This window comes from Eulemur rufifrons, chromosome 8 (assembly GCF_041146395.1).
Source record: "Eulemur rufifrons isolate Redbay chromosome 8, OSU_ERuf_1, whole genome shotgun sequence".
In the NCBI taxonomy this organism is placed as follows: domain Eukaryota; kingdom Metazoa; phylum Chordata; class Mammalia; order Primates; family Lemuridae; genus Eulemur; species Eulemur rufifrons.
This window is the reverse complement of record NC_090990.1, coordinates 26,281,992-26,845,001: the sequence shown is the minus strand read 5'-3', so window position 1 is coordinate 26,845,001 and position 563,010 is coordinate 26,281,992. Positions and strand designations below refer to the sequence as shown.

At 48.9% G+C, this 563,010-nt stretch overlaps 18 protein-coding genes, 1 long non-coding RNA gene, 4 other non-coding genes and 2 pseudogenes across 39 annotated transcripts; 13 read left to right on the top strand and 12 right to left on the bottom strand.

Annotated features, from left to right (window-relative positions):
• Window positions 1-92,933: 92,933 nt before the first annotated feature.
• POU3F1 (POU class 3 homeobox 1) lies at window positions 92,934-95,885 on the top strand. Its single transcript, XM_069477718.1, has one exon. It carries the CDS (start codon window positions 92,984-92,986, stop codon window positions 94,334-94,336), a length of 1,353 nt encoding a protein of 450 aa, XP_069333819.1. The 5' UTR covers window positions 92,934-92,983; the 3' UTR covers window positions 94,337-95,885.
• Window positions 95,886-113,442: 17,557 nt separating this feature from the next.
• On the bottom strand, window positions 113,443-122,937 carry UTP11 (UTP11 small subunit processome component). Its single transcript, XM_069477717.1, has 8 exons — window positions 122,810-122,937; window positions 119,600-119,661; window positions 118,293-118,395; window positions 117,828-117,941; window positions 117,238-117,331; window positions 117,004-117,134; window positions 114,432-114,542; window positions 113,443-113,694 (listed from the first exon to the last, which is right to left on the bottom strand). Exons 1-8 carry the CDS (start codon window positions 122,870-122,872, stop codon window positions 113,611-113,613), a joined length of 762 nt encoding a protein of 253 aa, XP_069333818.1. The 5' UTR covers window positions 122,873-122,937; the 3' UTR covers window positions 113,443-113,610.
• A 5,068-nt stretch (window positions 122,938-128,005) lies between these two features.
• On the top strand, window positions 128,006-135,377 carry FHL3 (four and a half LIM domains 3). Of its 3 annotated transcripts, none has more exons than XM_069477715.1 (6): window positions 128,006-128,160; window positions 132,691-132,866; window positions 132,975-133,149; window positions 134,036-134,205; window positions 134,300-134,486; window positions 134,602-135,377. In XM_069477715.1, exons 2-6 carry the CDS (start codon window positions 132,711-132,713, stop codon window positions 134,754-134,756), a joined length of 843 nt encoding a protein of 280 aa, XP_069333816.1. In that variant the 5' UTR covers window positions 128,006-128,160; window positions 132,691-132,710; the 3' UTR covers window positions 134,757-135,377. The 3 variants fall into 3 exon arrangements, with proteins under 3 accessions (XP_069333816.1, XP_069333817.1, XP_069333815.1); XM_069477714.1 differs by having other exon boundaries at window positions 128,015-128,160; window positions 134,300-134,482; window positions 134,602-135,341; XM_069477716.1 differs by lacking the exon at window positions 132,691-132,866.
• A 3,623-nt stretch (window positions 135,378-139,000) lies between these two features.
• Window positions 139,001-157,406, top strand: SF3A3 (splicing factor 3a subunit 3). 2 transcript variants are annotated; one of them, XM_069477712.1, is made up of 17 exons: window positions 139,001-139,181; window positions 139,456-139,503; window positions 140,825-140,877; window positions 140,985-141,090; window positions 143,286-143,358; window positions 143,679-143,770; window positions 144,665-144,747; window positions 145,991-146,129; window positions 146,676-146,744; window positions 147,491-147,558; window positions 147,724-147,831; window positions 148,636-148,705; window positions 150,667-150,831; window positions 150,933-151,043; window positions 152,298-152,388; window positions 155,943-155,998; window positions 157,132-157,406. In XM_069477712.1, the coding sequence occupies exons 1-17, from the start codon at window positions 139,086-139,088 to the stop codon at window positions 157,207-157,209; spliced, it is 1,506 nt and encodes a 501-aa protein (XP_069333813.1). In that variant the 5' UTR covers window positions 139,001-139,085; the 3' UTR covers window positions 157,210-157,406. The 2 variants fall into 2 exon arrangements, with proteins under 2 accessions (XP_069333813.1, XP_069333814.1); XM_069477713.1 differs by lacking the exons at window positions 140,825-140,877; window positions 140,985-141,090.
• LOC138391064 (U6 spliceosomal RNA) lies at window positions 156,183-156,285 on the bottom strand. Its single transcript, XR_011234705.1, has one exon. It is a non-coding gene; the product is annotated as a U6 spliceosomal RNA (small nuclear RNA).
• An 8,751-nt stretch (window positions 157,407-166,157) lies between the features above and the next one.
• INPP5B (inositol polyphosphate-5-phosphatase B) lies at window positions 166,158-216,229 on the top strand. Of its 7 annotated transcripts, XM_069479769.1 has the most exons (24): window positions 166,158-166,204; window positions 166,924-167,015; window positions 167,350-167,444; window positions 168,680-168,777; window positions 168,925-168,954; window positions 170,682-170,792; window positions 174,411-174,788; window positions 193,894-193,990; window positions 195,599-195,766; window positions 196,703-196,804; window positions 197,576-197,690; window positions 198,047-198,163; window positions 198,675-198,862; window positions 200,567-200,678; window positions 202,622-202,731; window positions 204,278-204,413; window positions 206,190-206,300; window positions 207,455-207,617; window positions 208,774-209,009; window positions 210,637-210,750; window positions 212,354-212,438; window positions 212,827-212,954; window positions 214,760-214,871; window positions 215,478-216,229. In XM_069479769.1, exons 2-24 carry the CDS (start codon window positions 166,947-166,949, stop codon window positions 215,591-215,593), a joined length of 2,991 nt encoding a protein of 996 aa, XP_069335870.1. In that variant the 5' UTR covers window positions 166,158-166,204; window positions 166,924-166,946; the 3' UTR covers window positions 215,594-216,229. The 7 variants fall into 7 exon arrangements, with proteins under 7 accessions (XP_069335870.1, XP_069335871.1, XP_069335872.1 ...); XM_069479770.1 differs by lacking the exons at window positions 166,158-166,204; window positions 166,924-167,015 and having other exon boundaries at window positions 167,389-167,444; window positions 174,411-174,518; XM_069479771.1 differs by lacking the exons at window positions 166,158-166,204; window positions 166,924-167,015; window positions 174,411-174,788 and having other exon boundaries at window positions 167,389-167,444.
• Window positions 199,142-199,272, bottom strand: LOC138391144 (small nucleolar RNA SNORA63). Its single transcript, XR_011234759.1, has one exon. It is a non-coding gene; the product is annotated as a small nucleolar RNA SNORA63 (small nucleolar RNA).
• Window positions 216,230-217,400: 1,171 nt separating the features above from the next.
• On the top strand, window positions 217,401-255,311 carry MTF1 (metal regulatory transcription factor 1). The gene is made up of 11 exons (XM_069477711.1): window positions 217,401-217,435; window positions 219,095-219,553; window positions 235,032-235,270; window positions 236,076-236,207; window positions 238,174-238,247; window positions 238,710-238,846; window positions 240,942-241,019; window positions 247,119-247,221; window positions 247,879-248,462; window positions 252,425-252,488; window positions 253,816-255,311. The coding sequence occupies exons 2-11, from the start codon at window positions 219,146-219,148 to the stop codon at window positions 254,235-254,237; spliced, it is 2,241 nt and encodes a 746-aa protein (XP_069333812.1). The 5' UTR covers window positions 217,401-217,435; window positions 219,095-219,145; the 3' UTR covers window positions 254,238-255,311.
• A 4,372-nt stretch (window positions 255,312-259,683) lies between these two features.
• Window positions 259,684-260,889, bottom strand: C8H1orf122 (chromosome 8 C1orf122 homolog). 2 transcript variants are annotated; one of them, XM_069477708.1, is made up of 3 exons: window positions 260,697-260,889; window positions 260,404-260,605; window positions 259,684-260,160 (listed from the first exon to the last, which is right to left on the bottom strand). In XM_069477708.1, the coding sequence occupies exons 1-3, from the start codon at window positions 260,729-260,731 to the stop codon at window positions 260,065-260,067; spliced, it is 333 nt and encodes a 110-aa protein (XP_069333809.1). In that variant the 5' UTR covers window positions 260,732-260,889; the 3' UTR covers window positions 259,684-260,064. The 2 variants fall into 2 exon arrangements, with proteins under 2 accessions (XP_069333809.1, XP_069333810.1); XM_069477709.1 differs by having other exon boundaries at window positions 260,831-260,889.
• A 67-nt stretch (window positions 260,890-260,956) lies between these two features.
• Window positions 260,957-265,650, top strand: YRDC (yrdC N6-threonylcarbamoyltransferase domain containing). The gene is made up of 5 exons (XM_069477707.1): window positions 260,957-261,345; window positions 261,801-261,915; window positions 262,206-262,325; window positions 263,937-264,079; window positions 264,397-265,650. The coding sequence occupies exons 1-5, from the start codon at window positions 260,957-260,959 to the stop codon at window positions 264,464-264,466; spliced, it is 837 nt and encodes a 278-aa protein (XP_069333808.1). The 3' UTR covers window positions 264,467-265,650.
• LOC138390959 (small nucleolar RNA U3) lies at window positions 261,865-262,062 on the top strand (annotated as a pseudogene).
• Window positions 265,651-266,168: 518 nt separating the features above from the next.
• On the bottom strand, window positions 266,169-271,784 carry MANEAL (mannosidase endo-alpha like). Of its 2 annotated transcripts, XM_069477705.1 has the most exons (4): window positions 270,881-271,784; window positions 269,634-269,743; window positions 268,789-268,865; window positions 266,169-267,788 (listed from the first exon to the last, which is right to left on the bottom strand). In XM_069477705.1, the coding sequence occupies exons 1-4, from the start codon at window positions 271,428-271,430 to the stop codon at window positions 267,152-267,154; spliced, it is 1,374 nt and encodes a 457-aa protein (XP_069333806.1). In that variant the 5' UTR covers window positions 271,431-271,784; the 3' UTR covers window positions 266,169-267,151. The 2 variants fall into 2 exon arrangements, with proteins under 2 accessions (XP_069333806.1, XP_069333807.1); XM_069477706.1 differs by lacking the exons at window positions 268,789-268,865; window positions 270,881-271,784 and having other exon boundaries at window positions 269,634-270,023.
• A 4,822-nt stretch (window positions 271,785-276,606) lies between these two features.
• LOC138390979 (U4 spliceosomal RNA) lies at window positions 276,607-276,747 on the bottom strand. Its single transcript, XR_011234630.1, has one exon. It is a non-coding gene; the product is annotated as a U4 spliceosomal RNA (small nuclear RNA).
• A 4,930-nt stretch (window positions 276,748-281,677) lies between these two features.
• LOC138390265 (alpha-actinin-4-like) lies at window positions 281,678-288,163 on the bottom strand (annotated as a pseudogene).
• A 4,701-nt stretch (window positions 288,164-292,864) lies between these two features.
• On the top strand, window positions 292,865-331,759 carry EPHA10 (EPH receptor A10). The gene is made up of 17 exons (XM_069477704.1): window positions 292,865-292,970; window positions 295,075-295,139; window positions 295,757-296,435; window positions 303,172-303,327; window positions 304,072-304,422; window positions 313,902-314,035; window positions 316,700-316,871; window positions 321,051-321,159; window positions 326,512-326,573; window positions 326,706-326,831; window positions 328,760-328,945; window positions 329,345-329,406; window positions 329,636-329,839; window positions 330,158-330,307; window positions 330,510-330,703; window positions 331,283-331,438; window positions 331,615-331,759. The coding sequence occupies exons 1-17, from the start codon at window positions 292,865-292,867 to the stop codon at window positions 331,727-331,729; spliced, it is 3,027 nt and encodes a 1,008-aa protein (XP_069333805.1). The 3' UTR covers window positions 331,730-331,759.
• Window positions 331,760-336,325: 4,566 nt separating this feature from the next.
• On the bottom strand, window positions 336,326-353,670 carry CDCA8 (cell division cycle associated 8). The gene is made up of 12 exons (XM_069477703.1): window positions 353,408-353,670; window positions 352,511-352,656; window positions 351,619-351,728; window positions 351,359-351,487; window positions 349,553-349,593; window positions 345,793-345,865; window positions 343,849-343,934; window positions 342,273-342,337; window positions 341,267-341,362; window positions 339,640-339,766; window positions 338,781-338,867; window positions 336,326-337,491 (listed from the first exon to the last, which is right to left on the bottom strand). Exons 1-12 carry the CDS (start codon window positions 353,537-353,539, stop codon window positions 337,447-337,449), a joined length of 1,137 nt encoding a protein of 378 aa, XP_069333804.1. The 5' UTR covers window positions 353,540-353,670; the 3' UTR covers window positions 336,326-337,446.
• Window positions 353,671-353,942: 272 nt separating this feature from the next.
• Window positions 353,943-360,730, top strand: AIRIM (AFG2 interacting ribosome maturation factor). The gene is made up of 5 exons (XM_069477701.1): window positions 353,943-354,206; window positions 354,359-354,636; window positions 357,022-357,210; window positions 359,463-359,581; window positions 359,752-360,730. Exons 2-5 carry the CDS (start codon window positions 354,362-354,364, stop codon window positions 359,787-359,789), a joined length of 621 nt encoding a protein of 206 aa, XP_069333802.1. The 5' UTR covers window positions 353,943-354,206; window positions 354,359-354,361; the 3' UTR covers window positions 359,790-360,730.
• A 3,898-nt stretch (window positions 360,731-364,628) lies between these two features.
• LOC138391219 (small nucleolar RNA U13) lies at window positions 364,629-364,733 on the bottom strand. The gene has a single exon (XR_011234827.1). It is a non-coding gene; the product is annotated as a small nucleolar RNA U13 (small nucleolar RNA).
• Window positions 364,734-406,449: 41,716 nt separating this feature from the next.
• RSPO1 (R-spondin 1) lies at window positions 406,450-421,292 on the top strand. Its single transcript, XM_069477700.1, has 5 exons — window positions 406,450-406,543; window positions 417,281-417,472; window positions 419,737-419,886; window positions 420,173-420,361; window positions 421,123-421,292. The coding sequence occupies exons 1-5, from the start codon at window positions 406,450-406,452 to the stop codon at window positions 421,290-421,292; spliced, it is 795 nt and encodes a 264-aa protein (XP_069333801.1).
• Window positions 421,293-434,243: 12,951 nt separating this feature from the next.
• On the top strand, window positions 434,244-457,060 carry GNL2 (G protein nucleolar 2). Of its 2 annotated transcripts, XM_069477698.1 has the most exons (16): window positions 434,244-434,423; window positions 436,001-436,085; window positions 437,019-437,113; window positions 438,734-438,873; window positions 441,532-441,716; window positions 444,574-444,640; window positions 445,572-445,730; window positions 446,285-446,398; window positions 450,023-450,151; window positions 450,880-450,984; window positions 451,759-451,917; window positions 452,133-452,246; window positions 454,497-454,951; window positions 455,469-455,551; window positions 456,156-456,244; window positions 456,868-457,060. In XM_069477698.1, exons 1-16 carry the CDS (start codon window positions 434,360-434,362, stop codon window positions 457,018-457,020), a joined length of 2,196 nt encoding a protein of 731 aa, XP_069333799.1. In that variant the 5' UTR covers window positions 434,244-434,359; the 3' UTR covers window positions 457,021-457,060. The 2 variants fall into 2 exon arrangements, with proteins under 2 accessions (XP_069333799.1, XP_069333800.1); XM_069477699.1 differs by lacking the exon at window positions 441,532-441,716.
• A 1,647-nt stretch (window positions 457,061-458,707) lies between these two features.
• DNALI1 (dynein axonemal light intermediate chain 1) lies at window positions 458,708-465,279 on the bottom strand. The gene is made up of 6 exons (XM_069477697.1): window positions 465,199-465,279; window positions 464,519-464,664; window positions 462,727-462,896; window positions 461,185-461,363; window positions 460,657-460,821; window positions 458,708-458,783 (listed from the first exon to the last, which is right to left on the bottom strand). The coding sequence occupies exons 1-6, from the start codon at window positions 465,277-465,279 to the stop codon at window positions 458,748-458,750; spliced, it is 777 nt and encodes a 258-aa protein (XP_069333798.1). The 3' UTR covers window positions 458,708-458,747.
• A 1,526-nt stretch (window positions 465,280-466,805) lies between these two features.
• SNIP1 (Smad nuclear interacting protein 1) lies at window positions 466,806-479,654 on the top strand. The gene is made up of 4 exons (XM_069477696.1): window positions 466,806-467,060; window positions 468,284-468,386; window positions 476,712-477,310; window positions 478,601-479,654. The coding sequence occupies exons 1-4, from the start codon at window positions 466,837-466,839 to the stop codon at window positions 478,863-478,865; spliced, it is 1,191 nt and encodes a 396-aa protein (XP_069333797.1). The 5' UTR covers window positions 466,806-466,836; the 3' UTR covers window positions 478,866-479,654.
• Window positions 479,655-485,631: 5,977 nt separating this feature from the next.
• On the top strand, window positions 485,632-504,420 carry MEAF6 (MYST/Esa1 associated factor 6). 4 transcript variants are annotated; one of them, XR_011234494.1, is made up of 8 exons: window positions 485,632-485,730; window positions 487,092-487,207; window positions 490,304-490,391; window positions 490,535-490,580; window positions 498,809-499,001; window positions 502,084-502,141; window positions 502,770-502,803; window positions 503,619-504,420. XR_011234494.1 is itself a non-coding variant. In XM_069477695.1 (8 exons), the coding sequence occupies exons 1-8, from the start codon at window positions 485,641-485,643 to the stop codon at window positions 503,625-503,627; spliced, it is 606 nt and encodes a 201-aa protein (XP_069333796.1). In that variant the 5' UTR covers window positions 485,632-485,640; the 3' UTR covers window positions 503,628-504,420. The 4 variants fall into 4 exon arrangements, 3 of the variants coding, with proteins under 3 accessions (XP_069333796.1, XP_069333794.1, XP_069333793.1); XM_069477695.1 differs by lacking the exon at window positions 502,084-502,141 and adding an exon at window positions 501,949-501,978; XM_069477693.1 differs by lacking the exon at window positions 502,084-502,141.
• Window positions 504,421-513,688: 9,268 nt separating this feature from the next.
• On the bottom strand, window positions 513,689-523,754 carry ZC3H12A (zinc finger CCCH-type containing 12A). 2 transcript variants are annotated; one of them, XM_069477690.1, is made up of 6 exons: window positions 523,623-523,754; window positions 522,384-522,860; window positions 517,834-517,973; window positions 516,546-516,780; window positions 515,508-515,614; window positions 513,689-515,293 (listed from the first exon to the last, which is right to left on the bottom strand). In XM_069477690.1, exons 2-6 carry the CDS (start codon window positions 522,824-522,826, stop codon window positions 514,422-514,424), a joined length of 1,797 nt encoding a protein of 598 aa, XP_069333791.1. In that variant the 5' UTR covers window positions 522,827-522,860; window positions 523,623-523,754; the 3' UTR covers window positions 513,689-514,421. The 2 variants fall into 2 exon arrangements, with proteins under 2 accessions (XP_069333791.1, XP_069333792.1); XM_069477691.1 differs by lacking the exon at window positions 523,623-523,754 and having other exon boundaries at window positions 513,733-515,293; window positions 522,384-522,982.
• A 2,519-nt stretch (window positions 523,755-526,273) lies between these two features.
• Window positions 526,274-538,270, bottom strand: LOC138390582 (uncharacterized). Its single transcript, XR_011234558.1, has 8 exons — window positions 537,965-538,270; window positions 537,088-537,273; window positions 532,766-532,875; window positions 529,426-529,568; window positions 528,708-528,842; window positions 527,748-527,815; window positions 527,525-527,625; window positions 526,274-526,994 (listed from the first exon to the last, which is right to left on the bottom strand). It is a non-coding gene; the product is annotated as an uncharacterized lncRNA (long non-coding RNA).
• Between the last annotated feature and the right edge of the window lie 24,740 nt (window positions 538,271-563,010).

The window sequence follows — 563,010 nt, the reverse complement described above, 5'->3', positions numbered from 1 at the left end:
TCTGGACCTGACTCAGCCACTCACTGGCCTTGAGTTTCGTCTGCTCTCTAGGGATTGGTTTTTGCATCTGGAGATAATTCCTATTTCCCAGGCCACAGAAGCTGGAGGTAGGAATGAGAGCAAATAATAGCCCAAAGCAGACAGAAATGGATCTGTCATCACTTATAGCAGTGCCACAGCCACTGTCACTGCCACTGAACCACTACCAGTACCATTCAATCATTCACGCAGCAAATACATATTTGCCTGAGCTGGGAACACAAGAACAGCAAGGAGTCACAGACCCTGCTCTCCTAGAGCTTACATTCTAGTGGAAGAAACAAGTGCTCATCAGATCATCAAACAAATTAGTGTGTAATTACAAACTGACATAAATATTCTGAAGGGAAGCAATACATTCTATGAAGGCAGATAAGAATGAGCTGGCTTAAATGCGTCTCTGAGGACATAACATTTGAACTGACATCTGAAGCACACGTAGGAGTTAACCAGGCAAAAAGAAGAGGGTGGGGAAGAACATTCTGAGCAGATGGCATAACAGGTGCCAAGGCTCTGCGATGAGGAAGAGGGACAGGAACGTGCTGGTGAAAGTGAAAAGCCAAAGGGAAAACCAGGTCCTGTGGTCTCCCCAACACGTTGAAGATGTTTGTCTTCTTGGTGAGAGCAATGGGAGGCCATGGAAGAGATTTAGAAGGGAGAAGGAACACGACCAGATGGGTGTTTGGAATGAATCCCTGTGGCTGCAGTGTGGACAATGGGTTGCAGGGAGCAAGAATAGAAGCAAAAAGATGATTTAGAAGCCTTCACAGTAATCCAGGAGACAGTGGGGGCCCAGACTCTGAGTATGAAATCAACAGGACCTGGGAGGTGGGTGGATAATGGGCTAAGAGCAGCTGCGGCTGACATCTTGTGCTCTCAGTGTCTCATAAAATTTGCAAGGTTCTTTTGGTTTTGAACAATGGAATCTCATCTTACACAGGGGTTAGATTTTGAAATCTGTGCATAGAACAGGAATTGCATGTAGTCAAAAGTACCCTTGAAAAATTGTTAAGCCACTCATACAGTACAGTATACATGGGTTTGTTTATACAGCTATGAACAGAAATTTTTAGGCACACTAAAGTTAGAGAGCCACTGAACTAGAATAAAGAAAGCAACAGAAGGAAAGCCCATATGCAAATGTCTGGGCATTCAAATCACTCTGCCTTTAAGACAACTATTCAAATCCCTAGCAGTGAATGAGGGGAGCTGGAGGGGAGGGGGAGGGAAGCGATGTACCTATAGGAGACAGAGGTAGGAATTTTTTAATGGTCCCACTTTCCCGAATATTTATTCCATTCAATGTTAATATTAAGCCCTTACAACTGTAACACATATTAATATATTAGGTGCTTATATTAATTGGCCTGTGTGTTGGATTCCCACCCCAACATCTCCAGCCTCTACTCCTTCTTTCTTGAAGGTGAGTTCTTTCCCCAGAGCCTGGTCCCCATCCCACTCCGGATCTACCCAAATGCCAGGATGAGCTCAGCTTGGGTCAAGCCAGGACCCTCGTATCAGGCAAAATAGCCTTGGTCATGCTCCCAAAACGAACAACCCCTTCAGCTTAGTGGCTTAAAACAAGAAATATTATCTCTTACTCGTGCTGCATGGGCATGATGGGTTGGTTGGGGCTCTGCTCCATGAATCCTCATCCAACTGACGGAGCAGACACCATCTCAGCCACTGCCAGTCACCCAGGCAGAGGAAAAGAGAGCTCCGGAGGGCCTCACACAGCAATTAAGTGCCCACACATGGCACAAGTCACTTCCATTCCCTACTCGTTGGCCAGAATTCATCACAAGGCTTCACCCAACCACAAGAGGGCCAAGAAGTGCAATCCTTCCATGTGTTCAGCAGGTGCATCGCCAGAAATATTTGACAAACAACACTAATGACTTCCACATGCTCTAAATGTACAATGACAAGAGAGAGAAGAGACAAGCTTTAATTATTAAGTCTGTGTTTGGATCTGGGGCCCTGTGTAGCCATGTGGCTGGATAAAATGTGCCCTCGCTCATGCCCCAGGGGGCAGAGTCTGTGCCCAGAAATAGACTTCCAGACAGCATTTGCATGTGCTATCGTGAAAATTAAAGAGATGTCCCAATAGAGGCAGCTGACAGCCTGTGGCTTAGCTCCAATACCTCTCTACCCCTCCCCAGGCTCTATGGGGACCATCCACAGTATGAAGAATACTGGGGCTGGTGCTCACTGTCACCAAAAGTCTCTGACAGCTCCTGGAAGTGCCTGGGTTAGGGACAATGGGTGTATAGCTGAATCCCTGCCCTCAAGGGGAGTCCCAACGTAAGGACTGTCCTAAGCTGTGGCAGATAGTTCCAAAGGTTATCGGCTACTCCCTCTCATCCCTGGATACAAACAATGCTCCTCCCATCAGCAGGTGGAACCCATTTCCCCTCCTCGTGGGTCTGCCAGGCCGTGTGACTTGCTTTGACCAATACAGTGTGGCCGAAGTGAGGTTCTAAACCTTATAAGCTCAAGCTGTTCTGCCTCTTGGAGCCCAGCTGCCATGGCATAGGAGGCCAGGGCTAGACTGCTGGGTGATGAGAGCCCAGGTGGGCAGAAGCCCCCCCTGGAGCACGAGCGGCCCTCTCAGACATCGCAGCTGCAGCCGGGCTCCCAGCCGAGTGCAGCCACGCGAGTGACCTAAACCACACCAGCTGGTGCAGAACTGCCCAGTTGAGGCCAGTCAGCCCATAAAATCATGAGGGAAAAAAAAATCAATCATTATTTTAAGTAACTACGTTTGGGGATGTTTTGTTACACAGCAACAGGTAACAAAAAAACACGTAATATCAGACATGTATGCATGGTTCTGAGGAAGCCCAGAGAAAGAATACCTTAAAAGGTGTTTTAGATTGGGATCTCTGGAAACAGACTTCAAAACAGAGTCGGGGTGCGAGGGTGCTCTGGAGAGACACTCATGAAGCGGTGAGGGAGCTAGGATTGGACCAGCAATACGGCAGCCACTAAGACCTCCGCCAACGCTGTGAGAAGCCCTGATGGCGGGAAGGAAATTCGGGGTTGTCCCAAACCGAGGGAAGGGGGCCAGGGCTGTGAATCCCCTCCCCAGCCAGCATTAGCTGGGGCCTGGCCCCAGGAGGAGGCATAATAACCTTGGGCAACGTGGCTTTCTGGCTGCGGACAGCCCCGTGGAGGGACACAGCTGGGAGCCCGCAGCGGCCGGTACTCCCAGTGGCCGAGGAGAGAGGCGTCAGCCCTGAGAGGGAGCTGGGAGCAGAACACAGTGTCCCCACAGGAGGTGATGCGGTGGTGGCACTTGAGCTTAGACAAGAAAGGAAGGGGAGAGAGTTTCCAGGCAAAGGCACCGACACGGGAACTCACGCGGCGAGCACAAAAAGAAGACACAGAAACGGGGGTGAGAGAGGAAGCAACATTGAGCAGAGAAATGGAGATTTTATCCTGAGGCAACAGGGAGCCACTGAAGAGTTCTGAGCAGGGCAGAGACATGGTGAGATCTCTGTCTGAAAAGATTCCTCAGACGGCAACGTGGAAGGTCGAGACTGGAGGGGGAGAGAAATGGAGTTAAACTCCCGGCTCTTGCCGGTGTACCCCGGCTGAGCCCTGCCCTGAGCAGCGGGGTTATGTTGCAGCTTAGCCCAAATTACAGGTCTGGTGGCAGGAAGGGGAGGTGGGAGACCACCCTGGGGCAGGAGGGTGGGGAGGGTGCATGACACGTGGCATCCTGCGAGGTAGAAGCCCCTGCGCCATCTTCCAGCCAGGGAACCTCCAGTCTTTAACAAGGAGGCAAAGGACACTCCGCTGCCTCAGAGGGCTCAGGGTGACCCAGGGCTTCCAGGTATTCAGGGGAATCAATCCCGATGCCCCTATGCGTAGTATCAGAGCCCCCAACCAAGTCCCGACCAATCAAAGCCTAGCTGACTTGCTATGGTGAGAACTCAATTTTCTTTGGAAATCTGCTACCCTTATAATTCATTCCTGAGCCAAACCTCAGGGTTTTTTCTGCCCTCCAGCTGCAGGAGAAAGTCTCTCTATCTGCTGGCAAGGAGGCCCTCTGGCTTTCACACTTCACCTGAAATTGTCGATTAATCACCCTCAGCCTTTCGTTATCTTTGTCCAGAGCGTTGATTGCCCACAGCAACAATCACCTAATTCCACAGACTTCATAATTGCTACCTCCTCTGAGCCTCTCAAATGTCTGAGAGATGACACCTGCCAGTGCGGTCCCTTCCACGAGTGTCCCATCCCACTTCCGCACCAGGACAAAGTTTCACAATTGCACTGCTAGAGCACGTCAGGGGCCATCAGTGCCTCCAGCCACCACCAGTGGTGGGGCTCTCATTACCCACTGGCCAGTGGGTGATCCAGCTCCAAAATCCCATTTCACAGTCTGTTTCCTAGGAACCACTTCTAGCACCAACTGTAGTAGCAGGTCTGGTGCCCTAGAATTAGATCAAAGACGGAGATCTCCGTGCACAGGACTCACTGGAGAGTGATCCCAGGAACAGCACCAGCAACAGAGAGAGGGAAGCAGGCCGGAGCAGAGGGGGACGTTGAACTCTGATGCATTGGCAACAGGGGCCTCAGGCCATCCCGTGTAGAGCTCTGGAGCAGGTATGGCCTTTTGGAGATGTTTCCCAAAATGAGGCAAGAGTAATCATTGAACTCAAACTGTCCCCAGGGAGCAGGGATAAGCCTTGCGAGAGAAAGTTCCATTTGGCCAAAGGCAATTCAGCTGAATTGTTGTTGGCCACTGAGTACCTCAGTGAGTCCCCTTGGGGGACACCTGGCAGCTGTACCACGGTCTTCATCACACCCAATATTAGGGAACTAAAGATGGAGAGTGATGGTCAGTATTGTTGCTGAGGTCATGTAGTGTCCACTGGGTTTGACCACAGGGAAGTTACTGGAGATTGGGCAGTGGTTCATTCAGGAGAGCAACAGGGGAGAAGCCCGTGCAGGAGGTAAAGTGTGAGCAGAAGGTGGGAAGGGAAGGTGATTCTTTTGGCCTCTCTAGGCCCCGCTAATGGCTGGCTTCCTGTATGGGCCTAATGCCTGGGACAAGTTGTCCTTTAGAAATGCACAGCTTTGAGTGTCGCTTGCATTAGCTCCATGCAAACATGTGTAGGACACATGTACACACACAGGTACACGCTGGCTTTCCCAAGGCAAAGACTGTAGCCAGAGGCTTGTGAGCAGATCCCTATCCTCATTAGCCAAAAACTGACCTCTACAGATGAAGACATCTGTACACTACCTCTCCCTGTGCACCTGGAAGGTCAAGGTACCCCAGTTGGAGTCTTGGCTTTCTCTTTAAGTCTGATCAGAATCCCAGCAGCAACCCAAAGCAAGAAGAGCCCAAGACACTAACAACATCATCAACAGCAACAGTTAACATTTACTGAGTACCGACTTTGTTCCAGGTACCTACTAAGTGCTTTACAAGCATTAGTTCATTTCATCCTCCCCATACCCTGTGAGGTGCATACTTCTATTATCCCATTTTATAGATGAAGGAGCAGAGGCTCCAAGAAGTTAGACAACTTGGCCCCAGTGTGCACAATTGGTTGGTGGCAGAACTTGGGTTGACATTCCAGTAAGGCTGATGACAGAGACAAGCAGTACATGAGATGGGCAGGTTCATTCATTCATTCAGCAAGTATTTATGAAGAGCCTACTATGGGCCAAAACTGCTCCAGGCACTTGGGAAACATCAGGGAGCTATACACACAGAGATTCCCTCCCTTGTGGACTCCTTTCTAGCAGGAGAGACACATAATAAACAATAAATACAACTCATTTGTGCAGGTTGAAAGGCACAGTGGCTTTTCTTGTGTGGCCCCAGTTCTCCACTTCTGAAGTGAGGCACTCGCTCCCCCAGCGGCTGGGAGTGCGGGTGGCCAATGGCACCGGCTGCATCCCTCTGCGGAACTGCCCTCAGAGAAGACAGCCACCTCACCTTTGGGCCCTCACCTTTCCTGGGCAGCCCACACCCAGTGTCTGGCAGCTGAGGGTTGCAAAGGCCCCAGCCCCTCGCCCTAACGCAGAGCAACTCCGAAAGGCATCGCAGCTCGCAGCTCGCAGCTCCCTGTGGGGCCAGTCGAGGCCTTTGCCGTGACCTCCTCACAGTCCAACTCTTCCTTCTGCCTGAGTCTGCTCCCCCCACAGCAAGGGGTCTTGATGGGACAGGCTTCCCCAGTTAGCTTCCTGCAAGCCAAAGTCTCCATCAGAGTCTACTTCCCAATGCACCCAGCCTGTTGACGGACGGCGCATGTTCTGTTGGAAAAGAGAAAAAGAAAACCGTGGAGGAGCGGGATTGGGCCAGCGGGGACTGAGGGGCAGCAGGTTGCAGGGTTCGGCAGAGTACTGAAGGGGATCCACTCAGAAGTGACCTGGGAGCAGACGGAGGAGTGAGACTTGGTGGAGGTGTCCTAGGGCACGGCAAGGGGCCAGTGCGGCTGCAGCAGGCAAAGGGAGACCACACAGGGACTTGAAAACCACGGTGGGTCTCAGCTTTTTCTCCAAAAGGAGCAGAGAAGGACATGATCTGGCTACGGTGTAGAGGGGAGGGGCAGGAGCAGGGCCACCACTGCAGTGAGCCAGGTGGTGGTCTCTGCGGGGTCCACCAGGTTGGTGGCAGTGGGGGTGGTGAGAAGTGATTGGATCAGGAATGTGTTTTTAAAATACAGCCAGCATGAGCTGCTGATGGACCCAGATGTGGGAGGTGAGAAAAAGAAAGAAGGCAAGCATGACTCCAAGGTGCTTTGTCCTGCGCGATGGAAGCAAAGGCTTGCCAAGAGCTGGGACCGGGGAAGCAGGTCTGGGGAGGCCAGGAGCTCTGCTTTGCAGCGTTGAGTTTGCGATTTGCAGAGTAGGGCTGAATACAGTCCAAAGTGGGTGGCACTGAGGGCTCAGTGGTACAGGGGCCTAACTCTATCATCCTGTCACCTGACATTGCAAGACCACTCAGGCTCCTCTGGCAGCCTAATCCTGTGAGCGACAAGCACTGAAGAAGGGTCCACCTGTGTGCATGTTTGGTGTGTCTGGCGGTGAGAGTAGGGAGTCTGTGCAAGTAGAGCGTGTCCCTATGCATGGAGGTGTTAACTGTGTGTGTGCGCGCGCGTGTGTGTGTGTGAGTGTGTGTGTGTGTGTGTGTGTGTGGTGGTGCAGGTCCGCGGGTTGAGCACACCTGCAGTGTGCAAGCATGTCTGAGAGTGACGCAGTGGCCCTGGCAGCTGGGCACCCTCCACCGTGAGGGAGGAAAGGATGCCAGCCTGAGGCTGGAGTGCTCAGTAGATTCCCCTGGTTGTGGAATTTGTAGAATGGACAAATAGCTGCTAACCTGGATGGAACTGGGGACCGTTCTTCTAAGTGAAGTATCTCAAGAATGGAAAAGCAAACACCACATGTACTCACCATTAAATTGGAACTAATCGGACAACACTCATGTGCACATATGGAAATAAAACCCATCGGAAATCAAGCAGGTGGGAGAGGGGAGGAGGAGATGAGTAAATTCACACCCAATGGGTACCATGCGCACTATCTGGGTGATGGGCACACTTATAACTTTGAATTAAACTGTACAAAAGCAATTTATGTAACCAAAATGTTTGTACCCCTGTAATACTCTGAAATAAAATAAAATAAAATAGTAAAAAAAAAAAAAAATAGCTGCTATCAGTGTTTAGACCAGAGCACTTGAGTCACCTGGGCGGTGGGGGCAGCGTGCTCCCTCAGCCACCCTGAGTGAGCCCTGCAGGCACAGTTCCAGGACCTGGAGGTCCCCGCAGCTCCCCCAATCCATGCCTTCCTGCCCCCCGGGGCTGCTTTCTGATTGGGCTGGGAAAACTGCCGACACAGCTCCGGGCAGGGAGGAGCCTTAACTCTCCATTTGCCATTAAACATAATCAGGGGGAAATCTGTGTGCAGCCCGCTGCTTTGGCCGATAAGTGATTCCCCAGAACAACAGATAAAAGCCTGGCTCTAAAGTGCGGCCAGAAACGACGTGTAATTGGGATGAAAGAATCCTTAAATCTGCAGCCTGCTTTTAACTTGGGAGGCTTAGATTACAATTAATAGTTCCCTTGAAGAAGGCGGTGGGGGGTGGGGGGCAGATAGAGGAATTCTAGGGCTTTGAGCTCAGAGCCCTGGGCCCCCATTCTCAGCTCTTCAGTGTTGGGGGCGGAGAGGTGGGGGGGGGTGCTGAGTAGCGAGGCGGGTGGAGAAAGCTGAGGGTGGGAGGGGATCCTTTCCGGGGTCTTAGGCTCCCTGGTGGGCTGTAGCCGTTACAAGTTCCAAATCCACCAATTCCCAAGTAAGTGTATCTGCACTGCTGGACGTTTGCCCGGTGCCCTGCCCCATGTGGCATCCTTGGGATGTTGCCAACAGTCAAAAATCATTACCCCCATTTTGAAGATGAGGAAACTAAGGAGATACACCTACCCTGGGGCCCTGACATGTAGCAAGTCCACCTGCAGTTCCCAGACCAGGAGGGAGCGGACTGAGAACTGATCCCTCCTTATGATTCGCTGCGGGAACCGCGACCCAGAGACGGGACGGTGACTGCCCAACACCATGCAAGGCAACGGTGTGGAGTTAGCGCTAGAACCCAGGCCTCCTGACTCCAGTGGGTGCTCTTCCCTCTGCACCCTCGGCCAATGGGCCTGGAGTTCTCCGGCACCAGCCACGCAGCCCCTTCTTTCCCCCACCTGTTCCCAGGGGCAGGAATGGAGACCAGAATATGTCTGCCTGGGGGAGGGTTTGCAGCCCTCCCTCTGCCCTGGGCCTGGACCTGCCCGTTCATCTTTGCTTGGTCCAGCCTGGGCGGCCCCCTTCTCCCCCAGCATACAGACTTGCCAGCTTGCTCTCTCCATCTCACCACGTGGGCCACAGTGCCCAAGACTTCATTCTTTCTGCTCCAGGGTCACACGCTAGGCTCTTCCTCTGGGGTCCTTCCCTAAGGGCAAAGCTGTCAGCAGCATGGCTGTGGACAGGTTCAGGTGGGTGGCAGCTAGGCACAAACCTGAATCATGAAGCTGGCTGGCTCTCCTCCAAGAATGAGGGTTTCAGCCCTCAGAGGACACCCACAGACAGTCAGAGGGAGCCCTGAGAGCTCCCTCGCCACTCCCAGTACTGGCTGAGCGGCTGCCCCTGCTGCTCGGGCCAGAGCACAGGCTCCTGTGTTGGCAGGAATCCTGAAGCTCCCCACACATGAGCTCATGGATGGCTAAGTGCCCAACGCTGCAGTTCATGGCTTTGGAATGCATTCTCTGGCCTGGCCTGCTACAGTCCCCCCATCTCGCCACAGCAAGTGCTGCTGCCTGCTCTTGGCCCTTCAAAGCCAGGCTTTTTATTTTCAAGACTGCCAAAGTGTGTACGCACATATATGCACATGCTACGTGTATGTACAAGCACCATGTGTACGACCATCCTGTATGCTGTGTGCATGGGTGAGCTCGTGCGCACCTGTCTCTAGGCACGAATGGGCATACGTGTGTGTATTTGTGTGCATATGTGTATGGTGTGTGTGTGTATTCCAGGCATGAGTAGTTTTAAAAGAACGCAGTGGGATTCGCTTGGGGCCTTGTGTAGCTGAACCTTATTTATAGCTCTCCTCTGTCTGGTTCGTTTCCTCTAACTTCCCTGCAGAATGATATGAATGAAAATGACACTATTGACTATCCTGGTAACCATAAAAGACCTTATAGAAATAAGATTTTTATAGTTTGTGGACTGGGAGAATCAAAAGACTAAGAGTTATGGACTCGGAGGACAGGATAGAATCAAGGAGAGGCGGTCGGAGAGGTCCCTGCGGTGGATCATCTGTGGGTTTTTTTAAACAAACTCATATAAATAAAGTGATTGTCTTGAAAGAGTTATGAGAGCCCTGAAGCTGGTGGGCAATATCTCCGTGGCCTCTGCAAAGGCAGGAGGGCGGGCACGCTGCCTGCCTGTGAGGAAACCCTCACTCTGCGTGAGTCCCTGCTCCGGGGCTCCCAGCAGAGGGAGAGGAAGGCGGCAGTAGGCCCCACCAGTAGGCCCCACGCTGCCCTTTCTCCGTCTGGACATCCGTAACATCTGGCAGCCTTGGGAGAAGAGCCCCAGAGTAGACCATAGCACGGTACATGGGGAGTGAGCCAGTCCCTGATGTTGAGCCCACAGAGTCCGGGTGCGCAGCCCCTCCAAGCTTGCACAGAAAGGGCCTCCCACCCCATGAAGGTTGAGCATTCGAACCCTGCACAGGGAGCTCCCCGGCCCTTTACGGGAAGCCATAACAGCAGCCCTGCATCAAGAGCCCCTGCACCTCCCAGGCTGAGCCTGAGCAGGTCTCGTTTAGCAAAACCCAGTCCAGTTCCACAAATCTTTACCAGCACCCACTTTGCATTTGTGCTTTCAGAGAGGAAGCAGAGCTCATCCTGCCCTCAGGGAGCTCCCTATCTGGACTAAAGGGTGGAGAGGGGAAGGGTGGACAGGAGGACATACCCAAAACTGATTGATGCCTGGAAACCAGGGTACACTCTTCCACTCAGGTGCACAGGTAGGCAGGTATAGACAGAATGCAGTGCTGAAACTTGGTTTAGAAACTTCTGATTTTGTTCCTCCCAACAAACTAGACACTGGGCTCGGGGCACGTAGAGCTGAATTAGACTCAGTCTCAGCCCTAACGGAGAAGCTCGCACCCAGAGAGGAGAGAGACACTGGCTCTCAGACAATCAAAGGCAGCGTGGCAAGGGCTGAATTGCACTAACTGCCCAGGCAGCACAGGTTATCTCCACCTGGTCAGGGAAAGCTCCTCAGAAGAGGGGACATTTCCACAGAGCCTTGAAGGACCAGTAGGAGTTCACTAGAAAGAGGAGGAAGAAAGGGCACGCCTGGTGGGGGAATGGCAAACAAAAAGGCTGGAGGTGAGAAAATACAAGGTATATTTGGAAAACTGCCTGGGTGTCCAAAAGGTTTGCTGGCTGGCAGCAGGGGGATAAATTTTGAAAGGAATATTGGGTGCAGATTTCAAGTCAGGGAAAAGAGGTGATCTGACTCAGGGGTCCAGGCAGTGGCAGTGACATTGCCAGAGGCAGAAAGTCAAGGCAAGATGGGAAAGGCTCCTTCCTCCCCGGCTTTGCCTCTGAAGCCTGTTCCTAGTCCAGCTGACAGATTTTCAGACAAAGGGTGGCAAGCAGCCCCCTCATCCCAGTGTGCCCACCCCCCAGGCCCTCCCGGCCCCGCTGGGGCCACACCAGGGCCATGCCCTCTTCCACCTTGAAAGGGACAACTCTGAAAAGCAGAAAGAAATCACTCCACCTGTTAGAAATAACTGCCAGGTCTGAGAGGTCATCCTGTCTCCTGTCTCCCCTCCCCAGAGACCTGGGACACGGGGTGAGGGACAAGGAATGCCCGTGGCACCTGTCAATGCACGGACTCCTTGTCTGCAGGTATTGATTTCTCTCCTTCCTGACCTTTTGGGAGAGGCGGCCTGAATTCCAGGCCCGGTCATGACAGAGCTGGTGGTGGAGACTCTCTGAGACCCAGCCCCCCTGCCTGCAGCCCCCTCAGGTGCTGGGGGAGCAGCCTGACCGCCCCCTGCCCTCCCGCCCGCTGCCAGCCAGCCGGAGCGTGTCTGAATCGAGGCGAGCTGAGTGGGGCTCGATTTGCACCGACTGGAGCCACAAGGCGAGTTTACGGTTCTTGATTACACCCAGCAGGGAGGCCTTCTTAGTGATGAGAGAGAAAATATTCAACAACCTGTCTTTGCAATGTGCTGATCTCTTGGAGAGAGGGGGAGGGGGTGGAGGAGGGGTTGAGAGAAAGGAGGGTGATTTACGAGTGAAGAGAGGTTTTTTTATTTTTTCAATCCGGGGCTCCCTCGAACTGCCTGAATATTTCCTCCTTCTCATCATTTGCTTTTGCCCTGGTGTAACTTTGAGGCAAAATGATCCCAGCCCTGTGGGCCTGTGAAAGCCAAGAAGAACCTGGGAGGTGGCCCGGGCCGCTCAGCGCTCACTGGGCATCGGCTTGCAGCTGGACGAGGCCCTGGACAGTGCCGCCTTGCCTTCAGGGCCCCGTGCAGCCCTCCTCCAAAGCCCCTTCTCTCCCTCACAGCCCCTTTTGCATTCTACTTTATACTCAAGCTACATCTGCTTGCACTTGGTGCCCAAACACGGTGCCTGGCTTGTGATCTGTGCTCAGAAATGAACAAATGGATGGGTGGGTTTGTGTCTCTTCCCCTTCCCCGGCTGTGCCTCCCACAGCCCCCGTCCAGGAACCTGTACACAGTCAGCTGATGTTTCTAGATGAATGAGTGAGTGACTAATAGAGTCCACACCCTACAGCACAGCCACACTCTTGCTGGGCTGCCCTCATGCTATTTCTGAAGCTCATTCTGGTTTTAAGACACATCATGACCCCCCAGAAAAATGGGATGCTAAGGGGGCTTTTTTGGTGACAACATTTTTAGTTGCTTCTTTTTTTTTTCTTTCTTTTTCTTTTTTTTAAGATAGGGTCTTGCTCTGTTGCCCAGGCTAGAGTGCAGTGGCATCATCTCAGCTCACTGAAACCTCAAACTTCTAGGCTTGAGCAATCCTCCTGCCTCAGCCTTCCGAGTAGCTGGGACTACAGGCGTGCCACCATGCGTGGATAAGTTTCTATTTTTTGTAAAGACAGGGTCTCACTCTTGCTCAGGCTGGTCACGAACTCCTGGCCTCAAGTGATCCTCCCACCTCAGCCTCCCAAGGTGTCAGGATTACAGTTGTGAGCCACTGCGCCCAGTCCCTAGTTGCTTGGATGGGAATAATTCGTGAGAACTAGCACCTCCCAGGGGAAAAGAGGAGCCCCAGGTCTCAGCAAGACCCCCGAGCTCTTCCTTCCCAAGGCATCAGAAAGGGGTCTCGGGCTGACTATGTTCCTATTTCTCATGTCCTTTCTCTATTCTCCTCAGCACCCCCAAGGGCTCCACTATGGCCCAACCAAGACCACCACCACTTCCCTTTCTGCCTCAGTTTCCTTACTCGTGGGATGGAGAAAGGCATCTCAGAGGAAAAGAAGACACCTTTGTCTTTATATAAACAGCAGGATTCCAACCTCTGGCATGTGTCCTGGGTTCCTGTCCCCAGCATAGGAGGAAGCCAGAAGCCCAGTCGGGGAGTGGGAGGTGGGGACAGGGCCTGCCACCACCATCGGAAGAGGGGAGGCTCCAACACAGACCACCCCGCCCCCCAGGGAAGCTTGCAAGCCCATCAAAGCCTGTAGGCTCAGTCTCTGCCAGAAAGAGAGGCGCTGGGCATCGGGTCCACCCTGAGGCAGGTTGGGGCAGCAAGCTGGGCCGGCTTTAGGGGCTGCCAGGGCCGTCGGGCAGCTGTCCTCCCTGCCTCCCTGAACCCGCAGGCTGCTGAGAGCCCTGTCCGCCAGCTCTCCTTGCCTCTGGCTCTGCAAAGCTCGGTACCCACCAAGAGGGGAGGGAGGCAGCGCCACGGGGACGATGCCCGAGCTCTGAAAACTTTACACTGAAAGTTAACCCACTGAAGCGGAGCCCAAAATAAGCGCACTGCCTAATGTGCCGGGAACTGCCGGTCGCAAGGCCAGGCTGCTAGCGGATGTCTGCGCATCTCCGCCCGCCCGGAGCCTGCATTTAGCGCCAGCGAGGGAGTCTGGGCTGGAGCGCTGCTTTCACACCGACTCGAGCCGCGAGTTTATGGATCTTGATTGCACCCAGCAGGGAATCCTTTTTAGTGATGAGAGAAAAAATATTCAACAACCTGTCTTTGCATTGGGTGTATTGGACACACTTCCCTGCTTCGGAATCAGACATATGTGAGTTGTGGGAGTAGAACTGCTGTCAGCAGGCCAGAACGCGCCGCGCCTCGCCTCTCCTCCCCTCGCCTCTCCTCCCCTCTCTTCCCCTCGCCTCGCCTCGCCTCTCCTCTCTTCCCCGCGTCCCCGCGCAGGGGGCAGGGCAGCGGAGGGGGCTGTGTGTGGTCGGCCCCAGCTCCTGGGGAGAGGCCGGGGGAGGCCGGGCAGCCCCCGGAGGCCCCAGCCCAGCCCCCGCCTGCTCCCGCCCGGGCGCCGCCTCCCTCCTCGGCCTGCGCGGCTGGGCCGTCCTCGGGGAGCGGCTCCCGCGTGGGGCCCGCTGACAGCGCGCCCAGTAGAATATTGTATTAGTTGGTTGTGAGCTGTGTTCTCGTCAGGGTATCTGAGTTTCACAGAACAGACGGGGTGAGAGTTTTGTGCTATATCCAGATTGGCTTAAAATAATGTCGTTTTTGTAGCTTATTAAACCACAGAAACTACACCAAAGTCATCTACGCTGCTGCCAGCAAACTCTCTGAGTTGGGGTTGGGATAAGAGCCGAGCTCAGCCCAGGGGTCAGGACCCGCGGCTCCCTCGATGGAGAGCCGGAGCCAGGGGGAGAGGGAAGGGCGGTCTCTTGCTGCCCTCCCCAGCCTGGGCAGGAGGCAAAGGGATCTGCAGCAATGCTGGGGCCTGCCCTGACCCCAGATCCCCTCTGGGACATCTGAGAGCTCAGGGACCACTCGTCCTGGCTTTGAATGGGGGCCTACGGGCCCAGAGGCAGCTTGAAACCCGGTGCTGCCCCAAGGGGATAAGGTGAGCTGAAATGCACTGCTGCAGCCGGGGGAAAGGCTGAGAAAGGGCAGGTCCAGACCCTATCTGGGGTGGTCTGCATCTAGGCAGGGGTGATGGGGTATTGCCGTCCTGTTCCAGAACTGCAGGGGAGAGGCAGGGCCTGGGGAATTGCCAGGCAGTAAAGGCTCATCAGCGCCCCTCCCCTTCTCCCTCCATTCCCCATTCCCAAAAGAATGGCTGTGTCCCCTCCCTGTGGAGAGGGTGAAGACAGGAAAGGAGACAGGTAAGGAGACATGCCGTGCCGCAGCAGCCTTTCTCTCTGCCACCCTGCAGAGCCTGAATATCAGAACGAGCTGCCGTGTAGTGGCTCATCTACTTTAAACTTCACAACCACCAGATGAGGAAACTAAGGCTCAGAGAGGTAGAGTGATTTGCCCAAGAACACACAGCTATTAACACAAAGCAGTAACTTTGGGATTTGAACCCCAGCTAACCGCAGAATGACAGTTCTGACCACTGTACCAAGGGCCTCTCTGGTGTTTCAGACTTTAAAACGAATGACATACAGCTTTCTTTCCCGTGCAATCCCCTGTTGGAGTCTTTTAGAAAGGAGGAAGCCTAAGAAAGTGAAAACTATTTAAAAGGAAATCAATACCTGTCCCGCCCCCATTTTCTGATTTGTCCATTGGCCATGCCTCTGACCTCCCGCCTCCCCAGCCGCTGGTGCCTGTCAGGAAGGAATCCAAGGCCAATCCAAGCATCTCCAGGGCCTCCGATGCCCCGCTAGGGGAAGATGCCCTGGTCACTTCTCATGGGCTCTTCCAGATAGCCGTGTCTTAGCCACCAGGGTCACAGGCTTCTCTGCCCTCCTGAGGGACCCATGGGTGTGGCAGGAGTGCTCCTTCCCCCATGACTGCTACTACCCAGCTGCCCAAAAACCTAGGGGTCATTCTCAAGGACTCCTTTCCCCCACCCCAGTAGTCAACAAACACTGAGGCTTCCACCCCTTAAATAGCCTCCCCTCGTCTCCACACCACTCCCGCAAACCCAGGCCTGCTCACCTTGTGCCTGGAGGTTGTTGCATCGCTCTGCTCCCTGGCTGCCGGGCCTCCCGTCTCTCCCACTGCAGCCCATGCTGCGCCGGAGCGAGCCTCCCAAGGTCACCATTCCACATGCCACCTCGTGCATGACACTTTTACCAAGGGCTCCCGCTCCCTGTGTGATAGGATGGAGTTCTCATGACTTAGCTCAGCCTGCAAAATCCCTTTACACATCAGCCCTGCTCTCCTCTCTGCCTCACCTCCATACACCCCATAAACCAACCACCTAGGAGGAACAGCCCTCCCGAACCCAAGCCCCTCTGACACTCTCCTGCTTCGGCTCAGTTAGGACCACCTGCCTGATACTTGGGCTTCGTGGGATCAACCTCACATCCTCCCCACGAAAGACCTGCTGGGCACACAGTGCAGGAGCGAGTCAGAGAGCATCAGAGTAGTGGTCCAGACCCCGTGGGTAAGTCAGAGTCCGGGACCACACCCTCCAAGTCTGAGGGCACAGGACCTCCCAGTGGTCAAGATTTGGGCCTGGGCCCAAATCCTAGCTCTGATATTAGGGCTCATAATTGAACCTCACTGTGCCTTAGTTTCTCCATCTGTAAAATGGAGTAATAACAGTACCTATCTCCTAAATTAGTTTTGAGGATTAAAATAGTTAATATATGTAAAGGGTCTGGAAGTGGCTTGTCTTATAGAAAGCATTATATATTAATAAATGTGAGCTGCTTTTATTATTATCACCCTGTGTGGCCCAGCCAAGCCCCACTCCCTTTGATTTTGACCTTTTGTTCCCTGACGACCTGACAGTTCTCTCCCATGAACACATATCCTCACACACGTGTGCCCAGATTTGTGTATTCAGGGGCATGCACACACACCCGCCCATGCATACAAGTACCCACGTGCACCCTCACCAGCCTCTCCACCATCAGAACACTCCTTGCACTTGTGGTCCTCTCCAGCTGCAGTTTCAAGGCCCTGGTCTCTAACCCTCTACCCCTTTGCCATGTCAGAATTCAAAGTCAGATCCCCAAGAACTGTTCCCAGATTCCTCCCTCCACCCAGAGGATTAGGCACATTGTATCCCCAGCCAGTCCCTGGCCCTGCTACACTGTCCAGTGGGTGGGGGCCTGGCACCCGGTGGGCAGGGGGCGGGCGCCTGGTGCAGGATAACCAGCAGGCGTGTGAGCAAATGGAGATGGTCCCTGGGAGGATGAGTTCCTTCCAAAATGATTCCAACGCAGGATGATGCCTCCTGTGTCAGCTTCTGCTCCAGCAGATCCCGGACAGCCCTCTACAGAAGACCCCAGGACAGGAGGTTCCAGCAGAATTAGGCATTCTCGTTTCCTGGGGAGCTTGCTGTGGTCTGTCCTGCAAAGTGCTGAAGGCACTGCAGATCTTCATTCATGAGCGGTAGGCAGGACTTCCCTCATGGCCTCAAAGAAGCTTCTAGACAGGCCCCTTGCCTACCAGGAACTTTTGTGATACCCAGCTCAGACTAGCACTTTTATATGTCCAAGCCTCAATGTTGGGGGGAAAGGGGTGGGTACTTTTGGAGTGAGGCAGAACCAAATTCAAATCCGTCACCTCCCTATTGTGTGATTTCAGGGACATCACTCAACCTCTCTGAGCTTGTTTCCTCCTGGAGACAAAAATGCGTACTTAGGGCTGTTGTCAGGAGTGACAAGGAAAATGGGTGTGTGTGCTAGAGAAATTCTGAAGCATCAGACAGCTGCAAGGTGCCTACCCTCGCCCTGGGGCTGGGCTTGGTCTGCCCCCAGATTCACTTCCTGCTCTGCTCAGTGCCCCCAGGAGCCTCCCCTATGAAGCACATCACCTAGGCTCTCCCGCCCTCTGCCTCCCCATCCAGGCCAGCTAATATGTGACACCAGCAGGAGCTCAAGCTGGGGAAAGAGAGGTGGGAGTATGTTCCCCATTTCCTCTCTGGTTCCCTGTATTCTGGCTTGGCGGAGATATTCTGTGGCCACAGCTCTGTCTAGGGGCCCCTCCTCTGTCCCTCCTTCCCTTGCCCCATCAGGCCTAAGAGTGGCCACAGCTTCCTTCCCCATTGCTAATATCCAGGTGCTTCACCATCCTTTATTGTTTCTCATAACCCTGCCTCTCCCTCTCAAATCGGAGGCCCTTCACTTGAGCCCCTGGGTGCGCCAGCTTCCCCAGGCTGATTCCAGCGCAGATCGCAGATCCTAACTGGCCCTGCCAGTTCCTTCCATGTTCGCGCTGGCTATTCTGTGTCTTGATGATGTCCTGGGCTCCCAGCTCTGCCACCCCAGCTTCCTGAGTCTCTGTGGATTGGGGTCCCTGAGGACCCAGCAGGATGAAGTTGGAGAAGACAGGAAGACAGGAAGAGACTGGAATGATTCCAGGCTGGCTGTCCCACTGGTCCCCGCAGCGGAAGGAGACTCATTCCGTGCCTTCTTGCTGCCAATGCTCCCTCCAGGCAGAATGGACAACCTCCCTGGATAAAGACCTGCCCAGACCCTACAGCCCAGGGCAGGGTCTCGGAGACTCAGGCCAGGAATGGCCTTTGTTCCGCACACCTGGAGCTCAGAGCCTGCTTTGCCTGCGGTGGAAGCTCTGGTTTAATTAAGGATCTTAGGAGAGAATTCTCTCTTGTTATTTTCTGAATAAATTAAGGAAGTAACTTTGATGCAATATCATTTTCATCTAATCAGGAACATTCTGAAATTACCATATTGTTTTCCATTAGAAACCCCATCAGCCCCCAAATCAGATAACCAGACTGGAGTCTGCCAAGGCCCCTCTGTCCTGGGGCGGGTGCATGCTGTGCCGTGAGGACAAAAAGGGACTCTCTGCTCCTGCCACGATCCCTTGTTAGGTCCATGAGATTGCTCATGGCTCTTAGCAGGGCGCCTGGGCCAGGGCTGGGGAGGGGTCCCCCAGGCATAGGGCAAGGGAGGGGCCCCAGGAGGCCTGCAGAGCAGGTTGGGTTGGATCAGAACCTGCTCAGGAGCTTCCTGACAGTTTGGCTGGGAAGGGGAAGAGGTCAGACTCCTCATCTTGAGCCCCCTCTCCCATCCCCACCAAGGCAGCCTCACAGGGACCAGAGGAAGGGGCTCACCAGGTCCCAGCCCACGCCAGGGAACAAAGGAGGGAGACCCAGTGTTCAGCATCCGAGGACAGGCTGAAGACCACCAATGCAAGGTGGGGCCAGAGGCTGCTGGGAATTTGTGAAATTTCTCACAAAGCTGGTTTCCGATCTCTGACACCGCAACCTGAAAACGTGAACTGAGAGGTGTCAAGACCACAGCAAGTCGGGCGGTGGAGGGGAAGATAAGAGAATCCCAGGGCTGGAACACCCTCGAAGGAATGTCACCACCACTGTCCAAAGTCTCCTCCTTGAGGCTCCTCCAGCTCTTCACAGCAGGGTGGGCGCCGAGGCGTGACCCGGGCCCTGTCTTAGCACCATTCCAGGGCTGTGATCTGTGAGATTTGTGCGGCATCTCCTAACGCACTGAGATAGGCCCAAGTGCGTCCTTAAGGAAAGACGGTGAATTTTTAGAAGTGCCTGGCTAGAGGGTTAGAATCTCTCTGCTGGTTCGTTTGTCTCTATTCTTTTTCTCAGTCTCTGTGAATTTCTTTAACTCTTGTTTCTATCTCCCATTCTCTCTCTCCCTCCCACCCTCCCCAGCTTGTTCCTCCCTTTCTTCCCTCTCTCTTATCTGTCCACTCCCCACCATGCTTCAGGCCTCAAGAAGCCAAGACCCTTACCCAGAACTCAGCAGGGACAACCTCCATCCGCCCCCATGGCTTCCACCTAGCTCTGATTCTCCCAGTGCCAAAGCAGGACACCGAGGCAGTGTGAGCTACCAGAGAGGGGTCTGTGACCCTCCACAACACTCCTGACCCTGCCCCAGAACCAAGGACACATGACCAGGCATTGTCATCCTTCCAAAGCCAGTGTGAAGAAGGAAAATGAGGAGGGTGGAAGAGAATGACAAGGAGGAGGAGGGTGGCTGTCACAAGGCAGAGAAAAGCGTGTGCATGTGAGGGCGGAAGTGGGAGTGAACAGGCGGGGAGGGGTCCAATCCCAGGACAGAGTGGCGGCCAGCCTGAGGGTCTTACAAAGCCCCAGAGTCACCGGGTGTTCTTTGAAAGCGATGAGTTATTCTCTTTGTTTCTGGGCCCCAGAGCTCAGCAGAAGGCCAGGCACATGGAAAGCCCAGGAAACATTTGCTGAACTGAATAAATGACTCAGAGAGAGATACACGGAGATACAGCCGGGCCCCTTATAAACACGTGGGAGAAAGGGGGCCCTGGACAACAGCTCAGACCCAGGAGGCGGGGAAAGCAGGGGTTGTGGCCTTTGGCCGTGGGGCAAATGCTTCCTGCCCTCCTTCCCCCATTCCCTGCTGGGTTTGGGACTCTGAGCCCACAGACAAGGAGCATGGCCACTTGGCTCCCAGGTGGATCCATGCATTCATTATGCAAAGATGTCGGGGGCACTCTGTGCACAGCTCCTGGTGAGAGCCCCTTCCTCCCTGTGCGTGTGGGTGTGGGACGTGTATGGAGGTGGCGGGTGCAAGTGTGTGTAGGGGTGGAGTGGGTGCGGTTGCAGACGAGTGGGATGGGGCTAGGCGAGCATGTGTGGGAGGGCCTGAGTGTGCTTGCAGGGGCAAGTGGGGACCACCAAGTGATGATGGGCAGCTGGGAGTGGCCCGGGGGCAGCCCCCAACCAGAAGGCTCAGGCCCAGTCCCCACTGCAGCTGTGCAGCTCACCTTGTGCTCTAGCCCCTCAGCAGACAGGGCTGGGGCGTTTTCTCCCAGAGCCCTTGCGCATAGATTTCTGGGGTGCCCACAGCTGCTAGGGTGCACCCACCCTCCACCAAGCCCAGGGTCAACCCTCAACTTTGACAGCCCATCTTACCACAGTGTGAATCTCTGTGTTCAGTCAGAATCTGAAGTTACCAAGAGGTGTTTTAATATATTTGGCTTGGTAAATACTCCCACGGTCTCGTCTAGCTTTTCTGGCTGTGATTTCCAACGCGGTGCCCGGCAGCACACTGCCTGACACACAGTAGGCATCTTCTGCCTGCCCGCACTGCTGGACCTACTTCTTCTTGACTTTCACGTCCTGTCCCAAGTTGAGACGGGTCTCCAAGCTCCCTTGATCATTTGAAAGTACTGACTTCCCTTCTTTCTGGACCACAGTTCTAGCATGCAATTTCCATCCTAAATTGCTCTCCACTGCCCCGGCCCTACCTCCCACTGCCCCCGCAATGCCCCAGCCCACAGGGGCCCAGGGAGGGGATGGAATCCCCCAGGGGTCCCAGGGTTCACTACGGGGCTGCTTTCAGAAGAGGCACCCAGTTCCCTGGCTGAGCCTGGCTGGGACCCGGCCAGCGCGTTGGGACGCCCCTGCCGTGGCTGGCTGAAGCATGTTGTCTAACCCGGCCCAGCCGGGGGTACCTGGGAGCGGGCGGAGGGTGGCCTGGCAGGGCTGAGCGAGCAGGCACACCCTGGGTGAGGTCATGCCTGCCTCACACCTCTGGTATTCCTGCTGATCCCTATCTCCTCCCCCGGCCTCGGGTTCCTTAGGCGGAGATGCAGGCAAAAGAGGTGCTGATACCACAGACTGGCCCCCGGCAAGACGGGGGCTGCCACCGAGCCTCTACCTGCCCCTGCGCTGCTCCCACCCCACCCCTACCCCACCTCCTGCCTCCCCACCAGGTGGACAGACAGACGGGGCTGGCTCCCCAGCTCACCACAGCCAGGCTGAACCCTGTACCCTGGCCAGGCGTCCTGGGAGGGACCCTCCCTCCCACCCTTAACCCAGGAAGCCAGTGCCCGGAGGGCTTCCCCTGGGAACCACTCAGTCACCGCCCCTCCCCAGCCTCGTGGCCTCCTCACCTCTACCCCAACCAAACTTGAATCGCTTCTGTAACCATTAGTAGTAGGGAAGCCATACGACTTATTGTGCAAACTTTTGAGAATGAAAGGAAGATAATCATAAACTGGTTGTCACAGGCCAGCTAGATAGATGTACGGGTGCCCTAACTATGGAGTCCCCACTGGGGCTGGACCCCCAGAAGGCAGGGGGCGCTTTGCTGAGCTCAGGGCTCTCGGGAACCAGAGAAGTATCCAGCCCTGGGTGGATAGGCCATGGGTACCTTTTCTTAACAGAACGAGGGTGAGAGAGGTTCTCTGGGAATCAGAAACTGGGGGGGGGGGGGGGGCGGGGCACGGCGGGAGGATGGAGCAAGTGCCAGCAGCTCTCAGGCACTTGTCTATGTGTCCTGTTCCCTTTGCTAGCCATCCCTGGCCTGGCCCCGGAGTCAGAGAAATCAAGGCCCCAGGATAACGGCAGGACAGACTCTGGGAGGAACATGATCTTCCCAGGTGCCTTAGACGTCCCTTCCCCTTCCGTCCCACCTCCATGCCCCCAGCACACACCCCTCCACTCCCTTCTGCTCCCGTTGGCCTCCGCCACGTGCTCCAGCTGTGCCGCTGGTTCTCAAAGTGGGGTCCCTATGTCGGTGGCAACAGCATCACCCGGGAACTCATCAGAAAGGCACATTCTCAGACACCACCCCGGAGCCACTGAATCAGAAATTCTGCAACAGAATCACCCCAGAGGGTTTGTTAAAACACATTCTGTCGCAGGCTCGAACTGAGAAGCGCCGCTCGACTCTTCTCAAACTTTAACGGATGTACAGATCACCTGGGGATCCTATTCCAACACAGATCATGGGGTGAAAATGCAGATTATGGTCCAGGAGGTCTGGCGTAGGCCCTGCTTGTCTGCGTTTCTTAGAAGCTCCCGGGTGAGGCCGGTGCTGCCAGCCCTCAGACCACACTTGGAATAGCAAGGCTCAGGACACCCCTGGTTCTCAGCCCTGGCTGCACTTTAGAATCCCCCTGGGAGTCTTTAAAAATACCAGTACCTGGGCCCTGGCTCCGGAGATCCTGATTTAATTGATCTGAGGTTAGAACAAGGCGTGGGTAGTTTTTACAATCTCCCCAAGTGATTCTAATACACACCCAACGGCCTCAGCCTGGCGCGATGAGGGGACGTGTTCCATATACATACACCCCACACAACTGATCACCCTCTCGGGGTCCCCTTCTCTCTTCATCCCTCCTTGTCCTCTCCCACATTTCCGTTCCCACATCTGCAGACACTCTGGCCTGCATAAGCACAAGCATGTGAACGTTCAGAGGTATCCAGAGACTCAGACACACACACATGCAGGCAGGTAGACAGAGGCATGCAGGCACGCGTGTGCACACACAAACACACTCGGACCAACCCATTTGTGGATGTGCTGCAAACACTCCCAAGCAAACACACAACACACACGGGAGTACACGCCAGCCACAAAGGAGTCAAAGACCTCCTCCACCTGTCTCTAGTGCGGTGACTCTTGGTCCCGTCGTGCCAGAGGATGAGGAACGTGGCCCCAGAAGTCCTGTCTGTTCCTGGAGAGACAGCTCAACCCTCAGCAGACAGGAAGGCTGGGTGACGCCCCTCCCTCACTCAGTACCCCCGAGGTACCCCAGGCTGGGTGCAATCCTCCCCGGGAGGCACCAGCACCCCATGGCGGCCAACTCAGCCTCAAGATCTCCAAGGGGCCAAGGGGCCAAGGGGCCAAGGGGCCAAGGGCCCATGCGGGTCTCCTAGCGCCCAGGTCAGCCATGGAGGGGCACTGCCCCGGGGGCTGACTCTTTCCGGGGGCTGTGAGTGTCATCAGTTCAGCACGGTGCCGGTGCCGCTGTGTCGGGGCCTCCTTTGAGTTTAAAATCCTGCGCCCCCCACTCTGCAAGCTGGGGCCCTCCACGGACGGGCCTGATTGATGACTTGGGGGGACTGCGGCTGCCGCAGGCCTATTTTATGATGTCATTAGGCAGCTTCAGCTGCGGGAAGGAATCCCTCCTGACATCATAAAGGACTTGATATTTCGCTAATGTTATCTTGGCAGTGTGTCGCCCTGACATTTTCTCTTTGCGGCACTCCCCCCAGGACCAGGAGTTGTCTAACTACAGCCTGGAAAAAATGCAAAACAGACAAATGCACCCTCGGGGGACAGCGGGAGAAAGCTAATAGCCCAGTCCCCAGCTCCCCGCCCACGGAGGAGGTTCAGGTGGGAAGCATGATGTGTTTGTCAAAGGGGACCCGAGGCTGCCTTCCTCCTGCCCGCGCTCCCTGCTCAGGCGCAGCCGGGTGAGTCAGGCGCTGGGGGTTCTGAACGAGCCCTACCCCCGGGGCTGTGTGACGTGGGCAAAGCCCTTGCCCTGTGGGCCTCGGTTACCCCACCCACACCACCACACAGGGGATTTGGGCTGGACAGTTTTGAAGACTGTCTTAGGTGATGTTGAAGGCCGTTGAGCTGCTGGGGACGGTGACAATGCCACAGAGGAAAGAAGGAGGGACCCCATCCTAGACTCAGAAGCGAAACTCTAGACAGCTGTGGGGGAGGCTAGGCGGTATGGTTTACAATCTACCCCGCCCCAGGAATGGTTCAGGGGGACAGACTCGGAATAGCAAAGTATTTCCTTGGCCTGAAGCCCAATGTCTTCAAAAGACCAAGACCAACTACCAGTTCTGGGGCAAAATTGAGGTGGTGCCACTGCAGAGTTCTTGCCACAGGCCTGGCGAGCAGACGCCAGCAGAAAGTGGTCATTTCTCTCACTCCTGGGGTTGCCTGGGTGGCTCAGCGCTTGGCAGAGGAGAAAGACCCTACAGCCCTGGGGCACCTCCTAAAGCCACCTCCCAAAGATGAGGGAAAATCAACCCAAATCCTCTCCCACCTGGGCAGAAATCACCCACCCCATCCTGTCCCCAGAATCTCTGACAGATGGGTCTCCAGCTCCAGCTCCAGAGACGGGACACTCACTCCTTGCCCCGGGCACCCTGGCCAACTGCCTCGCTGTGGTTTCTCCCAAAGGTTCCAAACTCTGCCTCCCACACATCTCAGGATATAACTGTTCCCTCCACCCCAGGACAGCCCTGGAAAAGTACGCACAAACACCTCCCCCTGACCCCCACCCTCCAAATATGCAGGAGGAGAAGCCAGCGTCTCTGCTCTCTTTTCAGAGAGTGGAATATTTGTCTTCAAAAAGAGCATACTGGCCATTTTAACCTGTGGTCTATGATTGGAGCCATAGTTCAATAGAATGAGTTTCCTTTGTAATCCTATGTATCTTATTTTATGCATTTAAAAACACTGTTTGACAAGACTGCTAAGGAAACTCACAGCACTAAAAGACAAGTTAAGAACCCTATTGTAGAATCCAGACAGAGCCATGTTTAGCCATGTGTGTCCGGGTGGGCAAACCCTTCTGGCCTGGGTGCATCTCTAGCTCTGGAGAAACCCTCATGCCCACTGTGGGAGAAACTACTTCACAAGTAAAGGAGGATAAGACCATCCTCCCATCCACCAACCCCTCACCCCTGGCCTCTCCGAGGTGTGACCTGCACCATCAGAGGTGACCAGACCACCAGATTCCTATCCTGCTGGGCCTGAGCCGAACAGGCCGCCCAGCAGACGTCAGTGGCACCTATGAGGGCCGGGCACTGTTCCGAGCACTGGAGGTGCGGGCACAGCTGGATCAGACACAGTCCTGGCTTCAAGAGGTTCTCACCAGGTAAAGGAGACACGCTCCAGCCACACCCTGCTGCCAGTCCCCTCCCAGCACGCCAGGTGCTTCCTATGTACTCAGCTCTGCCCATGCTGGTCCCTGAGTCTACAGTGCCCGGCCCGTGCCCTTCTGATAACCAATCCTCCCTCAACCTTCCAGTGCTGGCTGGACTACCTACCTTAAACTGAGTTTATTCCGGGTTCTGGTGCCCTGACTTCCATGGAGAGGGCTGCCTGAGCATCGGCCTCCAAGAAGGACCACCTTGGCCTTGGAAACACTTGTAGCCATGGGGCAGGAAGCTAACAGAGAGAGGCTACCAGGGAGCAGACAGCCTTGACCCCAGGCTGGCCCAAGAGGACTCACTGTTGACTCCCAGGCTGAGTCCGGAATCAGCACAGGGGTGCTTTCTCCTGAGCTGGCTGCCCCAGGCAGGAGGACCACGGGGCAGGTTTCCTCTCGGGGGCCCCTACTGCCTCGCTAATGAAGTAATCCTGAAGTGACGCCATTTCAAAATTGCAGGAGAATGAGAACAATGACCTTCGATTGACCAAATGCTTTGGTACCCTCCAAAATGATGAGCAATTCATGCATTCAACAAAAATTTATTGAGCATCCATTATTTGCCAGGCACTGTTCCAGATGGGGAGGACAAAGACCAAAACCCTTGCTCTCAGGGAGCTTCCATTCTCTCGGGGAACAGACAAGCAACACACAAAATAATTAAGTAAAAAGCCTGGCACACTAGATGGTGGCAAATGCCACAGATAAAAATAAATCAGAAAGAGCAGGGTGTTCCTCTTGGAGAAGGTGACATTTGAGTAAAGACCTGAAGGGGGTATTGGAGGGAGCCGCGAGGAATCTGGTGGAAGAGCATTCCAGCAAAGCACATATGCAAAGGTCCTGAGGCAGGGTGTGCCAGAAACGCCCAGGAGCAGCCAGGAGGGTAGCAGGGGTGGAGGGAAGTGGATGGGGGACAAAAGCAGAGAGAGTGATTGGCTGGGGTGGGGGTTGATCATGTGAAACCTTGAGCCACAGTGGTGACCTTGGCTTTTTACTCCAGACGAGACGGGAGCCATGGCAGGTTTTGAGCAGGTAAGTGATGTGCTGTGACTTAAATGTTAACAGGATCACGGTGGCAACAGTGTAGACAATAGACCCTGGGTGTGGCCCCTGCCATGGCAGTGGAGGGGCAGGGAGTGGTTGGATTCTGGCTGTATCTGAAGGTGGAATGACAGGTGCAGGCACTGTCCCGGCCCTGTGCGCCACTGTCTCTCAGCATCACAGTCTCCCTGTGAAGTAGGGCCTTTCTCCCCATTACACAGATAAGGAAACAGAGGTTCACAAAGTTCACACAGCCAGTAAGTGGGAGATTCAACCCAGGCTTATCCAAGCCCAAAGCCCAAGCTCCTCATACCCCACTCACTGCCTGCCTTGTCAGAACTCCACCGAGAACATCCAGCCACAGAACCAGCGACAGGGGGACAAAGTCAGGACACCCACCAGCTGAGACCTTCAAGCTAATTTGGAATTGTCTATAAAATGTCATCTGAACATGCTTTCTCTTTACACTAAAGCCCCAATGATACTTATGGGTATTAAGCATTTTTATTTTTATTTATATGGCTTCCAATTTTTAATCAATATTCTTATTTTAAATTGCATCCAAAATCATCAGTGAAGGCAGAGAACTGCAAGGAGAAGGGAGGGTGGGGGAGGCATTTAATAATCGCAAGACGTGAGCTGGGACATCCTGTTTCTTACCGGAATCATCCGTCAGCACTGCCCTGGGCCGGGCCCCGGGCTAGGGAACTGTGGGGCAGGCAGGGCTGGATCCCAGGCCCCGCCCAGAAGGATCTCTCCACGTTTACTGTCAGCACATGAAAGGAGCCATCTTTGGGGTGAAGCTGCCTGGGGACGATCGGTGACCGAGCAGGGAGGTCCAGCCAGGGAAGGCCGGAATCTGGATGCAGATAGAGCAGCCTTAAGTCAAATCCCAGGCACGGTCCAACGTGGCAGAAGGGTTCGTTGACTGACGAGCAGTGGAGCTGGGGCAGAGGTGCTCTGAAGTCCAAGCCGGCAGGTCTTCCAGCAGGTAGCGGAGCCACCCTTCACCAGTGCTGTAGGACGGTGGGAGAGGGCTCCACACAAAGGAAGGAGAGAAGGGCATGAGTTCACACTCCGAGCTACTGCTGAGGGCCGATTATTAAAATGCAGTGGGGCACACAATGACTTTAATTTAAAGAGCCCCAGAGCTTGTGTGGCACCAAGGCCTGGTCTGGTCAGAGGCAACACCCTGGGAAATGCACGGCAAAGCTTCCCTTCAAGTATAGCAAAGGCGCGTGAGAGTCCCGGGGGCCTCAGTCACGGGGCAAAGACAGAAGTGATGACCTGGAGCTGCTGCAGACACGTGGAAGATTCCATCCTGCTCACCTTGATACAATCATGCCCGAAGCTTCCCAGGTAGATGCACATGCTCAGAAATACACTAACAAAGGGGACAGCTGCAGAGACACTGACACATGTACACGGGCAGTTACAGACATGTACAAGACACAGAGAGGCACAGAGGCGCTGGAAAAAACACACATGCCGATACAGATGCACAGTGACGCACGGATGCCAACAGAAAGACACGGACCCACGTCCACAGACACTGACACTCGCTAATATGGTCACACCTGCACAGACATTGAAAGAAATGTACAGACATTGGCAGAGACAGGCAGAAACGCACAGACACACACACGAGCAGTGACAGATGCATACATGCAAGAAGTTCATTGATACACAGATGTGCAGGCGCATACTGACTCACAGACACACCTGGACACATAGATGTGCACAACTACACGTATGTACCTATCTTGTAAAAGGCAGACACATACACATTTGGAAGAATGCACATGCCCAGACATATCCTCAGACACATGCACACACACAAAGACATGCTCAGAGACACCGGCCGACATGCTCAGGCACCGCCAGCAGCCAGGCAGACACACACACTGCTGCGCTCTGTTCTGAGCTCAGGCCCCTGCCCTCGGCTTCCCTGAGCAGGCTGTCCTCAAGCCAAGCCCTCTCCTACCCCACTCCTGCCAACTGCCCAGCTTTGGCGAGATCCCCGGTGCTCAGACCCGCCCGCCATACCTTCATCTGCCCATTGGCTCTGGCCCAGGCCCAGGCCCCCCGGCTCCGGGATAGCAATTGCCCCATTCGCCCAGGTGCCGACTCAGCCAAATTTCACACCCAGAAGTGGAGCCAGGCCAGCAGGGCTTGTTACAGCCCGCTTGGGGCATCAGCCTGGGGCTGGTGAGAGGGAGCCAGGATCCTGTAGCAGCAGAGAGCAGAGCAGCCCCAGAAGCCGTGCGGGCCTGCCTGGAGAGGCTGCCAGCTTCTTGTCCGCGTCATCCACCCTCTCCAGGCCTCAGGCTGCTCACCTGTGAAATGGGACAATATGCCTGCCCCACTGACACGTCAATTAAATATCCCCTCCCAGATGACAGAGAGATTTTACCTCTCCTTCCCTTGCTTAATCTGTACCATAACCCTGAGACATAGGTTTTCTTTTCCCTATTTTACACCAGGAAGCTGAGCTAGGAAGTGTAAGTAACTTAATCAAGGGAGCACATGGGACTGGAACCCAGATCCCTGCTCCAAATTCCATATCTTTCATGGTCAATAAATACTCAGCACGTGACCTGCCAGAGTCCAAACACCAGCCCACAGCAGACATCACTAACAGGCCACAGTCTCTTTTATGGCGAATCCAGACTTGGCCTCTGAATCCTTCTCAACACACCACTCCGAGCAGCCATTCATAATTAGCCAGAGTTGACACAGAAAACGAAACCTACTGCCATCTTGTCACTACATGGAATTCATCTAACTCAGAGGGCTGATGTGATGATCGCATGAGATCACGGGTAGAAAGTACTTTGTAAGAGTCCAAGTCATGTGCCTGTCAGAGACATTTCAGTACCGTTTTCAAAGGCTGTTTACGTCCAAGTCCTCTCAAGTCTCCCTATACTGGAGCAGACGGTTCAGGGCAAGACAGTCACTGTCATGGCTCCATTTCACAGAGGAAGAGACTGAGGCTCAGGCAAGCCAGTCCAGGGTCACACAGCTCAGAGTCAGAGGCGGGAGAGGGACCCAAGCATCGACTTCTGCGTCAGTGCTCTTGCAGTCAAGGTCCCAGCCAGACAGGACACAGAGAGAGTGTGAGCCTCGGGGCGCCAGGGCTGGGAGGGCAGCAGGAAGGCCCAGGCTCCTCCCAGCAGAAACGGATCAACCCTACAACTAATTGGTTCAGAATGCTTCTTTTGACCCTAATTAGCTATTTCTCATGTCTCCATTTGCATACCAGAAAAGATGCAAATTTGCATATTTATAAATGAGGCCGGGCCTGGATGTGGGTTCTGGAAGAGTTTGGCAGTTGCTGGCAGGCAGGGAGGCAGCTGGCTCTTGCCACTTAAGCATGGGCCGCCGAGGAAAGAGGAGATTTGGGAGACAGCTCCTTGGCTCAGGGCTGCAAGGTGCTCTCAGAGGGGGTCAGAGAGGACGGCCCACCCTACCCCCTCCCCCAGGGCTAAGCGGTGCGCAGGGAGAATGGGCAGCCTAATGCTGCTATTTTGATTAGATGAAACAAGGAAGGGGGAATATAAAGTAATTTCAGGACGCTCTGTGCTGGAGAACCTTCTGTTCACGTCCTTGGATAGAATCTGTAACACTTGCAAAGAGGGGAACATCCCCTTCCACCTTCCTGGAGAGAAAAAGGTCTGGAAGAGAATGGAGGTCACGGGAAACTCACCCCAGCACACACTCTCCCTCTCTCTCTGTTTCTCTCCAGACTCACTTTTACACACACCTGCAATTCACTTACAAACACACACACACACACACACACACGCGCATGCGCGCGGCTCGTTCCCCCCAGCAGCACCCTCGCACACAACACCCCCAGCCCCACAGAGGTACACATGCAACTGTAACTGGAGAGGCACATTCGCACATGCAAACATTCCCAGACTTCCCGAGACATACACATTCACGCCCTTACACATACAGACACACACTCAAACACTTGAACATAGATGTAGGCATACAGACTCCCTTAAGCTGTGCGTAAATATTTACATACACACACACACAAGATGTACTCACGCAAGCACATCCTCGCTAAGACCAAATTTCCTGGCAAATTCTGGAAATTCTGACCCCTCCACCAGAGCTCTTGGTGCCTCCTTAGAAAGAGACAAAGGAAGCGAGGTAGCTGACCTTCCCAGAAAGGGAGCAGTGTATCCCCAAGGAATTGGACCCCAGCTGGGGACTGGTTCCTCCCTGGGAAGCCCATGACTAGCAAATGCCCCAGTGCCTTTCGGCTTTGACCTAGAGCGTGGAGCAGGGTCTGGGTGGGCCTCAACAAGCAGGAGAGAGACGTGGGACACATTGGCGGGCTCCGGCCCATGAACTGAGCAGGAGAGCTCCACGGCCTGAGAATTTCCACGTTGACCTTGGAGGCCAGTGGGGACAGGATGGCAGGAGCTTCAGTACCTTCAGCCGCGAGGGCTCCAAGATGCCAAGCTCCAAGGGACCCCCGGGGCCCTGAGGCTTCCCAGGCCCAGGACCCAGGACCCGGGTGCTGCACACTGGCACCTAGAGGCACAGGGTCAGGACCAGGCACCCCAACCCTGTCCCCCGTCCCCAGAAGGTCCTCCCCAACGCCTGCACCTCAAAAGGCAAGCTAAACGGCTCTGTATTTGTAAATTAAATATAGCTGCACTTCGGCTTTCCAAAGAGCTGGGAAGGAGAGAAGGAGAAAGAAAAAGAGAGAGAGGAAGAGAAGAAAAGCTGCCGCCCTCAGGAAAGTCTGGCTGGTACAGATTGCCTGAGTCATGAATATTCATCTGGCGAATGAGGAGAGGGGAGTTTGCATAACAGCTCCACCCACCCAACTGAAAGAAATGTCACCGCCTTTGCCAATAAAGTGCCAAAGGAAGCCGGTGGAGGCTGCCAGCCAGACGGTGCCAAACTGCTGACTTCCACTCTAAGGCGTGGAGAAAGCACATTGTTTCCGGCCCAAGGAGCCGCCACTTGGGGCTGGGGGAATGGAGCTGGCTGCTGGGAGAGAACCAGGAAGAAAAGTTTCACTTGCCACCCACAGGAAGCCTGGTGGGCAGAGCGCCTGGGCCACAGCCCTCCCCAGAGCCCCTCAGAAGAGAGGCTCAACCCCGACTGTTCCAGGGCACCCACCCTGACCACCAAGGACCTGGGTTCCAGGCCGGCTCCCAGCTGAGAGCCCCATGCTCAGAACTGCCTTGAAGAAACCTCAAGAGGGTCCTCAGGAGTCCTAGATGGTTACTGGAGACCAGGAGGAAAGAGGACAAACCAGAAGTCACGTTGCGAAGCCCACAGTGACCTTGGCCCATTTTGCAGGAGGGACCTCCCCAAATGCAGGGTCACACACACATTTCCAAGGCCTCATCCTACTGCCTCCTATTCTAACAAGTCTTCCCTGACCCCCTGTCCCCAAGACAGAGTCAGTCCCTGTGTCCTCTGGGCACCCCAGTCCTGGCAGCTACCCTTGATCTCAGCGCTTTCCTGCCAGTGACTGTTCCCACCCGGCCTATGAGCTTGGGGGGGGTGGGCTATCGCTGACTGATGGCTCTCTGGGCCCTGCCCCAGCGGGACAGCCAGAGAAGGCATCTTGAGCAATCTGTTGAGCGGAGTCAATTCTTCTCTCCACTCCCATCCCTATGCCCGTACCTGGCCCTGGGTCCTTCCTGCTGCTCTGAATCATGCTTGTCAAGTCCCTGGGCAGAGAGGCCTTCTGTCCTGAGAGCTCCCTCCGGGCCCACTGAGATCAGGACTGGAGCTGGGTGTCCGGCCCCCCATCCTCAGGCCCCTGCTCCCCCTGAAGACTGCAGAGAGGCTCCAGCTCCGTGGCACCCCGTCCTCGTGGCGGCACCCACGAGGTGGTGTTACAAACGTGGCTGCCTGCCCGCCAGTCTGCCGCAGCTGGCTCCCTCCAGTAATTACCTAAATGAATGGGAGAGGCAGAGCTGGAGAGAGGACATCCTCTTAGTACAGAAAAGCAATTAGGGCTGTGGGCGTCTCCAGCTGCTGCTCCTGTTATGTAAAGTTTGGGATGTGTATTTGGGACTTAATGAGGATATTTATGTGTTCACATCTTACCTTCACAGACTGTTCATTTCAAGCATCCCAAGTCCTCTTGGGCACAGAACACAGCAATACAAGCGAGGCTACAGGCTCCAAGGATGGAGTAACACCACTGGGCAGCTGAGGAGACCCTCTCCAAGGACTCACAGAACCCCAGAAATCTATGACGACACCCACCTAGAGGCAGGCTCCCTTCTGCAGCACTCCTAAGAAGCCCACATTCTGTCTGAGGCCTCTAGGAACTACAATTCCTTTACTCCCTCTTTCGTGGTTAAAACATCTGCAATCGTTCAAAGTTCTTATGTGAACTGAGCCAAAATTTGCTTCCGCAACGTCCCCAGGGTGGCCCAAACACTACCCTTGGGACTGCACAAGATATATCACTCCCTCTGCCCCAGGGCAGCCACTAGTCCTGTAGGAGGTAAATTGGTGTTAAACTGGAAAAGTTTCTGTGGCTGAATAAGTTTGGGAGAATTCTACGTTAAACAAGTTTCTTCCCTGCAGGACTTCTCAGAGCCTTTACTGTGCTCACATGCACCAAGCTGTGGGTGCTGGATTTCATGAACATATTCACGCACAGAACTCTTCTCTGTGGAAGAATATCAAGAAACTACGATTGCAAGGATCACGCTTTAGGAAACACTGCTTCAGGAGGGTAAAAGCAAACACCTAATTCCTTGGCCTGAGCTCCTTCGAGCATTTCTCCTAGATGGGCATAATGCCCAGGCCTCCCTGCACATCAGTCATTTTCTATAGGTGAGCTCTGCATTCCTCCTCTGCTCCAGACAATCTCTGGCCACTGAGGGTCCAGAAGAGCCTCCCATATTCAGGAGCCCAGGCTTCCACAGACGCAATCAAAACACCACTGCAAGCCCAGCAGCCACCCAGCAGCATCTTCCTCAAGAATCTTTCCAACAAGCCACCCCTGAGCCGCAACTCCTGGTCCTGCTCTTGGGCACTGCAGTTGGAACCCACAGGCAGACAATGGGGTGCTCAGTGTTCCAGACAATGGGGTGCCTGCCATGCATTCCTGGACAGCCAGACGGTGGACCACAGTGAGCCCCAAGTATCTGCACACCAACTGGTAATTCACACACAGTGGGGCTCCTTCACAGCATGACTGAAGCACAACTTGTTCTAACATCGGTCGGCTCAGACTCACAGGCAGGCAGGCACTCCACTCACCCTGGGCTCTGGTCCACTAGTCTCCCCAGACTGAGGCCACCGTCCCTGCCTGCACGGATCGGGGGCACCGGCCCCACCAAGCCCCTGCTCTCTTGCTCCTTTGGTCACCCCTTCCATGCATTGCTTCTCACCATCCTTCAAGTACATGTTCATGCCCAGGCATGGAAAATGGGTTCATCACACTAGCCAAGTCCAAGAGCTTGGTAGTGGCTCCCTGGGCTAGATACTGGGAGAAAGATTCTGCAGATGTATCGGGCTCCAGTCGAGGCTTGGAGCCTCCCTTTCCCTCAAATCTGCCCCGCCAAGCTATAACCCGCCCTTCTCCCATGACAACCTCGCTCGCTCCCATACACGACAACGTGCAGCCTCATTCCTCCACCAAAACTGCCCTCTCTGAGGTCACCAACAAACTCCTATTTGTCAAGTCCTGTGGCCTTTGCCTCATTAGACATGGTTGACCTTTCTCTGGAAACTTGTCCCCACGCCCGCGGAATTCTGAGGCCCTCCATGTGCCGGGTCGTCCCTCGCCTTCCTGACCACGCATCCTGCTTCTTGTCCCAGCCCGTCAACGTGGCCGTGTTCCAGGCTCCGTTCCAGCCTCTCCTGCTCCTGCCGGTGCACTCCCTCCCTCCGAGATCTCTCACCCACAGCTTTGCCCTTGGGGAAAAGCCCGCTCCCACCCCACCTCTCCGCAGAGGCAGCCCTACTGCCCACTGCCCACTGCCACAGACCCAAACTCTGAAAACCCAGCACCTCTTCCTTCCTCCAGAATCAGCCCCTGCCCTGGGTCTGCCACGACGCATGGTCCTCCCGGGCACCGCGGATCAAATTCTTGGCTCCTTACCCACACCGGTCACATCACCACGTGCTGATTCCTCCTATTTAGCATTTGTCTTATTTCCAAAATGAAAATAGCATTATCATTTGCTCTGCTTGAAAAACATGATATATCCTCATTAATAAAAGAAATCAAACCAATACTTAAAAGTATGAAAAAGAAAGTAAAAATCCTACCACCCAGAGATAACCACTCCTAGCATTTTGGTGAACAGCCTTCCAGACATATCTCTATGCATGTATACACATAGAGATCTATGTATATAATTTTATAGACGAGGAATTGTATTATACATACTGTTCTCGCTGACACCTGCTTTTCTCTCCCAACAATATGTCCTAGACATCTTTCTATGTCAATAAATAGAGATCTACAAAATTATTTTAATTACTTCATAGTATTCCATTGTATGTATGTGTCATACTTTATTTATCTGGGTCTCTGCTGATGATCATTTAGGATGTTGTCAACATTTTATTCTCGGCCGGGCGTGGTGGCTCACGCCTGTAATCCTAGCACTCTGGGAGGCCGAGGTGGGCGGATCGTTTGAGCTCAGGAGTTCGAGACCAGCCTGAGCAAGAGCGAGACCCCATCTCTACAAAAAATAGAAAGAAATGATCTGGATAGCTAAAATTATATATATAGAAAAAAAAAATTAGCCGGGCATGGTGGCGCATGCCTGTAGTCCCAGCTACTCGGGAGGCTGAGGCAGAAGGATTGCTTGAGCCCGGGAGTTTGAGGTTGCTGTGAGCTAGGCTGACGCCACGGCACTCTAGCCCGGGGAACACAGCGAGACTCTGTCTCAAAAAAAAAAAAAAAAAACAAAACATTTTATTCTCGTAAACAATGTTGTGATAAATATCCTTGTGCATATCTCTTTGCTCATTTTTGCAAAAATCGCCTTAGAATAAAATCCAATAAATGAGATCGCTGCAATTAACGGGGTGCTATTTCTAATTTTACCACTCTGCCCTTCAGAAAGCTTACAACAATGTACTTCTCATCAGCAGTGCTCAGGCACCTGTCTGTCCGTACCCACGCCAACCCGGGGTTTTCCCAGCCATGTTTGGCCAGATTGACAGAAGACAACTGACACTCGTTTTTATTGGCATTGCTGAGATTATTGGTGGGAGTAAATAAATATCTTTTGTTTTTTCAGTACTTTGTAGTTATTTTCTTTGTGAATTGCCTGTTCATGTCCTTTGCCCATTTTTCTAATGAGATATTTATCTTTTTCTTAATGATTTATAAGGGTTCTTTGCCCATTAGAACTGTGGTCCCCAACCCTTGGGTAGCAGACTTGTACCAGTCCGTGGCCTGTTAGGTCCCGGGCTACACAGCAGGAGGTGAGCAGCCGGTGAGCAAGCAAAGCTTCGTCTGTATTTACAGCCACTCCCCATCGTTCACATGCTGCATAAGCTCCGCCTCCCGTCAGATCAGCAGCAGCATTAGATTCTCAGAGGAGTTCGAACCCTACTGTAAACTGCGCATGCGAGGGATCTAGGCTGTGGCTCCTTATGAGAATCTAATGCCTGATGATCTCAGGTTGGAGCTGAGGTGGTGATGCTAGCGCTGGGGAGCAGCTGCAAATACAGATTATCATTAGCAGCGAGGTTTGACTGCACAATAAATGTAATGCACTTGAATCATCCCCAAACCATCCCCCGCCCCACCCCGTTCTGTGGAAAAACTGTCTTCCATGAAACCAGTCCCTGGAGCCAAAAACGTTGGGGACTGCTGCATTAGAGACAAGATTAAACTTTTGTCTATCATATATATTCCCTCCCTTTTTAAAAAAATTTTCTTATAATGTTCTTTAAGGTACTTACATTTTTAATTTTCGTAGAGTTAAATTTATCAATCTTTTCTTTTATGATTTCTGGATATCATACTTAGAAGAATCTTCCCTACCTTAAATGATCAAAATATTCAAGGCTGGCACAGTGGTGCACGCTTGTAGTCCCAGGTACTCAGGAGGCAGAGCCAGGAGGATCACTTGAACCCAGGAGTTTGAGGCTGTTGTGTGCTATGATCATGCCTGTGAATAGCCAGTGCATTCCAGCCTGGGCAACATAGTGAGACTCCATCTCTAAAAAAAGAAGATCATCAAAATATTTATACCACCACAGTCTTCATGGTTTAATCTTATTGGAGTAAGGCAGAAAACCAGCTCGTGTTGTAATGGCTGGGCCATTATCCCAACACCATTTATAAAATAGCCTACATTTTCCCAACTCAATTGAAATGCCATTTGATCATATTTTAAAAATCCCCTTAAATATCTGTATCCATTTCTGGACTCTCTATTCTGTCCCAATGATCTGCCTATTCTTATACAAGAATTTTAATCATTGTCCCTTTATAAAACATTATAATATCTGATAGAGTAAATAAATATTCATCATTTTTCTTTCCTGGAATTTTCCTGACTCCTCTTATTTTTTATTCTTCCAGATTTACTTCATAATTATTTTGTCAAATTCTTTAAAAATCCTGTTGAGATCTTGATTGGAGTATCTTAATTTTATACATTCACGGATGAAGAACTGACATCCTTAAAGTATCAAATCTTTCCACCCAAGAACTAGGTATATATCATATTTATTCAAATCTCTTATATCCCTCAGAAGAATTTTCTGGTTTTTTTCATGTAATTATACATATTTCTTTAAAGCTCATTTCCAGGTATTTTGTGTTTTTTGCTTTCTTCTTGACACCTTATTTTACCATCTAGATAGTCATTTTATAAATAGAAAAGCTATTAGTTTGCGTAAATTGTTTTGTTACTGGCTATTTTACTAAACTCTATTTTTTGCAATTGTTTTTCAGGAAATTGTCTTGGGTTTTCTGGATAATCATTTTATCTGTAAACTATGATTATTTGCTCCTCTCCCCCAATATTTATACTTCCTATTTCATCTTCTCATCTAATTGCACCAGCACTTTAGGAAAAGTGTTTTTAAAAACATTGATAAGGCCAGGCGCGGTGGCTCACGTCTATAATCCTAGCACTCTGGGAGGCCGAGTCAGGAGGATCGCTCGAGGTCAGGAGTTCGAGACCATCCTGAGCAAGAGCGAGACCCCGTCTCTACTAAAAATAGAAAGAAATTATCTGGCCAACTAAAAATATATATAGAAAAAATTAGCCAGGCATGGTGGCACATGCCTGTAGTCTCAGCTACTCGGGAGGCTGAGGCAGGAGGATCGCTTGAGCCCAGGAGTTTGAGGTTGCTGTGAGCTAGGCTGACGCCACGGCACTCACTCTAGCCTGGGCAACAAAGTGAGACTCTGTCTCAAAAAAAAAAACCAAAAAACCACATTGATAACAATAACTACCCTGGTCTAGTTTCCGACTTTAGTGAGACTATACCTAGGGTTTCACCACCTTAATGTCTCTTGTCCTATTCTCTCCACCCCATTGCCAATATCTTAGTCTATCCCATATTAATCTGTCGCCTGTGTTATCATGAATGTGACGAACAGGGCACAGGGTTTGAAGTCGGATGACCTGTGCTCAAATCCTGACCCCACCATTTACTCACTATATGATCAAGTCAAGTTATTCAAGATCTTGAAATTCAACTTTTTTAAGAAAAAAAAAGAGCGGCCGTTTTAAGGATTAAGTGAGATAATACATGAACTATGTGCAATATCGGTAAATGACAAATTTTTTTTAAGTCTCAGCCTCCAACTTCTCCTTCTAATCCAATCTATATATACATATATATCCCACTCTTGGGTTGATCTTCCCAAAATACCACTGTGTTCACATTGCTTATCACTTTCCCTTCTCTGCTCACAAATCTTCCGTTCCTCCCCAGTGCCTACAGAATCGAGCCCAGATTCTTAAACTGGTGTCTGAGCCCTTCCATCCCTAAACCCCAGACTTCCAGCCTCGCTTCCTGTGGTCCCCCAGCCACCACCCCACCGACCTTGCACTCCAGCCTAGATGTCCTCTGCGTTCACGGCCGCCTGATACCAACCAGGCTCTTGCCTCCCTACGCAGATGCCTCCGTCAGCCCTTGTATCAACTTTTATGTTACAAGTAATCCAAAAATGAAATCCAAACTGGTTTAATGAAGTAGATTTATTAGTTCACTTACCGAATACTCCAGATGCAACAGACTTCAGGCACAGTTTGATCGGGGCTGGAACTCCATTTTTCTGTGATTTTTTGTAGGTTTTTCCCTCCTCCATATGGTGGCTATATTCTCAGGTTATCGTTTCTAGTCACCAGATGCCTGCCAGAAATTAGGACCACATGTTTCCTCATTCAAATCCAGACAGAGATGAGATGTGCGCCTCCCCAGCCATCTAATAGAAATCCTGAGCTTCTGTCTGCTTTGGCCAACCTGAATCAACCCTGGAACTATGTGTGTGACTGGTTTAGAATCAACTAATGTGCCAAGGTCAGAGGAAGGGACCGATATCTTGATCAACTAAACCAATCAGGACCCGTCCCCAGAGCCCACACACAGATAGAAATGAACATTGACAACCTCTTCTACTTCTCTTCCCTGGGACTTGGGCTTCCTTCAAGGCCCAGTCAAGCCCCAGACCTCTGGCAACGTGCCCCTCCATTTAGCTCCCAGAGCTCTTACCCTCCGCTCAACATGTGGTAACCACTGCCACATATAATTTATCGATATAGTCATTTGTCCCATCTTCCCAATTAGTAATCACAGAACTGATTGAAGTCTACAAAACATTGTAGACAAGCTAGCCCTTTGCTACAATTCTGTGAGACTCAGAGAAGTTAAGTGACTTGCCCTATGTCACACAGCCAGAGACAACATTGCCCCAGAGGCCTCTGCAGCAATTTCACACACACACACACACACACACACACTCTCTCCTCCAACCCCCAACCCAGGCCTCACCTGAGGATGCAGAAACCCCCTGCAGCCCCCTCCTTTTTCCACTTCACCTCAATTTCTAGAGCTCTTAGTCTTCCTCCTGAAAGTACAGAGAAAGTTTTCTTGCCAGACAGCAGTTTCCAAGATTTGTGTGACAAGGCCGGGTAAAATTCAAATGACTCTGGGTGATTTAATCTGCTTGGGGCCGGGGTGGTAAATCAGGGCAGCCCAGGCTGCCACAGCCGCCCCAGAAACCCACGAGCGGAGCTGATGATGGGAGTTTATCTGCCGATCTGCAGGTGAGGGCCCCGGAAGCGTGAACTGCGGCCAGGGGAGTTCCCCTCCACTGCGCTCGGAATACATTTGGAGGGTCCTACAGCCCACAGCCTCTCCCGACCTACATGTTCCACCAGGAACAGCCTTCCCAAGGCTGCGGCCCCGATTCCTCCCCCTCCCCCCACCTCCCACCTCCCACCTCCCCGAAGCAGAGCCGCTTGGCCACACTGGACTTTTCAGGGCAGGGAGACCAGCGCCGGTCAAGCTCTCACTGAAACTGCCGCCTCAGTGCCAGGCCCTCGCGTACCCATTACCTCATTTCATCCTCACAACAACTTAATGAGGGGCAGGCCCATCCCCAGCTTACAGGTGACTTAATTGAGGCTCAGAGCGGTTAAATAACTTGCCCGGGGGCATTACACAGCTAGCAGGAGGCAGAGCCAAGATTCAGACTTAGACTCTTAGACTCCACAATCCTCATCCTTTTGACTCCACCCCTCCCTGGAGGCCCAGGGGGGTAAGAAGGTGGTGGCTTCCATCAGGACCACGTTGTCTGAGAAGAGAGGAGCAGTCCCTAGCTGAAGGGACGTTCCCATTTTGATCAAATGAAGCAAGAGTTTTCCCACACAAAGGAGACAACAAAGGAGAAGGGAGTCGCGCTTATTAGGTACCTACTGTGTGCCACGTGTGTGTGCGTATGTGGGTGCCACGTGCCAGGTGCTCAACATCCATCACTCTAACCACAACTCTGGAAGCAGCAAATATTTAATGTTAGCTGGTAAGTATTTACCAACCAGCACTTTCGAACAAAAGAAGGAGCCCTGATTTCGTAGCATTTGCCAACTTCTGTGGTGTAAATACTCCCATGATGGTCAAGTTCAAGCCACCAATGGGATGTCACCAAACACGGAGTTGGGATGAGATGCCCTCAATCGGTTCTATATGTCAGTAGGAACCCGCTCCAGCACACTGCTGCCTGTTAAGCCCACTTAACAGACGAGATCACACAAAACGAGCTCAGGCTGAAATCCATTTCTTTCCAATTTTCTAAAGTCCACATTCTCTTCACAGCTCCATGTTCCCTGAAGCGAAGACAATGCAGGGAACCTCGATCACTGATCTCTAACCTCTGAAGGAGGCGGACTCCTGCGAGGTCCTGCGGGGCAGAAGATCAGTGGGTAAAAATTCAGCAGGTTGAGACCACGCCTGTAATCCGAGCACTTTGGGAGACCGAGGCACGAGGATTGTTTGAGCCCAGGAGTTTGAGGCTGCAGTGACCTATGATCATGCCACTGCACTCCAGCCTGGGTGGCACAGTGAGACCCTGACTCAAAAAAAAAAGCTCAGCAGATTGAAGTTCAGCGTATGGAAGAACTTTCTAAATGCCACTCTAGACTGACAGCTACAGGAAGGCAGCGTCCAGCCATGGCTGACACATAGTAAATGCTCAATAAATAATGAGCAAATGCATGAATGAATGAGCCAATATGTATACATTCCATTGACATCTCAAACTCACCAAATCTAAAACTGAGCTCATTGTGTTTCCCCAAAAATCTCTTTCTCCTCCTGTGATTCCGGCCTCAAAGAATATCACCAAGCTAGAAACCTGGGAGTCCTGGACTCTCCCTCTTCCTCATTCCCCACATCCAATCAGGCAACAAGTTCTATCTATTTTACTTCCTAAATATCTCGTGAACAGGTGCTGTCCTCAACATGCCCCCTCTGCCACCCTGGCCCAGACCACCACCATCTCTCACTGAGCTGACACAACAGCTTCCTAGCTGGTCTTTTCAGCACTCAGTCTTGGCCTGTGCCCACTCCCAGCCCTTTCAAATCCGTCATCGACAAAACTGCCAAAGTGATCTTTCAAGAAGTGCACCTCGGAGCACATCACTCCCACCCCTTCAATGGCTCCCTATTACCCAGAGGATGGAATCAAAGCCCCTTGGTCCTCCAAGGTCTGGCCCCATGTCCCTCTCCTGAGTGATCACTCGCCTCTTCCTCCACCCCATGTTGGTCTTTATTCTCCAACAACACCATCCTGCCTGGTGTTGCCCGCACGCCTGTCTCTAGCCTCCGTCCATGCCTTTGCTCACGCTATGCCTCCTGCCTGGAACGCCTTCTTCCCCCCTCCCCTCTCCCTTCCTCTGCCTCATCAACAACTCAGCCTTGAAGACGTAAAGCAAGAAGTTTAGGTGGATGATTCCTGGAGGCCCTTTTAGTCCTAATATTTCATGATTCTGATGCCAAGTCTTGACATTCCAGGCCCTCTGGATTCTAGGGTCACCTTCGTTCTTCTTGGAACCCTGCACATGTCCTTAGGGATCCTGTAGTCCAATTCCACCATTTTAAAGACAGAAAATCTGAAGCCCAGAAAAGGAAAAGGATTTGTCCAAGATCACACAGCACGTTAGTGGCAGACTCAGGACAAGAACCAGGCCCTGCCTCCCAGCCCAGGGCTTGCTCTTGGCATCACAGTCTCCAACCCGATCGTCCCCTGCCAACACGTATTTTCTCACCGCAGCCATCTCTGCCCCACCCTGACTCACCTCCTCTCGCCCAAGCCAGACTCACACCTTCCCTGCCTCGGCTCAGGCTGCTGCAATGCCATTCCCTCAATTCCATTCAACTTCCAGGGCCCTCCACCTTCAGAAAGCTGATCTTAATTATCAAACCGAACCCACCCATACCCCACACCCACGCCCACACATGCACACCCTTCCCCAACCACCGTGTTTGCCAGAACCCAGCAACTCGGCCCGGCTCACTCACATGCGGTCAGTGTCTTGTTCAGTCTCACCAGGCAGGATGCCAACTCCGCAGGGCTGGCTGATGACTCTTCACCACCTTCTTACTCCTCCTTCTCCTTCCACATCCCCCAGCTTGATACACAACTGCTCAGAGGAACAAAGTACAGCCACAAGAGCATGGCATCTGAGGTCAGACGGATCGAGGTTCAAATCTTAGCTCTGTATCTCCTTGATTGGTTGACCTTAATCCATCTGAGCCTCAATTTGCCTTATCTGTAAAATAGGTTCTACCACCAGGGTTGTTATGAGGACTGAATGAGCTCACCCTATCACAAGCCTAGCACTTAGTAGGCTCTTAATAAATGGAAGCTCCCTTCCCCACTGCCCCTCTCAGCCCAAGACACCTGGAGAAATGGACCCCTCTGGGCTGGGAGCTGGGCAGCTTCACGAACACATTCTCTCGCTCCCGTCCCCGACAGGCTATGAGCAGCCTGCATGCAGGAACGTGGGGCGTTTCCAGCCCCCTCCCCACCCCCAACAATCTGCTTTAACCTTCCCATCACAAATGCCTTGTTTATTTCGATAACATCCGTTTTACTTTTCCGTTTGTGCAAAAAAAAAAAAAAAATTACAAAAACAGATTTAAGAGGAAAAAAAGTATTTAATGAGTAAAACTGTCTGCAGCCCTGTTTCTTTCTCAGGAAAAAGTGGCTGTGATTCTGGCATAAGAGAGGGAAGCTCAACAGCTTCACTTCCTTGCAGCTGCCAGGAGAAGCGCATTTCGGAGTGGAACAGAGCCTCCAAATCAAACAGCGCGTCTCCCAGCCAGGCGCTTCCTGTGCCGGATTCAGCTTGGCAGGTGACACCCCAGCGCGAGCAGGAATCCAAACCCCACGTGAGCAGAGCAAGGTTCCCTGCTCCTGCTCCGCCTCCAGCCCTGCCAGGCCTGACACGCCACTGACCACCAGGACGGGGCCCTAAGCAGGGAGGAGAGAGCTGGAAAAGGGGTGGATACACCTGGCCAGTGCCAGGGGAACGGGACCCCTCCCAGGTCCAGAACATTCGGGGACCAGCACTTTCCTCTCCCTTGAATGAGGGTAAGTGCACCTAAAGATCAAATCCAACATGTGCTGCTCAAACAAAAGCTCAGAAGATCTGCAGCCTCTTCCCCACCTTCCAAAGTATCATTTTGGGGGCTGCTCTGGATGGAATCCCAGGGTCAAACTCCAGAAGGGCTCTGCCTCCCCTGAGAACCCAAAAGGAAAGGCAGAGAACTGAAAAACAGAAAATAGCACATGATCTTCAACCAAGTACAACAGAAACTGCCCCGGGGCAGAGAGTAAACTGAGGCTGGAGGGTGGGCCCCCCTTGTCCCAAACGCCACACCTCTATTAATGTGCCTGCTGACGCATTCTGAACTCACTGGCACCGGAGCTCCTAAATCTCTTTCTCATGAGCTGCTATTTCCCTCTACAATTTTTTCCTGTAGTCAAGATGGGCCCCAGCATTTATCTCTGTGATCGGTCATCATGCTAAATTCACCTTGTCACTCCAGCCTGTTGAAATCTTTCTAAATCCTGATTCTGCTGTCTGAACTTTCCTCTGTCCTTTGGAGCTTTCTACCACCTCCTACTGTTCCAGGCCTGCACCCGCCATGTCCTCTTCTGGGTCCTTGGCACAGAGTGCTCAGAACAGGTGGAAGGTCTCTAAAGACCTTCTGCAGACTGACCTGGTTGCATTTTAGGAATATCCCATGGCTGTCATTCAGCCAGATGGGAGCCCCCTCTGTGCCCTCACAGCCATCCCTCACGTCCTCAAGAGTCCTGAGGGACTCTGTCCATTATCTTAGGAGGCAGTGTGACATGGCAGAATGGGTCAGATAGATCCAGGTTTGAATCCCAGCTCAACTGATCTTGGGCAAGTCACTTCCCAGAGATTCGATTTCTCGTCCATAAAATGGAGACTGTCACATCTGGAACACAAACTTGTGTGGATTACGTGAGGCCATGTGTGTGATGTACCCAGCACACAGTAGGTGCTCAGTAAATAACAGATTCCTCTCCACCCCATGCTGGCTCATTTTCGTCATCCACCAGCTATTGAGAACCTAAAAGATGCTCCTGGTCTTGGTGAACCCATGTTGGCTCCAGGGATCACTGTCTTCTTTTCTAAGTGCCACAGACTTCACCGGGACACTAGAGCCTCACACTAATTTGAGATCAGCCTAAACCTTGGATCTTTTTTATCTGAATTCCTGCCAACACAGTCTTCCCTTCCTGGACCTGTAGGGTGCGGGTTGGGAGTTAATAACAAAATAACAGTAGTGATGACAATAAGATCCTTCCAATCCCATGAGGAGAATTTTAAAAAAAAAGTATCTCCATGTTGCCCATGAGGAAACTGAGACGAAATAGCCCTTGGGAAGCTCAGCAGGGCACACACCAAGTGGATCAGGGTGTGCCCACAGCCCCCTGCACTCTCAACATGGAGAATATTTCCTAAGTGTTGGCCTAAGGGGGCTCCTTGTCCCTGGCCCTGCTACACGTGGCTTTTAGGCCTCAGCCCAAAGTTCCTCTTGGTTGAGCACCTTTGGAGTCCGGATACTGTCATCTACAGGGTGGCCTCTCCTCACCCCACCTCACAGCAGCTCTGTGTCCACCCCCTGCACATAAAAAGGGACCACTGAGGCACAGACTCCATCAATCCCTGAAGACCAGATCAGCGGGTTCGTCTGGGCCCCAGAAGCGGATCTCCACACTCACAGGCGAGGCCCCTCAGTGCCCGGGCCCCTGATTCCCCTCAGCCCAGGCACCAGGCCAGCCTGACCCTCTTCCCCAAGCCCTCGTCAGGGGCAGCCACCTGCTGCCAAACCCTGATGTCTCTGGACTGACCGCTGCCTCCTGAACCCCTAGCAGATAGGTCCACACCTGCCCCAGCGGCACCCCAGCTGCCCTCTTCCCAGCCACGGTGCCCAGACTACCCAGATGCTGAGTCCGGCCACCCCACACTGCATCCTTCAGCACTGACCACCAGCCGTCACCCTTCTCCTGACTCCTCGCAGTCCAGGACTCAGACTGGGCTGCAGGCTGAGGGAATTCCCTGGGCCTGAGGCCCAGATCTGCCCTTGGGGAGAGGAGGGAGTGGACCCAGGAGGCAGCCAGGGCTGGGGCTCAGGCCTGTGGGCCCCAGGGGGCAGCCAGTCAAGGAAAAGATTCCTAGAGATTCCTGGGAAAGCCATTCATGAGTCTGTTTGCAAACCCTGGACAATGTCCAGGCAGGATGCCCAGAACCTGAGGCCTGTGTCAGAGAATTGCCCCCTGGGCCTCGGAGGACAGAGCTTTGGAACAATGCCACCCTCCTTCCAAACACAGTCACCCACACACTCAAAAACACACCCACAAACACTTGCTTGACAAGCACATTCACACAGAACACTTCACAAGTCCGCTCATACCCTCACGACCACAGAATCTGTTCAATAAATATTGACGAAGCACCTGCCCCATGCCAGGCCCTGCTCTAGGCACTTGCAGTACACTAGTGCTGCGGTCCCCAACGTCCGGGCCACAGACCGCTACTGGCAGCATTAGATGCTCATAGGAGCACGAAGCGTTCTGTAAACTGCGTGTGCGTGGGACCTAGGTTGCACACTCCTTGTGAGAATCTAACGCCTGATGATCTGAGGTGGAGACATAATTAATGCACTTGAATCATCCCGAAACCATCCCCCACCCCACTGGTCCGTGGAAAAATTGTCTTCCATGAAACCAGTCTCTGGTGCCAAAAAGGTTGGGGACTGCATTAGTGCACGCATTGGACAAAGGTTCCATCCCTGGTGAGGGCTCTCATTGTAACAGGGATACTGACAAGGAAAAAAAGAAAAATAAACTTAGGATAGTAAATAAAAAATGAACTTAAGTTAGTAAACCACTTAGTGGATAGGAAGGTGCTATAGAAAAGGAAAAGTTAGAACAAGGTAAGGGGAATTGGAGTGCTGGAGGGAGGGGCGGGTGGCAGTTTTAAGTAAAGTGATCAAGACCTCATTAAGACAGGGACTTAAGAGAATTTTTGAAGGGGGATGATCAAGTTGTTCTTTCTTACATTCATTCACTCAAGAAATATTCATCGAACATCCACTATGCCACTGTGTTCCAGCGACTGTCCTAATAGCCGGGACACAGTCATGAACGGAACAGCTAAAAGTCCTACCCTCCTGGAGCTTAGATTCTAGCTTCTAGGGGTGAAAACATAAACAAAGAAGTAAATATACAGTGTGTCCAACGGGATCAGTGTCATGCAGAAGATGAAAGCAGGGAAGGCGTATTAAGGGGACATGCAATTTTAAACAAGGATGGCCTCCTATGCTCACAAATCCTCCCCCAGGTCACCTCCCAAACTCACTGTCACACACACTCGGGCTAAACTCCACACGGACTCACAATACAAACACAGGCACACGAGAACCCTCTCTGCTGTGGAAAGTACAGTCACACAAACACACCTACAACACACCTACGCACGAACACGCACATAAACATAGCCAGCACAGATACACACTCATCAAACACACATACACCCCCGAGCCCAGCTTACTCACGCTTCCGAGAAACACACCCCCAAGGTCACCCTAGAGAGACTAGAAGGTCAGAACAGGCAGGATCCTCAGGCGCCAGCAGAGAAGGGCATCAGCTTGCCGGAGGCCAGCAGCGTGGCAGTGGTGCCGTGGACATGAGTTCTGTGCAATATACCACACTCTCCCCTGTCCACAGACTGTCAACCTCAGCACTCAACAAAGACACTCACACTTGCAAAACACTCACAGATAAACGCACACACTTGCCCACAGGGACACACAGAGAGGCGTTCACATTCATGCAAGAACACAGACCTCATTCCTCTCTTTCGGGAACAAGGTAGGGTGAGGTTTGGAGAATTTCTTGCAATTGCAGCATCCCTGGTTCACTTCACCATCTCCCACCCATCACAGCTGTTCCAGCCACCAACGAATTTTCCTCCTGCCCTCACCTGTGGCCGTGAGTTGTGTGTGCATACAGATGCATCATGCGCGATCGCATAACATGTGGTTTGGAAATGGGTGAACATATTTGTGTGTAAGTATTCACACATGTGCGAGCATGCATAGAGAGTCTGCAGTGTGTGAGCACCTTCATGTGTGCCTGCAAGTGTGTGTCTGTGCACGTGTGTGTGTGCACGTTCCCAGGAAGACAGGGAAATTTATAATCTAAATCTTGCTTCTCCAGGGGATGAAAGAAAGCAAAGCAAAGTTCAGGTTTAAATCACACCACCACAGGCAGGAGGGGTCCCCTTGCCTTACATGATTATCTGCCCGTGTGCAGCGGAACAGGCTGGCGGGCAGGAGGGAGCGAGCAGCCCATCAGCAGGGAGCCATTTGTTGTCTCCAGGCCCCTGGGACCTGCTGTGGCTGCTCCAGGAGTGGGAGACCAGAGCGCAGCAACAGCGACAATGAGCACATGCCCGTCCCGGGTGCTGGGAGATGGGGGAGGAAGGGCGCTGGCATCCGGCTCTGGCCTCCTTGTGCTGTACAAAAAGCAAAGGGAGAAGAGGCAGGGACCCACAGGTCAGAGAGAAGCCCAGGCCATTCTTGGCCTGGATAGAGGGAGAGGGTCCAGGCAAAAGGTGCCACGGGCCCCAGGGCAGGCCCTGCCCTGCCAACCTCTCCACTGGCCAGGAAAGCATCCTCGGGGGTCCAGGCAGTCGGAGCCTTGAGCTTGAGTTTGCCGGACTCCTTTCTCCCAGAGAGAGCCACCTCTTCCCCGTCTCTCTCCATTTCTCTTTGTTTCTGTGTTTTGCTTTGCCTCTCCCTGTCTCTGTCTCTATAATTCTTCCACCGCGTTGTGTCTGCCTGTCTGGCCTCATCCCTCCATCCGTCCAGCCTGCCCTCTTCTTTTCAAGCTGCTCCTTCAGCTCCAACCTTGAAGCTTCCCTGTCACCTCGCTTGTGACACACCATACACCTCCCAGAGCATTTTATCCCCTGTGAGCCTCTCGCCCTTCCTTTGGGGAAGGCTAGGAAGGTCGAGATTAAAAATCCCATTTTACAGATGAGGAAACTGAGCCCCCAGACCTTACCCAGGTCCACAGAGGTGACACAGGATTAAAAATCCAGGTCTTTCCATGGCACAACCAGATCCCTGTAACCCCACGCCGCCTGAACACACGAGCAGTTCTCCCCAGCACTCCACACCCCAAAGTACAGAGAATTTAAGAACCTAGTGGCACAAAGCACTGTATCCCACCCCAGACCAACCACTAAAACTGCCTTCAATGAACTAAGGTCCTAGAAAACAGAGTAAGGGCCAGGATGGAGACATAGGGACTTTCTGTGTGTCTTCCCAAAGACGTCCCACGCCAGCCCCACTCTCCCCCAAGTCTGAAGTGTGTGTACCTCACACTCCCCAGGCCCACCTGGGAGGAAGGGGCTTCCTGCCTCTTAAATAGGTGCCTCTCCAGGCCTCAATCTTCCTATCTGTACAATGGGGATGACGGGTCTTGCTCACACTGCTGAGCGGGGCCCTGCTCCAACAAAACGCAATATCCTCTCTCCCTCTGCAGGACGCTGATCACTACAAGGCCTTAGACCTCAGCCACCAAGAGTCCTCAGACACCTCTGGAGGATTGCTGTGATGGGTCCGAACTAGCTGCGACCACAGGGACAGCCGGGCAGCAGCCGTGAAGCCACGGCCCCGAGGCAGAGTCCCATCTGCAGCAACATCCGACGGCCTCCAGAAGCCTCCACTGCTGCCTCCAGCCCCCACCCGAGAGGCGTCAGCACCAACGACCCGCCAGGGCCTGCCCATTTTCCTTTCTTTTCATTGCCGGCTCCGCACACAGTTATAGAACCAGGTCTCCACAGAGTAATTTACTGGCAGAATCTCTCCCAGAATCCAGCTTGAAACCAAGCTGTAAAAACAGCTTCGAGTGTAAATAATTCATGCAGACAATATGACTTTTTTATGTAAATTCGGTGCATTAACCCTCTATTATAATGATGGACGACAGATAGGGGCGACGTTGCCTTGGTAAGAGCTAATGGATGGCCGCCATAAATTCACTGCACATTTTATTGTGTTGCTGGAAATTGTGCCTTCAGGCAATGCTGTTTACTTTTATGTAAAACTCTAGGTTCCCTAAATATTACAAATATTTTACATCCAGCTCCTCAGCATTTGGGCTCTGCCCACAAATCAAGCTTTCTCCATGTGAGTTGTAATTAAAGGTTTGTTGTTTTTTTTTTTCCTGGGACAATTATCTCCAACTATAAAGAGAAATATTTTTCCCTTTTAGATGTTCCGTCATTGACTTATTAACAAACCCTTTGAAGAAGGAGGTTGGAAGTGACTCGCAGTGGTACTTGGCGGGAGGTGGGTCCGCAGAAGGGGCTCCGTGGGCGCGAGGGCTTGGTGGCGGGCTTTCATGTCTGGCCGCCACTCCGGCTTATTTACACATATGATATTCTGGGTTTTCCTCCCCCTTCTTCCTTTTTATAATTCATGACCACTTTAGCAGGGTAATTCCTCCAACCACCTTTGCAAGAGGTTGGCCCCTTGCAAACCCCCTACCCACACTCCTGTGGGGATGCAGGCGGCTGGGGCCTGGTGCCCGAGAGGGTCAGAAGTGGAGTCCTCGCAGCTGGCTGCCCACACACAGGCCGATTCATGCCACCCTTGGCCTCCCCCTGTCCACTCGCACGGCCCAGAGCGCCTTGGACGAAAACCCGGGCTTTCCTGCATTGATCCTCCTGCAATCCAAAGTGTTGGAAACGTGCTTTTGGCTCAGCCCCTGCCCAGGCAGAGGTCGTGAGGATGCCGCTGAGTCGTGCCAGAGGTCTGGGGAGAGGAAGGCCGAGAACCTCAGAAGCTTATTAATGAAGGGAGGCAACAGCTGGAGCAGCAGCCCTCTTTAAAAATAATCCTCGCACTTGTTTATTATTGTCATTAATATTAATGGCCATGCTATTAATATTCATACAGCTGCATTAATATCCTCCAGGAGCACCTGGGATCTCCAAGCACTCCTAATGGCATGGGATTCTGCCTCCAGGGCCCCCACCTCTCCACCTGCCCCTCCCCAAGGGGACAACGCCCATCCTGCACAGGTTCCAAACCACCCTCCCATCTCCTGTCCATCCTCCCTGATTGGTGCCTGCCTTTGGAAGCCCAGAGCCACGTCTCTAAGTCCCAGGGGCTTTGCTGTGAGGATGGGACCAGGCCAGGGATCCTGGACATTTCCTGCCTCCCCGAGGGGCACAGGAAGGTTTCTGACAAAGGTGGCTTAAGAAAGAAAGATGGTTCATTTCCCCCTCAAGGGTTCAATTTCCTGCAGAGTCAAAAAAAGACACGTTGGTTAAAAACAAAGATGAGATATCATTTTTCACCGATTAGATTGGCAAAGATAATTATAATAATAATGGCAACAGCGGTGACCAGCTCACTGCCTGTGTGTGAGCGCTATGCTTAACCCTCCGCGACTGCTACTTCACTGAACCGCCACAACAACCTCCCCGGGCACCCTTTATGGGACTGCAAATTTGTACAACCTTCGTGGACAGCAACTTATGATATGTGACAAAATGCAAACTCTCCTTACATTTTGACACAGCAATTCCATTTCTAGGAACGTCCCCGTATGTTAATCATTGAAAATGCTGCTACCTCTAAGTGAAATGCTCTTGCTGTTCCCCACCATGCCCACTGCCCTTTCCCTCCCATCCTCTGAGCGTGACTTTTGCCCACTCACCTTTCAACCTGAACATCTCCTCTTCCGAGAAGCCTTCCCTGACTCCCAGCTTCCCTGGATTACCTTCTCTCGTTTTATTCTCCCAGAGCCTATTCGTTTCCTTCATACTCTGTGTACTTTTCCTTCATACTACAGATCAACTGCTAAGTGGATAGTTATTTGTGTAACTGCTTAATACACATGCTCATTGCAAAAAAAATTGCTGTCTTCTCTGCTGGTAGGGGCCAGACGTCCTGTCTCCCCACTACATCATAAACTCCATCCGAGCAAGGACTGACCACGTCTGTTTCATTCACCATTTCTACCCCCAGCACCTGGCATTAGGCTGGTCCACAGAACACACTAGATAAACATCTGTAGCACGAACGAATAAATGAAATGCACAAAGATATAGGCACACAGATGTTCATCACAGGGATGTTTATAAGAGCAAAACAATTGGAAAAACGTAGATCTCCATCAGCTAGAGACCGGGTAAGTAAAGTGAGGTGTATCTACAGACCGGTATATCCATACCCGTAATGCAGGCACCAAAACCACGAGGTGGATCTATACGAACTGACATGAAGGGTGTCCATGACATATTGCCGAGTGGGGAGGAAAAAAACAGGTGACAGAACAGCATGTGTCGTCTGATTTCACTTGGGGTGGAATTGCATACGTGGAATCTATTTGTGTATATTTATGCACAGTGAGAAGTCTGGGAGGACGTTCACCAAAATGTTATGTGGTTATCTCTGGCTGGTGAAATCTGAGGTGGTTTTTACATTTTTCTTTGAACTTTTCCATATTGTCTGAATTTTTTGCAAGGAGCATATGTATCGTTTTTTATAAAATGATAAAGCTGCTTTCAAAAGAGGGGGGGGAAGTATAGGTGCATTGGGAAAGGCTGGGGGAGTGCTTTGTGAGGGGCTAGAATTGGGGAAAATGGGCAAATTGGACAGAAGCTGGGTCCACGGAGCCCAGGGGCTATCTCCCCTTGTGGCTTGGTGGTCACCCTCCCAGGCTACAAAGGAGGGGCATTTAGGGCCAGACCCCTGCCCCCGCCCGTCCTTTCTGCCTGTCCAGGGTGGGGTTTCTAAATAGAGATTTCCGCATTTGATTCTTCTGACATGCTTTACCGCCTCAGAGCTGTTTTGCAAAATTCATAGCAGTTTTTGCAGGCTCCAAGCTTCCTGGGACCAATTCCATTTTGCACAATAGCGGAGCGCCTGCTTGCGGGAGGGGTCAACCCACCCCAGAGCGGCCTCCCAGCCTCTGTGAGCTGGGACTAGGGGGCTGAGTGTCGAGGCCACGGCATGAAAATACATGAGCTCGTCCTTGTCCTCGTCCTCACCCTCCTCCTCCTCCTCCTCCTGTGGAGGAGCGAGAAGAAGGAAGGCAGCTGCACCCCCAGCATCCCTCCCGTGCCCTGAGAGGACCCTGCTCCCCAGGAGGTGAAACAAAGCCCTTCCCAGTGTCCTGCCTTTTTCTAACTGGGTCTCCTTACCCAAGAGCCGCCTAAAGCCCCGAGAAGCGAAGTGCCTTGGCCAGTGCAAAGTCACAGCGCAAGATAATGGCAGGGCACAGGGCAGAAACCAGGGTTCCTGCCACCTGGTCTGTGCATGCTTCGATTCTATGTTTTAAAAACATTAAAAGACAGAAAAAAAACACTTGGCGCCCCTTCCCTTAAGATAAATCCAAGAGGTGTGGCAGCATGGTCGTTACCCCAAATTAAGCCACTAAAGACTCCCTCCGTGGCCTCCCTGCCCGTCAGGATCCCGTATGCAGGACCCAGAGTGATTTCTCTAAGACACAAAGCTAGCCAGCCACTCCTCTGCTTGCAATCATTCTGGCTCCACTTTCCCTATGGGGGGAGGGTGGAACTCTGAGCTCCTGAGCCTGGCCCGTGAAGAGTTTTGTGGTCGCGCCTCTGCCAGGCTCCCGCCACAGCCCTCTCCACCAGCCCCCTCCTCCCAGGTGCTAGAGACCCCCGTGCTATCAGCCGTCCAAACAACCACTTAGTCAATAAATATTTGTTGAGCACCTACTACGATGTGCTGGCTCTGTCGTGGCATCCACCGCACCGCAGTATCTGTCCCTGCACCTGCTTCTGCACTGACAGTAACCTCCTTGAGGGCACAGACATTCCCAGGACCCGGCACGAATCCACTGCACAGTTGTGTGCCAGCAGCACAGGTCATCAGCCCCATTTTACAGATCAGAAAACCAGGGATCCCTTGACTAAGGGCATGGGCCAGAGGAGGAAGGAAAAGGCTCCCAGAAATACACAGGGCCGTCCCCCACACCAGTGTAACCCTTCCACGCCGCCCCACTGTCCTCCCCAAGCGTTGAAATGGTTTGGGGCCTCTGCTCTCTCCCTTCTCCCAGGACACTCCCACTTCCCTGAGCCTTTTATAATCCCTCCCGGACTCCACCATCTCTCTGTCTTGTTCATCTTGGTCTCTCAAATACCTGGTACGTGCTGTATGTATGAATGAATGAACAAATGGCATCTCGTGGGTATCTCAAACTGAAGATGTCTTAAATGGATCACGCTCTCCCCAAAGAGAACCCTCTCCTTCCTCCTTCTGTGTGCACTGTCTCAGTGAACATCCTCCTCAACCATCCCATCACCCCAGCCTCTTCCCTCCCCCTCCCCTCACTTCACTGTCTCATCATTTCTGGGTACAATTGATTTTGCCCCGAGAGCACCCTCTGACTCCAGCCCCTTGCTTTGGTCCCCACTGCCACGGCTGGGACCTCACTGTCTCCCAGTGTAACCCCCAGGCAGACAGTCGCTGAAGTTTCACCACCGGTTATCGCCTCCCTGTTGATGCAGAGCGATATTTCTACTCTGACCATGACCCTTTCCTTCTTGAAGGCCTTCAGTGGCTCCCCACTGTCCTCAGGATATGAGCCCTGGTGGTCTGGTCCAGCTGTCCCCACTGCCGCCAGCTTGCTCCTGATCTCCAGCCACTGTGAACAGACCAGGTGCTCTCCTGACTCCTGTGTCCCCTCCTGCCTGTGTCCCCTCCTGCCTGTGTCCTCTCAGGCTGGCTCACTCTTCACCTGACTCACTCCTAGTCATCCTCCAAGATGCCACTCGACAGCCTCAGAGAAACGTTCCCTAACCCATCTCACTCCAACTCTGACTCGGGGTTAAGTGATGTTCTGCAGAGCACCCCGTCCTGGCTTGAGCCACCACCCTGATCAGCATGTGCTGGTCCATCACTCCCACTGCAGGGTGCCCAGCGTCCAGTAAATACATGTCATTGTCATGGGCAGGGTAGGCTCCCTCAGCTCCATTTTACAGACGAGGAACCTAAAGCTCAGAGAGGTGCAGTGACTTTCCCAAGGTCACAGAGCTAGCAAAGGGTGGAGCCAGGGCTTGAACCCCGATGCCACTATTTCCAGCTAGTTGTTCCTTCCACCGTATTACAGCTACGTTTCACAACCACTCTAGCAAGCATTTCACACACACACACACACACACACACACTTAAATTTAGCCACCCATGGGAATGCACATGGATATATCCAAACATACACAGAGACACACACATAGTCATATTGATACACAGACACAAATAGCAAACACCACAGATGTGCCTAATGACCCACACAGAGGCATTCACCATTCACATATGAACGTGAACATGCATATCCATGCACATGCGCACATGCATGCACAACCCACATGGAGGCACAGGTACACACAGACATGCACCGACACATACACTCATGCACACCTGCCCAGTCACAAATGCACAGACCTACAGACAGGCATATAGGCACACAGAAATGTACACATACCCGTGTAAAGTCACAGACTCACTCACATGCACCATGCCCAGACACGCAGGCGCACACAGACACAAGGATGCCCTCATATGCCACACATGTGCACGCATATAAACACAGGCAGCATGTGTGCACCCACAGACAAGGACACAAATGCATGCCACAGACCCTCACACAGGAAGCGTATACACTGGCCGACGTACACAGATGTGCACATGCAGACAGGCTCCCTGAGACACGTTAGTGAATGAGGCAGGTCAAACGGAGCTGTCTGCTAGGGGCGGGGGCCTGTCTGAGGTACCTCGGGGCGCTCACATTTTTGCAGCTCAGGAAGGCAGCTGACATACCAGCCTGGCTGTGATGGTATTTTGCATAAATGCTAATGTATTAATTACCATGTACAGTACACAGAGCTGCCATTTAAAAGAAAAAGTTAAGACTTTTTAATTCAAAAGCCCCATGCGGGGTGGGGGTGGGGGGGCCTGCCCTGCGTGGGGATGGGAGCAGGCAGGGCAACCGTGCCACACCCACTGTCCCTGCCCTTGGGCCACCGCCTGTGGCCTTGCAGCCCAGACTGCCTGGGCCGGCCAGCCAGTCCTCTGCTTCTAGATTCTTGGTGCTTTCTGGGGGCCCTGGCATGACTTGGAGGCCCTGGCCTGCAGGAGGGGCGGGGAGAGTGTGGAGGGAAGGTAAGACCTCAACAGACATAGGGCAGGTCCTCTTGGCAGGGCTGGGGCGGGAGTCAGAGCCAGGGTGACCAAGTATTGCAATCCTTGCCACCGCTCAATCCACTCTCTGCACAGCAGCCGGAGTAACCTTTTAAAACAGCGGATCAGGCTATGCCATGCCCTGGCTTCAAACCTTCCCAAGTCTTCCACTGCCCTTAGAATAAAGTCTGAGCTCCTTAGAAGGCCCTGCGAAGCCCAGCAGGACCTGCGTTCTCCCTACTGCACCTGACCTGGCCAGGCTCCCGCCTCTCCTACCTCACTCTGTGCCTCTCCTACCACAGCCGCCTTCCTCCATGGCCACCTGGGCTTGCCCGCTCCTCCCTAACTGCTTCTCCTCAGCCAGGCCCCAGCTCACCTGGCCCGGCCTCAGGAGCCCTCCCCTGACCTCCCCATCCACAGGAGCCTTCCTCCCCGCCACTCTCTCTTACAGCACTGGGGTTTGGGTTTGGGCTGTTTTTGTCTCCGTAGAACATTTTGTTGCTTTAATCCTCTTTGTTGATTTTTTTTACTTGTTACTATCTGTCGCCCTCACTGTACAATGAGCTTTGGAAAAAGCCAGGACTTGGACAACCTCGTTTCACCACTGTATCTGGGCCCCAGGACAGGGTCTGGCACTTCACAGCTGTTCGGGTAAATATTTGTTAAAGGAGTGAATGAACTTGGAATGAACAAGAGATGAGCTTTCCGGCCAGCTCCATCCCAGGTGCTACCCTCAGGCACCTGCCTGGCAGGACCACCCTGGCTGTGCTGCCTCCCCTGGGCGGGGGACAGGGTGGGGGGGGGTCACATCCCAGGTCGGGAGACTGAGGCCCAGAGAGGGGAGGCACGTCCAGTACCAAGTGACATGCTACAGGCTGGTACCCAGGCCTCCTGTGCCTCCCCCGCCCCCTACCCGGCCACGCTGAAGAAGCCTCAAATGATGCAATTAAACAGCAGCCACAAGTCCCTCCTCAGCCCTTTACCTTTGCATTTCACTTCCATATTCATTGTCTTGTGCAGGCCCTGGGAGGCAGGCATAGTTTCCCGAATTTCAGAAGAAGTTAAGGTTCAGAGACGTAAGGGATTCACCCAGAGTCTCACAGCTCATCAGGGAGGAGTCGGGATTTAAGTCTGTGTCTGGTACCCAGCTCGGGGCTTCCTGCGCTCACCACTGACCTTCTCTCCCCGTCAGCCCTGGGGTGGGCTCCTGGCAGCTGGACCGCAGCAGTGACGGCAGGCTCCCAACAAGCCCCACCGGCCACCCCTCCTCCCGGGAGGCAGGACAGCCAGGGTAGGCCTGCCAGGCCCACCAGGGGAGCAGCCCGGATGGAGCTGGCCAGCTCATCCCCCCAAACCCAGGCCAGAGGCCTCAAACCCCCACCCCCAGCCTCACTCCCACACCCTCTCAGCCTCCAGGCACTGCCATTCTAGACACCGCATCTCTCCCAAACCCACCCTCTCCTCCCCATGCCCACTGCCCCTGCCCTGATGCCGGCCACATCGCTGTCATCTCTCACCCATACTCTTCTGACAGCCTCTGGTCTGGACGCCCCCACCATCCACCCTCCACCCTCTACCCAGCAGCCAGAGTGATCTTCCCTGAGCTCAAATCCTGTTTCCCTCCCCAGTGGCTTCCCCACTCCCCACCCTCGCTCTTCCTGATACTGCCCTTATAGTGGTTCGTCAATGTGCATCATTGCTAAGACTGTACACTGCCTAAGTTCAAATCCTGGCCCTGCCACTCACTAGCTGTGCAACCTTGAGCAAGTCACCCAACCTCTCTGTGCCTCAACTGCTTAGTCTGTAAAATGGGAATAACAATAGCATCCCCTCAGAGGGTAGCTATGCAGATGAAATGAGTTAAAATGTGTAAAGCACCAAGAACAGCACCTGGAACCTAAAGAACGCTACGTAAGAGTCTATTGTTATTTATAATTGTTTTTGTGATTATTTGACTTGGGTTTTTCTCCTTCAGGAAATTAGAAGCTCCGTGAGGATGGGGGTTAGACTGGGAGGGCTGCTTTGCCCGCAGCCTTTGTTCCACTTCCCCCGTTCTGGCTGGGCGTGGCCGCAAGGGAGGGAAAGGGCATGCCCGCAGCGGGACGCTGTCAGAGGCAGAGTTCCAGTCCTGATGAAAATGACGGGCGGCAGCCAGAGAGGACTGTCCCCGTGGAGGGCCGGGGAGAGAGGCTGCACCCTCTGGAGCCCCGAGTTCCTGGGAGCCCCCACAGGGCCAAAGCTCCCTTTGTCCAGAAGGTCGGGAGCAGCTGGCCAGCTGTGGGGCAGTTCCGCTGCCCCGCTCCAGCCGGCAGCCCAGATGTGCGTGTTTGCACAGCCGAGTCCGGGCTGTGAAGAAGCCTTGTTGAGCACCATGAAAGGGGGCTTGTGATGAGTTACACGGCCCCCGCGCCCCGGCCTGCCTGCCTCCAAGGCAGCGACCAGGAATGCAGCCCGCAGGAAGCCCTTCCCACCAGGCCTGCCAAGTGCCCTCTCCCCGGGAAGTCGCTGGCATGAACAGGTCCAACTTGCCAGCTGCAGACCTTCCTGGTCTGATCCTTCCTCAGTCCCCTCTTCTGTAAGATGCGGAGAGGCCTCGCCACTCCCTACACTCAGAGAGGCCAGGTCGGGTGTGGGGACGGACAAAAGAGCTTCATGGGTAAGACTCTGGAGTCAGAAAGACCAGAAAAGAATGTTCATCTCTGTGAACCTCAGTTTTTCCATCTGTAAATGGGGATGGTAACTGCCTCGTGGGGCTGCCCTGGGACAAAATGACCTCATGGGAAGAAAGGACCAGGCACGGGCTGGCACATAATAGGTGCTCAATAGCTCTTCTCCTTCCCTCTTCACCAGGCACCGCAACAGGGAAGGAGTCCAAGAATGCTTGCGCTGGGGAGACGGGGCTGTCCCCTTCCCACTGTCCCAGATCAAGAGCTGCTGCTGGAGACCCTCAGCCCAGGCATGGTGGCACGCGGCTGGGCAGCCTGTGTGCCCGGCACACAGCTCTGTGTCCAGGTGGAAGAATCTCTGCCCCCAAACTCCTCCCTCCCAGAGTCCCTGGGCACAGCTAGTTTCCTGAAGCAGCTGGTACCTGGGCACAGCGGGTCTTAGGTCTCTGGATATAATCTATCCTTGGCCCCTCTCCAGCCCTTGGCAGGGCCAGTCCCTGGACTCAGCTGGTTTGCCACAGGTACAGCTGTCCTGGAACATAGTCGATCACTGGGAAATGCTAGTCCCTGGACACAGTTGGTCCCTGGAAACAGTCTCTAAGCAAAGTCAGCCCTGGGTACAGTCAGTCCCTGGGCATAGTGGGTCCCTGAGCAATAGACACTCTCTGGGCAAAATCAGACCACAGGCACACGTAGACTCTGGGTCCAGTAGGATCTTGGGTGCAGTCACAGTAGGCAAAGTCAGGCCTGGGTACAGATGAGCCCCAGACACAGTGAGTCCCCAAAGCATCTCTGAGAACAGTTGTTTCTGGGCACCATCAGTCCTTGGGCACTGTAAGTCCCTGGGCATTGTCACTCCACAGGCACAGTTAGTCCCTGGACATGGCTAGTTCCTGGGCACAGTCAGTCCCTGGGCACAGCTGTTTCTGGGCACAGTTGGTCCCCCAAGCGTTTCTCCCCAAGGAGAAAGAGTCCCTCCTTGACTGTAGGGCAAAGTGGACCCCGGCACAACCCTCTGAGCCCACCCCCATTGATTGGCACGCATAGACGGTCGCCCCACTCCTTCGTGGCTCCAGTCCCTCCACAGAGGCCCTGGAGAGCTGAGACCCACAGAGAGGACAGGGAGCACCCTCAGGGTCCCGAGAGCCCTGGAGTGGCCTGCTTCACGGCAGGTGGGAGGGGCAGGGCAGGAGAGCTGTAGGGGGAGAACTGGGCCTGGCCCCACCAGGCCTCCTCCGGAGTCTGCCTTCGACACAGGAGGGGGCAGTGAAGCACGGCAGAAGGGGTCTCTCCTCTGTACCCTGCGCTCCCTCCCGCTATGCAGATGCACCCACAGGTGTGTGCAAGGAGCCCCGGCTGGCCAGCCACTGAGTCTCCCCGCCCCCACGGGTGAGTGCGTTAGACAAGTTTCCTCCAGTTGTAAGGCTACAAATTCCCAGCTGGATGGCTGGCCCTGTCCTCTAACCAACATCCTCACAACCTTAGGTATGGCGCTAACAGTGAAGGCGGAGGCGGCCAGTCCTGGGGGATTTTCAGCCTCCAGGAGGCAGCTGGAGGCTGATCTGATGCTTCCTAGGTCTGATCAGCCCTGCGACTCCATCGCAACCCAATCCAGCCGGGAATGGGGCCCCAGGGTGGGGGTTCAGCCCCGCAAGGGGGCCCTGTTCACCAGGCCTGTTTGGCACTCATTCCCTCCGGCCCTCCTTACCCTCCGCAGGGGGCATGTCTTCTGCAGGATGATAATGCGACGTGGCATCCCATTAGCCAGCACCTGCCCTTCCTGCCCACCTTCCTCCCCCAGCCCCACGTGGGCACATCAATGCCTAATTAAATCGCCAGTGTAGTGGTGCGTGTCACATCTGTTTCAGGGTCTAGGGATGAAGTGAGCAACACTCACCAGTCACCCATCACAGGGGACACCACCCACACAACAGCCCTGACATCCCAGACAAGCCCCACGGCTGGGGGATGGCTCTAGGTCTGCTCTTTCAGCTTCCCTGTGCTTGTACCTTCGAAAAGAAAACAAAGGAAAAATCCAGATCTGGGGAAGCATGCCCCAAGGGGGTTCCACACGGATAGGGTCGGAAGGAAAACTGGGGAGAAGGGGCTCCGGCAGAGTTAGCAGAGCCAGGTCTTCCAGCTGTAGACCCCCAAGGGTCCAAGGGCTGGACCCTGTAAGGTTAGTAATTTATTTACATTCTCTCCCTCACTAGTGCCCAACCAAAGTCATTCAACCAGGAGTCCAAGAGAATTTCCACGGAGAGTCCCAAAACTCGAAAGCTGAAAAGCAAGTTACCCTGAAGTGCCAAAAAGACTTAAACTAGGTCAGTCTAGTTCAGACTGGTCCCAACTGGCTGCGACTAGATCTAACTGATCCAAGATGGCTCGAATCAAACCAGACCTGTTGGGGCCAGCTCCAAAGGTGTGGGGCTGGCCAAGACTGGATCAAGCTGAATCAAACTGGTTGTGACCTGCTCAAACCACCAGGAGCCATGAGAAGGTTGGCAATTTCAACACCTACTTCTTTAGCATTTTAGCCCTTACATAGTGTATCTTCATTTATCCCTTCCTCTTAAAATTTCCAGAATTATTTTGTTTTCAGTATGGATTTTGTAAATATTTTTAATACAAGCGTTACATCACATTCAAAGCATATATAACACATACGTCTTCCCTGCTATGAAGGTGGCACAGTGTAGAGGTTAAATGTATGTTGACGACCTGAACTCCTGTCCCCACACTGCACTTTCCTGGCTGTGACATCTTGAGTTACCTAATCTTTCTTACTCTCAGTCTCACATGTAAAAAAATTTAGCTAATTATAGGACCTGCCTCACAGAGGGCAGTTTTGAAAATTGAGATGTAAGTATAGACAAATAGATATATAGATATAGATACAGATTAATTAGAGCTGTGCCTGGCACATAGTAACCACTCAATACATGGAAATTGTATTGTATTATTATTAGTGCTTGACTTTCACCATATACAGCACAGACCCTGGAGTCAGGTGATCAGAATTTGGACTCCTACGCTGCCACTTCCTTACTGTGTGAACATAAGGAATTCACTTAACTTTTCTTAAGCCTCAATTTCCCCAACTGAAAATGAAGGTCCCAACACCTGCCTCAAGGGTTGTTTAGAGTATTAAATAAGATGCACTGCATAAAGCACTTAGCACCATGCCTGGAACTCGATAAACACAGTACTCGATACATGCTGGCTATCATATAAATGACGAACACGTAATGCTAACTGTGCCAGGCAATGTGCTAAATGTTTTATGTGTATTAACTCCATCAATCCTCACAACAGTCTTAAGAGGTAGGTGTGTTATTATTACCATTTTCTGGAGAGGAAACTGAGGCTCAGAATATACCACAGTGCCTGGTGGCTTTAAAATACTTAGGGAGGAAAGGAAATTGTGCATTTGCCAAGGTGGAGGGCAATGAAGACTGGGCCAGAGGACAAGGCTTAGGAGCTAAGGGTATATTGAAAAGCGGGCAGGCTTCGAAGTCAGGCAAACCTGGATTCAAGTCTCCAGCTCAAACACGACCTAGGTCTCAGTTTCCTCGTCTCTCAGATGGGAATAATAAACCTTACCCATGGAATTGTGAGGATTATAGTAGATATCAGTTATAGCTTGCACACAGTAGGTGCTCAAAAAATGTAAGCTCCTGCTCTTCTCTTCCTCCCCAAGGACTTTAGGCATCCAAGATGGTGTGCACTTGCACAATGATATTTCTCTAGGATGGCCCGTTTATGGTGCACAAATTTTTTTTAAATCTTTAGATGACATCTGCCCGTGTATACTGTCCACCTCTAATGTGGCATCTGTCCGGAGGCCACCGTCCCTGCCTGCACATCGAACACCTCTTAGCAGAGAGACATGACACCCAACTATCCCACCACGTGCCCAGGTTTCTGCCAGAACCAAGCAGAGTTGCCCTGGAGGAACCAGCCAGATGGATGTGATGAGCTGCACCTCGAGCCAAACATGCCTGTGAAGTGGAAGTCCAGTGAGGAAGGAGGAGGAGGCCAGGGTATGTGAGCACCCTGCAGGGACACAGCTACGCAGCTGGGCCCAGGACGTCTGGCCCTGAACCAGAGAGGATCTACTTGATCCTGCATCTACAGCTGCCTTGGGGCTGAGACCCTTCCTGGATGACCCTCCTCTCTGCTCCCCACCGGTATGTGGGGCAACAGCATCCCCTGATCTCACTGACAATGACAGTGATGACGATGATGGTGATGGTTATGATGACATCCAGTATTTACTTGCAACACAATGTGCCAGGCACTTTTTATAAAATATATTAGTACATTCTCAACTTCTGAGAGACTGGGCATTTTATCTCTGTGTAGAGGATAAGTAACCAGCCAAGGGACAGCAGCTGGTCAGTGACAGAGCTAGAGATTCTGTCCATGTTGCCTCGTTCCAGAGAAATATCTTCTGCCTCCAACCCGATGGACCCAAAAGTTCCTTTTCTTACTCCCTTCCTTCTGCAGAGGTCAATGTCCTCTGTGCAAGCAGTCTGGGCCCTGGGTGAGATTCCAAGGATAAAACATGGTCTAACCTTAAGGAGCTCAAGGTCAATAAATAAGAAGAATCGGCCGGGCACAGTGGCTCACGCCTGTAATCCTAGCACTTTGGGGGGAGTGGGCAAGGCAGGAGGATCACTTGAGGCCAGGAGTTCCAGATCAAGCCTGGGCAAGAGCGAGACCCTGTCTCTATAAAAAAATAGAAAAATTAGCCAGGCATGGTGGCATGTGCATGTAGTCCCATCTACTCAGGAAGCTGAGGCCGGAGGATTGCTTGAGTCCAGGAATTTGAGGTTTCAGTGAGCTATGATAACGCCACTACATTCTAGCAAGGGCAACAGAGCAAGACTCTGTCGATAATAAATAAATAAATAGTACGTGTCTCTGCCATAGAACAAAATTATTCATCCCAGTCGGGTTGCATCATTAAAGGTCCAAAATCCAATCTGAAGATGGTGATGGTTCTATTCAGCTCTATCACTCTCAGGCCATACCTGGAGTGCTAGATCCAGTTCTGGATTTTCAGAGGCTCCCAGGCATGTTGAAGTCCCAGAAAAAGAGGAGACTAAGTTGAGGAAGGGACTTAAAATTTAGACTTGTGAGAGGTGAAACGATGTTTGACCTAGAAGAGGAGAGGCCTCAGATATTGTTTTATTGTTTTTCAAATTCCTGAAGGGCTGTCATGGGACAAAAGAAATGAAATTACTCTGTGGGGCTCCATGGGACGGAGCCCAAACCAGTGGAAGTTACGGGGACTATTCCAAGGGGCACAGTCAGAGCTGAGCTCTTTGAGAAGACAGCCTCAGGAAAGCGTGTACTCCTGTCCCAAGAATATGCACACGGAGTCCAGAAAGAGAGTCCAGAAAGCTATTTGGTTTGGATGTTATGGAAGAATTCAGGCGTCTGAAGGAATTGCAATAGATATCAATAAGAGTCCTCACAGATAGAGTTTAAATGGCAGGGTCAGGAGCACAGACGCTAAGCGTGCATCAGGAAGGAGTATCAGGAAGGCCCTGGCCCTCAGAGCCCCAGGAGTCAGGTTAGGCTACGCTTTGCTACAGTAACAGCAGCAAAAAGGAAAAACGAAAGCTCCATGGTTTAAAAAACACAGGTTTATTTCACTGGGGCAGGATGGACTGTCCAGACCTGTCCTCCCTGCACTTGGCCTTCTGGCCTCTGCTCCTCTTACAAAGCTCTGCATCTGGGTGCCTCCCACTCCCAGGGACACTTATGAAGGACACCCAACGTGAAAACAAATAAAAGGAAATCACCCCATCAGAGCTATAAGTAATAATCAATAATTCAAAGCCTTGATAAAGTCTTGCTGGAGAGCGCTTCAGAGAGAAGGCTCGGGCTGAGTTTCATGGTTAATTCAATGTCAATTAGCTGATTGCTAACTTCCCTCCAGCGAAATCGCATGCAGTGCAGGGGAGAGAAATCAAACGTGCTCTCGCTTTAACAAGCCTGGTGTTTCAATCATTCATCTCTGGCCGCAGGCTCAGAATCAATGTCAACAGACGTTCCTTCACAGTTTTATCAACCATTTCTGCATGTCACTGTTTTCTCAGCTGCCCTTAATTGTCCCATCCCTGGGAATCAGAGCTACCTGAAATCCAAAGTCAGGAGAGCAGCCCTCAGCTTCCCAGAAGGTGCAGGACGCACCGCTCCTGAAACTCAGTTTCCCCATGATAATCTCATACTCCAAGAGTGCTGTGGTCAGTCGGTGTGTCCGTGCACGTAAAGTGAACAGCAACGGGCTTGGCACACAGTAAGTGCTCGCTCAGTTGGGGCAGTTTTCCTCTGCCTTCGCTGGTCCTTTGCCGCCACGCCTCCAAGCCCCTGGGGAGGCCATGGCCGCCTTCAGCACCACGGCCAGAGCCTCTGCCCGAAGTTGGAGGTGAGAGGGGAGGGGCAGGGTGAGATGCTGCAGGGCTCAGTGTTGGAGAGCCAGAGAGACAATTCACGTGAAGGGATCCCAGAGATCACTGAGGCCAACCACCTCCCTTTGATTAGGAGGAAACGGGACCAGAGAGGGCCAGGGACTTGCCCCAAATCACGAAGAAGATGCCAGGTCTCTGGCTCCCAGGCACAGCATCCGCACATCTCACACTGGGCCGTAAATGGAAAGGTCAGGATGCTGAGCCCCTTCTCCTCCCTAGGAACCTTTAGGGATGGGACACAAGAGGAGAGTTATTGACATACAGGGAGACCCAGGAAGGGGCTGCCTGGGGGAAGAGATGGCGGCAAGAAACCTGGGTTCTCCCTGGGAGCTCAGCATTAGTCCTGTTTTCCCAAAAAGTGCGCTTTGCCTACCTCTCCTCCCCACAGTCCTGAGCTGGGGCTTCAGATCTCTCAAATGCCTGGCACTGTGCACGGCACTGAGGGTGGGGAGGGGCTCCCTACACACACCTAGCACCTTCTCTTGGCAGACAGACATACATCTCTCACAAGCGTGTAGCAGGCCCTTACCTGTGGACCACGGCCATGTGTGTAATGAGTACAGATATTTTGTCCTGTGCAAGACTGAGAATGTGCCTTCCTTGTCCCACAGGTCTTCTGGATGGCCCCTCCTTCCCTGGGGCATGGTGAGGAAGGCCACACCCTCCAGTCTCCCCCATCACAGGCTGCCCCTTGGACTGGGGCTTGCCCACGTATGGCCAGGCCAGGGCCGGAAGACCCAGGAGCTGTGCCCACCAAGCCTACCTGTGGCTCCTCCTAGCCAGGGATCTGTAGGGTGTTTGCTTTTAAAAGAAGAAGAAAGAACTACAATTTCTGGTCCCTGTTAGGCTGTGAATCATAATAGTGAAAACCTATAAAGTCCTAGAGACCTGGGTTTGAATCCTGGCTCCACCACGTACTAGCTGTGGGATACTGAAGGGTTATTTAACCTCTCAGAGCCCCAGTTTCTTTATTTGTATAAGGAGGAAAATGAAAGCACTGAACTTATTAATTATTGAGGGGAGTAAATGAGATAATTCACGCAAAGTGCTTCGCATGGTGCCCAGCAGAGAGTAATGATGATGTTTCTTTAGTAAAAGTTTCTTTTGGAAAAATTCCAAGCCTCAGGGATATTCCAGGAGTCCGTCCACGACAGAATTGGCATGAGGGTGCTCAGGGCACCCTGGGCCCCTCCAACCTCCTGGCTCAGCCAGTGTTGGCGCTCAATCTGAGGCCATGTTCTGGGGCTCAATTTCAGGCTCAGTCTGGGCCCAAGTTCAAAGCTCGGCAACTACCTCATAACACGGCCTTGGGAAAGTCCCTTCCCAGTGAGACTCAGTTTCCTCATCTGTAAAATGAGAACAACGATCCTTGTCCAGCTGCCTCCGGGACATCCTGGCAGAGTGCCAGCAAGTCATGCCTGTGAAGGCTCGTGTCAGCCTCAGGAATCAGCTTCCCCTTCAGGTCAAGTTCCTCTGGACCTCAGATCTGCTAGAGGAGACGTTCTCCCTGTTTCCGTAAGCCCACGGGGCAGGCCTTTCCCTGGGATCAGAGTAGCCAGGCAAGGGACTGGATGGGGTGGGGGGAGGGGGGAGGACACCCCAAGGCTCTGCTGCTCCTCCCAGGAGCTGGGAACAGAAGGCTTGGAATTCGCCGCACACATATTTGCTGACTTCTCTGCACTCTGCCAGCTTCGGGCATTCACTTCCCAGAAGTTTATTTGAGGAGACACAGATGAGCCGGATTTGGGCTCCACAGACCTGCCCAGACAACAGGGCTGAGCGCTTTCTCACTCCCGCTCTCACACACCCTCCACCTCCCGGGCTTCCCTTTGTCTGTCTCTCCTTGACGACTTGCTCTGTGCACTCTTTCTCCTCCTGCTGTTTATCCCCCATCTGATCCCCTGGCCCGTATTCATTCCCTGCCCTCGCCAGCCCTGCTCCGTGCCCCAGGAGACTGACTCCAGAGGACAGCACGGCCTGGGTGCCCCTGGTTGGGTTCAGCTGCTGGGAAGCACTTGGCAGAGACTGGAGGGAGGGGAGAGCGAGGTCAGGGATCCCCCCCCCACTCCTCCTCCTGGGCAACATTTTTAGCAGTGGCTGTACTTCTCCATGACTACAGCTTGCACCAGGCGTCCCCTCCTCCTCACCGCCAGCCCACGCTGGGCTCCAAGGACACCACTTCCTCCCCTTGTCCCATCAGCCCTCAAGGTGGCAAGGACTTCCGACTGCTGCTAGTCCCTGGAGCCTCACCTCTCTTGTTGCTTCCTGAACTGCGCCCCCCGCCCCGTGCCTCTGTAGGTAGCCCATCCGCCACAGTGTCTGCAATGCAAACCATCTGAGGCAAACCGAACCCTTTTTCCTGCCAGGACCTACCAAACACTCCTCACTCAACCCACATGCTTCTGTGTTCTCGGCATCTCCCACCGTTTCTCCCTTACAAGTTCTCCCGAGCTCGGGGTGGGAAACATGGAGACTGTCTCTGTCACATCCCTTAGTGGAGACCACCCCAGGGAGCTGAGGGCTGAGGGAGGGTGTCCCTGCTGCTACACACACACACACACACACACACACACAGATCCTGGAGCCTCTCTCATCTTCCACACAGGTCAGAGAGAAACCAGGGACAGCATGGAGCCTAGAGTCGGAAGAGCTGGGTTAGAGCACCCCCTTTGCCACGAACCAGCTAAGGCATTTAATCACCTCCATTCTGCCTGTGTGACATAAAGAAACGCAGACCTCTGCCCAAGCCGTTAGGGGATGTGGTGGGCTGACGGACATGGACGTGGTTTGTAAACTGTAACCGTGATACAAACGGGAGAAATTGTTCCTGAGCTCACACAAGAGGCCAGCAGGGCTCCTCCCCTCTCCAAGCTGTGAGGTGGGGAAAGGATGACAGGCCTGTGGGACCGCCAGCACCTAGTGACCACGGCTGCTCCCTGCCCCACGGGTGAGGAGGAGCCAGTGTTTTCAACTAGTGATGTAGGGGCTGAAGTCCGGTCTCGGGACTAAGGTGGGGGTTGGATCTGCATTTGAGCTGGGGCTGAGATTGAAGCTGAGTGTGAGATGGAACTAGGGCTGGGGCAACAATTGAGGTTAAGGCCGTGATTGGGTCAGACCTGAGATTCGGTCCAAGGTGGGGTCAGGGGCTGAATTTAGAGTTGAGGCTGAGTTTAGAGCTGGGATGGACTTGGGGTTGGGGCCCAAGGGCTGAATTTGGGGCTGGATTTGGAACTGAGATCAGAGTAGGCTGGAGTTTCAGTAGGTCAAGAGCTAAAGGTTGACACTGGGGTGAAAGCTGAGATCGGCTCTGAGTTGGGGCCGGAGCCATGAGGCTCCAGAACCCTCCCTGCCCACCCAGACCTCCACTGGGCTCTGGGAATCTAACTGACCAGCACAGTGAAGGTGTTGGCATATTGACATCTCCTCCTTCCCCTCCCTGGGGTGACTACTGCATTCATTCATTATTCCATTCAATAAAAATATTTATTAATCACCTACTATGTGCCGATCCTGAATGCACTGGTAAGCAAGCAGATGTGGCCGCCACCCTCACAGAGCTTATGCTTTAGAAGGGAAGAAAGACAATAATTCAACATTCCCAGTACTCGATGCATAATTAAAAGTGTGCAAAGGGCTATAAGAAAGGCCCAGGGAGCCATGTGTCAGAAAGCACATCAGGTAGAGTCGTGGAAGGATGGGTGTGATGGAAGCCTCCTAAGTGGTTCAAAGTTAGTACGGGGGGAACACATGACAAAAGGGTTGACTCCAGCTAGTAACCAAGGAATGCTTCGTGGAAGGGGTGGCATTGTGTGAGGTTCTCTGTTGTCTCCTCTAACTGTGACACGAGGAGGCAGTGGATGCAGTGGATTTGGAGTCAGATAATGTGGTCTCAAAGCTAGAGTATGTCAGGTATGAACCAGCTGAGCTGTGTAACCTTGGACAAGTGACTTCTCCTCTCTGAGTCTCGGTCCATCCTTTAAGACGGTGATGGCAATTCCTACTTCGTGGGGCTCTGTGAGGATTCAAGACGATGTGTATGAAGTTCCTGGCACGTGTTAGGTGCTCAGTTAATGACAGCTCCTTCCCCTTCCCAGGGCAAGGAGAGCAGAAGGAGCTTGGTGCTAGCAGCCGACACCTTGCAGGCACCCACTCGGGGTCCAGCTGTTCAGGCTTGAGCTGTCACCCCCGCAGGCCCAGGCACGATTTCTCCCCCGAGTTCACGCTCCCCAGGGTGCAGGCATGATTTACACAGCCATCGGGACAACTCCGGCTTGGACTAAAACCTAATGACTGGAAACAAGACGAGTAATGAAATTCTACGCAGAAAATTTACAGGGGAAGATTTATTAGATGAGTTTTATTTATGATGCTGAGCACTTAGGGCTCGGGGGTGGGGTGTGGCATCGGACAAATAAATCCAGTCCACACACTCCCAGCCCAGACATCACCTACCCTGGCATGACCTCCACTCGGCAGTCCCAGACTCCCGCTGGGTGGGAGACCCCTGCGCAGCCCCCTGTGCCCACTGAACTCACAACCGCCCCACTCAGACCCTTCCTTCCTCTGCTGCCTCGCCCCTGTACTGCCAGCCCCCCTAGTATCTCTTCTGGATTGTTCCTGGGCAGGCTGGACCTCAGGAACATGGTGGGGGGTGGCTGGAAAGCAGGAGCTTCGGGAGTGGCCAGCCCAGGCTTAGCACCTAATGAACCTGACCGTGCATCAGAGTCCCTGAGGTGTGAGGTGGCAGGCAGAGAGGGAAGCAGAAATCCAAGGACAAGGAAGGTGCCATTCCAGACCAGAAGTGACCTTAGGGCAGAACTTTCTTGTGATCTGGACAGGGCAGCAGCTGGTAGGAGTCTAGAAGGGAAACTGAGGCAATTCTGTGCTGCACCAGGGTCTACAAGGATCCAAAGACCCAGTCAAGAGCTGTAAGACTTTTTAGCTACAGAAAGCAGAGCTCTCTCCTGCTCCCCTCCCCTCACAGCTGCCCCCTCCTGCTCATCCTGGGGTGGGAGGAAAAGCTGCCGCCTCCCACAGCCCTCCCCCATGCCTCCTCCCCCATGCCTCCTCCCCCATCACTCCCACCAGCCCTTTTCACCCACCTGCTTCTCTTGACTCCAACAACTCCTCGACCTATTTTCTCCTTTGTTCGTCCCATGCCAAGCACACTGGCCTCCTTGCTGTTGCTCAAACAGGCCCAGCAAGTTCCTGCCCCAGGATCTTTGCACGGCCTTTAATGCTCTTCCCCCAGTAAACAGCACAGCTCGATCCCTGACACCTTCTCAGTGAACTCCACCACGCTCCTGCCCAACCCAGGAAAATTTCAACCTCCCTGAGACACTTCCTGTCCCCTTCCCTGCTTTGCCTCCTTAACACATATCACAAAATGCCTTATATTTTACTCCTTTATCTTGCTTATTGGATGTCTCCCCCACAAGAACTAAGTTTTATCCAAGAGGACAAAGATTTTTGTTGTTGTTGTTGTTGTTGTTGTTTTAGCCACTATAATCCCCAGCTCCTAGAACAGGATCTCGCATGTGAAAGACACTAATAAAAGATTTGCTGCAAATTTGAGCCTCATCTCTAATAAGCACAGCTGCCCCTTATTGGACACTGTGCACAGGAGTATGTGCAAGGTGCCAGGTACTGTGCCAAAGGTCCCTGCCCCACGGTGACCACTGCTAGTGGCTCATTCAGCAAGCACCTTCAGTGCCTGCTCCTGTGCCAGGTGCTGAGGGCACCGGAGGAATCAAACCCAGGCACTGCACTCAAGCAGCTCCCGGTCTGGGGGGCAGAAGAGACCCAGACCCAGCAGGGGCAGGTCCTCGTGCTGAATGCACAGCCCCTGGGAGACAACAGAGGAACCAGCCAGGGAGGCCCAAGTGCCAGGACAGTCAGAGAGACTTACAGAGCGCGAGCAGCCCTTGCAAGGAGGCAGGGGGAGCATAGGTTCTGGTAGCACAGGCCTTGGAGCCCGTGGGCGGGGGGTCCCAGCTCTGCCATTTACCAGCTGTGTGACCCCATGTGCCTCAGTTACCTCATCTGTAAACTGGAAATAGTACAGTGCCTACTCGCTGGATGGCTGTGAAGATGAAATGAATCTCGTAAAGCTCTTCGAACAGACCCACAACATAATTAATAAGCACACGATAAACATTAGCCATTACCATTGCTGCTTTTATTATTGCTATTGCAAATGCACAGGCAAGGGGGAAGAGGAAAGAATTTGAGGGAGCAGTCTGGGCTGAGGTTAAAGGCAGAAAAAGTATATTCCTGTTCAAGGTGAGCTACAGCAGAGCCTTCCGTACTGGCCCCAGGGCTGTGCCACTAAACGTCCAACCACTGGCTGTGGGGGTGGAGGGCCCTGACTTGCAGCATTTGCTGATTTTTGTGATGCAAATGCTCCCACCATGGCCGATTTCGAATTACCAATGTGACATCACTGAACAAGAAGTTGGGAAGAGGTGCACAATGGCACTTGCGTGTGTAGGCTGGCTCCAAAGGGAGGGCCTCGCCCACCCGGCCCCACCCTAGTCCCTGGCAGGGCTGGCTCCATCTTCGCCCACCCCTGGCCCTCATGTTGGGCTCTAGAAGCAAACAAGATTAGGCACAGGGTCAGGGCAGGGAGAGGCCATCTCAGATATGGCCCGAAGCCCACGTGTGGACCTCAGAGATCCCTCACTCTGGGGAATCTTGGGGCCCAATCCCTCTTTGTCTGTCTGTCTCTGTCTCACACACACACACACACACACACACGCACACACATGTACACATACACTCACACAGCACACACATATACCCCTGAACACATGCACACACTCACCCCATAATCCTCAGCCCTGAGCCCTGTGGCCATCTGGATATGGGGACATCTGCCTCAGAGGAGGGCCAAGGTGATTTGAGTCCTTGGTATCCCAGATGGATTGAGGGATGAGGACCTCCCCAGAACCCACATTCCAACCTCCCACGTGAATTCCCTTTTAAGAGCCCCGGTCCCCTCTCATGGGCTCGGATGGGGGAGGCTCTAGAAACCAACTTCAGAGACTTGGGGCTGGGCCAGCCCCCGCAGAGCTGCTCTACTGAGGGGGAAGGAGCCCTAGAAGCTCCAGGGTTTGCCACCTTGCTCCTTCCCTCCCACCAGCCCTCCCTTGCAGGTTATCAGCGTGAAAACAGGAAGGCTGGCAGTGCTATTAATAATACATGAAGCTGAGCTCTACCCCGATCAGGCGGGCAGAGGCAGAGAGGCAGCTCCAGCCCCCAAGGGAGGGAGAGAGCCAGGCTGCTGGGGGGCCAACTGGCTGGGCCTTGGGGCAGGGGTCGGGGAGCCCCTCTCCTCCTTCTCCCATTTGCTTTGTCACACCCAACACTAGGGCCAGATACTGGTGCTCCCTTTATTTTGCTAACTGTTGTTTCCCTCCTGAGCTACTGCCTGCGCCCTGCAGAAGCTTCAGCCAATGTGGAAAATCATTTGGCCTGGGATACAGGAGACCTGGGTCCTGGAATTTGGGAACCTGCAGAGCACAGCTTTGGTGTCAAACTCAAGCTTTGATGTCAAACAGATGTGGGTCTGAATCCTAGCCCATGCTCATATACTGTGCAACTTCAGACAAATCACCTTCCCTGTCTGAGCCTCAGATTTTTCACCTACACAATCAGAGATTACTAAGGAAACGGTGGGAATAAACAAAAGAACAGATGTGGCCGGGCGCGGTGGCTCACACCTGTAATCCTAGCACGCTGGGAGGCCGAGGTGGGTGGATCGTTTGAGCTCAGGAGTTCAAGACCAGCCTGAGCAAGAGAGAGACCCCATCTCTACTAAAAAAAAAAAAAAGAAAGAAAAAGAAAGAAATTATATGGACAACTAAAAATATATATAGAGAGAGAAAAAATTAGCCAGGTATAGTGGCACATTCCTGTAGTCCCAGCTACTCAGGAGGCTGAGGCAGGAGGATCACTTGAGCCCAGGAGTTTGAGGTTGCTGTGAGCTAGGCTGACACCACCCACTCTAGCCTGGGCAACAGAGTGAGACTCTGTCTCAAAAAAAAAAAAAAGGAAGAAGAAGAAGAAGAACAGATGTGAAACCCCAAGCATACAGTAAATGTTCAACAAATGATAGCTGGCTATTATTATTGCTGTGACTATGACCTTGGGCAAGTTTCTTCTTTCCCTGGGGCTCAATCGTGACATCTATAAAATGAGGGGGTTGTTTGGTTTGAGTGCAGTGGTGTTTACAACTAATTGATCACAACCAGTTACAGATTCCTTTGTTCCTTCTCCACTCCCACTGCTTCACTTGACTAGCCTGAAAAATAAAATAAAACAAAATGAGGGGGTTGAACTAGTAGATCTCTAACAGCCCTCCAAGTGCCAATAGGCTTTTCATGACTACAGAGTGAGAAACCTCAGGCCATGTACGTAATGTTACATGAGAATTAATGTCACCTGCACACACATGTTAAAAGACCGCACATGCACATACACACCCCTAAGGGGTTAGAGAAGAGGAGGGAGGCATCTATTTTGAGCACGGAGGAGAGGAAAGGCCTCCCTGAGGACAGGAGGGGACACCTGAGCAGAAATCTGAATCCAGTGAGGCAGTGAACGCAGGAAGAGATGGGGGAGAAGGGGAGATCACTCCTGGCAAAGGGAGCAGCAAGTGCAAAGGCTCCGAGGTGGAAATGAGCTTAGCAAGTTCAAGAACTTACAGCGGGGCTGGACTTGGGAGCAAAGGGGACAACGGCAGGAGGGAAGATCTGCAAGGAAGCCAGACGGTGAATCGCCCTCAAAGGGTCTCAAAGGCCCTGATAAGGACTTGGCTTGTATCCCAAGTGAGACAAAAACATTTAAAGGGTTGTGAGCAGAGAAGGGACATAATCACCAAGATCTTAGAGGATTCCCCTGGCTGCCGTGTAAATAATAGGCTCTACAGCAGCACTGCCCCCTAGAAATATGATTCAAGCCACACGTATAATTTTAAATTTCCTAGTGGCCACATCACAAACTGTAAAGAAACAGTGCAATTCACTTTAATAATATATTTTGTTTCACCTAAAATATTATCATTGCAATATGTCATCTATATAAAAAAATTATTAGAGATAGTCTGCATTGTTCTTTTCATACTAAGTCTTCAAAATCCAGTACATATTTTATACTGACTTACAGCACATCTCAATGTGGCCTGGTCACATTTCAAGTGCCCACTGTCTGGGACAGCACAGCTCAAGAGGGCAGGAAGATCAGGTAGGAGGCAGTGGCCAGGTGCAGAGAGGTGGGGCTTAAAATCCAATGGCAGCAGCAGAAGGGGCAAGTCCTGCTTTGTGGGATCCTTGGGGGCAAATGAGGTAGGGCTGCTAGGAGAGTGCGGGGTAGCTGTTCTGAGTTACGAGTTACGTTATGAGTGTGCAGTAGCTGTTACGGTTTGGTGTTATTACTTACAGCTGCCTGTCCACTGAGGACTCTGGCTATGCAGCAGGCACAGTGCCAGGGGCCAGTCCTTAGACCCTCAGTGTCCTCTCATGTGATCCCTTAGAGACCCAAGGAGGGCAGCCCCTGGCCTCCAACAACAGCACGGGGGGCGGGGCATGAGCTTGGAGCAGTTGCCACCTCTGAGACAATCCATCCCTGAGCAAACACAGCCTTCCTGCCTACAGATGTCACCAGGACTGCTGGGACAAGTCCTGTCCCCTGGTCCTGGGCTCCAAGGATGAGGGAGAGAAGAGGCCAGCCCTACGGGGGCTGAGGACTGTGCCTTGAGCCTAGCTTATGAAGTGGACACCAGAGCCTGGGTCTCCCTCAGCCCAGAAGCACTGTGTGGCCCTGGACCAGCCTCTCTGCCTTGCCTGCAACATGAGGAGCTTGCACTGCATGAGGTTGGGGGGACGCAGGGTAATACATGGGACTCCCTGCTCGTGTGAGGAAATGACTCCTGATGTGTGCATGTATCTCTTAGACATGGAATACACAGTCCCACCAACCTGGAGGATCAGGTGTTATTTTATGACTAACAAAAATAATAACTTTGCCAGGCACAGTGGCTCACGCCTGCAATCCTAGCACTTTGGGAGGCTAAGGCGGAGGATCGCTGGAGGCCAGGAGTTTAAGACCAGACAGCACTCTGGGAGGCCGAGGTGGGAGGATTGCTTGAGCTCAGGAGTTCGAGACCAGCCTGAGCAAGAGCAAGACCCCGTCTCTACTAAAAATAGAAAGAAATTATATGGACAGCTAAAAATATATATAGAAAAAATTAGCCGGGCATGGTGGCACGTGCCTATAGTCCCAGCTACTTGGGAGGCTGAGGTAGGAGGATTGCTTGAGCCCAGGAGTTTGAGGTTGCTGTGAGTGAGACTGACGCCATAGCACTCTAGCCTGGGCAACAGAGTGAGACTCTGTCTCAAAAAAAAAAAAAAAAAAAAAAAAAGACCAGACTGAGCAACATAGAGAGACCCCATTCTACAAAAAATAGAAAAATTAGCCAGGCACGGTGGAGCATGCCTGTAGTTGCGGCTCCTCAGGAGGCTGAGGCAGGAGAATCGCTTGAGCCAAAGAGTTGGAGGTTGCAGTGAGCTATGATGACGCCCCTGCACTCAAGCCTGGGTGACAGAGCGCGACCTTGTCTGGAAATAACAATAGTAACTTTTTTAACAGCTAACACTCAGGCCACTTTGTGCTCAAAGCACTTGGATACAGATGAACTCATTTCACCCTCATTACCCAAGGTCACGCAGCTTCTAACTGGCGGGGCTGGCCATGTGAACCAGGCACTCTGGCTCCAGAGCCTTAACCACCGAGCTCCCCTGCCTGTCTGGTGTTGCAGAAATGAACCAAAGTCGTCATCACTCAAAACTGCCGAGCACCTCGCACGTGCCAGGCAGCACGCTGGGGCCCTGGCCCTTCTGAGCTTACCCACTGGGGACACGTTCCCTGTGATTTTTCTTCTGTGAATGGGGAGCGGTCTTCTGCCCAGGGTTGGGGTGGCTGGACGGACATCCTCTCCTCCCCCTTCTCCCACAGACACCTGTGTGCAAAACCCAGCCCCGTCTTTAGGAAGAAAACAAGGATGAGAAGAGGGAGGCTGAGCTGAGTCCAGGCTGGTGCACAATGATTAAGGCTAGTGTCACAGGTCAGGTTCCCTGGAAACACTCTGAGACTGAGATTGGCATGCAGGAGGTGTACAGGGGAGTTCACTGGGGTGTACTCTCAGGAAACAGGAAGTAAGGGAAGCAGGACTGGGCAAAGGGAGAAACTGATCAGCCATGCAGTCACACCAGAGGCCTCAGCCAATCTCCCAAGGAGCTCTGGAGCTGGGAGGCCCTTCAGAAGTGTCCCACGTGGAAGCAAGGGGACCTGACCTTTTACACCCCCCACCATAAATCGGCCATTGGATGCAGGTTGCCCCCAGAGCAGAGACATGACGGGGGGCAAGGTTCTCCCCCAACTTCCACTGCAGACAAGTCCCTGAGACGGATTCAGCTGTGAGTCATCTACAGCCCACACGCCCAGCAGCTGGGGAGGGAGCACCTCAGGCCTGAAGGGGAACCTGGGCACCCGCCCAGCACCCACTACAGACAGGAGAGAGGCAACCTGACTCAGACCAGGAAAGGGAGCAACAATGTCACAGGGTCCAACGGAACACAAGCCAGCAATGCGGGCCCTGGCCTCGGGGACACAGCTGGGAAGTCTGCAGGGACTCACGCCCAGCTGGGGGCTTCCCCACCCCCACCCCGTGTTATCCCCCATCGCTGCCATCCTCAGTCCCAGTTCCAGCTCTCCAGGCCCCATCCTGTTGGGCAGCGGATCTCCAGTCCCATCTCAGCCAGGCCGCTTGAGGCTTGAATAAGTTTAAGCAAGTGGAAAAGTCTGTTCACTGTAGGGTGCCCTCCACAGAGGAGGGGCTATTATTAAGCTATTATTACTTTGCATTCTCTGCCTTCCAAGACCTGTTCCCCTGCGCTCACTCCCCTGCTTTCTTCCCTTGCCCTGGACTCCCCAGCCTGATCCTTCTCTTCTCAGTCCTTTGAGTCTCCCCTCTCTCACCTGGCTCCGTCTCAGCCTTCTGAGTCAGCCCCTCTCTCTCCCCTCTCTACCTGTATATCCTGCTGCCTCTCTGTGTGTCCCTATCTCCATCTTGATTTGGGTCTCTGCCTGTGGCCTCTCGGTGGCGTCACCACCAGCTAAGGCAGCTCAGAGCCCAACCCCTGTCTGGTGCCCCACATCAGCTGTCTAAGCCAGGTGTGGCCTGGGCAGGGAAGAGGGCAGGGAGAGTGGCCGGAACTCTCAAGCCCGCAGCAGCCGCTGGGTTGAAAGTTCGCCCACCCACTCTTCCCAGCCCCTCTCGGCTCCTGCTCTTGCCAAGATGGCAGCTACCCCAACCATTGCTGGTTGCCGGGCCCGGACCCCGCCTGCCTGTTTACTACAGTGGTGTGTGGAGGCTCTGCAGCAACACAACTGTATCGCTCCAAAAGCCTGGTGCTGGCAAGGGGCCAGCAGCCCCTCAGCAGCCTGGGCCAGATGCCAGGCAACAAGGTCCTGCCCCTGCCCCCCTGGCAACCACTCTGGCATCTTCCACAGCTGTGACTGAGGGTCACAGGCCTGGTCCAGCAGGGATGGGAGCAGCATGCAAGATTCCCCACTATCCTGGCCCCCCAAAGATGCTCAAGCCCAGGCAGCTGCTGGCAACCCCACAACCAAGACAGAGCCCTTCTTCTTGGCTCCATAGAGATGGGAGACCCCACTTTACAAGGAGCTTCTCTACAAATGAGGTGGAGAGGGGAAGGGCACAGAGAAGTCCCAGAAGTATAAACACTGACCAGCCCCCCAAAACACTTACTCAGTAAGCATAGCTGAGCTGGTGGCTTCATCGGGCACTCAGCACATGGATGGACAGATGAATGAATGGACGGATGGACAGACGGATGGATGGAATGACAGATGGATGGATGGGTAGACAAATGGATGATGGATGGATGGATTGATAGGTAAACAGATGGATGGATGGATGGATGGATGGACAGAGAGGAAGACAGATGGAGTCATGGTTTCCAGGTTAGCAAAGCCCACCCAGAAAACCCTCTTTGCCAGGCTTACTTATTCACCAAAGACTGAAGGAAGTACCATACTCCTTCCATGGTCTCTGTATTTTGACCAATTTTCTATTTACTCATCTCTGCCCCTTTTGCTCCAGGTAAAGCTGTGGAGCCCAGGTCACAGGCACAGGCTGGGTGCACAGGTGGGCAGTCAGGAACTGCAAAGCCCACCCTGGCTGAGGCCCTGTGAGCTGATCATCTTAAGGAAAGGACAGAATGAGCCAGGCAGGGTGCATACCACCCCTGTTGCTTCCAGCGGAGTTAGCGAAGCCACAGGGAGTGTTTTGGGACAGTCCCATTAAGAAAACAGGTGTGGAATTTTCTTTTCTCTCTGCCAAGAGCCTCAGCCCTGAGCTGGGATTTGGCTTCCTGAGGAGAGACCAAAAAACAGGGCTTAACTATGCAGAGGGGCTGGAGGGGGGCCAGGAGCTGCGTGATGCAGACAGGACAGGGAAGGTGTGACCAGGAGTCCCCTGGGGAAGGGAAGCTCTGTCTGAGGCAGGCCTGGCTGGATGGCACCCCACCCTCTCCAGCCTCAGTCTACTGGGTGGCTTCCCGGAGGCCCAGGGCCTGATCCTGGGCAGGGCCCAGTCAGGACCGGAAAGACCCAGTTCTGTTCATGTTCCCAGAACCACCCCGCCTCATCCATGGTGGGGATTCTGGTCTTTGTGGGTGGCAGACACTGGGGGCCCGAGGCGGCTGGGAACTAGGTAGAGGCTGGAGGAATCAGAGGGAGACCAACTGTCTCCCCAGGTTTCCCCAACTCATTGTGTGTTGTGAAGATTAAATGAGGTAATACACGAAAAGTGCTTAGAAACAGTAAGCACTCAATAAGTGCTGGCCTTCAGCACCTAAGATAGTGCCCGGCACAAAGAAGGCACTAAATATTTGTTGAATGATGAACATATCCTGCTCCCATTTAGCCCCTCCACTTCAACCCTTGGAGGACTGGATTTAATATTGTCTCTACAGATGCTGTGGAAGATGTACACAGTAAGCTCATTCACACCCCAGGGCCTTTGCACTTGCTGTTTTCCTCTGCCAGGAGGAATTTCCCACATATTTTCACACAGTGATTCAGATCTCTGCAGCTGGGAATAAGAAAGGGCCCTGCCCACTGCCTGCTGGTAGAGCTTCCTCCTCCCAGAGTTGTCTCTCCTTCCCCAGACAAGGACCCTCACCAAGTCCATACAAAAGCATGCATGCGCATAACCGTGCACACACACAGGTAATCCTGACTAGACAACCTCAATGTCCCCACCCTATCCAGGGCTAGGGCTTGTGCCAACAGGAGCTCTAGCCTGGAAGGTGGCCCCACCCATGTGCTGATGGCCATCAGTGTCCATTCCATGAATGACAGGGCTCACTCATCCCACAGAGGAGGTCACACTCTGCCCCTAACCACCCACCCTCCCAACCAACCTTGGCAAAAACCATGGTACCACACAAACAGTAGAGTGCAATGGACCAGGATTTAAGAATCCTTGCTCTACAACTTAAGAAAAAAATACTTTACTGAGCACTTACTGTGTGCCAGCCACTGTACTAAGCTCTCCATAAACTTGAGCTCATGTAAGTCTCACGACAACTAAACGAGGTAAATGTTATCCTTATTTTATTTATATTTATAAGGATATACCCTTATCCTTATTTTACACCTAGCTGATGCGGAATCATCTGGCCAAGTGCTGGGGCTCTGCAATGAGACAGAGCTGGGTTCCAATCTGAACTCTTCCACTCACTTGCTGTGTGACCTTGGGCAAGTTACTGCAGCTCTCTGAGTCTCTGCTTCCTCCTCTGTAATGAGATAAGGCAGCCAACTGCCTCTCTGGGCCCTTGTGAGGATGAAAGGAGATAATGAATGTAAGTACCACATGGTGCCAGGCACGAAGCTTCAATCAAGGTCGGGGCCTGCCCTTCCCTCCTTATCTCACAACACCCCTGCCAAGGTTTGCAGGCTGGGACTGATCTGATCTTCCCTGAGGTTCCAGGCACAGGGCTGGGTATTGCCAGCATGCATAGAAAATTCATGCTGATTGGCAGATTTTCCCAATTCCTGTCCCAGGCCTTAACTGCAGAGAGCACTCCCTTTCCCAGAGCATGGGAGCAGGGAATTCCTGCCCTGGGCAGCGCTGAGGTGAGGGTGCTCTGGGGAGGCCCCTCCCTGCCTCTGAGTTTCTGTGATCCTGTCCTGGTACCCTGGGTCTGAGCTCCTGCCCAGAAAGCTTGGCTGGCAGCCTGGCTTCTCCAAGACTATGGCCACCTGTGGGCCCTCCAGTCACTCACCCCAGAGTCTGGAGGCCTGACCCTGCCCCCAGCCCCTTAGCTGGACCCAGCCACATGCCGACAGACATCCCCCACTCACATCAGCTGCCCACATCACCCCCTCCCGAACGCCAGGCTCCAGTGTGCCCACTACTCAGCCTGCAGCTGCCAGCCACTACCCACAGCTGTCACCCCACTTAGGAGCCCCCAAACGCACACTTGGAGACTACAGCCAAGTCTGTACTGGCCATGCCCTCTCCAGGGCCCCCCAGCCTGGCAGAAAAATCACACAGGCACTTTGACATTAATCAAAGACACTCATAAATAAATATGTGTAAATCATATGCAAACCAAGGTAGGAATTTACATCTTTCTCTGTTGAGTCAGCATCTTGAGGCACAGGGAGGCTGCCTGTAGTTCAGGAGGTTTGAGACCAGAGCCCTCGGCACCTAGGAGTCCACTGAACAATCCTAGCTTCATTCACCATCTGAGATTCTAGAACTTCCAAGATGGAAGTATCAACCACCAATTGCCTACTGCACACCAGGCATTCTCCTACATACTAGCCACCGCAGGTATGAAATGAGATAGCATGCAAAGTGCATAGAAGGGTACCTGGCACCTAGTTAGGACACAATATCTGTGAGCTATTACTAATATCAAATAATGTAACCCTAACAATAACAATAATCATTAGTATAACTACCATAAGTACAATATCGATAGTAATAATTGCTATCATTGCTGGCTGCTTTCTGTGCCACAGCTCTCCTGGCGGAGCAGATAGTGCTGTGCTCCGCCCCCATCCCTGCAGGCCCTACCATTTCAGTGCACTCTGGCCTGACTTCCAACTGCCTGCAGCTGCATCTGTGCCTGAGGGCTTCTTCTGGGCTCCAGGAGGCTGCTCTGCTCTGGCAAGGTAGGCCTGAAGTGCCGGGGAATTCACCCCCACCTCCACCCCCAGAATGACTGATACGTTGCTGTATAAATGACCAGTTCCCTCATCTACCAAGTGGGACAACTCTCAGAAGTGTGTTCAACCTGGGCATCCAGGGGTCCTCAGTGGACCAGCTGTCCATAGTGGCAACTTGCTCAATGAGGCCCCCTCTGTTGGCTTCCTCCCCTTCCCTGTCTCACAGGCCCGCTCCCCACCAGTGGTTCCTGGAGCCACTTTCCTACGAGCATGCAAATCCAAGCAGAAACCTGAACTAAGACAACAGATCCTGTTGAATCCTCATGACAACCCTAAGGGGTGGAAATTGCCCTTAGCAGGATATCAGATTCCTGGCCACATTCCACAAGGCCCCGCTGGATCTGCCTCTCCTCCCTCGGGAATCTCCGCTCCAGCTGCTCTCTCCTCCACCTCCCTGCTCCAGCCACACCAGCCTCCTCCTGTTTCCTGGACACACCAGGACACCGTGGTGCCCTTGCTGTCTTCTCTGCCAAGAGACGCTGTTTCCATGGCTCTCCGCATGACCAGCCCTCCCCATCCCACAAGCCTCAGCTCCCATGTCACATCCCAGAGAGGCCTTTCTCAACCCCCGAATCCAGGGCCCTCCAGAAACTCTGTCATAGCATCCAGTAAGGCCTCTTCCTAACTCTTACTACAATCTGTAGCCATCTCCTCTGTGAACTAGTTAGCTTGCTTACTGTCTGATTCTCTTCCCTCCTCTTCTAGAATGCACATTCCTGTGGATGGGGGCCTTGGCTGTCTTTTTCATGGTTGTACCCCCAATACCTGGCCCAAAACAGGTGATCAAAATTATTAGTTGAAAAAGAAGAATAAACTATTTGTATTCCTGGGTTAAAGTTGAGGAAAGTATAGCTTAGAGAGTTTAAGTAAATTGTCTATTGTCACACAGCTGGTAAGAGGCAGAGCTTAGACTCAGATCGGGTCTGCCTGGCTCCAAGCCCGTGATCTGAACCATTGTGGTATTCTATTTTCATTTTACAGATGGGGAAACTGAAGCTCTGGGAAGTTTGCCAGGAGCTAGACCAGGGGCTTGAGCACAGATCTCCTGGCTGTAAGACCAGGGCTCCTTCCACTATACCTCAGGCCCCACCCAACCCTCCCCCCAAATCACAGCCTGTACAAAAATCCTCCTGTGGCATTCCTGAGAGGAGCTACTCTGCCTTTACTTAAACTCTCCTCCTAGCCAGGCACGGTGGCTCACGCCTGTAATCCCAGCACTCTGGGAGGCTGAGATGGGAGGATCGCTTGAGGCCAGGAGTTCAAGGCCAGCCTGAGATACATGGAAAGCCCCCACCTCTACAAAAAAATATAAAAACTAGCCCTACGTGTTGGTGCAAGAAAATTAAAAAAAAAAAAAAAAAAAAAGAAGCTGCAATCTAAATGTCCATCAATAGTGGACTGGCTAAATAAATGACAGTACCTCGACACTATTGAATACCATACAGCCATTCAAAAAGGCAAAGTGGATGAGATGTATAAAAAGATAGACACATATACACATCCAAAAATGTATTAATTTTAAAAAAATTACAAAACACTGTATGTACTGTAGTTCATCTTCTGTCAAAGGAAATCATAACTACATCTACCTATACATCTACATAGATACGTATCACCATCTGGATAACCTTGGCAAGTTAGTTCAACTCTCTGAGCCTCAGTTTCTTCATTTGTAAAATGAGAATAATAGTTGCACCTAACTCATTTTTGTGAGGATGCAATGAGTAAGCTCCGGTAGAAGCATTCAGCACGGTTCCTGCACATAATTAGCACTCGATAAGTCTAAGCTATTAAGCGATGTCTGTCCACATAAAAAAGCTCTGGAAAGACACAGCCAGTAGGACTAGCTCTGAGGAGTAAGGCAGAGAGTTTGATGGAGGCTTCCACTTTCTATTCTGCATACTTCCCAAGTAAAGAATTCTTACAAATGAGCTTGTATTGCTTTTATCCTCAGCAAAAAAAAAAAAAAAATAAAGATATTCCTATTTGGTGGAATAAAAGCCACAAAGGCAGAAACCATGCCCCCGGAACATCACTTCTCAGCCACCTCCTCACAGTTCCACATCCCATCCCCATACACTCTCCTGGGATCAGCGTCCCTCTGGGCCTGGCCAGGTGCCAGGTAGGCCTGACCAGTGGGCAGTTTACTCTGGACACAGCATGGATATCGGTAACACCTAACGTGACTTTCCCTCTCCGGCAGGATGAGCAAGCCTAGGAAGCCTGCAACTTTTCCACACAAGCTGAGCCGGGCCTCTGTTCTCCCACCTGCACTCGATGTGTTGGGCTTGGACTCAGGTCAAGGTCCTGACATTTGCCTGGACACAGTCCCCCTTATTAGATTTTGTCCCATCCCCGCAGCCCACAGAGAGGCTATTATGTCTGGATTCACTGCTGCCCCTTGACCTTCACTGCTCTTCCCTGCTCCTGTCAGCAGCAAATGGATCGAATCTTACTGTCCTATACATCTTCATCTTAGGCAGGACCCTGTCCAGGGTGCTCTGGGCCCCTAACCCAGCCCTCTTTGGCTACAGCCAACCAACCAGGTATGAAAAAGATACAGCCTCTTCTCTGAAGCCCACTTCTTCTGAGACTGAAAGCCAGTGTCTACAGTATCCCCCCCTTCACACCCCACTTAAAAAAAGAAGAAAATGAGATCACAGTGGCATAATCATGTGGTCATTCCTCATTGGTGCCTACCATAGACCAGGAATGGAGCTGCGTGCTGGCGGACAGGGAGGAAACAGAGCCAGTCCCTGAGCCCCAGAGCTCACAGTCCCGTGGGAGAGACAGACCCACAAAGAGTTAATGACAACACAGGCTCGTAAAGGCTAACACACAAATGGACCGTGGAAGCAGGACACAGGCCGTGGCTTAACCTAGAGAGGGAGACTTCCCAGAGCCGGTGACCATCGAGCTGGGACCTGAAGAACGTGAAGCAGGGAAGGACGGGCATTCCAAGAGAGGGAACTGCATGTGCAAAGGTGGGGAGTCTTGTAAGGGCCCAGGGAGTTTTGGTGTTGCTGGATTCAGAGGCCGGCAGTGGCAGGATTGCCAGGAGCTTTGGGCCTGATGATGTGCACAGGAGGGGCAATGGCAGGCTTCTCAGGAGCCAAGTGACATGTGCGAGTTGTGTCTCAGTGGAAGCACTGTGACTTGACTCACCCACCTGGATGCCGGGCTGGAGGCAAGGAATCATCCCAGACCAGTCACGAGAGTTTGTAGCCCCTCACTCCCCTTACACAGCCTTTTAACTTTGGTTTCCTGGAGCCACTGGGTTGTAGGCGTTGGCCATCCCTTCAGGTATCCAGAGCAACCAGGCCAATGGGCCTACAATGGAAGGTAAACTGAGGCACTCCACCTAAGAGCCCTTCTCTGCTAGAAAGGAGAGCAGGGATGTGAGCCCTGTGCACACTCTATTTTCAGCCACAAACCAAAGTTGAGACTTGGGGGTGATTTTATCTGCAGTGACAAGTCCATCCCCAGGCTCAGACAGGTGTTGTTCCAGGCCCAGCAGACATCCCCAAGTCAGACACACATCCAGGGCTCAAACAGACATTGCCCCCAGGCCAGGAAGATGTTGTACCAGGCCCAGACAGATGTTGTGCCAGGTTCAAACACATGTCCTGGGCCCACACAGAAGCTGTCCCAGGGCCAGATAATGTGCTAGCCTCAGCCAGGTGTCCCAGCCTCAAACAGATGTTTTCTCCAGCCCAGACAGATGCTACCCTGAGCTCAGACAGATGTCTGCCACCAGAGATATATAAAGATGCTGAGAGGTCCCTGGGAAAACATAATTCCTAAATCCTCCTTCGCCACTTCCATCCTCCACCTGCTACCCTCCTGAGAAAGCCGAGGACAGTCAGCACTGAGCCCAGCCAGCTCTCTCCAGACCCTGCCAACTCGTAAAAGCCAAGGAGTCATATCATCGTCCTCCTCCCCCTGACTCCAGGCTAAACTGCTACATGGAGGGGAGGGAGGGACGTACAGTGGAACAATGAATGAGGCACACGTACAGCAGTACAGGACACCTGTGCCATCTGGAGAGTGGTAGACAGTGATGCCAGTTACCCACGCTGACCGTGCACAGGGAGAGGAGGTGGGGACTAGAAGAAGGAGTGGGTTGATGTAAGGACCAGGCCCATTAAATCCTACCTCAAACCCCACACTCTGGGACTGGAGAAGAAGGCAAAGCTGTGTGACCTCATCCCCACATGCACATACTCTACCCAACACCCGGGGAATGTCATTACTGGGTCATTTGAAGGTAATGACTACTCCAAAGCTGGGCTGCATTGAGCTAGGGAGAAGAGGGATAGGGAGGTTGGCCCAGTGTGAACACAGAGTGGGGAGACAGTCCCATTCTTCAGCTTGGTCCTGGTGGAAGAATGACCTTTCTTCCCCAAGAGCCCTCATAGGGGCATCGGGGACCTGAGAGCTTCCCAATAGGAGTGGCCAGGTAGCTCCTGGGGGAAGCTAGACTTGTGTGTACTGTGGCTATGCAGAAATTGGATGACATGGGGTGCCGGATGTTCCCGGGCCATGGAGGAGGCAGCCACCATACCTGGGATGGGGAAGTGAGAGGTGTTAACAGTGACCTCCTTGTCTGGCCTGAGAAGCTTCCCACTGGGCTCAGACAGAGTCTTTTCAAGAGGGGAGCTCCCCACACCCACAGGCAGCCAGCTCATGAATATGTAAATAAACCTTGAACCACGCCCCCCAGCAGGTGCTGGCTGAGACTTCCCTCCTGTTCTACCTTCTTCCCCTCAAGAGCTACCCTGAGGCTGAGGAGGGTGAGGTGTGGTCTCCACACACGCAAAACAGTATCCCAAAAACATACTCTCAAACAGAAGCACTGTCTGACACAATTACAAACACTAATGCACACACACTAACACAAACCAAGCACACAAATACTTACGGATGTCTTTAAAATATAAACACATGAATTCATACAGGCATGCTAACACACAGTCACCATATACACAAGCACACCATGCCACCAACACACTATTGCAAACACTGTAACACACACAAACACAAGGGAACTCCCCTCTCTCCCTTCACTCCACCCAAACAGCCTACCCTCAACCTTCAAATGGACCACAAAGTCAATCCCAGGCCCCGGAAGGCACCTCACTTTTCTAATGATGGTGACAACGACTTAAATTATCACTCTCTGTTCCCACCCCACCCTGTGGTGGTGAATTTTGCAGCCATCCAGATAAAAAGTGTGTTTTAAAAAAAAAAAAGAAAAAAACTGAAACCTAGCCCCAGCCTTTCAGAGTGATTAATCCCCGCTAATGATTTACCGATTTGCAGAGAGCGTGTTCTGCATAACCGGATTGTGGGCATTAACACCAGCTCAGAGGCTGCCATTCTGCTAAAAATGAAAGTAAATTTCAAGAGCAATTGACCACCCCTAATTTGAATATTTCACTGATACACTGGGAGGACCCCCACCCCCACCCATAATCCTAGGGGCTGAGGCAGGGAAAAAAATGCAAGGAAAAGTTCATCCCAAAGAGATATTTCACCTTCCATTCCTCCTTCCCTTCACCAAGAGGGAGAGAAAGAGAACTTGAGATTAAATAAGTGAAACTGCTCCTTTCTCCTCTGACAAAGGCAACAACATCCTGCTACCACTCCCCTCCTCTGTCCAAGGCTCTAGAGACCCCAGGAAGGACAGAAGACCCAGATACCTGGAGGGGCCGAGTTTAGAGGGAAAGAGGCAGGGGCTTGAGAGCTCAAACAATGGTTACACCCCATGTGGGAAGAGCTTTAGGATGGCGGTAAGCACACTTATCTGTCTAGCTGGCACTCACCTACACCCAGGCAGGGGACGGGCAAGATGACCCTGACACCCCACCGCCACCATCTCCCAAGACTAGAAATCTGTGACAGCCAGGACCCTGCCAGACACTTCCAGTCAAAACCACAAGCCAGGCCGGGCGCGGTGGCTCACGCCTGTAATCCTAGCACTCTGGGAGGCCGAGGTGGGCGGATCGTTTGAGCTCAGGAGTTCGAGACCAGCCTGAGCAAGAGCGAGACCCCATCTCTACTAAAAATAGAAAGAAATTATATGGACAACTAAAAATATATATAGAAAAAATTAGCTGGGCATGGTGGCGCATGCCTGTAGTCCCAGCTACTCGGGAGGCTGAGACAGGAGGATCGCTTCAGCTCAGGAGTTTGAGGTTGCTGTGAGCTAGGCTGACGCCACGGCACTCACTCTAGCCTGGGCAACAGAGTGAGACTCTGTCTAAAAAAAAAAAAAAAAAAAAAAACCCCACAAGCCAGCTCAGATTGAGCCGGGCAGCAAGCCCCAGTGGGCGTGGTCACTCCGACACTCTTTAGCAAGAACTGGTTGTGGGAGCAGCCAGGTCCCACTCCTGCTCACACAGCCTCTTACTCACCCCAGATACCTGGCCAGGGAGAAAAAAAACAAGCCACACTTTCCCTTTCCAAGTTTCCATCTGAGCAGTGATCTCACCCCACCTTCTCAAGCAGCCCAACAAAGAACATCTTGCCCAGCTTGCAGATGAAGAGACCGAGGGTCACAGAGGCTGAGACTGGCCCAATGTCATCCAACAGGCCTGAGTCAGGGCCAAAGATAGAACCCAGGACCCTTGACTGCCAAGCAAGGCACTCTGAAAAGGCAAGACCGAGGGCGTGAGAAGACTGGCAGGACAGGAAGTGCTGCCCCAGCCCAGCCAGCCTCCGACAAGGACTCAGAGCCCACACATGCAGAGGCATCCCACAACACGGCCCCTCAACAGACCTCCCCATGGGCCCCATCTCTCCTCTTTTTACCTCTGCCCAGCATTCCTGATTTGCAAGGGATCCAGGTGCAGTGTCCTGGAGCCCGTCTTCCCCCAGCAGAGGTCTGTGGCTGCATCTGCTCTCAGCACGTCCTGGACTCCTGACCAAGTGACCCGCTGACAGAAGAGCGCTCAGGGGGCTCAGAGCCCAAAGAGGGAAAGCAGACAGACCCAGCTGCCTCCAGGAGAGCGTGGCAAGACCGTGCCTCTTTCTCTTTCCCAAATCTGTGCTCAGCGTGCCTCTGTGTAGGCTCCCCTGTCTGGGATGTGTGTCTGGAATATTGCCACGTATACGTGGCCCCCAGGGTGCCGATGGCGACTGCCTTGTGAGTGTGGTTGTGCTCTAGAGCCCATGTCTGAGTCTTCCAGGCCAAGGTTTGTGTCTGTGGCCCGGGCTCTGCGGTGAGAGCACTCAGGGCTGGAGTGTGTGTAGTTGCCGTTCATCCTTGCAGAGTCTCCCTCCCACCCCCGCCCCCCACAGCCCCTCCGGCTCAGAGACCCCCCACAGTGAGAGCCCCATCTGCTGGAGGCTCGGTGACCTGTGTCAAATGAGCAGGCGCTCGGTCACACTCCAGAGCCCGGAGGAGGCCGCTCTTCTCTGGGAAAGTCCAAGCAGCTCCTGCCCGGGGGCAGGCTGGGCTGGGGCCCCACTGGGGAGGTAGGCCCAGGAGCGCTGAGACTGGCAGCCTGGCTGGGAGCTGCCTTCCACAGACAAGGAGAGTGGAAAAAATATGAGAAGAAAGGGCTTCCCTGCTTCCTCGGGACTAGTACTGTCACCAAACCATGTGGAACAAACTCTGGGCTGGACACAGCCCCTTCCTGAGCTTTCTGATCCGTTTGGGAGGATCTGTTAACTCCTACAGGGTGTGAGTGTATATGTCTGTCTGCGTGGTGTGTGTGGGGTGGGCCTCTTTTTATCTCTGCGTGCTCATGGGTGTGAATGCAAAGGTGTGCCTATCTGTGTGACCAGGCATGCCAGCTGAGTGTCCCCATGCTTGTGACTCCAAGGGCCTGTAGGTCTCCTGTACCTCTCGGTCACTGAAGGAATACCTAGTTGAGCCTATTTCAGCCAATGTGTGAGTTCCACGTATGTCCCTATGTAGGCACACGCCTGTATTTATCATGGGCTGTTGTTTCAGGTGATTACGAACTTTTGGCCTAATGATGCCAGTCCATGTGTTCCTATTGTGAATCTGTGTGTTTGGCCCTGTGCTAAACTGCATGCTTGTATCTGTGTGTCACACGTGTGGATGTGTGTGAATGCACACTGTCTGCGTGCCCACACCGTTCTGTGTCTGCGTGGGTCAGGTGGGCCTGACTTTCTCGTGTACACCTATGGCTGTGTGTTGTGGGTCCAAGGACAAGTTCTCCCCAGGGTCTGTGAAGGTGGAGTTCCTGGAGAGAGGGGCTGTTCAGCTGCAGGTGTCTCTGCCAGTGGCCATGTCACAGCCCCCAGAGTCCCACACAGAATCTCCAAGAATGAGAGTGAAAAGGATGTCGAGACTTCCTGGGGGAAACTTAACTGTAAACACAAGAAAATGGTGGCCGGGCGCGGTGGCTCACGCCTGTAATCCTAGCACTCTGGGAGGCCGAGGCGGGTGGATCGCTCGAGGTCAGGAGTTCGAGACCAGCCTGAGCAAGAGTGAGACCCCGTCTCTACTAAAAATAGAAAGAAATTATATGGACAACTAAAATATATATATACAAAAAATTAGCCGGGCATGGTGGTGCATGCCTGTAGTCCCAGCTACTCGGGAGGCTGAGGCAGGAGGATCGCTTGAGCCCAGGAGTTTGAGGTTGCTGTGAGCTAGGCTGAAGCCACGGCACTCACTCTAGCCCGGGCAACAGAGTGAGACTCTGTCTCAAAAAAAAAAAAAAAAAAGAAAATGGTGACTCACGACCAAACCCATGTCCTTATAGAGGGTCAAAAATTTCCAAAGCAGAAAAAGGAATTTTATCTTCCCTAGTTCATACTGCTGCTCACCCCAGGGCAGCACTGAACATTTAAAGGGCACCAAAATTACATGCTTTATTTCATCCTTGGAGCCTGAAAGCAATCCTGAGAAGCAGGCATGACTGTCCTCATTTTAAGATGAAGAAACTGAGGCTCTAAGAGGCAATGTAACTGAGACAAAGTCATAGGACTACCACAGGGGGAGATGGGATTGGAACTCTGATTTACTGGGTGACAAGCTGGTAACCTAGGAGCCTGGCTACTGCTTTGCTGCAGATGCTGTTCAATTCAGCACAGACCTGGAAACACAGCTTTGGGAGCCCCTGAAGGCCCTGGCCTGCCCCTGAGAGCTACCAGAAACAGGACCATGGGCTCTCTTTGCTGTGACAGCCAAAGCTGCAGCCTCCACAGGCATCCCCCCATCCCACAGCACTGGGGACAGTGATGAGGAGTGGTAACTCACAGGTCCTGCGCCCTCCGACAAGTCTCAGTTCCCTGATCTACACGGTGAGGATGACAATCTCAGTGCTCTCTCACAGGGCTGAGAGGCACAGGTAAAATGATGAATGTAAAAGCACTTTGTAAAACACCATGCCTGCTGGTCATTATTCTTCAAGCCTCAGTGGCAATTTCAAAGGCTGGACATCACCATACCTATCCACTATCCAGACATTCCTCTTCCTCTAACAGGAACAGGGACAGATTCACAGATTCACAGACCATCAGAACTACAAGGGCCTGAGAGGTCAACTGGTCCAAACCTCCACGATCCCACTCTATAGATGAGGACACTGAGATTTCATCAAAGAAGGGGCATACCTTGCCACTTAGTGGACAGCAACAATAGAAACAACCAGAGTAAAAGCCCTGAGACCTTTTCACCCCCATTGTCTCCTACCACTATCTGACCTACCTTAGTGAGACAAGTGGGCTGCCTATGGTACAGTTATTCCCAATGTACAGGAAGGAAAACCAAGGGCTGGAGAGACTGGACCAGAGTTACTCTTGCCCAGGAAGATAGTGGCAGCTCCAGGTTAGAAGCCTAACCTTCACTGTCACACAGGCCTGGTTAGAGCTGGCGTGAGAGGAGACTTCACTGCAAGATTCCTAGCCTTGGTCCTACCTCTGGGACCTGGGCTGCCTCACGGTGGCCACTTTCTGGGCCAGCGGCCAGCTAAGCCCAGCATCTCTAGCTGGGTTCAGACACGGGGCCCATCACAGCTCTTACAGTGAGGGTGGGACCTAAGGAGCCTGTTCAGGACAGTGGCCAATGGCCAAAGACCCTGCTCTGTCTCACTCCCTCCCTTGGGGGCTAGCTGGTCCTGGGGCAGTCAGGGTGCAAAGGAGCACAGTCTGTGCCCAGGGTGACCCTTGTCACTGTCAACTATGTTCCAGCACCCTCAAATCACCCCCACTGCAGCTCCCACCTGAACTCCAGCACCTTTATTCACACATGGAGGTTTTATTCTACAGTCCTGACTTGCCTGGTAGGGTCCTAGCTGGGCCCCCAGCTCGGTTCTGTGATCTGGGACCCCAGAGCCCTGAAATCTATGAACTCACTTGAGACAAGAGCAGGGAGAGAAAAGAGGTAGGACTGGCAGCTGAAGACTCCCTGGGACCCAAGTCTCAGTGTGGGGAAGAGGAGAGGCTTCAGCTCACTGCCCTCAGCCTGGGATGGATGCGGGTAAACAGACACACAGGAGCTGCAGCTGAGGCCCGGCTCCACTGGGGCCCTTCAGGGAGTCCTGGAAGAGCTAGAGGGATAAGGAGGTAGCTGAATGGCACGGCCCACCGTTCCAACAAGGCCTCATCAATCTCAATTCCCTTTTCAGCGGCCCCAGGCAAGTCCGAGTAAACTCCAGCCCAGGGCTCCACGCGAGGCTGGACAGCTCTCGGTCTGCACGCTGAAGTACTGGCGGCCCTTCCCTGTGTCCATCCCTCTCCAATCCCGGGGTGTGAGCCTGGCCAATGAGCCGTTCACGCTGAGAGAAGGAACGAGAAGGCTGTGGCAGCGCGAGACAGATACTCCTGGGCCCAGTGTCCATCTCCCTAACCCCCCCCCCCCATCCCCGCCGGCAGCGTTCTCCCCGGAGCCACAGCCTCCACCTCGACGTCCTCCGCTTCAGGAACCCTGGAACGCGGCCGGGTTGCAGGAGCTCGCGCATCCCGGTGGAACCGCTGCCGCCCGCCGTCCTGGCCCCGAGGCGCCCGCGCGGTACTCACCTGGGCCGCGGTGCTGGGAGAAGGGGCGCCCGCGCGGGGCGTGAAGCCCGAGTTGGTCCGACTCTGCCCGTGCCGGACCCGCTCTCAGGGCGACACAGGTCGGCGGAGTTGCGACGCTGGGACTAGATGGAGAAGAAGGAAAGCCGGGGCCGGCCGGGCCGCGCAGCCACGCAGAGGAGCGCTCTGTGCATGCTGGAAGCCGCGGGAGGCGAGGCGGACGAGGGGAGCAGCCGCGCCGGAACCGAGCCGGGAATCCGCACTGCCTCCCGCTCGCAGCCTCCAGGACCCGCGGGAATCCTGGCCGCCCGCAGCGGCTCTGCGGAGAAGGAGCGCCCCGCAGAGCCCGAGCGCCTCCCGGAGCCCGCAATTCTCGCCGCCGCCTCTGGCCGCCCCGGCGGGATGCGGGCGGGAATTCAGCTCGCGTGGAATGTGGGACCGGCCGGGCTCCGAGTCTCCAGCGCTGGGGAAAGCGGGGCCCACGCAACCAGGACGAGAGGGGGTGCGGTCCCAGTGCCACCCCCGCGCCACTCCCCACGTGGCGGCCGCGCCCCCGGGGCGTGAGTGTGTACGCGGACGGTAGGGGGGCCGTGAATGAAGCCCCAGCGGCCAATCAGCACGGCCGGCGCGCGGGACCCCAGGAGCGAGGCCCAATGGCGAGCTCTGCGCGGCCAGGCCGGGCGACGGGCGGGCGCGGGGGGCGGGGGCCGGGGCCGAGGGGGGCGGGAGGCGGCTCCGCGGGCAGCCAATGGGCGGCGGGTGGGGTGGGGCTCCGGAGAGCCGAGCGGGTCGGGGCTTTAAGCCGGCGGAGCGCGGCGGCGGGGCCCGCAGACGGAGCGGAGCGGCGGCGGCGGCGCGGCGCTGGGCGCGGGGCGGCATGGCCACCACCGCGCAGTACCTGCCGCGGGGCCCCGGTGGCGGAGCCGGGGGCACCGGGCCGCTCATGCACCCGGACGCCGCGGCGGCGGCAGCGGCGGCGGCGGCCGCCGAGCGGCTGCACGCAGGGGCCGCGTACCGCGAAGTGCAGAAGCTGATGCACCACGAGTGGCTGGGCGCGGGCGCGGGCCACCCCGTGGGCCTAGCGCACCCCCAGTGGCTGCCCACGGGAGGAGGCGGCGGCAGTGACTGGGCCGGCGGCCCACACCTGGAACACGGCAAGGCGGGCGGCGGCGGCACCGGCCGAGCCGACGACGGCGGAGGAGGAGGTTTCCACGCGCGCCTGGTGCACCAGGGGGCGGCCCACGCGGGCGCGGCATGGGCGCAGGGCGGCACAGCGCACCACTTGGGTCCAGCGATGTCGCCGTCGCCCGGGGCCGGCGGGGGCCACCAGCCCCAGCCGCTCGGGCTGTACGCGCAGGCGGCCTACCCGGGGGGCGGCGGCGGCGGCCTGGCCGGGATGCTGGCGGCGGGTGGCGGCGGCGCAGGGCCAGGCCTGCACCACGCGCTGCACGAGGACGGCCACGAGGCGCAGCTGGAGCCGTCGCCGCCGCCGCATCTGGGCGCCCACGGACACGCACACGGACACGCACACGCGGGCGGCCTGCACGCGGCGGCGGCGCACCTGCACCCGGGCGCGGGCGGCGGCGGCTCGTCGGTGGGCGAGCACTCGGACGAGGATGCGCCCAGCTCGGACGACCTGGAGCAGTTCGCCAAGCAGTTCAAGCAGCGGCGCATCAAGCTGGGCTTCACGCAGGCCGACGTGGGGCTGGCGCTGGGCACGCTCTACGGTAACGTGTTCTCGCAGACCACCATCTGCCGATTCGAGGCCCTGCAGCTGAGCTTCAAGAACATGTGCAAGCTCAAGCCGCTGCTCAACAAGTGGCTGGAGGAGACCGACTCGTCCAGCGGCAGCCCCACCAACCTGGACAAGATCGCGGCGCAGGGCCGCAAGCGCAAGAAGCGCACGTCCATCGAGGTAGGGGTCAAAGGCGCGCTCGAGAGCCACTTTCTCAAGTGCCCCAAGCCCTCAGCGCACGAGATCACCGGCCTGGCCGACAGTCTGCAGCTGGAGAAGGAGGTGGTGCGCGTCTGGTTCTGCAACCGGCGGCAGAAGGAGAAGCGCATGACCCCTGCGGCTGGCGCGGGCCACCCACCCATGGACGACGTATACGCGCCTGGGGAGCTGGGGCCGGGCGGGGGCGGCGCGTCGCCGCCCGCGGCGCCCCCGCCGCCCCCGCCGGCCGCGCTGCACCACCACCATCACCACACACTGCCCGGCTCGGTGCAGTGACCCTGCGGGCTGGGCCCCCGCCGGCGCGCAGCAGGGCGCGGGCGCGCAGCCCGCCCGCGCGGCCTGGACTCTTTTTGTTCGGTTGCTTTGGATTTTACAAAAAGCCCAGAAACTTTCGAACAAAACCAAACACCCGGACGACCCTCTTCGGTGATCGGCGAAGACGGCTTATAGGCTGCGTCGCCCAAGCCCCAGGAGAGAGGAGCGAAGATCCGGAACTCGCCAACTCACCCCGGGCATCCCGCCCGCCGCCTGCTCTCTGCCCCCATCCCCTCGACGACCCCCGCCCCTGCCCCTCGGGCTGTTCGGGGCCGGATCCCGGCAGCGGCCTCCCCACAGCGACAGGTAACGCGGTGCGGGGTGAGGGATTCCCCGGGAGAGAGGACGAAAAGAGGAGAGTTCCCCATCCCTCTCCCCGCGTGGACTCCCGAGCCTGCGGGTCAAGGGTGGGGGGCTGACACTCTATTCGCTCCACGCCTCTTCTCTCCTATAAGGATGCGCCCCACCCCTCTTTCCCCTTTCTCCGGGCTTGGTTTTTTACGGTTTTTATTTATTCGTGGAGCCTCTCGGCTCCTGGGGTCCTTCTAACTCCGCCCGCGCCCTTAATTTAAATCGCTGTATACTGTATTTATCGGGGCCCTGGAGGGGAGGTCGCGAGAGCCGCGTCTGTGTATAAAAGCAGGAAATAGCCAAAGCTTTAATCTAGCCTAATTTATTTTTTCCCCTTATCTTCCCCTACCTTCCCCCCAAAAAAGAAAAAAAAAAGAAAAAAAAACCTAACAAAAAAAAAATCGAGCGTTCATTTTTCGTTTCGTTTCATCCGAGCCCGGGCTTGGTTCCCGGCCACGCCGGAGGGGTCTGCGTTCCCACACACACCCAGATGGGAAGGGGCTTCTGCCCCGCTGCAGACTGACCACCGCACAGCGGGGCCCCTGCTCCCCGCGGGGCCCTGCCCCTCCTGGCCGTAACAAACGAAACTTGGAAAAGTTGGAGATATTTTTTAACCAGCTGTAGAAATAAGCCCTTCCCTGAGAACCTTCTGCCTGACTCCCTGCGGCTTCCCTCTGCTCCCTTTTCCAGCTCCCGAGGATGCGGGACGCTGGGGGAGGCCGGGAGAAAAATCCCCCAAGTTTGGGGTGAGGTGGGAACCATGTAAATATGTGAGATATGTACACACTGGTGGGGAGAAGAAACATTTTGTGCTTGGTTTTTATTTTTGGTTTTCCGAGTTGCCCTTCCTCCCCTCCTAAAGGATTTTGTACACCGACTAATCCGAAAAAGATATTTTAATATGATTTCCGGATTTCTGACCCATCTCTATTTATTTTCTGGATGTGTTTGGAGCTTCCCCCCTTCTCCATTTCTTCTTCTGTTTGTTATGGTATGAATTTAAATTTTGTTATTTTATTTTTTATTATTTTTTGAAACAATGTTTTGGTGCATTCTCTTTGTATCTTTATTGCAAAAAAAAAAATAATGTAGACTGGGAAGTTCCCTTTATATTTATGTTATAGTAAATATTTTATTACTCACATAAACATGTACCCCAGGGCTGTGTCCTGTCCTCTTTACTGCTAGGGCTGGGTCGTATTCGGGGGGAGTGATGGGATACCCTGCCTCACCTCCCTGAAGTTCGGTGCTGGCCTCAGTAAGACAGATCTCAGGGGAAGGCGACCACACAGACTTTCTTCCAGGCCAGTATCAGGACTTGGGCAACAGTTGGGCCCCTGCTTCAGGTGCGTCAGTTTAGGGAAGATGAAGCTGCCTCATGTCCCCCTCCCATAAACAGACTCTCCTGAGACCAGACCAGAGCCTGGGACAATGAACCACAGATACCACATGCAATTTGGGTCAGCCATTCCTCAAGCACAACTCAACCGCTCTTCTCGGCCAAGGAAGAAGCCCATCTCGGCCTGGATCACCAGCCCAGAATCTCTATAATCCCCTACCCGACACCCTGACCCCCAACTTTGATTTCACTTTGTACTTCGTATGTGGAGTCCAGGCCAACTTCACCATCCCAGGTCCTGGGCAGCTGGACGCCTGGTCAGGCCCCACCATCCTACCCCAGCTGGTTCCCCACCTGCAATCCAAACCCTCCTGGATCCACTGGGAGTTCTAACAGCATAGAGAGAGATCCAGTTAGTGGTCCCACATGAGCTGAGTCAGCCTGGGGAGGGAGCCCTGCCGATTTGCTTGGGCAAAGCCAGTCCCACTTCTCTGCAAACAAACTACCTGCCCCAACTTCTGGGGAGAAGTAAGGGCAGAAACAATTGTGCCACCGGAAAGATTTGACATCTCTAATCCAGGGGTGGGTGCCCAAGACCCCACCACCACAGAGATGCCTGTGGGAGGGAGGGAGGAAAAGCACAGACATCCTCAGACGCTCCTCTCTCCAGCCTTCAGCCTTCGGCAGGTACATCCCCTCCGAGAGGCAGGCTGTCAGGGCACAGGTCTGGGTTCCAGGTCCAGAGCCTAAGACTACCTGCATCCCAGGCAAGATCTTATATTTTCCTTTAAAAACCTGTTCTTAAAAATACTAATGAAAGAGCTGTTCCTGTTTCCTCCATAGATGCGGTTCTTTTCCCTTCTCAGGAGAAACCACACAAGTTTTCTCTTACTCTCTGTGGAGCCAGAGCTTGAAGGCACAATCTTTTAGCCAGGGAGAAAGTTGTCCCTAGTGAGGGTGTACGTGGGGCCCCTCCTGCCAGGGAAGCTGCCCAAGTCCAGGCCTGTGAGAGGCCTTGGCTCTAGCCAATGGCATCTGGGATACCCAGAGAGGTGTTCCTAGACCCCGAAGTTGGTGGTCTCCGGCCAGGCTGGGGCCTCAGGATGACTGTGATATAGTGAGAGTTCCTGGTGACTTTCAGGGCTCTGCCCCTCAATCTTGGGGGGAATTGTCTCTGCAAGGATGAAAGCTGCCTCGGGTTCCAAAGGCTCAGCCTCTCACTCCCTGCTCCTTTTTTTTTATTTCCTCTCCAGTCCAGCCTAGTGAGCGAAAAGCCCTGTAATTGGCACCGGTGTCCCAGCCGTTCCACACCCCGGTGGGCCACCTACCCTCCTTGGGCTTCCTAAGGAGGAGGCTGGGAACTTACTAGCCAGGAGGGTGATGGCACGGCCTGCCGGGAGCAGCTGGCCACCCTGCCTCAAGCCCCTGGTTTCCTGCTCGGTTAAGTACAAAACTTCGAAGCCGTCCCACACTCCTCCCTACGCCCTCCTTATTTCCCCATTCCTGGATTTGTCCCAGCCTTGGGGCCCTGAAATGGAAGCAAATGTAGCTCAGAGCTTCCCGCTGCCTGCGCAGCCCAGAGCCTCAGCAGGTTTTGAGGTTGGAAAGGGCCACCGGGAAGATGGGGCCTTTCACTGGCCTCTGCCTGCAGCTGACACCAATTGATTGATTGATTTCCTAATTGTCTGCTTAATCCTCTACAAGAGGGTGGGTTTATTATTTAAGCAAGTCAACTCAAAAACAGCAAAACAATGCAGCCTCCCAAGAACCAGCAGCAGCTGAGGAGTTGAACAAAAAAAAAAAAAAAATGGGGGAAAAAAAGTGGAAAAAGGGGTGGAAGAAAATCTTTCACTTTGCAAGGATTTTGCTTAACGAGACACCAGCCTGGGAGAGCTACCCAGTGATCAACTCCTTGGATGCAGACGGCCCCAGATCTCCTTCCCCACCCAGACTCCAGCCTGGGATGATGGTAGGAACCCCCGCCCGTTTGACTTTATAAGGAGAAAACCATAGGAAGAGAAATATTTTTCCCTGGAGTCTTACCCCTGGATAGAATAGAGTTTAGGAAAGGCACAGTCAGCTGTGGGCTTAACTGCATCTTCTCCATCCCACGTGTATGTGTATCTACCTGCTTGCTCCTGAGAGCCTTAGACTTGGTTTATTCAAGAGAGGCATGTGTCCCTAGCGTCAACCTCCAAGGAAGTCCAAGCTTTCCCTAGCAAATTTGGAATTTTCTGATCCCATCTCCCTCCCTTTCTCACTTGAACAAAATTATTTTCTGTGATCATATGGCCACAGATTTCGGTAGTTCAAATTTCTCTCTCCCCATGTGAACCTCTGCATGTTGGTGTAAGAATTTGTGTGTGTACCACTGTGTGTGCAAATCCATAGCTGATCCCAGAGGTAGGAGGGGGGAAAAGAAAATTCATGCTACACCGCTAATGCTTTGAGCTGGAAGAACATTTTCTGGGTAGAGTTTGGCCAATACTGGAAGGAAAGAAGATAGCCATCGTGGTCACCCGTGGTCATCAAGGCAAACCCAGAAGGTAGCCTGTGCTGAGCCCCAAGAACATCTATATTCTCCCCCACCTCCTGCCCCAGAAGGCTGCACTAGCTTGCATAACGTGTTGCACGGCTTAGGTCCTGTGCAATAAACCCTGGACACTAGGACTCGACTGGATGCCCACAGGACTAGTTGACCCCCAACCACAGCTCCCATTTAGAGTTGTGTGGAACCCAGCCTTCCCTGGAGAGGCTCTGGGCCTCTAATAACACACCCAGGACCAGGCTGTCTCCTTCCCTGGGACTTTCCCCAGCAAGGGCTTCAGCTCCAGAAAGAGACCCACCTAAGCAGGGGGTAGAGCAAGAAGAGGTTGGTTATCAGGCCCAGCTGCTCCCCCTAAGCTTAGCCAAGAGGATCTACCCAGGGCCTCTGGCTTGGTGACTCCAGGGGCAGCTGGAGGAGTCTGCCTGTCCTCTTAGAAGGCCCTGGAGTTCAAATGGTGTTTGGCCATGCAGGGCTCCCCTTGCTGCCTCTGAGGCCTCTGTGTGCGAGGACTGTCCTCTGTTGGTCCCAGAGCAGGGACGTGGCAGCAGTCTCCAGAGCCACCTTGAAGTTGAGCATGCCCCCCAAAAGTCAGCTTTAACTTGGTTACCCTGCGGGGGCTGCCAACTAGAGCAGAGACCACTTTAGCCCCCAAAGGAAGCAAGCCCTCTCCCCCTCTCTCTCTCTCTCTCTCTCTCTCTCTCTCTCTCTCGCACATACACAACTGCCCACGACCCTTCCCTGTTACTCACAGCCGCCCTCAGAAACCTACCATCCTACACCACCTCTCTCTCTCTCTCCACTCATCGCCCCGCCATCCCTCCTCCTCTCAGCCAGTTAAAACCCCAGTCCAGGCTCCCGCCGCCTTGCTCACTCACACACACGCTAACACACCTGTGGGCACATCCACGCCACTGTACGGGCTGTCCAAGACCAGCTTCCTGGTCTTTGGCACTGAGCTTTTGGGAGTCCCCCAGTACCTGGCACCTGTAATATTTGATTAAGCACACACTGCTAGCCTGTGTAGCATTTGACCAGGTCCCCTTCTCTCCGGATTTCCAAGCACTTAACCCCACAAACCACTTTCCAAACACATCCCTGCCCGTCATTTTCCCAGCTCCTCCCAGATCTCTTCCTGCTCCTTTCAGATAATTAAAGTTAGGCTGTGTGTTTGTATGTATGTGTGATCTTATTTTTTAAACACACACCCCCACACATACATATGCGTGTATATATACAAACACACAGCAATTAGATCTATCCGTTCCTGCCGTCGTCCTTCTTGTGCAGTAAAACCTCAGCTACGCATATGCCCCCACATCGCCACACGATGAACCCAGCATCACCTCGTCACAGGGTCCCGATGTCACACACGCACACACATATACACACACACACATACAGTGACACTTGCACACAGTTACACCCAACCTCTAGCTCCCTGGTATTTCTCCAAGGGCGTGACCCACCTCCCACGACCCACCTCCCTCCCGGGCATCTGAGTGGGCTCTCCTTACATGACCTAAGTACCAGCAGGGCTTTGCTCCAGTCCCTCCCACCAGCACACACACACCAGTGGACATGTCTCCCGCTGCGCCTGACCAGGGTGGGTCTGGGTATTATTAGGCTGCAGAGACAGCACGGAGGCATATGGTCTCGTACACAAGAAATAATGTTCATGTTAAATCAGACCTCATGCATAATGCATGGTGCCTGATCTCACATTATTTTGGGTGTTCGTCAAAATCAGTGTTCTTTCTTGTGAGGGCTCCTGAAAAGAAGGGAGAAAGGCATTTGCTAATTACACCCACAGCCTGGACCCAGAGAGCCGGCAGTGCCACGGGAGCCTCCCTCTGGCCCCACTTCACCACCCGTGGGTCTCACCCCTCTGCCCCACTTTGTCTTCCCACATGGAAGGAGGGGCTGCCTCGCGTTTGTGGCAGGCGTAAGGCCCCGTGTTATTTTTATTTCTTTTCTCTCGGCTCTCTGTCCCCGGAGGGTTCTGGGGAATAGCAGTGGCTCTGTCGCTCTCACACCCGATTCATTTGCCGTTTTATGAACTCCCCGTTGATTCATCGCCTCCCTAAGTCAATGATTCACTCCTGATGGCTTTTCAGAAATCCTTCTTCAAAGGCGCCAGATTATTCTGCTCGGAGCAGGAGCAGGAGCCGGAACAGACCTGGACCCTGCTTTGCTACTGCTGGTGGCCTGAAATGGGATCTTGTCCCCATCCTTGGGCTTTCCCTGGAGCTGAGCCAGCCTGGGGAGGAGGGAGTGCCCCCTGCACAAGAAGCCGGTAGAGCTGACCCAAGCAGCTCAGGGACAGACTGAGCCCATGGCAAGGCCTCCTCCAGCCTGTGCGGGTCACCTGTCTTCTCCCATTGTCATCACAGTCCCCCCAGAAGCTCTCTGTGCCTCAGAAAAGGCAAAGAGCAGAATGGTGAAGGCACCTAGGTACAAACCCTGACTCTACCCCTTATCAGTTATGTGACTTGAGGCCAACTGCTTACATTTCTGTGCCTCAGTTTCCTGATTTGGTGACAATGGCAGTTCCCTTATCATAGAGTTACTTTGAGAATTAAGTGGGATAATGTACACATAGCGTTCAGCACAAGTGATGAATGAATGAAATCTGCCTTATTGTGAGGTCTGGGCAGGACACTGCAGAAGCAAGTGGACAGGGAAGAAAGCCATAATGTGACGAACCCCACCCTGGCCCCACTCTGTCCAGGGCACTCTGGCATACCTACCCATCACTTACTCTGTGCTTTATTTTCACTATCTCACATTAATTATTTCTATTTTACAGATGAGGAAATTGGTGCCTAGAGAGTGTTAGTGACCTGTCCAAGGCAGCAAGACTGGTTAATGATAGATGCTGAGATAAAACTCATTTTGTCTGGGTCCCGGGTCCATGTTCTTTTTACACCCCCTACTGGTGCAAACAGTGGTGTTCAGTGCTTGGGTATTTGCCCAAGGCCAAGGAGGTTCCAGAGCTCAGGACAGGCCAGGGAGAGAAGCTGGGGACCAAGCGTGCTGGAGCTCACTAGCTAGAAGTTTCCCACTTCTTCACCACCCTGCAGCTCAAGGAAAGTGGGTAATTTGCCTAGGATCACTAACACAGTTAAGAAGCCCTCCTGATCGGCCCATTCCAGGCTACTATGTGCTGAGCAGCCATATGTAGCAGCCGAGAATGCGGGCCCTAGCTGGGCACAGTGGCTCTTGCTTGCAATCCCAGCACTTTAGGAGGTGGAGGCGGGAGGATCACTTGAGGCCAGGAGTTTGAGACCAGCCTGGGTAATACAGCAAGACCCTGTCTCTGCAAAAAATTAAAAAAACAAGCCAGGTGTGGTGGTACACACCTGTAGTCCTAGTTACTCGGGAGCTGAGGCAGGAGGATTACTTGAGCCCAAGAGTTCGAGGTTACAGTGAGTTGTGATCACGCCACTGCACCCTAGCTAGCCTGGGCAACAGAGTGAGACACTGTCTCTAAACAAAAAGAATATGGGCCCTGGCGTCTGCCCAGATGTTCATTCTGGCTGCACCACCTACCCATGGGGCTTTTGGCAAGCTGCTAAGCCCTCTGTACCTCAGTTTCCTCATCTGTAAATGAAGAATTGCTGTGAGGATTAGATGAGAGATGATTATTATATAAATACTTAGAAGAGAACCTCACACATTGTAAGTACATGTTAAATGTTAGCTATAAAAATAATTTTATATGTACAATATATATTATTATATTATTACTGAGCTGAAGCAGTGCAGGAAAATAATACTTTGTGCTCTCTCCACCTAGAATTATTTCTCTTCATGCTCAAAACCACTCTGAAAAGAAAAGTTCAAGATCTCCACCCCAGTCCACAGATGAGGCACTGGGGCCGAGAATGTTGAGGGTCTGGCCTGAGATAACCCAGAAAATTAGTAACAGGTACAGTCTCAGCCTATTCCCCACTTCTGCCTCTTTGTGGCAACTGCATGTCCCCAACAGCGTGCACTCAGCCCCTTCTAAGTACTAGGGGTCTGTGCTGGATTCTCGAGGGACAGACAGCACCCAGAGGGTCAGGGAAGGCCTCATAGAGGCGGTACCATTCAGCTGGGGCATGAAGAATAAGTGGGGGTTTGCCTGGGGGCGCCTGGCTCTGGGCCTGATCCTAAGGATACAAAGTCACTCAGCCTGAGCCCTTAGATCCCATTCACTCCTCTTTCTTGAACATTCCTCTTCCTGGGACCCTTCGACCAGTGGTAAGCACAGAAGATTCAATCCAGCTCCTAGACCCTGGGAAGCCACCTACCATGAGTCTAAGTCTGACTATCGATTCTTTTAGGTCCCAACTCCTAGTTCTACTGCAACCCTGCCCAGAGGTTGATCACCGCACCATGCCACAGGGAAGCCCAGCCTCAAAGCTGGGACCCAGCCATCTGGGTACAGGTCTCACTCCACTGTTCATCTCAAGTCAGGCCATTTGTCATCCCTGGACCTCAGTATATGAAATGCACATTCCTTCATCCATCCATCCATCCATCCTACATCCACCCACTCACCCATTCATTAACCCACCCACCTATCCATGCAACAACCATCCTTTCATACATCTACCCACCCATCCACTCATCTATCCACCCTTCAACCACCCATACAACCACCAGCCCATCCATCTACCATGCATTCATTCAATCATCCAATCTAACTATCAGGCCTTATGTTAAGCACAGAGATAGGTTAAGACCAGTCCCTCTGTCCTCAAAACACATCTAGATAAGCCTCTTCCCCTGTCTACCTCTCAGTCACATAGGGTAGGTATGTGAGGGACCAAGTGAGAAAGCTAGGAGGAAATAATGAAGCCTACTGCTGCGTCTATGACTCCTGTGTCAGAGCACTGGGAACCTCCATGCCTCTCATGACTTCAGGGCCCCACGGAGCAGGGGTGAGGGGTGGAGTCCACATGGCTCTTCACGGCCCTCGTACGCCTCTTAGCTCTAATGTCTTACTCCAGGGATGCCAAGTGCTGACCTAAACTAGAAGGACTGCAAAGGAAGTGGGGAGAGGAAGGAGCTTATGGACATAACTCCTGCCAAGACTGAAGATCCCCACTGGGACTCGGGTTTCTGTCAGAAATGGCAGCAGTATCTCAGCACCAGGGAGATATGGGGAAGTGTTCTTGTCCTAGGCCTGTCATCATCTAGCTGTGTGACCTTGAACAAGTCGCTGCCATTCTCTGGACCTCAATTTCTCCCCACCAGTGCAGAGTGAGGGGTGGTCCCACTCAGGCCCCACTTCCCTTCCAGCCCGGGTGGGCCTGCTCCTCTGACAATGGGGCCTCTCTGACCGGCCCACACACAAGGAGGGGTAGGAGATGACGTGGTTGGCGTCCAGGGCCCCGAGTCCTCTGGCTATTCAACCCCCCTCCCCTGACACAAACAACCCTCAGTTGCCTCCCCCTCCTGCCCCCCAGAATCTGGGCACAGCTGGGACCTGCTATGCCCTGGCCACCCCATGAATCACCCCTCTATGGTCCCTGGGGGAGTGGTCCAGGGAGCATCCTACGCCCCACACAGGGTGAGGGCCAGAATCTCGGCCCTCAAGCAGGCAGTGTCCACAGGAACAATGGGGGCCTGTGGCTAACAACCGGAATGCAGTTATTGTCCTGCCCTGGCCCCCAACCCCAAGGCCTCAGGTCCCCAGGCTGGGCAGGCTGGCGTGGGTCGGTGCGTCAGGCACTCATGTGCCAGGGCTGGGAACATGGGGCCTACTGCTTCCCTTCTCTGGAAGGCAGGCGAGTAGGCTGATAGGCCAGAGCCCACCTCCACACCCAGCCTAAGAACCCCATGCACATGGTGAGGAGAAGATGGGATCCAAGGAAGCCGGGCCCCCAACCCACCCATCCCCAGCGGACTTAGAGCAGACTCTCAGCAAAAGGGCCTGGCAGCTCTGAGACCCAAGCTATACATCACAGTGGGGAGGGGGACCACATTAGAATAATGCAGGATTAGAGTGGGGTTGCTATAGCGACGTATTAGGGCAATACATCTAGGGAGCCCAGGCCCCTTGGTGATGTATGACTCTGTTCAGCTGTGGGGAGCAGGGGGAGGGGACCTGTCCCACCCCATCCCTCCCAGGGGAGAGCAGACACCAAGCACTCTCTTCACTGGGGGAGAACATCTGCCTTGGACTCCAAAAATAGGCATCTCAGAATCCTGTTAAGACTGAAAGAGATGCCCTGCCAACCCAACCTCTGACATCCACTCGGCTTCGAGCCCTCAGCTCTACCCCTACCCGTGCCCATCCCCAACCTCAGCCCCTCCAGGCCCTGCCCTTTCTGCCGAGTTGCTAAGGACCATTCCCAAACTAGTTGCTAAGGACCATTCCCAAACTCTCTCCCTCAGTAGGAGGATTCACAGGACTCTATCTGGGGGAGGGGGTCAAAGAAGGGAACAGAGGGGAAGGAGGGGGACTGTCCTAAAACACTCCTCAGCCAAACCATCTGAAGCTGTGAATTTGAGAGAAGCCCAAAGGGTAAGTATGAGGACACACGTGCTGTCCCCTTCTCACTCAGAGCCTCCCCATGCCAGTGTCTGGGTACCCCACCCTCAACTAATCCCAGCTCTGGGAATGTGGCTTCCCTCCACCTATGCTCAGGGCCACCAAAGGGGTGCACGGGTGACTAGCCCTAATGAAGAAACCGGATGGAGCTCCCAGCAAAGGAGGACTCATCCAAAAACTTCACGTGTGTAATGATATGTGACAAAGTCAGGTCATGAGCTTCCTTTCAAACTGCTGTTCAAGTCATTTGTACTGGCTTGCCAAGGCCTGGCCCTGGATCCCCTGCAGAGCTTAGGGGAAAAGGATTCTCTCGAGATAACCCCCTTTGCTACATCCACCTTAGCATCTTGGTGAGGGAGGAGGAGAAAGGACAGATAAACCCTTCAGTAATCATAGGTGTGCCTGTATTTCCCTGTCTCTCCATAGCTTGACTTTCCCTCTGTGTACCGTGTGTGTGTGTGTGTGTGTGTGTGTGTGTGTAATCCTCGTGTGTCCATGTGTGTACACACATGCGTGCTTTGCTTCCTCACTGAATAGTAATTTTTAGTTAATTCAATTGATTACAATAATTACACAACCCCAAAAAAGCCTTCCTTTTTCCTTTTGAAAGTGACACTCTGGCCTTGTCACTTTGAAAGTCATAGCTCTGGCTCTAGCCCGAGCTAGAAGAATCTGACCACAGAAGTCACGCCCTCCCATCAGAGGATGCAGGTAGGAGGCCAGGGCAGAGCAGGGGGCATGCACCCCACGTGCACACACATGCAGAGACACACAAATGTACGCTCTGGCCCCATCCCTGGCACTGTCCAGACAAGAAACTTGGTCTTTATCACTGACTGGGAAGAACCCAGAAATGGGGTTTCTTCTCTTTCATTTTATGTGTCTCCCTTCTCACACGCACACAGACACACTCGCACACAAACACACACACAATATACATATGCGCTGACACGTGGCGGAGCAAAGAGAAAGAGCAAAAGAAGGAGGTAGGTGGAAGACAGTGTGTGTCCCCAGAGGCAGTTCCTGGGGTGGGGGCGGCAGGGTGTGCAGGGCATCGAGTGGGCAGGAGACTTCATGGCTTCCTCTCTTCCCTAGCCAGCGACCAAAGGTCAGCTCAGGCGGCTCAGCCACGTGCAGTCCACCCACTCCCCTCATCAGGTCATGTGAGACCAGGACCAAAGCGCCATCAACACTCCATTGTCTTCCAGAGCCCAGCCTTGTGCTGAACCGAACAAGCGTCCTCCAGCCCAGGACTGGTTGGTGACCCTCCAGAACCTTTGGTTCCCTCCTGAGGGGACCCTCTGAAGGGGATCCTCAGCCCCCACCCATCTTGAGGGAAAGCTGGGTAATGCTCAGCCGGACCCCATCCCTCTTTGGCACTTTACGTCCCCTTCTGGGAAACGGGGAGGAGCCAGCCTTCCATTTCCACCGAGAACGCCTGGGCTGAGGAGCAGGGTGCAGAGGACGAAGGGCCCTCTTCCTCATGTTCCCTCTGAGGGGCACTCACAGCATCCGTGCCACCTCCCTGCCCACTCCCCAGATCCTCTGTGGGGAAAGAGAGCGCAGCAGAGAGGACCGAAGCATGGCCCTGAAGGTCATTTTGTACGTCAGCACTGGGATGGGCCCCAGAGCCCCTTGTGCCCTGGCTCCCAGCCTGGACCACAACACAGGCGCCATTGACTCCTGTGCACCCTCTTGCCCAAGATGCACACAAAGCCGTGGCCCTGGTTCCTGCCCACGGCCTCGAGCCCCACAGGACCCACCCGGGGAAGGCAGCCAGGGCTGACTGGCAGGAGGGAGGGACAGTGACCCTACACAAGTCTCCTGGATCTGGGCTGAAGGCCCTCATGGCCAACCTCTAGGCACTGTTCTACCCAGCCTGGAATGGAGTCAGAGACCTTGGGGACCCGGCTAGGGCAGATTCTCTGCCAGTGCCACCTCTACCCACTCTTAATCCTATTTACACCTTGCAAAACCAAGGACAGCCATCAGGGCAAAGCCGCCCTGGCCCACCCTCTGTCTCCCACAGGGGAAGTCAGGTGGGGAAAGATGGTTGTGTCGGGGGGAGGGGGATTGGAGGGAAGCGGGGGCTGAGATGTTCCAACCCTTCTGGGGGCTCCAGTAAGGGGAGGGCTGCCCCAGCAGGATGACAGAGAGATGATTAAACCCACAGAGAAGATTGATAAGGGAGCTAAACAGCTGCAACTCTGCAAGGTAGGCTGGGACAAATCTCATCTTGTCCTGGCAGAGCTCAAAGAACTGGGGGGCTGGGCCAGCCCGGCTGAGCTCATGACCTCCAGGAGCTCCAGAGCAGGAGTGGGGGCTGGGGTGGAGGGGTGGAGCCCAGCCCCCACTCCTGCCGCCTCACAGCTCCCTCCGGGAGCAACACCCATCAGCACCTGGACAGCACACCCTTCTCACTGATGCCCCTTCACCCACGGCATCTCTGCCTCAGCTCTCACTCTCATTATTATTAGATGTGATTTTACAGCGGAAACGCTGAGTCAGACAAACCAAGCCTCCCCAGAGGCGGTGGGAGAGGGGAGTCCAGGGGAGCTGGCCCTCTCCAGGCAGGGTTCTTGGAGGGAGTGAGATGAGGACTTGGGCCCCCAGCTTCCAGAATGAGTGGGACGTCCATCTTTCCTGGTTCTCCTGTCTGCCCCAGGCCCAGGATCCTCACCTGGAATTCTCAGACATTCAGAGCCCTTTTGTGACTCCCACCCAGCCTCTCAGCCTCAGTCTTGCCAGCCTCTGAACTTCCCTTGGCAAGTTTAAGAAAATGGCCCAGGCCAGGCGTGGTGGCTCACGCCTGTAATCCTAGCACTCCGGGAGGCCGAGGCAGGAGGATCGCTCGAGGTCAGGAGTTCGAGACCAGCCTGAGCAAGAGCGAGACCCCGTCTCTACTCAAAAATAGAAAGAAATGATTTGGACAGCTAAAAATATATATAGAAAAAATTAGCCGGGCATGGTGGCACATGCCTGTAGTCCCAGCTACTCGGGAGGCTGAGGCAGGAGGATTGCCTGAGCCCAGGAGTTTGAGGTTGCTGTGAGCTAGGCTGACGCCACGGTACTCTAGCCCGGGCAACAGAGCGAGACTCTGCCTCAAAAAAAAAAAAAAAAAAAAAAAAAAGGCCCAGGGATCCTGAAGCCTGGAAGCGAGGTGGTTCTGGGCCCTGTTTCCTCACACCAGGGCTCACCGCTCAGAAGGCAGCCCCTGCCTCCCAGGTGCCTGCCAGCGCTGGAGAGAGGCAGGAAAAGCGCATTGCTGGAGTCTGGGATCCCACTCTGCAAACAGGAACATGGGCACTGTGCTCCTGTGAGGGTCCGAGGGCCCAAGAACTCGTGGAGAGCACACATTTCTGCTTCCACCTTATGCGGAAGAGCACAGTGGGCAGGTCTATCTCTGCTCCCTGGGCCTCTGACTCCCTGGCAGAGAGGAACTGGGCATTGTTGCCAAAAATAAACGTTCCCTCTCCCGCTCCCTGGCTCCCGGCTCCCGCTCATTAGGATGCGTGGCGTTTGGCTGCGGTCCCACACCTTGCAGCTCATTATAAATATGCAGTCGCTGCTGGCGCTACCCCAATCATCTCTGCAATCAGAGCTTTTAATTAGGTTAATTAAATTGTATCAAATCTCGCAGGGACGCAGTTCACTGATGCTGATGAGGCAGCCAAAACAGACCCCAGCTCCTCAGCTAATGAAGGCCGCTGCCTGCCTGGGCCGTGAGGGAGCAGGAGCGCATAACAAACGGGCGCGTCCTCTGGGAGGAGCTGCTGCCCAGGCCTTGAGCTCTGGGGACCTGGCAGGGGGTTCTGCATCAAGCAGACCAGGCTCCAGCTGCAGCAGAGGCTCCCACCCCAGGAACCATCTCCTTCCCGTGAGAACTAACCAGGGCAGCTTCCAGAGCCCGGACAGGTGGGTGGTGTCAGGGCCCTGAGCACCTGCCACCCCTATGAGGCCATCTTGTGTCCCCTCCAAGATCCACTGACCCCACCCAGGGTCTCTACTTCTCCCCCAGAATGGCCCCAAAAGGCCAGGACTCCCTCTCCTACACATACACACACAAACACACTCTCACAGTTAGCCCTGTCACTGCCCCTCTGTCTTATTAGCCAGAGAGGCCAGGCTGAGACTAGAAAACCCATCCAGCCACTGCCGGCCTAGTCTCCATCTGCCATGGAGGCCATCTGCCCCTGGCAGGGGGTGGGGCGGTTTATAAGCTACCCCCCAAGTCTCCATGTGCCAGATGGACCCTGTATCTTCCCACCTACCGCTCTACCTAAAGAGCCCTGAGGGAGGGACACTCGTCTCAGACCTCCTGGGATCAAATTAGCTAGGGAAGGAGATGGTCCCTCCCCACCCTGAGCTGACTAACCCCTGCCCTGGCAATCTATCCAGTGACCACAGGCTCCAGAGCTAGAGGGTCCTGCAAGGGTTTAAGCCGGAAGGCAGGTGCCGCCACCTCGAAAGGGGCTGTCCCTAACGCTCTACTCAGCCTGGCTCCAACCACCTCCTCTTAACCCCTGGGTCACGGTCTCAGTGTCTCTGAGCAAATGAGGAGAGACGATGGGGAAATTTTCAGTGCTCTCGGGACAAGCTGTTTCTGCTGTAGAAGCTGGTTTTTTGATTTGGAAGGTTTGGGTTTTTTTTCCACCCAGTAATGTGAAAACATGAAACCCGAAACCAACCCCCCACATTTGTCACCTCCGAGAGAAGCCTTTGGGGTAACTGGGAGAAAGCTGTAAATGAGTCAGGCTGATTCAGGGCAGGGGGGGCTGCCCAGCTGCCTCCGGGCACCACGATTTCATTAAACATTAACACTTATGATCTGAGCATGGCCTTCTGGTGACAGACGACAGGGGAAGAGGAAAGGGCTTCCTTCCCACCCTCTGCTTACTCCCAAACACAGGAGTCCCCGGGGTTAAATTCCTCTTGCCTAGAAACAGCCAGGTCCTTGGCTCTGCTCTGGACCAGCCTCTCCTACCACCCCGCAGGAGTGGAAGGCTCCAGACTGTAAAACTGCCCGAAGCACTTTGCACCCCTCACACGAGAGAGGAAACAGTCATAGCCATTACTAGGGCCATGGTGAAGCAGACAGGATGGAGAGGGAGAGCTGAGTGCACGTTTCAGTTGGCAGTACAGACTGGACATGACTTCCCAAACATGAGGATGATGGATCCAGGAACAGCGAGATTCTTTATAGGGAGTCTGAAACCGCAGGATTTGTCCTCTGACCTGAGCAGTTTAGGAAAGAACAAGCAGAAGCATGAACTGGGCACCTCCTCTAGACTCCTAAACTCCAAGCAGTGGACTCAGCAAAGGAAGCTCTGCCTCCCTTTGTCTCATAGCTTCTCTCTGATCCTTCTCTACACTTTCCACTAGACAGACCTATGGAGACCTGGCTGGCCAGAGAGGGCGCACCCTCTGACCCCAGGAGGTAGCTGCACAGGCCCAACAAAACCTGCCAGCTCAGCCTCCAGGCAGTATTTCAGGTCCGCCCCCAATTCCTCCATTCACCTGGGGCTGTGGGCAGGACTCCCATCCAAGGTTCGGCCCACCCTTCCCCAACACCCTGTGTGCCAGGCTCCAGGAACTGGCAGGCTGGGAGAGCTCGAGGAGGAAAGGAGCCCAGCACCACACACCCACTTACCTCACTGCCTCAAGTCCCGACAGGCCCTGGCCTCGCCGGCCCCCACAGGTAGGCACAGCGAGCCTGCGTCTGTTGGCTGCCTTCCCTGCTGGAGGACGTGCAGCTCCAATTGTTCGGTGCCCCACAGCCAGCAGCACGAGGAGAGGCAGCAGGCTATCAACGAATGCTCAAAACTGCACGGAGGGAGACCCCTCCCAGAGCCACCCTCTGGGAAACCTAGGGCTCTAGGACAGAAACCTTCCTGCACGGCCTTTCCCAGAAGTAGGAAGCGAAAGCCCTTTCTTGCCCAGTCTTCCTCACAAGGCCACATTAATCTTAAGCTCAGGGGGAGAAAAATCTCATTTTTTCATGGATGCTCTCCCCCATGGCATTGAACTCAATGAACAAACACATGCCAAGCACCTACTGAGTACAGGAGGCTTCTGACAGGAGCCAAGTGTACTATGTGGGTGGACACCAGCTCCCTGAGCTCATCCCAGCAAAGGGGCAGCAGCTCCACCTGCTGGGCCTGTTTCCACCCCGACACCAGGAATCAGTTCCTCCTAAATACATAGTCAGAAAACGAGAGGGGCTTATTTCATTCAAGAATAAAGGTAGGGATCAACACGCCTGCTTTGGGGAGAGGGGCTCGAAGATGTGGCAGCGGACTGAGACTGAGCCAGGCTCACTGACTCTCTGTTGGACAGACCTGACGGTTCCACGGCATTCACGTAACTGCTGCTTTAGAGACTCGGTTTATGAGACCTGAGCCAAACAGAAGTCCTGACTCACAAAAAAGCTCCCCACCTCCGCAGGCTGCCCACAGCCCCTCTTGACACAGCTACAGCAGGATGCTGTCACCAGCCCAGACCACCCGCTGGGCCAGCAGGGGTGGATGCTAGGGAAACAGTGCTCTCTCCTCTTCCCAAGGAGCCAGGAGTCCAGGGTCCCACTGAACACCAAAGCTGCAAAGCCTGACCTCTTCTCAGAACCCCCAAGGCAGAGTCTGCCTGCCTTTGGTTAATCACAGGGGCAGCCATCTCCTCCCTTAAAATCCTTGGGCCCCAGAGACAGCCCACAGTCCACCAGCAATTCAGAACACCTAGCCTCATCCCCTTATAATTCTCTGATTACCTCCAGCCTGGAGCTTATGGGAGCCCAAGAGGATGGACTTTTCTGCTCCATTTGGCACATGGCTGTTCAAGTGTCACTGCTTGTGCCCATGTACCAAAGGGTGTGTAGGTATGCCTGTACCTGTTTATGAGGCCTGAGTTATATGTGCCTTGTGCATCTGTTAACGTGAGAGCCTGTGAAGTGTCTGTACCTTTGTGTGGGTGTATGCTTCATGAGAAGGCATTTAGGTACACTCCCTATCTTCCCCTACCTTCCGACCCAGCAGGGGCATGAGACAGAGTCAGAGCAGCCACCCAGCTGTCTGATCTCAAGAGCAGATCACTACTTAGTCTGCTCACTGCTCTTCAACAACACTGTGATGAGTCCCTTCCCTGGCTTGAGACTCAAGTCTTCCTAAGACTATCAGCATTGACTGAGCTCACCACCTCCCCAGAAGGGAGAGCGCACACACAGACTGGGAAGCAGTTCCTTCCTGCAGGCAAAAGCTACTAGTTTCTGTTCCCCTGGCTCTTCTTCCTGTTTTCCAGGGCTCCCAGATCTGAATCTCACTGGGTATACCCTGAAGAAACAGACTTCCATTCTAGACTTGTGCAGGAACCTAACAGTCATGGGTACTTATTATGTATTAACAATAATTTTTTAAAAAACATCTTTAAAATCCACTCACAGCAAGTCCCCCCAGAACCCTGCTCACTGTTCTCCCACATTTTTTCTAAGCATGCTCAGTCCTGTCCTGACTGGCCTCAGCCTGTGATCCCATATGGGCAGGGAAGGAAAGGGAGAGACTCTGGAAAGAAAAGAAGCTGCCCCACAGACCCTGGGGTCCATATTCCCAGGGTGAAGCACTGTACCAAGCCATTTATAGCCTTGGAATCTTGAACTGGCATGGAGTGCAGAGAGGAACTGAGCCAGGTCTATTCTCATTTGAGCTTAATCAATAAAGAAGAGGTGCCCCTGTGGGTTTCTAGTTGCAAGAGTTTCTATTTGTAGCTGTAAAGTATAAGAGAAAAAAATTCCTCCTTGGATAACTTACGAAGCCACTTGAATAGCCAATAAAAGAAGAATGAAGGAGGGTAAAATCAGTCTATCCACTGGATAAAACATTATACCATCATTAAAAATAATATTTATTTTAATTTTTACTGTGAGCATATATTACTTTTAAAAAATTGTGATTTAACAAAATGGAAAAGAGCTAATGATTTCATTAAGAAGTGGGATATAAAATTGTTTACTTATAATTACAACTATAAAACACAAAAACATAAACAAAAACTGATGCATAGCTTTACAAAATGGAGGAAATAAACCAGAATGCTCACAGTAATTGTTCACCTCCATAGCTCTAGCTCCTAGCACAGTTAAGTATGCAATAAATATTTGTTGTTCTTGAATAAGCATTGGGATTAGGAATGAATTAATCTATTTTCCAAATTTGGTATAATGAGATTCTATAACTTTCATAATAAAAAAAATTATGTATATAAAAATACAACTGATTTCACAAACCAAAAACACTAACAGAGGGGAAGGGGATACAATGTTGTTCATAGAAAGACACTGAATGTTAGATTGACAAAAAATTATGGTTACAAACAGGAAAACTATGTCATTTGGACTAAGGGGATTTGAAGTTACTAGAAAAAAACAGAATTATTTTCAATGCAGAAAGACAAGGTTTATCTATAACATGTCAACGTTTTCGACGACTCTGAAATTTGTAAATGGCTGGGGAGTTCACTGTTTCTTTCTTCACCTTCACCTTCTGAGCTTTATCCTACGAAAGAGTAAAAAGGTGATCAGTAAACAGCAGAAGAGGGTTTTGTGAAACAGGAAGGTTAATAGACTACCTATTAAAAAGCCCCCAACTCAGCCCTTCTCAAAGTTCAAAAAACACACAGCCCTACTGCCCTAGGCATTCACAGTATGCAATGAATTAACTTCTCCCCTGAGCATCTAGAATGGTATTAGCTGTGTATAATTCTTGGGAAAATTGAGAAGAAAGGTGCTCAAATAGTTGTTTTATTTAAAATTATATAATTTTAATACTCTCACGGAACCCCAGTTGAGAAAGGCTGACCTAAATGATCTGCAAAGGTAAAGAATTTGACATTTAGAGGAATGATAATAATATGAAAGAGGCATCTTATATTCCTTAGCTCTGCTATTTAACTACACAATGTTGTCTATTTTTAAACACCAATGAGTGACATGCACTGTTTTGTTAACCTGTTTAAATGTTACAGGAGCTGCTCATAAGCTATAAAGTTCATATGCTACCCGATCCTACCCTTTGCTGTTCCAAAGCACTGACTAATAACCCCCTTATTACCTTCTTAATCAAGGAACATTTCAACACTGTCAGAGTAACAGACACTGGCTCAAACCACTGCCCCTGAGGAGCAGACATTTTCACTGGGGTTGATTTACACACAGCTGAAATCCAGTCTGAGTTAAGACCTTTACAAGAAAGGAAAGAAAAAAAAAAAAAGGCCTAAGGCTCTCTCTCCTCACCAGAAGATCTTTGCGTGTTTGAATTTTCTGTGCAATAACGAACAATTTCTTCTCTCGCTCAATCCGCTGTGTCAGGCAGTTATATTGCTTTTGCCTTTCTTTAGCTATCCGCTGCAGAAGAAACACAGTAAAATAATTAACAGGACAGTAACGAATAAGCAGCTATTTCTTAAATCACTTAAGCCCAAACGCATAAATGGTTTCATTAACTCCCTCCCTTCTCCAGAAACAACATAACATGATTACTACAAAATTGCCCATTTTAGGAACATTGCATTCTAGAGCTGAAAGGAACCTTAGAGACTATCTTATCAAAACCCATCATTTTACAAATGCAGAAAAATGAGGCTTAGAGAAGTAAAACCACTAGCCCACGGACACATGGTTCACCTGAAACAGAGTCAAGACTATCCCTGTGTCTCAGGGATCCAGGAATCTTTGCACTGCTAACTAAGCTGCTTCAACCTTTGTGTGAGTGCCCCAGTCACCTGAGATGACAGCAGCAATGAACCAGTATTAGAAACCCTACACAAAGGGAAGAGAGAGCAACGAAAGAGTCCCCAGGCAGCGTGCTGGTGCCTGAGAATCTTAGCGCTCAGAGAGCAGGATTTTTTTCAGCAGAAGCTGACGTTGAGAATTCTCACTGCTAACTGGTGCCTCAAAGACCAGTGGAGTCCTTAAGTTTTGAAGACTTATAATAAATCTCTGAGAAACTGAGGAAAGCTTTGCGTTCTTTCTTGAAATAAATGTACATACATGTTTGTATTTAATACAAATTTGTGCCAACATATATACATATTTGCACAAAATTTCAGTGTGGGAGGGGAGTGTTCACAGACCTTCTAAAGCCCACCTACCCCTTCCAAGTTATAGACTAAATTCCCTTGCAATCCACCCAAGGGTAGCCTCTTTTTTTTTTTTTTTTTTTTTTAAAGAGACAGGGTCTTGCTCTATGATTGTTCAGGCTGAAGTGCAGTGGTGTGATCATAGCTCACTGCAGCCTTGAACTCCTGGCCTCAAACAATCCTCCCGCCTCAGCCTCACAAAATGCTGGGTTTATGGGTATGAGCCACTGCATCCAGCCAAGAGTAGTATCTTGGCCGGGCGCGGTGGCTCACGCCTGTAATCCTAGCACTCTGGGAGGCCGAGGCGGGTGGATCGCTCGAGGTCAGGAGTTCGAGACCAGCCTGAGCAAGAGTGAGACCCCGTCTCTACTAAAAATAGAAAGAAATTATATGGACAACTAAAATATATATATACAAAAAAAAAATTAGCCGGGCATGGTGGCGCATGCCTGTAGTCCCAGCTACTCGGGAGGCTGAGGCAGTAGGATCGCTTAAGCCCAGGAGTTTGAGGTTGCTGTGAGCTAGACTGACGCCACAGCACTCACTCTAGCCCGGGCAACAGAGTGAGACTCTGTCTCAAAAAAAAAAAAAAAAAAGAGTAATATCTTAATAAAAATTATCTTAATAAAAATAATTTTGCTTTGAACAAAATCAAAAGAACACTGCTAGACAAAAATGGCAAAATTCAAGCCTTCTTTCTTATTAATAACTTCTCAGAAGCTATGTTGGTGAACTACTTTACTCGGGAGTTTGGAATACTAATCTCTTTAGGGACTATCACAATACTTGAGAAATGTCAGTGACACAGCTCATTGCAAATACTACTAATTGACAAACAGAGTGATCACAAGAACACCAGTGAGCCGGCTCCTCAGCTGGAAGTGCTATCTACATAGAGGGGAATATTACTGGACCTCAGACTTCAACAATTCACCAATTCTAGCATACTCTCACAGCAGTGGTTTCAGACAGCTTTTGTTTTCACTTTATCGCACAGACTGTCAAATTTATGGGATTACCCAATATAGGCAAACTAATTAGGGGTATTTATATTACTAAAGCAAGTTTAGCTGCCTCTGAGCTAGAGAAAACTGCTGTGAAATTAAACATTGGAAGCAAAACTGATGCGGTGTAAATGATTCAAATCAAAACAGAACAGCTGTCTGCTTGAAACACATTGACAGCATTTTTTTTTTTTTAAATGAATCAGTCAGAAGTGAGAGTTCAACTCCAGACGGCTTTGAGGAAAAGCATGTCTTCTACAGAACCCAGTGACAGTGATGGAAAGCACGATAAGGAAAAGTCAATGCAAAATTTTGGTTTCAAATGCGTAATATGGGAGACCTTTTGATATGTGTGTTCACTGCTGCAGATTCAATACCACAGTACACCAAATCCCTTAATTTTCAGTGTCCCCTCTTTTCTCTACATTTTAAAAATGCTGGTATCCATTACAAGCATTAAAGGCACAAAGCTCAGGGTCAGAGCTGGAAATCAAACCAGATCTAGAAGCCAGAACCTCAGCTCCTAACAACTATACCACATGTCCTCCAATCTTAGAAACCAAGGGACCCTCCTCCGCTTCCATCCCCACCGTCAAATCCTCCTTCCACTTTTCTGAGGGACCTTGATGAGTGTTCCAAAAATACTTATATGAAATGCAGGGGCAAAAAAAAGGAATCTACATTCCCCTAAACTCACATGTAAACAACAACAGAGAAAATTACCTTAAGTCGAGTCTGATAGGTAACTCCTTTCACTCTTTCCTTCTGCAATGTCTCTATCCTGGGTCTATTGAAGACTCTGTCGACCAGTTCCGGTGCCGTATGCAGGTGAGTTGCGATATCAAACTGCTCAACTAAAATTCAAGATAATCCTTAAAGAACTGCCTGTTTCTAACAGCAAACAACACGGACTCACATAGCAGACTGTCCCAGAAACCTTTCAAACATTTCACATACCTTCCTTTTTGGTGTCAAAAAAGAACACATGCTTCTTCTGTTGCTTCCCCTGGAAGTCCAGCAGATGGAGCTCTGATTTTAGCCTTTCAATTTTCTAGAACACAGAATATGGTCTCCTTTTTATTGGGTTCTTCTAGGGTATCGAAAATAAATTTGTAAAAAGTTTAAACCATTTCACATCATGTTTGTCAGACAGTAAGAATTTTCTTCATTATTTTAAAGGAAAGAACCACTAAAATTCATCAAGCACCAAGTACATGTCAGGAACTTGGTGAGGTGCCCCTCCAAACTCAATCCTTCCAACAATCCTGAGACAGAAACGAGGAAACAGCCTCAGAAAGATTAACTAGCCCTATGACTAGCCCATAGTCAAAGGGCTAATCAATGGCAATGTCAGAATTCAAACCTGTGCCTGTCTCATTCCCAAACTTGAATTCCTGCCACTCCACCACGCTGACTATACTTTGATCAGTATCACAATCAAGCAGGATTGTAAGTGCCAGAAGAAATCAACTGATAACTTGAGATTGATGGATTTAAGTTTCCTTTCTTAACCAATAAAAGTACATCAGAACGAAGTTAATTGTTACCTTAGCTTCTGCAACCCTTTTCATTTCTATATATTTGACATCCTGAGTTTTCATCAGCTTTAGCTGTTCTGGAGTTACTTCTTCTTTTGTCTCCTTAATAACATGAACTCCATCCTAAAATCCAAATTGAAATCATCAATAAGTTGTTGGCATAGTTCATGGTTAGAATAAAGACGACCAAATGCTGTATGCTAACAGCAATTCAAGGCACGAGGCCCGAGGTGCGTGTTCAGTGTAGCGCATCCACTCCTAGAACAGCTCCACATGCAAGACAGCTGAGATTCAAAGGCAGAAGTGCACATTCCTCACGAAAGGGCAGGTGAGCCTTGGATACTGACCGAAAGCATCTGGAGTAACCAGAGGAGGGCTAAATTAAGGCCAAGGACCCTTCCTCTCCATCACCTCTCCCAACATTATTTTCCAACAGTTGGAGCTCAAAACACAACTGATCCATTAAGTACCCACCTGGAGCTTAACCCGAGTCATTTTATAGTAGAATTCATCTGGATTTTTTTCAAGAGCCTTCTTCCGGAGAGCTCTGAGGTATTCTTGTTTCTTGTGGTAGTCACTAGAAGGCAGGTTAAAGGAGGTTCATAGTAAAAACAAACAAAGAAACAAAAAAAACAAAAATAACCACCCCACAATGAGCAGATTTTACAAAGTGAACCTCAAAAGAGCCAACACAGTGACTGGATCTGACCCCACCACTCCATGTCACTGAGCTGAGCTCATGTCTCCACAGGGTGCACTATCTAGCAGTCCTCTCCTATCCCAGTGAACCTGACGTTCACTGTCCTCATCCTACATGTTTTAGTGCCATTTATATCATTACAGGGAGACAACAAACAAAACACAGATTAAAACTCCTCAGGCAAGGTTGGGCACCAAATGACCAAATACGATTTGGAAACTACACGTACAGTATAGCATAATGACTACAATTGTGGACTCTGGAGCCAGGTCTGGGTTCAAATCTGGACTCCACCACTTCTGGCTAAGTAACCCTGGATAAGTTAGTGAACCACTTTGTATCCCAAATTCATCTGCAAAATGGGTACAGCAATAGGAACCTATCCCAGAAGGTTGTTGGAATAAATGAGCGTAAAATTTATAAATCTCCTAGAACACTGCCTGGCCCAATAACAGCGCTTAATTATTATTAACCTTAAAAACTCTGGGACCCACAGAAAACCACTTAATCCATCACCACCACCTGTACCAGGATCATAAGAAGGACCTCACGCGATATGTATGGCTAACAAATAATTATGAAGTCTTTTGCAAATAAAGTTCTCGTGGAGAAGAATGAGGATAATTGTTTTATAAAATGCAGAGTTCATTATCACCCACGCTCTGTCTCATGAATCCATCTTTCACATCTCTTCATTCCACACCACACACATGGTGATGTAAGAGGCTCAACAAATGGCATTTTAGATTATATCTTGCACTTCAAGAAAATGAAGAGAAAAAAGATTCAGCTTTTTGTTCAAACACCAAGGCAGAGGCAAATCAAAGCCATTATGACAAAACTATCTGGAACAACATAATAAAAAAAATTCACAATGCAACTACAGTTAAATAAATAAAGATCTGCCTGAACAAAGAGAGAAGTCTGGGGTCACAGAAAATTGTGTGACATGATGCCAGAGCTTTGGCCACTGTATCAATGGCAGGAAATTATTCCCTGGTGGACACTCGGGCAATTCAGCTCAGCGCAGGGAGGCCGTAAGCCTTCTTGGCAGCACTTCTCCCAGAAAGACTGAACTCACTTTGCACGAAGTTTGTAATCTTTCTTTTTCTCCAGTAGGCCCAGACGTTTTCGAAAGCCGGGCTAGAAAACAAAATAAAAAATAGTGCTTAGTTTCTTTCCTCAGCAAACACATACCCAAATCAACATGACACCGAGTGGGAACAAGAGTCTCTGGAGTGTTCAGTAAATCCATGTCCTTGGAGCCAACCCACTACCCTGTTCCCTTCCCTCCCCACAACTGGGCTCTGCCCAAGGATGAGAGGGACCATGCCAGTGCCAGAGAGGTCACAAGCACTGCTGTAGTAGGTTTCTTGGCCTATTAAGGACACAGAGAGGCAACAATGACTCGGCAGTAAGCAAGCAGTTGCCAGTTGTACTAAAATTACTACCGACTTAATCCAGGGGTTCATAAAATACTACAAAGGGAAAACATAGTAACAGGGAGGCAACTGTGGTAAGGGAGCTAAATTTAGAGTCCAGAGACTTAGGTTCAAATCCAAAGCTTTACCTCTTAACAATCTGTGACCTTGGGCAAGTCACTTAACTTCTCTGAGCTGCTATTTCCTAATAGTAAAATGAGAATAATAGTACCTACTTTTCACGGTTCTTATAAGGATTTAATAAGCCTCTGTAAGTGGTAGTGCCTGCACATGGCTTGACACACATCAGGTGCCTAGCATAAATTTATTGTTATTACTGTACCTGTGGTACAAGGTATGAGGGAAAACAGAGTATGAAAGAAAGGACTTTCTCTGACACAGATTTGGATAGCATGGAGGGTACAAGGATTAAATCTTGGTATGATCTTTCTACAGGCTACCACTTGGTGAGCAATTAGTATATGTCAGGGTCTGTGCTAGATTCCTTGCCTGCATCATCATAATAGGTCACATTTATGAAGTTACAAAGCAACATGCTATGCTTGGTACACAATCTCATTTAATGCCCACAACAATCATGGGAAGTAGGTAAAGTGGGCACTATTGTTACTCAATTTTTCAGAGGGGGAATGAGGTTTAGAGAATGATATGCCCAAGAACGCAGAAGTAGTAAGTGGCAAAGCTAAAACTAGAATGCATTCTATCTGGGGCCACAATCTGAGCTCTTCCATATCCAACAGTCTGAGATTATTCTGCTCTGAATAATCTTGACTTTGGAGGAACTAGATACACCTCTCTACTGTTTAAACTTGTATTAATATAATGATTCGGGTAGGATTTTTAACAGTCATTTTTCTCATTTTTTATCCTTCAGGTGATGCAGTAAGTCAGTATTTAAAATAATACCCAAAACCTCTCCTGATAATTTTTATTTTAATTACAGGAGATAAAGGGAGTTTGACAGAGTGGAGAAAGAAAACTCCAGAGTCAAAAGAGCAACAACATGAGGTGAGGCAGAAATCTTGAAATCTGTCCTGTCTGCTTGAATGTACATCTGCATTACAGAAGGAAACCTGGTAGCCCATCTGAAACAGTTCACATAATAACACATAAAATATCTTCAGTAGCCCCCCTATTGCTTCACTGAAGGATCTACAGGATGAAGTCCAAACTACCCAAACAGGGAAATGTTTGTGTCAATGAACATTGACACGTAAACCCCCACCTTCCCTGCATGGCCTTCTCTTCACCTCTCCCACGAAGACCTTCTATTTCTACTCAGATTTTGCCATGTCCGCAGCCACCCTTGAAAGCCCTCTCTCTGCTAATCCAAATACACTTCTTACAACTGTGACTTTGGATACACTACTCAATCTCTTTAAGCACCAGGTTCCTTATTTGTAAAATGAGGATAACATCCACGTCATAGGGATGTTGTAGGATTATGTGAGACAACTGCAAAGCACGTAAGGTTGTGCCTAGCATATAGTAAGTACTCAAAAGGTGACAGTTTTGCCTCTGAAGGCAAATTGCTTCCAAGTTCAAGAAATTTCACCATAACACTTTCTCATCATCTCGACTCTTGTCACTCATAACCCTTGTTTGACATTTTTTATGTGCCATCTCTTACAAAGTTGCCTCTTTATTCATCTTCTGTAGCCTCTGGATTCAAAACACCTGGTGTGATTCCTGGCTTTGCTGCTTGTCAGCTATAGCTGTATGTCTATGGGCAAAGTACTTATCTGAGCCTCTGTTTCCTCATCTGCAAAGGTGAGGAATTAATAGTACCTACTTCCACACTGCTGCTGTTGAGAGTTAAATGACAGTAAGAGTAAATCATTTTGCACGTTGGCTCAGCACACAGTAAGAATTCTAGCTATTATTAACTTTGGATAGGTCCACACAGAGACTCCCAAACAAGGTGGGAAATTACACTACTGTTCCTAGCACCCAACTGAGCACACAGCAAATGCTCAATAAATGTCTGGTAAATGCTATTAAGCAATATTGGACAGTGGTTAAGAGGCCTTAGTTCTATCCCATCCATCAGTTAGCTGCACAACTTTGGACACATCCTTTCCCATTTCTTCCTCATCTGTAAAATAAAGTTGGACCAGGTATCTCTAAGGGCCTTTCTGAATCATATATTATGCGATTCCTGAGAGCAGTCAAGTGGAAACATCAATTCTGCATATAAGCTCATTTCTACTCAACCTCCCCGCACAGACACACCCTCCACAGAAATCCTACAATTGTATATCCTGCCTCAATTTGTTGTTTGAAAATGGGCAAGTCACTCTATGGACCTCAGTTTCCTCACCTGTATAATGGGGATGGAAAACACCAACATACAGGGTGAGGCATAAATAAAAGCATATCTGGTAGATCTTCATGAACTACAAAGTCCACGCATGGTGATACCACACTAGTAACACCAATCTCTTTGGTCAGGGCCCCCATATTGCTGCGGGCAGAGCTGAGCATTAGATGTGGGTTCCAATTCCAGCGTGGCAGTTATTGGCTATGTGAGCTGTGACCTCAACTTCCTCAGAGAAGGCCAGGCACATTACACACATTATCTCACTCAAGTACTGCACTGAAATCTTGCAGAGTAGGTCTGATTATCCCCAAGGAATAGGGAGCAGCCCGAGCTATTCCTAGAGAGGGAACGACAACCCACCATCCGCGTCCCGCGAGGCTCCGCCCCGGCCAAGCCAGCGTTATTAGCATATATTTGCATGTATTTACATAGCGCGTCTACGTCCAGCCGGCACCAGGGCCCCAGAGTTACGAGAGCAAGCAGCACATGGGGCCAAGGGCCAGCGCTCCTGGGGCTTGTGCGGTCCTACCTGGCTTCGCTCTCGGTGTTCCCGCTGCCGGGACTTAACCGCCTTCCGAAAAGCCGCCGACATGTCTGCTCAGTCCTGGAAGAGCTCAGTGGACAAACGCCGGCTCGCACTGCCGCTGCCACCGCGTCCTCTGATCCTGCCGGAAACAGGCCAAACCGCCGAGGCTTAGGACCTCCTACTTCCTCCACGCAGCCTATCCAGAGCCTGCCTTTCCGGAAATACGTTCTCTAACAAAGGCGGCCATCGCAGGCTACTATTGGGAAGTGTAGTTTCCTAGATCTAATCTCGTGACTCTACAAGACGCCGTTCTTATTCGCCAGAGCCTGTCCATGCTACTGCGATCTTGCCTTCGCGCTCGGCCTGCGTGGGCACCTGGGAACACGTGGCTGGTGCTGCCTCCTCCTCCTGAGCTGGGCTTGGAGTATGCGCATGTGCAGTCACTTAGACCTCGGCACTGGTTGCCGTATTTACACGCAAAGCTAGGAGCCTGTGAATTTTACAGTGTTGGAGCTCAGGACACACCACCCCAAAACATGACTGTAGGGGACCAGACTATACCACCCGAAAAGGTACTTCTTTGGCATACTTTCAGCTGGTTATTCTGAGAAGCTACAGACGTGGGAGTAGCTCTGAAATGCTGTCCTTTTGTAAAACAAATTCACATCCTATAAGTATGTAAAGATTTCCTATAAAGGAAATCTACGTTATTAATAAACTATCTGTATCAGGAAGAGGGCTGACAACTTTCACTACCTGAGAGACTTTATCTGCATAATAGGACAACCTTTCTTCACCATCCATGTCCTCCTCTTACCTTCCCATAACTTACGTTGCCACCACCCTCAAGAAGCTCCACACCACTATTATTTTCTGTAGCTTAGGATGCTATATAAGCTTCGATTTTCTGGCCCTTCTTCTATTTTTTGCTCTCCTACAACAGTGTACAAGAAAGAGCATTCTGTAGAGAGACAAGAGACTTTAAAACCAAATCTGGCTCTGCCACGTACTTAATGAGCTGTGTGATTTTTGGCAGGTTTCTTGACTTGAATGAGCATAATTTTTCTCACTCATAAAATGAGAATAATAAGATTCACTTCTTCCCTCACAGGGCTGTCAAGGGCTCACAGTCGAGTTGAGGAGTCATATCTGTAAGCAGCATAGAAAGGAGTAACCTAATGGCAGTAGTTAATAAAGTTCTGATTCCCTCACCTCCTCAAGGGAATGGCTGGCTGACAATATGAGTGTCAGAGGTGGTACAACAAAATGATTAAGACTATGACCCGTGAGAGTGTGTTCTGATCCTAACTCTTGGCTACCAGCTAAGGTAAAGTTAGATTCACTGAGCCTCCATCTCCCCATCTGGAGGTAATAATAATACTATACCCAGAGAACTGTTGTATTAAATGAAATAATGTTTAAAGTGCTTAATTCTAGGCCGGGTGCAGTGGCTCACACCTGTAATCCTAGCACTCTGGGAGGCCGAGGTGGGAGGATTGCTTGAGGTCAGGAGTTCGAGACCAGCCTGAGCAAGAGCAAGACCCCATCTCTACTAAAAATAGAAAAAATAGCCCAGCGTGCTGGCATGCGCCTGTAATCCCAGCTACTTGGGAGACTAAGGCAGGAGAATCACTTGGGCCCAGGAGTTTGAGGTTGCTGTGAGCTAGGCTGACGCCATGGCACTGTAGCCTAGGTGACAGAGCGAGACTCTATCTCAAATAAATAAATAAAGTACATAATGCTGTGCTCACCTCTTAGGAAGTTCACAATAAAATAGAACTATTATTGTTATTTTTATCATTACTAAACCTGCCTCTAAGTCTAGAGAGAGGATTGGGTATAGTAGAGCATTCCAGAGGCATTTGGTTTCTTTTCCATCATGTGGAATGGGTTCTGTAATTGCACCCGTTTCTTAAGACAGGGGTCAGCCCTCCAGCTGAGGAGCTCTGGGTAAATTCTCTCCTCAGTCCGGATAGGTGCCCATCCAGTTAACTAGTAGGCAAGAAAGAACTTAAAGTATGAATTTGAGCCTTAACAATATGCATTAACAAAATTCCATCTCATTTGTCACTTACCATTGAAAGACAAGACCTCTCATGCCAACCTTTCCAGCCTCATTTTGATTAAAAAGCCCAGTTATCAGGCAGGGTGACCAGGTGGCAGCTCCAGCCACTCCTGCCGCTTCCCCTGAAGAAGGTACTGAGTGACCAGCACACCCAGGAGAAGCTAGCTCTGTACACTGGAGGTGGGGGGACCCTGGAGTCAGCCCTGAATTTGAATTGCACATCTACCACCAATTGGCTTGTGATTTGGGGCCACATTGTCAAACTCCCTGAGCTTCATGTCCTTCTATGTAAAATGGTGCTAATACTAATAATAACCACCTCATATGGTGTTTGTGAGGACTGGAAGAGGTAATGACTAGCACTTAACATGGTGCCCTGCGCAAAGTCAGCATTTAACCATGTTAGTTCTCCCTCTGCCCTCCCCACTTCCCCCGTGCTCTGTGAAAGTCACCCATGTCACCCTCTCCACCCAAAAATCCATCGTCAGGCTTAGAGTCACAAGGAAAGTTTCTGGACAATTTGAAAGAGGGTATCTGCTAAGCCTTGAGGCCCGCAAGGGCTCTAGGCAGCCAGTGGTAAGAGTGAGCAGTGCACCCAGAGAAGGAAAGATGTGTTCTCACTAGGGGGAAGGAGGGCTTGTGGTTACAGGCATCAGAGAGTGATTCAGCACCCAAAGGAAGCTATGACAGACCTGTCAGTAGTCACCCAGAGCCTCCTCTCAAAAATCCTTGCAGGGTGAGAGAACAGATGGAGGACCCTGAGCACAAGTTAAGGAGGGTTGTGTGGGGACCTCCTGGGTGGTGGAGGGACAACTAGATCCCACTCACCCAAGGCAAGTCATCCAACACTTAGGCTCTGCTTCCAGCCCTAGCTCAGACACACCTGTTTCCCAGGGAGGGGGGGGGTGGAGGACAGATGGGGAATAGGAACAGGGAGTCCATCTGGCTGATCCTGGACTTTCCTGGACATGTCCTCCTGGGCCAAAATAGAGCAAGCAGAGAAATATGAGCCCACTGGGGAGCTGGAAAGGGAGAGGGGAAAGGACACAGTTTCCCTATGGGGTGCTCACCCGTAGGCTGGCCCAAACCAGAGAGCTAACTTTCTCCGGCCCCTGGAGTCCAAGTCCTAGGGAGAGGAGTGTCCCCACATATTGATGACCTATTGCATGCTCTCATCCAGTCCTCACAACACAATGCTCTGAGACAGTCATCCACTCTTCACAGATGAGGCTTACAGAGGTTAAATGACTACAGATGCTGTAGAGCCTAATGGTTAAACTCATTTTTGTCATAAAAGACTTTGACTTTTGACTGTCTGGATTTGAATCCTAGCTTTGCCATTGTTGGCTATGTCACCCTTGGCAGATTTCTAGTCTCTGTATGCCTACGTTTTTCATCTTTAAAATGAGGATAAAAAATATATTTAATAAGGTTGTTGGATAATGAAGTGTGTTGACATATATAAAATGTTTAGGGACTGGTGCAAAGTAAGAACTCAGGAAGTACTGGCTCTCATTAGGGTTATTCAGAAGAGATCCAAACACTCTGCCCTTTGTCCAGCACCTTCCTTACTCATGCATAACCTCTTCCTTTCTGAAAGCTCCTTACCTTTGCCTTGCCCTTACCCCAGAGCAGACGTCCTCTTGCTGTCTGCTCCAAGCAGACAAAGTAGTCTTCCCTGCACTCCCCAGGGCTGGGAGTCCCTTACACCTACAAGACAAATACCAGCGAAAGGGCCCACCCACGGGTTGGCTGCTCACTCCCTAGACTCCAGATAGCAGGTGCCTGTGGTCCAAATTCGGGTGCAGGGGGGAGAGGGGTCCAAATTGAAGCAGTATCTGTCATTCATTCATTCATCAGATATTTATTATGCACCAGGTACTGGAGTAAGTGCAGATGTGAGCAAAAAGGACCCAGTCCTTGCTCTCATGGTTCTTACCATGTAGGCAGCAACAATAAAAAAAAAGCACTTACTTAATTTCGAAAGGAAACCTGGCCTCAAAGGTGACTTAGGACCCAGGAAGCCAGGCATATGATGCAGAGATGGGAGGGAAGGGTCCTCAGGACCCCCAGCCTGGGAGAGTTTGGACCCAGCCTGGAGTGTGGGGAAGCCTCTGTAGGCACCTGAATCTTCACTCTAGATGCTAAGGTTATTCCAGGGTTGGTTTGTTGTCTCTTATTTTGCAAACAGCACAGTAGAGCCTCCTCCCTCCCTCCCCCATGCCTCCAGACCAGGCTATTTATTCCTAGTGACAAGCCTGAGGATCCCAGGGGGGGTGGCCTCAAGGACCTGGAGGGGCCTCATGTTCCTGGCAGGCGCCAGTCTTCCCTCTTCCTTCACGGACACAGGGAGGACGCCAGAGGTTCAGACACTGCAGAGGTTCCCTCCCCTCTCCTCCACCACCCTTGCAGCACCCCATCCACTCACACTCCTCCCCAGAAGCCAAAGGATCACAGGGCCAAGAATTAGGATATCCCATGGGCGTCAAAGGTCAAAACTATTCCTGGGCACTGTGGAAACCAAGGCGAGGCAGGACTTCTCAGTGTCAGGGTGCAGCTGGAGGTGGGGAGGTACTTACCTCTGGTTTTGCCACTAGGAGTTGGGAAATAAAGCCCTTTGACGGTCAAGACCCTATGGTGGAGAAGGGTCCTTTCTTCACCCCATGTTTTCAGAGAACACCTTGGTCTCCACTGACAGGGGCATGACAGTAGAGTCAAAAGCACCCACTCCTCAAGCTGGATTAAGGCCTCCTTCACAAACTCAGGCTGAGTGACCCCTAGAGGCACGTGGGGGGTGGGGGGAACACAAGGAGACGTGAGGACTCTTGGTCCCCAAGTGTACTCGTTGCCTAAAACTGAATACCTCCCTCCTGCAGCTAGAGGGCTGGGGGTGGGGGGAGAGAGGACAGCAAAGGCTGCAGGGCGGGGGAAGGGGCGGGGTCCTGGCCGCCGGGCCAGGTTGCGAGAGCCAGGTTAGGCCGGGCGGGAGGAGGGGTGCTGGGGCTGGCTGGCTTCTGAAACGAAGGTGGGGGCGGGGTCTGGCCCCCGCCTACGGGCTGGGGGGCCGGGGGCGTGGCCGGCCGGGGCGGGCCCCCGCGCTCACTTCCTCGGGGAGGGGTTGGGGCCGCGGTCCCACTCGCCCACACAGTCCGTCTGCAGCGGGCAGCCTCGCCTGCAGCTTGCGCGGCCCCCGCTCTGCCCGGCCCGCAGGTAGGAGCTGCCGAGGGACCCGGCGCCCGCTTCCCGGCCCACCCGCGCCGCGTGCCCCGCTCCTGCCTCCCGCTTCGAGGTGAGCGCCCCGCGGACCCTGGCTCCGAGCCTCGGCTGCCCAAACCCGGGCGCGGGCGGGGGAGCGCAGGGGGCCAGCCGACGGCTGAGGGCGGAGGGCGGCCGCTTGTCCCCGCCCGGGTCCGGCGCCCGGGGCGCGCTGAGCCGGAGAGAGCGCCCGCCCGGACTGCACCGCTCCAGGCTGTCCGGAGGGGCGGGGGCCGCAGCGAGAGGGGGGAGGGGGAGGGGGCCAAGTTTGAAATAGAAAAGCCAGAGACAGACATACAGACCAGGAGCGTTGGAGAAACTGAGGCTCTCAGAAGCCGGGTGGAGCGAGAGACCGAGACAGGCGGGGACACGAACGACAGGAGGCTGCCGAGATCATTGAAACAAGGACAGACTGGGCGTACAGAGTTTCCGAGCGACAGACCCGAGGCGCAGGGGCGGACCCAGGCTTCGTGGAGCATTTTAAGGAAAAGCAACGTACGACCCCAGTGAACACATTGCTGGGGCCCTGAATTTTGAGCTTCATTAGCCTCATGCTAAATGTGCCTCTCCGAGGCCTGCAGAGACATTCAGAGACTAGAGACAGAGACACTCAGCCATGCAGAGATGCTAAGAGACAGAGACTTGGCTGCAGAGACAGAGAAATGGTAGGGGAGGGGAGTCCGAGACATTCAGCAGTACAGAGACACTGACAGACCAAGACTTGGCCACTGAGGTAGAGACGGCAGAGGCATGGGCCCCACTCGGGGATAGCCAATCAGAGACACAGAGCCTCCCCAAACCCAGGACAGCGGCACACTTCTGCCGGGACACAGAGAGGTGCCCAGGGGAGCAGAGCTAGGTACCAGAGGCTGCGACTTAATCGAGGCAGCAAGACCTAGGGGGGTTGACAGCTTCCAAGACAGATTCTGACAGACCCAGGCCCAAAACTTTGGGAAGCAAGGCTGTGGGGAAACAGAAACTGTAAGCCAACCGATCCCCCATGAGTCAGAGGACCTGAGACAGTAAGATCAGGATGAAAAAGGAGTCTTGTGTGCACACATAGCCACTGAGACAGCACTAACTTATTTTTAAACTCAAATCTTGGACGTGCTGCCTCAGCCCTGGGGGACCCGAGGTGAACGAACTTTTCCTCTCCTGTCCCCAGAGCAGCTGTGGGATCCTGCTCCCCACCCCCCTCTCCCCGGGGAGAGCACAGAGTTTGGGGTTAGTGCCTAGTGGCAAGGGGTGGGGGTGGGGGAGGAATTCAATTTCTCCTCTTAAGTCTCCTGTCAACTCCTGGGAGGTGGGGGAGGGGCCTGTTCTGATTCTGACTCACAGCTGTGGGGGCCTGGCCAGGGTCCTCCTGGACAGTGGGGTGAGCTGGGAGGTGGTAGAAGGGTTCACTGGCTGGCAGAGGTAACTCGAAAGGCTTCTGGGTGTCTTCCAATTGCAGGGCCAAGAGCTGGGGAGAAGAGCCAGGCTCTGGTGCACCTCCTGTCCCCCTGCCAGGAGGGGGTAGCTGACTACCTACCCCCTCCATCACCATGGCAGCATTTCTGGGGAGAGGGAAGACTTTCAGGCTGGGAGGCAAGGGACCTCAGCTCTGAGACCTGAGTGACCTTGGCCATGCCCCTGCCTTGTCCCTGGCCTCCTTATGTTCAGCTGTAAAATGGGGATGATAGTCTATCCTGCCTGCCTTTTGTGAGAGAGGTGGTGAGATGCTGGTGAGAATGTACTTTGTGAGGAGCAAAGCAGCATGCTGGTGTGTACACCTGTGTACCTGTGTGAGGGGTCTCAGAGTTATGCTCACTGGAGTCAGGCTGACTGGGCCAGAGCAACCACTGGCCCCAGTGGTCTCCACAGGAAGTCCCACAGGCCTGGGGTCTCCTGTTCTCTCCCTGGGCCTACACTGAGAACTTCCAGGTCAAGTGCCAGGCCAGCTCCCTAACCCAGGCCTGCTGGAGAAACTGCTCTCTGCCCTCCAGTGTGAGTGAGGGGCTGATAGTGAAAATATTAACAGCTACCATTTACTGAGCACTTACTATCTGCCAGGTGCTTTCCAAGTCTTGTCACATTTAAGCCTGACAACAGCCCTAGGAGTTAGGAAGTAGTAGTTTTTCATTTAATTAGTTGCAAAAACAGGCTCAGGGGGCTTAAGTGACTTGCCCAAGGTAACCTGGCTAGTAAGTGAAGGAGCTGGGATTCAAACCCAAGTTTATATTTCACAGCACAAGCCTCTGCGCATCGCACACCACAGCCACTTATCCAGCCATAATGAGCTCCAGTAGGTTTACTGGGAGGTGCCTTTTGGGGGGCAGGGGGAGGGCAGGGGATGAGAGCCATCTACAGACAGTGCAGTCTCTCCCAAACTCCCTCTGCCAGCCAGGGAGGAATACAAGGCTGGCTCCTCCAGGGAACAGGGGAGGAAGAGGGGGACAGAGGGATGGGCAGAGACAGGTGGGCCTTGATGGTGCCCTTCACTCTGTCCTCGCCAGAGCCCAGCTGGAGAGACTAAGGCATTGGGGGATTCTGGGAAAGAAATGGAAGCCACACCCATACCCTATTTGGGGTGCCCCTGTTTCAGAGTGGTGACTGCCTCCCAGGGGGTGGACCCAGGGCTAGCCTGGGCCTGGGAAGGTGGTGGCGGCTGCGAGCCAAGCCAGGAAGGAAGGGGAAGGCCCTGGGCACCCCCTATGGACACATTCCACCTGTGTGGCCCCCTGCTGCCCAGTGGCTGACAGCCCAGGCAATCCTCAGATGTTGGGCCAGAGGAAACCTGGGCCTGAGTGGTGGGGAGGGGACTGAGAAGGAGGGGTATCCTCTACCCTATAGCATAGCTCTCACCCCAGGAGTCCTGGCTCTAAAGACCCCAGCTTCTGGTGGCCTCCCATTGTACTGAAGGACAGCCTCAAGCTCACTGGCCATGCCTCCAAAGAGCCAGGCCAGGCTGGGGGCATCTGCTGGTGCCTGGAGTCTGAATTTCAAGCCAGAGCAACACTTGTCCAGAATTTCCTACTGGGGGTGGCTGAGAAAGGAAGACTTTTCCTTCAACTTGAGCCAGGGCAGACTTGGGTCTAACTGCGGGAGTGGTTTGGTGGGGTTTTTTGTATGTCCCTTTAACTTCCCCGGGCTCATCTGCAGCTGTGAGGACATCCCCTTCCTATGAGTCCTGGTGTTTCCTCTCCACCACCCCAGGGTCCCAGCCCCTAGAGAGCAGGCTTCATGGTGGAGGAGAGCAGGGTTGGGCAGCTCTGACTTTGGGGCTAGAGACTGACTCCGGGCAGCAGGAAGGTCTGGGAACCCCACTTCCCTACTGCCCCACTCCCCAGGCTCCTGTTCCAGAGGCAGCTGTGTGGATGACCTCATCCCGCAAACATGCTTTGTTCCTGAGAAAATGGAAAGTGTCTGAGGTTTGGTGGGGGGCTGGGTGTCTGCAGCAGAAGCTTTCAGGGCTCCCCCCTGTCTTATTCCCCACCCAAGAGGGGGCCTGATTGGGGAGAAAATGTCTTCAGTGGCTCCTGCTCTCTCTGCCTTCACTTCTCTGGTCCAAAACCCTGAGAAATCAGAAAAGGTGGATAGAGGCAGGGGGCGGGAAATAATGACCCAGGATGGAAATATGCTGAGGCTTTGCCACTGCCAGGAGTGATGCCTGGCGGGGGTGGGGAGGTGGGGGGGTGGCAGGGGCATGCTGCGCTTGCTCTCCAAGTCTGTCTTCAGTTCCCCTTTGCCTCCCTGAGCTTCTCATTTACTTTTTTTCTCCCCTATTGCTGGCAAAACCTGACATCTGGCCATCTGTGCTGCCACAGCTGCTACAGATGTTGCAGGCCAAGGCTGCCCAGGCTGGTGTGACCAGAGACACAGCAGGGGTGGAGGGGGGATGAGGGCAGAGGGTCCAGCTGGGGAATCTTGGCTGTGTCCAGCTTGCAGGATTTCCTTCCTGCTTGAACCTAGGCTGAGCCTCTGAAGTTCTTGTTGCTTGGCTGATTCTCCTGGGAGGGGAGGCCTGACTTCTCACACTGGCCTCCTCCACCATTCATCGGCCCAGCATCCCTCTAGCATTCCACTGTTTCCTGGATCAGGAGGGGGCGGGAACAGCCCATTCCCATCCCTAAGTTCCCCATTCCAGAGCTCTGGGTAAAGATTCCTTAATCCATATTGCTGGAGTCCCTTCCTGGGAGTCAGGAGAGGGTGGGAGTACTGATCACAGGGAGTAGGGTGGGGTGGCTCCCTACCCCTGCTTTTGCCACCCTGGGGACAGTAGGGACAGGGCAGGCTAAACTCAGACTGGAGCAGGAAATGAGTCACTGACCCAGGAAAAGCCCCCTCCCCCCAGATCTGCCAGGGCCTAGATAAGAAAACAACTTCTGCTTCCTGATTTTTTCCTGACCCCTTCCCACCCCCATCGTTTAATACAGAAATAAACATGCAGGACTCCTGGGTTCCCAGAAGCACCCCTTCCCCATCCGCACCTGTTCTGATCTGGCATTTCCCATACCTGCTCTCTTGCCAGGGGCTAAGCCACAGTCCCTCTGGGTGACCCCTACTCCACCTGTTCTCCTAACAGGGCCCCCTCACATTGCCATCATGACCGAGGCATTTGACTGTGCAAAATGCAGTGAGTCCCTGTTTGGCCGCAAGTACATCCAGACAGACAGCGGCCCCTACTGTGTGCCCTGCTATGACAACACCTTCGCCAACACCTGTGCTGAGTGCAAGCAGCTTATTGGGCATGACTCAAGGGTAAGAATAAGACCAGGCAGGGCAGGGAGTGGGTGGAGGCTGGTGGGAGGGGGCACAGGATGGATCCACCAGGCCCTGGTGGCAGTGCCCCTGCTGTCCTCCCCACAGGAGCTGTTCTATGAAGACCGCCACTTCCATGAGGGCTGCTTCCGCTGCTGTCGCTGCCAGCGCTCCTTAGCCGATGAACCCTTCACTTGCCAGGACAGTGAGCTGCTCTGCAATGACTGCTACTGCAGTGCCTTCTCCTCACAGTGCTCCGCCTGCGGAGAGACCGTCATGCCTGGTACATCTCCAGGGGCTCACCCTGTAGAGGGACTGGCATGTCTGGCATCTGTGTGGGGGTCCTTGCATGTGCCTGTCTTATATGTGGAGACTTGGTATGTGTAAAGACCTGCACACACAGCATGTTTCTGGAAATTTAGTGTATGTAGGATCTGTCATGCCTGTATGTTCTTATGAGGTTAGCATGTACAGGGATTGGCATGCCCAGGTATACACATGAAGGCTTAGCATGTGCAGAAACTGACAAGCTTGATACTTTCCTGAGAGCTTAGTGTATGCTGAACCAGTAGGCCTGCTAGACACATGGGGGCTTACCATATGTGGGTAACTGACATGCTTGATACATACCTGGGGACTTAGCATGTGTGAAGATACGCACGTTTGGTACATGTAGGCGCTAAGGATGTACTGAGACTGTCATGCTTGGTGCCTTGGGGTTTAGTGTGCGCAGAGACAGATGAACAGAGGGTTTAACATGTATGAAGACCTGCATGACTAATAGAAATGTGAGGACTTAGCATACATGGAGAATAATATATCTAGGAGATGTGCGGGCTAAGCGTGTACTGAACCTGTCATACTCAGAGCATTAGAACTTTGTGTGAGCAGAGATTTGCTTGCCTGGTATATGTGGGGTCTAAAACCATCGTGTCTGGTGTATAAGGGCTTAGCATATGCTAAGACATCATGACTATTACGTGGAGGCTTGATGTGTGTTTGGGGAGAGGTCAGCATGTATAATTTATGTGGCAGGGGTCTTGCTGCATGTGCATGGACACCACCCTGCTCAGGCTATGGGAGCAGTGGGGACTCTCTTGGAGAAGTAACAGAGGTGGCCCTCAGGAGCTTGTGACACAGCATCTGAGTGGGACCCCTGTTCCCCACAGGGTCCCGGAAGCTGGAATATGGAGGCCAGACATGGCATGAGTACTGCTTCCTGTGCAGCGGCTGTGATCAGCCACTGGGCTCCTGTTCTTTTGTGCCCGACAAGGGTGCTTACTACTGCGTCCCCTGCTATGAGGACAAGTTTGCTCCTCGCTGCGCCCGCTGCAGCAAGGTGGGGGCCGGGCCAGTGGGGTGGGGGGGTGAGTAAGGCTTGTCGTGGGGTGGGAATCCCCACTGACCCCTGCTGATGGATGCTGTCCCCACAGACGCTGACACAGGGTGGAGTGACATACCGTGATCAGCCCTGGCATCGAGAATGTCTGGTCTGCACTGGGTGCCAGACGCCCCTGGCAGGGCAGCAGTTCACCTCCCGGGATGAAGATCCCTACTGTGTGTCCTGTTTTGGAGAACTCTTTGCACCTAAGTGTAGCAGCTGCAAGAGCCCCATCGTAGGTGGGACAAGGGTCAAAGAATGGAGTGGCCAGGGTGCAGGCAAGGGAGTGGGATGTTTTGGGTGGGGGCAGGACCATCCCCAGATCTGCAGAGCTAACCTCCAGCCTCCCTCTAGGACTCGGCGGAGGCAAGTACGTGTCCTTTGAAGACCGACACTGGCACCACAGCTGCTTCTCCTGTGCCCGCTGCTCCACATCCCTGGTGGGCCAAGGCTTTGTGCCCGACGGAGACCAAGTGCTGTGCCAGGGCTGCAGCCAGGCAGGACCCTGAGCCAGGGATCCTGGGCCCAGGCTTTCTCACACCAGGGCTCCAGGACAATGGCTCCTTTTCTAAACCACTGGTGGGACCCAGCCCCTCCCCACAATGGGTCTCCCCCTGGGCTCCAGGATTCAGTTTCCCCACTCCAACATCCCCAAACTGGTACTCCCTGACCCGGGCCCCCAAACCTGGGCTCTTGTAGAGCCTCCATGATTCAAGCCCCCTCCCTAAACATGGACTCCAGTACTCAGCCCTCTCCCCTGTAATCTGGGTCCCAGGCCAGGCCCTCTCCCCAGATCAGGGCTCTAGACCCCAGCCCTCCAAACCTGGACTCTGAGACCTAGATGGCCTTAAATCTAGACTTCTTTTAATAGATTTTAGGTGTCCTGAGGGTGCCTGAGAGGTCCTCACGAGTGGACTATGCTCGGGCTTGATCCATCCCTAGCCCCAGGGCTGGGGCTGTTTGAGCAGCAGGTCAGGGGCTTGACAAAGGGTCTTAGGGTACAGGTTGTTGCCTAACCCCTGTCCGTCGAGTGTCTTGTTTTATTTCAGCTCCATTTTGCCCAGAGATGGGCAGAAGAGTGGGATTGGCTTGCCCCTCTTCCAGATTCTTCAATAAAGCAGAGTGAGGAAACATAGGCCTGTGTGTGTGTGTGTGTGTGTGTGTGTGTCCAGGCTGTTGAGGGGGAAGGAAAGTTCCTTCACAGACTGGGAGACTCTGAGCCTATTCTAGACATCCTCCCTGCAGGGCGGGGTGAAGGGGGGCTGGCCACTGGGTGGGAAGTCTCTCCCCAGGAAGGGGATCCCCGCCACAGCTACTGTCCCTCTTGGCCTGCCTCGCCCCTGCAGGCGGAGGGCTTTTTCCTTCGTGTGGGGGAGACGTTTAGGGGAGGTTCCAGACGGGAGCAGGGGTGATGGTGGGGTTCCATCGCCTGGTACAAATCACATCCCCTAACAGCCCTGCCCAAATCCCGCAGAGCAAGTACCCGGTTCCGATCCCCAGTCTGGGCCCAGACCCTCGGCCCCCTTCCCCCTCTTCCCGAGGATTAGCGGGGGCGGCCCGGGATCTGCTCGCGGCCGCACGTTTTTTGCCAAAAAAGGCAAGGATGCAGCTGCACGCGCCCGGGGAACATCTGGATCCGATTCCCGGCATGAATGGGTCATGGCCCCGCCCCCCCGTGATTCAGGGGCGGGGGCGGGAATGAGCGAGGGGGGCTGTCCCCCAAAGTGGGGCGATGGGGCGGAGCGATGCTCCCCTCTCTCGGCGTCCGACGCCCCCTGCCCCTGCCCCTCGCGGCTGCGGTCTGGGCCCGCGGTCGGCTGGCTGGCGGGGCAGGTACGTGCGCGCCGGCGCCCGGGGCCTCCTGCGGCCGGGCGGGTGGGCGGACCCTCGGCGCCCGGGGGAGGGGCTCCTCGGCCCGCGGAAACCGCGTGATTATATGTAGCTCATGTTAAACCCTCCGAAATCTTCTGGGGCGGGCATTTTTACTGCCATTACACAGAAGTGAAGACTCCCAAAGTCAGTTGCCCAAAGTCACTAGTAGATTCGGGATTCCAATCTGCTTTACACTGCTTACCGGGCCCAAGTCTAGTCCTAAACTTTCTGAGGCCGCGGTTGACATTTTCAGTAAAGCTTTACGAATGTCCACCATGTGTGTTTATAAATAATACTTACCGTAGATGCTTAAGTTTTTGCTTGTTTCTATTTCCCATCAGCCTCGCTGAGAATCGGGCTGGGGCCTGCCTTGCCCACCCCTCCTTCTCAGCTCCCGGCACCTACTACACATTCAATAAATGCTTGTTGAGGAAGAGCAGTCCCAGCATAGGAAACTGATGCAAAGGCCCAGAGGCCTGAAAACATATGGTGCCTGGGGGAAGCAGAAGTAATTTCATTTCGTGGAAGTGCCAAGAGACTAACATGGCGGGCAGAGCCCAGGTCGTGAAAAGCCAAATGTTAAAACAGACCTCACCCTGTGGGTAGAGCAGCCAATGGAAATGCTGAAGCAGGGGCGTGAGAAGAGCAGAGTTTTAGAAAGATCACACTGGCTGCGGCATGAATAATGGATTGGAGGCCTGTAAGACTAGCAGGCTCCTTGGGAGGCTATTGCAGCGGTCCAGGTGGGTGATCAAGAGGCAGATAGCAGCCGCAGCAGCAAAAAAGGCAGTTCTTGCTGACTGGTGAGGATGGGGAAGCGCTTAGGGGAAGGAAGCCTTCAGGTTTGAGGCAGAGTGACAAGGAGAATGGTGTTGGTAAGGTTGTCTCCTCACCTAAGAAGAAGAAACGTGGAGCCCACTATACTGAGTTTCAGTTATTTCAATATAAACTTAGTTTCTCAGACTTAACATCTCAGAAACCCAGGTGTATAACTGCAGGTGTGTCATAGTTTAACTATTTTTTTTCTGTTGGTAAAGCATAAAATAATAGTGATTTTACAATTGTTGGCATCTCATATTTGATGAAATATGGAGTACAGGAACTCCTAAACCTTACCAAAACAAACAAATAAACAAACAAAAAAATATTCACTGAGTTTCTCCACTTTTTCTTTTTTTAGAGACAGGGTCTCCCTTTGTCAGGCTGGGATTACGCTCCCATGGTGCTGGGGGAGATTGGTTTCTTTTTTTTTTTCTTTTTTCTTTTTTTTTTTTGAAACAGAGTCTCACTTTGTTGCCTGGGCTAGAGTGCCATGGTGTCAGCCTAGCTCACAGCAACCTCAAACTCCTGGGCTTAAGCAGTCCTCTTGCCTCAGCCTCCTGAGTAGCTAGGAGTAGCTAGGACTACAGATGTGCCCACCACACCAGGCTATTTTTAAAATTTTTTGTAGAGATGGGATCTCATTAGGTTGCTCAAGCTGGTCTTGAACTCCTGGCCTCAAGTGATCCTCCTGCCTTGGCCTTCCAAAGTGCTGGGATTACAGGCGTGAGCCACTGTGCCCAGCCTAAATTTATTTTTAAATTGAAAAAGTAATACAAGTATATATTTTAAAACCTTTTTCATGCTAAGCTTTGGGCATATGCAAAGAAAAATCTCCCACCCATACCAGATCTCCAAGCTGTCTCCTCAGGAACAACCACTGTTTACTGGTACTTGGATATCCTTACAGAAATAATCTCTTTGCACATCTATTTTTATACACACTGTTGTGCATCTAGCTTTTTTCTGTTTGTGTGCCATCTTTCCATATGAGCTCACACAGATTTTTTAACAGTTTTATTGAGGTATAATTTACATACCATAAAATTGTACACTTTAAGTGTACAATTCAATTAATTTTAGCAAATTTAATAGAGTTGTGCAACTATCACCACAATCCAATTTTAGAACATTTCTGTCACCTCAAAAGGGATTCCTTGGGTGCATTTGTAGTCACTTCCAACCTCACCTCTAGTCACAACCACTTATCTACTTTCTCTCTCCATAGATTTGCCTTTTTGGGCATTTCTTCTGGACATACATTGTCGTTTTTCCTGTCTGGCTTCTTTCACTCAGCATAATGTTTTCATGGTTCACCCTTGTAGTATTCTTTTTTTTTTAAATTTTATTTTTAAAATAATTTTATTTTTAATTATTATGGGTATATAAGTTGCATATTGTAGTATTTCTTTATTGCTGAGTAATATTCCATTGTACTGTATAGATATACCACGTTTTTGTTTATCCATTCACCAATTAATTCATGGACTTGAGTTGCCTCCAGTTTTTGTCAAATACGAATAAATGCCGCTATGAACGTACGAACATATGGACATGTTTTCATTTCTCTACTTAAAAGTGGACATACGGACTTCATTTTTTTAAGGCGGCATGGCATTTCACTGCTTGGATGTACCATATGTTATTTAACTAGCCCCCTTGCTGATAGACAATCAGGTTGTTTCCACATGTGAATCTCCTTAAAAACAAAAAAACCCACTACCATCCCCATTTTACTGAGAAGGGGAAACGTTGTCACAGGTCACACTGAAAGCTACAGACTCCAGTTCCAGTTTCCCGTCTCCCATCCAACTCTTCCACTGCCCCGCAGTCCACACGATCCCTGCCCCAGGAAGCCGACCACTAACCTCAGTTCCTGGATTTTTCTATGCCCCCTAGAGGCAGCTGCAAACCGCTCGGCATCCCGCCACCACACCTCCGACCAGCAGGGGGCACTGTTGCCCTCGATAGTGTTGACTGGATCTCCTTGTGGTGCTCATTTTTCTTCTAGTCCCTGAGGTACTTCCGGCACTCGCGGAACTTGGGTGCCGCCGGACGCGTAGCGTGGGGACGCAGGCGCGCAGGGCGACAGGAGCTGTTTCCGGCCCTTTTGGTGGTCCGGGTTAGGGTGCCGCGGCAAAGAGAAAATGGAGACAATTCTGGAGCAGCAGCGGCGCTATCATGAGGAGAAGGAACGGCTTATGGACGTCATGGCCAAAGAGATGCTCACAAAGAAGTCCACGGTGAGTGGGACCTGGGCAGGGGCTACGTCTGAGGCTGGGCCCCTCTGGGAGCTTTCTTTGGCCCTCAGACCCTCCCTGCGCCCCGCCCCCTGCCTCCTCCCGGGGCTCCCTCTCCGAGCTCCGGCCTCGGTAACCTCCAACGGGGGTTGGAGCGTCCCAGAGGCCTCTGCTTCAGCCGCTAAAATCTGAGCGAATAAGCTCCGCCCTCGGGCGGCCTTTCCAACTCCAGAACTCAAACTAACGGCGCCCGTTGTCACCGTTTGCCTTTCTTCAGCTCCGGGACCAGATCAATTCCGACCACCGCACTCGGGCTATGCAAGATGTGAGTGTCCCGCTGTCTGCTTCTCTTTGGGTCTGGGAGGGCGGGAAAACAGGGGAAGCGAGGTGCGGGATCTCAGCGTGAGCCCCGGCCAAAGGTAACTGGATTGGCCAGTCGTGGATTATCTGTCTGGGGAGGTATCCGAGCAGCTGCCGAACCTGAGGGTGCTGAATTGCCTTTCCTCACCTCTTTGAAGGGGGAACTCTTATTCATTCTCCATTACTTGGGAAGATGCCCCTTTTTATAGCATCCTGTGTCCCTTGAATATGCAAAGAGTAGTTTTAGAAGTCCGGGACTCAGGCACAGAAGGTATAATCCCATCCCTCAAAAAAATGGAATGTTGTATATTGGTGTTTTCCTCCCAGGACACCGTTTTGAAGTACTTTTGACTACTAAACTGCATTTGCCTGGTAATAGTCCAATTTCTTACTTTTAGAAAAACTCTTTGAAAACAAAATGCTGATAATTATTAAAGCTGGGTGATGGGTAAATGGAGGTTCGTTATACTATGCTCTATATCTTGCATGTGTTTGAAGTCTGTTTAGAAAGGAATGGAAGACCTAATCAGAGCTCTGGTTTGCAGGAGATAATTATATTACAAGCCCCTGGCCCCCAAATACACTGAAAGCCAAGGAGTTTTTTTATTTAATTATTTGGTGGCAGAATCTGACCCAATTTCATTTGGCAGCAAAAGCTGGCCTGAAGCTATTAAAGGCTTTTTACAGTCTTTATATATCCCTCTTAGTACATAACACATAAGGTTTACTGCAGAACTATTAATATGTGCTCTAGACTCCATTAGGTATGTTATATAATATATGGTACTTTCCTGAACTTAAAAATTCAAATTCTGAAACAAATCTAGTTCCAGAAGTCTTGAAGAAGGGCCTGTGGACCTGTACCATCCAGAATTAATATACATTGACTCCAAAAGAAGCTATTTGATAGTTTAGTCTGTTTACTCCTCGATCTAGCTTTTTGAAATAGTGAAAATCATCTTTATATTTGAGGGTCTTAGATGGAAACTTCTGTTTAGACAAAGGGGGATGGGTCTCTTATAGGGAAAGCTAGGCGTTGGTAGTATGTAACAATAGGAGCTCCCTGTCATCCCTCAAATCATACCACTCAGGTAATCTTCAGATCAACCTGTTTTTAAAAACTAACCAGGAATCAGGGCTGTCTGTTAAAGGTACTAGAAAACACAGGAACTTTTAAGGCCATATCTCTTGAGGTTGCCCTGGGCTTTGACTAGAGTCCTTGTTGGTTGCTTAACTCTACACTTGTAAAAATCATTTCATTCTGATGGTTTGTGTTTGCCTTTCAGAGGTATATGGAGGTCAGTGGGAACCTGAGGGATTTATATGACGATAAGGATGGGTAAGTGGTAGTCACACCTGATGCAGGAGAGTTAGTGCTTCTGAGGAGCCATGGTTAAAGGACTGACAGTGTGTTCTGTGCTCTTTGGATTTTTCTTGAAATCACAGGTTACGAAAGGAGGAGCTCAATGCTATTTCAGGACCCAATGAGTTTGCTGAATTCTATAATAGACTCAAGCAAATAAAGGAATTCCACCGGAAGCACCCAAATGAGGTATGGCTTCAGAAAAGTATTTTCTCCTAACCTATCCAAAGAGCAACTAAAATAAGGAAAATCGAGGTGTGCCACTCAGATGTCCCTTCAAGAAAGAACTTGCCATTTAGCTGCATGGGGCACAGTTAGCAGACATCCTTAACCATAGTGTTTTCAGGATTCCCCCTCAGCTTTTAAGTCAAGCCACACTCTTCCTGGGCAGCTCCCAGCCAATGACTGAGTACAGTGGGGGTACTATGGCGTAGCTATTTCTGCCCATTGTGAGACTCCTCTGATGACTGATATTTGCTTCAGAGCTCCTCATTGTGTTGGTCAAGATTTTGTCCAGTCTGCATTTGGTCTAAGCTGTCCCTTTCCAATCCCACTTTCTCCTCTTTATCTTTCACTGGATTGTTTTCCCAATAAGTTTGTACTCCTAACTTTGTCTTGAAATCTTCTACCTGGAGGATCCAACTAACACAAAGATACTTTATGCACTTCCAAAGTTCATTACACCTCAGGATTCAGCCCAGAGGCCAACTCTTTCCTCTTTCGTGAAGTATCTTTCCTCCCACCCCCCAAAATTAATCTTTCTTGATGATCCTGTCATTTTGTGACAATGAATGTCCACCCCGATAGGCTGTAAGATTGAAAGGAGTAAAACATCTCTACAGGGAGGGTGGAGAAGGATAAGTCAGAGATTACTCTGAGCTTTCGGGACTGTGTAACTGAAAAGTTGTTTGTTCTTTGATAGAAATAAGCAAGAAGGAGGTAACGTATTTGCAGTGGAAAATGAGTTTTTACATATGTAGATTTTTAGGTACTGTTATATCTGGATAGAAGTGACCCATAAGCAGTCGGAGTTGGTTACCTCCATGCAAGAAGTAAAGGTTTGTAATTTAGATTTGGGAACCGTCACAATGGACTTGATAGTTGAGCCATGAATCCTTGAGTTCTGGGAGAGAGAGAAAGTGAAAGACTGGCAAAGCTTCTCCGTGTGCTTTTTGGGGCTCACTTACAGTGGGTAGTTAACAGCAAAGGGGCCTGGGAAGACTTCCGTCAGAAAGGTCAAATGACAGCTCCAAGTAGTGTTGTCTTACTGAAGCTAAGCAAAAGAGTTTCAGAAAGTCATGGTACCAGTTGTTGATTGGTAACTGCCAGGCTTGCCGTTTCACTGAAGTAGTGGGAATGGAAATCTGGTCACAGGACAAGGTGGGTAATGGAGAAGTAGAAGCATGGAGTGTGGAACATGCATTTGAAAGGCTGGCAGGAAAAGAAGAACAAAAGAGGTCTTAAGGAAGATAGGGGAGATACTTGAAAAAACTGATAGAAAAAGGAAGAGGCTAAAATAACAGAAAGTAGAGGTTGTTTATTGAAGTATGTATTGTGGAGGTAGAAGAAGGTACCCTCACACACCCACTCCCATCCCCCTTCGAGGATAGAGTATGAGGTCTACTAACCAGGAGAGAAGACAGGAGTACTGTTCTGGTGTGTTAACCTTGTTCCAGCCATGATTGAAAGATAATGCGGAATAAATAGTTAAGTAACTGATTAGAAGGATGGTCAACATACACTAAGTGAAAAAAGCAAGTCTGTTTATATAAAAAACAAAACCTTGTGCAGGCATGAATGTGCTTGTACAAATACATGTCTTTAAATACATGGAATTGCTGGGCACAATGGCTCGCACCTGTAATCCCAGCTGCTCAGGAAGCTGAGGTGGGAGATTTGCTTGAGCCCAGGTGTTTGAGACCAGCCTAGGCAACATAGCGAGACCTCATCTCAAAAAAAAAACATAGACAAACTTTGCAGCATATTTGAGTTACCTGGGGATCTTTAAAAAGTGCTGGAATCTGCTCCACTTTGATTTAATTGGTATCAGATGCGTCAGGATTTTTGGACACTACCACAGGTAATTCTCAAAGTTTAGGAACTTCTGACATAGAAAAAGATCTATTTTCAGGAGAATTAATAAAGGACACTTTTCATTTTTTCTTTTTGTATTATTTGAGGTTTTGTGAGCATGTGTTACTTCAGCAGTTTTTAGTCAGTACATAAAGGGAAAAAAGCACAGTAATTGGAGAACGGTAATAGACTCCTAGTGAAAAATCAAGGCCAAATAAAGCATCTGAAGTCAAACTTTCTGTACACCCCATTTCAGTGATATTGCAACTTGTACATTGAAAAGTCCACCTGAGCTTTTCTTTTTCCCTTAGATCTGTGTGCCAATGTCAGTGGAATTTGAGGAGCTCTTGAAGGCTCGAGAGAATCCAAGTGAAGAGGCGCAAAGTAAGCGAGTTTAACCTTTCTCTTCAGCACTAGCAAAAGTATAGGTTAATGACAGCTCAGATTTGCCCTCAGGGCCTTAGAGAAATTTATAGCCAGGTTTTCTTGCTGCTTTTCTCTTTGCTGGTTTTTGGGCTACAATGACCTCCTAAATTGGCCTTGGGCAGAATGTTCATTTTGTGCTATCCTGGGTCAAATTCATTGGCCTGGAAAGCTGAGGTCTGTTTACTTTTTGAAGCATAAGGAGGACATTTGGGGTGAAAAGGCAAGTCCAAGAGAGTGGTCTGTAGTATCTGAACTATTGACGTATCTAATCTCTTCAGACTTGGTGGAGTTCACAGATGAAGAGGGATATGGTCGTTACCTTGATCTCCATGACTGTTACCTCAAGTACATTAACCTGAAGGCATCTGAGGTGAGGCCTGTGAGGGGGGAGAGGTTCTGATTCTAGGGGTGAGTCAGGATACTGCTCTCGTACTACGAGATATGAAGCAATTACAGAGTGTCTTGCTTGTGTTTTTACTGTTGTAAAAATATTAAAGAAGTGATACGCTTTCTTGGAATGAAACAGTATTTAAAACGAAAGTCAGTTTTCTACAGTAAATACAACAAGCATATTTTATTTTTGCAAAAATAAAAAAATTTTTTTAAACCCACAATTACATAGCCTGCTCATGTTTTAGACACATAAAATACTAAGTACATGGAAGATGTAACAACATGATCTTTCTGTCAGCAAAAGGCTATTGAATGTCTTTTCTAAAAGACATTTAAAAATTAACTTATCACAAGAGATGAGGTTAATATGACAATCTCAGATGGGTCATGAGAAGTATATAATTAAGTTCCTCATGGAGTTGTGAGGAAATGTCCGAAAAGTGCAGTGATTACACTTGAAATTCCTTGTCTGTCTTGTTCTCTTCTGTATCCCCATACTTGGTACAAAGATGCTCAATAAATGGTTACTTGAATGAACAAGTGGCACCTTTCAGGACCTTATTTTACAATGTAGTGAATGTCAAATTCTTTAACCAAGAGTATGGAATGCAGTAAATGTTCAACAAATGTTAGTTTACTGTTCATTAACTCAGTCTTTATTTTGTAGAGTGAATTATGTCTGGGGTATTCTTCTCAGTCCAGTGGAACTAACACTCCAATTATTGTAGGGATTGAATTATGGGAAAGGAAAAACTAAAATGAGCTAGGCCTTGTTAGAGAACACTCGATTTTGATCTCACTTACTGGAGATTATATTGTAACTGGTACAAACACCTAACTGCATCTCTTGTCATTTCTCTCCTTTTTTCAGAAGCTGGATTATATCACATACCTGTCCATCTTCGACCAGTTATTTGACATTCCTAAAGAAAGGAAGAATGCAGAGTATAAAAGGTAGGCATTAATAGCTTCTAGGCCTCTACTGGATTTAATTAGAAGATAATGTCATGGTTTGAGGGTGAAGTTCAAATTTTGTTCCCTGAAAGGCATACATCAGTGCCTTCCAGGTTTATTGGAGGATAGGGGTTGTGAATGATGTGGTTTAAAAACATTTGTAGCTAGGCATGGCTCAAACCTATAATCCCAGCCCTTTGGGAGGCTGAGGCAGGAGGATCACCTAAGGCCAGGAGTTTGAGACCAGCCTAGGCAACATAGCGAGACCAGTCTGTACAAAAAATAAAAAAAATTAGCCAGGCTTGGTGGCATGTACTTGTAATCCTAGCTACTTGAGAGGCTGAGGCAGGGGGATTGCTTTAGCCCAGGAGTTCGAGGCTACAGTGAGCTATGATTGTGCCACTGCACTCCAACCTGGGTGACCCAGTAAGACCCTGTCTCTTAAAAAAAAAAAATTGTAATAGTCTGGCTTTGGACAAGCGTGTATCTTTGGGTATATCTTCAATCTTATGCCCATACTGTTCTTAATTTTGTCTTATTGTAGAAGGAAATCTCCCGTTCAGGGATCTGTGTGTCTTTTTTTTTTTTTTTTTTTTTTTTTTTGTTGAGACAGAGTCTCACTTTGTTGCCCAGGCTAGAGTGAGTGCCGTGGCATCAGCTTAGCTCACAGCAACCTCAGACTCCTCGGCTTAAGCGATCCTACTGCCTCAGCCTCCCGAGTAGCTGGGACTACAGGTATGCGCCACCATGCCCAGCTAATTTTTTCTATATAGATTTTTAGTTGTCCATATAATGTCTTTCTATTTTTAGTAGAGACGGGGTCTCGCTCAGGCTGGTCTCGAACTCCTGACCTTGAGCCATCCACCCGCCTCGGCCTCCCAGAGTGCTAGGATTACAGGCGTGAGCCACCGCGCCCGGCCGGGATCTGTGTGTCTTTGGAGTTTAATGATCTTATACCCCTAACTTCCTCTCTTTTTCTCATTTTCTTTTTACCTGAAATCTTTTATGTGTGAGTTAATTAAGACCTTAGTATTTGGCATTATGTTATAAGGATGAAAGGAGGTAGGAAAGGTCAGAATCAAAATAACATGTTGGGAAAAAATTCAATTTTAAGCTCATTTAAAAATGCTATTTTAAAACTAGTGTTAACTAGAATTACAAGTATGTATATTCTACAGGGCATAACAGTGTATCAGAAACAGAAACCCTTTTTGCTTTATCTGTGTTGCATGTTCCTCTGTAGATACCTAGAGATGCTGCTTGAGTACCTTCAGGACTACACAGATAGAGTGAAGCCCCTCCAAGATCAGAATGAACTTTTTGGGAAGATTCAGACTGAGTTTGAGAAGAAATGGGAGAATGGTACCTTCCCTGGTTGGCCGGTGAGCTTCAGTGGGAGTGTGGGTAGAGGATATGCCAGGGAATTTAATTATTTTACATTTCTCTTGAGCCTGCACTTTAGGGATTAGATATCCATCCCTCGGTATCATGTGGGGCCATGAAGTATTCCGTGCCAAGTATGCAAGGTTTTCTTTGTGTACTTTGGAATGAGATTTATCAGGGCCCACTTGCCATTGACTGGCCCAGGATTTTCACCAACCACATCATTAGTGTTGTGTGGATCCCTGACCAAAAACTGACTAGATTATGTGCTAGAAATCTATATATTTTCACTTCTGGGGATAAACTTGAGTTTTTCCTGAACCCTCAGGGAGAGAATGGACCATCTCGGTTTTTTTGTGAGGGAGGGAGGTTTTTTGTATTTTTTTGTTTGTGTTTTTTTTTTTTTTTTTGCTCCTGTAATTTGATCTGTATTCATAAATGTGTATATAAGAAAGGGGCCAGCCAGCACCTGGCAATTTAGATAACCCCCTTACCTTCATTCTATGCCTGGATCTTAATAAACATTATATTGTTCATCTTGCCAGAAAGAGACAAGCAGTGCCCTGACTCATGCTGGAGCCCATCTTGACCTCTCTGCATTCTCCTCCTGGGAGGTATGTTTTCTTCGGCAACAGTATTGGTCTCCATGTCCATCTTCAGAGGAACCATTCAACATTCCTATCTTTAATACCATGACTGTGTTATATAAAACACTATTTCCTGGGACCAAGCATCTGTAAGGAAAGTGGAAAGATAAAAAGAAAAAAGAGGCCAGGCGCAGTGGCTCACGCCTATAATCCTAGCACTCTGGGAGGCCGAGGCGGGCAGATGGTTTGAGCTCAGGATTTCGAGACCAGCCTGAGCAAGAGCCAGACCGCGTTTCTACTAAAAAAAAATAGAAAGAAATTATATGGACATCTAAAAATATATATAGAAAAAATTAGCCGGACATGGGGGCGCATGCCTTAATCCTAGCTACTCAGGAGGCTGAGGCAGGAGGATTGCCTGAGCCCAGGAGTTTGAGGTTGCTGTGAGCTAAGCTGACGCCATGGCACTCTAGCCCGGGCAACAGAGTAAGACTCTGTCTCCAAAAAAAAGAAAAAAGAATAATCTAACTACTTTGAAAACTGCCAAATAATAACACAACTACATTAAATTGTAGTAGAGGTAATTGAACATTACCAGTGTAGTTAAATCAAATCTGAACATGATCACGGAGTCAGTCCTTTGGAGAGTTTGGACTTAATGCTAGGAGATTGGCTGTAGAATGTGTGGTCCTACCACAGCGTCAGGAACAGCTTGCACTTGCTGTTTCCCCAAATCTATTTATGTAATATTGTAATTTGTCTTTTTTATACAGGAGTTGGCCTCCCTGGGTCTGGACAGATTGAAATCTGCACTCTTAGCTTTAGGCCTGAAGTGTGGCGGGTAAGAGAATGGTTTTTCCACCAAAATGGTCTTTCTTGCTGTGCATTTGTGCAGTCTTCTAAGTGGCTCTGATTACATTTTTTTCTGTCACCCCACCCTGCAAAAAATAAGCAAGCCGGTGTGGTACAGTGACCCTGGAATCCTTTTCCCCTCCTGTCTCCTTAGGACCCTAGAAGAGCGAGCCCAGAGACTCTTCAGCACCAAAGGAAAGTCCCTGGAGTCACTTGACACTTCTCTGTTTGCCAAAAATCCCAAGTCAAAGGGCACCAAGCGGTGAGTGGCCAAGGTGGCACTTTTGCTTACAGTTATAAATTTTATTTCCATGCAGAATTTTTACAACAGATTTTAAAGCCTGTTTCATCACCATTATTGGTTCATAGAGATCCAGTCTGCTCTTTATTTCTGCTAATGGCAGAGTACAGTACTGTCACTGTTAATATAAACCAAGGACAGTCCATACTCAGGTGATTGAGAGTGGGTAAAATTTCTAATGTGGAAATGGTGTTTGAAGTACCTCTTATTACACCAATAGGTTATGGAGGCTAAAAGTCTAAATAGATCCAAAAAATACTTTTCTAAGCTTTTTTTGGCTAATGACAGTTGAATGTATTCTTGAGCCACATGCTTATACAGGGTATTTTTTATATGTGTTTTTTTCTCATCTTCAAAAAACCCTGGGAAGTAGTTATCCTGATCTTTTTGCAGATAAGGAATTAGTAAGGTTATGGAATGTGTCCTGTGTCACAGGTCTAAGTAGCAGAGTCAGGATTTGGGCCCAGGTCTGCCTGCTGCAGAGCCATATTTTCTTTGTAGATTATAGTGATGGAAATTTAAGTGGTCTTAATATGTCTTTCACCTTCTAGATGAGTTCAGAAAATTAGCTTCCATGCATTCCAAGAAATAACCTCAGTACTTTTGTCCATGAGTTCTGCAGTGAACAGAGCATTTATTTGCTTTCATGGAAATGATATTTCTCATGTGCTTATAGTTTTTAACACAACCATGAAATAAATGTTCCCAGATACAAGCACTGGGCAAAAGAACCCTTGAGTAATACAGCTTGTTTCTTTTTCTCAGAGACACTGAGAGGAACAAAGACATTGCTTTTCTAGAAGCCCAGATCTATGAATATGTAGAGATTCTTGGGGTGAGTAACTGACTCTGCTGAGGGCTTTAAATGCTATAAAGAATGGGAGTAAGAGATAGGAACTCATGGAGAGTATTTTTTTCAGGTTCAGAAGAGGAAGGGATAGGTGTTAAACTAGTACAGCACAAAATAGAGGTCTTTCAGGGTACTTGGCCCTTTGGTAAGTTCCTGTTCTGTTGTTAGGTGATATTCCCAAGGTTGCCCAGTTTCTACAAGGCCGAGCATAGAGAACAGACTCCCCTCTCAATACAGCATCCAGAGTAGTGCAGGTTCTTTGCCTGAGCTTCAGAATATACCCAGGGGTGGCTCAAGCAGCAGACACTCAAAAGGCAAGTAAGAGAAAGGCTGTTGGTACCTGTTAAGATATTACTTATGAAAAAGCATTACTTACATGTTCAGAAGATTGTGAGAAACTTAGTAGGGCTAGAATATTGTAGTAGAAAGCTGGCTGTGAATATTCTCCTTGAGTATTCTTTTAGGAGGAGTTGAAGGGCGGGTTGGGGTAGGAAAAGGCCTAGCCTGACCAAGATGCTTATCTCAGAGAGAAAAGAGGGGGAGGAGAAGGAGGAAAATAGATCTCTTTCCAGTAAGAGAAGGCAGGAGAGAGGGTAGCACTCATTCAGAGAAGATGGTCAGTGTCTCTGGGAGTCATCCAGAAGACCAGGCTTTCTGATGGTGTCTGCTTTGTACAGTTTTCAACTGCTCTTGGAGCCTTTCCCTTTACACACGCTCACGTGGTGCTTTGAGTAGGTGGTTCTGGCTCAGATAGCTTTTTCACATCTCTGTCAATTGCCATGGACATTTTCATTCTCCCCTTGTTTGAGGACCACACATACGGTAGCTATAGAACTAGTCACCTCTTGGTTCTGTTACAACTGCTTTCAGTGAAAGACCAGCCAAACATTGGACATTGGGGACACATGTTCTTCACATTGAACTTGGGCTGTGCTAGTGTGGGTAGCAATCTGAGTTGCCAGTCCTCTGAAGATGGCTGGGAGGCCATTGACATGATGCCCTTGACATGAGGTATGCCCACTTTCTTCCCTCTTTAATGGCATTTGCTTTCCCTGCCAGGAGGTGGCACCATTCTCTTTGGAATTCTGACCAGTTTCCAGAAGTTGCTCTCATTATGCACTGATAAGATTTTTGCCATTATTTTACCATGTATCGATGTCTCTTGGTTTCTGAGCATTATGCTAAATTTTTGGATACAGTAGTAAATATGACACAGCCTCGTGCCCTTGAAAAACCCATGTTGTGGTTGGGGAGACAGATGATTGCAGTATAATGTGATACATGTCATAACACACTGAGGTTGAGTTTTCTAAATAGAGGGAGAAAATGTTTCAGGTACAGGAAATGGCAAGCACAAAGATACAACGTTAGGAAAGGAAATTATATGTCCAGGAAATAATGAGAAATTCAGTGCGTCTGGAGTGTGCCTTGTGAAGGGAGTGGTCAGAGAAAAATTTGGAAGAGCTATGTTGGAAATTTGGACTTTGTCCTTTAAACAGTAGGAAGCCAATAAAAGTTCCTTAAGCAGGAGAATGTGCCATTAGATTTGGTTTTTTAAACAGATAAATCTGCCAGCAAAATGGAAACTGAACTGGAATGGGGAGAGACTTAGGGCAGGTTAGAAGGTGGTCGCTTTGGTCATGGAAGAAGAAAGGACTGGTTCAGGAGATGTTTTAGAGTCAAGATAAATGAGACTGTTCTCTGTTCTGTGATAGTCTGCCGGCCTCAGATGAGTAATTAGGCAAGTGATGTAAAACATTTGACTTTTCCCTTCAGGATCAGGTAGGGCCTGCTGATAAGGAGTTCTGTTGTGAGGCGAAGACCATCCCTTCATTCTACAAGAAAGAACCTTATCCTTGGAAGTGAGGGGTCATAGGAAAATAGGAAATTTCCCTTCTTATTCTGCACCATTTTTCTCTGACTTTTCATTTATGGACCTGCCTTAGGAACAGCGACATCTTACTCATGAAAATGTGCAACGCAAGCAAGCAAGGACAGGAGAAGAGCGAGAAGAAGAGGAGGAAGAACAGATCAGTGAGAGTGAAAGTGAAGATGAAGAGAATGAGATCATTTACAACCCCAAAAACCTGCCCCTTGGCTGGGATGGCAAAGTGAGTCCCAGCACTACCACTTTCTCCCCATTCCCTATATTGGAAGCAGGTGCAGACCTTGGTAGACTAATGCTGTTACTTACTTTTTGTTTCTTCTTTAGCCCATTCCCTACTGGCTGTATAAGCTTCATGGCCTAAACATCAACTACAACTGTGAAATTTGTGGAAACTACACCTACCGAGGACCCAAGGCCTTCCAGCGGCACTTTGCTGTAAGGAATTCAGAGCCATTTCTCCTGAGAATTGAAGTGGAAACACGAGACTTTTAGAGAACAGGATAGGAGCAGCCTGAGAGGAACACTAGTGTCCAGAGCTGAAGGGAATCAGAGAAGGATGGGTCTAGAACCATGCCCGTAGCATTTGGCCTTTAGCACCCCTGTTGCTAGTCTTGAATACCTGAGAGTTCTGGAGGCATGCCACCCTGCTATTTTAACTTCACTTTTTTTTTCTCCTGCTTGTTCTTGTACGTCTCTTTTTTTGTCTTTCTTCCAACATCTTAGCCTAATCTCTGACTCCTTGGTCATTTCTCCTCCCCATTGCTAGTAGTCAGGACCGAAAACAGAGCTGACTGCCTCCTTTGGGTCTTATATGGGCCTTTACCTCTTTGAAAAAAAGAAAGTAATGGACTGACATTTAGCAAGCTATTCTTGAGATAAGGCATCATCTGGGTGGTACTCCAATAGGTAGGCTCACCCTTCCTTTTTTTTTTTTATTTATTAATTTTTTTTACTTTTGTTTTTTCAAGTTGCTTCTCACCTGAGAAACACCCTTCTTTTGTTTCTGCCTTTAGTTCTTAGTACTTGGAAGGAAATTTTACAGAATGGAAAAAACTTACGCTAGACCAAGGATGGTGAATCCATATGAAACTCCTCTCTCTCTCTCTTTCTCTCTCATACATATTACTAATTGATCCTGGGTCTTTTTTGCTGAGCCCCTGAGTGGCCTCTGAATCTTTCCCAACACTACCTCCAATGATTGGAGTTGGCACCTGGGATAAACGCCATGCCATTTATCATCCCTCAGCCAAAACTGTCATTATGTCAGTATCTCTCCCTCCCCTGTCTCACATGCTTTCTTATACCTGGTAAACAGTCTCCTTTAGTTACAAAGGTGATACTGACCTGCCGTCAGAACCTTTATTCTTGCTGGTGGTCAGAGTTGCTGGGGCCATGTCAGGTTCTCCCATAACATGGGAGGCGACTGGTTAGAGTTATGTTTTTCTGTGGTCGTGACCCAGAGATTTTGTCTGTAAGACTACTAGATCTAGAATCTAGGTTTTATAAACCAGCCCAGTGAGGCAAACAATGCAATGCTGCTTTGAAATACCAGCCTCTTTTCAATCACAGCCAGCTGTTTCCATGAACCACAGAAGGAATGCTGCCTGTAGGTTAGAGTAGAATGGAGTTGGTGCTCTGTTTTCAGGTTTTCCCATTTCACATGGTCCTTTTGTTTCTCTCTCCTTCCAGGAATGGCGTCATGCTCATGGCATGAGGTGTTTGGGCATCCCGAACACTGCCCACTTTGCTAATGTGACACAGATTGAAGATGCTGTCTCCTGTAAGTAAGCTGTATTTACTATTTCCTGGGCTACCAAGTAGCCACTCCTACAACTCAGTGTCTCAATACCCTGGTGTATCCAGGCCCAAGAGCAGGCATCTAAGTACTGCATTTTTGAGGGGAGTGAGTTAGTCAGCAGCACTAATTGTTTCTTCCCTGAGAAGAGCCCTATGCTGAGTGTAAACCAGGGTTTAAACCTGGGTCTGTGAACTCCCCCAGCAAGCTTTTGAGTGAATGGTTGTATGTGTGCTTTTTTTAATTGATTTTAATATGTTAAGAAATGCTGATATAAAAGAAAAAAGAGAAGTGGCTTCAGTAAGCAGCTTCTTTTTTTTTTTTTTTTTTTTGAGACAAAGTTTCAGTCTGTTGCCCAGGCTAGTGTGCCGTGGTGTCGGCCTAGCTCACTGCAACCTCAAACTCCTGGGCTCAAGTGATCCTCCTGCCTCAGCCTCCCGAGTAGCTGGGACTACAGGCATGCGCCACCATGGCCAGCTAATTTTTTCTATATATATTTTTAGTTGGCCAGATAATTTCTTTCTATTTTTTAGTAGAGACAGGGTCTCTCTCTTGCTTAGGCTGGTCTCGAACTCCTGACCTCGAGCAATCCACCCGCCTCGGCCTCCCAGAGTGCTAGGATTTCAGGCGTGAGCCACCTCGCCCGGCCAAAGATGTTATTTCTGATTTAAAAAAAATAATTCAGAAATTATTAAAAGTATACTTTTCATTCTACTTGGTTGAGCACCTTTTAACTTTTCTATTTTTTTAAACAATCAGACTCCTGGCTTCAAATGACCCTCCCAAAGTGCTGGGATTACAGGCTTGAGCCACTGCACCCAGCCTGACAGGTTTTCAATAACAAATAGATGGTTATGTACATATTGACTCCCACAAGACAGACTTTATCTCACTAATAGTATCAATAATTAGTGAATTGGATTTAATTCTGTTATTGTGGAGAGTTTCTGCAATTTTTCTTTATTTCCTATTAGTGGTATCATTCTTTTTTTATTAAACTTGTGGTTTTTCTTAAGCATTCAAACTAGACGTCTTAGATCTTTGGCTATAAGGAAGAGATCCTAGTAAAACTAACTCCATGTCTTCATCTTGTTTGCAAGAATATGCAGCTGTGCTGCTTTCTGTAGATCAGCTTTGCCTGCTTTCTTATGTCTTCTCTTTCAACTTTAGTTTACAGTGAAAGCAATTCTTGCCCTTGCTCTGTGTGACTTTTTTCAGTTCTCAGAGTCTGCCATTATCCTACTCACTCAGTGTACCGATTTCTAATGCCTGAGAGAGACGATAGGTAGGTGCAGCTGGGTCAGGTGCCATGTGTAGTTCAGTCAGCTGTGTTTCCAGGAGGGCTGGTGATGAAAGTAGATACTTGTGAGATAAGACAGCTCCTTCCAGGACTGCTGGGAGACATGTCCTCTAGGAAAGGAACAGGCAGGGAAGTAACCAGGACTGACTTGCCTGTGTTCGTTTTAGATCATTGTGTTGTTTTTCTTTCTCTCTTTTGGAGATTTTAGCCTGGAGGGAGGGGTTCAGTACTATCATTTAAGTTGCAGTTGATTTTTTACTTAAATGAAGGATTCCACTTATAAATTTATTATGTTAATTATTCTATTGTTCTAGATTTATGATTTTTTTTAAAAGTTGTAACAAAAGATAACTAAAAAAGAGCCTTGTGAAATTTCCACCAGAATTCCTCATTTAGGAGATTGGTCACATTTTACCAATATTGTAACTAGGCTTAACTCTACCTAATAGCATCAAGTTCAAGTATCACCATCTTATTTACTATAATAACATAGGAGATTAAACGTTTTAATGGAATTCAGGGACATTGCCTATAAAAGCAATTGTTTTGCCAAAATAATGATACCCTGTATCTCTGGCTTTTTATTGTGTCAGGTTTCCCATTCAGAAACAGGAAATTCATTTATTTATTTATTTTTATTTTTTTTTTTTTTTTGAGACAGAGTCTCACTTTGTTGCCCAGGCTAGAGTGAGTGCCGTGGCGTCAGCCTAGCTCACAGCAACCTCAAACTCCTGGGCTCAAGGGATCCTCCTGTCTCAGCCTCCCGAGTAGTTGGGACTACAGGCATGCACCACCATGCCCGGCTAATTTTTTCTATATATATTTTTAGCTGTCCATATAATTTCTTTCTATTTTTTAGTAGAGATGGGGTCTCGCTCTTGCTCAGGCTGGTCTCGAACTCCTGAGCTCAAACGATCCGCCCACCTCGGCCTCCCAGAGTGCTAGGATTACAGGCGTGAGCCACCGCGCCCGGCCAGGAAATTCATTTAGTTTGCTTGACTTGCTCTTAATGAACCCTTATGGACACCCAGTGATGATCATATTCTTTTCCAGTTGCTTTCAGATTTCTCTGAAAAGTAACATCTCCTTTACTGCTCTAGGGTTTCCTGCATCCATTTTTTTCTTTAGGAAATCATGACAGCATTTGCAATCTCCAGTATTTTAGTGCCACTCTCGGTTGGATTCCTGAAAGGCCTAAACAAAGAATATGACACGGCCCTGCCCTGTCACATAGTAAGCATGTGATAAATTTGCCATTCGTTCCTGATATGCATATTATCTGGGCCTGAAGACTTTAGCTCATTTAAAGCAATTAGCAAACAAGGAAAAGATGATTAGTTGAGCACCTATATGCCAGGTACAGAGTGAAGCATTTTCTCATCTATTGTCTCGTTTACTATTTCTTTACCCGTGTTAGGCTTCAACTTTCTCTATATGATATTTCTTCTAATCTTATCAAATTTAAGGATTGTTCTACTTGGTGGGAAAGGTAGAAACATAGGAACCAAGTAGTTCTGCCTACTTGCTGTCATCTGTTGATATTTTATCATCTTCCCCCTCCAGTAGCAAACCTGTCTTATTTGTTCTAAGAGTTCACCTTCCTAACACCATTCTTAAAGGTTCAAGTCATTCTCTCCCTGGTTTTGTATCTGTTTTTTTTCTTGTGTATATGTCTGATCACTCCCTCTAAAGCTATGATGGTTTTTACAGATGTCTTCACCTTTTCATCTTCATGGGATAATTTGTTATTAAACTGTCAGAAATTTTATTTTAATATCTCCATTGTCTGTTGAACAGTCTTATCCTTTAGACCCTTTGGCCATGAAATTTCACCTTTTTTTCCTCACAGAAATTTTTAAACTATATGCACTAGACTTTAAGTAAACATATTTTACAGTATCTAGTGTTCCTTTTTTCTTTCATTATGAACTTTTGAGACAGTAAAGTCACTTTCTTCCATAATTTCCATAGGTTGTTTCACATTAACTTTGTTTGAGAGTATCAGTTCTTTATTCTAAGAGGTCTTTGGTTATATTTGATCCCTTTTTTTTTTTCCAACAAAGAAAGATCATGATAGATTTTGCAGTGGAAGGAGTATTGTCTATAGGTGGCTGGGAACCAGAATTCCATTTTGGGGCAGGCAAGAATCTGAAAGACAGAGTCATCCGGGGGGATGCTAATGGGGGGTGGTAATGGCTGCTCAGTCAGTCCTGACTGCTGCTCATTTCTCGTCCTGCAGTGTGGGCCAAGCTGAAACTGCAGAAGGCTTCGGAGCGATGGCAGCCCGACACTGAGGTGGGTGCGAATGTGAACAATGCTGGGGTGATGTCACGTGACAGCTCTCTCACCATGTAGAAGGGACGTGAAAGATGGTCCCTGCTTTACTGCAGTAGCGAGTATAATGTGACAATATCTATAAATTGACTCTTGATATGTAAGCCTAATTTATTTGTGATATGTCACACTTTATAATTTTTTTAAAAACATGGAGTGCTTCATAAATTTGTGTGTCATCCTTGAGCAGGGGCCATGCTAATCTTCCCTATATCCGATTTTAGTATATGTGCTGCTGAAGTGAGCACTGTCAGGCTTTCATCTGTGTCTCAGGGCAGGTTGTATTCTCCCATTGAAATATTGAAGTGACAGGCAGGAGTACCCAATCTCTTGTCCTGCCATGGGGATTTATAGACTAAAAGTTGAGAACCCTTATCATATATCAGATCCCCTTTGAGGAATGCATCTAAGAAGAGATGATCCTCACGTAGGGGTGGGGAGGTATCCTTGTTGGTCCTGAGATAGTCGTCTCAAGCAGCAGGTTTCAGAGACGAAGAATGACATGTATGTTAAGTATGGTAGCAACTCACCACGTGTCCCACAGTGGTGGGACAATAGACTCCCTTTCTCTTAGGTCAGTGGTTTTTAGATAGACAGATTTTTTTTTTTTTTTTTAAGCAGCAAAACCTTTTTCCAGCTGTAATACAGAACTCTGATATATAAAATACAATAAAGGAAACTGCTCTGGATGTAGGGAAGCTTAGCCTTCCTTTTAACTCCTGCAGAAACCAGAGTTCTTTGAAACCATTTGAAAACTGCTATCTTAGGCTTTCTTAACCAGGGTTCCTCATCTTAAACACAGAAAGTAATTCGAACTATATCCTCAGATACCCTAAGGATAGGTCATGAATGGTACCATTCTAGATGTCTAGGAGAGAAGTAAATTCATTACACACGGTGGCTGCCTTAGGGGCAGCAGGGCTTAATTATCTTGTGGAACCTCAGTGGAGAAAGGCTGTCTTAGATGAATGCCAATCTCAGAGTACCAAGGTGTGCCATGGAATCAGGCCAGGGTGAGCTCAGGTACCCAGAGATTGGTTCCAAACATTTCTCCCAGCAGGTGTAGCTAACAAAGTATACCCCTTCCTTTGTAGGAAGAGTATGAAGACTCCAGTGGGAATGTTGTGAATAAGAAGACGTATGAGGATCTGAAAAGACAAGGACTGCTCTAGTGTTCAGGGATGTAGCTCAGCTTTTGGGCTTGCCCACGCTTCCCTGAGATCTGCATTTTCTATTTCCTCCAACCAAATGTTCAAAGACCCTTTACTATGTAGTCTTATGGTCTAGCATGCATCTTGTAGAAACAAGGCATGCTGACAGATTGCAGGGTTGAGATGTGTTTTATCTTTGTTTTCTATTAAAAAAGATTCTGCCAGAACATAAAACCATCCCTTGTTTTGAATGTGTATTGTTCTGAAGGCCCAAGGTTATCGACTAACTCAATCCTTCAAGTCTTAATACTTCCCTGTCTTTTTCTCATCAACTTTGGTAGCAGCTGAGATTCAATGAACACCTGTTATGCTGCAAGTTAGGTTAGGTAAATCTGACCTGACCTCTTTCCCCGTCCTCACAATAGCCACATCCCAAAATAAGCATCACCCCAGGATGAGCCCTGCCCTTAGTTGAGTCAGCCATTGATGCACATACTAGGGAAAGATGGGGAAGGTGGGCCAGGGCTGCTCCTAAGGGCTAAGTGTGGCACCAAGGTTTGCCTTTTCTGTTTGCATAAAGAAAGGAGGTGGGCTATTTGGGAATGGGCTGGCAGCCCTGTCCCTTCCCTGGGCCTCAGCAGCCCAGCACACAGTGGCACTAGGACCAGCAGGGACTCCACACACTTGCTAGTTCAGAATGAGTCTTTGGCGAGCCTGTCTGCCGGTTTCTTCTACAAGATCCCTGTGTTCTCCAGCCCCCACTAGCCAAGACCTTGGGTAGAGTTGAGCAGCTGCCCCAGCATCTGAATCTGGTGTCCCAAACGGGGAGAACTAGGGAAGCCAAGGAGGCGCTAATCTGCCCATAAGCACAATCACCTGAAGGCCAGGGCCTGCTCCAGGACAGGATTCCCCAGAGGCCCCTTTGCCCCCTCAGCACTCAGACCTTCTTTCAGTTTGCTTGTTTTTAATATATTTACTTAAAAAAAAATCCCAACTCTGGAGCAGGCCATCTCATCTGTCTCACACTTACTATTGCCCTAGTCATTTCCATAGCAGTAAGGTTTTACCACCCCCACCCCTAAGGCACTTCACTCGGGTTGATATTTTCCTTCCTGATTCAACCCTGGGGAACTCCACACATGTTCGTTTGTCCTTTGGCTCCTTCAGTTGCTTAAAACCCCAGTTGGACAATCCCTCCAGGGCCTGAGCTTCTGAAGCAGAGTGAGTGGATAATTAAACCTAATTGAGCCAACAAGAAACACTGATGACTGAAAATTGGCTCAGGGTGCAAGGAGACGTTGCCATCTGGGAAGAGAATTAAAGCTTTGGAAATGGGAAATGTGGAGAGGAGATGTCCCTCCAGCCTTCCCGTTGGAACAGCAGCCACACGGGCTACCAAGGAATGCACCTGCCGCTTTCCAGCTGTCACATTCCTCAGAGAGCCCTTCTGAGGAGTGGGTGCTTGGGACTCCAGGATAAGTGGGCTAGCGGGCTATCCCTCTATAGTGTGGAGGGGAGGTGGGTGGCCTGAGGGGTCCTGCTATCACCCTTGCCCAGATAACTGCAGTCATCCTGTGTACTGTGTGCCACAACAGCCTTGGAGGGAGCCTGGGGCTTACCTGTCACAGCAAAGCTTGTTCATTTGTTACGCTCATTCATTCAAATTGCCTTCTATGTGCCAGGCACAGCTGGATTCCCAAACCTTGAGAATTAATTGGCAGTGAGATGGTGGGAGCAGAAGCCAGAGGTAAGGAGGCCTAGCAGCCTTCATGGGCAGGCCCGAACAGCCTTGTGGCCAACTCCATCCCCCTCCAAGGGGCACAGGCAAACCCACATCAGAAGTGGTTCTGGACTTCGTGGGGTTTATACGAAGAACAGGGTTTCAGCTCAGTCTCCTGACCAGGCTGGGGAAGGAGTACAAGGTTCCTTTCTCTTGGTTTAGATCAGTAGTTCTTAATCTTTTTAGAAACATGGATTCCTTTGGAAATACAAAGGTAATTGTGGACTTTCTCCCTAGAAAAATGTTCATGCACATACCATTTTTTTCTTTTTAGAGATAGGGTCTCGCTCTGTCACCCAGGCTAGAGTGCAGTGGTGTCATCATAGCTCACTGCAACCTTGAACTCCTGGACTCAAGTGATCTTCCTGCCTCAGCCTCCCGAGTAGCTGGGACTACAGGCACGTGCCACCATACCTGGCTCATTTTTTTTTTTATTTTTGTAGAGATAGGGATCTATCTCAGGCTGGTCTCAAACTCCTGGCCTCAAGCAATCCTACTGCCTTGGCCTACAAAAGTGCCAAGATTAAAGCTGCGAGTCACTGCGCCCAGCCTGCGTACATTTTTGCACACGGTTTCAGGGGTTCATGAATTTCCAGAAGTCCACTCTTGGTTCCCGAGTCTTACAAGAATCTCTCTTTTAGATATGGAGTCTGAACCTCTGCCAGGGCGCTTACTGCTGAGAACAGTCGATGCAGTTAGCTCTGCAAGGAGGAAAACTGCAGGAAGCATTTGGGGAGTTGTTCCCGGGTCGGCCCCCAGACTGGTGCTGCTGAACGCAGAGGCTGAGGAGCCCTCCCAGATGCAGGACTCTCCTCACTCCTCACCTCTCAGAAGAGAGTGAATGAATCTGTGTGGCCTCAAACAGTTATCCCTTTCTGTTCTCCTTTCTGGGGTCAGCTTGTGCTGGAAGGCTTTGCAAAGGGAACACCCTAAAGGTAACCAATGTGTTGGGGAACAGTTCTGAGATTTTCCTCCTCTGCATTTTTTTTTTTTTAAATCCTTGGGACGACAGCTACCTCTCCCCTCATCCTTTAGGTCATACTGTCAGCCTCACCTCAACGTTCTCAGGGTGGGAGCCTGTGACCCTTTCCACCATCAGCCAGAAGAGTCCTCCCATTTCAGGTGGGCTCTTGGAGGACACTGGTCTCCCCTCCCGTTCTGAGAGTCCCCTCCACCTGCCATGTTTCTGATCCAGACAAATAAGGCACCTCCCGGTGGGATGTTGGGATGGGGGTCTTTTGATCTTCCCAAGCTGCTAGCTGGCTTTGTGTTCTTCCTCTGACTACTGTCTGGACATCAGCTGTGCTTTCTTCTTTTGCCTGTGGTACCTGTGTATGCCCAGTGGCAGCAATGTCAGAGGGAACTCCCAGGGCTGACAAATGACTGGAGGGGAGGACAGGCAACTGCCAGCTTCCAGGGACTGCACCTGAAGCTTCGCTGACTTGTGCATACACACTCGCTGCCGCTGCACCTTCAGGTGAGCAGGTAGGTCTACAGCTGGGATGGGGTGGGCACAGGGAATACTGGGAATATTCTCGCTAGCCTTGGAGGGGGACACAGACTAAAGTGTATGGGCAAGAAGCTTGAATTAATACAGCCTAGGGGGTAACCACCTAGACTTCAGCAGCCTTCTGATTCTGCCCAATGTCTGTCGGCCCACCCTGTCATATTCCTGAGCCTGCCCCTCCAGCCTCATCTACCCAAACCAAGGAGGAGGAAAGGGGCTTGTGTAGGAGGCCTGGGCTCTTCTTTTCACAAGGCTACAGGGACCTGGGTAGAACCTTTCGGCCCTTGACCTAGTAGCCTTTAGAGACTGAGGTCCCCTTGTAGAGGTGCTGGCTGGGTGAGAAGTGTTTCTTGAGTGTAGTGTTGGAGAGGAAGGAACAACAGAGAGGCTGACTCCAGTCCAGAGGGGGTCCTCACTGCAGGCTCTCCTCTATCATAGCAGCTTGGCAGCACAGACCTGAGTGCTGATGCAGGATTATAGTCATGAGGGCAGGGCCATAGATGCCCCATTAGCTCTGGGAACCATAGGGTGGGAAGATGGGAGTAACACCCCCAACTCACTCATCTCTAGCAGTTTTCTACCTTGAATGGGAAAACCTAATCCCAGGCTTAGTAGACCCTTCCAGGGCTGATCCATCAATACTGGGGGAGGCAGAGCCTGGGATCCAGGATCCAGAGTCAAAGCTACCTCCTGCCTTTGGTATAGCTCTCACTTAGGGACAGGGTGGGGTCTGAATCCTGAAGAACTTTCAGACAAGGTGAGCCCTAACTTCTTTTTTTTTTTTTTTTTTTTTGAGACAGCGTCTCACTCTGTTGCCCGGGCTAGAGTGAGTGCCGTGGCGTCAGCCTAGCTCACAGCAATCTCAAACTGCTGGGCTTAAGCGATCCTACTGCCTCAGCCTCCCAAGTAGCTGGGACTATAGGCATGTGCCACCATGCTCAGCTAATTTTTTCTATATATATTTTTAGTTGGCCAGATAATTTCTTTCTATTTTTAGTAGAGACGGGGTCTCGCTCTTGCTCAGGCTGGTCTCGAACTCCTGACCTCGAGTGATCCACCCGCCTCGGCCTCCCAGAGTGCTAGGATTACAGGCGTGAGCCACTGCGCCGGGCTGAGCCCGAACTTCTGATCCTCTGTGTGGCCCAGGGTTTCCCTGCCCGGGCCTCTGAGGAAGCCCATCACCCCCCTCAACTCCCCACCCCCAGGCACCTGACATCAAAGGCAAATGAGGCCACACCAGATGCACCAGATATCTATTTCCTGTCACTGCACCTGCTCCAGCTCTACCACCCAGCAACCCTCCTGGGCCTAGGATGCTGCTGTTGCCATGCCAACAACATCATTCTCAGAGGGGCTGTTACTAGGACACAGGCCCCTTTGTGCCTGCCTTGATGTCATTCTAAAAGTGTGACTTGCAGGAAGCAAAAGCTGAGCTCTTGGGACCCCTTATTCCCTCTTGGTTGACCTCCCCTGCTCCCCAGCCTCAGTTTATTCATAGTGGGATAATGGCAGTCGTGTTTGCAGCCCTCACGTGGACTGCCTAGGACTGGTCCTTCACCCTCACCAGCTCCTGCAGCGCCTCAACTGAAGACGTCTGTGGCCAGGGGTGGCCATAGAGCTGCTTCGCTCAAGGGCAGCTGTCCTCAGCTTAGAGACCCTGACCTTTCCTGGACCCTGTGACCAATCCTATCCCATGACTATTGCTATACCCGAGGACTGCCCCTACTTTTCCCTGACCTCCTGACCTTAACACTGTATGACCTTTCCTTGATTTGCAACATTTGAGCTGGTCACTCCCTGCAGTGGCTCCCTCTCTCCTTTTACTCCTACCAGTCCCCCTGCTGGTCTTACTGGCAGCCCAGAACCTGCCAGGAAGTCAGCCGACCCCTGCTTCTGTCCAGGTAAGCAGCACTGAAGGAGGGGAGAGCCTTCCTAATGCCTCCAGCTCATGGGCAGGGGGCCAAGGCATTCGACCCAACCACAGATATGCCACAGCTTCCACTGCCGTGGAGAGGCGTGCTACCAGGAGGCAATGTTCTCCCACCGGGCAGCAGAGTGCGGCCCGGGGAGCACCACTGCGAGGTGCGGGGCTGGGGCTACGATGGGGGAAGGAGGGTGCATGGTCCACCGGAGAGGGCTGACACTCAGGAACAGCGAGGAAGAGATACTGCTGGGCAGAGTGGAGATGCAACCCAGAGCTGGCTGTTCCCCCATCCTGGACGCACCTGACTCTCCACCCAGCTGATTCCACTCAACACTTCCTACTACGTGGCCTGGTGCAGGCTCAGTTGTTGGGGTGAAATGAAACCAGTCCCAGCCCCTGTCTGCCATCCAACAACTCTGCCCCCAGCCTAGGCCCCTGCAGGCTGCAGTGCTGCAGTGGAGGCCACTCTGCCTGGCGCTCAGTAAGTGGCCCTGGAAGCTGAACCGTGTCCCTCCAACCTGCTGCTCCGAGCCCCAGCTCCTTGCACCCAGCTCCGACTCCCATTCCCACTGACCCATAAGCTTAGAGCCCTCCTGCCCACTAACCCCCAACTCTGAGCCCACCCTTTGATAGGCCCTCAAATCTCAGCTTGGTTTTCACCAGCCCCCCAACGTCTATGAACACAACCCAACCTCTAAACCTCATCTGACTGACCTACCTTTGAGGTCTTCCGTCTTCATCTATTCCCCAGGTCTGAGCTTTTTACTTTTGGTCCCCCACCCCCTCCCAGATTCCACCCACAATGTCCCCACCTTTGCCCAGCCCAGCCCATCCAGTGCTCCCCTCCCCACCAAGCTCCAAGGAGACCTCGAGCTAGCGCCTGTGCTTGTCCCACGTGGCGCAAGGGAAGGTGTCAGGTTGTGAGCTGCCCCCACACAAGATGCCCTCCCATGAGGCAGGGTGGGGGTTGGGGCTCTGCAGAGGTGTCACAGCACTTTCTCAGGCAGCTCTGCTCTGTTCCCAGGCCTAGGCCACCTGACCGTCCCAGAGAACAAGCTCCTTCCCATTCTACCCCTGGTGACCGCCACCTTGCCAGCAGGAGAAGTGTGAGTGTCTCGTTCACACCTGCCTGCTCTGGGAAGTGGAGGCCGGAATGGACAGCATGTGCTGTCTGGGGCCAGTGGCATGGGCACAGTGGGGCTCCAGCCTCGCCTCTGTCTAGCACTCTCCCCCTGTTCAGTCTGCACAGAGCTCCCACTCTGCAAACCTCCTCCTGCTTTCTCTTCCAAGAGAAAATCTGCCAACTTCTGCCAAGGTGGCAACTGCTTCAAAGGGCAGAAGGCCGTGGCCATGTTTCCTGAGGGGTTGGACTTCTGTAAGGTGAGCTCTGCTCCCAGGATTGGGGTGCCATAGGCCTTTCTCCTCCTGCTTGGGGGGTGGGTGCTAGGAGCCAAGTGGTCTGGAGTCTAACAAGCTTGACCCTCTCAGCTCTGCATGATGCCAAAATCCCAGGGCAGCAGCTGGAATTTTCCAAGCTTCCATGATGTGCCTCCTTGCTTCAGACCACTCTGCATGTTCACTGGGGACTGACTGACCTTGAGGGGAAGGAGGTTTGGGTCCACAGAGGTTCAGCTCAGCCCATGACCCACTTAACACTTTCTGCTTCTGTGAGTGCGGTAGAGGGGCAGAGGGTTGATGAATGGTCCCATCTCTTGCAGCTGAAATGGTCCAGCTCAGGCTACACCGAGGGCCGCAGCCAGGCCTGTGAGGCAGGGACCCCCCCGGTGTCATGGGGCTGTGGCTCACCCTGCTACTAGGAGCTCTGTCAAGCCTCGAACTCAGGCAGCTGCCTCTAGCTGGATGGGAGCCTTCACTTCAGCCAGGTAGCCCCGGGGCCATCAGGAGCCCCCTGCACTGGGCCCCGGGTGCGGCCACGCTGCTGCTTCTCCACTCTGCCCTGCTCCTGTTCCTGCCGCCTTAGCTGGGCCCAGCAGAATCAGGGAGCAGTGGCCAAGAAGACCCAGTAGGCCCTGCCAGCCCCTAGGCCCACACCCGGCTCTGATTCCTGTTCTTGTATCTTTAGTAAAAGTCCACAGCACTGGACTTGAGGAGCCTCATTTCTCCCCTCTTAGGGCCTAGGACTGGACATGGACCCTCCTGGGGGGCAGGCCCTTAGCCCCAATCCCAGGGAGAGGGTGGGGTTTGTCTGGAAAAGTAGAAAACCTCTTGCTTGACCCTCCATCCCAGCGGGAGGACCCCAAAATCCTGCAGGGACAGGGACAGTTTCTTCATCTGTAAAAAGTACCCAGTCCCATCCACTTTCCCCAGACCCTCCTCCCCCTAGCCTTTGACACTATGAGCAGGCCTGGAGTTGGGGTCCCCTGCTTTCCTGCAGTGGCCTCTGCCCCCTCCATCTCTAAGGCTCTGAATCTCATCCTCCACACGACTTTGAAACCAAATTCAAACAAACTTGAGCTCTCTTAGTGCTGTGGATGTTCCCAGGACAAGAAGATTGGGAAGAAGGCGATGTCTGTTTCTGGGAAGGGTTTCCATATGCAAAGTGGAACTGGTCATTAGGATGGTAACTGGTCAGTGGGTTGGTTACCACGCTTAGGGAAAGAGGAGGGGAGACTGGTCGGAGGTCACAGCAGTCACCCCTTCTCCAGCACTGGCCCTTTCCTTCAGTTGGGGACAAAGCTTGAGAGAAGGTGTTTTCATTAAAATAATTCATTAAGTAATTCACTAACTCAATAAATGTGTTCTGAGCGCCAACTGTGTGCCAGAAACTGCCGGGACCATGAGGAAAAGGCACAGCCCTGTCCGCAGGGAGCTCACAGCTCCGCGAAATGGCCAGCAGGCTGGGAGAGAACCATCCTAGAATCCCTTTTCTGAGCTGGCCCTTTTGCCGCCTGGAGCAACCGCCTCATCTTAGATGGGGAAATTGAGGCCCAAAGGGAGAAGGGTCTTGGTCAAGGGCATGTGGCCAGGTGAATCAGGGAAGAGGCTTGAGAACCACAAAGTCCACTCTCAGGCTGTCTTAAGAGCCGAGGGGTCCCTCTCACATTCTCTGTCCTACCCAGAGAATAAACGCCTTAGCCTGGTGACAGTCATCGCAGTGCCGCACATGAAAGTGTGTTCACATCCAGGACCCTCACACAGCCCCATGTGTCAGGCAGGGCTGGGTGGGCTGAGGAAGGACGCAGGGCAGTGTGGCAGTGTAAATGGCCCAGGAGTTGGAGTCAGACTTCCAGCCGAGCCCCAGTCTTGCCACTTGCTAGCTGTAGGACCTTTGTCAAATTGTTCACCCTCTCTGAGCCTCTGTTTCTCCACCTGGAAAATGGGGGTAGTTGTTCTTCATAGTCTTGTTCTCCCTCCATTAAGCTAGGTTAGGGTAGTTATTTGGGAGGGAAGACTTTCAGTACAGGTCAGAGCTGTCCCTCTTAGAGTGAGAATAGCTGAGAACAGAATTAAGGAGAAAATAAAAATGCATTATTTTCTTCTCTTAAGGTAAACGTGACCATCTTCCTTCCGGGCTCTGGACAGGCAGCTCTGGCCCCATGACTCAGAGGGCCAGGGATGAGGATTAGGGCACTCATTAGAAAACCTCTCCAGAATAGGGAGCCCAGCGTACCCCAGGACCTAAGGGGTTAATGGGGGCGAGGAGGCTCCCCCATGATCAGCTCAGGCATGCTGGGACTTGCAGGCTGGCTGACCGTCTTGACGCAGGGGCTGCTGGGAAACGTAGTCACTGACCTGTCCCGGCCACAGTGTCCCGCGCGCCCAGCGAGCAGTGACAGCTCAGGAGGTAGGCAGCATTGGCCAGGGGCTGGGAGCGGGTACAGAGCGGGAAAGCCAGGGCTGGGCAGGAGGAAGTGGGCAAGCTGAGGGCTGGGACCCCTGTCCTGCCTCCATCAGACCGGATACCACCCCCACCCCCCACCCCCGCCTGCGGCTGATGCAACGGGCCTGCTAGGCAGGGTGAGGGGCAAGGAGCAACGGGATGCTTTTCCTGTCTCCCAGGAAAGTGAAACAGGCCGGGGTTCCTTCTCCAGGATGGGACGCGCCCTTCCTGAGAGTAAGGGGATGTTCCCCTCTCTCCACACAGACACACCACTGACACCCCCCAGAGAGGTGTCCGCAGGACAAATACTGCTCCCCTCCCTGCCAAAGGGCTCTGCCCTGTCGCAGGAGCAGAGGGACCGGGTCCCCTTTTCCAATCACGGAACCAGGTACCACACTTCCAACTAGTAGACTGGACCCCACTCGAGAACAACTGGATGCCCTCCCAGGCAAAGGGCAGTCAGACAGAGTGTACATCCACCAGGGGCAAGGGGACTGGGCCCCTGTCCCTGGAAACTCTAGAAGGCCTATTCTAGGGAGGAGAAATAAGAGGAGGACCAGGCCTCCCCGCCAGCTTCCACCTCCACCAAGGCCCCTCCTTCCTGCCCCCCAGCACTCTAAGGCAGCTCCATCACCTCATGGTAACTTGTTGACCAAAGGGGGCTCCCATCTGCCCTGCCCCAGGGTGTGTGTCTGCAGGGGCCAGCATGGACCAGTCTGTGGCGATCCAGGAGACCCTGGCTGAGGGGGAATACTGCATCATCATATCCTTCCCTGCACTGAGCTCCCAGCCCCACGCCAGCCCTGGCCTTGGCAAGTGGAGCAGAAGTTGTCGCGATGTCCATCCTCTCTCCTTCCTCTCTCTGAGCTCTCCTGGGAGAAGGAAACCAGCATTTACTAAGTATCATACTTACTGAGGCCTGGGCTTCCCATCCACCCTACGAAGTTGGGGATTCTTATCCCCCTTTCATAGATGAGGAAGGCTCAGAGAAGTGAAGCGACTTGCCCAAGGTCACACAGTGAATGGGGGGTGCAGGGGTGCGGGGAGCAGGGAGGGTGGGTTGGGAGAGGCCTGGCTCCCATTCATTTTCCCTTGACTCTGAGCAGCAGGCGGTGCAAGGTGTGCTGTGTGAGGGAGACAGCCGGCAGAGCCGCCTCCTGGGGCTTGTGCGCCACCGCCTGGAGCACGGTGGCCAGGAACACGCGTGAGTGAGGGGCTCGGCCCCTGCCTGTCTGGGCCACAGGGATTACTCTTCACTGTGCCCTCCCGCTGGACTTCAACCATCCTTCCAGGGCAGGGTCTGAGTCTTCTAGAATAATCATCACAATGATAGTTAATATTTTTTCAACACTATATTCTAAGCCTGTCACATGTATTCACTCATGTAATCCTCAGGATTTGAGGAGGAGGCTTCTTGAGAAGAGAGTTTCACACACTAGTCCAGATCTTGAGCCTTGTGGTCAGTCTGCCTTGTTGCTAACAAGTCACTTGATCTTGAGCAAGTTGTTTTACTCCTCCGCATCCATTTGTTCAGATTAAAGATTAAAGTGAGTCAGGATGTATAAAATGTTTAAAACATCATGAGGCATATAGAAAGTTCTCGATAAATGTTGCCTAATAATTCCTGCATATTGCGTAGAAGCAGACAGAAAGATTAATAATACTTGCCAAAGGTCTCATCGCTGGTAGTGAAGCTCAGGGTCTCAGAGCTGGCAGGGAAGAGGCCTTAGAGATTTTTTTAATCCACAACCCTAGTTTTATAAATGTGGAAACTGAGGTTCAAGGAGAGAAAAGGGGCCGGGCGTGGTGGCTCACGCCTGTAATCCTAGCACTCTGGGAGGCCGAGGTGGGCGGATCGTTTGAGCTCAGGAGTTCGAGACCAGCCTGAGCAAGAGCGAGACCCCATCTCTACTAAAAATAGAAAGAAATGATCTGGACAGCTAAATATATATAGAAAAAATTAGCCGGGCATGGTGGTGCATGCCTGTAGTCCCAGCTACTTGGGAGGCTGAGACAGGAGGATCGCTTGAGCTCAGGAGTTTGAGGTTGCTGTGAGCTAGGCTGACGCCACGGCACTCACTCTAGCCTGGGCAACAGAGTGAGACTCTGTCTCAAAAAAAAAAAAAAAAAAAAAAGGAGAGAAAAGGGGTGGCTAAGGTTACACTGTTCCTGTCACATGCAGTGCTAGAATGCACCATGGATAGATCAAATGTGTATTTCACTAACGAAGCCAGGAGCTCCCCCAATAAGGTCATTTTTGATGACCTCACCCATAAAACTGGAGGCTCCGATGGGCTCCACGTACAAGCAGTGTGCACAGCCAGGGCACCACCAGCACAGTGCTGGGAGCCAAGGGGGGAATGCAAGCACCCAGGGCCTCCAAGATGGGCCTGAGCGGGGGCAGTGGGCCCTGTCCTCACCTCTGCTTCCTGCCCTTAGTCTTTTCCTGTATACGCACCGGAGGATGGCCATTACCGGGGATGATGTCTCTTTGGACCAGATAGTGCCAATCTCGCAGGATTTTACGCTGAAAGAAGGTGCCACAGGGGGCTGGGTGGAATGAATCCCTCTTCTCTGGGCCCCCCAGGTCATCCCTGCCTTTTGGTGGGGGGCTAGTGGGAATAAGGATGGTGCTGGGGCTGGGGTGCTCAACTGCTAAGGGCATTCTTGTTTCCTCTCCATAGTGTTCCCAGATGGTGAACTCTACATCCTTGGTGAGTGGTCCTCTCTGTCTGGGTCCTGCTTGGGCCAGGGGGGTACAGGATCTTCAGCGAGAGGAATGGTGTGAAGTAAGAGCACCCCTGATATCCTTCCTGTGGCAAGTAGGACCCTGAGGGATCAGCCCCTGCCCACCTCTGTGGGCTCATCCCCGTCACTGTCTTCCTTGCTGCTGTTTCACAGTTCTCACCGCGGAGCCCTCGCACATGCTGTTTGCTCTTCCCGAAAGCCTCACACCTCTTCACTTAGCCAACTCCTACTCAGCCGTCAGAGCTTCCGTTCGCGCACTTCTCTTTCCAGGAAGCCTTTGTTAAACCCCTGAAGTTGTCTGTATCTCACTGATACACATGCCTTTTTCTCATTCTTGCCAGCCCTCTGTCACTCATAGTGATTTAATTATTCATATTGATGTATTTAATGTCTGTCTGCTTTGCTAGACAGTAATAATAATAATAGATGCAAATATTTCTCCACTGATTATCTTGTACCAGGCACTATGCTAAAAGCTTTTTTTTTTTTTTTTTTTTTGAGACAGAGTCTTACTCTGTCACCCTGGGTAGAGTGTAGTGGCGTCATGGTAGCTCACTGTACCCTCAAACTCCTGGGCTCAAGTGATCCTCCTGCCTCAGCCTCCCGAGTAGCTGGGACTACAGGCACATGCCACCACGCCTGACTAATTTTTTTTTCTATTTTTAGTAGAGACGAGGTCTCACTCTTGCTCAGGCTGGTCTCAAACTCCTTGGCTCAAGTGATCCTCCCGCCTCAGCCTCCCAGAGTGCTAGGATCACAGATGTGAGCCACGGGGTCCGGCTATGCTAAAAGCTTTACACACATCATATCAGGCTTTTCTCACAACAATTCTATGAAGTTATCATTATTTTCATCCCCATTTTATGGACAAGGTAACAGGCCCAGAGAAATTAAATGATTTACTAAGGGGTGGAACCAGGATTCGAATTTAGAATCCAGACTCTAGAACCTACGCTCTTAATCACTCTGCTAGGTTGCTTCTGTTCATTCATTAGTTTGGCATGGTTGGTATTTTAATTTTGTGTGTATGTGTGTGTGTGTGTGACTGGGTCTCGATCTGTCTCCAGGCTGGAGTGCAGTGGTGCAATCGTAGCTCATTGCAGCCTTGAACTCTTGGGCTCAAGTGCCTTGGCCTCCCAAAGCACTGGGATCATAGGCATGAACCACCTCACCTGGCCTCAGCACATGTTTCTGAGCACTCACTATGTGCCCGGTACTGGGTACATGCCATGTATAGGGTGCCTTCCACAGTCTAGCTCCCTGAAGACAGGCCACATCTGTCCTCTTCACTGTGGTGTTCCCAGTGTCTAGCATGGTGCCTGGCATGGTCAGGTGGACTGACTGATGGACAGCCCCTCTTGCTGCCTCTATGTGCTTTTCGTCCCCGTGGGAGAGGAACAGACTACAAGTCTAGAGAACCTGTTCTCTCCCAGTTCCATCTACTACTGTGGTGGTGAGGCTTATTGACTTTTCAAAGCCTTGGTCTACCTCCTCTATAAAGTGGGGATGATGTTAATTTGGTACAGAGGATTCCCTTATTGTCCCAGCAGCATCCCCAAGTGAGTGCTTAAGGGCTGAAGTGGCTTTGGGAGCCTGGGCTGCTGATTCTCCATTCTAGGGACTCCAGCTTTAAAATGCATCAAGCACTTAGCTCCTGGCAGCCAAGGGCTCATTTCCTGTTTCCTTTGTGCAGGCTCAGATGTGACTGTCCAGCTGGACACAGTGGAGCTCAGCCTCGTATTCCAGCTACCCTTTGGTTCGCACACCAGGATCTTCCTCCAGGAAGTTGCCAGGGCCTGTCCAGGTAGGAAACACCCCAGGCTCCTGGAGTGAGGGTGTTGGCCAGGCACTTACCTACCTACTCCAGTTGACTTTCTACCCTTTGGACTCACACTCCACAGTTTCTGTGCCCTCTCAAAGCTGTTGGCATGAAGCTGCAGTGCCCCCGGGCTGCCAGCCAACCATGGTGTATGCTTTTCTGTTTACGGTTTCTGGACTTGAATATTAACCACAGCAGGGCCCCTATGCCCGCCTAGCCATGGGCAGGGCTGCACAGGGTGGATTGTGACTGTGATGCAGAATCTCTTACAAGTTGGCAATGTCAGCAGCTTGTAGAGGATCATCTTTCTTCTCTCTGCCACCCACAGCTAGAACCAAGTGAAGTCTGTTATATGTGCTCTCTCCTGCCCTTGAACCCTGCTCTATCCTCCCCTGCGGCTGAGAAAATGGTCTGGCTTTGGGCTAGCAGTGAGAGGTTAGTGGCCTCTAGGACAGAATTTGTTTAGATCAGGAAATCAGCCAGGCAGGTAAAGGAGAATTTGCTTACAGAGCAGAGGATCGGTCACAGAAGATGCAAATTCAAGCCACCAGGTGCTGGGGCTTAAGTGTTTACCCAACACTTTCAGTTGTTTCCTTTCAAGCTAACATCTTGTCTCTGTGAGAACGGGGGTGGGGGAAAAGGCTTGCCTTGTGGAGCCTGAACCTCCAGGCGCTCCAGATTATTTTGTTTGCTATGTCAGGAAGGGGACTGGCTTTGGATACAAACTGGGGTACGTGGAAAAAGGAAGTAGAAACGTGATTATAGAGCCTTGACTGCCTGGTTAAGCGGTTTAAAATTCATTCTATAAGCAGGGGGAAATTTATCTCTAAATCTTAATAGGGACAGCTTACTTATGATTATGAATAATAGTTGTAGGAAGTGTAATAATAGTGATAACACCAAAGAGCCTGGGCTTTGAAGCTGTACAACTCCTTGAGTCTGAAACTCATCTCTGCCAGACCCTGGCTGTACAACTTTGGGGAAGCCACTTCACCTCTCCGAACCTTAGTTTTTGTAGGCTTCTGTATGTAACGAATGTCTTCCTCATGGGGCTGTAAGAATTAAATGAGATAATACATGTAAAAGTACCCAGCACATAGCAGGAGCTCAGAAAATGTTTTTTAATCTTTACTATAGTCTTACAAGGTAAGTATGATCAATGTCTCCATTTTGCAGATGAGGGAACAGAGGCTCAGAGAGGGTAAGAGGCTCGCCTGAGTACTTAGCTAGTATAAGAAATGACAGAGCCAGGATTAGGCAGGATTTGACAGTTCTACTCCAGAGCCTGAGCTCTTGAGTGTTTTGCTCTAGTTCTTCCTTACCTCATGCCACCCTCTCCCCTATAAACAGCTCAGGGAAGGCTTCATGTAGGAGGTGGTGTTTAAGCTGAGATCAGAAAGATGAACAAGAGTTTTTTCCCAGGCAGGCAACAAAGAGGAAAAGGGCATGACAGTCCCCAGGGAAGAGGAGGGAAGAGCCCTGGTTTGGAGGGGCTGAATTTGGGGTAGAAGGAGGGTGTGGCAAGAGCTGAGTCAGGAGAGGCCAGCAGAGGGCAGCTCATGAAGGGTCTTAAATAATCAGTAAACGAGCTTGGACTTTGCCCTACTGCTTGTGAGGAACCTAAGAGGAATTTTAAGCTTGGGGAGTGATAAGGAAAGATTTACAAGTTAGAAAATTTCTCCAGCAGTTGGTATGGAAAAGGAGAGCTGAGAGCAGAGAGATCAATAGGAATGTATTGCAGTGGTTCAGGAATGAAAAAATGAGGCTTGGACCAGGGCCCTGGTCATGGAAGTGGGGAAGGAGTGACGGACTAGGGAGATACTGAGGTCAAACTGATGAGAATGAAGGCACCACAGGGGCAGTGAGTTTGGGTCATGTTCACAGCTTTATCCTCCGTGATTAGAACAGTGCCTGGCATGTAGCAGGCACTTAAAAAAATTGTTGAACAGAGCTTGGCACCTGGCTGCAAGAATGAAGGAGAGAGAGGAGTGGAGGATGACTTCTCTCTTTTAGGGTTAGGTGTGTGTCTTGCAGTCTCCTTACCCGCTCTTACTTCAGGAGTCAGAATGGCACCTGGGGTAACCAGCAGGGAAACTTTGCACCAACTCAACTTCTCTGAGTGGTGGTCATGATGGGGATGTCCTCAGGGAGGGCCCTGGGTGGGAGGAGACCCTCAGAATTGACAGACTCTCTGATATCCACCAGCCCAACCCTTGTATTTTGTAGATAAAGGGACTAGAGTCCAAGATGAGGTCACAGATGAAAGGAACTAGGTTTTTTCCACTCAGTCCTTGATGGATAATGTTGTACAGCACAAAAGGCCAGAGAGTGGAAGTGCCTTGGCCAAGAGGCGACAGTAAGAGAAACATTAGCTAACAAGAGACCACAGTTAGCTACATTAATTGAGCCCCTACTATGTGCTAGACATTTTTCTAGATCTCTAGACAAGGCACAACAACCATGTTTGTTTTCTGTTTAGTCTTTTGAGCAATACCAAGGAGTAGATATCCTGTTTTATAGATGAGTAAACTGACACAGATAAAGTAAGCAACTTACCCAAGTTCATTCATCAATTGAAGTAGTAGGACCAGGTTTGAAATCCTAGGTTCTGATGCCAGAGTCCATAAAGTCCAGAGATTTCAGTTCAGATCCCAGCTCTGCCACTTCCTAGATATGAATGTGGACAATATATTTCATTTCTACCGACTTTCGCTTTCTTATTAATCCAATGGAAATATAAACTTGCCTTACCTAATCAAAGGGTTTTGTGAGGATCAGATGAGGCCAAGTATGGGTTAGTAGTATGTAAATGCTGAAAATAATAATTTAAAAGCTTTGTCTGGCAGCGCCATAGGTAGGGCTGGAACCCAAGTCCACTTGTGTATCATGTTCTTGCAAATCCAATTCAGTTTGGTCAGGCTCATGCAGTTCTACAAAGCACAGTAGGCAGGACAGCAGAAGGGTTAACAGCAAGTGTTCTGGAGTCAGACAGACCTGGGTTTAAGTCAGAGGCAGAGGTGGCTCAAGAATGCCTAGGAATTGACATTTTGGGCTAGATGATTAAAAAAAAAAGAATTTCTAGGAAGAAGGGGTAGCAATCTGGCTAAGGGGAAAACAGAGGACCTGTCTTGGCGGTATGTTAATAGCAAGCACACTGATTTTACTTAGAGCATGTGTTTCTTAGGAGCAGCTTGCAAATTGCAGATGGAAGTTATGGGTAGTTAAAGCCCTCAACCCATTGGCATCTGTTTGGGTCCTTCATTCTGCCACTCACTCTGTGACCTTAGACCTCTCTGAACTCAGTTGCCCCCTATATAAAATTGAGATAATCGTTTCCTACCTCATAAAGTTTGTGTGAGGATTAAGGTTATATATATATACACGAAACACAGACCTTGGCACATAGTTACCATGAGGTCAGAGGAATGGCGAGGGTGTTTGCCTTGGAAGTACTTCTGTGTTCACAATTATGCATTTGAACCTCAGACCCACCCTGTGCTCGAGGGAAACGGGGTTGGAGACTTTCCAGAAGATACAATCATGCAGAGGTGGAGCCGGCTCTTCAAGCCCGTGGCTCAGTCTGTCCTCCTTGCTCCTGCACAGGCCTGGATTCTGCACCTCAGGATCCTCAGTTCCTGTGGCTGTCTCGATATAGGTGCACAGAACCACAGCTGGAGTCGCCTACGCCCGGTGCTTGGAATTCGGCCCCAGGTACCTGGCCAGGGTGCGAGACAATTGGCGGAGGCAGGTACCCATCTCGGAAGGGGCGGTGGGGATTGGAGGAGGCTCAGCTTCAGGGGGCGGGCTCCATTCTGTTTGGGGGAGGGGCTGTGGAGCAGACGGACTTTCGATTGGCGGAGGTGGCGCCCGGGGGCGGGCCCACCTGGGGGCGGAGCGCGCGGGGCGGACGGCGGGATGAAGAGCTTGAAGAAGCAGGCAGAGAAATGTCTGCCGCCGGCTCTCGGGAGCGCGACTCTGCAGGTCCGGCGGGCGGCGGGAAGCGGGGCTGGGGAGCTGGGCGGGGGGCGGCGGCGGGCCCGGCCCGAGGGTGGACGCACGGGGTGAAGACCAAGGTCCTGGCTCTCCGGAGGCGGGGACACTGGGGCAGAAGTACCGTGATGTTATTTTCAGACGGGCGTGACGAGAGCAGGCGGGTGGGAATGGGGTACTCGAGAATCCGGAGGCTGGGGTTTTAGTAAAGCTCCGTTCCTAACTCGCTGTGTGACGTGGGGCACGCTGTCCCTCTCTGGGCCTCAGTTCCTTCAACCGAGCTTGCTCTTTAGTCCCGACCTTCTGTCTTTGGCGTGTGCGTGGGTGCACTCCCCGTGACAGAGACTGCCTTTGGGTGGGTATAGTGTGTGTTGGGGTTCTCTGTCAGTCGTCAGCCCCTGTGATAGATTGGGCTGCCCACAGAGCTGTAGTCCAGGAGAGCCCTGTCCACCCTGGGACTGGAGGCCAGGATGAGGTTACAGATGAAAGGGACTAGGTTTTTTTCCACCCAGCTTTGGTGGATAATGTTGTGCAGCACAAAAGGCCAATTATTGAGCAGGAGGTTGTCTTTTAGAGAGTGAGAGGCTCAGGGTTGAAATTTGGGTCATTCTGGTTCGTTGGGAGGACCTGAAGACCTGTTTTTTGTGTCCAGTTCTATGGTTTTCTGCAAAGCCTCCTGGTGTTTTCTTTTTTTTTTTTCCTCCCCTGGGTGTGCCCATGAAACTCCAGTTATGTGCAAGCTTTGGCATGCCCACTAGTATCCACTTGTACCCCTTTTCTCAGTCATTTGCTAGGAATGGAGAGTCTGTTAAGTAGCTGTGTAGAGTGGCCAGCAATCCACTTGCTCTAACAGGGCTTGGAAACTAAGGGGCAGGGAGGAGTGGTATGTTGCACAAGAGTTTGTAAAATGAGAGGAAACTAGGCGGGCAGAGGACTTCCTCAGTGCTTATGTTTTTCTTTCATTGCAACTAGCACAAGGCGCGATTGAAGCACCTGGTGGTGCTGATCGTTTGCATCATTCTTGGGCTTATCTCAGAGTTCACTTGAAGAGCCGATTTTGAGACAGCTATTGCTTCAGTTTCTATGACATTCTGGGCTATGGTGCTGGGGTGGGTGAGAGATTAAGATTAAGAGCATATCCTTGGCAGGGCGAGGTAGCTCACACCTGTAATCCTAGCACTCTGGGAGGCTGAGACAGGAGGATCACTGAGGTCAGGACTTTGAGACCAGCCTGAGCAAGAACAAGACCCCATCTCTACCAAAAATACACAAATTAGCTGGGCGTGGTGGCACACACCTGCAGTCCCGGCTACTGTAGAGGCTGAGGCAGGAGGATTGCTTGGGCCCAGGAGTTTGAGATTACAGTGAGCTATGATCATGCCATTACATTCTACCTGGGGGGACCAGAGCAAGACTCTGTCTCAAAAAAAAAAAAAAAGTATATCCTCATACCGTCTCCTTGCCCCTTTGTAAGAGGCTGCCAGAATCCTTCCAGATAATTGGTGGAGGACAGGCCCAGTGGCAGGAGAAAGAGGTTGACTCTGTCTTCCCAGCCAGAGTCTCCAGAACCAGGCTGTTAGACTGTTGGAATGCTTCATTCCCTTCGTAGAGGGACATCTTCCAAGAGAAGTCAGGCCTGCCAGCTCAGAAGCCAGTTAGCTGCCCCTGGGTGAGAAATGTGCAGGGATCTCAGAATCTTTCCTTTCCTTTTGTAAAACAGAAACTATTCCACGTGCTGAAGAGGAATTACTGTCAAGGTTTTGGTTTTGTTTTAGTTTAAAAGAATGTGTCATTGGGTGCAGTGGCTTATGCCTGTAATCTTAGCACTTTGGGAGGCTGATGCAGGAGGATCACTTGAGCCCCGGAGTGAAGAGGTTGCAGTGAACTGTGATTGTGCCACTGCACTCCAACCTGGGCAACAGAGCAGGGCCCTATCTCTAAAAAAAACAAAGATTTTGTCCCATTGTCATATGTAGAGTAAGTGGGGTTACATTATTAATTGCTAAGTTGTTCCTGTTAAAATTGATAAGAGATGGCACCAAGCCCCCAGTTCTGTTCAGGTCATCTCTGTTTCCAGAGTTGCTGTAGCCTCAGAATAGAGTTACATCTCTCCTCTGAGGCAGGCAGAAAGAACCCTTTGGGATGACTTGGATGAGTCCTGGGCCCTATGCAGGTTCCCTACTGCAGTTTTCTAGATAAGAGCCCCTTCAGTTGCTAGATAGAAATAATAAGGCAGTTATATCAGAAGGGCATGCAATTAAAAAAAAAATGAAGTATTTCTCCCAAATCAGTCCCCATTCTTTTTAAGGAAAGAAAAAGCTACACAAAGAAGTTAAGTGTATTTAAATAAGTGAAAAAGCAGAAAGGCAGATAGGAAGAACCCTTTGGGATGCCTCTGGATGTCAATCCAGGCCCCAGGGGAAACAGGGTAGTAGATTTGGTTCTTCCTATGTACATAGGATCAAAATACCCACTTCCAAATGGCATGGGGAACCCAAGGCAAAAGGCTGCTTAAAAACGCTGTTTGTGGCCAGGTGCTGTGGCTCACGCCTGTAATCCTAGCACTCTGGGAAGCAGAGGAGGGCGGATCGTTGGAGCTCAGGAGTTCGAGACCAGCCTGAGCAAGAGCAAGACCCCCGTCTCCACTAAAAATAGAAAGAAATTAGCTAGACAACTAAAAAAATATATATAGAGAAAAAATTAGCTGGGCATGGTGGCACATGCCTGTAGTCCCATCTACTCAGGAGGCTGAGGCAGTAGGATTGCTTGAGCCCAGGAGTTTGAGGTTGCTGTGAGCTAGGCTGACGCTATGGCACTCTAGTCCGGGCAACAAAGTGAGACTGTGTCTCAAAAAAAACCAAAAACCAAACAAACAAACAAAAAAACGCTGTTTGTGAACTGGGCGTGATGGTGCATGCCCGTAGTCCCAGCTGCTTGGGAGGCTGAGACAGGAGGATCCCTTGAGCCTAGGAGTTTGAGGCTACAGCGTGCTATGATTGAGCCACTGCACTCCAGCCTGGGCAACATAGTGAGGCCCCATCTCTATTTTTAAAAAATGCTGTTTGTGATGTACAGCAAGAGAAACACCCACACCCACCCCAGGAGATGGCAGTTTGACAGAGAGAGATCTGGTAGTCCATAAATAGAGATAAGAAATCGTAGGGTCAGCCCAGCAGAACACTGGTCATTATAGTGTAAGCCTAGGTCAACAGCACCCTGAAGGCTTAATTATTCTGGGGACAAGGTGAATCTGGTTTTCATTCCTCACCTCTGCCTTGGGAGAGAAAGGAAAGATCTCACTTTGAGATTCTTTCCAAAATGTCCATTCCTTTCTTTGATTTGTCTCTGCTGAATTCAGGAGTGTTAAGGCAAGCTTGGCAGGGATTATAGTAAAAAAATGAAATGAAGCTAGTTTCAGATTGGAATCCATGTCTTCAGGTTGAGACTGTTGTCTGAGAGTTAAGTTGTGATGTTGAAGTGAGATGTGGTGCTTCTGGTTGAGTGGCCGCCTGTTCATCTGATTCTCTTGGCCTCTTTAACTGCTAAGACCTTTACACTGGCCTTAGACTGGTAGTTGTAGGCAGGAGCTTTTCTGCTTTTTCATTTATTTAACTGCACTTAACTTTGTGTAGCGTTTGCTTTCCTTAAAAAGAATGGGGTCAGCCAGGGCAGTGGCTCTCGCCTGTGATCCTAGCACTCCAGGAGGCCAAGGTGAGAAGATCACTGGAAGTCAGGAGTTTGAGACCAGCCTGAGCAAGAGCGAGACCCTGTCTCTACTAAAAATAGAAAAAATTAGCCAGGTGTGTTGGCGCCCTGTAGTCCCAGCTACTCGGGAGGCTAAGGCAGGAACGCTTGAGCCCAGGAGTTGCAGTGAGCTATGATGATGCCACTGTAGTCTGCCCAGGGCAGACAGAGCAAGACCCTGTCTCCAAACAAAACAAAACAAAACAAAAAAAGAATGGGGTCTCATTTGGGAAAAATTTTTCTTTTTTGTTTCTTAAATTACGTGCCCTTCCAATATAACCACCTTATTATTTCTATCTAGCAACTGAAGGGGCTCTTATCCAGAAAACCCCAGTAGGATCCTGCACAGGGCCCAGGACTCATCCAAGTCATCAGTGTAAAGTGTTCCCTGGCACTTCATCCTAGGTGTATGCAAAGACCTGGAGCTGTGCTCTGGAGGATTCTGAGCTATGCACTGGAAAGGAGACAACTACTGAGAAGTCCCACAGGGGCCATTCTGGGCTAATCTAACAAAGTGGTAATAGCAAACAAAGTTTGGTCTTTTGAAGTGGCTTTTTAATCCCATGGTTGATTCAAAGTGAGCAGCCAGCTTTCTATAATAGTAACTCAAATTTAGAATGAAATGTGTTAGGAGTACTTTTTCCCCAGGACCCAGGAAACAAAGCATTTAAGTCTGGCCTGTGAAAGGAAATGACTGCTACTTATGTGTCAGGGTAACAGAAAGGGTAACCTAGATTACCAGGGTAGAAGCCAGAGAGAATGTTAGAAAAATAGCCCCTGGGTTGGTTTTCTCTCTTTTCTTTCATCTTGCTTTGTTAGTATTAATAAGTAAAACCTGTGCCACCAACATATCCTTCTAGCATGGAGAAAATGAATTTGCTTTGGTTTATCCTAGAGACAGAAACAACACCCATCATTTCTACCTTTGTGGGAAGCTCTGCAGGCTCCTAAGCAAATTAATTTATTTTGGGTCCTCTTATTTCTTTAAACAAAAGAGAACTGTATTCGTTTTTTCTTCCTCCTTTTGTTGTTCCCCTCTCCATTTTCCTTCTTTGTACCATTTAACCCTGTGTTTGTTTTTAATGTAGGAGAACCCCCTACAGACTTTTTTCCTTCTGAAAACAGTTTGTTTGGAATTCTGCAGTTGTTGTCCAGAGCAGGAGAGGTGACCCATAAACATTCAGTTAGAAGTGGAGCTTTGCACAGAGTAATACTCAGGGATAGATGGTTCAGTAAGAGAGGGAGGCATCAATATTTATCATAGGAAAGACAGTTTTGGGGCATAGAAGCTAGCCGAGCATGTTTTTCTTCCTACTTAAAATGTACTATAACAATTTTGTAGACATTACTGGTGATCCGCATGTGAACTAAAGGTAGCAACTATAAATGCGAAGAGTTTCTGGGAATGAGGATTTAAACAAAGTGTATGTCTAAGTGGCCCGGATGTTTTTCTTTTTCTTTTCTTCATTGCTCCTTGGTACAATACTAGACAAGTCTCTTGATGTTCCTCTCTTATCTCTGTAAAATGGGAGTGAATGTTTGCCTCCTGGAAGATCATGCAGGACTTAAGGAATACTAAATTATTTAGGAGTACTTTCGTAAGGTAGAAATCACAAATGCCCACCTCTAAGAGTTTAGAATCTGGCTGCACTCTTCTGGGCCTGTCCTAAGACAATTCCTTCCCAATAAGAACTGCACTTACTATCTTCTTTACTCCTTTCCTCCCTCCAGTTTCATTGCTTTTAGTGCAGTCACTAAATGCCTTGGTCATCCTTGACTGTTGCCTCACCTCTTACATATAATAAGCAAATTCTGTCTGTTCTTTTTCTGCTGTGTCTCTCCTGTCTGCCCCACATGTCAAAATCCCCATAGTTCATGTTGGTATCCTCTTCCCTGAGCCTATTGCAGTGATCTCCTTACAGGTCTTCCTAACCTTAAGTTCCCCTCTCCCTTGGAGATCGTACATGTGCACCACTCCCTGTTGCCTCCAGAATAAAGTTCAAATTCCTTAGTGTGGTGTTCAGGTCCTGCACAGCCTGGCCTTAGCCCGCCTCACTGGTCTTATCTGCCACAACTAATCTTTATTTCCTCTTACTTCAAACATAACGGCTTCTTATTTATGGATAAAGCCCTGCACTTTTTCACCTCTGTGTTGACTTCTCATTTACCTACATTTTCATAAGCTTGAATTTGCTGCCCTTAGCATTTCGCATTCTCTCTTCTTTCCACGTGCCAGCCTAATGCCTGCCTTGTACATGAGTAAGTGCTCAAAAAATGTCTGTGTGTCTCTGGTTGAACCGTAGAGGCCCATGCAATCCCTAGCCTGCAGTGCCTTGTAGCCTGAACACCTCCTGCCCCCTTCCTCCTTGAGCATGCTCTGCACTGCCCTCCCCCGCTTCCTGGTTTGCTCTTGGCCACTTCTCTTTTAGCTTTATCACCAGACCACAGACAGTTCACAGAAGGCCCACTGAGGGGAGAGCCTGAAGGAAAAATTCAAGTCATCTCTCCAGGACCCCATCACCACTAACTGTGAAGTAATTGCACTGTAGTCTTCCTCCTTGAAAGCTAAACTGGTCGTATTTAGTCCTTACTAGCCTAAATTCTATTTGCACAGAGTGCAAATTGAATTTTCAGTCCAGGGCTTATAGGTGTGCAGGGCACGAGACGTGTTTTTAGCCATGTCTGTGCCCATTTTAAATGCCAAAATCATGGTAATTTATTTTTAAAGTCGTGAGATACTGAGAAATTGTAAAAGAAATGAAAAAAGGAAAGAAAAGAAAACTCAGCATGGATATTTGACTTATAATAACAGATCTATTTGTGTGTGGTGGCCAGGCTGAAATGGGAAAAATAGATTCTTTCCATTCTTTTTAATGCCAGGTGTCCTGTGTTATGAACTTGAACTTCACTCAAGAGCTCCCCGCCTCATGTGCTATGTAAACACTTAGCTCCCCTTTGCCATAAGAGTAAAATCCAAACTGCAAGTGACATTCGAGTCTTACAGTTTGCCCTAAATTAGTTACTGTTGTCATCATCATTATTACTAGCAGTTACCATTTGTTAAGGACTTACTGTGGGTCTGTGGGTTTATGCTGCAAAGGTTTGTGGGCAAAAGTTCTGGAAAAGGATCTCCATTTTTCAGTTAGGGACATTGAGGCTCAGAGAGGGTAGGTAACATGCCCGTGATCACTCACCTGGTCAGTGACAGAGCTGTCTTTGTGCTTTTGCTGACATTTTTTTCCTTTGCCAGAAATGTTTTCTGAGCTCCTTGTTTTTTGTTTTTTGTTTTTTATTATTTTATTTCTATTTTTTAATTATTATTATTTTTTAGACAGAGTCTCACTCTGTCTTCGGGGCTAGAGTGCAGTGGCATCATCATAGCTCACTGCAGCCTCCCACTTCTGGGCTCAAGCAATCCTCTTTGCCTCAGCCTCCCAAGTAGCTGGGACTACAGGTGCACATCACCACACTCAGCTAATTTTTAAATTTTTTTGTAGAGACGGGGTCTTGCTATTGCCTAGGCTGGTCTCGAACTCCTGGGCTCAAGCAATACTCCCACCTCAGCCTCCCAAAGTGCTAGGATTACAGGCGTGAGGCACCACGCCTGGCCTATTTTTAAATCTTTTTAAAGACTCATGCCTCTCAGGAGCCCCTGGTTTTTCTGATAGGTGATACAGTCTCTTGGTTGGGAGCATAGACTCTTGAACTCAGATTCCCTGGGTTTGAATCCTGGCTATGTATGTACTCTTACTACTATGTACTCTTGGACAAGTTATTTAACTTCTCTGTGTTTATCTTCTGTAATATGAACATAATAACAGCACCTACCTCACAGAGTAGTTGTGAGGATAAAAGATATATGAAGTGGTTAACGTGTAATAAGTAGTATCTGCTATTAATATTATTCATGATAATATTACTCTCATTGTCATCATCAACACAGCTGGACTTGGATTCTGGCTAGTTGGCTCTAGATTGGTTTATCTTCCCATGATTGAACACACTCCTTGCCAGTATGTGTGGCCTTGTCTTAGACTGAGAGAGCCCTTGGCACGGCCCCCTGGTGGTGTGTGCACTGCATGGTGTCACTGGTGAGCATCAACCAGCCCACCAAATCCTGCCATTTGAACTGTCAGGTATTTTGGAGCACGTGGTTTGCAGCTATTTTGCTTGCATGGTTTTACAGGTTCTTCCAGTGTGTTGGAAATGAGGTGCAAAGGCTGGTGACTGAGAAGATAGGAGGGGACACCTCCTATTAGACCTGTCTAGTAGATGCTCAGGAAGGATAGGACGTGATCTCCACCCAGCAGTGACAGGTGCACACCCACACATCCTGTAGAAACCATGATGGTATTTTTTGCTTTGTTGTCCAAGCAGGTTTAACCCTTCTATTAACAAAGTACTTATTCCTGAGAGTTTACAGTTTCACTGATAATTCTGTGTTCCTGTTTGCCACGGGGAGGCTATGAGGCTTCGGAGTCAAGCAGATCTGGGTTTTAATGTCAACTGCTCTACTTGCTGGCTCTGTGTCTTTGGGTATGTCTACTCTGTGCCTCAGTATCCTTACTTGTAAAAGGAGGCCAGTAATCAGGCACAGTACATGAAGCACTTAGCACAGTACCTAGCTGTGAGAGGGCACTGAATAAATGGTAGTCAGTATTATGAAAGCAGAGAGGGATAAGGGGTGGGAAAGGAGAGGGGAAAAGAACAAACAGTTCCTGAATGTCTGCTGTGTACCGGGCATTGTGCTAGGTTCTTGACCTGTATAGATTGTATTTGTTTATCCCTTTGGCTTCTCTGTAAGTGTGATAGCATTACCCCCATTTTACAAATGAGGAACCAAATTAAGTAATTTGCTTGAGGTTTCATTTGAGGTGATGGGTGGAGCCAGTAAAACAGCCAGCTCCATTTTATTGCAAAGCCCAAGGCATTTTCGAGAATACTCTAATGTCTCTTAAAGTGCCAAACAAGTTATGTAGAGAAGAACACCGTCAGAATTCAGAGGAATGACTGCTGAGGACTGGACTGGTGTGGCTAGGAAGGGCTTCATGAAGGGGGAAGTGGGGTGGAGAATGGGCTCTGGAGCAGAGGTGGCCAGAAAACAGGAGGGACCACTTGTGAGGGCAGGAGTGAGGGTGGCATGCGTGGGGAGCCTGCCTTTTTAGATCGGGCCATCTTTGGGTGGTGGATTGATGAGGGTAAATAGAGTCAATATGCAAAGGGCCTCAGATCCCAGTTGAACCAGTCTGGGCCTTCACCTGCAGGCAGTGGTGTAACACTGAGTTTTAGAGCCAAGTCCAGAGATCAGACTGGATAGGGAGAAGAAGTGAGAGGATCTCTTAGTTGGGAGACTCTTGAGGTCGCACGTGAGGAGGTGATGGCCTGGAGGAAGGCAGCTGTGAGAATGAGGAGCCGGCTGACTGACTCTCTGGGGCCCAAGGAGAGAAGTGAGTGGATGGCAGGATGGCACCCCTGGCTGATGGGGAGAACGCTGGAGCTGGTGACAGAGGGAGAGCTCTGGGAAAGGGTCCAGAAGTTGGCCACGGTTTTACCTGGGACACATTGTGTATAAAACATTTTATGGGCCGGGCGTGGTGGCTCACGCCTGTAATCCTAGCACTCTGGGAGGCCGAGGCGGGTGGATCGCTCGAGGTCAGGAGTTCGAGACCAGCCTGAGCAAGAGTGAGACCCCGTCTCTACTAAAAATAGAAAGAAATTATCTGGCCAACTAAAATATATATAGAAAAAATTAGCCAGACATGGTGGTGCATGCCTGTAGTCCCTGCTACTCGGGAGGCTGAGGCAGTAGGATTGCTTAAGCCCAGGAGTTTGAGGTTGCTGTGAGCTAGGCTGACGCCACCGCACTCACTCTAGCCCGGGCAACAAAGCGAGACTCTGTCTCAAAAAAAAAAAAAAAAACAAAACGTTTTATGGAAATGCCCAGTGGACAATGGAGGGGCCTAGCAGGGCCAGACAGCTCTGTTTATGATCAACTGTGACAGCTGGTGGTTCTGCTTGTAGAGGATGAACAAGGTCTACATCTGCATTGTTCAATATGGTAGGCACTAGCCATATGTGGCTATTTAAATTTACTTTAGGGCCGGGCGCGGTGGCTCACGCCTGTAATCCTAGCACTCTGGGAGGCCGAGGTGGGCGGATCGTTTGAGCTCAGGAGTTCGAGACCAGCCTGAGCAAGAGCGAGACCCCATCTCTACTAAAAATAGAAGAAATTATATGGACAGCTAAAACTATATATAGAAAAAATTAGCCGGGCATGGTGGCACATGCCTGTAGTCCCAGCTACTCGGGAGGCTGAGACAGGAGGATCCCTTAAGCCCAGGAGTTTGAGGTTGCTGTGAGCTAGGCTGACGCCACGGCACTCACTCTAGCCTGGGCAACAGAGAGAGACTCTGTCTCAAAAAAATAAATAAATAAATAAATAAATTTACTTTAGGTAAAATCTAATCAATTCAGTTTCTCATTTGCTCAAACCACATTTTAAGTGTTCAAGTATGGCTAGTGGCTACTGTATAAGATGGTGCAGTTATAGAATATTTCTATCACCAAAAAAATTCTATTGGGCAGCACTGGTCTAGGCCTTGGGGAGTGCCTACAAATAGCTTGGGGGCCTAGAGGAGGAAACGGAGCAAAATGAGACAGAAGGAGCAATTAAATGAAAAAATAATGTTGTGTCCTCTCAGACAATTCTCAAAAGGGGATATTTCGATTTCGATTTGTTTACTTTTTTCCCTTGTGTGATATTCTGTTTTAGAAATAGCCCAGACCTGAAGTCTGTGGTAGGCCAGGCTACAAGACATTGAAATTGAGGCCTTGCCTCCTATCTTTGTTTTGTAGGTCTGGGCTTTCAACAGGTCTGGTTTGGCTTCTAGAGCACTTTTTGGTCCTGCAGTGAAGAGTAGCCTCCCGCTGACCATGGGAAAGGAAGACAGCAACCATATAAGGCAGATACTGTTATCTTTGTTCAGCTGAGGAAGTGGAAGCTTCAAGATGTTAGGTAACTTGCTCAGGGTCACACAGCTGGTAAGAAGCAGGGCCAGAAATAGAACCTAAATATTTGAATCCAAAGCTGGTTTTGTGTGTGTGTGTGTGTGTGTGTGTGTATAAAACACATAAAAATATGTGTTATTTTTGCTAACTTTGAAAGTACATATAAGCAAAAAAAAAAAAAAAAATCCTACCACTGAGAAGTTACTACTGTTAACATTTTGGTGTATATCCTGCCAGACTTTCTATGTATATATGTATGTGTCTGTATAAATTCGGTATATGTGTATATTTATAAACATGTTATATATGTAAGCAGACAAATACTCCAGTGCTTTCTAATGCATATAGATATGTCAGGCCGTGCCCATGACTACCATCCTCAACCCCTTTTGGGCAATTCTGAAGTCCCGAAAGCTCTGAAGGCTAAAAAAAAAATTTCTTGTAAGTTTGGCCCATGCTCAGTTTGGCAGTAAGACTTGCTTGAACTGACATGAGACTATTTATAGGTTTTGTTTATCCCACTGTGTTACTATTCATAAGTTATACTGTGGAAATATAAAAGGGTTTGATTACTGGTTGTTACCTCAGACTCTGCTGGGGTTGTTTGTTATATAACATTTGGTATAGGGAGTGTGTTGTCTGTCTAAAATCCCCCAAATTCTGAATTCCAAAATACACTTGGCCCAAAGGGTTTCAGATAAGAGACTGTGGGTTTATATATGCTATACTGCTGCTTGGGCTAAGGAAGGGGCCTCAAGCTTTAACACTGACTATTGAGTGAGATGTGTGAGAGCAGTTTTGGTTCTAAAAGACGTGCAGCGCAAAGTGCAGAATTTGCAAGAAAAATAGAACACTTGCACTTTTACACATCCAGATCACACTGCAGTTGTTACTATGGTTTGCCTACTGGGTAGGCTGTTACTGGGAAATGGTTTCAACTGTAGCATGAAAGGTGGTCAGCGAGAATCACACTGAGCGCCGAGGCTATTTGTTCAGGATTTGACTGCCTGGTGTGCGCCTTGTATTATGGCAAGCTGGGTTCACAGAGAAAAACATCAGTCCCTGCTCCCAGGAAGCTTGTGATCTAGCTAAAGAGGTAAGACAAATAAGAACAGTTAAACCCAGTTGCGGTTCCGTTGTGATAAAGGCCTTGATAGGGGTAAGCACTGTGTTGTGTGAGCATACAAGGAGAGGGCCAGAGGAGGCTTTTTGGAGGAGATGACTCCTGAGCTGAATCTTGAAGGATGAGTTTGTTGTTCATAACATGGGGGTGGAATTGGGAGGTGTGAGGATATACCTAGGAGTAGGGGTAGGCTGAGGAGGTAACATCTATCTGAAAAGATAATTGGTTCTGGTGTGACTGGATTGGGAGGTGGGAGCAGGGAGTTTGGAGTGGGCATGGGAAACGGGGCTGGAGAGGTAGACCGAGGCTATTTATAAATGCCTTTATGTGCAATATTCAGAGATTTGGGTTTTATTCCAAAAGTGATGTCAGTTATTAAGGGATTTTTATGCACAGGAATGACCTGCCCAGATTTGTGTTTTCTTCTAGGTGTTGGCAGAATGCAGGCAGGGAAATCACTAAGTGGGCTTTCCAGAAATATTAAGGGCCTAATAAACTAAGGCATGGCAGCAGGGACAGAGAAGAGGGTCAGCTATAAAATTTAGGAGAGAGGATTCATAGGCCTTGGTGACCAAATGTGGGAAGAAAGGAAAAATCCTTGTTGTCACCTAAAGGATTAGAGGTCTGAGGTTGGAAAAAGGGCCGGGTGGGAGTTGGGAGGCAGGAGCGGAGAAAGGACAGGAAGCTGTGGCCAGAGAGGGAACCGTGGGGCTGTGTAACGGCAAATCTGGTAGAGAGCTGCTGACAGCCAGCTTCCGTGTGAGACTCTGGAGAGAAGAGATTCCGAGAAGACGGCCCTGTGGCTGGAAATCCCCCACGTCGTGCCTTAAAGTTTCCACACGTAGAGTCATGAATGAAGATGTTCCAGTCCTTGCTGGACTAAGTCCAGAGAGAGACCCCATGTGAGAGCATGGACAAGATATACGTCTGCACGGCAGTTTTCCCGCTAGTCCACTACCCACCCCTGGCCGTGAGCGGAATCCACAGGGACAAACCCGCTGGTCCCCAGGAGGCGTCCTCTCAGCCAGGCTGTTAGGAAGCACCCAAAGCAGCAAACTCCCGATGGAGTCCGTAGGGAAGTACTGACATGCAGAAGCAGCACTTAATCATGACTCCTTGGTTTAAAAAGTACAGGTGCCTTTGCGTATTATAAAGCCTCATTACATATTTATGCTAAAGTCTCTACTTTAGAGATGAAGAAATTAGACCCAAAGAGAGGAAGTCACACAGGAAGGTAATGGTAGAGCTGGACATCAAGTTTCCTGATATTTTGCTCCACTTAACACATTGAGTACCTTCCGTGTACCCGGGAGCATTCTACATCTCAGGAAAGTAGCATGAAGAATACCAAGTCCCTGCCTCATAGAGATCACTTTGTTTGAGACAGTATCTTGCTTTGTTGCCCAGGCTGGAGTGAAATGGCATGATCACTGCAGCCACGAACTCTGGGCTCAAGAGATCCTCCTGCCTCAGCCTCCCAAGTAGCTGGGATGACAGGTGTGTACCACCACACCTGGCTAATTTTCAAATTTTTTGTAGAGACAGGATCTCACTGTGTTGTCCAGGCTGGTCTCAAACTTCTGGCCACAAGTGATCCTCCTGCCTCGGCCTCCCAAAATGCTGTTTTTACAGGCATGAGCCACCACATCCAGCAGAGCTTACATTTTAGTGGGAATGACATTCAATAATAATGAAGAAATATAAGATTTACTATCAAATGGTATTAGTGCTAAGGGGGAAATTTTTTTTAAAAAAGCAGCAGTGTGGCTCCCAAACTGTGTGCCAAGGTACCCTGGGCTCTGCAGTGACACTCACAGGGATACTGTGGGAGATTGACATTTTCAAGGTAAACACAGAAATCTGTTGGAACACCAGATGCACTTCTGGCTCAAGGTAGTTCACAGTTTGAACTTTATATGGTGCTGTATTCCTTTTGATGACATATCTTTGGAAAGCAGGGTTTTTGGTGGCTGCTGTGATTAAAAACAAGTGCTGTGCAAAAATCAATGTGGAAAATTATGTTTGGTGTCTAACCTGATTCCAACATTTGAGAAGTTGTGCAGTACCCAACAGGTATACACATCTTGTTAGTAATTGTGGTTAAGATTAAACAGAAATGTTTTTTCTTCCTATTTATGTGTATTATTTTATTCAAAGTGCTACTAATTTGTTAGGGCTTAAATACTTATTAATTTATTTGGCCCTAACTACTTAAGTAGAACTGTTAGGTGTTTCCCTTGGCCTAGAGGTGCCTTGAGAAAATTATTGAGACAGTAGGGCGCAGTGAGCTCAGCACGTTTAGGAGCCTCTGGAATAAGGGGATAGAGTGATGCAGGGTGGTGGGGCCTCTGGCTGTTATTTGGGACATCAGAGAGAGCTTCTGACATTTGGACAGAGGCCTGGGTGAAGTGAAGATGTGGGCAGTGTGGAGATCTGGAGGAAAAGCACTCCAGGTAGAGGGACCAGCAAGAGCAAAGGCCCTGAGTTGGAAATGAACTTGACATGCTCTAGAAACAGCCAAAAAGGAAGCGTGGCAGGGTCCGGCTGAGTGAGGTAGAGCGTGGCCGGTGAGGTTGAAGAGGCATCAGGGGCCAGGTCAGGTAGGCCCTTATTAACTTTGTTTAGGGGGTCGGATTTTATTCTGAATGTGAAAATGTGATGGGAACCTATTTGAATGTTTTAAGCAGGGAAGTTACTTCATCTGATACTCTGATACACTTTTTTCCCTCCAAACTCATTCTGGCTGCTATATGGAAAACTCACTGTAGGAGTGTACTCTAGCACAAAAAGCAGTTAGGAAGCTGCTGCTGTAGTCTTGGTGAGAACTTCTGTTTTTTGAGGTTTTTGTTTTTTTGTTTTTCTTAGGTAGAGCTTGCTTGAATTGCAGATGAATTAGATATGGGTGTGGGGCAGGGAGGAGTCAGGGGTGAGTCCTAGGTGTTTATTCTGAGCAGCTGGTTGGATGATGGGCCATTTACTGAGCCGAGGATGACTAAGCAGAGAACCAGGAGTAAAGAATCTGGAGCTCAGGTGGAAGGTCCAGGCTGGAGATGGAAATTTGAGAGTAATCAGCATGCAGGTGGTTTTTACACCTATGAGACTGAGATCTCGAGATAAGAACCTTATCCCAGGACTCTGTCTGGAGTCATTCAGGTGTGGAGAACAGTAGAAACTATTTGCCAAAGGAGGGAAGAACCGTCTATCAAGACCAACCAAAGAGGTGGAAGTAGACTTAGCTGAAAACTGAGCATTGACCACGGGGTTTGGCAGTGGGAAGGTGGTCAGTAACCTTAACACAGCAGTTGCCGTGGAGTAGTGGAGACAAGGCCTGATTATAGAGGGCTGAGAAGAGAATGGGAGGCGAGGCAGAGACTAGATAAGCTTTTGAAAGAGTTTTGATTTCCGTCTCCAATATGTGTTTTTTTTAATAAAAATTTAAATTTTAAAAGTTTTAGATTCCCATACTCCCTTTGGTGAGGTTATTTCTTAGAGTCTTTTGTCATTTTCCACATTTTACTCTGGGATCCCTTGATGTCTTAAACGATTTTTTTAAATTTGCATACATTAAGATTCATTCTTTGTGCTCTAAATTTCTGTGGGTTTTCGAATCCGTGAATAATGTCATGTATCCACCATTACAGTTTCTTCCTGGATAGTTTCACAGCCCTAAAAAGTCTCCAGTGCTTTACCAAATTAACCCCAGCCCCAGAACCCCTGGCGACCACGGATGGGTTTACCATCTCTGTAGTTTTGCCTTATCCAGAATGTTGTATAATTGGAATCATGTAGGACGTAGTATTTTCAGACTGGCTTCTTTCACTTAGCAGTATACATTTAAGATTCATTCATGTCTTTTCATGGCTTGATAACTTGTTTCTTTTTATTGCTGAGTAATATTTCATTAGATGGATATACCACAGTTTGTTTATCCATTCACCTGTTAAAAGACATCTTAGTTGCTTCCAGTTTTTGACAATTGTGCATCAAGCTACTGTAAACATTTACAGGTTTTTTATGTGAACACAAATTTTCAAATCAATAAGTACTTAGAAATGCTGGATCATATGGCAAGACTGTTTAGTTTTATAAGAAACCGCCAAACCGTTTTCCAAAGTGGCTATACCATTTTCCATTCCTATGATCAATTAATGAGAATTACTTTTGCTCTGCATCCTTGTCAGCAATTGGTATTGTCACTTTTTTTTTTTTCAAATACCTTAGTTCTCTAAGCTTTATAGCTTAGTGAAAGCAAAACAAGAGAAGTAGAATCCAGTTGAGGATTTGGTTTCCAGAAATAATAATTATTAAGTAACCATGGGGTAGTAGAACTCTAGACACAACCTATTCTAATTCTCCGCTTCCTTATTTTTGTTGTATGCTGGAGACAATGTGGGAAGATTACCTCAGATGTTCCAAAAAAATGCTGTAGACTTGAACTTCGGTATTATGTATTCATATAAGGCACATAAGGGATTCAGGTTCATCTAGTATTTTCTACTGAATTGTTGACTGATTGTACTGCTTATAATGTGCTGAGCGGTGTTATGATGATGGGGATATCGTGATGAATAAATCAGATGTCTCATCCTCTATAAGCTCACAGACTACCTGGGGAGAAAAAACAGTTATAATACGCAGCAATCAAGGCTGCGATGGGAGAAGTACAGGAAGCTGTGTCAGGGCATCTGATCAGCCTACGAGGGGTCAGAGAAAGCTTTTTGGAAGAAATGACCCCCACGATGTGGCTTACAGCAGGAGTTAGCTAACTGCAGTCCATAGGCCAAATTCGGTCTGCCACCTGCTTTGGTGCAGCTCACGAGCCAAGAATGGTTTTTACATCTTTAAATGTTTGAAAAGACTCAAAGGAGAATAGTAGCTTGTGATATATGAAAATTATATGATATTCAAAATTTTAGTGTCTATAAATAAAACTTCATTGCAGTGCAGCCATGCTGATGACTGCTTTTGCACTGGCAGAGTTGAATAGTTGCAACACAGACTGTATGGCCTGCAAAGCCCAGGACATTTGCTCTCTGGCCCCTTATAGAAAAAGTTTGCTGACCCATGGCACAGGATAGGTAGGGGTTAGCCACATAAAGCAGAGTGAGGAAGAAGGAAGTCAGTTTCTGATGGGATGTTTGTAAAGCTGCAGTAACGGTAATATATTAATACTTAGAGCTTCTCATCAAGGAGGCAGGGGCCCAGAGCTCTGTGGTGAGTGATGTGGCTAAAGAGGTGGGCAGGGTCCAGACTGGGAAGAGCCTAGGCAACAACAGGAAGGGATTTGGGTTTATCCAGTAGGGAGCCTTTAAAAGATTTAAAGTGATGTGAATAGATTTACTTTTTCAGAAAATCCTCTGGCCATAGTATAGACATTGAGTTGGAGAGGGTAGGGTGAGAAAAGAGGCAGGGGGACTAGTTAAGGCTTTTGTAGTCACTCAAGGGAGATGTTGGTAACCTGGACTAGTTAGTATAGTGACATTGGGGGTAGGAATAAATTGATTTGTGAGCATTTAGGAAGCAAAATTAAAAGGCTTTGGTGTCTTAGTTCATTCAGATGCTATATAACAAAATACCGTAGACTGGTGTCTTATAAACAACAGATATTTATTTTTCATAGTTCTGGAGGCTGGAAGTTCAAGATCAAGGTGCTTGGAGTTTCAGTGTCTGGTGAGGGTCCACTTCGTGGTTTACAGACAGCTGTCTTTTCCATGTATCCTTACGTGGTGGAGGGGGAACTCTGGTTTCTTCAGCCCTTTATAAGGGCACTGATCCAAATCATAAGGGCTCCTCCTTTGTGACCTAAACACCTCCCAAAGGGTCCCACCTCCTAGTGCGTTACCTTGGGGGTTAGGATTTCAACGTGTGAATTTGGGGGGGGGCATAAATATTCAGTGTGTAGCATTTGGTGATTGATTGGAGGCATTGAAGTGTGATGATTTCCATGTTCCAAATGATTGTTTTCTTGTTTTGAAAAGTTTGTTTGTTTTTTGTGGTTTGTGTGAAAAGCATAGTTGAGAATTCCATGTTTAGTAATAGTTGTCAGAGAAAAATTCTTCGGTGATGTTTCATGCCTCCAGAGCTCCTTCCTGTAATTTGGGTATTGAAGTCAAATCTCTCTGTGGCCTCTTCGTGTTGTTCCCTGTTGACAAGAAATTTGACTTTTAAGGAGCAGAGAAGCTATTGGCAGATTAATTTTCATTTTCAAGTTTATCTTGGTTTAACAACTTTCATTTCTTTTTTGAGAGTCCTTGGGCTCTTTGGTTTTCAAGGCAATTTGTTTACAATGACGTTCCCTAGAGAACTTAGATGCTTTCCAATTTTAGATCTCTGACCCTTGCCTTTCTCCTCTTTGGAGAAAGCCTCACTTGCAGTAGAAGCTAACAAAAATCAGTATCTTATATTTTATAATATGTTGTGTGGCTTTTAAAGTACCCACTCACACGTCAGCTCATTCGATCCTACAGTAAAGCTGTGAATAAGACAGGACAGGTCAAATTACTGAGATAAAGAGAGGTTAGATGGCTTGCCCAAAGTCAGAAGGCCAATAAATAGTAAAGCAGGTGATAAAACTTAGGTTTTCGGATTTCATAGTTTTATATTTTCTATAATGTACAGTGTCTCCAGAAAAAGGGAGTTAGAGTAGCTAGAACAGTTATGTTTTCATCAGTAAAAAAATCCAGATGAAATACTTTTTTTCTCCTCTGTGTATGCTCTGACTTCACCCAGACAGCAGCATAGGCCTTTCCTGTGCTTCAGAGCAATACGTGGACTACCAATAATACGTGGACTACTACAGATTGAGGAGCTGTGGTCTATATATTAAAGCATATGTAGGCCGGGCGCGGTGGCTCACGCCTGTAATCCTAGCACTCTGGGAGGCTGAGACGGGTGGATCACTCGAGGTCAGGAGTTCGAGACCAGCCTGAGCAAGAGTGAGACCCCCGTCTCTACTAAAAATAGAAAGAAATTATCTGGCCAACTAAAAATATATATAGAAAAAAAATTAGCCGGGCATGGTGGCGCATGCCTGTAGTCCCAGCTACTCGGGAGGCTGAGGCAGTAGGATCGCTTAAGCCCAGGAGTTTGAGGTTGCTGTGAGCTAGGCTGACGCCACGGCACTCACTCTAGCCCGGGCAACAAAGTGAGACTTTGTCTCAAAAAAAAAATAAATAAATAAAGCATATGTAAGTATGTTTTAATCCTTTCCCCTCTCTTTAGGTGGTTCTAACTGTGACAATTCAAGGCCAAATGGGAAAGGTCTGCTTGTGGATCCAAGCTCCAGGGGTCAAGATAAACCAGAAAACTTGCTCACAAGGTAATGCAGCTCTCCCTTCATTTGTATCTCTTAGGACTAAGGATTTCCTCCTTATAGAACTGAGACCATTACTGTGCATAATATGAGTTGTCCCAGGGTGGCTGGCCTAGGGAATGTTCTTAATATTGCCTGATATTTATTGAGTCCTTACAGTGTATGCCAGGCACCATGTTCTTACATGGATTATCTTATTTTAACCTAAGAGGTAGGCAGTTTTTTCTGTTTTACAGCCAAGGAAACTCAGGTGATGAGAAGTCATATAACTCACCCAACATCCAAGAACTAGCAAGGATTTGAAACTGGCAGTCTCACCTTACCTTTGAAATGTAGTTTAGAAACATTTGACTTCTCCCTTTCATTCTTTTAGGAGTTCCTGACTGAAGATACTTTTTTCCCTCTTTTTTATTTACTCTTTTCTTTTTTTCCTGATGTGCTGTTATATTTAGTCTGTACTCCAGTGCCTCCTACTGATGGTAACCAGAATCGTCAAAATTTCACTTTCTGGCTGGGCATGGTGGTGCACACCTGTAGTCCCAGCTACTCGGGAGGCTGAGGCAGGAGGATCACTTGAGGCCAGGAGTTCAAGGTTGCAATGAGCTATGGTTGCCCCACTGTACTCTAGTCCAGGCAACAGACTGAGACCCTGCCTCTAAAGAGAAAACAAAAACAAAAACTTCACTTTCTTATTTGTGTCCATATTTTAATTATGCACATAAGCAGCAATGAACAATCCTTGAAAACTTTAAATGTAGCTACATCTATCATTCTTAATTCATTATTGAGCCATCTCAACACAGGTATATTTTTACATAGCCTTAATTAGTATGCATGTAACAATAGTAATATCAAACACTTATGTGGCATTTATTCAGTGTCAGAAACTGTTTTTAAGTGCTTTATAACCTCTTAGTTCATTAAGTAATCTTCAACAAATGTTACTTGACCTGTTATATAGGGTTCTGTTAGATAAATATGTCAAATTTTGCTTAAGTTGGCATTTGAATGATTTGTAGAATGACTATAAATACAGTACTACACTAATAATGAAATATAAAATTTCATTGCATTTTTATTTTGGATTATTCCTATGAAATAGAGATATAGAAGTAGAATTACTAAGGTAAAGGACCTGGAGGGTGTTATAGTCTTATTCCATGAGGCACTAAGGTCCAGAAAGAGCCCTATCAGGACTGAGTTTTTTTGCTTTAGTTTTTTTCCCTTTGCTTCTGTCCATGAAGTCTGGGTTCTAATCTCATAACTCTGCCACCATCCAGCTGGACAAATCTTTGATGATGCTGAGCTTCATTTTTCTCATTTGAAAATGAAGAAATTATATTAATTATCTTCAAGGTCCCCTTCTGGTCTGAGATTCTATGAATCTATTATCAGAACAATCTCTGCACCAATATACTATGCAATTAGCAACATATAAATTCACTTAATCTCACATAGAAATAGTGTTGTTTTACTAAACAAATTTTATTTTTGTCTCCTTTAGTCTTCTGTGACTCAGATGCTTGTATATCTGGGAACGTCTAGCTTTGTATTTGTTTATTTTGCCGTGGAGGACTCATCAACATATGAAAAAAAATGTTTCTGTTTTTCCAGACAGACTAAATCCAAGTCTGAAATTACTGACATGGTTCGTTCCTCCACTATCACAGTATCAGACAAGGCTCATATTTTAACCATGCAGAAGTTTGGACTGCGAGATACAATTGTAAAATCTCATCTAGTGCAGAAAGAAGAGGATTATACCTATATCCAGAACTTCAGGTAGCTAACTGGGTCTTAGACTGTTTTCAAAGCAAAATGATCTTTCAGTTCTCTAGAATTTAAGCAGTCGCCCCTCCACCCCATACCCTGGGTTTGGAAGCAAATTATTCTATAGAATCTCTCCCCTCATTTTCAGAATGAGTGATTCTGTTCACTCATCATTAACAGGTATCTGTTCTATTCCTTTCCTGGGCAGGCACTCCGGCAGGGGTGGGGATACTGAGAGTGACGCAGCTTGCGAACAGTTACAGAAATATTTGCAGAGACAAATGGATACAGAAGAAGGAGCGATATCCTGATTGTTATGTATCCCTCTGAGGATTTATACTCCCTTGGTCATTCTGGGTCTTTGATGAAAGTCATTTAAGATGAAGATAGTAAAATGAAGTTAGTGTTTGGTAATCTTTTTAGGCCAGATAACTGAAAGCTAAATAAATAAGGGTTGCAGGATTCTGCTAGATCTTTAAAAATCATTGCATCAGGACTGTAAGACAAGATAACATTGTTTCTAGGGATATAAACAGTGAATTATGGTCAAGAAGTAACCTTTTGAACACTGGTGTTGCTTTCCTGCTAAAAATAATTGCCAAGATATTTTTCATTTATTCATTTCAGTAACATGCACAGGGTAAAGAATCATTTTGTAGATGATGGCTTAATAATGGCTGCTTAAGGGAGGTGGCTGCTTAAGGGAGGTGGGAATGTTCAGAGTAGGCCTGTACCATTCGAAGTTGTTATCACAAAAGCAGCAGATGTCATGGCAGACTGCAAGTCACCCTGGGTGCTGCAGTCACCGGTCTAGGTCAGATATGACATTTCTTATGTCTTAAAATGCCACTCCACAGAGACTGAAACCAGCATAAATCAGCATAAAATACTTTCCCCTCTGATCTCCATAGTGCTTCTGAGTTACTGATTGATTCTCTTTGGTGACAGGTTTTTTGTGGGAACATACAATGTGAATGGACAGTCCCCCAAAGAAGGCCTCCGGCCCTGGCTGAGCCACGGTATCCAGGCCCCAGATGTGTATTGTGTAGGGTGAGTGCCTCTCTCCTAGTCATCGCTCCATCCTCAAGAACTAGAGTTGGATTGAAGGGATGGGGACTTGAATATGTAGCTGAGTGTTCACAGCAGGTGAAGGAATTGAAGAATGAGCATGTACCTAATAACAGCTGCCTCTCTGTTTGATGTTCTTCCTCATGGTAAACAAATGTCTGGCACTATTAAACTACTGTGCTTGACATTTAAATGCTAATATTTAATTTTTAGCATAACCCTCTGTTAGAATCAGCGCATCCTGAATTGAATTTCATTGCTTAGACCTTCCACACGTTTTGTCACTTTTGCTAGGAAAGAAAGGTTAAAGAAAGTCCTGTCGGTTCGTCTCCCCCCCCACCGCCACCCCCCCACACTCTTACTATCCTCTCACCACTGTACTGAGCACTATTAGTGGGGAGAGACAGCAAAGGAAGCCTGTATGGTATGTTGAAGAGCTAGAATTTAGAATTTATACAGACCTAGGCTTGAATCCCAGTTTGCTGCTTGGTGCTTGTGAACTAGTGATCACAGATATGAAACAGGGACAACTACTTCATAGGCTAGTCTTGAAGAGGGAGCGGGCTGATGTTTGCAAATGCATCTGGTGAGTTCCTTGGCATTTAGTTCTTTGGCTCTGAGTGTTTGTTTCTTCCCTCCTGAGGGTCCTGCAGTTTAGCTAGAAAGCTGGGGGTTACGTGCCTAAACCAGTCTGAGAGTGTGTCATCTGCATATTACTTTTCTCTTCTATCTAACGGGTTCCTTCTCCATTAGGTTCCAGGAGCTTGATCTGAGTAAGGAAGCCTTTTTCTTTCATGATACCCCAAAGGAAGAAGAGTGGTTTAAAGCTGTATCAGAAGGTCTTCATCCAGATGCCAAATATGCAAAGGTGAGACAGGAGTCAGGGACCTTTTAATTTTATGTTGCCATACAGGGAAATTCCAGGATACTTTTTCATCTGTTACCTTTACCTTAAGCCAGTCCTCATTATCCTTCCATTTTCAGTCCCAGGTCCACCAGAAGGGGTGCCTCTGGGTGGGAAAGATGGAGGGTCTTGGCCCTTGTAGGCTTGTAGGTTATCATGTAGCCTGCTCGTGAGTTGAACAGGTGATTACCTTATGTTCCAGCATGGAGAAGAAGATGCATTACTAGTCAGCTTCCAGACCACTTTCCCTTTGGGACATTTATTCCTGTTTGCAACGTCTATGTAATACCATGACTTGAATGTTTGTCTCTGTTTTCCAGGTGAAGCTCATCCGACTAGTTGGGATCATGCTGCTGTTATACGTCAAACAGGAGCATGCAGCGTATATCTCAGAAGTGGAAGCTGAGACTGTGGGGACAGGAATCATGGGGAGAATGGTGAGTCCTAGGTTGGTGTGTTTGGCACTGTGCAGACCTTGACCCCTAAGGTTTTGACAAAGCTTCTCGTGAAGCAGTAACCGCACGTGTCCGCCTCTGAGGGTACCAGTACTGCAAGATGAATTGCACCCTCAAGTAGGGCTGGATTGAGCAGACCATTTAGAAATCTGCATTTTAGTAAATTGCTGGCTGACTTGCCCAGCTAGCACCTGTCCTCATATTCACTCGACACTAGAGCCTTCCACTTAACCCGTGAAGTATGTTGCAGAAACTATGTTGGGTCACCAAGAAAAACAAAGAGTGCTAATAGTAGGTTTGCAATTTCCTCCTCTTTTTGAGGCTGTTAAAGTTCTGCTTTTAGGTTCTCCTGCAAGAGCTTAGCTTTGTGTGGAGAAAGGAGAACCTATGGTTTACCTATGATTTAGTGAAAAGAGCATTTTGGAAGTCTGTAGGTTTAAATGGCTAACACAATTAAGTTGTGAATTAGATTTCTTTTGGATCCTTTTAATAGGGTAACAAAGGAGGCGTGGCAATCAGGTTCCAGTTCCACAACACCAGCATCTGTGTCGTGAACTCTCACTTGGCAGCCCACACCGAAGAGTTTGAGAGGAGGAACCAGGACTATAAAGACATTTGTTCTCGAATGCAGTTTTGTCAGGTTGACCCGAGCCTTCCCCCTCTCACCATCAGCAGGCACGAGTGAGTCTGGGCTTCAAACCCATATAGTTTACCATGTGTGCTGTACGGAGTTGTGGGGTCTGTCTTTAGTTGGGGAGGTTCCTGGGGGTGGCTTCCCACTGCTGGAGTGGTAATATCTGCCGGCTCTCAGTTACATGTGGATTATATCTCTTAGAAATGTTCAGCTTCCTAACTTACCATCTGGCAGACCTCTAAAATCTTTCTCAAGCATCATTTGTCCTGGGAAAAGTATAAGATTTATTTTATTTGATTTCTTTTCATATTTAATTTTATCAGCACATGTATGAGACCAAGCATCCCTGGCTGCTGAGGGAGTAAGCAGAGAGGTATAGTTAAGAAACAACTTTATTTTGAGCAGGGGAAATGACAACACAGCCCTTAACAGCTGCATTGTAGTCTGAATCCTGCTTAAGATTTATTTTAATATGGGTCTTCCTCAATCCAACATTCTGAGGAAGGCAACCAAAGAGTGGGCATCTCAAACCCAGCTTTTAGAAGTAGGTTTTAGGATTTTATGTCTGTTTTCTTTCCAGAGCATGTGTAATTGAGAGTTGGATTGCATTTTGTTTGCCTCCACTTGGTCTTTTTTTTCCTCGTAATTCAATTTTATAAACCTCTAGTTGTAATTAGAGCATCTTGTGCTAATTTTTGTTTATTCTCTTCGTTTATTCTCTTTATTTCATTTATCTCCAAAACTTCCTATTTGTCTAAATTCAAAGCCTTAGAATGTCACTTTATGATAACAGCTGAAGCTTATGCTGCTGCTTTTATAAAGAAGAAGCCACTGAGGCCATGGTGTCTGCAGGGAGTAAACAGAGTCACACCTCTCATCCTGCCTGCTGCGGTGGAACTGTCTGGAGCTTTCTGGTGTTCTGGAAGCCAACAAAATGGCTTTTGTCCTCCAGGGCACCTAGTTGGGACTGTCTTACAGCTGAGCTCTCCCGTTCTGGTGAACCTGCAGCATCCTAGTTTGTGAGGTCGCAGCTCACATATTAGTTGTTTTTAGCTTGTGGGTGCATTTATTTTGGATTTTGTATGCTGTTGTGTAGACTCTCTAATGACATGGTTATTGGCTTGGGATAGAGAATTATTGGACTTCATGAGATGTGTGATGTCATCAGGGAGCCTTCAGTTAGCTTTTTCCCAAAGCAGCAGGTACAGTAAAACACCTGTCATGCTGCCCAGGAGTGCAAAAAGAGCCAACCACAATGATACGGGGTGGTTAAATTGAGGCTTCACTATAAAGGTTGAGCTTTGTTTCAGAGGAACTCTGTTCTAGAAACAAAGGCTGAGAGTGTGTTTTGTGGACTGCAGTGTACACAGAGGCAGAGGCGGCATCAGGGCATCATCTGGTTTTGGGCCCCTAGGTGATTGGCATGACTCCCAGTTCTTGATCTTTTTTGCCTCTTCCCAGGAATGGGGTAAGCTACTGCCTTGCTTTTAGATCTTACTAGACTATCTTTCTAACAATACAAGAATGAAATAGTCAAGGAGAACTCAAGGCTATTTATAATGAAGTTGGACGAAGACAATTGCGTAAGCAGCATGCGATGACAAGAGAAAAAAATTTCCTGAACAGCTGAATCACTTCCCCACCCAGCTCCCAAGAGGCTGAGCCTCAGGGGCCTTCTGTCAGAAGCACCCTGGATAGGATGGGTTAAAGTCCCTCCTAAAAGCCATTACCTTTGTGCTCTGTCCTCACAGTGTGATCTTGTGGCTGGGGGACCTCAACTACAGGATAGAAGAGCTGGATGTGGAAAAAGTGAAAAAGCTCATCGAAGAGAAGGCCTTTCAAACCCTGTATGCGTATGATCAGGTACAGATGGCCACCTGTGCCCTCTTCAGGCAGCTGCCGCCCACCGTGAGGGCACAGAAAAGCCTGGCTTCCAAACTCTCAGCCTCTTCTTCCTCAGCTTGGAAAGCTTCCCTGATGTTGTCCGGTCATTTCTTCTTTTGACCTGTGTTTCCCTCTTCCTTAGTTGTCTCCCCGTCGGCTCTTTGCTGGGGCGCCTTGTCTTCTTTGGGAGCAAGAGTGAGTTCTCTCTCTCTTTCTCTCTCTCTTTCTGTCTCTCTCACTTTCTCTCATTCATTCGTTCGAGAGGCCTAAAGTTGGGGCTAAAAGGGTATCAATCTTCTATCAAAAAAAGTACTTGGTATATTTAAGCCGACTTAATAATGTTTTTAGAATGAGCCCCCTGCTCCCTTTGTCCTCCTCGCCAGACTCCTCCAGTGTGAGTGACAGCTCTTCCTAAGTGGCTTTCTTCACTTCCTGCAGGAACCAGTTCCGTAACCTGCTGTTCACCACGTCTGACTTAGCGTTTCTTTCTCAGAGCACTAGCCCTTTCACGGTACGAGAGAAATCTGTTTCTCTCTTTCTTCTGGCTACTCCTTCAGATTTCAGACCTGTTCAAGTGGTCAGAGTTATTCAGCATGTTAAAGTCCTATTTGTTTTTTAGTCTATATCCTCCCCCTTTTAATAACTTTAGTATTGTCATTAGTCTAAATCTTTCGATTATCTTTTTTCCCCAGTGCAGATTAATTGAAGAAAAAGAATCTCAACTTTGTTATATCTGGTTTTTTTTTTTTTTTTTTTGGAATAATTTCTTTATTGAGCCATTTTTTTCTCTCTAGTTCTTTTCCTTGGTAAATTAATTTCATTCCACTTAATCCCAGTGTCAGGGGTAACCCAGTCTTTCTCTGTCCCTTCTGGTTCTCACTGAGGCTTTCTAGTTTCCCTTGTAGTTTGATGCCCATCTTCACCTGCCTTCTTTTCTGGGCTTTCCTGAAGTAGTATTACCCATTTTGTGTGTTATCTGCTTTCCAGATGGTTTAAGGTCTATATGTATCCATTCAAGAAGCATCAGCTTATATTCATACCTAAATTTTTACTATATCCTGTTGCCTTTTATTTAATAGTTTTTTAAGGAAATCATATTTTCAGGAATTTGACAAGTGATGTCTCCTGGATAGCTGACCCTGTCTCCGTCATTAGAGCTGATAGTCCTTCACTAGTCATGCAGTGCCAAGTTTGGTGCTCCGGGGAGGAGGCAGGAGCACCTGTGGTTTTCATCTCTTGCTGAGAGTGTGATCAGGAAGGAGCTCTTAAAATTAATACAATAGTGGCCAGGCGCGGTAGCTCACGCCTGTAATCCTAGCACTCTGGGAGGCCGAGGCGGGAGGATCGCTCAAGGTCAGGAGTTCGAGATCAGCCTGAGCAAGAGTAAGACCCCATCTCTACTAAAAAAAAATAGAAAGAAATGATCTGGACAACTAAAAATATATAGAAAAAATTAGTTGGACATGGTGGCGCATGCCTGTAGTCCCAGCTACTTGGGAGGCTGAGGCAGAAGGATTGCTTAAGCCCAGGAGTTTGAGGTTGCTGTGAGCTAGGCTGACGTCACCGCACTCTAGCCAGGGCAAAAAGAGCGAGACCTGTCTCCAAAAAAAAAAAAAAAATTTAATACAATAGGAAGGATGCTAGCTATTTTCATAATGTGTCATGCGCTGTTCTAAGTTGACAGTTAATCTTTCTAATGACCCTATGAGGTAGATGCTATTAATATTGTAAATCCAAAATTTACAGATGAACAAACCAAGGCACAGAGCTTCCCCCAGTTCACATAGCTAATTTGACAATACAATTCTATCTTTGTGTATATTTGGAGCATCTGTGCTACACAGATGAAGTGTTTGATACCTGCAAGGGAAAAACTATGTTGAGTGGTACTGAGACATTTTTTCTCCCATCCTTTTGTATAGCTGAAAATTCAGGTGGCTGCAAAGACTGTCTTTGAAGGCTTCACAGAGGGTGAGCTCACATTCCAGCCTACCTATAAGTATGACACCGGCTCTGACGACTGGGATACCAGGTAGGTCAGAGGTTGCTTCAGGGGATTGAGCAAATGGAAGCCAGAAATTCTGGGAGCACTTGCCCTTGTGGACCTACAGAATATACATTTCCTGTGACTTTCCCCCCATGTTTTGTACTTTGGTCAAACATTTTCTCTCAGTATCTGTTCATTAAGCAGCCTGCCTTCCCACATATTTTCTTTCTGACTGCCTTAGCCTTTTTTTCATAATAATTTTCCTTTTTTTTTTTTTTTTTTTTTTGAGAAAGGGTCTTGCTTTCTTGCCCAGGTGAGAGTGCAGTGGTATGATCATAGCTCACTGCAACCTTGAACTCCTGGGTTCAAGCAGTCGTCCTGCCTCAGCCTCCTGAGTAGCTGGGATTACAGGCATTTGCCACCATGCCCGGCTGACATAATAATTTTTTTTTTTTTTTTTTTTTGAGACAGAGTCTCACTGTGTTGTCTGGACTAGAGTGCTGTGGCATCAGCCTAGCTCACAGCAACCTCACACTCCTGGGCTCAAGTAATCCTCCTGCCTCAGCCTCCTGAGTAGCTGGGACTATAGGCATATGCCACCATGCCCGGCTAATTTTTTCCATATGTTTTTATTTGTCCAGCTAATTTATTTCTACTTTTAGTAGAGATGGGGTCTTGCTCTTGCTCAGGCTGGTCTCGAACTCCTGACCTCAAGCGATCCTCCCGCCCTCGGCCTCCCAGAGTGTTAGGATTACAGGCATGAGCCACCACGCCCGGCCCATAATAATTTTTGATATTGATTTACTTTTTAGCTATGCCTTGGGTAATGAGATGATTCCAACTAACTTAATGTGTCCTTGGTCATTACATAGTAGTTAACTATTGTTATTGGTGCTTATCATGTGCCACATACTATGAAAATACACATTTCTTGTATATTCTCGTTTAATATATTCAACAACCTGTTGAGCTAAGTATGATTTATTATTCTCATTTTATTAGATTGGTGACTGAGACATAGGAAAATTAAAGAGTTCCCCAGGCAGGCAAGTGGTAGAGGCAGGATTTCAACCCGGACAGTGGGAATTCAAAGCCTGTTCTCTTAACCACCATCTTTTTTATTTATTTATTATTATTTTTTTTTTTTACTTTTTTAGAGACAGAGGATCACTATGTTGCCCAGGCTGGTCTCAAACTCCTGAGCTGAAGCGATCCTCCTGCCTCGACCTCCCGAGTAACTGGGACTACAGGCGTGTGCCACCATGGCTGGCAATCACCATTCTTTTAAGGACCATAGAGTGCTTACTCTCTGGTTGCCTTTTTCTCGCTCTTCTAATCTTCATGGGAGAGTAAAGAGCAGAGAATCAGTCTGAACTGTGTTTTGGCTTTGAGCTTTCATAGTTGTTTTAAATGTTACTAGTAGGATATATATTATCCCTTGATGGGCCCAGACCGCTCTTGCTGTCCCAGGTGACCGGGCTGCATGGACACGAAGGTTCTGGTTTGTTATTCCCTGCCCGAGCCAGGGCACTAGCCAGGCAGCAGGCACTGCTGTTCTGTCAGTGCTCCCAGTGCGGACTTTGCGTTTCAGCGAAAAATGTCGTGCTCCTGCCTGGTGTGACCGGATCCTCTGGAAAGGGAAAAACATCACTCAGCTGAGTTACCAGAGCCACATGGCCCTGAAAACCAGTGACCACAAGCCCGTCAGCTCAGAGTTTGACATTGGGGTAGGTGTGCAGCTGGTACCTGTTTTAATCATTCTGTACGGACTTGGTTCTCACAACCAAGACCACTTCTTGTCTTTCTGGTTTCCTCTCTGCTTGAATGTGAAGAAGCTCCTTTTAACAATTTTGTTTAAATTTAATTCATAATTGTTTGGATTTGCTTCTGTATTTTTCTACATGCACAGAAGTTTACTTTTGCTTTTTGAACTGTATCTTTCCAGATCTTTCTCTATGCATTTACAAATGAGTGTGTCAGTATTCTGTATACAAAATAGAGGATATTTTTCCTTTTTTGTAAAAGAGGTCATATTATACTTACTGCTCTGAGAACATTTTTCCCCCCTACTGAATATGTCTTAGGAGATCTTTCCATGACAGTAAAGGTAGAACTTTCTCTGCATTATTTTTAAAGGCTGAAAAGTCTTCCATAGTATGGATGAACCATAATATATGTACTGATGATCATTTAAGTTGTTCCCCGTTTTGCTGTTATATGGCTACCATGACCATCCTTCACATATATCTTTGTGTATTAGTGTATTTCTATAGAATGAAATTACTAGAGGTGAAATTAGTGGTTCAAAGAAAAATTTATTTGAAAATTATTAGATCCTGCTAAATTATCCTCGCAACAGTCCTTACTATTTTACACTTCTGCCAACCATGTATGACCTTATTTTCCCATACCCTTGCCAATATTGGATTTTATCAATCTTTTTAAATTTTTATCAACCCAATTAGCAAAAAAAAAAAAAAATTTTTTTTTTTTTTTTTTTTTGTTGAGACAGAGTCTCACTTTGTTGCCCAGGCTAGAGTGAGTGCCGTGGCGTCAGCTTAGCTCACAGCAACCTCAGACTCCTCGGCTTAAGCGATCCTACTGCCTCAGCCTCCCAAGTAGCTGGGACTACAGGCATGCGCCACTATGCCCGGCTAATTTTTTCTATATAGATTTTTAGTTGTCCATATAATGTCTTTCCATTTTTAGTAGAGACGGGGTCTCGCTCAGGCTGGTCTCGAACTCCTGACCTTGAGCAATCCACCCGCCTCGGCCTCCCAGAGTGCTAGGATTACAGGCGTGAGCCACCGCGCCCGGCCAAAAAATTTTTTATCATGTGAGATTATATTTCCCTGATGCCTAGTGAGGTCAAACATCTTTTCATTTCTTTATTATCTATTTGTATTTCTTTTTCAGTGACTTCTATGTTTCTTTATATTACCAATTCTCAAGGGTGTGAGTATAAGAATTTATGCGGGTGTGAGTAGTTTGAGAAAAGCCTACTGAATGTTATAATTAAGGTTTTATTATTGGAAAATGAAGGAAAATTGTGTTTATAATTAAAAATAGAGAAGGGAGAGCCTGAAAAAAATCTTCCTTGCTGATAGAACATGGGTTAAAAAAGTTTGAGAAATGCTGCTTTAAATCAAAACCCTCAAGAAGTTTCTCATTGCCAGCCTGTGGGTGACAGCAAGCAAAATAGAGCCAGACCCGAAGCAAGGCCTGAGCCTAGGACCTGGCAGAACCAACTGCCAGCCATGCTCTCACTCCCATGCCTTCTTTTTGCTGATCAGGAAGCAGTTTCCTTTGCCACAAGCTTTGCCTCTGGGGGATCCTTCTAAGTCTACTGTTAATTGGGTTCTTTATAAATTAATTAAATCCATTTAGCCTTTACTTTTCTGTGTTATCAGTTGCCATTTCCCAATGCCGTGAATGCCCTCTCTACTGGAAAAGAAGAGATGAGCAGAAGCCTAGGCACTCAGTCTCTGATGTTTTCCTTCCAGGTGAAGGTCATAAATGAAGAGCTTTACCGGAAGACTCTGGAGGAAATTGTTCGCTCCCTGGATAAGATGGAAAATGCCAGCATTCCTTCTGTGTCCCTCTCCAAGCGAGAGGTAGGAAAGACGTGTTAAGAATATTAGTATCGAGCTCTTTAATTCCTAGAACTTAAATCTCCCTCATCTACTAGAGCTCAGAATTCCAGGAGGCACCTGTCATACTATTGGGCTGTGGTTTCTTGACAAGCTGTTTCTGGGTAAATTGAGGCTGATGGTACTAGCTAAGAAGAGAGAGGTTGTTAGCTTAGGTTATGTTCACATTCTGTTCTCCTAAACAGAGGATGATCCAAAGTGTGTTTTGATTTTAGAATAACTGATGTATGTTTTTGCAATGGATTTGTCTTCCTACTGATGCTTTGCTTTGAGATTAAATTGAGTCTGAATTTCTTGGATACTCATGAATTGATGGGAGGAAAGGCAGTACAGAAAAGTGATAGGCAGAAGAGGAGGTTGAATTATCTCTAGAGGTTTTGCATGGAAGAGCCACAGGGAAGATTATTCAAAGTTGATGATACCAAACAGTCAATCAAATAGGGGTTTATGGTGAAGGCATTTTTAATGTTAACTTAGATGTTCAGCTACTTGGTAGGATGAACTTTTTTTTTTTTTTTTTTAAGACAGAGTCTCGCTCTGTTGCCCTGAGTAGAGTGCCGTGGTGTCAGCCTAGCTCACAGCAATCTTAAACTCCTGGGCTCAAGCGATCCTTCTGCCTCAGTCTCCCAAGTAGCTGGGACTACAGGTGCACACCACCATGCCTGGCTAACTTTTTCTATTTTTAGTAGAGATAGGGTCTCGATGTTGCTCAGGCTGGTCTTGAACTCCTAACCGCAATCCATCCTCCTGCCTCAGCCTCCCAGAGTGCTAGGATTACAGGCATGAGCCACCACGCCCGATCGGAAGGATGAACTTGATCTTCATGTTTACGGGTGGAATTTGTGAAGGGTATTTTGGAAATGTGTTTTGGGTATAGAAAATGTAAAGTTAACTCCTTCAGGAAATGTGCATACCCAAACAAATGGAATTTTTGGGTTTGGGGGCTAAACAGAGACAACTGGTGTTTAGTGGCCTCCTAGGTGAATACTTAAAGCAGAAACGTTTCAGAGAAATGGTCTTTCATTTTCTTTCCAGAGTAAGGATTGCTCAGTTGGGGTGGCTGGGCAGGTTCCTGAGGAAAGAGTACTAGTTCTGACTGGCCCCCGGCTTGTTCCCAGTTCTATTTTCAGAATGTGAAGTACATGCAGTTGCAAGTAGAATCCTTTAAAATTCATAATGGACAAGTCCCCTGTCAGTTTGAATTCATCAACAAACCTGATGAAGAGTCTTACTGTAAGCAGTGGCTGAATGCCAACCCCAGCAAAGGGTTCCTCCTACCAGGTAAGGCCTCTGTTCCCAGGTTCCTGGCTTCTGGTTGGGAGAATGCCTTACCCTGTATTTGCTCATTTTCCTAAAATAAGCTTTTTGCTTGAGTATTTTATTCTCTGCTTGAAACTTTTTTTAAAGCTCCGTAAAAGAACCCATTCATAAATAAAATATAAAATAGTGGGAAGCATAAGTTGAGTTTCAAAAGCATTTTTAGTCGTTTCTATGTTTCATAATTTCATAGAAAGAGAAGACATAAGATTTCTATAGAGCAGGTGCTGCTGATAAAGGAACAATTTTCACTTTCTGTCTTACTATAATCAACTCCCAGTTCTCTGCTCTTATGGAGAACGGTAATGGGGAAGTAATCCAGAAGTTATATCTGGCCCTGGAATGCACCATCTGCATCTTTCCCCTGACTTCTCCTTTGCACTCCGTATGATGCTGTGTGGCAGAAGGATGAGGGGGGTTTGGTGGACAGTTCACAGGCTGATAATTGCATTACATTTCTGCTGGATCAGGTATCTTCATCTCACCTGGCTTAAGGAAGACTCTTTGATCCATGCCTTCTTATTGTATGAATACTTCTAGCTTGAGCTGTGCCACTTGGTACTTGGATTTTATAGCATTTGTCTATTCAGATGTTTTTGTGTGTTGTTTTCATATTATCAGTTGGACTATAAACTCTTTGTTCTTGTGTCCCTGAGTGCTGAGCACATAGGTGCTTGTTGGTTGCCAGATACCTTTTCTTTCCTTTTTCTAACCCTTTATATCTTACCCTGTTCCCTACTATCTTCTTCTTCTCTTTTTTTTTTTTTGAGAGACAGGGTCTTGCTTGTTGCCCAGGCTACAGTATAGTGGTATTATCATAGCTCACTGCAACCTAAAACACCTGGGCTTAAGTGATCCTCCCACCTCAGCCTCCCGAGTAGCTGGGACTACAGGTGTGTCCCACCATGCCCGGCTAATTTTTATATTTTTTGTATAGATGGGTTCTCACTGTGTTTCCCAGGCTGGTCTCAAACTTCTGGCCTCAAGCGATGCGCCTGCCTCGGCCTCGCAAAGTGCTGGGATAATAGGTGTGAGCCACTGTGCCTGGCTCCTCCTATTTTCTTTTCCCCTTTCCTCTTGGCCTCCCCCAGCCAACATTACTGTTTTTACTTTTCTGTAGATTCTGACATTGAGATTGAATTGGAGCTCTTTGTAAATAAGACCACAGCTACAAAACTCAACTCGGGTGAAGACAAAATTGAGGACATTCTGGTCTTGCACTTGGACAGGGGAAAGGATTACTTTTTGTCTGTATCTGGGAACTACCTGCCCAGCTGTTTCGGATCTCCCATTCATACATTGTGCTACATGAGGGAACCAATCTTGGACCTACCACCTGAAGTTATTAGTGAGCTGGTGAGTAACGTGCCACGAGGAAACATCTACAACTTTGTAGCAGCCAAGCCAAACGAGATATTCCTATGCCTACCTTCCTAGGGACTTAAGAATTCTTCAGCTTCCAAGACCTTGCTTAGTCTGTGAGTTATATATTGCTGTGCAACAAACCACCCTGAAATTTTAGTTGTTTAAAACAACAGTGAATTATTGTTTCTCATGACTCTGTGGGTTTCCAGTGTCATTCTGCTGCTGGTCTCGCCTGGGCCACAAATGGCAGCTGTGATGACTGGAGGGCCGCAGGTGGCCTCCCACACATGTCTTGGTGTCGGCTGTTCTCTGGGCTTCCCTCTCCACAGGGGTTCTCTTCGTGCAGTAGGCCAGCTCAGGCTTCTGTAAGTGATGGCAAGAGCATGAGAGCAGAGCTGTAAGGCCTTTGTGACATAGGCTACAAAACTGACATGATGATACTTCTGCCATGTTTCACCGGTCAGAACAAGTTATGAAGCTGGCCCAGATTCTAGGAGTGGGGAAAGACTCCACCTCTCGATGGGAAAAGCTGCAAAATGTTATGGCCGTGTTTTTCAGTCTTTCGTATATAGTACATGTCTTAGTTTGTTTGGGCTGCTGTAAAAGAATACTACAGACTGGGAGGTTTATCAACAGCAGAAATTTGTTTCTTATAGTTCTGGAGACTGGGAAGTCCAAGATCAAAGCACCAGCAGATTTTGAATCTGGTGAGGGCCCACCTCCTGGTTCATAGAGGGCCATCTTCTCACTGTGTCCATACATGGCAGAAGGAGTGAGGGAGCTCCCTGGGGTCTCTTTTATGGGGGCACTAATCACATTCATGACCCAACCACCTTCCACCTCCTAATACTATCACAGTGGGGATTAGGTTTCAACATATGCATTTATGGGGGACAGAGCGTTCAGTTTATAGCAGTATGTTAGAGAAACTCAGCCATGGATCCTTAGATAAAGAAAGTTCCATGGCCTGTGATACTGTTCATTTGTTTTTTTTAGTCATCACTTGATAGGTTATTATTCTAAACTAAATTTGCTGAGATCTAAAAGCCTCCTATAGAGACAAGTCTAATACAACGAAACTAGTTTGGCGCAGATTTATGGTAATATGTATGCTTTTTTTTTCCAATGCATTTTTTTTATTTAGGGAGTTTTGAACTCTATCCTCTCCATTATATAGATGAAAACAGAGGCCAAATCAAAGAGAGTGATTTGTCACAGGTCACATGGTGAGTTAACAGTGGACCTGGACTTGGAACTCAGATTTTTGGACCCCCAAGCCTGTGCTCTTTCCTCACCAGACCACACCTTCTTTCTGGTTCTAATAGTGAGATGCTATAAATAGGCATGATTTTTTCCCCTATGAGTCAGGTACATATTTCACCTGATTCATGGAAACTACTTGCCATAACCCTCTCCCAATTCTCAAAAATCACTTTTGTCCCTTGATTATACCACCTGATCTCATTTTTATCTGTGGAATGTCTGGTTAGGGGCATTGGAATTAGGGGCTTTTCTTCTTCCATGGGTTTGCCGTCCCCGTATTATGCATTCTTCTGAAGCCAGCCTGGCACAAGGTCCACTGTTGGGCCGCCTCATCATGATTTTTATTGCTTTTCAGACTCTGATGCCAGTACAGACTGAAGATGATGGGAGCCGGTTGGAGACCCCCATGGACATCCCCAAAGAGCTCTGGATGATGGTTGATTACTTGTACCGAAATGCTGTCCAGCAAGTAGGTTGTGGTTAAGCAAGTCAGACCTGATTGCAGCCAGGCTGCCTTGAGAAAGACCATCAGCCCCAGGAACCTTTTGCATTGAAAACTTTTATCCTAAGGAACCTGTGGGGTACAGTTCTTCCCCCAGGGTGGGAACAAGGGACAGAATGCCATGTTTCCTACCCTGAGAGGCTCTGCTGTCATACTACTTGATTACCCCCAGGGGAAGCAGCCTGGCATAGGATGGCTTTCCCAGCACAGCATGTTCCCTACCCTGGCCTCTGGAAGCCTCAGGGTGTCATCTGCTCTCTGTTGCAGGAACTCTCACCAGCTTCTGGGAATGGGAGGGGCTAACTTGTTAACAAGCCTGGTGGAAGCAGGGGGCCAGATGAAACCCCTGAGCCATGAATTTGGAAGCCTGATTTCTAGAGTGACTTAGGCAAGCTTCATGGGGACAGATTGATCAGTTTCACTGACCTGTTTCTGTAGGTTCCAGGGAGATCTATACAAACTATAGTCCTATAGCTTTACCACTTGAGAGCAACATACATTCTTATTTGTTTGTTTGTATGTTTATTTGTTTTAAGACAGGGTGGAGTTCAGTGGTGTCATAATAGCTCACTGTAACCTCTAACTCCTGGCCTCAAGCAATCCTCCCGCCTTGGCCTCCCAAAATGGTAGGATTATAGGCATGAGCTATCTTGGCCCTAAGCACTATTCTAAGTGTTTTGCAGCATTGTCTCATTTAGTTTTCACAGTCGCTCTCAGATGAGGAAACAGATACCCAGAAAGGTAAATAACTTGGTCAAGGTCTCAAAGCTGATAAATGGGCGGAGGTGAGATTTGAACCCAGTAAATCTGGCCGTAAAAATCACATTCTTAAGTACTATACTGTTCTACCTTCTTTGTAGAGCACCTTTCAAATGTATTAATAACTTTTGACGCTTGAGCCCAGGATTTGAGGTTGCAGTGAACTGTGATGATGTCACTGTATTCTAGCCTAGGAGACTGAGAGTCTGTCTCAAAAAAAAAAAAAGTAACTTTTGAGTAACACATATAATATTGCTATTATTAATGCAGTTATGTGGCATTAAGTCATTTCATAAAACAAATGAACATAAAGTATCCTGAGACTAATGGAAATACCTTTACTGTCATTATCTTGTTTGCCCAAAGCACTGAGATGCCTCTTTAGCTTTCTCCATCTTATACATGGTAGATTTTCTTCAGGGTTTTTTTTTTTTTTTTTTCTGGTTGATCCCTCCATAGCACTGCAGAAAACATGGCTACCTTTTTTTTTTTTCTTTTCCTTTTGACCTCATCTGACCGGACATAGCTGCTTTTAAGTTTTCTCTTATGTTGGATCTTCTTGCCATGTGCAGTGTGTCCTGCCCATACTTTTGTAATAGATGCCTGTAATAGACCTGTTGTAGAAACATGCCTGGGAAAGCCTACAAGATTAATTAGCCACCTCATCCTAAATCAGATTGTCTGCCAGGGTGATTCTGAGGTCTCACTACACTGCTCCCTTTTGCACTTTGTTGGTGATTCTACTAGGTCAGGACATCATTGCTGATTTTCTGAGAAAATAATTGTTCTATGACTTTCTTCCCTTTTGCAGGAAGATCTATTTCAGCAGCCAGGCCTGAGGTTGGAATTTGAACATATCAGGGACTGTTTGGATACTGGGATGATTGATAACCTCTGTATCCTTTGGACATTCAGCTGTGTGTATTGGGGGGGGTGGTGAGAGAGAGAGAGAAAGAGAGAGTATGAGAGCGATGAGAAAAAGGAAAGAATATTTTGAATATTTTCAGGCTTCAAATCTGATGTTGTGTCCTCAGCTGTCATGTTTTTCTTACTTAGAGTTTGCATAGAGAAGAGTTTACAACTTTAAGCAACTAATGTAGCAGGAACTCAGGAAGGCTTGGCTCACTTGACAAACAGCGTGGCCCCTTCGAGATGTTAGGCTGGTACCTAGCTCTGAGCAGAGAGCCTGCCTGGACGGGCAGCGCTTCTGGCATGTGTGTGCTCCCAAGCCTCTTCCTAATCATGGGCAGCAGCATCACTGGTTCCTTAACCATGGGCCAAAAGCCGCTAGCAATCATTCTGTAGCTGAAGCCTTGCTGCTTTTCCTGGAGAGCCTGCCAGAGCCCGTCATCTGTAACAGTGCCTACCATAACTGCCTGGAGTCTGCTGGCAACTACCCAGCAAGCAAACAGGTGTGGGGAAGCACCGAGCATCAGCATACACGTGTTGCTAGCACCAGGCCTCATGGGGCCTCAGAGAACAAAGTGGACACAGTCCCTCGAGTGCAGTGTGTGAGAAACTCAGCAAGTCCATTTGGAATCTGGCGAGGGCCCGCTTCCAGGTTCACAGAGAGCCATCTTCTCACTGTGTCCTTACATGGCATAAGGGATGAGGGAGCTCTCTGGGGTCTCTTTTATGGGGGCACTAATCCCATTCATGAGGCATTCCTTCTCAATGTCCCTTTTTCTTTAATGGTATCATCCTTAATTCCAGTGACTCAACCTTGAAACATGAGTCATTTCTGACTCCTCCCTCTCCTCATCTCCCACATGCCCAGTCCCATCAACCTATCACCCATCCTCTTGCTTCCATTCTCATTCCACTCACCTTGGTTTCAATGCCGTGCATTCAGGCTCTCCCTCTGCTGATTTGTTTTGCATGCTGCCATTAGATTGTGTATTCTAAAGCTCTTGCATGTTACCATTGGTCAAAAACAATACTTGGCTCTCCATTTTTTTTTTTTTTTTTTTTTTTCCTGAGACAGAGTCTCACTCTGTTGCCCGGGCTAGAGTGAGTGCCGTGGCATCAGCCTAGCTCACAGCAACCTCAAACTCCTGGGCTCAAGCGATCCTTCTCCCTCAGCCTCCCGAGTAGCTGGGACTACAAGCATGTGCCACCATGCCTGGCTAATTTTTTTCTCTATATTTTTAGTTGTCCATATAATTTCTTTCTATTTTTTAGTAGAGACGGGGTCTCGCTCTTTCTCAGGCTGGTCTTGAACTCCTGACCTCGAGTGATCCTCCTGCCTTGGCCTCCCAGAGTGCTAGGATTATAGGTGTGAGCCACCGTGCCCGGCCTCTCCATTGCTAATTAATGATTTTCTTAAACAAAAATTCAAGACTTTTTTTGGTTTTTTTGTTTTTTTAGACAGGTTCTCACTCTGTCTCAGGCTAGAGTGCAATGGTGTCATCATAGCTAATTGCAGCCTCAAACTGCTGGGCTCAGTACAGGCATATGCCACCATGCCTAATTTTTCTATTTTTTGTCGAGATGGAGGTCTTGCTCTCGCTCAGGCCGGTCTTGAACTCCTGACCTCAAGTGATCCTCCCACCTTGGCCTCCCAGAGTGCTAAGATTACAGACATAAGCCACCACGCCCAGTCAATATATTCAAGACTTTTTATGATCTGGCCTGGTGGTTTACAATAGGCCTTGGCAGAATAATCGAGAAAACTTGCCAATAATACAGGTTCCAAAGCCTCACCCCAATCCACTGAATCAGAATCTCTTTTGGAATATTTTGTACAAATTCCCGAACTAATTCTGTTATGCAGATGGCTGGCGTAGTTCTTGAATTCTAGCTGGTCAACCCTTCTAGTTATGCTCCAGCCAAAATTGACTTCTCATAATGTGCTCTCTGTACTTACCTATTTTCCTTCTCTTGTTTTTTTTTTTTTTTCTTTTTTGCCCTAAATACCTACCCTAGTCCTTACCCCTCTGCAAGTCCAATTTTGTTTTATTTTGAAGACCCAACTAAAATGTCTTCTTTCCCCTTAAGTCTTCTGAGAACATGCAGGTAGAAGTTTGATCTCTGAATTCATGTAGCATTTGACCTATGCTTCTCTGTTGGTACTTACATCAAGTGGTAAGCCATCAAAGTTTCCTGTGCCCAGTCTTGTTCATGTACTTGGATCATGTACTCACTTCTTGGACTATAGTAGGCACTGGACTAATGATCGAATGCACAAAAACACAATTCCCAATTCTCCCTCTTTCAGGTCATTTCTACTCTTCCCACATTCCACAAAAATGTCTTCAACTACTTGATGGCGTTTTTGCAAGAGCTGCTGAAAAATTCAGCAAAAAATCATTTGGATGAGAATATTTTAGGTAAGCAACCAAATGTCTATGAAAAGCATTTCTGCAAACTGAGAGACTCATTATGAGAAATGGGGTTGAGGAGGGTCCCAACTCCATTGCAGTAGAATGAAAATAATGAGTTCTGGGCAAAGTTTATACCCAAACAGTTTTTCTTAGAAAATGTTGCTTTTGAGCACCCCTCCCCCTTCCTAACATCACAAGAATAAGTACAGGTGTGCGCCATATAATATTTTGATCAATGATGGACCACATATAGGACGGTGAGCCAGCCCATAGGACTATTATACAGTATTGTTACTGTATATTTTCTGTGTTTAGATATGTTTAGGTACACAAATACTTACCACTGTGTTGCAGTTGCCTACAGTATTCAGTATAGTAACATGCTGTGTGGGTTTGTAGCCTAGGAGCAAAAGGCTATACCATGGAGCCTAAGTGTGTTAAGTAGGCTATACCATCTAGGTTTGCATAAGTACACTCTATGATATTCCCACAATGACAAAATCACCCAGTGACACATTTCTCAGAACATATCCCTGTTGTTAAGCAATGCATGATTTTAATACCTTCTTTTGCTGAATTAATTTATTTTCTGTTTTTTTTTTTTTCATCCAGCTAGCATATTTGGCAGCTTACTGCTTCGAAACCCAGCTGGTGACCAAAAGCTTGAAATGACAGAGAAGAAGAAGGCTCAAGAATTTATTCACCAATTCCTCTGCAACCCACTCTGAGCCTCTTTATCTCCTCCCCTGTTTTACCTGAGGCAGCCAGTTACCAGCCCTACCTGTTCCAGCTCAAGAGATGCCTTAAGGTTATGTGAGGCCACTTGGAAGGACGATGGCAGCTGCCTGTTTGCTGAGCCTAGCACACTCATTGCCACTGTGAGTTGTGAAGACTTGGGGGAAGATCCACCACAGTGAAACTGACATTCAATGTTTATCTTTAGTTATTTAACACAGATAGATCTCTATTCATTTTTCTTATTTAAAAAAATTTAAAATAACTGTACTTGTACTCACTCAACCTGGCTCCAGGGCACAGTTAGTGCTTTCCCTGTGGCCTGGGCAGAGCTCCCCGTGGTCAGACATTTGAACAGACTTTGGAGTCCTGAAAGGACAATGAGTTGGACAGCAAGAATGCAAGTGGAAACTGCTGGATAAATAGCCCACAGCCACCCCAGATGCTTCCAGTGCTCAATCTGAGGACATGTGTATATGCATATGCAAATTCTACCCCTCTTCCTTTCCAGATAAGGCTCAATAATCCGAGGCAGCAAAACAGTGGCTTAAAAAATGGAAACACTGAAGAAATGGGTGTTGTGGTAAAACAAGTGGGATGCTCTGGGCCAGCAAGTCCTCCAAACTGTATATGACACATCCTCTCATATATGTAATATATTTTAACGATAAATGTATTTTTAACAATGGTGGTTGTGTATGTTTGTATCTCTTAAAAGATGGCATCGTTCTGCAGCTGGATCTTTGTGGCCTAAGCATTGGGGCAGCTGGTCAGGGGTTAAAGAGACATATGCCTGGCAGTCTGGTGGATGGTACAAGCATGGCCTGAACCCGCAGACCCCTGATCTAGTCTTTGGGTTTGTCTCACTCTGAATATTCTAGAAAACCAGTTTATGGGAAAAACAGGCAGTGGCTGCTGGGAGGACCTAACATATAGATCTTCCAGGCATTTAGAAAAGACAGGAGTATAATAAAGGAACACGCAGTCACTTCTTGGGCCCTAGAATGCCACTACTACTGGGCAGTGTAAAATGTGATTGAGTTAGGGTCAGGACAGTGGGAACAGTTAAAAGAAGGGAGTGGCCAGTAGGTGGCGTTAACTGGCCCGGCACGAGTCCCGTCGAAGTCGAGAATCCTCTGCAGGGGAAAAAAGTTGGGACAACCTGGGAAGGAATGCGAGGAGAAAAGAAATTGGGCGTTTTATGAAAGCATGTGAGAAGGGGAAGAGGCGGCGCTGTCCCCTCTGGCTGGCTTGGAATACTCCTAGTTCTGCCTTTTGGGTCTAATCCTCCTTTCTTGCCCCTCCGTCCCACCTGTGTTAACTTTTATGGGTGATGAAGGTGAGCAGGGGGCCCCAGAGGGAGACATCCAGGAACGTCGCAGCCTTACAGCCGCCCCCTTGCGGGTCCGAGCCCGGATTCTGAGGGCTAACTGTGGTCCTTCCCGTTGCAGCTGCCAGCGCAAGCCAGGCTACCGACATTTGGGATCAGTATTTGGGGGTTCGTTGCCTCTCCTTAGCGACTGGTGAAGCCCGAATAACACGCAGACTCGGACCGCCCGCTAACGCCCACGGCGCTTGCAGGCGCGGGACTAACAGCGCCCGGGCTACGTCCCCGCGGTGCCCCGCCCCGCCCCTCCCGCTCGCCAATTGGAGGCTGGAGCTCAGCCCCCAGACCGCTTAAACCAACTGGAAGCGCCAGAGTGAGGCGGAGCCGCTGTCCCCTCCTTCCTCCGGAAAGCGGAAGCGGAAGTGACGTTAGGGGAAGGTGGGGGCAATCATGGTGCCGCTGGGGAGGGGAGAAGCTGCTGCTGCCGCCGTTGCCGGGAGCCGCGGAGGTAAAAGGCTAAACTAGACTTGGTCTGGGCTTGGGACTTGCCGGGGGGCGCGGGACTTAGGCTCCCTCCTGAAGCATTTCCCAGTAGAGGACTCGGTCCGGTCACCATAGGGACCCCACCCCTCCTCCGTTTCCATGGGGATGGGTATCCAGCCCCCCTCTCCTGTTTCCATGGAGACCCGGACCCTGCCCCTCTTCGCCGTGCTGGGAGCCCCCCAGCCTGTCTTCGGATTTTTCTGTGTATCCCTGGGCTGGAGGCTATCCCAGACAGGTTCCTTTTCCCAGCCTCCTCTCAGGGGTGCTGCCTTCGCACTCCTCGTTGGCCTCCCTCAAATATCCTGGTCTTGTTTGTTCCGGACAGTTGGTCTCCGCGTTGCCGCCGATGGTGCCGGGGCAGCCCACTGGGGCCCTCGCTGCTCATCTCTCTCCTCTCAGATGTAGCGAAATGTGCATCTATGGGGTTGCGTAAGCCAGAGCTAGGGGTCGGGCCGGTTCCTCCCGGATCTAATCCCTTGGCCTGTCTCTGGTAACTACCTCTCTGTCCAGTTGCCCCACTAGGTAAAGGCTCACTTTCTAAACCAGAACAGAAGAGAAAGATAAAGTGCAAAGCCAGACTGAAAACTGAAAGTATTGTGCTGAGAATTTTAAAATTCTCTATTATGCCTGTCAAATCCACATTTGTAGACCCTGTGTGTTTGCAGGTGAAGGAAGAATCACTATTCCAGAACATGAAAGCTTCAGATTTGGTATTTTTCTCAAGAGAGTGTATCTTTCCAAGAGAGTATGTCGTCGTGTCTTCATTCATTTAGCTGACATTTTCTGAATTTGTAGAGTCAGTGTACTAATCTAGGCGCTATAGAAACAAAAATCAGTGAGACTCATTCCCTCAAGACAGAGAGCCCACTACACTAGCATAGATTCTGGCCGACACCTTATTGTTTTAGGAGATAGATACAGTGATCATCATTAGTTGTGCCTAATTAGGGATTAGCTTCTCCACCTGGAGTCTGAAACATCTGATCTAGGAATGAGGGAAGGAATTCACACTTGTTCCTGTACTGTTTTTCAGTCATTGTGCTTTATATACATTATCTCTTTTATTCCTCATAGCAACCTTGAGAGAACAGGAATTAATAGTCCCACCTTACACATAAGAAAAATGAGGCACAGAAAAGTTACCTAAGTAGTAAAGAGCAAATCCAGGGTTTGTAGGTACATGACTGCCTCCAAAGCCTTGCTACTTCCACCATAGAGTACATGAGGCCATGTCCTGCCTCATGGTGTGATTTGGGGGATATGTGAGTTAGGTTTCTATACTTTAAGATTTATAGCAACTCAGCTTTGAAACAGCCACTGTTCAGTTTCCTCCTTTCCCTTTAGGTATTCTGACCAGTCTTCAAATTGTTTGACAGTAAGGCACATTTAGAAGGTCTTATGAACTGCTACTTGTTACTTCAATTTTTGAAAAAAGGCATTGCTTTTCCTTAAAAATTACTTAATGGTTTCAAAATTAAAATAAAAAAAAATGATTCCCAAGGAAGATGATTTTTTGTTTGCTCTGGCCTACTGTTTAAATAAGACAGAAAATGAGCCCTGAGGTTTCTGAGGAGGTCCATGGGTCTTGTGGTATGGCTCTAACTCTGGCTCCGTTCTATTGCAGATAAGTCGTTACCTTTTCATTTCTCACTATTGGGCTGAGCACAATTGAACCATGGGGGAACACAGTCCAGACAACAACATCATCTACTTTAAAGTAGAGGAAGATGAGCTGATCCCCGATGATAAGATGTTCAGGTTTGTGGATAAAAATGGACTGGTGCCTTCCTCATCTGGAACTGTTTATGATAGGACCACTGTTCTTATTGAGCAGGACCCTGGCACTTTGGAGGATGAAGATGACGATGGACAGTGTGGAGAACACTTGCCTTTTCTAGTAGGGGGTGAAGAGGGCTTTCACCTAATAGATCATGAAGCAATGTCCCAGGGTTATGTGCAACACATTATCTCACCAGATCAGATTCATTTGACAATAAACCCTGGTTCCACGCCCATGCCAAGAAATATCGAAGGTGCAACCCTCACTCTGCAGTCGGAATGTCCAGAAACGAAACGTAAAGAAGTAAGTAAAGCAGTGAGTGAGGGCCCAGTTTGGTTTTGGGGCAAGTCCTTACACAATCCTTATTAGCAGTTTTAGCTGGGGAGTAAAAGAGTCCTTGGTGTTAGGGCCTACGATACTTTTGCTTCTTGTTTTGTTGTGACTGCTTTCTGGAAATTTTGGTTTGTATAGCCAGATTGAAATTTGAGAATACTAAATTATAATTTCCCAAATTTTCTTCCCCAAATCATACATAAAATAGATATTTCGCAGAAGTAAATCCATGTTTCTGATGCTAAAATATCTCTGGGTTGTGTATAAATGATTTGTTTTGGAGAGGAACATCTGCTATTACAGAATATGCTTTATTATCTTAGTGAATGATTAATGTATAATAAAAGCTAGCTTTCTTTTATAGGAAATCAGGCAACAGGCAGTAAGTGAGAACAGGTTATCTAAAATAAGTTTTCATGTTCATCATTTAGCTAATGTGAGTAAGATAATGCATGTCAGGATTCTTTGAAAACTGTAAAGCATTTTACAAATTATACTAGTGGTTATTATTAGCAGAATAAAAGTTACGATTTATAGATAGTGATATCCATTATGTAGGAACTATTACAAATCAATTAGGAAAAAATAGGTCACTGGTAGTTATAGTGCCAGGGACTAAATGTAAGGGGTCACCAAACAGAAATAAGGTGAATTCTTTAGCCAAGTATTTTTCTCTTTTACTCTAATTGAGGTCTTGAAATTGCATATGGCTTGTGTATATGGCTTATTCATGGCATATGGATTTTCCTTTGTTAGCCTTAGAATCTCAGAGCTAGAAACAACCTTAGAGAGACCATCTTGTCCTACCTCCCACCCCATACAGGTATTTTTCTACAGCATCTCTAACATCAATTCATCTGGTGTCCATTCAAACACTTCCAGAATGATAAGAGCACACAGTATTTCACAGCTTAGCCCAATACATTTTTTGGCCAGCTCTGATTGTTAGAAAACTTTTGCTTGTGTAGAACCAAAATATACCTTTCTGCTGGTGCTGTCCACTGGTTCCAGATCTGCCTTCCTGAGTAACCTTCTTCCCACAGAACAGCCCATCAGTCATTTGAAGATAATAGGTTTCTCTTCATCTTCTCTTGTATAGGCTAAACACCTCAATTTACTTAAATATCCCTCCTATGACATTTTCCCTAGTCTCTCATCAGCCTGGTCACCTTTGATTGTTTGAATTCCAGTTTTCCAAAGTTCTTTTGAAATCCAGAGTTGAACAGAGTCTCACAGTGTGAGTCACCTAGAACTGAATACTGCATAGCTCTTATCTCTTAATCTGGACACTGTACTACAATGACTATATAACCTATGTTTTATCAACAACAACATCTTATAGCTCATACTTGGAAATTTCTAGAGTAGTGGTTTTCAACTGCAGACAATTTTGCTCCCCCAGGAGACATTTGACAATGTCTGGAGACATTTTTGGTTGTCACACTGGGGAGGTGCTACTGGAATCTAGTGGGTAGAGGCTAAAGACTTTATTAAAGATTTTACAATGCATAGGACAGCCTCCTACAACAAAGAATTATCTGGCCCAAAATGTCAGTAGTGTTAGGATTGAGAACCCTGCTCTAGATTATTCTCATATGTGCAGCTGTCAAGTCTTGTGCAATTGAATATGGAAACCTGCATGTAAGCCTTAAAAATACTTCCCTACTAAATTTTATCTTGTTGGTTTCAGCCCAGTATTGGGCTTGCTTGTAAGGGTTCATTGCCATTCAACAAACATAAAGCAACGTGCCGTTATGCTCTGTGGGGGATGCCAGTGACTATGATGGTTTACAATATAGAAGTAGAAATACATTTATACTAGTAATCATAACATCAGGCACAATGTGATAAATGTGAAGAAGAGGTACAAATACTGACTGCACTGTGAGCACAGAGAAGCTCACCTTTAGCTTCAGTATCAGGGAAGTCTTCATGAAAAAGGTGGCATTTGAGCTGGTCTTAAAGAATATGGACAATTTAGGAAAAAAGCGGAGAAGGTCTCTCTGAGAGATGGGAACAGCATGAACAATGGAATGGAGATGGGGAACACAGGCCATTTTCAGGGAATAGCCAGTTTCCTGGTAGAACAGTGGTCTGCACACTTTTTCTGTAAAGGGCTAGATAGTAAATATTCTAAGCTTTGCAGGCCATAAGATCTTTTTTTGCAACTACTCAACTGTACCGTTGTAACTCAAAAGCAGCCATAGGCAATACATAAATGAATGACCAAGTCTATGTTCTGATAAAACTTTATTTTCAAAAACAAGCAGCAGGCTGGATTTGGTCCACTGGCTATAGTGTGCTGATCCTTGGACTAGAACATAAAGAGTAGTAGGAGATAAGGATGGAAAGATAAAAAAGATCCAAACATAGAAGGAAGGCACTGATAGCATAGTAAGGGTTTTGAACTGTATTCTGGAAATACTGGAAACCATTGAAGGTGCCTGAGCTAAGGACTAACGTGGTTAGAATAGCATTTAGAAAGATTGGTCTGGCAGCAGTGGTAGTTTAGAGGCAGAGGGAAACTGAAGACTTATTGCCCAGTAAGGAGACAGTTGTAGTTTAGATTTGGGGTTTCATTTAAGTCTGATGAAGGATAGTGGTCTTGTACATGGAAAGAATCAAGCTTTTGTAGAGATATGACAGAACTTGGTGCATGTTATTGGAGTTTGAAGGATGAGCCATGAGTTGGGCATGATTCAGAGGGTTTGAATTATGTTGATTGAAATGATTCATCCATTTTTCCAAGTATGTTGAGTTTCGGCTGTGTTTTAGCACAGCTGATGGATGGAGCTTCAAGTCTAGGTGAAGAGTTAAGTAGTTACAGTTCACTGTGGTTGGTACTTTAACAGATTGCTGTGTGCGTGCTGAGGAGAAAGTGGCTGCAAATGGTGATCCCGTTAACAGGAATGAAGAAGACAATAAAAGGAAAAAGTTTGGTAGGGCAGTATATGAGTTTGGCTGGAGTGTATTGAATGTATACTCCTTGGAAAAAAGTAACATGAACAAGTTGAAAGCCTGCTGGAAATGTGCGTCTGAAGTCAAGGAAATGGCTTGTGATTAGAATTGTGGATCCACAAAAGGGCAGTAGTTCAAACTATGGGCAGTTTACTCAAGGGAGAAGTAAGAGTTGGCCTGAGAATTTAAGAACTGGAAAGAGAAAGAGGAACCCAAGAAGATCACAATAGTCAAAGAGATGGGTAGAATGCAGTGTTGTGGAAGCTGAGGGAGAAGAGTGTCCAGAAATCTGAATATTCCTATGTGACCCAGCAGAGGGATTGAGGAGCCAGAGAAAAGCCATTAGTTCTGCTAATTGTGCAAATGTTCACATCATGAGAAGACCTTCAGGAGAGCACGGGGCGCTGAAGCCAGACTTTGAGTGATGAAGAAGGGAGTGGGTGATGAGGAAACAGGAGACAGGAAGTGTCAAGTTTGGTGTTTTTCTTTTTTTTAAGTTTGGTAGTTGGACTAAGTAAGAAGAGTGATGAGGCAGTAGTAGCTCAAGGGGATTGAGTCATTTTTTTAGCATAGAAAATTGGAACATGGTTTGGGACTTAAACTTTAGGCCATTTTCAGTTAATGATTACAGTGTGAAAGTGTTTTATGAGATGTTTGGGAAACATTAAGTTAAAACAGGACAGAAGTTTGTTTATTACAGGACTTCTCAGAGCCTTTGGTATGGTAATAACCTAGAAGGAAGAAAATAAAGTTTTTCAAATGTTTTAAACTTAGGAAACCATTTTGCAGGTCTCATTTGCAGGGATCAGTGTTTTGTGGAACACATTTTGGGAAATGCTGATCTAGGCAGAAGAGGAGATGGTAGGGAGGGAATGATTATGTAATCAGTGATATTAGCTGTCACTTTCCCACTTTATACTATTTGCAAATTGGTTTATTCTATTTGCAAGCCTGGTTTGCCATTCATGTCTTCAGGTCATTGATAATCATGTCAAATAGGACAAGGTCAAGGATATTATGAGCACTTTGTTCTGTCTGCTGTGGATTTAGCTCACTCTACTTTCCTCCCACCCACATTTTTCCATTCTATTCAAGAGACTTACATGGAAGGCTCTATAAACTATTCTTGAAATCAATAGGTTTGGGGTTGGATGGGGATTGAGAGAGAAGCAGCAGCAGCTCTAGTCTTTGAAAATCTTGCCATTCAGGGAGCTTGCCTTCCTGAAGCTCCATCTTACCTCAGCTTTCGCTTTGACAGTGATTCTATTTTGGCATTTAAATGCATTTAATTACACTAAAGAGGCCAATGTTTATGACTGTTCGATAACACACTTCGTGATCCCTTAACCCTCCCTAACTCCCCTCCCTCCCGCCTTTTTAAAATTGGTTTCCTCCTCCTCTCCATGCACAGGTGTTACTCTTGAGAAATCAAATCATTTGATAACTAGTTAGTCGTCTTGGCTTCCTAAGCAGCTTATTTTCTGAGTCAGGTTTTAGCCTGAATTTCCTGTTTACCCCTGATTGTTCCATTGTTTCGTATAGTGTGTGTAGTTAGCTTACCTAATTACTTCATTTTTTTTCCTCATGCTTGTCTTGTGCAAAAGTAAACCAACCAGAACCTTGCCACAGGTACTACCTTTTCTTACCACAAAGTCGCTGGTCATTTTGACTCTAATTTCACATATCTTATTCTCATACTTGCTATTTTATTATTTTGAGAAATTTTCAATCAAAATATTGTCATGGCTGGGTGTGGTGGCCCACACCTATGGTCCCAGCTACTTGAGAGGTTGAGGCAGGAGAATTGCTCAAGCCCAGGAGTAGATTGCAGTGAGCAGTAATAATGCCACTGCACTCTAGCCCAGGTGACAGTGTGAGAACTTGTCTCCAAAAAAAAAAAAAAAAAATAGAAAATTGTCATTCTGCTCAAAAATATTCTTAAGGGTTGTTCCTTTAAGGCCTTTCTACTCCAGGTTTCTAAGCAGCTGTGTTTTCTTTAGCTGGTTCATGCAGTCCATGGTTTCCCAAACTTTCTTGCACCTGTGCCTTTCCAGAGACTCTTCTAGGATCGTGTAGTTGTCTGTTCATCCATTTCTGTCTGAACTACATTGGTGAACATGATGTATTCTCCGTGGCTAACTGACCTTGCCACTTTTATACAGAATAGTTGGCCAAGGAATGTGAAAAATACCTAAGAATCATATACCAAATATGTTCTTTGTGATGCACCAACATACTCCCATGCATTGACTGGGAAAGAATATCCTTTTCTACCAAGAAACACAACTACAGTGATGTTTTATGAATTAGGCTGCTTGGTATATTGCTTCTAGATACACGACACATGAATTTTGTGGTCAATGACATTCCAAGAGGAGATTTATATTTTTTAGTGTGATAAATTTTAAGTATAAGAATAATGGGAAAAAATGGACTCCAGTGTTTTGGAAACTTTTCAATGTGTCCTTTACTTTGGGAGACCTAGTTCTGATCTTATTCCTTATTATAAACCCCTCAGGCAGTGGAGTGATCCACTCAAACAAACCAGGATTTTGCTGACTCTCCCAGAGGGGAGCTACCCACTTTTTAGTCAGTGCATACTGTGATTACATTTCTTTGCAGGTCACCTTCTGAACTCCCACAGCTATGTGTGTGAGGCTCTGTAGGAATCCAGAGCAGGAATTGTTTTCCATTTACCACCATATGAAGTCATTTTATCAGTGTGTCCCCCACATGCCTGCATGTATATTATACACTTCTTAGTCATCAGCATTTCCATCACTCAGGCCTGCTGGCCTGGGAAAGGGCCGAGGATGGTTTTGTGTACATAGTGGTGTTCAAACTTGGTGCTATAGGATTTATAGGTCTCAAGTTCACATTTTACATAGGTTGTACATGTTGGGTATTGCTAAAATTTTGGTGTTTTAGAACATTGGCAAAGAACCTGAATTTTAATGTTTTTCCCTCCTCTTATCTAAATCAAGCTTATTTCTTGATGTTTCTTCTCTGATCTACAAAAGAATAGTTTCAACCTAGGTTCCATCTTTGTTCTCGTATATACTAATATATACTTAGTATATACTTTGTTCTGATATATACTTTGTTCTGGTATATACTGTGGCCTTGGGCAAGCTGCTCTGTTTTCCTCTTTTGTAAAATTGAAATAAAAATATCCCACTGCATTTTGTGAAGATTAAATGAGATTTATTCATATACAAATATATAACAGTATAGGCATAAAATGTTTAGCCTAGTGTCTGATGTATCATGGTCGTTCAGTGAATGTTCATTTCCTTTTTCTTCCTCATAGACCTCTGTGGCTCTTGAAGGAGGTAAGGAGGTAATCTCCAGTTTAAGAAGAGGTTAAAATGTTCTTTTGTTAGGAACTCTTTGGGAAGCATTTTTGCCTCAAGACAAGGTTATAAATTGTGATTAGGTCCAGGATGGCCTACAGAAGTCTTGGTAACCCCTAAGTAAGTGAACTGTCCTATTAATAGCACTGTGGAATGTAGACCACCATTTATAACCATGTTTTAAAATGAGAACCTGTTCATAGACCCCTGTAGGGGTTTTGTGAATACCGCTTTGCCATAGGTAATCTTCTGCTCTTACACTCAGCTTCCTTTGATTTCCTTAGTCCCAGGCCACTGCAAGTTATTTCCATGGTGGGTATCTGGGGTACCAAGCAGAGCTGAGGGCTCTAAAAACGACAGAATGAGGACTCCTATTCTGCTGGCAGGGGTGGTAGAGAGAGGGTGAGACAGCTAGCATCTGCTGAGTACCTGCTGTGTACCAGTCACTGTGTTATGTGCTTTAATAAAGTTTTTGGCCAGGCACAGTGGCTCACGCCTGTAATCCCAGCACTTTGTGTGGGCCGAGGTGGGAGGATCCCTTGAGCCTAGGACTTTGAGACTAGCCTGGGCAACATGCTGAGATCCTGTCTCTACAAAAAATATAAGTAAATAATACAGTTTTGTATTTACTTTTCTTAATCTTATAAAATAGATACTATTAGCCCCCATTTTACAGATGAAAAACTGAGGCTTAGAAACACATAAGTAGCAAGTCATAGAACTAGAATTTGAGCTGAGGACTTTCTGGATGCCAAAGCCCATGCTTTCCATCACAGCACATGCTTGCAAAGATGAGAGACTCAGACACTGAGACCTGTTGGCTGTGAAAAGGGCTGAGAAACAAAGGGGCAGCAGGGTGGCATCGGCTCTGTAAGGGTAAAGGGTTGAGGTATGGGGAAGCTGTAGGAACTCAGCTCTGGTGGTGGGGCTTGGGACATGTGTTGAAGAAGCAGGATCTGTTCAGAGTTCGTAAGTTTCTTCCTCGAGCTTTTTGGTTGCCCATTCTGGAGGAGGAGAAATGAGATCTGTGCCAGATGGGGAATAAGAGTCAGACTCGGGGAGAGGGATGCAATGTGCCTAGTGATGCAGAGGAAAGAGCAATTTCTATAGCCGGAACAGTCAGGTCAATCGTTTAAATATAAGAATGTTATATGCTAGGTGCTCAGAGTCAGAGACTCCCTTTCTTTATGGTGTAAGGGGCTGTAAATGTGTATAAAATCTAGTTCTCAGTTTCACTTTCTTTTCCTCCAGGAAAAACCCAGCCTTTTTTTTCTTTTTCTAATTTTTTAAAGCTTTTGTCTCCTGGAGTTCCAGTGTTTAATTTTCTCACTTTTTTTTTTTTGAGATAGAGTCTCACTCTGTTGCCCGGGCTAGAGTGAGTGCCATGGCGTCAGCCTAGCTCACAGCAACCTCAAACTCCTGGGCTCAAGCAATCCTTCTGCCTCAGCCTCCCGAATAGCTGGGACTACAGGCATGCACCACCATGCCCGGCTAATTTTTTCTATATATTTTTAGTTGTCCAGCTAATTTCTTTCTATTTTTGGTAGAGACGGGGTCTCGCTCTTGCTCAGGCTGGTCTCGAACTCCTGAGCTCAAACGATCCTCCCGTCTCAGCCTCCCAGAGTGCTAGGATTACAGGCGTGAGCCACCGCGCCCGGCCTAATTTTCTCACTTTTGCTTATCTCATTCACCTTTGTTTTTTCTTTGATTCTGTTTACTTAACAGAGTGATCATCTTTGTTAAATATTTCTCTCATCTAGAATTGCTCAGAGCACTTTATATATCCACATCAGTTCTCAGAAAGCTAATGCTTCATGCCATTTCCTAGCATTAGACTCCATCCTTACTGAACCTAACCTGTGCTCCTTAGCGTGGTAACAGGCAACTATCTGATGCCACATAGGAAAATTAAAGTCATGCTTAGAGTCTGAAGCTCCTTTGGAGAAACAAGTTTTCTTTATTGTCCAATGGAATCTTCGGTGACATTATGTTTATATTACAGATACTCTGATTCTTTTTCTTCTTTTAAGAGATGGAGTTCTCACTATGTTGCCCAGCCTGGAATGCAGTGGCTATTCACAGGCATGATCATAGATCATAGTGCGCTCACTGCAGCCTAGAACTCCTGGGCTCAAGTGATCCCCCCTCCTCAGCCACTATGCTCCACTCTCATTCATTTTGATAAGCAAAATAATTATGTGTCACGTCTCCCTCATGTCTTTAAATTCAGGTTGGGCATCGCCTCCTTCAGGAAGCCTTTCTTAGTCATCCCACGTTTAAGTTAGATGCTTCTTTTGTATATTCTCTTAGTGTGCTGAACATCTATTATCGGTATAACTTCTCAAACCATATTGTTTTCATCTGTTTGATTCTCCTTTTGATTTTGAGCTCCTTGAGAGCAGGGGCAATTTTTTAGTATTTGTAGCACTTGGGGACAGTGTAATTCCTGGAATATAATTTTTTGACTGTATGAATGATAAAACTTAATTGTATTTAAATGTACCAAATGTTGCAATACCTCCTTTATGTAACCATGAAAAGCTACGTGATTTTTGCAACTTCCTGTTCTGATCCAGTTTAAGGAGGTTTTCCCTTTTTGTGAAATTTGGTACTATTTTAAAATGATTCTGAAAGACACAGAATAGTGACCTTTACTTACTGTCTCTGTCCAAATGAGGTGAGAGATTACTCATTTATTTGGTGTCTTATGGGGAGAGCAGGCATTTGCTTTGAAAGTTAACTGTCTCCCTTTTAAATACAAATACTTTCCCCAATTTGTATCCTCTCCTAACTTTCTATTCTCTCTCTTTCTCTCTCTCTATTCTCAGCCAGGTTTCATGAAAGCATAGTTGTTATTCATTGTCTCACATTCTGACTTCTGTGTCTACCACTCCAATGAAGCTAAACATGCTGGGGCAGTTATGACCTTGTGAAGTTGGCTAAATCCAAGAAATGCTTTATCAGTCATCTCTGCTACATTTGACCTAGTTGACCATCCTCCTTGAAACTCTGTTCCTTTGTCACTTGTAGTCCTTGTCACTACCCTGTCAGCATTAAGTCCCACTGGTTTTGTTGGTTCGTTTATTCATTCAAAAAAATATGAATTGAAGGCTGGACACAGTGGATCATGTCTGTAATCCTAGCACTTTGGGAGGCCAGGGCAGGAGGATTGCTTGAGGCCAGGGGTTTGAGACCGCCTATAATCCTGTTTGGGAGACTGAGGCAGGAGGATCACTTGAGCCTAGGAGTTGAGGTTGCAGTGAGCTATGATGACACCACTGCACTCTAGCCCAGGCAACAGAACAAGACCCTGTCTCAAACAACGTGTGAATCGAGTGCCACTTCTCCACCACACTATACCGGAGGTTGGCAGTGAACAAGATAAACATGGTCCCTGCTCTCATGGAGCTTACAGTCTAGCTGGAAAGTGGCTGTTCATTCATTTAATTCAACAAATATTTATTTAGTGCCTGGTGTTTTCCAGACACTGCTGTGCCTAGCAACCAAAGATAATGATACAAATTGTTTAATCTTATAATTATTGCATCTTAATTGTATCGTGTGCTTTGTAGAAGTGAGGATCAGTCAGGGAAGAGTTCCTTGAGGAAAGAATAATTAGTGAAAGCTTGACTTGTCCAAGTAAAAAAAAAATCTGGATGGGAGGAGGGATTGTCAGGGCAAGGAGACAGGAGGGGTAGTTAATTATTCATTGCAGTTACTTATAAAGTTATTAACTTGTAGCATCTTTTTTTTTTTTTTTTTTTTTTTTGTTGAGACAGAGTCTCACTTTGTTGCCCAGGCTAGGGTGAGTGCCGTGGCGTCAGCTTAGCTCACAGCAACCTCAGACTCCTCGGCTTAAGCAATCCTACTGCCTCAGCCTCCCGAGTAGCTAGGACTACAGGCATGCGCCACTATGCCCGGCTAATTTTTTCTATATAGATTTTTAGTTGTTCATATAATGTCTTTCTATTTTTAGTAGAGATGGGGTCTCGCTCTTGCTCAGGCTGGTCTCGAACTCCTGACCTCGAGCGATCCACCCGCCTCGGCCTCCCAGAGTGCTAGGATTACAGGCGGGAGCCACCGCGCCCGGCCTGTAGCATCTTAAGAATGAAATTCTGGGGCCAGGCGAGGTGGCTCACACCTATAATCCTAGCACTCTGGGAGGCCGAGGCTGGTGGATCGCTCGAGGTCAGGAGTTCGAGGCCAGCCTGAGCAAGAGTGAGACCCCCGTCTCTACTAAAAAAAAAAAAAAAATAGAAAGAAATGATTTGGACAGCTAAAAATATATAGAGAAAAAAATTAGCCGGGCATGATGGCACATGCCTGTAGTCCCAGCTACTCAGGAGGCTGAGACAGGAGGATCGCTTGAGCCCAGGAGTTTGAGGTTGCTATGAGCTAGGCTGACGCCATGGCACTCTAGCCCGGGCAACAGAGTGAGAATCTGTCTCAAAAAAAAAAAAAAAGAGAGAGAGAAATTCTGTCCTTACCATCGGCCACTATTGCGAGCTTTGTGATTGAGACATGCATCCAACCCATGGAGCAGCAGGAAAAAGAGAAAAATTTAAAAAAGTTAAAATTAAAGAAAAGAAAAAAAAAAAAGAAAGACATGCAGACTGCTTTATTGCAGCATCCACAGTCCCAGTTCCCCTTGCTGGTGAGTGATTATTTTAAAATCTCTATCTGGTAGCACTGAAGAGGTTTTTAGTCTTCATAGGAGGTCAGGGTACATGTATGAGAGGATAATTGATACTATTACCTAAGTGCCAAATGAATGGTATAGTTAAATATTATTGTCATTCAGAGAAGCACACTGTCATGTAGACATGGAATGATCATGGAGGATCTTGGAAGTAATGAGGCTTCAATTAAAGGAAGAGAAAGAAGAACAGAGAAGAAAGGCATTTCCCGTAGAAAGAAAGGAGAGAGAAAAGGCAGAGAAGTGGGATTCAGTGTTGCAACTGGGTAAGAGTGTATTGTTGCTCATAGGCCTAGGCAGAGCCTTCTGTTTGGCTGATTACCAAGTAATGTGATAGAAGACAAAAGAGGTCCTGGGAAGATCCTTGCATATCAAGCTAAGGAGTTGGCGCTTTATCATTTGAGTGGATATGGCATGTGTAGAACACTGTTTTAGAATTAATCTGGCAACGAATGACTTTAAAACTAGACACTGAGACATGAAAAGAATGCCTGGACTAGTGGTTCAGTAATTCAGTTTGACAAATATTTATGGAGCGCCTCCTGTGTGGCAGTGGGAAGAGTAAGGAGTGAATGGGTGAGAGAGTACTTGCCTAAGGAACCTAAAGGCTTGTGCAAGATCATACTGGGGATTGGACAGATGAGAGAGGGAAGGAATGGGAGGGTAAGATGGCAGGAGTCAGGGCCCTTCCCCACCCCACCCCGCACAGGTTTTAGGGGTCAGCAAACTATGGCCCTTACGCCAAATCCATCTAGATGCTTGTTTTTCTACAGCCGTTGAGCTAAAGAATGGGTTCTTTTTTGTTTATTTTTAATGATTTTTTAAAAATCAAAAGAAGAATAGTTCATGACATGTGAAATTTGAATTTCAGGGTCTATAAATAAAGTTTTTGTTTTTTTTTTGTAACAGAGCCTTGCTGGTTCATTTACATATTGTCTGTGGCTGCTTTAACATGCAACAGCTGAGGGGAGTAGTGACAGAGACTATGAGGCCCTCAAAGCCTAAAATATTTATTGTTTGGTCCTTTACAAAAATCTTTGTTTATCCATGAGTCACACTCATCCTCATCTCAGTTCTCTTTTCTGAAACTGATTTTCTCCTATCTGAGGCTTATCTCCCACTCCCAGGCTTTTAAATATCTTTCTCTTTATGTTCTTCCCTTCATCCTCAACTTTTCTTTCTTCTAGGAATTTTTTTTTTTTTTTTTTAAACAGAGTCTCAGTCTGTTGCCTGGGCTAGAGTGCCGTGGCATCAGCCTAGCTCACAGCAACCTCAAACTCCTGGGCTCAAGCAGTTCTTCTGCCTCAACCTCCTGAGTAGCTGGGACTACAGGCATGTGCCACCATGCCCGGCTGATTTTTTTCTATATATTTTTAGTTGTCTGGCTAATTTCTTTCTATTTTTAATAGAGACAGGATCTCGCTCTTACTCAGGCTGATCTCGAACTCCTAACCTCAAGCGATCCTCCTGCCTCAGCCTCCCAGAATGCTAGGATTACAGGCTTGAGCCACCGCACCCGGCCCACTTCCAGGAATTTTCTCCCTCCAAACATACCCAAGAACTAGCCTACTTTAAAAGAAAAAAAAAGTCATCAATTCAGAAGTCCACTGGTGCTGCTCTTTCATCTCATCTCTACCTCCACTTCACCTTTCATTTATTCACCTTAATCGAGACCTTCACCCCAGCAGTCCCCTGAAACTAGTCTTGCTAAGTCATTGATGAATCCTTAGCTGCTGGATGTAGTCATTTCCCCAGTCCTTACCTTCCTTGTTTTCTCTGACATTAACATTTTGATCATTCTCTTTCCCTTGAGACCCTTTTTCTTTTTCTTTCTCTTTCTCTTTCCTTTTCCTTTTCTTTCCTTCCTTCCTTCTTTCCTTCTTTCCTTTCTTTCTTTCTTTTTTCTTTTTCTTTTTTTTTTTTTTGAGACAGAGTCTTGTACTGTCACCCCAGCTAGAGTGCAGTAGCGTCATCATAGCTCACTATAACCTTAAACCCCTGGGCTCAGGCAATCCTCTGCCTCAGCCTCCCAGAGGGGTAGGATTGGATTACAGACATGAGCCACCGTGCCCAACCTTGAGACCCTTTTTCTTTTGGCTTCTATGACATCATTCTTCTTAGCTTCTCTTCCTGCTTCTCCCGCCCTTTTTTCCACTCAAGGGCTTTTCTTCTTTTTCCAGTACCTTAAATGTTGGTGGTTTTTAGGGGTTTATCCTTTGTCTTTTTATGAGAGCTATTATTTTATTGAATACCTACTATGTATTCACTATATTAAAATTCTTTACACAAATTATTCCTAATCATTGCAATAACTCTAAAAAGGTAGATTTTGTTTCCTTCGTGTTATAAATAAGGAAATTGAGGCTTAGTGAGTTTAAGTAATTTTCCTAAGGTTACATAATAAGTGGCAGAGCTGGGACTTGAACCTGATCTTTCTTAAGTATACAAGTAAAGTCAGCTATTATCCGGGCACCAAAGGCTTCTGCCAGAGACTTTCTTTTTAGCTTTCAGACTATGTGACCAACTGTCTCCCAAACATTTCCACCTGGAAGCCCCAGCAGCACCGCAGCCCAACTATCGTCTCACCCCCACCCCCATCCAGCCCCAGATTGGTAGTGTGACCCTCTGTCTGTTCATCCAGGCCCTAATCTTGGGGGTTGATCTTAGCTTTGCCGCTTTTCCACCCTTTCCACTCCTCAGCACCCAGTTGTCACCACAGCCAGTCATTCCTTTCCCCTTGAGTTCTCTGAAATTCATCTCATGATGTCCACGGTCACTTCCCTTGTTCAGAAACTTTTCTTCTCTCTCCTGGACTGTTGTCCCTCTTCCCTTAATTTCTGTCTCCTCTACTCTCTAACCTTCCAGTACATCCTCTACAAGGCTACCAGACTGATCTCTCCTAAACCCCAAACGTGATTGTGTTGCTATCTTGGTTAAAACCTAGCAGTGGCTCCCATTGTCCTAATCCTCTACTCCATAGCATAACTAAGGAGGTGTTACCTTATTTTTCTATACTCTTCTCCTCCCAATCTCTCACATACTGCAGATGTTTGTGGTTCACTATACCAGAACTCTTACTATTCATCTCTCCATACAGTTCCTATCCTATTCCTTTTTTCTGGAATGCCCTTTTCTTCTTGGTTTGCCTGAAGAGCACCTTTTCAGCTCATCCCTAAAAAATAAACAAGCAGAAAACATAGACCCTCTCTCAAAATAAATACATAAATAAATAATAAAAAAAGAAAAAAAAGCTAAAGTAGATAATGCTAGCACCTTGATATGTATTGCATCAAATGATTTACAAAATATTTTCACAAATGTTTTATCTCACTTTGTCCCACCCAAAAGCACTGTGAGAGAGGCAGAGCAGGCATTAATATTTGCATTTTAGAAATCAAGAACTTGAAGCTCAAAGAAGTGAAGTGATTTGCTCAAAGTCTCAAACAATAAGCTAATTCAACATAAGAATTATGTTGAACATAAGTGCCAGAATTCAGTCTTCTGCTGCCAAATCTGATGCTACTTCCACTGCATCAGTACAGTTATGGGAAGGTTTGGGAGAGACAAGTTTTGGAGTACACCTACATTTAGAGGTCAAGGGAAAGGAGTGTCTCAGAGAAGGAGAAGTGCCCCAAGTCATGACTGTGTTATGAAGGACATATTTTCAGAAGGGGAGGGTATCATCAGAGATACCTTTGCACATAGTCAAGGAAAGTAGGGAAGGATGAAAGAGTTTGAACATCAGGAAGTTCAAGAGAATAATGTTATACAGTGAAGCCACCTTGCCAGGTGGTTAAGAAATACATGGGCATTGAGGGAAATGGAGGCACACCTGTCGACTACTCTTTCAAGAAGTTTGGTAATGAAAGGAAACAAAAAGGCTAATAGTTTGAGAAATGTCATACCACCGAATATTCCAAGAAATTCACAGTACATTGTTGTCATTTTGAAGACTTGAAAATATGCAGTGGAAATTATCTATGGAAATACTGTTTGATGATCAAGTATATAAATTTCAGGATGTTTTAGACTCAATTTAACATTGGTCTTTTCTAATGTGGTTATAGTACCAGAGGGCAAGGTGTTTAATCATGTCTTAAAACAAAGTTAAGATTGTATTTGAATACAGGTAACTGTAACAGTATATGTCCACCTTTCAGTGATAGATATATATTAGAACCAAAATACCCTTATGTTCATTTTGAATTTTCATCTACATACAAGCTTATCTCTTCCTCGTTATGTGTTGTCCAGGTGTGATTTGATCAACAGGAAGTTTCCCCACTTTGCTATTAGAGATTGTTTTCTGTGTTTAGGGTGAGAACACAGGTATATTATCCACATCTCCTGGGAACTGAGCTTGGGGGGCGGGGTTGGAGGCAGGGAGTTAAGCCTTGAGCAGCTCTTTTGTCTTATTGATGAGGTGTCCTTTGTCTGCCAGGTAAAGCGGTACCAGTGCACCTTTGAGGGCTGTCCCCGCACCTACAGCACAGCAGGCAACCTGCGTACCCACCAGAAGACTCACCGAGGAGAGTACACCTTTGTCTGTAATCAGGAGGGCTGTGGCAAGGCCTTCCTTACCTCTTACAGCCTCAGGATCCATGTGCGAGTGCACACGAAGGAGAAGCCATTTGAGTGTGACGTGCAGGGCTGTGAGAAGGCGTTCAACACACTGTACAGGTTGGCCTCTTCACTGCTCTGCCAGCCTCTGACTCTGACCTTGTCGTAACTGCAGAGCTCTTTCTTCTTGCACAGGAGAGAGATTCACTTTCAGGACTTCAAAGAGCATAGCTGTGCTCAACTATTTAAATGCATTAAAGGAACTTGTTTCTTAAAGGTGGACTTGTCTTGGATAGGTTAGAAGTGACAGTACATCTGTGTTTAGATTTGCATCTCAGGGAGTGCATTCTGGCCTGGGCATTTTAGTGGGGATTTGGCATAGAGTAGTATCTCCCTTCAGCTCAGGATCGTCATACTAAAGCTTTTGTAATTTCCTTTCCTAACCTCACCTTGAAGATAACTTTTTGCTACCCTGAGAAATGGGGAGTGGCCCACTCAATAGCCATTTCTCTTTTCCACATTTGTATTAGGAGTCTTTTATATTAGTCTTCAGTATTGGGTGTAAAATAACAGAAATAATAATAGCTAACATTTAGAAAGTGTGGGCAGGCACAATTCTAACTGCTAATCCTCACAGTGACTGATAGGTAAATGGAAGCACAGAGAGATTCTGTAACAGGCGCAGGGTACCCCATCCAAGTAGGATATACGGCCAGGTTTGGAATCCTAGTCAGTCTGTCCTCAGAGTGATACCCACCCCACCATACTATTTACTTCTCGGAATTTCTTTGGGCAAAAAATTTTGGATGCTAATAAGTTACAGATAAAGAATTCTTATGCACTTGATCCTGAAGCACATTAGGCTGGCATGGGGAGGCTGTGTGGTACTTTTTGATAAACGGGATTTTTCTGGGATATTTTGCAGGCTGAAAGCACATCAGAGGCTTCACACGGGGAAAACGTTTAACTGTGAATCTGAAGGCTGCAGCAAATACTTCACCACACTCAGTGATCTGAGGAAGCACATTCGAACCCATACAGGAGAAAAGCCATTTCGGTACATCTTACTGTTTTCTATTTATTCCTGACCAGGTTTCAGCTTGGTTGCAAGATACCCAAAGTGCCCTGAGCACAGAGAAGGGATACCTACCTAAGAATGGAGGTGGGAAGGGGAAGAGGAGACAAAAGGGAAAATGAGGGTAGGAATGCTTAAGTTAGTGGTGCAGGTATTTTATATTGTTACTTGCTCAGTTGTTTTGTAATATCTCATGTGCATATATACAAACATATAAAAACATCCTGTTTATATATGTCAACAAGCATACATATGTATCTAATACATATGCTATAAGCTTGAAGGACGGACTTGTGTATCATCTTTCTTCTCTGCTCGTAGCATTAGAGCATGGCTCTGAGCATTCAGTAGGTGTTCAAAAACAGCTTTGGGATGATTATATGACTTTTTTCCCTTCTTTTTTTTTTTTTTTTTCCCTTTCAGACAGAGTCTCACTCTGTCACCCTGGCTAGAGTGCAGAGGCATGATCATAGCTCAAACTCCTGGGCTCAAGCAATCCTCCTGCCTCAGCCCCCTGAGTAGCTGGGACTACAGGCATGCACCACCCCGCCCAGCTAATTTTTTCTATTTTTGGTAGAGATGGGGTCTCACTCTTGCTCAGGCTGGTCTCGAGCTCCTGATCTCAAGCAGTCCTTCCACCTCAGCCTCCCAGAGTGCTAGGATTACAGGCATGAGCCACCACGCCTGGCCAACATTTTTTATGAGATAATCAGTTTGTAAGGATCCCCCTAAATGTAATGTAGATAGATGTATTGCTAAAAATTTCCCATAAACAATGTCTTTGAATTTTGCAGAAGATATCATTCTTATATTCAAGGCATTAAATATGCTGCCTGTCCATTCTCAAATCACTCATCTCATTAGGATACTTAAAAACAATTTAAAAGTCTTCAGAAGCAGTCAACTCTTAGACACCAATTAAATGGAAATGTTTTTAAATTATAAATGTATTCCTGAGCCATGGCCCCTTTAAGGGCAAGAGTAGTTAACATTGTAGTTGGTTACTCTGTATCTGCTGTGAAGTTCAGGTTATTTTTTCCCCCATAGGCTGCTGAGGGGGCTCTGATTTTTATTCAGTCACATGCATTTATTTATTTTTGTGATGATTAGAACTGCTAGTTTTTGTTTTTTTTTTAAATATTATATGAGACTTTAGACACGATGATTATATGTAATTAAAACTGAAAATGCTTTAGAGAAACTTTAAAGAAATAAAATATTTTGGTTTGTAAGAAAATATATTCATTCATGTAAGTAATTATGGAATGCCTGCTATGCCCAAGAACTACAGCAGGTGTAAAGAGTAATATGGACCCTGCCCTCAAAGAGTTGACAACCTATGAAAACAGATAACAAATGAATACACAGAGATAAACTAAGATTGGAAATGGGAGGTGCCGTGAAAGAAGCACGTTAGATAAATGGCTTAGGAGTTCTGAGAAGGAAAAGATTTCTTCTATCTTTGGATATCAAGACAGTAAAAGAGAAAGAAGTAGATCTTAACCCACAACATAAGTTATTACAGCCTAGCTGTTTTGACTGATTATGTTCTAATATTGTATTTCAAGCCCCTTACATACTTGAGAGTCACCTTACCCACTCTCGATATTCCTAATATTCCACTGGCAGTAGGTTTTCCATATGGACTCTCACTGTCAATAGAGTTCTGTTAAGTAATTCATCAGAAGGCTTTTATTGTCAGCGCTCTCAACGTGGGCCTTACCTGTCGGACAAGAAATACTTCTCCTGGGCTCTCAGGTCCCTTTGATCCCAGATATGCCACCTTACTTTTTCAAGGACCTCTCCTCATTCCCATGTCTAAAACCAGTGGTATTGATCTGATCTTAGTGTTCTGGACATTTGTTTTAGTTTGTATTTACAAGAGGTTGCGGATTAAGGTCTGTTAGCTAATGACTTCTGTTTCTCTTTGCTTAAACAACTTATTAAGGTGTGATCACGATGGCTGTGGAAAAGCATTTGCAGCAAGCCACCACCTTAAAACTCACGTCCGCACACATACTGGTGAGTTCAGGCTAATTTTTATTTTTTATTTTAACCTTCATCAAGCCTATAACTATCAGTGTTTCCATGGAGACCTGCAGAGCTAGGTGGAGAGGGTGAGCCTAATCAGCTCAGCCTTCACCTATAATGTTTGAGTTTCTTTCAGAGGTGAAAGGATCTAAAGGTTGGACTCAGGAATCCAACCTTAAGAAATGAAACCAATAGAGAGATACTCTAAAAAAGAGCCCATGAGAAAACTAATCTTCTCTTTATAAACTTACCGGCAGCAGGCCATTCCCATTGCTTTGCACTGCATTAAGTTTTGGGACTGAGATGATTAACATGTAATTTATTCAACTCTTAACAACTGTTATCTAGACTCTCTTAACAATATTTACTTTCCTCTTTTAGGGAAAGGTGGGTTTCTTCATCCAGTCTTAATGACTTTGTGGTGAGATTAACCCTACTTTGTCATTCTTACAGGTGAAAGACCCTTCTTCTGCCCCAGTAATGGCTGTGAGAGAACATTCAGCACTCAACATAGTCTCAAAAGTCACATGAAAGGTCATGATAACAAAGGACATTCATACAATGCACTTCCACAACACAATGGATCAGAGGTATGCAGTGTTCTTGTCTCTTGTTTTGATCTGGGCACCATGGAACATCAAGAATTGTTTGCGTATCACAATAAAAGGTTAAAATGTCTTCTCTGTATATCTGTGAGAGGGAAGAAATCAGGGTTAAGATCTGTCTTGACTTGCATATTCAGCCACCTACTCAACATCTCCACCCATACACCATCTACTCTTGTCAAACGTAACATGTCCAAACCTGTTACTCCTGTAGTCTTCCCCACCTTAGTAAATGGCAACTCTAGTTTTCTAATGGCAGAGGCCAAAACTCTTATAATCATTCTTTTTTTTTTTTTTTTGAGACAGAGTCTTGCTCTGTTGCCCTGGCTAGAGTGCCGTGGCATCAGCCTAGCTCACAGCAACCTCAAACTCCTGGGCTCAAGCAATCCTCCTGCCTCAGCCTCCTGAGTAGCTGGGACTACAGGCATGTGCCACCATGCCCAGCTAATTTTTCTATATATATTTTTAGCTGTCCATATAATTTCTTTCTATTTTTAGTAGAGACAGGATCTCGCTCTTGCTCAGGCTGGTCTCGAACTCCTGAGCTCAAACAATCTGCCCACCTCGGCCTCCCAGAGTGCTAGGATTACAGGCGTGAGCCACGGTGCCCAGCTTCTTATAGTCATTCTTGACTCCCTTTTTTCCCTTACATGCCAAGTCCACCAGCAAAGTCTATCAGCTCTCCCTTGAGAATTTATCTAGAATCTGATCACTTCTGATTACTTTGTTCAATCCAGTATTGTCTTTTTGCCTGGATTGTTGCAATAACCTGCTGTGTGGGCTTCTTAGCACTACCCCCCCAACCCACTTTGCCTGATAATCTATAGAGTAGTCTTTGTAAACCATAATGCAGATAATGTCTGTCATCTGCTCATAACCCTCCAGTAGCTTCTTGTATCACTTAAAGTAAAACTCAAAATCTTTGTAATGGTCCACAAGGCCCTACACATTCTGACCCAGTCACTTCTCTGACCTCATATACTTCTCTTTCTCTTACTTTGGCCATATTGTCCTCTTTGTGGTTCCTTGAACCAAGGAAAGTCCACTTCTGCTTCTGAGCTTTTGTACTTGCTGTACTTTCTGCACTTTCTGCTTGGAATACTTTCCCCAGATATGTACATGGCCACACCCTCTTTCCTTCAGTTTCTGCTCAAATTCTACTTATCTGAGAGTCTGTCCCTAAGCGTCTAACAAAAGATTCCTACTCCAGCATTCCCTATTCCCCTTACTCTCCATAGCACTTACCATCCTCTTGCATACTGTATGTTTATTTGTTTTTTGGTCCCTTCTCTCTCCACTAAAATGTAAGCTCTGTGGGACAGGGACTTCATTTTGTTCATTATTGTATCCCTGGACCTAGAATAGGCCTAATACATAGTAGATGCTCAATGAGTATTTGTTGAATGCATGCATGAGTGGGAGCATCTGGTCCACATGAGGTAAGCTAGGCTACCAATTAACATGTATAAATTGTGATTGGCATTCTAGGAATCCAGAGTCAGAGTTAGCCTGGGCAGTGGAGTTTGAATAGTAAGTCCTCAGTACCACTCTGAGTAAGGAACCCTCGGGTGCCCATATTGGAGACACAGTGGCATACTGGAAGGAACGTTGACTTTTCAGTCAGAAGCACTGGATTTGTCTTTTGCTAATTATCATGTGTTTGGGGCACTTCATTCCCACGGTCTTAGCATCAATTTCCTCATATTAAAAAATACTTCTAAGGTTTATATAAATAGCAAATGAGGTCATGTGAAATCACTGTATAGATGATTAGACCAATTATACAAATATTAATTTTATATTATTATAGCTTTTGGTACTTTGGAGTCTGAGTCAAGAGATAATTTTAAAATTCTATTAACCAACTTTAATAAATGTAAGAGATTCTTTTAAGAATATCAGGATTTTTAAAAAATGCAGTAATTCACTTAGCCCTTGCTCTGGGTGACTTATACCTCTCCAGGTAACACATCTAAACATTTGGAACCTTCGAGACTTTGTAATCAAGTGTTTTATTACCTGATATGCTACTATAAATCCTGATTTTTGTTACCCAATTATAATTTTTTCTCTTTCACAGGATACAAATCACTCACTTTGTCTAAGTGACTTGAGCCTTCTGTCCACAGATGCTGAATTACGAGACAATTCCAACACAGTAAGTGTACCTATTAATATAGGTGCTAGAAAAACAGGTGTAAGAATCGGCCCTCCCTTTGCTGGAAAAATTGAGGCAGGCCAGTCTCTGAAGTCTTATAGATTTAATTGTGTTTAATTACTACCATTTAGGATTTTTTTTTCTTTCTCCTTATAAGAGTTTTATTAGGAGAGGTTGTTCTCTTGATGCCTAATGCCTTTTGACCTAGGTCATTTGGTAACCTCCTTGCCCCAGAAAATTTCTTTCTTTTATTCATTTAGCAAATAGTTATCGATAACTTCATCAGCCACTGTGCTAGTGCTGAGCTTATAGTGGTGGAAAAGTAAGTATGGTTTGCACTTGAGGAGCTTAAAGTCTAGCACTGTAATATGTAGCCAGAATTCTAGTTTCTGAACTTTCTCAAACCCTATCTGTCTGGCCTGGCTTAGTCTTTTCCCTTCTCTAAACTCACCTTATTAGGTTTTTTGAAGGAAACCTCCTACACAGGCCTCTGCTAAAGGACAAACCCATTCTATCTTGATCTGATTGCCTTGATTCCAGCTGTTAGGAAATTTTCCCACCATTCCCATGGCTCTGTGATGTGACTTACAAACTACTGCTTTGAATCTGAGCCTCTGCAGGCTCCTCCACATGAACCCGAGAGTTTTACTGTATTTCCAACACTAATTTTGAGTTTGGATTTTTGGTTGTTTTTCTTGGTACCTAAATATAGATTAAGCTAGATTTTCTGTGACTATATGCATAACAAATACATGTAATGGGAAGTATTTGAATTCTCAAAGTGTGGTTAGTAGAGTCAACTACAGCACTTCTAAAATTCTAGGTTCTTGGACCTCCCCCCAGGCCTACTCAGTCAGCACATCTGGGAGTGGTGTCTGTAACTGCATTTTTATATAAGCACCCAAGGCCTGGATTCTCCCTCTGGTAATGGCAAAGTTGCTCTTATGAGACCAACTATCCCATAGAAAACAACTATAAACACTGGAAAAAATATAAAAAACAACTATGCAAAGGCACTGGTGAGCAACCAACAGCAAACAGAGGTAACCTTGGAAGAAGGGATGCTTGGAAGATGGTAAAGGCACTAGATAGGCTTGCAGATTTAATGGGCAGGCCCCAGTTGGCACCAAACAAGGCAAGGTGGCCAAACTCAGTAGAAAACTCAATCTTACTGGCTCGAATAGCCAGAGGGCAGAGTTCAGAGCAATAACAGCACCTGGAAAGTGAAAGGAGATAGCCTGAAAGAGTCACAAAGGGGGAGCCCCAAGTTCTGTGTATTAACTCTGCCCAAATCTCTAGCTGATCCTTGAACTTTGGATGTGAGGAAGAGACACTAAGCAGACCAGGTAAGGCTAAAGAACTGAACAAAGCTGGGCATGGTGGCTCACGCCTGTAATCCTACCACTCTGGGAGGCCGAGGCAGGAGGATTGCTCCCGGTCAGGAGTTTGAGACCAGCCTGAGCAAGAGCAAGACCCCATCTCTACTAAAAATAGAAAGAAATTAGCTGGACAACTAAAAACATATATAGAAAAAATTAGCCAGGCATGGTGGCACATTCCTGTAGTCCCAGCTACTCGGGAGGCTGAGGCAGAAGGATTGCTTGAACCTGGGAGTTTGAGGTTGCTATGAGCTAGGCTGATGCCACAGCACTCTAGCCCTAGCAACAGACTGAGACTCTGTCTCAAAAAAACAAACAAACAAAAAGAACTGAACAAAGATTGCAGCTGCTGTCTACTGCACGGGAGTTAACAGAGTGTTCACATCAACAAAGAAATAAACCCCCTTCGAAAATGTAAAAAGGAATCCAGAGTCTCTACAGTTTATCATTTGCAATGTTCAAAGCAATCCAAAATTAGTGAACACATGAAGAAACAGGAAAACATGACCCTTGCTCAAGAGAAAAGATAACCTTTGGAGACCAGCTGCAATGACCCATCTAGATAATAGAATTAACAGACAAGGATTTTTTTTTTAACTTTTTTAATGGAATAAGGATTTTTAAGTAGTTCTTATATGCTCAAGGACATAAAGGAATATGCTTGAAATGATTGAATGACTAGGAAATCTCAGCAGAGATATAGGAAATATAAAAAATGTACCAGATGGAAATCTGAAAAATATATCTGAAATAAAAAATTCACAAGATGGGCTTAATAGCAGACTGGAAATCACAGAAGAAAGAATTAGTTAAGTTGAAGATAGATCAATAGAAATGAACTAATTCGAAGAATAAAGAGAAAAAGATTAAGTGCTTCATATAATTTTTGTACATATTCATATTTCACAACTAACGATCTAAAAGAAATTTCTATACTGGGTGGCCTAGATGCCCTCTAAGCTACCCAACTAAGATTTCTGTGTATAATATCCCTTTAACATTTGACTGTGTTAACTGTGGCCACTCTCTGGCCAGGACTATGACATATTACTGAGGAGTTTTCTGTAGCCATAGGATCACCAGATGAGATACCCTGGTATAAGGGGATATTAAATATTTGTAAATAAGGGAAGCCTTTTCTACCACAGTTTATATCATCAAGAGTAAGGGAGCTCTGTCCCTTGGAATTTAATTGTATATTATGCCCCTTGTACCCAGGATTCATCCCAGATTTGGAAATAGTTTGATTTTAATCTTTCAAATTAAGGCTGTAATTTCTTGAAGCAATAGGATTAATTTTGCTTTGCTTAAAAAAAAAAAAAAATTAGGGCCAGGTGTGGTGGCTCATGCCTGTAATCCTAGCACTCTGGGAGGCCGAGGCGGAGGATCGCTTGAGCTCAGGAGTTCAAGACCAGCCTGAGGAAGAGTGAGACCCCATCTCTACTAAAAATAGAAAAATTAGCTGGGTGTGGTGGCAGGTGCCTGTAATCCCAGCTACTTGGGAGGCTGAGGCAGGGGAATTGCTTCAGCCCAGGAGTTGGAGGTTGCTGTGAGCTAGGCTGATGCCACGGTACTCTAGCCCAGACAACAGAGCAAGACTCCATCTCGAAATAAATAAATAAAATAAAATAAAAATTAGAACTTGTTAAAATCAAATGAGAAATTTGTATGAGATGATCATTTTATGGGTTTCTCAGCAGCCACATGTGTATGCATGTCCTAGAAATGAACTCTGGTTTGCTCAGAGCTTTTGTTAAAGGAGGGTTGAAGGTGCTAGGGAGTGACCCACTGGGCCGTTTGGCTGCTGACCTCCAGGATCTACCCTGGTCCCAGACAGCCCCCAGTGTTATTCCTGCTCTTTTTCTTTCCTCCAGGCCTCAGAGGCTCAGCCTGTTCCTGTCTCCTCCACTTTTCAGAGTTGTTCCCACTCACTCTGCCCCCAGGGTTTTTACTCTGAAGCTTGGCAATGGCTTCAGCATTTTCCTTTTTTTTTTTGTAAATCTTAAAAAGCTTTTTAATAAGGTACAATATACATGCAGAAAAGTGTGTGTATTATAAAGGTACAGCTTGATGAATCATCACAATCCATCATCCCCGTGTAACCAGCACCCAGATCAAGAAACAGAGCATTCCAAGCACCCTGGAAGCACCCCTCATGCCCCAGACAGCCATTATTTCTCCCTAAGGATAATCATTCTTCTGACTTCTGACAACTGAGATTAGTTTTTCCTGTTTTTCTGCTTTTATGCTTGGAATCATATACTTGTTTATGTCTGGCTTTTTTCTCGCAACATTATGTTTAAGAAATTAAGCCATATTGTTGCATATAGTTATAGATCATTCATTCTTGTTGTTGAACAGTATTACACTAAATGAATATACCACAATTTGTTCTTTCTCCTGTTGGGCATTTGGCTACTTTCTAGTTTGGAGTGATTACAGATAGCCCTGCTGTGAACAGTTTTACACATATGTTTTGGAGGCGCACAGGCACATTCCTTTTTGTTTGTTTTTTCCCCCAGTGTTATTGAGGTATCATTGACAAATATAGCCCTTTCCTTTTTAATGATGTTGCTACTGATAATGATTTATAAATAGGTAGAACAAAAATAATAACCATGAGGAAGTTGCAAAGCTTACTACTCAGTGGTACTTGTTAGCCTACTATTTTTCAAACTGGATTGCCCCTTTATGTTGGGTTATATAATAAAGTCGTGGTTTACAATCAACATATCAAAGACATCAACAGAATAGAAAATATCAGAGGACATTGCACATAGTAAGGGTAAGCTGTGTTCCATAGACTTTTGTTTCACTTATGCATATGAATGTGATTATAATACGAAGTATATATGTATAAATAATGTAAATTGCATTTCTTTGTGTCACAATGAAAATTTAAAGGCCACACTATTGGCCTATGAGTCTTGACTGCCTCTGGATTAGAAGGTGGAAGTCCTGCATAGGTTTCTGCCTTTGGCTTCCATCCTACTAGCAATCAGAATCATTGAACTTCCCCTTTCACTCTTTAGCTGATAGAATCATAATAGAATAATTGGCCTCTCTGGGCTCCAGTGGGCAGTTTCATCTCTGAGCACCTCTAGATTGGTGGACAGCAAAGTGATCCTTCTGAGTTCTCCCTCCCAGAAGCAGAATTGTTGCAAAATGACCTTAAAATGCAAGTTGGCAGTGGGCCAAAACCTGGCCTGAAGATAGGTTTTAGTCTGGTCTATACGGTGTGCTTAAATTATTTTCAGTTACAGTTGACCCTTGAGCAACATAGGGATTAGGGGTTAGGGGTACTGATGCCCTCCACGTAGTCAAATCCACGTATAATTTCTGCCTCCCCAAAACTTAACTACTAATAGCCTACTATTGACCAGAAGCCTTACCAATAACATAAACAGTCGATTAACACACATTTTCTGTTATATGTATATACTGCGTTTTTACAATAATATAAGAGAAAATAAAATGTTAAGAAAATCACATGGAAGAGAAAATAAATTTGCTCTTTATTAAGTGGAAGTGGATTATCATAAAGGTCTTTATCCTCATCATCTTCATGTTGAGTAGCCTGAGGAAGAGGAGGAATTGGTCTTGCTGTCTCAGGGGTGGCAAAGGCGGAAGAAAATCCACATATACATGCACCCATGCAGTTGTTCAAGGGTCAACTGTACTTGCTTTTACTTATAATACAAGTTGGTAGATTTCATGTAAACCAAATTTCACCCTTTCTTGAGTTCAAGTAATCTCTGGCCTGCACAGTTGCGTGGCAGCATCCAGCTGAAGCCCTTCAGATAACCAGGCGCATCCTCACCCATGTCATGTGCCACAACCCCCCATATCTGCCTCCTTGCTTCACTTATTTCTGTTGCTTGCCTGGACTTCCGTACGCGGTTGCCTTTATCACTCTTGCCCCACAGAACACACAGGTGGAGGTGGCCTGGAGGTGGACTGTGGGTAAAAGAACTGTGATTTTTCCCCTTCCCTTAACTCAAGTGAAGAGTGATCATCTTAGTTAGTGCTATTGGGAGTCAGGCCCTCAGGACATTTTGTTGGGGTCCCCCCCATATTTTATCTTTCTTTAAATGCCTCTGACCTTTTATTAAGTGTAGAGCTATCAATGTTGTTTGTCATTGTTTCATTGTATTGTTTGATTTACTACCATGGGTACATATTAGAATATCATACATATTATGTAATGACCTTGAAAGATATTCACAATATGTTATTATTACATGAGAAAAGCAAATTGCAGAGTAATAGATGTTATACAATCCCATTTTTATGTAGGATTTAATCTTTTAATGCAGGAGTCAGCAAGCTTTTTTGGTAAAGGGCCAGATAGTAATATTTTAGGCTTTGTGGGCCACATGGTCTCTGTTACAACTACTCACATCTATAAACAATACTTAAATGGCTGAGTGCCACTATAACCATCATTCCCACTCCTAACATGGCTGTCCTGCAGTTCCAATAAAACTTTATTTACAAAAACAGGCAAGTCATAGTTTGCCAACTCCTATTTTAGAGTATCTGAGGACTCAAATCTTTAGTGTCTGAGGTTTAGGGTAATATATGTTACTTTGAAATAGGAGAAGGTAGAAACAAGAGGCAGATCAGAAGATCATTCGAGTTCTGGAGTTATGAATACGCTCTGTTTGGTGAAGAACCATCTGAGGATGAAGGGTTTCACATCTCTGTCTTTCTCCAACAGACACAGGGCCAGGACCTCAGCACAGTTTCACCAGCAGTCATCTTTGAATCAGTATTCCAGAATTCAGATGACACAGCGATTCAGGAAGATCCACGACAGACAGGTGTGTTATGCAGACTCATCCTGCTGCCATCTCAGCACTTGTTCACACACCGAGTGACAGGCACAGAGAAATATCCCAGTTAGTGAGCTTAAATGAAGTGGGCTTCCCAGTAAGGGTCAGAGAAGTATAAGTCTTTTCATTCAATTCCATCTTTCCCCTATTCCCCTCAGTCCTGAAAAAGAGGGTCTCCTTTCCCAGAATCTCTTGTTGGCTTTAAAAAACGGGAGGAGCTGTGAGCTCTTTCTTCTGATGTGATAATACCTTGTTCATGAGTGGATAGGACCTACAAACTGAGCTTTGGATGCATAGATAATACTGTATTTGAATGAAAATTTGTCTATAAAACTTCACAGTAGTCAGAAAGTATATTTACTGGTCATGCCAAGAAAAGGATGTCTAGTCTCTTTTCCAGAAAAGCCTTAGGACACTTTGACACTTTTTTTTATGGTTATACCTATACTAGGTCTTCACATTTAGAAAGTGAGCTTGATTGTGAAACCTGGTACTTTGAAAAGCAGAAAGCCAGCCTGCCAGCAGTGAAGGAATTGGTTCTAATGGACTTTAGCGGTCTTTTGTTTAGCCCATAATGACTGTGTTTTTGTGGCTTCTCCAAGGCATGGGATATGTATATATATTTCTATTTCTTTTTCTTGCCAGCTGCCTTGATTGAAAGTTTTAATGGTGATGCAGAGTCAGTCAGTGATGTTCCGCCATCCACAGGAAATTCAGCATCTTTATCTCTTCCACTTATACTGCAGCCTGGCATCTCCGAGCCACCCCAGCCTCTACTACCAGCCTCAGCTCCGTCTGCTCCTCCGCCTGCTCCCTCCCTAGGAACTGGTTCCCAGCAAGCTGCATTTGGCAACCCCCCTGCTCTCTTACAAGCTCCAGAAGTGCCTGTTCCCCACAGCACACAGTTTGCTGCTAATCATCAAGAGTTTCTTCCGCACCCCCAGGCACCGCAGCCCGTCGTACCGGGACTTTCTGTTGTTGCTGGGGCCTCGGCGGTGGCATCAGCTGTGGCAGCACCAGCCCCACCACAAAGTACTACTGAGCCCCTGCCAGCCCTGGTCCAGACTCTGCCCCTGGGTGCCAACTCTGTCCTAACTAATAATCCCACTATAACCATCACCCCAACTCCCAACACGGCTATCCTGCAGTCCAGCCTAGTCATGGGAGAACAGGACTTACAATGGATATTAAATGGTGCCACCAGTTCACCACAAAACCAAGAACAAATTGTAAGTATTATGTATAAACATACCTAGCGGGGTGAAGTATATTTACATTGGTGACATGTTCAGAGGCTTTTACTTCATAAAGGAAAATGGCTATCATATCCACCCTGAAATATGTCATTCTGCCTCTTAGTCATTTTCCTCATAAGCGAATAGTATAAATACGGGGAGTGCTGTCATCAGTACCTACAATATGGAGGCAGAGAAACAGCCTTTAAGTTTACGTAGCAGGAGGCACTTGAACAAATATTCCTATTAATACTGCAGTCTAATCACCTTGTCTCATAATATGGAAAGCAGTCAGCAAACTCCAGAGGCTGAAGAATATTTCAGAAAAGCGGGTTGTCTCCAAGGCAGAACCAGACTGATGTGAGGGACTGATGTGACCCAGTCAGATAGAACCAGGCAGCAGTGGCCAAATCAGAGAAATAGTCTGTGCTGCCAGAGCCCCCCATAGAACCATTTTCTAAGGGAGTGTTTGGTCTTGATGACTATGGAAATGACTTGGTCATTTAATTAAATATATTTTGAAAGCCTGATATTTGCCAGATGCCACATTGGATACTTTGGAGGATTCACAGAAAAGTGAAAAACATGATTTCTTATTCATAAAAACTTATATTCTAGTTAAAGAGGCTAAAATGTGTAAAAGAAAGTTAATGTTACCTGTAGGTAAAGTGCCAAATAATAGCAATGGTAATAAAAAAATAAGAAAAGCTATAATTTATTGAGTCCTTAACTAAATGTAAGGACTTACTGTACTAAGCACTTTTTAAAATTAGGCTCTAGCATGTGTCAGTTATTAACTATGTATATTACTTTTTAGGTTACTTTTTTTTTTAAGATTTTATGGAACAGGCCGGGCGTGGTGGCTCACGCCTGTAATCCTAGCACTCTGGGAGGCCGAGGCGGGTGGATCGCTCGAGGTCAGGAGTTCGAGACCAGCCTGAGCAAGAGCGAGACCCCGTCTCTACTAAAAATAGAAAGAAATTATATGGACAACTAAAATATATATATATACAAAAAATTAGCCGGGCATGGTGGCGCATGCCTGTAGTCCCAGCTACTCGGGAGGCTGAGGCAGTAGGATCGCTTAAGCCCAGGAGTTTGAGGTTGCTGTGAGCTAGACTGACGCCACGGCACTCACTCTAGCCCGGGCAACAAAGCGAGACTCTGTCTCAAAAAAAAAAAAAAAAAAAAAAGATTTTATGGAACAGATAGTATAGAGAGTTCCCATGTACTATTTTCCCCTCACCAGTTTCCCCTGTTATTAACATCTTACATCAGTATGGTACATTTGTTACAATTGATGAAGCAATATTTTTTTTTTTTTTTTTGAGACAGAGTCTCGCTTTGTTGCCCTGGCTAGAGTGAGTGCCGTGGCGTCAGCCTAGCTCACAGCAACCTCAAACTCCTGGGCTTAAGCGATCCTACTGCCTCAGCCTCCCGAGTAGCTGGGACTACAGGCATGCGCCACCATGCCCGGCTAATTTTTTCTATATATATTTTAGTTGTCCATATAATTTCTTTCTATTTTTAGTAGAGACGGGGTCTCGCTCTTGCTCAGGCTGGTCTCGAACTCCTGACATTGAGCGATCCACCCGCCTCGGCCTCCCAGAGTGCTAGGATTACAGGTGTGAGCCACCGCACCCGGCAGATGAAGCAATATTGATACATTATTATTAACTAAAGTCCCTAGTTTACATTAGAATCCATTCTTTGTGTTGTACTGTTCTTTGGTTTTACAAACGCATGATGTCAGGTAGCCACCATTACATTATCCAGAATAGTTTCACCACCCTAAGAATTCCCTGTGTTTCACTTAGTCATCCCTTCCCCGCCACCAGCAACCAATGATCTTTTTACTGTCTCTGTATATCCCTATGTCGCACTAAGCACATATTAACATATTACAACAATCCTAAGAGGTAGGTGTGATTTTTACCAATGGAGCAATGAGATCCAGAGAGGTTCAGTGACTGGCTGAAGGTCACACAGCTTATAAGTGGCAAAACTGGGATACACAGGCTGACCTTAGAGTCTGTGCTCTTGGCTACTACATTGTGCTGCTAGGTGAGGGGTTCAGACCCTAGGGCTTGTTGAGTGGCCATACAGGTCAGGTGAGCCTTGAGACATGAGTAGGAATTAGATGGAGAAGAGGGTGTACTAGGTAGGAGAATCTGTGAGTGGATGTATGCTGCTATCAAACAAACTGGAAAGGTGGTTTGGACTAAACAGTGAGAGCATTCAGGTTCCAGAAGTGGGGGGCCAACCACCTCTAAAGGCAGCCTATTTCCATCTTCAGATGGCCAGAGTGATTTGAAAGGTTTTTCCCACTATTGTGACCCAATCTGCTTCCAGGTAGTTTTTACTGTTTTGTCTGGACAAATGTCATTCCTTTTCCACAGACTTCATTTTAATGTATTTAAATATGGGTTTCATTTTTCCATCATTATTTTATATCATCATCGCCTATAACTTAGCCAGAAGCTTTCACTTTCCTCCCAGATTCATCTTAGAGGTGTTTTTTTGTTTTGTTTTTTTCCTTAAAGGAATAAAAGACAAAGCCCCTTTAAGATAAGACTTGAAGAAAGCAGAAACTGTTTAGCCAATTTAAGAGGAAATGTACTACAGTGATAAGGGTGCTTTTCCAGGTGTGAGTTTATAGTCCAACTTGGTAGTAATAATATAAATAGTGTTTACTGCACGTTCATCATGTGCCAAGTGCTCAACGTGCATCATCTCATTTAATCCTCACAGGGGCCTTTGAGAAGGTCTTTGGTTATTGTCTTAGTACATTTTCTATTGCTTATAATAAGATACCTGAAAAGGATTTTATTTCTTACAGTTAGGGAGGCTGAGAAGTCCAAGGTTGAGGGGCTGTATCTAGTGAGGCCATCATGCTGGCGGGAACTCTGTAGTCTCGAGGCAGTGCAGGATATCACATGGCAAGGTGGCTGATCATGCCAGCTCAGGTCTCCCCCTTTTTTTCCCCCCTTTCATAAGAGACAGGATCTCACTATGTTGCCCAGACTGGCCTCAAACTCTCAAACTCCTGGGCTCAAGTGATCCTCCCACCTCAGCCTCCAGAGTAGCTGGGACCATGAGTGTGTACCACCATGCCCAGCTTCTCTTCCTCTTATAAAGCCACCAGTCCCACTCCCGTGATAACCTGTTTATCCATTAATCAATGAATGAATCAGTCTGTTCATGAGGGCTGAGCCCTCATGGTCCAATCACCTAAAGGCCCTACCTCTCAATACTGCCACATTGGAGATTAAATTTGAACATGAGTTTTGGAGGGGACAAATATTTAAACCCTAGCAGTTATTTCCATTTTTACACATGAGGAAACTAAGACTCTAAGAAATTAAATCACTTGCCTGACATCAACAACTAATAAGTGGCAGAACTTGGATTTGAATCCAGGTGTGGCTGAGTCCAGGGCCCACCCTTGAACCATCCTGTGCAGCTTACAGCACATTGCCCAGGCCTTCATGGGCTGTCTACCTGTGAGAGGAAGCCTTGGCCTGTCCTTAGCATGCAGCTTAATCCCCGAGGGGAAAAAATGAACTTTCCAGCTTTCATAGAAGTATTAGGGGGCAGTGGGAGATGAAAGCCTGGAAGGAAAGCTAGCCCTGGGATTCCTCCTGAAAAGACCATCAGTTTGAGAAAAGCAACCTTGGGAGGAGCCTTTGGACACAGAACCCACTGGATTAGGCAGCTGGGAGACAGCCAAGTAGTAGGGTACAAAGCTAGCTACATTGTCAGCACTGAATGTCAAACAGTGCAGTGACCTCATGTCAGAGCACAAACAAAACATCACTCAGTACAAAAATCCCTGAACACTGAGGGTTTTTTGTCCTCTTGGATGACCATTATAATTCAGGTCCTTGGAAATCTGCCAGATTACGGTGGCCATAAATGTGATTTCTGTCTTTTTTTTTTTTTCTTTTTCTTTTCAGCAGCAAGCATCTACAGTTGAGAAGGTGTTTTTTACCACTGCAGTACCAGTAGCCAGTAGCACAGGTATGTAATGCCACATTAGTCTTGAGAGAAAGTCGATTCTCTGGGCCCCTTGAGGCACAGTTAATTATTGCTTTGCCTTAGTTTTTAAAACTTTAAAAATCGTTAAACAGCCTCAATTAAATTCATCACATTATATTGTTTATTACAGTATTTCATTTTCTCACAACCGTTAGAAGATAATATACTTCTGGCATATATATCATGTTTAACATTCCTTAAGTAGTAATAGTTCTTTACCTTTCAGTTACAACTTATAAATGCAGAAAAAAGTTTGAATCACAGTTAATGCTAAAGAGGGCAGTTGTTAATTCACTGGACTCTTTTCTAATTACAGTAATGAAGAAATAGCATCTGGGTCAGAGACTCACATAGAGCTGAAAGTTCCTTTTATTCAAACTCTTGCTTTTATAGATTAAGAAACTGAGACCCAGAAAAATTAAATGACTGTCCCAAGGTCATAAATGAATTTGTGGTGGAGCCAAAGCACTAGTTCCCAGGCCTCCCAGTTCCCACTCAGTTCTCCTGCCTGTTGGTCTTTAGCTCTGCTGAGACGCAGAAAGCCTGGCTGAATTCAGAGCATGCATGTGCACAACACACATGTGAGAGAGGGAACGAATATGAATGACAATGTGCGTGCAGGCCAGGCCTGCTGTGAAAAGGACATTGACACCTACTGTGTGCCAGACACTGGGGCTGCAAAGATAAGTGAGCTGTCCTAAGGAGCTCAGTCTCTCAGGCAGGCAGAACTAAGCCAGTCCTGCACAGCATGGAGAGAGGCGTGGAAGGAAGACAGCACCACTGTGCACGTGTGCCAGGCAGCTCGGTGCGGCCTCACCCGGGCCAGCCCTCTGCATAGGCCTACAGAGACGGAGGGAGTGAGCTGGCGCTTGAAAGAGGACTGTCAGTTCTCCAGAAGAAGAGCAGCGTCTGGGGATTTTAGGCATAAGGAAGAGCCCGTAGGCCCAGAGGTATAAAGAACATGTCAGAAAAGGTGGGCGGCCACTGTGGCTGTGTGGAGGGTACAGCAGAGAGTGGCTGGAAATGAAGCTGCAAATACAGGGTCATCTTAGTTGTGTGTGTAGCTTTCTAAAGAGATGGGGGGGGGGCTTTGTCATATAGGGCTGGGGAGTGTCAGAGGCCTTTAACCTGAGAGGGAACGTGGTCCAGTTTAAAGCTGAACAAAGCCTGGAACATGGCATCCACCCTTCCCAGGGTTCCTGCCTCCTGGCACTCAGCTCTCACCTTGTCTACATCCCCCTGCCCCCCCCACCCCCGTGCCCCCGCCCTGCGGCTACTTGAAGAGCAGTCTCTCTCGCCTCTCTCGCAGGGAGCTCTGTACAGCAGATTGGCCTCAGTGTTCCTGTGATCATCATCAAACAAGAGGAGGCATGTCAGTGTCAGTGTGCATGCCGGGACTCTGCAAAGGAGCGGGCGTCTGGCAGGAGAAAGGGCTGTTCTTCCCCACCCCCTCCAGAGCCGAGCCCCCAGGCTCCTGACAGGCCCAGCCTGCAACAGACTTTTTCCTCACCTCCTGTCCCCCTGTCGTCATCCTCCACCGTGCCCTCCTCCTGTGAGCAGAGCAGACAAGCAGAGACTCCTTTACACCCTCAGACAGAAACGTTAAGTGCCATGGATATGTCAGAGTTTCTGTCCCTCCAGAGCCTGGACACCCCGTCCCATCTGATTCCCATTGAAGCACTGCTGCAGGGGGAGGAGGAGATGGGCCTGGCCAGCGGCTTCTCCAAGTGAAAGGCCCACGTGTGCTCACCTCCTGGACAGGAGGCAGGCAGGAGGCAATGGGTGTGATGCCTGCCATCATGGGTCAGAAATTTGAAGGATGAAGAAATCTACTGTTTGAAATCCTCACCTTTCAGATGTATTTTCTTTATTCACATCCCAGGAGCATCCATTTTAAGGAACTAATCTTTGGAAAAAAAAACAAAAAACAACAAAAAAAAAGCTAAGTTATAAATGAACTGTTTGGCTGCACTGTATGTCACTTTTGCTTGTCATGTGAACTTGGAAATTAAGGTTACTCGTATGCATAAAAATTCTAAATGAAAGGGTGTGGTTTCCATCAATCTGGTACTGCCCATCACTTGCACTGGGGTCTTTGTGGATTGGGCAGGAGAGTTCAGTGTGTTGGGCGTTGCTCCTCCCTGTGTGTCTTTTGCTTCTAAGGCTGACTTTTGCTTGGAAGGCCAGACCCTCGCTCCATCAAAGAGGGCAGTGGCAAAGGCCAGTGAGACAGCTGTGAGTTGGACAGGGTTCGGTGAGATGGCCTTGTTATTTGCGCTTGGTGTCGGTGGAGCTCAGGGTGGATAACGCAGGGGTCATCCCACAGCCCTCTTCAGCACAAATGGGCAGCTTAAGGTCTGGCCCACAGGCTGCTGGCGTGACCTGGTTCTGCAGCGGCCCTAGGCAAGTTGTTGACTGCTGTCTGTCGATGACGTGTGTACAGAGCAGGCTCTAGCAACACGGTCACAGTCTTTACCTTCCTGGTTCTCTCTGTCTCTCAGTTGCCAGGGCTTGCAGATCGCAGTGAATTTTCCTTGGGGAACATCCCTGTTTTTGTCCTAGGCCAAACGTGTGGCTTATGGCCAGTTGCTGGTCAGTGGTCTGCCTTCCTTTTGATGGTATTTGCTTCCTCAGAGCAGAAAGGCTGCATTTTGCTTAGCAGGAGAAGGTGCAGATTTAAAGGAGTTGGTATGAGGTGGCATGTAACTGGCAGGCCAGGTGTCCTGGCTCGAGGTTCTAGCCAGGCTTTTGGTTGCCCCCTCCCATCTCTGCCCCTCATCCCTCTGGATTTTGCATACAGCTTAGTACAGTGCAAATAAGGATGTGACTTGCTCAGCTTAATCATGTGATTGCTAAATAAAAAGAAAAAACATAAAACGATGATCTTCTACTCAGGGTAAAACAAAACAAAAAATTCCCCTTCCACCAAAAAGCCTGAAATGTTGCAATAAGTTATCTCATTTGGAATGTTTCATTAAGTTGTGTTATAGGAAAAAAAAATTGTGTGTGTGTGTATATAGAATTATATCCATCTGTCTGCCTTTGGCTCCAAGTCATTGCCTCTTAAAATAAAACATAAAATACAATCCACACTAGAATGGAAAGTTTCTCTCAACTGGCTATATTAATATAGTCATGAGTGCTCACCAAATTCACCAAGCTCAGAAGCTAGGCATGGCCCGAGGTGTGGAATAGGCCTGTGCCTCCAAAGAGCCTTCGGCTGCCTTGTGTGAGTAGCAGTGTTCCGCAGACAGAGCTGTTCTTCCGAGTCAGCAGTGTCAGGCAGAAGGCAGCCATAACTTTGCCTTGCATTTCCACTCCCTGGTGTAAGGAAATCTTCATTGGTCACTCTCCTGTTCCCTGAGCCACGGCTCAGGGCCAGCCGAGACAGTACGCAGAGCAGATAATTTACCTTGGAGCCAGAGGGCCTGCCTTCATCCAGGATGTTCAGGGACAGACTTGGACCAGAGGGCAGTGGTGGTGAATGTTGTTACTGCCGTGAGGAGAAATGGGCTTAACTACAACCAGCTGACTTCTCGTTCCAGGAGCCTAGCCAGGAGAATTGATTACTTTTTGACCTTCTGTAATCCCCTCCCCAAAAGGCTGGTGGGTTCTAGAGACCATGGACCTCAGCAGAAGTTGCAAAGGCAGGAGGAATCTTCTGTTACCACAGTGGGTTAGTCCTCCTGGAAAACCAACTGCTGAGCCCAAGTTATCCTTGGCCGCCTCTGGACCTTGCAACCATAAGAAGCTTTGAGGTCGGGCCCTTGCTGTTTACAACTTCTAAGAGAGTAGTGGATGGGACCCCAAAGTTAGCCTGTACCAGAGGGCAGTAATGACTGTCCCACTTGTCCATCCTACGTTTAGCTGAGATTTGGGCTCCCTGGGAGCTGAGGTGGGACTGGGAGCCCAGGGAAAGACATTCGAGGTGTCCATGGTTTAAATATTGTTTCTTCCTGGCTAGCCAGGGCTGTGCTTATGTTGGGCCCTGCCCAGGTCAGTGGCCTTTCCACTCTCCAAAGACTGGGGGTGATGAAGAAGCATCTTAAACAGTGTTTAGCTTGACAGATTTTTCCAGCTGAAGAAGTTTAAGTATCTGCCTTTTGAGAGTGACTTTAGATTACAAGAGAGACTATCAGATCTTAATCAGCTTTTGAAAAATCAGGAATGTGCTTAAAATGCCAGTGAGTGGTTGTGAAGAGATTTATGCCCCAGGGTAGGCAGTCTTTCCCTCCTCTCCTGGTGCTCTCCCCCCATCCTTCCACAAGCCTGGCCTCTGGTGCCAAGGACCTTGGAGAAGAGAGGGCCCCTGGCTAAACTGGAGCCAGAAAGAACCTTCATGGAGAGTGTGGTTTTCCAAACCTGGGAGTGAACCTAGGGTGAGTTTGGGGGGGGGGGGGGCTGCAGAAGTCTAGCAGGTAAAATCAAGCCTTTTTTTCTTCCCATGGTAAACTTAACCATTTTCATCCTGTAGATTTATACTTCGAGCTCCCACTAGCCTCTCCAGGTAGACTGCCCCTTTAAAGGGTGCTCAGCACCAGGGATTGGAGTTCATGGGCTTAGGAGGTGGTAAGTAATCTCTGGCTGGCACCACCAAACTGCCTTAGTGAATTTGGCCCTTCCCGGGCAGGTAGGTGGGCTAGGGGGGCATTGAGGGAAGGTGGCCCAATCTTTCCTGTTAGGGTCTGGCCACTCTTGTGGGGGCACCACTAGTTTAGTGACAGAAGTGGTGTCCTTTATTGAATTCCACCTTCTTTTAGAAGGAGATCATGGTACAAAGCCCAGGAGGGGCCTTCAGGTGTGAAGACTTCTCTGGGTAGAAGGCAAGGGGCATCTCTTTCACCTCTGGGAAAGACGGTAGACTGGAGAGTTTTATTTTCAGGGTCAAGGCTGTGGACCGATGGGGATAATGGAAGGTGGGTGGGTTTTCCTGAGAGACTCTGTGTAATGCTGAATGTGTCCAGAGGGACAAGTTTGCAGAACCTCATATTGGTATATTAAATAATAAAATAAAAAAGCACTTTAGGTTATTTTATCTTTAACCCAATTGCTGCAATTTCTTTTGTGTATATATATACATATATATACTTTCCACAAAGTTTTATTTTTTGCTCAGAATAAAAAGTTAAATTGAGGTGTGAAAAGCAAAGCACTTACCTTGGTGCAATATGTGTAGCTTGACAGTCGTTGTCCCATGTGGCCCTGGCCTGGCCGCGTTTTTCCACTTGAACAGCCCTGTGCTATGAGGTTGTTCATAGGGAAACACTATTATGCATTCTCCGCAACTGCTCAATCTATGCAAGCCTTCCCTGTGTGCCCCGGGGCGCCCTCAGGCTCTCTGAAGATCTGCTGTGGGTCCTGTTTTCCTCTGCTGACTGTTGAGGCCCGTTTTCATCACCTCTTGATCCCTTGCCATCTTTCCCCTCTTCACCATTGCAAAGTGATGCCTGAAAGGAAGGAACAGGTTGTTCCTAGGTAGAAACCTGGCACCTTCTAGACTTTTGTATTTATAATCATGTCCATTGTCCTTAATCTTAAAGACTTCTCCAAAGTCACTGAAACCATTGATTTGTGGAACTGCAACAATATTGCTCAAGAGTTTACAATAATTTTCTTACACCACCAATCAGAAATATGTTTGGGGAGGTGGTGGTGGCAGTAGGGAGGCAACATGAGCCATTTCCATACTGCTCCCGGTACTACTTGTGTTGGGTTCCTTAAGCAAAAAGGCCTCCAGCCTTCATTAAATCCAGTAAATGAAGCTTTTAATAATCTGTTTTATCAACTTTCTTCCTACTCCTCCATGTTCATCCATTTTATCTTCAATTCTCAGGCCATAGAATACAGAAGTTTTGAAATATACTTCAGCCAAAGCAGAAAGATTTTCATAGATCTAATATGCAAATTGTTCTGCTGTGACATAGATCAGAAATTGTCCACACTCCTTAATATTGGCACAGGGGTGGGGGAAGGCAGTGCGCAACAAAACTGAATGATGCATATTTCTGATTGGTCAGTCATGATTTTAGCCTGTTTCCTCTCGGATACTTCTGGGGGAGAGAGGGAAAGTGTCCTGTATTTCTTCTCATGCCCTTAGGGAAAGCTGATGACCACAGTCTGGGCATTTCTCACTGTTACTCCTGTTCAAGAGAGGGCTTCTCAGTCTGCACTGAAAAATGCAAATTAAACTGGATCTTTATGTCAATGTGTACATAGTACAAGCTTTTTTACTGGAAGTGAGGTTCAAAACCACACACTGCCCTTTTGGTGGTGTGCCTGCTGGGCCAAAAATTGGGCGATAATGTAGTGTCACTTTCTCAGCTCAATGCAGTTTCTACTTTTTCTTATGGGAAAATTTTTCATAAAACCTTTTTGCACCAAAACCCAGGGATGTTTTTTGCAATATCCTTGTTATTGTTGTAGTGATGCCAAGTCAGAGGCTTCTCTTGCCCTTTTCCTCCTGTGTTCTTGGGCCTCCCAAGGGCTGTTCGACTCAACAGTCTACATCCTTTGCTGTGTTTTGGAGAATGTGAGAGTGGGGGTCAGAGTTCAAGGTGGCTGTTCCCTTATCCTGTGAATTCCTCCTAGTCCCTGTTTGGGGAAGGTGGCTGGAAACAGATTTTTACTAAATCTCTGGCTCAGATCTTTGGGCCAGGAAAGGCAAGAGCCCATGAGAGCCTTTTTTGATACACACTAATCATTGGCCGGGGTCTTGGTGACAATTTTTTAAATCTCAAATAGTTTTATTTGGATTATGTAAAAGTCTATCGAGTTTATTTAAGTGTGAAACATGGGAACAACGGACTTCCACTGAGCGATATGAAAACGTTACAGGTTCAGTACTTCCAAAGGAAGAAACCTCCAAACCCAAAAAAGAATAAATATGAATTTGTATTTTTGAAGAATGTGAAATAATGGTGTTTGCTTAATTGCTCATTTTGTATAAACTTAATATTGTACTTTAAAATATCTGCTACGAAGTGAAAATTTAACTTTTTGGAATTGATAAAGCAATATTAAATACTAATGAAATCCTAATTAAATGCTTATTTAAATCTGGTAGTATCTGTGGCATTTCTTCCCGACCCTGCCCATGGTTGACATTTTTCTACCACTCCCCCCCTGCCCAGCCATCAGAGACTTAGAGAGGGGACAGAAAGGAAAGGCCGGTCACCAGGAAAGTCTGCAGGTTTCCTTTTAATCAAGGCTCTGCTGAAAGTGTTTTGTGGGGCTTAGAGCCCCCAAAGCATGAAATGGTCATGTAACACCACCTAAATCCCCCATAGCAGGCCAGACCACTCTGGCTAGCACTGCTAGTCTGCCCAAATCCGGGTAATCAGACTGGGTATTCGTTGGCTCCATTCAAAGCCCAGCACTGCTTTCAGCCAGGATGAAGTGGGAGTGAACCCAGCTGCTAGCAGAGCTGCCACCCCAGGCTGAGAGCCAAGTACCAGCCACTGCCAGTGAAGACTGGCCCCTTTATTGAAGGGAGTTGTTCAGAGTCCAGCCACCAGCCCTGGGGAGGGGAGAGAATTCAGGGCATCCGGCTTGGGGATGGTCAGGGCTCTGCAGCTCCATCGCCAGCATCCTTTGGAAAGCCACCTCTGGCGGAGACAGCTGGCTGGGGGGGCGCTCCGGGTTTGGCTGAGACGTTCTAGTTGGAACAGAAAGGAAAAAAGTGAGGCTGGGAGGAAAGGCCTTGGATTAGGCCCACAAGGATATGGCCATTTGGCATTTAGATAGTATTAACTTTTCCAAAACCTCTCGCCAGATCAAAAGAGGTTAGGGGTAAAGTGGAGGGAACATTCTTCCCCCACTTCAGGGGAAGCTTGGGCTTGGCCAGTCTACCCAGTGGGCAGATCCCACCCCCCAGGCCCGGCCCGGGGTGGGCACTGACCCCGCCACCAGCCGGCTCCGGGCGCCGGCGGCCCAGCTGCCGCAGCATCTCCTCGCAGGCGGCGATGGTGTCCAGGAGCTGCCGCTGCCGCTGTTCCACCGCGTCCAGCAGCTGCTGGGCGCGCTCATCCCGGGGCGGCTGCGGGGGAGGCCTCCCGCCGAGCCCCAGCCCCGCCTTCCCGCGGTCCACGCCGGCAGCCTCCCTGCCCGGGAGAGAGCGAGAGACAGTCGGTCACGGCCGGCGCTTGCGCGGGGTCTGAGCCCCTTCCCCCCGCCCCACGGGCCCCCTCTCACCCCCGTGACCAGTCTGAGCCCGGGCCCCATTCCATCTCCGCCTGCGCGGCCCGACCACCGCCCCCCTTTCGGCCGCCCCCCCTCCCCAGCGCTGCGCTAGGGCGCCGCAAAGCTGCGCCCCGCCCCGTCCCCACCGGTCTCCTTCAATCCTCCTGGGGGTCGTGGTCCCTTTAAGCTGCCCGGCGCGGGGGTGGGGCCGAGCCTCCAGGACCGGAAGCTGGCTGGGAACGTCACTTCCTCCCGGAAGCGGGCCTGGGCGGATGTCTCTAGCGCTTCGGTGCAGGGGTATGAGGGCCGCGGTGGTTGCCAGCCTGGGGTTGAGCGAGGGGCCCGTGGACTCCCGGAGCGGCCGCCTCCTCCGGCCGCCAAGCCCCGCTCCGGCGGCGCCGGGGACCCGGCTGTTGCGGCTCCCAGGGAGCGGGGCCGGGCAGGCCGCAAGCCCCGAGCGCGCCGGCTGGACCGAGGCGCTGCGGGCCGCCGTGGCCGAGCTGCGCGCCGGCGCCGTGTTGGCCGTCCCCACCGATACGCTGTACGGCCTGGCCTGCTCGGCGAGTTGCTCGACGGCACTGCGCGATGTGTACCGCCTCAAGGGCCGCAGCGAGGCCAAGCCGCTGGCCGTATGCCTGGGCCGCGTGGCCGACGTCTACAGGTGAAGCCGCCTCGACCCGGCCCTGCTAGGGGCGGCACCGCGGGAGGGGTTTCCGGTGACAGGCTTGGGAGACTGAGGCGCAGAGAGCGGGAGGGGCTTGTCCAGGTTCACCAGGGAATCCGGAACTGGAAATGTGTACCGAGCGCTTAATGTGTGCCCGGCCCCGAACGACATGCTGGGACGCAGCGATGCACTAGGCAGGCAGGGGCCCTATTCTGTTGACGCTTTTGTGCTAACCAGGGCAGAAGAAAAACAGGAAACAAACACAGTAGCTTAATACAGTAGCAAATGTCTTGAAGAAAACAAAACACCGAGGTCTATACTGCTAACAGAGTATCACAGCAGTGCAGCTGTTGTAGTCCGATACGGACCCTTTTCCTGGGTCTGCCTAGAGTCTGGGAAGGACCACCAGTGGTCCTTCGTTTTGAGTGGATTTACGCTCCTTTGTTTCCCAGGTACTGCCATGTGAGAGTACCCAAGGAACTCCTGAAAGACCTATTGCCAGGACCAGTGACCCTGGTGATGGAACGCTCAGAGGCTCTCAACAAGGATCTAAACCCCTTTACCCCTGTGAGTCAATTTTCTCTTGTTCCTGAGCGTAAAGTTGGCTTTTGGTGGTGTTTCGCTGCAAGAGATCCTACCAACGCCATTTGCTATTGGTGATCATTCTTCTCTTCCTCTGGGAGAATGAGATGGAGAGAAAGCATTCTGAGTGGTTCCTGTTTAAATGTTGAAAAAAAAAATTTTTTTCTCCTGTGTCCCCAGACTTCTGGCCACTTGTTTTTCACTAGAATCCAGACCAGACCCATCCCCTATCCCTTCCAACGTTTCTGATGATCTCCTTTCCCCTTGCCCCATAGCTTGTAGGCATCCGGATTCCTGACCATGCCTTTATGCAAGAGTTGGCCCAGATGTTTGGGGGACCTCTTGCTCTCACTAGTGCCAACCTCAGCTCCCAGGCCAGTTCTCTGAATGTCGAGGTGAGTTACCCAGTCCTTCCCCCAGAAACATCACCAGCCCAAATACGATTTCCCCTAACCCGGTTGGGTTGCTGGTGCACTGGAATTGCCCCGCAGGACAGTCAGTCGCCCTTTGGGGTCAACAGTGGGAAGGCTGCCCAGCAGGCAGGGGGCGGGGGAGGGGCAATCTAAATTAAAGAATCTTAGACAGATTTTATATCAAGTTTAAGAGGCCAATGGAAGAGTTGTTTTCTCTCTACTATCTTTATAGTAACAGGAAAGATTATGGTAAGCAAAATCATTGTTTTCCTGTTTTTGTGGAGTTAGCAGTTTTTGGAGAATACAGAGTTAGGTTATAAGTCTTTTACAACAGTGCTGTAAAGAAAAATGAAGAAGTTAAGCCTCCAAAAATTAAATCACTTGTTCCAAGTTACAAAGCCATTAAGTGACTGACCCAGATTTTAACCCAGTGTTTGATTCCTGACCCTGTTCTCTTATCTCTGCCACAAGCCAGGTCAAAGAAAGGATCATTCTAATCTTACCTTGGCTACATAGCCAAGGATCATTGTAATCCTATCTTGGCTACATAGGTTAGAAATGAACGAGGACACAAAGAAATTTCACTTACTTTTTACTAAATGTAGAGTGTATAGTAATAAAGTGATGGGGTTTTCCATGCCCAGACCTAGAGAGTGGGCTCAGGGGCCATGGAAAGTGAGAGTTCACCATTCCTTCTCATTCTCAGTGTATAGGTTTTACTTGGTCCTGGCGGTGATACCCAAGAAGCAAGGGTGGGGATGCAGCAGGGAGAGGCTGAGGTTCTTAATTTGTCAGCAGTCATTAATCTGCCCAACACAGTAACTGGTACTTATGATCCCCCATTTCAAATTCCCAGGCCTAACTGCCACTACAGTGTCTTCACTGGGGGGTAGGGGAAGCTCTAGCTTAGTTGACAGTTCAACCCACAGTTCTAGTGGGAATATCCTTCCCGTAGCCCAGGGACTGAGTACTCGTGTCATGCACTTGCAGAGTCTAGGCTGTTTTCCTCTCCCTACCCTGATCCACAGTTGCAATGAGATCCAGAATCACAGTGCTAGAGCTGGAAGGACGCTTAGTGATCATCTAGTCTAGCGTCCTTGTTTTATAGGCCTGGATAAAGTAACTTGCATGCAGTCACACAGAGATGTGGTGGAAAACCCAGGTTTAGAGCCCCTGTCTCTGGACTTCTACCCAGAACTTCTTTGGGCACAGCAAGATTTTCTTTTCTTTTTTTAGAGACGAAGCTTCACTCTGTCGCCCGTGCTGGAGTGCAGTAGTGCAGTCATAGCTCACTGCAGCCTCAGTCTCCTGCGCTCTAGGGGTCCTCCTGCCTCAGCCTCCCCAAGTGCTGGGATTATAGGTTTGAGCCACTGTGCCTAGCCATCGCAAGACTTTCTTTAAGCTCTAGGCAAGTGTTAATCCTTGGCACACCTGACCTTAACTAAATGAGGTTCCTCCTTCCTCTGCTTGGAGGAAGGTTCCTCCTGTTTTCAAACTATGAGGCCTTTGACAGATTTATGAACCCTGTGTGTGGGATGACAGCATTGCAGATGCCAGGGATGGTGTCCATGCTCTTTGTTACTCTCTTCCTAGGAGTTCCAAGACCTCTGGCCTCATTTGTCCTTGGTCATTGATGGGGGACCAATTGGGGATGGCCAGAGCCCTGAATGTCGGCTTGGCTCAACTGTGGTTGATTTATCTGTACCTGGGAAGTTTGGCATCATTCGTCCAGGCTGGTAAGTCTCTTTCCTGTGCCATGGGGATAGGACTTGTGGGAGGTTGCAAAGATGTTAAAAAAAAAAGCTTTGACAAAATGAAGGTTGTCACTCCTGTCTTGCCTTGAGTGGGTACAGGTGGATATGGCAAAGTGTTAGATGCAGTAGGACTAAGTTTGCTAGTGTTTGCTGGAGTTTTCAGGATTCAAAAGGACTCATCAAGGGTTTGATGAACGAGCATAATAAGACCAGTGAGTTTAGGTCCCTGTTCACCTGACTCTGCTGGGCTCTGGGCTTTGGGAAGTCAGACTGTTAACTGTCCTCTATTTCTTCCCCAGTGCCCTGGAAAGTACCACAGCCATCCTCCAACAGAAATACGGGCTGCTTCCGTCCCATGGATCCTGCTAGTGAAACTCGGGAGGATAGAAGGCCCAAGGCCTGGTGCTGGATACTATGTGTCTGTCCACTGGTGGTTGGCAAGGCCTCATTTGCAGAGGCCGCCAGAGCTACATCACTAGCCTGACCCGTTAGGCAAAATATCTTTCCGAACACTGTAGACCAAGCCCCAGAAGCTGCTGGGGGAAAGGTTGTATTATTTATAGTTTAATATGTCAGCCAAAAGCTGAATGGAGAGGTTAAGAACATTCCTAGATGGCCTTGTTCTGATAAGTTTCTTCTCTCCTCTTTTTTAATTGAAAAGTATTTTAAGTAACAGATTTGGAATCTTGTAAGAGCCTCCTCTTTGTTGGGTGGTGGCATTTAAGATTCAAACCAGCTAGAAGTGCCGCTGCTGTTTAACAGTCTCAGGTAACCAAAGGCATGGATTCAGCTCCTGAAGTTGGAAACAGGTTAGGATTAAGAGTGTGGAGCCGGCCGGGCGCGGTGGCTCACATCTGTAATCCTAGCACTCTGGGAGGCCGAGGCGGGTGGATCGTTTGAGCTCAGGAGTTCGAGACCAGTCTGAGCAAGAGGGAGACCCTGTCTCTACTAAAAATAGAAAGGAGTTAGTTGGACAACTAAAAATACATAGAAAAAATCAGCCGGGCATGGTGGCACATGCCTGTAGTCCCAGCTACTCGGGAGGCTGAGGCAGAAGGATTGCTTGAGCCCAGGAGTTTGAGGTTGCTTTGAACTAAGCTGACGCCACTGCACTCTAGCCCGGGCAACAGAGTGAGACTCTGTCTCAAAAGAAAAAAAAAAAAAAAAGTGTGGAGCCACAGGCCAAACACTTCTGGACCAGCAGAGCTGGTGGTGCAGTGTGTTGTCACTGCCTGGCTGGGAGAGCGTAAGTTACAGTTAATTATACTTTTATTTAAATCCAGTTTAGCAGCTTTTTGTCTTTATTCATATGTGTACCGACTGTTAAATGTAATTGTTGGACATTTGAACTTTGTTTTTCTTTAATATAAAAAGTGCTGCTATTAAACATATTTGTAAATGGTTTATTTTTCTTTTGAACTATTTCCTTAGGGTAGGCATATTAGGTCAGAGTATATGAACGTTTTTATGGCTCTTGATAGAGATTAGCCTTCAAAAGAACTGAATCCAAGTTACACTGCCATCAGCAATGTGTGAGAATGGCTGTCCCTGCCCCCTGGCCTTGACACACTTTTTAGTATTTTTCAAAATTGTGTATCTGTGAAAATGAAGCCTCAGAGTCGCTACCTTCTGCAAGTTACTACAGGTCAGCATCCAGCCCTGCCTACCCTGGTTTCCCCGATTAAGCCAGGTGGCCAAGCCTGCTCATCTATCCGGTGGGTTTAGGATCAGTTACCTAACTGGGGCTGCATGTCCTTGCGGTGACCATTGGGGTCTACTTCCCCCCTCCCTTCTTGTACCCCAGTTCCCAGAATTCCAATTCTTGAGCCCATAATCTCAGTACAGTGGTTTCCAGTGCACACATTTTCAAGTATATCCTAAGAATCTTGCCAAGGTGTTCTAGAGGCCTGCTTTAATGGGGGTCCCTGTAATTAGTATATTAGTTAATTTGTAAATAAGCCACCAGTTTGTTAACTATTTCCTATAGAAATAAATTTCCTTTAAACTAGTAATTTCTGAAGCAAATCCACTCTTCATTGTGCTAAAACGATAGCTAGCCCAGCCCATATGTCAGTGAGTCACAGAATCTGACTGAAGTCAGATCTGTGAGGTCTTGAAGAGAGCAAAAGGAATGCTTACTTGAGAATACCACTTCATATTTAATAAATACAAATCACAGTAGCACTGAAAATGGCTCTAGAGAGTGGGTCTCATTCAGTTCAGGCAGCTAAAGGGAGGGGGGTATCCTCCTAGTCCTCTCCCTGGAGCCAAATCTGGGAAAAGTGAGTTCTGGAGCGCAGAGGTTTTTTTTTTTTTTTTTTTTAGAGGAAATGGAACTGAATTCCCAGCACTAGGTAAAACTGCAAAAAGAAAAACACAACTGTGCCCAGGCACCAGCTACAAGGCCACACCAAATAAGGAAGCTGGATCCTGCAAGTGTCAGGGGGACAGGAACCATTCCTTGGTCAAGTTTTCCGCAGCACCTAACACATGGTAAGGTGCTCGATTAGCGAGTGTTGAACGAATGCTCAGGATTATGTCCTGACTGGGTTCAGGAGTCTACTGGGAAGAGCTTAAACCTAGAAATTCCCTTCCAGAAAGTCTCAAATATGGTTCCCTAACTTAGAGAAGACAGATGATGTGGGAAGGAGGCCTGAAGAGAGGGCACAGGCTGGCAGAAGGGAGTGCATGCTGGCCCAGACCCTGACACCCTTCCAAAAACAGTGACTGGGGGACTCCACTACACAACACCAACCTGCCACAGAGTTCAAAGCTAGAAGGGATTATGTGAAAGTGTTCTGAAGATGTGGCACTGCCCTAGGCTAAGTCCAGTCGCCTGCCAGCCTCTGCTGATCCCTCTGGAACAGCGCCTGGCTTCCCGTCACCACAGAGCACCCCAGCACCACTGGCCTGAGGAACAGGCTCAATGGCCCACCCATGAGCACCCAGCTGCTGAGTTGAATGAGTGCCTACAACCTCAGCTGAGCCCCACATGGTGACAGCTCCCAGCAAGGCTGGGACGTTAGCCCCTCATTCCCCCTGTTCACAGGCCCCTCACATCAGCCACTGCTCCTTCTCTTTGATGAAGTGCTCCGCCCAGCGGCGGGTCAGCTCCAGGTACAGGCTGGGCTGATGAGGCAGGTAGTCCAAGTACAGGCGAGTTGGCGTCTTCTTGGGAATGGCCTTCTCAATCTGGGTGCCCTCGTGCCACTCATTGAAGGAGGTGATGGAGACGATCTCGGGCCTCACTGTCAGGGCTGCCTGCAGGGCCGTCTCATAGTACTTGCCGTTGACCCTGTTCCGAGTGTTGTGGTTGTTCCAGGGCCGGATGCTGGTGTCTATGTAGCCAGGCCCCACACTGGGAATGAACATGAGGTTGTTGGCATCACAAAAGTTCTTCACAGCTTTCCAGTTCTGATGGGAGGAGCCGAAGGAGAAGCCATTGGAGGCAAAGTAGGTGTACATGCCATCAAACCCCGCAGCCAGGATGTCGTGGGTGTGGCCCTCCTCCACCAGCAGCGCTATGAAGACCCCATCGTAGGGGGTATTGCGGACTGAGTGGGGCCCGTTTGGTGTCAGGAGGTGGGCCCAGGCCTCAGGGGACGTCAGGTATGAGTCGTAGATATAAAATAGTGGGAGGCTCTTGCCCATGCTGTTCTTGTAGCGGTAAAATGCACCATGGGAGCCATACCTGAGGGGCAGGAGAGAGAAGAGCCTGAGTTAGATGGGCGAGACCAGCACAGCTGTAGGACCACCATGAATGAGATCTTTTTTGATGCCACAGCACAGTTTGGGACCCGGTCAATCTCCATGGTTGGACTCACCACGCACGCCTCTAAGCAAAAACTTGGCTCCCCTCCCTCCTCCCAGCCTTGCCATTCCTAAGCCTCACTTCCCTACCCTGAGCTGAGCCACCCCCATCTTTTATCTGGACTGTGGCAACAGCCACTTAGCAGGTCTCCAGGCTCCCATTTCTGCCTTCCTGTAATCCATTCATTACCCACCTACTTGACCTGGCCCTGCCTACCTCCATTCCTGCTCTTACCCCATCTATTCCTCCCCACCTGGCCTTTCTATTCTGCTGTCATGCCAGCCCTCTGCCTGGAATTTTCTCTCTACTTCCAGATCTTTGCAGAGCTGACTCTTATTCAGGTGTTAGCTCACACGTTGTCTCCTCAGAGAGACTTACTTGACCACCCATTGTAAAGTAGTTCCTTGGGCATGCTCTGGCACAAAACCCAGCTTTATTCTTTATTATTTTTTCATAGTATGGATCACTATTTGATTTTTCCTTTTTAATTACTGTCTGCCCCACAGCACCCCGAATACACACTAGAATGTAAATGTTACAAAATCAGAACTTTTGCTAGACCCACCCACTGCTGTATAACTGGGTGTAGGACAGTGCCTGGACACACATAGGCACTCGATACTTTTGGAATGAATAAATGACGTGCAAGCACTGCACAGGCCACTTCCACATATATTAACTGGTGTACCTCTCACGAGACTCAAAGGTGAAGAGGCCACAGAGCTGGAAATGGAACCCAGGTTGCCTGACTCTAAGTCCAGCTTCTCCTACCACAAAACAGCTGCTAGGAATGCAGGCGTCCTGCTCTTGCGTCTCTCGACTTTCCCCTCCAACCCCATTTTGTTCCCCACCAAAATCCCAGCCCCCAGAGCAGCCTTACGTGTCAATGATGTACTTGATGTTGTCATGTACAGTGATGTCATCCCGGCCCTTGTAGGGTTGGATGTGGAAGGCCACCTGCCACAAACAGAGGAGTAACAACAGGTCAGGTGAGTATCTGTAAGGCTAATGCTCCAACCACAGCCGGAGGCGAGGCTGAGTTCAGGAGAGGGCCTGGCGGTGGTGGGCACAGTAGAGATAAGGACAGCTACTGCCCTTCAAGGCCAACAAAGAGGGGCGAGAAGTTTGCTCCCCTCCCACAGCAGGGCATGTGTGGGCTGTTGCAGGGTGGCTAATAGATTTCAAACTCTGTGCCAGCTCCGAGTGATTGGCGCGGGGAGGGGGATGGGCAGTGGGGCTTCTCTCTGTGGTTTTCCTTCCTTCACCACAGAAGTGGGAAATGAGTGACTTGATCGGGACATTTGGGGAAATTCTTGACAGGCTTAGTTCAGCTCCGTCCTTCCTCCTGCAGGTGAGCCCGCCTGCTGGGAGCACATTTGTGCCCTACGCCTTGAGACGCTGCCTCCCGCACGGAGTTGCGTTCAGAGTTCAGTCTGCAGGTCCACTTGGCTCTTGCCTCCTCGTTATCCAGGGTTTCCGACCTAACCTCTATTCTTATTTAATAACAGTGACATTTATTTAGTTTCCCACTTGTCCTATATTTAGTTTTCTCAGAATTCAAGAATATAAGAATGACATAGGCACTATGTATGCTGAACCCTCCCCCAACACCACACTTGCTACATACTTGCCAGGAACTTCTGCAGAGGCACCAACCCTGCGAGCAGGGCAGAGGAAATCTCCAGAATGGGGCGGAGAGCACGTGACCTCTTCTTGGAGACTCACCTGGATGTCGAACTGATGGGCGGTGTCCAGAATGGCAGGCACCAGGTCATCTGAGGGTTCCCCGTTATCATCAGCCATGCCAGGTGGGTACCAGGACAGGACCAAGACGCCTGAGACACAACACAGAGACCACTTCAGAGATACGCAGTACCCCCCTCAACAGAGGATTTTTTTTTTCACAAACATATCCCTTCAATTGCAAAATGGTTTCTAAAAGCCTTGCGCAAGGCTCCTGCCAGGTTCCCGGCCTGCAGATTGGATCCCAGAGCCTGCGTCCTGGAGCTGTCCACGCCAGAGGTGCTGAAGCGCAGCGGCTGGGGAACCAGGCCGGGCAGAAGCCAGGCTTTCCAGTGCATCGGCAAGTAGTAGAACAAAGGACCGGGTGGACAATGCCACACCCACCTGGAAGCCACAGTTCTGCCTCTGAAGAAGAGGAGCACCTCTGATGTCCCTCATGGAGAAGAACCCTGAGGAGAGGTCATCTCAGTGCTTCCTTGAGAAACTACATCCGTATGGACTGTCTGCCCTCTCAACTGTAAAATCCTGAAGGATAACCCCTGTCTTATTTATCTTGTCTTTGTGTACTTCCCGCTCCTGTCTCTGTCACTCCATCCTCCCCCCAACGAACCATCTCCAGGTAAATTAAAATGTACTGTAAAATTCAGCAAAATTCAGTGACAACATCTGAAATGAGTGAGCCTCCCCTCCCAAGCCTACAAAGGAGGCTCCCAGGGACCTCTCTTCTAGCTGGGAACTTGATAAAAAGCTCCAAACCCCACCCCCACCCCTCCTGCAAACAGCAGGGTCCATCCCACGCAATGCAACACGGACAAACTTTCCTGTCTGAAGCCAACAAAAGCAGGAAGAGCTGCTGCTCCCGGCTGTGCCTGCTGTTTGAGCAGAGGCCACCCCTGCCCAGAGGGGCCAGGGCACCCAGGCCTCACCTTCCATCTCCCAACCTAGAGGACTCCCAACCAGAGAAGACTCTGCCTCCCTTTCCTGGCCAAACTCCCAGAAGCTCCGCCCTATGGAAGGGCCCTGGAATTGTTAGGGGTCAGCAGAGCCCAGGTTGGGGGGCTGAACTAGAAGGCGGTGGGCCCAGGATGGGAGTGGGATGGAAGGGTTAAGAAGCCAGGCAGGCCGGCGAGTGGAACCAAAGGCACGGTGACAGGACCAGCGGAGTTGGGGTGTGGGAAGGAAAAAGAGCAGGGCTGGGGGACAGGGCCGCCCGGGGTGGGGGAGCTCACCGATGGCGGCCTCCTTGAGCTGGGTCATGTGCTCCCGCAGCACGTCGGGGTCCCGGGAGCTGTAGGGCCCCAGCTCTGGGTAGAAGCTGGAACCCAAGTCGTCTGGGGGGCTGTGGCGGCCGCGGGGGTAGCTGGCCGAGATCTTGGGGTCCCAGTGCGGCACCATGACATGGTCCCAGTGAATGTAGTGGCCCTCGCGCCGCGGGCTCCCGTACCACGAGTAGTAGAAGGCGTGCAGGTCCGAGTAGACGCGTAGACTCTGCCCGGGGGCGGGCTCGGCCTCCGCGGGGGCCGGCCCGGGGGAGCCGCCAGGGTCCGCCGTGCGGGGCGGAGGCGGCGGCGGGGGTGGAGCGGCCGGCGCGGCCGGGGCCCGGGCGGCGGGCGCGGGGGCCACCTCCGGGCGTCGCTCAAAGGGCGCGAGCTCCAGGCCCGGGCCCAGCGCCGGGAGTCCGTCCGGGGCCTTGAGCGTGCGCAGGCCCATGAGGGTGCCGAAGGCGAAGAGCAGCACCAGGAACAGCGCGATGCAGGCGCGGCGCCGCCGCCTGGCCATGGCGGCCCCTGCGCTCCCCTCGCCGGCCCGGCTACCTCCCCGCGCGCAGCGCCATGGCCGCCCGACCGGCTCCCGCGCGCCGCGCAGCCCGCACGCGTCCCAGCGAGACGGCGCGCAGAGCCCCGAGCGCGGCGTGGGCGGCTCCCAGCCCCGCCCCCGCAGTGCGGGCGGGCCCGGCACACACAGGACGCAGCGGCGCCAACCAAGTGGTCGCGGGCCGAGGGGGGACTGGCAGGATGGAGAGGAAGATCGCCAGCTGCGAGTTCCGGGGCAGAGGGAGCAGGGGCTTAGGTCACTGCGCGTCCTCCGCCGAGGATCGTCCCTTTCAGCCTGGGGCAACGGGGCGGAGGCGCCCGGTGCGGGAGGGAGAATGCGGACCCTCTGGAGCACTGGAGAAGGTCGGGGCCGCGGGAGCAGAGGGCAGGGCGGGGAAGAAAGCGAGTGTCCGTGGTGCTCTCTGCCCAAGGTCTCAGTCTGCGCGGATCCCTCCTCACTGACATCGCTGACACCCCCTCCCCCATCTCAGTGACCGCCCTTATTTGCCCACGTCCCTCATCCCTCAGACCCCTTCTCACGTCCAAGTGGCCTCTAAAGCCTGGGGAAAGGGACGTCGGGAGTCAGACCCTGAGTCAGAGCCCGAGGAGTCAGACCCGACAGACCCTGGCAAGGGCCTTGCAGGTGCAGGGAGGCCATGACTTGCGCAAGGTCACACGGACAGGCCTGAAACCCAGGGGCAGGACTGGCTCCCCGAGTTCTTTGCACTGTCCAGACTGCCTGGGCTCAGGCCTGTTGTCGTCCCCAGCGGCCTCTCCTTGGAGAACCTCGTAGAGTCCGTGAGGATAAATGCGATGGTTCCCGAAAAGCGCTTTGCACAGGGCCTGCAGACTAAGCCCCCAGCACATGCCCGCCTTTCTTCTGGGAGCTCCAGAGGGCAGGTCCCCGGCCTGTCTTACCTTTCCAGACACCAAGAGCTGTCAGAACAGGATGGCGTGAATACCACCAGACTCTGGGGTGGTGGTCCATAGACAGTAAGTTTTTCAATCAATATTGATCAAGTTACTACACTGCATTACTTATTACTTCATTTATTCAGAAAATAGTTTTGTTAATAGTCTGCCTCCTTTACTGGTCCATGATGACAGAAACTTTTTCCACTGGTTGCTCTAGCTGCAATGTCTAAGGCAGAACTTGATATAATAGTAGGCACTCAATTCTTATTTCTTAAGTAAATGAATTAAGGGAACCCAGAAAGAGGAACAGCAAGTTTGGGGAACGTTAGTAGGTCTGGAGTCCAGGAGAGTGATTTTGAGAGAATTTATGGTGGTAAGTGTGAATGAAGTATTAATAAAATGTTTTCAGTTCCAAGTTGCAGATACCTGATACAACTTGGCATAAGTAATACGGTGATGTATCAACTGACAAAACAGGAAGTTCAGTGGTGGGGCAGAATGGGTAGATTCCCTGGTCCAACAGTGTCATTAGGAACCTGAGGTGTTTCCGTCTCACTGCTCTGCTGTCCCCACCACTGACTTCAAACTAAAGCCAGCTCCCGGCATATCACAACCCAACAGGCAATATTAAGGTCAATTTTTTTTTTTTTTTTTTTTTTTTGAGACAGGGTCTCACTCAGGCTAGAGTGCACTGGCTCATGATCAGAGCTCACTGCAGCCTCCAACTTCTGGACTCAAGGGATCCTCCTGCCTCAGCCTCCCAAGATGGTGGGATTACAGGCATGAGCCACCATGCCCAGCCTAAGCAAACTCTTGAATCTCAGTGGTCTAATGGGGTTTAGGTTTATTCATCCCAAACAAACTGCTGCTATGGGGGATAGAATTACCCTGACTAGATTAGATTACATTTTGGAGTGGATCAAATGTTGGGGAGAATACCATAATGTCTACCAAGGAATGAGATGACTCTGGGAGTGAGAAGAAAAAGATTAAGGACGAAACTCTCGGGAACACCAGCATGTTCAGGTTGGCTGGAGGAAGGAGACAGCCTATGAAGGAAACTGAGAAAGATCATTAAAGAAGTAAGAGAATGGGGAGTGAGTGATGATAGTTTTGGATAACTAATGGAAAGGTTTCCCTAGCTCCTGATTATTTCGCTATTTCTGGGAATACCCTGAAACACAATGGTAGCCCCCATAGGCCATGCCTGGAGTCCTTGACACTGCCATCTAGTCATGATGGTTTGATCCAGGGCTAGAACTCTGACCCACGATGAACCAGTGATCACTCCCTGTCTCCTGTTGTACCACTCATGGGCACTAAACCAAGAGCCATCAATTACAATCCTTCTCTGGGATTTTTCTCTCTCATGCGGGGGATAGATTTAATCCTCTCTAAAGGTAATGCCATTGGAGAGAAAGGGTAAGGGACAAAGAGAAATTTAGTGGTATTGGAGTCCTGATTTCAGTTTCCTTGAGGCCAGTTGCAGTGTGAGACCCTGGACTACCCTTCTGGTAAGTTACCCTTCTAGTCTAAGCAAGAGGAGCTGATGGAGCAGACTGCTGGCTGCCAGGCAATCTCAAGGAGAGACTGACAAAGGGCCTCGGGAGCAAGGAAGTCATTTGGGAGGTAATCTCAGGAAGTGAAAGTGAAGAATTGAAGAGGAGACAAGAACGAAAGAAAAGCCAAACTAATGGTGCATTACAGGCGGTGCTGCTATGGAAAATGGGGCCTTAATGCCACCAGACCTTTCGAGAAGCACACAAGTGCCTTCCAGAACTGGGAGGTGTGAGGCTGATGCAGCTGTCTACTGGCTCCCCTCCCTCGCTGGCTGAGCATTTCCCCAGGGTGTTCACTTCCTGGTACTTTGGTCTCCTTCTGCAAAGCAGGACTCCATGTCGCCAGGGAAGGTTTTGAGGCAGGTCTAAAGACAGACACATGGAATGTCTGAAGTGGGATGCTGCCAGGGCAAGGCGAGTCTAAGCTTACACGGAACTGTACATCCCAGATGTATTCATTTTCTAAGCTGTCATAAAAAAAAAATTGCTACAAATTTAGCATTTAAGACAGCACAAAATTTACTATCTCACAGTTTCTTTACGTGAGAAGACCAAGCATAGTGTGGCTTAGTGGGTTCTCTGCTTAGAGTCTCACATGGCCAAACTTAAGATGGTGCTATCGAAACAGCAAGGCGATTTTGGTTTAAGTCCTGTTGCTCACTGCACAAAGATCCAATTATTGAGGTAATGAGGATTGCCAAGAAAGAAAGGAATTTTTAAAATGACAGACATCTTGTCAGGAGAACAGGAGAAGCTGCCTCAAATCTGCCTGTCCAAGTAATGGAGATCATGGGCTTTTTATTTATTCGTTTATTTTTATTTATTTATTTATTTATTTTGAGACAGAGTCTTGCTCTGTTGCCCAGGCTAGAGTGCAGTGGTGTTATCATAGCCCACTGCAACCTCAAACTCCTGGGCTCAAGCGATCCTTCTGCCTCAGCCTCCCAAGTAGCTGGGACTACAGGCGCACCTCCATGCTTGACTAATTTTTTCTATTTTTAGTAAGACAAGGTCTGAATCTTACTCAGGCTGGTCTCGAACTTCTGAGCTCAAGTGATCCTCCTACCTCGGCCTCCCAGAGTGCTAGGATTATAGGCGTGAGTCACGGCACCTGGCCAATCATGGGCTTTTTAAGGAGGGGCCATGTGTCTTGGGGCAAGGATGATGAGTCCTGGCATCAGGAAGTCTGCCCTGGGTTCTTCAGAATCTTAACTCCTTTGTCTTGCAGAAAATCCATCATTTCTGGGGAAAAAAAAATGCAAAAGTTCAAATGGTTAGTTAAGGGAGAGGATTATAAAAATCATATAGGGGTTATTGAAATTTGTTCACGGAGCTCGTTACATTGGCAGGGTCATGCTCTTATCTGGAGGCTCTAGGAATGAATTCACATTGCAGCGCATTGGCAGAATTCAGTTCCATGCAATTGTAGGGCTGAGGTCCCCATTTGCTGGCTGGCTGTCAGTTGGGGGGTCTTTCCCAGCTGCAGGCTGCCTGCATTTCTTGGCTTGTGGATCCCTTCTTCCATCTTCAAAGTCAGCAACATCAGGTCTTGCCCTCCTCACACGTCGACTCTCTCTGACCTCCCCAGCTGCCTCTTCTCTCCTACCTGCCTCCTCTGCTTTTAAGAGCACCTGTGATACATTAGGCCCAGTTGGATAATCCAATCCAGGGTAACTTCCCAGTTTAAAGTCAACTAATTAGTAACTTAATTCTATCCACAAAATCCGTTCACAGCAGTAACTAGATTAGTGTTTGATTGAATAGCAAAAGAACAGGAATCTTGAGGGGGACATCTCTAGAATTCTGCCTACCACAGAAACTGTTCCTGAAGTCAAGGTGGGCCAGGAGAATGTGGCACATGGCATCAAAGGTGTCTGCTATACCCACTCTAGCAACTAGAATTTGTTCACCTGCATACAAGAAGGAAAATTGCCAAACACGGCTTAAAGAAGTGCTTCTCAAACTTTAATGAGTGTATCACTCCCTTGGGGATCTTGTTAAAATACAGATTGCCATTCAGTGGGTCTGGGGTGAGATCTGACAGTCCGCATTTCTAACAAAACTCCATGTGATGCGGATCTACTGGGCCTCACACCCATTTTAGGGCTTAAAGTATAATGTGTTTATTACCGCACATATTAAGGAGTCTTTCAGCAGGTTGGTTCTGGGGTGGTTAATCCAGTGTTTCAAAGACATTGTGGCACCAGATCATCTTCTCTGTGATTGTTTTCTTTTTGCCTTATCTTTATGGTTGAAAGTATGGAAGCTGTTCCAACCATCCCATTCCCACAAGACAATATCTAGATGCAGAAGAGGGAAGGGCCTTGTTTTATAATCCTTTTTATTTTATTTTATGTTTTAGAGACAGGGTCTCGCTCTGTCACTGAGGCCAGAGCGCAGTGGTGCAATCATAGATCACTGCAGCCTCGAATTCCTGGACTCAAGGAATCCTCTTGTCTAAGCTTTCTGAGCATCTGGGACTACAGATGCATGCCACCACACTCTGCTAGTTAAAAAAAATTTTTTTTAGAGATAGGGTCTTGCTATGTTGCCCAGATTGTCTCGAAGTCCTGGCCTCAAGTGATCCTCCCGCCTAAGTCTCCTGAGTTGCTGGGCCTACAGGCATGAGCCACCACACCCAGCTATGATCCTTTTTTTTTTTTTCAGTCCCAGTAGGCACCATCAAAAATTGCCAATACCAACTATATTGCAAGTCATCATGGCAAAGTATTGGGAAAAGTTTTCAATTAGTAATAATCGCACCTCAGATAAACCTCATTGGCTACATTACTGCCACTGTGCAAAGCTTATAATCCTTTTAAAGAGTAAAAAGCTCTTCTAGAAGCTCGTGACAGACTTCCCATTACTTCTGTCATCTACTCTTGTCTAAGCCAAGCGCTTGCCAAGGCCGTTTAGAGGAGGTGAACAAAGCAGGGAGGAAGGGGGTGGGCTAAAGAGCCAAGAGTGTCCCCCACATCTGCCTAGTCTCTGCGCCTATTCTTCCTTACAGAACTAGGACTATGCTGAGGGAGCCCCCCTTCCCCACCATGGCAGGAGATGACAGATTTATTCTGTGGAAGAGTGGAACAAGGGACTCTCCAGATACAGGAGCTGCAGGCAGCAGCAGAGGGTGAGGTGAAGGGCTGTGTTGAAATCCAGGAGGATCTGGACACATGAGTAGCAGGAAGACTGTCTCTTTATATCACTTTGCCCCAAGAAAGCCAACAGCCGTAAGACAACCTTCCAGGAACAGGGCACAGTAGTGTGTGGAGGTTGAGTCCAGCCTGGGCAACATAGCAAGACTCCATCTCTAAAAACATTTTTAAAAATTAAAACTAAAGGCCAGGCGCGGTGGCTCACGCCTGTAATCCTAGCACTCTGGGAGGCCGAGGTGGGCGGATCGTTTGAGCTCAGGAGTTCGAGACCAGCCTGAGCAAGAGCGAGACCCCACCTCTACTAAAAATAGAAAGAAATTATATGGACAGCTAAAAATATGTATAGAAAAAATTAGCCGGGCATGGTGGTGCATGCCTGTAGTCCCAGCTACTCGGGAGGCTGAGACAGGAGGATCGCTTGAGCTCAGGAGTTTGAGGTTGCTGTGAGCTAGGCTGACGCCACGGCACTCACTCTAGCCCGGGCAACAGAGTGAGACTCTGTCTCAAAAAAAAAAAAAAAAGAAAAAAAAAAGAAAAAAAAATTAAAACTAAAAAACAAATTTTAGCCATGTGCAGTGGCTCATATCTGTAGTCCCAGCACTTTGGGAGGCTGAGGCAGGAGGATTTGTTTGAGCCCAGGAGCTTGAGCCTGTAGTGAGCTATGATTGGACTCCTGCGCTGTAGCCAGGGTGACAGAACAAGACCCTGTCTCTAAAAGTAGCAAACAAAGAAACATTTTTTTTTTAAGTCAACCTTTTAGGCAGGCAGAAGTCCAAGTGACTCCTCTAGAGAAAAAGAAAGACCCTTGAAAAAAGTCCTGCACGTGCTGACATGAAGGTCCTTGGGGGAAAATCCTACACAGTGTGGAAAGCCAGAGGACTGCTGGATCAACCCAGAGCAAAACACATGGGTGAGCAAACATGCCCCTTGCATTCAGATCTTTCAATCTGCTTTCTATCGCCTCACTCTAAACATTAATAACCAGTGAGTGATTCCAAATATTTAGTGAAAGCCCTTTGGATGAAAGGCAGAGATAAAAATAAGCAAACTAAAAAAGAAATAAAGAAAAGAAGAAAGGGGAGAAGGAAGAGCAAGAGTGAAAGAGATCAGAGGAAACAGAAGTAATGTGGCTAGCCAAATAAAACAGACAAATACTTTCATCTAATACCCCAGAGATTTTGTATTCATGAAACAAGAACAGAATGCTCAATCAGTGAGGGGAAGGGTTGATCAGAAAGCAAGAATGTGCTTTTGGAAATTAAAAACAATGGAGCCTAAATTTAAAATTTTAATAAAATATTTGGAAAATAAAGTCAAAGAATCTTGCAGGAAGTAGATGAAAATCCTGAAGATGGAATTTGGAAGAAAAATGGGAAAATTAGAGGATCAGTCCTGGAGTTCAATATCTGACTAAGAAATTCTACAAAGAAAGAACAGAAAACACTGAAAGGAGAAATTACCAAAGAACTCATACAAAAAAATTTCCCAGGACATGACTTTCTGGATTGCAGTAGCTCCCCAAGAGAGAAATGAATGAAAACAAGATCCACACAGGAGTCATCAGTATGAAATTTTAGGACATTAAAAACAAAGAGAAGATAAAAAAAAAAAAACTTTTAGAGAAAAAGAAGTTGTACAGCAAGGATTTGGAATTAGAATGGCCCTGGAAGCCAGAAGGCAGGGAAGAATTGCCTCCAAAATTCTTTTTTTTTTAATTAAAAAAATTTTTTTAGAGCCAGACATGGTGGCTCACACCTGTAATCCCAGCACATTGGGAGGCCGAGGCGGGAGGATCGCTTGAGCCCAGGAATTTGAGACCAACCTGGGCAACATAGTGAGGCCCTATCTCTAAAAAAAGAAAAAAAAAGTTAAAAAGGTGAAGACAAATTTGGGATCCAGTAAAAGGGAAGTCTAACATAGCAAAAACCTCAGTTGTGCAGCAAGTCCAAAGAGCCATCCATCCCAACAGAAGCAGGAGGACACCCAGGAAAGGTATCTCCCAGAACAACTGAAATTGGTAGATATCCTGATGTATAATCCCCTCCCAGTTCTCCTCTTTCATTGTTCCAATGTGGTTGTATATTTCTTAGGCTAAATCACTAGTGAATACATTACATTCTATAATATTTTTCACCCTTGAACCAAGTAGTGAACTGTGATGATACCTCCTTTCCTGTACAATTTTTCTTTTTCCTGGAGTTAATAATTCCCTTTTCCCCCCATTTGGTTTGTTTTCTATATCTTTATTGGTTGTTTTTTTCTAAACACTCCAACACAACATTAAAATGCCTCTGAATACAATTTTCTATCTAGTCTTCCTATTAGGAGGTCTATCAATCAGTCAATCAATCAAACACAACAAAGCAGTCAGATGACAAGTGCTATGAAGAAAAGTAAAGCAGGATGGGGGAGAGGGAGGGTGCGTGGCAGGGAAGACCTGGTTGCGAGGGTGGCTGAAGGGAAAGAGGAGGGAAACCATGCAGACATTTGGAGGAAGAGCGTTCCAGGCAGAGGGAACAGCAAGTTCAATATCCTGGAGATGAGACCATGCCTGCTATGTTCTTCATGCATCTACTAGAATTTCCACTGGTGTGTTTACTGTCACTTCCACTAACTGCCCACCTAAGGGGGCCCCAATCTCTCAGGCACCCATCTTCCAAACTTCAGTCACTGTTTTGATGCACTCCAAGAGGGCCTGGTCCTGCTTCAGCACCAGCTGCTGTACTTTCTCCCACTTGGAGATGGTGATCCGGGAGGTGATGGTGGTGTAGGGGTTCCTGCCTGACACTTGATATGGTTGCTCTCTGCAGTGCGCTGGGCCTCCTTGTGGATGGCCAGGAGAGCCTCCTGCACCATCGGGAAGGGTCGACTTGAACTGGTCGTGGCCTGAGATCAAGCCCTCAAGCTTCTCGATCGTGTGGATGATGAAATGTCCTGGAGGTCCTCCATAGCACACTCTATCCAGGTGTTGAAGGAGGCTGCTTGATGTATTCCTCTCCAGCTGCTTCCCTGAGACTGTGGGCAGAGAGCCAAGGGTGTCCACTGGTCACAGTTCTTCTGGTACCAAGTGTTGACATTATGGGAATTACAATAATCCAGCTCGTTGAATTCCTTGGCAGGGGCCTCTGTGATATTAATATTATGAAATATATGTTTGGTCTTCCGCCCTGGTTCCGAGCATACAACAACTAAAATCCTTAGAATCTCCAAAGTGATGTGCCTTTGTATGCTGATGAGTGGATTGATGGCTGGAAGCCCCTAGGTAGCTTCAGGGTGGGGGCTGATCACCAGAAAGACCAAGGCATGATTACAGGGTTGGGACTTTCAGCCCCACCGCCTAACCTCCGGGGAGGGAAGAGGAGCTGAAAGTTAAGTTGATCACCAATGGACAATAGTTGCTATGTAATAAAGCCTTCATAAAAATTCAGAGGACAGGGTTTGGGGAGCTTCCAGATAGCTGTACTCATGAAGGTTCCTGGAGGGTGGCATGGCCAGAGAGGAAGCTCCACACCCCTTTTCCCATACCTGGCCCTATGCATCTATATCCTTTGTAATATCCTTTATAATAATCCAGCAAATGTAGGTAACGTGTTTCCTTGAGTTCTGGGAGCCACCCTAGCAAATTAATGGAACCCAAAGAGGTTGTGGGAACCTCAATTTATAGCCAGTTGGTCACAAGCACAGTTAAATAACCTGGGGCTTGTGATGGGCATCTGAAGTAGGGCAGTCTTGGGGACTGAGCCCCAACCCTGTGGGATCTGATGCTATCTATCTACAGGTAAATAGTGAATTGAATTGAATTGAATTAGAGGACACTCAGGCTGAGCGCAATGGCTCACTCCTATAATCCTAGCACACTGGGAGGCTGAGGTGGGAGGATTGCTTGAGCTCAGGAGTTTGAGACTAGCCTGGTGAGTGCCTGTAGTCCCAGCTACCTGGGAGGCTGAGGCAGAAAGATCACTTAGAGCCCAGGAGTTGGAGGTTGCAGTGTGCTACAATGACACCACTGCACTCTACCCAGGATGACAGAGAGAGACTCTGTCACAACAAAAACAAACAAGGCAACTGAACACCCCTCTTCATAACCCCCCACCCCTGCATATTAAAATAATTTAAAAAATAAATAAATAAAAATAAAAAGGAAAAAAAATAATTAGAGGACACCCTGCTGGTGTCCACTGCAGAACTGCTTACTTGCTGGGTGGGTGGGGACAAACCCACACACATTGGTCACATAAGTCTTCTGGGTTGTGTGAGAGCAGGGGAAAAACAGTTTGAGTTTTTTCCACTCTCAGAGCCTTGATCTGCTGCATGCAGTCCTGGTGTGTGGTCAGGTCACTCTTGAAGGCCTCGTGCTTGTAAATAAGCGCTTTGATACCCAACACGGTGGCACAGTCCTGGTGCTTTGGCATGTCTTCCCTCCCATGGGTCCAGGCCTCCCGAATGGAGGCTTCTGCCAGAGCTCTCTGTCAGGTGGTGGACCACTCCAGCCTGTGGATCTCATTCAGAAGCCCCTCATAGCCCTTCTCAGCCTGTTCCAGATGCCGCCAGCTGTTGGTCATGTCTGAGATCATTTTGCCCTTTCAGGGCATGAAAGTGGGCTGGCTGTTGAGGTGTACCTTGGTCTTCAGGTGGTACTTCTCCTGTACCTTGGCTGTCTTGTGGACACACTGGTAGTCATGGAAGTCCTCCAGCTCCTGCTGTCTCTCCTGGATGGTGCTTTGGGGCATGCGGCCCTCCAGCTAAGGGGTGGTGCACCAGATCCACTGAAGGAGATCACTGACCAGCCTCTCATAATCTTCCACCGGGTGTTCATTCTCCTGGTTGACAGCCGGCACCTTCCAGATCTGGTTGGCAACAGTCTCAGCCTTCTGTGCTCCTGAAAAGGCATGGCCGAAGCTGGACATGTAGGTCATCACGGCCTTCCTGTCGGGCCAGGCTGTGTTCACAATGTGCAGTGTCTTGGAAATATTTCTTGGCCACCTCAATGGCATTGCTCAGACTGGTGACTGGGTTGTCCTTTCTCAGCTTGTCATACCTAATCAGCTCCAGTCTGTGCCAGTGGATCAGAGCACTCAAGGCAATGCTGTCCTTCCCGCTGATGTGGAAGTTCTGCGTGTTGACATTCCTACATGGGACCACCTTTCTCTGGCACCAGAAAAGGAGCCCTTCCTTGCCAGAGGTCTCTTCCATAGAGATGTCCTGGATGGTGAACTGGAGGAGGATGGGCCAGATCATGGCCAGGGGCATCTTTGTGCTGCCGTCCACAATCTCTTCTACCCCAGTGGAGACCAGCTTGACTCCTTTGCTGGTGACAAAGTCCAGTGCTTTGTTCACAGTGTTGATTTTGTGCACTCTCATCTTCCCCTGCTCTGGCTTAGGCGACCACTGCCCTGAAATGAACTTTAGGAGGAACATGAGCTTGAGCCTGTCTCAAAAGTCCTGGTTGATGTTCTTGATCTGCATGCCACCCTTGGCAGGTGGGAGATGCCCCAAGCTGTGCAAGTCTTGAGCTGCTGCTTCTCCTAGACCGGGTCCAACCATAGGTCCGGATCCCAGTGATCCTCTTCGGCCATGTAGTCACCTGTGCTATCCCCACTGCCAGTGCCGTTGCTTCCACTGCTAGGGCTGAATAGCGGGACTGGTTCGCCATGTGGTAGTCACCGTCCCTCCCCCTCTCACTTGCCCATGAGCCCGCCAGCTCTGCCCAAGCCACAGCTGCCACTTCTGCTGCTTCAGCCCTTGCTCTGCCCTGGTTTGGACAGTTCTGTCTGTGGCAGACAGACACTCAGGAGGGGGCCCCAGGATTCTCATTCCCTGGTGTTCATGCCCATCTACAACCCTCAGTCTGAGTGTGGGCAGTACCTGTAACTTGCTCCTAGCCAATAGAATATGGCAAAGGTAAAGGATTCTGCAGACGTAATTAAGGCCCCAAATCACTTGAATCTGAGTTAATTAAAAGGGAGGCCTAGGTTCTAGCATCAGCTTTGCAATAGTTTTCTCTTGAACTCAGGCAAGTCCCTTCCCCTCCACGGGCCTCAGTTTTTTCATCTGTACAATCGGAAGTTGGACTAGTGGAACTCTGAGGTCCCTTTTAGTTGAAATATTTTGGGTATTGTCCCCAACCAGAATCCACTCTCCTACTGTGAGGGGTCATGTGTCAACTCCATTTCTCTTCTTAGAGGGATCCAAACCAAAATAAATGCCCTCACCTTAGAGTGAAGATCCTAACTCATTGTTTGGGTTTCCTGTCTCACCACAGTTCTTCTTCCATGGAACTATGGTGCCTCCTCATTAGCCTTGTTAACATACCAACAAATGTTTGGGTGAGCGGTAAGGAAGGGGCTGCATCTGACCTGCTGTGTATGGTCTATGGTCTGAACCACATTGTATGAAAGGACACAGTTTTTTCAATTAACCCTGGATCACTGAGGGACCTCTCCTAGGAGTTATGAACCAGCTAAGGGAAGATGCTATAGTGGGGGAGAAGGAAAGAAGAAGGGTGTGAAGGGGGGAGAGAGAGACAGAGGAGGGGAGAGAGAGAGAGAGAGAGGGAGAGAGAGAGAGAAAGGATAGATGCTAGTTTAAAGGAAGATCTATTGAGAAACTACCAGTAAGGTAGAAAAAAATCCTTTTTTTTAACACAATTTTTTTTGATACAGGGTCTCACTCCGTTGCCCAGGATAGAGTGCAGTGGCAAGATCATAGCTCACTGCAGACTCAAACTCCTGGGCTCAAGAGATCCTCCTGCCTCAGCCTCCTGGATAGCTGGGACTACAGGTGTGCATCACCTCACCCAGCTACTTTTTCTACTTTTTGTAGAGATGGGGTCTTGCTATTTTTCTTAGACTGATCTCAAACTCCTGGTCTCAAGCAATCCTCCTGCCTCAGCCTCCCAAAGTGCTGGGATTACAGGCATGTGCCACAGCACCCAAGCTAAACATAATTTTAAAGTAATTGCATACACCAGGAAAGAATGTATTTTCCTCTGAGGATTTGGGGAGTTCCTGTGACAGAGAGCAAATGTCCAACACATATTTCATGTGCACCCTACAATTCCCATCCTCCTTGCAATTAGGATGTGACCATGTGACTGGATCTAGCTAAAGATCTGTGAGCAGAAGTGACTTGGCTCACTTCTGGGGTGAGGTAGTTAAGAATTTCTGTGTCTTGTCCATCCCTTCTTCCCCATCACATATTCTTGATGGTACCGGTTCAGAATGGCAAAGCCTTGGTCAGTCTCTTTCCCTGAGGACTGTGATGGAGCAGAGTCCTCCCCAATTCACACTGGACATGTAATGAGAGCTAGAAATAAATTTGTTGAATTAAGTCACAGAAATTTCAGGGCTTGTCTATTGCAGCAATTAGCAGTTAATTATACTGACTAATACTCTTATTCTATACTGATATCCCTGGATGCCCTCTGCCATCTATATTCCTTCCTTTGCACAAATTCCATTTACCTGGATGCCCAGTGCTCTTAGTTTATTGCTCTGTACACTGCAGACATTAAGGTGTGTATGTATGAAGTGCTTTTACATGCTTTGAGACTATGTTATTAGGTACCTGTAAATTTAGAATTGTTGCAACTTCGTAGTTTGTTGATACTTTATTCATTGTGCAGTATCTAGTAATTTTTCTTGCCTTAAAGTCTAATTTATATAATGGTGGTTTAGATACACTGATTTTCTTTTTTCTTTTCTTCCTTTCTTTCTTTCTTTTCTTTCTTTTTTTTTTTTTTTTTTTTGGAGACAGGGTCTCTGTTACCCAGACTAGGGTGCTAGAGTGCATAGAGTGCAGCGGCATCATGATAGCTCACAGCAACCTCAAACTCCTGGGCTCAAGTAATTCTCCCACCTCAGCCTCTCAAATAGCTGGGATTACAGGTGTGTGCCAACAGACCTGGCTAATTTTTTTTTCTTTTTTTTTTTTTTGTATAGATGAGGTCTCGCTATGTTGCTCAGGCTGTTCTTGAGCTCCTGGCCTCAAGTGATCCTCCCATCTCGGCCTCCCAAAGTGCTAAGATTACAGGCATGAACCACCATGCCCGGCCTGATTTTCTTTTAGTTACCATTTGTATAGCATTTTTTAAAAATAACCTTTTACTTTAACATACCTGTATCCTTATATGTAAGATTTTTAAAAGCAGTATAAAGTTGCTTTTTAAAGCCTAATCTGACAATCTTTATTTTTAAATAGGAATATTTCATCCATCTATATTTAAAATAGTTATTTATACATTTGGGTTTCAAAAGATCATACTATTTGTATTCTATTTCTCTCACATGTTCTATGTTCCTTTTTTCTTTTAAATTTTTCTTTCTTTCTTTTTTTTTTTTTTTTGAGACAGAGTCTCACTCTGTTGCCCAGGCTAGAGTGAGTGCCGTGGCATCAGCCTAGCTCACAGCAACCTCAAACTCCTGAGCTCAAGCAATCCTCCTGTCTCAGCCTCCCGAGTAGCTGGGACTACAGGCATGCGCCACCATGCCCGGCTAATTTTTTTCTATATATATTTTTAGCTGTCCATATAATTTCTTTCTATTTTTAGTAGAGATGGGGTCTCGCTCTTGCTCAGGCTGGTCTCAAACTCCTGAGCTCAAACGATCCGCCCACCTAGGCCTCCCAGAGTGCTAGGATTACAGGCGTGAGCCACCACGCTGGCCTAAATTTTTAAATTAATTTTATTATTCCAAATTTTCCTATATTAGCTTGTCAGTAACATATTTCTGTTACTTTTTTTCATGATTACCCATGATTTTTACAGCATGCATCCTTGACTTGTTAAAGTTTAATATAAATTAATTCTTTTACCACTGCTTAGACAATGCAATTTACTTGCCCTACACTGTTCTATTTTTTGTGATGTGTTTTAATTCTACATGCACTTATTTTTAGAAATGTCATCTCACTCTGTTGCCCAGGCTAGAATGCAGTGGCATAATCATAGCTCACTGCAACTTTGAACTCCTGGGCTCAAGCAATCCTCCTGCCTCAGCCTCCCAAAGTGCTGGGATTACAGCTGTGAGCCACCATGCCCAGCCTCTGTATGTATTTAAAACTCTACATGACATTATAGTGTATACAGTTATTGATCATTTATTTTTACCCATATATTTACCTTTCCCATTGCTCTTGTTTTTCCCTGAATGTTCATACTTCTTTTGGGTTTATTTTTTTATTTTTATTTTTATTTTTTTTTGAGACAGAGTCTTGCTCTGTTGCCCAGGCTAGAGTGAGTGCCATGGCGTCAGCCTAGCTCACAGCAACCTCAAACTCCTGGGCTCAAGCAATCCTTCTGCCTCAGCCTCCCAAGTAGCTGGGACTACAGGCATGTGCCACCATGCCCGGCTCATTTTTTCTATATATATTTTTAGTTGTCCATATAATTTCTTTCTATTTTTAGTAGAGACGGGGTCTCGCTCTTGCTCAGGCTGGTCTCGAACTCCTGACCTTGAGCGATCCACCCGCCTCGGCCTCCCAGAGTGCTAGGATTACAGGCGTGAGCCACCACGCCCGGCCTGGGTTTATTTTCATTTAAAATTTTTTCCTTTAGTATTTCTTTTAGTGCGGATCTGTGGATGAAGAATTTTCTCAGGTTTTGATTGTCTGAAAATATTTATTTTGCCTTGATTTTTGAAGGAGATTTCTGCTGGATATAGAATTTGCGATTAACTGTTATTTTCTTTTAGTACCTTAAAATGTCCTTCCATGATCTTCTGGATTTTATCATTTATATGAAGGAATCAGTTGTCAGTCTTAATGTTAATGTTGTTCCTGTGAAAGTAATATGTCTCTTTTTTTCCTAATTGATTTTAATATTTTTTCTTTGTCTTTGGTTTTTAGCAGTTTTATTATGAAGCGTTTAGATGTAGGGTTTTTTGTTTGTTTTTTTTTTTTACATTTATTCTACTTGGGATTGATAGCACTTCTTGAGTATGTATCTTGATGTCTTTCAACAGTTTTGGAAAAATTTTCAACTACTCTTTCTTCAAGTATTTCTTCTTTTCATGCTCTCTCTCTTATCTTTCTAGGACACTAATTTCATGTATTTAGGCCTCTTTACCATGTCCTATATGTCGCCTTCTCTCTTATCTATGTTTTCCATTCTTTTCCCTCTCTCCATACTTAAGTTTGGATATTTCATACTGAAACTATCTTCCAGATCATTAATCCTAGAATTAGCCGTGTCTAATTTGCTGGTAGATCCATCTACTGTGTTAAATACACGTGTTATATTTTCAGTTCTAGGATTTCAATTGCATTCCTTTTTAGAATATCCAGGTTTGGTGATTAGCTAGCACTCTACCATAATCACAATGCAAAATCTTGCTGCTCTACACAGATCTACCCCCATTTAGTTACATGAACCAATAAAATCTCATTTTTGTTGAAGTCAGCTTTCTTTGGATTTCCTGTTACATACAACTAAAAAATCTTAACTGACAGTGTTGAGATATTTCCTTTCATGATGTCAAAATGGGTGCAGCAGCTCCAGGTGTTAAATGGAGACGACACCCAGAGAAGTGGGACATTTCCCCTCTTTTTATTAGGAGGGAAAATGTTTTCTATAATTCCCCAATTCAGAAGGCTAAGGCTGTAATCATATGCCACATGGAATGGGAAGAAAATGATTAGCCAAGATAATCTTTATTCATTGCTGAATTTGGCAAGAGGGTCATCTTCCCTTATAAAACAATTACAGTGGATGAACATCCAAATAAAATTGGGGCTGTCAATATAAAATGTGAGAAGGGAGGGGTATTGGGTAGACAATCAACAGTGTATACCCCACTCACATGTGTACTTATTTTCTGTAAAGTCGGGTGTGTACGTGTAGAAAATATCAGGAATGGTACACATCAATCTGTTAACAGAATTTAAAATTTTGGAATGGAACTATCTGCGGTGGAATGAATGGATATTTTCACATTTTATTTAAAATATTTTTGTTATTTTATATAACTTTGGTAATTTAAATTTAAAAGGACTGCTTCAATGAAAAAGGGCCATTGAGAAATGAGCTATAATAAAAAAATAGAAGCAGAGAAGCTTATGTTGGTGTACCCCATTGCCCCTAGTACAGTCTCTCAGGTGCCAGTGGCAGGTTTATCCCTACTGGGGATTTGGAGACACGAGGCTATCAGAGCCTGGTGCCATCAAATATTTAAACCATCCAGCTCCCTCCTTTCAAGCTCTCAAAGCTGCCTCACATCATAAATTGGCTCCCTGTGCACATTTTCCTACAGGGAAAGAATGTGCTGGACATGGCGATGTGGACATTCTGGCCCCCTTGGCAGCTCCATTTCTCATCATAAATTAGTACATTGGTTCTGAGGCTCAGATAGCAGGAGGGGGGTCGAGTTAGTATGATCTACCCCCCAGTACTCCAATATGTAGGTTCTCTCTTAGTGCTGTTAAAGTCAAGTTTATAAGCCTGGACCATGATGAATTCACCGAGGTAAATGTCACCTCTGATGCCACTTGGCAGCTGGCCAGCCAGCCTGCCCTGATGACACTCCTGTCTCTTCAAGTACATTTCTTTCCCACTCTTGTGCTTTCTGACCACATTCATATTAACCAGTTGTCTCATTTTTCTATCCCTCACTCTGTCTTTTCTTCTATGGCCCCCCCAATTATATATATATTTTCTACTTCACAGTTAGCCTTCCTTTATCCTTTCTTTTCTTTTTCTTCTTCTGTTTTTCACCTTAATTAACCATAGAGTTGAATAATAATATACACCAGAGCTATGTGCCAAGCACTGTGTGCTGAACCGTATATAAAAATTATATTCTGACCTAACAATAACTGGGTAAAATGTTTTCATTCCTATTTTACAGAGGAAGAAATGGAGGCTCATAAAGGCTAAGTAATTGTGTTATTGTGTTTCATAATTTTTTTTTTTTTTTTTTTTTTTGAGACAGAGTCTCACTTTGTTGCCCGGGCTAGAGTGAGTGCCGTGGCGTCAGCCTAGCTCACAGCAACCTCAAACTCCTGGGCTCAAGCGATCCTACTGCCTCAGCCTCCCGCGTAGCTGGGACTACAGGCACGCACCACCATGCCCGGCTAATTTTTTCTATATATATTTTAGTTGTCCATATAATTTTCTTTCTATTTTTAGTAGAGACGGGGTCTCGCTCTTGCTCAGGCTGGTCTTGAACTCCTGACCTTGAGCGATCCACCCGCTTCAGCCTCCCAGAGTGCTAGGATTACAGGCGTGAGCCACCGCGCCTGGCCGTGTTTCATAATTTTAAAGATTTTCTCTGCTTAATTTTCTCTCTTTTTTTTCTCTTCACCACCTCACTCAGCAGGATATTTTTTCTCTTTGTTTTCCTCACTCTGCTTAATTTTCAAAGTTAGTAAATTAAATACTTTATGTTTCCTTTATCTAAGTTTGTTTCCTGCAGGAGCTGGATTTAAAAGAAAAAGAAAAAAGTTTGTTTATAATCTCCACCTGTTTTTGCCCACGAGTCTATTGTCCCAGAAAAGAGTCCACCTAGGGCATATTTCTTTGTTTCTTAGGCTGGAGAAGGGGAGGTGGAATGGATGAGGAAAGAGACAAATTAAAGATGTCCCTTTGAATGATAAAGCTCCCCCACTGTCCTTTGCCTCTCCCTCTCCTTTTTCCTGAGAGCAGGGGTTGACCCTGATTTCTCTGGCACAATTTTAGTCTCCGCCAAGGAGGAGATAACCTTCCCTGTCCAGTCAGGCTGAATGCATTTTCTGCATTGGTGCAAAAAGGTGAGATCAAATTTTCAGCACCTAGATTTGTAACCTTCAGGAACTTGGAGATGGAGAATGTGGTAAGGTGGGATCTTCCCTCCCTCCAGATGACTTTTCATTTTTAGGGGGTGTTGAATTAAGCTGCTCAGCTCCAACAGGTGTTCTCTCCATGATCCTAGAAGATAGTGAGGTAGAAGTAGACAGAAGTATCCCTTCCATCCTGCTTCAGTAGGGGTCTGAGCCAAGCAAAAGAGAAAACAAGATATTTCCAGGTGGGTTCCAGGCCCCTCCACTCTTACTCCAGGAAGTGGAGGCTGCTTGGCTCCTAGAGCCTCGACTCGCAGGATCTTGGTTTGGGGCTGGAGGAGCAGGCAGTGACCGGTGTGCCAGGGATCAGAGCACGGCCTCAGAGAAGTCCCAGGTCCAGCTGGAGAAGAAGGGTCCAGACCCTGGTGGATTCAGCACCACAGACGAAAGCAGTCCAAAGTTGTCCCTCGGGCTGGGGGGTTCAGCACCACGACCAGAGCCTTCCCTCCCTGCTCCCCACCTCCAGCTCCAGCCAGCTCCCTGTCGTATTCCAGGCATAGACCTAGTCCTGGCCTTTGGTTAGCTAGCCCTCAGCACTTAAGTATGGCGATAAATGAAGGGTTGGTTTCCTACTAAGGCCCTTCAGAATTTCTTCACTGTGCTGTCTATTGTGCAGCTTCCTGGTAGAGCAGGGTTCGCCTTGGAGCAACTCTTATTAAAAGCCAGCTGATTTGCATATATCTGCATTCACTAGGGCTTCTCCGTTCTGGTTTTATTATAAATGAATTGTTCAGAGGAAGAAATAGAAGGATTATTCCACTCCTTTTCTTTATCTTCTTTCCCCCATTCCTAGGTTCTCAGTTTGGTAACTTCCCCCAGATGCCTGCAGGTGTGTGTGGTGGGAGAGGGTGGGAACTGGACCCCTGGCAGCCAGGGGTTTGTTGGGGCATCCTAGCTCTTCCCAGATAATTTCCTCCATCTGTCTGGTTTCTGAGAGACCCTTGTGAGGTTAAGAGGGTCTGCATTTTGTTTTAGCACCTCCGACGAGAACCTTTGGGCTGAAGTCTCTGGAGCTCGAGTAAGAAGTCACACTGGTGCCTTAGAGACTGCTACGGGGATGGGACCTGGTCTTGAAGAGTGGAGCGAGGGGTGGTGGAGTGAGGACTGGTTTTGAAATGAAAGGAGTCCTGGGTCTCTAAGCAGCTTCTAAAAATACCATCTCCCAGCACTGGGGGATGGGGAAGAGAAAAATCAAGCGTGAGGAGAATAAAGATGGGAAGGAGGTGGGAGTGTGAGGACACTTCTTCAGGTAGATCTGATTTTAGAGGTCCAGCCTGCGTCCAGGGGCCACACAGATGCCACACCTCCTTCTGCCTTTTTAACAGGCATCAGTCTCCCAAGGTGGCCGAGCCCCAACCTCTCCTGGTGACCTTTCTTTCTGCAGGTAAAGGAGACCAATTCCTCCCACCTACTCCTATTGCTACTGTCCAGCAAGTATGTCTGTGAGACACACACACACACACACACACAAACACACACACAGAAATGGCACATGCAAGTAGCTTGTACATGGACACTGGTCTATGACGCCAGGAACTCTCATTACACCCCGTGTTCAAAGAGGCATGGACTGTGGCAAAGACGAGGTGATTCACCCAGGTAGCCTCCGCACAGGGCACGGCCCCCAGTAAGGGTTGGCTGGAGGGGTGAGGAATACATATATGCAAAACGCACGGACACTCCGACCACACAGGCCAAGTAGACACGGGACTCACGCCCATTCACAAGGCCTCTCTGGCTGTAATAGCCTCCAAAGGGAGCAGGGGTAGGTTCCCCAAGAAAAGAGCTCTGAAAAAGCCACAAAGTGGGTGGAGCTTTCTCCCCTCAAGTTCAGCCCAGATGGTGGCGCTCGATAGCCACCTCCCTCGTCCTGGAGGGCCCCAGCCCTTCCCACCGCCACAGCGTTAAACCCTCAGCTTGCACATAAATGACCTTCACTAGGTAGAGGTCGTGTTCCACGTTTTCTTGCGGCTTCTTCAGCGCCAGCTGGACTCGGCGACGATTGCACCGCCTCTTGCAGATGCCTCGGATTCCTGGCCGCTGCGCTCCTCACCAGTCCTCTGGGGTGGGCGGAGTGGGGTGATCGAAGAGGGGAACCCCAGACTCTGAGCAGACTGAGGACAGAGGTGGTTGTGGGATTGTGGGGTGTGGGGTGTGGGGTGTGGGGTGTGTCCCTCAGGAGCAAGAACCTGAGGAACCGATCCTACCCCCATCCCAGCGCCCACATGGTTTCCCAGCCTCTGAAGCACGCTGGTAGGGTGGGACCCTGTCTCCCACTTTGCTCCCCTTTCTCGGGCAGCTGCTGGGGTCAGGCTCGGCCCCTCCTTCCTGCCGGTGGTGTGTATTTGTCTCTGTGTGTGTGTCTTGTGAGGGCGGGAAGAGAAAGGGGAGGGATCGAGCCAGCAGACACCAGGGGCTCTGAACACAGGAAGAGACCAAGGGCTGGGAGATAGGAGAGCTCCCCAAAGCTTGGGGTCAGGACATTAGGTTTCAAAACCCCTGCAAGTCCTGGGAACAAGGGAGCTTCCAGACTAGCTCAGAGTGTCACTGCCTCCTCGGGGTCGCCCCTCCTTGAGCCAAGCCTACATTGCCTACTTCTCAGGAATGAGGGGCTAAGGTTTAGGGCTCTGGGCCACCGACGCCAGCTCGTCCCCCTCCCCAGAAGCCCCGCCAGCTCTCAGCGCTGCCCCACCCCCCAAGGTTTGGAGATCGGTGGGACCCCTTCCTTTCCCCCTCCAGTTGGGTGTTCCGCCCCAGGCCTATGAAACTCCACCTCCCCATCCTCTACTGGCGAGGATTGGTGGACCTCCCGTGGCGGTGCCTAGTGATTGGCCCCCATGGATGATGGTGACCAGCGAGACCCCGCCCCCAGCTAGCGCTGGGGTCTGGGGGCACTGCTCAGCTGTGCTGGGCTGGCGCGGCTTGAGCCGCCGCCGCACTGACAGCTCCGTCTGCGGACCATGGAGACCGGCGCCGGTCCACACCCGCTGCGCCTGTTCGTCTGCCTGATGCCGCTCTGTCTCGCGCTGCTTTTGGGACCCGGGCGGCCGGGGACCGCCGAAGAAGGTGAGAAGATTGATGGCTGTGCTCGGAGCCTGGGATGCCAAAAAATAGGGGGGCTGGGGACTGGGGTGCTGGGGGAAGGAGTCATTGGAGAGACTAGAGTCTGTAGTGGGGTTTGAAGGAGGCAGGCAGAGACCGCAAAGAACTGGAGAAACAGAGAAAAAGGTGGCTAAGCAATAGGGAAGAGGGGGCGTTGAGGAGCTTGGGGGCTGGAGACCTGGGGGGCTGGGGAAGAAAGAGATGGGGAACCGCTGGAGCCAGAGGCGGGGGTTCAGGGGCCGGTGAGACGGACAAGCTGAGTGATTGGAGGTGGGAGGTGTGGGGGCGGGGAGATGAAGAGAGTGGAGACAGAAAGATGAGGTGAGATCGGAGTATGGGGGCACGGGTTAAAGCCAGAAAAACGGGGGCTGGGACCACTGTGTGGACAACAGGAGGCTGAATGCTGGTCGAGGGGGCTGGGTCCGGGCGCTGCCCGAAGTGCTGACCGCGGAACTGTCCGCAGTGCTGAATGCTGAGCGTGTCTACCAGGCGCGCTCCGCGTTCCCGGGGTGAGGCTGTCCGCGATACTAGAGCCTGAGTCTTGCCTCTGATTCTGCATCTAGGGGAGCTGTGTGCTCAGCTGTATCCAGAGGCGTCATATCCAGGTGCAGAATCCTGACGAGCTGGAATCTGAGGCATTGACCGCGGGGTTGGTCGAGGCGCTGGATCGCTCGTGCTTTCCAATATGCAATTCCGATGTGGTGTCAGTTGTGCAGAAATCTGCACGCCGTAGGCGGTCCTGCCCACTGTCGCTGACGCCTCTGGAGCCAACCCCTCATAGAGGCCCTCACCTTGACGGCCCACCCCCTTGCTTAAGCTCCAGATGAGTAATCTTCCCAGATTTCAGGATGGCCGGACCTCCTGTCTCTGGGCTGTGGGCTCCTGTCCAAACCAGTGTCTGTGATTCATACTGAGAGTATGCAGACTGCTGATCCGATGTCTCCGGGGGGAATAAAGTGACTCCAAGCTTCTCTGGTGTAGGAAAGGTCATGGTTATCTATATGAAAGGACCCTTGACATTCTTTCAAAGGCAGTGGAGGGGACAGCCCCTGGGAAAGGGACTGGTTGAGGCATGAGAGATTTTATTTCTCCTGTTGCTGGTTGTATCTCTCCACTTTGCTTTCCCAGAGGCCCTGGGAATCAAACTAAAAGGTTCAAGTCTCCTCCATACCTGGTGACCCTAGACCTTGGAAGAGCCCCCAAGTCTGAGTAGATTCTGGAGGTTATACAGGAATAGCCTGACACACTCACTTTCTCCCTCTAATTGACACTTAGCTATCATTTTGGGGAACTTGGGAAGGTTGGGAAAGGTCATTGACTCCCTCCTCCCCAGTTTGAGAGCCAGCCTTAGAGTATTTGCCATAGAGTCTGCGGAAGGCTGAATAATGAGCCCTCCCCCACAATATGTCCATGTCCTAATCCCCAGACCCTGTGAATGTTACCTTAAGTGACAAAAAAGGACTTGGCAGATGTGATCTTGAGATGGAGAGATTATCCTAGATTATTTGGATGGACCCAGTGTAATCACAGTAGTCCTTATTTGAAGAATGCAAGGAGAGTCGGAGTCAGAGGGGAAGGCGCTGTGAGGACAGAGATTCAGTGATGCACTTTGCAGATGGACAAGGGGCTGTAAGCTAGGGAATACTGGTGGCCACTAGAACCTGAAGAAGGCAAGGAAATGGATTCCCCCCCCCACCCCCGAGCCTCCAGAAGAAACCAGTCCTGCTCACACCTAGACTTTAGACCAGTGAAACTCATTTTGGGCTTCTGACCTCCAGAATTATAAGAGAGAAATTTTCTGTTGTTTTTAAGCCACTGAATTTGTGGCAATCTGTAACCGCAGTTCCAGGAAACGAATACCAGCTCCTTTCCCAACTGTCGTGGCTATCCCTCTCTGGACTGGAGCTACCCATACCCACTCCTGAGGATTTGTGGTGTGGGGAAAACATCTCTGTATCATTTGTCACATTCTCCACTCCCTCAGTTAGCATGTTTACAGTGAATTCACCAAAGTATCCGTTCTCCTGCTAAACTAGCTTTCTGACATCTCTGATCTCCCCTCTCTTAGTCATCCTCCTGGACTCCAAAGCCTCTCAGGCTGAGCTGGGCTGGACTGCACTACCAAGTAATGGGGTAAGTGTAAATTTGTCCCTCCTGTCCCAGGAGCCTCTGGTAGTCCAGGACTCAGTCCCTTTAGCTCCCCATGGTTCTATCAGCTCAAAAGTGCTCCTCAGAGTGTGTGGTCTCCAGCAGCCCTGGCTTCAAGCCAGAGTGGTCTACTAGAAAATGTTGAGTCTTCGGTCAGTTAGACAGAAAAAAAAAGTAATAAGTGAGGAGGGAACTGGCTGTGTCTAGGGTCAGTAAGAGGCTCAGGAACTTGGGATGGGGTGAGGGGATCTGGGGTGTAACAGCAACTTGATGGATTGCAAAGGGCACGAAGTGAAGAGTCAGGAGACCCCAGGCACCATTCCTAGCTCTGCCACTATCTCGATGTGCACAGCTAGTCAGATCACTCTCCCTCTGGAGCCTCAGTTTCCCCAACTATAAAAATAAGGACTGGACTCATTTGTTTACAGAGTTTTTCCTAGAACTGCACCTTACAATTTCAGGGGTGTGTATAGTAGTGGGAGAGAAGGCAGGAGAAGGCAAAACGGTGGAGAAAGGGGTTTTCTGCATGAGTCACTGCTAGGGCTCGACTCCCTCGAAGCACCTTGACTCTGACCTGTCCACTTCTTTACTCTTGTCCCCAGTGGGAGGAGATCAGCGGCGTGGATGAACACGACCGTCCCATCCGCACGTACCAGGTGTGCAATGTGCTGGAGCCCAATCAGGACAACTGGCTGCAGACGGGCTGGATCAGCCGCGGCGGCGGGCAGCGCATCTTCGTGGAACTGCAGTTCACACTGCGTGACTGCAGCAGCATCCCTGGCGCCGCGGGCACCTGCAAGGAGACTTTCAACGTCTACTACCTGGAAACCGAGGCTGACCTGGGACGCGGGCGTCCCCGCCTAGGTGGCAGCCGGCCCCACAAAATTGACACGATCGCGGCAGACGAGAGCTTCACGCAGGGCGACCTGGGCGAGCGCAAGATGAAGCTGAACACAGAGGTGCGGGAGATCGGCCCGCTCAGCCGGCGGGGTTTCCACCTGGCCTTTCAGGACGTGGGCGCATGTGTGGCCCTGGTCTCTGTGCGCGTCTACTACAAGCAGTGCCGCGCCACAGTGCGGGGCCTGGCTGCGTTCCCAGCCACCGCAGCCCAGAGCGCTTTCTCCACACTAGTGGAAGTGGCCGGAACGTGCGTGGCGCACTCGGAAGGGGAGCCCGGCAGCCCCCCACGCATGCACTGCGGCGCCGACGGCGAGTGGCTGGTGCCCGTGGGCCGCTGCAGCTGCAGTGCAGGATTCCAGGAGCGTGGTGACACCTGTGAAGGTACCCAGTGGCCTGGGGGTGTGGGGTGGGAGTCGTGTGCAGGTGGCAATTGGGAGAGAGTACGTCCAAGGGGCAGGAGGGGTGGAGAAGCCGTGGGCTCTGGAGCTGAGAGTCCCGACCTTTTGTGGTGCATCCAGGGAGTAAAGTTACCACGGTGTGAATTTGACTAGATATAAGGATATTTCAGGCGCTATGATTAGGCACGTCACACAGGCCTTCTCATTTATTTTCATGGCAATAAAGTAAGTTATCATTATCCCTATTTCACAGATGAAGAAACAGAGCCTCAGAGATTAATAGTTCACGTGCAAAGTTAGGTAATGGGGAGCCAGGCTTTGAATCTGGGTTCGCTCAATTCTCAGTCAAGTTCTTTCTACCATACCATGCTGCCTCCCCTATGCATAAGGAAGAACTCTATAGCAGCCAAGCTTCAAGCTAGTGGGATTGGTTGCATTATAGGGAGTAAGCCCCGGGTCATTGACCATAAGAGGCTGGCAGGGGTATTCTTCAGCTGGAGATAGAGAAACTGGGAGGTTGCAGTAGATGACTACTAAGATCCCACTCAACTCTCTGAACTAGAAGCTCTGTGCCCCCTGGGGGAGATCCTCCGTGGTGGGGTTTTTTTCTGGGTTCTTAGATCTCTGGGGGCATTAGGAACAGACCTCTCCTTCTCTCCCCTGTCTATGGCTTTGGAGACTGAAGGTAAGGCTAGGGTTATGAATGTGTGCACTTAACATAGATCAAGTGATGCTTTTTCTAAACCGGGTCCTTTTCTGGGTACCAGGGCAACAGAAATGAGTCAGACATAGTCCCAGCTCTTGAGAAGCTCACAGTCTAGATGGAGAGATGCAAAAATTTAAAAATCACAAGAATGATATATGCTATAACAGAGGGATACACAGAGTGGTGGGAAGACAGAGGAGGAAGTGACTAAACTTGCTCTCATTCCTTTGTTCAATCATCCATTCAATATGAATTGAGGACATGCCAGCTGCATTTAAAGAGGGCTTATTATACTACATAGATGAATGCTACCATCTCTTCCCTGGGGAAATTGTGAGTTGGTAAAACACTGGGAGGCAGGAACCTTCCTGAGCTCTCCAGATATAGCTAGGATCCACCTCTGTGCTCTGTAGCACTCACTGCAAACTCTATTTCTGTACTTACCCCATGGTATGCAGTGATCTACTTATGTGTGTTTCCACCACTAGACTAGGTACTTCTCTTTTTTTAGAGATGGGTCTTGCTGTGTTGCCCAGAGTGGAGTGCAGTGGCTATTTACAGGCACAATCATAGCACACTATAGCCTCAAACTCCTGGGCTCAATCAATCCTGTGCCTCAGTCTCCCAAGTAGCTGGGACTACAGGTGTGCACCATTGTGACCTTGATTGGGAACTGCCTGAGCTCAGGCACTGGGTCTCACTAGTCCCAGCATTCCCAGTGTCCATAAAAGGATATAGGATATGCTAGGTGCTCAGTGGAAATGCATTGGATGAATGAGTGGTTACAATAGGGTGTGATACATATCAACAGAGAGCTAAGGAAGCATGCAAGGGAGAACCCAATTCTAAGGATGGAGGGGGCTTTCCAGAGAAGGCGAAAAGGCCTTTATTTCCAGGTAGCCTAGAACATTCTGAGCTTAGGGATTGTGTGCAGAAGCATGGAGGTACGAACATACTATTGTTAGGGCTAGGTAAGTCGGTCAGCATGGTTAGAGTAGAGGGCATGTGGGGAGTGTGGGGAGTGATGGGGCTGGAGAGGGGCAGGGGCAAATCATGAAGGGCCTTGAACGTTGGGATAAAGAGCTTAGACTTTATGCTTTATACCAATGGGGAGGATTTGAGGCAGAGATCTGACATGCTCAGATTTGTGTTTTCACTTGAGCTGCAATTGCAAAGAAAGGGTTGGAGAGGGAAGGATTAGAGTCCAGAAGATAAGGAAGGAAGATGGTGCAAAAGTCCACAAGAAAGAGCACAAGGTCTGAACTAAGGCAGTGGCAGAGATTGTTGAGAGATGAGGATGGGTGTGATCATGAAATAGCATCCACAGCACTTGGTGACCATGTGACACAGAAGGAAAAAGGAGTCCCCTTTGACTCATATGCTACTGGGGACTAAATGCATAGAGAGATCATTCACTGGGGTACAGACCACAGGATGTGGATGGACATATCACACCAAATTTATGGTGTCTATGGTGCATTCCAGTGGAGGTAGCTAGTAAGTGGGTCTGGAGCTCAGCAACATGGAGATGCTACCTGAAGCTGTGGGTGTGGTTGGGACAGGCCAGGTAGAATGTGTAGGGTCAGGAGCAAGAGGGCCAACAATGACGATTCACAGGACAGTGATATTTAAGGAGAAGTAGAAAAACAGAGCCCATAAAAAGACTGAGAGAGTGGTCAGAGGTTGGAGGAGATCAAGGAGAGCATGTGATACCATGACAGCCAAGAGAGATGGAGGTGTCCAGGAGGGAATGGCCTACAGCATTGGTAAGCAGTCAGGCAAATCGAGGATTGGGGAACGTCCACTTGGTGGCCTTGGTGAAAGCAGTTTCAGCTGAGTGATGGAGAGAGGGACCAGGTTGCAGTATGTTGAGGGATAAAGGAAGTTGAGAAGCTCAAATTGGGGAATCTAGAAGCCGGTATTTGACAGAGGAGAACAGGAGGTATCTTGAGGAGGACACTGGTGAGACAGGATTTGTATTATAGATGGGAGAGATTTATTTGTATGATGAAGAGCAAAAAGCCGGTGGGGTACCTAGTGGAGGATGGCAGGAGCCATCTGCCCCAGAGGGGAGAACGATTTTATTACTGATGTGGATTAGAATTGCTGATGTGTGTGTTGCTAAAAGCAGGTCCCAGCTACTTGGGAGGCTGAAGCAGGAGAATTGCTTTTGCTTGAGCTCAGGAGTTCAAGGCAGCAGTGAGCTATGATTGCACCACTACACCCCCACTCCAGCCTGAGTGAGAGAGCAATACCCCTGTGTCAAAAAAAAAAAAAAAAAAAAAAAAAGAATAAGAAAGAAAGGAAAAGAAAAGAAAAAAACAGGCAGCTTTTAGTCAGTTTTATTATTGTTTTTAGATATTCTATACAGCCCTTATTGCCTTCACCCAAAATAGGCCATGTTTACTGCCCCACCCCCTTGTTAACAGCAAGTAAAGCCCGGGGAGGGGAGCGGGCTGATGGCTGATGGAATGAGAGGTGAAGACCTTGAGGAGGTGAAGAGGAGGGATCCAGAGTGGAGACGCAGGGACCAGCCTTCAGCAGGAGGGGCCTTACCCTTCCTCTAGGACTGGAAGGAAGGAGAGAGAATATGGGCATGGATGGAGGTGTTTGTGGTTCTTGTTTTTGTTTTTTCTTTTTTTTTTTTTTTTGAGACAGTGTCTCACTCTGTTGCCTGGGCTAGAGTGCAGTGGCATCATCATAACTCAAAGGAACCTCAAACTCCTGGGCTCAAGTGATCCTCCTGCCTCAGCCTCCCGAGTAGCTGGGACTACAGGTGCACACCATATCCTGCTAATTTTTTCTATTTTTAGTAGATATGGGGGTCTCACCCTTGCTCCTGACCTCAAGTGATCCTCCCTCCTTGGCCTCCCAGAGTGCTAGGATTATGGGCATGAGCCACCGTGCCCAGCCTGTTTGTGGGTTTTGAGGGAATTACCAAATGATGGCCTCTTCCTGTGCGGTAGGAGGGAGGGCATCTGTACCAGTGGACAGTAAGATCCTTGTCTGTTTTATTCATGGCTGTATATCTTTAGAGCCTAGAACGGCACCTGGCTCATAGTAGATGCTAAAAATATTTGCTGAATGAATGGATCAGGGGCTGGAGGAGGAGGTTTTTCTGGGAAATGAGGGAAGAGGAAGAGGGAGAAAGAGAGGATGACTCAGGGCCCAGCTCCATTTCTGAGTTGTGCTGAGCCCCCTTGCTCAGACCAAGACCAGACAAAGGCCACTTGTAGAGGCCTTAGCTCTGCCTCAGGGAGTGGGGAGCTGGGGAGGAGGCCAGGAAAACTTCCAAAGGGAGGTGTCATTTGAACTGGAGTTTGGAGAAGTATAGACGTTTGCCAGGAGAAAAGGGGTGGAAGACATAGGACAAGACCTAGAGGTGTGAAAGGAAGACTCCTGGGCACTGTGGGTAGAGTGATTGACAGTGGGGAGCTGTTGGAGGGTTTTAGGAAGGGAAATGAATGGTCACATTCATATTTAGGAAGTTAAGCCCTTCCAAATGCCTTCTGTGGCTAAGTACAGACCCCTCTCTAAAGGTAGACGGAGGGCATGGTAGCTCACACCTGTAATCCCAGCACTTTGGGAGACTGGAGCAGGAGAATTGCTGGAGGCCAAGAGTTCAATACCAGCCTGGGCAACATAGCCAGACCCTGTCTCTACAACAAAGAAAGAAAAGTATCCAGGTGTGGCAGTGCACGTTTGAGGCTGCAGTGAGCTATGGTCGTGCCATTGCATTCTGGCCTGGCCAATAAAGCGAGACCCTGTCTCTGGAAAAAAAAAAAAAAAAAAAACCCACAAAAATCCAACAAACAAACAAAAAATAAAGGTAGATGGATGAGGGAATAGAGCTAGGATGTTCTTTACCTCTTTTTGTTTCTCTCTTTAGTGGCTCCAACTCTTGTCCCCCCACTCTTAGCCACTAAAGGAATTAGTGAAAGAATTGGGGTTACTCTTGGGGAAAAAAGATCAGGGGCTATATCCTGTATCTTTAAATCTGTGTGGGACTGCCCTGGAGCTGAGAGACCCAAGGAGGTATGTCCTCTGAGGCTCCACTGGGCACAATGATGTGATGGGGGGGCACGAGGGCATTACAGAGAGGCTAATTTGGGCTCATCTTAAAAAGCACTTTCTAACTGCCAGCATTATTCAACAAAGGTAGACTAAAGCGGGTGAGCTCCCCTTTACAAAGTATAGGAGCAATGACTGACCACAGCAGGGAAAGCTCTGGAGGACCAAGCCAGTGGGAGTTGAACTAGATGACCTCGGCAATTCTAACTCTGACCTTGAGCGAGAGAGGGAGAGGTTGGAATCTCAGTCTGCGCTTGCTTCCGCACACTGGGACAGCAGCCACTGGGTACACGGTACACTCGGGGGAAGGGAGGCTCCAGCATTCTTTCCCTATTGCTCTGGGACCCTGCAAACAGCTGACCTCTCTGGGCCCTCACCCCCTCTCTTACTTCACAACAGAGGTGGGCAGGCCATGGCTGTTATTCCCATTTCACTGATGGTGTCTTCAGGCCAGAGAAGCACAAGGAGTGTCCCAGCCAACACTGGTGCCCAGGCCTCCGAGTCCCAGCCTGGGTCTCTGCTGGACACCAGACCGTATGATAGGTTGGCTTCATTCTTTGTTCTGAAGGCAGGGACTTCCGAAGGTTCCTGGGCTGCTGAGACCACCCCCCAAATTGTGTTGTCCAGAACTCTGGGCAAGATGGACCCTCCCACACCTAAACCCTCCAGATGATGGAAATTCTAGCCCCCGTCCCACTTCTCCCACACAGGCTGAAAGGTCTTCCCAAGGGCTGGTGTGCATCCTTTCTGTTGTACTGTGTCTTCTTGGAGCTGGAGAGCAGCCAGCCTTCCATCACCAGCTAAACTAGAGGGGAGGGCGGGAGACGGTTGAGAACCACCGAGCTTTGAGAGGAAGGGCCAGCAGACACTGCCTTCTTCCTGGCCCAGCCGGTGAGAAATTTTTTCAAGTTGGTGTTTAGCCGTTTCCACTTTAGGCCTGTGGGGGAGGAACAGTAATTATTACCATTATCATGTAGATCTGGTTGATACTGGGCTAAGCGGTTTACACGTTTTTTTCTCAGTTAATCCTCTAACAACCTTTTTGAGGTAGGTATGTTACACAAGGCTCAGAGGGGTCAACCAACATGCCCAAGGCCACACAGCAAATAAGTGGTGCAACTCTGCTACAAACCCCGGGTTGTTCAGATGGAAACACTTGTGCTCTTAACTACCCGCATTCTGGGTGAGGCAAGGAAAGAGAGAGAAGCAAAGTAGCTGAGTGGTGTCAAGACTGGAACCAGGTGTGACTCATGGTCCAAGGAACTTTTAATGTCTCTCTCCACCCCCCTCCACCTGGCTGCTGGCTGTACCTTCAGTTGGGGATTTATGACACACTAACCCCACATGAAGGTGCTGCTGGGAGGATGAACATTGACAGGTGTGTGTGGTGTGTGTCAGAGTGTCTCTGTGTAAATGGGAGTGTGCGCGTGTGTGTCTGTCCCTGGGTAACTGTGGAACAGCCTTGGGGACATCTCTTTTTCAGCTGTTCCTAACATCAGGACTGCAGAGTTTGGCTCATTTTCTTCCCACGGGCATTAGGGCAGCACGGTGTGGGCTCTGAAACCAGTCTTCTTGGGCTGGAACCCCGCTAGCTGGGGGGCACTGGGCAACTTACTTCACCTCTCTGAGCCTTAGGTGCCTCATTTTTCAAATGAGGATAAAGTACATACCTCATACTTCACGCCGTTGTGAGGATTAAGTGAATTAATAGAAGTAAAATATTTCAGTGTTTCCTGAACATGGTGAGCGTTTACTAAGGATTAGATAACGGGTTGTTCGGGAGCTGCCACCCTGTGGGGACAGTGCCCACTGGAGTATCTGAGTCCCCGGACTCTGTCCCCATCACAATTCGAGGAGATAACCCCACTCTAACCGAGACAGGCGGGAAAGAGGGGAGAGCCTGTGGGGGAGGCCCCTCCTCCTCACCGGCCCCTCCCCGCAGCCTGCCCACCAGGGTTTTACAAGGTGTCCCCGCGGCGGCCCCTCTGCTCGCCCTGCCCAGAGCACAGCCGGGCCCTGGAAAACGCCTCCACGTTCTGCGTGTGCCAGGACAGCTACGCGCGCTCGCCCACCGACCCGCCCTCAGCTTCCTGCACCCGTGAGTCCCCCTCCTGGCTGCATTGCGGAGGGCGGGGGGTGTCAATAAAGGTGTGACGGGGGGCGGGGGGCGGTGATCCAGGCGGCGATGAATCCGGGGCTCCGCCATTGGGGGCCGTAGGGACGGTCGTGGGAAGGGGAAAGCGGGGTGGGGGCAGGGGACCCTGGGGTGAGGATGGGGGCTGGGGCCTTGGATTAGAGGAACCAGGACAACTGGGCGAGTCCTGACCGAGGCTGAGGTTAGGATTCTTGGCGGATCACCTAGTGGAGGGCCCCTCCCCCGCCCTCACCTCGCCTTTCCCTCCAGCCGGGAAGGGGACTCTGTCCCGCGCACCTTCTGTTCTCCGTCCCGTACTCCCATCCTCATCGCCTCACTGACTTCCTCCCACCTCATCACTGACTGACCCACTGCCACGTCCTGCCCCCAACGGGCCCCCACGGCCCCGTCCTTCCGCACTCACTGGGATGGATGAGCCCCCATCTCTGTTTATCCATCCTGGTCCCCTCCCTGACCCCCACGTCCCCGTCCCTCCAGCCCCACTGCCCGTCTTCGCTCATCCACCAGTCGCTTCACTGACTGCCCCGTTCCCTCCTCCTTGACTGACCCCCACGTCCCCGTCCCTCCAGCTTCACCGGAGATGGCTGAGACCCTCTCCCCGCTCATCCATCCGGGTCCCCTCCCTGGCCCGGACACCGGGTCCAGGGCCAGCCCCGCCCCCGACCCCGCCTCTCCGTCCCGCCCCAGGGCCGCCGTCGGCGCCGCGGGACCTGCAGTACAGCCTGAGCCGCTCACCGCTGGCGCTGCGGCTGCGCTGGCTGCCGCCCGCCGACTCCGGCGGCCGCTCCGACGTCACGTACTCGCTGCTTTGCCTGCGCTGCGGCCGCGAGGGCCCGGCGGGCGCGTGCGAGCCGTGCGGGCCGCGCGTGGCCTTCGTGCCGCGCCAGGCCGGGCTGCGGGAGCGCGCCGCCACGCTGCTCCACCTGCGCCCCGGCGCGCGCTACACGGTGCGCGTGGCCGCGCTCAACGGCGTCTCGGGGCCGGCGGCCGCCGCGGGAGCCACCTACGCGCAGGTCACCGTCTCCACCGGGCCCGGGGGTAAGGCCGCCCCGCGCCGGCACCTCCCCCACCCGAGAGACCCCCGCTCCTTCTGCACCCCGCGTCCTCCCGAGGCCGCCCCCGTCGGTCCTACAGGGAGCCCTCCCACCACAGCCACCCCAAATAAGCCACCATCTGTACAAGCCCCCAGCATGTCTCCAAGAGATGAAGGGACCGCAAAAGCCACTGACCCCCATGACCCCCACCAAGGGTCGGCCGCCTTCTCCCAGTCCCCCGGCAGCGACTGGGGATGCAGGGACTCCTTGCTGCTGGGCTAGAGAGGATGCGAGCATCTCAGTGAGTCTGCCTAAGCCAGCGGGCGCTCCCCTTTCTCCGGGCCACCTCGCAGAAAGCCTCTGTCCCACACCCAACTCTGCAGTTTGTCTCACCTCCGATTTCCCAGAGAAAAAGAGATGGAAAATCCTTTACTCTTTGGCCTTCCCTTTTCACAAGTTTCAGTAGGAAGCAGAATCGTACTTCCCTCCTTTTTGTCTCAGAAAGAGGGGTCCTGTCCTGTGTCCCCCGCCTCCATCTCTCGGCCTCCGGAAGGGTTTTGCTGCATCACCAAGGGCGAGGGGACGCAGAGAGTCAGACTGCAGGAGCATGGAACCCCCCCCCGCCCCCCCCTCCCCCGCCACCGGCCAGCACGTTTCTGAGTCTGCATATGAGATAAATAAACGAAGATAAACCTTTTTTCTACCACACTTTCCTCGTTCTTGACATTTACTTTTGATTTGCCTGAAGGTGCTGGGGTGCACCTTCCAGTAATCCCTCAGGTGTCCTTTGCCAGAAAGATGAGTGAGTGGTATCATTTCTGAGACGTCATATCTGAGCAGATGGGATTGGTTTTTCCACCCTACTTCCCTGTCTTCTGTGATCCTGCCTCTCTGTCTTCTGGCAGCTGTGTTGCAGAGGAGAAGTCTGAGGCTAGGGTTATTTTTATTCTTTTGTAAGTATACACATATTTGAATAATTTCTTAACCTACTGATGAAAATAAAAGTTTAACCAATATGGATTTCTTTTGATTGAGTGTGGTTGGAACACAATAAACTTTTTGATCTGCACAACTTTTTTTTTTTTTCCTCTGGGAAAGTTTTCTTCAGCTACTGTTTTGACCAGAACTTCTGATCGCTCCACTGTATCTCTTAAGAATATCTCTAAGCCTTAGGTTGTACATCCCTTTTCTGATTCTCAAATCTTGTCACTTCCTGTATCATTTTTAGCTCTTAATCCATTTCCTCTGCCTTTTAGGAGAGATTTTCTGATTTGTCTGGTTTTCTGGAGTGCAGTGGTATCATCATAGCTAACAGCAACCTCAAACTCCTGGGCTCAAGTGATCCTCCTGCCTCAACCAGTTCTGTTCTTTACTATCTCTAATGTGATTTAACATTCGCTAATGCATTTACATTTTAAAAAATTCAATATAGAAAAAGAAAAAAACCCATAATCCTATTGCACAAACAATTCTTAATATCTTGGAGTATATACATCTAGAATTTTTTTCTATCTTCTCTGTATTTTTAAAAAATTTAATTAAGAGATGGGATCTTGGTTTGTCACCCAGGCTGAAATATAGTGGCATGATCATACCTCATTGCAGCCTCAGACTCTTGGGCTCAAGTGATCCTCCCACCTCAGCCTCCTGAATGCCTGGGACTATAGGTGGGAACCACCACGCCCAGCTCTTTATCTCTGTACCCATCTTTATATCTAACTACTATAAAATCCCTTTTGTATAATACAGTCATGTGCCACATAATGATGTTTTGGTCAATGATGGGCCACATGTGTGACGGTGGTCCCATAAGATTATAATGGGGCTGAAAAATTCCGATTGCCTAGTGACTGTGTTAACAGTTACCTACTGTATTCAGTACAGTAACATGCTGTACACCTTTGTAGCCTAGGAGCAATAGGCTATATCATATAGCCTAGGTGTGTAGTGGGTTATACCATGTAGGTTTGTGTAAGTACATTGTTACGATGTTCACACAATGATAGAATCGCCTAATGATGCATTTCTTAGAACATATGCCCCATTAAATGACACATGACTGTATATGTAATGCTGATTTTTATCTGGCATTTCGTATTAACAGCCCTAACTGTTGTTTTGATATAGATGAGTTTAAAAATCATGTTGAAGAAATACTCTTCTGCTTCTATTTTATTAATACAAACGCTAAGCTTTCACTGATTCAGCTGCACTGTGTTTGGCACTGTGCAACATCATTTTCTACATCAATTCATAGAACTGGAATGGTACTCATTTTTCAAAAGATGAAACAAGGTGGAGAGGCCTAGAGAGACCGGTCTGTTCCTAGGTCTTAAACTTAGATCTGTCTGCCCCCCAGCCATATAATGTTTCTGCTTTTTACTGAACTGTTTTTAAAAATCAGGAATGGATGTTAATTTTATAGAATACTTATTAAGTATTTTCAAGATGACTGCATTTTTACCCCCTTTGCCTTGTTGGTATGGTGAATTCTGTTAATGAATTTTTCAATGTGAGCTCTTTGCATTCCTGGATTATACCATACTGCATATGAATATGTTATTCTTTTAATATTTTGCTGAGTTCACTTGCTTATATTGCAAGATTTTTTTTCCATCTACATTTGTAAGAGAGATTAATGTTTTTTATTGTGTTCCTCGTCAAGCTTTGGCACTGTGGTAAAGCTGGCTTTGGAAAAGGCATCAGGAAGAATTTCTTCTTTTTCTCTGCTCTGGAACAGTTTAAATGACACAATTATACATTCTTTAAGGCATGAAAAACTGCCTGGGAAACTTTCTGGGCCCTACACCTTTTTTGGGGGGAAAGTTTGATGATATTTTCAACCTTTTCTATAACTTCTTGAATCAGTTTTATTAATTTGTGCTTTCCTAGAAAATCTTTTGATGTTCTTTGTCTAATTTATTATTAGCAATGTATATTTTAAAACTTTCCTCATCTGGAGTGAACTCCACTTTCTCTTTCTTCATGGTGTATCATTGTGATTTCTCTCTTTTTTCTTAATTATCCTTGCCAGAAGTTTATTTTATTGGTTATGACAACGAATCAGCTCTTGAACTTATCAACTCCACCGTTCTTTACTTTTGTCACTTATTTTATGATTTTATCTTTATTAATACCATCCTCCTTCTTTCCTGAAGTCTTTTCCTAGGTGAAATCAGTGCTTAGTTATTTTTTGTTTTCATTTTTTAAACTTACGAATCTTCTAAGTATAGCTTTGGTCATATCCAATACATTTTTATACATAATATTATCACATTGTTATTATGTTAGGGTTTTCTGAGGTATAATTCATATACCATAAAATTCACCCCTTTAAATTGTAGAATTCAGTGGTTTTTTTCATATATTCACATGGTTGTACAACCAGCACTATCTAATTCTAGAACATTTTCATCACCTCCAAGAGGAAACCTATTAGCAGTTACTCCCATTCCCTCCACCCCCTCCAGCTCCTAGTAACCACTAATCTACTTTCTGTTTCTATGGATTTGTCTATTCTGGGGATTTCAATACATAGAATTATATGATATGTGACCTTTCATGACTAGCTTCTTTCACTTGGCATATATTCAAGGTTTATCAATGTGGTAGCATGTATCAGTACTTCATTTCTTTTTATGGTCGAATAATATATCCATTGCATGGATATACCAGTTTTGTTTCTCCATTCATGAGTTGATGGACATTGGGCTGTTTCTAACATTTCAGCTATTATAAATAATTCTGCTGTGAATATTCATGTATAAGTTTTTGTGTGAATATTTTCAGTTCTCTTGGGTATACACCTAGAAGTGGAATTGCTAAGTCATATGCTTACGGACCTATGGACCCAATTGTGTCCCACTTAAATTTGTATGTTGAAACCCTAAGCCCCAATGTAATTATAGATGGAGATAGTGCCCTTGAGGGTGTAATTAAAGTTACAAGAAGTCATAAGGGTGGGTCCTAATCCCATAAGACTGGTGTCCTTATAAGAAAGGGAAGAGACACCAGAGCTCAGTTCATTCTCTGTCTGCGTGTGCACAGAGGAAAGGTCACGTGAGGACACTGCAAGGAGGTGGCCGTCTGCAAGTCAGGAAAAGAGCCCTCACCAGAATGCAAACCTGCTGGCATCTGGATTTGGGACTCTGGCCTCCAGACCTGTGAGAAAATAAATTTTTGTTATTTAAGCAGCCCGGTCTGTGGTATCTTGTTATGGTAACCTGAGCTGACTAATAAATGCGGTAACTTTTTAACTTTTGGAGGAATTAATTGCCAACTGTTTTTCCAGGCAGATTTCATCTTACATTCCTACCAGCAAAGTACAAGGGTTCCAGGTTTTGCACATCCTCACCAACACTTGTTATTGTCTTTTTGACTACATCCAAACAAGTGGATATGAAGTGATATCTCATTGTGGTTTTGATTTGCATTTACCTAATGACTAATGTTGAACATCTTTTCATGTGCTGGGTTTTCTTTTTGTCATCAAGTTATAAGTTATAGATATAGATATTCTGGATAGAATTGTGTTAGACCCTTGTGTTAGTTTCCTGGGACTGCTGTAACAAGGTTCCAAAAAACTGGGTGGCTTGAAACAAAAGAAATGTATTGTTCACAGTCGTAGATGCTAGAAGTCTGAGATTAAGGTGTCAGTAGGGCCATGCTCTGACGGTTCTAGGGGAGAATCCTTCCGTGCTATTCTACCCTCTGGTGTTTGCTGGGGCGTTCCTTGGCTTGTATTAATAGATACGTCTTTTCATTCACATGCCCATCTTTTCCCTGTGTGTCTTCACATCATTGTCCCTCTATATGTGTGTGTGTCTTTGCCCTTTTAATAAAGGGAAATCTCCCCTTTTAATAAAGACACTAGTCCTATAGGGTTAAGACTCACCCTAATGGCCTCATTTTAATTAGATTGCCTCTATAAAGACCCTGTTTCCAAATAACGTCATGTTCTTAGGTACTAGAGGTTAGGACTTCAACATATCTTTTTGGGAGACACAATTCAACCCATACAAGCCTTATCAGATATCTAATTTGCAAATGGTTTCACCCACTCTTACTTTCTTGAGAGTGTCCTTTGAATGTCAAAAGCTTTTAATGTTGATGAAGTCAACAATTTATTTATTTTTTCTTTGGTCACTTGTGCTTTTGGTGTCATCTCTAAGAAACTATTGCCTAATCCAAGATCATGAAGATTTATACCTATGTTTTCTTCTAATATTGTAGTTTTTACTCAAATTATTTTAGAGGATGTGTTTTCACTTCCAGCTGACTTGATTTTATTTTATCTTTTTGTTTCTGATTTTGCTGCTCCATGGTTAGAGAAAGAGGTTTGTATCATTTTTACTCTTTTTTTCCCATTAACAATTGAAATTTTCTTTGTGGTATAAAATATGGTAAGCATTTAAAAACTATTTCATGGCTACTTTAAAACAATGTTCATTATTTTGTAGTATAGCTTTCTCTCTCTTTCTCTCTCTCTCTCTATATACACACAGATACATACACACATACACACAGATGCTTCTCAACTTACAATGGGCCTATGCCCTGATAAACCCATCATAAACTGAAAATATTGTAAGTCGAAAATTCATTTAGTGCACCTAACCTACCAAACATCATGGCTTAGCCTAGCCTACCTTAGACTGTAGGCTAATGTAAGAGCTCAGAACACTCACATTAGCCTATAGTTGAGCAAAATAATCTAACACAAACTCTATTTTATAATCAAGTGTTGAGTATCTCATGTAATTTATTGACTACTGTACTGAAAGTAAAAAAAGAGCAGTTGTATTACTTTCACACCATTGTAAAGTAAAAAAATCTTAAGTGAAACCATCATAAGCTGGGACTGTGTGTCTGTGTATAAAATTAAGTACCTTATTTAGTTTTTCTATTTCCTTCTTATTTTCTATTTGATGTTCTAAAGACTGAGTGAGAGGTTTAAGTTTCCCATTCTGCTTGTTATTTTGTTAAAATATCTTGTATTTGTAATGAATTTTCTTTTAAATATTTTAATTTTGCTAATGCACTTTTAGTTTCCACACAGGGCCTTTCTCACTTTCTCCATTTTTATTTCATCTTGTTTCTTTTTCTTCTACACCTATTTTCTCTGTATAGCCTTTTGTACCTAATTGGTGGAGGCTGTCTGAGTCTAGGTCTGTCACCCAGGCTAGAGTGCAGTGGCATTATCATAGCTCACTGCAACCTCAAACTCCAGGACTCAAGGGATCGTCTTGCCTCAACCTCCCACATAGCTGGGACTACAGGCATGTGCCACCATGCCTGGCTAATTTTCTTTTTTTAAGACAGAGTCTTGTTCTGTTGCCTGGGCTAGAATGCCGTGGTGTCAGCCTAGCTCACAGCAACCTCAAACTCCTGGGCTCAAGCAATCCTCCCACCTCAGCCTCCCAAGTAGCTGGGACTACAGGCACTCAATGTGACACTCAGCTAATTTTTCTATTTTTAGTAGACATGGGGTCTTGCTGTTGCTCAGGCTGATCTCGAACTCCTGATCTCAAGTGATCCTCCTGCCTTGGCCTCCCAGAGTGCTAGGATTACAGGCCTGAGCCACCATGCCCACCCTGTAGGTGTCTTTTTAAAATCAAGAAACTTTTCCCAGAATCCCTTACCTTGTTTCTCCTTTTGTTGGCCAGAACTGGATTACAAGCCCAGCCCTAAACCAGTCTTTGGCAAAGGGAATGAATGCACACAGTTGTCTTAGAACAACCAGAATTTACCCAGGTCATCCATGGGGAGACAGTAGACTCTGAATTAAAAATTGGGCTCAGTCAGCAGGGAAGAGGGACAAGGCTGTTGAATAGTTTCCAATACTGTCTGCTGCGCCCTTGGCCCACTTGGGCGCTGGCTGAATCTCATCACGGATCCACAGCTGGAGAGCAGGTGCCTGGTCTCAGTTTTAGCTCCATTCTCAGGATTTATCAGGCTTTCATCTAATGTGTCTCTTTGGGGCTGAAAGGGAACCATGTCCTATCTCTATATCCTGGCTGGCCTATGCTTTCAACAAATGTAGTTCAAAAAGTGACAATTCCTAGCACTTCCTATCTCTGCCTCCCATCTGTATGTAGCTGCAAGGGACTGTGCCGCTTCCTAGGATGCTTCCTCACTCCTCTCGTCTTTGTGTCCAGGTCTTTTCTGAGAGCTGCCCTCCCGAAGTGAATTTAGGCTGAGAGGCACTCCTCCGGGGATAGGGAAGAGCACTTTTCCTCAAAAGCAGCTCTGCAGCAGAGTGGTGGCTGTGCATTGTCCAGTTGACAAAGACCTCGCTGTTTTTAAAGGGTCAGACACTGGGGGGAGGAAGAAAGGATTTTTCAAGTTATTTTTAGAATGGGAGGCAATGCCACTCCGTGGGCAGCATAGCCTGGGGGTTCATTACAATTCCACTTTTTGATCTAGTTCCACTGGCTTTATCATAAGTAGAAACAAGCCACTCCACGTCCCAGCCCCCATTCTGGCGATCAATTATCAAGACCTGTTCATGGTGAGGTTGTAGGTTTTCAACTATTTCTGTGTGCTTATGTTTTCATTGGAATTTGGGAGAGCCTTGGGGTGGGGGCCGCTAGATGGATGCCGTTTAAGACTAGAAGCCCCATCCGTGCACTCGGCAAAGACTGAGCTGTGCGTGCCGTCTCCGCTTCCTTGCCCCATTGCTGTCTGGTACCTACTTTCCTCAGTCCCCGGGAGTCACCAGGAACCTCCACATGGGCATTTTGAATCATCATCTTACCTGTCTCTTGTCAGCACATGACACTGCTAGGTAAGCTTGTGCGGAGCCCTTCACATACATGACTTCATCAAGTCCGCACAGCAAGCCTAGGAGGGGTTGTCATTGTTTCCATTTCACAGAGGAGATAACTGAGGCTCAGTATAGATCAGTAACCAGCTGATAACTGTAAGAGTCAGGAGGGAACCTTCTTAAATGTTCTCTTCCCTGGGCTTCTGTGAGCTTACTCTTCCCTGGTTTTTCTCATACCTCTATGGCTCCTCCTTTTCAAACTTCTCTTCCTTTGCCTGTCTCTTAAATGTTGGTGTTTCTCAGGCTTATTTCCTAAAAGCTTTTCCTCTTTTTCTATGCATTTTCCCTGGGCAGTTTCATCCAATCACCCTTTTTTTTTTTTTAAGAGACAAGGTCTTGCTCTGCTGCCCAGGCAGTGGGCAGTGGCACGATCACAACTGACTGTGACCTCAATCTCTTGGGCTCAAGTGGTCCTCCTGGCTCAGCCTCCTGAATAGCTAGGACTACAGACATGTGCCATCACACCCAGCTAATTTTTCTTATTTTTGTAGAGACAGGATCTTGCTATGTTGCCGAGGCTGGTGTCAACTTCCTGGCCTCAAGCAGTCCTCTCACCTCGGTCCCCCAAAGTGCTGGGATTACAGGTATCAGCCACCGTGCCTGGCCTCTTTTTCTTCTACTTCTTTTTCTTGTCTAATTGCTCTGCCTACAGCTTCCAGTATTATGATGAATAAAAGTGGTGAGAATGGGCATCCTTGCATTTTTCCTCATGTTAGACAGAAAGCTTCCAGTCTTTCACCATTGAATATGATGTTCACTGTGGGCTTTTCATATATGGCCTTTATTATGTTGGGGTGATTTCTTTCTATTTGTAGTTTGTTGACTGTATCACTTCTTATTTTTTTAATTTTCTTATGATGGCTCAATAAGAGCTAACGTATTAGCTATTTACCAGACCACTATTTTTTTTTTTTTTTTTTTTTGAGACAGAGTCTCACTCTGTTGTTGCCCGGGCTAGAGTGAGTGCCGTGGCGTCAGTCTAGCTCACAGCAACCTCAAACTCCTGGGCTTAAGCGATCCTACTGCCTCAGCCTCCCGAGTAGCTGGGACTACAGGCATGCGCCACCATGCCCGGCTAATTTTTTGTATATATATATTTTTTTAGTTGTCCATATAATTTCTTTCTATTTTTAGTAGAGACGGGGTCTCACTCTTGCTCAGGCTGGTCTCGAACTCCTGACCTCGAGCGATCCACCCGCCTCGGCCTCCCAGAGTGCTAGGATTACAGGCGTGAGCCACCGCGCCCGGCCCAGACCACTATTAATAGAATAGTTACGTAGCTGGTTTCCCTGCCTCTAAATGCTGTCTTATATTTCCAAACTACAGAAAGTGTAGAAAGAGCCTGGGGGATTAGAACCAACCACCTTGAGGGAAGCTGGGTGTTGGGGGGGAGAGGCAGCAGGAGACGGCAGTGAGTCTGGCTGTGCGGGGAGGGGGCCTGCCTGGCTGTCACCGAAACTGAGATGCTCTCCCCTGTGGCCACGCCCCTCAGTTGATCCCTAGCCCCTTGCACAGCCCCTTAGGCCACGCCCAGGTCCCTAGCTCCGCCCACAGCCCCGCATGCCCCGCCCTTCCAGCATCCCCCAGCCCCCCTCCACTCCAGCCCTGCCCCAGAGTAGGTAAGTCCAGGTGGAGAATCCCACGTTACTCCCTTGCAGTGCCCTGGGAGGAAGATGAGATCCGCAGGGACCGAGTGGAGCCCCAGAGTGTGTCCCTGTCCTGGCGAGAGCCCATCCCCGCTGGAGCCCCTGGGGCCAATGCCACGGAGTACGAGATCCGGTACTTCGAGAAGGTGAGTGCCGGTCTGGGGGGACCTGGAGCCTGCCCCCTCTCCTGCGGGCTTCCTCTTCTTCACGCCCTCCTCCCAGCGAAAGTCCTCCGTACTTCTCTCCCAGACATAACCACCGGTCTCCTAGGTGGCCTCCCACGCTTGAGTCTCTCCCTTCTTCCTGTCCCCTGCACACCCTGGACTCCAGCTCTTCCTCTTCCCCCAGGTCTGCCTCCATCACCAGGTATCTCCACTCTCACCGCTTTGCCTGGTATTTACAGTTGACCAAGCACTTTCTCTGGGGGCTGGTCCAGATTTTGTGTGGCTGAATCTTATCCATACTGTTTGTAGAACTCTTGTTAAGAAAGAGGACACGGAAATATCATATTGTTTCTAATTTTACTAGAATGTGTGACGCTGGGAGCACATTGCTAGGTCTGGTGGTGTGCTGGTGTCTAGCAACCAGCTCTCCAGAACAATAAATGTATTAATTATTATAATTTTACTGGTATAAAAGATGGGTCACACATCATTTACAATAAAAATAAAATAAATGCAATACTCTTCAATGTAGATGCCATCTAGCCAATCGGTTCCCACAGGCTCCTTCTGCTGATTTTTGCTGACCTCCTGTATCCATTGTCAGTCTACGGTTGCAGTTCTGCCACGATTTGACAAATGGAGTTCATCCCAATCCGCTATCTCTTTTCCCCACAAGTTCATTATCTTCAAATCTGACATGTAATCTACTGTTAAAACTGTTTCTCACATTGGTGCAAATTATATTCATTAAAATGACACCTCTTTCAGCTTCAGCACTACATATGTCAGAGCTTCCCTCAGTGGCACAGGGACTTCTTTGCTGAATCAGATAACAGTTTTTGAATACTAGAAGTCTGCTGAGAGTGTGCGTGCTGGAGGTGAACAGGGAGGAGGAGGGAGTCTTGAGCCACTGCTGGGCATTTGACCCAAGTAACCCAGAGGATGGGGTGCTGCTGGCTGAGATGGAGGACCACTGAGGGGGAGGGGCAGGTTTGGGGCAAGAGGGTGAACTTGGTTTTGCTCATGTAGCACTCAGCGGGGCCGTGGTGGGGACTTGCAGGTGTGAAGCTCAAGGGAGTGGCCTGGGCTAGAAAGAGAGAGAGAGCATGTGTGTTGGGGGCTTTAGCATAGAGATGGTAGCAGAAGCCAGGGGACTGGAGGAGATGACCTAGGAGGGGAATGCGCCTGAGAAGAGTGGCCAGGACAGAGCCCTAAGGAACCCTGATGTTTAGGAGATAGCAGCAGAGGACGCTGGGAAGGAGTTTGGCATGCAGCAGGTGCTTAGAAAGGACTCACTGACCTGGCATTTGGGCATCAGAGCATAGACAGGAGTCCCAAGGCTGAGCTGGGTGGATGCTCCCAGGCCCTTAGTCAGGGAGGGAGTACAAATTTCCTGGGCACAAAAACTCTCAAAAAGAGGAGCAACTATGTTGGAAGGGAGATGTCAAGGAGCCCACTGATCAGAGGCACCACTGGGTCACTAGGCCTGGGCGGGTGTTGGGCAGCTCCCCTCTGGAGCCCTGGCTCCTCTCGTCTCAACCTCTCTCTGCACCCCAATCTAGCCTCCTCTGCAGAGGGGCTTGCCCATGCACATCGTGGCACCCAGGGTGGCAGCCTTGCTGCCTCCTCCTCCCTGCCCCCAGCCTGCCCCACCTTGCAGATCCTTTCAGTGGATTGTTCAGATGCCTGGAAGGGAGATTCTGATGGGCCCAGCTTGGGTCCCAGTCCACCCTGGTTCCCGAATGCCATGGCCAGAGAACTGGGGCCACAGAATATCAGGGGCGCGGGTGCCCTTCTGGGGACTGTGGACGTGGCGGGGCTGTAATAAGGTATGGGCAGAGACGAAATGACGGGAGGAGCTTCTCCAGGACATGCTATCAGATGTGCTGGGGTAGAGTCGGGCAGCATGGCGTGGAGCAGAAGGCACAGGGTCTACGGGGACTCAGAGGGCATCACCCCAGCCCCTCCTCGGCGTGGAGCTCTGCTGCAGGAGACAGAGGCTGACTCCACAGGGCTGCTGTGAGGCTGGGAGGAGGTGGGGCTGTGAAGGGCCAACTTAGTAGCTGGGAATGGGTGGGCTCTTATCAGTGACAGCAGCTGCTTCTCCGGCCCTCCAGCTGTGGGCCTGGGGCCAGTCTTTACCCCTGTGAGCTGGGTTTCCTTATCCAAACTAGTTAATACCGCTGTCCTCTGTGCCTTGCAGGACAGTGTGAAAATCAGATGCCAAGGGGAAGGAAAAGCCTTGTGAGCCCTCAGGGCCTTCGGGTGTCAGGGCTCATCTTATTCTGTCCTCCACGGGCATCAGGCCCCCAGGTCACTGGCCCAGTCCACTGTGGACTGCCAGGCCCTGGTGGCCATGATCCTGTCAGCCCCAAGGAGGGTCCAGTGGGTTCTAAAGTTTCTCTTGCATAGAGGTGGGGCTGTTCTCAGATACAAGTACCACCGAGTGTGGGGTGGGAACTTGTGTTGGGGACAGTGGCCAGGAATCCAACGGAGAAGATCTTTGGAATCCCCCAAGACCATCCCCCACCCAACCCATGTTCACCTAAGGGTGCTTCTCCTGCCTCCCTGTCCTTTTCTCCCATGAATCCCCCAGAGAGTGGTTCTGGCCTTGGGTCTGGGCCTCACTTCTTGGTCTCTCCTCAGGGTCAGAGTGAACAGACTTACTCCACGGTGAAGACAGGGGCGCCCATGGTTACTGTCACCAACTTGAAGCCAGCTACTCGCTACGTCTTTCAGATCCGGGCAGCTTCCCCGGGACCCTCCTGGGAGGCCCAGAGCTTCAACCCCAGCATTGAAGTGCAGACCCTGGGGGAGGGTAAGTCGTGTGTGGGACCCGGGCAGAGAGAACCTGGCACGGGGCTGAGGCAGGGAGACAAGCAGAGGGGGAGAATTGTCTGTGCAATTAAGGGAGGCTTCGGAACAGTTTAATTACAGCCTAATTAATTAATGAATCTGGAATCCACTGACTATTGCCTGTTCCCTGACATGAATTAGATTGAGTACCTGCCCTGGAGGAGCTCACAGGAGAGGAGTTCAGCTGGAGAGAGACTCAGTTGGGATAGAAACCCAAACATGGGAGGGCCCTGTTCCTTTCCCCTCTGGGCCTTAGAGTGTGACGCAGACTGCGCTGAAGGGTGAGGGACATGAAGGGCTTGCACTGCTGCAATAAACAAAACAACATGAGCACTGTACACTTTGGGTGAATCGCCTGGTACGTGAGTTATATCTCAATAAAGCTGTTATTGAAACAAAGCAAAACAAAAGCTGAACATTGAGGACAGGCGCAGTGGCTCACGCCTGTAATCCTACCACTCTGGGAGGCTGAAGCAGGAGGATCGCTTGAGGTCAGGAGTTTGAGACCAGCCTGAGTAAGAGCAAGATCCCGTCTATAGTAAAAATAGAATAATTAGCGGGGCATGGTGGCACATGCCTGTAGTTCCAGCTACTCAGGAGGCTGAGGCAGGAGGATTTGCTTGAGCCCAAGAGTTTGAGGTTGCAGTGAGTTATGAAGACGCTGCACTCTAACCAGGGCAACAGAGCGAGATCTTGTCTCAATAAAACAAAACACAACAACACCAAAAAAAAGCTGAACATTAAATATCCTGACCTTAAAATATCTCCGGCTCCTCCATGGAACCGTGCTTCCCTCCCTCCCTGTTCAGTCCCCGCCGGCCCCCCCCCCCCCCCCCCCGCCCCGCTCCCCGCACAAGTCCCCTTTCTCCACGTGCAGAGCAGCTCAGCTCTCCTGTTGTCCTGCCTGCTGCCAAGCCAGCCCTCAGGATCTCACCTCTCTCCACTCTGAGCAGCTCAGGAAAGGATCTTCCTGAACAAAGGCAGTTCCCCCTAAGAGGCATTCTGGCACCAGCTGTCAAGATAACAGTTCTTTCCAGCCTGCTACATGACTCTAATCCAAGCTAGGAAGAGCTCTGAGCCCAAAGGAAGGTGGGAAAATGTTAAGAGTGTTTGATTCTGGGAAGGAAGGCCACACCTCTTCCTTGAATGCCTGTCTGTGTGAGACCTCAGCCAGGTGCTGGGAAGAGGAGATTAGAGCTATGTCTTCAAGGCTGGGGAACACGTGACTCTGGGGAGATGGGCAGGAAGGGTATTTTGGGTAGAGGAGGCCATCTGAACAAAGGCTCATGGGTAGGCTGGGGTGGGCGTGGCAGGGGCAGGAGCAGGGGGCTGTCAGCTGAGGAGGGCTGATGCTTTCCCTTCATTTGGTGCCTCTCAGTGAGCAGAGACTGCTCAGATCCCCAGCCCCCGGGTGGCCCTGGCCACGGGGAAATGGTTTTCCCAATCTGCAAAGCATATTTTCCAGTGAGCTGTGACCCCAAATCAGGATCTCGATGAAGAGTCGTGCTTCACCACTGTGTTAGTTATCTATTGTTCTTTAAAAAATGACTCCAAATCCTAGCAGCTGATGACAACAAGCATTTCTTATCTCCTGGTTTCTATGGGTCAGGAATGTGGGTGCTGCTTAGCGAGGTGTCACTGGCTAAGTCCTCATACTGGCTCAGGGACTCTCCCAAGGCTGCAGCCAAAGTGTCCTCTGAGGCTGTGGTCATCTCAGGGCGTAACTGCGGGACAGACCCCTCCCTGTCCGGGTCTTGCTGGCTGTTGCCGGAGGCGTGCCGTTCCTTAGGGCTGCTCAGCAGGGCAGCTGGGTTCTTTCCACACCTGTGAGTGAGTGAGAGCACGAGAGGGCAAGCAAGACACAAGCCACAGTCTCTTATAACCTAATCTTGGAAATGACAGCCCACCATTTTTACCATGTTCTATTCATTAGAAGTGAGTTACTAGGTCCAGCCCCCACTCAAAGGGAATGAATGGGGGGTGGGTAGGGATCCGTGAGGGCCGTCTCGGAGACGCCCACCCAGGGTGTCTTCATCTTATTCTCCATGACCACATGGCTGCCCCATTTCAAACAGTTCTTGGCAACTCCGCTCCCCCTCTGCCCCCAGCCAGACCCTGGGCTCTGGAATGCCCTCTTTTGGCCCTAGCCTTGTTGACCTTTAACCCTTCCTTCTTCTGTCCCTCCTTGCTTGCTCTGTGACATCCTAAAGACAGCTGTCTGTATCCTCAGCACCCCTGGCTCTCAGTCCCTCCTGGCCCCACGTCCATCTCTCCCAGCCCCTGTACATTATCTTGTCACAAATACTCACCATCTTTGCCAGTCCTCAAGCCCTGGATGTCTTGCTGCACCCACCCTGCTGGTCCCCAGACGTAGGCCGTCCTCGTCCTCCTCCTGTCCCATGCTGAGGCTGCCTGTAGGGATGTACTTTTCCATTCTCAGTTCAGTCTTCAGGGCCACTCAGTACTTTCCCCAGTTTTTGTTTTTTTTTTTAGGGACGGGTTCTTGTTATGTTGCCCAGGCTGGTCTCGAACTCCTGGGCTCAACCTTTCCTCCCGCCTCGGCCTCCTGAGTGGCTGGGACTATAAGTGCACCACCATGCCCAGCTCCCATTCTTTTTTTTTTTTTTTTTTTTTTTGAGACAGCATGTCACTCTGTCACCTAGGCTGGAGTGCAGTGGTGTCATCAGAACTCACCACAACCTCAAACTCCTAGGCTTCTGCCTCAGCCCCCTGAGTAGCTGGGACTACAGGTGTGTGTCACCATGCCTGGCCAATTTTTCTATTTTTTTTGTGGAGACTGGGTCTTGCTCTTGTTCAGGATGATCTTGAACTCTTGACTTTAAGTGATCCTCCTGCCTCGGCCTCCCAGAGTGCTAGGATTACAGGTGTGAGCCACCGCGCCCGACCCCGGCTCCCGTTCTTGACAGTTACTCCAACCCTCCACCTCTCTCGAGCACCTGCCCTCCATTCTCAGCCCCAACTCAGCAGGTACCCTCATTCCTTTTCTTCTTGGCCATGAACTCTGTCCACTGCTCCCGGGCTCCCTGTCACCCACAGGATAAAGTTCCTACTCCTTAGCTTAGCTTTCAGGGCCTTCCAGATTCTGTCTCCCTGAGTTTCCTCCATCTTCCCACCCTCCAGCTGCGTGTCTTGCCACTCTGCCTTCCTGCAGCATGTTTTCCAGCCACGTGGGACCACTTGCCATTTTCAGACCCAGCATGTGCATCTAAGCACCATCAAAAACACTTCCCATCTTTCAGGTCCAGTTCAGATGACACCTTTTCTGCGAAGCCTTCCTCATTGGCTTTAGGAAGAAATTGTTGTGCCTCTGCTCGGCTCTGTCCATTTCTCTGTTTCTGTTTTCATTCTACAGTTACGATTTTTGTTTCTGTCTCCCTCACGGGTCTATGCACTCCTCCAGGGCAAGGACTCTGCCTCATTCATCACTGTCTCCCTGGTACTAGTGCCAGCGTGGCACATACGTTGCGTAGATGGATGGGTAGGGCTGAGAGCCGAGGGTCCTCTGGACCCCTCTCTTGGAGAAATAGTTCAAAGTAGAGGCTTTGGAATCAGGCAGAGGCTTTTGGAGTCAGGTTCAAATCTTAGGTTCACCACTTATTAGCTATGTGACCTTGGATGAATGACAACATAACTCTTCTCAACCCCAGTGTCCTCAGCTGTAAAATGGAGACAGCAATACCTTACTGGGTCATTGTGATGATGAAACAAGGTGATATAGTTGAGGCATATAGCCTGGTGTCTTGAGTGGAGTAAGTGCATTTAATGTTAGCCCTTTTTGTTATTGGTGGTGAATGGTCTGCATTAGGGGCGGGGAGCTCAGAGCAGAGGCCTCTCTCATTGCCATCTGAAAGGAAGGGAGGCCTGGCCCTGTCTGTCTGGACTCCTCCTCTCTCTCAGAGCTGAGCTGCAGTGGGGGTGCCCTGGCCTGGGAGCAGAGGAGGCTCTTGGGACTCCAGGGGCCACTGTGGTCAGTGGGGCTGCCTTGGTCCCTCTGCTTCCGGGAGGCAGTGCCAAGTGCAGAGGTGCCGTGGGAGTCCTGCCGTGAGAACAGGAGTCTGCCCTGGTGCTTGCCCAGAAGTCTGGTCCTCTGCCTGCCTCAACCTTGTGGTTTTCCTCCCAGCTGCCTCGGGGTCCAGGGGCCAGAGCCCTGCAGTTGTCATCACCGTAGTGACCATCTCAGCCCTCCTCGTCCTGGGCTCCGTGATGAGTGTGCTGGCCATTTGGAGGAGGTAGGTGGCTGGTCCCAGCCTGGGTGAGCCCGGCGGGTCATGTCCCTGTGCACATTACCATGTGCTCCCTGGCACCCCGTCTGCACCTGCAAGCGCACTGCTGCACGGATACGGCCCCTCCCCCGCCTGCTGCTTGTCTGCAGCCAGCACTGCAGCTCTCAGCCCTGCAGCGCTCAGCCGCTCTGGGATGAAGGGGATTTAGCTCCTTAACTCATTAAATGTCAGAAGGCATCGCTGAGGATGGAACCAAGCTCCAGCTGCTCTAGTGTGATTAGGATTCTCCTGAGGCGCTCAGAGGCCCCCAGCCCCTGACCCCAAGGGATCCTGAGGCCCTTGAACACAAGCAAAGGGAAGACCGGCAGAAATTGTGTGCATACATGTACGTGGGAGAGGGAGAAAGGGGAGGGGATTTCATAAGCCAGAAACCCCTCCCTCTCCCCCAGCAGAAAGAAGCTTGCAGGAGGGTGGGCAGGGCAAGGGGAGTGGGAGGAGGGGGAACATGTAGAGCTTCAGTCTGGCTGAATCTGGCTGGGAGAAGATTCCAGTCCTTTTGCAAACAGCAGGGGCCTCCTGGCATTTATCCCCCCTTCTCCCCAGGGCGTCAGTCTGCTGCGTGCTGAGGCACCCAGGTGGGTACCAGCTGGGCTGAGGTCGGCAGACTGGAGAGTTGGAAAGTCTGCATGAGATGGGCTGGAGTGGGGGGCACAGAGGAGAGGGATGTGCGGGCTGGGGAGCCCCCTCTGCAAGTCTCAGCATCCTGGAGCCGCCTGTGTGCTGGAGGGACAGTGAGCATTCATTTGGCACTGGCTGTTTGCTTGCCCAGTGAAGCCCTAAAAGCGATGAGGAGAAGATGCTGTCCTGCCAGTCTGGGAGCCAGCCGTCCCTGGGCCCGGAGAATCAGGAAGGCAGGACAGAGTAGGGCACTCCTTCCCCATGGAGCTTGAAGTCCATGTGCTGCACCTGTTGGCAGAGGATGGACAGGTGCTGAGAGGTCCCGTCCTGGCTTTGAGCTTAGGGGCTGTGGAAGGTCAAGTAGGAAAGGGGAGAGAAGTGAACAAGGAACGTGTCCTCTGGGCAGAGGCTCTGCAGGACAGGAGCAGCTGCCTGGCAGGGCCTTGGAGACAGGTGCACTGGAGCAGGCAGGGTAAGCCAGTGGCGGGTTTCAAAACTTGCCCCAAATCCAGCTGCACTGAAATGGGGAGAAGCAGCCTGGTCTGGTGCTGAGGGGAAGAGGGGCATACTCCTCCAGCCCGGCACACCGTGCCCTTGCTCCATGTCCCTGTGGTGCCTGCTCTGCACTGTGTCCTCACCTCCAGTGTCCCTCCCTCTCCGGTTGGCCCCGGCTCACTCACTTCTCACTAGACTGTGTGGCCCAGTGGAAGCTTCTCTTTTCTTCCTTACCACGAACCCTCTGTCGTTCCTCCCTCCACTCAGCCTTCCCCACTTCACCTCTGCCCATCTCTCTTGGATGTTCCCTCACTCACAGAAGTCCTGTCTCTACCCGGGGTGACTTCAGTAGCTGTTGGACAGCTTGTCCCACCCCATGCCATCTGGAAGGACCCCCTCTTCTGTTCCACCTGGCCTCTGGGCCACCCCCCACCCCTGCTGGCTGCCTCATCCTCGGGTGCTTAATCCAGTTCTTCTTTGGGCCCGGGGACGCCTGTCCTTGCAGCCTGCTCTCATTGCACCTGCTGTCAACTCCCCCCACCCATCCGCACAGCTGCCTGCCTCTGCGTCCATTCTCTCCTCCTTTGCTCTTGGGGCAGTGCCTCCTCCTAGGAAGGCCAGGTTCAGTCCTTCTACCTAGAAGTGAACCCTACCCTTCTTGCCATCTTGAGAACTCATTATTATTAGGTATTAAGTATGGAATGTCTGATTTTCTTTTTTTTTTTTTTTTTTTGAGACAGAGTCTCACTCTGTTGCCCAGGCTAGAGTGAGTGCCGGCGTCTGCCTAGCTCACAGCAACCTCAAACTCCTGAGCTCAAGGGATCCTCCTGTCTCAGCCTCCCGAGTAGCTGGGACTACAGGCATGCACCACCATGCCCGGCTAATTTTTTCTATATATATTTTTGGCTGTCCATATAATTTCTTTCTATTTTTAGTAGAGATGGGGTCTCGCTCTTGCTCAGGCTGGTCTCGAACTCCTGAGCTCAAACGATCCGCCCACCTCGGCCTCCCAGAGTGCTAGGATTACAGGCGTGAGCCACCGCGCCCGGCCCTGATTTTCTTAAGTACTAAGTTTGACACTTGATATCTCTGACATTTCACTTTAAGATTTCATGGCCGGGCGTGGTGGCTCACGCCTGTAATCCTAGCACTCTGGGAGGCCAAGGTGGGTGGATCATTTGGGCTTAGGAGTTTGAGACCAGCCTGAACAAGAGTGAGACTCGTCTATACTAAAAATAGAAAGGAATTATCTGGCTGACTAAAAATATATACAGAAAAAATTAGCTGGGCATGGTGGCGCATGCCTGTAGTCCCAGCTACTCAGGAGGCTGAGGCAGGAGGATTGCTTGAGCCCAGGAGTTTGAGGTTGCTGTGAGCTAGGCTGACGCCATGGCACTCTAGCCTAGGCAACAGAGTAAGACTCTGTCTCAAAAAAAAAAAAAAAAAAAAAAAAAGATTTTATTTTTTTTATGAAGGTATATCCGCATTCTTTCAAATGCACATTTTGGCTTGTGATTATCTTTCAAATTTTCTTAGAGGAATTTTTCTGAAACCATGGATAAGTAAAAAATTCGTGTTATTTTTTTAATATGAATTTTGTCATGGAACCAATGCAGCACAGATAGCTCAAAATATCAACAAAGTGTTTGGGAAGGATGTGGCTAATAAATGCACAGTACATCGATGGTTTGAGAGGTTCCATTCTGGTGATTTTAATCTTGAAAATGAGCCATGTGGGTGACCTGCGACCAAGGTGGATAATGATGAGCTGAAAGCTGTAGTGGAAGCAAATCCATCTCAACTTATGCGTGAATTAGCAGCAAGGTTTGATGTTAGTATTCCAACAATATTCGACCGTTTGAAACAAATGGGCAAGGTAAAAAAGCTGGATAGATGGGTTCCACATGAATTATATGAGCATCAGAAGAGAAATCGTCTCGAAGCTTGCCTTTCTTTGTTGTCACGACATAAAGGCGAACCATTTCTACACCATATTGTTACCTGTGATGAAAAATTGATTCTTTTTGACAATCACAAGCATTTAGCACAATGGTTGGATAAAGATGAAGTGCCGAAACACAGTCCAAAACCGAATAGTCATCAAAGCTAATGGTGTCTGTTTGGTCCAGTGCTGGTATTATCCACTATGGCTTCATGAAAACTGGTCAGTTGATTATAGCAAATGTCTATTGCAGCCAACTGGATGAAATGATGAGGATGCTTGTGATTAAGCAGCCGAGATTGGTCAGTAGAGACAGGCCAATACTCTTGCAAGATCACATGTCACACAAACAACGCTGCTCAGACTATAGAAACTGGACTTGGAAACTCTCTGTCATCCACCGTATTCACCAGAACTTGCACCAACTGGCTACCACTTCTTCCAGGCCTCGGGCCACTTCTTACAAGGAAAAATATTCAATTCTCAGCAAGCTGTGGAAAACAGCTTCGCAATTTCATCACCACTCGTTCTTAAGCCTTTTTTGCTGCTGGCATAAGCAAGCTACCATTAAGATAGCAAAGCTGTGTCGATAGTTTAGGTACATACTTTGATTAATTGTACTGCTTCTTGTTTGCGATATAATAAACTACACTTTTGATTTGAAATCAGACATTTCGTATTTAATGACCTAATACTTATAATGTCCCCTTCTCTCCAACATAATTCTAACATATCTCGAGGCTTTGTAAGCAATCTGCAATGCTCATGTGAGGCCGGGCTGTCTTTATCTTGATTTTATTAAAGAGAAACTGAGCCGCCCATTCCCGGAGCTCCTGAGTGGAGGAGCCGGGAAGCAAGTCCTTGCAGTCAGATCTCAGAGCCCAGGCTGTCAGCGCCCTCCCACGGCCACTTCGGCCACTTCGTCCTATGCAACACCCTTGCTACTCCTTCCCCTTGGTGTCAAAACGGGATCATATCTTTCTTTTGAAAACTTTTGCAAAGTCTTCCCTTAATCCCTCTTCTTGTGCTTTCACGCGTGATCTGTCTCCCCATCATCCCCCTCCACGTTCTCTGCCCTTGGTCCCTGTGACATCAATGCCCCCAATTTCCCTTCTTCTCTGGCAGTTCTTTTGTGTTCTCCTCCGTGGCTTCTTTCTCCTCTGGCCAACCTCGAAATGTTGGGGTTTCTCAGCCTTCTTCCTATCCCTCTTCTCAGGCTCCATCCTGCCTCTGGGCAATGTTCATGGCTCCTGAATTTGTATCTTCAGAGCAGGCCGCTCTTCCAAGCTCCAGACACCCACACGTCTAACTCCCTGCTCAGCGATCCTCCCTGCTTAGCCCACAGGCCCCAGGAGCTCGAATGCCTAAAGGTGAACTTTGTGTCTCTCCGTCTTGGTAAATGGCACCACCATAAACTCTGCTGAGCAACTTTTCCCTCTCCCTTTCTGCCATCCACCAAGCTCAAAGCCCTGTGGCCCCTGTCACCTTCGTGTCACTCGAGTCCTCTTGCCTCTGTCCAAGCTGGTACAACAGCAGAAGCCTCCACTCAGCAGCTGGGATGCTCTTTCTAAAATGCAAATTGAATTGTGGCAGTCCCCTGCTCAAACCCCTCAGGGGCTCTCCTCTGCTCCCAGAATAAAAGCCAAAGTCTTCATCTGGGCTAGCAAGGCCCTGCCTCAGGGGGCCCCACATGCCAGCCTGTGGCTTTGTTTACTCTGATGCAGTCTTTGCCCCATGGCTGCCTCTGTCTCAGGAGGCTGTGGGCGAAGGCCTCAGACCAGGTCAGGTCTGTCTGTCCCTACAGTGCACGGCCCTCCTCCTTTGCTGGGGACCTGTGAGTGGCCTTGTAGTTAACTCTCCATGTCCGCTGTCCGCTCCAGACCGGAAGCTGTCCCTAAGTGCAGGGTCTGCCTGTCTTATTCATGCTCTTTCACCACACCAGAGGGGGCTTGCAGCCAGGGGTGTGGATTGGATGCCTCCGGAGTTGCAAGAATTTTCATGGTGTGTGGAAGTGAAAATAGGTAGAAATGTTGGCGGTGGGGAAGGTTAGGTCTGGGGCCAGGCTTGTACACGTGCTGTGGGGAGAAGCTTTCAAACCAGCTGGACAAGAAGGTCCCTCCCCTGGGGCACAGACTTTGTCTTTTCGAAGGGACAGAGAGGTGCTGCCCGCCCTCAGTGCATGTGAATTGGGAAGGGCTGGGGTGGCCTGGCTGAAAGAAGGACTCTGCACACCCCTCCCCCAGGCCCTGCAGTTATGGCAAAGGAGATGGGGACGCCGGCGATGAAGAGGAGCTGTACTTCCACTGTGAGTTGTCCGGGCCCAGCTGGGGAGGGGCGGGCTCCACCCTACCTTGCTCCTCAGCCCTCTTCCTCGCTGCCACTGTCCCACCCCGAAGATGGAGGGCCTTCGCCTCAGGCTCATTTCTTTCTCTCCCAGTCAAAGTCCCGACACGTCGCACGTTCCTGGACCCCCAGAGCTGCGGGGACCCGCTGCAAGCTGTGCTTCTCTTTGCCAAGGAGCTGGATGCGAAAAGCGTCACTCTGGAGAGGAGCCTGGGAGCAGGCAAGCCCCGCCCCACCCGCCATATAGGCCACGCCTCTGCCCTGTCCCCACCTCCACCCCGGAAGCCCCCTCCACCCAAAGCCCCGCCCATTTCTGGAAGCCCCGCCTCCATGCAGAAAGGCCGTGGCCCACCAGATTTCAGGGAAGAGGGAGGCGAAAGGGTCTGCCTTCCTACTCTCTCCCCGGCCTCAGCGTCACTCTGAGACCTCCATTCAGGCCCGTCAGGGTTGGCCTCTGCAGACCACCACTGGTAACTTAGTGGGCAGGGGCCTTTGCAAGCTTGGGGGCCAGACACACCTGAGCTGTAGTCCCGGCTCTACACTGACCAGTAATCAGTGTCCCCCTTCTGCTCGGAGCCTCAGTTTCTTGTCTGTGAAATGGACATATCTGCCTCACAGGGAGCTGATGTAGGGACTTCGCAGCCCAGCACAGGGCCGGCCCATAGTAGGTGGGAGCTTTCCAAGGATCAGTCTGCTGCTTCTCTTCCTGTCTGCAAACTCTCAGTCCCCTGTGCTCACAGAAGGCAGCCCATTTCACCAGGAATCCGACACTGTCCTGACACTATTGCCAGACCTGCTGGACAGAAGCCAGAAAGGGGCAGTGTGACAGAATGGATGTCATCATCCTCTGTCCTGGGTCACACTGGGTTTGATGGGCTTTGGTGCACTGGCTTGTGCAGCGTCCTCTCTCTGAGGCCTGGAGACCTGTGAGGCCGGCAGGGAGGAGTCCCTGTTTCACGGAGAGGGAAACTGAGACCGAGAGAGGGAAAGCGATGTGATCTGAGGTCACGCTGCTGATCCTCAGTTTACCAGAATTTTTTTTTTTTAAAAAACCACTTAGATTTATAAAACTGACAGCTTAATCTTATTAAGTATCATTTTTAAATAAGAGAAATTTAAGATTGAAGCGTTTTAGAATTATACCAACCAAAGAACTAAATGACAAAAGCCTTTATTTTTAAAGATTCTAGAAGTTGCCTTTTGTAATTAGACAATCTGAAATCCTCTATTTTTTCACATATAGTGTCCAACCTCTCCCTTTGGGTCTTTTCCTTTCTCCAGGAAGGGAAAGCCACAGTGGCGTGACTAACCGGGCGGGTGTCAGTAGCCTCAGCTTTCTCTGATCATCCTGGCTGTTGTGTATTTCTTGCTTAAAACCAAACCCAACAACGACAAAACCAACACTGACCGGTGCTTCCCCAGGCCTACCCTTCCCCAGTGACCTGCACGCATCTCAGGATCCCCCTCGAGCACATCCCTGCCTGTAGCAACTACTACCGAAGCCCCTCTGCTTTCTTCTTGTCCCTTCTCAGAAATGTGTGTGGATCCAGTTCTTAAGGGTCCTCCCTCCCACGAAATCCTATCTCCTCCCCTTCCCAGAAACATTCCTGGCCCCTCTTCTTCCTCAGGGTCTCTTCCTCCCATATACTGGCCGAATCCTTATACTCATGGTGTCCCCTCAGGGCATATTCCAGTTCCTGTTCCCCCTCGGACACTCCGTGTCCCCTTCCGTATCTTCAGTGTCCCCCTCATGACCCACAAACTGCCCCCAGCTTCATAATGTTGCAGGCCCCTCAGGTTGCACCCCGAGCCCAATAAACACCATCTTGCTCTCCTTCTGGAGTCCCCTCTCCCCATACCTGTCTCCCACCTGTCCCCCAGAACACCCTTTGGGCTCCTCTCCCTGCCCCAGGGTTCTACAACCTTTACCCACAGCAAAGCATCTGGACTCCCAGGCCCAGGGGCCCAGTTATCTGACAGGTCCCTGGACTGTCCTTGGTCCGAAACATCTCAAGGAGCCAGTTTACCAGAATTTGAACTCAGGACAGCCTGTGATCCAGAGTCACTGTCTCCTCTGCTCAGCCTGCCCGGCTCAGCCAGCTGGGGTGGTGGCCTCCAGGGGGTGTCTGAAGTGCTGTTTCCCCACAGGGCGCTTTGGGGAGCTGTGCTGCGGCTGCCTGCAGCTCCCCGGCCGCCAGGAGCTGCCTGTGGCCGTGCACACGCTGAGGGACGGCTCCTCCGACTCGCAGAGGCTCAGCTTCCTGGCTGAGGCCCTCACACTGGGACAGTTCGACCATAGCCACATCGTGCGGCTGGAGGGTGTTGTCACCCGAGGTAGGGCCCAGTGCTCCAGCCCGCTTCCCTCAGCCGTGGGGGGCGGGGGTCACCCCCGGGAACCTCAGCTTGCTTTCACTCTCCCGGAGTGGCTGCTCTGACCCAGAATGACCTTCTAACTTGTCATGATGCTCTTGGGGGTGAATCACCCTGACCTTAGATAATCTTTCTTAGTAGACTCATTGCACCTCCTGACCTTGGCCTTTGTCCCCATACAGACTCCTCCTCTTCTTTCCTTGGCATAGGGGACCCCGGGCCGGGCAGGAGGATGCAGGATTAGGGAGCTTGGCCGTGGTTCTGGTTCTCCAGGCCCAGTCTGGGGCCCCTGTGGGCAGCATGTGTGCACACAGGGTGGAGCAGGCCGCTTATCACGTGTGTGTTCCCCATCCCTGGGCACAGGAAGCACCTTGATGATCGTCACTGAGTACCTGAGCCTGGGGGCCCTGGATGGCTTCCTCAGGGTGAGTGGCCTGGGCCCAGGGAGCTACCAACCATGTTATTCTCTAAAACGGAGGTCCCTCACTTTTCTCTTTGGTGGGGCTTGGAACTGGCATCGTCCCCACTGGGTAGGCTGACCTGGTGGTCACAGGGTAAAGTGGAGCCCGGAGAGGGCTAGGTGACTTCCCTGGTGTCATACAGCACCAGAGGATCCGAGTGTGCAGCCCTAGCCTCAGTTTCCTCCCTCCACAGCGGCACGAGGGGCAGCTGGTGGCTGGGCAGCTGGTGGGGTTGCTGCCTGGGCTGGCGTCAGCCATGAAGTATCTGTCGGAGATGGGCTACGTTCACCGGGGCCTGGCGGCCCGCCGAGTGCTGGTCAGCAGCGGCCTCACCTGCAAGATCTCTGGCTTCGGGCGGGGCCCCCGGGACCGGGCTGAGGCTGTGTACACCACCATGGTGAGGGCCCCTGCCCAGCCAAGCCTGCTCTTCCTGTTTCCCACCCAGCGGCCCTGGAGCCCCCATCTCCCCCTTCCGCTCCCATCCCTGCTGTGTCAGGTCACTCCCCCACCCGGCCCCTCCCCCCGGTTGGTCCTGAATGCATGCCAGCGTGGACACCACCGCGTGGTCAGCTAGTGTGCCCTCCCCAGGTGTGAAGCTGGCAGTGGGGGTCGCCTGGGAGCATGACAGGTGGGCCTGGATCTGGGGCTCGGTGGGGAGGGGAAACCTGCGTGGGACCTCGTTCCTCCCTGCCCTGACCTGCCCGCCCACCCGCAGAGTGGCCGGAGCCCGGCGCTGTGGGCTGCCCCTGAGACGCTTCAGTTTGGTCACTTCAGCTCCGCCAGTGACGTGTGGAGCTTTGGCATCCTCATGTGGGAGGTGATGGCCTTTGGGGAGCGGCCCTACTGGGACATGTCTGGCCAAGATGTGAGTGACCCGTGGCTCCAGCTCCTCGCTTTCCAAGCCTCTTCCCTCTGACCTCTGCCCATTGACCCTTGACCTCCTAGCTCCGCCCCTCCTCTTTCCTGTCTACTTGCTTCCTGTGCTGCCTGGCCACTGCCGGGATCCTCCTTGGGATGGTGTGTGTGTGTCTCCGGGAACCTAAAGCCTCCCGTCCCCTGCGGCCCAGGTGATTAAGGCTGTGGAGGACGGCTTCCGGCTGCCACCCCCCAGGAACTGTCCCACCCCCCTGCACCGACTAATGCTTGACTGCTGGCGGAAGGACCCAGGCGAGCGGCCCAGGTTCTCCCAGATCCACAGCATCCTGAGCAAGATGGTGCAGGACCCAGAAGCCCCGAAGTGTGCCACAACCACCTGTCCCAGGTACATTCCCGTCTAGCCCAGCCGCACCAGGTGAGCCAGCCTCTCGCCCGTGTCTCCCTACTGTCCCAAGTATGGTCCCCCCGCCTGTCCTCCCCCAGTTGCTCCAGGTGGATCTAACACTCCCACCTGCCTCGGGCACATCTTACCTCACTTCCATCTTAGTCACCTGAACTTGTCCTGGCCTTTGCCCCACATATTCTGGGCATAGTGCCCACTTGGCTGGATAAATGTATTTGGTTATAGTCCTAACAAATTTGTGTTTCCAATAAGTCAAATAAGTGAAATTAATATTAGTTGCTCCAGATTTGGGTTGCCTCCCAACCTGTCCTAGGCATGCCCAACCCCTAGACTGTCGCAGATACTCCCAGTACCTTTAACTGGCTCTGCCCTCACCTGCCTGAGTATCTGAAACCCTCACCCCTTCTGGGGATGCATGGTGCCCACTCAAGCCAGGCCCAGCCCCAGGGCTTGGCTGCCCGCCCTCTGCTGCCCTTCCGCAGCTGGCCTTTGCTCAGGAGAGCAGCCAGTCCTGACCCCAGATGCCAGCTGTTGGTTGACCACAGCTCCTCTGGTCCCCAGGCCTCCCACCCCGCTGGCGGACCGTGCCTTCTCCACCTTCCCCTCCTTTGGCTCTGTGGGCGCGTGGCTGGAGGCCCTGGACCTGTGCCGCTATAAGGACAGCTTCGCTGCAGCTGGCTATGGGAGCCTGGAGGCCGTGGCTGAGATGACCGCCCAGTGAGTCCAAGGAGCCAAGGTCAAGGGCTGGGGCTTGGGGGTGCCAGAGGCCTGCCCCTGCCCACATGGGAAGCCCCAGCCTGTCCTGATTCTGGGCCCTTCCCTGGCCAGAGAGGGGGAGGGAGAGCCCCAGAGCATGGGGCCGAACTGCTGGGTGTGACCAGCCCTTGTTCCAGGGACCTGGTGAACCTGGGCATCTCTTCGGCCGAACATCGAGAGGCCCTTCTCAGCGGGATCAGCGCCCTGCAGGCCCGAGTTCTCCAGCTGCAGGGCCAGGGGGTGCAGGTGTGAGCAGGCCGCCACTATTCTGGTGGGGGCCCAGGCCCCCAGCCCTGCCAGAGGACCCTGGCAAGCTGCCCTCCACCTGTGTGGGAGTGAGCACTCTCTTCCTCCTCCTGGGCCCAGAGCTGGTTTGGGGCACGGCTTCCCCCCGTCGCTGCCTGCTCCTCCTGTTTTCCCCGGTCTGAACACCTCTGCTAACTCAGTGTCCCCGGAAAAGAGGTTCCAATCCCCGAGGAGGACCCCTGAGATATCGAGGAGGACCCCTGAGATATCAACGGGAGGAAATTCAGGGTTTCAGAGACAGAGCTGGGGCAGGGCTGGAGTCGGGAGACGGTAGATTTAAAATGCCCTGGCTTGTGCCCTTTCTGTCTTCCACACCCACTGGGGGCTGGGGCCTACCCCAATGGGTGTCCCTTTTCCCACGGACCCATTGGCCAGTCAGACGGTGTGGGTCCTTCAGGGGCTCCTATTCAACCCGGCAGTGACCACAGCTGCCTGGCAGCCCAGGCCTGGGAGGCTGGGCTGGAGGGGCAGGTCCTTCGCTCCCTGTGCCTTGGCGGGGCCTGCTGGACTCTGGTCAAGGCCCAGGCAGGCGCAGATGGTGCTGAGCTCCAGGGCTGGACCCCAAGGGCCCGAGACTCAGGAGCCGATTTCTGCTTGTCCTTGCCTTGGCTGACGGTTCCGGGTGAGGGCAAGAGTCCTGGCCAGGACAAGGCCCTGGTGCTCCCTGGGCCCACGAGGCCCCCATTTGTATTCCTTTTATGAACTGAGTGGCTGGGACATTTGGGAAGAGCATGAAGGGACATCTCCCCAGGTCCCCAATAGCTTTGCTTTCCAGCTTTGGGGGATGGTGAAGAGGAGACACAGCGGGGTGTTCTCTGCCCGGCTGCTTTAGCCCCCAGAACACAGATAGGGAGTCAGGGCCAGGGCTGTGGTCAGAATGAGATGAGGCTGGCTCTGGAGAGCCCTTGGTCTTGCCCTGTGGCACCAGCACTCCTCCCTGTGCAGCCCAGGGATCCTCTAGGGGTGGCTCCCTGGCAAGCTCTGCTCTTTGGCACTACCCAGCCTCCGTGGAGGTCTCCTCCCTCTGGCTTCTCCTAAGCACCGCAGAAGTGGTTGTGCTGAGCTGACTCCAGAGTTCCTTACAAGGGCGTCTGGAAGCAGTGGTGATCGGGAAGCCAGGGCCTTTGCAGGGCGGCAGGAAGGCAGCTGGGTCTGGATGAGGCCTCAGGGCCTGCATTTGTCCAGGCATCCCCCGACCCCCCATCAACGACATGTGCCTGCTCTGCTTGGTTGTGTGTTTGGGTCGGGTGGGAAGGAGACAAGGGGTGGAGGAAAGAGGTGAGTGAGACACAGCCTGCCCTCGGAGGGCTCAGACTAGATGGGGAGATGAGCTCAGGTACCAAGGGGCAATTCAAGGGGACCTTCCCCCAGCACCCCGCAAGAGTTCTCGGGGTCAGTGGAAGGGTGGGCTGCAGGGACAGATGGACAGTGTTTTGATGTGTGCATATTGGGGATTGTCTAGAAAGGCTTCTCAGCTCAGGTGTAAGTTGAACACGCACTTGCAGGTGGCAGGGGGCGGTGCTTTGCTTGGGATGGGTGGAGTTTGCAGCAGCTGAGATGGTGGTAGGCCTAGGACAAGAGGAGTCTGAGCAGAGGGAAAGAGCCAAAAGGTTGGAAGGTGCAGCGCATCTTGAGGAGCACCCGGTGGTGGGGGACAGTGACTCATGGCAGTGGCTTTGGCCTCACCTGCCAGCAGCAGCTCCTCTCTCCTTAGAATCTCCCCCAGCCCTTGCTCCCCATCTCCTGAGCACTTGTCCCAGCTCAGAGACTTTGGAAGTGCTGGGGGAGATTGAGATATGACTACTATCTTTGACAGGGTTTTGAGGGGGTCCCCTGCCAGGTGTCTTCCACACATCCAGGGACATAGGACCAGTGTCTCTTCTTGGGTAGACAGAGCCTCATCCTCATCTCCAGCCACATCAGTTGTTCTCTTAAGGGCAAAGTCCGCTCCCCCTGCCCCAGCTGTTCTGCAGAGGGGCGCTGGCTGTGTTGGCAGGACTTCGGTGTCCAGGGTAGATCTCCCCTCCACTGAGGAATGAGGTCCCACAACCCTGATGGGTCCCAGGCCTCAGCCCTGCATAGGCACTGGTGTGATGCGGGGCGATGGCTCTCTGGGGGCCCTTTACAGATCTATTTTTATATGGAACTTGTTCATCGGACAGACGGAGGTGGCCTGCAACCCCCCATCACCCTGGTCTGAGCCCATCCAGGGAGGGAGGGGCCAGTGGGAGGGGTTTCCTTTGACTAATTCTGGAGATGTTTTTATATTTCTTGGGTTCTATATGCAGCAGGACAAAATAATAAACATTTGTCTGTGATATGGTGCCTCTTTGAGTGACAGTTGCTTAACCATTGTGTAGCTTGTGTGGGAGGTTTTCTGCCCCCCTTCCTGGGGTGGGGTGTCCAGAGCATGTGTCTGAGATCTCTCTGTGTAGAGGTGAATCACCGTTCCTGCCATGAAAGATGTCCCAGGACACAGGACGGTGTGATCAGGAGTGCCATAGCGAAGGCACTGTGTGCCCTGGGAGGGTAGAGAAGTATGTCACCCAGTCTCAGGAGCAGTACACGAAGGCAGGCATCCTGGAGGAGGCTGTGCCCTTCCCCGAGATAGACAGTACCTGGGGTGCAGGGGGGCAGGAAATGACGTGTTCAATTTTGGATGCGGTTTGAGACGCGTGTGGGATGTGCAGGCGGAGCTGTCTAGGAGACAGGTGGATATCTGGGTCTGGACCTTGGAGCACAGATGTGGGCTAGACAGAGCTTCGGCAACGTGTGGAAGGCAAGAAGCACAGGCTGCAGCTTGCGGGGAGGGGTGGGGGACGAGGCAGCTTGTTTGGTAAGTGAGGAGATGCAGGCAGGGATGACAAAGGGCTGAGAACATGCCTAACCCTGTGAAGGGACATGGCACCTTCGCCAAAGCAAATTGGGTTCCAGACTCCCATTAAGTGGGGCGCTCAGTGTAGCCCCCAGTTCTGATTGAATCCTCTCTGAACATTGCCTGTCAGTCCTTCCATTTCTGAAGCCATATGAATTAGCAACTGTAAAAACCTTGAGTGCACGTCATGCTGAATTTTAGGTATGGGACAATAACTGTCACAGTGTGTGAAATTAAAAAAGGAAAACCGACTTCCCAGCATGTGTACACATGTGGACACTGAGACATACTCTGTTTTCCATTGGTGGTGGGACACTGTGGAGGTGAGCCCTGTGTTGGCATGTGACCTCATCACAGGCGGAGATGGGGACACTGAATCCTTGGAGTAAAAGGCATTATCTGATGCTTTGAAAAAAATGCTTAGGTGATGTCCTCTCTCTTGCTCTCTCTCTCTCACACACACACACACACACACACACACACGAACTAGCAATCTGTGCAATTTCCCAATTTTTAAATGGTTAGCAACCAATTTGAAAAAAAGAAAGAAAGAAAGAAAGAAACCCCAAACCAACCCAAACAGTGAGGGTGAAAGTGAGCCTGTGGTCTGGCAGTGAGGTTTACATTTTTTTGTCCCAACCCCGTGACAGTTCAGCCTGTGCTTAAAAATCCTGGAATGGGGAACTCTTTGCCTTCTAAGCCAGCCTGCCCTGGCTCAGTCCCAGGCATTGATTAGATGCCTGCTGCATACCGCGCATTTCCTACAGCTGGAGTCAGGTAGGCAGTGGTGCAGATGGAGTGAAACAGGGCGAGCCTGGCTAAGGCAAGTCGGATCTGAAGCATTTCCTGGATGTCAGGCTCTTAACACTGCGCCAGATGATGAAGGAAAAGGCAAAAGGCCCAGGTTTGGTGACTTGCAGACTGGGTTACTTACCTGCAATGAGTAACCTTCCTTCCTGTGCCGTTACTACCAAAGGGCTCCTCCACCAACTGTCAGTGCCTAATAACCAGGCTGCGTGTGACCCCGGATTGCTTGTTGATCATTTTCAACATAGAAAGAGTTCTAGGAAAACAGCTTTGCCAGGGCCCCAGAAATTTTGGGAAGTGAGCAACATCATCACTGAATTACTCTTGTCCCTGCTTTGTTCCTGGCCAATGGGACTTCCCCATACAGGGAAACTATGATAGAGACGCCAGGTTTTGTCCTCCCGGATATGAATTTCTAACTCATGGAAACAAAGGTGTTGGGGGAAACTGCTGGGGGTTGAGGTTACCAATGCCCTGGATCTTGAGGTGATGCCCCCCTTACAGATATCAGAGAGATTCTGGCTCAGGTAAAGGTTTTCACATCTTCAGAGGAAATCAGCTGTCTAAATACCCCTGTGCCAGTGGCTTCAGCTCCACACTGTCTCCCAGAGTCCACGGAGCACAGCTTGGACAGGACAGGCAGGGTGAATACTGATTATAAAAGAAAACATAAAACCAGACTTTATTGAAAGTAGGTACCTTTCAGTAGCTCTGATTAGAACAAATCAGCTTAGACATACCATTATTCAGAAAAACAATATGTATAAAAACCTCACAGAAAGAATTAAACTTGAAAAGAATTCAACTTGAACAGGACTGAATTACTAGAAAGGTTTTGTTACAAAATAAGACCAAATACAACAAAGAGCCATACATGAGAAAACCGTGTGCCCTCAAGCCTGGGGATGAGGACTCTAGTTCCTAAATTCTTGGAACACAGCCTGATTCCCTGGGCAGAGAGGCTGGCTGGAGCACGAGGATCTCACTGCTGACTCCTCCTAATGAGTCCATGTCCAGGGCACAGGTTAAACACATGGAATGAGGCCCCCAGACAAATGACACTGCCCCCCACGAACCCTGTAAGAGAGAGGTGCTCTTTGAAGAGTCTACAGACATGGCAGGGACCACGGACAGCTCAGAGATGGTCACTCTGCAGCCAGCCACAGAAAACTCCTAGAATCTAAGCCCTACAATTCCCTTATCCAAATTCCCACTAACTAGGGAGGTAGAGGAGCAAGACATGCATGCTCTCCAAACCAATTTTTGGTCTTCAGTAAACAGGGATAAACACAAAGCACTGTGTCTGCCACGAGTCAGCTTGGATGGAACTACTGGGTACAGCAAACGAAAGATCCCAAAACTCATATAGCACCCCTGACAGGAGGAGGAGGAGGAGGAGGAGGAGGAAGAGGAGGGAATGGATGTGGGAGGGGACACGTGTGTCCTGCTCCACTCTGCTGATCTGCATAGTCCCCCAGGCCAATTCCTGGACCTGCCCTCTCATGGCCCAGAGCCCTCACTTCTCTGAGCCTAAACACCACAGCCACAAACATACATGGAGCAGAAATGACAGATGCAGAGGTTCTCTGGAGAGGGTGGCTAGGCAGCCTTCCTGAGAACATGGGGTTCTTTCACACCACCTCTGTTGCAGGTAGGGCAGGGCAAAGAGGGTGATGAGTTACAGGAGGCAGAAGGCAGCAGCTCAGAGAGCAGGGAGAATTCAGCAGGGAGAATGACTGGAAGTTTCCATTGCATGATGCAGCAGGCAGTGGCTGGGGTCACCTGGGTTGGGGGGCTGAACAGCAAAGCTTTATCTAACTGATGTGGGAACAGTGTGTCTCCCCCTTCCTGAATTCCCCGAGAGGAACACCGCTCCCTGCTTTGGAACTTCACACGCAAACAAACAGTAAGCCCGAAGGGAAGGAGTCTCTTAGGGTCCCAGAAGTGCCCATTCAAAGTCCATCCTATCAAGTTTGGCTTCTCACTTGTGGGACCGTATGCTGCTGCAGATTTGGGCGAGACGGCTCTGAAAAGAAAAGGAGACAGGTCATTTAGAGAAGATGGCACTTGGCGTGCTTGCCCAGTTAACCACTCATAGTCTGCCCGGGCACAGGACTGAGGGAATCACCCCTCCATCCTCTACTTGTATCACACACTAATTAACCTTTCTGAACCTGTTTCTCATTTGAACAAAGGAGTAAAATAACATCTCAAATGCGACAGTGAAGGTATCATGAAATAACTCGGGAACAGCAATACTATAGGTCCAGTTAGAGGATGACTGTCACAAGATCTGGGTGGCTGGGTATGTGTGGGATCTCAGCACTGCGCCTATATTCAGTAAGACGTGTTTGGGAAACCAGCTCTGCCTCGTCCCCTTTCTTGGCTGTACCATTCAGACCCCAGAGAAGGCAAGGCCCAAGGCAGCCACGTTTGCCCTAAGTGCTCCCATCCACCAGCCAAGACCACGGCTGATTGGACCAAGAAGTTTCATCCTTGGCAGAGCTGATTAACTTCTTCCTCTTGAGAGTTTAAACTAAGACAAGAAACTGAACAGTGCTGGGCACTGAAGCACTAAAGTTACCCAAAGCTACCTACAAACCAATGTTAAGAGAGAGCAGAACCAAGAGCCTTGTGGAGAGGGTTATCTGCTGAGCCGGGAATGAAGATGTGCAGGAGAAGGGAGGGCGTGGGCCCCAGGGACAGAGATGCTACGGGAGCTGGCGCACCAGAGCGAAGGCCCATCATGGCCTCCTGTTGCTGAGGGGCACCCCCGGCTCTGGAGGCCTGGCCATTCAGCTCCCTCCACCGTTCTGTGAGATTCCTGATAACAAGCCCCTCCCATCATTCTTGAGCTATTATAGGAAGTTTCAGTTTCTGGCAGTCACTAGTGCCTAACGTACCCTAGCACTAACTGCCTGAATGGGGCAGAATTATGATTCTGTTGTGGAACTTCTGTGGCAGGTACCCTGGGATGGACCAAAACTCAAAATCAATTGAGGAAGAGAATTGCTGCAATGTAAGTAGGATATTTGTCAAAATCCCTTGCGGAAAAGGAGACAACACAATTCTAAGTATGAAGTATTAGCCCAAGCCAGGCGTGGTGGCACATGCCTGTGGTCCCAGCTGCTTGTCAGGCTGAGGTGGGAGGATACCTTGAACCCAGGAGTTCAAGGCCAGTTTGGGCAACATACTGAGATCCCATCTCAAAATAAATAAAACTATTAGCTCAGACCCCAAAGACAATTCTAAATAAAGGCAAACCAAGAAAGCTATTGGAGGCATCCTATGTGTAGAGATGAAAACGAGACTTACGGAAAGCTTCTTAATGTTTCCCAAGGCCTCTGGATCCAGTTGTGCAATATTGAACCTCTGCAAGTCACTGGCCAATAATCGCATGCTCTGTATGGAGGAAAGTGGGTTAAGCTGGCGTGTCTCTTAGGGCAGGAACCCCCATCCAGCAGCCCAGTATGCTACAGGGGGTCCCCCGATATCCTGCACTTGGTGGCAGGAAATGGCTAGGATGGAGAGATGGCAAGGCAGGCAGGGGGGGTGTTAGCCCCGAGGAGACAATGACATAATCAGTACTATCGCTGGGCCGGTGGCTGGATCACCTGGGCACAAAGGTCCACACATTAGCTTCGGAATGCCCTGCAGACCACATCTGAGACAAACCCTCCTGTCCTCGATAGTGGCTAAGGTCAGCAATTTGCTCTGCACAGCCTGGAGGACTCAGCTCAGCCTGCTTCAGAATCTCTCAAAGTCATACAAAGTTGAAGGCACAGTTCGTGTTCCCCTTTCTAGACTAAGCATAGACCCCAATAGTGCCTTCCTCTGCACTCCCTTTAATATCTCTATTATTGCACTTATCACAGAGACTATGATTTCAAACGCATCTTGACTGCTGGACTGCTCAAGGGCAGGAAGCATGTCTTCTACATCTTGGGCCTGCTATAATCAGATAGGCAAACATTAGCTGATGAACAGATGGAGCCCAGTCTGGGCCTCTGACCTGGAAGAGAAAACTGGGTCCTGAGTCCTGCAGAGGTGTGGAGATCAGGGCCCATGCAACTGAAAAGACTCGGGGAGAGAAGTAGGTGATGGCCCAGGGAAGAGAAATGCTTGACTAAGCAGCATACTATGGCCTGGGTTCCCTTGGAAATACTTTACCCACCTCTCCGCCGCCCACTGGCACAGTGAGGAAGATCTCTTTGCTGTCAGCAAGAGGGCTGCCATTCCCTGAGATACTGTAAATCCGCTCTCCTGCTGCTGGAGTACGCAGGCCAGGCGTCTTGAACACCCTATAGAGTGGGAAAATCTCTGTGAAGATGGCTCGGCAGACTGAATGACACCAGGCTCTATGAGCCCTTCCAAACCCCATCTGGCCTCAAGCTGCAGTTTTCAAATCACATATTTCTAAGAAGGCAAGTTCTAAATTTAGAAAAAATTTTTTTTAAAGCAGTAATGCCTAAACACAGCTGGAGAAAGGAGGTTGTAATTATCAAACATACATCTAGCAAAAGCCAACTCTGATCCATGTAAATTTAAGGTCCAAAACTCTGTATGGGAACACTCATCCAACCATCCACACACAAATCCAGAAATCAACTAGTTACCGTGTTTCCAGGAATGGCCAACTGCTTCATCAAGAGGAATTTTTCAGGGGCAAAGGAGGATGATTCAGAGATGACATCATTATATTAACTTTCTCAAGACAGTTAAAATGCTGTTACCTAGTTTTCCCTAAATGTCTTGTTGCATGTTCATGTGAAAAAACAAACAGTAAAGAAAAGCAGGAACTAAAAGTAGAAAATAAATTTTCCACACTCTTCCTATACCAGAGATAACCACTTCTTGCTCCACTCCCAGACATAACCACCCCCAATTCCTTATCTATCCTTCCAGAAACTTTCCATGTATATAAAAGCAAATAGGATCATATAGTACACAGTGTACAGCAACCTGCTTGGAGAGGTTCTATGATCATGAAGCTCTTTCCCTATCAGCACATACAGATTCAGTCTCTCTCTCTCTCTCTCTTTTTTTTTGTTTTTTGAGACAAGGTCTCATTCTGTTGCCCAGGCTAGAATGCAGTGGCATCATGATAGCCCACTGCCACCTCAAACTCCTGGGCTCAAGAGATCCTCCTGCTTCAGACTCTTGAGTAGCTGGGACTACAGGCACACATGCCACCATGCCTGGCTAATTTTTCTGTATTTTTTGTAGAGACAGGGGTCTCGCTATGTTGCTCAAGCTGGTCTTGCACTTGTGGCTTCAAGTGATCCTCTCACCTTGGCCTCCCAAAGTGCTGGGATGACAGGTGTGAGCCACCATGCCCAGCCAGATCCAGTCTCTTTTAATGGCTATGCAGTACTTTCTATTTAGTCAACTAGCCCCTTTGGAAGGTATTAACTTATGCTGCAAGGACATCCTTGTTTATGTTGGCCTCCAAAAAGGCAGTATCAATTTTCACTCCTATCAAGGGTAACAGGAGATTACCTACTCCTCCTTTAAAACCTCTTGATTTGAATCAGAAAAGGCCAAAAAAGTCACATAGAGATCTCTTAGTCATCACAGGCAGAACAGTCACCTCCCTCTCATCAGATAAAGAATCATTTTGCCACTGAAAATGGGTGAACCTACACTCAGAGGAGAGGCAAACACTGGGAAGCCCAGAAGGCTACTGTTTTCCAAGGCATCTCCGGCCAAGGACTCGGGAGTGTTTTTTAGATACTCCTCTTCTCTGGGTCATGTTCAATGGTGGGTTCCCACTAAATCCAAGCACTCCTGTCCATACTCACCTTGAATCAAACCTGGGTGTCAGGCCTGGAGTTGGTTTTACCATAGACATCTCCAATCGGCCCACAGCTGGGGTAACAGTGTTACCACGGCTTGACCTACAGGTAAGAAATGGCCATCAGGTACGCTCCTCTCAGGTCTGAGGACAGCAGAAGCAGAGTGGAGGCAGTACACATGGAGAGCATTGACGGGGTCAGCCACTGCTCTGGGCGCCTTGCACACACAACCCACGTGACCCTCCCAACAACCCTAGGGGGTAAGCACTGTTACCATCCTTGTTTACAGATGCAGAAACTCAGGCATACTGAGTTTAAAAAACTTGCCCAAGATCACACAGCCAGTTAGGGTGGAGCCAGAACTTTGAACCCAAGCAGTCTGCCTCCAGAACCCAGCTTTTCAACCAAGCTCACAAACGCAAGGAAGAAGACAGCCTCTTAACAATACGAAGGCTCCCCTAGCTGGAATTCCTGCCCTTGTGCTAGGCAGCTGGTTTATGTCCTGCCACAGTGCTCAGGGAGAAATGCATTCACAGACACGCATCCCAGTCACTGCTTTCCTAAGCTGTTCCCCCCCCCCCATGGTTTATAGTAGGGTCCAGCATAATCAGTTTAAGCCCATGGAGATTCTTTACTTAGCAGGACAGACAGAACATTTCGGGAAACTAATTTTTAGGTGACAGCCACTTTGTGACTGACTGTGGGGTTGCTCTGCACAGGGACTGTCAGGCAACTAAGCTTAACATGCAGTTCTCACTATACCTTTCTAGGCCCCACTCTCTGTTTGCATTAAAAAAAGCAGGAAAGGATAGAGAATATCTTCAGAATAACTGGAGAAGGTATTGGTTTAGACCATTTCTAGAGGCCCCTCCAGCTAGGACACTCAAGAATTCAGTGATTTTAAGCTCCAATTGAACACTAGCCACCCTTTCCAACACCTACTTTCTGCCACGACATATATGGCTCTCCAATAAAACCAAAAACACACATTTAACTTTAGAAAACCCATTACCTTTTCCTTTTGCCTTTTCCTTGTATGGACTGAGTTCTCTTCTTGGATGGAGGACACCTTTTAACCTGAAGTCACAATCAAATGCAGCTAAGGTTACAAAAAGCCCAGAAATGAGAAAAGGTAAGGATGAGGGGAATAACAGAGGGGAAGGGAACCAATGCCGGAAGGCAAAGTTAATACTGAATATAATAAGGTCTGTATTACAGTTTAGTGACTTAAGAAGTTCAGAACATAACTGATCAACTAAGGACTTCTACTGGCTGGGTCTTCAAAATAGAGGATTTTTGCCAAGATTAAAAGTAAATAAATCTCTTTTGAACTGATTTAAGCCTGACTTGTCCCCCACTACTTTACATAAAAGGCTGTTGTGAAGGTCACTCAGGGCATCCCAATCCAAGGCAGTCCCTGCAGTCCTCTCCTTTCTGAGTCCTGGGAGTCCCCCGACAAGAATCACTCCTTATCTTCTAGCAATTCTCTCCTCCCTATCCTCCACAATTGATGCGTCTTTCCTACTTCTCTGGCTGTCCAAGGAACTTCTCTCTCTTCCTTCCCTCTAGCGTCCACCTCAGCCTCCCTCCCTTCCTGCTTGCCCTGCACAACTGTCTCCACTCCCACACCAGGACAAGCTCCTAAAGATCCAGAAGGCAGTGTCTCTCGATCTCCTACTTCTCTCTGAGCTCCAGGCTAAAATTTCTGTCTAGCCTAGATATCCTGGAAAAGTACTGAATAGTCAACGTGTCAAGCAGTGACACGTGCTCCCCTTTCCCCCAACCCAGCACGACTCTAGAGCTGGGTCCCAACTGGATGGCAGCTGCCTAAGCTAGAAACCATGTCGTCATCTCTGACGCCTCCTTTCCTCCACCAGCCATTCCAATTCTGTTTTCTAAAACTTATCTCAAAACCATCCCTTCCTTTTACAGTGCCTCAGTTCAAGAATTAACAGTATCCTGATTGGTTTCCTCATCTCATTTTCCTCCTCTCCCATTTATCTTGAATACTGTTCTGAAATACCAATCTTTTTTTTTTTTTTTAAGCCAGTCAAATTTAGCAGTGTGGGGTTATATACCAACTTTAGTGACACTAATGTTAATAAGTTCTGATAACCCATTACCATTGGACCAGCCTGAAATACCAATCTGATGTCACTTACCATTACCGACCTGACAGAATGGAAACTTCCAAGCTTGGCACACAGGCCATTCATTATCTGGCCCCTGTTCTTTCTGTCTTACCCTGAGAGATAATATCCCAGCCATACCAAACTGCTTCCTGCTCCTTAAATGAACACTTTCCTAGCTCCTCCTGCAATTCTCTTCCCTTTCTTCTCTAGCGCGTGGACTTCACTCACCTTGACAGGCCTGGCTGTGTCCTAATGGGATAGGGAAGACTTGCTAGCTTCCTCTTCTACGTTCTACACGCTTTGCACACAAGTCAATGATCACTTTTGTTATTGGCCACTTAAAGTGGGACCGTCTCTACTAAGCTGTGAGTTCTGGGTGGGTAACACTATTTCATTCAGTTTGGTATTTGCTTGTCTCCTGCTAACCCCTAGTCCCCAACCTAAGTGACTACTTACCCTTGCAGTTTGAGGATTCTTACGTTTATTTTCTTCTTCTTCTTCTTCTTCCACTATCATTTCATTCACTTGTATTACTTTGCGTGCTGTAAGAAACAGTTTTAACAGTGCGATATTTCTGATGGGAATAAACGTTCATGCTTTCACTTTATTTTTCTTCTTTGAGACAGGGTCTCACTCTGTTGCCCTGGCTAGAGTGCAGTGGCCCAATCACAGTTCACTGTAACCTTGAACTCCTGGGCTCAAGTGATCCTATTGCCTTAGCCTCCCAAGTAGCTGGGACTATAGGTGCACACCACCATACCTGGCTAATTTTTATTTTTTGTAGACACAGTCTCACTATTGTTGCCCAGGCTGGTCTTAAACTCCTGGGCTCAAGTGATCCTCCCAAAATGCTGTGTTACAGATATAAGCTATTGTGCCCAGCTAGCCTATTACTTGTTATAATTAAATATTGTTACTTGTAAATAATAAAAGTATTACTACAATGATCATCTTAGGAGGAAAAGGAGTATGAAGGATTTTTAAGATCAATGATTCCAGAGGAAATAATATCAATTTTTAATATTTAAGGGGTTGTCATGTAGAAAATGGTTCCAGGAGGCCCCAAAGGGGAGAACTAGCATCAATACAGATACCATTAGAAAAACTTGGCTCAAAATTAGAACTTTCTAGGCAGCTTTGTAATCTCAGCTCTTTAGTGATGAAAGGTGGAGAGTGTCTCACTGCTAAATACATAAAACCTGGAGCTAGAAAATCCTGACCAAGGATTCCATAGAGAAAATTCATGTATATTTGATCATGGGGAGAGAGATGGGACTAAATAACTTTTAAGCTTTTTTTGTCAGGGGCAACTCTGATACATTAAATAACAATATACGTATATTTATCTTTTTTAAAAGTAGCTTACATGTAGTCAAAGTCCAGTGGTCAAGAGGGCACAAAACCAACTTTAACTGTTGATTGACATTGGTCCTGGTGGGTTCAGTTCCAAGGGATGAAATCAGAAGATCCCCACTACCCCTGAAGTAAGCAAAACTGGTGGAACTCGGAAGAGAAACTAATATTACCTAACTGTAGAAATGACCCAAAGTAACCTAACAGATTGTAAATATGTGGCTGAGGAACTCCAGGAACATCCAAGTCTAATTACATCATAACCTCGGGGAATCAGGACTGGAATATGACACTAGGAAAGCAAAAATCTCATCATGCTTTCTTCATTCTACGAGGCCATTCTGATAGAAGGCAAATTGGAACAAGAAGTGGGATATTTCTGGCCCTGCCCAGTGCAGATGGTGCCCTGGTGGGCAGCTCCAAAATCCTGGCTGTAGGTCACGTCTGTCCTCATAAGAGTTGTATACGCTGTGTTACTATAGCTTAATGACAGTGACATTAAATCCATGTCACAATTCATCCTGACCCGATTCCATGCTCACTAATCACAACTTGGTTTCCCATATAACTTCTCCTATGAGACAGTATTTTTCAGAATGCAGGACGTGTGACATGGTTACACAGATAGATCACTGAGCAACCTGGAATTACAGGCAGAGAAAGTCATTCCTTTTACAATTCTCATTCAACCCAGCTGATTACATCAGAGAGCCCCAGTTGGTTTTACCAATCTTCTAACACCTCTCTAAATCTTGCTCTCTCTCTATTTAACTCAGGGGAAAGCAACAACGTTTGGTTTCTAGCACAGCTTGTTTTTTCTTTTTTCACTTTCATTTTAGCTCACACATGGTCTTATGAGTTTGATTAGCATCAGTCCTGTGTACAATCAACTGAAAGCAGTGGCCCAACGCAAATTTTTGGATTTACAAGATGGAGGCGCAGACATTAGAGGGAAGAGGCTCTCCCAACAAGGCCCTGCCTGAGCAGCCAACCAAACACCCCGGGCCTCAGATCTCCATTCAACAAGGGGTTTTGAGAAGTACTCACTTTTGGCAGATTTCAGAGGTGTCTGAATAGCTTCTGCTGTTAGTTTGTTTATTTCGGTGATATCCAGGTCAGCCTGTGACAAACAAAGCCAGGCTTATTACACCGAAATATGAGGAATATTTTAAGATGAAAAACAATTTAAAAAACTATTATTTGATACATAACAAAACACTGTTAAATGTTAATTATGATGCAATATAGCAAACTCCCATAAACATACCATATAACCCAAGACCTAAAATATTGGCAATAACTTGCTTGTACCTGCATATTCATTTCCTGTTCCCTTTCCTTGTCTCTTCCCCCAAAGGTGACCAGTCTCCTAATCCTGTCATTCCCCAGAAGTAACCACTATCATTTCATTTGCTTAATAAGAAAGTACATGTGTATGGGTGTATGTGTGTGTGTGCATGCTTAAACAACATTTTGTTTAGTTTTGCCTGTTTTGACCACTATTTGTGGTTGTAGTTAATTTGCATTCACTGCTATATCATATCCCACTGTGATTATACCACTATGGACTTGTCCATTCTCCCATCAGTAGTTTTGTGGTATTACAAACACTGCTACTTTGAACTATCTTATACCTGTGTCACATTGCACTGATGTACATGTCCAAGTTTTCTAGCCTTAGGATAGGGCATTACAGGGTTAGAAGTTACAAAAATATTCATCCTTGATATGCCAAATTGTTTTCTAAAGTGGTTGCACTTGTTTACACTCTATCTGCAAACAAATTCCTAATGATCCACATCCTCTACAACACTTGGTGCTGTGTCAGATTTCTCATTTTTTTTTATAAGTCTACAGGGTCTCAAGGTTTTCTAAGATGCTCCTTGGTCCTTCAAAAAGATTTCCAGTCACCATTCAAATTAGATTTTTTCATGGTGATAACTAGCCATATCTATGGGCATTACAAAGAGCAGGCATGATTTGTAGTCCTTTCCTCACAGGACACATGTAAATATCGGAATAATTAGTACATACTTGGAATGGCATGGGTTTTCATCTCTGGACTGGTAGGGATTACCTGAAGTGCTCAGAGAAGGATTCTGAGGCCGTCCTTAGGCTTAGCAAGAAACAGTGCTATAACAGATTAATGATGTCTGCCATGGTTGATGGAATGGGAAGTGGTGGCATTCCTACCAACATTCTGCTACCTCTAGAAACAACTGGCATGTTATGAAATTGTCACTGGTGGCAGGCCACTGATCACCTACTGTGCAACCTGAGATTGATGTATGTAGAAAGTTTGCAGAGTTGGCCTTGGTTGGCATCTGGGAACTTGGATTTCAGGAGGGTTCCCACCATTTCTTGATAAGAACACCTCACTGTGCTCAAACTTTAAGCAAACAATATGGTTTACGCTGAATACGTGCTTTCCTTCTAGAAGTCTAGAATTTTGGTCTGTGCTAGGCAGAGGATGCCTATGAGACCATCCCCCAATAAGAACTATGGGCATTTAATGAGCTTTTCTGAACATTTCCACTCATACTGAATTTCACTCATGTTGAATTAAGTGTGTCCTGTGTGACTCCACTGGGAGTGGAATCTTAGAAGCTTGCACCTGGCTTCCTCTGGACTTGGCCCCAGGCACTTCCCTTTGCTGATTTTGCTTTGTAGCCTTTCACTGTGATAAATCACCACCATGTATGACTATGTGCTGAGCCCTGTGAGTCCTCCTGGTGAATCATCAAACCTCAACATACTTCCTAATTAAGAACTTTTATACATCTTTTATCATTCCTTTCCTGGGTTTTAAATCATATCAGTTAAGGTTAGCATTGTCTCAACTTGGCACTGGATTTTTCATATTACATTAGAAGCTCTGATCTGCAGTTCTGTATGTCTAATCCATTTAAAAAGAGGGAGATGTATTAGCTAATAAGTGTAATTCATCTCAGAGGTAATTCTTTTGAAACATTACAGCTGGGTGTGTTTGTGGCGGGGTGAATAAAATGGGTCATGGCAACATATTACAAAGAGAGAGAAGGCATCAACTAACAATGTTTTACTAGCTCTTGATTTTATGCTCCAGTTATCCCCACCCCGCCCCTACACTATTCATCCCCAAATTCTCTAAATTTTTCCTCATTGAACAGCTAGGTCCTCATTACCTTTAACTTCTGAAGCTGAGGGAGATCTGCTAGTCAGTGCTACTATGTACCTTTGTAATCAGACTCCTTCAAACTCTGAGATTCCAAATGATTCTGATCAACTCAACAAAAGATGTCGATTTTAGGGTTTACTTTGTAAAACTGATTAAGACTACAATAAAATTTCTCCTTAGAAAGGTACACAAATGCACGTATACACACACATTGTTCACATATGATTTCAGAGGAACCTTGAAGCCCATTTATGGACTAGTTCCCAACACTGTCCAGCAGAACTTTCTGCAAGGGTAGAAATGGTCTATTTCTGTGCTGGCTAATACAGTAGCCATTAGTCACATGTAGCTACTGAACATCAGAAATGTGACTAGCATGTCTAAGGAAATGAATTCTTTACATTCATAGGCCTTCTAAAAAAAAAAAAAAGGAAATAAATTCTTAATTTTATTAATTTTAATCAATTGAAATAGTTACCTTGTGCCTGGTGGCTATTGTATTGGACAGTGCAGATCTAAACTCTGTTTTAAAAAATTATTATGAGTACACAATAGGTATATATATTTATGGGATACATGTGATACTTTGAAACAGGCATACAATGTGTAATGATCAAATCAGGCTAATGGGGTATCCATCACCTCAAGCATTTATCATTTCTCTATGTTAGAAACATTCCAATTCCACTCTTTTATTTATTTACTTTTAAATTTGAGACAGACTCTTGCTCTCTCGCTCTGGGTAGAGTGCAGTGGCATCATCATAGCTCATTGCAACCTCAAACTCCTGGACTCAAGTGATCCTCTTGCTTCAGCCTCCCAAGTAGTTGGGACTACAGGCACATGCCACAACACCTAGCTAATTTTTGTATTTTTAGTAGAGATGAGGTCTCACTCTTGCCCTCAGGCTGGTCTCGAACTCCTGGGCTCAAGCAATCCTCCCAACTCAGCCTGCCACCGTGCCCAGCCCTTTTTAGTTATTTTAAAATTACAATAAATTATTGTTGACTATAGTCACCCTTCTGTGCTATCAAATACTAGATCTTATTGGTTTTTTTTTTTTTTTTGCACCCATTCTTTTTCTTTTGGTTCCATTGCTCCTTCTGTTGATACACCCATTATTTTAAAAAAATTTTTTATTTGAAATTATTATGGGTACATAATAGGTATATATATTTATGGAGCACATTCAAACTCTTTATTTTGTCTCTCCATCTTACTGCCTCCAATCCTGGTGCTGGTGCTAGGAGGAACGGGGTGAGAGGGTTGGGGAATACTGAGAGTCCCAAGTAAGAGCACTGCTTCTACAGTATAGAAGATAAAATAGTCTCTTTCCCAGCTAGCAGGCCAGGTCACAGTGTAATGACCCAGGGGCTTAAAGGAATTTGAGCTTGAGGATTTCTACTTCTGCAAAGTTCAGGGCAAAGGACTGCAAGGAACTGGCTGAAACCAGAATTGCCTCCCTTTGTACTATTAATATTTGGGGTTTATGTACTTAGCGATTGACCCAACTCTAATTTTTCAGTTGACACAAACAGATCATGTCCCCTTATGGAATCTCTTCCACAGTAAGCACCCATTGGCTGGATTTTATGACTGGACTAGACTTAAGAACTAAGCAAAAGCTCAAAAATAGGACAGGTCACTTACTGTTGCTGCCTCTTCCAGGGCCTGTTTGTTTCCTCCAAGGGCTTTAAAAAAGAATATTTTATTTAGTTACTATCAGATTTTAATGATAAATCATCTTGCCTAATACTACTATTTCTTTCCAAAACCAGTCCAACCCTTAGTATTTAACATTCAATAACCTTCACCATCTAGTCAATCTTTCTCCAAATTATTTCCCAAATGTGCCACTGTTTCACGACTTTGTGCTGTGATACTTAGTATTTTCTCTGCCTAAAATTCTCCTCTGTACTCAACAAATTTCTAATTCAGCCTTCAAAACTCGGCTCAAACGTCACTCCTAAATCTGCTTATTTTTTTATTTCAGCAGATCACTGCAAAGTGCTTAGTTTCTCACCCTCATCCTACCCACCAACTCAACTACTCAAAGCTGTTCAAGTGTCCACCCCTGCCTTGGACTGAGTTCCAAAGATGATATCCATTGCTTCTGGCAAAAAGCTAGCAGACAATAGATGTACAGCAAATGTGTGGTGAATGAAAAGGTCTTTGAGAGATTTAAATGTAAAATAAAAAGTTAGGTTAGTCTCCTGTTAGAAACCCTCATAGCATGCTTTAGAACAGTTAAGACCTTAGGCTTTGGAACCAGAATGCCTGGGTTCAAACAGAGAATGCCACTAACTAGCTTATGAGAACTTGAGCAAAGTTACCAATCTCTCTGTGCCTTAATCTTGTCATTTTAAAAATAGGGATATTAATAATTAGCTTGTTATAAGGACAAACTTAGTTAACATATGTAAAACTTTTGGTACAATGCCCATCTGGCATAGGAATCACTATATAAATATGCTTACTGACTACTATTCTATTCTATCTCCTTTGTAGTACTTATAATTTTAAATTATTTAACTGTATGTGAATTTTTTTTTTTAAACAGCCCTTTTCCACTAAGCTTTATGCTCTTAAGGGCAGGAGCACTGTTTTATTTCCCAGGGCATCTTCAGCACCTAGCATCGTGACTGAAACATGCTTAGTATTTGTAGAAATGAGCAAACGAATGGCTTAATAAATAAAAGAGCAAGTCAAAAGGATCATTAAATGTCTCATATATGAGCAGAATATGCATTTCTATCCAGGAAGGAGACTACATACTAGGTAATTAGTAATAAGGAAAACAGAAAAAGTAAAGGTAATGCAGCCTCCTACATTTCCTTGGACATTTAACAAGGGAGTGAGGAAACAGGTTGCGATTTTCCCCTGGCCAAGAAAACTGATTTGCCCATTTTTAAGTTGGCAATTTCCATAAGCTTCAGAAAAAGCTGCTTGGGGTGATTTTTCCACCTGAGCACTGGTTAACAAACTAAGTCATTTATTTATCCCTCTTCAAGTGGCTGAGTAAAAAATATATTTAAAAAAGAAAATACTTTGTGCTGTGTGAAAATTATGCGAAATTCACATTTCAGTGTATTTATAAATAAAATTTTATTGGAATACAGCCCATTTACGCCCATTCATTCTAGCTGTTTTGGAATTATAACAGCAGAGTTCAGTTGTCGAACAGAAAATCCTCTGACTCAAGTAGCCTAAAATATTTGCTTGCTGGCCTTTTAGAGAAAAGGTTTGCCTACCCTGGGGGCTGGATGACGGTGAGTGCGATGGAGAAAAATGAAGCAGGGAAGAGACAGGGAGTGGGAGCAGTAGAGCTGCAACTTTCCATAAGTAGTCATGTTAGACCTCCTTGAGAGGTAACTTTTGAGCAAGTCCTTTCTGAAGGGTGTCACGAGAACCACAGGGGCTTCACGCCTCGCCCCGGGGAAACTCAGCAGCTCTTACCGAAGTAGTCGAGCCAGTTCATCTCGCGCAGCGCCTTGGGGAGCCGCAGGATCTCGATGTTGTAGAGGTTATCCACCTCCTTGAGGAGGTTCTGCCTGTCTGACTCAATTTGCTTGATTCGTATTTCCACTGCGAGGGCAGAGCCGACAGTGCATGGGTCACTGGGCGGATGAATCCGAGCTGCCCGCGTCCCGGCCCGCGGGCACCCCGCCATCGCCCCAGGCAGCCGCGAGGGCCCGGGCCCGGGCCCTGCCCCTTACCTTCTCGGTCGAAGTCCTTAAGAAAGGAGGCGAGCTTCCGGCTCCGTAAGGAGTTGGTCTTGGCCGCCCGACTGTTGTCCTTCCTAGGAGCCATGGCGCTTCGGCGGAGGCTGTAGAGCAGCGACCGAGGCACAGGGGTCAGCGGCGGAGACCCGGAGGGGAAGCAAGGAGCCGCTAGGGGCGGATAGGGCCTCGTCCCCCTCAGGGTCTCGTTTAAGAAGTCTCCCGGCACGTACCTGTGGTTCCAAAACAAGAGCGGAGGAAAACTTCGCTGCACCAGCCACGGCTAACCGCCACCCAATTCAAACTCCACTGCCACAGGCTGACGAATGAGAAGCCGCCGTCTTAGGACGGTCCCGCAACATCCAATCACAAGGGAGCTCCTGACGACAGGAGTCTTTCGCCCCCAGCGCCCCCTACAGCCCGCCTGCGACAGCGCCGTCACCGCGGGTCCTCCTGGGAGTTGTGGTCCGGGTCCCTCCCACCACGCTCCGCCCCGAAGGGCTGCGAACTACTACTCCCGGCAGGCCTTGTGGCGGCCCAGGGTACTCAAGCACTGGGGTTTGGGGGGCGGCCTGGGCCAGGTTGGCTGTGGGATGTGTGGGACGCTGCGTGTGGGCTGGCGGTGGCTGGGCTGCCTCGCATGACTACCGCACACATTCAGACCGACTGACTGACTCAGTTCCTCAGGGTTCCCCAGCAGGGGCCGGCAAGTGGAGGGTCGGCGGGGACAGAGCAGCCCGGACAGTTTGGAAGAGGCCGGGGTCCGCGGCAGCCTCCCTGAGCAAGGGGGATGGAATGACAGGGGAGGGGGGCAGGGGTGCAAGCTTTGGGATGGGCGCCCCAGCTTGCGCCAGCCCCCGGCCAGTCTGGGCAGTGGGTGGGGGCAGACCTCTGGTTCCTCGCTCCCCTGTGGGCTGGCCACTCGTGCCCAGTTCGCGTCCAGGAGCCTAGGCCGGGGTTCAGCTCGGGGAGCTGACGTCTGCGGAGCCTTGGTCGCGACGCTGGGTGCAGGTGGTGGTTCCACGCTGACGGCTCCTGCGTGCCCCAGAGGGTGACTGCAATGAGGAGCCATGGCCGCCAGACCCCAGGGAGCCCAGGGCAGGAGGCAGCTCTGGGTGTCGTGGCTGTGGACCTGGGAAGGGACATGTAGACAGCAAGCCCAGACGTGCCGTAGTCCTGTCGGAGGCGCATCTTGGCGTCTCCCCACGGCCACAGGGTTGGATTGCTCAGGGCTTGTGCTGAAGCTCAGCAAGGTTAGGGGCCAGTCTCCAGGCATCAAGGCTGTAGCCCGAGTCACAAGGCGGGCAGGGGACTGGACGGCCAGATAGGTTAGCTTTTGACGGGGTTGTGGTCTGATAGTTTGGCTTTGGTGCTTTTCACCCTATGGATTCGGTCTGAAGCCATGTCTGAGAGGTTGTGTTTGTGTTTGAGTGTGCGTATGTGGGCGGGAGGGATGATAAATAATCCTGCCTTTCCCCTGTGAGTTTAAAACCAATCGAGGGAATAAGTAAATGTGTCAGACAGGCTCCTCATGGGCACCAGCAGGATTGGGGACAGGGCAGCCCAAGAGTAGGAGTCCTGGCAAGCCTTGCCCTTCCTGGAACCCTCCCCCAACCGCCATTCCTGGCCTGTTGCTCCAGATGCAACAAGTATCTGAATGTCACTCTCCTGCCCAAGGCCAGCCCTGGACAGTGAGTGGGTGGGCGATGACACCCCAGTCTGCTTGTTGGGTGTCTGAGGGTCTCCATCTAGATGGCCAAGATTGGGGGTGATAACAAGCCCGTACCTCATGTGGGCTTCCTCCCCGGCAGATGTCTTGGTGCTGGACAAGTAGGGTTTCCTGGCTTCTTCGTCTCAGGGCTTCATCCCACTCCCAGTGGGTCCGACTTCTCTGGGCACCTAGGATGTCCACCTGCATCTTAGCCACAGCTACCACATGGCAGAAGTGTGTGATTCACCAGTTTTTGCCAGTTGCTTATGCCACACACAAATTAATCCAACAGTGTCATTAAGGCACAGCTGGAAGTGCAAGCTGAGAGGGAGCGGCTCCACGGCTAACGGGACTGGCCACCGCCGCCACCCAATTCAAACTATCACAGGCTGAGGAATGTGAAGTCTCCGAGTTAGGACGATCCCAACATCCAATCACAAGGAAGCGCCACAGTCAAGCAGTTAATCCAGATGCAGGACTACAGTGCCCAGAATCCATTGCGATCTGACGACACATTTTAGCGACGCCGTAGCCCCGCGGGCCTAAGGTGCGCTTTAGCGGCGCTCGCTTTTTAGCATGCGCAGAGAGACTGCGGGCGCGTGGGGAGGGCCGTGGCGCGTTCTGACACTTTGGTTGCCTCAGCTTTAAGTTTTCCGGCTGGTTTCAGGAACGCGACTGGCAGCCTCTGGGAGGGGAGTCAGGACTCCGACTCCGGAAGCACGGGTGAGAGAGGGGACAGCGCTTAGGCCCGGGGACGACTCAGTCTGAAGCGGGAGACTGCCCTATCCCGGGAGGGCCTCCTTCGCGCTCTAGCCGGGACACCTTTCCCGAGGTGGGAAACGGGAGCCTGTTCATCGGAGAGCCCCTTCTGGAGGTGAGACAGCGCTTCTACCTGAAGGCATTTGGGGGCCCAGAGCTTGACCTCCCACGAGATGGAAATGACGCGCACCTTGGCCCAGTGCTTCTCCTACTGGTTTGGCACCTTAACGCAGTTTTTTTCTTTCTGTTTTTGTTTTTTTCCAACAGAAGATGACTCAAGACCTGCCTTTGCTGGCGGTGCAGGAGGCCCTGAGGAAGTGCTTTCCCGTGCTGGAGGAGCAGCAGGGCCTGTGGCAGGGCACTCTGCGGGACTGCCAGCCCCTCCTGGCCTCCCTCAGCAACCTGGCAGAACAGCTGCAGGCCGCGCAGAACCTGCGGTTTGAGGATGTGCCGTCACTTCGGGCCTTCCCAGACTTAAAGGAGCGGCTGAGGCGCAAGCAGCTGGCGGCTGGTGACACTGTCCTGGACAAGCTCGCCGAGAGGCTGTAAGAGGCTCCGTGGTGCTCTTTCTTGGTGGAAAGATTTTAAAACTGGGTGTTTTTCTCCTCCCTTGAAAGCATGGTATTTGGAGGTGTCTCAGGCTTTCTTCCTGTCCATCTGTTGCAATGGGACCTCTGTAAAAAAGCCATTTTCTAGCATTTCCCTTGTCAGAGGCTAAGCATGGCAGTGGTGGGGTTCGTAGAAGTCACCAAAGCAGCACAGAAAAGGAGTGGCAAAAACTTATTAGCCCTTCTAATAACTATATTTTGGTAAAAGTCAATGAGTAACTGTGCTGTAAACTTAGTAGGTGCCAGAGCTAAGAGTTTACTTATGCTATCTCATAAAGTCTTTTCAACACATCTGTGACTTAACCTCACTTTAATTCCATTTTGCAGGTGAGGAAACTGAGGCACAAGCAGATTGCTCGTGGTCACCCAGCTAGTACATAGTAGAGCAGGGATTCTGACTCAAGTGTGCCTGACACCAAAGCCAGAGCTCTTAACCATCACTTTGTCCTGCTATACATTGGTGTCTCTGTGCCCAAGAGTAGCATGTCTCCAAGCTCTGACTTATGTCTATTGTCAGACCCTCTATCGCAGAGTTATAGATTGTTGAGGACACAGAAGAGAGAGGACACATGTGGCTTTTCCTTGACCCAGAACAAAAGAAAGTTCCAGTGTATAGGGTTTGTGCCATAGACTGGTAGTAAACTGTCAAAGATGAGGACCTTCCTTTTATTCATTTGTACAAAATACATTTATTAAGCATCTATGGGATGCCAAGTGCAAGGTGCTGGGAATAACAGTGAACCAGACTTCCTGTTCTTAGTGGAGTAGAAGAGGTAGTTAAATTATGTTGTGGTATATTCTAAGGTAATGATTAAGTGCAGCCTGTGAGGAGGGGGGAAGCTTGTGGGAGGAAATGATGTGACAAACCTGAAGGATGAACAGGTGTAAGCTTGGTCACAAGGTGGGTATGAATAGTGTTACATAGAGGGTAGTATGGCTAGGACAAGGGGGTGGTAAGCCAGGTCACCAGTGATGCATAAGCTATGCAGAGGCTCATATGATTGCTAGATGTGTCTCTCACCTCTGGATTGAGGAGACTTTGGTGAGGGATGACAAAATGTGCTATATCCCTAAAGTGGAATATTATTGAGCTGTACGAAGGAATGAAATGCAGTCAGCCGTCCGATAGTTTGTCTTTTATTTTTTTTTTAAATGCTGGTCACAGTCTACAAATAAGCACAAATAGTGTTTCAGAGGGTCAAATATTGTTTTGTGTACTTTTACTTCACTTGGTTACATATTTATGGGTATTGGGTTGTTATTTTAAGTCTATTTTTTCATTGTGAGTCATGGACAAACATTTTTGAAAGCCACAGTTCTAGGCTAAGGAATACCTTGCCCTTTGGGAAGTTGTATCCTTTGTCTTGGTGGCTGGGCTCCTTGGAGTCACCAATGAAATAAAAATAAATACTGCAGTATTTACTATAAGCTAGGCACTGCCGTAAGTACTTTGTATGCATTATTTCATTTAGTTTTTAGAGTAACCCTTTTCATTCATTCATTTGTTGAACAGGTATGTATTGTTCTGTGTGACTGTCTCTGTTCTAAGTACTTGGGATGTGCAGTGAGTAAAACAGACTGTTTTTACACCTGAGGGGGAATAAGTAACTTTCCAAAGGTCCACAGTAGTCTGCATGCATCCAGAGTCTAAACTTTACCATTCAGGAATTTACTAGGATGGGGCTAGGGAGCGTGTGGGTAGTACTGGTGTATTGCTTCCGTTTCCTCTTGCTTATTCTCTTTTCACATACCTGGCATGGAACTATGAGTGAGCATTTTCTCTCCTTACAGAGTTTTATGGCAGCCCCGAAAGGTCCCTTGATCTTTACCTTATTGGTGACTGGGCTTATCATACAGCTTTGAGAGCCATATAACTTCTTCACCCTTTCCATCTTTAAACCAGTTCTTGATTCTTGAGCCCTGCCCCTACCCTACCTCCAATGTACTGTCACTAATCTCCTTAGACCAGTAGTCTTAACTGGGGATGGTTTTTCTATCAGGGGACATTTGGCAATGTCTAGAAACAATTATTGATTATTGTGGCTTAGGGAGAATGGAGGTATGGTTTATTCCTGTCATCTAGTGAGTGAAGGCCAGACATGCTCCTAAACATTCTACAATGCACAGAGCAGCCTTCCACAACAAAGAATCATCCAGTCCAAAATACCAGTAGTAGTATTCCATGGTGTGTATATGGAAAAAAAAAAAAAATATATATATATATATATATATATATATATATATATCAGTAGTGCCAAAGTTGAGAAACTTTGCCTTATACCTTTCTTGTGATATTGCCTAACGTCAGACTCTTTCCTCCAGGGCCACCCTCCTCAAGGTGCGTGACACGGTCAGCAGCCATGTGGAGCGAGTGTTTCAGATCTATGAGCAGCACGCAGACACAGTTGGCATTGATGCTGTTCTGCAGCGTTCAGTTGTGAGCCCCTCTGTGGCTGACATGTTGGAATGGTTACAAGATATCGAGAGACATTATCGAAATTCATATCCTTTGTGCACGTTTCAGATAGTGTCCACAGCTCTTCCAAGAAGTCTTTCTAATTTCAGTTTTCACAAGATTTTAATTTCACAAGATTGGAAAACTCTGTAGTTTGGGTCAGTTCTCTTTGGTTTCTGAACTTGGATTCCTCCTGCATTCCTTTGTGCAACCATTCCTCAAATAATTTATTGAGTAGCTACTACCTGCAGGGCACTGTTCCCTGCTGGGAGATAGGCATTTAGGAAGGAAAATAGAATGTCAGATAGTGCTAAATGCTATGGAGAAAAATAAAGCAGAGAAAGTGAGGAGTGAGGATGGGGTTGTGATTTTAAAATAGCATGGTGAGGCCAGGCCTCATGAGAAAGTGATATTTGAGCAAAGATCTGAAGAGGGTGAGGGAGGGACCTATGTGGATATTTGGGGGAAGAGTGTTGCAGGCAGAGGGAACATCAACACAAAGTCCCCGAGGTAACAACATGCCTGGTATATTCAGGAAATAGCAAGGAGGCCAGCATGGCTAGAGCAGAGTATGCAGGAGCCTATGAGGAGATGAGGTTAGCAGGCTGGGCTAGACTTTGTAGGCCCTCAACGTTTGAGAAAGAATTTTGGCTTTTACTGAGAGAGAAAGCTTAGAAGGTTTTGAGTAAGGAATAAATGGGTAAAACCTGTATTTTTAGCAGTATCACATTGGCTGTGTTCTGGGGAAAGACTTGGGGTGTCGGGGACATGGCTGAAAGCAGAAAGACCACTTAGTTGAAATTACAGTCTTTTTCTCTCCATTCTTGCCTGATATCCAAATCTACCCTCTGGCTTAAATTTCTACCTTCATCATGTAAATAACTCCCAAGGCCCCACCTCTATTGTCTCTAGTCTTAAGTTTCAGTTTCCTGCAGATGCCTCCAATTGGATTGTTCTTGGAACTGCAAACTCAAGTTTAAAATTGAACTTCATGATCCAATCCTCAGATTCAACCCCTCTTTCCATGAGCTACAACTTCAACCCTATTTTTTCATTTAAATTGCAGTAGTAGCAGTAGTTGTGGTAGTAACAGGAGGAGTGATAGCAACAGCAGCATGGACAGAAGGAGCAGGGAGCTGCAGCTAACAATACTGAGGGGCCGGGTACAGTGGCTCATGCCTGTAATCCTAGCACTTTGGAAGGCTGAGACAGGAGGATTGTTTGAGGCCGGGAGTTTGAAACCAGCCTGAGCAACAGTGAGACCCCATCTCTACAAAAAAAAATAGAAAAATCAGCTGGGCATTGTACACATTTGTAGTCCCAGCTTAGGCAGGAGGATTGATTGAGCCTCGGAGTTTGAGGTTGCAGTGAGCTATGATGATGCCACTGTACTCTGGCCAGGGTGACAGAGGGAGACTTGGTCTCAAAAAAAAAAAATATATATATATATATATATATAAAAATAAAATAAACAACAACAAAAACAATACTGAGCACTTGCTGTGTGCCAGAATGTTTACAGTCAAATCTTTCGGTTCTATTTCCCTGGCTCTTTTCATATTTTCCTTCTTTATCCCCTCCATAGTTTCTTACCTCTCACTTGGACTCAATTGCATATAGCCTCGTGACAGGTTTCTTTGTCCCTAGCTTCTCTCCCTCTAAAGGATCTCCAATTAATGGCCTCAATCCATATAGCTTCAGGAAATCTAGTTCTGATCCTGTTACTTGTTTGTGAATTGTTCTGTACTTGTATAGGAATAGCTTCTGTTGTTAGGATCAGTTCAGAATCACTGCCTTGGTACTCAGTGTTCTTTGTGTTCTGGCTCAACCCACCTTTCAGCTGCCTTTCCTACTACTCTTCACGTGGTGTCCATGCCAACCCAAGTGGAAGGTTTACTTTCCCTGAATCCATTCTATGCGTTGCCATTCTGTGCCTTTGCTTATGCATTTCCTACCAGCTGGAATGTTTTTGCTATCTTCTAAACTGGATGTATCCTCTGAACTTCCACTGAGTTTTACCTTTCGTATCACTTTGATTCTTTCTACTCACTGTCTGGTTTTGTTCTCACCATGGAGAGATCCCAGATTTTAGGGACAATGTTTCCTTCCTTTTTCCCCATAGCACAAAGTCATATGTTAGTAAAGAGTTGCTCAGGAAATATCTGTAGCACAGGTGAATCCTGCCCACTTGGTAAAATGTAAGGCTGGCTGCACTTTCACTTTTATAGCTCCCTATAGCTCTCACCAGGGTATTTTTTCCTTCAACATATTTCATTTTCTTTTTGAGCAGTCCTTAACTTCCAGGAAGGTACCTGAAGAGAAAGTACCTCCTCTCTTCCATCCAGTGGGGAGACTTGGCAAACATCCAGTCTTTGCCCAAGGCCTGGGACCGAATTTCAAAAGATGAACAGCAAGATCTCGTACAAGGTACTGGTTTTTATTTATTTGTTCATGTCTCCTCCTTTCTTTCCCTGTGGCTCACCTCTGTAAGCACTAGAGAGGTGCCATTGCCCTGCCTCTCTATCTTTCATAAATCTGATGTTTTGTGTTCTTTGGAGAGGTGATAATGCCACAGTTTTTCTTTCTTCCTATTCTAGATATCCTATTGAATGTTTCCTTCTTCCTGGAAGAGTAAGGAAGCTGTGTGTTTATCTGGAGACCAGGGGCACCACAGTTGAAGACTGACATCGCTACACTCTGATATTTCATATTTGAAATACCAAGCCTAGAACCTAAGGCCTGGGTCTCGGGAGGATTGGTGCTCCAGGTCTCCAATGTTGGAGCTTCTCCGTGCCCGGCCATGGCTGAGAGTACATGGGCCACCTCTTGCCCTTTTCTGAGGCTCAAGGAAGTGGATGGAGGCAAAGAGAAAGCAGAGAGGAAAGGCGGTGTTGAGGAACATGAGGCCTTAGTATCCATCATAAGGCCCAAAGTGGCAGGGAAAGAAAGGACAGGAGGTAAAGAGTGGCACTGCCATTGTGTCATCCAAAGCGCTGAGTCTGGTTGACACCAGCTCCTGGTTTTGTGTATTCGTGTCAGTACCTGAATCCTTGATGAATGAGAAAGTGATTTTACTGATTTAAATAAATTAGGGTGATATTGATGGAAAATAAAATTTTGGCCAGTGGTAATAGCCCCTATCATCAAGCCAATTTCGGTTTCCAGAGCCTGCCAGCAGGGGGAGGTGGTGCAGCATGGATTGTTCTGATGCTTTGTCTCTGAAGAGTGTTCCCCTACTGCTGATGCCCTCCTAGACGCTAAGGCATTAGTGAGATTCCCAAAATGACAGGTTTTTTGGCCAAATATGGCATCTGACTCGCCACCTTCTTCTGAATGTGGTGTAGCTGCACGGGTGGGAGAACACCAGCCCTGAGTTAAGCAATCAGGGTTACATTTCTGAGCCCAGCGCCTTCATCTGTGCAATGGTCATGTTACTTTCGGACCACGCAGCTTCCCGGGGTGTTGGAGAAATCTCAGTCATGGGGGGGGTGGGGGGGGCAAAAAGAAACATTTCAATCATTGAATGTAAAGGGGCTTAATAAAGAGTAGGTATTTTTTTAAATGAAAATAGCTTTGTTTTTCTTACTACAAAAGTGATATGATTTTATAAAAATCTTAGGAGAACTGTAGAAAAAATTTTAAATGTAGACAAATATAAAACTCCACCAGATATTTTGGTAAATATCCTTTGAATGTCCACAAATTATTTTAAAGAACAAACATGGTATCGATACATACTGTTAAATTGTTTTTTTTTTAAACTTAATATAGCTTGCCTATCTTTTCATATTTTAAATATAGCTCAATACAATTATATGCATTATATATCTTTTGTGAATGTGTTTTATCTTACAGTTAACATTTTATCTTACCTTTTACATGTATTTTTCCAAATCTTCATGTTTTTCTATCTACAAAGGTAATACATTCTGATTATGAAAAATTAAAATATTACATAGAAATGCACCATGGTCCACCTACCAGATAACTACTATTAATAGTGTGGTATATATTTTTCCAAACATTAAATAAAATTGTATATATAATTATTATAAGTAGAAACTAAGAGATATTTGAGTATTGAGTCTTATGGAGGGCTCTGGGGACAGAGATGAAAGAGAGCCCTAGAAATGCTTACAGGCAACCAGAGAAGGATTTAAACCAGTGTTTCTCAAACTTTCATGAGCATGTGAATCACTGATATCTTGTTAAAACTTATTTATTTATTTATTTTTAGAGACAGGGTCTTGCTCTGTTACCCAGTCTGGAGTGCAGTGGCACGATCATAGCTCACTGCAGCCTTGACCTCCCAGGCTCAAGTGATCCTCCCACTTTGGCCTCCCAAGTAGCTGAGACTATAGGCACGCACCACCATCGGTGGCTAATTTTTCTATTTTTTATAGAGATGGGGTCTTGCTATGTTGCTCAGGCTGGTCTTAAACTCCTGGGTTCAAGCAGTCCTCCTGCCTCAGCCTCCAAAGTGCTGGAATTATACGTGTGAGCTACCACGCCCAGCTGGGGCAATGTAGCAAAACAGGTGTGCACCTGTAGTTCCAGCTACTCGGGAGACTAAGCCAGGAGGACTGGTTGAGCCCAGGGGTTGGAAGTGACAGTGAGATATGATCACACCACTGCACTCCAGCCTGGGCAACAGAGTGAGGCCCATCTAAGGAAGGGAGGGAGGGAGTTCCTAGTTCCATATTTTGTATAGCAAGTAGCAAGGAAGGCAGGGAGGACCAAATAGTTCCTAGTTCCGAATTCCGTATAGCAAGTAACATGAGTTCATAGAAGGATGGAAGTGGAAGAATGGCATGGTAGGAAATGGGTCAGTGAGTGTGGACTGGAACCAAGCTATGAAGAGCTCTAAATCCTAGCTCAAGAGTATATTTTGTTCTACACATGGGAGTTGCTTGCATGTGTATGTGTGTGTAATAAGGAGCATTTTAAACTTCCCTTATTGAAACAAGTATTGACTAAATAGAACTAAATATGTTTATGGTGCTTAGTAATAACTGTTACTTAAGGATAATTGTTTTTATTTTGTTTCCTCTTGCCTTTTTTCTATTAAAATGCCATCCTTTTCATTCTTTTTAAATTTAAAATAAATTTGATTTATTTTTTGAGTAAGTGTTATATCCACATTGTAAAAAAGATACACAAAACCATATCTAGGCTGGGCGCGGTGACTCACGCCCATAATCCTAGCACTCTGGGGAGCCGTAGCAGGAGGATCGGTTGAGCTCAGGAGTTCAAGACCAGCCTGAGCAAGACAGTGAGACCCTGTCTCCACAAAACAGAAAAATTAGCCAGCCATGGTGGTGTGCACCCGTAGTCCCAGCTACTTGGGAGGCTGAGGCAGAAGGATCACTTGAGCCCAGGAGTTGGAGGTTGCAGTGACCTGTGATGAGGCCACTGTACTCCAGCCCAAGTGACAGAGTGAGACTCTGTCTCAAAAAAAAAAAAGCATAGTCAGTGAAAAATTCTTCCCCAGTTACCCAGTTCCCTGCCCTGGAGGCAACCAATATTAAATATTTCTAGTGTATCCTTCCAGAAATATTCTTTGCTTATTTAAGTGTGGTGGTGGGTATCCTCCAAGACAGCTCCCAGTGGTCCCACATTTAGTATTCACATCCTTGTATACACCCCTACCCTTCAATGGGGACTGGATTTAACAGATTTGCTTCTAATAAAAAGAACACTGCAGAAGTGGTAGGATGTCACTTCTGAAAACAGGTTATAAAGACAGACTGCTCCTTCCATCTTGGGTGCTATCTCTCACTCTCTTGGACCACCTGCCCTGGGGGCAGTCACGGGCGACACTGAAGCAGCCCTGTGGAGAGGCCAGTACCTGCCAACCACTTGAGTGAGCTTGGAAACAGATCCTCCCTCCCCTGGTTGAGCCTTCAGATGGGTCCACAGCCCCAGCTAACAGCTCGAATACAACCTCGTGAGGCCCTGAGCCAAAGGCAACCAGCTAAGCTGTGCCCAGATTACTGACCCACGTATACTGACATAATAAGTGTTGTAAGTCGCTAAGTTTTGGGGTAATTTGTTTCACAGCAGTAGATAATTACTACAACAAAAAATGTTTTTATGTTTTCTCCCTTTTTTTATATGAATAGTAACATACTGTATACCCAATTTTGCACCTTGTTTTTTTCTGCTTATTGTATCTTAGAGTTTGTTCTGTATGAATACATTAAAAGCGTCCTTATTTTTTTTTTCTTAACTAGTTGCATAGTTTTCTGTTGGGTATACGATAATTTATTTAACTGGCCCCTTACTGATGGACATTTAAGTTGTTTCCGAAGTCTTAATAACTATTAGGTTTTAGCAACCCTCCCTATCATCCCACTCCTGTTCCTTAGGCTTTTTCCCCCCAGAATTTTCCATTTAGCTAATCCTACCCCTGCTAATAAAAAAAGAAATTCTGTTAGTATTTTTACTGGAATCATATTAAATGTACGAAGTAATTTAGGGAGAATCATAGTGGGACTACTAGCACTCCTCATTTTAAGATGCCACTGGGTGCTGGATGAAGAACTCAAATGTGAGTTCTTTCTCTTGTTTTCCCTCAGCTGGGTCAGAAGCCCCTTCCCTGTCAGTGTGAGAGACAGTCTGTTAGCATGAAATTTTGGTTTCACTCTTTCCTGTTTCTGCCCCATCCACACATAGAAATTAAGATTATTCCCTCAAACAGAGTAAAGGTTGTCCCAAGCTACTGGGTTGCCTGGACTCTAAAGAGGACTCCCGCCTGCCCTGGCTTTATGGTGACAGTGTTATGTCTGACTTTGATCAGGGTGGGAGAAGCCAAGTACTCTCCCAGTCTACTCAAGCATTGGATTGTTTATAATTTCTTTTCCCTATGAGAAGGTAGAGAGAGTGCCTTTTGGGAGGAGCAGGTTTGGGGACGAGGGGAGGAAGCATGTGTTGGTCACCTAGACTTGGGTTCAAGTTTCAGCTCAGCCTTTTGCCTTTTAGTTAACAGCTATGTGATCGTGGGCAAGTGATTCCCCCTCTCAGTTACCTCAGCTCTATAGTGAAAATGATGATATATCTTTACAGGGTTGTAAGGTTTAAGGGAAAGGAAATATGTGAGGGTTTTTGGTAAATTTATAAATTTAAGGGATTGAGGCTGGGGTGGTAGCTCATGCCTGTAATCCCAGCACTTTGGGAGTCTGAGGTGGGAGGATCACTTGAGCCCAGGAGGTTGAAGCCAGCCTGGGCAACATAGCAAGACCCTGTATTTACAAAAAATAAAATAATTAGCCGAGTGTAGTGGTGTATGCCTGTGGTCCCAGCTACTCAGGAGGCTGAGGCGGGAGGATCCCTTGAGCCCAGGAGTTTGAGGGTACAGTGAGCTATGATGATGCCACTGCACTCTAGCCTGGGCAACACAGTGAGACCTTGTCTCAAAAGAAAGACATTTTTTTAAGGGATTGAAATTACACTTAAGCTTTATATATTTTTTCTACATCAGGCGGGTAATGTGTTGACGTCATTAACAAGGTTTAATGGAAGCACATCTCACATGTGAGTGTGAAAACCCAGTCCTCACACTTATGAACTGCAAAAGGATCTCACTTCAGCTTTATTAGTCACCTACTAAGTGCATAGCTCTTACCTCCATTAGGTAGATGAGGAAACCGAGACAGTGAGTTCTCTAAGTGCCCACAGCTAGTCAGTGACATTGCCAGAATTTATACCAGGATTTTCTTGGTTCTGGTGAAAGGGTCTTTCCCCCTGTGTTCCTTCTCTGCCACAGAGGCAAAAGCACACCTGATACTTACTCAGCTGTGACAACAGTGCGGTTTTCTGAACGCCCAGCCCTGCCTAGGACAGGGTTCCTCCAGTGCAGGGCTATCCTGTCTGACTTGGCAATGGCACATGCAGTCTCCAAGCCTCTCCAGGCCAGCTGCAACCTTGCCAGCTACCCCCTTCCTGATCCCACAGCCAAGATGGTTGGAGTGAATCCTGCACTGTCTGCCAGAGTCATGCTTCTGGCCTGTATGCCAGGGCCGGGTAGGAGAAAGCCAGTCCTCCTCAAGGAATGACGGGGGCTGGGTACCCCTTCCAGGCACTCTCCCTCCTCCCCATCGTTCCTGGAAGGCTCCTTCTTGGTTTCTGTGTGGTGCACAGGAAAGTCACTTTTCTGAGACTGGATCCTGGCAGAGCACACTGGGACCCCGGCCTCAGAGACTCTGATCCAGTGTATCTTCATTCCTAACAAGTACCTCTCATTCCGTTGCGGGGTCTTTCCTTGAGAAACAGCCTTAACCTAAGCAGCACAGTGAGAGATGGCTGGGTAGAGTAGCCACAAAGGCTGCCCTTCTCTGGGGAAGAAACTGGCCTTCATAACTTCATTGCACCTCTTCCCAGCACCTGCCTAGTCCTCACTTCCAGGGGCACCTTGGCACGGCTCCCTCTAACCCCTCCGTGCTGTTTGGGGTGAGGTAGTGATCACTTAGGTACGTGGGGCCTTCTAGTCTGCCACGTCCCTATCCGTTCATTCAGAGGCCTCCCTGTATGCCCAGCACGGGAGTAATCACTGGCGATACAAAGGTAAATTTAAATGGTACACGGTAGATGGCCAAGCCCGTGGCGAGAAGTGCTGTCACCAAGGAGGTGCAGGCACCACTGTGGATGGAGAGAGTAACTGATTCTTTTTGTGGGTTTTTGTGGGAGGCGAGAAAGGGGAATGTAAGATTAGAACCCCTGTGACTTAGCACAGCGAGAGTCTTCCCTCTGGCCTCTGGCAGAATGAGGGATGGCGTGGTGGTCGGCACGGCCTGCTGGCCATCACGTGAGCGGGAGCAACCCTCTGTGCTCCGGCCCTGCTCTTCTGATGCTAACGTGGAGAGCAGAGAGCCCAGACTAATAAATCCACTACTCAATTGCGATCCCCGCAGCGCGTTTATAGGCAGCAGCTGACTTTTATCAGCTAGTGTGTTCTTTCATATAAGCAGAGTTTTATGAGGGTCTCCTGAGCTGGCTTGTAACGTGATGAAACGTCTGCAAAACTCCACCATAAATCCCTGGCACCTGCCAAGCAGAGGATGCTGTTTTCCAGGCACATTTTGTCCAGCTGGCGGCTCTGTCCGCTTGCCCAGTATGCATTTTTGCACTTGTCTCTTTAAACTTGGATTTGTTTTTCAGCTCTCTGCGGCCTCTTTAAAGGCAACTGAAAAATGAGGGGTAGGAAAAAGGAACTAGAAAGTTACGTCTGTGCTAAAAATTACCCCTGGCTTATGTTGCTCTGAAAGCTGGTTTTGATCCCATTGTTGAAACAGAGACATCAGGCTTCCCAGCCACATGAACCCTGGGGTGGGGGACTGGAGGACAGTGCCAGCCAAGCCCGTTATTAATACTTTGATTCTTTTCTGGGCCATCACCCTTTGTACTTGCCAAAGGCCCCTACCCTCGGCTGTCAGTTCTGTAAATTAAAGGAACAGCTCCAGAGGCCTTTTCCCCAGATGGTCTCTAAGCATGACATCTTTTCCCAGCAGTTAGAGCTCCCCCAACGCAGACAGATGAAATTTAAAAGCCCTCTCTCCTCCAAATAAGGCAAGACCTGGACTCTTGGAGGATGCTGGTTGGCTGGGGTGGACTGGGTACTTGTGAAAGCTACAAACGCTTCGGTGGCGCATGCTGACAGTCTAGGACAGTCTAGGAAAGGCCCCAGGCTGAGCTCAGTTATTCACCTATGTGTTTGCGGGTTCTCTTCGTTTTGGTCAGGAGACTGCCAGGCCAGAAGGCGACTCCTGTGGCTGCCCTTCATGTGGCCTTATCCTTTGCTTGCTTTCCCTGGACCACACTTAAGGGCTGGCTTTGTGGGTGTGTGACCCATGCTTCAGGGTCCCCAAGGTTGGTTTAATGCTCTGCTGTCATTCTCTTGAAATTCGTAATGTTTTTGAACAGATTTTCGTTTTGCACTGGGCCCTGCTTCCCTCTGGTCCTACTGCATGTTGCTGCCGCAGAGCTGTGGACAGATCCTCTCTCCTCCGAGTCCAAGTTCATACCTGTGCAGAGCAGGTTACTTGCCTGCCCATGAGGAATGTGGCCTTGCCCCACTCCCAAACCCTCCCTGTTGCCCAATCTTCTGGTTACAGCCAATCCCTATTACATGACAGTACCTCTACCACCCTAAAGAGGTGCCTGCCAATCCCAACTCATTAAGTCATCCTCAGCGGCTCCCAGCCCCTTCTTACCATCTTCCAGAAAAGACTTCTATCACGCATTCCACTGGGAGGAAGCTGCCTGCTCCTGTGGAGGGTCTCGGGTCTCTGCTAGAGAAAACAGCCCTTAACCCCCACCTCCACCTCAAAGGCCAGACATTGTTCCCAGCTGTGGGAAAGGAGACCCACCTTCTTATTTTTGCAAGCTCAACTTGGCCACCATCTTCTCTGTGGTATCTTTTCTTATTCCACTAGTCAAAACAACCCTTCCTTTCTCAGCACATTACTTGTACTTCCCTTTATCACTTTACTTTTTCTTATCCATCCCCACATCCCTACCAGCTCAGCAAGGGGCTCAGCCCACCTGGGAATTGGACCAAGTGGTAGCAATGGCGCAGAGACCTTTGCAGCCGCTTGGTGTGGAGAAGGTGGACCCTGCTCTACCTGGTGGGGGTGGTGCAGGGGTGGCAGTGGTCTTTGGCAGAGCTGATTGGCTGCTGGTGGCTGTGACTTCCTATAAAGCCCCAGTATCCTGGAAAGATCGCAGGCTTTGGTATAATCCTGGCTCTACCACCCAGGACTGCAGGCCTTGGACTTTACCTCTCTTATCTGTAAAATGAGAATAATAAGACCTGACTCATAGGGCTATTAAAAAATAAAATTCGCTAATTCATTCAAAGCACAGAGAAGGCGGCCCAGCACCCAGTAGGTTCTTAATTAATTGTAGGTTTTATCCTCCCCCTGGAGGAGGACTTGGGGCTGGGGCCTGTTGCCTCCTCTGTCGGGTACCTGCTGGGGTGAGGTGGTCCCTGGCTACCTGTGCCTAGGAACCGGGCTGGCTGATGGGAGTGAAGCAGAGGGCGGAAGAGGACCCCTATCTCAATGGCAGAGAGCCACAAGCTGGGCTGGGCAGAGCGTCCTCCCTCTCCCACCTCAGCTCTCCTGGCTTGGGTTCCCTGGCAAGGCTGGCGGACTCAGATCCACCCGGCATTGCCACACCGGCGGAAATGGTGGTTGCTGTCCCAGCCAAACCCTAGGACTGTGGCGACAGCCCTGACTGAGCCCAGCCACCACATCAAGGACACAGCTCCACCCTCCTCTCAGCATCCCCTCCCACCTCGGGCTTCCCGGTCTCCCTCCTGCCCAGAGAACCCAGGGCGTAACCTCTCCTTGATGCCTGGGTAGGCCGCAGTCCTCCGTGGCTGCTGCTGTGTGGTGAAGGCCCTGGGCAGGGAGTCAGGACATCTGGGCTCCTGACCCAGCTCTGCCACTCACCCCCATGGGACCTGAGCATGTGACTTGACCTCTCTAGACCCCAGGATCTTCATCAAACAGAGGCTGGTGGACAACAGTTCCAACTTCATAGGCTGCTACAAAAATGAAACACACTAGTACACATAAAACCATTTCAAATCATATCACAGAAAGTAAGTAATTTTCCTCCGAGCAGCGGGGTCTAATGGAAAGCAGAATTTGGGAGCCAATATGAATAATATTACGATTACCATTTATTGAGCAGTTTCCCTGCCTCATGCTTATGCCTAGTGCCATTGTACCCATGACAACAACCCTGCGAGGTAGGTACTGCTTCCTCCCTTGTACAGATAAGGATGCTGATTTGGGGGGGGGGGGGTTGGGGGAGCGTCCACATGACTTCTCCAAGGTCTCATAGCCAATCTGAGATTTTAACCCTGATGGACTCCAGGTAAATCACCTAACCTCTCTGTGCCTCGGTTTCCTCTGCTGTGCAATGGGGATCATTATTCCCCCCTGAGAACCACTGGGATGAAACGAGCCCATGTGAGGAAAGTGCCTGGTACAGTGCTGGGTGAATTTTCTTCTCTCACTTGGAACCCGCTGGGCACCCCAGCCTCAAGAGCTACGTTGGGCTGGGCGGTGGCTGACCTCAGCCTTTCTGGGGAGCAGCAGTTCCTAGCAGCAGCCTGAGGTTCCTAGAAGCGGGCAGGGGATGTGGTGATTGCTCAGTGCGGGAGGCATCGCCCAGGTAGGAGCATAGGTGTGTCATTTCCTGGCCGAGCTTGGCTACACTTCAGAGTCAAGGCCAACAAGGGGAGCCTGCCCCCCGCCCAGGGCAGTCTGCGGATCTGCCTGATTTCTCCCTCTGTCCACTGAAACCATCGTCGTTCCCTGCGCGTCGCCCAAGCCCCAGAATTCGACAGCACAGCATGGGGAAAACGCTCCCGGCGCAGCAGGCCCTGCAGACGTGTCTGTGAGAATAAGCAACGCCACCCGTGACGCTGCCGATCCCACCTCTTTGATCCAAGGGCTGGAGACCGGCCACCGAGGAGGGTAGCTGTTGCCATGGAGAGCCCAGTAGTTTCCTCCATCCCGTTGCCCTGGGCCTGGCTGCCTGGTCCAGCAGGAGACCGGCAGGACACAGTTGCCATCACTGCGTCCCGTGTAACTCCGACCCAGTGAGGAATAGACGGTCTCTCCGTCAGTGAGGGTGCCAGGATCTAGACCAGCGGTTCTCGTTCTTGGCTGCACGCTGGAGTCACTTGAGGAGCCTGATAAAACACGGAGGCCTGGGCAACATCAGGTCCAGCCCCTGAGATTCTGACTTCATTGTCTGGGATGCAGGAATTTGAAACTTCCCTTCCCCCGCTGAAAGATTTGAATACGCATCAACAACTGCTTTAATACAAATCATTCATTTAAAGACCTTTCTGTGAGTGTGCTCCGGGCACCAGGCACTGAGCTGGCCTCCGAGGTGACAGCAGCGTGTGGACACCTCCCTCCTGGAGCTTCTAGTGTTCTGGCGGGAGAAACACGTGGGCCAGACAACAATTTCAGGTGGCAATAAGTGCTCTAAAGAGCATGGAAGTCGCAGTGGGGTAGAATGACTCGAGGAGGGCATGAGGGGACAGAGCAGGCTTTTGGAGGCAGCATTTGTGCCGAGACGTAAATGAAGTGAACGAGTCAGACCCGTGACCGTCCAGTGTGTCAGTTCTCGGCGTGGGGACTCCAAGACTCCTGCAGGGGGTTTGCAAGTGAAAATTTTAGTAATACTAAGATGCTCTTTGCCTTTTCCACTCCCATCCTCTCACGAGTGTGCGAGGGAGTTTTCGGATACTCAGTGATGTGTGATGATGTCATCGCTCTGACAGCTAATGGGCTGTGTGCTTGTGTATTCTAATGTTTTAAAAAATTCTCTCCCTGGCGGTCTAGGGGTTAGGGGGAAAAATTCTCAAATTTAATTCTATTTTGGTAAATAGTGATGGCTAAACCCACATAAACACAAACAAACTCTTTGGAGTCCTTGCTTCTTAAGAGTGTAACAGGCCGGGCGCGGTGGCTCAGGCCTGTAATCCTAGCACTCTGGGAGGCCTAGGCAGGAGGATCGCTCGAGGTCAGGAGTTGGAGACCAGCCTGAGCAAGAGCAAGACCCCGTCTCTACTAAAAATAGAAAGAAATTAGCTGGACAACTAAAAATATATAGAGGAAAAATTAGTCGGGCATGGTGGCGCATGCCTGTAGTCCCAGCTACTCGGGAGGCTGAGGCAGAAGGATTGCTTAAGCTCAGGAGTTTGAGGTTGCTGTGAGCTAGGCTGATGCCACGGCACTCTAGCCGGGGCAACAGAGTGAGACTCTGTCTCAAAAAAAAAAAAAAGTGTAACAGAGTCATGGGACCAAAAAGTTTGAGAACTGCTGATCTGGCAGGAGAGCCTTCCAGGGAGTTCAGGGATGGGAACCAGCTTGGTGTGTTCAGGGAAGAGCAGGAAGGCAGGGGGACAAAAGACAGGAGGTGGTGGGGATGCAGGGGGAGGCGGAGGGACCAGGTAGGCAGGGACCTGCTTCAGGCTGAGGAAGACTGGGAGGTTGTGCAGATGTGAGATGCGGGACCAGACCAGGACCGTGGCAGTGGGGATGGAGAGAAGTCATTCCAGAAACATTTGGAAGGTTGAATACACAGGACCTGGTGATAAATGGGGCACAGGGAGAGAAAGGGAGGATGGCTCCAGGTTGCTGGCCATTCGCCAAGGTAGGAGACATAAGACTGGAGGAGTGTTAGAGTGGGTGGGAGGAGACAGGGTATGGGACAGGTCAGGGTGGGAGGCATCGAGCTGGCTTCTGGATAGCTGGGTTTGGAGGTCACCAGGGGAGTCAGGGATAGAGTGGTAATCAAACTTTGGGAGAATGAGTACAGAGAGAAGAAAAGGCATCTGAGGCGCTTCACCGGGGAATCCTGACCTGCAGGCGTGGCCCGAGGAGGCAGCAGAGAGGGCCAGGGGAGAACCAGGTGTACTGGGGGCCTGGAGTCAAGGAAGGAGACTGTTTCAGGAAGGAAGGAAGGAACGGTCTGGGGTGACACGAGTGCAGAGGGGACGAGGACAGAACCACACAGGCTATGACCTCTGTCACAAGAGTCTCGGTTGGGGGGACAGCAGTAGTTTGCAGCAGGTTAGGGGTGAAGACAGGCGAGGATGTGATAGGTGAGGGCACAGCGCCCTCCAAGGGGGAAAGGAAGAAGGCAGCAGGTCGAAGCAGATGCAGGGGGCACTCTGGGAGGGAGGAGACAGGAGCCGGTTCTGTAGGTGGAGGGCAGGAGGTGGCAGCCATGGGAAGGCATGGTTGATGACACAACGTCCTAGAGCACAGGTGGGACCAGGACCAGGGGAGCGAAGGATGGAAACATTCCAGTGTGTTCCAGCAGGAGTGTCATCTGGATGGCAGGTAGGAGGCAAGGTCATTTGCTGAGGGGCCCAGGGCAGCATGGAGGCTTGAGGAGAGAGCGGAAGGTATAGGAAGGCCCCAAGGACAGGGGTGAGGAAGCTTTTGGGCTCAGTGGCAGGCCTGGGCTTGAGACTTACTGTCCCTCACCTGTCGTGGGCCTGGTGGGCTCAGAAAACACCAAAGGACTCCTCACACCTTCCCCAAATGTTTCCCAGTTATCTTCTCCATATTAGGAGCAAATGGATGGAAAAGGGAGTGGGAATTAACACTGTGACTTGACGTGGGGAGGCGGATGCTGAGAGGAGAAGAGCATCTCTCACAGACCTTCCGAGAGCAGCCAGGGTCATGACGGAAGTCCTGGTTCCCTGAAGCCTGACCCCTGGACAGCCATGCCCGGGTGGGATCCTTCCCCTCCTTCCTGCCTGGGCTTCCTCTCGCCCCCCCCATCCTCCCAGCTCATGGCTCTCGACTCCTCCCCTCTCCCACCCCCACCCCAGCATGTACGTCCCCAAGATGGTGGCACATGTGTCCCTCCCTCCCCTCCTCTCTGCCTGGACTCTGCTGAGCTCTGCCTCCAGCCTCTCCTTCCAGCCACGCTCTGCCAAGACCACTCTAACACAGAAGTCCAGCCGTGTGCTTCTCTTACCCCAGGAGTCTCTCAAAGGTTTGCAAGTCCAAGGTGGGTCTTCAGCGTGGTGTCCGAGGCCTCTCGTGTGCCCGCCAACCCCCTTCACCTCCCAGGCTCCACAGTGTGCTCTCCTCTGCCCCATGCCTTCCTCGCAGGGTCTCCTGCTGGTGACACCTGTCTCCCCTCACCCACCCACGGAGGCTCTGCTCACTTCTCAGTGTAGACATCACCTCCTCTGTGAGGTCTTCCTTGACCAAGTCATCGCCTGAGTGCCCACCGTACAGTAAGTCTTCACTTAACATCATCAATAGGTTCTTGGGAACTGCACCTTTAAGTGAAACGATATATGACAAAACATTTTTTTTCTCGTCAACTTTGAACAAAACAAAACATTATTCGGGGACTTGGTGTTCATCGCTTTGCCTGAAGTTGCGGTTTCCAAGAACCTATCCACGGTGCTCAGTGAGGACTTGCTGTACCATGTAGTCCAGTATAGCAGCCCATCCCACTTTGCGGTAACCGGCTATTTATGTGTCCATTTCCTTTCCTGGACGGTGAGCTGCTCCAGGACACGGGCCAGGTTTGATCCTCTGCTCTGTCCCAGCCAGAAACAGAGTTTGGAGCCTCATGGGTGCTGGAATGAATGAATCAATGAACCAATGTTATGGATCCTGTGTCTCTAGTGTGGGAACTATTGCTATAGCTGTGTGTGTAAAAAATGTGTTATCTGATTTTATACAATCCAGAAATGCACAGGGATGCAAAGACCCAGGGAGGGGGGCTTTGCAGTGCACGTGGAAGAGGACTCGGCCTCTCCAGAGTGGGCACAGAGGACCACTGGCAGCTTGCTTCCCGGGTGCCCCTGCAGAAGCCCTCTCCAGGCCATTAGCCAGGACCCCTGGGGAGTCCCACCCTGCCAGCTGGGCCTCTGGACAACACAAGCCCAAGAAGCACTGATGGCTGGGAGGCCCAAGAGAGGCAGCAACCACTCATCTGCCCAGGCTGGCACAAGTCTGCCTTGCCCAGAGGCAGGGGGCTGCGTGGAGTGAACCCTACGCCAAGAGGCCCCGGCTCCCCAAGCCTGCGTGACAGGCCGGACAGTCACAATCGTTGTGCATAGTCACATCTGCAGGTAATTTCTTCATCCATCTGCATTGGAACGGATCTCGTTCAATTCATTAGAACAACACCCTCTGTCCCAGCGCCGTCTCTCAGGCGGGAGGGGCCGCCGTGTCCCCTGGAGAGCACATTGCTCAGGCTCTGCACTGGAACCTTCTGTCTCCTAGTGGGCTCTAATTGCATTAGGAGTAACCATGAGGTCAGCGAGCATGCTCCTTATGGGCGGCCTGGCCCCCCGCCGGCTGGGTGCGTGCGCAAGGAGCTCCCAGGCCGTGCTGCCTGACATTTGTGATCGTTTAATGGAAATAAGTTCCATCTTGGAGCTCTGTTCAGCCTTTCATACAGCAGCCAAACTGTCTGCCCTGGACAGGACATAAATCCTGCTGGCAAGTCACCGGGCCAGCTCGCCTCCTGGAGCTGGTTCCCTCCCAGAGCTCGCCAGGGTACAGCTATTTGCACCCTAGTTCAGGAAAGGTCCTGGGGAACTTATGGGGTGCAGGGGGGAGAGAGCGAGAGAGCACTGTATTGGGAGCCGAATTCCAGAAGAGCAGCTTCCAGGTTGGGCAAGTTACCTAACTCTGCAGGGATGATTGACACTTGCTTCTCTTAATTATTCTAAGAATTAAAGGCCCCAACTATGCTTGACACCCCATAGATACACACAAAATGATTCTTTCCATCATCCGTGTACGGGCTGTGTGACCTTGGGTGAACACATAACTTCTCTTCCCGTTTCCTCACCTATCAGAGGGGATCATGGCACGTCCTGTGGTGGTTATGAGGATTCAATGGGGCCACGCGTGTAAAGAGACGAGCACCGCGCCCGGCCCATGGTGAGCACGCAGAACATGTTAGCCGTTGCTGTTTTTATTTCTTTGCAGGACACAGCTTTGGGAGTGAGGCCTGCTAAATACATTACGCAGGATGGTTTGAAGGCTAATCCTCTCCAGGCAGGGCTCTAAGCTGAGACAGATTGCAGGTTTGGAGGAGAAAGAGGGCCAGTGGGAAGACTGAGTTCCAGACTGACCAAATACCTCGTCCCTTTAACAAATGTTTATTGAGGTCCTGCTATGTGCCAAACACTGGACTAAACATGTCAAGCTAAGAGGGACATCTACCCAGGGTGCTGGTCATTCATGTGACCTGCTAATTTTATTTTTCTCTTCATGGGGCTATCCATTTTTGAAAAATTCCAATGAAAGGAGAAAAGCTCATTGATGCCACCCCAGCTGAGTTTCTGGGTGTACCTCAGTGGGACACCAGGATCTAGCTCTTCTTCTGTTTACCACCTTCCCTCCTTTTCCAGCCCCAGCTGAGTCTCTTCCTCCAGAAGTCTTCCTCAAGTCTCCTCTAGACTGGGTCAGGTGTCCTGGCCCGATTCTTTGTCTATTGCAGCACAATGCACTATCTTGAAGGTTTCTGGCTATTTCTTGGGGGTGACCTAGGATGGACAGGCACTGTGTCTCCTGCTGCCTGCTCTTCTCCAGAACCCAGTAGGTGCCTGGCACCGAGGAGATGCTTGACAAATATTTGTCAAGCAAAAGGGTGAAGCACGGACTCTGGGCCTGTGGCCAGGCTGGGGACTGGGGCTGCGACCTCCACCTTGGACAGCCCCTCAGGGCTCCTCCCCATAGCATGTCTCCAGGGCCAACTATTTCACTGTCTTCCTCGAACTCCTGTTCCAGTTTCCAAGGCCCTGTTAGTCAGGAAGTTCTTCCGAGTATTTGCCTAAATCTCCTGGAATAACTAAGCCTGCTGTCCCAGAGCCAGGCAGCATGGAGGTAGAGGGGCGTCACTCACTTGCTTCCCCAGGGAAGAGACTGCGCGAGGGACCAGGAGAGTGAATTGTGGTGGGCACAGGTTGGAAATGATGACAAGCGTCAAGCACACGTTCCTGAGGAAATGGAATGTAGTTGTGGTGAACAGGGTTTGGCAAAGCAGGCCTGTGTCTGACCCGAATCTTAAGAGCTTTCCTAGTGGAGAGGCATTGACAACCAAGAAGGGTGAGCTCTCAAGCCCTGGGCAGCCAGGCCTCCCCAGGGCATGGGGGTGCCAGCTGGGTGCATGATGTGGGGTATCAGGAATCCTAGAATACCTACTAGGTGCAGCAACAGAAGCAAAGTCAGGGTGGGAGTTTCCAGACCCTTAGCCTTCCTGGGTGGGTGGAGAGGAGACAACCAGGCTGGCTTGGACAGACAGAGGACCCGGAACCTGGGCCAGGACTACTCGCCATTGGGTAGGCCAGAAAGAAGGGGCCTCCAGCAGGGGCTGCCCTGCAGGGAGGAAGGGCCCCATCTGTAGTCTGGGTCAGCCCCAAAGTCTGTGGCGCCAGAACCCAACTGCAGATGGGTCCCCGCCATCCTCACCCCCCTCACCCCAATGTTCAATGCCACCTCTTCCACAACACAGGCTTTGCGCTGGGCCCAGAGATGAAATACTTCTCAAGGGCCCTGGGAACATCAGCCCAAACCCTTCTTCCCACCTCTCTACTCCCGAAAGAGCTGTTTCTAGCCTCTCTCTGGTTTTCCTGAAGTCAGGCTGGTTACTCTAGCAGAGGGTAGTGGGACCAGTTCTGGACCAGAAGGCTGGTGACTCGCAGTCAAGTTCCACTTTTGAGTGACCTGGGCAAGTCCCTTCTGAGGTCTGAGTTATTTCACCTGCATAACGTGGGGGAGAACCAAGATTTTAAAATGCTTATTATTTTTTAAAAAAGAAGTAGTCACCTTAGTATTTTGGAGAGAAATGTGAGGCAGAATGTCAGTATATGAAACAAGGCAGCACTGCTCTGGTTGGAGTGGGGGGACCCGGGGTCCCACCTGCCCAGCCTCCCCTGTGCCTTTGAGCACCTCTCCCACACCCACAGCCTGAAAGCTGCTGGACTGCACCACCTCCAAGGGACTTCTCTCCCTCAAGCTAAATGGCGGCTCCCAAGTGGGCTTGGGCTGGGAAGTCCAAGGGCAGCGATCGTCCGGAAAGATGCTGACAACTAGTTCAATAGGGCACAAAGGAGGGCAGGCCCATTGTGCCCTGCTCCCGAAGAAGACTCTTCTCAGGTATCAATAGAACCAGCTCCCCAGGATGGTCCTGGCTCCAGCTGAGGGAGTGATACGGCCCACCCCCTCCTAAAGCCGCACACTTGGCGAGGCAGCTGCCCAGACCTTCCTCGGGAAGCTGTTGGGGACCCTGCCTGTGGGCAGGGGATGATATGATGACCTCCCGGGGCCTGTACCTTGGACACGGGCAGCAGGGAGCAGATGTGGAGGAAAGCACTGAGCATGGAGCCCCTACCTAGAAGTCCTCGATCCTTGGGTCCAGCCTTGCTCTCTCTAGGGGAGCAGCCGGGAGAGCACCCAGCCGGGCCTGCCTGCAGCCCCCGCTCCGAAAGCCCCCTCATTCCGCGGTGTCTGCTTAATCCCTGTTAACGGTGGGCTGACCTCCCGCCACCACAGCCTCACACTGGGCCTGCCCCAGATCCTCACGGGCCTCCTTCGAAAAATAAATAAATACTTTCTCCATTATCCCATTAGCAGCTTCACAGGTCTTTCTGCTATTAGTTCCCAGCGCCAGTGAAAGTGGAAACACGTGTTCCAAGAGCCTCCGCTCGCCCACCAGCTACCATGGGGCTGGTGCCAAACTCAAGGTGGGAGCTGTGCCTGTCCACCCGCAGCTGCCCACTGGGGAGAGAAGCGGTCAGGACCAGTTTGGCTGCCCCCAAGTTCTCCAACTCCAGCATATACCGGGGGTCTCCACACATCGGGCAAGGAGCTGGGAGACGCAGCTTCCGTGCAATGCTCTTTACTGGCTGTGTGTCTTCAGGCAAAGCTCTTTACTTCTCTGGGCCTCAGGTTCTTTTTTTAAATGGAGATGATAATTCCTATCTTGAAGGATTAGAGGATCAAAATAATCTGAGAGAACAAAGAAGGGTCTTCCTTCGTGCCTTTGAACAAGGTCTTCAAAGGCACCAAGTGCTTTGCCAGTGGGGGTGAGGTATTTGGGAGATGTCTTACTTTTCCAGCCTTTGCTGTCTATCCTTCCTGCAGATTTAGAAAAGGAAGTAGCCAGCACCCCCACCCCTGCACTGTCCTACAGCCCAGGTGGGGGGCCCTTGGAGGCTCAGACTCCGGGGTAGGCCTGCCTCCCCTACGGGGCAGTATATTCCACTTCCCATGGCCATAGCTCTCTGAGAAGGTTCTAGGATGCCAGGTCATTGGCTTCTCAAGGTGAGTCAGGGGCTGCCCAGCTGGCCTCGATTAATAACCCCCACAATGCCCCGTGCAGGCCCTGGCTGGGAGCTGCAGATGCGTTTGTCTCCGTCTTCCACCTCCTGGCCCCTTCTCACTTCCTCTGCCCAGGGTCTTCTGCACCAGGCAAGGGGGGCCCAGGAGTGTGGGCTGTCTCTGGCTGCCCACCGGCAGGCAGCTGGTCTGAGCAGAGGCCGTCTGCAGCCGGGCTCTGTCGGCGGTGCCTGTGCGCTCACCACTCTGCCTTCCCACGCTAACAAGGTAGGGCTGAGTTCTGGCTCAGGCCATCTGGGGAACCCTCCATCCCTTGGCTCCCACTGTTGTGCCTGCCCTGCACCCCAGAACCCCAGCCCTGCTTCACTTCCTCTTGTCTTTCTTGTGACAGATAGGGTGTCTCGTTGTCTCTGGGCGAGCCCCGGAGTCAGCTCCATTCAATGCCCAGTCTGAGCTGTGGCTCTCTTACGGATTGGCCGTGACCTTAGATGGGTAACCTTACTTCTCTGTACCTCTAATTTTCTCATCTTTAAAGTGCAGATGGCGCATGGCACTGCTTGCGGGTCTAGTGGGACAATGCATTAGCACAGTGCCTGGCGCTTTGCAAGCCCTCCAAAGACGGGCTGTTGTTATTAGTCTCCCGGTATCCCTGGGCTGCAGCCCCAGGCCTGGTGGAGTGTGGGGTGCAGCAAATGAGCATGTGCATGCATGCTCAGTCCCAGGCCCCAGGCCCTCCCTCTGGTTCCTGGCCAGGTGGCAGACGCTGTCAGCTCTGCCAGAGTGTGGTTTCCCACCATGGGAAGGGCTGTCCAGACACCTGGGAGCAGCAGGATGACTGTGCCTGGGCAGCCGCAGGGCCCACAGCCTCTCTGGGCAGACAGGAGCCGGGAGCACATTCCTGGGTGGAGAGCTGGATGGGCCACCTGCACCGTGGGACTTGGCCTCGATGTCCTATGTGACGAATTGGCTGCACCTTAGCACCCTGACCGCTCCTCTCTGTGGGTCCCTTTCAGCCGCTCTGCAGCAGCTGGGCTTCCTTTCCCTGCCCCCTGAGATGCCCCGTCGGTTCTCCCCGAGGCTGGACCAGGCTGTTCTTCCACTCTGACCTGCTAAGCCCCTGCCTGAGGAAGCGACCCTTGGAGGGAGAGGGATGCCATGACCTGCTCTCTCTGTCTTGGCCAGTGCTGGCCCCCAAGGAGGCCGAGGTAGGAGGGCTGGGTCTCTCCCACCAGGGCCGCCTGAGCACTTTGGCATCAGGCACCTTGCAGGCAGGGAAGGCGGTGGGCAGGCCCAGCCCCCTCTACACCGGTGCTGGTTGGGGGCTGGACACGCAGAGGTGGGGGGCTGCGCTGCCTGACCTCCTGTGAGTCCAGGGGCCGCAGTTCTGTGATTGATTCTCCCCTCTGAGCTCTGAGCTGCTCTCCTGGGAAAGACGCAGGTCTGGGTCAAGGGGAGGGAGTCTGGTGTGGACCATATTCAGGGGCGGATTAGCTGGGGGAACTGCTCCCACCAGCAGGGAGGGGAGAGATAAAGCCTGTGAGCTGGAGAAGGGGGGGCCTGACCCCAGGCCCGTGCAGAGCCCTGTCTGTGCTGGGGGAGGGGCTGCCCCCTTTCCCAGGGTACTGGCCGGCCCTGGAGCCCAACACTTTCTCAGGCCCTTTTATTAAATTTCTCAGGAGCAAGGGGGGAGGTTATCCCTCCCCTTCTTCCCCGGCTCCCCTCCTTTTGTCTCCCTCCCCAGGAGGGTCGGGAAGGAGCTTTTCTCATTATTGTGGTTATTAAAAAATAAATGAGCCAGAGACAGAGACACAGAGGGAGAGACAGAGAGGCTGAGAGACAGAGGCGAGCAAAGGGAGACAAAGACAGACAGACGGAAGAGGGAGCTGGGAAGACAGAGACAGAAGGAGGTAGACAGAGACCGACAGGGATGGAGGGGACATTCAGGGCAGCTGGGAGTACTGGGAAGGGCGGAGGCTTTGGAACGCCCAGCTGTGTTTAAAGTCACACCTGTACCTAGTGGCGTGGGCGTGGGCAAGCCACTTCATCTACGTGAGCCTCCGTTGGCTCCTCTGCAAAATAGAAGTGATAATCCTTACTTTGTAATGTCACTGTGATGCACAGAAATAATGTCTGTACAACTGCATGCAATGTGTGGAACTTGACAGGTGCTCAGAATATGGCTTTATGTATGTCATGTGTGCGTGTGTGTGTAGGTATAGAGAGAAGAGAGTGGCCGAAAGGACAATGTGCAGAGATGGCTTAGCGGTGACGGGGACGTCCCCACCACACACAGGCAGGGCAGGGCTGTGAGTGTCTGGCCCCTTCCCTGGGGATGACTGTTTCTGGGGTCCAGGCCCTGCGTCCTTACTTGTCACCTCAATCCTCTACACCAATTCTTGGCTACCAAGTGGAAAACAAACTGGAGTCATAGAATGTCCGTCTCATGTTGGTTGGTTTTTTTTTTTTTTTAATCTCCCAAAGTAAAGAACCTGAGCGTGAGCTTTAGAGGCAAACAAACCTGGCATTGAATTCCAGAAATTTACTATGCACTTTTTAAGGGCAAAAGGGCTAGCAAGGTTTATCTCCTAGCTTTCTTTTCTTAAGTAGCTTTCTTGAGGCATAATATTCACTCATACAATCCATCTGCTTTAAGTGTACAATTCAATGATCTTTTGTAAATGTATAGAGTTGTGCAACCGTCACCACAATCCAATTCTAGAACATTTCCATCCCCCCTAAAGTATCCCTTGTGTCCACTTGCAATCACACCCCCATTTCCACTCTGAGCCAGGCAACCACTAATTTATTTTGTCTCTATAGATTTTCATTTACCAGACATGTCATAAAAATGAATCATGCAATATGTGGTCTTCCGTGCCTGGCTTCTCTCAGAATGCTTTGAAATTTGTCCATGTCGTGGCACACGTCATTGCTTTTTACTGCGGAGTGGTGTCCCACGGCATGGGCGACCACGTGTTACCCTTCACCCGTTGATGGACCTTTGGGTTGTTCATAGGGTATTTTAAGGATTGAATAAGATACCGAACGTAAAATGATTAGGTTGGTAAATATTAGGTCATCTTAAATGGATTAAGGGGGAAGAGAGAGAGAGAGAAATTTCTTTGCAGGCTTACTAGGTGCCAGGCACAGACCGCAGCACTTCGCGGTCATTTCCGTCCAGACAGCGACCCTGGGGTAGGCAGGGCTATTGCCCTGTGCATTTTGCGCAGGAGGCAACCGTGGCTTGGAGAGAGAGTACTGACTTGCCCAAGGTCATGCCTAGTAAGTGTGAAGCTGGGAGCCGAGCCAGGGCAGCCGACCCTGCCCTGCAGCTTCTCCTTGGCTCTCCACAGCAGGGGGCTGAGACCTGCCCGGGGCCCCAGGGAGCATCGGGAAAGAACTGGAATTCCCACAGGCTTCCTGCCTCCTCCCACAGGGCCTGCTATTCCTTGGCCTTTGCTATTCCTCCTCAGCATTAGCTAAGAAATTCCCCCCCTGACCCCCGTCCCCATTGTCTTTTCCCTCCTTGGCACCCCAGTAGAGCTTCCAAGCGTGGAGCACCTACTATGTGGCAGGTGCTGATTCACAGGTGTGGCATTAAAGATCTGCTTTCATCCTCGGGCCACCCCTGGGAGTGGGAATGTTGGCACAAAGGCCCAGAAAGTTTCGGAAACTTGCCCAAGATCACAGTTCGTGAGCAGCGGTGGAGCCCACATTCCAGTGTCTCCATCTGTTTGATTCCAAAGGCCATTCTCCCCCTCTCTCCTTCTGTGCCCCTCCCTCCCAGAGGCTGGAGCTCCACATCTGGCTCCCAAATGACCCCCCAGGAGGGAAGGCAAAGGCCTGGGGACCCTGTTGCAGGGGAAGCGAAGGTGGAGGGGGATGATGGAGGGATGGGCAGAGGGGCCGCTGGCCCTCATCCTTCCAGCTCGGAGGCCCTCCCTGGGGAGGCAGGGTGCTGGAGCTGCCCTCTCCTCTCCCCCCAGCTTCTTCTGGGAGACAATATGCTTCTCATTAGGCTGGCGTTGGGTTTTGCAAACCGCACGTCTAATTGTGAAGGTTTGGGGGTGTGAGGAACTGCGCGTCTCACGTCTCCTCTGGGGGGAGAGCGGTCAGGTCCCTCCCATTTCCCAGGGTGGCTCCTAGTGACTGGAGACAGCTGTGCCCCCAGCCCTCACGGAGTGCCAGCTCAGAGGGGCGAGGAGCAGACTTTCCGAGAGGAGCGCTGGGAGGAGGGGGCCAGCCGGGGCTGAGACATGGCCACACGGCCTTTGTCTGCTTCCTGGGCATGAACTGACCGCCCGCCTCTAGGCTCCTCTAGGGACTGCCCCGCCAGTTAGGGCTCCCGGAGAGCAGGGCAGTAACTCCCCTCACACTGGGGTCCCGGAGGGCTGGGGGCTCCCAGACCGGTCTTCCCTCCCTCAGCCTTCCCTGCACCCGGCAGGAGGCTGCAAGCTGGGGTGGAGGGGTGCTCGCTGTTCCCTGCCCAGGGCCCAGCAGCACGGGGCTCACAGTGGAGAAGTTGGGTAATGAGCGTGTAACTGAGTTAGGCCCACAGGAGCCTCCGAAGGCTCCAGTTTCCTCCCCACCCAGTGGGCCTGTCTGGGTGACTGCAAGGGGCTGGGATGCCGCCTTCTCAAACGTTCCAGAATCCTCTCCGAGAGTCTGAGCCAGGCGAGGCAGCGGCTGCCAGGGACGGGCAGGGAGTGAATGTCAGGCTGCCGGAGTTCCCTGTCACTTCCCTCTGCACACAAGCACGCCCCGTCGCAGCCATGGAGGCACACTGAGACCCATGTGGGACCCCGACACCAGTTACTGACATGCACACACACACCCATACACTCAGAAACACACGCGGAGGCACATAAAGACAGCCACCCTATGGAGGCACTTAGAGTCCCTTACACACTGAGGTACACTTCTGTGGGCACACACTCAGGCATGCACATGTCAATTGCACACAGGCACACAGGCACCTCCACGTGGCTGGGGCACACTTGGGCGTGTCCTCCTTCCCAGGGCAGGGTTACTGGTGAAGAACCCTAGGGCTCTGGCACTGGGAGGGAACTTGAAAGTGTATCTTGCCCAGCCCCTGCCAGCCCTCCCGCAGGCTGGGTCCTGGCTCCAACTCTGGGAGTGCTCTCGACAGATAGGCCTTGTTGATCTGGTCCTTTGGGAACCACCTCTGGTGACTCAAAGCCCCAGGTGCTGGAGCCCAGGGCTGGCTCTTGAAGAGGTGCTGGGGAGGGGTGAGAGGGCAGGAAGATTCACAGGGGGCCCTTGTCAAAGAGAAGCTTTGGTTTGGATTAGGGAGGACACCTCCTCCCATCCAAGCTGAGAACATTTGGTTTATTTGTTTGCTTAAATAAAAGGAGCAAGAAACGCGGGCACTCTGTCCCCAGGATGGCCCAGCAGACAGGGAAGATGCAGGGGCCAAGGCAGGGGCAGGTTAGGGAACCTGAGCCCCAGGACAGCTGATCTGAGCCCCTAGGCTGGGCAGGATGGCTTCTGGGTGAGCGGAGGGGTTCTGGGCTTTGAGGAGGGGGAATGATGTCAAGAGGAGAGACCCTGCCTTGCTGAGGGACCAGAGTGAGCACCTTGGGAATAAGCCAGAACAAGACTTGCCTCTCCTGGGGCCTGAGCTCTGGGCCACTCGTGCTCCGTTAGTTCACTGTCCTCTTTCACTGCTAGGTTAGACCCTTCCTCCGGGCCCCCGCAGCTGCCGGGCTGCAACTTGTCTCTCTCTGTTCTAACAACTACCCATCTCCTTCACTAGAGGGTGAGCTTGTTTTATGTCATTCATTGATTCATTCAGGCTCGTACATTCATTCATTCATTCGTTTGTTACCAGCTATATAACCTGGGGCCATTAATTATCTTCCCTAAAATAGTAGTATTGTCCTCATAGGATCGTTAGGACTGAATGAGTTGTTACGTGTAAATCTCATAGAACACCACCTGGCACAAAATAAACGCCATGTAGGTGTTGGTTTTAAAAAAATGTACAGCCCCACGCTAGGCACTGGCAGGCGCGGGGGATGTGGCAGAGAGTAAGGCAGACACCGTGTCTGCCCTCAACAAGCTCAAAGTCTTCAGAGCCAGGGTACAGGGTGGGATGTCATCCTCCACCGAGTGGTCACAGTGACGTGCGATGACTGTTGTAATAAGAGAAGGCAGGGATCCTAACCCAGATGGTGGACTGGGGAAGGACCCCCTGAGGCAGGGACATTCAAGGGAGACATGAAGGGTGAGTAGGAGCCACCAGGTGGAGAGGGAGAAGAGTGCTCCAGGCAGAAGGAACAGCGTGCGCCAAGGCTTGGAGGTCATCGTTATGAACTCCAAGGTCTATCCCATGGCCTGGCCAAGACCAAACCCCTGGTTGATGTTTATTGAATGGAGCATGGATCATTTGCCAGCTTCTGCGGTGGATACTCACATTTCATCCCCTGGGATCTTGGTGGCAGCCTGGTGAGATGGGAGCTAATGGACCCCCATTTCATAGAGACAGACACGGGGGCCCAGCAGCTTACATAGGTGAGCAAGGTCACGTAGCAGGGTCAGTAGTGGAGTCAGGACCATCTACCTTCTCTTTTGTCTGGCTTTGGGGTTCAGGGGAACTATTTTGCTACTACTGTAGAGGACCACTGAACACAGACCCAACAGAGAACTGGCAGGTGGGGACAGGCCCCTGAGGCCTTCTCCTGTGAGGTGCAGCCCAGGGGGTCTCTGAGATCAAAATCCCTGGAGACCAAATTTCTGGAAGGCCCTGTCCATCCTGAGCCTTGTGTCTGACCTCCTCCCACGCCTCTCCCCCACCCCAGCCTCTCAAGGGCCTGGACTGGAGACCCTGGCTCGCTGGGCCCCCGGCCCATCTCTCCCTCCCTGGGGTCCCTGGGTGCTGCATCTGGCCCCTGCGAGATCAGGCCTCTGGGCCCCACTTCCCGGGTGGTTCTCAGGAACGTGCCTCTGCAGCTGCAGCACATGCTGCTGGGCCTGGGACAAGGCCATGGCAAGGGGTGGGGGTGAGGCGGGCCAGGAGACCCCATTCCCCAGGCCCCTGCCTGCTCCCACCAGCCCCAGCTGTGATGGTCTCCCCCGACCCTCAGACCAGCACATCTAAAGGAGGAGGGAGGACAGTGTGTCTTGCTTTAAAAGTTTAAGGCAAGTAAGCTCTGGGGACCCAGGAGGCCGCGCGTGTGTGTGTGTGTGTGTGTGTGTGTATGCGCATGCGCGCGCGCATGTGTGTATTGGGGTGTGGCGGGGCAGCGTGGAGGCCAGGCCAAGCAGCAGCAGGGCAGGGGGCAGGAGCCTTGCTATGGCCTCAGGCCCATTGTCTGGCCCACTGCCAGCCTGTTTCCAAGTTAAAAATTCTTCTTCCTCGGGGCACCAGGTCCCAGACCCCAGAAAGAACTCCAAACCCACTACACAGATAGGAAAACCAAGGCCTATGGATGCTATTAATAGAAGGGGCTGGGGGCTGGCCGGTCTCCCAGTCTTCCCAAGGCAGTCTGTCCTTCCTGGGAGAGGGAAGGCCAGTCTGTCTGTCCTTCCACTCACCCATCCTCTCTCAACTGCTCTCAACCCCAGCCCCTCTAAATGCCCCCTGGAGCCTGTCCCCAGCGACCCCCTTCCAGGGAATGTGATGAAAGATCTATTTATTATACTTTAGCTCGGACAGTTGTTTCAGATGTTTCCAATTCGTCAGACTGCTCAGACATCTGTTCCTGGTTGAAGGCAGAGAAGAGAAAGAAAAAAGGAAAAAACTCGATGTGTTTCACACACCCTCGCTCAGTGTACACATGCTCGGGTGCGCACGTCCCCTTCCTCTCTCTCCCTGTCCCCCTCACCCCCGAAACACGCTCCCTCCTCCCCAGCCACTCTCAGAGCCTCCAGCACAGTCCCCCGGGGCTCACTGCAGCTCCTGCCAATGTGGGGGACCCTGACCCTCCAACTCTGCACACAGCGGGTGTGCACACTCACGCACACACCTGTCCCTCTGGGGCCTCTCTCCCACCAGGTCATAGTGAGGTCACAGTGCCAGGGGCTGACCAAGCCTTGGGTTCCAGTCTAGACGCTATGAAGTGGGTTGTCACCTTCCTTACCTCCCAGGGTGATCGTGCTGGTGCAAATCATGCGTGTTAAGCGCTTGGCCTGGGGGCAAGTTGGCGCTCCAGGAACACTGGTGCTGCTTCCTGTTGATATTTTCTCCTTCTCCTGAGTATAGACACACACCCACATCTGTATTTGCTCCTTCAGTGCGGATTGAAGCCGCCGGGGTCCCTAGGAACCTCGGGGTTCTGTGGTTCTCAAGCCCACGCACAGATGTACCCAGCTGCACACACACGTGTGCTCAGCAACTTAACACATGCACGCTCCTGAACACACACACTCTTACCCGCACATTCGCGCATGCGCACACCGCCAGCATGCATGCTTGCACCTGCACGCTGCCTCTCTTAGCTCATTCACGCAGTCACACTCAGCTCCATGCGTGGGACGCCCAGCGGAGGACCTGGGGATTGAGGGGTGGGGGCCGAGTTCATGGGGACCAGCCTGGACCTGCTAGGGTGAGGTCTGGGGGAGGAAGTGACCAGTCCCTGGCTTCTGGGCAAACTGGGTGCATTATTGCTGGTGGGACCAGCCCCACCCATCTCTGGGAGTCTGGGGTGGGGAGGTAGAGGGGGTGATAAGCCCTTCTCCTAATGCCCGGCTGTGTCCCCCTAGTCACCCCACTGCTGGAGGAGCCCTGGAGCAGCTCTAGGTGAAGGGGAGGCTCTGAGGAGGCAGTCAGTAGGGTGAGGGCCAGAGCGATGACACCTCTGTCTGGAGAGTTCATTGCTTGGCACCTCCTGTCCACCGACCCCAGCCCCCAGATCTGGGCCATGAACTTGGTAACAAGAGCACCTCTCTCACTGCCCTCACCTCCAGTCTCCACCAGCCACAGGTGACTTCCATAATGGCTCAGTCAGACTAGCTGGGACCTCTCCAGCCTGGCACATTCCAGGGAGGCTCAGCTGACCCCCTCACCAGGCCCCTGAGCCCCGAGTAGGACGGGCATCATGGTGGGCTGCTGTGGGGCCGAGGAGCTCTGAGAACCAGACAGCAAGGAGGAGGGGCCTGTGGGGCCCACCATGCCTCCCTCCACTTCCCCCAAGCTGACCCTCAGCTGTCTGGGAGACCCAGTCCCTGCTTCCCCAACCCAGACCCCCAAAGCAGCTGGGACGAGGGATTGTCCTTGCGTGAGCCCCGCCACCAGCTCAGCACTGGTGTGTGTTGGGCAGCTCTGCCCCAGCTCCCCTCCCTCCCCCTGCTGTGTTTTGGGCCCGTAGGCGAACAGAGGTCTCCTTCTCCTCCTCCTCCTCCTTCTCTCCTCTGTCTTGGAGTCAGTGCTGGTCTTGGGGTCGGACAGGACAGCCCTGGACTCAGCTTCTCTTGGCTGCTGACTCACTGTGTGATTTGGCGCAAAGCATTTAACCTCTCCAAGCTTTTGTTTGCCCCCTGCGAAATGGGCAGATAGAGAATTTATGAAGGGGACTCATTGAGATGCTGGCCACCAAAGGGCCTGGCAGGTGGCACTTAGGCCACCTGACTCAGTGCTAGAGCCAGGCCACCTACCCCCTCTCCTGGCCAGGCTGTGCACCCTGGGAATTCCCTCCTTCAGTAAACACTCCCCTTTACGCCTTCACCTCAGTGGCGGGGGTGGGGGGGGTGGGGGGGGGTGGGAAGCGGGTGGAGGGGTCCCACCCTCCTCACCCTCTTCTAGAGGGGAGGGACACAGCACAACCAATATGAGAGCACATGCATGCTTAGATATATGCAGACACACACACACTGACACAAGCACACACCCATAACCCTCCATTCACACACACATGCACACGTACACGTACATGGGATGGGCAAACATGCAAGAGCCTACATACTGACACAGGTTCATATCACCCACAGCAGGTGGACGCAACAGCCTAATGAGTACACAGCTCCACAGACGCACACGTCACTGTGCACAGATTCAGTCTCTGCAGACGAGCCCTGCCTGACTCCTTCGGCTCCCCAGATCCACCCTGTCCCTCCACCAGTACCCCCCTCTCCTTAACTCTGAGCTCCCTCAGGATGCCGAATTGCACTAGCGAGCTGCACAGAGGGTTTACTCTGCAGGAGGGTGGGGGTGGGGCTCTCCATTGCCAGTCCCCTCCCCACAGGGTCCAGAGGCCGAGCACCTGAACCTAATTAGCTGTCCAGCCTGCTCTGTGTAACTCGCGTCTGGGGCAGGCTGGCAGGAGGAGGACTGGCGCGGACAGTCAGCGGACTGACTCAGCCACCCCACGACAGGCTAGGCCAGCTCAGCTCTCAGCGTGGTCTCCAGGGGTCCCAGGACCAAGCCCCACCTCCCCCACTGCCTGTGGCATTTGCCTGTCACTGGCCTCCTTGCCTGCATGCTGTCCCCCTCCAATGTGCCCTCCACACTGTGATGATGGTGGCCTGCCTCCCTCTGACTACGCACACTCCATCATCCCTGCTTCCTCTGGGTCTCTGATGACGACTTGTCTTCAGCCTCCAGGACTTCCCACACACTCTGGACTTTGACAGGAGGCCGATCCCTCCCACTCTTGGCCTAACCAGCTCGTGCTGCCTGGTCCCCGCCGAGTCCCTTTCTCCAGGATCTCCATGGCTGCCTCCAGGTCACCCCAAAGACAGCACCCCTCTGAATCGCACTGGCCGCATGACTTGCCCCTCTCCTCCTCTGGCTGCCCCCACAGGCAGGGACCAAGTCTGTCTTGCTTGTCATTGTTTTCTAATTTTGCTTTTGGTTTAGAACTTGATATATAGTAAATGCTTAATAAGTATTGATTGAATAACTGAAATGAGCGAGTGAATGAGGGAGCACGTCAGCCCAGTTCACAGACACCTGGTTGTGCTCAGAGGGGCTGGGCGATTAGAAGACAGAGCCTTCAGCCGGGAGTTGGACACATGGGTTCTAATCCCTAAGCTGCAGTGTGACCCTGTGCAAGTCGCCTCCCCTTGCTGGGCCTGTCCTGTCCTCTGTGAGGTGGGTGACAGCTGGTGGCAGGTGCTTCCCGAGGCTCAGGCTTCCCATTGGGGGGCCTCACAGGTGGGTGGGGTTGGGCCCTGTTTTCTGGGAGGGGAAGAGGATGCAGTAGAGAATCTCAGCATGCTTTGTTCCACAGAATAAAGTCTGACTCTCTGGCTTGGCATTCAAAGCCTCCCACAATGCAGTCTCAGCTCCATCATTCCATGTAACACACACACACACACACACACACACACGTGCACACATGCATGCACTCGTGGACACTGGGCAGAACAACAGCCCAGCCAGGGTTGTGAGTCCAACCCAGCAAGAAAGAGGGGTTTGGGACCTGCACCAGCTGCTCGTTACTGACGTGGGCTTTGCCCTCAGCAACTCCGCGTGATAGAGGAAGCACAGCATATGGGATCAGTTTGGGTTCAAATTCAGGTTGGCCCCTTACAATCAGTGTGCTCACGGGCAAGCCACCTAGCCTCCATGTGCCTCAGTTTTCTCATCGGCAAAATGGAAATGGTAATGCCTTCCTGGGGGAGAGCCTTTGCTGAAAAGCGGTGACATTGCCCACGAAATAAACTTGCGTGGCCTGTGATTATTAGAAACCTACTTTGTGCTCAGACCCCTGACAAAGACCTGAAAGAGACAGACAAAGTCTAAAACATGGCTTCTGCCTACTTTTTGAGACTCATGATCCGCCTAGGAGGATGCATGCCTATCCAGGAGCCCTTTAGGACAAAATAATGGGATCTGAGACAAAAGGCAAATGACAGGCTGGGGGAAATAGTTGCAATGAATATGACAAGCAGATAATCAATATTCTTGCCATATAACTGTCTTAAACATCTTAAGGAGGAAAAAACCACAGAGACCCCAGTAGATTAATGGGGTCTCATGGCAATGGGGGCAAATGAAATGGACAACAAAATTCACAGGAGATAAATTGTAAATATTTATCATGTTCCATCTCATTGATAATTAAAGAAGAGCAAATTAAAGCGACAATAACATTTCTGTTATTGTTGTTTTTATTTAACGAGAATACACAGTGTAGGTAATACCGTAGTGAAAAGACAACCTCATACACTGCCACCATTGTTCATCAGGTTGATATTTATCAGGCGCATACCACATTCCAGGCACTGTTTTGGTGGCTGGAAAGGATGCTCAGAAGATGAGCAAAGAGCCTTAAAAGCACGATAGCAGCAGTGCAAAAAGAGGCCACAGCCCCTAAAGGAGCCGGGAAGCAGTTCACACAGACATGGATTCAAACCCAGAATCTGTCATTACGGCTGTGCCACCACAGGGCGGCTGCTTAATCGGTCAAGCCCTCTGTCTCCCTGTCTGTACAATGGGGTAACAAGATCCAGTCCACAGCATTGTCATGGGCACTAAGTGAAACAACAGGTATAAAAGAGCAGGTTGAAAGCAAGTGCCCGGTCAGCGGCAGAGCCTCTGGGATAATGATTTTTATCGTATTATTTATCAGTGGGGGGAAAATCCACCCATGTTTCTAACAATGGGGGAGGTGATAATACGTGACGCTACATTCACCATTTGCTGTGTCACCTAATGAAGCCATTCAAAGGGTTCTGCAGAGGATCTTCAATGGCACAGCTGAATCCTTGCACAGTAACACTCAACACAGACGTTTATGACGTGTGCTGTGATGGCTGCCACACCTGGAAGGAGCAAATGCTCCCACGATGGGGGGATTAAGGGTGATTCTTATCCTTCTCTATGTTTTCTAAATAATCATAAATTGCTCTTATACTTGGAAACTAGTTACATATAATTGCATACGTATAATATATAGTTATATAATTAATGTTATATAATATAACTAACTATAATTACGTCAATGTGCATTAATTATAATCAGGTATTGCTAGAAGGGCCTTGTCAGGAAGGGAGTAACAAGGCTATTGCAATGAGTGATACAGACCTGTCAAGAAACCTCAGGTTTCTTAGACCAGGGGCCATGTCTTACCTATCTTTTTCCTGGCACATTGCTGGAACCTAATCAATCAATCATTAAGAAAATATATTGGCCGGGTGCGGTGGCTCACGCCTGTAATCCTAGCACTCTGGGAGGCCGAGGCGGGTGGATCGCTCAAGGTCAGGAGTTCGAGACCAGCCTGAGCAAGAGCGAGACCCCGTCTCTACTAAAATAGAAAAAAATTATATGGACAACTAAAAATATATATATAGAAAAATTAGCCGGGCATAGTGGCGCATGCCTGTAGTCCCAGCTACTCGGGAGGCTGAGGCAGGAGGATCGCTTGAGCCCAGGAGTTTGAGGTTGCTGTGAGCTAGGCTGACGCCACAGCACTCACTCTAGCCTGGGCAACAAAGTGAGACTCTGTCTCAAAAAAAAAAAAAAAAAAAAAAGAAAATATATTAATATATGTACATGTTTCATAAGCATGATATCTGTTCTCACAACAATCCTGTAAGGCGGGAACTATAATTGTCACCATTTGACACACCAGGAAACTGAACGTACCGAGTTTGAGAGAGCTGCCAAGGACACAAAATTAAAAGGCAGAGCTGGGATTCGCACCCAGGTTTGCCTGACTCCAGAGTGCTGGCGTTGGCTGTCTTGCTCTGCGATGCCGCGATCAACATGCTCACTCACTCTTTGGTGAACACAGAGGCGGGGAGAAAACTAACAGTGGGCAGAGGACAGGGAGGCGGGGGCTCATCTCAAGACCCTGAGATGGCTGAGGGGGTCGGGAGCAGGGCTGCCTGGAAGGGTCGGGCTTTGCTGGAGACAGGAAAACTAGGGAGTTGAGCCGGTGTCTAGAGGAAGAGTAATCCAGCTTTTTCTAGTTTGAATTTGAAGAAATGGCAGGATACACGTGTTGGAAATATGCCTCAGGCAACTGGAGGTATTGACCGGAGTGAAGAAGAGAACCAGGCTGGAGCTATGTTCATGAGTGAGCCAGAGAACTGTGGACTAGTCAAATGAGACGGTGGTTGGAAGAGAAGGAGCTAATGTTTGTTGAGCGTGTGCCACGTGACGGAGAGTGTGCTAAGTGCTTTGCGTTAGTGCAGACATGTTTTGGGGTGCCTACCCAGTCACGCTCCTTTCTTTGGGATTGTCCCCCATCCACAATCCCTTCTGAGGGCTCATGTCCAGGCAGCCACACGTGCCTCATCACCTCATCGTCTTGCCCACAGGTGCTTGCACCAGGGGTTGACAAGGTGCTCAATCCAGGGCAATTGGACTGTTCCTATCTGGAATGAGGCTTAGGACCCCGAGACACAGTAGCTACTGGGCAGCTATGAGACAAGGTCCCAGAGAGCTGAGGCCATATTGGGCCATGAGTGGCCATGTGCAGGCGGACGAAGCCAGTCTTCAGGGAGAAGGCCCCGCTGCATAGAGAGAGGGGGTGATAAGGGACCATGTGACCCCATTGAGGGACAGATGGAGATTGATGACCCTGGTTCCTGGGAAGCAGCTGTCTCTCCTGCACTCTCTCCTCTCCTTGGACACTTACCAGATTGTCTGTTATGACCTTACAATAAACCTCCTATTCCCTGAGCTGGCTTGAGAGGGTTTCTATTCCTTGCAACCAAATGGTCTTGAACTAAGACATGAACAACCTATCTTAAATGCAAAGTTCCTATTGTAGTGCTTGACTCATTATTGGCATCTGAAAATTGTAGCTATTATTATTTCATTTGCTCCTCAAGGTAAGCTGATAAGACAAAAGGTACTATTATACCCATTGGAAAAATGAGGAAACTGAGGCCCATTGACACAGTCAACCAATACTTGTTGAGTTCTAGGGCTGGGGATTCAGGAGACAAGGTCTCAGCTTCAAAGATGCCTGTATTCTTTTTGGGGAGACAGAAAACATACAAATGTAGGTTGAGCATCTCAAATTTGAAATCTGAAGTCTGAAATGCTCCAAAATCAGAAACTGTTTGAGTGCCGACATGATGCTCAAAGGAAATGCTCAGTGGAGCATTTCAGATTTTGGGTTTCCGGATTCTGGATGCTCAGCCAGTATAATGCAAATATTCCAAAGCCCCCAAAACTCTGAAAGACAAAGCACTTCTGGCCTCAAGCTTTTCGGATAAGGGATACTCAATCCGTAATGAACAAGAAAATATCAGACAGAGATAAAATGCTATGAAGAAAACAGTACAAAGGGATCTACTAGTGCTACTTTAGACAAGAGAGAGCCTCTCTGAGGAGGTGACACTTGAGCTAAGACCTAAATGACAAGAAGGAGCAGGCCATGTGCAGATCTGAAAGGAGAACATTCAAACAGAAAGAAAAGCGGAAAAAAAAAAAAAAAGACTTTCAGGCAAGAGCAAGTTTGGTGCACTCAAGAAACAGCGAGGAGGCCAAGGTGGGCAGAGAGGACAGGCAGCAGCCAGGCCCTGAGAGTTTTGTGAGTCGAGTGAGATATTTGGCTTTAATTTTAAGAGCAATGGGGAGCCTTTGGAAGGATTTAAGAGTGCCGTGGTGGACAGCCCCCCAAAGATGTCTCCATCCTTCTCCCAAAAACCTGTGACTACGTTACCTTACATAGCAAAAGAATTTTGCAGATGTTCTTAAGGACCTTGAGATGGGGAGATTATCTCGGATCGTCCAGTTGGGCCCCGTGTAACCACAGGGTCCTTTTAAAAGGGAGGCAGGAGTGTCAGAGTCAGAGAAGGAGACGTGATGGCAGAAATGGAGGTCAGAGTGGTGCGTGGAAGAGGCCGTGAGCCAAGGAGTGCAGGCGGCTTCCAGAAGGTGCAAAAGGCAAGAAAACGCATCTTCTCCAGGCATTCCGGAGTAATGCAGCCCAAATAACCTATTTTAGACTTCTGGCCACTAGATCTGTATAAAATAATGAATTTGAGCTGTTTTAAGCCACTAAGTTTGTGGTAATTTGTTACAGCAGCAATAGGAAACTAATACAAGTGCTGTGATCTGGTTTATATTTCTAAAAAAATCACTCTGGCTGCTGTGAATTATGGGGGCAAACGAGAAGCCAGGAACCAGCAACAAGTTGAAGGCATCACCCAGGCAGGAGACGGTGCTGCCTGCACCAGGGAGATGGGAGAGGAGATGGAGCCCGATGCACAGATCCGCTCTGGAGGATCCGCTGGAGTTTGCTGATGGATCAGACATTATGAAGAAAGGAATGACGGCAATCGAAGAATTCTCGGGGTTTTAACTGGAGCAGCTGGGTGGCTGGAGCTGCCGTTTATGGCGATGGGAAAGCGTGGGGAAGAAGCAGATGTGGAGGGACTTGGACAAGGTCGGTCATTCAGCCAGCAAATGGCAGACTCAGGACGAGAACTGGGATGTCCTGACTCTCAGGCTCAACATGTTTGGATCTGAGAATGATTTCACTAAGGGAAAGGGCTTGGGAGTTTTTTAAGTTAACATTTAGTTAACACTTACTGTATTCATCAGGGTTCTCCAGAGAAACAGGACCAATGAGAAAGAGAGAGAGATTGAATTTTAAGGAATTGGCTCACATCATGATTGTAAAGGCCGGCAAGCCCAAAATCTGCAGCATAGATTGGAGATCCAGGGAAGAGCTGGAGTCGCAGTTCAACTCTGAAGGCAGAATTCCTTCTTGCTCAGGGGAGATCAGTGTTTTTTCTCTTAAGGTCTTCAACTGATTGGATATGGCCCACTCACACAATTGGAGGGTAATGTGCTTTACCCTCAGTCAAAATCAGTCTACTGATTTAAACGTTAATCTCATCTAAGAAATACTTTCAGAGAAACATCTAGAATAATGTTTGTCCCATGGCCTAGCCAACTTGATGCATCAAGTCTGCGTGTGGTGGCTCACACCTGTAACCCCAGCACTTTGGGAGGCCGGGGTGGGAGGATCACTCAAGGCTAGGAGTTTAAGACCAGCCTGGGCAACAAGGTGAGACCTTGTCTCTATAAAAAATAAGAAAAATTAGCCGGGCATTGTGGCGGGCACCAGTAGTCCCAGCTACTCAGGAGGCTGAGACAGGATGATCGCTTGAGCCCAGGAGTTCACGAGGGTGCAGTAAGCTACGAATCCCACCACTGTACTCCAGCCTGGATGACAGAGTGAGACCCTGTCTCAAAAAAAAAAAAATAAATAAATAAATAACCATCACAGATATGTTTCTTACTATCTGGCATTGTGCTTTGTATCTATATTACTTCATGGTTGAAGAGAAATGCAGAGGGCCAGGAATCACCTTGGATTTGGCCACAGTCAAGGGCTGGCTGGGAGGAGGGGTGGGCAGAAGGACAAGGAACAGGGACCAGGACAGTGGAGAGAAGCTTTCCAAGAAGGTCCTAGAGAGATAGAGAAGGCGGAAGACAAAGGAGCCATAGGATGTGGCGAGTAGAAGGTTGTCAGTGACCTTAGCAATGGATCACGCAGAGAGACTGAGAACTGTGGGGAGGAAGAGGGCTCTTCCACGTGCAAGTACTGGGAACTGCAGTCCAGCAGGGGAACATGCAAGTAAATGGTGACAAAATACAACGTACGACACAGCAGAAAGGAAGCTGCGGTGCAGAATGATGGGGGAGCTACTTGCATGGAAAGATCAGGAAACGTCCTTCTACCAAGATGGTGCTCAAGCCGAGATTGGAAGGAAGAAAAGCAGCAGCTCACATGAAGAGCGGTGGGAAGGGCCAGCCAGCAGAGAACCTGTGCAAAGGCCCTGGGACGAGAAGGGGTTTGGAATTATCAAAAAACTGAAAGAAGCCCAGTAAGGCTGAAGCTGAGAGAGAGGTGATATATGAAGCTGGAAGGATGTAGCCTTATAAGGGATGGTGTTTGAATTTGATTCTAAGTGTGATGGAAAATCACTGGATGGTTTAAGCAGGGGAGTGAGTGATGGGATCTGCTTTATAATTTTTAAAGTTTACTCTGGCTACTGTGTTGGTGGGGGCGCAGTGAGAGGAAGCAGGGGAAGCAAGGAGGGACTCTAACTGTCATCCAGGTACGCAGCAAGAATGCTTTAAAGCAGGAAAGGTTCTGGAGGCCGACCCAACAGAATTTGCCAAGGAAGAGGGTGTGGGAGTTGAGAGGAAGAGAAGAATGGAAAATGACTCCAAATTTCCTGCTCTATCAGGTTCATTGCTGGTTCCAAGAAGGGGGATATCTGGGGAAAAAGAGGTTCTGTGCAGGGATAAAGAGTTTAGTTTCAGGGGCAGGAAATCGAAGGGGTCACTCTTGGCTATCTTGGCTGTCTTGATGATGAGGGCTGCGGGGGACTGGGGAGGTGGGGCTTGGGGGCTGGAGGGGCTGGTGAGGGGAAGTCTGCGGGGCCATCAGCGTGGTGGCTGAGGGCCCAGGGGAGGCTGGCTGTGTGCAAATGCGGTGCCACTGTCCCAGGTGGCTGAGGGCTTCTGCAGGAGGTGGCAGAGGGTTTGTGGAGCAGTTGAGATGTGGAGGCCAGGCCAGTGTGGACATCATTATCGAGGAGGCGAAGTGCCACGAATCTGAAGTAGGAGGAAGGGAGTGAGAGATTGGGAGCAGAAGGAGGATAATGGCGGCCTGGGGACCTTCAAGCCTGTGATTTCAGGGATGGAGTTGTTTGGGCGAGGCCAAGAGGGAGTGGCCGTGTGAGCGGGAGGCTGCAGTGGAGTGGACGAGAACATCGATACAGTCTAGGAGGCCCTGGAGGCTTTGGGCGTAGCACTGATATGGAGAGTGAGGTCCCCAAGATGATGCTTGAGCCTGCCATAGAAAAGTGGACCTGCAGACAGATGTCAAAGGCCTCTGTGAGCAGAGTCAGCACAGCAGGGCATGTGGGTGTTAACCAGGTGAGGAGAGGAGGGAGGTGTTAGAGAACAGCATGTGCTGCAAGGGGGAGGGGCACTCGCAGGATGGGGGAGGAAGGGTCACAAAGGGGAGGGCAGGCGGGGGGGGGGGCACCAGTGGAGAGAGGCTGGTGCCATGCGTTCACGTGGGAGAATGAGTGGTTTTTCCAGACCTTGCTGGGCAAAGGGGACAGTGTCCCTGGCGTGTGTTAGAGGAGCCCGAGCTCAGTTACAGCAAGGTGGAGAATCTGGGAGGGTGTGTTTATGCTGGTACTGGGCTTCGGGAGGACACAGCAGGCCTTCTGGAAGGGAGGTTGAGAGACAGGAACAGGGAAGCGCAGAGCAGTGCTCTTGGGAATGATCTAGTTTGTCATTTCTCACTGGGGCTCCTCAGCTCCTCCAGCCTCGCCCCCTCAAATTCAGCTGCCAGGGATTCCTAAAGCACAGCACTGACCCTGCCTCTCACCCTCCTCTTAAACTCTCAGGGGCTGTCCATTGCCCTCAAGGTAAATGGCCCTGCTCTTTAGCCTGGTTACCATAAGGTCCTTTTGGAAGGACCCCCTCTGCTGCCCCCTTCCCCATCTTTCTACCTCTCTCACCCTAAATCTCCACGAAGTAGAACTTCTTACAGCTCTAAGGGCACCACAATGAATCAGGCCTCTGGGTCTTTGCACATGCCATTCCTTCTGCCTGGAACGCCTTTCCATCTTGTGTGCCTAGAAAATGCCAGCAAATCTTTCAAGCATTTCCTTCTTGGAGAAGCCTTCTGGGACTCCCTCAAGGAGTCATGATCACCCCTTACTTTGTGCCATCGCTCTACTCATCTACCTTGTCTCACCAGACTTCTATGAGTCTGTCTCCTTCACTAGACCAGGAGAGGCTTAGGAAGACAGACCGTGTGATATTCATTTCTCTGCCCTCCCTTCCCAGCCTAGTGCCTGGTATACAGTGGTACTCAGTTCCTGTTCAATGAATGCAATGACAAACCTATTGCTAATAACAACAGCCAGCAAGGACTAAGTACTTACTATGTTCCTAACACTGTGCTAAGCTCTTTAAATGTATTACCTTATGTTACTCCCATAAGAACAGTGGTGGTTAGATATTGTTACTGTCCCTGTTTTACAGATGAGGAAACTGAGGCTCAAGGAGGTGAAGTGACTTGCCCAAGGACATTAAACTAGTCAGTGGTGGAGAGAGGCTTCAAACTCAGGGCTAATTCCCGTGCCCCTGCTCTTCACCACAATGCTATATTGCCTCTGTGAAAGAGAGAATGGTAAGATCTCAGAGAACAGGCTCATGGAGACCAGGGTTTGCTGAGGAGTCTGTGATAAAGTGACAATAACAAAGTCAGCGTTAGCCCTTCTTTGGTGCTGACAGAGTTCTAATTTTGTCTGTGTATACCCTCCCCCAGCTAATTCAGGTAAATCCTGACTGTTCTAAACTAATTTTAGTAGCATCATGCCTCTTATCTGTTGGCATGTAATACTGTTAACTGTTAAAAACAGACCTCTGGACTTGGTGGGTGAAGATGTAGTGCCTGGAGCTGCTGCAGCCACTTTTGCTCATGAGGGCAGTAGCCAAAACAGTGAGGGTGATAGAATGAGAATATAGGAAATGTGATTCTTCATGGGGTTGTTGAACTACTGGATCATTCATATGTCAGCTCTTCTTTTTTTTTTTTTTTTTGAGACAGAGTCTCACTGTGTTGCCCAGGCTAGAGTGAGTGCCGTGGCGTCAGCTTAGCTCACAGCAACCTCAGACTCCTGGGCTTAAGCGATCCTACTGCCTCAGCCTCCCAAGTAGCTGGGACTACAGGCATGCACCACCATGCCCGGCTAATTTTTTCTATATATATTTTTAGCTGTCCATATAATTTCTTTCTATTTTTAGTAGAGATGGGGTCTCGCTCTTGCTCAGGCTGGTCTCGAACTCCTGAGCTCAAACGATCCGCCCACTTCGGCCTCCCAGAGTGCTAGGATTACAGGCGTGAGCCACCGCGCCCGGCCTGTCAGCTCTTCTTGATACACGAAGTCATAAATCACTCTATTGTCTAAGCTATTTTGACTTGGTCTTCTATTAATTGTAGCTGAAAATATTATGATACAGTGATAATGCAGGTGGTAAAATAGTTCTTGCCTTGCAAAGTGACATAAATGATGAGGAACTTGGCTAATCTCTAGGAGCTACTGCCTTGGCTCGAGGCCACTGACCTTTGGTCTTCCAGTGAGAATGATGATCTTGAGGGGTGAGTAGTGACAGTGACCTGGGACATCATCTGAGTAAGCCTGTAGGACCTACAAAAGGTACAGTCCTGGCCGTCTGGGGGTTCAGTCCACTGAACATTGATTAAGTATGTCCAATGTGCTGGGATCATAAGGACAAATCAGACACAGTCTCTGCCCTTGAGGAACTTGAGTGAGGCAGAGAGAAGATCGCAGGCCAATGATGAGTGACAAACAGGTCTACACAAGGTCTGGTGCCTGACTTGCAAGGTGGCCAGGTAAAACTTCATGTAGGCATTTCAAAAAATGATAAGAGAAGGGTTAGGGAAAAAGACATTTTGAGGCAGAATGAACAGCATGTGCAAACCTAGGGTAACACAACTTTCTCAGGGAAACTACAAGTCATTTGGCATAACCTGAACTGGGCTGGCCACTTAAAAGTCCTATGTCTCTGAGCAATTTACCTGATGTCTCTGAGGCTCAGAATTCACATTTATAAGAAAAAAGAAAAAAAAAACAACAAAGAAAAGAAAAAAGAAACGAGAATGGTTGCGAAATTAGGTAACAGAATATATATGTGACGTACAGTGTTTGGCACACATTAGGTGCACGGGCAATGCTCTTTATAACGCACCCGCTATCATCACATGGTTCCAATTCATTATCTCCTCTGACCCAGGTGGCTTTCTTCCCCTTCTCACTCATTCCTGAGCCCAGTAGCGAGGCCCCCTAACTCCCACGGACTTTTCCTCAGGCAGGAAACCCGAGCCCACTGCCTGGCCTAAGACAGCTTCTAGGGCTGGGTGGTTTGTGTTATTTCTTCTCTTCTCTCTCTCTTTTTTCCCCTAAACGCAACAAAATAAAACCAAACAAAAAGCCCAACGCCTGGCGTGGCTTGTCAGGGAGTTATGCAAGTGTGTAAAAAAATAAAATAAAATAAACATTGAGTTTTTGGCATTTGGGGCTGTTTGATGAGGCACGGAGTGGAGCCAAGGGCCCGTTAGATGCAGGGAAGGCTCACGGCAGAGGGGAGAGGGGAGGGACGGGGTGGGGGTTTGGAGGGGGTCCCTGGACCAACTCGGAAATGGCTGTTTGCCTCCTGCAAACTTGGCAACTGTTTGGCTGAATGAACCCAGACACCGGGCATTGGGGACCCAAGCGCTCCACTTTCTCTGGCCGTCCACCATCCCAGTTCCCTGGTCATCAGGACACTCCAGGGATCATTCCATCCATTCCCTTGTCATTGTCAACGACCCTGTGCCCCTGTCTCAATAGACAGGGCTCCCTCCTCCTCTCCTAAGGAGATTCCACAGTCTGTCTTGATTACTCACCCTCATGAGTACAGCTCTTCTGCTCTAGCTTAACTCCCGCTAATGATAGTTTTAGCCCATTTTCCTTTCCCCGTCGGAGGTGAAGCTGCGGAACAGCCGTTTGCTACCCTAAGAAGTGTCTCCTTCCCTCCGTTCTTCAGGCTTGACTTCAACATCATCCAGGTCACTGCAGGTGTCTGTGGCCCTTCCAGACGCATTCCACAGACATTTCTAGAGTTTCTACCAATAACCAGGATTGTGCATCCTTCATTTCACTGAACCCTCGAAACAGATGAGAACCCTGAGGCCCAGAGACGTTAAGTAACTTGGTCATGGCCACACAGCTGGTAAGTGATGGGGCAGGGATTTGAGTCGAGGTTTTATTCTGTCATCTTCCTCACTCTCATATAGTAGCTGCGTGAGGAGGTGTCCTCACCTGGGTCCCCAAGGGCTTAGTATTTCTTCCTAACTGGGAAGATGCTCTGAAGACTTGACCCCGAAAGGGAGGAAGGTGTGGCCAGGACCACAGGGCTCTGTTGAGCCTGTTCCTTGTCACTTTCCAGGTTCCTGATGGGGAAGCTGAGGTTTCACGATGGTCCCTGGCGGTGTTCTCACCCCAAGATGCGCGGAGCTGCTGCCGGTTGTCCGGCTGCGTGGAATCCCCGGGGTGCGGGGTCGGAGAGGGGCCTAGGGCAGAGGGTCTGCTCCAGGGTCCCGAGGACTCGTCCCTCCGCCAGCCTTGCGCTCAGAGAGCAGCGCGCCAGCTTCGGGCAAGGGACTCCCGGGCCGGCGCTCCAGTCCGTTTTTTCTTGCGGATCCCTGGAAGGGGGGCCGGCTCGGGGGTGGGACTGCAAAGGGGGGGATTCCCTCCCTCGTGCTCGCAGAGGACTGGCCCCTCTCCGGGCTGGAAGCTCCGGCCGAGCGGAGGCGCGACGGAGAGCAGGAGCGCAGGGCGGAGAGCCGGGAGCGGCCAGCCGGCGCGGGGCATCAGCCCGTGTGCCGCGGAGAGCGGGGGCCGCACCGAGCCGCCCGGAGGACCGATGTGCCGGGTGGGGCGCTGGCCCCGAGGGCGTGCGCCGTCCGCAGATTGAGCAACTTGGGAACGGGCGGGCGGAGCGCGGGCGAGCGGGGCGCCCAGGACAGTCCTGCGGCGGGTGGGTGAGCGGGCCGCGCCCTCGCCCCTCCCGGGCCTGCCCCTCCGCAGCTGGCAGCACCGAGGTGAGTCCCCTCTTAGCTGTCCCGCTCCCCTCCCTGGCGGCCCCCTCCCCGGGAGCAGGGGAGCGGCAGGCCCTGCGGTCGGGTCTTGTTCGAGCTGGGTGCGGGGGTGGGGGAGACAGCAAGAGGAAGGGGAGTCCGACTGCTGTGAGCAGTGAGCAGGAGAGGGCACCTCCTGGACGCCCTCCTGCAAGTCCTGCTGCCGCCGTCATCCCTCGGGTGGTCATCCTCACTGGCTGTGCTCACTTCCCCCCTCCGACCCAGAAGTTCTTGATGCCTAGTCTCGTGGCCTCGGATTCCCCCCAGCCCCACGGTCCTTAGTGACCCCCACCCCAGTCCCACAGCCCAGGCCCGGGTTCGACGTGGCAGGCAGCACAACCGTCGGCCCGGTGCTGGTGCGCAGCGAGGTGGCGCGGCTCCTTGGCGCGTGGGGTCGGGCGCTGAGGGACGGATGGCATAGCTTAGCTGGGGAGAGGTGGGAGCTATGTTCGCCTGGGGCTCCTAGGACGGCAGAGACGGATTGAGTACGAGTGCCTGGGAGCAGGAGTTTTCTTGGGAAACTGGCCTCTCTGACTTGAACAGCTCTCTTGGCTCTTGGGGGGCAGCCAGGGGGACCTCAGGTGCGCCTCTCCCTCGGCACCTGTTGGGGCCTCTCCGACATAGTGGGAAGGGAAGAAGACTGTGCGCGCTTGGGACATGATGGAGAGGCGTGAAGGAACCTTTCTCTGCTGCCCTTGGTTTTGGGGGTGGGGGTACTGCCCCAGCACCTGGCTAGGCTCTGGCTCTGGCAGACACAGGTCCGGCAGGCACGAACTTGGTCCCGCCCCCTGCCCGCAATTCTTCTACCCCTGCCTGCCAGCCTGCCCAGGGCGGCCAAAACTCCCCAGCCTTTAGCCTGTCCTGGGGAGGGCTAATGAGAAATTATCTGGATGGTTTACATTTTTGGGTCTGAATCTGGCCCCGGACGGAGTACCAATTTATCCTGATAGGGTTGCAGGCAAGAAGGTGAAAGTTATTCCTGCCCTCTGCCGAGATTTAGTCCCCAGCCTCAGCTCCACCCCCAGCTGTGTCCCCCCTCCCCATCCTGTGTCTTACCCTCTGGGGACCACGTGACCTCTCTTTGATCTCCCGCCCCAGCTCTGCCTCTGCCCCCAGCCCCTTCCCCAGCTCCGCAGGTCTACTCCCCAAGCTGGGATGTGCCCTACACACCTTGCCAACACCCAGTCCTGGGTATCAAACCCACCGGCTGGTCACTAACTAGGTTTGTGACGCCCAAGACCCTTCACCTCTCAGGGCCAGGTTTCTCCTCCTGCAAAGTGGGAGAGATTCTACCTTCCTCCTCCAGTTGTGAGGAGTAAGTGAGGGCCTAGCAGGAGGCAGGTGGTGGGAGGCACGTAATAGGTGTGACTCCCTCACCCCTACCCTGGCAGAGAGAAATGCCCTTCCTTTCCCCAACCGATGCCTGAGGCACTGCCTGCAGATCCCATTCTATCTCTGTAGAGCAATGAACTTCAGAGAGTGATCTGCCTGTGCCACACAGCGCAAGGCCCACAGGGAGTCAGCCAGAGGAACCGTAAGAGAAAGGAGTCACCAGTGCCTGTCTCCCCTCTCGTCCTTGTTGTCCCTGTCTGCAAGTGTGCGTGCGTGTGGGGCCAGGGACTAGCTGGAGGGATGTGGAGCCTCTCGGTCAGGGACTGTGGCCCTCTGGGGCCTTGGTACTGCAGGATTCCTAGTTCAAGACCTGGCCAGTGTTTAAAATCCGATTTCATATAAGTTCCTGAATTTTCCACTTCTCCTTTGAAAAATCAGAAGAGCTGGCACTACGCAGCCATTATTCCTGCCTGTCGTCCATCAGCTGGAGTTGCACAGCAACGCTTCCCGTAGATGGGGCATTGCCCTCCCCGGTGCCCTCTCCACATCCAGCTTCGATCATATCTGTTTCTTATATCCCTGGGACAGATGAGCTCTTAGGTCCTTCGCAGGGTTGGTTCTATATGTATTTTTTTCAAAAAGTGCTTGAAACTCTTCCCATCCCAGAGGTGAGGGAGACCACCAGCATCCTTTGCTCCGGTGAAATTCGCACCTGGATCCTCCTCACAACTTCCTGGCTGAGACGGTGGTTCCCCGGTGATCCAGGTGGGAGTGGGCCCGAAGATCTTCGCTGGCAAGAACGGGGTGAGTGTGTCAAGGGTCGGGCTGAGAGCTGGGACCTGGGAGGATTGAGGGGGAACGTGCAAGGGGAGTCAGGGGAGGGAGACAGAGGGAGCTAACATCTGTTGAGCACCAACACTGATGTGCCAGGCACCGTGCCGGGCAGGCACAAAGAGTGCAGAGATGCATAGACGACCTTTTCTGCCCCAAGAACCCCAGGGATACTGATCACACAGCAAGACCAAAGTCTCATAGACCCAGGGTTAACACCAAGTTTGTCTAATGTAGTCTTCTCCAGTGTCTGTCAAACATAAGGACTCATGGAACAGATCCACTGGGGGTCCCCAGACCTCAGTTTGAGAAATGCTGCTATTAAAGGTAAATCCTATCACTTTGAGTGGTTGCTTTGGTGCCAAGGCAATCAAACGTAAAAATAAATGCAAACGTGGAATTTGTATGAAGTGCTCGGTATTAAGGTTAGTATCTAGATGACATAGAAAATGTTCATACTGCTTTTTCTTTTTTTTTTCTTCTTTGCTAATTGACTTTGCAATAAACATACTGCTTTTAAAATGACCATTAGAATGTAGACACAAAATGAAGCTTTGGTCATAAAAATACAACAAATATTGAATCATCACACATGCCCAGAACCATCCTAAGCAGCTAGAGGTGTTAACTCATTTGTTATAAAAAACAACCACTCTCTTGCAGGTAAGGAAACAGGCTTAGACCAGCCAAACAACTAACCCAAAGTAACACAGCTAATAAGTAGCAGAGCCCACATTTGAAGCCAGGCAGTCTGGCTCAGAAGTTTATGCCCTTAACCATCATGTTGTGCAGCCAGTCTCTGAGACTATAGACTTGAGCCCGAAGACCCCAGTTGGATAAACCGCAGCTGGACACCCACAGTCTGCGTGTGCTGGAAGTGTGTAGTGGGGGCTGGGGAAGATAGGCTTTGGCAGGTCACGCAGGGAGTACCAGAGGGGTGTGGAGGGATTGGCAGCTGACGGGCATTTGGGGGTGGCTGGGGGCATCTCCGCTGGCTCCGGCCACAGCACCAGGTGGGATCCATCAGCCTCATGTAAACACTTCTCACAGGCAGCTTAACCACTTGAGTGTGTCTGGCCTTCAAAGCCAGTGGGAGAGGCCAAGGAGAGGGGTACCAAACTCCCTTAGGGGATAATGATTTATCTCCCGTGCAGGTGGGCTCTGCTGGGGCCTCCCTGACAGGCGAGGGAGTGGACTGGCACTGAGGAGCCTAGAGGGGAAAGGGCTGGGACGGGGGTGCGGGGCGGGGGCGCCTCCACTCCAGCTTCTCAGATTTCTCACTGGTAAGCCCAAAGTCAGCTGACTCTCAGAGTGAGCCTGTGAAGTAGTCATGCTTATCCCCATTTTATAGATGAGGAAACCGAGGTTCAAAGAGGCTAAATGACCTGTCCAAAGGCATCTCACCAGAGGATGGGAAGGCGATGCCCTGCAGAGCTTCCTGTGCTCAGACCCGAGCACTCACTGCTGTCTGGAGTCCCTGTGCAGCGTGGGTGGGTGTGCGGGGAAGTGTGGCAGGCCTCTGCTGTGAAAGTATACTGGGAGTGTCACAGAGTGTCACAGTGTGAGTGTGTGATCCCTGAGTGGGAAGCAGAGTTTTCATTCTCACTCCCAGGTTGGGCTCAGATGTCCAACTTCCCAGACACATCAGGGGAGGGACCAGCTCCCCTGCCCCCATCACCCCAGCCGGCCCTCGGGTCCAGAGACCTGGCTCTCGCTGGGCTGGGGGATTAGCCCCATTCTCTGTGTCTCTGGCCAGGGCGGGCATTGCTACCTCTTTTATCCTCTCACAAAGGCCAGGCCCGCCGGGCCTGCTGTGTCAGAGTTTCTGTGGCCGGGGGAAGCCTTACTTCCTTTTCTCCCGCCAAGCCCAGAGGGCCACGCAGAGTCTGCCAGTTTGTTAGGGGCCACTGCTTCAGCTCTAGGACAGGTGAAAGGCACATGGGTGGCTCAGCACTGGGAAGAGAAGGCTGATAGGGTCACTCATGGAAGGACAGAGAGAGAGAGAGCTCCTCTTCAAGAGACATGATGTTACTACAGCATGAGGTCTGTAGGACAGACTTAAAGAAGGACTTCCAGTGAGAGCTGGATAATATTAGGCAGGGGTGGGGCCAGCTGGCTCCCATTATTGAGAAATCATCAGTGATCCACAAGCCTGGTTGAGTGCCCACCATATTCTGGCTACTCAGGTAGCTGGGTCTAGTCCCAGGTCAGGGAATTCTGCAAGATTGGAAAAGGAGCAGATTCCTTCGAGAAGGGAGCTAGGTGGGTAACTTGAACATTCTGAGTTCTCACAGTCTTCTGGGTAGGGGACCGCATGGGAAGGTAGGAGACATAGGTGGGGGGGCCCATGGTACCACAGAACTAACCCTTCTCTCTCCTCCCCAACAGGTTGGTTTTTGGAGTAGTCTCCACTGACGTGGCAAAGAGATCTCCCATGTGATACTCCGGGGTGCCTTGGAGGAAGGCTCTCTCTGAGGACCTCCCTTTGAGCCGATGGAGAACTGGGCTCCCCATGCCCTCTCTGTCCCCAGCTGAGATTATGGTGGATTTGGGCTATGGCCCAGGCCTGGGCCTCCTGCTGCTGACCCAGCCCCGCAGGCGTTAGCAAGAGCCCTGTGCCATCCACCCTCCCAGAGACCACCCCTCCTCCCAGGGGCCTGGAGCTGGCGAGTGACTATGCGGCTTGGGCTGTGTGTGGTGGCCCTGGTTCTGAGCTGGATGCACCTGGCCATCGGCAGCCGTGGTATCAAGGGGAAGAGGCAGAGGCGGAGTAAGTAATGGAGCGGGCGGGGCCGCCGCTGGCCTTGGGAGTGGGAGGGGGCCACCGGGACTAGGGGGCCTTCGGGAGTTTTATTCCGTGATGACCCTTGCAGATTTCCACTCTGTCTATTGCAGCTTTGTAGATTACTCAGTAGATGATCCTGTTTGTGCATCACCCAGTTGGTGGATTAATTTGTTGAGATTACCCACTCTGTAGATTACTCACTTTGTCTATTTTCCCCTTTGTACACTCTGCTTTCTAGATTAACCCCTCTCTTGTGAGGACCCAGGTTGTGGATTATGCCCTTTGACATAACACCAGCTTTGTGCGGTATCCATGGAGATGCTTCCCTGGCCCCCGCCCCAGCGTGCTGGGCTCTCACCGCTGGAGGAGTTCAGGGATCCTTTCTTTCAGTGGTGGCTGGAGTGCAGCCCTCCAGCCCTTTGGGCCGGGAACTCTGCACAATTTGGCAGTGGGCAACAGGGCTTCCCCTACCTGGATCCTGGGGCAGGAACAGGGAAGTAGGGAGGGTGGTGAGACTGTGGGATCAGGGAGCTGCAGCTGGGATCGGGGCAGGCGGGCGGGCAGGGGTCTGGGCCTATCACCCGTCACACCAGAGCAGCTTCACTTTTCCCCACTTTCAGTAATGAGCTTCCACATAAGATGTCATTGGAAGAAAGGGTTCTCAGAGCTTTAGAAGAAAAGCTAAATTCTATCATTGCACAGATGCCAAGAAAGGGGAAGAAACAGGCCTCGGGACACACACAGTCAGTGTTGGAACTCAGGTCTCCTAATGCCTATGGGCCCAGTTTTCTTGAAAACAGAGTTCGATAGAGGGTGAGAGTACCCTGTGCCCACCCCCTGGCTAGGCGCTTCTTAGCCTCCGCTTTCTGTCTCCCGTGATGGGGGCCCGTATGTCGTGTGAGCAGCCACAGCGTGTGAGGGACCCATGCTAGGGAGAAGGTAGGGGCCCTAGAGCCCCAAGGTCCTCTCTCTTTCTATGTCCCCTCCAAAGAGATGCCACGCCCACAGGCAGGGAGTCTCCCTGGAGTCTTCACGTTTCCCGTAGGACCGAGGCCCACCAGTGAAGGCTGAAAGGCCGTGGAGTTTTGTTGGGTCTCCACGGGAGCGGCCAAGGCCAGAACTTAGCCTGGGGAGAGCAGCTCAGAGAATTGGTGAAGCTGAAAATCCCTGGCTTAACAAACAATTAGAGACGGTTAGGTTTAATCAGCAGCAAGGCCATGATTTGCCTCCCTCTCATCTGTTGTGGCCAGTATTTTGGACTCCATGGGCCAGATGCAGTTTAGCGGTTTATAATCAGTCTCCTCTATTTCCGAAATGAGAGAGAGAGAGGAACCATTCACACTCAGGCGACATGCATGAGTGGCTACGCTGACGCTCACACAGGCAGAGCCACACTCCCACTTAAACCAGGGGTCACAGACCTGAGTTCAAGTCTCTTGTACTTAAAAAAAAAAAAAAAAAGTACTGAACTGGGCATCAGAAAGGGCTTGGTCTTAGCAGTGGCCAATCTAATGTGGTGGTTTGGTGTGCCCATTTTCAGACAGCCACGTCTCACAGCCGTGGCAGCATGTGAGCCAGTTTTTACCACCAAGCGATGTGAGTAACAGACATCCTTGACCGTGAGAGTCAGGGTGGGGCGCGGCGAGGGTCCAGGATGGACGGAGGCTCAGAGAGGGATGAGAGTGTATGTTGTTAGGCAATGCTTGTCACCTGATAACTATAATAACCACAATCACAAAGCCGAAATGTGATTGTATAGGGATATAGTAAGGCTGACATCAGGTAATAGATATATATTTTTAATAAGCTCTGTAAAACATCAAGCTCCGTGTAGACTTCAGGATGCAAGCCATTGTTATATGAACAAAGTGTGGACCATTTTGCCCCGGATCTGTGGGGGCGCAGGGGAGGGAAGGAGGAGGACCAAGACACCTGTGTGTGGCCGCTCGGGGCTCTGTCAGTGTGGGAGGGCACAGGGTGGGCACAGGGCAGACTCAGGGCACAGGTAGGTGTGCTGTGCACCTCAGCCTCAGGGCTGTTGACTCTGTCTGACATCCCTCGACTGCAGGTCACTAGAGCCGCCAGAAGCCACCCAATATAACTCTGACCCTGAGCAGTACTCCAGTTTTGAACCCAGAAATGTCTAGTCTCAGAGTCTGGATGATATTCTCCCTACATGGATGGGGGAGAAGCTGAGCAAAGAACCTCTCTTTAGCTTTGAGTTGGGAAGTCCCTGGCAAGGCTGCTCCCTCCTCCCCTCCTCCCCCTCCTCCTCTCCGTCCCCCTCACCCTCTTCCCCCTTCTGCCCTTCTCCTCCCCTTCTCTTCCACCTTCTTCCCCTCCCCATCCCCCTCCCCTCCTCCCCTTCTTCCCCCTGCTCCTCCCTATCCTCCTTTCCCTCTCCTCTCCCTCTCCTCCTCCTCCCTTCCTCCTCCCCTCCTCCTCCTTGTCCCGTCTCCTCTTCCTCTCCTCCTCTGTCCTCTTCTCCCCCTCCTCCCCCTTCCCTTCATCCCCCTCCTCCTTCTCCACTCCCTGAGCCCCTCCTCACTCACCAAGCCCCTGTCTTCTCATGAGCTCTCACCCCTCTGGGTGCCTTTCCCATCTGGGGTCCCTGTACCTCATTGAGCCTCATCCCCATCCATTGCTCGCATGGAGCACTCCCCTCCCTGAGCCCCTTCTCCTCTCTGAGTCCTGGCCCTCCTTGAAGCCCTCATTCCTTCACTGAGCCCTGACTCCTCCAGAGCTGTGATCCTGATCCCGTTTTGCCCCTTCTTAGTAGCTCTCCCTCCATCTGGAGCTTCTACCCCCCCCCCCCCCCCCCGCCACGCTGACCACCCTGAGTCCCTCTTCCCTCACGGTCCTGCTCCTTCCTTGGGTGGTTCAGCAAATGTTCACTAGAACCTACAGAGGCTGGCCCTGGATTGCAGAATTGAATCCTGAGGCGCCTGCAAGCCGGTGGGGGGCGAGACCATTTCAACTGATGTCACGAATGCTTCGGCAGGAGGCAACCCTGGGGGCTGGGGGAGCCCAAGGGAGCTGGGAGGAGGCATGGAGTATTTGATTACGAAGTGGGGTGCAGCTAGGAGTAGCTGGGGAAATGATTTGCCCGTGGGGTTCTGGGGGGCCCTAGGATTTTAACTGGAGAAGCTGCGCTTGCATCTGTTTCATACATTGGGGATCCTTTCTATTGAAAAGAAGGGTTCTGCTGCTAAAACAAAAAGCCCAATACGCATTAGGATAGAGCCACAAAAGCTGTCTGGGGCCGAGGGAAGGGTCTTGGTAGAGGTCAGTTCATCACACTCTTGGTACTGGCCAGGCTGAGCAGTGTGGACTTGGCCTGCCTTGAGCTCTGGGTGATGAGGGGCCACTGGGAGGCTGTAATCAGGGGCACACATGCTCCAGCTGCAGTGCAGGCTGGGAGGAGGTGGCAGGAGGTGGCGGGAGGCAAGCAACCTAGGTAAAAGGCTGCTTGGCCCAGGGCAGAAAAAGTGAAGGTCTGAAGAACCCTGGATCTTCCCCGGAGGACATGCCCAGGGCTTGTTGAATGTGCAGCGGATGGCCCTGGGTACCAGGAGGCCACAGGGATAGACAGCTCCTGGGACAACGTGTGGCCCAGAAGGCTCTTGCCTGCCCCTTCCTCAGTCTCCTAACTGAGGCCCCACTCCCTGTCCGCCGAGCCCCGCCAACTGAACGCAGGTCTGTCTTACTGAATCTAGTTCCGCCAAGGCTCGAGTCCACCCCAAACCAAGGTCCTCAGTCCTCTGGGTCATGGCAAGTCTCTCCACCCACCTTGACCCTAACCCAGCCTACCCTGGGCCCCCCATTTCTGTGCAGCCCCAATCCTTACACTTTAGTGAATGATGCTCACTGAGATCTATCCACACACCAGCCCCTTCTAGAGCCCCTTGTCTCTCTCACTATACCCTCAACCCGACATCCCAGGGAGCCCTGTCCCCTCGTGGAGACTTACCCCTTCACTAGGCTCCCATTCAGAAACGACAGGCTCTGCCCTCCACAGCTCTTTCTAGAGGGAGAAAAAGACATGTTAGCAGATGATGACAATATAAGGTGATGTTTACCATGATAGATTCAAGTACTTGGGGCAGGGGAACACAGAGAAATGCTCCATTCAAACTTTGCAGGGAAGCGAGATCAGGGAAGACTTCCTGGAGGAAGTGACTTTAATTCTGAGGCTTGAAGGAGTCAGTCAGCCTCAGGAGGAGGCAGAAAGTCTTCCAGCCAGAAGGACCAACTTAAGCAAAGGCACAGAAGTGTGAGATAGTGTGATGTGTCCAGAAAAACAAAAATAGTTCAATATTGCTTAAAGGCAGTGTTGAGAGATGAGGCTGGTGGGATCAGCCCGTGAAAGCTTTTTAGGCCAGGCAGAGAGCGGGGTCTTAACAATGGAGGTGATGGACAGCCAGTGCTAGAGTTTAGGGAGGGCTGCGAAAACATCAGATTTTTGGTTTACAAAAGATCCCTGGAGACGAGGAAGGTGGAAAATGGAAGAAGTGAAGCCCCTGAGAGGGGCTGTGAGGCAGAGCCATCCTTCAGGGAGCGGCAGGGGCGGGGCCGCCTGGAACAAGTCCTCTCCTTGCCCAGGGCTGGAGGAGGCTGGGAGCAGGGGGACTAGGAGGGCGTAGACGTGCCGGATCAGTGAAGCAGGCTGGGAAGCAGTGTGCTCTGAAGCCAAGGGAGTGGGGTGGCTGGGTGGGAAGGGCAGAGCTGTGTGTGTGTGTGTGTGTGTGTGTGAAGTTGGGAAGGAGGCTCCCTCCCCACTGAGCCCCCAGGCCCTCACCAAGCCCACCCGGCCTCCTCAGCCAGGCTTGCACCCCTATGAGGCTGCCTCCCCTGAACGCCACCTCTTACGACAGGCAAGCGGGGGGCGGGGGGAAGCTTCTTGCATCCAAGTCCTCACACCCCCGTCCGACCACGCCCTTCCACAGCCTTTCCTCCCCATTAGAGTACCTGAAGCCCTGCTTCCCATTTGGTGGCCACTCTGGGATGGTCAGGGCCTTGGAGCCTTTGCACGGGCTGCTCCTCCTGTGTGGCACCCCCTTGCCCTAGGCTGCGGGGTCAGGAGTGCACGCTGCCACTCCTCTGCCCATTCTGCAGCACGTCAGTGGCCCTGCTTGCCCCCTCCCTGGGTGGGCCTTTGTGGCTATTCCTGCGCGGCCCAGCTCCTAGCACTTCTGGGCACCTGTGAGGTGGGCAGCAAGCGTCTGTATGAATGAGTGTTGGTTTTCCCCTTTGACTCATTAGGCATCCCCCGAAACACGAGCCATCTTCCTCGGACCCTCCATTCAAGGCCATATTCCTACTGTGGAGCCCCCTCCCCCAGCTCTCCACCTCCTCACTGCCTCACTGAGCTCAGACAACCTTTTGGTCTCTGTCCCCTGATCGACCTCCCTTTCCTCCCTGAACTGACCCCTGCCTCTCCCTGAGCTGCATCCTCCTCTGAGCCCCCAGCCCTCATGGAGCTCAGCTGCCCAGTCCCTTGTCCCCGAGTCTGGCCCCTGGTCCCTGCCCTGACCAAGGCTGAACTCACCCCTAAGCTCTGCCCCGTGGCCCTGCTGTGTCCCCACATCCCCCGCCACTGACCCTCGGAATCACATCCCCACCCCAACTGTCTCCTCTCGGGCTCTCTCTGTGCTCTCTGGTTTTCTTCTCTGCCCCTCTCCTTGCTTTGTCCCCGCCTCCTTCCCTTCCACTCGCCCTCAGCACACTGTGGTTTGCCCTGGTCCCCACCTTTCCACCCAACCTGCCCTTCTCAAGGTCACCCCATCAGTGACCGCTAATCATCGAGTCTCGTAGGTTTGCTTCGGAGCTCTCCAGCCTCAGCCTCCTCCCAGCCCTGGCCCCTGAAGACCTCTCCCTTTTGATGTGGCTCCTGTCACCTCTCCCTCTCAGTCTCTCCGAGGGTCCTTCTCCGCTTCCTGCCTGGGCCCCCTTCCTCTGCTTAGCTGTTGGGTGCGGGTGTTGCCTGGGGCTCAGCCTCTTCCTGGGGCTGCCCGTCCCGTGGCCTAACCAGCAATGACAGCCCGCCCAGACTGCCCCCGGTTCTCTCCTCCCTCCACGCCAGCTTCTGGAAGGGGCAGCGCTACTTCCTCCCTCTACCGCCTCACCTGCCTTTTACTCCTCAAACACTGCCCTCTGCGTCCATCCATCCCCGCCGCCCACAACCTGTAGGGTGCCAGATCCCTATGTGGCATCTCAGCAGCAGCTGGCGTGTTGGCGCCTCCCTCTTCCATCAAGTGTGGTCTTCCACTATGATCCTCTGTGTGCCCTGCCAAGGCCTTTTTCTGTCCTCCTCTTAAATGTCTAATTCTTCTCTCACCCTCTGGACCCACTCTTCTTGCTGTCCTGGGCCCACCGGCCTGTGGTGGCTGTTTTCACATTCAGGACTCCATATCTCAATATTTCCAGCCAAAATATTTCTCTTGAGTTCCAGACCCACGTGTTCAACTGCCCAATACACACCTCCCCCTGGATGTCCCACAGGAACCGCAAGCCTGACACGTTTAACACTTGGCAACTCATCATTCTCCCACCCAAGCCCACTCCTCCTCCTGTGGTCCATCTGTCAGGGAAGGGCCGACGGCCACCCTGTTTACACAAGCCCAACTTCTTGGAGTCACCTTGACTTGTGCTTGGCCCCATCTGCCACCCTACGTCCAGTCCACCCCTTGTCTTTTTGGCCCTGCCGCCTGGCTGTCGCACCTATCTGCTCCTTCCCTCCTCTTAGCTCAGCCTGAGCTCTCCTGACCTGGACTCGTATCATGGGAGTCATCTGCCTGCACTTCTGCTCTCCCACAAACCATTCTCCACTCTATGAGTGATCTTTCTAGAATGCGATCCTGACCACGCCTCCTACTGTAAACCCCCCAGCGATCCCCCTTTGCCTTCAGGATAGTGTCTGGCCTCCTTCATCCGGGCTGAAGACCCTTCCTTGTCCAGCCCCTGCTTCCCTCCCCAGGCTCCTGTCTGATCTCTCGCTCCCCACTCCAGCCGTGCTGCACTGATCGTGGGTCCCCGTGCGCCACGCTTTCTCTGCCGTGTCACTGATAGTGCTGAAGGGAAATGCACGCAGAGACTCTGCTGATGGTTGAACTGGGGGTGGGCGTCGGGATTCTGAGAAGGCGGCTTTTGCAATCTGTCCTCAACAAAGGTGACAGCAAAGGAATAAAGGAGTATGGCAAGGTATCGAGAGAGCCGCACATGGCACACCCGGGCCACCTCACTTACTGAAACCAAGGCACAAACCAGGAGGGAGTATTCATGTCAACAATGAATTAAATAGAAACAGTGAGTGAGAGAGGATTCAGTATCTTTGAAGTGGAAATGGTACCTAAAATCTACAATGATTTAGTAATTTGTGATACAGCGAAATAAAAGCCCAAAGTAGAAGAAAAATAACGCCAAGGACTCCCTTATAAGCTCCAACACAGCATTTGAAGTACTTTTGCTCATACGATGACTATACCAACAAGAACAGTAGTAATTTTTAAATTGATTGAGTAATAGCAACATTGACTCTGTACAAATTCCTTTTTTCTTTTTTTTTTGAGACAGTCTCGCTCTGTTGCTCAGACTAGAGTGCCGTGGCATCATCATAGTTCATAGCAACCTTAAACTCCTGGGCTCAAGCAATCCTCCTGCCTCAGCCTCCCAAGTAGCTGGGACTACAGGCATGCACCACCATGTCTGGTTAATTTTTTAATTTTTTTAGAAACGGGGATCTCACTATGTTGCCCAGGCTGGCCTTGAACTTCTGGCCTCAAGCGATCCTCTTGCCTCAGCCTCCCAAAGTGCTGGGATTACAGATGTCTGCCACTGCACCTGGCCATAAATTCCATACTTAAAAAAAATGAGTCTAACCATATTTTCAGTTTCCATGCAACCTCGTATCATTCTCCCCTAGTTTTCTTACACTTTGCTCCCTCTGCCTGAAACACATACTGGCTGAGACATTTTGTTCAAGTCATTTAACCTCTCTTTCCGCCATCTATAAAAATGAGGACAATAAAAAAATTAAAAATAACAATAACAATAGTTCCTACCTTGTGGGTTGTTGTAAGATTTGCATGAGTTGTACTCATCAAACACTGAGAACAGAGCCTGCCACAGAATAAGTGCTTGACAGTTTGTTTTTTCTTTTTGAGACAGAGTCTCCCTCTGTCACCTGGGCTAGAGTGCCATGGCGTCAGCCTAGCTCACAGCATCCTGCCTCAGCCTCCCAAGTAGCTGGGACTCCAGGCACTTGCCATCATGCCCAACTCATTTTTTTGTTTCTATTTTTAGTTACCCAGCTAATTTTTTCTGTTTTTAGTAGAGATGGGGTCTCGCTCTTGCTCAGGCTGGTCTCGAACTCCTGAGCTCGAGCGATCCTCCCGCCCTGGCCTCCCAGAGTGCTAGGATTGCAGGCGTGAGCCATCCCCCAGGCCTGCTTTATGGTTAATAATACACTGCCACCGTTGTGGTCATTACTGTGTCGTCGTGATGATTGCTGTGTTTGTTATCGCCATCCTGCCTGTTACTTCTCACCCTCCTAACTCTTACATGTTCTCCTGTTCTGAAAGCAGGAGTCATTCCTGGAGCACACACTCCCCCCTCCCCCAGCAGCCCTCCAGAGTGAACATCTTTATCTTCCTTTCACAGGGGTGGAAGGGGAGGCGCACAGGATTCGGTGTTTTTCCCAGGCTCCCAGACTGGGAAATTGGTTCAAGGTCCCCCTGACTCCGAACCCTGAGCTCTGGGTCCGCTGTGCTGCGCCGTCTCCTGCCATCTCTACACTGGTGTTCGAGGCGCTCTGTCTGCAGCCTGTGTCCGCAGCTCCTCGCTGCGTGACTCCTCCTCAGTGGCTCATAACTGTTTCCCTTCCTCTCCTTCCATCTCCACGTGCTTCTCGTCCCATGGGGCTCTTTTCACGTCTGGCCTCATGGTTCGCCCAGACCATAGGCCGAACACCTGGGAATCACCCCAGCCTCCTCCCCTCCTCTGCACCTCGTAGCCACTATGGCCAGGCGGCGGCATTCCTCGAGCATCTCTCACATCTGTCTCCCTCCATCTCCACTGAACAGAGTTTTAAGACTTTCTCACCTCTCTAGATCACCTTCCTCCCAAACAGTCCTTCCATCCCTGATCTGCACTGGGCTGCCAGAGGAATCTTCCCAACATGTAAATTGCACCGGGTCTCACCCCTGCTTAAAAATCTCCTCCCTGCTGTCTAAATAGCTCTGAGAAGGTTCCCAGGAAAGCTCTGCAAAACAAGTGTTCTGTGGCCAAAATGTTTGGGAAATGCAACTCACTCTGTTCCTCCTTAAAGAGTCGCTCTACACAGGAATGTAATAAAGGTTGCAAGAGGACCCACGGTCAAGAATCTTCTTTAGATTTGTTTGAGCCACTGGGTCCTGGTCTCACCTGATACAGTAGCCTTTTCTCCACATCCTCCTATTAACGTGTGCGGAATCGTGCTCTGAGGAGCACTCTTTGGGAAATGTCACCTGGCAGGATCAGGTTCAAGTTCTTTAGCATGATTTAATATAAAGAAGGGACACTTTATCTTTCCCTCATTCTCCTCCCATTCTTACCTCCACCCCAGGTGATCTGCATTTCCCCCTTTTGGGGAGTTTTATACCTCGGTGGGGCTGTTCCTTGAGAGCCCCTGTCTCTACTTCCTAAAGGACAAATCTCTAATAATCCCCCAAGAGTTAGCCCCAGTGGCACCTCCTTTGTGAATCCTTTCACTCCTTTGTGGGTCCACTATGGCGTGGTTTGTGGTTGTCAGCTTTTACCTGTTTGTGGGTCTGTCTGCTCTGCTGAAAGATGAGTTCCTCCGCAGAGTGGCCGGCTCATTTCCTCCCTGTCCCGGGGGCCCACACTGCACGTGGTGCACGGCAGGGGCTCGGAGTGTTGGCTGAACAGTGAATGAAGGAATGCGATCAAAGGTCTGAGGCTCGGTGCTGGGACGGATGATCATGCCGCCTCCAACGGTGGTTCCAAGCCAGGGTTTCTCAGCCTCAGTGCCATTGACATTTTGGACCAAATAATTCTTTGCTGTGCCCTATGCGTTGTAGGATACTTAGCAGCATCCCTGACCTTTAGCCCCTTAATGCCAGTAGCAACCCCTCTCCCCAGGTGGGACAATCAAAAATGTCTCTAGGCATTGCCGAATGTCCCCTGGGGAGGAGCAAAATCATCCCTGGTTGAGACCACTGTTCTAGACATACAACAGTGGTCTTCCTGTCGCTGGGCAGATAGTCCTTTTCTCAGTTTAACTCTGTATCCCTCTTGTCCTTAAAACTTTCTCAGGGATTAAAAAAAAACAAACAAAAGAACACCTCCTTCCATGCCTGAGGGTGAATTTTTCTTGTTCTGGGGAGAGTAAGGGTAAGTTCCAGGAAGGGTGCAGCTTCAGTTGCTTCCCTGGGGATGGTGGAGCCAGCCTAGAGGGTGAGCTTGTGTCGTGCCTGGGGCTAGGGAGGCACATGGGACCCCTGGGCGCTTTACTCCAGGCGTCTGTGTTAGTTCTCTGGAGAGAGGACACTGGGGATGTTTATAAAGCAGCCTTGCAGAGAGCTGCCAGCCTGGCCCGTGCTTTCGGAGAAGCACATTCCTTCGGTGGAAGGAAACTCCAGTCTACTCACGTTCCGTTCTTGCGGGAGCCTGGAAAGATGGGGTCTCTTCTCTAGCCGCCTTCTCACCCTGGTTCCACCCTTGCAGTCAGTGCCGAGGGGAGCCAGGCCTGCGCCAAAGGCTGTGAGCTCTGCTCAGAGGTCAACGGCTGCCTCAAGTGCTCGCCCAAGCTGTTCATCCTGCTGGAGAGGAACGACATCCGCCAGGTGGGCGTCTGCTTGCCGTCCTGCCCGCCTGGCTACTTCGACGCCCGCAACCCCGACATGAACAAATGCATAAGTGAGTTGTGGGCAGGGCTGCAGGGGGCCCAGACGCTGCACTGCTGGGGGGTGCTTTGAGCCACTGGTGGTGGATGAGAGGAGTTGCGGGGGCGCCGGGGGGAGGGGAGGAGGCTCCCGATAGTATCCACTGCCAGCCAGGCATCTCCCACCCACGCTTCCAACCCAGTGTGTCCATACCAGAAACCCAGCTCCTCCCTCCGCACCTGCACCTACCTGTACTCCCGCAGGTCACTGTCTCATGTCCCAACCCATCACCTAAGCCACAGACCTCGCTTGTGCTGCCACCTCATCCATCCAGTCACTAGATCCTGCCCACTCATCTCCTTTCTGTCCTCTGCTGCTGTCTTACCCAGGTTCCCATCACCTCTCTCCTGGGCCATTGCAATCGCCTTTTGGGGGGGACAGAGTCTCACTCTGTTGCCCCGGTTAGAGTGCAGTGGCGTCATTGTAGCTCACTGCAACCTCAAACTCCTGGCTCAAGTGATCCTCTTGCCTCAGCCTCTGGAGTAGCTGGGACTACAGCACGATGATGCCTGGCCAATTTTTCTATTTTTAGTAGAGACGGTGTCTCGCTTTTGCTCAGGCTGGTCTCCAACTCCTGAGCTCAAGCAATGCTCCTGCCTCGGCCTCCCCGAGTGCTAGGATTACAGGTGTGAGCCACCGCGTCTGGCTTGCAATAGCCTTTTCAACTGTCCTCCAGCCCTCATCTGGTTCCCTGCAACCAGCCCGCTGCACTGCAGCCAGAAAGATGCTTCTGAGACACACAACCTGTCCCATCACACTTCTCCTTAAAACACTCTTGGCTCCGCACTGCAGGGACATGCACGCCCTGTTAGCACGCTCTCCCACCTCTTCTCCCCCGGTCTTCTGGCTCTGCGTTTCCATGCCAGCTACGGTTCCACGTGCTCCAAGGCACATGCTGTCTCCATCCCATCTCTGTAGCCGCAGCTGTGACACACACGGGGGACACACAGCGAACACTCTTGGGGGAACAATGCCAACACTCCCACCCATTTGTTCAGCACCTTGCAGTTCAGCGTGCATTTCCAGATCTCCTATCGGTTGAGTCTCACAACGACCTTTGGAGGGAGACAGGACAAAAGTGATGATGTCCTTCTTAGAGCTAGTAACATCAAGGCCCAAAGGGGAGATGACTGGCCCAGGGTTAGCAGACTGTGTTCTGATCTTAGCTCTGCTCCTCAGTCCCTGTGTGACCTTGGGCATGTCTCAACCTCTCAACACCTCATCTTTACAATGGGAATCCGTGTTTTCACCCTCTGGGGTTGTTGTGAGATGCACATGGGTCTGGCACTCAATATGTGGTAGCTGCTATTGTTCTTATTTTCCTTCCTATTTTGCTGGCAACCAAACCCAGGAATCAGAGAGTCAGGGAGGGAAGGGGGCAAGGGTGAGACCGAGATAAAGCCACAGAGGCCAGGAGGCGCAGAGGAGGGTGGGGGGCTTGTGAGGATGGAGGGGACCCTGGAGCTGCCCTCCTGGTCCTCAGGGCATTTGGGGTTGGGAGCTCCTGGCCGTGTCGGCTCCTGGGAAACTGGCAGCCTGGGCTGCAGGTGCCAGAGCCTGGGAGGGAGTCAGCCCTGCCCACACTCCGGGAAGGGAGAGGTTGTGAAAGACCCTGCCTGCTTCCAGCCAAGCCCTGTGCGGCTCACCCTCCCCCCATCCCCCCAGAGGAGAGAACTAGTAGGAGGGAACCAGGGAGGGACCCAGGAGTCCAACCAAGGTGGTTCCTGGAACTTAGCCTCGCACAGGGAGAGGAATTTGCCCTGGGATTGCTCCCACTCCTCCGAGCAGATTCCTTCGGCCCCAGGCAGGAGGAGAAAACCAGGGTCTGGGATGTGGTGGATGCCCAGCATTGCCGCTCTCTGGGGGTCATTCGATCTCAGCTCAACTCTGACTAGGGTGGCCCTCGGGATGCCATGAGATGCTGAAACACTCCTCTCCCACCCCACCGAGCCCTCAGGGCCTCACCCTCCTCCTCCCTGGGGCCTAACCTTGGGTTCCAGGGCCTGAGCCCGGGTTCAGGTTGGGTTGGCAGATGGCAACAAGAGTCCCTAGCTGGCCCCACTTCAGCGCCTCCCCCCGCCTGCCCTTGCCCTTCCTGCCTCCCCTCCCACACCCCCTCCGCAGTCATCACAGCCCCTCCGTGTGGGTGGGAGTGGACGGGAGGGCACTGGGGCTGGGGCGGGGAGGGGAAATGTCCACTCCAGGCTGGGCCAGAAGCCCGATCTGTTCTCTCCTCAGAATGCAAGATTGAGCACTGCGAGGCCTGCTTCAGCCACAACTTCTGCACCAAGTGTAAGGAGGGCTTGTACTTGCACAAGGGCCGCTGCTATCCGGCCTGTCCTGAGGGCTCCTCGGCTGCCAATGGCACCATGGAGTGCAGCAGTCCTGGTAAGCTGTGGCGGGCACCACAGGTAGAGGGTGTGGGACCCCAGGAGGAGGGGCAGGGTGGGGTCTGGCCGGGGAGCGTGTGGCCGGGGCACTGTGCCAGGAGAGCTGACCCCACCACCACCTTCTGGGGTTTCTCTGAGGACTTTCCTGCCCTCTGGGCTGAAGCTGCCTTCACCCTGAGGCCCAGGCAGAGGGCGGTGGGGGAGGCTCCCTGGGGTACTCTGGGCGCTGGAAGATGTGCCCCCGCCACATCTTCCTTCTCTCCTCCCCCCTCTCTTGCTGGCAGCACAATGTGAAATGAGCGAGTGGTCCCCATGGGGGCCCTGCTCCAAGAAGAAGAAGCTCTGTGGTTTCCGGAGGGGCTCTGAGGAGCGGACACGCAGGGTGCTCCATGCCCCTGGGGGGGACCGCGCCACCTGCTCTGACACCAAGGAGACCCGGAAGTGCACAGTGCGGAGGGTGCCGTGTCCTGAGGGTGAGCTGCAGCCTCTGCTTCCTTGGGGTCGGGGCTCAGGCGCCAGCCACGCAGGTCCCGTCATCTCTGCTCAGGAGGGGGCCTCAGGGCAAGGCCAGACAGTGTCAACTTGAGACTCGTGCCCCCATGCTGTTCCAGCCAGGTGCCATGGCCTGGCAGAGTGGTGCCCCAGAACTCTGTGTCGGCGGCTGTAAGCTCTGTGGTCAATATCCCTCCAGTTTCTTCATTTCTCCTGAGCCAGTGGACGTCCAGGCTAGAGGGGCCCCCAGAGGTCAGATGTGGGGGTGGAAAGGGGCACTGAGATCCAGAGAGGTGTAGTGGTTCCACCAAGGTCACACGGCCTGCAGTTAGCAGTGAGATGGCTGCTGCTTAGTTGCCTGGCCCCAGAGGCAGCCAATGTGCGCCGGGGTCTGGGGGGCTGTCCCGTCTCTCCTGAGGGCTGCACGGAACACCTGGGCAGTACTCTTGGCCCACTGGCATCCAAGATCTGAGGAAGCCACAGGGAAGAGGATGGTGTCTGGCATGCACTGAGGGTTGGAGGGTGGCAAGGCCTTGGGATCCCCTCTCAGTGCCCATGCTGCAGAGTCCTCTGAAGAGGCTGCTGGTCAGAGGAGGCCTCCAGGTGACCGACAGCATCCCCAGGCCTCCTTCCTGCCTCGCCCCCCCAGCTTCCTTGCATTCCTCTCCCAGGGCCCTTGGCCAGGCCCAGGTCCTCCCCGCACATCCTTGGTTGACTCTTCCTGCTGTTCGGGCTGTTGCAGGGCAGAAGAGGAGGAAGGGAGGCCAGGGCCGACGCGACAACGCCAACAGGAACCTGGCCAGGAAGGAGAGCAAGGAGGGGGGTGCTGGCTCTCGGAGACGCAAGGGGCAGCAACAGCAGCAGCAGCAGCAAGGGACGGTGGGGCCACTCACGTCTGTGGGGCCCACCTAGGGACGTGGTCCAGCCTCCAGGCCCATGCAGGAGTCCAGCGCTGCTCCGTGTGATGAAAGCTTTCCTGAATTGGAGCGTCAGGGGCAACACGTGCACACACACTCGATCCATCCATGCACACACAGACACACACACACCTGCCATGTCCAAATATGCAACCATACATACACGCACACACGTGATGCGTGTGCGCACACACAACTGAAGCCACCAGAAGACACTTCCATTCCTCGGGCCCAGCAGTACACGCTTGGTTTACAAAGCTCCCAGCGGACGTGTCAGAGAGAATGTTTTCCGGCATCCAAGCCCAAACGTTGGGGAGTGGAGCCTTCTGGCAGAGCTGCTGGGATTGGACCTGCGGGTGTGGCAGATGCCAAAGCTTGAGGACTGCTGGGGCCCCGGGGGGAGAAGTGTTCTTCCTACCCTGTTCGGCACGGCCAGCTGCGTGACTTTATCGTTGGAGAGTCCTGTTACACATCCATGGTACTTACCAGGGCTGACCTGACTCTGAAAACTGCTTAAAGGTTTATTTCAAATTAAAACCAAAATCAACGACAGCAGTAGCCACAGGCACCACGTTCCTTTTCAGGGTGCAAGGATTGGTGAGGTACGGACAGGAGCAAGAAGGGACAGGGCTGAATTTGCAGAGACCCCTCGTAGCCTCCTCCACAGAGGGTGCGCAGCAGGAAGACAGCGTTGGGGCCACTCTGAGGGCTGTAAACAGGTTCTCCACATCCTCGTTACTCGGAATGTGGTCTGCGGACCAGCAGCAATGTTGCCACTGGGCAGCTTGTTGGGAGTGAGAATCTTGGGTCCCATCCCAGAGCTGAGGAGCCAGCATCTGCATTTTAACAATATTCTAGATGACTGGCATGTACATCTAAGTTTGAGAAGTGCTGCTCTAATTACCCCTAAGGATGGAACAAAGAGCCCCAGCCAGCTTGCAGCAGGAGGGATTGTGGTCAGCTATAAGGGAGGACTTCCAGTCAGGGAAAGGCAGAATCTGTATACTGAAGGCTATGGCGGCCCTCCTAGGGAAGGGAGTGCATGGCTCTCTGAGGCAGTTGGCGATAGTCCTGCCCAAAGTCAGGGCAGTGGATGGAATGAGTTCTTGTAGCATTCTGAAGTGCATGCCGGGTTCTGGGCTACGTGTTTGGCTTCCAGTGGGGAGCCAGACAGACACAGGCCTTGCTCTCATGGAGCTCTGAGGTGAGTCGGGGAGACAGGCAGGCATCAAGCAATCGCACAAACAAACATAATTACAAAAGGTTGGAGTCAAGGGTGAGCAACCACTGGCACATACAGGTAGCTGTGAAAGTGAATAAAATGGAATAAAAATAAAAGACTTTATCTCAGGGAGGCATGATATTTAAGCCAAATTCTGAAGGATGGGCAGAAGGATTGAAGACAAAAACTGGCACTGTCCAATAGAAATATGTGAGCCACGCATGTAATTTACATTTTTCTTAGTAGCCACGGTTTAAAAAGTAAAAAGAAAGAGGTAACGTTAATTTTAATTATATCTGTCATTTAACCAAATATATGCAAAATATAACCTTTTTAACATGGAATCAACACAAAAAATTATTAGTGAGATCTTTTACATTCTTTAAACTACATCTTCAACATTCTGTGTGTAGTTTTACACTTACAGCATATCTTAATTTTTTTTATAGGCAGCGTATCTTAATTTGAAAGCTAAATTTTCACCAGAAATACTTGATCTGTATTTAGATTTCATAAACATTGAAGTTGAAAAAGAAGATTCACATACTCAAGTTGTTTTAGGAATATTTAACAGTTTTCCAATAACTGAATGGAATATAAGTCTTTAAATTTTAGATTTAATTAATGAAAATTAAATGACATAAGCACTTCAGTTTTCAGTTGCACCAGCCATATTTCAAGTGCTCAATAGCCACATGTGGTTAGTGGCTACTATATTGGACAGCACAGTTCTACACAGAAGGCACAGCACATGCAAATGTCCTGTGGCAGAAAGTAGCTTGGTCAAAGAACTGAAAGGAAGCCAGTATAGCTGGAAGGCTTGGAGGGCAAATGAGGTGAGATGATTCCAGAAGGGTCACCTGGAATTGGGCATTTATTCTCAGTGCCAAGGGAGCCTGCTGAAGAGTTTTAAGCGGCAGGCCAGCTTGCACTTTGCAACGATCACATTGTCTGTAGAGTGGAAGACAGACTGGGGAGAAGCTGCTTAGGAGGCTGTTGCTATCATCCAGGTGAGAGATGCTGGAGGCTTGGACTCTGGGTGGTGGTGGTGGAAATGAAGAGAAGTGGACAAAGTCAAAAGGTATTTGGAGAATGAAGTCGACAGAGTGTTGTGATGCTCTGGATATGAAAGAGGGGAGAGAAGGAGAGGGAGGTGCGGTGGCCGAAGTCCCTGTTTCTGGTTCAAACACCCAGACAGATGACAGTGCTGTGTTCTGGGATGGGAAGCCTGTGAGCAGGACCAGTTTGGGGGAAGAAGCAAGAACATAAATTTGATTTTGACCCTGTTGAGTTTGCAGTACCTCTGAGACATCCCGGTGGAGATGGTGAGTTGACATCGCACAGACATAAATACAGGTCTAGGTGGATAGAGGTCGCTTGGGCCGGAATATACACTGGTGCAGAGAAGACAGTTGAGGCTGTGGGTTTGGAAGGGGTCAACTAAAAAGCAAACACTGGATGAAGAGAGGGCTCAGGATCTAGCTCCATGTCCCTCCAAACATCAAGACCCAATGATGGAGGACGAGTTGACAAAGGAAAGAGGGAAGGAACAGGTGAGAGGAAGGCCGGCGGGTATCAAGTCCCAGAAGCCGGCAAGAAGGAGAGAGTGAGCAAGTGAAAGAGGCCTGGGAGAGCCCCTGGGCTTAGCAAGAGCTGTTTGGGGGGGGGGGTGGTGATGGAAGCAGACCGTTCCTTCAGGACGTTTAGCTGAGAAAAGGGGAGGAGAAATAGGACAGGGCCTGGAAAGAGATGTGAGTCAAGAGAGACTCTTGTTTCTTTTGGGTGGGAAAGACTTCAGCATGTTCAAAGCCTCTGTGCAGGGTGCAGTTAAGAGACAGGGGCTGGGTACATGGGAGAGAGAAGTGGACATCGGCAGTGGAAGATTCTGGGGGAGGGGCAGCTCTGCAGGAGCGAGGTGCGGGTGATGCAGGTGTGGGAAGGCTGGTAGGCGAGGAAGGTGGGGGACGTCAGGTCTGTGCACCTGCCACCCTGCTGGTCTCACCCCCACTTACGCCTCTGACCCCCTTCACTGCTGCCCAGGATTCGGAGCCCGCGCTGGAGCCTGCAGGGTCACAGGCTGCCCACGGCCAGCACCAGCCCCTCTCCTCTCGTTCTTTCCCTGGTCTCCTCTCCCTGACCCTGGCTCTATCTGCCAGCTTCTCTGTCCCTCTCAGGCTTCCATCTCTGCTATGCCCTACTCTGTGTCTCTATCTCTTGTCTTCTTCTCGGTCCTTCTTTTTGTCACCCTGTCTGTCTCTGTTCCCACCTCAACCCCTGACTTTATTTGCATGCACCATTGTTTCTCTCTGTCTTTCTGTCTCTCACTTCTGGGTATCAACCCTCAGTCCCGATATGTCCCAGCTATCTCCCAGATCCTTAGGCCCTTGATACTCAAAGTGTGGCCCTGGACCAGCGACCCTGGCCTCATCTGGGAGCTTGCTAAAAATGCAGGATCTCAGGCTCCACCCAGACAGAAGAATCTGAATCTGCCTTGTGACAAGATCCCCCAGGTCATTCATGCATATATTCAATGTTTGAGAAGGCCTGTCATAAGCTTACCTTTAAAACAACACTGACACAGAAATCCAGAATTTAGCAACGTCAAAGAATGAGCTGGGTCTTCCTGGATCACCTTGGTGATGCTCTGAGACATTCAGCTTCTCTGCATCACCTCCCTGAACCCCCTAAAAAGCTGTTCCTGAAGCTCTAGGCAGCTAAGCAAAGAAACATAACACAGGTTTCAGAAAGTGCTGGGTCCACTGCTATGCGTCCCACACCTCAGCTTCAATGTCTGCAGAATTACTGGCCAGAGGATGTTCTGATACTGATCCACTGGGTGCTTCCAAATGTGATCCCAGCACATCCCTGAAAACAATTATCCCCGCCCGGACCTACTCCTGTCTGTCTCACTCCATCCTTTTTTGAGCTGGAGGTGGGTATGGATTTGAAAACGAGGGACCGTTAGTTACCTGCTCACACCCTAGAAGCATCCCACCTGAGGCAGAGACAATAAGGGCTGAAAGCAGCCCGGGGTTGGTCCAGAATTCACACCTTGTGCTTTTTAGGATGAGCGCGTGCTGGAGAGAGGGAATCTGTGTCAAGATGTAGGGTTGCCTAACCCCGCACCCAGGTTTAGGCAACAACAGCCCATGGTCGTGTGTGGTTGTTATCTGCCCACATTGTGATTTGGAAAATGTTAGCTTTTCCCTCTACAGGGTCACAGACTTGCCCAGACTAACACATTTCTGGCCACCTCACCCAGTTCCAGCTCTGGTATGTTTCAGAGCAAGTCACCAGAATATGGATTTGTTTTCCATTTCAGTATTTTGGGTGATGGTTTTCTGGATTTGCTTTTTTTTTTTTTTTAAGTGGGGTTTTTCCTCCTGGTTTGTTTGGTTTGGTTTAGGAGGATTGAGAGGGAATTTAGGAAAAGGGTCAGCTTTGGGGGCCCTGTCACAAGTCCCCGATGCAGGGCCAGCAACCCAGGTGCTGGCTTTTTGCCTGACACTCCTCCAGCTCTGACCCAGGCCAGATTTAAATGGGCAACAGGCAGAAACCCTAGTGAAATAAGGTAGGAGAAAAACAACCAAAGAGAACAGGTTCCATTTTGAAGGACCGAATGGATTCGTTGCAACAGAACTGGAGTGCTGTCTCGTAGTGCCAGCAGAAGTGAGCCAGAACAAAAGCCTAGTTATAGGGGAGTGGAGAAGATCTGAAGATTAGGTGCCTCAGGGATCGCTGACATGTGAGCATACCAGAGTTGGGTGCACCTGCTTTGGTGTGGCGAACCTCCTGGCTCTCCCAAGGGGAAGAGCCAATGCAGGGCGAAGAATAAACAGGTCTTGGCTGGAGGCTTGGTTGAGGCTCCTTTGGCATCAAGAGAGTGACTTGCACTTAACAGACCCTCAGATGAGCAGCACAGATGGGGACAATGGGCGACTTAGTAAATCTGGGCCCCTGTCTTTCTCCAGCACTACTAACCTACCAGGTTGGTGGTGACAACAAAGAGACCTGGGCCAGTGGCTGGAGAAGGTGGCTTGGGTTTTGCCCTAGAGCCTTCCAGAACTTAAGTAGGAAATTGCGAAACAGGACTACATTTTGAAAGAGAAAGTATGTGAAAAATGGTTCCTCCCTCACCCATTTGCTCTCCCGGAGCTTGGTGCGGGGAGGTGGGTGAGATGGATTCCTCGCTGAACTCAGTGTGGTGTGGGAAAGAGGGCAGAGCCAAGCTCCCAAGGGCCCATCGGGCCAGGTCACAGCAGCTGTCAGCCTTTGCTTATTGATTATTGTTATTGGGACGCACTCTTTCCATCTGTTGAGTATCAGCCTGGTCCATGGAGAAGGCAGCTCCTTCCTCTGGCTGGGTTTTGTCTCCTGGAAGGGTTAGCTTCTGAGGGCTCCCCTGCAACCCACTATGTGCCAGGGGCTGCTGATTAAATACTTGGAATGTCTTCAGGGTGAGCCAGGCCTGTCCATAAAATGGAGGCATTTTGGCAGTTCCAAGGCCCCTGGCACCCAGTCTTGGCCCTGGCCTGGCTGTCTTCTTCAAGGATCTGGGGTGGGCCTCCCGCCAGCGTGCTTCCCTGGGAAACATCGAAGTGAGTTAAAGTCAACAATGAGTTCATCTCTAAAAGGAATAAGCCACAGCCTTCAGGGGAGGGAAACGGGGGAGGGGGGCAGGGACTGGGGGGCAGAGGAGGAGTTGAGGTGATGCTGCAACAGCGAGACCAGATCCAAGCCTGTCCAACGAGCTGGCAGCCCAAGGAACAAAGAGAAATGCATTTCCAGGCCAGTCCTGGAAGGCTCACTTGGCAAAGGTGGTGACTACGAGGGTGTCACAATCCCAGGGACCATGGGAAGTGTTCTCCTAAGGATTGGGAGCTGGAGCAAGACACTGAAATGGACAGAGGTGGGGCAGTGAGCTGTGGCTCTGCTGGTCCCAGGCCTGCCTCGTGGGTCCATGACGATGGCCATCTGGGCGGCTGAACTCCACAGTATCATCTTGTAGGATTGGAAGAGGGGACTCAGTGCCAAGGCCAAGTGACAAGGCAGGCTCATAATTGCAGAACCCAACATTTTAGTCTGAACATCTCTACCATTAGATTTATCTCTGAGGCCTTTCCATGTGGATAATGGTTCCTGATTTGAGCCAGTGTCTCTTCGTGCTGCAGAACCACATCCTAAAGGGTATTGGACTGCCCTGGACTCGCTAGATCTGACACACTGTGGGCCTCAGGAGCCAGTGGCATGGCAAGTCCAAAGTGAACACTACTCTGGGACAGTCAACACCTCTCTACAGGCACCAGGGTGGAACCCCAGCCTGTGCAGCCACCGCTAGGGCTGGGCTCAGAGCGGCAGAGGGCAGCAGCACCTCCCTACTTTGGACAGAAAAGCCTGATAAAAAGCTGCCTGTGCCAGGCTGAGATACACAGAACGCATCTGGCTCAGACCTCCGATGTGCCCAGGGGGCTTGCAGACTCTGGCAACAGCTACCTTGAATGTATACTTGGCCTTTCTCCCAAGGGCAGGACCATTCCGATAGACTGTGCTTGATTTCTCTCATGCTCTCGCATTCATTCTCACAAGGTATTTTATTGTACAAGGTATTTGCCTACCATGCATAGTTCCAATTCTTTTCCCACCACCAAACCAACAAAATGTCCACAGACATCGCGTCTCAATTTCTCACAAACACATTTCATCGCATTCCCATGGTTTACCCTTCTCCTGTTTCCCTCTCTCTTTTTTTTTTTTTTTACTTTGCTTTTTCCCAACCTGCTTCTGATCCTCCTGATTCCTCTCCATGTGGGTTGACTTGGATTTTTTCTGCTCCTGAAGAGACTTTACCACTCATTCACTGCCATCCTTCGTCTTCCCTTTTTTTTTTTGCTTCCTTAGGATGTGTAGTCACAGGTTCTTCATAGACATGGCTTGCCTGGTCCATATTTCTCCCATATATCTGAAAAATTGCATTTGTCTCTTGGTATCACAGGCTGGATGTTTGTTGAATGAATGAAAAAAAGGTGAATGAATGAAAAGGTCCCACTTGAATGGGTTTTTTTCTCATGTTGTCCCTGGAGATGATAGTCATTAATGGTGCTTACTCCTTTTTTCTTTCTGGGAGGAAAAATAAGGCCAACAGCAAAGTTCAATGGGACACTGGGTCAAAAGCAATGCGACCTCGGCTGCTCCCGAAACTGCGCAGGACTGCCTTACCGCTGCCGTGTCTGCCGTGTGTGCACCAGAGTCGCGCCACAGGGGGCTGCCTCGGGATGCTCCTGAAGCTGCCCACCCTGGGGACAGCCCCTGAAGATCCCCCGTGCACCAGGACAATGCTGGGCAAAGCGGATGGTCTCCTCTATTTTGTGTCATGCTTTGCCTCAAGGTCACCAAAGCGGCTCTCACAAAGACTCTAAACAAAGGTGCTGTTTGGATTCCTCCTGAAGCTCCCTTCTCTTTTGGGCTCAGGAAAAAAAAAAAAAAATCCCGAGGCTTGGCCAGGAGACTGACAGGTCAGTGCCGCTCCCCCAGACCCCCTTTGTCCTCGAATACGGCGCTCTCTGACATTGAAACCTCTGCAGAGAGCCCCCTGCTGGCCCACTGAAGCATCAGCGACACTCAGATGCAGAGTGAACCCCCTCATCTGAATCTCCGAGGCAGAAAACATGAAATGTACCTCTACATGGGGATAGGCACCATTCACTCTCAGAGAGCAACGGCAAGTGGATAGTCATTTCATAGTCAGTTACATGTCTATTCAATGTTCAGAACACACACCAGCACCCTAGGATAGGGGTCGTGGGCAAGTTTTTTCTGTAAAGGGCAAGGTAGTAAATATTTTAGGCTTTGCAGGCCATATGTCATCTGTCACAGCCACCCATCTCTGCTACGTAGCGCAAAAGCAGCCATCGACCGTATGTAAACAAATGGTGTGGCTGTGTTCCAATAAAACTTTATTTATGAACCCCTACCCCTGAGATCAGAGATAAACTATTTGGTGTGGTTCATGCCTCTTCTTGTGCACTGGGGGTGTAGGGGAGAGGGAAGGACACAGCAGAAGCATGCGTCCCCAGGTCTGGGCACAGTGGCTAGGCATCCTGCGGATTTTCCCAGCTCTGACTAGAAAGAAAACTGGCGACTCTAAAGTCTCTTGAATAGACATTTAAAGCATCTAGAAGATTCCTTCAACCTGGCTTGCACAGTGAGTTGGAAGGATTGCTTTTTCCAAAGATGAGAGAATGATAGACTTGTCTTTTTCTAATCAGGGCTCTAAAAAGTTTTGACTAGTTCTTCCTCTGCTGCTTGAGAAGTTATTTACCATGCCTTCCTTCCACACGTCAGCCTAAATCTCTCTTTCAGAAGTAAGATTTTGTTCCCAGTCTAGACTAGATCAGACAGGGGAGCAAGAGGCATGGTGGACGTCATCCCATTCTGTCTCTATCGACGCAAGCTGCCCTTAAGGCAAGAACGACCTCCTGACAGACAGAGCTTCCCCTGACACACGGGTTTGAGGAGCTGACTTTTCAGATTCTTTAACATGACATTATTCTTCTGGAAATAATCCAAAGGACCTGGTCAAATTTTTTAAAAAGTGTTTTCCTAAAGAAAAAGAGGGAGGTGGGCAGGAGACAAGCGGATAAAGAACTATACAAAGATTTAGTCTAACGGCTTCAAAATCCAAAGGGTCACTGGACAGATAGATACCACGTGTAAGAGGAAACCAACTGATCCCGGGAAGGTGACTTACTATGGGCCCTCCAGCCTCCTCGGAGCTTAAACAATTATCTACAGTCTGGAATTATACTTTAAATTCCCACATCAGTGTGTGTTCTGGATCTGTTTCTCAGGACACAGCCAGCAATCTTGAGTTATCTAAACCAGGCTGAAAATTAGAGGCCATTAATAGCATCTCAGAAAAGTGTTTCTCAGATTTTCTTAAGCTGAATGTGCTGAGGGCCACAGGGATTCAGTGATAGGAAGGAGCAAAATGCTTCTAGTTGTTTTTCCAAAGCTTAATCTGGGGATCTTTTTGAAGAGCTCCTACCCAGCGATGAGATGAATGCCAAGACTAATACGGACTATGTTTTTCCCACTAAGAAGTGGTGACCATGAAGAGAAGTTTCTTGGGGTTGCTAGAGGTGAGTCTCTCTGCCATTTTTCGTAGCTAGCCGGCCCACCAGCTTGCTATATCCTTGCCCAAGAATTTCCCAGGCACCCTAGGCTGAAAACAGAGGGCAATTTGGCCTATGAAGATTTGCCTTATTTTTCTTATACTTGTAAACTGCTGAGGTTGTATAATCAAGGACTCACTTTTTTGTTTTCTACAAATGAAACAAAACAACAAAACCCTGAAAACGTATGCTGAGTGCTTCTCTGTTCTTCCAGGGTCCCAGAGCCTCCTGCTTGGGGACCAAGACTGTTTCACATTGAGCAGCAGCCACTCCAGGGGCCCAGCTGTTGGTCCCGGCAGGCAGGGGTCAATGTATCATGGACTTGCCAGCGGAGAAACACGAGGGGACTGGACAGAGCAGCCTCTGCGAGCAGTTCAACTGGGAAGTATAAACCACCAAGCTGGCACTAATTAAGAGCTAATGGCCTTACAATGGAATGTTGCCAAAGGATAACAACCCTCCGGCTGCAGCATAAATATCAAGGCATTTGGGGCAGAGCCAAGACATATATTTTCAGAGTGCATTAGACGCTGCTGCAGCCCTCCTCACCCTGCTGTGAAAAATGAGAGAATTTAAGATAGGTGGGAAAGAAGCTGGACCTTCCAGGGATGCCTTTGGTCAGCAGGACAGAAAGCCTCAGGGTGACTTTTGGAAAAGACTTTGCTTTTCAAATCTGAAACTTTTGTGTATAAAGGAATCACTTGAGGAGCTTGCTAAAATGTAGATTCTCTGGGCCCCACCCCAGAGGGTGAGATTTCAGAAGCTCTGAGATGAATCCCAGGAACATGCATGTTTCATCCGCTCCCCCAAGTGATTTTGATGCTGGTGGTCCTCAGCCCACACTTTGAAAACTGCTACTTGAAAATCTGCTGCTATTTGCTCATTAGACCCCAGCAACAAAGTCTTTTACAGAATGAAGGCAAACTCGAGGTCAAGATTCTCTGCTTCCTGTGAAAACACCAGTCCAGACCGTGGCACAGGGCTGTTTCAGAAAGGTGGCATTTCCAGCCAGTTTCTGCTAAGGTCTTCCCGTTCACACAAACCTGTGGTTACTAGGAGCAAGCTTCCAGGAGATGAGGTGCTAACCTTGGGTCTAAAAGAAAGCAAGCATCCCAGCTGCATGGTGGACCATGTCTGCAATGCTGGCATATACCATAACGCATACCATCATACTGCAATCTTTCCGGGTAGATTGTTAAGTCAGTTTCAAAGCTGAGGGACTATAGGCCTGTAAGTATGTCTTGTCTCCCCTGGTCACCATGACATCAGAAAGGAGAGTGAAAAATAGTTCTTGTATTACAATCGCAGCAAGCAGGGCAGGGAAACTAAACCAGTAATTTAAGCTTGACTTACCTTGATCAGGCTTATGATCTGCTGGTAGAACTGAAGCTGATGGTCGGGATCGGCAAATACTGTTGTAAAAGGATTGATGGGTCAGATTATAAAAACAGATGGAAAGTTTGTATGATAAATGCAAGCAGAGTATGAGAACAGGAGAGAAACAACTCACCATATCATCTGGGAAAATGAAACTCCTTGGCAAGACTTCACAACAGCCTGATTCAAAATTTCATAATGAAATTATGTCTCTGATCAAAGCCTGAATGAGCTCATGGGCTGATTTTTGCCATTCGTGTTTATTCTGGTTTGCACCAAGTTGAGGTATCAGAAACACATTAACCCAATCTTCTAGCTTACATTCTAGTTTCAGGGAAGCAGCCTCTGGGAGGAGGTGATTATAGCCTCGTTTTGGGGATCAAAGGGACAGTATGGGGTGCAAGGGGGCATCTGAGCATGAAGAGTTTTCTGACTAGCTTTGAGAGATTCCCTCAGGTACATGTCAGGGTCAGAGCGTTCCTAGCCAAAACCTGTTTAATCTCAGGATACATGCCCTTAGGGCAACAAAAGCGAAGCTCAAGGGAGAGAAGGTATGTCCAGCTCTCATCTGGGACATGGCCTGCTTTTGCTCTAGAATGTTTTTGGGTTTGTTCGTTTCAAACTCAGAGAAATAAAGACTCAATCATCCCTTCCTCAATTAGAGTACCTCACTTTATAAGAAGTTGTTTGTTTTTACTGAGTGAGCTACACTGCAGGAACCCACCCTTCCTCCTGCCTAACCATCTCTTCTCTGGTCTATCCTGAGGGCACAGTGATGGACACTTCCTGGCTGCTTGAGGTACCAAACAAGAAGGAGGGCTTCTTGGCTGAAACACTGGCATCTAGAGACGTTATTTTGACAGGTCTGGTAGCCATCCTTCACCGTCAGGGCAAGAGGCATTTCCATCTATTTATTCTTTCATTCCATGAATATGTGTTGGATCCTTACTTTGTTCAAGGCTTGAGGTCACAGCAGTGAGCAAACTTACAAGGTCCCTGCTCTCAAGAAGCTTACATTCTATGCTGGCACAGTGGTGCATGCCTATAGTCCCAGCTACTTGGGAGGATGAGGCGAGTTCAAGACTGCAGTGTGCTATCATCGCGCATGTGAATAGCCACTGCACTCCAGCCTGGGCAACATAGCGAGACCCTGTCTGTATTTTAAAAAGCAGCAGCAGCAGCTTACATTCTAGTTTTAGGGAAGCAGCCAATAAACTTGTAAACATGATAATTTCAGTTAGTAATAAATGCCACAAAGTAAATAAAACAGAATAATGTAACAATAATTGCAAAAAGGTGGGAGGTGGATGATTTAGACAGATTAGACAGAAAAGACTTCTCCCAGTAGGAAAGGTTGCCAGATAAAATACAAGACATACAATTAAATTTAAATTTCAGGTGAACAATGAATAATTTTTTAATATAACCATGTTCTAGGCAATATTTGGGACATACTTATCCTAAAGAAACGTATTCACTTTTTATCTGAATTCAGATTTATCTGGGTGTCCTGTATTCTTATTTGCTAATTCGTGCAGCCCTCCTAGTAGGTGATATTTGAGCTGAGAAGCGAATTACCAGAAGGAACCAGCGATGCAAAGATTTAGGGAAAGAGTGGTTCAGGCAGAGAGCACATCCAGTGTAAATGTCAGAATAACCAGAGGGAGGGAGGTACAAATGAGGTCAGATAAATAGGCAGGGACTAGATCACGGAATTCTGTAGGGATGGCAAAAAATTTGAATCTCTCTCTTTCCTCTCTCCCTCCCCTCCACCCCCATTCTAAGAATGATAAGCCATTGAAGTTTTAAGGAAGAGGGTGACACATTCTCATTGATATTTGGCTGCCGTGTGGTCGGCTACTTTTGGAAGGGCTCAGAGGACAAACTCAGAAGATAATTAAACTAAAGCTTGTGCCATAGGCCTGGGAAGAGGCTTCTGTATTTGGTGGTGGACCCAACTAGGCGCTCTGGGCTGCGCGTCCAGGGTAACTAGGCGGTTGCTATGGAGGGGCAGCTTGGCGGTTGCTAGGGCAGAAGAGGGCGGGGGCTTGGCGCAGGCTGGCGTCTAAGTGGTCGGGGCGGGGGCGGAGCCAGGAAGGTGACGGCCCTGCGCCGCGCGTTCGCAGGAAGTCGCGCCGGGACAGAGTTGGGCGCGAGCGGAAGTGACGTAGTTCTTGCACGCGTGGTCCGGCGTGGTTCACGCGGGTCACTTTGGCCGGGCCTGGGAAACTTTGAGCTCTTTCACCCGAGGTTAGCCGGACCTAGCGCTGCAGTCCCCGTGTCGTCGCCAAGATGGTGAAGCCCAAGTACAAAGGACGGAGCACCATCAACCCCTCCAAGGCCAGCACAAACCCGGGTACAGGCGGCGGGGCTTGTCGCGGGTGGAGCTTGGAGGAAGTACCGGGGAGAGCTCTGAGGAGGCCGAGAGGGAGGAGGGGCACCTGGGTGGCGTTGGTTGGCGAGTGACCTCGAGGGAGGTGGCTGTGGGGATGAGAAGGGAGAAGGAAAGCAACATTTGCGGTGGTTTCTTCACTGGGGGGTTCTGAGGAGGGCTGACACTTTGCACGACTGGCAGGCCAAGGTGTAGTCACCTGGTAACGTGAGCACTCAGGCCCGGCAGCCTTGGGTCGTCTCCAGTTGAGAGATTCAGAGAAAGATTAAAAATGGTGTAGGCCGACCCAGTGGGCCTCTCACACTTAACTACACTTGCCTGCCACCTTAGGTTTGACCACGTAAATGAGAACGGGATTGTGGATTTGGCCCTTGGAATCATCCCACTGCTGTAAAATGCATAGAAAATCCTACAGATAAATCAATATGATCGCGTCAATAAAGATATTCTTGGAGATGTATATAAGTTGGGATGAGGTTCCACCTACAGGATGAACAAGATAGCCTTTGAGGGAGTCCCTTCCATTCGGGTTTAGTTAATAAAACTTTGTTTTTAAATATGGTTTAGAGTTTTTGACGACTTTAATGTATGTTGACTGTTTTCCCTGGATTGATAATAAATCATTCAATTTAGGTAGACTGTAGTCTGAGAAGGTTGGCCCTGAAAAGTCCCTTAGAGATGACGATTTTTTAGGTGAAGAGAAGGAACCAAAACAGGGGAAGTGGCTTGTCATGGTTGGCACAGTCAGTGAGTAGCAGAGCCGCCAGTCGGGGGATTTCAGCCTGTTTTGTACTACATAACTTCAGGCACAGACAGGTGGTTTGAAGGGCTCCAAAAATGAGAAGCTAGGCTAGTGTTACCTTGCTTATTTGCCCTTCTCTTTCTCTTGGAGATGTAAGGCAAGAGTTGCTACCTAGTTAGCTGTTGATTAAACTAAAATCAAACATTAGGAAGTTAAGAAACTGACACGTTAAGAACACTTGTGTGTTTCTATATTTGTGTGTGTGTGTGCGTATATATTGTCTCCATGGTGCCTTGCATGTAGCAGGCACTCAGTATTTGTTAAACTGAGACATAGAGGTAGATGTCTTCGTGGTTAAGAGCACAGATGGTGATCGAATGCTTGTGTTCAAATTCTCACTCTGCCATTGGGTAGCTGTGTGATCTTGAGCAATGTGTCTCAGTTTCTCAGTCTGCAGCATTGGGATATTGTATCTCTATAGAATTATTGTATGACTTACATGAGGTGATGCCTGTTATGTGGCTAGCACAGTCATTGCTGTTATAATATTCAAAAATATTAGTTATAATCATTCTCAAATACAATCCTAGTGAAGATCAAAGATTGGGTCAGCTTTGTTATATCATGTAGCTTTTAGTAATAATAATTTTATTGGAGCAACATACAGAAAAAGTAGAGATTTTGTGGTGAGGTGGCAGCTTGTCTAGCTTGGGTGAGCTACTTAGCATATTTTAAGCAATGACCTTACTTGTACTTGTTGGTTATCAAATAGTGCACTGTCTCCTTCTGCTTTTTGTAGATCGAGTGCAGGGAGCAGGAGGCCAAAACATGAGGGACCGGGCCACAATCCGGCGCCTGAATATGTACAGGCAAAAGGAGCGCAGGTGAGCATTGGGTGCTACTATCCTACCCCCTTTCCTTCATGACCTTGACTTGTAGCTGAGACTGATTAAGGCTTTGATGTTCATGTCCCCACTTTCTCCAAATAGTAGTATATTTTCAAATATCATTTTATGTGAGTGTTGCTGTGACACACTGTTAATTTTTGGTTAAGGGCAAGAGTCACGGGTGGTTTCACAATACTCCACAAGTAGAGGTCGTGTTCCTCACGGCCCCAGCCTACATGAATGTCACATTAAACTCACAGGTAAATATCTGTCAGATGGAAATACAAACGGTATAGGACTATAGTTAAGAAAGACACCAGTAAACTTGTTTTTTAGTGCCAAACTTGAGATCACAACATTGTGGCACTTGGACACTCATCACAACTCTGAGTTCTGCTGAGGCAGCCTCTAGCACAGGAAGTTGCTGAGTGTGGCATTTTGCTTGCTGGTCTTAATTTGTTTGGTAATTAGATTCTTCATCTGTTCTAAAAGACGTGTCTGAAACCACACATCAGTGAACTTGATCTGCCTTAGTCACCTACTTTGCAGTTTGTTTTAGAATTTTGAGTTCCATCATAAATCACCCTCTACTTAAAAATTCATTTAAACCAGCCTTCAAATAATTACCAAAAAACTCAAGTATGTGACTTTTTAAAAAAAGTAAACAAACAGTAAACAGATTTTTAAACATCAGCATTATTTATTATTCCTCTAGCAGAAATCATTACGTGCTCTGTTGCAAGAGGTTAAATGGCTTGGGGCAATCTGTTTCAAATGTAGAAATACTTTTTTGTTTACTGGAATCTGTATTTCATGATCATTTAGAACCAGAGTAAAAAGTTCTTTTGATGGAAAGTGTATTCTGTAAACCAAACTTTGCTGTTGCCTTTCTTCTGTTGTCAACCAAAATCTGTTATTTCCTCAATTTAGGAACAGTCGTGGTAAAGTAATTAAGCCCCTGCAATATCAATCAACGGTGGCTTCTGGCACAGTGGCAAGAGTAGAGCCAAATATTAAATGGTTTGGTGAGTATTATCCCCTGTTACTTTGCTTTTCAAAATGTATGCTGTATGGGAAAGGCTAGAATGTTTAAATGTCTAACAGGCAGGAGTTTGTGGTGAGTGGAATTATCAAGGATTAGCTGAGAAAGGGATAAGAAATACTCTTAGTGGAGAAAGTGCTGAGAAAAGTAGTGGTGGTAGATTTCGTAAATAACTTCTTTTTTCTAAACTCATTTTGAAGTCTTAATAAATAACTTCTATGTGAAGAGCGCTCATCATTGTTAATTATAAGTGAACCCTCTTGAGCAGATAAGACCATCCTTGATGACTAGCATTCACAGACCTTGGGACTCTCATCTTAATCTCTGGTTGCCTAGAGAGATTACTGTTTGAGAGGTGGCCTTGCAGGTGTGTTTGTGTGTTTAGCTTGCAGGGTAAGTACATTAAGCTGAAGTTCCTCTGAAACACTTTTTCTTAATGGAGTTGTCTTTGAACTTGAGTGACAATGAAAGGATCTCATTTTTGGTCTTTCCAGGAGTGACGAGGGTATCTCTAATCACAGGGGGATCAGAGCTTCTTCCTTTGGAAACTTCCCCTTCTTTTCAATCTGGGCTTTCAGTTTTTCCTTAGCCTTTGGTGGATGTGTGGGCACTTCAGGTGGTCAGCCCCAGTGTTTGCCTGGCATTTGACCTCTGTGCTTGGGGGCAGATGGCAACTACCATTCAGTATCTTTTACACCTTTTGAGAAGATACCCGCTAAGAACTGCAACACAGAGAAATGTCCGAAGGAAACTATAGAGAGACATTTAGCATTGTGGCTGGGTATTGTGACTCCAGATCCAGACTGCCTAGGTCTGAATCCTAGTTCTGTCATTTACATGACAGTGGGCAAGTTATTAAGTCTGCTCATCGATTTTCTCATCTCTAAAATGAGAATAAAGGTAGACCGTATCTCATGGGACTGTTGTGGTAATCAAATGAGTAAATACATATACAGTGTGTAGAATAGTGCCTACAGTGAGTAGCAAATGGCGAGTATAAGCATTAACTGCTACCATCATCACAACCTTGATGTTTTGCATCTGTGCCGCAACATACTGTTTAATTGAATGCTTTCTTCATGATCTTTCACTTACAAGGTGTCGTGGTGTTGCAGGCCTGCATCTTGTTCCTTTGCATGCATTCATTAGTTAATTTAATAGTCCTTTCAAACCGTTATAACCCTAAAAATTGTAACTATGACTCGAGTGTGTATGTTTCAAGATTCTCTGTTTATACTGACTGATCAGCTATGATCAGCTCCAAATTTGTCTATCAGATCTAGCAGGAAGTCGGACATTTGTCGGATCTCAGTTGCATTCAGTGCTGTTTATTTTTCGGTTGGAAAACTATTGAAACCCTTTGTGTGTCTGGGTTGGTAGAATAGTTCATAGTGTATGAGTGCAGAAAAGGCAGTTTTTTTGTTTGTTTGGTTTTTTCTCCCCTCTTTTAAGTTTGAAAACAGCTACAAGGGATAGATGTATCAGGTGCTTGGGTGAGTGAGGGTAATTTAAAAGCTTGCCTTTCACTGTGTCAGTGGAAGATGGATGCAGAAGTAAAACCAAGTTATTTATTAAATGGCAACGTTCTTTGTTTCTAAAACAGGAAACACACGTGTGATTAAGCAGTCATCATTACAAAAATTTCAAGAAGAAATGGATACAGTTATGAAGGATCCATACAAAGTTGTCATGAAGCAAAGCAAGTTACCAATGTCTCTTCTCCATGATCGAATCCAGCCTCATGTAAGATGTAGGATATCTCCGGTGATGGAATTTCTTGGGCAAATTCCATGCAGATCCCTCTTTGACATATTTGTCTTTTGTTTTTCCTTAGAAAATAGTGACTTTAATATAGCAGTGATGAACTCTCTGGGACTTCTCTTTTCACCTTTGTCAGAGGTCTTACCTTCAATATGAATCACATTTTATCAGGGAGGTACAGTGGTATAGTGGATCTAAGCACTGATTTTGGAGTGAGACCTGAATTTTAATCCTTGCTCTACCCTTTCCTATGCTTTAGTTAGGTTTCTCCATGAGCTTTAACTTCTCATAGTCACAGTATAGATAATCCACCTCCTTGAGTGATTGGATACAGATGAAATGTCTGTAAAGCACTTGACCTGTAGTGAGCACGTAGCATACCTCCTCGGAAGACCTAAATACGTAATAGCTATTGGTAATATTATTTTTTATTATACATTTATTTTGGTAGGCAAACTTGTTTTAAGTGGTAATTCCATTAAACTTTGGGGAAATGTAGAATTAGGATTGAGTTGGTAGAACTTTGGTGTTGTGTACTTCTAGCTTTTGTGAGATCCTTGGAGATTTCTTCTCAGTTGAAGGAAAGGGTGCTCTTCACATTGGTTGTTGGTTGCTGAAGTTTGAAGTACAGTAAGGATTCAGCCTGGCTTGAGTGGAATGAGTTGCACACAGAACAAAGAAGTGGCCTAATGTTTGCCTGCACGCTTTTACTTGCATTGAATAATAATTCCCAGAAATGTAGCCAGGACATAAGCTTCAGTTCCAGTATAAGGAGGGGAGGGAAACATTGACATGCATACGTGGATTAAACAGTTCAAAGAAAAGTGTTTACTTGCAGAACAAAATAAAACCAAGGCCTGGTTATTGCCTCAGGTTTTGTCAATTATGTTTTGTTTTATGATGGACTAGAAGAATGGCAGCTATTAGTGGAGTGACTGTTTTCTTTCAGGGAAACACATGAGTGTAATTCATGAACCACAGACAAGTTGCTCATTTCCCTTGTTCTCTTTGTCTATTCTCCCTAAAGCTATCTTTTAACCAACTTTTGAATCCTGTTTACGGGAAGGACAGAGAGGTTCTATTACGGATTTATTGCTTTGTTCCCTGTTCTAGTGTTCACTGCTTCTAAAATTCAGTGTTTAAATATCTGACTTGTAGAATGAAGGATCTGCAGTTGGAGCAGTCAGCTTCTATTTTGATGCAGAAAGGTACCCAGCATGGTTGATGAGTTTTCTGCTTTGGCCTTGAAAAACCTTACCTATTTTATTTTAATGTGATATCTTCTTGTTATACATTCTAATTCTGAGATTATTCTGCACATTGGAATCAAATCAGATATGCTTTTAACTTTTGCACATTCTTCTATGTGTGTATTGGAATTCTTATATTTCTGTAGCAATGCAGTAAAAATACCGTAAGTTATTTTGCATGTACTCTATTATATGCTGAATTATACTGACTAATGTGTAGGTTTATAGACATAAAGGCTTTTGTATACTATACTTTATAGGTTATGTGAGAGACTTTCAGGGATAATTTTGATCACACTTGATTTTACCCAGTGACATTAGAACCTATTTTCCATGTAAAATGCGATTCTTCTGTTTGGAGATGCCCCTGGTGGAGGGTGTAGTGACTAAAACTAAACTAAGTGATGGGACAGGGAATCTGAGAAAATGCTAAAAGTTTAAGGATCTTTAAAAGTTGGAAGCAGAGATCTGTTAAAGTTCAGAATCCATAGGGGGTTGCTCCGGCATCCCCACAGCTTTTAGTAGGGGGAGCTTATTCTGAGGGGAAAAGGAAGTTTTTTTTGGGGTTTTTTTTTTTTTTTTAAAGGATATTATCTACGGCCTGTTAACATTCTGTTACGTGGTAGATCCTAACTCAAGCTTTGACTTTTATCCTGCTTCAAAAATTCCTGTGTCTATAACTTCTTTACAGGCACATCAAGTTCTAGTTAGTATCAGGTTCCTTTTTTATCACATCTAAACTATTATTTTGGACTTTTGCTAGATGTTTTTCATCTGAAGACTTTCCATGTGTGTTTAATAAAAACGTTACCTAAATTAGGGAAAATGTTATCTGAAACTAAAATGCATCTTACAAAACAAGCAATTCCTTTTAGCCATGAAAGAAATTAACTTCCAAGAAAAAGTTGGCATTTATAGTTGGTTTAAAAAAAACACTCACAAATTTGAGTATGATTGTCCTTGACAAAATCTGTGAATTTGGCGAATTTTATGCACTTGTTTGAAAGCTCAAAAAATGGCAGAAAAGATAAGTTAATTTTCATCATTGTAGCCTTAATTACATTTGACTAAAGTTTATGATAAATGAAATAAAGGAGAGCTTTTGGCAAGTCTTACACAACTATTCATATTTGCTTTGATTATTTGTATTACTTTTGTATTTCTCCAAGGAAGCTTACAGAACTTCAGAATAGGGGAACAAGTGCTTGTTGTGCTATTTAAAAAAGGATTGCTGATTTGAAACCAGACTGAATCCATGTTCTTGTGGATTTTGGTACGGGCTGAGCTTTGGAAAGATAGAATCAGAAAGTCTTTTCCAGGTAGGTTTTTAACTTTATGCTTTTTCTCTGTGCTTTCCTTAGTTTTACCTGTAATTTTCCTTTCTCTTTAGAACTCGAAGGTGCACATTCTTGATACTGAAAGTTTTGAAACTACATTTGGCCCTAAGTCACAGAGGAAGCGACCAAACTTATTTGCAAGTGATATGCAGTCTCTTCTAGAAAATGCTGAAATGTCCACTGAGAGCTATGACCGGAACAAAGATCGAGATTTGGTCACTGAAGACACTGGTGTGAGGTACAGTTTTGAGGTTCATGTAGATCTTGTCATTTGCTCTTCTGTAACAAAACATTTTCCTTAAACTTTTTTTTGCCTGTGTGAAGCTCAGTAGCTTTAAATCGTAGATGGAGAGTTATCCTCTTCCCTCAGACTAGAAATGTTGGTGAAATTGGGGCCAAACTGAAGATACTTTAAGGTGGCTTGATTGCCACATGTCTCTCTCCATCCCCAACATAAAAATAGATGACGTTTTCTTCTTCAATATCATAGCAGTATATCCTGTCATAGACAAATTAAAAAATATAGTTAAGTTGGAAAATGCAACAAGATAAAAATAACTCATCCATGACATACGTTAAGCATTGTTAACACCTTCCTTAACTGGAGGTCTCTGGACCACTGGGGAGTTCATGGACGGCCTTTGAGGTTTCTGTGACCCTCTGAAGATAATATGGGAAATTTATGAACCTGCTTAAAGGTGGTGGGGTTTTGTTGTTTTTATTTTTGTTTTTGTATTGTTTGGGGGTGGAGGAGGAGAGGAAGGATCCATAATTTTCATCATATTCTCGTAGGGATCCATACCCAAAAGAAGGTTAAGAATCAGTCACTGATATATATCACTGATATATATCCCTCTAGATAGTTTCCCTTTTTTTTTTTTTTTTTTTTTTAAAGGAGACAGGGCCTCATTCTGCTGCCCAGGCGTAGCAGTGCAATTGTAGCTCATTGTAACCTCCAACTTCTGGGCTCAGGGCTCAGGCGATCCTCCCTCATCAGCCTCTGGAGCTAGGACTACAGGTACAAGCCAACAAGCCTGGCTAATTTTTTAAAATTGTTTTGTAGAGGTGAAGTCTCACTGTATTGCCAGCACTTTGGGAGGCTGAGGCAAGAGGAACGCTTGAGGCCAGGAGTTTGAGCCCAGCCTGGGCAACATAGTGAGACCCCATCTCTAAAAAAAATTTAAAAATTAGCTGGATCTGGTGGTACATGCCTGTAGTCCCAGCCACTGGGAGGCTGAGGTGGGAGGATCATTTCAGACCAGGAATTTGAGGCTGCAGTGAGCTATAATCATACCACTGCACTCCAGCCTGAGTGACAGAATGAGACCTTGTCTCCAAAAAAAAAAAGCCTTATCAGAAAAATGTTACTTACCTTACATGAGATCTATGGAGTGTAGATTGTAATTCAGGTCTTGTCAATTCCATTTCATAATTCTCTGTGACTATTGTCTAATTAGTCATGCTTTTTTTTTTTTTTTATTTTATTTTATTTTATTTTTTTTTTTGAGACAGAGTCTCACTCTGTTGCCCAGGCTAGAGTGAGTGCCGTGGCGTCAGCCTAGCTCACAGCAACCTCAAACTCCTGAACTCAAGCGATCCTCCTGTCTCAGCCTCCCGAGTAGCTGGGACTACAGGCATGCGCCACCATGCCCGGCTAATTTTTTCTATATATATTTTTAGCTGTCCATATAATTTCTTTCTATTTTTAGTAGAGATGGGGTCTCGCTCTTGCTCAGGCTGGTCTCGAACTCCTGAGCTCAAACGATCCGCCCACCTCGGCCTCCCAGAGTGCTAGGATTACAGGCGTGAGCCACCGCGCCCGGCCTAGTTTATTTTTTTTTATTAGGTAGAACATACATAAATTTACTATTTTATTTTATTTTATTTTATTTATTTTTTGAGACACAGTCTCTGTTGCCCGGGCTAGAGTGTCAGCCTAGCTCACAGCAACCTCAAACTCCTGGGCTTAAGCGATCCTACTGCCTCAGCCTCCCAAGTAGCTGGGACTACAGGCATGTGCCACCATGCCCAGCTAATTTTTTCCATATATATTTTTAGTTGGCCAGATAATTTCTTTCTATTTTTAGTAGAGATGGGGTCTCGCTCTTGTTCAGGCTGGTCTTGAACTCGACCTCGAGCGATCCACCCGCCTCGGCCTCCCAGAGTGCTAGGATTATAGACGTGAGCCACCGCGCCCGGCCCTACTGTTTTATTTTGTTTTATTTTATTTTTTGTTTTTGAGACAGAGTCTCACTCTGTTGCCTGGGCTAGTGCCATGGCATCAGCCTAGCTCACAGCAACCTGAAACTCCTGGGTTCAAGTGATCCTCTTGCCTCAGCCTCCCAAGTAGCTGGGTCTACAGGCACATGCCACCAAACCTGGCTAATTTTTTCTATTTTTAGTAGAGATGGATCTTGCTCTTGCTCAGGCTGGTGTCAAACTCCTGAGCTCAAGCCATCCTCCCGCCTCGGCCTCAGCTAGGATTACATGTGTGAGCCACCGCACCCCGCCTTAATTTACTATTTTAATCATTTTTAAGTGTACGGTTCAGTGGCACTAAGTGCATTTACATTGTTGTGCAACATCACCACTGTCTACCTCCAGAACTTTTTCACCCCAAACTGAAACTCTGCACCTATTCAACACTGAGTCTCCATTCCCCGTCTCCTCCCCAGCCCCTGGTAACCACCGTGCTACTTTCTGTCTCTTGTGGGTGTGACTGGTCTAGGTACCTCACATCAGTGGAATCACACAATAATTTTCCTTTTGTGTCTGGCATAATGTTCTCGGGTTCATCATGGTGTAGCCTGTGTCAGAATTTCCTTCTTTGTTTATTTATTTATCTATTTTCTTACTCGATTTTTCTTCTTTTTTAAAGCTGAATAATATTTCATTGTATGTATATGCCACATTGTGTTTATCCATTCGCCTGTTGATGGACATTTGAGTACAGTCACTTTTTAAATTCAGTTTGTTTTCGGTCCATCTCCGACTGGGTTTGATAACCTTTCCTTTTGTACATGGACTTTTCCCTGAAGCAGCCTTTTAATCTTGACAGTGTTTCAGTTGCTCATTTTGGGTGCTTTCTTATTTAGAAATGAAGCCCAAGAAGAGATATATAAAAAGGGACAGTCCAAAAGAATATGGGGTGAGCTCTACAAGGTAAGACTCTTAAATTCTCTTTCGTTGAGTGATTCCTTTGGCTTTCATGATTTTATATGAGAATATTAGTTTTGATATATGGAAGCTCTGTCGGGTAAAGTACAGACTCCGCTGCCTGTTCCATCTTCTTCCCCCACCCCAAAGAAATTAGGATTGACGTAGCCATGCATGATGTATTACCATTGTTTTAGATAACTGGCTTTTTGAAATTACTTGTAAAAGAGTAACAGCTACCTTTTATACACTCATACATTACCTGTCAATATTTCTTTAGATTACCTGCTAAAGTGATAATCCTATTTAAATTTGTCATACCTGGTTAGAGCCACATGTGAAGTTTTAAGCTATTTAGTCCACCCATCTCCTTTTATAGGTGAGGACATATGTCTAGAAAGGTTTAACACCTTACCTAGCTTACCCAGCTCATTACTGGAAGAGGCTTTGCATATTGTGATTCTTGATCCAGTGGTCTTTAACTGGCTGGTTTTATGCACACACAGTAATAATAATCTTGGGAAGAAAGACCTTTAAGCATAGTCACATAATTAAACAGTAACATAATTGGAAGCTAGTACATAAAGGCAAACTACATTTTTACGTTTTCTATGAAATATGTAAAACCTATAACAATAGAAACTTATGGAAGTCTAAGGAGTAAATGATTCAGTTCAGTAATCCATGGTAGTTATGAAATAAGATGGGCTTCATCCAAGCTTGTTTTCCTGTTTGAAATTTTGCAAATTCAAATACCCACAGGATGAAAAACCTTTTGTATTCTAATCTTTGGGCATTGAGATTGGCTACAATCTACTCTCCCCACAACTGTTTTGAAATTATCTCTAAATATTCTTATTTTTTCCAGATTCCCTTAAATGTCATCTCTCTTGTGTTTGTCCTGTAGCAAATCATTTTTGCCTCTTTAAATTTGCAGGTGATAGATTCATCAGATGTTGTAGTTCAAGTTCTTGATGCTAGAGATCCAATGGGTACTCGTTCCCCTCACATTGAGACTTACTTGAAAAAGGAAAAACCCTGGAAACACCTCATTTTTGTTCTTAACAAATGTGACCTTGTTCCAACCTGGGCAACAGTAAGTACAGCTACTAATACAAAACAGTCTGTCAAGGCCACTCAACTTGTATAGACTTTGAAGTATCTGTTAATAAATCAGTTTTATGGTTTTTAGGATAACATGTTGCACTTTTGAGATTGCTTGTAGTCATTGGGGTGTTCTCATTGAAAACAAAACTTAAATGTGCTTCATTGCTAATGGGCAGAGGCACCTTTTATCCTCTGGCAGTTTGTAATCCTCTGGCGGGACAGCTGCAGTGTCCCCACACAATGAAGACTGTGCCCCTTCAGAAGGAGACAGTTGCCGCCACCACTGGCCTGCTTCGTATTATGGTCCATTAACTGTGCTTAGTAGCAATGAAGGCATTTTGGGAATATTGTTTTGCATTTATAAGACAAGACAAAGCATTAACTGTCACACTTGAAAAAAACATCTCAAAGAAATATAGCTAACATTTTCCTTAGACAACAGTGTATTTGGAACACAATCCTGTAATTCCAGCTCTGATTTCTTCCACGTATTGTAAATAAACAAGCTACGATTTACCAGCATGCCTCTTTCTCTCCCTTTAGAAACGATGGGTTGCTGTTCTCTCGCAGGATTACCCAACACTTGCTTTCCATGCAAGTCTCACCAACCCCTTTGGCAAAGGGGCATTCATTCAGCTGCTGCGGCAGTTTGGAAAGGTACGGAGACCTGATCTGTTTCTCCTGACATTGCGTAGCTGTGAGTTTGTGTAAGAATCTCGCTTGCCACAGGGTGACAAAGTTACCAGCTTCGCTTCCCTCATCTTGGTGTGTTTTCTAGAGATGTAAAACTCACAGAGCCTGTAGATTAGAAGGGATTCTGAAGTGTGTCCTTGCTCAACCTTTGCCCCCATCCCTGACCAGCGTCGCCTCCCTTTCTGCCACATCCTTGGCACCTTATGGTCCAGCCTCTGCTCGAGGATGGACCTCCTCCCCCGTCTCTTTGTTCTCTACCCTGGGCTTTCAGGGCTTGCCCTGCTTCCTCTGCCTTCAGGGCCTGTGCAGTTTCTGTCTCCTGGCTGTGCAGGACCTTGGCAAAACTCAAGCCTCAGATCTCTGGTCCGATGTCAGTTCCTCAGGGAATCCCTGAAACCGCATCACCTTATCAGATGTTCTCACAGCTTCATGCTCTATCCCTGTCATTTTGAATTTGTGTATTTGATTAATACACAACAAAAGACACACGTCTCCTGTTCACCCTTCCCCACTTCCAGGAGTGAACACTTCCAATCCTTAGTTGTTATTTCTGTTATTTTCCTTCACATTTTGGTGCAGGCTTATGATGTTATTTCTTGATCTCCCCCCAGCACACCTCCGCAGTTTTACATGCTTATTAATTCCTGCTATAGAAAACGAGGATTCAGTTTCTCACAGCCGTCCCCCTCGCCACACACACATACTTTCCTCTGTCTATTTTCCCTGTTTTTTTAGGCAACAATGTTGGGTTACATTATTATTCATTCGGTGTTTATGTTATGACTGTAAAGTATTAGTTGCACCTGATCCACACGGTGTGCTATGACTGTAATTCCTTTCTGATAGAAGCCTTAATTCCTCTGGTATTACTTCGATGTGTTTTATTTGGTTCTGTCACTAATGTGCCCCCAAATTCTCTGGTAGAGTGGGCACATTCAGGATGTCCAGGCACAGCATGTTGTTCCCTTCGGTGGCTAGCCTCTGTCCCCCGAGTCGGGACTGGCTGCCCTCCAGGCCTGCTGCAGCATCCTGTTTCTGGGATTTTCTTTCACCATCACCCTGAGAATTCTAATGGCTGTTTCCCTGAATTGGATTCCTTGTTAATTGGATCCCTTTTCTTTTCTTTTTTTTCCTGGTTTATTCCTGCCTTTTGATGGAACGTATTTTCCAAAAGTTTCTTTCTTTTTTTTTTTTTTGTTGAGACAGAGTCTCACTTTGTTGCCCAGGCTAGAGTGAGTGCCGTGGTGTCAGCTTAGCTCACAGCAACCTCAGACTCCTGGGCTTAAGCGATCCTACTGCCTCAGCCTCCCGAGTAGCTGGGACTACAGGCATGCGCCACTATGCTCGGCTAATTTTTTCTATATAGATTTTTAGTTGTCCATATAATGTCTTTCTATTTTTAGTAGAGACGGGGTCTCGCTCTTGCTCAGGCTGGTCTCGAACTCCTGACCTCGAGCAATCCACCCGCCTCGGCCTCCCAGAGTGCTAGGATTACAGGTGTGAGCCACCGCGCCCGGCCAACCAAAAGTTTCTTGAGAAGGGTGATTAGAAAGAATGTTTTCTGAGATACCTTGTGTTCCGAAAATATCTTTATTCTACCCTCATACCTTTTCTTCTCAGAATGTTGAAGGCACCACTGCATTGTCTCCTGACTTCTGAGAGATCTCAGGCCGTTCAGACTCTTAATCTTTTGTGGCTATGATCTTTTCTTAACATTCCTCTTGTTCTAAAGTGTCACAGTGATGTGCCTCAGTGGGTCTTTTACTGTTTAGCAAGCTAGGCATTTCTGGGGACTTCCAGCCTGATATTGTCTTACATTATTTCTTTGACATTTCCTATCTCCCTCTATTGTCTGCATTCTTGTTTAGAAATTTCGTTTTCTCTCCTGGTCGAAATCTTTAATTTTCTTGTCATTATTTTGGTATATATAACATTTTGCTCTATTTTCTGGGCCATTCCCTTGACTTGATCAGTGAGATGTTCTATCACAGAATTTATTTTGTGTTTCACTTTTAATTTTTAATTTCTGAGAGCTTTTGTTTAACTCTTGATTTGCCGCACCCTCTTTGATGTCTTATTTCACAGATGCAATGTCTTCTCTGTCTCTCTGAGATTATTAATAATAGTGATGTTTTGGAATTTTCCTATCTGCCTATGTTGATTCTGTTCCCTCCAGGTTTCCATTAGAGTCACACTTCAAATGTCTGGTTATTCTTCCTTCTCCATCCATATTTTAGAGTAAGGCACTGAAATGTGATAGAATTTTTTGTTGTTGCATGGGGTGGGCTTGTCGACTGATGAACTTCACTGTAGGGTGATTGGCTAGGAACCCAACTATTTTGTTGGAGGGCACCCTATAGATGTCACTGTCTGTGGGTCTTTTTTCTTGGGCTTGTTAGTTTCCCCAGAAAAGAATCTTCCAGTCTCCAGCCCTGGGGGTGTATAAGCCTGGCTGCCAGGGTTCTGGGTACTCAGTGGGAATAGGGGGTTGGGGGCCTCACTATTCAATATTTAGACTGCTAATTAATCACTCTGGGAATACTTGCCTTTAGCTGCTGTTATCTCTAAATCTAGGATCACTTTCAGGTCTGAAAATTAAAGATATATTCAGACATGTAGGAATTCCAAAAAATCTTTATTTCCTAAGGCTCTGGGCTGCTTCTGGGGTAGAGAAGTTTTGTGCCCATGCTGAGTGAGGAGAGTGTGGAGGGGTGTGGCTGCTCCAGAGACTTCTACAAAGTCCCCTTGTCTTATGCCTGGGGCATCTACTATCAATTCCTGGGGCTTTCTGTGATTACTGGCATCATTACTGCTGGATTTTTTAGTTTTTCTATCTTTGCAACCACCTAGCTTTTATATTTTAGGGTGAGCCAGGTTAGATACTACTTTTTAGTGTCCAGTATTTTATTTAACATAATGTTACTTTTCATTGTCTCATCTCCACCTTATTGTTTGGTTTTATGTGCTTGGTTCTATTGGGTTAAAAGTGTTAATGCCCATGCTTGTCATTCTCGTGGAGTTTGGGAGGGAGGGTGGTTGGCATTTTCAATCAGAAGGCGCCATCCATGCACTGGCCTCTTCTGGATAACAGGCTGAGCTCTGTCTCCTTGAGACTTTCACTCAGTAGTCTAACTTTCGAGGCTGCCCTTTTTCATTTGTTGTTTATTTTTGGCAGTGAAAATGCAAAACATATTGTGCAGAGAAAAGGAGAGTTGGGTCATGGGACTTTCAGTTGGTAAATCTGTTAAAATTTTCTTTCCTGAAGACATTTTATCAGTGTATTGTTCTAAGTTGATGACTAATGAGCTTTTTCTTCCCATGTTTCTTGACCTACATACTTTTAAACTTAAAACATTGAAGGATAATTTCACATAGATGATTGAGGAAATGACTCACCTCTGATTTATTAATAAGCATATGTATCCAGCTCACGCAGATTACGTAGGTTGTGTGTGTGTCAAGGCTTCAGATCAAGTTGTGTCAAGAGTTTTGCACTGTAGTCTTGATATTAGCAAATTAACACATCCTGCTTGTCCAAAGGGATATTCACAATTGCATGTATGTGGTATGTATTCTCCTTTTCAACAGTTACACACTGACAAGAAGCAGATCAGTGTCGGGTTCATTGGCTATCCAAATGTTGGCAAGAGCTCTGTGATAAACACATTGCGTTCCAAGAAAGTTTGCAACGTGGCCCCCATTGCAGGTGAAACGAAGGTATGTCTGGCTCAGGGGGGTGTTACTTCTGCATATTTTATTTCCACGGAGGGTGATTGTTTAAGACATGGAGATTTCTAGCTGCTTCTCTTGAAGGCAGACCTCTATTGAGAGTTTAGGTTCTCCATGTAATAGTTTGGAACATACCAGAGTTGTTTCTGCCCACTTTGATAAGACTGAGAATACTTTGTATGCCACTGTGTGGCTTTGGTGTGATTTGGTTAATGTGATTCATATTTAAGTCTGTTTTAAATTGTCACTCCAACATTTTACTTTGGTAAAACAAAACAAACCCAAGAAAATTTGAAGCCTGGGTTGAGAACGAAAACTCAACCTTCGGGTAGGTTCTGAGAGTTGGGGTCACATTCTAGAACACACAGTCTTTGAGGAACAGCATGGTTCTGCTTAAAGGCAAAGAGGCTAAGCAGTACTGCACTTCCAGTAGTACTTTTAAAACTCGGGGAAAGGTTCATTGAGTATTATTGCACAATACTAGGTGGCAATCCTGTCTCTGCGTTATTTTTACTCTTAGCTGATGGAAACTACAGTTTATGTTTAGTGGCAGTGTCTCATGCATGGCACAGATAGAGGAGAGAGTTAGTAGCTTGGTTACTTTCCTTTGACTCTCCCTTCCCTCTTATTTAACTTCATACGTGAGCATAAGGGGTTTGTGAAATTAGACTCCTAGTATTTGACACAGGACATCGCTGACTTTTTTCTGTCTTCAGGTCTGGCAGTATATTACCTTGATGCGTCGGATATTCTTGATTGACTGCCCAGGTGTGGTTTACCCCTCTGAGGACTCCGAGACAGACATCGTGCTAAAAGGAGTTGTGAGTATTTGGTCCTAACGGGCTGCTTATGTTTTGGGGAGAGTGTTTTGTGGGGAACCCTGGATACCTTTGCTTTTTACTCATTCAGAAGGCAGTCTGGGGTCAGCCTGTCTGACCAAACTTTAGGAACATGACACTAAACAGGGCGGCTTCTCAATGTAAGCCTGTTTGAGTAGTTAGTGGAACCGTGGGCATATCTGGTCAATATCATCCCACAAAAGAGTTCATAGTTTACACACAGGATCCAAAGGGAAGCAGGGCCTGTTTATGTTTAGTGTTAATTCATCTTTGTGAGTTTATGGGTTGAGTCATTTTGGAACCCAGTCATTTCCTCACTTGTTTCTGAATATGACTGAGAACGTTATATGGTTCCACTTAACCTTAACCGTACTTCTGGCTTTACATCCTCGACACATTCCTCTCCTTTCTTAAACTATTCCATTCTTTCTGTTTCCTGGGATTGGCAGGCTTTTAACCATTTCTGCAAGTGAGTAACAGGAAGCATTCCAAGTTTAAACTGCTTGCGGAAGCCACACCGTTAGTTTGTGGTGAGCTATGATTAAGGCTGAGTTCGGGGCTTCGTGGCTGTGGTCAGCCATCAGTGGTGCTCCCTGCAGCTGACCGTGCCTAGCCACCTCGGAGACAGGCTCCTACCAGGCTCCACTTGCCTCGCGATGTTGAAATCTGTTTTCAAATAGTGTCATAAAGAACACAGGGAACTTCACTACTGCCACAGCAAACTTCATAAGCAGGAGATTTCGTATTAACATTTAGGTTCAAGTGGAAAAAATTAAGACTCCCGAAGACCACATTGGTGCTGTACTTGAACGAGCAAAGCCAGAATATATCAGCAAGACATACAAGATTGATTCTTGGGAGAATGCCGAGGACTTTCTTGAGAAGCTAGCTTTCCGGACGGGGAAGTTACTAAAGGTGAGCCAGGGTTTGTGCGAGTGTAGACTGGTACATAGCGCAGGCGTGTGTGTGTATGTGATGTGGACCTTTTTTTGTATGCATTGTGTGAGCATTCAGAATGGTATGCTCATTGTCCCATAGAGGGTGGTGAACTGGGATAAGTGAAGTGACCTCAAAGTGGGAGGTGGTTTTGCTCATTGAATTTAATTGGGAATCTTTCTGTGACATTTCAGGGAGGAGAGCCTGACTTGCAGACCGTGGGTAAGATGGTTCTCAATGACTGGCAGAGGGGCCGGATTCCTTTCTTTGTCAAGCCGCCCGATGCAGAGCCACCTGCGGCCCCCCAGGTAAAAACAGTGGCCCACCTCTTGGAAAGCATGGTTCCTCTAGATGGGGTGCAGCTTTTGGCTGCCTCCCTTTATGGAGCAGCTTTTGCTGTGTGGCAGGTATTTGGACTGCAGTGTCTCTCATTCCAGTGTACCAATGCCATGGCCTTGTTGGGGGGTGCATTTGGTGTCTAATAAATAGATGTTTGAGAGAAGAATAAGCTTAGATACCAGTCTGTAGGGCCTTGGAAAGAGAGGGCTCATTAAACGTAAGTGATCTTCTGATACACATGTGTTGTCTCAAGCTCGAGGAACAGAATCATTGCCAAAGTTCATTTGTTTAACAAACATTTATTGGCACCAGCCATATGCCAGGCACAGAGAACATAGGAATGAATAACTGCCCTCCCCCTCGAGAAGCTCGTGATTGGTGGGAGAGGAGAGTGATATGGTCAGTATTCGGGGAAAGAAGTCTTGGGTTTGGGGTCTCTGGCTGTGTCAAGAGGCTTCCCTACTGTCCTGGTTCCCACACCCTGCAGTGCACTGCCACAAGGCTCAACATCAGTGCTTCGCTTTTCTGTTTCTAGGACCTTTTTGAGAACTCAGCCAGTTATCTTGAAGAGGTGTCTTCACATTTTGCTTCTGTGCTCATCTTGTTGGGTCGTACAGCTCTAGCTGCTTCTTACCTGAACTCGATTCCCAGAGATGCAGGTGTAGCTCAATGTTCCCAGAATGTATTCTCCGGCGTTTTAAAATTAGCATGCCTGAAACTGATGTTAATCAACCTTCTCCCCTCTCTGCCAAAACCACCAAACAAAACAGTTCCTCTCCCTCTTCTTTGTATTAAGTTATTCATTCGTTGGTACACTTACATACTGAGTGCTGAATGAACTCACATCTCCTCTGTGCCAGGTACTCTTCTGGGTACTGGAGGTGCTTCAGTGAGAAGCAGACGAGGCCCTGCCCTCCAGCACTTATGTTCTAGTGGGGCAATGTGTGATTTTTTCCTGACACCAAGTATGTGTCTTTTTCCCACATTGATTCTACAATTCTTTGACACCAGCTAAGTGTCTAACAATTAGATTCGATTCTGACACAAACTCCCAGAGTTAGCACAGACCCCAAAGGTTAAGGCCTCAGTCCCACATGCCTGCCCTCACTTGAGATGCCAGCTGCAGGCTACCCACACTTAGGCCCGGCTGACAATAAATTTAGGGGTTCTGGGGCTGATAATTTGCTAGAATGACTCAGAGGACACAGAGAAGTGCATTACTTACGATTATAGTTTATTATAAAGGATAAAGCTCAGGAACAGCCAATGGGAGAGAAGCACAGGCAAGGAAGAGGTACAGAGCTTCATGCTTTCTCAGGGCAGGCCACCGCCCAGCACATTGATGTGTTCACCAACCCAGCAGTTCTTGGAACCCCAGCATGTAGGGTTTTTATGGAGGTTTCATTACATAGACATGACTGATTAAATCTGTCGCGTTTGGTGACTGGACTCAATCTTCAGCCCCTCACCTCTCCCCAGAGATCAGAGGTGGGGCTGAAAGCTCCAACCCTCCAATCAAGCGCTTGGTCTTTTGGTGACCATTGCCCCATCCTGAAGCTATCTGGGGGCCCCACCATGAGTCACCATATTGGTATAAACCCTGGTGTGGTGCTGAGGGACTTGTTGTGAATAACAAAAGACACCCCATCACTCAGGAAATTCCTGGGGCTTCAGGAGCTCTGTAACAGGAACTGGGGACAAAGACCAAACATATATATTATATCACAGGGAAACATAAATGTACAATGCTAGGAAGTACTGTGAGGGGTTTGAGGAAGACACAGGAGTACGTTTGTGTAAGGGGTGGTCAAGAAAGGGCTCTGAGGAAGTGGCATTTTAGCAGAACCCAACGAAAGGAGGCAGGAGCCATGCAGATGTCTTGGGAGAATGTTCCAGGCAAAGGGAGCAGCGCATCCAAAGCACCTGAGGCAGGAGTGTGCTTGACATGTCCGAGTACTGACGGAAGTCACTGTGGCTTGAATGCAGTGGGCAGGGGAGGGTGGCATGATGGGAAGCTGTTGGGGGGTTTTGAGTTAAAGAGCAGTTGGGTCTGAGGATCATTCTGGATGCCTGTGTGTCTCTATCGCTGCTGTCTTGTGACCCTGCGTGGAAACACTGGAATTATCTTCAATCCTTCTTCCATATCTAGTTTAGAAATTCAGTTTTCATTTTCTGATTCCATTTTTCTTCCCTACCTCCACCCCTTTTGGCCTCAATAGCTTCCACCATCCTCGTCTTTGGAAGTTGCCACAGAAACCACCAAGAACAATCCAGAAGAGGAAGTGGCAGACACTGTAGGTGAACAGGTAGAATCTGTCACTGAGAAAGAAAAACAAGAAGACAGTCACTGTGATGCTAACTCTGAGATGCAACAGATTCTTGCACGGGTTCGGCAGAACTTTGGCAAAATCAACGTCGTGCCTCAGTTTTCTGGGGATGACCTGGTTCCTGTGGAGATGTCAGATCTGGAGGAAGAGCTTGAGAGCTTTTCTGCTGAAGAGGAGGAGGAGGAACAACAGCAACAAGAAGACAGTGAGGAAGAATCTTACCAGGAATCCCAGGAAGGTTATGTGGAAAACAACACCAAAGCAGTTATTAAAGCCCTCGATGAAAAGATTGCTAAATATCAGAAGTTTTTAGACAAAGCCAAAGCTAAAAAGTTTTCAGCAGTCAGGTAGTATTTTCATCTACAAATTGTACTTTGTTCCTTTCCCAGAAACTTGCCGTGGCTATTAGAGCAGTATATTTATGGGGGTGGGTGGTTATTGCAATTTTTTTTTGTGGGTTCTATTTTACTTTGTTTTTCTTTGGTTTCTCTGAGATGGGGTCTTTCTATGTTGCCCAGGGTGGCCTTAAACTCCTGGGCTCAAGGGATCCTCCTGCCTCAACCTCCTGAGTAGCTGGGACTACAGGCGCATGCCACCATGCCTGGCTGTTACTGTCATTTTTTAAAAGTGATTTGTAAATTTTGTAAAATTTAGCTGCCTGAAGTATGAGAACCTTAGTTGTCCAGTCTTTTAGAAATGCCCAGGGAGCTGCAAAAACTGCTGGCTGTTCACTTCTTCCACTGGTGATGACTACATAAATAAGGAGTGGGGTGTCTTTCTGTGAGTTTGTTGCAGGTTTCCAGGTCATGTGACTTGGCAGTTGAGTGGAATGTTGTACAGCTTCATTGCTTTGTTCTGTTTCAGAATATGCAAGGGGCTGAGTGAAAAGGTATTTAGAAAACCTGAAGAACAAAGAAAAACATCTGAAGAAGATGTAGATGATACAGGTGAAAATAAATTATTTAAATCGTTTAGATATGATTTGTATCTTTTTTTCTGATTTGCATCTGTAGAACTTTGGGAAGCCTAAGTTTAATCTCCAGATTATCTCTCGTACAGCCATCCACACAGGTCCTTATGGTATCTGGCAGACTACAGATTGCCTTGCTCCCACATACTATTTATCATATAAATTGGATCATCCCCTTTTCATTGTGCACATTTCTTAGGATTAAAATGGCAGTTCAGGAAACTTCTTTAAAAGGGAACATTATTAACCTTAGAATCTAAGGGTGAGTCTGCAGCCAAATGAGGACCCGTGGCTCACACATTTACATGTTTATTCTTTACTCCCGTTTGCTGTCAGCGTCCATGTTGGGAGTGTGTTTGGGGGCTTCCTGCCTAAGCCTGCTTTAGTCTGCACCCTGCTCACCAGCTCCGTCCACACTGGCCTTTCTCCTCCTCCTCCTCCTCCTCCCAACACATCAAGCTCGTTCCCACCATGTTGGGTTCACAGACAAATTTTGATAGAAAATTCCTGGGCTTTTTTCTTTCTTTCTTTTTTTAAATTCCTATTTTTTTTGTATGTGTTTGTGTATTATTTGTATCCAGCACCTACCAGAAAGGGAAGGAAGCGGAAGGCACAGAGGGAAGAAGAACAACGTTCAGATAAAACCCGCAGGACGCTCACATCTAAGGAAGTGAGTATTTTGGGTCTTAAATATGGCCCAGGTAGAGAAAGTAGAGAGAAGTCCATTTCTCAAGACCCACTGTTTCTGAAACAAAGGGTCCAGAGCTTAATGCCAGGATCCCCAGTCCTCAGTGACCTGGTTGAGGTCAGAAATGGGGTTAAGAGGTGGCCTGCTAGGTCAAGGTCCTTGAGTCCATGTCTTGGGTTTTAGGAGTTTCCAGTCACTGTTCTCAAGCCTGTGGCCTCAGGGAAGTGACACACAATGAGCAGAGCAGGTTAGGAAGACAAATCTCAATCTCTGGGAAGGACAGCTTGGGAGACGAGCTGTTCAGAGCTAGGGCGGGCTCTCTGGGCAGGGGCACAGTTCATTATCAGCAGTGCTCAGCCTTACTGCAGGGGACCACTTGTACAGAAAGGATTCGAGCACCAGATGAGGGTGGGCCCAAATGAGAGTCTGTAACTTGGAGTCCTCACAGGTCACAGAGGTGACCCCTGCCTCGTTAGCACCACTTCCAGTGGCTGTGGAGGCAGCACGGGCAGTGGTGTGCAGAGATGAGGCTCCTGTCCTAGGACTTTCAGTGTTTGATTTCAAAGTTTCTCTCCCCTCTCCCTTTATTTTGCCATTTTTTACAGAGGAGGCGAGCAGTGCGGCAGCAGCAATCCAAAAAAGTGGGTGTGCGCTACTACGAGACACACAATGTGAAAAACAGGAACAGGAACAAAAAGAAGACCAGTGACTCAGAGGGACAGAAAAACAAACAGAAAAAATTCAGACATAAGCAGTAACGTTTACAAAGTTGTTTATTAAATTATACAAAAATATGCAATTAGAAATTGTGTTCATTTTCTTCCCACAGGCTGGCATTTCTAAGGCCATATTGCATTTGTTCTGAGGTCTGACAGTTGAAGCCATTCACCAGCGCTGGTGAAGATTAAAGCCCCCTCACCCTTAAAGATTTCAGTGATCGCGTCCATTGGCACTTGAGGTGCTTGGATTAGCCCTCTTAGTCCCCCCAGAGAGTAACCTTGTCATGAAAACGTCTGACAGAAATAGGGGATGAGGTCTACAAAATGGAAAGTGTGGTGTTTCTCTTGTGCTGGTAATTAGCAAATTGGAACAGAAGGTACAAAACTGTCAAAAGAAGAAAATCTCAAGGATGGTTGTGTACACGGCCTGGGCCTTAATATTTGAAGCAAAGGCAGCAGCAACTTCTGTCCCTCATTGAGTCTGAAGTGGACCCACTTAGGACATATGTGCATTACTGTCTTAGAGCCCTGGAACTGGCAGATCTCAGTGGACAGAGTTCTTTCCCATGGAGGTGACAACACGGGCAGATCGTTTTAGTGGAGCCTCATAATTCCTCAGGACAGTGTATCAGTGTGACAGCTGTGACTTCAAACTCAAGACTAGAGCATATGGGGCACGTTTGTCTCAGGGAAACACAGCTCTTCCTGTGGGACTGTGGTTCTTCCAGTGAGCCTTGAAGTCCTAACCAGGGTGGGTGGCAGATCCAAGCTCTGGTAAGAAGTGAGTCCCTCCTTGCACCTTTTCAGAATACTGAGCCATGTCAGTGCCTTCTTTAGGTAATGTTACTCGGGCAGTTTCACTGAATGATGGAAGTTGCCCATCATACCACCCTTGCCAGATTTGTGCCACTATTTCAATATTCTGGGCCTACAAAACTGGAAGAGTTTGATTTAAGAGAAATAGTAAAATGCAGTTGTCTACACGCTGTAGTCTGATCATTAGTAATTAGAACTACATGTGAGATTTGGTTACCTCTCCAATTAATTAAACATAGCTAACTGGGGAGGTAGAGTCAGGGTTAGATTTTCTGCAGAATAAGGTGAACAAATCAAATCTGGTGGTGGAGAAGCTGAGTTGCTAACAGCTCAAAAGGACACCGTGACTGGTATTCCTTTCCAGCAAACATTTACTTTCTCCAAAGCCATGGGTTTGATTCTGCCGTTGTTTCCTAACCGAGGCAGTTTGAAAGTTTGGGGGGGGGGGGTCCAGTTGACTTAGCAGGTGGGAATAATACAGTATAAAACCAAAGCTCCAAAATGAGTAACTAGAAATGCATTGTAGCAGGGATGAAAAACCATCAAATAAGGAAGGACTGAGACCAGAGAAGCCCAAGTTCAGGTGCAAGATGAATTGTGAACCAAAAGTTTGAGGGGCAGAGAAGCAGCTTCATTTGGCCAGAAATAAGTGATGGTGTGGAGTGGCGATGAGGAAGCCACAGCCTTACTGTGTGAGTTGGCAAATCCCAAGTTTGGCTAATAAGCCATATGCTGAGACTGTCTGGGCTACACCACCTTCCGCTGCCCAGCCAGGAGCCTGGCTGGCAGACCTTAAGTGTTTGATGACACTGGGGCAATAGCGTGACTTCTGAAAAACACACAGGTGGTGATTAGGGGAGGATATGGCTTGCTCACTCAGGAAACTAGCTTTTTATTACAAAGGGCTTATGATTGGATAGTAGTGTTTGCTGAGACCCATATGGAAATTATCACTTCTTCGGGGCAATAATGCCTTCCAGTTGGGCCTGAAAAACAAAAACAAACTCCCATTAATATTTGAAACTTGCAGCCTAACACAAATAGCTAAGAGGTGATAAAAATCTCTGGGAAGAAAAATCCAAATGTTGCCACTCTAAGCGATCTCTTTTTCCTTCATTCCTAACTCCATATTTTCTAGATTAGCTGGTTTCTGGCCTGGTGTACAGTCTTGCTACATTAGAAGTAACCAGAGCTGTCCTGGTTTCTATACAATGATGGCTCAGTGTATAATAGAAAGCACTGAAAAGAAAATTGAATAAGTTGTTGAAATAGTGGTTTTTCATGGCTCAGATTCCAGGCCTGAATATGTCTGCTGAGTTAAACATTGGTCTCTCTGGTTTAGGATCCTGGGAGCTCTGCTGAGACCAGAGGTTTGGGAAACAGCAGATTTTCAGCCACCGAGACAACTTGACACCCAATTAGCGAAAATTGCTACCAGTGAGTAGAGAGCTGTCCCTCTTGTATGTAAAGCTTAACACACTTGGGAGTTATTTACCATGTTCCTCTGGCAGCCAGTAAAATAATTTGCTGTCATGGTATGTGGGCAGATTGTAAGTAGTTCTGTTCTTGGGAAGGCAAAGCTGTTTTATTTGCAGTGCAGCTTTGTGCCAATAAAAATAGCTCACTTGTAAAGAATTTTTCACCCTGGGGATTACAAGCTTGCTTTTAAATGTTAGAAAGATGCTAAGGTATTTTGGTTTCCTCTTGTTGCTAATACTTACTATCGGAGGAACTGAGGAACTCAGGATTATGATAAAGGAATATGGCAGATAAGGGAAGCAGCTTCAGAGGCTGCTAAGCAAACAGATTCACCTTTGGCTGTGAAAGTTTCTAGCTTTTCTACTTTTCAGCAACAACAAATCTGTCACCTTCTACTAGCGGTTCATAGAAAGCTGCCTTTATCACAGATAGCTAGCCCATGGTTTGTAGACCTAACAAGCCCGCCAATCTCAAGAATGTAAGCTTTCTCTGAGACCAGGGAGGAGAGGGAGATACATCCAGGAACCTTTTGGCCAGGGCCATGGGAGAAAGCCACTAAATGCCAGCAGGCCGTCTACCAGAACAGTGATTCTCAGACTTCAACAAGCATCAGAATCACCTGAGACCAGTCAGAACAGACTGCTGACCCCAGCCCCAAAGTTCCTGATTCAGTAAATCTGGGTAGGCCTAATTTGTATTTCTAAAAGTCGCCAGGTGATGAGGATGCTGCTGGTCTGGAGCCCAACCTTTGAGAACCTTTGGACCAGACAGAGCCTGGAGTTGCAGGGGCCGGTAGCATGGCCTCCTGCCCAGGCCTACTCACCAGCCCCTCGCATTGCCTCGGTTGCAGAAAGGCATGCTTCTAGCACGGGGCTTTGAGGAAAAACACCTCCAGCTGGGTTCCTTTGGTCACACACATGGGGAAGGTTTCTGACTTGAAATGGTTCTTCCTCTCAAAAGGCCTTCCCTGCCTGCCCACCAGTTCTGATTTCTTCCCTGGTTATGCCCCAAACGCAGCGCCTCAGGGGCCTGGCAGTGGGCGAGCACTTCCATGCCAGCCCGCTGAAGAATCCCGCCCACTAGAGGAAGGCTCCAAAATACCGGCTTTGACAGGAAAGAAGTTCCACTCTTTGCCATATCCACCTCTCCCTTGAGAAGGGGCAACTTTTTTCCGGGGGGAGGGGATGGAAATCCTCCACTGGAGAGCCAGGCTGCAGTGTCACGGGGATTCTGAGTTGAGAACAGAGCCCCCTCCAGAGCCAGGTGGAATAGAAGCTCATCCACCCCCAGTCAGCTCCCTTTACTCCTTGGCAGTGCATGTGGACAGATGTCTAAGAGCCATCAGTGGCAAAGGAAGCGATGCCTGGCCTGCGCTGTTACCTTCAGCTGCTGATTCGTCCGCTTTAGGAACTGAATCTCCTCGTTGTGCTTCTTCTCCTCCACCTGCCGCCTCTCCGTCTCCCGCTTCTCCATGGCCTCGCATTTTGCCTTCTGCTCGTTCACTTGCCTCTCCAAGTCTCTCTTTTCGCTCTCCAATTCTGCAATCTGAGGACAGAAAGCCCAGTCATCCTGGGATGTCAGCAAGTGGACGGGGTGGTGGGAAAGCCTGAGAGGAGGGGACGCGGGACACAGCTGTCCATCCCAAGACATTGCCGGGGTGTGTACTGCCACCCAGTGGGAGGTCAGTGACAGGCATGGGACATCCACGGGAGATAACCCTGCCAGGACCACCAGGCTGGCCGTTACCCTCAACCAAGGGTCTTTGCTGAGGTTATGCAGGTCCAGGGGTGGTGAATGTCAGGAGAGCGCCTTAGGGGGCCAGAGGTTAGTGCTGGAATAACAACCACGTGGCTCTGAGGTTGACAGATGAGTCACAGAGGACCAAAGGTCATGGTAAACCGCACTCACTTTCCTCTCCATGTCTGACTTCCCCTGTTCGGCCTGCAGTGCCTTCCTCATGCCAAACGCCACACTGCTCTCGTACAAGGTCTGGTAGGCAGCGATAGTCATGCGGATCTCGTCCCGGACTCGCAGCAGCAACAGCCCCCTCTCCGCACAGTTGATGGTGACCTCCCGGATCAGCTCATCTTCCAGTGCACACACACCAGGAATCAGACAAGGTGGGGGCAGGGGGATGCACGTCTATTGCAAACTACCTTTCCTCTTGGGAAGGACTCTAGGGTATGTTCTCCTTGCTTGGAGACAAGGTCTCAGAGAAGGTCCTCAAGGAGGGTGCCTTCAGTGGCCCACGGAGCATTGCCACGTGGCCACTCCTCTGAACTTGGCACTTTGGAGTAGCACGCAGTCAGCAAGCCTAGGTTGGCCAGGGCAGAGGGAGACAAGAACCTCCAGTTTGTTTGCAGCAGTGGGTCCCCTCCCTTCCATCCTTGGGTAGAAACTGGGTACTAGTCAAAGAAATCTGACTTTTTCAGTTTAAAGATGGTGGCTGTTTTAAAGCAGCTGCGAAGTCTTGTGTGCCCCCTTGGCTGGACTGGTTTGGGGCTGGAAATAGCAGGGGCTAGAGCTTGCCCACCTATCTCCTCCATAAAGGCTGACCTGGGCGGCAAACCATAGTCAGACAGGGGAGCCTGCTAGGCCCTGCTGCTGCCTGAGCATTTGGAGGTGGTTTGCAGATCAGAGTCCATAGGAGCCAGTGAGACTGGGCTGGGAGACAGCCATGTGACATTGGCACTCAAGGCAGATCTTAAATCCCTTGTGTCTGCTGGCTAACAACAAACTGCACTGCAGTGTTTGTCTAGACTGAGGGCCAAATGTTGATGGGTGGATACAAATATAGAATATTAATTTTTCCAATTAAAAAATTAGCATATGCTGGCTGGGTGGGGTGGCTCATGCCTGTAATCCTAGCACTTTGGGAGGCCAGGGCAGGAGGATCACTTGAGGTCAGGAGTTCAAGACCAGCCTAAGCAAGAGTGAGATCCTGTCTCTACAAAAAATAGAAAAATTAGCCAAGTGTGATGGTCCGGGCCTATAGTCCCAGCTACTCAGGAATTTAAGGCAGGAGGATCACTTGAGCCCAGGAGTTTGAGGTTGCGGTGAGCTATGATGATGCCATTGTACTCTAGCCCAGGAGACATCCCTTGTCTCAAAAAAAAAAAAAAAAAAAGATAATAAGCATATGCTTATTAGAGAAATCTTTGAACAAACAAAGATTTAAAATGGACATTCTTATCTTACTCCAAACCTCTGCTAAGGGGTGAGAAGCCCAGGTTGTCAGGAAGACAGTGATTGGTAGCTGGGGGACTAGGAGGAGGAGGAGGAGGAAGGGGCATCTAGCAGTTGCTGGGTGGGTTAGGCAGGGGGAGAAGAGATGATTCCAGCATGTGGTGGGCTTCAGCTCAGGGGAGCTCAGGGCTTGGGTCTGTGCTGAAGGGGAAGGGAAGGAGGCAGTAGGGTGGGTAGCACCCACCCCCCACGCAGCCCACTCACCAAAACACTGCGAGTAGAGCTCCCTGCGCACAGGGCAGATGCCGGTTTCCCGGGCCTGCCGCTGCTGCAGCTTCAGGTCCAGCTGCTCCTGGAGGTGCACCACGTCCATCCGGGTACTGGGGGTGCTGGACACCTGCTGGATCCAGAGCTGCGTGTCCTCCACCCACTCCCTGTGGCACAGACACAGCCAAGCTGAGCAAAACCATTGACTTGAGAGGGTCCACAGGACATGAGCAGAGTGGGCCCTTTGAGCTCTCTGCTTGAGTAGCAGTGAGGAACAGCTTTGCCCCTAACCCACCAGAATCCTCCATCCCTCCCTTGGAGTGTGAGGCTCCAAAGCCACACCCACTCTGCTGCCTCCACAGCGACCCTACTTGGGGACTGGGTAGGTGGGCAACTGGGTAGGTGGGCAATTTCTAGTTTCTAAGGGTCCTCTGTGAAATCATCACCCACCGTTCCTTGCCCTCCTAACATGCTTAAGACAGATTTATGGTCATTATTGCTTGATCTGAACAGAAAGCCCAGTGGGAATTCCCCATTGGCTTATGGGGTGGGAGACACAGGACAACATAAACCTTGTGCAAATCAGAAAGAGGCAAATGTGTGTAATGGGGTTGGGGAGGTTCTTGAAGGTGTGTCTGCATGGGCCCCCATAATGAAACTTGCATCAGAGGTGGCCAAGGTTTGGAGTCACAAGAAGAGGGAGCTTAAGAGCAGAAATGCCATGGGGGAAAGGACCTCTATGCTACTGCTAGGAAGGAATCAATTTAAAAATCATCCCCCTCCCTAGACCTCCATCTCAGAGGAGATCACAGTCTCTCTTTGTTACTCCTTTTCATCATGATCTTAAAAACTGTGCTGTCAGCATATTACATAGAAACAGTTGAAAAGGCATGTTAGTGATACATGTGGCTGCAGAACAAAAAGGCAGGGAAAGGGAATCGTGCTGGGGAGAGGTGCTCTTTTATGCAGGATTCTCAAGGAAGGCCTGCTGGAGGAAATGCCATTTGAGCAAGACCTGAGCGAAGAAATGAAGGGAACCAGGGGTATATCAAGGGAAGAGCCTTCTTAGTGCAGGGACTTTGGATTTGAGTCTGAGTGAGATGGGAAGCCATTAAAGGATTTCTGGCAGAAGACTGCATGATCCGACTTATGATTTCGGGGCTTTGTAGATTTTAGGAGCAGAGTGGAAGCAGGGTTTTCAGCTAGGCCATGGCGGGAGTGCGGTGGCCAACAGTGACTAGGAACAAGATGGTGGAAGTGAAGGTGGTGAGAGATGGTTGGATTTGGGATAGAATTTGAAGGTGAAGCCAAAAGAATTTGATGAAGAATAGACACATTGTGTGAGAGACCAAAGGGAATGAAAGGTGGCCTGAGTCCCTGGTAGAAAGGAGAAGGTTGGGGGAGGAAGAACCTGTGATTTTGTTTGGACATGTTGAGTTTGGCATGTCTATTAGACATCTTTCTTAAGGGAATGAGGAACTAGAAGACTGGAGTTTAGGGGAGAGGACAGGGCTGGAAATACGCACTCGGGAGCCATCAGCATACAGATGGTATGTAAAGCCCTGAGATTGGGTGAGAGTGCTCAGGAGATGAGGGCAGATTGAGAAGAGGTCTCCCGTCACCCACCCTCCCAGGATCCAGCAGTAAGTAAGCAAAGAAATGAAGGGAACCAGGGGTACTGGGAGGAAACCTCAGCCAGGAACAGAGGCATAGTGCCACCCCCCACACTCCCAAATTCTGGAATGCAAAAGCCTAAACCTTCTCCCAGCCACTGCTCCTCCTCCTTTACCTTGGGGGTAGGATGGCATTCAAGATTTCTTCTGCCTGCTTTGTAGGATCTGGGACACAAATATTTGAGGGGAGCTTGGTCTTGGGTGGCTGTGGTACTGGACTCGAGGGTCCAGGCTGCTGGGGGCTGACTTTCAGTGGCCGAGCCTGAGAAGGGACAGGTGAGGGCAGGAAATGATTGAGGCACCCAGCTCCACACATCCTGGCCCCAGGGACTGCGCCAGGTCACCTGCACACCCCTCCCCTATTCCCAGTCTAGTTTCTCTGTCTTCTCAGCAGAAATTATGTCTCAGAGCTCAAGGAGGCCATGAAGAGTCTCTGGCCCCAACTCAGTGCTTGAACAGGTCTTTCTGGCACAAGTGCTCAGGCCTCTGCTTTCTCACCTCTAGTGATGGAGAAATCACTACCTGATCTATTATTCTTGGACCCAGCTACCATGAAGAAGAGTGAGCGCCATCCATCTCCTTGTGACCTTCTTTCTCCTCCTAAATCTGTCGTCTGGTGTCACACTCAGTATCTTGGGCTTCTTGTACTGCTTTCCTACCCTCTTTTCCTGATTCAATTCCCTTACTCCCTGTAGCTGCAATCCCTGTCCCTTGGGATTCCCAACCCTCAACGCAGGGATCTGCCTTTCCCTATTGGAACTTCCAGGCTTCCTCATCCCCCAAGCCCCGTCCTTACCTTGGGGCTCCGTTTCTCCGTGTTCCGGCTCACCAGCACCGGGGTATCGTACTTGAGCAGAGAGTCCGCGGGGGGGATCATGGCGGCGGCGGCGGTGATTGAAGCCCAGCTTCTGCGGCCCCTCCAGGCAGCGCCTTGTTTGCCGTCACCATGGAAACTTCCCCGCACAGCCTCGTGGCTTGGGCGGGGCTTCGGAGTGGGGCGGAGCCGGTGGCGCAGGAGTTTCGTTCTGCGTCAACTTCCGCGAGAGCTCTTGTGCTGGCTTCTCAGGCCGCCGGCTCACCAGGTGTCCCCGGCACTCTTGCAAACTGGGAGAACGGGGGTTCGAGTCCCTGGGCTGCGTCCAGTTCGCTATTTGAATGAAGTGGGCAGATCACCTTTGGTGAGCCTCAATTTTGTCACCTGAACAACAGGAACCATCTGACTCCTCAGAGAAAGGTTGGAGACGATTCCCAAAGGAAGGCATCTGGGGTTCCCAGGTTTTTAAGAGGTTTTTTTTTTTTTTTTTTTTTTTAATTAAGTGGATAAATGACAACATAGCAAGTTCAGGAAATGGCGGGGGTGATAATGATTTGCCCATGGTTTTACCGATTGCATTTCCGTCTCTTCTTCTCTTTGTATTTCCAAACGAAAATTTAATCACAGTTTTGCGTGCAAATTTGTATCCTGCTTTTTCGTTAACAAGTCGGGACTTTCCGTTTGCCATATAGAATTTGTAAATAGCTTTACTAATGACCAAATAAGATCCATTAATGGTCTAAACAGTTCCCTACCGCTAGGCATTTAGGTTGTCTTCGTGTTTCCTATTTACTAATAACTTGGTGTAGGGGCCAAGGGAAGCCCCTTTCACCTTCTGAAGGTTCGCTGAAGGATCAACTCAAAAAAAGGCAGATTATTCCTAAACTCCTGAAAGCAAATGAATTAAAAAAAAAAAAAAGGAGATTACTTGGAGAAAAGGCATACAAACTTACTTAACGTGTAGACACGGGGAGAATCAGTGATTGCCCACCTTCCAAAGGGGTTCAGAAACTTACATACCATCTTGACAAAACAGGTTATGGGAGAAGGGAAAAAGAGGATTTTTGTTGAGGGTGTACAAAGGATTACTAGGGAAGATGAATGAATCGGGGAAAAGAGATTAATTTGTGATTAACTTGTAAATTAGCTCTCTTTGACAGTGAAAGGGTGTGTTCAGGTGTGGTTACTTTCTAGGTCTTACGGGCAGGGGAAGAAAAAACAACCGTTCTTTTGGTGGGGCAGGATCTCGGCAGATAAAGGAACTGCAGCTTTGAGAGAGACGCGGTGTGTGTGGGGGAGGTCAGAGAGACCTTGACGCTTCTTCAGGTCAGCATATCAGCGCGCCATATTTTGCTTTCCGAGCCCCAGTAGTGGCAATAAACAGCCCTGAGAGGGTTGCTTTTTCCTAGAAGTTTGCTTTTAAAACTCAAAATCCCCGCCACCCGAGCTGCTCACTGCGGGCCCGCCCACTAGGGGGTCGTCACGTGCTTAACCTCGCCGACGCAAGGATTTCTGGGAGAGCGAGCACCCTGGAAGCGGAAGTCCAGGAGACAAATCGTCATTTCCTTCGGCGAGAGGTGCTCAACGGACCTCTTTTCTCTTGCTCAGATACAGCTCAGGATGGAGGCGGTGAAGAGTGAGCGGGAGCGGGGGAGCCGACGAAGGCACCGGGACGAGGACGTGGTGCCGCCGGCGGCGGTGGTGGTGAAGCAGGAGCGCCTCAGCCCGGAAGCCGCGCCTCCGGCCCACCGCCGTCCAGACTTCTCTGGCGGCAGCTCGTCCCCGCTGGCAGGCGAGCCGGGCCGCCCAGGCCACCGCGGAAACCGAGCCCGAGGAGTTAGCCGGTAAGTGGGAAACGCCTCAGGATGGGTCTTGGGTAGGGCTCATCCAGAAAGGAAGGCAGGGTCAGCGTCAGAAACGGTTTGAATACTGATCGCAGCTGCTTAGGCTTGATACTGAGGTGGTGGGAGGGACCCAGTCGTGCTTGTGCTAAAGAATGTTTACTCCGGTACCTGTCACTTGCGTTATAGCTGAGTGTTAAGAGCCTAATGCCCCTTCATTCTTGTGGTCCCAGCGCTTTGCAGAGTGTGGCCCAGCAGATAGCACTGATCGTCTGTTAAGAGATTTTCCCCATCTGCCCACAAATGGAGTGCGGGTGTTGTCTTTCCAGTTATCTGCCCTAAACGTTTCCATATCGAGGTCTAGGCGACCTATGGGATAGAAACTCTGGGGAGAAATTTTTTGTTTCTTGCTAGACGTATTCATTTATGCATTCATTTAGCATAGTTTTACAAAGTGCTTTTAGATGCTAAAGACTGTTCTAGGTACTGGGGCTGTAAGGGTGATAGATGGTCTTTACCCTTGAGAAATTGGTCATACTCTGGCCCCAAGACAAATGATAACAAGCAAATAAAATAGATTAAATTAGTAACAAGTATTAGGGGTAGGTTAAAACAGTAATGCGATAGAGATTGGAGGGAAGTGGAAGAAGGCCTCTCTAAAGAGGTGCCATTTGAGCTGAGACCTGAATGACAGGTCTCAACTTTAAGAGGCTGAATAATCCAGCCTCTTAAGATCCAGGAAGAGGAAACAACATGTGCAAAGAACGTGAAGTAGAATTAAGTGTGATTGGAATGGGAAAAAAAAACAGTGTAGTTGGAGTATAGCTATCAAGAAGGGGGAGTGGCAGGAATGAGAGGGGATAGGGAGGAAGTAGAGCCACAGGATGGATGGATTGTGATGGGGGGCGGGTTGTTGGTGAGGGAAAAAGAGTCAGTGGTGACTTCTGGGTGGTGGTGCCAATTAGCAAGATGGCATGGGAGAGGAAAGGTTTTTGAGGGGCTGGGAATCAAGTAAGAAGGTGCAATAGGCAGTTTATACGTGTGTCTGTGACTCAAGGGAGATTTTAGGGGCCTGGAAAGTGAAGCTCCTGGCTCTTTTAGTGTGGTCAGTAGAGACCTTCACAAATGTGGGTTTGTGTTAGTTGGTAAGCCTGATATTTGAAGCTAATTTATATGGGGGAAGGGAAATTGAGATAAAATCCTGTGTGTACCATGCTCTAAATAAGGTCCCCAGCCAAAAAGAAAAACAAGTCCTCAGGGAGAAGAAGCAAATCTCCTCGGAGTAAGAGAAGCCGAAGCCCTCACCATTCAACAGTCAAAGTGAAGCAGGTAAATGGGGTTGGGGTGTTTTGATGCTGGATCCAAATCGAGAGCCATTTCCCGTCATAGCTCAAGAGCATGAGTGTGTGAGTGTGTGTTGACCTGTACCTGCAATGGTTCCTAAAAACTGAGTGCATCTTTGTTTTTTCTGCTTGTTTTCTTAAACTTTTTATTTTTAGATAATTGTTGATTCACATGCAGTTGTCAGAAATAATACAAGGAGGTATCCTCTACCCAGTTTCTTCTAATGGCATCGTCTGACAGAATTGTAGTACAATATCACAATCAGAATAGTGATCTCGATATGGTCAAGATACAAAACATTTCCATCACCACAGGGATACCTCGTGTCCTTTTATAGCCAAAACCTACTTCTTTCCCAACTTATCCTTCCTTAACTTCTGGCAACTTCTAATCTGTTCTTCATTTCTATAATTTTGTCATTTCAAGAATGTTACATAAATGTAATCATGCAGTATATAATCTTTGGGGTTGTCTTTTTTCACTCAGTAGAATTCTTTGGAGATTCCTTCAGGTTGTTGGCATCCATCAGCAGTTCATTCCTTTTTATTGCTAAGTGGTATTCGTGGTATACCACGGATATAGCCATTCGCCTGTTAAAGAACATCTAGGTTGTTTCCAGGTTTGGGCTATTACACTTAAAGCTGCTGTATGAATATCTGTGTACAGGTTTTTGTGTGAACATTAGAAGTGAAAGGTTAAGGTGTCAGCAGGTTTGGTTTCTCCTAAAGAAACCCTCTCCTTGGCTTGCAGATGACTGCCTTCTCACTGTGTCCTTACACGATCTTTCCTCTGTGTACAGGTATCCCTGGTGTCTTTTTCTCTTATTATAAGGGCACCAGCCATCGTGGACCAGGGCCCCGCCCTAATTTTAATTCAATCAAGTCTTTAAAAACCTAATCTCCAGGCTGGGTGGCTCACACCTATAATCCTAGCACTCTGAAAGGCGGAGGTGGGAAAATTGCTTGAGCTCAGGAGTTTGAGACCAGCCTGAGCAAGAGTGAGACCCTGTCTTTACTAAAAATAGAAAAAATGACCCAGGCATGGTGGTTGCCCCTGTGGTCCCAGCTACTTGGGAGGCTGAGGCTTGAGCCCAGAAGTTTGAGGTTGCTGTGAGCTAGGCTGACGCCATGGCACTCTAGCCCCAGCAACAGAGCAAGACTCTGTCTCAAAAACAAAAAAAAAATCTAGGCCGGGCGCGGTGGCTCACGCCTGTAATCCTAGCACTCTGGGAGGCTGAGGTGGGCGGATCGTTTGAGCTCAGGAGTTCGAGACCAGCCTGAGCAAGAGCGAGACCCCATCTCTACTAAAAATAGAAAGAAATTATATGGACAGCTAAAAATATATATAGAAAAAATTAGCCGGGCATGGTGGTGCATGCCTGTAGTCCCAGCTACTCGGGAGGCTGAGACAGGAGGATCGCTTGAGCTCAGGAGTTTGAGGTTGCTGTGAGCTAGGCTGACGCCACGGCACTCACTCTAGCCTGGGCAACAGAGTGAGACTCTGTCTCAAAAAAAAAAAAAAAAAAAAATCTAATCTCCAAAACCAGTTACATTCTGAGGTATTTGGGTTTGGTACTTGAAGATAATAGTTTTGGTGGGCACAGTGTAGTCCATAACAGTGGCTATACCATTTGTCATTGCCACCGGCAATGTATGAGTGATCCAGTTTCTCTGTATCTTCACCAGCGTTTAGTGTTACCACTTTATTTTAGCCAGTCTGATAGGTGTGTAGTGAGTGATACATCGTTGTAGTTTTAATTTGCATTTTCCTGGGCCTAGTGATGTTGAACATATTTTCAGGTGCTTATTTGCCATCTGTATGTAACCTCTCAAATGTCTCTTTATATTTATTTTCCGATTAGATTATTTGCTGGTTTACTGTATAGGTTTTAAGAGCTTTTTGTATATTATAGATAGATACAGTCCTTTTGGATATGTGGTTTACAAGTTTTTTCTCCTCGTCTGTAGCTTGTCTTTTCGTTCTCTTAACAGGGTTAAGTTTACCATTTAAGTTCATGATCTGTTTTCAGTTTGCTGTGATATAAGGTGTGAGACTTCAGTCAAGGTTCTTATTTGGCCTGTTAATGTCCACTTGCATCAGCGTTTGTTGAAAAGCATCTTTCTCCTCCTCAGTATGTAAAATATAAACTGAGACACTGAATTGCTTTTGCTTTATTGTCAAGAGTCAGGTGGGCATACATGTGTGGGTCTGTTTCTGGGATCTCTGTTCTGTTCCCTTTATTGACAAGTCTGTCGTTCTGCCAGTAACACACAGTCTTGATTACTGTAGCTATGTAAGTCTTGAAATTGTATAGACTGATTTCTCCTGCTGTATTCTTTTTAAAATTGCTTTAGATATACTAGTTCCTTGGTGTTCTGTGTAAATTTTAGAACAGTCTTGTCTATATAAATTTTTGCTGGGATTGTCATAGGAATTGTGTTAAAATGGTATTTGGGGGCAAGAATTGACTTTTTTATGTTAAGTCATCAAATCCATGAACACCGTATGTCTCTCCTTTTTTTTTTTTTTTTAGATCTTCTTTAATATCTTTTATCAGTATTTATAGTTTTCAGCATACAAGTCTTATACTTATTTTGTCAGATTTACACTTAGGTATTTTTCCTTTTTTGAATGATTATAAATCTTTTGGGGGGATTTTGTTTTTTGTTTTTTAAAACAGGGTCTTGCTCTGTTGCCCAGGCTGGAGCTCAGTGGTATGATCGTGGCTCACCACTGCCTCAAAATCCTGGGCTCAGGGGATCCTCCCACCTCAGCTTTTGGAGTAGCTGGGACTGCAGGCAGGCACCACCACACTCAGCTAGTTTTTTAAAAATTTTTATTAGAGATGGTGTCTCATTATGTTGCCCAGGCTGATCTCAAACTCCTGACCCCAAGGCATCCTCTCACCTCAGCCTCCCGATGTAAGTATAAATAGGGTTATAGGCATGATCCACTGTGTCTAGCCTATAAGTGGTATTTTAAATGTCTACACGTTCATTACTAATACGTAGAAATATAATTGATTGCTGTGTGTTTATCTTCATCCTGTGTCCTTGCTGAACTCATTTATTCTAGGAGGTTTTTTAAATCATAGATTACTTGGATTTTCCACACAGAAAATCATATCTACAGATAGGGACAGTTTTATTTCTTCCTTACAATAAAGTATGCATTTTATTTCCTTTTGTTATTACACTGGCTAGAACTTCAAGCATTGTGTTGAGTAAGAGTAGTGAGAGCAGATAAAATCTTGAGGGATAAATTCAGTCTTAAACTCTCTTACAGAGTGCAAGTGGAAACACTGGCTTTAAGCAAATGGGGTTTTCTGTAAATTTGAGAGACTGGCCAACTTTCTACTACCTTAATTGGAGAAAAGGCATGTGGTTATATGTAAAGAACTTGAGCATCCTTGGGTATTTTTATCCTCTGGGGATCCTGGAACCATTCCCAAGGGTACTGAAGGACGGCTGTATTCTCTTTTCTACCTCTGAATCACCATTTTCAAAACAAATATATTGGGCTAGGTGTGGGTGGCTCATGAGTGTAGTTGTAGCATTTTTGGGAGGCTGAGGTGGGAGGATGGCTTGAGGCCAGAAGTCTAAGACCAGCCTGGGTAACATAATGAGACCCCCACCTCTACTAAAATTTTTTAAAAAAATTAACTGGCCTTGGTGGAACATGCCTGTAGTCCCAGCTACTTTGGAAGCTGAGGTGGGAGGATCGCGTGAGCCCAGGAGTTTGATGATGGTGGCTCAGCCTGTAATCCTTGCAAACTGGGAGGCAAAGATGGGAGGATCAGTTCAGGTCAGCAGTTTGAGACCAGCCTGAGCAAGACTGAGACCCTAACCTTACAAAAAATAGAAAAATTAGCCAGGCGTGGTGGTGTGCACCTGTAGTCCCAGCTGATCAGGAGGCTGGGGCAAAAGGAACGCTGAAGCTCAGGAGTTTGAGGTTGCAGTGAGCTATGATGATGCCACTGCACCCTAGCCCAGGCGACAGAGTGAGACCCTGTCTCAAAAAAAAAAAACAAAAAAACCCTGGAAAACAAATATATTGATTGCATGCTCATTATAATAACACAAAAGTATATAAAATATAAACTGATTGAGTATAGTGTTTCTAGTGTATGGTTACTCCTCTCATCCCCAAAATTGTACCACCTCAACAAAAAACCTCCACTTCACTTGCCAGAGGTAACTGCTATAATAGAATCTGTGCCTCTGTCATATGTGGCCTTCTGTGTCTCTTATTAAGAACACCAGTCACATGATGCACATCAGCAGTGACCTGTGGACAAAAAAAAAATAAAAAATTTAAAAGAATTTATGATTTAAATAAATAAAAACAGAAAACTATAGAAATTTGGAAAAGAAAAAGGAGCACCAGTCACATGGGATTAATGACCCACACTACAGTATGACCTTATCTTAACTAATTACATCTGCAATGACCGTATTTCCAAATAAAGTCACATTCTGAGGTTCTAGGAAGGACATGAGTTTTAGGGGGCACTGTTCAACGTCTTATAGATGTGTTGTGTTTGAGATATCTATTAAACATCCAAATGGAAATGTTGAGTGGACAGTGAAATTAGAGACATCTGGGCTGGAAATAAACATTTTGGAGTCATCTGTATATAGATGTATATAAAGGATTAGGATTAGATGAGATTACAAAGGAAATGAGTGTAGAGAGATGACCACCCGACTGAATCCTGGGGTGATCCAGTGTAAAGAAATGGTGGCAGCATTATCAGCAAAGGGGGCTGGAAAGAAAGAAAAGTAAGAGTCTGGTAACTCTGAAGCCACAAGAAGGAAGTGTGTTGAGGACAGAGTGATAGATGCTGCTGGTAGTTAAGTAAAAGGAAGACTGAGAATTGGCCATTGGATTTAGCATTGTGGAGGTCATTGATGATCTTAACCACTGATTTCAGTGGAGTAGTAAAGGTGAAACTTGATTGGAAGGGTTCAAGAGAAGACAGAGGAGAGAGGAATTGGGAACTGATTTTTAAAAAACAACACTCCTTTTTGTTTTTTGAGACGGAGTCTCTGTCACCTAGGCAACTTTTTGTAGAGATTGGGTCTTGCTATATTGCCCAGGTTGGTCTTGAACTCCTGGGCTCAAGCCATCCTCCTGCCTCGGCCTCCCAAAGTGCTAGGATTATAGGCTTGAGCCACAACACTGGTGCCCCTTTGAGGAGAATAACTGCAAAGAGGAGTGTAGAAACGGGGTGGAAATGGAGTCTAGAGAAGAGCATGTTCCTATGCTGATGGTAGTGATCCAGTAGAGATGGGACAGCTGCTGGAGTAGTATTCTTGGTGAGAGGAGATGTGACCAAGCTCCCAGGTGTAGGAGTTAACTTTAGATAGCAGCACAAGTAGTTCATTTATGGTCCCAGGAAGGGAAGGCAGAGGATACTGATAGGTGGGTGGATGTCAAAGATTGTTTCTGAGTAAGCGAGGAAGGGACGGGGAAGAGCATGTTGGAGATGGAGGAGAGAGAAGGAGTGAAACAATCATCAGGGAGAGTGAATGGATCAAGGAACTGTAGGGTAATTCCTGGGTATCCCTAAGAAGTCACGGGGTTGTGCATGGTTTGTATTTTCCTGTAACCATATTCATCTGTTGGTGCTGGTTGTGGTTTTGCCAGGAGAGTGCAACAGAATGGCACAGGGACAAAGGATTTGAATGTGTGTGCAAGGGAGTCATCATACTGCTTGACTATGGAACTTAACAAATTAACTGCCCTGTGAGTTGTGTTTAACTCGTGCTAGTTTTGAGCCCTGGGCCTCATGAAGCCCCATGGCCCTTCACCTTGGGAGCCATGTGAACTATTTTTCAGGTTGTATATAACTCACGCACAGAAAACAATAACAAATTTTTCATTAAATTAGAAACGATCATTTTGTTTTCAAAGTTTTTATTCTATTTTCTTAATAAAACACTGTGGCCCCATGGCAAATTTTTTTTTCTAGTGTGGCAGTTATGTTTTAAGCTAGACAAGAAGTGGTGAGAGGCTGTCAGGGTGAGGGACTGTGCAAAGTAGTTATCAAAGGATTGGCTGTCTTACTGGGATAAGGATTGTTGGATTTGGGGTAAAATGTGAGCTAGAAAGATGAATGGTAGCCAGGAAAAGGATTTCTTGAAATTGCAATTATAGTGAGGTTAGTTATTAGAAACAAAAAGGTCTGTATAACAAAGGGAGTGGGTGGTATTGAGGTGAAGGCATTGGCAGAGAGGAACTCAAAGAACAGAGAGACCAGCATGTTGGAAAACCTGTGTAATGTAACCAGAATCACCAAGAATGATGTCAGAAAGTGACTTGAGCTAGCAGTGAAATGGCTAAGAAATGAGGGAAAATGATTTGAGGGTTAATAGATGACAGTAACAGTGATTAGTGTTGATAATGGTCTCGTGTGAGATTCAGAGCTGAGGGTTTTTAGGTAGAAATGAGGGGTTGGGGAGTGTTCTAGAATTGGCAACAAGAAGCAAGGAGAACATCTGCTTTATATCCATGCCCAGAGATTGGGGGTGGGGAGACAAGAACAGCTACCATTTGATTTGAGAGAGCTTTGGGGAAGCACTATGCTTAAGGCAGAGGTAGGGTTCTGTTAGAGCAAAAGGGGAAGGAAACTATCAGAGGAAATGTTAAGGGTGTAGATTTTGCTGAGTTTTCAGTTCCAGGGGACTTAGTACAATGGTTCAGGAATTGAAGAAGGGTGGGCTTTGGGGACAGATACTGGATGTTCAGAACCTTATGGGGATTAGAATACCAGGGAAGTAGGTGTGATGACCAGGAGTCTGTGGCTTCTTATAGTGACTCTTAATCAGGGATAAAGGGTGTAATGAGATTAGTCCTGGTGAACGCGAGGCAGATAGCCGTGGCAAGCTTTGTTTGGGGGTAGGAAGGGTGGGTATCTGAGGCTCCCTCTTGATGCTTGTCTTTGGAGGCTAGGAAGTCTAGAGAAATTGAGTCTTATTCAGAGCTAGCAGGCCCCCACTTGACTCCTGTTTATGGCAGGTAGAAGGCCTTGGAATGAGGTCTCGGGCCCAGTGCTTCCACTTTTAGGTTGTTGTGAATGCTGCTGTGAACGTGGGTGTACACATTCTCTTTGAGACCCTGCTTCCATTTCTTTTGGACATATACCCAGAAGAGAGATTGCTAGATCATACGGTAATTCTATTTTTTTATTTTTTGAGGACCCACCATACTATTTTCCACATTAGCTGTACCATTTTACATTTCCACCAAAGGTGCACAAGGGTTCCAGTTTCTCCACATCCTCACCAAAACTTGTTATTTTCTGTTTTTTGATAGTAGGCATCCTAATGGGTATGAGATCACTTAACTTTTTAAATAATTCCATAACATCATTAAATACCTAGTCAGTGTTGATATTTATTTTATATGATGGCTTGTAATTTTTGTATAAGTTTATCTGTTCAAATCAGGATCAAAATAAGATGTATACATTGTGTCAGTGCTTCTTTTAAGCCTCTTTTGTCTGTAGATTCCTGTTCCCTCTCTCTTTTTTCCCTTTGCAATTTATTTGTAATTTACATCATGTGGAGTCTTTTTAAGAGATAGGGTCTCTGTCATCTAGGCTGGAGGATAGTGGTGTGATCATAGCTCACTGCAGCCTCCAACTCCTGGACTCAAGGGATCCTTCTGCCTCAGCCCCCTGAATAGCTGGGACCACAGGTGCGCACCACCACCCACGCCTGGCTAATTTTTTAAATTTTATTTTTGTAGCAATAGGATCTTGCTGTGTTGCCCAGGCAGGTCTTGAATTCTTGGCCTAAGCAGTCCTCCACCTCAGCCTCACAAAGTGCTGAGATTACAGGCGTGAGCCGCTGCCCCTGGCCAAAGTGTGGGATCTTTTAAAATTAATATTATATTTTCATTTTTGGCAGAAAAGAAAGCTAACTTTTTTCTTTGCGTATCTTGTATATGACTACTTAACTAACTCTTTGTTAATTCTATTTTCTGTACACTCTTCCCTGTAAATTTGCCTTTATTCTGAAAGGGAGAGAATTATTTTTTCTTCTCCTTTCTGTGCCAAATAATCTCTTTTTTTTTTTTTTTTTAGGGCTCTGGGCATGGGCGTCTGCTGTTGGGGCTATAGTTGAGTAGCAGCATGGGATATCGTCTTTGTGTCCTTGCAAGGGAACATAACCACCACAGATAGTCTTATTTGTGTGGGACATTTTATTCTGAAGGCCAGAGTGCCGATTACAAATGACTTTTTGAATGCAGCTTATTCACAGATTGTGGACTGCCTTTAATTTACTGAGTCTGTTTGAATTTCAGGAACGTGACGATCATCCCCGGAGAGGACGTGAGGATCGGCAATACCGGGAACCATCAGAGCAGGAACACAGGAGAGCTAGGAACAGTGACCGAGACAGACACCGGAGCTATTCCCACCAAAGGAGAACCTCTAATGAGAGGCCTGGCAGTGGGCAGGCTCAGGGACGGGATCGAGACATTCAGAAGCTACAGGCTCAAGAAGAAGAGCGGGAGTTTTATAATGCCAGACGCCGGGAGCATCGCCAGAAGGACGAAGTTAGTGGCGGTGGCAATGAGGCTCAGGAGTTGGTTCCTCAGCCTGGTGGCAACAACAAAGAAAAAGAGGTGCCCGCTAAAGAAAAACCAAGGTTTGAACTTTCTGGGGCACTTCTTGAGGACACCAACACCTTCCGAGGTGTAGTCATTAAATATAGTGAGCCCCCAGAAGCACGTATCCCCAAAAAACGGTGGCGTCTCTACCCATTTAAAAATGATGAGGTGCTTCCAATAATGTACATACATCGACAAAGTGCGTACCTCCTGGGTCGACACCGCCGCATTGCAGACATTCCAATTGATCATCCATCTTGTTCAAAGCAGCACGCGGTCTTTCAGTATAGGTACGTATACATATGGAGGAAGAAACTAAAATGCAAGCAGAAGCTGAATTTCTCAGGATTACCAAGATTCGCGTACATGTTTATGCAGAAGACTCCCATACCCCTCATATAGGATGTTAGTCCTAAAGAGTATGCCTTTTGGGCCGGGCGCGGTGGCTCACGCCTGTAATCCTAGCACTCTGGGAGGCCGAGGTGGGCGGATCGTTTGAGCTCAGGAGTTCGAGACCAGCCTGAGCAAGAGCGAGACCCCATCTCTACTAAAAATAGAAAGAAATTATATGGACAGCTAAAAATATATATATAGAAAAAATTAGCCGGGCATGGTGGTGCATGCCTGTAGTCCCAGCTACTTGGGAGGCTGAGACAGGAGGATCGCTTGAGCCCAGGAGTTTGAGGTTGCTGTGAGCTAGGCTGACGCCACGGCACTCACTCTAGCCTGGGCAACAGAGTGAGACTCTGTCTCAAAAAAAAAAAAAAAAAAAAAAAGAGTATGCCTTTTGAACAAGTGCTTACATTTGTATGGCAGCATTAAACTTGGTGTCAGAAACCCAGATTTTGAATCTAGCTCCTGCCACTTAACCTTGGGACAAGCCACTCTCTGGGCCTCAGTTTGCACCTACTTCACGAGGCTATCGTGAGGGTTAAGTGGAAATATAACTGAAAATGCCGGGCATTTGTTGTTAGCTGAATCTGGATCTTGATAGCTTGCATGGTACATTTGTTACCATTAGATTCTCATTAACAATCCTGTGAGGAGGGTAGGACAGGTATGAATATCCCCATTTGACAGATGAGAAAACTGAAGCTCATTTAACACCAAGTGACTTGACTAATAAATGATCACCGTGGTAGAATTCTGGCTCAAATATAGCTCCCTCGACTCTGGAGTCCAGATCCACTGTTTTTTCCCTATTTGGACAGGAGCTAAGATACATTGAAATACTGGTGAAAGAAGCATTAGATTGATTATAAACAACAGGAAAAAAATGTATTTTCTTGACCGCAGCAAGAGGCTTTGGATTCTACATTTCTAACTTCTGATGTACCATGGATTCCCCCCATCCCTCAGCAACCAGTTCTCACCTTTTCTGTTAAGTATATTTTAAACTCCCAATTTCCCTACCTGGGACGATGCTTTCCCTTTGCATTCTTGATTTCCTAGAGTTTTAACTTGGGCTGTGTTCAAGCCAGGTTATTGACTTAAGCTGTTTTAGCAAAGAGCTTTAGAGAAACTGGGTGATCTGAGTCAGGATTTTGCTTACAGATTTCTCTCTTTTTTTTCTCTGCTAGGCTTGTGGAATATACTCGTGCTGATGGCACAGTTGGTCGAAGGGTGAAACCCTACATCATTGACCTTGGCTCAGGCAATGGAACCTTTTTAAACAACAAACGTATTGAGCCACAGAGATACTATGAACTTAAAGAAAAGGATGTACTCAAGTTTGGATTCAGTAGCAGAGAATACGTTTTGCTCCATGAGTCGTCAGACACTTCTGAAATAGACAGGAAAGAAGATGAGGATGATGAAGAGGAAGAGGAAGTGTCTGACAGCTAGCAAACTAAGAACCTAAATTATTGAGACACCTTTTCCTTCTTGGAAGGCTTTGACTCAGCACTGTGGGGCTCTCTGTAATGCCTCTTACTGCCTTAAGTCTTTCTTCTGTTGCTGACCAGCTTACGTTACAATTTATGAACACTGACGTCTGTTTCATTGAACTTTTTTCTGGGACACATCAGCCACATGCCTGGGGGCATTTGTTTTCAGAACAGTCTCACCAATTACAGCACATCCGTGTTTTAATAGAAGTGTTGTGGCTTTAGTTGGTGCTTTCAGAACTGCTGTCTAGGAAACCATAAACCCTTGGTTAAGGGGGAATTGTGGCTTGTTCTCTTTGTACAGTTAACTTTATTTATATAGTTGTTAAGCTTTGTGGACCAGGTATTTTTGTTTTGGGGGCAAACCCCTGAGCAGAGAATCTTGATAAGCTTTGGTTATCACCAAAACAGTCTCCACTATATACCAAAGCTTTGACCTGGTTGAGCTCTTGAGTCATACGAGTTGATTTTGCACTTAGTTTTTTGGGGTGGGAATTTACTGCAGCCAATAAACATTATTGACTATTAAACAGATGCTTTATAGCAGCTGCTTAAGCCTACAGACTGTATAGAAGGATCATGGTGACTACCAACGGGTGCTGATTTAATGTCACAGAACAGTGAAATGGGTTGTGGATCTGTTCTCCGAGAGAGAATCCCTGATTTCTCCATGGAGCGTGTACATAACAATTTTGATCATATTAACTGTTCCTCAATTTTGTGTTTTTATTCAAATATTATCTCCTTTTTTTTTCTTTGAGAAATACATTGTCATTTACGTGGCAGGGTCCTTATGTTTTTCTAACAACATGTGTATATGTCTAAAGGAAGTTGTTTTGTTTACATATTTCTAAACATTTCATCTTTAAAAAAATTGTTCAGAGAGGTTTATTTACCTTCCCAAGGCTGGAAAGCAGGGGAAATTCCCAGTTTCCTAATTTTCCACCAGAGGAATATGTGTAAGTAGAAAAGTATCGACTACTTACATACAATGTGTATGTATGTACATATATAAATTGTGTGTGAAAGAGCTGATACTGATTTTCATATGACAATGTTAGGCAAAGGCCTCCCTGCATTTGAAGAGCAGGTTTTCATTTATATGTATTTTTGGGATAGAAAATAAAATTTGTAAATATAGCCCCATTTCAAAGAGTAATACTTTCCTAGCATAGAAGACCTCGTGTTCATAGGTCTGTTCTCAGCTAAAGGAGACTTTGTATATTAGTATTTTAAAGATAAAAATAGGTAACTGTGTAGGGTATTGTGGGACAGGTTATATGTAGTTGGCGTTCACATTGTTGAAATGCCAGTCCCTGCTATTTCGTCCTCAGGTGGTGATGGTGGGGGGGGGTTGGGGAGAAAGAAGATGATAAAACTCAATCAGTGCTGCTGCTAACTGTTCCTTTGGGTTGAAACTTCTGATGCTATTAAATTAGATTATCTTCTTTTCAATTGTTTTTACGTTATGGTCTCACATACCTGTGTGCTCCGGGCTAAAGGTTGGCCAGTGTGGGGAGGGGCAGCTAATTTTCATTCGAAAGAAATTAAAAGATCTTGCTTGAAGAGTGAACACTTAATAAGGTCATTACATGAAAGGTAAGATGAAGGGTGTATTGTACATTGGCCACCGTAACTACTAGTTTCCTCACTTAGATATTAGTTTCCTCACTTAGATATGTGCCATTGATCACATATTACATATGTGCATGTCTGAAAAGTAGATTTTATTTTGATGAATTTTTTCTTGATCCAGCCTGATGGTTTTCTCTCTTCTGGGATTAGACACTAGTCTGATATCTCATTCCAGGGCCTCCTTGTTCAGTCTGTACTGCTTCCTGGGAGCCTTGGGCTTTGCTTCAGACACCATCTTGGTGGGCATTGTGCTAGACTGTGTAGTTAACTTTTGCTTTAGTGGGGAAATAGCTTCCTGGATTAAGAGATTTTTCATGCCACACATCTGGAGAGGTGTTCTTTTGTTTTTGTTTTCCCCTTTCCACCCTTTTTTTGAAGAAAGAACATCAAAACAAAGATACTACTCATCTCCAAAGTGAGATAGCACCAGCAGACTTCTCATGTGAAGTTGACATAATCCTAAAGCTTTCTTCTTAAATTAATGCATTCTGATTAGAAACACGTGCTCATCTTAGCTATTTGCACCTTCGTCATTACCTTTTCTTCACTGTGGCTTGTTTGCAAATCATTGTTGTCAAAATCAAACTATTTTCAAAACAGCCCTTTGCTTCTGAGCCCTACCCCTATGTACTGTATGGTGGTCCACAGTTCTGCGGACTTACGGGACAGAATCTTCAGATTTTTCCCTGCGAGTCTCTTCCTAGATGTATCCTGGTTCCCTCATTCTAATATTGACAAAGGACAGCTCATTAGGTGCCACTGGTGATGTAACTTTCAGATACCTTTATTGTGTCCTGGTGATAAGCTAAAGCAGAAATAACCAAGTGAGATACTAGAAGATTTTTAAACATTTTTAAATTGTATTGAGTATGCCAATATACAATATAGCTTGGTTTTAAAACTTAGAATTTAAATATATATTTCAGGTTGATTGTCATTTGATACATTGCATAGATGGTTATTTTTTAACATCCTTCCCATTATGAACATTAGTTGTTCATCTGAGGAACAAAATGATGTCATTAATTGGAAACTAAATGTGACACACAACACGCCAGCAATGCTTGCTTGTGAAATAATGTTCTGAGCCCACATGTTCCTGGGTATATGAGTTTATGTCAAGTGAAAAGGCTACCTAATTTAAATTAAAAGCTTTGGAATTTAAAGCTTCATTTGGTCTCTTGGGTAAGTTTTCGGTATATTTATCAAACGGGAAACAATTTTAAAAGACAGTTGATGTTTCGAATTTACTCTAAAGAGACGTAATCCAATCAACAGTTGCAGCTGTGATTTGAAATTTTGGAGCAATAGCCCAGCATGGTAGCCATAGTCCCAGCTACTCCAGAGGCTGAGGCAGGAGGATGGCTTCAGCCCAAGAGTTTAAGACCAGTCTGGGCTGGGTGCAGTGGCTCATGCCTGTAATCCTAGCACCTTGGAGGCCAACTCAGGAGGACTGCTTGAGGCCAGGAGTTTGAGACCATACAGAGCAAGAGTGAGACCCCCGTCTCTATTAAAAATATAAAAAGTTAGCCATGCATGGTGGCTCATGCCTGTAATCCCAACTACTCAGGAGACTGAGCCAGGAAGATCGCCTGAGCCCAGGAGTTTGAGGCTGCAGCGAGCTATGATCACACCACTGCACTCCAGCCTGGGCAACAGAGCAAGACCGGTCTCTTAAAAAAAAATTTCCTCAAGAAATGAAGCTACCAGTCTGAATGAAAAAGACAGCACTTCCAATCTGAAACTAGGGAAATTAATTAGATCTACAGAACAAATAGAAATTCTAGTTTAGAAGATGGCTGTTAACCAGATTTCAGAATTAAAAATCAATTGTTGGCCAGGTGTGGTGGCTCACGCCTGAAATCCTAGCACCATGGGAGGCTGAGGCAGGAGGATTGCTTCAGGTCAGGAGTTTGAGACCAGCCTGAGCATGAGCGAGACCCCTGTCTCTATTAAAAATATAAAAAATTAGCCTGGTGTGGTGGCTAATACCTGTAATCCCAACTACTCAGGAGGCTGAGGCAGGAGGATCGCTGGAGCCTAGGAGTTTGAGATTGCAGTGAGCAAATAATTGTGATGCCACTGCTCTCTAGCCCAGATGACAGAGTGTCTCAAAAAAAAAAAAAAAAAAAAAAAAATTGTAATCCCAGCACTTTGGGAGGCTGAGATAGGAAGATCATGTGAGCTCAGGAGTTCAAGACCAGCCTGGGCAACACAGCAAGATCCCATCTCTACAAAACAATTTTTAAAAATTAGCTTGGTGTTGTGGTGCGTGCCTGTAGTCCCAGCTACTCAAGAGGCTGAGCCTGGAGGATAGCTTGTGCTTGGGGGTTGGAGGTTGAAGTGAGCTGTAATCACACTACTGCACTTCAGCCTGGGCAACAGAGCTAGACCTTTTCTTAAAAAAAACAAAACAAAAAACCCAAAACCTCTTGCAATTTTACTAACAGCAAATCAATACTTTAAGAAAAACTTATTCTAACATAGGGGACCAAATATTTTTAGTTTTTTTAAATGCATTTTTAATATCAAAGCTCAATCTTTTTTGTAAGGGTTGAGGTCTGGCTACATTGCTCAGGCTGGTCTTGAACCTCTGGCCTCAAGTGACCCTACCACCTCAGCCTCCTGAGTAGCTGGGATTACAGGCATGTACCATGGCACCCAGCTCAAAGCTCAAATCTTTAGAAAATTTACAAATAATTGTCTTTTAATTATATCTGACTTAATCACATGCAAAATGTTTTTCATAATTTTTTTCCCATAAACCTTACCATGACTTACTCAGACCACTGACAACGTTCTTGAAATTTCTGCTTTGTTCTGTATTTTTTCTTAAATAACCAGTCGTTTTATATTTAGACAAAAATTTGCTACACAAGATTATTTCTCATTTAAAATTATTCTTTTTTCTGTTTAACCTTTCTGACCAAAAATATATCTTCATATCTCTCCTACTTATTGGTTCCTTTCTATCTTGTTCCATATTTTGAAACAACCTTTAAACTCCAAATTAGGCAAAATTATTCTTTTTAAACAACACATTTTATGCCTTTGTAATGAATTTTTTTTTTCCCCCCAAGACAGGGTCTTCCTCTGTTGCCTGGGCTAGAGTACAGTGGCACGATCATAGCTTATTGCCATCTGAAACTCCTGGGCTCAAGCAATCCTCCTGCCTCAGCCCCTGCAGTAGCTGGGACTATAGGTGAACACCACAATGCCCAACAACTATTACTTAATTTAACATAACTTTAGATTTCAAATTACATAAAACGTTCATTTATAGATGCCTATCCTATTTACATTTACCTAATTTATTTATTTATTTTTAACAGTTTACTTAGATTACTTAGGATAAGTGAGATATTGGACAAAGCTAGTCATCATTTCAAGTTCGTTTTCTGTTAACCATATCTATAACCTGTAAATATAAGGTATTCACCTAAGTAAGAACCTTAAAGTTAAATATATGGGTATTTTGCCAGTAACTCAGAAGATACAGCTGTTTTCATTAAACCAACATTAAATTAGTCTTATCCAAAAATTATACAAAGATCATTCTGTTTTAGGCTGGGTTTATAGTTTTATAACCTTCATGTTAAGCCCTGACACTTTAAACTATATATCAGAGACAAATATAAAACTAACCAGTAAATCCAGGCAAATAGTTCTGAAGACATTTCTATTTTTATTTGATTAACAATTTTAAAACCAGCTTATTTATTAAAGATTTACTAAAGTCATGTGAACTAACAGGCACTTGGGTTAATTATAATATATTTTATATAAGTATCCATCTATCTAAATAGAATTTCTTAAGAGATTTCTGGCTGATTTTGCCAGATTTTACCATGTAGACACACTATATAATATATTTACGTATACATAAACATATCTAGACACATATACTCACATAAATAAAGATCTTATAGCTTTCTTTTTAGAATTTTAGTATTAAATGTCTGGATCATTTCCAAATAATGTAATACACTATTTTGTAAAAGACAGTTGGATCCAAATTATATTTCTGACAAAATTGGAACCAGTTCATATGACTAAACTCTACTTGCCCTTATAGGTAATCTTGCTGGGATGAAAAGAAAACGAAAAAAAAAAAAATCCCACCTAGGGTTATGATAGTGAAATTGGAGAACACTGAAAATTGGAGAGCTGAGGCTGAAGAAGTAAGCAGGAGCCTAGTGAAAACACCGTTTACACATTGCTCTTGGAGATAAAAGCTATGTACTTACAGCCATCATTACGTACATTAGATGATTTACTCTTCACAGCAACTGTATCAGGTAGATTCTATGACTACTTTCACTTTACAGATGAGGGAGTTGAGACAAGTGAAATCTAGTTACTTGCCCCACGTGGCTCATTTTGTCAATGCAGAGGTAGGATTTTGAACAGGTAGTTCTGCCTCCAGTTTGTGTCCTTAACCCCTACACATACTTGTCTCTCTAATGGGCAATGGGAAACCACTGAAAGGCTTTAAACGGGGGAACGATATCACATTTGTTTTTAGAAGATGATCCTGGTACCATTGCAGATAAAGGATTAAAGGGGGCTAAGGGCGAAAATAAGGAGGCTGTTGGAATAATGTAGCCCCAAATAGGGAGGGCCTGAATAAACTAGGGAGGTAGCAGAGGGAAGCAGACACAAGCAGATGGATTGCGAGCTCTTCCGCAGTAGAGTCCGCAGGACTTGATTTTGGATAGGGTTTTAATCCTGGGTCGACAGGGAGAATGATAACCAGGTTTCTCACTTGGGCAATTGGGTCGATAGGGAAAGTCATTCACTGAGGTGGGCTGAAGTGGGGCACACAGGAGACTTGGGAGGCTTAAGGACAAGCTTGTCTTTGGGCGCAGTGAATGTGTGGTGTCTATAAAGCCCAGTGGCCAACCGAGGGGCAGAAAGGCGAACAGTACCAGCAGCAGCAGCCTCACCACCGGGAACCCCAACCCCAGATCCACAAGCGCGGCGCAGGGCGCCTCGCCGGAAGCCGCGCGCGCAGGCGCAGTGCGGCAAGTCGCCCCCTGGCGGGCGGTGGCGCGCAGGGACCGCCCACAGCTTCGTGCCGCCGCCCGCCTCAGCCCAACATGGCGATGCACAACAAGGCGGCGCCGCCGCAGATCCCGGACACCCGGCGGGAGCTGGCGGAGCTCGTGAAGCGGAAGCAGGAGCTGGCGGTGAGGGGCTGGGACCGGGGGCACCCGGCTTGGGGCCCCGAGCTCGCCCCGCCTCCAGGCCCCAACTGGGCCGCGCCAGGCCATTCGTTGCTCCGGGGGGCGCAGCGCGGCGGGCCGGGAGTCCGGCGGCCTGAGGCAGGCAGCGCACTCCGCGGCCCGCCGGCGGCTCGGCTTCCCGGCTGTGCGAAGCCGGAGCCGGGAGCCGGGAGGGGGAGGGGGAGGGGTCGGGGCAGGGGCAGCGGCAGGGGCAGGGGCAGGAGGGGGCGTGGAGGGAGGAGGGCGCCTGGGGCCGGGGGCTGAGGGCTTCTGTGAGAGAGCGCCAGAAAGGGCCAGTGTCTGAGCCTTGGAGGTGGGAGAGGGCGAGCGAGTCCGTGGTCTTGACGGGTGGGGTGCGGGCGTGTCCGTGGGCTGTGGGGAATGAAGCGGCTGTGGGAGGAGGACCCACTCACCCAGTCTGGACTTCGGAGGCTGGTGGGGAGCGTGTCCTTTTTGGTACTGGGAGTTATTGAATTGGGTTTTTGATAGGCAGGGATGTGATTTGCTTGGGAACATCTAGAAGGTGACAGGCGAGGGCAGAGGGCTCAATCTAGAGAATTCGGAATTGTGACATGCACCCAAGGCCCCATTTACCCTGGTGGCAAAGCCGTGCCTGCCCCCGCATTTTGATTTGAGCACCCGGGAGGCTCATCTCACCTGAAGCTGCCCTTCCAGGTTTCCATAGCAACCGGCAGCCCAGGGCTAGCGGCCTGTCTGAGCCTGCGGGGAGGGGAGCGAGATGATGCTGAAAGGCTGCTCAGTCTTCCCTCTCCTGGTAGCGATACCTTTTGTGCGTGGGAGTGGAGATGGCCCCGTGTTCTGCTTTAACGTGGGTTCTTGACACTGGGTTTCCGTGAACTCTCTGAAGTATACGCAAAATTTTGCATATGTGTGCCTTTGTCTGGGGACAGGTTTTATAGGTTCCATTCTGTTCTCAAGGGGGTCCATCACCCCCAAAGGTCTGCCAGCGGTCCCTAACCTTTTGGCACCAGGGACCGTTTTCATGGAAGATAGTTTTTCCACAGACGGTGGGGATGGTTTTGGAATGATTCAGGCACATTACATTTATTGTGTACTTTATTTCTGTTATTATTACATTGTGATATATAATGAAATAATTGTTCAGCTCACCATAGGTTGGAGACCCCTGGTCTAGACTTAGTCCTAAATAGCCTGCTTCTCCCCATTTCATCCATCTCTCCGCAAGGGTGGTTTAGTGTGGGCGAGCTTGGATTTACAAGTCTAATATCAGGATTTCAGTTTGGTCAAACTTAAATGTTTGCATTTAAAAGGCATTATTTATGTCCTTGTTTGGCATCTCTCAGGAAACACTGGCAAACTTGGAGAGACAGATCTATGCTTTTGAAGGAAGCTACTTGGAAGACACTCAGATGTATGGCAATATTATTCGTGGCTGGGATCGATATCTGACCAACCAAAAGTGAGTGTCAGAAGCCTGTAGTGTACCTATTGTGCCCTAGTAACATTTGTTTGTAGGACTGTATGCTCTTGGTAGCAACTTTGCAGGAGGCAGTAGTAGAGTGGTGCTGTGGAAAGAGGGTTGGACTTGAACTTGGACTCTGGCTCAGCCACTGCCTTACTGAGTAATCTTGGCAAAGCCCACATCTGTAAAATAGGGACACCCAGGCCTATGGCACAGAGTTGTGTGAGGCTTAAAATGAAATGCAGCATATAACAATACCTTACACAACTGTGCTCTGTTCGTGTTTTCCACATTTTAATCAGTCATGAGCTCCACCCTCACAATTTTTGCCATACCTCTGTGCCAACTGTATGGCTATTTACTTAGTAATAATATTCTTTAAAAATTTCTAAACTTTTGGAAAATTTTCAAATCTGTAGAAAAATTGAAAGAGTAGTACATGAACACTTGATACTGTCCACCTATATTCACAAATTGTTAACATGTTGCTACATTTTCTTTCTTGCTTTCTCTCTATGGTATATATAAATACACACTTGTATCTACACTTAAATTTTTTTTATTTTGAAAAATTACAGATTCATAGGAAGTTGCAAAAATAGTACAGAGGTGGGCATGTTGGCTCACACCTGTACTCTTAGCATTTTGGGGGCTGAGGTTGGAGGATCTTTTGAGCCCAGGAGTTCGAGACCAGCCTGGGCAATAGCAAAGACCTCCATCTCTACAAAAAATTTTAAAAATTAGCTGTGTCTGGTGGTGTGCACTTATAGTTCCAGCTACTCAGGAGGCTGGGGGGCAAGAGGATCACTTGAGCCCAGGAGTTCGAGGTTGCGGTGAGCTATATGATGTGCTGGGCCACCGAACTCTAGTCCAGGCAACATAGTGAGACCCGGTGTCAATAATAAATAAATAAATTAAAAAAAATAGTACAGAGAGGTCCTTTGTACCCTTCACCCAGTTTCCCCCAGTGGTTGTGTTTTATGTAACTATAATACAATATCAAAACCAGGAAATTGACATTGGTACAATGTTTATGTATAATTCTGTGTCATTTCATCACATGTGTAGATTCATGTAACCACAATCAAGATATGGAACTATTCTATCACCACAAAGATCTTCATGCTATTCCTTTATAGGTATATCCCCTTGCCCCCCTGTACTTTTTTTTCTACTAAAACATATGAAAGTTAGATGCAGATATCCTGACACTTTACACCTGAATATGTCAGCAGTTACCTCCTGTGAATAAGGACGTTTCTCCTACCTAACCATAGCTATCGTACCTAGAAAATTAGCACTATATTAATAGTATCATCTATCTAATACAGTCTTTATCACAATTTCCTCAGTTGTGCCCCCGATGCTTTGCTGCTTTGTTTTGATCAGGGATCCAATAAGCATTCATGCACTGAGTTTGGCTGTTATGTCTTACAGAGAGTCACCCTTTTTGGTGGTGGTTGTAGTGGTGTTCATGACATCGCCTTGTAGAATGTCCCAATTTCACATTTTTATTGTGACCTCATGAGAGATCCTTTAAACATTTTTGGCAAAAACATTACCTAAGTGATTTGTAAACCTTTTGTTGTCTACCTCTGTTTTACCAGGAGGCACATAATGTCAGATTGTCCCATTATTGGTGCTGCCAAGTTTGATCATGTGATCTCTGCTATAAAAGTTTGTTTTTTCCCACTGTGATTAACAAATAATTTTGGAGGTTATACTTTTATTCTTTTTTTTTTTTTTTTTTTTTTGCGACAGAGTCTTGCTCTGTTGCCTGGGCTAGAGTGCAGTGGTGTGATAATAGCTCACTGCAGCCTCAAACTCCTGAGCTCAAGTGAGTCTTTTGTCATATGCTCCTGAGTAATTGGGACTATAGGTGGGTTCCACCATGCCCTGCTAATTTTTCTATTTTTTGTAGAGATGGGGGGCTCACTACGTTGATCAGGTTGGTCTTGAACTCCTGGCCTCAAGTGATCCTCCTGCTTCGGCCTCCTAAAGTGCTAGGATTACAGACATGAGCCACCATGCCTGGCCAGGTTATACTTTTAGACACTGTGAATATACTGGTTCCTCCAAATTTTTATTTAGTTGTTTTAATATCCATTGTTAATTCTTATCTGACTCAGTTATTACATTGGAAGTTGCAAAATGATGATACTCTAATTTTCTAATTCTGTTTATATTTATTACTGGCATCCTGAACAAGAGTCTTCCTTTTTAAATTTTTCTCCCTTTCATTTTTCCACGTTTGTCCCAAATGTGGTCAGAGGGAGCCTCCTCAAGCTGATTCCTTTGTTCTTTTGACATGACACTATTAGTCTTGGAGTACTTTGTTGCTTTCTGGCCCGAAAGATGTCCTATACTCACCTTATTTCCCCCCACCCCTCAGACTTGATATTAGCCATTTCTCTAAGGAACCCTGGTTGTTTCTTTAAATTTGAAAATTAAGTTTATTTAAAAGACACTTCACTAGTTTTTGCTAGTCTTTTTTAATAATAAGCTTTTTTTTTTGAGACTGAGTCTCACTCTGCTGCCCGGGCTAGAGTGCCGTGGCAGCAGCCTGGCTTTCAGCAACCTCAAATTCCTGGGCTCGAGCAATCTTACCTTAGCCTCCCAAGTAGCTGGGGCTACAGGTATGTGCCACCGTGTCCAGCTAATTTTTTCTATATATGTTTAGTTGTCTGGCTAATTTCTTTCTATTTTTACTAGAGACGGTGCTCAGAGCTGGTCTCGAAATCCTGACCTCGAGCAATCCTCCCAACTCGGCCTCCCAGAGTGCCAGGATTACAGGCGTGAGCCACTGCGCCTGGCCAATAATAAGCATTTAAAAATACATATTAAAGTGAAAATGTTTGAGAAGCAACTAAATCTCGTGTTCCACAGTGGAGCACATACCATACATTGGAAAACATTGCTTTCTATGTAGGCAATCTGCATGAAGGTCATTTGGGCCAACATAAGTGATACAGAGGCTTTCTGCATGGAACTTGGTTTAAAAAGAATAGTTCTTGACATAAGTTTTGGGGCATCCCCAGCTCGAGCCATAGACATAGCTTGGTGCTTATAATGAGTTTCTTCTGTGTGTTGTAGAAACTCCAACAGCAAAAATGATAGAAGGAATCGGAAGTTTAAGGAAGCTGAGCGGCTCTTCAGTAAATCTTCAGTTACATCAGCAGCTGTAAGTGGTGGTGGGGGGGATCTTTCTGTGGCCTGTTGTTGGGGAATGTGAGTTTTCTCTTTCCATTCCTCAGGGAGTGCTCTCCTGAGGTCTGTGCTCACTTTTCTAGTAATTGGTGCATTTTTTTTTTTTTTTTTTTTTAGGCAGTAAGTGCGTTGGCAGGAGTTCAGGACCAGCTCATTGAAAAGAGTAAGTTTATGTTTTTACTTTTCTTGTCAGTTTATTTTTAAGCTACCAGAGCCCATATATTTAACTCAAATCCAATTGTGTATCTGAGGATTGCACCCCTTGTACTCTTCCCTCTTCTTTCTAGCAGTTAGGAAGCCTTTGGGGTAGACTTAATGATATTTTTCTTTCAAGGAAGAAACCACCATTTCCTTCCTGCCTCTTCTGTCACATGAAGGTTGTCTTTAGCATCTCAAATACACAAAGATGTCTTCACTGCTGGTAAATCTTAAAAATTCTTAGGGAATTTTAGAAAAATTAAAACAATAACTTTAATGGAAAATTTCAAACATACCTAATAAATCCTCAACGTAATAATTCTTAGGAAATTCTCATCCCATAAACAGAATGTACTGTGTGTTCTTAAATACAAAATGGGAAGTAGGTACCATTTACTTTGTAAACAAATTATATCATTTTCTGTTCATAAGCCATACAGTCTTATTCTGTTCTCATTTCTAGTGATGGGATGTAGATCTGTACATTTAACTTTCTGAGTCTGTGTAGCTGTTGGATGTTCCCTCTGTACTGGATCACTTTGAATTACAGCCTATTTGTTTTTTGTATTGCTATGTACTGCTTTCAGGTGATATATCTTGTGAGATACAGTTCTTTTGTTTGCATTGGGACAATAATTTGAGGAAAAAGGATTTTAGTAGTTTCAAAATTAGAACTACTCAGTTATTATTTCACTGTACAGACTTCTAAATTTGTTGCTCTATCCTTAACTTCTTTCCTGAGCTTTAGTCCTGCATTTCCTTCTGGACACTTCCACTCAGATCTTTAAACTCAAAACATTTTGTCTAAAACAGAACTGTTCTATTTCTTTCAAAATTTGTCTGCCCGTTTTTTTTGTTATGGTACTTCTCTTCACCCTCATTCTGAAATCTGTGGACATCTTTGACTCCTTTCTGCCAACCTAATCAATTGTACCAAGTCTTTTTTTTTTTTTTTTTTCTTTGAAGAGCCATTTCGTCTCAGTACCAAGTCTTTTTTATTCTTCTTTTACTGTAACTCTCAGCCATGTCTTATTTCTGTTCAATTAATACCACTTCTAGAATGTGGGGCTGTATCATCTCCTTTGTAGAGTAACAGGACTGGTTAAGGAACATCCTGTACCTCGTTCCTGTAAATTGAGATGGAATGATGTCTGACTCAGTTTTCATAAGAGCCTGTAATGCCACCCTGGATGAGATGAGCTGATAATTCAGTATATGACTCTGTACCTGTCCATACAGAACAGCTACATCTATATACTGGTCAGGAAAAGATTCTTAAAGTCACTGCTCTCAGAAGCTTGGCTGAGACAAACACATATTAAAGATTTTAAAGTCTTCATCCTGGATTGAGCCACACCTCTGGAATGTATCATATTGGTATCTTTTGGTTTTCCCTGTAAAGTTATTTTTGCTGAATTATGCTCTGGTCCTGTAAAATGTGTCACTGTCTATTGTGAAAGGATGTTGCAGATGTTTATTATCATTACTAATTATCTCCTTTAGAAGTAATTTTCCCTGAACAAAGTTGTTTTTTTTACTGCAAAATCTAGTAATTGACTGTTTTCTTCTTTGTGTGGGTGCTAAAATGCTTAAAGCCAAATTTGTTGTTCCCCTCTATCAAGCAAATAGATATTTATAGGATACGTTTTGGGAATGAATCTTAAAACTGCATCTAGCTTATTTTCCTCTTTTATTCCTCTTTGCCTTACTTTTCTCATTTTTAATTTATTTTATTAGATTTCATTATATGAATCTTGGTAAGCTGCCTTGAATTCTTTTTGGAATAAAGCAGAATATAGAGAATTACGTAAATACTGGAATTCATGAATTCAAGTCTCAGAGGCCCTTTACAGTAATTCTGTTGTGTTATATCCCATCACCTCTGTCATTACCACTCCTCTCTGCTCTTTTTTAAGATTTCATTTTTGTCTTGATTTTCTACAGCTAACTACAATGCATCTAAGTATGAATTTCTTTTTATTTATCTAGCGTTGCTTTCTTTGGACTTCTTGAAACTATGGTTTGCTGTTTTCCATCAGTTCTTGACAATTCCTAGCTATTATTTCTTCACATATTGCATTTGCCCCATGCCCTTTTTCCTCTTTTTCTGGTCCTTTGGTTAAATGTATTTAAATCTTCTCAATTTATCCTTTATGTTTTTTACTGTCTCTTCTATCTTTGTCTCTGTGTTGCATTATAAGAGCACTTTTTTTTCCTGACACATCTACCAGTTCACTAATTCTCTTTTCAGCTGTGTCTGATATGCTGTTAACCCTTCTCTTGATTTTAAATGTTTTGTTTTTGCATTTTTGATTTCTGGAAAATCTATCTAATTATTTTAAAACTCTGCCATTTAATTTTTTAATAGCTTTTTCTGTAGTTATTTTCAGACTTGTCTTTTACTTCTATACACTCAGTAAGCATTGTTGTTCTATAGTCTGTAGTTTATTTCAGTCTCCAAAGGCTTTCAGGGCCTGTTTCTATTGTCTGTTGTTTCTGCTGGTTATTACTCGCGAAATCTAAATTCCTTGTGTGCTAGGTTATCTTTGTGTACTGCTTGTTGTAATTAAAAAAGTATTTAGTAAAATAATTTGAGGACTAGGGTGAAGGTACTATCTTCCAGATAAGAATGTTTGCTTCTGTTAGGTGCTTGGACTTCTTTAAACCAGGTTCAAGGCTTGAGGGTCCCTGGAAGGCCCACATGATTCAAACCAAACTTTAATTCCATGAAAGGAATGGTTTAGTTTGCCTTTCACTTCTTTTCCTTTGTACAGAGTCCTTCCAATGTTTTAGAATTTCTGTATGACAGATTTTGTGGAATGAGTTCTCGTTTATAATGCCTTTGATCTTCAGTGGTGATAAGCAAACATTCTTTTTTCTTAGAATTTTTACTTGGCATATTCTTAGATTTAAAGGATTTTGGAGTTTTGCACTTAAAGCATTCTGAAGTTTTTCCTCAAAAATGCATTACTGGCCGGGCGCGGTGGCTCACGCCTGTAATCCTAGCACTCTGGGAGGCCGAGGTGGGCGGATCGTTTGAGCTCAGGAGTTCGAGACCAGCCTGAGCAAGAGCGAGACCCCATCTCTACTAAAAATAGAAAGAAATTATATGGACAGCTAAAAATATATATAGAAAAAATTAGCCGGGCATGGTGGTGCATGCCTGTAGTCCCAGCTACTCGGGAGGCTGAGACAGGAGGATCGCTCGAGCTCAGGAGTTTGAGGTTGCTGTGAGCTAGGCTGATGCCACAGCACTCACTCTAGCCTGGGCAACAGAGTGAGACTCTATCTCAAAAAAAAAAAAAAAAAAATGCATTACTTTCTGCGCTTTTTTTTTTTTTTTTTTTTTGCTTCATTTGTACCCACACTAAAATGATAGAGAAGATTTGCATGATCCCTAAAGGGGAATTTTTTGCAAATTTGGGAAGCATTGTATATTTTGTAAAAACAATAAAGTAAAAGAAAAAGAAAACAGGCAGATTTTATCTAGTCTCCTTTAAAGGATCAGGACAAGCTGTTTCTTTTACCAAATTTCTTTGAAGCTTTCATTAAATCAGATCTCTCTTCAGCCTTTAAGGCATTCCAGTGGGTAAGTAAGCATTGTTCTGGGTGTCTTCTCTTCCTCCTTTAAACCTTTTGTGCTGCAAAGTTAATGGCTGCAGCCTAGCACTTTGGAAGCCTGAGATGGAAGGATTGCTTGAGGCAAGGAATTTGAGACCAGCCTGAGCAACAGTGAGACCCCGTATCTATAAAAAATAGAAAAATTAGCTGGGCCTGGTGGCGCATGCCTATAGTCCTAGCTACTTGGGAGGCTGAGGCAGGAGGATCGCTTGAGCCCAGGAGTTTGAGGTTGCAGTGAGCTGTGATGGCTCTACTGCACTGTAGCCTGGGACGCAGAGCGAGACCCTGTCTCAAGAAAAAAAAGAAAAAGTTATTGGCTTTAATAGCCATTCCTTTCTCTCTCTCTTTTTTTTTTTTTTTTTTTTTTTTTGAGACAGAGTCTCGCTCTTTTGCCCGGGCTAGAGTGCCGTGGCGTCAGCCTAGCTCACAGCAACCTCAAACTTATGGGCTCCTACTGCCTCAGCCTCCCGAGTAGCTGGGACTACAGGCATGCACCACCATGCCTGGCTAATTTTTTCTATTTAATTTTAGTTGTCCAGATAATTTCTTTCTGTTTTTTTTAGTAGAGACAGGGTCTTGCTCTTGTTCAGGCTGATCTCAAACTCCTGACCTCGAGCTATCCTCCTGCCTCAGCCTCCCAGAGTGCTAGGATTACAGGTGTGAGCCACCACGCCCAGCCTATTCCTTTCTTATAGTAAGTAGAGCACCGAGCACCTCATTTGTGGATTTACAAGTTAATCAAAATCTGACATTCTTTGCCCTAAAAATGAGTTGCTCATTTTTATGCCAGTGAGAAACAAGTGTTTTTTCATGGTGGCAGCATCATACAATTGACTGATTTGCTGCTGCACTTTGAGGTGTAACCTGCCTATTTTATGATCATACCTCTTCTGCTTCCATGAGCCAAGGCAGAAAATTATTCTCACTTTGTCGTTTCACTTTGTATGTTAATAGTGTTTAATCTAGTCACCCTTGTTCCTGATTCTTTTTATAAACTACTTCTAGCCTAGTAATCCTAAAACACGGGTTTGTACAGACAACTCACAAAATATTCATTGTTTTATTTGGCTCCTCTGTTCAGAAATTCTTTCTTGATGGCTTTCCTTTGTTATATCCTGCTCACAACTGTTTTGCTAGAAATAATCTTTACTGTCTGTTTAGAATTTGACTTGCATGTTTATAGATCTCAAGAATATTAAGATTTGAACACTTACTGTGTTCCAGACTCTGAGCAAGCACTTTACTTGCATTATCACCTTTAATCCTTAAAGCTACTTACTCTTTAAGGATAGGTATAGAATTGTAAGCTCCATGAAAGAAGGGAACATTGCTATAGCTCTAATGTCTAGGTTGATGCCTCATCCATAAGAGATAACTCATAAATATTAATATTTGCCATATGTGAGAAAGAATTGCTATTTTACAGATGGGGAAACAGACTCAGAAAGTTAAGTGACAAGTCAGTTCTCTTAACCATCACCTCACACTGTTTGTGTAGATGAAATTCTTTAGTCTGGTATTTATGACCCCTGTTAACCTGTCTTTCCAGTTCACTTTTCATTTTTCAAGCTTTCCGTTTAAGAGATATTCTTTGATTCATTTGTACCAAATATACCTTGTGTTTCTTACCTCTGTACCTTTGCTTGTGCTATTTTTTGTACTTATCTTGGCTTCTCATTTTTCAGAGTCTAGTTTCAATTCCACCGTCTTAATGAAGCTTTTCCTGAATGATCTGCTCTTTGTTCTCTATGACTCCCATGGTGCTAATATCCATATCAGTCCTTTGGGACATCTCCTAACTGCCTGGTATGTTACGTCTTCAGAGAGGTAACCCAGGTGAATTCTCAATTTATAGGGCTTTGATTCAATTTAAACTGTGTTATATATGTTTGTACATGTATGTATGAACATATGGACTTGTAGAATGACCAACTCATCCATTTACTAAATGCTCCCGTAGCAGCTGACCAAAAATGAATAAATAGTTGGTTTTGCCCATCAGCATCTTTTAGTAGAATTGCAACATAAACAAAATTTGGGGCTTCTAACTTGCCTTTCTTACCTGTCTCCTACCTTTTAGTTATCTCTTCCCTCTCTCCCCCTGTTCCCAGCCCCTCCTTAGTCCTGAATCCCTTCTGGCATTCTGTCTATGATCCACAGCTTTTATGGCTTCATGCCCTGTCAACCTTTTCTCACTCCAATCAGTGTTTCTGCCATTTGCATTCTTAGAAATGATATTTCTCTACCTATGTCAAAGTAGGAGTGACTGGGTATGGGAGAGGAGGGCTGACTGTCCTGACCACAATTCTCCCTTTCAGACTTATCTTTTTATATTTCATTAGATTTTTCTTTTCTTTTCTTTCTTTCTTTCTTTTTTTTTTTTTTGAGAGACAGGGTCTTGCTGTGTTGCCCAGGCTGCAGTGCGGTGGCTAATCACAGGCACGATCTTAGTGTACACTATAGCCTTGAACTCCTGGGCTCAAGCGATCCTCCTGATTCAGCCTCTGGAGTAGCTGGGACTACTGGTAGATTTTTTTTTCAAACTAGAAAAGCAATACATTCTCAGTGTGATAAGTAATTCAAAAATGAATATGAAAAAGATTAATTACCTCCTGTTCTATTTCAGTGCCAACATTCTGAGGTAACTAACATTAAAAGCTTTATATTATCCTGACACATCTTTCTGGATGGCTTATTGGCCATTTTGTCTATCTTTGGAGAAATGTCTATTCAAATCCTTTGCTAACTTATAAATTTGGCTTTGTGTCTTTCTACTATTGAGTTCTAACAGTTCTTTATATATACTAGATACAAATCTCTTGTCAGATATATAATTTGCAAGGATCTTCTCCCATTCTGTGTGTCGTCTTTTCACTTTATTGGTATTGTTTGCAGCTCAGAAGTTTTTTTGTTTGATTTGGTTTGTTTTTTTAAATTTTTTGATAGAGGTGGGGTCTCCTTATGTTGCCCAAGCTAGTATTGAACTCCTGGGCTCGAGTGATCCTCCTGTCTCAGCCTCCCAAAGTGCTAAGATTGTAGGCGTTAGCCACTGTGCCTGGCCAAAAATTTTTATGTAAGTGATATAGTCCAATTTATATATTTTTTTCTTTTGTTACATTTGCTTTTGTGGTTATGTCTAAGAAACCATTGCCTAACCCAGTGGATTCTAAGAGCTTTGGTCCTAGCTCTTACATTTAGGTCTATGATCTATTTTGAGTTATTTTTTGTGTATGATATGCGATAGAGGTCCAACTTCATTATTTTGCATTTGAATATCCAGTTGTCCCAGCATGATTTGTTGAAAAGATTATTCTTTCTTCATTGAATTGTCTTGTTGCCCTTGTCGAAAATCAATTGACCGTAAATGTAAGGGGTTTATCCTGAACTCTGAATTCTAGTCGTTGACCTGTATGTCTATCCTGTGCTAGTACCACGGTGCTGATTACTGCAGCTTTGTGTAGTATGTTGTTTTTTAATGTGAAATCAGTTTTCTTGAACGTCAGAAGGCAAGATTGGTCAGTCTACTTTTCCTAGCTTCATAGCTCTAGAGCTTCCTTTTTTGTTGTTTTTTTGAAATGTGTTCAAAAATAGGGTTTCATGATTTCTGAGATTTGGCTGTTTTTCTCCTCTGCTTTTTTGGGACTGTCTCTTTCCTTTACTCCTCATATCCATATGCTACTCAGTTTAAAATCTCTTCCCAGCAGATTATAATATGAAGAATAAAAAGAAGAAAACTGATCCCCGGTCCTGCTACCCACATAACTCCTTTTGACAATTTTTAGAAACAGATAATGTATATATTTGGGATCCTTCAACAGTTGAGTAATGTGAAAGTCTTCTCTCATCCTTATCAGAGTTTCAAGAAATTGGTTTCAGCAAAACAAGTATACGTATATAAAATTATATGTAATTATATTCTTAAAAATGTATATTTTTTAATTCAAGTTTTTCCTGAACTTGCTTTTGTTTATTATTTACTATATCTAAGTGATGCTTTAAAATTGAGAATATGTGTCAGCTGAAGAGTATTAGTACTTTTTAAAAGCATTCTTAAGACTTAACAGAGTAGTTCGTGAATGGGCTCTTCTCCCTCTTGGGCCCTTTTTCTTGATAGAAGACAGGACTCCTTTATGGTTTGGGAAAAGAGCCATGGTCAGCTGTAGGCAGTTTTTCCAGGATCATCCCTCATCCCTCTGGAGATCTATCTGGCATTTTCAGTAATTTTTTTTATAATGATTAATCCCATTAGTGTATTCTATGTTTAAATAACCTTTATGCAGTAAGGTTCTCCTGGTTGTAAGTTCCCATCTCCCAGCTGTCCGTAGAGCTGTTGCCTCTAGTTACACTGTTTCAGATTACATGTTTTTCGGGAACTCTGGTAACTTTGATGCTTTGTATGTATCTTCTCTGTCAACATGTATTTTTCTCTGTCAATTAGAATGTATGGTCCTTGAGGATAGAGAATGGTCTTTTTCTGCATATTAGCGCTCAAAAAAATCTTTCCTGATTATGGACAGATTGCCCAAGCAGTACTGATGATGTATTTGGGGATTTGTGTTTTATTCCCTCCAGGGGAGCCAGGAAGTGGGACAGAAAGTGATACTTCTCCAGACTTCCACAATCAGGAAAATGAGCCCAATCAGGAGGATCCTGAGGATCTGGATGGATCTGTGCAGGGAGTGAAACCTCAGAAGGCTGCTTCTTCTACTTCCTCAGGGAGTCATCACAGCAGCCATAAAAAACGAAAGAATAAAAACCGGCACAGGTCAGTGGCAGGGATCCCACAGCCTAGGGCTTCATGACCATTGCTGTGAAGGGGCTTTCCTAGAATTAAACTCTTTAGGATTGTTGCAGAGCCTTTCTGTTGCTGATGGAAGGATAGTCCTTCAGACTTTCTAGGAGGCGTGGAAACCAGGTATTCACAGGGTTTCCATGCCTCCCAGCAGGTTTGAGGCCAGGGCAAGATTCCTTACTCTAGAAACTATGCATTTGTCCACTCCTCTTGGGAGCATGCATGCTCAGGAGGTGAGAGCGGGTATGCAAGGCGTGGATAGGGTTCCCTGTCTTCTAGTTTGCTTCTGGGTTTGCTTTACAAACCTGTAGGCTGTTCTTTCATGCATGCAAGGTATTAAAGTTGTTAGCTTCGTGGGTATGGATATGGGGATAATATAGAATTAACTCTAACTGATTTCAACCTCCTTGGCATCAGCTGATTCTTCCATTCTGTTAAGAGTTTTTCTTGTTGATGGCAGTAGTGTTTTTTAGGCTGCAGAAATAATATTTCCTCCAAATAGTGACTAAGGACTGTTGCTTAACATTTTTCTGCAAACTGCAAGTCACCATGCTAATCTCATAACTGTAGTAAGAAATAGCAAAAATTATGCATAAATATATATATATTTTTTAATAAAGCTACAGGTTATTTCACCACTGTAATAGGACTGGTGCTAGCTTATCACAAGCAGCAGAGAAACATACTCTTGAAAATAATATTTTTTAAATCGTCAAGATAATTAAATGTCATGCTCTGTGTTGCTTTTATTGAATTTACTCCAGTGTCCTTTTAAGGTAATGATTATTTTCTTATTTCATAGTGTCTAGAGTAGGAAAGAAATTCCTTAAAAGTTTCTGGGACTTTTTTTCCCATTACTGATCAATAGACTTTTCTAGATAGCTGTTTATTTCAGGTAATACCTCATTTCCATTAGTAACATGATCAGCTGATGACTGATGAAAAGGAATTAGAGAGGCGTTGAACTGCACTTTCTTTTTGCAGGTGTCTAGTAAATTTCCAAAGTAATACTTTTTCCTATCCTTTCTTCTCCCGGCCCTAGAAGCTAACTCATTCCAGAAAAAAATACTAATAGTTATAAAGATCTTTGATATTAGTTATTGCTTTCACAAATGGTGTTTAATGTTTGGGAAGCAGAATCCTGGTTTTTATAGCTGTCCTTCATCTTTCCTCTGATTTAGATCCTCTCCACTGGCCTTAGACACTCATCTGCCCCAAGAGAGGAGAGTAGAGCTGATTTGCTGCTTTTCTAGGGAAGCCAGATTCAGTGTGACTGAGTGGCACTTCAGTGGCCAGTTAAGGTTCTTGAATTCCTGCCATCTTTAGTCAGGAATTATGTCTGGTCCAAGCCCCTTACCCCGACTGATAGCTTAGTGGGGTGGGTGTAAATATTGTCCCTGCATATTGATAAGTTTGTACCCAGTACAGTATGTGTTTCTCCTCCAATGTGCCATACCCCGTATAGTCAGAGAGAGTCAATAGTAAATTATTTGAACAAATATTTGAGCACTTACTATGTGCTAGGCACCGTTCAATGCTAAACAAAGCAAAGTGGAGATAAATGTGGCACTTTAACAAATGGAAATAACTTTTGAATTTGCCCTCTTCAGGAATATGAAAATACATTAAGTAATTTTTAGCATTCCTGGTTATCACAGTGTTCTTAATTCTTATACTTTATATGATAACCTGAACAATAAGTCAGTCCTAGTGTCTTTAAAGAAAAAGTTGAAATAATAGCATATAGCTGCTCTTAGAGGTTTCTGATACTATAGTAAACCCTAAAATTCTTCTAGGTAGTTTGTGAAGTTTTGATTAATTAGGTACAGTCTATTTTAATTTTTGAACAAAGTTAAGTCAGGCTGAAAATAAAATATTTGCTAATACCTGGTTTGTAACTTACTGTGTATTCTCCCAAATGTCTTAAGTGAAAATATTGTATAAAGGATATTGACATTAGCTTTCTTCCAGCTTCATTCTTGCAGACATTGTCTGGAAGGAAAAGGTAGCCATTTGCATATTGTTTTGCCACCTGTTAAAGCCTGAAAGGCGTTGGAGCCGGCTAAGAAGCAGGTGTCATGCTCTGGGTTAATGTTTGCTTTGGAGGGCTGCCCAGACCATGGTCTGTTAGCAGTGATGGCATAAAATGGCCTCCTCCTCTGTACTCCCTTCCAGATCCCTGAGGCTTGGGTGCTTGTGGATGTCAACTTTCCTTTATTTTAATAGGGGCACCGCAGATTTGGTGTTCCTTAATTGTAGCCCCGGCATAAACAGTTAACTGCCATCACCAATTTAGGCTGCAGAGTAATATTATTGGTCTTCAGTTTTTGGAAAAAGACTCTCCCATTGAAATTTATTCATTCAACCTTTGGCTTCCAGGGTGAAGGCTGTAGAAAAGGAGCACCATGTTCCTTGGACACGTTTAGAACATATAACTTGAGTAAAAAGTTGCAAAATGTTTTCCTTTTTTAAAGTTTAGAATGTTTTTGTCATCTTTTATTTTAGTAAAAGTGTATTATGCTGAGTTGTTAGTACTGTCTTCAAAGTGCCCTTCATTATATGACTAAACCTTTCTTTCTCTGTTTCTTCTAATGCTCTAATTATGTTTTTCAATACAGTTAAATATCATTAAAGTTCTAACTCTGAATCTGGCAGCTAATAAGAGGGCTCCAGGTATCTGTAGTTTTCTAATGAAATAACTTTTCCTTTCGTAGTCTATTCTTCTGATATGAGATCCACTGAGGGAAGGGAATCTCCTGGCCACAAAATCTTTGGTGCTATGATGTTTGAAACTCTATGGCTTAAGATTCTTAAAGCTAATTTTGTGTCTACAATTCTTGCTAGGGTGGCTAATCGACTAATTTATTGAATTAGTATATTAATTTCTATTGCTTTCTTCCTTTCAAATGCTGCCCCTCAGCCCGTCTGGCATGTTTGATTATGACTTTGAGTAAGTTTGATTTGAATTAGTATTTGTGCTGTGTTGTTTAGTGTGTAGACACCAGTATGCCTTTTTGAGACCTTTCTAACCCATAGTTTATCTGTTTAATTGTAGGTATGTATATTAGGTTAGGCTGGGAAGTTTTTTTTAAAAACAGAAAAACGTGATGGAGGTAACATTTTATTTAATAACTTAAGCAAAATTAAGTAAACTTCACTTTTATGCATTTTAATTTCCTTTAAAATAGATAACCTTTACTTTAATTCATATTTAAATTGATTTTCTGGCTTTGCTTCATAAGGAGATTAATAGTTTAAGATCTTGATATTTTGCTTTGGAAAGATTTAAAAATTGAAATTCATTTAATTTCTTTTGTGTTTCATGTCCAGAAATACAAACTCCTAGTCTCTTTCCTGTTCTTAATCACTATGTGTCTCAGTAATTTTCAGTGATATAGTTACAGAGCTAACGTATTAACATAGAGCATGCCCTTTTAATTCAATCTCTTTAATATGTAATTTTGGAATAGTTTTTAAAAATTATATGGCTTTTGTAACTGCTATATACATTTCTTTTTAGAGTCATCTAAGTTTGCCTATGGCAAAAATATCTGCTCTTAATTTTTAATACTTGCTTAATAATATCTGGGTAAACAACTAAATATGACATAGCTTAATGAAGAATGTGGATTTTACTTAACCAAATAGTCTTTGTTATAGCTTGTGCCCTATGCAGTAGCTGATTGTTGAACCCATTTCTGTAAATTAAAATCCAAATATCTTTTATCTTTCCTATCACAGGATTGATCTGAAGTTAAACAAAAAACCACGAGCTGTAAGTATCAGCCAGACCACTTCAGAGGGGCTGGCAATTTTGTAGATGATTAGAAAAACGTATTCCTCTATAAAGCTTGAGTGTTCCTAACCTGGGTTCGCAATTCTTGTTTTTTAAAGTCTGGGATGTCCTTCTGGATATACTTCACCTTTTAAGTGTGTTGTTTACTTTTTTTATATTTTGGAGAGAGAAGAAGGTCACATACATTTTTACTGAAGAAAAAATCCTTTTCACTAAATAATAAATTGTTAATACTAGCTCTTTTTCTTGACTGGTGAGTTCAGGTGGTCTAATAAGAACAGAATTGATGGGTTGGGCACTGTGGCTCACACCTGTAATCCCAGCACTCTGGGAGGCCAAGGCGGGAGGATCGCTTGAATGCAGGAGTTTGAGACCAGCCTGAGCAAGAGTGAGACCCCGTGTGTACTAAAAATAGAAAAAATTAGCTGGAAGTGGTGACTCACGTCTGTAGTCCCAGCTACTCAGGAGGCTGAGGCAGGAGGATTGCTTGAGCCCATAAGTTTGAGGTTGCTGTGACCTAGGCTGACGCCACGGCACTCTAGTCTGTGCAACAGAGTGAGACTCTGTCTCAGAAAAAAAAAAAAAGATTAAAAAAAAAAAGAACAGAATTGATGTTTCAATCCCTTTTTGGACTCAGAAGACATGCCATTTTCAGATGCGAAATATACATTTGAAATAGAATCTTTAGCTATAGAACAATCCCCTAGCAGAGTTTTTTATAAGAGTTTTTTCCCTTAGGGTCAAACCAGTGTTCTCCTGAGAGTAAGTTGGGACTTTTGTTTTTCTCTCTTTAGGACTATTAGAAGATGCATTAGTGCAGAAGCTTCCAGGCTGTAGAGCCCTGCTTTCTTTCTCCAACCTCACAAAGATAAACATCCCTCACCTGAGTGTGTGGCCATCCACCTCCGCTCTCCCAGACCCAGTGCCTGTGACTCTTGAGTAGTTTGTTCTAAATGTGGTGACAAACAAGTCATTTTTCTGAGACATTGGATCATTTACTTTGTGTCATTTTTAGTAACAGAACTGCAAGAAGACCAAGACATGGTTATAATCCCAGCAAATTGCTAACTGTGCATTTTTCCCTTCTTAGAATGAATGTCTCCCCCAAAACTGGCTGGCACCAGCTTCATCTGTGATACCCATCAAGAATGTTCTCTGGTTTTATTTTATGCTGAAAGTAGAACACAAGTCACATTTCAGATGGAGGCTGTAAATATCTGGCATTTTCTTATTTGGTTTTGTGCTTTATTATTTTTCTATTGTTGTTTTTACCATCGTATTTTCTTTTGGGCCTTTTTTGTAATACCTTTGTACAGCTCGTACCTTCCTGCTGGCATATCTGATAATCTTTTTCATGCAGTTGCCAATATTCTTAACGGAAAATAATCTGGTTTATTGTAAGTAAAATGGGAAACTTGGCTCTTTGGTTTTTTGCAAGGAGAGGTAAAGAGTGTTTATTTAGAAATTATCTATCTTTAATCTTTCTGAGTTGGAAGCAGATTCCTGTTCAAGGAACAAGAAAAATGGAAAAACATAAGTTTAAATCAATCCTTTCTAAATATTTTTATTCTTTTGTATAAATAAAATTTCACAGGCTTTGACCTCTCATGCTTTACTTTTAAGCCTGTGATTGTTTTTTCACTTATTTATTCATATCATGCCTTATGGAAATTTCTTTCTTTTTCTGTATTTTCTCTCTTTGCTGGTATTCACCTGATTAAATAATTGCTCTAAAAATCACCATGGCATATGGAAAGACTCAAAATGACACCAAAAGCTGATAATGTGTAGAGTTCTTGAGTGGAGTGAAAGATTGTATCAGTGAAAGCCAGTGTCGCCCAGGAGATCCCCCTTGGGGAGTTGATGGACTTAGGGCCTTGCTGATAATAGTTACCTGTCTTTAGTGCCTGGTGATCAGCTGCACATTGGAATCATCTAGGAAGCTTTAAAAAATACAGATGCCTGGGTCCCACCCCCAGAGATCTGGGGCATAGCCTGGTTCCTAGGATTCTGATAATAAGCCAAGTTGAGAACTACTGCATTAGGAGACTTGAATGGTTTGATTTAAATCCTATATTATGAATCAGTCTAATGAATAAGATCTGGGCCTGACCTTTCCTTTGACTCTAGTTATCATACTCCTTTACTTATGCCCACATCTTTGTAAGAAACAGTTTGTTCCATTTGTGATAATATTGGTAGAGCTGAATATGGGTGGCATCTGCTATCATAACAAGTCTCCCTTGTCAGATGTGTAAAAGCTTTCACTCTTGTTCTCAAATAAACTTTTTGTTTTTGACTCTGTGACTATTTAGATGTCTTTGGCTGTGTCTTTGGAGCAGAACTTCAATGTCAGGGTTCTTAAGGAAGTAGTTTCTCATATTTAGATTGTTCCATAAAAAAACCCAAATCCCAGAAGCATTCTGTATCCTTTGTCTGTCTGTCCTTTTCTGGGAGGGAGGAGTGGGTTGCTTGCAGTTTCCTTAACTCTAAGGAAAGCACACAGCAGATGTTAAAATATTTTTGACTCTTATAGTTCAAAACATTGCTGGAGAGAGAATAGTACTGCTCTTTTTTTTTTTTTTTAACTTTTTTTTTTCTAGACTAGTACTCTTAAGAAAATACAATACTTAGGCCAGGCACAGGGGCTCACACCTATAATTCCAGCACTTTGGGAGGTCAAGGTGGGAGGGTCGCTTGAGGCCAGGAGTTGGTGACCAGCCTAGGCAACATAGTGAGACCTTGCCCCTACCAAAAAATTAAAAAATTAGCTGGGCTTGGTGGTGCATGCCTGTAGTCCTAGTTACTCTGGAGGCTGAGGCAGGAGGATTGCTTGAGCCCAGGAGTTTGAGGTTTCAGTGAGCTGTGATTGTACCACTGCACTCCATCCTGGGTGACAAAGCAAGACCCTGTCTCAGAAAAAAAAAAAAAATTATTTAAAGGCATATTTATGTGTGTGAATATACTTGTGTATATATGTCGTTATGGTTAGAGACAGGTTACTTGCTTTGTACTTATTTTCTCTATAATGTTTAATCATTGAATAGGAGACCTTCCAGTTTTCCTATAAGTTGACCAGGTTCACTGGAGATATTCAAGCCCTAAGCGATTGCTTAGCTTCCTTACTTTGGGGGTGTTTAGAAAAAGGCACCAAGGGTTCCTCATTATTGTGCTTGTGATGTTTAACGTCAGGTAAAGTTTTGACTTTAAAAGTGGGTGAGGTAATGACTTTGGTTAAGTCATTGATCAAAAGAACAAATGTGCTAAGATGGATGGACATAGGAGTTTAGGTGGCAGTTGTCCTCGCAGTCGCTGCCTGTGACACTTGGGCTTGATTGCTTGGTGACCTGCACCTTCCCATCTTAGCAGCCTCATCAGGTGTCCCTGAACTGGAATGCCTGCCAGGACCACTGAGAAGGTGCTTCCTCTGGGCATGCCTTCACCAGTTTAGTTGAGTTTGGAACAGTACTTTGCTACATGCCCATAGGGACAGAATGAATTGGTTTAAAGAACTAGAGCCAAATTGCCAGAAGTTGGCTCTCATGATGTGTCCTTCTTTCTTCCCTTTCTTGTAATTCAGAGAGGGACCAAAGAGGGAATGGGAGGACTGAGGGCAGCCCTACTAGTTTATTTCTACCATCTGGATAAATTTGTTTTTCTGGATTTATCCTTCTCTAAGGTGGGAATAGGTTGTCTTTGGCCCTTTTTCGTAGTTATAAGCCATTAAAAAAAAAAGTCCAGGCCCTTTGTAGTTACATTTTTTTTGTCTTATACTGGGAGGATGGTGCCCATACTCAGCTTCGTGGGGAGTATATTTCTCCATGGGGCTGAGGAAATAGTTTACTCTGTTTAAACTCAAAATGTTCTAATCTCTGGCAGACCCTACAAGTTGAAGATGGAAAGCAGAAACAACCCATGAAGTTCAGAAGCCATTTGGGACCCAGGGGAGGGACTGACAGGAGGCTTCTGAATTTGGACAGGGCCAGTGTGGGGTGAGAGCTTGTGGAATTCAAAGCTCTGTACTGATCTGGAGAGGCCACATGCCTTAGGGACCTCTGAGCAGCTTAAGAAATTGATTAGTAATTATGTAGGATAGACATTCTCCCCACAATCAAGTTTGTACTGTTTGCTTAGAAGAAAATCCCTCACTTTGCAAGAGTAGGAAGCAGGCATCAGAATGACTTCCAATTCTAAGCTTGAGCCTTTGGGTGGTGGGGTGATGTAAGTACTCTATAAGTTATCTGTAAAGAATATTCTTGACATATTGACCTATGCAGCAATGAGAGAGTTAAAACAAGTGTTAAATAGCCTACATTTGAAAGCAGTCAAGTATGTTGTTTTAAAACACTCTGTGACTTAGTTTTTACATTTATTCTGTCTTCTCTGCCCCTCAACCTTACTCCATATTACTGAGGCATTATTATGCTTAAAAATTCACATTGACCTGGGCTTGTTGGTGTGCGTGTGCCATAGTCCCAGCTGCTGCGGGAGGATTGCTTGAGGCCGGGAGCTCGAGGCTGCAGTGCTTTATGAATTGTGCCTGTGAATAGCCATTGCACTCCAGCCTGGGCAACATAGCCAGACCTTATCTCTAAAAAGAAAAAAAATTCACATCTGAAACCCTGACTAAGGGGCACTACATTGGTTTGTGTGAAGTGTGGAGAGAGAGCAGGATTGGGCTACTTTGTACACATTGACTTCTCTCAGGCTAGTGTCATAGTCAGTGCCTAGGAAGGTGATGTGCATCTAAGATGCAGTGATAATGAGAAAAAGGATTGGAATTTTCATTCGTGTGTCAGTCTAAATTAGTGTTAATCATGTCTGAATTTTCTAAGTGGTAAGCTTCATAATTTGAAACAAAGTTTTCATTTTGAAAAACTCCCTCTGCTGGGCATGGTGGCTCATGCCTGTAATCCTAGCACTTTGGGAGGACAAGGCAGGAGGAACTCTTGAGCCCAGAAGTTTGAGACCAGCCTGAGCAACATAGTGAGACCTCGTCTTTACAAAAAATAGAAAAATTAGCCAGGCATGGTGGTACCTGCCTGTAGTCTCAGCTACTCTTGAGGCTGGAGCAGGAGGATTGTTTAAGCCCAGGCGTTCTGCACTCCAGCCAGGGTGACAGAGTGGGACCCTGCTTCTGTTGAGTAAAAGTTGTCACCACTGAAGTGAGATGTGGGAGTTGATGCTGAACCTCACTTAGGGCAGAGGTCTCCAAGGGAGAGAGGGTGTAGGATGGTAGGGGTTGGTGGGAAGGAAAGATTAGGCCATTGATTTATATTTACTTTCAGGCTCAGCCTTATTTATAATATACATTGTTATACAATATATTAGTTCATTAGCACATGTAGATAATTTATAAATATTAGGTTGAACCACAAGAAATTGCTGATATTCAATTGTATTTGACCTATAAAAGTGGCAGTTATCAAGTTTCAGAACATACACATGTTGGAGGTGTGTGTTTCAAATTTTTACTGTTTGTGTACAAGACATAAAGTTTGGAGACCCCTGGCCAATACAGCCCTCCTTAGCTCCACACCCCCACCCCTATAACTTATTTCTATAACCTAGGCACGGGGATGGGGAGACTTTAAAATATTTAATTAATTTGAATACATGTGTCTTAGTCTGTTCAGGCTGCTATAACAGAAACATAAACTGGGTGGCTTATAAACAACAAACATTTATTATAGTTGTGGAGGCTAGGACATCCAAGATCAAGGCACTAGCAGATTCAGTGTCTGGTGAAGGCCTGCTTTCTGGTGTCTTCTCTGTCCTCACATGGTGGAAGGGGAACATGTGAGAGGCTCCCTCAGGCCTCTTTTGTGAGGCCTCTAATCCCATCGCTGAGCACTCTGCCCTTGTGATTTAATCACCCTTCAAGGCCTTGCGTCTTAATCCTATCACCTTGGAGCTTAGTATTTCAACATGCGAATTTTGGGGGGATATAACCATTCAGACTATAGCAACATGCAAATAGCATACATTCAAATGGTACTGAACTGCATTCAGGGTAAAGTAAGTACTCCTATCCGTTAGCTACCAGTTCCCCTTCCCAGAGGTAACCCCAGGGTTTATATCCTTTCAGAGGGACTTTGTACATGTATGAGCAATATGCACACATACTTGTGTCTGTTTGCAAAAATGGTAGCATACTATGCATGCTGTTCTGCCCTTTTTGCATCTAGCAATCTAGCATAGAAAACATTCCATATGTACAGCTACCTCGTTATTTTTATTGGCTACTTAATATTTCATTGTATGTGTGTATGAAAGTTTAACCAGTCCTCTGTTAATGGTGTTAATATTGTTTCCCATCTTTTGCTGTTTCAGACAGTGTCACAGTGAATAGCCTTTCCCACATCATTTTGCAAACATGAGTACCTGTAAGATAAACTCTTAGCAGTGGGTTTGCTTAGTGAAATGGTTTGTGCATCTTCAGTAACCTGGAGCACCATGTCACCCTCTATTGTTGACAGTCCCTCTCGCGATAGGGTGATGCCTTTACCCTGACAAAATGTCTGGGTTAAACAATGGTATCTTCTTGTGATTTTATTTTACAGGTCACCTTTTAAATATGAATACTTGTATTTTTTTTTTCTCCTTTTCCTTTCCTTCTTATTCCTCTAGTTCCTGAGAATTTTTCTTGGGTTGTTTTTTTACCTGGAATAGTTGGAGCTTTCTGTAGCTTTAGACTTTGTAGAAGGCGTGACAATGACCTCTGGTGTTGCTTTCCAAGGTGGAGCTGCAAATGCCATTAAGAATTCCCTGCTTTTGCCTTAGCACTTTACTTCTCATGTTACTCTCCTTAGACTCTTGTTTTCAGATCCTGCGGGAAGATGCTTGTCTCCAGGCCAGACATGGTAGCCTTGGGGCCTAGAGAGGCACCCCCCCCCCCCCGCCCGCTCCACAGGCAGTAGTACCAAGAGGTGCCAGCAGGTGGCAGGCAGGGCACCGCAGGCATACTGGGCCTTAGTGAGGCACTTCTCTGGAGAGCAGCCAGAATCCGAGCCTTTGGACGGTTCCCAGTGGCCTGACCTCCCAGCACTGTGCCCAACTGAATGTAGGGCGGGTGCCTGATCCTTCCCTCCCACCTAGTTTTGCTGCCATTTCTTAAATGGATGAGCAGTTTAAGATTACCAGCTGCTGCCTTGAGAGGAGCTTAAACAGGCCACACCCCAGGTGACAGCCTGGGGCCTCTTCCCCTTCAGGAACTAGCTGGAAGGATTTACATGCCCTGTCTGGGATGGCTTGGGTTTCCTTAATTGTAGGGCCCTACTTCCTGCCCTTTCAGCCAAATCTCCCACACCCTTCCCATGAACAGGGAGGTCCCCAGAACAGCTCTTACCACCCTCCACCCACTCTGCTATGGTCTAGGGGAAAAAAATGAGCCAGAGGTTTGAGAAGCCCTGGGGCAAAAGTGCTAGGGTCCTTGGGCTGCCTTGTTTTGGGGAGGAGCCCCTAGGGACCAGCAGGGCCCAGGGCTCAGGCTGATGGCACCACTTCCCTTCCCCCAACTCCTGGATAAGTGCCCCCTCAATCCCATTTTCTCTATTGCTCATTCTCTCTCTGTCTTGGTAAAGTCCTGCGCAGCATCTCCCTCAGGGCAGGGGTCTTGCCCTTCTGCCTTTCCAGGAGGCACGGGGGAGGGGGGGGCAGAGGACGTTGCTGGCGGGAAGAGGAAGGAAGTGGCAGCTGCAGTGATGGGTGCTGGCCTCTTCCCAGACACTACCTGTGCTCTCCCCTCACAGAGACTGGCAGAGTTTTTTTGGGGTGTTAGCACACGGGGTGGGGGGCGGGGGGCCTTGGAAGAACTGCTCTCCTGCAGCCCCAAAGTTCTGTTCCTAGTTTAGGTCTACAGATCTTCGGGCCTGCTGGGTTTTCCCCTAGTCTGGAGGGGTGGGATGGGGATTGAGAGGGCCCAGATGTACAGAGCAGGGACAGTTCATCCGTTTGTGAGCTGGTGTGTTCTCTGCCAGGAAGGCTGGCGTTTTTCTGAGGAGAGAGCAGCCATAGTCATCTTGGGTGCACTCCAAGCGGGGTTAACCCATGTGTGCGAGACAGAACTTGCAAGGAAACTCAGGGTCAGGCCCCTGCTGGTGAAGCCACAGGGTGGGGTGGGGGGCCTGCGGGGTGTGGGGAAGGGCAGGCAGGAGGCTGTCCTTCGTCAGCTGCCCAGGATCATTTCCCAACAGTGCAGGGATTTGCATACTCACGAGTTTCCCCATCAGCTTCTGGCTCCAGGAACCAGGAAAACAAGAGGAGGAAAGAGCAAGTGGGGCAGCTGCCTGGAGTTCGATCCAGCACCCTCGGTGGCCTGAGCTTCAGGTTCAAGGGTCATATTCCATCCCTGTCACCCCCTACCGCTTCCAAGCTCCCACAGGGAACTTGGGCAGGCCAGGAAGCTGAGGCTCTGAGAGGGGAAGTAAGTTGCCCAGGGCTGCACAGTTAGTGATGGGGGCTTGAATTCAGGCCTCCTCCTTCTCCTATCTGCTTCTGAACTGAGGCGTCCTCTTACCAAATCTAGAGAGGCAAAGACCATTGGGTCCCTTCTACAGGTGCGGAGACTGAGGCCCTGTGAGTAAATGCCACCTACTTAAGCTGCTTGAGTGGGTGGGTGGTGGTGCAGGAGATGGTGGGGAGAACTTGGGAGGTAAAACCCAAGTGGTAGAAAAGAAACATCCTGGGCATTGGGCCTGGTAGCCTCTGAGTAGCTCTGCCCAGAGGCCAGATTGAGAAAGAGGCCTGGACAGCAGGCCCAGCCAGGCCGAGGCTGCCAGGAAGGTGCAGGACAAGCTCAGGCCAGCGGGAGAACCGAACTGACCCAGTCTCCCCAGAGCCCAGCACCTGGCACATGGCTCCACTGTCCTTGTTGGTGCCTGTCGATGGACCAGCAGGGCCAGACAAGGCCTCCAGACGTTAGCCACAGCCAGCCAGGAACTGCTGCCCACTGCCCGTCTGCCTGTAGGATCACCCCTCCTCCCCTGCTCCCAGAAGCAAAAGCAGCAAATGACCAAGAATTCAACCCGAGAAGCAAGTGTGAACTCTCCAGTCTGTGGCCAGCTGGCAGGTGGGATGGGAAGAGGGGTGAGAGCGCTCCCTACTTCTTCTAGGCAATGAGCTCTGAGGCCTCGAGGCCTCCAAGTCCCACTGTGGTGTGCAGGAGGAGGCTTGGAGGGTGGGGCTGCGGGGCACCTGCCCCCGAGCGGGTGAGCGGGCTGGGCATTTCAGCTGCTGTGCTGGAGGGATTCCCACGTGAATGTTGAAACCTGAGCGCCTTGTGAGGTGTGGGGCTGAGGGGACCTTCACCTCCCCCATCCTTGCAGAGGTCTGAGTCACGCAAACTAGTATCCGGAGCCCGCCGCCCTCCCTCAGGTTTGGGGGCCAGGGCATCAGGACTCAAGGCCCTGCCCCAGTCCTTCCTCTGTGGGACCTTGGACAAGTCACTTAGCATTGCCAAGTGGCTGATAGTGAACTGGACATTCTGGTATTTTAGCTTCCTGTCCCATAAAAACCAACAGAGGCCCATAAATAGCCTTTTAGCCCAGAATACAGTTCTTGGTTGGAAAAGTATTTTATAAATAAGGTAATGACATTTCTTTGTGCAGATAAAACCTGAGGAGGCTGGAAGCAACAGGCATGGGTCACCTTGAATACCATGCGGGGGGCTTCGAGGGGTTTGCCGAAATCATTTCCATATTGTGCATTGATTCCTGCCTTAAGTGTAGGCCTCTAAAGAACGTTCGGGGTAAAGAGTGAGGTGGGGGCCTCATGTACAGGGGATCGCCAATGTGGCATTTTCTCCAACATGCTGTACAGCTGTTCTGTGCTAAAGCAGCAGTCTCTAAAAAAATTACAGATATAAAAGCTTCACAAGCAGTTAAGTACAAATCAGGTGAGATGTTCAAAGATACATTTATTAAGACTATTTTTTCCATTTTCCCTGATGGTGTGTGTTTGGGGGGGTCACCTGATAGGCCAGCTTTTCACTTAAAATTTACACCCCATTTTTCATCTAAAAAAAAGAAGAGCTAGTCTTTTCTTTTACGGTCAGATGAGACATTTGAGGTGGCAGATGGAGGTAAAACCCTGTGAACGCAGCCCACAGCACTAACACCAGAGGCCTCTCAATGTGCCCTGGTGCCATCGGGTCATGCACCCTGCAAGTATTTCATGTGATCCTTACGACAACCCTATAAGGTAGGTACCATACTTATTCCCCATTTCACAGATGAGGAAACAGACCCAGATAGGGGCAGTCCCTTGCCCCAGGTGACATAATCAGTGGCAGAGCCAGTTCTTGAGTTTGGGACCAGGGCCCCTACCCTCCTGGAGGGGACCCTGGCATTGCCTCTCCGGGCTGCTTCTGCCCTGCTGCTCCCCACCCCGCTCTGTGACCCTGGTCTAGAACACAGCAGTATCTGGGAGCGCCTGGCCAGAGCTGAACACCCAAGGACTCCCCCCACGCCCGCCCTAGCCAATCTCTCCTGGAAGCCATCTCAGCCGGGTCACGGCACAAAAGAGGGAACAGTCCGTCCCAGTGCCCCCTCCCCTGCTGCAGCCACAGAACTCCAAGCCCTTTTACACTTCTGCTTCCCCCCAGCCTCCCTGGGCCCCTGTCCATGTGTCCATGGCCACCTTCTAACAAGGCCCAACAAGGCCTCAGGAAAGATGCCCCAGCCCCAAAGGGACTGAGCACTCCTGGTGAAACTTGGACACCTTCCTTCCAAAGACGGGTCAGAGCTGGCGTGGAGTGGCTACCCCCAGGGTGAAGGCAGGTCTGGGGTGCACACCTGCTGGCCTTCCGTCACCCAAAGGCCAGCTCAGTGCCCCCTCTCCTGAGTGCAACAAAGACAATCACCTCTTAAAAGGGCTCACATTGATTGTACTTTATTGATGTTACAGACTTTCCACTTAAAATTTACACCACTGCACAAACATGCACGTGTGCCCCCATCCACGGGGAAGGGTGAGATGACTCCGAGTACAGAGGTGGAGGGGGTAGAGACAGAGGGCCCTTGACCCCCAGCAGGGACAACGGGACAGGTGAACAGAGCAGCGTGGAAAGTAAGTTATTAAGAAGCATCTTGCTTACTAACATGAAGCCTTGTGCCCAACAGGAACACGCAAGAGGCCTCATCGGTGTAGGGGGCCCTCGGAGGGCAGGCACACGGTGCCCAACTAGCCAGCCCAGGCTGGCATCCCGGGAGCGGGGCGGAGGTGGGGGGCGGCACACAGGGTCCCCAGCCCAGGTCTCTGCTTCCCCGGCCTCCCTCCCCGCCCTCCGAGAGAAAAGAGGGTCTGGGCCTCAGCCACGGATGGACGGACGCCATTACTGGCAGCGTCTCCTTAAACTACAGAGATACAATGTGTATCAACAGGGTGATCGCTTCTGACCACTCAGGCAGACGGCTAAAGGTGCTGCATGGGCCAGAACCAATCCTTTGGTATCTTTGGTTTGTGGGTTCCTTCCCTACTTTAATCCTCCCTCTGTCCAGCCTCCAGGGTGGGCCTCAGGGCTGGGAATGGGCTGCCCGAGGTCCCAACGCCGAGCCCTTGGAGGCCGGTGGTGGTGCCCTTGCAGGCCAAGGGGCGGCTTACTCACTGGGGTGCTGGGACTTGTAGGAGAGGATTTCGGCAGCCAGCTGTTGGGGGTCCAGGAGCTGCGGGAAGCGCCCCATCACAGCCTTCACCAGGTGTGGGGGGAAGACGCCACACAGCTTGGTGTACACACTGGCCTGCTCCTTTGCCAGGCTGCCTGCCCTGCCCCATGGGCCCCCGCCAGCCCCTGGGCTTAGCACCTGGGGCTCCTGAAGGACTGGGGTGGGTGCGGGCAGCGGGTACGGCTCAGACCAGTACTCCCGAGGCGGAAAGGCCGGTGGTGGGGGTACGTAGTCAGGGACACTGAAGTGGCCAGCACCCACGGGCCGTCCAAAGGCAGGGAAGGGTGGAGTGGCTGGAAGCTCAGATCCATAGGGGCTGTAGCCAGCGTAAGGGCCCTGAGGTGGGCCTGGCTCCCCAGGGCCGCCTCCCCGTATCCCCCACAGTTCTGACATCTGGCTCTCCAGGGAGCCAATGCCCGAATCCAGGCAATCCTGGGAGGTGTATGGGAGTGAGTCCAGGGTCTGTGGGAGCCAGTCCATGGGCCCAAAGCTGCTGCCACTGCCCCCGCTAGGTGGGTGGCTCCTGCCTGATGGGGCGAAGGTCTGTGTTGGACCTTCCCGGCGGGGCCCTGGGGATGCTCGGGTCCCCAGCTTCTTCCCATCCAGGCTGCACTGCTCACTCTCTGTAGTTACAGAGTTGGACTGAGACGAAGGTGAAGGCCGTCGGCCACTTTTGTCCTTGCCCAGGGCCCTGGGAGGCGAGAGGAGGGCGTTGGCACGGAGCTCATCAGCCACAGAGCGCTGGGGGCGGCTTGGCCGCTCTGGGTGGAAGAATCGGCACTTGATCCCATAAGTGCATTTCCTCCCTGGAAGAGGAATGAAGAGGGACTCTAAGCAGGGGGCTCCAGAACCAGGGGTGAGAGCAGGGAAGGGGTGGCACAGGCAACAGGGTTGGGTGGTCTAATCGTGGTGGTCCCCAAGAGGAAGAACCTGGGCACAGGCCAACCTAGGTGGAGGGAGGGGAAGGAGTGAGCAGGGCTGTGGAGTGCGGGGCTGTGGAGTGCGGGGCTGGGGCCATACCGTAAGGACATGGCTGCTTCCTCTGCTCAGAAGTGAGTGGCTTCTTACGCAGGAAGTTGTCCAGGCTGGGCCCGTGCCGGCCCAACGGGTCATCAGGTGGCATGAACCTACAGAGGGCAAAAAGAACTCTCAGGAGGTGGGAGACGTGGAAGGGGACTTCTAATTGCGAGTGGGGGGCTGGATGGCAAGCCTTGCTGGGAAGAACAGGAGAGTAACTGGTGCCTGGTACCTGTCCAGCAGGACACCGCAGTACTGTTCTCTTGGTGTGATCATCCCAAGAAAGGGGAGAAAGATCCCTTGGTCCAGAGGGCCACAGTCCATGGCCCTTAGGGCGACTTCCTCCCTGATGTTGGGAGGCCAGCACCTGAGTATCTAAATCTAGGGCTCATCCTCTGCCCCATGGCTTCTGCTCAAGAGATGCGGTGCTGGGGCCAGGCATGGTGGCTCATGCCTGTAATCCCAGCACTTTGGGACTCTGAGGTGGGAAAGACTACTTGAGCCCAGGAGTTCTAGACCAGCCTGGGCAACATAGTGAGACTCTGTCTCTACAAAAATAAAAAAAATCAGCCAGGTGTGGTGGCAAACACCTGTAGTCCCAGCTACTTGGGAAGGTGAGCCAGGAAGACTGCTTGAGCCTACAAGTTTGGGGCTGCAGTGAGCTGTGATCATGCCACTGCTCTCCAGCCTAGGTAACAGTGTGAGACCCTGTCAAAAACAAAAAAACAAAAAAACCCCACCAAACTAAACCAAAAAAAAATGGCGCTGGGAAAAGGAGAGGCTTTCTTGGAGCCACTGACCACATCACCTCACAAATGCTACTGCTCCATACCCCAAATCAAAAAACACAATCCCCCCAGCCTGCTTGGTCCCAGCCTGATCTCTCTCATGCAGCAAGCTGTCCATCTCACTCCCAAAGCTGCCTGGAGCCAAGACCACAGACCACATGGCCACAGGGCCCAGGAGAACCCACCTCCAAGGCCCACCCTCCCCAGGGCATCTCTGGCTGTCCGTCAGGGCCCCTCCAGGGCAGGAACATACTTGTCATTGACGAAGGAGTACATGAGCAGTCGTTCCTCGATGAAGCGCTTCCACTCCTGCCGCTCACCCTGGAGGTCCCGGTACGTGTCATTGGAGACCACGACCCCATCGGAGTCAAAGGCCAGCTTCACAATGAATCTGTCATCGTAGCACACCACTCGCTTGCCACCCACACGCCGTGATGGTGTGAACACCAGTATCTTCTTCTTCTCCAGTTCCCGTAGGATGTGCTGGTCTGGGAGGTGACGGGGCATACGTTAGGGCCCAACGGGACTCAGAGCCAGGCCCACGGGGCTCCCTAACTTCCTGGTGGCCAGGCACAGGGGCTGTTAATGCCAAGTTCAGAAGGGCAGGAACCAGCTCTGCTGAAGCCACTTCCACGCGCCTGCCTCTTGCCGGGGCCCTGCACAGTTTGCTGCTGAAGACCAAGAACACCCGAGCGCAGGGCTGCAGGGCCCATTCAGCAAAGGCTCCAGGCACAGAGCTGGCCCCTCGCCTTTCCCCCTCTGGACAGCAGGCCTGTTCACCCAGCCTGTCCTGTAGGGGTGGTCCGGGAACAACTGGGGCAGGAGAAGTATCTTGGCTCTGTCTCTTGCATTGCCAGGACGTGGTCACTAGATCTCATGTGGAAGGGGCCCCTTTTCCTGAAGCCTACACCCCCAGCCAGCCTGCTCCCAGATTGCAAGACTTCTAGAGAAAATGACTCAGTTTTTACCCCCAAAGGCTGGAGGCTCTTGCAAGAACAATGATGGCAGCTAATGGACACTGAGCACTTGCTCCATGCCGGGTGCTCTTCTAAGCACTTACTGGGTATTGAATGTGATCCTCACAGCAGCTCTGTGAGGAAGGCACTGTTATCAACCCCCACCCCTCCCCATTCTACAGATGAGGAGCAAGTGGCTCAGAGCAGTGCTAACAGGGGTCCTTGCCCAGGTCACAGCACCAGGAAGGGACAGAGCCAGGATTCCAACCCTGGCTATGTGGGCCCAGAGCCTGCAGGCTTAATCGCCGTGCTGCACTGCCCCCCTGCCACTGGGGATGTTGAAAGAGTGACCCATCCACCAGGAGGATGAAGGAGGTGCCCGGTAACTGAAGCAGAAGGCTAGACAATGTGACCTCTAGTGACCACTGTTCAGGGCAGGGGTGCTGAGGACAGAAAAAACCAGGAAGAGGAATGCTGGTCCCTGTTTGAGTTCTAGAAGTTCTTGGTCATGCCCAAAGGGTCCTTCTTGGGGAGAACCGGGGCTGCTGGGACAGTGAGACCACCTGCCCCCAGGGCACCACTCACCGGTGATGGGCACATCAGGTCTTGGCTGCTCCTTCCTCCAGGATGGCACAAATACTGTGATGTCTGTGTGGCCCCGCTCGAGAAACCAGTTCACTGCCAGCAGGATGCCCCGGCAGGAGAAGACCTCCTTGTTTCCATGGCTGGGAGGAAGAGGGGACACAGTCAGCCCACACAGGCCACCTGCTATCCACCGGGCCTGAGCAAAAACGGAGGCAGGGCCCTCTGCAGTTGGGGGCCCCAGGCCTCCATTCCCTGTGCTGGCTCCCACAGAACCAGGATGGCCACACTCGCTGGGACTTTCCCTGAGGTTCCATCTCCCGAACGTGAGGAAACACCCAGGAATCTGGCAGCACCCGCTCCCCACGGTGGGGGAGGGTCAGGCCACTTGCAACACACCTGGGGGTGGGGGAAAGGCGCTGGAGACTTCTGGTTCCTGCCCCACCCGGGAGCCACTGGGACCACAGGGACGCAGATGTACACGCAGACTGAGTCACCACCCCTCCCTGGCTCACGGTGCTGCGGGTGGGGGCGGGGAAGTACCAGTGGGGCTGACCGAGGAGAAACCAGATTGTTCTGGATTAAAGTTCAGTCCGTACAAAAACCTCAGGGGCTGAGGCCTGAGGAGGGAGGGCAAAGGGGAAGGGATTGGCGATTCCCACCTTCAAGTTGCGACAGGAAGCCTTTCAGTTCGAAAGTGAAAGGACACCGCTTTTCCTCCCAAGACAGCCAATTCCCCAAAACGCCTGGCCCATCCCTGGCCTCCCTTCACCCGCCTCTTCATCCGAGGCAGAAGGACGGTCAGGAAGACACTGGGGGACTCTGTTGGCAAGGAGAGCTGAGGGATGGGACATCTTCCCTGCCGTGGTCTGAGGACCAGACCCCACCCTATCCAAATGTGGCTGGACGGAGAGGGAAGCCTTGAGGTGTTCCGGGTTGCTGTGGCTCTTAGTTTCTCTGTCTGAAAAATGGGCCGAGCAGCCTGCAGCTTCCTTAAGAAGGGCCATGTCAGTGAGATGACCTTCCTAGTTGGCTTGAGGCCAGAGACAGTCCAGCAAAGTGGAGGTTCCAACTGGATCTCCTGGGAGGGGAGATGGGGGCTCCCAGGTAACACCAGGTGTCACAGAAGGGCTCCTGGGACCAGCAGTCCCAGCCTCTCCCTGCCCCTCAAAGAACAACTCAGACTCTCATATTTGGCAAATACAACAGAATACATGTTACGCAAAAGGGGCGGGTCCAGGGCCGACCACATCCTGTGGGTGGCTTTGGGGGTGGGGGATGGTAGCTGGAGCCTCAAGAGAAGACAGAGAGGAAGGTGAGGCAGCTGGGGGGCACAGAGGCTGTCTGGGGGTGAGGCTGGGCGCCAGGGTCTGAAGGTCTCTGTGAATTGTAGGGGAGACAAAGTCCAGCCCCAGGCAGCGCCCATCCCACCTGGGCCCCCCCCGAACCTGCCAGCCTGCTCATAAAAGTTAACATTTACTGAGAGCTGTGAACCAGGCCGTAAGTGCCCAACACTGAATCATCAGCAAGCCTATGAGGAGGGCACTATCATTATCGTCGCCATTCCCCTTTTCCAGATGAAAACTGTGGTCCAGAGAATGTAACTTAGTGGCCAGGGTCCCACAGCAATAAGGGTGGAGCAGAGACGCAGACCCCGTGCTCGTAGCCACCAGGCGTGCTGATGCTCAGGCAGGTACAAAGACAGGACAACCCTGACCTCGAGGACAGAGCGGGAATTAGCGGTACTGAGCTCCGACTGGAGGCCAGGTATGTTGCTGCATCATCACCAGGCTCGCTACAGTGAAGGAAAGGAAGGTTCCCGGACTCACCCAGGGTCACCTGGCCAGTGGTTCAGACAGTCAGAACTTTTTTTTTTTGAGACAGAGTCTCGCTCTGTTGCCCTGGCTAGAGTGCTGTGGCATCATCATAGCCCACTGCAACCTCAAACTCCTGGGCTCAAGCGATCCTTCTGCCTCAGCCTCCCGAGTAGCTGGGACTACAGGAGAGTGCCACCATGCCCGGCTAATTTTTTCTATAGTAGAAAGGGGGTCTTGCTCTTGCTCAGGCTGGTCTCGAACTCCTGACCTAAAGCAATCCTCCCACCTTGGCCTCCCAGAGTGCTAGGATTACAGGCATGAGCCACCATGCCCGGCCTGACAGCCAGAACTTGAACCCTGGTCTGGGGCCACTAGATTGCCTTCCAGTCTCTAAGAGAAGACCCAAAGTTTATTTGGGAGAAAACTGCCCGCCAAATTGAGTTTGGACAAGTGTGTTAAGAGAGGTAGGCTGGGGACAGGAGAAAGCCTTCCCTGACTGCCAGGATGGGTCAGGTCCCTGGTCTGTGCTTCACGATGTCCAGTGTTTCCCCATCACATTACCCCTTCCCTGGGGCTTCTGCTCTATCTTCCCAAGACTGTGGGGTACGGTCACCCCTAGATTGGGTCCCTGTCTGCACGTGCACCCACCTGTCTCCCTCCGTACACATGCGTGTAGGTGCACGTGCCCCATGCCAGGCCAGTGTCTTCAAGATCTGGGACTTAATGGGATGCCAGGCCTCCGAGGCCATGCACTGCCTCTGGGCATTGAAAATCTTGGCTGGGGCCAAGTTTGCTTTCAGCAACCCTAGCACCTGGAATATTCCCTCAGCAGGTAGGCAGAGCCCTACTCTTGGTAGAAGTAGAACATGTGAGCCTGGAGTGCCTCCTTGCAGCTAACTTTAGTCCCTTTCACTGCAATGGAGGAAGCTCTGCAGGCACAGGAAAACCAGACATCCTCCCACCCCAAGTCCTCTTTGCCCGGGAGGTCAGGGCCCCCCCAGCCTGGCTAACCAGGCACTGATAGGATGTGTATGTTGGGAACTCCAGCTCGGCTGCTTCTGCCCCAGGACAGAGGGCAGGGCTGGGCCGGTGTCCCCAGGTGAAAAGATCTGCCTGGGCTGGGCCTGGCTAGTGGAGAAAAATTCCCTTAGAAGGAAACAGAGGTGAATTTCCCCGAGATTTGCATATGGTGGGGGCAAGCCTGCCTGCCCTTAGGGGGAGGGGGTGGCAGGGCAGGAACCCAGCAGCAGCTGAGACAGGAAGTTTGAGGCTGGAATTCCCCTCCTGCCACTGCCCCAGCTCAGAAACCCCCCCGGGTGGGCGGGTCCTCTCCTTTCAGGAGCCAGCTCCTCTGACACCCCCCTCCACCAGTGCTCCTCCTCCTTCTGCCAGGACACAAACACACACAGCACATGGCTGCTCCCAGGGCTCAGCCATTCCTGGCCCAGAGGAAGGAGTTACAGATCGTAGCTCCTAGCTCAGCCTCTTAAGGCTGGAGCCTGAGAGCAGTCCCCTAACTCTCAAAGCACAGGCTGTGACCCACTGCCCTTGGCATGGGAGCCAGCTTTTCTCAGCCTCCCACCCAGGCTCTGCCCAAGTCAGAGGAAGGGGCTCACCCACAAGCCTGTCGAGCTGGGCCAGGACAGCTGACTTGCCCCAGCTGGGCCAGGAGTAGGTGGGGCCAGGGAGGGCAGAGGCTGACGTCATGCCAGCCTCAGGCAGCCCACCTGGGAAGATCCTGGGGCAGCTGAGGAAGGAGCCCTTTCCACCCCCGTGTCTGGGGTCTCCCGGTCCAGGCCAACAGGAACTTTTCCTTGTCCACCCAGCCCTGACTCACCCAGCCTGCCTTGGAGGGAAGTGGGAGAAAGCAGGGGTAGAGGGTAGGGCCTGGATCCAAGAGAGAAGCCTAAGGTCAGCGGCAGCCCTGGGCCTGGCTTCACCCTCTGCCCCCCACCACTCCCTACTGTGAAAGCCTGCTTGGGGACAGGGGTGGGAGTTACTGGGGCTGAGCCCCCAGAGACCAGGCCAGCCCTGCCAGCTGACTCAGCAGGGATCCAAGATACAGCTCACCTGGAGCCCGAGCATCAGGCCACCAGCTGACACCCACCAAGTAGAGCCAGATCCAGCCTTGAGGTCATTCCCGGTCATAATTAGAAAGGCCTCAGTAGCTGGGAGCCCAGCTCTGGGACAAGAAGGCCTCAGAAGCCCCAGCCCCTAAACAATAATAATAGCAATGACTGCTGTTTACCCAGCACCTGCTCCTCCCCTGGTTCTGTGTCTTTGCTCCCCACAACCACCACCTGAGGAAACAGGGCCCAGCCAGGGTAAGGGACTGGCTCCTGTGCAGGTGAGCTGAAGCCCCCAGGCTGGTCCCCTGCGCTACCCTGCCTCATGTCACAGGACAGGAGTTGGAATAGAGAGTGCTGGCCTCAGGGAGAGACCACAGCACAAGGGGAGCTCTGGATTGGAATCCTTTTATCACCTACTGGGAGTGTGGCCCTGGCCAAGTTTTGAGTCCCTGAGTGTCCATCCCTAAAGCATTTCTAACACACCCCCTTCAAAGGGGTCACTCATGAGGGTTAAGGGAGCCTCCTGGCAGGCAGTAGGGCCTCGTACAGCGCTTTCCCTCACTCTAGACCAGGACATAAGAGGTCACGCCTTCCCGAAGGCCCCTGGACCAGAGTTGCAGAGACACGGGCCACACTTCCACGTCCTGGCCACGGAAACAACACATACCTCATGGCCACATTGCTCCCGTCGATGACCACCGGCCTCAGGTCGCTGCCCTCCTTGTCCTCCTCTGGGAGCGAGGGCTCCAGGGTGGGCGCCTTGGGGGTGCCCCCACCCCGGGGGACCAGAGGGGGTTGAGGGCAGGGGTCGGGCGAGGCCTGGCGCTCCCGCTCGGCAGCTGACCCGTGCTTCACCAGCTCGCCCAGCACCGTGTTGGTGTCCGCCTGCACCCCCAGCTTCTGCAAGACGCTGTGGATCTCAGTGGATGAGTAGCCCAGCTTTCGGAAGAAGTCCACCTTCATCTGCAGCTCCGAAGCCAACGCCTCCTCAGCAGGAGGCTCCGGGGCCGGCCTGGGACTGCCCTGACAGCTGTGGCTGTCCTCAAGTTCCCACAGACTCATGGCAGGGCTGGCTTCCTCGATGTGCCTCTCTCCACAGGGGCCACTCATGGCTCAGACTCCTGGAAGGCACCCGCCACAGCTCCTATTGGACAAGCACAGGGTTAGGGATGGGGAACGTGTCTCTTTTCCCTCGGCCACACCCAACAGGGGGAGGCAACACTGACGGATGGCTCTATACAAAGCTATCTTCGTGTGTTAGCTCAGGCTGTCCTCTCAAAAGCTCTCCCAGCCGGCCATTATCATTCCCATTATGGAAAGGGGGAAACTGAGCCACAGCCATTAAGAACTTGGTCAAGGTCATCCAGCTGTTGGCTGGCTGCGCAGGGATTTGAACTTAGTCTGACTCCACCACCCGCACCCGCACCGCCACGCCAACCCAGGGGACCCGGAGGCAGGGGCGGGGCTCTCGGATGGAAACCTGAGGTTGGAAGTGCGCAGAGGGCCGCGGGCTTCCCCACGAGGCCATCGCCTTCGCCCACCCGTCCCGAACTCCGGGCCCAGGAAGCGTAGGGCCAGCGGCCAGACTCCCAGACCGCGGGAGGGCACGTTTCCGGGGTGACCCACCGAAGAGAAAAGTTCCTGGGAAACTCTGGTTGGCCGCCGAGCGCTGGTGACGCCGAGGCTGTCCCGCCCCGAGACCTGCGCTCTCTCGGCTCCCCTCTGGACCCTGGCCCCCCTCCCTCGGCTCTGCTAACTTGGACTAAGTTAGAGAGGGTCCTGCGGACCGGCGGGGCCCGGGCACCGTCCCACGTCCCTCCCTCCGGTCGGCGGCGGCAGGAGCCCTCCCCGCCCCCTCCTCCGGCGACAGCCCGAGGCCCGCGACCCTCCCCGCCGCGCGCCTCACCTCGCCGAGCGCCAGCCGCGGCCCGCGGCGTCTCCATGGGGCCGAGTCCCGGCGCCAGGCCCGCGGCTCCTTTATACGGCCGGGCGGGCCGGCAGGTGGTGTTAAGGACCGTGACGCGGAAGCGGGGCAGGGGAGGGAGGCGAGAGCTGGTCCGGGGAGACCGTCCCGGGGGCGGAGCGGCCAACGCCCCTTCCTGCTCCGCCCCCTCGCCGCCCCGCCCCCTCGCCGCCCCGCCCCGCCCCGCCCCGGCCTCCGACCCCGCCCCGCCGCGCGCAGGGCCCAGCCCCGAGGAGGGTCCCCAGCTGGGGACGCAGCCCCTTCTGCGTGCCTGGCGGCCTCGGCGGCGACGAGATCTGGAGGGGAAAGTGAACGGCCCGTGTGCGCAAGATAAGCACCGACTGAACCAGGTCCACGCACCTGCCAGGTACGGACAGGTAGAGCCGGGAACGTTCAGACCTGAGAACGTGACAAGTACACCCTGCCTGCGGACGGTGCAATCGGGGGCACACTGAGGGAATCTGGCGCACAGAGGCTGGTCCACAAACTGTTGGAGGTAGGTCCATAGTTATAAAGACGGGTACATAGAGACAGGCACTTTCCAGATTGAGACAGGACCACTCAACAGACAGGCTGTCACTGAAGCGGTTGTGCAGAGGTGGCGCCACACCCAGGGCCAGGCACACTTCTTCTGAAATAAGTAAGTACCTTTACCAGGATAGAAAGGCAGGTTCAACCAGCAGATACGCAATGACGGGGGCGGGAAACCAGGCAAAGGAGAGACATTTACACCAATCGCCATATAAATAAATGTTCACGAAAAATGTTACCCATGCGACAAAACTCACGTGACTCTGCCCCCACTGAAGGAAACACCCACCCGCCCCATAAGGATGCTTTTAGTTTCCCGGGTCAGTCATGGTCCCTTACACCAGCACGGCACTGTACAGTACCTATCCATGGGCTTAGGTGAGGAAGACAGAGGTCAGTATGCCCATTTTATCCTTGAGAAATTCAGAAAAGGTTAAATGGCCTCAGCTAGAAAGACTTGGAACCAGGACAAAGAGCTCCCATCCCAGTGCACCAGGTACTGCGTTTGCCACTTTGGAAACCACCAGTGACCTAGGGCAGAGGGGAGCTTGGCTTTGTGTGTGTGTGTGTGTGTGTGTGTGAGAGAGAGAGAGAGAGAGAGACAGAAAGAGAGGGGGAGAGAGAGAGGGAGAGAGAGAGAGGGAGAGAGAGAAAGGGGAACATAGAACCCACAAGCTAGAGGGCAAAGCCTCCACAAGGCCACCCATACTTACTGTACCAGCCCTTTGCTAACACTGTCTTTGCCTTATCATAGGCATGTGTCCTGAAAGGTAGGTGTTAGTGTTATCAGAAAAAAATGTTTCTTGTAAAAGACACCATAGACACAACTATACGTGTAGTGCTTAAAGAATAATAGCAATAAAAAAATCCACATATCCACCACCTTGCTTGAGAAACAGACTACTGCCAGTAGCTCTGAGGCCCTCTAGGTGTCCCCATCACAACCTCCTTCCCTCAGCCCGAAGAACTACTCTCCTGAATTTTAATTGTGCGGGTCATTCCCTTACTTTTCCTGTAGTTTTCCTGCCCTTGTGTGAAGCCTAAATGGTAGATTGTTTAGTTTAGCTATTTTTCTACTTCTTGTAAATGGAATCATTCTATAATCATATGACTTCCTTTTTCACAGTGTTATATTTTTAAGAATCCATTTCTGTTGCCTGTTTACCTATAATTTATTTATTTTACTGCTGAATAGCATTTTATTTTGTGACTGTACCACTGGTTATTTATTCATTCACCTGTTGTTAGATGTTGTTTCTAGGATTTTTTAAAAAAGCTATTAGAAAGAGTGTGCTTTGGATATTCTTGCACATGTCTGAATGCAATTGTAGGGCTGAGGAAATGGACACTCAGGGATTCAGAAAGGTGAAGTCACCTGCCCAGGGTCATGGGCTGGTGGAGCTGGAATTTATATAGCACTCCTCAAGGCAGTGTATCTCCCCATCCTCACGGATAGGTACCTGCTTGTTCGGGAGGCCACAGAAGACCCCAGAGAGTGTGCCTTTCTTGGTGGGCCCTGAGGCTGTTCCTCTGGACTTGCTTGACCCTGCCTAGCCATGTGCCTGCTTTGTTGCCTGGTCATCTTTGAAGACCCCAAAGTGTCTCCTTCTCTGTGTGCCCCTGCCCCGAGGTACAACAGCCCCAGGGGCTGGCAGCCTGAGGAGAGAGGGAACGCGGTCCCCTGCCGCATGCCAGCCCACATGCAATGCTGGGCACCTCCCACGCTGGCAGTCACTCCAGTCCAGCACTGTACAGGCTGGAGCCCTAATCCCACAGCAGCTCCTTTTACAGATGAGAAGAGCTCAGTGATGTCAGGCGTTTATTCCTAACTACTTTCAAGATAGGAAAAGTATTCAGTGACGTGTCCAGGTTAATAAATATAATGATATTAATATCAAGGCACAGCGATAACGCCTCGCATTGATAGAGTGCTCACTGGGCGGAGGCGCGGTGCCAGCACCGTGCAGACGCACCCACCTCTGCTCGGCCTCTTCCTCGCCCAGGAGTGCCCTCCCCTCCCGCCCGCCCGACAGCTGCCTGGCCAATTCCATTCATCTCTTTGATGATGTCACCTCCTCTGTGAGGCCTGCCGAGCCTCCTCAGTGCCACCACAGCATCCTGCCTATGTCCCTACGTGCCCTGCCGGGTCATCCTTGCCAGCCTGGGACCTCCTCTGGGCCGGGACTCCGCTGGGACTCCGCCCTTGCTCCCAGGCCCCTGCTGCCCAGGGCTGCACCAGTGGAGTCAGCGGGACGGTGATGAGTCACGCGGCTCCCTGCCCTCCCGGAGTGAGCCTCGGTCTCACACTCTTCCGGTTCATGAAGGCTGCTTCTTCCCGAGAAGCTGACTCTCTTCTGCAGAACCCAGGGCTTCTCCGGGGAATCCCTGCTCCACTTACAGCTGGATTTTGCAAACTTTGGCCCCAGTCCCCTGGAGCCCTGTGGTGTCGAGCCCACGCACCCTCCTCTGCCTCTTGCATGCCTGTCTTGGAAGCCGGGCTGCAAATTTCCTTCCTGGAACCTGCCAGCCCTCCCACCATCTGCCTGCACCCAGCCAGCCCGGGTGAGGTCTGCAAAGCTCCTGGACTGGCCACCCCCTGTGGGGAGGAGGGAAGGCTGGAGAGGGAAAGGTCCCGGGAATGCCTTGGACTTCAGTTGCTTCTTTCAGCACCTCAGGCTGGGAAGGACCCCGGAGCTGGGCCACCTCCATAGGAAGGCGGGGCAGGCTGGCCACACGGCTTAGCAGAGTGGCGGCAGAAATGATGCTTAAATTCCACAAGGCCTCCTGGAAGTAGAGAAGGGACAAGATCCCTCCCATGTTTTGAGGCTCCTGGTATATTCTAAAAAGCCTGTCACAGCAGGGCTACAAAAATCGATGCATGTTTTAAATGGTAATAGAACAAATTAACTCTTTTTTCTTTATCATGCACTCAAATGCAGTACCATATATTTGGACTATTGACAAGATAATTAGAGAACTTGTTTTAAAAATACATTATTTCCTTGGAGAAATGGCTGATTCTAGGGCAGGGACAGGGAAAAGACGAGCTTGGAGCATCTTGTGGTGCCAGAGAGTTGGGGGGTGCTCAAGACACGAAAGGGTGGGGGTGTGTCTGAGGGACCCAGGAGCCAGAAGAGCTCCCTGTGGCCCAAATTGGAACAGTGGGAGCAATGGAATAAACAATGGAGTAGTATTGGATTATAACCCATAAGTGTAAAATACATATTTTATTTTATAAATAAATTTTTGAATAAATTTATTTTAAATACATTTTTGAATAAATAACTGGGAGAGAAGAGGTAAACCTTCCTTACAGAAGAATTCCCCGGAATGAATGTAGATGCTCCTCCCTCTAGGAGGCGGAGCTTGGTGAGCTCCTCCCCTTCCCTTGGGTGTGCGCTGGACTCAGGCCTTGCTCCTAAATAATAGAGCAGGGAAAGATAAAAATAGTAACTTTACAGTGGAGAAACCTGGCAGACACCACCTTAACCAAGGGATCAAGGTTAACATCACCAGCGATAGTCAAGTGGCTATCACGTACCTGCCCCCCTCGCCGCCTCTGATGTTGTGTGACCAGAGCGCACTTCAGCTGTGCCGCATTCCTTCTGGAACCCCATCACCCCAGAGAAAAACATCAGACAAACCCAAATTATAGGACATTCCACAAAACACCTGACTGGGACTCCTCAAAACTTTCAGGGTTATAAAAAGCACAGAAAGACATAAATAGTCATAGACCAGAGGAGACAGGTTGACTCCTGCAACAGAAAGAATAGTAATACAAAAAAGCCGGGAAAATCCAAATGAGGGCTGCCGTTTAGTTAATAGTGCTGTCCCTGTGTAGATTTCTGAGCTTTGTCGAATGGCCCACGGTGGTGTGAGCTGGTAACGTTAGGGGAGACCGAAACTGGGGGAGGGGCCCACAGGAGCTCTCTACATTGTATCTTTGCAACTCTTCTACAGACCTAAAGTTAATTCCAAAATTCAAACGTTTATTTAAAAAATACCCGTATAATTTTATGGGCCTTGCAGGTGGTGTGTTTTGGTGATTGGGTCAGCTGTCTTGGTACTTATCCTGTGACTGAGTATAAGCCTATTTGGAGATAGTGTCAAAGGCTGAACTTGAGGCCTTTTTGTCTATGGCCCCCGCCCCTGCTGACTCTGCTCTTCCCTCTGCCCCGGGCATTCAGCCGCCACTCCTGCCTCTCTTCTGAACCCTGGGATCAGACTGATAGAGCTGGAAAGCCCCATGCAGATCGGTTAGCCTGAAACCTTTGTTTTATAGATGAGGAGACTGGGCAGGAAGGAGGGAAGGCACTGCCCCCCGGCCACGGGCCAAGCTAATTCAGGCAGAATCGAGAATGGGACTAGCCAGGCTTTCTCCATCCCAGGGTCCCTGGCCCCATTTGCCGTGGAGACGGGGATCCGGATCGGACCCGCACGGGTGCTCTGAAGTATCGGTGACTCACTTGGGGACCTGAGAAGGGCAGCGCTTACCTGGAAGGAAGGGCGGAACCTCAGGTGCAGGTTGGAAAGAATGGTTTGGAGTGGAAGTTTCCCCTTTGGCCTCACTGTGCATTCTCTTAACAGGTGAATCCCACCTGCTTTTGAAGATCCAGGCAGAGGTGGGGCCTGAAAGTAGGCAAAAGGTTAAGTCTGTTTACGGCCCCTGACCCCCACCCCAAAGCCGTTGCAGTAAAGGGACCAGAGAGGATTCTGCAAAGCTCTGAGCCTGTGAAGAGGGGTTGGGTCCCCAGTCTTGGTGTTGAGCACTCCCTAATCTGCACGGAGAGATGCAACTTTGGTGATAAACTGGAAGCTGCCGGAGAACCCCCTGGCCTTCCCTAAGGCCTGCAGAGTAGGGGGCTGGGCTGCGGTGGCCCTGCTGTAAGAGTGCTGGGTGGACTCCTGCCTTCTGGCCTCCCTCAGTGTGTTCACAGACTGAACTGTACCAGTCTGAGCCCCCACTGTCTCCCCACCTGACTGTGACTCCTTAAAGATGGGCCTTGCCAGGCACGGTGGCTCAGGCCGATAATCCTAGCATTTTGGGAGGCTGAGGTGGGAGGATCACTTGAGCCCAGGAGTTCAAGGCTGCAGTGAGCTATGATGTTGCCACTGTACTCCAGCCTGGGAGACAGAATGAGACCCTCTCTCTTAAAAAAAAAAAAAAGAAAGAAAGAAAAGATGAGCCCAAGTCTCACTCTCCTATGCGAACCCAGCACAAGGCCTGGCATGGATGGTGCTAACTGCTTGGCGAGTCAATGTCGGAGCGAGCCGACGTAGTTCCGGTTATGTTTGCTGTGAGGGTGTCTGTTGCATCCTCTTTGCCAAGTCCAGCTCATGGGTGTCCCCTTGAATCTGAAAAGAGCAGACACAGGCCTGGGAAGTCAGAGCTGGAGGGGGGCTCAAGGCTCACTTGGGGTCTCCAGCTGAGTCACATGTGAACATTCAGATGGGATTGGGGAACTAGAAGCTGGACACGGGTGAACTGGCAACTAGGCCAGATCTAACCTCAGAGTCAGGAGCTTGCTGCTGGTGGGGCTGACGTCAGCTCATGTGGTCAGTGTGGTTACCCACAGATGGGGTGGCTGTAGTGCACCCCTCACAAGATCCTGGAGGACACTGATGTGGAGTTCACGTGCTGGTCAGCAGTTCCGATGGCTGTTGGCGATGTCGCTAATAAACATGCCGTAGGAGATGTGCTGGGTGTCTCTCCAGCATCCTTTACCCAATTCCCCTTCCTAACAGTCCTGGGAATTTCCCAGCCATGTGATCTGGTTCGAAATGACCCACTCTGGGGGAAGGGCCTAACTGCCTTAAGAAAACCAGAGTAACTCATCCTCTAGGCTATAGTAATGGGTCAGAAAAAGGCACATGGCCCAAGTCAGACCAACTAGAATTAATCGATCTCAATTCTGGGTCTTGTCTTTGAGCTAAGTGGGAAGCAGACTGTTTCTTGCTAATTACAGATGAGAAAAGCAAGCAGTGCCAGGAGCTTCTGGCAGCCACTCTGTGACACATCATAGGAGGTGGAGCCAAGAGACTGAAAGAATGTGGGTCCTTGGTAACAGCTGCTGGATCAAGCCTTGCCTGAAGCTATTCCTAGCTCTAGGCTTTCTGTTTATGTAAACCCATAAATTCTGTCACAACCAAAAATATCCCTCATAATGGTAATAATTACTTAATAATTATATTAAGTATACCATAATTGCCTAAATATAGCTTAGGAGATAGAATCTTACAAAGTACAAGATCTGTGTTTGGAAATAATAAAAGAGACTCTCATGTGTGAAAAGGTCAGCAAACTGCTGAGTTAGTACAAGCTTCGCTATCAGGCATGTGGTAAAACTGAAGGCCCAGAGAGGTCGTGAGACTTGCTCAAGGTTTGACAGCTGCTTAGTAGGGCCTGTGACTCTCAGGCCACTAGCGATTGATGTTGAATGATTATTGGAATGCTTGAAGTTCTGTGCATTTGCAGTGAAATCATCACTACATGTTTTCTCTCTTCCCTTGTCTATTTTGCCAAGAGACAGAGAAGGAATGGCAGTAATTCTCTTTATTTTGCAAACAGGGAGGCAGAAACCCGGAGAGGCTTAAAGATTTGCCAGAGGTCACATAGCGAGGCAGTGATACAGCTCATCCCAGAGGACAAATGTCCCGAATGCCATTTAGGGTTCAGCCCCCTCCACTCCACCCCTTGAGCTAGCCACTTCTGCCTCCATTAGGGTGGAAATAAAGATCGGGGCATGGTAGGGCCCTTTCTTGGTCTTCCTTCTTAGCTGCAGAGTAATTAAAGAGTATGTTGAGTTGTACAGGCCAAGGTGTGATTGTGGCCCTCACAGGTGGGTTCTTTCCCCCCAACCTTAGGAAAACCAACATTATGAGACTCACAGAAAACTTAGGATATTTCTGTTGCCAGCGCCTACAAAAGGGAGGCCAACCTAGAGAGATGAGATTCTGGCAACACAATCCCTGTGACTCCAGCTCTGACACCTACCCTCTCCTGCCCAAAAGCTTTCCATAACTCTCCAGCATTTGTGGTAGCCACTGGGGCTGATGTGTGTGGCTGCACAGGTGGTGCACTGCAAAATTTAGATGATGATCTGAATGGCACTCCGGGAGTTGTGCAGTCCACAGCTTGCACTACCGTACACAGTGGTGGGTCTAGGTTGCCTTTCTCAACATGTTTAGACAGTCAAATGACTTTGCAAACCCTTTTTTAAATAAGAAAAAAATTTTTCATCATTTTTATGAGGTAGAGAAAATATGTTGAGGACATTTATTTTATTTTAGATCAGTCTGATCCCAAAGGTTGTTTAGAAAGTTTATGTGTAAAAAGATTCATTATTTTTAAAGGCTACTTTTGACCGTTTTCTATGTAATAAGTGATGCCTACTGTTTAATAGAATTTAAATGAATATTATGAGGAAAAGCAAGGTTTATGGACAAATGAATTAAAAATAATTTGTCAAGCTTAATTTGAGAACTGAATGTATACTGAAATTATCATTGTAGATTGGAATTTAACTACATGGTATGAATTTAAAAAATAGATATACTTGCTTTCAATACGTGGAGATTTAGAATTCTTGCATCTTGTACTTCATTCTTGTGATTTGTTTAGTTATTTTAAAAACAAATTTTGTGCTTTGTTTCTAAACGAAGAGATGAGAGAGAAGATATCACCTCCTCAAATAACCCATTTCGGTTATGAATAGCTGTTATTTCCGAAAGATGAAAGCTAAAATGGCTGTATTTTCTCTTTTTAGTGTTCATTTTTGAAGTACTAGAGGCATTTTGATGTGCTACGTAAGATTTTTTTTTTTTTTTTTTAAACAGGTGATACATTAACAATGTAGACATTCAAAAGGTTTGGGAATGTTTATGGCAGAAACAAAATCTCCTCTCACTGGTCCTGAGACTGGTTCTGTTCTCCAGAAACAGCCAAAGTTAGCAGTTTCTCATGTATCTTCCCAGACAGAATCTGTGCATCTATGGGGAAATATCTGCACATATGTATTCCGCTTTGTTTTTCTTTATTTTTATAGAAACAAAGGCTTCGATATAACCAACTGCACCTTGCTTTTCTCACTTAAAAATACACCCAATTCCAATCAGTATATGTTACGCTGCCTCGTTACTTATTTCTTCATTGATTAAAATATGGAAATAGAAACAGATGCCAGTACTGCATTTGAAGACATGAATCCCATCAGAGAATGTGAGGCTTCCTCCGAGGGGTTGAGTTTGAACCCTGACCTCACTACCTCCCAGCCCTGCCACCTTGGGCAGCTTGCTGCCCCTCTCCACCATATTTCTCTTCAATTATAACATGGGGATAATAGGGGAAGGTTTTGTGGGGCAATTTGGGGTGCCCTTTTCAAAATTATAAATCTAGGTTGGGTGTGGTGGCTTAGGCCTGTAATCTCAGCACTTTGGGAAGCTGAGGCGAGAGGACCGCTTGAATCCAGGAGTTCAAGACCAGCCTGAGGAATGTAGTGAGACCCCCATCTCTACAAAAAATAAAAGTATTAGCCGGATATGGTGGCACGTACCTGTAGTCCTAGCTACTCGGGAGGCTGAGGTAGGAGGATCCCAGAAGTTCGAGGCTGCAGTGAACTATGATCATGCCATTGCACTCCAGCCTGGGCGACAGAGGGAGACCCTGTTTAAAAAAAAAAATTACAGATATCAAGTTAAGCACTTCCCCTGCAGGATCTGGGAAGGACCCCGGCCCACCTCTAACACTAGTGTCTACTTCATAGGACTGTTGGGAGTACGGAATGTGTCTTGGGTATCTGGCACCTGGCTGGGGGTGTGGTGGGTCTGACTCCCAGACTCAGGTGTACCAGGAACATTTGCTTTCTTCACGTAGTACCACAACCTACCTGACATACTGACGCCGAGCTCCCAATTTCACTGAGCCGGCAAACACTTTCACTGGAGTCACTCTCGAAGTTTTTTTTTGTTTGTTTTTTGTTTTTGTTTTGAGACAGAGTCTCACTTTGTTGCATGGGCTAGAGTGCCGTGGCGTCAGCCTAGCTCACAGCAACCTCAAACTCCTGGGCTCAGGAGATCCTCCTGGCTCAGCCTCCCGAGTAGCTGGGACTACAGGCATGTGCCACCATGCCCAGCTAATTTTTTTATATATATTTTTAGTTGTCTGGCTAATTTCTTTCTATTTTTTAGTAGAGACAGGGTCTCGCTCTTGCTCAGGCTGGTCTCGAACTCCTGAGCTCAAATGATCCACCCGCCTCGGCCTCCCAGAGTGCTAGGATTACAGGCGTGAGCCACCGTGCCCGGCTGCTATCGAAGTTTTAAATCCACCTTGCACTGAAGCAGTGTCAAGGCATGGGGTGAGGGGAGGGGTCCATTTTTCTTTGATCGTCATTTCTCTTTGGTCATCTGTTCACACAGGCCATGGCTGAGGCATCTGGTGTCCCTTTCGGAAGGACCCCTCAAACCTTCCACCCTCCGCTGTGTCTGCACCATGCGTAGGACTTTGAGGGGTGTCCAAGGAGTGCTGTTTAGCTGGTTGTAAGGAGATCTGGGTTGGGGGTCGCCCAACGGCTCTGTTCTAGGCCTTAGCAGAGAGCCTGCTCTCTGAGGACAGCAGCAATGAACCTGGTGGCTAAAAGCACGGGACTGGGTGCCTGTCAGAGTTGGGTTCAAATCCTGCAAAGCCTGGCTTTCCTCATCTGCAGAGTGCGGAGGGTGATAATAATAGCTCCCTCAGAGAACTGGTGGGAGGAATTAAATGTCTTGGTAGGCTTAGCATAGCATCTGACAATAGTCCCTGAGCTCTTTTAGTAGAGGTCACACTTCACTCCCGTTTGCTGTTGTGTGACTGGGAAACCCAGGTCCCAGAGACACTGGCTGCGTCAAGCTCACCACTCAAGCTTCCTGTCGACAGTGGCCGGGGTGTGGGCACAGACGGCGTGCTTGCCCCATTTACAGATGACCGCAAACTAGATGCAGCAGCTGGTATTTTAAGTGACCAAACCAGGGCTTGAAAGCACCTAAAGCAGATGAAATGACAGTCTAACCCCCCCCCCCCAAAGTAAGTACGGATGGGCGTAAAAATGAAAAGATTTTGCATAAAAGAGATTTTGGCTAAAGGTTCAATAACGTCCCATATTAAGATGGCTGCCCCAAACCAATGTGATCTGTAGAGGTGTAGGGTTGAGGCTGACGGAGCTGATAGCTGGAGGGCTGTGTTCATTTCTGGTTGCCACATGTTTGAAGAGACAGGGGGAAGCCAGATTCCAGTTTGAGGAGGGTGAAGGATAATGAAAGCTGGGGATACTGAGAAGACTCCGAGGGGCAGAGGCAGGAGCAGTCAAATAGCTCTGCCAGGCTCCAGGGACAGAACTGCCACCTAGAGATAACAAGGGGCTGAGAGCCAACTCGGTGGCTGTCAGAACTGTCCCACAAAGAAAAGGCTCACTTCAGAGGTAGTGAGCTCCCCATCACCAGTGGTATGCAAATAGAGTGAGGGGGAGGTGAATTTGTTAAAAAGCAGTTTAATAGCCTGTCTCCCTTACATTTCAGAAGCCAGGACGATGGTGACAAGGTGGGAATGTCACAGGTTGATGGATTCGATAGATTGACTATGGCTTCACTAAGAAGAGAAAGCTGGATTTTTTAAAATATTTTTTATTTATTTAGATACTTTATAAACCCTTCATAAAAACCCTTTATGAAAGGATTTATAAAGGGACGTTATTGAACCTTCAGCCAAAATGGTAGTGATATGGTAGTGAGCTCCCCATCACCAGTGGGATGCAAATAGAGTGAGGAAAGAATTCCTGTTTCCAGCTCTTGGATGGGTTTGTTGTTGTTGCTGTTGTTTTGTTTAAGGTGGGGTCTTGTCCTGTCACCCAGGCTTCAGTTCAGTGGCATGGTCATAGCTCACTGTAGCCTCAAGCTCCTGGGCTCCAGCGCAGTTCTCCCACCTCAGCCTCCTGAGTAGCTGGGACTATAGGTGCGTACCACCATGCTCAGCTAATTTTTCTTATTTTTTGTAGAGATGGGGTCTCACACTCCTGGCCTCAAGTGATCCTCTTGCCTCGTCCTCCCAAAGTGCTGGGATTACTTACAGGCTCAAGCCACTGTGCCTGGCCTCATGGATTGTTATAACAAAAATCTAGACCCTATTGATAAAAATCCTTGTTGGCTATATATATACACATATAGCCAACAAGTGTGTCATTCATATTTCTCCTATTTTAAAATATACTTAAAAAAATGAGTAGTACTGAAATTGGGACTAACTTACAACCCATGTGTGTGTTTAATGATCCTTCCTTCCTGAAAAGTTGTTATTTGAATCAGCAAAATGAAGTATACGATTCAGGAGGTTTTTTCTGACAATCTGGATTCCATCTTACACTTGTGCCATTAGAATGTATCTCTTGAATTTGTTTCTTTTTAAAGCATCTAAATAAATAAAAAATATTTTAAAAAATCCGGCTTTCTCTTCTAGTGAAGCCATAGTCAATCTACGGAATCCATCGACCTGTGACATTCCACCTGTCACCGCCGTCCTGGCTTCTGAAATGGAATGGAGACAGGCTATTAAACTGCTTTTTAACAAATTCAGAGCAGCAGGTTCTTGGCTGGGGGAAAAAAAATTCCACTTATCAAGAGATGTTATTCCTTCAAAGGATGAGAACCTACTTCTACATAAAGAGAGTTTGGAGGGAGCGTTTTGTTCTGCGGGGACATCATCTGGATTTGAATACATCTCTGCTCAAAAGATTTATCATAATGCATCCAACTCAAAACACTCAGAGTACAAGGACCGGTGAGTTTTCAAAAGGAGGCACTTGGAGAGGCTGGCGAGGGCCCTTGTGTGGATTTTGGAGGTCAGGGAGGGCTCCTGAGCCCGGCATGTAACTTTCCTACTGAAAGACTCATCATCATCCTCCGCCCCCCCACCCTACGCCTCTCCGGAAACTTGGGACCTGAGTTCATTTAAAAACACTCGTGGTTTTAGGAGGCTCTTGTTTATTATAAAGCTGCCAAGAGACCTGACAATGAAAGGCATTTTGGAGATGAGAAAGAAGGAAGCCAGGCCAAGGCTGGCCCGGCTCTCAGCCGTGGGTTTATAAAGGTGACTCGTGCAGCACACAGCCACCTGCAGACCACGCACTGGGCACCGGACCGTCTGGCAGGCGGCGGGCAGAAGGTGTCCACAGGGACCTGGGTTCAAATCCCTGCTCTACCAGTCGGTCATTTCCACTGCAATCTTGGGAAGTTGCGTAACCTCTGGGCCCTGTGACGCCCTTTCCTGGAGCCCAGAGCTGGAACAAAGCCCCTTGAATCCCTGACATCAGAGGTGACGCCAGTCTCTGCGGGCAATGACTAGGCACAACACGCCGCCACTCCCTTTCCCCGTGTCCAAGCTGGCATGGGGCGTTGCTTCCCACCAGGTGGTCTGGCTTCTCCAATGAGTCTCCCAACGGCCCTGCCCCAGGCACGCCCAGTGCTGGCCGGACCCTCACTCGCTCCTTGATGACACTCTCCGTCCGCAGATGACATGCCCTATGGGCTGGCCTGTGGTGCCCCCTCCTGGTGACTGCAGGGAGGAGGGTCCCCGGAACCAAAGGAAGTCCTTCCTGGAGCCTAACCTCCACCTCTCTTGGGGCGTTAGGAGTGTGAGGGGCAGCTGAGGGTAGCGTGCTCTCTCCCCTCCACCTTAGGAAACAAACTCACTTGGAGTCCAAACGGCTCCTTTTCTTTGCTGGGCCGGGCCGTCTGGGGGCCTAAATGGAGGGGACCACCTGGGTGGGCTCTCTGCAGGATTTCTATGTAAAGGACCCTTTGGGGAGTAACACTGAGGACCGTTGTGCAGGAGGGGTGCCGGGGCTCTCACCTGGGTGTGGGGAGCGCAGAGGGACCCCAGCGACTAGGGCTTGCAGAGGGACAAGGCCGGAAGGCAAGGTTCTGGTGCCGCTCCCCAGCCCCCCAACCTGGAGGGGCCGCTTCGCCTCACCTCACCTGGGACGGACGCTGCCAGCGATTCTCCAGGACTGGTGAAGGGCCCTCAGTTCGCATTTGTCTTAAGCACAGAGAAAGCAAGAGGGATTCGAGGGGTCAGGCGCGGGGAGAGTCATCGCCACGCCGCATCCTGCCCCACCTGGTAAACTCATCCTCTTCGCCTCTGGGCTTGCCCCCTCTCGGCGCTTCCTGGCCCCGGTGAGAGATCGCGCTGCCCTCCCACTCCCACGTGCCCCCTGCACGTGCCCCCGTGGCCCCGTCCAGCGCACATTCTGTGATGGCGGCCTCCGTGCCGTCCTTCCGCATGGGCTGTGCTCCATGCGGGCCGAGGCCTGTCTGTCTTGCTCCATCCTGGCTCTGTCCCCGGCACCAAGCGGGCTTCCTGGCACAACCCTGGGGCCGAGTATATTTGATGACCTCAGCTGATTTGGGAAGGGGCCCCAGCTCTTCCTTAGGCCAGCTCAGCTGGGCTTTAGGAAGGATTGCGGCAGGCCTGGGAGGAGGCAGGGCCCTGGGGCTTGACCGTGGGTGGCCTGGGCACTCTCTGACTTTCCAGGCAGGGTTGCTGCCCCCACTCCAGTGTGGATGCCCTGCTCATCTGCCTGAGGCTCCGACTTCCCGCCTGGCCCACCCCACCCCTGGCGGCCCTCCTTACTCTGCTTGGACTCTGACACCGGCACTAGCTGCCCCTCACCCGGTTGAGCCCTGACACCTCCAGGCCAGGGTGCCTCCCTGTGTGGTCCCCTCCTCACCCTGCTGTGACACCAGCTTCGTTCCTCTGTGGTTCCCCCTGCCAGAAAGGAATCTCCCCTGCTCCGCTGCACCTGGTGGCTTTAGGACTGAGTTGTTCGGGGAGGGAGGAAGGGAAAGGAGGGGCGGTGCAGTGTTTTTGAAAAAAATATTTTGACCGTGGAAATTTTTGTGCAAGAAAAAATTTTGGACAGATTATATAAAATAGAGTTGCTCTGATTGAAGAGAGAGTGAAAGAGAAAGCAAGAGATAGAGAAAGAGAGAAGAGAGAGGGAAGGAGGGAGAGAGGAGAGAAAGCAGAGAGGAGAGGGAGAGAGAAAAGGAAGGGAGGGAAGGGGAGGGAGAGGAGGGTAGGGAAGAGAAGGGGAAGGGGGGGAGGACAGGAAGCCTTTCCAGTGAGCCTGGAGCCCCGCCCACTTGGTCCCACCCTCTCAGAACTGTCCTGTGTCATTAAGTCCTAGGGGTTCCTTGGTGTACAATTTGGGAACCACTGGAAAAGCATTCTACCTCCAGTAAAATGGGTGCTGCGTTGCAGCCACTAAGCTGTCTTCTCCGAGCTTTCCTGGGAAGCTGCTCACCCTGAGTAGCTCTCGCAGATGTAGCTTGAGCACATCAGTTGCTCCTGTCTGGAGGAGCGGCCTCTGAGGGAGGGTCCCCCCCCCCCCCCCCCCGCCCACAGGTGTTGGGGGCATCCTACTGGGCCTGTGAGAAGTGGGCTGGGCTTGCAGGGCACAGGCCATGTGTTATAGGACTTCCGGGCAGACCCTTGGCCCCAGCCATCAGAAACCCCTTGTGACTCTTTAGGCCCCATCTCTGTCCCCTCCACAGTCACCCCAGGGACAGGGCCTGCAGGAGTCACTGACCTCCTCATGATGCCCATCAGAGTGCACAACACTTTCCAGTTCGCAAAACACTTTCACATCCAGTCCTTGTGGTTTGATCTTGGCACGTCCAAGGCAGTTGGGGCGATAGCGCTGTTGCCAATTCCCCCGCAGCGGAGGGGAAGCGAGAGAGAAGAGGTTGTGCAAAGTGCCCTCAGCAGCAGAGGTGAGGCTGGGAATCCAGACAGACTCCACGTCCCAGCCCCGTCCTGCGCCCACGCCTTTCCCGGGGCTTCTCCGCCCTCCCTCTGCAGCCGCCGCCAGTGGTTAGGCCGTCAGGACTCAGCACCCAGCGGTTGGAGGGGCTGGGAAGGAGAACTGTTCAAGGGTCAGGACCCTTTCTCAACACCTGGGGGCAAGCGCCGAGGCCCCCTCCGTGGGAGACTGGAGTAGGGTGACCAGATAATTAGTCATCCAGATTAGGACACTTCTGAGAATGAAAGGGAGCTTCATTAATAATTACCCTGGCAACAGCCTGCCCTGAGGTCACCCTATCGTGGAGCCACCTGCCCCCCTTCCCCTCCCCAGCCTCAGGCCCCGCCTCTCTCCTTCCCAGCTGTGTCTCCAGCCGATGCAGAAAGTCGCCACTCACTGGGCATTTATCCACAGAGCTTTTTTTTGGGGTCTTCATGACAACATGTGGCTGATCCAGTATGAGTCCCATTTTATTGCTAGATACACTGAGGCCCAGAAGAAACTTGCCCAAGAACACACAGCTGGTAAATGGTAGAGCTGGGATTTGAACCCAGGGAGGCCAGCTTTCCATGGAAGGATTATAACAACATTTTCATAAACCAGTTTGGGCCACAAGAATTGGGCCACGGGATGGGGTGCCCTAAGCCTCTCAGCAGACCTTCCCCCGGTCTCTCAGCTGTCTTTAGCTCAGGGACATCATCAAAAGGGACTCTGAGTGGCAGCTGCAGCAGGGGAGTGGGGGATGTGTAGGCAAGGGAGGGAGGTGGGGCAGCAGCAGGATGAGAGTAGTCAAAGCTAACATTTATTAAGTACCTACTGCATATCAGGCTGTTTTAAGTGTTTTCAAGGCGTTATTCTATTTAAACCTCACACCAACCCTATAAGCTAAGTAATATTATTATTCCCATTTTACAGAGAAGCAAAACTGAGGCCACTTGCTCACCATGACACAGCTGGGAAGGAAGTGGCAGAGCCAGGACCATGCAGGTAGCTCAGCTTCTAAGCCAGCAAGCTCAGTCATCATGCAGAGTGTGCCCAGGGAAGAAGGATGTTGCCGGTCCCCGGGTAGAGTTCCCTCTGCCCTGTCTCCTGCGCGTGTCCAGTGGGCTGATTTTGAGTGAGGAGAGAGTTTGTGGTCCAGCCTCCTGGGGGCACCGAGAGTTCCCGCGTCCGCTCCACCGGCTCCTCGCAGGACGGAGACGGAGCTGCGGCCCCCGCCGCCCTCTGCGGAGGCTCATTTTCATTCATTTGCTTTAAACACTTCTCGCTCTCTGTTTTTAAATCTAATTTTTCAGCTTCTTTTTTATCTTCACTCAAGTTGCTTTAATGAAACGAAAATGTGTCTGTTTCCCTCTGCTGGAGCTGCCCGGGGAATTTCAATATAAAACAAACAAGTTGGCTTTTAAAATTAAAATTTTATGGGTGGCATTTCCTCATTTAATGGGTGGCACAAAAGACTGGAGTAAAACCAATTAACATGGGGTTGAGACTCGGTGTTTGGCAAAATTAAACAACGGGAGCAGCACGGTGCCCCGGGAGCCAGGAGCAGTTAGTGCAGAGGCTGGGGGTGTGCAGGGGAGGCGGGGAGGGGGGCTGTGGTCGGGTCCCCCAGCACCTGCGTTGGCCCAGGTTGGGGACTGGCGCCTCAGGTCCCACGTCCAGGTGCCTGTGCGCACACCTACCCTGTGCACTCACATGGCAGGCGGTTGTGGGGTTTGGGAAAACAGGGGGTGGCTGCTTAGGAGCCCTGGACACTGGAGCCTGGAGAGGCATTGGGGAAAGTAGCTAAGCCTCTGCAAGGGCCAGAATTCACTGGGGCAGTTGTCCCCTGGCACAATAAGAGCCCACCCGTGGAGCCAGGGGCCCCCATCTCCATCCCAGCCATGCCCCAGGCCCAGGCAGTGCCAGCAGTGTGGCAGGTGCCCCACAGAGCCCCGGTGGCAGAGCAAGTGACTTCATTCAGGCAAACAATTTTAGTGGAACTGCTCTGCCATGAATCCGTCAGGGCGCTGTCACCCAGTGCAGCATGTGTTTGGCGTAGAAATGGTGAAGATGTAACAGGAGATTTGAGGACGGAGGGGGCACTTCTGGGGGGGCCATCAGGGCAGACCGAGCAGCCAGAGGAAGGGGCCGTCCAGGTAGGGGGAAGGGCAGGAGCAGGGGGCGGAGGTGAGAAATGGAGGTGGCAAGTCCGGCCAGAGTGTGAGGCATGTAAGGAGATGAATCTGGAAGGCCAATGGGGCCTGGCTCCCAAACAGTGGAGCCAGGAGCTTCCGCTTCATCCAGGGGCAGTGGGGAGTCATGGGAGGTCCCACAGCAGGCTGGTGCGGTCAGAGGTGACTTCTGGGAGGCTCATTCTGGAGGCTGGGGGCAGGGAAAGGAAGAGACCTGCTAGCTGTGGTGGCTTTAGTCCAGGCTGAGCTGAGGACTCAGGCTGGGCGGGCAGAGTGGCCCTTGGCGGCTGGGGGAGGGGAGAGAAGGCGTGGGTGACGGGGAGCCTGGGGGCGGAGCAGGGCGGGAAATCAGACACCAGCAGACCCGACTGCGCTGAGGATATGGGAAGTAAATTTGAGATTGGCAATGGCAGCCACACTACCTGTAAGTCCAGGGAGGGACATGGCCACCCAGGAAGTCCCCAAAAACAGGCCTCCCAGCCTTGGGGCAAAGGGCTTGGGGCACCTCTTTTGATCCCTTCACCTCCCTCCTCACCCCACTGTCTCCTACTGGGGTAGATTTTATCCCACCTTTTCTGTCTTCTGACCTCTCCTTCTATGCAGAGGACCACTCTGTGTACTAGAGCCCCCAGAGTGGCAATAAGGTGGGGAGGCCAAGTGTCTTACCTGCTCGGAGCCCGGAACATGAGCTGGTCCCCATGGCCACCACCAGCATCCTTAGTCCCCCCCAATTAGGCCTTCAGATGTGAAAATACACTCCCAGATAGAGTCCTGCAGGCTGCAGGCCCCAGACGGACCCGGCAGGGGTGTGGACGCCGGGTGCCTGGTCTCTCGGAGCATGTCTGAGGGAGCATCTGAGGTCGGAGGAAGGGGCTTCCTGATGCAGGTCTGCGCTGCGACCCAATCCCATCAAAGTCCCTCCAAGGCCTGTCTGAGGATCCAGGTGAGGGTCTCTCTGAGAACCTATCTGAGGTTTATCTATAAGTCTCTTTGAGGCCTATTTGAAGTTCTAAAGACTGTCTGGGTTGGCCCGAGGGCCACTAGCATAAAACCAATAAAGATGGCCCAAGGCCAAGGCTGACATTGACTCTTTTCCCTCCATGCAACAAAGAGAGTAAATTTGGCCAAGCTTGAAGTAGGTGCTTATGGCTGGGAGTTGGTGGAGTAGCTGGTGTTTTTCCTTTCGTGGTGAATGAAATTTATCCCAAACCACAAAAGGGTTGACCAGAGAGAGCCCCCCACTTTATCCTAACAGCCACCTGTCTGACCTTGGCAAACGTGGTGAAGGCAACACACCTCCTGAGGACCACACTACCTGCACACACCTCCATGGGGGAAGAGACACAGTTGGGTCCTGTCTGAAATGGGTTTTTAAGTATGAATAGGAGTTCACCTGGTGAGCAAGGTTGGGAAGGACAGTATTGACTGAGTGACACCAGTGAAGACACAGAAATGTGAAATAGTTCTCTGTGGGTCAAGGAAACTACAAGTACATCAGGTTTTCTGGAGTCCAGAACTTGCAAGAGCTAGACACACGTGGATCAGGTAAAACAACGTAAGAGAAAGGGCCTTGCAAACCGTCGTGTACTACCCAAAATGAGGCATGGCTGTTACCACCCCCTCTCTTGTTTGTTATGGGAACCAAATGAGTTGAGATGTGTGAAGCTGCATTGTAAACTGGAAAAGTGCTTATAAAAATGTTAATTAATATATTTAGAGAGTAGGTAGATTAAGTGTGAGAATGTGGAGATGGAGCAGACAATTAAAATATCTGCTAATTTCTCTCTTGAATTCACATTTTAGGAAATGTTTATAAACTGAGAATTCTAATTACTTTTCTCCTTCACACCTCTTTGCAGATGAATACATTGTAAGAGAATGATAGTGTCTGGTAAAAATATCGTCAATTTCCTGGTGTATCAGCTGGGGCTCCTTACAGAGCGAGTAACCGGACACCCACCGCAAATTGGCTTAACGGGTAAGAGGAATGTGTAGTTCACGTGCTCTGAAAGTCCAGAGCTTGTTGATCCAGGGCTTGTTACTCCTGATGCTCAGGACGGCTTCTCCCTGTTGAGAGCCAATAGCTCCTGGCATTTAGGTTTTTCCCTCCAAATCCAGGGAGAGAGTGGGGCTTTTCTTTGGCCAACGACCAAGCAAAATTCCTGAGTTTCACTTCTTTGTTGTTTTTTTTTTTTGGTTTTGGTTTGATTTTCTTTATTTTTATTTGTTTTGACCTCTGTTGGACAATACCCTAAGAGCTTTACTTTTGACTGGACTAACTTGGAACATGCAGAGCTCTGGATAAAGTGCCCATCACTAAAGCTACCACGGTGGTAAGGAGAAAGGTGAAATGGGTGCAAGGAGGTGGACAGGATGCCCACTCTACCTGGTCACTCAGGTGGACTATGGGACTTCAGGTGTGCAGACCTGGAGTCCTGTTTGGTTTCCAGCCTCACTGCCGATTCATCATCTGGAATCTCTCTTCCCTGCAGCTCTTCCTCTGCAGCCAGGATCCTGGTTGGGGCTTTGTCCCATCAATCCACACTCAGACCACAATAGCTTTTCTTTTAGCCACTCAGTCGCTAGCCTCTCTCCTTGCCAATACGTATTTTTTCCCTGTCCCTAGAGATGTTCAAAAGCTCAACACATTTAATCATAGCAAAGAACACATGTCACAGCTGATGCGATAAGACAAAAAACACAATTACAAAATTTATGGGAAAATTAGCATCCATTGCCACAGACACAATTTTATAACTAGAAAGCCCAATGAAATCAACTAAAAACAATAAATTCTAGCCAATAAGGGAGGGTAGTCAGATGTCAGACACAAAATAGTAAGAGTTAAAAGCTATTTTTTATAATGGCAATCAGTTTTAAAATGTTGTAGCAGGTTATCTGGAGAAGAGGGTCTTTTATTTTTTATTTTTTAACTTAATGAGGAAGCTCGGTTGGGGATAGTTGTTTTCTAGCAACCATGTTAGTTTCAGTGGTACAGACACATGTGACCTTGAATCCACCCTCCTCTCATTTTAATAAAATCACCAGGGTAGGATCTTTGTACGAGTAAGGCAAGTACCACCTGCTTTTCTAGGAAGAGCCTTGGAAGAAGAAATCTAAGTGTAGAAACGCAAACTGAGTTGTTAAATATTCTGTTTTGTAATGACTGCATTTCAAGCAGAGTTTGCAGTGGATGTGACCTGGTTTTACGGCCTGGGGTAGGGGCAAGGGGAGAACAGCTATTTCCAGGTGTGGACAGGGCCGAGGAGCCTTTCCTTGGTGGGTGCTCCCCGGTATGTTAGGGACCCTGAGATTGGGTGTACAGCCTGGGGCCCCATGGTAACACTGTGTAGCTGTGTAGGAGCCCTGATTGCAGCAAAGAGGCAAAAGAAGGAAAGATGGGGAGGGGGAGGGGGTGGGACATGGGAGGGTGGGGGAGGGGAGGCGAGAGAAGCCAGGAGAAGGAGCAGCGAGACAATGAATTGATCAGCAGCGCCCAGAACTGTGTGTGGAACACATGAACCCCTATCTAGGTTCCCCAGATGCCTATAAAGTATAATTCTCAAAATATTAAAAACATAATTTTCATGCAATACATAGTGAGCACAACCAAAATAGTACTTAACTCAAAGAGAGACTCTTTGAACAAGGTGGTTCAAAGAAGGATATGAGAAACTCCTATGAAAAACAATGATGGAATAAGACACTAAATTATTAATAGATACAAAATTGGTTAATATCCTATAGGACAATAAAACTACAACCTTTGGGGATTATTTTCTCTACTGGATGGAAATCATTTGCCCCTTACCAGTTTTCTACAAGTGAACATCTAATTTTACAGAGCCTGGGTCTTAAGCAATAATAATTAGAACATCATTCTAATTACTCTAGACAGGCTTGTTGGCCTGTGCATGGGACATGGAGAGGACCTATCATCATATTTTGGTCTGTTTTGGGAACCTCACAGAGAAATTTGCTACATGAAATTTGGGTTTTGGGAGCTCAAAGCCCTTCTAAATGAACCCTGAAAAGAAACATGAGCCAAACTTGGATCCCAACATGGTGAGGTGGGGCGTATAAAAGCCACCTGGTGCCAGTGGCCTGGTGGGCACCCTGTGGGGGTGGGAAGGTGGCCTATACCACCCCTGTGCTGGACTTTGAAGCACCTCTCATTGGGCTTAGAGTCACACCAATCTTTTTGTTTTCTGGATTTTTTTTTTTGCTTTTTTTTAAATTAAATTTTTTTATTGTGGTAAAATTTACATAACAAAATTTACCATTTCAACCATTTTTAAGTATACAGTTCATGGCATTATGTACATTCCTATTGTTGTACAACCATCACCATCATCTGTCTGCAGAACTTGTCATCATCTCAAACTGCAGCTCCATCCCTATTACACAGGTACTCCCGTTCTCTCCTCCCCCTTCTCCCACCACTCTGCTTTCTGTCTCTGTGGATCTGACTACTCTAGGCAACTCACAAAAGCAAAATCATACAGTGCTTGTCCTTATATGACTGGCTTATTCCACTTAGCATAATGTCTTCACGACTCATCCCCGTTGTAGCATGGATCAGAATTTCCTTTTTTTAAAGGCTGAATAATGCATTGTGTGTTTATACCACATTTTGCTGATCCTTTCATCTGTGGATGGGCACTTGGTTGCTCTCACCTTTTGGCTATTGTGAATAATGCTGCTATGAACATTGGTGTACAAATATCTGTTTGAGTCCTTGCTTTCTATTCTTGTGGGTATATATCTAGAAGTATAATTGCTGGATCATATGGTAATTCTATGCTTAACTTTTTTTTGAGAAATCACCATGGTGTTTTCCATAGAGGCTGTACCATTTTGTATTCCTACTAGCAATGCACAAGGGTTCCAATTTCTCCACATCCTCATCAATGCTTGTTATTTTCTGTGTGCATGTGTGTGTATTTTTAAATAAGAGCCATCCTAGTGGATTGTGAAGTGAAAACTTTTAGTTTTGAAATTAATTGTTGAGAACCACTGATTATTAAAGAAAGTCTGATGGAGAATATTTCCCCACATCTCAACTGAGCAGGAATCTCTGTGGCTGATGTGGTCCACATAAGGTCAGTCCTATTTCCAGGACCAGATCTAGAAGAAACAAGAAAGCCCACGACTGCTGTTGCTTCTTCCTGCCACGTGGTGTCGCTGTTGAAGACAGGTCCTGCGCAGCCTGGTGGACATTGCTTGTCACTGCTCTGCTGTTGTCTCTGTTGGTTCAGGTCCTTCTATTAGTGCCACTCGATTTTCCAGAGGAAACAGTCTGCCTTGGCTACAATTACAGTTCTTCAATTAAATTAGACAAATACTTATTGAGCGCTACTACATGCCAGGCTCCGATCTAGGTTCTGGGAAAACATCAGAACAAAATAGACAATGATCTCTGCCTGCCCTTGTGGGGGCTACACAACAAACAAACACAATAAATAAGTAAATCACAAAGCATGTTAAAAGGTGATAAGCACCATGAGGAAATAAAAGAGTAAAACAGGGTCAGGAGGACAGGGAGCATGTGGTGAGGCATTGGGAGAGGGTGTGTCATTGGGAAAACATTCGGTAAAGTCTTGAAGGAGGTGAGTTGTATTGGGAGGAAGATTTCCAGATGGAGGGGCCAGCCCTAAGGTGGGAGTCCACTAGTCATGTCTGAGGTCAAAGTGAGGGGTGTGTGTAGCAGGACAGGAACATGGCCCTGGGGGCCATTGTAAGGACTTGGACTTAACTCTGAGTGAGATGGGGACCCACTGTGGGATTCTGAGCACAGAAGTGAATGATCCAACAAGTTTTAAAAGCTTCACTTTGGCCTTTGTGTTGAGAATACATTGAAGGGGGGCGAGGGGCAGAGATAGCAACAGGGAGACCAATTAGGAGGCAGCTGTGATAATCCTGGGTGGCAGACACCACGGTTCACAAGGTCATCACAGCCCCAAGCCTGACCCCACCTCCAGCCTCCTGGGCAAACCCTCTGCCTCTGCTTGGGGGGGAGCATTGAAGACAACAACTGGTATTGAGGACCTACTATGTGCCAGGCATTGTATTGGGTGCCTTGTGTTGACGATCTCATTTAATCTTCAACGGGACTTGTGGGGAAGGGATTGCCCCACAGACATTTCAAAGCCCATGCTGTGGACTGAAATGTGTACCCCCCGAATTCATATGTTGAAGCCCCCACCCCCAATGTATTTGGAGATGGAGATGGGGTCTTTGGGGGTTTAGATGAGCTTACAAGGGTGGGGCCCTCATGACGGGATTAGTGTCCTTGTAAGAAGAGACAACGGGAGCACCCCATCCTCTCTCCTCTTTCTCTCTCCCCCCACTTCTCTCTTTCTCTCCACACCATGTGAGGACACGAGAAAAGGTGGCAGAAAGCCCTCACCTGCTGGCACCTTGATCTTGGATTTGCCGGCCTCCAGAACTGTGAGAAATAAATGTCTGCTGTTTAGACCACACACTCTGTGGCATTAGTTATAGTAGCCCGAGCTGACAAATACCGCCCATTTTACTGGCAAGGACACTGGAGCTCCGGGGTGTCAGGTCACTCAGCTGGGAGGTGGCAGAGCATGGGGCTGGGCTGTGATGGGAGATCGGGGAGCCAGAGAGCACAGGGCATGAGGGAGACCTGGCTTGGAGGAGTAGCAGGGGACAAGGCCACATTTCAGGGGTATCTGGGCCTGGTGGGGTCCCGCCTGGGGTGGGGGATGAAAGGTGGCAGTGTCTGGGAATGAAAGTTTCACCATGGGTGGGTTTGGAGGCCCTTCCTGGTTCACCCTTTCTGTGCAGTTTCCCGGGGCCTGGCTCCACCTTTTCCCCACATGCGGGGTGTCCTCCTGGGGCCCCGCGGAGGCCCTTCCTGCTGCCCCCCAGCCTTGTCCACAGCTTGAGCTGTCCGGACTGGTGCTCCTGGAGCCGGCGGGGGGGGGGGGGGGGGAGGAAGGGGGGGGAGGAAGGGGGGAGGGGAGAGGCACGGGGCTTCAATCATGACTCCCTGGGGCCTGTTAGCTGCTCACTCTCATAGAAGGTGGTGAAGAGGGCAGAGTGTTAATGACAGTAATTGCTTTAATTATTTTTTTGGTTTGGAGAGTCATAAAATGCAGCAGCTCTGCTCCCTGCTAATCACGGTAATTAGGAGGGGCCGGGGCTGTGCTAGGACAGCAGTTGTTAACGAGAGGGAAGTAACAGCCTGCAAAGACAGACAGAAGCCAAGGATGGTCCTGCTTTCTCTCCTCTCTTCTCCTTTCCCTTCCCCTCCTCCGCCCTCTGCCGCCTCCTGCCCCCTGCCCCCTTCCCAGGGAGGCCTCTCGGATGGCTCCAGGGACTGACTTCAGGTCTGGGGGAAGCAGCTGTTCTGGGGAAGAGGGGAGAGTTCAGTCACAAGCAGAGGTCTGTCCCTGCTCTTGGCAGCCTCCGCACAGCTCCTCGAGGTCTGAGGGCTGCAGCTAGTCTGCGATGGACCAAGCAGCTTGCCCCTACAGAGAAGGCAGAAGAAAGCGCAGGGCCGCCCCCTTAGGCAAAGCTGGGGGAAGCCTCGGGAATGGAAGTTGGGCCCCTTTGCCCACAGCCAGCCAAGCAGCCCGCACTCAGCCAACATTTCCCAAGCACCTACTGTGTGCTAGCCTGGAGGTTCTGTGGGGGAATTCCTCTCTGCCTTGTCCTCAAGGAGCTCCCGGTCAGACGGGGAGCTGGTGTGGAAGAAATAATGACCTTCCAGGGGCGCATCCGAGGCACAGAGCTCAGGCCAAAGGTGTCAACTCTTGGTAAGTCAGAGAAGGCTTCCTGGAGGAGGCGGCAGAGTCATGGGAGGAGACTTCTCAGAGGAAGCAACATTTGCTAGGTCTTGCAAGGTGAGTAGTAGTTTCCTGGATGGGAGAGTAGGGGATTCTGGGCTGAGGAAACGGCAGGGGCAAGGAACGGGAAGGGGGTACAGAGAGGGCAGATGGGAGGCACAGCCAGAGGAGCCGCTTTGGGCTAGAGTGTGAGAGGCCTCGAAGACTGCGCCGTGGAGCTTGGGCTTGACGTGCTAGCTTCCGAGACCGCTGTGCACGGGGCTTGGGAAAGGGATGGAATCAGGCAGCTCTTTTTTATAGGGAATAAATGAAAACATGTAGACAAAGCACAAAGTGAGTGCTCCACGGATGATATTGAGGACGATAGCAAAGTGTTGTCCCAGGCCTGCGTGGACGTGCTCCTGCAGAAACTTAGAGACAGCCATACACGGATGTGTGACCTATGATGACACAAAGCACAGGCACAAACACACAGTTACTGTCCTGCCCCGCCCCGGAGACACGTACAGACACAAAGTCATGCCTGACACACCAGATCCACAGATGTGAGTTCATCTTGGAGGGGCGTACTAAGGCCAGGGGTGTGCCCCAGCTCCGTGACCTTGCAACTTTGCTCCCTGGGACTGTGGGCTGCAGGGCCGGGGCCGAGTTAGGGAGAACTTCCTCTGCAGATGACCCCAGCAGTCCCTCTGCTGTGTCAGAACATGACCCCTGGCCCTGCAGCTGGAGAGCTTGAGGCTAGCTGTCAGGAAGAACTGTCCTGCTGAGAAGTCAGTTGCGGGGCAGGTTTCTGCAGTCAGGGGTGCCACTTGCCACCCCAGGCCCGAGTCACTGGTGAAGCCTACCTACCTGACTCGGGGCAGGGAGCTGTTTCACCCCCTGCAGAGCTCTTACCCTGTTCTAAGATCAGGGTCTCAGAGTCACCAGGGCTTAGGTAGAGGAGATGGGAGCTCAGTGAGGTGCATGCAAATCTCTGTTGAGGATGATAGGAAGCCTCACGACAGCAGGGAGAGTGCTTGGACCTCAGGGGCCACTTCTGTGTTGTGAGGGGGTGTGAGGAACAGCAGAAGAGCACAGGGAACCAAGGGGAGCAGAGAGGCCCCTGGGGTTTGATGAGGAGCTGTGATCTCTGGGAGCTTGCTCTGTGCCAGACACGGTTCCAAAGTGTGTGACATGTGTTAACTCAATTAATCCTTCTAATGCCCAATAGGGCAGGTGCCATTGGCATCCCATTTTACAGATGTGGAACTTTAAATACCTTGTGCAATTCGCACAGCTCGGAGACAGCTGAACGGATCCCAGACAGACGGGCCGCAGAGTCTGCTCCATCACCGCACTCACCAGGCCCGAGTCCGAGGTTCTGCCCCTGCCTGCTTCTCCAGACCGACAGCTCCTTGAGGACAATGACAGTGACTGTTTTAGCCTCGTGTTCCCAGTAGCCAGCACAGGCTGAGCTGCTTACCAAGTCTGGATGGAAGGGAGGAAGGAAGGAGAGAAAGGAGGGAGGGAGGGAGGAAGGAAGGGAGCATTAGAGGCAGGAGCTTGTCCAGAGGGTCTTGGGCCATCTCAGCCCTCCCATCCTGTCCCTGCAAGCCTTCCCCGCCTGTTGGGAGCCCTCCTGCACCCGCCACCACCCCGGATCCTCCAGGTCTCCTGAAGCTCAGCTGCCTCCTTGTCCAATTTCATTTTCTCTCCAGACAAACGAGGGGCTGGATCCACCTTTCCGTTCACACGGGCTGGTTGTCAGCTGCAGTGGCATCTGCTCTTGTCAGAAAAATTAAGAAGGAAGTGAAAAAGCCACAGCCCTAGTGCTGCTGGCCTCTCCTAGGAAGACCCTTCCTGTCTCCCAGAGGAGGTGCCTGGGGGCCAGGCCAGGGCCAGAGTGGACACGGGTTCTGCACCAACATTCTCTTCCTTTCAGAGGGAAGGTGACTGTGGAGCCAACTCCTGGGCTGAGTCCCAGCTCTGGACTGACCAGCTGTGTATTTGTTTGGGCAAGTTACTTAACCTCTCTGTGCCTTAGTTTTCCCATCTATAAAATGGGTATAATAATAACGGTGTGAGCACTTGGAACAGAATGTGCATCCAGCAGTTAGTAAGTAAGTGCTTGGTTAGTGTTAGTAGTTGTTATTCTCTTCTTGCCCCAGGGATTGCTCCTGAGTGAGGGGCTCAGCCTCCTGGGGTCGTGGAGCCAGAGCAGGCAGAGCTCCCTGGGGACTAGACAGGTGGGAGAAGGCATCATTCATTCTACCGACTTTTGTTGATCTCAGGCCCCTCGTGCCTGCCCTTGGGGACCCCCAGTCTGTGGGGATGGAGGCAAACACATAAACAGGGAATTAGTACAAGAGGCAGGTATGTAATATTCAGGAAAAAAGAGGAGGAAGTGACTCCTCAATGTTCCAGGCCTGTGTGGACGAGCTGCAGCAGAAACTTAGAGACAGCTGTACACAGATGTGTGAGCTACGATGACACAAGGCACAGACACAAACACACAGTTACCGTCCTGTACCCCCGCCCCGGAGACACGTACAGGAACAAGGTCATGCTCAACACACCAGATCCACAGATATGAGTTCATCTTGGAGGTGCTTACTAAGGCCGGAGGTGTGCCCCAGCTCTGTGACCGTGTAACTTTGCTCCCTGGGACCCTGAGCTGCAGGGCTGGGGTATAAAGCTGGTGGAGGGAGGTCAGGGAAGGCTTCCCGGAGGAGGCAACGTGAGCAAAATGTGGAAGTGCAGATAAGTTTTTCAGGCTGCCCCAGGGTGGAAGGCATTCTGGGAGCCTGCATGGAGACGCGTTCTGGGCAACGGGAGCCAGGGGGTGAGGAGCCTGGGCTTTACCCTAAGAGCAGGAGGAGCACCGAGGGGTGTGAAGGAGACAGGGACATAGACAGCTTGAGGAAGGTGGCTCGGGAAGCTGTTGGAGGATGGATAGGCATGGGGAGGACTGCTGGCACCCTGTCACTTCCCTTCCTTACTCATCTCTGTGGCCCCAGCTGCCAGGACTGGCCGGCCCAGGTCAGCATTACTTACTGGCTACCATTGAGCAGATGAGCAAAGGAAACTTCCTTTGTGATCACCCAGGATCAGAGAGATAGCCGGGGCTTGGCAGGAGGATGCAGAGCTGAGGGTTTGGGGACTCTCAGGGAGGGTCTGGAGGCTTCTCTTAAGGATCACGTGCTCCTGGTTCCCCAACATCTCGGCCCGGGGCTGCCCTGGTTGGAGAGGCGGGTCCCGCAGGCGGCGGGCACGACCGGCGCCGTCCAGCAGGGGGCAGCCGCGGTGCGCGGATGGGCGCGCCCCGCCTCCGCGGCTCGGGGCTGCGGGGCGTAGGAAAGGGTCTGTGGTGGGGGGCGAGGGGACCGCTGCGCCAAGGGCTTGCTCGGCGAGCTGAAGGGCAGAGAGAGGGGCACCTTCACACCCTCGGGATCTCGCCGATTGGGGCAGTCCTGCGGGGACCAAGGATGCCACAGACCCCGGAGGCCAGATTGGTCGCTTCAGAAATTGTCAGCCCTGGGAGCACGTCGGAATCACCTGGGAGTGTTAAAAAACCACCCATGCCTGGTGCCCTCCCCAGATCAGTTGAATCACCGTCTCTGGGGGTGGGGCCCAGGCATCAGTAATTAAAAAGATCTCCCCCGGCCATTTTAATGCACGCTGAATGACCTGGCTGCAGGGGTTTGAAAGGGAACAAATGTCAGGGCCCGGGGTGTCCTCCTGTGGGGTGATCTGCGTCATTTACATCCTGTGCCCGCCACAGTCGCAGGAGTGGGTCCAAGGGCCCTTGACAGAAGGAGGTGAGCAGGGCCCACAGCAAGGAGCTACCTGCTCCCACTGCCGAGGGTGAGGAGGTCGTCAGCACGTCTCAGCACCCTGCGGGCCAGGGGCGCATTCATGTGTGAAGGTGCCGGGGGACCTGCCTGCCTGTAAGTGTCCCTCTGGCACCTGCAGGCACTTCTGGGGCCGGTTCTGCTTCTGTGCTACGTGTATGTGTTGGGACGCGAGTGTCACTCTGCGCCCGTGGCTGTAAGCTGTCTCTGTGTCTGCATGTGTGTCTCTGCACAAACGTTTGTCTCTGTGTCCCCTGTGTGTCATGGTGCGTGGCTGTCTCAGGACTGGCCTGTGCATGGCCTGTGAGCTTTTAGAGCCAATGACGGATGTGAAGCTCTGCTATGTGGAGGTATTTTCCTCTTTCTCTCTCTCCTCCCCGCCTGATCGATATGCTGCTCCCGTGCAGCCTCCCTGAAACCACACACAGGCGAGCTCGTGTGGACAGAGTCAAGTGTGGGCTTAGGAAGATCCACCGCAGCCCCTCCAGGCCCGATGCCTTCAGCCGGCCTCCAGGGGGGCAGGCGGTCTCGCTGGTCAGAAGCTTCTCGCAGCTGACGCAGCCGGTGCCAGGCGCCTGTGCCCACTGGGCACGCCAGGCCTGCGCCCCTCCCTGCCCACCATCCTGGAAAGGCTGGAGGACGCATAGCAGGGCCAGATGGAGACACGAGGACCTCCCGGGCAGGCCAATTATTTGATGCCACTTTATATCAATATTCTCTAAATATCTGTCCAATATTTATTTAGCAGAGGGAGTAAAGTGATATTCTGTTAGTAAGAAAAAAATATGTCTGCTTATGGTTAAAAATGAGATTTATTGAGGGGAGGAAGGGGGAAGAGAGGGAAAAAAATGAGATTTATTGCATGCACCAGGCATGACATCCATTTTAACTTAGAATAGCCCTTTATATGAGTTTTTCCATCATTTATAATCAGATGTGCATTGTCACTCTCTAAGGATGGAGGTTACTTACATAGATGTGGTTATAAAGTTTGTTCCCATAGACAGGACTCTATCAAGCATTATTTGGTTTGAGAATTTCAGCAGCTTCGCAAGGCTATGCTAACCCTAAAGCAAGACTGCCTTTTTGTGAATCAGACAAAGGTATCTCGCTCGGGCAGCCCCAGCCCCGTGGACATACAGCTTTGGGAGTGGAGGTTGGGTGAGACTTCAGCCTGGGAAGGTGGGGTGCACCACTGTGTGTGCAGTGAGGCAGGCCAGCTTAGGTGTGTGAGGGTGGGTGGTGGGTACTGGGTTTGTGTGCAAGGAATGTGGTTGGTGTGTGAGGTGTGGGCCTGGGTGGGGTTTGCATTGCACAGAGTGTTATGATGTCTAGGTGTTTTGGAGAATGGGTTTCGTGCGGGTGCGGGTCATTTTAGGGGGCATGGAGGTGTGTGTTACGTGAGTATCAGGCTGGATGGAATGTCGAGTGGGTTGAGGCAGGTGCTGCGTGTGTGGGATTGTGGTAGGCACCCCCTGATGGACTGGGAGAGTTGGGTGTGCCTGCATGTATGAGGGTGTGTGGTGTATAATGCGTGTGTGTGGCTAGGAATGGGGTACCTGGGACAGCCTGTGAGGGCTCAGCTAACCCCGAGTTTGCAGCCTCGGGCAGGTCTCCCCAGAGCCCCTCCCAGCCTCGAGCTGCTGCTGAGAGGGGCTGGGCTACAAGCTGCAGCTTCCCCACCCATACTGCCCTTGGGGCCCAACAGGGTCCTGTCTGTGGGATTCGAGGAAATAGTCCTTTAGGTAGGAGGGACAGTCGGATGGCAGTTTGCACAGGAGCTTTGCGCTGGCCCGGGAGTCCTCTTCCTCACTGTTACCCCAACCCCCGTGTGGCCACCACTGTCTGAACCATCACAGGCATGTCCTATCTGGCCTCCCTGCCTGTCCCCCAACCCCGTCTCCTAACTGGGCTCCACCTGTAGCTGGTACGTTTTCCAGTACTCAAATCTGGGTGCCTCCCTCCTTATTTAACACCCTCCAGTGACCTCCCTGCTGCCCACAGGGGGAGGCCAAGCACCTTGGCCCGTCACCCAAGACCCCAGCAACTGGCCCTTCTTTGCCCATCTGAGCTCCCCCTCCACCTGCCCCCATGCCCACTGTACTAAGGGCCACCGGTGCCATTTCCTTGGACACCAGTGCAAGGTCAAGCCTCCAGCTAGTGCCTCTGCTGGTGAACTCTCTGCACCCAGCCTGGCCACCCTCACAGCTCCCGTCCCCGGAAGCCTTCTCTGCCCTTTCCAGGCAGAGTCGATGACTCCTTGGTGCCAGCTTCACACCTCCACTGAGGCTGCCCACTCCGCATAGTGACAGTCAGCTGGGCTGCGTGGGGGGCTACCTCGGGGATGCTCCTGGGCTGGCCTGGCACCTCAGGGTCTGACTCCGACTTCGGGGGATCCCCCTGAGCAGGTTTCCAGTGCCCACTCCCATGCTGGTGAGGGTGACAGCTGGAAATAGTGACGTTTTCTCTCTTTCCCCCGTTCAGACCGGCAGCTGGCCCGAGCTTCCTCGTGACGGGGCAGGAAGAGATGCTGTCAGGAAGACACTTCGCCATTTAGGTTTTGTTTCCCTACAGCCGAAGCCTGTCCTGGGGGTTAAGCGGGGTGTCCTGCTGGGAGAGGTGAGAGAAAACTGAAAGCAGAGAGAGGGATTCCCGGGACTGAAGGGAGACTCTTGACAGGCTCAGATCGGGAGCGGGTGGAAGTCCGGGGTTGCCCGGGCGGAGGGGGCTGGTGTCTGTCCCCTGGTGGGGCTCGGAGGAGGGAGGATTTCCGAGGGCCTGGGTGGGTCCTAGCCTTGCCGAGCGTGCTGGGAGGGGGAGTGGAAGGAGTCCCGGGCACTGGGACAGTGGGTGTCTCACAGCGGTCATTGTTGAATAGTGGCCATGATGGGACAGGCCTCACCAGAGCCCGGGCACTACACTGCCACTTCTCAGAAGCCAGGGCAGCTGCTACCGCAGGTGTGTGTGGCGGGAGGCGGGACGTAAGCAAGTCATCACTCCCTCTGCCAGGTACGACGGGTACGAGCTAACCCTCCTGACAGCCTGCGTGGTAGGTAGTCTCCTTACCCATTTTGTGGAAGAGGAAACTGCAGTATTGACTTGTTCAAGGTCTTAAGCTGGAGACTGGATACAGGTGGCCTGGCACCTGGGCCTGTGCTCCTGACCACTGCCCCTCGGCTGGGGGATGCCGAGTCCTTGGTAAGTAACAAGAGGTGTTAGCACCATGCAAGGGAAGATGTCCGCTTTCAGTAGCCCTTGCCCATGAGGTATCAAAGCTGAAGGCTGTTGTAGCATGTGACATATGCCGGACCCTCAGTGGACTGAACTGGAGACGTTCTGGGCCTGTGTCCACCTGTATGGACCGATAGACTCATCCTCCACCCTGTCCTTGGCAGCACTACTTTTCATCCAAAAGTAAAAGTACCACCGTGAACTGCCTTTGTCCTTTCTGGCATTAAACAACCCTGAATTCTCCGCTTTAGTAAATAACTTGGTGAATATCTTCACTGGCATGTGAACCTCTTGTGCATTAAAACACTCAGGTTTTAGTTTATTTTGTTATTTAATTTAGCTCTGCTGGTCTTTGTTTTGCTCCTTGACAGTTCTCAATAAATGTTAGCTGTGATGTAGAAAACTCAGTCTGCGTACTTAGATATGCAAGAAACACACATATTTTCCTTCTTTCAAATCAATTTCACTATCTAATATTGAGCCCTCATTCCTTCCTCCAGGGATGTGGGAAATTCAGCCGCAGACACTGTTGGCGCTAAGTCGGGGTGTGTGTGTGCGTGAGTGCGTGAAAGAGGTGGAGGTGGGAGTTCCCATACCAAAAGTGGTGTGAAGCTGGGAGGGACGGGGAACCCAGGGGGCATTGCTGAGGGCGACACACTGAGGGGGTAGAGCAGGTAGACAGGAAGCAGCGAGTTGGTGCAAAGGGTGCCCCTTAGGAGGGGGGTGTCACTGAATTATGAACCTGAGCCTAATGACCTACCCCACGAAGACGTGGTCTGGTGTTCTCCTTGGGGTTGTGTCCAGGACGCCTGTCCAGACTGGTCCATTAGAACCATCCTGCTCTACTCTGGCCCCTAGAGCACTTTATTTGGGCCTCTCCGAGGGCGCTAACCACAGCCTGTCTTGGGCTGTGGTGTTCATTCTATTTGAGTCTATTCAGTTCGACAGCGTTAGCCTCTGTGCCAGGCACTGGGTTAGACTTGACTCCTGCCCTGTGGAGCCTGCAGTTAAGTGGGGCCCAGGTAGGTAGACACATGACAGAGATACACAGTACTGCCACGAGAGTGGGGTACGGGAGCATCAAACAAGGGTTTCTCACCCAGGCTTGGGGTCCGTGAAGCCCTCCCAGACACCTCACGCATGTGGCATCTCAGCCAAGGCCTGAGGGACAAAGGGGAGGAGGTTATAGGTGAAGAAGGTGTTTCAGGCAGGGATGGCAGAAAGTGGGGGCCAGAGAGTGGGGCCTGGAGATAACTTCTCTGGGGCATAGAAGGACCTGGAAGGATGTGGGGAGATGGGAAGGGAGGAAGCCAGAGAGGTGGGCTGGGGCCTGGGCACACAGGGCTTCAGAGGCCTTCCATGTAAGAGTTTGGGCTTCACCCGTGGGCAACGCAGAGAGCCATAGAAGGAGAGTGACACTTGCATTTGCAGGCTTTAAGGAACACCTTGTGTGTGGTGCGGGGGGTGGGTTTGAAGCTATGCTGGTAAGTGTTTACCGACTGTCACCCTGGAAGAAAAGCCTTTTGCCAATTTCTGTGGTATAAATACTGCCACCGTGACTGATCTCAAGCTATCAGCATGACGTCACTGAGTGCGGAGCTGGGATGAGGTGCTAACAGTCTACTCCTCTGCGCTGGTCCAAGCTGGCTTCCGTACGCCACTGGCTGGAGGGGAGCAGGGAGGCCTTATTCCTCTTACTACGGTGAGCAAGAGAGTGAGCTCCCCTCTCATTTTCCTGTCTCCTCTGTCAGCACCGAGCACAGGCCCTGCGCAGAGTTAGCACCGAGGCCAGAAATATCCTGGAAGGACAAACAGGGCAGAAGTCCCCTCAGGAGTGCCCTATCCCATTTTCTGAGGGGATCCCTGAGAAGTGGCTCTCGGGAGGGGGTCAGAGGCAGGAGAGGGTGCCCATGGGATCAGATTTCAGGGCCGAGGACGGGAGGAGGGCATGCTGGGATGGAAAGCCGATGAGCTGATGATAATAATTATGACAATTATGCAAAATACACAAATAATAATTACAGAAAATCATGATTATTATTTGTGGGTGTGAGATGTCTCCAGCTTTTTGGAACCTCACTGAGGCGTTGGATGCCCCTTTTCTGTGGGTGTGTGAGTGTCACAGCCGAGCCCAGGGCTGTCTGGTGGGAGCTGGGGTTTCCATCCTTCTCCAGACAGCTGTCTGCTGCCCTGGGTCTTGGTGGGGTCCAACCTTCTTCACCCAGTGCCAGGCCTGAGTGAGCTGGACTGCAAGTTCAGGAAAGGCAGGGCCCCCCACTTCCGGTTCCCATCTCAGAGCCATGGGTGGGGGTGAACCGGGGATAGGGCAATGATTATTTGGAAGGATTCAAAGACTCAGGGCCCGTGTGTCTCCCTGATGAGCTGATCTCCTGATTCATGGCTGATTGGATACCTGGCCCAAATGGGGCCAACAGATTCTCTTTTCTGGAAATCTAGAGCTGGGACTGGGAGAGGCAGGGTTTGTCTTTGTGAGTGAGTGGATGTCTCACTGGAAAGCTGGCATTGGGCAGGTTCTACCCAGTGTCCAAGGGGACTGCAGTGGGGGAGAGAGAAGGGACTGACTGGTTCCTGGTGGCCTCCTGCATTCTAGTTATAGGCCTCTTCCCCGGAATTCCTTGTATCATTGTAGTAAAAGCCCCAAGGATATCAGCTGGAGGGGGTTTCTGTTACTGGCAGCCAAGATTCTAAGCAGGGCTGTACTGCACAGAGCCTTGAGTGTCCACTCAAGCTAGCCCACTCAGGACCCTCATGGCATAAAAGGGCACTGTCGTGGAAACCCAACAATAGAAGCTGTCATCCGGCTGGAGCTCCTGGGAAACTGAGGCAGACTGGATTTAAGATGCTGCCAGGACTTCCACAGCTGGAAGGCGTTTGTTAACGCTATTAACACAATTTAGATTCAATTCCTTGTGTCTGCTTCTTCTGTCCTGCTATCAGCCAATTCTCTTTTTCCTTCTAGTTTGAAAAGCTGAGAGAGAAATCTGATTGGCTCAGCTGATGACAATTGTTTCTTCGTAGAGCCTTTTGTGTCAGGCCAGGTGATAGGCTATTGGATAGCCTATGGATAAGCTGCCCTTGTGTCAGGTGCTCATTCGTGGTCCAATCAGATGCCAGCTTCAAGCTGCAGGGTAGTTTCAAATAGAAGTCGATTGTGGCAACACGGTAGCTGACGTGTCCTGCTGAATGCAAGACTTGGTACTTAATTCAGTAGGTGAGAGCTAGTCCTTCAGGGTTCTTGAGGATGTGATATGCTCAAAGCTGGGACTTGGGAGATTCATCTGGTTGCCGGGAAGAGGTTGATTGGAGCGGGAGAGGACAGGCAGGGAGGCCAGGTGAGTGGTGCTGAGCTGGGCTGGGCAGGACCAGCGTGGGCAAGGTGGCGCTCACTGTCAGGGTCAGAACTTGCAGGAGCTTCCTTAATGTTGCTTCACTTCCCCGTCCTAGACCTGGCTATGGGCGGTGGGGTGGAGAAGACATCTGAATTTATAGGCTCAGCAACTAGTGGCTTGCGGGTGGTGAGGGAGAGGGACCCACTTTTTGCCGGCGAATGCTGAAGCCTTTGGTGTTGCACCCTGGAGGATTAGGAGGCCAGGCCCAGACGTGGGGAAGCAGGAGGAGGGGCAGGTTGATGGAGGAGGCTGGTAAGTGCACCCTGGGGTCTGCTGAGTTTGAGATGTCTGTGGGACATTGAGGATGAGGTTCTAGTAGACAGATGCGAATGTGGATCTGAAGCTTGGAGAGAGGTCAGAGCTGTAGAAGTGGCCTCTAGAAGTGTCAGCACAGAGCTGACTGTGACGTACTGCATGTGGAGTACCAGGCACAGTGCCTGGCACAAGCCTGTGCTCAGGAAAAGTTTGGCAAACAATACTGGAATTCATGGGAGTGGACTTGATCCTCCAGGGAGTGTTGTAGGGAGGAATGGGTCTTTAATGGTGAAATTTCAGGCAGCCTCTATGTTAGGGGACATTTGTGGGTAGGAGGAGATCCTTTTGGAGCTCTTTATACAACCTCATGCTTATGTTCACATACCTGCCTTGTCCTCAAGGATTCATGGAGCACAGATGGCCAGTTGAAGGGTTGAGGACCAAGGGTCGTGAGACCTTCTCTCTCTTCTCTGCCTGTGAAGATTCCTGCTCTTTTACAAAGTGGTTTGTTGACGATCACCCAGTAGTTACGCCTGCCTATCAGCGGAACTGGTAGCACGACCCCCACATCTGCGTGGGGCCTTAGGTTTCTCAGGGTAATTTCACATTCATGAGTTCATTTGAGCTCTACTATTCCCTTCTGAAGGGGAGAGCACAGGCTGATCATACCCCATTTTACAGATGAAGCATCGGAGGCTCTGAGAGGTTGAGTGACTGGCTGCGAGCCACACAGCTGGTCAAGGAAGGCTGGATTGGAATCTAGGTCTACTTAAAAAAAAAATCACAATCACAGGAATCTAGAAGTTGTCATATATTCTAGGCTTTCCTTAGATGTATGATAATACAATGACATCAGAGTTATAGTATTTAAATGGCTAATGTTTATTAGGGACTTTTAAATGATGGCTACTGTATTTTATGTTTAAACCTTATAACAATTCTGTGAGGTAGGTACTATCATCCATCTACTGGCAAAAATAAAAAAGATAGTGCATGTCCAGTTCTGGCCATGATGTGACATTTGAGCCCATGATGTGGGCTTTTGCATATGTCACCAGGAGGTGAGAATTGCTGTCAATGTTAGGGAACAAAATTTGCAGTAACAATGAAAATTTAAAGTGCGAACACCCTTGATTCACACACAAATCCCTCTTTTGGGAATCCAGCCTGCGGGAATAAAAGCATCAGAACATAAGGATAAATGCACAAAGACATCTATTACAGCACCATTTGTAGTCATGCAAACGTAACAGTGGAGCATCTACCGGGAGGGAAATGGTTAAGTGAAGACGCTGTGGATGGTTACACAGCTAATGACAGGAGGGAGGGCCGTCCACGATGTAGTCAGTGAACAAAGCAAGTTTGGAATAATGTGAATCCTATTTTTTATTAGATACATAAACAGAAATTTTAAAAAAGGCCACATATGTTTTTTGTGTCTGTAAGGGTCTAGAAAATTACAGTTGGTCTTTTGTATCGGAGGCACCGTATCCACAGATTCAACCAGCCATGGATGGAAAATGTTTTTAAAAAACCACCAACAAAAAATAATACAAATCAAAATATTGTATACCAACTATTTATATAGCATTTACATTGCATTAGGTATTATAAGTAATTTGGAGATGATTTATCCCTTCCTCCTCTCCTTTAACTCCTCCTTTGTTTTCTCCCCCAATCTCCTCTTCCTTATTCCTCCCTCCTCCCAATTCCCTGTCCCCCTCCCCCTTGCTCTCTTAGGTCCACTTCCCACAGGCACCTGTAGGGAGAGGAGTACGGCTGAGGGAGTGTCTCTCTGTAGGACAGTCAGCTAGACATGCCAGGAGCCTCCTCAATCCCTCTTGCACCTCCCCGATCTGGGCAACTCAAGCAAGACCTGAAGCTGTGATGCCAGATCAACTTGGGTTTAAATTCCAGCTCTTCCACCTAATGGCTGTGTGACCTCAGGCAAATGGCTTCATGTCTCTGAGCCACAGCGTCTTCATCTGTAAAATGTGCATAATGATTCTTCTCTCATGGGGTTGTTGTGAAGATTAAATGAGAAAATGCTTCCATCCAGCACTTTCCTAGATCCAGACAAAAATATTTTCTTATTTCTTGATCTCCTTTGAGCGTACTATTAGAGATGATTCTGGCAAACTCTTGGAGCCTCTGCTGTCTCTTTTGTTTAAGGGGCTTCCTTCCTTCTTGTCTAATTCTGGACCTCGAATTGTGGATTATCTGTGGTCAGTGTTCAATTCTCTGCATGGTACAGGCTTCTTCTGCCTGCTCTTCCTCTCAAACCCAAAGAAGCAAGTGAATTGAAAGAACTCCATGCAGCAGAGCCGGCTCTGGGATGTGGGATCGGTGGCCACCTCCCTGGGTGGATAAAGCGGGTAGCTGCAGCCAGCAGGGGCAGACAGCAGAGAATTTGGAGCCTCCACCCTCTGGCAAGGGGGTGTTTCCCCAGCACCCAGAGGAGTTCCTCCCTGGCTCCGTGTGTTTGTGCGAGGGACCCCGGAAAGGGCCGTTAGCGGCGATGGAAGGAGTTCTGAGTTATTAATGGTGTTTGTAGTTGTAAGCTCCGCTAACGACTGTAATCATGCGCATTATAATAACGTGTGTAACGAATGCTCTAGCAGTGAATGAACAGATCAGTCATCCATTCATTCCTTGAACCCGTGGTGGGTGACTCTACGGTAACAGACGCGGCACAGCCTGGCAGGGAGAAAGGTGCGTGAGTACAGAGCGGGCCTGGGGCTGAGAGGCAGTCCTGGAACGGGCAGACCTGGGTGTGCATCTCTGCTCAGTGTCTTCAGAGCTGTGTGACGTGGCACTGTCCCCTTACCTCTCAGAGCCTCAGTTTTGCCATCTATAAATTGGAGATAATAGTCCTTTTCCTCCCGAGCTGTGAGGATTAAATGAGAGAACACACCCGAGATAGCTAACGCCTCTCTGCACCTCCCTTGCTTACCCTCTCCAGCCGGGCTGGCTGCTTTGCTGCACTGAGGAATGCCACCCAGCCACCTGCCGCACGCCCTTTGCACTGGCTGTTCTCTGTCCTGGCACACTCCCCTCCCAGTTACAGTCATGCATTGCTTAACAAAGGGGAATGTTCTGGGAAACGTGTTGTATTTTGGCGTTATGCAAACACCATAGTGTGTACTTATGCAAACCTAATGGTGTAGCCAACTACACACCTGGACTATATATATAGTGTAGCCTGTTGCTCCTAGGCTACAAACTTGTACAGCACAAAAGTTACTGTACTGACTA

Bases quoted from the DNA above. Each gene is read 5' to 3' on its own strand.
- POU3F1 (XM_069477718.1), top strand. From the start codon at position 92,984: ATGGCCACCACCGCGCAGTACCTGCCGCGGGGCCCCGGTGGCGGAGCC.
- UTP11 (XM_069477717.1), bottom strand. From the start codon at position 122,872: ATGTCGGCGGCTTTTCGGAAGGCGGTTAAGTCCCGGCAGCGGGAACAC. The intron at 118,396-119,599 runs GTGAGTTCAGTC...CCTGCCTTCTAG, and splicing joins GATTACAAACTTCGTGCAAA to TGACTACCACAAGAAACAAG. The intron at 114,543-117,003 runs GTAATTTTCTCT...TTTCTTCTGCAG, and splicing joins CCTATCAGACTCGACTTAAG to CGGATAGCTAAAGAAAGGCA.
- FHL3 (XM_069477714.1), top strand. From the start codon at position 132,711: ATGACCGAGGCATTTGACTGTGCAAAATGCAGTGAGTCCCTGTTTGGC. The intron at 132,867-132,974 runs GTAAGAATAAGA...TCCTCCCCACAG, and splicing joins TTATTGGGCATGACTCAAGG to GAGCTGTTCTATGAAGACCG. The intron at 133,150-134,035 runs GTACATCTCCAG...TGTTCCCCACAG, and splicing joins CGGAGAGACCGTCATGCCTG to GGTCCCGGAAGCTGGAATAT.
- SF3A3 (XM_069477712.1), top strand. From the start codon at position 139,086: ATGGAGACAATTCTGGAGCAGCAGCGGCGCTATCATGAGGAGAAGGAA. The intron at 139,504-140,824 runs GTGAGTGTCCCG...TTTGCCTTTCAG, and splicing joins GCACTCGGGCTATGCAAGAT to AGGTATATGGAGGTCAGTGG. The intron at 150,832-150,932 runs GTGAGTCCCAGC...TTTCTTCTTTAG, and splicing joins CCCTTGGCTGGGATGGCAAA to CCCATTCCCTACTGGCTGTA.
- INPP5B (XM_069479769.1), top strand. From the start codon at position 166,947: ATGGACCAGTCTGTGGCGATCCAGGAGACCCTGGCTGAGGGGGAATAC. The intron at 193,991-195,598 runs GTAATGCAGCTC...CTGTTTTTCCAG, and splicing joins CCAGAAAACTTGCTCACAAG to ACAGACTAAATCCAAGTCTG. The intron at 195,767-196,702 runs GTAGCTAACTGG...CTTTGGTGACAG, and splicing joins ACCTATATCCAGAACTTCAG to GTTTTTTGTGGGAACATACA.
- MTF1 (XM_069477711.1), top strand. From the start codon at position 219,146: ATGGGGGAACACAGTCCAGACAACAACATCATCTACTTTAAAGTAGAG. The intron at 219,554-235,031 runs GTAAGTAAAGCA...TTTGTCTGCCAG, and splicing joins CAGAAACGAAACGTAAAGAA to GTAAAGCGGTACCAGTGCAC. The intron at 235,271-236,075 runs GTTGGCCTCTTC...GATATTTTGCAG, and splicing joins GCGTTCAACACACTGTACAG to GCTGAAAGCACATCAGAGGC.
- C8H1orf122 (XM_069477708.1), bottom strand. From the start codon at position 260,731: ATGGAATGGGGCCCGGGCTCAGACTGGTCACGGGG. The intron at 260,606-260,696 runs GTGAGAGGGGGC...TCTCCCGGGCAG, and splicing joins GGCTCAGACTGGTCACGGGG to GGAGGCTGCCGGCGTGGACC. The intron at 260,161-260,403 runs GTCAGTGCCCAC...TGTTCCAACTAG, and splicing joins CGGAGCCGGCTGGTGGCGGG to AACGTCTCAGCCAAACCCGG.
- YRDC (XM_069477707.1), top strand. From the start codon at position 260,957: ATGTCTCTAGCGCTTCGGTGCAGGGGTATGAGGGCCGCGGTGGTTGCC. The intron at 261,346-261,800 runs GTGAAGCCGCCT...TTTGTTTCCCAG, and splicing joins CGCGTGGCCGACGTCTACAG to GTACTGCCATGTGAGAGTAC. The intron at 262,326-263,936 runs GTGAGTTACCCA...CTCTCTTCCTAG, and splicing joins CCAGTTCTCTGAATGTCGAG to GAGTTCCAAGACCTCTGGCC.
- MANEAL (XM_069477705.1), bottom strand. From the start codon at position 271,430: ATGGCCAGGCGGCGGCGCCGCGCCTGCATCGCGCTGTTCCTGGTGCTG. The intron at 269,744-270,880 runs GTGAGCTCCCCC...GTTGTGTCTCAG, and splicing joins GCTCAAGGAGGCCGCCATCG to GCGTCTTGGTCCTGTCCTGG. The intron at 268,866-269,633 runs GTGAGTCTCCAA...TGTTTGTGGCAG, and splicing joins CCCATCAGTTCGACATCCAG to GTGGCCTTCCACATCCAACC.
- EPHA10 (XM_069477704.1), top strand. From the start codon at position 292,865: ATGGAGACCGGCGCCGGTCCACACCCGCTGCGCCTGTTCGTCTGCCTG. The intron at 329,840-330,157 runs GTGAGGGCCCCT...GCCCACCCGCAG, and splicing joins AGGCTGTGTACACCACCATG to AGTGGCCGGAGCCCGGCGCT. The intron at 330,308-330,509 runs GTGAGTGACCCG...CCTGCGGCCCAG, and splicing joins GGGACATGTCTGGCCAAGAT to GTGATTAAGGCTGTGGAGGA.
- CDCA8 (XM_069477703.1), bottom strand. From the start codon at position 353,539: ATGCAGGTGGACATCCTAGGTGCCCAGAGAAGTCGGACCCACTGGGAG. The intron at 352,657-353,407 runs GTACGGGCTTGT...TGGGGCACGCAG, and splicing joins GGGGAGGAAGCCCACATGAG to GAGCCGTCAGCGTGGAACCA. The intron at 351,488-351,618 runs GTAAGGGGCAGG...CTGCCCTCGCAG, and splicing joins TAAGGACTTCGACCGAGAAG to TGGAAATACGAATCAAGCAA.
- AIRIM (XM_069477701.1), top strand. From the start codon at position 354,362: ATGACTCAAGACCTGCCTTTGCTGGCGGTGCAGGAGGCCCTGAGGAAG. The intron at 354,637-357,021 runs GTAAGAGGCTCC...TCTTTCCTCCAG, and splicing joins GACAAGCTCGCCGAGAGGCT to GGCCACCCTCCTCAAGGTGC. The intron at 357,211-359,462 runs GTGCACGTTTCA...ACTTCCAGGAAG, and splicing joins TATCGAAATTCATATCCTTT to GTACCTGAAGAGAAAGTACC.
- RSPO1 (XM_069477700.1), top strand. From the start codon at position 406,450: ATGCGGCTTGGGCTGTGTGTGGTGGCCCTGGTTCTGAGCTGGATGCAC. The intron at 417,473-419,736 runs GTGAGTTGTGGG...TTCTCTCCTCAG, and splicing joins CGACATGAACAAATGCATAA to AATGCAAGATTGAGCACTGC. The intron at 419,887-420,172 runs GTAAGCTGTGGC...TCTTGCTGGCAG, and splicing joins CATGGAGTGCAGCAGTCCTG to CACAATGTGAAATGAGCGAG.
- GNL2 (XM_069477698.1), top strand. From the start codon at position 434,360: ATGGTGAAGCCCAAGTACAAAGGACGGAGCACCATCAACCCCTCCAAG. The intron at 441,717-444,573 runs GTACAGTTTTGA...TTTCTTATTTAG, and splicing joins ACTGAAGACACTGGTGTGAG to AAATGAAGCCCAAGAAGAGA. The intron at 455,552-456,155 runs GTGAAAATAAAT...ATTTGTATCCAG, and splicing joins AGAAGATGTAGATGATACAG to CACCTACCAGAAAGGGAAGG.
- DNALI1 (XM_069477697.1), bottom strand. From the start codon at position 465,279: ATGATCCCCCCCGCGGACTCTCTGCTCAAGTACGATACCCCGGTGCTG. The intron at 462,897-464,518 runs GTAAAGGAGGAG...TCTGTGCCACAG, and splicing joins AATGCCATCCTACCCCCAAG to GGAGTGGGTGGAGGACACGC. The intron at 460,822-461,184 runs GTGAGTGCGGTT...TTCTGTCCTCAG, and splicing joins AGTCAGACATGGAGAGGAAA to ATTGCAGAATTGGAGAGCGA.
- SNIP1 (XM_069477696.1), top strand. From the start codon at position 466,837: ATGGAGGCGGTGAAGAGTGAGCGGGAGCGGGGGAGCCGACGAAGGCAC. The intron at 468,387-476,711 runs GTAAATGGGGTT...TTTGAATTTCAG, and splicing joins CAACAGTCAAAGTGAAGCAG to GAACGTGACGATCATCCCCG. The intron at 477,311-478,600 runs GTACGTATACAT...TTTCTCTGCTAG, and splicing joins CACGCGGTCTTTCAGTATAG to GCTTGTGGAATATACTCGTG.
- MEAF6 (XM_069477695.1), top strand. From the start codon at position 485,641: ATGGCGATGCACAACAAGGCGGCGCCGCCGCAGATCCCGGACACCCGG. The intron at 487,208-490,303 runs GTGAGTGTCAGA...TGTGTGTTGTAG, and splicing joins CGATATCTGACCAACCAAAA to AAACTCCAACAGCAAAAATG. The intron at 499,002-501,948 runs GTCAGTGGCAGG...GCTGCCCCTCAG, and splicing joins AAGAATAAAAACCGGCACAG to CCCGTCTGGCATGTTTGATT.
- ZC3H12A (XM_069477690.1), bottom strand. From the start codon at position 522,826: ATGAGTGGCCCCTGTGGAGAGAGGCACATCGAGGAAGCCAGCCCTGCC. The intron at 516,781-517,833 runs GTGAGTGGTGCC...GTCACCTCCCAG, and splicing joins ACCTGATGTGCCCATCACCG to ACCAGCACATCCTACGGGAA. The intron at 515,615-516,545 runs GTATGTTCCTGC...TGCCCTCTGTAG, and splicing joins TACTCCTTCGTCAATGACAA to GTTCATGCCACCTGATGACC.